Source organism: Delphinapterus leucas, chromosome 1, assembly GCF_059928025.1.
Source record: "Delphinapterus leucas isolate spDelLeu-1000000601 "Yukka" chromosome 1, BTC_Dleu_Yukka2, whole genome shotgun sequence".
Classification (NCBI taxonomy): domain Eukaryota; kingdom Metazoa; phylum Chordata; class Mammalia; order Artiodactyla; family Monodontidae; genus Delphinapterus; species Delphinapterus leucas.
Genome location: NC_143129.1, coordinates 154,457,859 through 155,013,422, shown reverse-complemented (window position 1 = coordinate 155,013,422; position 555,564 = coordinate 154,457,859). Strand labels below are relative to the sequence as shown.

Here is a 555,564-nt window from a genome sequence, read left to right as displayed (position 1 = left end):
GCATATATGGGCCCAGAGAGGACCTTGTGCCACCACAGTTGTCATTTGTATCTCAGAGTGGTTTCCACAATTTCCCCCTGACTGTGAGATGGGATTCCAAACTTCATTACAGCTCAGGCCTGATCAATCTTCATTTCTTGGTGCCATAAATCTGCAAGCTTGGCAGTCAGAGTGAGGTTGGACTCTGGAGCTTGAGAAGAATGATTTAATCCAAGATGCAGGTAAGTACCACCCATCGGGTAAAAAAATCCCGGTCGAGACCCAGCCTTTAACCCCCACGTGACTGGATCTCCCAAAGCCACTGCTTCTGCCACCCTCTGCCAGACAGGAAGTTGGTCTCTGCACACCATGAAATCTCCCCAAATACAAACCCAACTCCCATGTGACCAAAAGTTTCTTGGAGCACTGAAGAGAAAGGTGCATGACCTTTCTCTTCATTCATGCACAGCAGAATCCCCTTGGGTCCTCACTCCTTTAGCACCTGTCCTCACGGCAGAACCCACACTCACCCCTTCTACCCCCATCCATCCACATTTCAGCCTTTCCCTGCCAGCCTGACCTCCCTTCCCTGCCCTGTATATCAAAATCCTGTCAGCCTGAACATACCACTCAGCAAAGAGAAGCCAGCCAAAGGGTGCTTTGTGAAACAGAAGCCCAGTCGTTAGCCAAACAGCTAAACTAACCAAATGTTGTTCCCCAAAGGAGAGTGACCCTGGGGGGCCGAGTTTATCCCACCACTCCCCATTCAAAAGTTAGAAAAAGTCAAAACATATCTATGTTAAACTGGTTCCTATTTTTTTTAAATAAAATTTCCACTCTTATCCCCAATCCATCTTTTTCCCCCTGTTCTCAATGTGTGATGGTATGAAAGCAGATTGAAGAGTTCCATCCATGCCAAGGTTGGGACAGAATCACTCTTTCACCAACATTCTGAACTCCAAACTCTTTTTTTAATTAATTTTTATTGGAGTACAGTTGCTTTACAATGTTGTGTTGGTTTCTACTGTACAGCAAAGTGAATCAGCTATACGTATATGTATATCCCCTCTTTTTTGGATTTCCTTCCCATTTAGGTCATCGCAGAGCACTGAGTAGAGTTCCCTGAGCTATACAGTAGGTTCTCATTAGTTGTCTATTTTATACATAGTATCAGTAGTGTATATATGTCAATCCCAATCTCCCAATTCATCCCACCCCCGCCTTTCCCCCCTTGGTGTCCATACGTTTGTTCTCTATTGAACTCTAAACTTTTATTTGTTTTTACTAAACTCTCTAGCCTAGCACCACCCAGTAGAACTTTCTGCAGGGATGGAAATGCTCTATAGATGCACCGTCCAATATGGTAGCCACCAGCCCAGGTGGCTCCTGGGCACTTGGGATGTGGCTCGGGTAACGGAGAAATGAAATTTCTAATTCTATTTAATTTTAATTTCAATGGCCACGTGCAACTCTGGCTACCACATTGGGCAGCACAACTCTAGCCTAATTCCACCAATGACAATGAGGGATGTTCTAGGAAACTGTCAAAGAAGACTCCATAGGATGTTGACTGGTTCCTATATTGCCCGCTCACTAGGAAAAATTTTTCTCAGGTCTAAGGAACTGAAAAGGCAAAGCTGCTCTTAACCAGTTAGTCTTGTTTTGTTTTTAATCTTAAAGACAAGATTAAATTGCATACTCAATTTGTTTCCTTTTCCCCTTTGGCTGTCAGAAAGCACAGCCAAATTTAGAGCCCACCTCTACCTTATGTACCCTTGGATACTAGCATCACCCTCAGTTCCATTATTTTTTTCCTACCTTGTTGTCTTGTATGGGATGGGATGTAGAATGTCAACACCCTTCCCCACAAGAATAATCTTTGGGAGGAGGTGCCAACTTGAGCATTACTGATCAACTTGCTGAAGGCTGCAGACATGACTTACAAGTTATCCTGGGGAACTGAATGGGGGAAGGGAAGGGATCTAGGGAGTTAGACCCCCATCCCAGTGGGGAAGTAAGGGATTTTCTGTGTTGCAAGGGGGAGTTGACGAAGGATGCAGTTCAGAGAAAACCTGTATAAAGGAGGGTAGGAGAGTGAAACCCTCATTTGATTCTTGAGATACTTTTCTCTCTGGTCTCAGGGAAAATCCCAGTTATTACCCAGCTATAATTTTTCTCTTTCTTCACTGTGTGTGTTTGTGTGTGTGTGTGTGTGTGTGTGTGTGTGTAGCGTTAAATGATTCTTAGTAAATTTACAGAATTGTGCAACTATGGCCACAAAACATTCCCATCACCTCGAAAAGAATCCTTGCGCTCATTTCTAGTCACTCCACATTCCCACCGGCAACCACTAATCTACTCTCTGTTTCTGTAGGCTTGTTTTTTCTGGACTTTTTATATACATGGATTCATATAATATGTGATCTTTGGCTTCTTTCACTGAGTATAATGTTTTTGAAGTTCATCTGTAGAATCTATTAGTACTTTATTCCTTTTTATTGCCAAGTAGTATTCTACTGTACAGATAGACTATATTCTGTTTATCCAGTCACCAGTTGATAAACATTTGGGTTGTTTCTACTTTTTGGCTATTGTGAATACTGCTGCTATGAACTTTCACATATAAGTTCTGTGGACATATGTTTTCATTTCTCTAGGGCTGTTACCCTGAAGTGAAATTGTTGGGTCCATGGTAAATTTGTGTTAAGAATCTCAAACTGGGGCTTCCCTGGTGGCGCAGTGGTTGAGAATCTGCCTGCTAATGCAGGGGACACGGGTTCGAGCCCTGGTCTGGGAGGATCCCACATGCCGCGGAGCTACTAGGCCCGGAGCAACTAGCCCCGTGAGCCACAATTACTGAGCCTGCGCGTCTGGAGCCTGTGCTCGGCAACAAGAGAGGCCGCGATAGTGAGAGGCCCGCACACCGCAATGAAGTGTGACCCCCGCTTGCCACAACTAGAGAAAGCCCTCGCACAGAAACGAAGACCCAACACAGCAAAAATAAATTAATTAATTAATAAACTCCTACCCCCATCATCTTCTCTAAAAAAAAAAAAAAGAATCTCAAACTGTTTTCCCAAGTGCTGCACTATTTCATGTTCCCACAAGTAATGTGTGAAGACTCTAGTTTCTCCACATCCTCATCAACACTTGTTACTTGACTGTGTTTTTTTTTTTTTTTTGCGGTACGCGGGCCTCTCACTGCTGTGGCCTCTCCCGCTGCGGAGCACAGGCTCCGGACGCGCAGGCCCAGCGGCCATGGCTCACGGGCCCAGCCGCTCCGCGGCATGTGGGATCCTCCCGGACCGGGGGCACGAACCCGTGTCCCCTGCGTCGGCAGGCGGACTCTCAACCACTGCGCCACCAGGGAAGCCCTTGACTGTGTTTTTGATCACAGCCATTGTAGTTGATGTGTAGTGCTATCTCATTGTGGTTTTAATTTGCATTTCTCTAACAACGAATGATGAGCATCTTTTTATGTGCTTATTGGCCATTCATATGCCTTCTTTGGTGAAATGTCTGTTCAATTCTTTGCCCATTTTTTAAAAATTTTATTTTATTTATTTTTGGGTGCGCTGGGTCTTCATTGCTGTGCACGGGCTTTCTCTAGTTGTGGCGAGCGGGGGCTACTCTTTGTTGCGATGTGTGGGCTTCTCACTGCGGTGGCTTCTCTTGTTGCAGAGCACGGGCTCTAGGCGTGCAGGCTTCAGTAGTTGTGGCTCGCAGGCTCTAGAGTGCAGGCTCAGTAGTTGTTGCACACGGGCTTAGTTGCTCCACGACATGTGGGATCTTCCCCAGCCAGGGATCACACCTGTGTCCCCCGCATCAGCAAGCGGATTCTTAACCACTGCGCTACCAGGGAAGCCCCTTTGCCCATTTTTAAATCGAGTTATTTGTCTTATTATTGAGTTTTAAGAGTTCTTTACATTTTCTAGATACAATTTCTCTTATCAGGCATGAGATTTACAAATATTTTCTCCTAGTCTGTGACTTGTTTTCACTTTTTTTTTTTAATCTTTTTTATTTTTAGCTACGTTGGTTCTTCATTGCTGCGCATGGGCTTTCTCTAGTCGCAGAGAGCGGGGGCTACTCTTCTTTGCTGTGCGGAGGCTTCTCATTGTGGAGCATGGATTCTAGGCGTGCGGGCTTCAGTAGTTGTGGCTCACGGGCTTAGTTGCTCCGTGGCATGTGGGATCTTCCAGGACCAGGGCTCGAACCCGTGTCCCCTGCATTGACAGGCAGATTCTTAACCACTACGCCACCAGGGAAGCCCATGTTTTCACTTTCTTAATGGTGTTTTCTGAATTGAAAAGTTTTTAATTTTTGTGAAGCCCAATTTATTATTTTTTCTTATATTGCTTGTGTTTTAGTGTCATATCTAAAAACTCTTCCTAACCCAAAATCCTGAAGATTTACTCCTATGTTTTCTTCTAATAGTTTTAGCTCTTACATTTAGGTCTATGACCCATTTTGAGTTAGTTTTTGCATATGGCATCAGACAAGAGTCTAAATTCATATTTTTGCATGTGGGTATCCAGTTGTCCTAGAACCATTTGTTGAAAAGACAATCCTTTCCCCCATCGAATTGTCTTGGCACCTTTGTCAAAATCAATTGACCATAAATGTAAGGGTTAATTTCTGGGCTCTCAAGTCTGTTCCATTGATTTGTAGGTCTATCCTTATGCCAATATCACACTGTCTTGATTACTGTCCTTGTTTTGGGTTTTTTCTTTTTTTCCAGCCTTTTCATATACTTCAATTTTATTTACCTGGGAGAATAGGCCAACCCCCTTCTCTTTCCCCAGATTGATATTAGCTCTTGGCAAGAATATAATTGAGGCGTCCTAAAATCAAGCCATCAAATTCTCGCTTGTGAAAATCACTGAGAAATCATTAAAGGGACTATGACCATATTCTTATTCAAACAAATCCCAATGGGGATCAAGAAAGGCACAGACATTCTAGCCTTGCCACAATAATCGGATTTACTGATTCCCAGGGAAAAGGGAAGACACGATGCTAATTATGAGGCCGTTTAGGAATTATTTCCTTTCTCAATATGGTTTTAGAATGTACTAGACCTAAGAAGTAAAATCTTTGAGCTATGGGTATGAATGTATTTGTTTAGTAACTTCAGTATTTAAGGAAACCAGTACGGATAATGAATATTGAAAAGAATATTTTCATTTTATTTATTTATTTATTTTTTGGGCTGTGTTGGGTCTTCATTGCTGTGCGCGGGCTCCTCCCTAGTTGTGGCGAGTGGGGGCTACTCTTCGTTGTGGTGCACGGACTTATCATTGCAGTGGCTTCTCTCGTTGCGGAGCACAGGCTCTAGGCGCACGGGCTTCAGTAGCTGTGGCACGTGGGCTCTAGAGCGCAGGCTCAGTAGTTGTGGTGCATGGGCTGAGTTGCTTTGTGGCATGTGGGATCTTCCTGGACCAGGGCCCTTGAAGAAAAGAAACCCACCTTAAAGAATGGGAATTAGAATGCCAAAGCCCTTCCCCACAAGAATAATCTTTGGGAGGAGGTATCAATTTGAGCATTACTGATCAACTTGATGAAGTCTGCAGATATGACTCAGGAGTTATCTTGGGGAACTGAATGGGGGAAGGGAAGAGATCCAGGGAGTTACACCCCCATCCTGGTGGGGAAGGAAGGGATTTTCTCAGTTGCAAGGGAGAGCTGATGAAGGATGCAGTTTAGAGAAAACCTGTATAAAGGAGGGCAGGAGAGTGAAGTTAGCATTTGATTTTTTTTTCTTTTTCCTTTTTTTTTTTTTTTGGGCCGTGCCACGCGGCATGCGGGATCTTAGTTCCTGGACCAGGGATAGAACCCCCACCCACTGCAGTGGAAGCACGGAGTTTTCTTAACCAGTGGATGGCCAGGGAAGTCCAGCATTTGATTCCTGAGATACTTTTCTCTCTGGTCTCAGGGAAACTCCTAGTTATTACCCAGCTGTAATTGTAATTCTTTTAAGCTGCCCTTCCCTGCATTAGAGCAGGTCACATATGGCAACTCAGCCTCATGTAACGGTGCCGTGGTGAAGGGGCAGGGGGCTTGCTCCACCTCCCACCTCTTTGTTGGGGTTCAAGGGGAGGAAGCAAAGTGTTCTTGAGTTATCTACATCCCAGGCTCCAGGTGGTGACTAGCATTATGAGATGTGATCCCCTGCAGAGCCTAGAAGAACATTTTAAATGGTGCACCAGCTTCTAATGGAACAACTCAAGGGAGGTCTAAGACTGAACCTTCTACTTGTCTGTTTATGTTAGATGAAACCTCTGAAGGGGGGATTGGGGAGAGGGGAACTTCTATGTAACTTTTTTTTTTTTTTTTTTTTTTTTTTTTGCAGTATGCGGGCCTCTCACTGTCGTGGCCTCTCCTGTTGCGGAGCACAGGCTCCAGACGCGCAGGCTCAGCCGCTCTGCGGCATGTGGGATCTTCCCGGACAGGGGCACGAACCCACGTCCCCTGCATCGGCAGGCGGACTCTCAACCACTGCGCCACCAGGGAAGCCTTATGTAACATTTTTAAATGTATTCACTTATTCACAAGTATAAGAGAGTCCTACTATGTACCAAGCATCTTATATTACATGTTTTTAATGTCACCCAAGCCCTTTCAGAAAGGAGGTAGAGTAGAGAAAGAGGAAAAAGCACTCAATAAATCTTGGTTGAATCAATGAATTTCAAGAGCCAGATGGCGTGAACCTTAAATGAGCAGGAATTTTTCTGAGAGGCTGAAGGAATATGATCTGGGAGTGGCTTTTGTGAGGGGGAAGGCTCTGCCCCCGCCTCTTTACTCTGCACTTGTGGAGAATGGCAGCTTCCCTGGAGATAGTTGCTGGATACTCAGTGAGGCAGGAATTGGAGGAAGGACTTCTGAAGAGGCTGAGGGTATACAGAGGGCTACAGGGGAAGGCTGGGGAGGTGAAAAGTTGGATGAGGGGGGCACGAAGTGCAGAAGGAGGTTGATGAATGATGAAGCTGGCTCTCATTCAGACAGTAGCTGAGGATTACCAGGATATGGGACCCAGTGGGATTAGCTTTTAAATGGTCCTCTAAACCGATGCTTTTAGAGGCTTGATTATGCTAATTCTAATAATCATCAAATACCTTCTATTTTCAAGAACCTGTGATGTGACGCGCAGATGAAGCTCTTTACAAACACAATTTTATGTCAGTTTTACAATGCTGCAAAGTAAGCAGTATCCCCTTTGTACAGAAGAGGAAAGTGAGGCTTAGGCAGAGAAGTAATTTGCCCAAGACCGGATAGCTAGTAAGTGCCACAGGTATAATTCAGACCAGGTCTGTATGTCTCCAAATGCCGGCCTGCCCCGCAACTGGTCTGTCCTGACTGGGGCCAGTTCAGCCTGGGACATCCAGTGTCATTGGCAGCTTGTGGGGAGCCCCTGGAAACATGGAGGTGTCCATGATATACACCTGTGCGGCTCCAAGCCCCTGGTCAGAAGCCCCCACTACACTTACTTTTTTAATATTTATTTATTTATTTGGCTGCACCGGGTCTTAGTTGCGGCACGTGGGACCTTAGTTGCCACGTGCGGGATCTTCCTTGCGGCATGCGGGATCTTTAGTTGTGGCATGCGAACTCTTAGTTATGGCATGTCGGATCTAGTTCCCTGACCAGGGATCAAACCCGGGCCCCCTGCCTTGGGAGCACAGAGCCTTAGCCACTGGACCACCAGGGAAGTCCCCCACGACGCTTATGAATCCCAATGCCCACATGGCCTGGAACCCCCATGGACTCCACCCACCTCCCACACAGGGTGAGGGGCTCAGAGAGATATGTATGTAATATAATTATATATGGAAGAAACAGGACACAGTAAGAATGTGTAACAAACAACCCTGACCTACATCAGGGAAGGTTGCCCCAAGGAAATGATGCTTGAGCGAAAAGTGAAGAATGAATTAAAAAGTGAAGTGATGGAGTAGAAAAGTCTTCTAGAAAGAATGTGCAAAGGCCTGGTGGTTAGGATGGGTGGGGGCACATATGTGTGTTTGAGGAATTGAAAGGAAGCCAGTGCAGCTGGAGGGCACTGAGCAGTGGGGAGCGGGGAGCGTGATGCTGGACTGGTGCTGGGGGCAAGGGGAGGGCGTTTAGTACTTGTTAATGGGTTGGCTCTTTATCCCAGGAGCAATGGGAAGTCATTAGAAGGTTTTGAAAGGGGAGTGAGTGACGTGATAAGACTGGATAAGGACAGGGCAGACACAGTAGGATCAATTAGGAGCCGCTGTAGGAATCCAGATAAGAGGTGACAGGAGATTAGAGAGATGCTTTGGAGGTAAAATTAACAGGATTTGGTGATGGTTCCTAAGATTCTGGCTTGCCTGTTAGATGGACAATGGTACCATCCACTGAGAAAGAGAACGCTGGGAAGGTGAGAGAATGAGGACCACGAGTTAGGTCTCAGACGTGTTGCGGTTGAGGTCCTCTGAGAAATGGAGGTGGAGATGATGAAGCCATTGGCTAGGCTCCCGCTGGTCTGGAGCTTAGACAGGAAGTTCTCCAGGCTGGAGACATAAAGGTGTGAATCAGCAGCAGATGAACGGTAACTGAAGCTATAGCATGGATGAGATCACCAGGGAGGGTCCACAGTGAGACGGGGAAAGGCCTAGGAATGGGCTTGAGGAACACCAGCATTTAAGGGAGGAGCGTGACCCTGCAAAGAAGACTGAGAAGGAGACCAAGGAGTTAAGAGACAAACCAGGAGGGTATGGTGTCAAGGGAGTCAAAGAAGCTAATGTTTTAGGAGTTGAATAATCAGGAGGTCTAATAAGATGAATACTGGGAAAGATGCCCATCCAGTTTTGAGACATGGAGGTCCTAGCTCAAATATCATGTTTTGGGGAAGTTGTGGAAGATGAAAGCAATATAAGACTGAATGTTGGAGTGGACAGGAATGCCCAACGGCCAACAGTGGGGGAGGGAGCCAGGGTTAAGGTTGCAGGGGCAGGTTGGTGGGAAGGAGAGCTCAGAGAGGGAGAGGATAATGGATAGAGAAGCCGCAGGGGCTAGGGAGTCAAGGATGGGCAGCAGCCCTGGCCTGAGATAGGAGGAGGGGTGCTTCCTCTGAGGCAGCAGGAGAGGGGGCAGGTGTAGGGAGATGTGTGACTGAGTTAGTAGGAAACTGGGTGGTGGGGGCGGGGGTGCGCGGGTTTCTGTCTGTGGCTTTAATCCTGTAAAGGAGCAGTCGAGGTCACATCTGCCAGCAAGGAGGAAATGGGCTGGTTGGAGGCTTAAAGAGAAAACGGCGAAGGTTGAAAACAGCCACTGCAGAGAAGGCGGTTCCAAGCCGACGGGAGAAATATGTCGAGGACCCATATGCAGTCAGCAGCTATGATTTATGGGAACATCACTCTGACCTGTGGAGTTCCTTGGCTGTTTGAGCACAGCACAAGAATGCAAACAGGAGGGCTCATCCGGCGCTGGGGGCTTGCCAGACAGATACGATCAAAAGGCAGAGAGGCAGAGGGGCTCGGGGTATTGACGAGAGTGTTATCAAAATGTTAAGCCTTGAAATCCAGGTGGGACAAGAAGAAAAGCAATGGAAGGAGAGAGCAGATGCATCAGGAGAACACAGAGAGGTCCACGGTGGAGAGGTCTGAGGAGACCCAACAGTTATCTCATCTTGAGGTCACCTGAGCAGGTGGTGCAGTGAGGGACGGGACGAGGCCCAGCAGGTGATGGTGTGAACAGGTGACCCAGTGGCCTGCAGATGGGGATTCGACAAGGAGGTCAGGAGCTGGTCTGTGTGTGCTGACACTGAAGGGACTGAAGTAGCAAAGGCCACTGAGAGGTCCACTAAGCTGCAAACGGGCAAGGTCGTTGGATTGGGCAAAAGGGAGGTGAATAGTCATCATGTCAAGAGCAATTTCAGAGGGGTGTTGGTCCCGAAAGCTGTGTCATAGCGGACTGCGTGTGTACAGGAGATGGGACGGGGGAGGCTCCCTGTGTCAACAGCTCTTGGGTTTGCTGTGAAGGAGAACAGAGGAATGCTCCATCTCTCCCACTCTGGACAGGCCGGTGGGGTCCAGGGAGGGGACTTTCTAGGGTGGGAGAGACTTGAGAATGACTGCAAGTCGATAGGAATGGTACAGTAAAGAGGAGGCAGGTGGGGTCAGCCCCTGCCGTGGCAGGGCGCATCTCAGGAGGGAGAGAGAGAGGAAGGAGTAGATGGGGTGGATTTGTGGATTTGATAGTGGGGGATGGAGATGTCCTCCCCGTAAGCCTCTGTTTTCTCAGAGAAGCTTGAGGGGAAGTCATTGGCAGAGTGCTCTATTGAGACATTAACTCCTATCTCATTCACGCCCCCCGCCCCCCACATAGTGACTCACCAGGAAGGAGTGAAAGGCATTAGCATTCTAGGGTCTGGGCCTTTTTCCTCCCACTCCACACCTGAGATGGTACACAGACTGTTTTGCGGTGCTGGCATCTGAGTTCTTTCTGACGGGCTGAGAGGGAGAACATCACCGCGTCCTAGGGAGTTGATTCTCCATCATGGAAGAGACGGGCAGGAGGACGGGCATTCCCTGTCCCACCCTGGCATGCACCCCTCTCCCCCCAGGAAAATGGCTGTGTGTGACTGCAAATACCAAGGTCTAAGGGCTGCAACTTTGAGGGTCTACGGGAGAGACCCCCATAAAGAGCCAGGGATGGGGGAGTGGCCCTGAAGGTGGGGGACAAATAGTGGGAGGCCCACAGCAGGGACGACTAATGTCTGCAATGGCAGCGCCGGCCTGAAATAGACCTCAGCCTTTCTCTGCAAAGAGGAGCACAGACTGAGCATATTTGGGGCTGTGCAAGCCCCTGGCATTCTTGGACCATTGGAGGGGAGGTGAAGGAGAGCTGTGAGTGACATAGAATTCTCACAGATCTGCTGGGCAGGGACTCAAGCTGAATTTAATTTGATTTAGACCAACTAAGAGATGACTAAGGGTTGTATTTACGTCAGGAGTTTGAGCAGTGTCCAGTGGGCCTGGGACCTGGACACAGGGTAAACAGTGAGTAGGAGCTGACATCTGGCTCTCCCCTCACCCTGCCCCCTGGGGCTGGAGCCCGACAGACACAGATCTACCATGTGGTAGCACTCGGCCTTCACAGATGAGCACAAGGCCGCCCCTCCCCGCTAGGCCCAGGAGCAGAGCAGCGGGTTGAGTCCACATGGACCCCGAGCTCAGAGTTTGGCCGTCTGGACAGAGCCGTGGCTCCTCTCTTTCCACGGCTCTCAGGCATTCACAGGCCCAGCCACCTGAGGCTCTTGTCTGTGTGGCCCCAGGGCCTGGGCCTCTGGTCCCTTTACTTCGGCCTTGTGTCCAGTTCCAGGTGCTGGGCATGCTGAGATCTGGGCAGGCTGCTTGCAGCCAATCGCACGCCCCACCTCAGCAAACACCTGACCACACGTGGTACTGAAAGGTGGGTGAGCAGGGGGTTAGAGACCAATGGTTTGAGATTCTGAGAACCCTCTGTCCCTGTGAGGGTTGAAGCAGGAGGCTGGTTGGCCCAGCAGTGAGTGCGTCTGCTGACTTCAGCTATAGGAGTGTAAGGCCCCTGGCCCACGGGCCTTCCAAGTATTTAGGTCACAGATTAGGCAGTGCTGGACAGAGGGAACTAGGCTGCCAGAGCTGCAGACCCACTGAGGCCCAGGCTGCAGGCACACAGGTCAGCAAACACCACAAGCCCCTCTCAGGGCATGCCAGGCCAACAGAAGCCCCAGGTGTGGAGGAGCTCTGAGGCTTGGTCAGGGAGCTTTCCCCACCTGGTCACTTATGTCTGATGGTCCCTGAGCACAGAAGAGGAAAAGCTATCTTTTTATTCCTTTAACAAATATGTACTGAGCACCTTTTGTGTATCAGGGCCCAGTACTGGCCCTGGGATATGGCAGTGGACAAGGCAGGCTCATCCCTCCTGCCCTGCCCTCAAGGAACCCACAACCTATAAGGTGTGGGGCCTGGGGGGACAGACACAGATACTGATGGTGGTGACACCCAGTGTTTAGAGTTTGGGCAGGCAAGCCCTCAACTCAGCCAGGGGTTAGAGGTGGCTCCCTGGAGGAAGTGATGGTTCTAAGTAGGTACCATTGGTTCCAGGGTACTGACACTATTCAACACAGAGTAAGTCTTAAGGGGCGTTTTTTATGACTTATGTGTGAGCGACTTTATGACCAACTTGATTTTGTGTGAACCAAAACCCAAAAGTCAGAAGCTCTCTGCCTCTGTCTCTCTCCCATCTCTTCCCCTCCCCCCCTCGTTCTCGCGCCATCCCCGACTCCTGCCCATCTCCCTCTGGGACGATCTCTAGTCCCTTTTTACATTTCAAGATTTGCAGGCTGCATTAGATGAGGGCGCAGGAGGGAAGATGCCCTGTTTCTGGCCCAGTGGCTGAGTGAATGAGGTGTTGCTGCCTGAGATGGGACTGCTGGAGGCCAGCAGATCTGGGGCAGGAGAGAGGGTGAATTCAGTTTACCTGACGAACATCCGGGGAGTGATCTGGAGAAGACTCTTGGATATATGGGTCCTGAGCTCAGAAGAAAGGCCCACACTGGAGACAGAGATTTGGAAGTCATCAGCATTTGGTTGGTGGTGGTAGAGATGGTGCAAGGGACAGGAGGCAGAGGGGAAGAAGGGACGGCCTAGGATAGACCTCGGGAGGAGCAGGAGATGGTTAAAGAGATTGAGAAACGGTAGCCAGGGAGGAGAGTGTAGGCCATTGAAGCCAAGAGGAACTGTTTTCACGAGTCAGCAATGAGCAGGTATGACTGGCCAAAAAGCATACTTTTTTAAATTTAGAAGAATCCCACCCCCCGAAAGCCTAAACCCACTCCAATACTGAAAAACAGGCCAAAACGTCTAAAGATGCACAAAACTTGCAATGCCTCCTCCACAGTACACCAAAATTACCAATGGATAAAAAAACCACGGACTAGGAATGTTCATTTTTGATCCGTTTGTCATCCGGAATCCGGATCTAATTGTTTGCCCAGAATCACTGGAGCCAGTCCCATCCCCTTCTCACGCACCAGGGGGCGCACACGCACCGTTTCTAAATCCAAGTCCAGGGCAAATGCAGGCAGTGAATTAGGTGATAACCAGAACTTGACCCCTCAGCCCAGATCCCTAGACCCCCATCTCTACCCCTACCCTGCACATTACACTATGATCCCCAAGTCCAGATGCCTCAACAATTCCCAAACTTTCTCACCTAACCTCCAGACTCACAGTGGTATCACAGAGACTCCATAGATCAGAGATCCCATAGGGGTCCTCATCTTACCTAGAGCAGTAGGGGTAGGCACCCCGTCTTTCATGAGGGGGGCAGGCAGGAGACAGCTGGTGTGGCACAGACTGGACGATACGTCTGGGGCCAGAGGCTTTGGTGCCAAGGTGTGGCTCTTGGTTTGGAGCTCACCAAGTTCCTGAGTTAGGACTTGGAATAAATCTTCAGGTAAGTTATTGGTTTAGCCCAGAAATTTATAGGGTCAGCATCTGAGTTTGATATTAGGAGTCAGAAACTCAATACTGAGGTTTATATCAGGCTTGGGGGACATTATCAAGTCCTGAACTCAGGGGCCAACTCACAACGTGACTCAGGTTCACAGTTGGAATTGGTGTAGATATTGAGGTGTTGGCCAGGCTCTGGGGTTGACATCGGGTCAGAGAAGTAGAGAGTGAGTATGGGGATTGAGTGGATTTGTGTGGAGTTTCTGCAAAGCCAGTCTCATAAATCTTGGGTTCCAAGATTACCATTAGAGGTGAGTCAATGTAGGGTCTTAAATGGGCCCCCATATGGATGAGGTTTGAGGTATTTGTATTAGGGTCCTTGTCTGGTGACTCAATCCCAGTTCAGAAAGGGTGTTGGTGTTGACCTGGGATTAGGACTGCAGTATTAGAGGTTTATGTAAGGCTTGGGGTTCAGAAAAGCGTGCTGGGGTCCATAAGAAGGGAGCCATTGGACTTTAGGGTTCATACAGGGATCAGGGCTCAGCGTTGGTACTGGGGTCCATTTAAGGACCAGGGTTGGTGATGGGGTCACTATCAAGTAGAGGTGATAAAGGGGTTTAGAGTCAGAATTGGTATTTGAGGTCAATATAGGGGTTCGGATTGAAATTATTACTTGAGCCAATTTCGGGGCACATTTAGGGGTTTGGACTTACTATTGAGTTTGGGGGTGGGTCTGGTCTCAGTATCAGGTTCACATCGAGGGAATGGGGTCCTAGAGTAGTATCAGGTTCATATTTGGATTGGGAGCCTCTAACTGGATCCGGACTTCGTATGGGAGTTTGGGTCTGTCCACGCTCATTTTGGGGTTCCGGCTCGGTACTGGAGCCCGCGTCGGTTTAGGCTCGGGGTTGGGTTGAGGCCTCGTCGGGCCTACGCGTCTCAGCAGCTCTACGAGCGAGAGTGCACGAGGGGAGGGGCGGCGCCGGGGACGCGCACGGCAGGGGCAGGGGCGCGGGCGCGGGCGCGCGGCTGGAGCTGGCGCGGGAGCGACGGGAGCGGTGGCGGCGGCGGCAGAGGCGGCGGCTCCGGCTCCGGCTCCGGCTCCGGCTCCGGCTCCAGCTCGGGTGGCTGTGGCGGGAGTGGGATTCGGTGGCGGCGGCGGCGGCAGAAGAGGAGAGGGAGCAGCGGCCCCAGCGGCTTGCGGGGGACATGCGGACCGACGGCCCCTGGATAGGCGGTGAGTGACCCCCGGGCCCCCTTCCAGTCCCCTCCGCATCCGTCCTTTCCCACTCCCCCGCCCTCTCTCCGCGTCTGCCGACCGGAGCTGGGGGCGGTCCCGGGGGGCTGGGGGTGCCGATTAGGCCGGGCCGCGCCCCCACCTGCCGCGCCCGCAGCCTCGGCTAAGCCCCCCCCAAGCCCGGCGGCTCCTCCCCGCGTTACCCCGCGGCAGACGCGCCCCCCCACCCCGCCGCCGGCTGGCTAGCTCCCCGCCGCCCCTCGCCGCCTTTCCCTTCCTACTCCTTTCCCCCTCCCTCCCGCCGCACCTGAGCCGCAGCCCGCGCCCCCCCACCCAGCGCAAAGTTTCCCTTTTGCATCCGTGCTTCCCTTCCTGGGTCCCGCCTCGTCTCCCCCTACTACCAGCGCGGACGCGCTCCGGGGGCGGCCCTCGACCTCCCTCAGCCACCCCAGCTCCGGGCGGGTCCAGGCCGCGCCCCCGCCTCACAGGCGCCCCCTCCCAGCCGGCGGGGGATCCGCAGCCGCCGCGCCCCCGTCTCGCTCGCTGCTCGGGCGCACGTGCGGTCCCGGGGTGCGCGGGGCGTGAGTTTGGAATCCCCCACCCCGCGGGGTCGCCGGCGCGGGCTGGGGAGGGAGGGGCCGGGCTGGGCTGTCCCTGCCCCCACCCGGGTGCCACGACCCGAAGGCCCTGGAGCGATCTGTCCCGTGAGGACGTGTCCACTCGGACCCGCTCCGGAAAGTTCACTCAGTCGCCGCCCCGCGTCCCGTCCCGTGCTGGTGTGTGCCGCGGTCCTCATCGCTGGCCCACGATCCTGTCTCAGCTTCTTTCTCCGTTTCCCTCCGTGTGTCGGTGTCTCTCTGTGCCCTTCCACGTCTCTGTATCTCTGTCTCCCTGTGTCACGGCCTCCCAGCCTTATCCCCACCCCCCCTCCCCCGCCCCAGTAATCCCGGAGTCCCTCAGCTGGCTGCGACTCTCTCGGGGTCTCCCTGTTCTCTCTCCCTGGGTCTCTGTGTTCTTTCTCCCGGCTCTCTGTGCTCTTTGCCAGGTCTCTGTGTTCTCTCCCCGGGTCTCTCTGTGCTCTCCCCGGGTGTCTTTTCTCTCTTCCCAGGTCTCTCTGTGCTCCCTCCCCCATCCCTGGGTCTCCCTTCCCGGGTCTCTGTCGTGTCTCTCGCTGGTCTCTTGGTGTCTCTGTCTCCCACTGACTGGAGTCTCTGCCGCCCCTCTGCTGGCTGGCCTCCTCACCGTTTCTCTGGAATGCTGCCCCTCTGGTTCTTCCACCCCAGGGTGGGGGAGGGGCTAGTTTTTCTTCCGTTTTCAACACCCCCCCACCCCCAGTGCAGGGCCCCGAGTTGGAGCAGGTTGGTGGGTGGGAGCCTGGTACCTGTCTGAGCTGTGAAAAGGAAGGGAGGCTGCTGGCAGGAGGGGAGGGAGGAGGTGGTCCTCTGGATTCCCCTGGGGGCAGCGGGGCAGGCCTGGGAGGATGGACTGCTGTGTGCTGGTGATGAAGGCTCCACTTCGGCTCCTGAGCAGATGGGGGCAGGGATCCAGAGTGACCTGGTGCGGGATCTGGCCAGAGAATCCCGAGAAGTGCGTTGGGGTGTGAGGCCTGGAGAAGGATCAACGGCTGATGCTTCCAGGGGGATCCTCAATGGTGAGGGATCCCCTGAGAAGGAAGGAGATCTGCTAAGGGATCCTTTGAGAGGCATGAGGGATCCATTGGGATCCAGAGCAGGGTTCTGTCAGAAAATCTCGGGAAATTCTATGCTTGGCTCCTTATCAGCACCTGCTTCAGGAGGCAGGAAAATCCCCGTTTTTCACTGATTATATGAATGAGCCCAGGGCTTCAAGAAGGAGCAGGGGTACCTCCCCAGGCGCAGCCCTCCACATCCGCAGCCCCAGGCCCAGGCCACACACTCACAGCCCTCTCATTTCCACACTCAGCTCACCCTCCCACCCCTCACCCCCACTCCACATCCACTTGTCTCCTGAGTGCCCTCACACTTGCACGCTTGGGCCTGCATGGCAGCCAGAGCTCAGAAATCTGCTGTGCTTGCACACCCATTTACCGGTCTGTGTGCTTGCTTGTGCTCTCACTGCACCCGTCCAGGGAGGGTGCGTGCACACTTGCAGTCTCATGCATTCTTTTTTTTTTAATACGTTTATTTATTTATTTTTGGCTGCGTTGGGTCTTCGTTGCTGTGCGCGGGCTTTCTCTAGTTGTGGCGAGTGGGGGCTACTCTTTGTTGCGGTGCGTGGGCTTCTCCTTGTGGTGGCTTCTCTTGTCGTGGAGCACGGGTTCTAGGCGTGTGGGCTTCAGTAGCTGTGGCGCACGGGCTCAGTAGTTGTGGCGCACGGGCTTAGTTGCTCCACGGCATGTGGGATCGTCGCGGACCAGGGCTCAAACTCATGTCCCCTGCATTGGCAGGCAGATTCTTAACCACTGTGCCACCAGGGAATCGTGTGCACACACTTTCTCGCACATTTTTGCTCGCTCAGAGACATTTGAAATGTCTCTGTAGTTCTGTTTTCTTTTCCACTTGCTCTTCCTCTTCCCTCTTTTATTTCCTTTAACAAGGAAGTTGTTTTCATACAATTCCTTCCTCCCTCCTTCCGCCTGCAGCTCCTGGCCTCCTCTCTTGTCAACCTTGTGCGTGTAGTGAGGGTGGGTGTGGTGTCCAGGGCTTCTAGGAGAGGAGGCTGGATTTGGGTGCTGGTGAACCGGTTGGGGTGGGGGGGTGGGGCGGTTGCTGTAAGAGTAGACTCGCTACTTTTCTTGGGAATTGTTACTGATGTGTAGCAAAATGCTGGCCTTGGCTGTCTGCGCTCCCTCCACTCTTTCTCCCATCAGTCCTAACTGTAGGAGTCCAGTACTGAGGGCCCTTAGTCAGAGGGAGATGGGACCCAGACCTCTTCCTACAGAGGCTGTGACACATACTACAGCCCCTTCATTTTCCAGTTTGAGAGCTTGAGGAGATCCCTTCCTCCCTGAGTCTCAGTTTCACCCCCTGTAAAATGGGAGAGGTAATCCAACCCTGGCCAGTTCCCAAGGCTGTCGTGAGAATCTAAGGGGACTGTGTGGCAGTGTATCAGCAGCAGTGGCGGTCGCTTCCCATGTGACTGACACTGCCGTGTTCTTGGGCCAAGCTTGCAGCCAGGGCCCTGCCCTTGAGGAGCTTATGGTCCCGGAGGGAACAGATTGCATCATGGGAAGGCAGAGCAATTCAGTAACCTCTTATTGATTGCCGAGTGTGTGCCAGACTTTGGTCTAGGCACTTTCAGCCAGGCTGCCATGCTTCCTGTGGAACTAACAACTGTGTAGAAGAGGCAGCCCACCCCTTAGGAGCTGCTGAGGTTGAGCTCAGCAACAGCTCACCTAAAGCAGCCGCAATTCTGAGCTGAGGTTACAAGATTGGGGGAGTTCACCACGAGGCAGGGGAGAGTTTAGAGGTCAAGGAGAGATGAGTCTCAAAGAAGACCAAGAAAACGGGCTATCTGAATTGCGTTTTGAGGGATGAATAGGAGTTTTCCAATTGAAGAAAGGGCACTCTAGGCAGGAAAGAAAACAGTATGACTAAACACTCAGAGATCTTATCACTAGTGGCGTGTTCAGAGATACGGCAAATCACAGAGGATCTCTATTGCCCTGTTAAGTTACTGTAACTTTACTGTGAGAACACAAAAGGGAGATATCAAAGAATTAAAGCTTGAGGGTGTGCGTGTGTGTGTGTGTGTGTGTGTGTGTGTGTGTGTGTGTGTGGTGTGGAATGTGCTATGATCAGATTCATGCTTCTGGAAGAGGATTCTGTGGCTACGGGAAGTAAATGGAGACAGGATACCCAGTGAGGAGAAGGGTACAAGTAAGTCAGGTGAGAGAGAATTGTGGCTTGGTAGCATGGAGCCATTTAGAAGGCACATTTATTAGGGCAGGATGATTTATTGGATGTGGGGGTGAGGAAGAGGAAGGGGTCCAGGTTCCTGGGAGTGAGTGGGTGAGGCCTTTACTGAGCTGGGGACTTGAGGATGAGAGGTAGATTTGGGGCACAGATAATGAATGAGCTCAGGGTTGGACATGTTATTTTTGAGATGCTTGGAGCATTTGAGGGTCGGGTGGGGGACTTTTAGGAGGTGGTTGTGTGTGAGGATCTGGAGTTGGGGAGAGAGGTCTGCGCCAGAGGAAGGATGGAGAGTTATACGAGAGGGTGTAGAGCTGTGTTCAAGAGAAAACAACGTCAGTGGTGAGGAGCGCAGACTCTAGTTTCAAACCGCTGGGTTCAACTCCGCTTAATAGCAGCGTGACCTTGAGCAAGTGGCTTAACATCTCTAAATCAGTTTTCCCACTTGTCAGGTGGGTATAACAGAATTCCGTGTCTCACAGGGTTGTTGTGAGGATTGAAGTTAATGTGCAGAAGGTTCTTAGAATAGGGCCTGGCATCTAATAAGCACTGCCATCTCAGTGTTAGCAGTTGTTATTGTAATAATCCTCAAAGGGCGAGGTGCAAACCCATCCCCATCAGAATCTCAGTGGGAGCGGCTTTAAAAACTAGACATTGTTAAGGTTTGGGCACCTGCTCACCTAAAGTAGCTGCAATTCTGAGCTTGGTTAGCTGGCTCACCTAACCTAAGTGGCCAGCCCTCAGCCCTCATGTCATCGCTGGGATTGTGTGTGTTGCTCAGGTGTATTTGATCTTCAGGTGGGCTGGTGTGAGAAGACTAGAGGATGAAGCCCTGGGGAAGAGACCCCACATTGGGAGTGGGTGGAAGGGGGTTCTGAGAAGGAGCAGCTTTGGTGTGTTGGGTTCCCTGTCCCCCCTACCCACCCTGGGCCCTGGGCCCTCTAGTGGGGTGTCTGCCTCTGAGGTCCGGATGCACCCAGACTCTGTGTCCGCAACCTCCAGATCTGAGAACAATGGTTTGGGCTCCTCGGCAGTGTTTTAGCTGTTTCTGGGGACTGTTCTGGTGCAGCTACCAGGGCTGCTCTAGAGGGGCGTCCGTGCTCCTCTAGATTTCAGCTTACTCCTCGTCCCGCTGTCAGGCCAGGTTCCAGGCTTGGCAAATGACGGAGAGCCCTGCCAGGGGCCAGCTCCGGCTTGGTGCCAAGGCCTGCTTACCTGATCTTGGTCATGGCTGCCAACCTCACCCCTTATGAGGCCTTTGTGGGTGCCAAGCAGTGATTCCTAACTTGGGTCCGGTACCGGTCAGGCCGTTCCTGAGTAGATTTCTAGTTGGTCTCCTGGGCACACCCGGCAGCCCTGATTGTTGCTGTGTCTGGGGTGCTTCTGGGAGCTGCTGCTGGTGACTCTGACAGGTGGTTCTGATTGCCCTCCTGGGTTATTTGGGACACTGGTGGTTCCAGGTGCTGATCTGGCTCTTCTAGAATCCTCTTTGTGCTGTAGGGTCTTTCCAGGTGCAGGGTTCTGTGCCTGTTATGTCTGTTCCCTGACCCACCTCCAGGCCATCTGGGGCACATCCCTCTATCCAGGTGTGGCTTCTGCTCAGCTTGGGTCCAGGTGCCAAGCCCAGTGCTCCTGGTGTGGCCTCAGGCGTGGCAGGAGGGCAACTGGCTTGGGGGACCCTCCCCCTTCTCTACCTCAGACTCTGCCCCTCTGCCCCAGGGTCCCTGAGCAACGGTAGAGCTGACAGCCTCACATCTGGCCCTGTGAGGCCCCGGCAGGCGTCGCGCGGGACAAACGGGCCTTTGAGTTTGGGACACGAAAGCTGGTTTGTCTGGCCAGACCCACCCGGCAGCCTGTGTGCTGGGAGCGGGGAGGCCACAGGGAACTTTGCGGAGAAGCTGGGGGGCTGGGAGACGGAAGCCTGCGGCCATCCTGAGGCCTGGGTTGTGAGCTGTGGGGGGAGGGGTGATGGAGGCCGGGAAGGGTGTGGGCTGCAGGGTCAGCGCGGGTGGTCGTGGGTTGGCCAGGCCTGTCCTGGCCATGCTCAGGCACGAGGACCTCCCCTGTGTTGCAGACGCGGTTGGTCTCAAGCGAGGCTGGTTCCCAGGTGCCAGGTGAGAGGGTGTGGGTGTGTCCGACCCCTGCCCCCACTCAGGACGGGGCCCACGCTGGTGGGAGCTCAGTAATTGTCCTGGAAGGAAGGTGCCGGGCTCTGTCGCCCTGTGTGTGCCAGCGGAGGAGGCGTCCAGTGGCACACCTTCATTTTAAAAATTATAGAGCAGCAGAGAGGCAAAAATAAATATTGCTTCTGAAGCTTCTTTGAAGGCTGCACGGGTGGTGGCGCGGTCCTCCCAGGCTGGGCTGTTTTCTGCGAGCTCATTTGCGCGTTCATCTGCTCAGTCAGCATATCTTGATGGAGCACCTACTATGTGCCGGCTCTCTGCTGGGTGCTGGGGACACGGAGGTGAGCCGGCACGCACTGAGCTTATGGTTGTGACTCAGCGGCCACTCGGCAGTTGTGTAAATAAATAAATCATATCAATCATGTCGTGGTCACCACTCCAAGGCAAGGTCCAGGCGTGTAGTCCAGGACATCCTGGAAAATGCTGTTGGCTCTGAGATCTGAGGGGTCACTGGCTAGAAGAGGTGAGGAGTGCGGTCCAGGCAGTGGCATAGGGCCCGGGCAAGGCTGAGAGACTGCAAGAGGATGGCACATTTGAGGACCAGAAGAGGAAGTTTTCGGGCAGGCCGGCTGGCTGGCTGGCTGGTGAGAGGGAGCGTGGCCAGGTTGGGCTACAGAGGTGGGTGGCGCCGACTGCCATGCTGGAGGGTGGTGCTGAGGAGTTTGGACACAAGTTTTTCTGCTGAGGTCAGGGACTTGGTCTGTGTTGTTCACGGCTATATGCAGGGTGCCTGGCAGAAAGCCTGGCACGTGGTAGGTGCTCAGGAGTATGGAAGAAGTGAGTAAATGAAGTGAAGAGATGGGCATTTTTCTAAATGGGGCTCGTCCTGCAGGAACAGTTCCATAACCTGCTTTTTCTTCCCCCTTCGTAAACAGCAAATTTTGAACATCTTTCTGTGTCAATACCTGCTCTGCTGTAATGAAATTCTTAATGTTTCCTTATCCTTTTCTCTCTTTCCAGGAAGGAGCGGAGGCCCCAGTGCCCTGCCCTCAGTGCTGGTTGTCCAAGAGTGACGGGCGTGAGCAGTCAGAGTCCTGGTGAGTGTCCCCCAGGTTGTGGCCGGACAGGGGTGCCGAGGGCCAGGCCAAGAAGCTTGGATTTTTTTTTTTTAATTTATTTTATTTTATTTATTTATTTTTGGCTGCATTGGGTCTTCGTTGCTGTGCGCAAGCTTTTCTCTGGTTGCCGCATCTTTGCTGCGGTGCGCAGGCTTCTCATTGCAGTGGCTTCTCCTGTTGAGGAGCACGGGCTCTAGGCGTGCGAGCTTCAGTAGTTGTGCAGCGCGCAGGCTTTAGTTGTGTGGCACACAGGCTTAGTTGTTCCGTGGCATGTGGGATCTTCCCAGACCAGCGCTCGAACCCATGTCCCGTGCAGTGGCAGGCGGATTCTTAACCACTGCACCACCAGGGAAGCCCGAAGCTTGGATTTTGACTTAGGCCAGTGGAGAGCTGTGGAAGGGTTGTCACTAGTGGCGTGACATGATCCAGTGTGCGTGTGGCAGAGAGGTGATGGAGGCCTGGACCAGGAAGGCGGTGATGGAGGTGGAGAGAAGGGATTTGAGTGTTATTTAGGGAAGCCAAGTAGACAGGACATGGTGAAGGGTTGAATGTGGGGCATGAGGGAGGGAAGGTGTCGAGGATGGCTCCCGGGTTTCTGGCCAGGTGGGTGACGGAGGTGGGTGGGGAATGATATACAGCTCGTGAGCTGCTGTAGGTGTGAAATAGGCTTCCGGGTAACATTCTAGGACTTACACCAGGATCTCTATGCTTCCCATTCACCATGTTTCTGTAGAAAAGACTGTTCCGTTCAACTGTAGGTTGTGGTAGAAAGAGCAAGGTACTCACAGGATCTGGGCCCATCCTTCTTCGTCTCTTTGAGGTCCACTTCTTTCTCTCTGCTAGAAGCACAGAACGTGTGGGTTGGAGTTACAGGGAATGAGGTTGGGGAGTTAGGTTGGAGTCAGAGTGTGCTGGGCCTTGGTTGTCAGGCTAAAGACTATAGACTCTCCTGAGGGTGGTATGAAGGCGCTGAGGGTTCTTAAGCAGAGAAGCGACATCCACACATTCATTTACCTGTTGCCCATTTGCTTGTTCATTCATGAAACATTATCTGCATGTCTCCTGGGGGATAAAGAAGCAAACAGAGCTGAGGGGCTTGATCAGATATGCATTTTTGTAAGCTGAAAGGGGGCCTTTGTTTGTTTGCAGGATGGGCTGGAAGGGAGTGACCAGGGGCAGGAAGCCCACCGGAGACATGGGCGCTGATGACGTCTTCCTAACACGGCAGTGGTTGGGGTGGAGCCAGGGCAGATTCAAACGTATTGACCAGTGACATACGTGGGATGAGGAAAAGGGAGAATTTGAGGAAGCCTGGCTGGCTTGGGTGGTTGATCATGGTGGTGCTTGTCACGGAGAAGGGGACCTGGAGAAGGAGTGGGATTGGGGAGGATGCGTTCTGGTTGGGCCATCCTCTGTAAGCTCCTTGAAGACAGAGCCCATGACTGTCTTGTTCATCACCCTGCCTTCTGGCTCAGGGCCCAGTAGGGCCCACTGGACAGTTCTGCATGATGGCTGGCGAAGAGGGTTGTGGAAGAGATGGGTCTGGTCTGGGCGTGGAAGGGAAATGAGCATGTATTGGGTATCTGCTGGGGGCCGGACCCCGGGCATGGTGAGGTGAGCTATGGGGCTATGTAGAAAGTGCGGCGGGAAGGCTGTGTCACAGGTTGGAAAGGTCAGATGGGGAGGGTGGGTGTGGAGATACCTTTCACCTGGCTGTCCTCAGGTGATGAGTCTGACCTTCCTGGGAGCCCAGCCTCACCATAAAAGGTGCCTGAAATTGGAGCCCTCTGTCCTCTGGGGAGGCCACTTGCTGATGGCCTGTTGAAGGGGTAGGGGTGGGGTGTGCTGTACGGCCCAGCTCTGGAGGCAAGACTGACTTGGAGGGGGAGGGGAAGGCGCTGTGAGATCCCGAGGCCTAGGTACAGCTAATATATGTCAAGCCTACCTGGGGTATTGGGGCCCAGGGTACCCATAGGGACTGAGTTCTGGGGCAGGGACCAGGGCAGCAGGCCTCAGGTGACATGGGCAAAGGATCTTGCCGTCTGCATCAGGGTTTCTCAACCTCAGTATTGTTGACATTTTGGACCAGATAACCCTTTGTTGTAGGGCCTGGCCCGTTATTGTAGGATGTCTAGCATCATCTCTGGCTTCTTCCTACTGTGCCAGTAGCACCTACTCCCCCATCCCCGTGGGACAATCAAAAATGTCTCCAGACATCGCCTAATGTCCCATAGCAGGGCAAAATCACCCTGGGTTGAGAAGCACTGTTCTACACCACTTCTTGCTGCCTTCACTGTGCTGTACAAACCTGGGAAACTGGGGAGGGCTACGCAGGGAAGATTCACAGTGATAGGCCACGGGAGCTGAGTTCTGGTGGGTGAGTAGATGGCTGAGGCCAGGACAAGGCATTCTTTACAACAGAGAGAAGAGTGGGTGCAGAGGCCTAGACGCAGCCACGTTGGTGAACATTAACCCAAGGGAGGCTCCACTCTCCAGAGGAAGGAGGCTGGACGGCTGGTGGCTTAGGGGTTTTAGCTGTAGGAAGGTGCCTCTGCTGGCTCCCTTGGTCTTCTGTCCCCAGAGCTAAGCCTCTGCTGGAGCTTGTGCCCCACCCCCAAGACTCTGGGATGCTCTTCCTAAGCTCCTCGTCCTCTTGCAGGGGAGACCAAAGAGCTGAGGGCTGCCAGAGGGTAAGTAAGGTCCCAGCTTCGAGAGGGAGGGAGGGTGGGCAGATCCTGGCTGTGCTCACAGACTCTGGCCAACTGGCTGGAGGAGCAAAGGCAGCCTGCCGCAGCCTCCCTTCCCGGAGCTGGGGTCATGGCTGAGACTGATTTATTCCCGTCGTCATCTGGTGGTTGGTTTGGTGAGAGTTGGAAACATGTTGGTTTTCCCTTCCCAAGTGTAACAAGCCCTGTTTCCGCTTCCCCGGCCACTGCTGCAGTGCCACGTGGTGAAGTGTCCGGGACGTGACAAAAGGGTTAGCTGCCCACCGGTTAGAAGATGAACAGCTCGGGGCTCTGCCTGCTCTCCTGCTCCTCTGCCCCAAGCGCTGGCCTCTCCCCTTCGCCGGCCGCTCCTTGGGGCCCTGGATACCCCTCCTTCTGCTGATGCCCATTTTGGGGCCCCAGCCTCCTGAGAGCCAGAGTCCTGGCCTGGGGAGGAAGCAGGGAGGAGGCTGTAGGAACAGGTGGTATTTGGAGACTAATTAATATTTGTGAGTAATAACACGTGCCCAAGGGAAACAAATCAATTTGTGTTTTCATATTCATGAGGAGGCCTCAGAATGATCCCAGATGTTCTCCAGCCAGGGAACCACCCCCCGCATGTTTGGCGTCACATGGTCTCTCCTGGGGGGCCCCCCACTGAGGCTGGCAGGGGTGGTTGGGTGGGCCGCATGGCGGTGACCTAGCCTCTGTGTAACAGGCCTTTCTGTGACGTTTGTATTCGAATCCTGTGGCTTGGTGTGGGGCCTGCTCCTTCCTTTTCCCTCAGAGCAGTGATTCCCAGGCTCTTCAGTTTCACAAACCAGTACAGTTTCCAAAAGTACTTGGGGGCCAGACATGGGGTTGGCAAAATTTTTTATCTTGCCAAGTAAGGACATTATAAAAAAAACAACAACTGGTATCTGCTATCACCATCACTTCCTACAAGAAAGGACATTTTAACACCAAGGACGTAATTTCAGGATAAAGGACAGCTCTTCCCAAGAAAGGGCAGTCGGCAGCTTTACACTGATGTAGCAAGGAAAAGGGGTATATTAAAACCATTCTGAGTGTAGAAAAATGACATTTGATGATATTGTACAATATCGTTCAGTATGGAATTGTTTTCCTGCCCAAGTGTGTCAGTTGGTAGAACCGATGGTCCGCGGTGCAATTCAGAGGCGAGCGAGTGTGCAAGTGCTCAGGCCGTATTTTCATCTCGGCTGTTGAGAGCCCAGACTCACCCAGCCGTGGGCGGAAGTGGACGCTCTGCTCTTAACGCTGTTGCACTGAATTCAGAAGGTTCTCAGCTACCCCAGCAAGGCTAGCGTCGGTCCACCTCCCTGCTCCCCTCCCGCCACCTCCCCACAGGTGACCCTGAGCACTCTGGGGTGGGGGCAGGGCCAGCGTCTAGACGGAGGCCAGACCCAGGAGCCAGGACTCCTCCTATGCGGGGCCCTGGAGCTGGGAGTGGCCTGCGCCGCCTGACACTGGGGCAGGCTGTGTGCCCAGAGTCTGGGGCGGAGGCAGCTTGCTCACACCAGGAGCTGGTGAGGGAGAGGCCCTGGCCCGGACAGCTCTGTGGTTGCCTGAGTAGTTCCCTGAGAACGTGTCCATGTCTGTGTGTCCCCGCGTCTCCCCGTCTCTCTGGGTGTCCTCGTGTCCGTGGACCACCGGGAAGAGCTCTCTGGGAGGGAATGACATTGTTTTCAACTTCTTCACCTCTGTCTGTCCTACTTTCTGCATCTGAACAGCATCCTAGGCACTCCAGACCCAGATACACAGGAGGACCCTGGGGTCCCCAAGTCACGGCCACTTGTTTTTGTTACAGTGGGGGTGGGGCTACCAGAGGCAAGCCCAGTTTCTCTGACACCCGTGGGCAGAATCTCATCCAAGAGTGTACCACATGATGTCTGCTCTGGAATTAACACCCCCTTGATGGCTGTACTGGGGACTGACACCCCATGATGTGTATAACAGGGTTATTCCTCTATGATAACGTACCCCTATAACGTCCATCGGGCAGCTGCACCCCCATGATGTCTGTCTACACTCACATGATGTCTGGACAGGACTGCTACGCTTCCGTGATGCCTCTCCCTGGGAGTTGCACTGCCATGATTACTGTACCAAGGCAGCTACAGGGGATTACGCCTCAGTGACCATTGTACTGGGGAGTTTCACCCCATGATGACTGTGCTGTGCAGTTGTACCTCCCTAATGTCTCTTCTCTGTAGCTTCATCCCCTTTACATCCATACCAGGGAGCTATGTCCCCCATGGTGTGTGTTCCTGAGGGTTATGCCCCCATGTTGTCTGCACTGGGAGGAGGGTTCACACCCTTACTGCTTGTACCTGGGAGTGAAACCTCTGTGAATACTGTATTGTTGCACCCTATGATGTCTGTACTAGTCCCCTCTGCCTCTGTCCTTTGGTGTAACACACCGCTGATATGTGTACCAGGAGCTGCAGGATGGTTGTATCAAGGGGCCATACCCCCATGACACCCTGGCCAGGCAGTTCACCACCTGATGTCTGCTGGGAAGTTGAATTCTATTGTTGGTCGCACTGCTGCACGACAGTGCCATGATGACAAAGCCCAGACAGACAGGGCCTTAGTGATGCATGTCCTCCATCCCAAGTTGGCCGTATGGGGCATGGTGCTGGGGACTTCCTCTCTCCTGGTCTCGCCACACTGAGCGGAAGCCCAGGCATGGTGTAACTAGGGCTGGATGCCCACCATGCTGCTTCAGTGTGCTTGCTTTTGTTGCTTAGCCTGTCTCAGACTTTCGGTGAGATCTTGGGACAAGGGACATCTCCCACCCTTTCCCCTTTGTGTTCAGCCCCTACCTCACTTCACAGTTGTACCTGCTTTGTCCCAGCACCTTTGCTCACCTCCTGCCCTCTGATCTTATGACCTTCGACTGTCCCAGTTGAGACGGGTCTAATTTCCAGGGAGGAGCAGAGCCATCTTTGAGGCCAGCCTCTTCCTGTTCACCAGCCCTGTCACCTCCTTGCAAATATTCTTACCGTTGTGGGTTAGCTGGCACCTGGGTCTGATCCCCACCCTCCCACCAGAACCCGTAGGCACCACTGTGGGGCCCCCAGGTGTGTTTACCGTCACTCACTCCCCTTCTGCGCCCTGTTGTGTCTCCAGAGCATTAATGAGGGGCTTTGTGCACCAGCCCCTGGCCCAGAGCAAGGTGTAAGCAGAGCTGGTGGGCACTGGCACAGATCCCCAGAAGCCCCCTGAAAGGGAGCCATGGGAGAGAGACCCTTGGGAGCTCGCCACCGGGGCTGGAGAGTGATAGCAGTGTATGTGTACCGTCTGGTGTGGCCATGCTGAGGGCTCCACATTGGTGCTGGGCGGAGTGGGCGGCAGGGGCACACCTGGCTGAGGAGCCCTGTAAGCAAAGGCCTGGGGGCATTCAGGCCATCCTGAATGGTCTTCCCCATGCCCAGGTTCCTGGCTCAGCCCGGATGGCAGTTGTGAGCAAGGGCACCCTACCCCTTGATATGTTCTGGGCCACTGGGGCAAGGGCCGAGGAGGTGTGAGGTCGACTCTTAGGGTCCAGCACCCCCAGTCCTGGCCACTAGGGCCTCCCTGTGGTTTCCCTAGTGGCCAGGGCTGGGAAGGTGCCATGGGAATTGGGTAGGATGAGGGTAACCAGGCGGGGCGGGTGTAACTTGTCCAGAACATGTCCTGGCCAGCCCGGACGGGTTGTGGCTTTGGCTCCAAGCCTCTGATACCTGGATCTTGTCTGCCACGACCAAGGCTGTGCTCTGAGGCTTGTGCCCAGCCTGTGGGCTCTGCTGGGGAGAGGAGGGGCAACAGGAGACCCCAGGGACTCTGGAGTCCCTGGCCTCTGTGGGTCTGCTGACTACTCCGTCTCGGTCTTGCTTTGTTTGGTCTCTGTCTCCACCTGTGTGTCTCTGTGTCTCTCGGACCCTGTTTCCCTGTCCCAGTTCTCTTACGGAGGCAAGTTGGAAATTCTAGGTCTGCAATGGAACATCCCTATACATCCTCTGGTCTCAGTAGTCCCTGCCTCCTACTCGGGTTTAGAGAATGACCTGGGGGCCTCTTGTACTCTCTCCCTACAGTGTGACTGGTGGGTTATCCTTGGAGTCACTAGGGGATCGATAAGGAGCCTGGGTTTTCACAGGGGTCGGAAGGTCTGGGTGGTCATCGCACAGTCCAAGGGGTGGGTATCTGTTGAACTAGGCTCTGGGTGGTCAACGACGATGAGTGGCGGTCTTGGTGGTGAGTGGGGGCCAGGAGGTGGCATGTGGGCAATAAGATATTGGTGGGTACCAGCTAATTGGCTCTGCCCTTCTCTCTGTCACAGGTTGACTGTCCTGGACTGTAGCTGGCTGCGGTGCTGGAGCCCTGGATGGCCCCTGAGCCAGCCTCAGGGAGGACGATGGTGCCCCTCGTGCCCGCACTCGTGATGCTTGGTTTGGTGGCGGGTGCCCATGGCGACAGTAAGTCTGACCTCTCAAGGCATGGGATCTCGCAGATGGAAAGGTGCATTCCTCCCAGCAGGACTCTGGAAGTGGGGATGAGGCCAGCCACTAGGAGAGACAGGATGGCTAGATACACCTCCAGACCTTCTGTCCTAGAGAGACCCCCCCACTTGGGGACCGCCCCCCTCCAAGTAATACTCCAGGCCCGTTCTTCCTTGGAGCATCCTGTGGAATCCCGCATGTCTCTTAAGGTGCTCCAGGGTGGGGGGTGTCTGAGTGTGACCCTGTTTATGGGGTGGAGGTGAGACATGTCCAGGATTCGTGTGGTCATTAGTGATGTGCTCAGGCGTGTACTGTGTCCACCGCTGTGGACCTGTGCAGAAGGCACAGTGTGGGCCATGTCAGTGTTGGTGTGGGAATGGGGGGCTGCACACAGGAACATGTATGGACATGTGAGTGGGATGCCAGAGGTGTCCACAGGTCCAGGGAAAGATGGGAAGGCGAGCCACCATAGCCCTTCCCCTGGGCCAGACCTGTGTGTAGACACTGAGCACTTCCTTCCCCTCCCCACTTCAAGGCAGAGGGGCATCCCCCTCCCCCAGCCCTCAGCCCTGAGAATGGGGGAAGATTGCACTTGGCCACAGGAAGCTGGGCTCCAGCGCCCCTCTCTGTGTATGGGGGGAGATGGGATTGTCCCCTGCCCAGATCCAACTACGAACTTTGGTCCCTTTCCTGCCGCCCTTCCCCCTGCCTGGCACTACTAGACTGGCCGCAGCCCGCCCCGTTGCCATGGTTACCACTGCTTGGTTACCGGTGGGAGGCGGGGCACAGGGCAGATTTAGCCAATCTGCACACTGAGGGGGAGGGTCGAGGTCGGAGCCAAGGTCCCTGGGGAACAGAGCTGTTCCCATCCTGTCCGGAGCCCAGAGGTGGCAAAGGGCCAACCTGGGGGTCAGCGCAGGGGTCAGCAGGCCATAGGGTTCCCCCACCCCGCTCTCCCTGTGTCTGGGAGCAGAGCTCTCTTCTTGCCCCACCCAAACCCTTTCTCCTAATGGCTCATTAATTATTCAGGACCAGATCCTGGAGGAGGTGGGACTGGAGCGCCCCGCCCTTTGTCCTCCAGGTTGGGTGGGGCCAGTAGAGCAAGGAGAAGGAGAGGGCATTCCTCCTGGGGCGCAGGGTGAGGGGTAATGGGAGCCTTGAGGTGCGGGTGATGAGAGGGCTGGGCTAGCAGGAACAGGGAAGATTAGGGGGTGCGGGTGATCTCCAGCTCGGTTGGGGCTGCTGGGAGAGAGCTTGAGCCTGCAGGGCCCCGCTGGGGTAGAAGTCACTGGGTAGGTGACAATGGCACGGAGGCGAAGGCTTGTGAGAGCCAGCCCTTGGACACTGAAGTCCTGGCCTTGCTCCCGCACCCTCACTCTGGACGCTCTTAGGCCCTTCAAATGGGAGCTTGAGAGCAGAGGGAGGACCACCCGGCTGGGCTTTTGGAGACAATACATCCTGGGAGCATAACTGTCTTCCCTCCTACTCAGACCTAACATGCTGGAACCTGTACCCTCACCCTCATCCTCCCAGACATACCCGTCTTTCTGTGTTCTCTCTCCTGGTGAATGGCTTTCCCACCCACCCAGCCACCCAAGTCAGAAACCTGGGCCTCCTCCCAGCCTCCTCGCTCTCTCATACCCACATCTAATCCATCACCAAGTGCCGCTGTTTCTTCCTTCTGAATATCTTTGGAATGCATCCACCTCTGTCTCTGCTGCCCTCACCCAAGCCATGCTCGGCTCTTGCCGGGGCTTTTGCAGCAGCAGCCTCCTAGTGGCTTCCCTGTCTCCAGTCTCTGTCCTCACCATCCAGTCCCTGTTCCATGGTAGGAGTCATGTTGCAAAATGAAAGCCTGATCATGTCGCCCCTCATTTTAAAATCCCTCGCTCTCTTCCCCTGTTGCCTTTAGGATCAAGCCTTGGGGTCCAGGCCCTGCATCTTTAAGCCTCTGCCAACCTCATCCTTCACCTGCCCCACCCCACGCCCCCGCCGTGCTGACTTCTCGGTTGCTCCCGTGCTCCCAGGCCTCTGTTCCTTCTGTTTCCTCTGATAGGAACCCTCTTCCCCATCCCCTTCACCTGATGAGTTCCCACTCACCTGGAGCCATCACCTCCTCTAGGAGCCTGGGTCATGTGCTGCTCCCCTGGGCACCTGTGACTGCTTCAGCTCTGTCTGTCCCATTGGACTGTGAGTCCTGAGGGGTCAGACCATTGTTCAGTTCAGGGCCTGGAGTGTGGTAGATGAGTGAGTGTAGGGGTGGAGTCAGGCCTGAACCCCTAGTAGGACTCAGGGGGCAGGGCGGAACAATTTTTAGAGCAGAGGCCAAGAGCCTCCGTGCTGGTCCCTTAAGGACCAAAGACCAGGGTCTTGAAGGTAGGAACCAGCTGGAGATGCCGAACTAGGTGAGTTGGGCTCTGCTCCCAGGCAGAGAGCCACGGGAGAGGGGCATGGGCTGGGGGCTGTGATGACCTGACCCCAGGAGCACTGCACATACGTTTGGATCTGTCCCCCGCGTCATGGCCAGGCTTGGGCTGGGCCTGCGAGACTGCTAGCTGGGGCGAGTAGTCAACGTGGACAGAGCTGCTGCAAAAGGTAGGGCAGGCGCCCCAGAGAATTGACGACTGGAGCAGTGGAGCGCAGAGCGGACAAATGTGTTTCTATAGGCCTCTTAACGAGACAAATGAATGGGGGCCCTGGCCTCTGAGGGGAGTGCAGGGAAGGGGGGGCAGAGAAGCAGCTGCCAAGGGTTAGCCCAGAGGCCCCGGCGTCAATGCCGAGTCAGCTCTGATGGGGACCTGGGCACGTGGGGCTCGGCGGCTCCCCCAGCTGGGGCTCGTGGCTTCTCACAAGGGAGGCTCGTGGGGCCAGAGGTGGTCCTGAGCAGGAAGAGGTTTCTGCTGATCCGCTGTGTGCATGTCAGGTGCTCCGTGGGAAGAATCCACACAGGCCTGCCTTCGGAGCCCGCAGTGTGGGTTACTACAGCGTCCACTGTGCTGGGGTGGTGCTGACACAGAGGTAGTGACATAAGCATCGTTGCGGAGGGAGGTGTAGGGGGCTTCCTAGAAAACAGGAGCCCTGAAGGTTGAGTGGGCATCTGCTAATGGGGGCCATTGCCTGATGAGATGAGATTAGGGGGAAGAAGCAGGAACGGGCCTGGGCTTCTCCCTGGAGCGCATGGGAGAACCATGATGAGGACCATCTCCCTTTTGTCCCCACACAGCTTAGCACAGTCCAGTTACTTGGAATCACAGGAGCCCAGAGCAGGATGCCTGATGGCTAGGAATGTAGGTAGGGGCAGAGGCCTAAGTAGCTGAGGATGTATCTGTCGTATCACCGCCCCCACCCAGCCTGGGGAGCTGGAACATGGCAGGGCGCTGCACGCAGTTCTGCGGTGCCCTCCTCCTCATCCTTGGGGAGGCAGGACCTGGTGGCCCAGCTAGACTCTGCCCTCCATGGAACTTCCGGCAGGTTGCTTTCTCTCTCAGGGCCTGTTTTCCTATTGCACAATGAGGATAATCACTTCTACCTGGAAAGGTTAACTGAGGTCACATGTTCAAGGCACCTGGCACTTAGTATGTGCTCCCTCCAACCTAGGCCATGACCTGGGGCTCCCAGTGTGTCCCCTGGGAAACCAGGGTTGTCTCTGAGTGGGCTTCCCTCCCGGGGATGCCAGGAGTGGTCACAGGAGCCAGCATTAATGAGTCCCCAGCTCATCAGACTGTTCAGGGCCTGGGAAACCCGCCTCCCTCCCCTGCCTCACCACCCCTTGCTGCTGCGTGTATGTGCGCTCTGCAGGGAAGGCGCAAAATAGGTGGCTCCGCTTGGCTGGACCCTGGGAGGTGTGGGGGGCCCCCCACCCCAACCCCCGCCCAGGCCAGCCCACTTGTTTCCTTTCTTAGGCCACTCCCTCCCACTTTGCATAGGCTCAGCTACCTGTGCGAGTCCAGGGCATGCCCCTGGGGGCTGCTGCCCAAAGACCTGTGCAGCCCACGACCTCCGTGTGCTAGGGGAGGGGAGGTGGGCCCACATCCTGGTGGGGCAAAAAGCCCCTCCGGACATGTGGTCTTCAGAAGTTCTGTTCAGACCCTCCCCGAACACTAGCTCTGGGTCTGTACTGGGCGAATGGTCAAGTCACCTGATTTTGTCTGCCTGCCTGGGGACCTGACTGGTCACTGTGGCCCACGGGCTGCGGGACGCAGAGCAGGCTCCCACAGGCTTGAGAGTAGGGTGCACAAGAGGGGCAGGGCACGCACGAAGGCAAGGGGGTACCCACAGACCTGGGTGGGTGATGCAGCCACGGGGCCTGAGCTGTGTCCTGCACGGTGCTTGGCCTGTGGCAGGTGCTGTTTTTTTTTTTCTTTGAAAAAGTCAAGAAAGCCTGGAGAAGTTAGCAGGAGTGAGTGTGGGGAAGGGAGCGGGGAGACAAATGTCAGCACAGGGTTTGTGCTCCCCAAAAGTCCGCCTGGTGAAGAGAGGCGAGGGCTTGGCAGGGCTGTGGGAAGAGAGATGCCCACCCGTGGGGGTGAGTGGGCTGAGGGAAATGAGGGGCTGGTCTTTTGGAGGGGAGCCCCTGCCCCGGGCCCGCGTGCTGCCAGTCTTGCCAGAGCCTGGTGGGTGGGTGGGCTGGGCAGGGCTCTGGCCCCTCTCCAGCCTCTGGGGCAGGTGGTGGGGTCCACCTCCTTGATGGCCCCAGGCCTTGGCGCCATCCAGCCTCTCCTGTACTCAGGCCTTCCCCTTCCTCTCTCTCTCCCTCCCCGCCCCCCCCCATACCTGGCTGCCTCCCCAGCTTCTGGTTCTTTGTTTGGCGTGGAGGCCCTGCCCCCAGGCACACTCACCCAGCCATTCTGGTTCAGCAGGTTCCAGCCTCTGGTTTCTGCAGCTGACACGTTGAGGCAGGAGTTTCACCCAGGGCTTCTCTCCCCAGCGGGCAGCAGGGCCTCCCCAGTGTGGTGTGTGAGGGGCCGAGGTCTCCATCCTCTGCAGGCCTTCCTTTGTGGTCAGGTCACCTTCACTTGCCCGCCCCACCCCCCTGTACCAGGAATGGGGTCGGGCGCTGGGACGGGGGAGAAGCAAGGCAGGCGTGGTATCTGCCCTACTCAGGGTTATTGTTCTCTGTCGGGAAGCAGCCATGAATTAAATACTCCTCCAAAGTGTGGAGAAAGTAATAACCTCACACGTGTACATAACAAACCATGAGCAGTGCTGTGAGAGGCGGCGGGAGTCTCCAGAGAGCCTAAAACCCAGAACTGAGCTGGTGGAGGTGGGGGCCACAGCAGGGGGACCAAGGAAGGTTTTCTGAGGAAATGATGTTTAAATTGAGATCAGAAAGGTGAATAGGAGGTAGTGGGTAAAGAGGTAGTCTAAGAGGTTTGTGGCAGAAGGAACGGCTTATGCAAAGGCCCTGAGGCGCAGCGGGCATTGTTTATCCAGTGGACGAGACCTGGCAGGGCTCCAGGTCTGAACTCCATCATGACGGGAGTTTAAATCTTGGGATTTAAATCTTGGGAGGCCTTTGGAGGGTTTTGATCAGGGAAGAGGCTGCTGCTTCACTCTGGCTGCTGAATAGAGACTAGGGACGCAGCTGGTTAGGTTGGTGGAGTGTCCAGTCGAGAGAGGGTGATGGCAGTGCAGAAGGAGAGCAGGGAGCTGCTGTCTGGAGGTGTGGGGGAGGGGCGTGCAGTGTGCAGGGGGGTGGGCAGGAGACTCTTCCCCACCCCCAAGTCGGGCAGGGCCGTCCTATCTGAGAGGATCTCACTGAGAGGACAGGCTCTGCAGACAACTGCAGACTGGGAGAGTCCGGAACCCCCTTCAGAGGGCAGTCGGGGCAAGGGTGAGGCAAACTGAGGCTTCCTGAACCTTTGTGATGTCCCCATACCCCTCGGGTCCCCGGCAGGTTTGTGCGTTTCCCCAATAAGGCTGCCCTCACCCCCTCTGGGTATTCCAAGAGCAGTCAGGTAGGTCCCCGCGTCTCCTTCCTCCAGGGGGGCCCTGGGTGCTGTAAGGTGTGCTTAGGATTTGGACTCCTGGATCAAACCCTAGCTCTCCTCCAGATCAGTCTGTGATTTGTCTGTTGTTTAACCTTCTGGGCCTCCATTTCCCCATCTGTAAAACGGGGGTGATAATACTACTGGTGCTGAGGGTGATGGCTGCCCACAGGCAAGGTCCACCACGTGTCCAGCCTGTGCAAGCAGCCTGCAGACATCATCACATTTCGTCTGCACAGATCCCTATCACTAGCACCATTTTGCGGATGAGGCTCAGAGATGGTGAGTGACTTTCTTAATAATTACATAAAACCTCCAGAGCCCACTGGACCCTGGGCTGCTGGGTAAGATGGGCCCCTCCCTGCTCCCTGCAAGGCTGAGCCCTCCCAGCTCTCTGTACCTGCAGCTGTCACTCCCGACCCTGGTGGTCCCCCAGACCCTTCCCTCTGCCCCATCTGCTGTCCCTCTTCTCTCCACTGGATCAGCACCTTCTCCCTCTGCTGGCTCCTTCCCATCAGCATTAAATAAATAAATAAATATTATCTTTCACATTTTAGGAAAAAGAGAAACAAGACTAGGAATTTCCTTGGTGGTCCAGTGACAAAGAATCCACCTTGCACTGCAGTGGACGCGGGTTCTATCCCTGGTCAGGGAACTAAGATTCCCACATGCCGTGGGGCAGCTACGCCCCTGTGACACAGTTACAGAGCTCGCGTGCCCTGGAGCCTGTGCGCCACAACTAGTGAGAGAAAACCCGCACGCCACAACCAGACAGAAGCCCCCACACACCACAACGAAGATCCCGCACGCCTCAACAAAGATCCCGTGTGCCGCAACTAAGACCCAACACAGCCAAAAATAAATTAAATAAATAATAAATAAATCTTAAAAAAAAAAAAAAGAAACAAGAATGTAAAAACCTCCCTTCAACCCGTCCTCCAGGTGCCATCTTCTCTTTATCTTCCCCATCACAGCCAATCTTCTTCTTCTTTTTTTTTTTTTTTTTTGACCGTGTTGGGTCTTTGTTGCTGTGTGGACTTTCTCTAGTTGCGGGCGAGCAGGGGCTACTCTTCATTGCAGTGCGCAATGGGCTTCTCATTGCAGTGGCTTCTCTTGTGGAGCACAGGCTCTAGGTGCACAGGCTCAGTAGTTGTGGCGCACGGGCTTAGTTGCTCCGCAGCATGTGGGGATCTTCCCGGACCAGGGATCGAATCTGTGTCCCCCTGCATTGGTAGGTGGGTTCTTAACCACTGCACCACCAGGGAAGTCCCCAGTCTTCTTTAAGTAGTCACTTTACTCTGCTTTCCACTTTTTCACCTCTTGCTCCTTGACCTTCTTTGGTCTGGCTTTGGCCCCTGCCACCCCACTGACTCTGCTCTTGACAAGGCCCCCAACTATATCAATGTGAACTGTTTCTGGCAGGTGTCTTGGAGTCATATAGGCTTGAATTCAAATCTCAGATGTGCCGCTAATTGGATGTGTGACCTTGGGCTAGTGACTCGACCTCTCTGTGCCTCTAAACTGGGGATAACAATGGTGAAGGACTAAATGAGATAAAGTACCTGGTGCAGAGTGGGATTATCATCATCGAACAAACATGTTTTTGTTCCAGAGACCAGACCAGGCCTGGGCTCATCGGCACCGAGCAGGTGGTCTGAAATGTCATTTCTCATGGTATCAGCCTTCCTGGAGCTGTTCATTGGTCTGATTAATAGGAAATGGATCCGCTATCAGGATTAGCAAGGCATTTCTACATCTCAGTGAAGGCCGGGTTTCCAGGGTCTTGTGACCCTGGGTGGTGGGATTCCAGGTTGGCCCTGGTGTGTGTATCAAGGTGACATGGGTGGGCATGGCAGTACAGTGTCCAAGCCCCCTCCCTTCTCCCCCTCCCCCTGCCTCTCTGTGGACACTCTGGGGAGACGTCCAGGCCATCGGAAGGCGATTACCCAGCCAGTGGGAGCCGGGTGGGGAGGGCAGATTTACAGGACAGCGTTCACCTAGGAAGACATCCAGAGATACTTAGGAGGTGGAATGTGTAGGCCTTCAGGACTGATGGTGTGTGGGGGCCGGGGAGAGGTGGAGTCACGGTTTCTGGCTTGAGCCTTGCGGTGGATGGAGGTACCATCACCCTGGTGGAGAGCAGTTGGGGAGGGACGCGTCCAGGGGAGATGCTAGGGCTGCTCCCAGCAGCTCTCAGCATGCCTTTTTCCTAGAGCTTGGAATTGATGGGGGGATGGGAGACAGAAGAGTGTAGCAGTTAACGTATGGACTCCAGACTCAGTCGCCGGGTTCAAATCTTGGCTCTGCCACTAACCAGCTGGCATGTCAGGCAAATCCCTTAACCTCTGAGTGTCTTGACTTCCTTCTCTATAAGCACAGATGAGTGTAGCACCCAGCTCATGTGCTCACAGCTCTTTGAAGAGTGCCTGGCGCAAGAGAAGCACTGCATAAGGGTTAGGCGTCGCTACTGTTATTTCCTCTATAGATCTTTCTTGCCCCCCACCCCATGCCTGCCCCCTGTGGTAGAGGCCATGTCGGCGGTGACTGTGCCATGATGACTTGGTGTCTCTATCTCTCCAGGCAAACCTGTCTTCATTAAGGTCCCTGAGGACCAGACTGGGCTGTCAGGAGGGGTGGCCTCCTTCGTGTGCCAAGCCACAGGGGAACCCAAGCCGCGCATCACATGGATGAAGAAGGGGAAGAAAGTCAGCTCCCAGCGCTTCGAGGTACAGTCTCGGGTGGGAAGGGGCAGGCAGGGCTCCAGGTCTGCTTATTCTGGGGTCTGGTCCTACCTCACCTGCTCTTGGTCTCCCTCCTTGGGGGCCTTTTGGCAGTGAGAGGATGGCTGACCCTGAGCAGGCTTCTGTGTCCTGAGCAGGCTGTGACCACGTGTCTGTCCTGCGGCAGGTAATTGAGTTTGACGACGGGGCAGGGTCCGTGCTGCGAATCCAGCCATTGCGGGTGCAGCGAGATGAAGCCATCTATGAGTGCACGGCCACCAACAGTCTGGGAGAGATCAACACTAGTGCCAAGCTCTCAGTGCTCGAAGGTACGTGCTGGGGAGGGATGGGGCCTGGTGGGTGTGGAGACTGATGCAGGGATGAGCCAGCCAGCCAGGCCCGTCCCCACCGTGGGCTGGGGTGTTTTTATGGAAAGGAAAACTACTGGCCATCCTGGGGTCAGCAAAGGTCAGTGGTGGGCAGGGACGGTCACTGGATTTTTGGCTTGTGCCAAAGCCCGCTGTGTGCCTCGTGTCTTTGTGTTCTGCAGAGCCGGGATGTTGCTCGGTGGGTCTGGGGACTGACTTGAGGTGTGGGGCTGCAGCTACATATCGCTTGGGGTACATGACTCGTGGCAGTGGATGTGATTTTCATGTGGAACCTGGCAGTAGGCTTCAGAGAGGTGTGTTCCCAGTCACTGTTAGGAGCAAGGGCCCTAGGCTGGAGGCTGGGGCTCTGTAGGTGGACTTGAATGACTTCTCTCACTCCGAGGCTCCTCCATTCATTCACAAACACTCCCTAGTGCTGCCTTGTGTCCTGCGAGTTATCTGACCCGGGTCCTGCCCTTGAGACTTCAGTCCCCGGTCCTGCCCTTGAGACTTCAGTCTCCAATGAGTCCTGCGGGTGTGGCCCAGGGGACTGGGGGCAGGGTGCAGCGTAGAAGGGAGCTGTGGTCTGAGTCCTGGGGACAAGTGGGAGTTGGCTTGGGGGCCTCGGCAGGGGAATAGCATCGGCATGTGCCAGGCCCAGAGGCAGGAGAGAATGGCGCTTTCAAGGGACTCTGAGTGGTTCCGTTTGGTTTGGGGGTGGGGGGGGTCACTGGAGGACACAGAGAAACGGGGAAGAGTAATTCAACATGAGCCTGGAGAGACTGGAGAGCAGATGACACAAGACCAGGTTGAGAAATGAACACTTTCCTGGGGACATAGGAAGCCACAAATAGAGAGTGACACGATCGCCCCCCCCCAGCCATGATGGAGTCATCAGTCTGAATATGTCTGCCTATATTTTCAAAATATGGCATTGATTGTTGCTTTTTTAAAAAAAATTACAGTAACAATACCTGTTCACTGTTGAATATTTGGTAAGTATAAAATATCACATGGGAAAAAATAAAAATCGCCTGTTTATCTTACCTCTACTATTAACTTTTGGTTATTTCCTTACAGTCCATTTTCTGTGCATGCATGATATATGTAACAAAAACAGGATTACATTCTGCTCAATGATTTGTGGACTGCTTTTAAAAAAATCATTTCATGAACATCTTCCTTGCCATTTTTTTCTGCATCATTATTTTTAATGGCTGTGGGTGTCACATGCAAGTACCCTTATTTAGCCACTCCCTTATTGTTGGACACATATGTTTCCAGTTTTTTGCTTTTATAAATAAGGTGCTATACGCTTCCTTGCAGATAAGATGTGTTCACCTTCCTGATTATTTCCTTATTCTAGATGCATGGAAGTGGAATTGCTAGATCAAAGGGCACATGCGATTTTAAGCCTTTTCAGTATTTCCAGAAGACTGTGTCGGTTTACACTCCCACCAAACAGGGCATAAGAGGGGCCTCTTTTCTGCTTATCCTCACCAGCAGTGGGAATTATCATTTTAAAAAGTCTTTGCCAAGTTAATAGGCAAAAAATGGCATCTCAATTTAATTTGCATTCTTTGATTACAGAGCAGTTGAACATCTTTTCGTATTGGCCATTTTTACGTTGTGGCTTTATGTGTTCACACGCACGTCCATTCAGTAACTCCCTTGTGACTGTGTGTCTGCTGCGAGGCGGGGCAGGGCCCTCCAGCTTAGAGGGGCAGTGGAGGACAGTGATTAAGAGCAGGGCCTCTCGACCACTTACTCTCTCACCTTGTGACCTCAGGCAAGTAACCATGCCTCTGAGCCTCATTTGCTCGATCTGTAAATAGGGACATAGTACTTGCCACCCAAGCCGGTTGGGAGGATTAAATAGGAGTTAAGCACCTTGCCGGATTCCAGCATGAATGGTAGCTCCTACTGGGCTAGAAGCAGCACATCCCAAGGCCCAGATGTGTGATCTGGCTGTACCTGGCGTCTCTGCAGCCTGGCATCATCTGGGTGATGCAGCCCCCACCATCCATTCCTGTGGGGGGCAGGGGCCCAGAGGACAGGCCCTGGGCCAAGATCCCTGATGGTTGAGTGCTTTCAGGGTGCTCCCTGCCACCCCTGACCTCAGTTTCCCCACTTATGACCTCAGGACAGGTATTTCAGCACTACCCTCCCTCCTGTTGCTGTCTGCCCCAGCACGAGCCATTTGCCTTGCCCTGGCATTTGGGAGGTGGCTGAAGGGCCAGACTGTGGCTCCCACCCCAGAGGGCATCTCTCAGGCCCTCATATTAAGGGAAAGAGAGCCTTCTTATTAGTGTTGGAAGAAAAGTCCCCCCAAAGCCCCTACACCCCAGTTTTGGCCCTTGCTCTCCGCAAGTCCTCTGTTGACACTCTCCTATCCCCACCTCTGCCCTGGGCAGCTTTATCTTTTAAAGGGTTGAGGAGGATTGGGGTGGTCTTGCAGGAGCTGAGGTGAGGGGGTTCAGACTTGCAGGGGTCTGTCCTTCTAGAGGGGCCTTCTTGCATGAGGGTTTCTCTAGCAGGGGTCTGGGGTCTGTTTGTGCTTCTCGGTGTGGGAGGTGTCTTATGAGGTTGGGAAGCGTGTAGGGCCCTACCCGGGCGCCTGGCCCAGCCGAGATGGAGCTGTGGGCCTGAATGAGCCCCTGCTGCTCCTGAAACACAGCACCCGCAAGATGAAATGCTGACTTACCATGTTGGTCTGCATAACCTTGACCGTCTGGCTCTGGGCATGGCAGAAAGGAGGGGAGTGGGAGGCCTCAAAGGTGCCAGGGGGCGGGGCCAGAGGAAAGCAGCCCCGCCCTCCCGCACCAGGCCGCCTGTGCTGGCCAGGGAAGCTGGGTGTGTGTAGGAGTTGGGTGAAAGTATGGTGTGACTACAGCTGTGGGCTGGGGCCAGAAGACAGCCAGGGTCACTCCTGGGAGGAGGGCTGGGGAGAGGATGAAGCCGGCTTGGGGCCTGGGAATAAAGGTTGAGTCCCTTACCCGCATCATAAACTGCATGTGGCTCACCACACACTGGGCTCTTCAGGGGAGTGGCCCAGGGCTCTCTAGGGTGACTTGGCTCAGGTGAGGGGTTGCTGCCTCCCAGGCCTACGAGTCCACGCCAAGCGCCCTGCACTGCCTTGCTCTGTGCTGTGCCCAGCTCCCCTCACACTCCGGGAGCACCCCACACCCCTCCCACTTCGTGGCCTTTGCAGCCAGCTCTCTGGGCAGGACTGCCAGTCCCAGTGAGTCCTGACTGCCCTGTGATGCCCAGCCGGCTGCTCCCCGCCCCCTAGGCCCCGCTGGGTACCGGGTGGGGGTACCCAGCACAAGCTGGCTGGGGGTAAGCCGCCCAGTGTTCCTGTCTGAGTGGTAATTGAAGCCATTAGCACACCAGTCTCTCCCTCGCCGGGTAATGGCAGGAAAAGCTCTTCTCACGCCGCACTCTTGAGGCTGAATCACTCCCCCTCCAACCCGCCCGCTGCCGCCACTGAGACAGGGAATCTGACATTCTCCCTCGCGAGGGAGGGGGAGTGGAGGGGGAGGGGAGAAGGGCCTTGCTTCCTGGCCTTTCCCTCCAGGGTGTGGGGAAGCCGGGAGGGTCCTGGAGCTCAGTCTGGAGGTTGTGGATTCACTTGGGCCAGTGGGTTCCAGCCGGGCGGTACTGGTACTGTGGTCAGGAAAGCCCCAGAGGAGGCCAGACAGCAGAGGTGTGGTCAGGGCCCTGGTGACTTGGGCAGGTTCTGGAAGGGCCAAGAAGGAGGAGGAGAAGGGAAAGAGGGGCAAGGAGGAGGGAAGAGGCCGAGGAGCAGGGATAAGCCGTTTCTGACTTTGTGGTGGGCACCTGGCTCTGGGGCCCCCGAGTTCAGGAGGCAGCATTCGCCTCGTGGTCATGGCTACAGCAGGTAGCGTGCACCCTACGTGTGGTGAGTGCCCTTTGTGCTGTCTGTAAGGCAGTATGTGTGAGGTGTGTGGTGTGGTGTTACAGTCTTAGGGGCTGTGTGTGCCTTATGGGTTGTATATAAAGCAGGGGGCGTGCGTCCGGTTGCGTGTGTGTGTGTGCACGCGTGCTTGCACACGTGCTTGTGCGTACACACATCAGGCAGTGTGTGGGGGGTGTGGTGTGTACAGCAGGTGGTGTATACCTTATGGCCTGTGTCTGCGGCGGGGGGAGGGGTGTGCAGCAAGCAGCCTGGGCTGAGTGTGTGCGGTCGGTCTGGTGCTGTGGGAGGCCAGAGATGCTGTGTCTGGCCTCATTGTCTCCTGGACCCCACAGGATCCCTGCTCGGAGCTGTCGGTCAGCCAGGACAGCTGGACAGAGATGGACGTGGGGCAGAGTGGTTAGGCTGAGCTGTTCTCAGTGCCTCTGAGAACTGCTCCTCAGCAGTTCCTCTGCAGCCAGGCCAGAAGGGAGGGGCCCCCAGATAGGGATCCTGCCCAGACCTTGGGACTCTCTCCTCTTCCTCCCCTCCCCTCATCGAGCCCAGGCTCCCTTTCACCTGTTCCCACCTGGCCTTGATGTCTGCTGACTGGCCAGGACCACACCGCTCAGGCCACACAGGAATCCAGGTGCCTGCATGGAGTGCCTGGCCTTGCCCCCTTCGTTCTGGATAGGCCCTGCGGGAGGCCAGCTGTCAGGCATGTGGGGTCGTGACTGGGGTGGGGAGGCGGGCAGTCCGTGCTGGGCTGGGACCCCCAGGCTCCTCAGCGGTTCTCACCCTGGTTTTGGGACTGTAGGATGATGGAGGCCCTCTTGAACCCCACCCACCTACCCACAGCCCCTTTGGAAACAGCCCCAGGGACATGAGGGCTGATGAGCAACATATGACCCTGTCCTGCGGTCCTGGGCTGGCTGAACCTGGAGCGGGGCCGGTACAGAAGCTTGTGTTTTCAGGGTGGGTGGGCGTTTTCCCATGGAGTCATCTCTCCCTGGCCCAGGCCTGACTTAGGAGGGTGGGGAGTTTGGGTGAAGGGCTACCAGGCAGAGGATGACTCCTTAGGTGGCAAGAGGTGCCCCCTTCCTGTTGCCTGCATACGTGTCTAGGTCATGGGCTTGTTTTGAGGAAGCTGGGCCTGTCGCCTCCCTGATTTGCATCCATGGAAGGTGTAGAAGGAGCCCCAGCACCTAGAACCCAGGCCAGCTTCTGCTCCTCCCCTCGCAGCTGAGGCATGACCTAAGTGCTTCTGGCCCAGTGACTGTGGGATCTGTGACCTGTCCTTCCACCCCCACCCCCCCGCCCCATTGTGACTGTAGTCGCATTCAGAACCATGCAGATACGAGGCTCTGCAACCATTTCCTGGAGAGATCTGGGCCCCAGGCATGGGGGTGGGAGAGGTGTCAGTTAGGTGGGCACTGCCAGGAGGGTCTAGAAGATCAGGCTCTGGGTTTCTTGGTACCTGGGATCCCCCATTTTTTTCTAGTTCTGATTTGTGTTCAAGGTCCAAGCAGACTCCCTTCTGAATGGGTCCACTTGTGGGGTGGGCAGTACGCCTGCCTCTTCTGTTAGCCACAGACAGTGGACACGTTCCCTGTGCCTAGCCTGCCCCTCCCACCCCTGTGGTCACGGGTGCTTACATGGCCCTGCTGTGCCCATGGCTCCCTCGCCCACTGCCATCTCCCCCAGCCTCAGGACCACAGCGGAGCCAGCACCTCCGGGGACAGCTAGCCAAGTCGGAGGTTTTAAATGCCCCTGTGTGTGTACCTTCCCCATCCCTGGTGAGGTGCCCCCTCTCTCTGGTTGCCAGGGGAAAGAGGATTTTAATCAGGGGAATGACTTGATAAAATTTATGCTTCAGAAAGGTTCCTGGGGGTACAGAGTGGGGTACAGGGACACCAGTGAGAGGCCAGGGCAGCACTGCAGCCCAGGCAAGAGGTGGTAGTGGCCCAAACCCAGGCAGTGGGTAGGGAAGGAAGGGAGGCTGGGTTTCATGCAGTTTAGAGAGAGTGGTGGCCTGCCTGGCCACCTGTGGGACTGGGGAGGTGGGAGGCTTGGGGTTGCTGGCTCTGGGCCAGGTAGACGGCAGTTCTATTTTCTAAGGTTCAGGTATGGGAGGAGGACCTGGGGCCAGGTAGACGGCAGCTCTATTTTCTAAGGCTCAGGTATGGGAGGAGGACCTGGGGCCAGGTAGACGGCAGCTCTATTTTCTAAGGCTCAGGTATGGGAGGAGGACCTGGGGCCAGGTAGACGGCAGTTCTATTTTCTAAGGCTCAGGTATGGGAGGAGGACCTGGGGCCAGGTAGACGGCAGTTCTGTTTTCTAAGGTTCAGGTATGGGAGGAGGACCTGGGGCCAGGTAGACGGCAGTTCTATTTTCTAAGGCTCAGGTATGGGAGGAGGACCTGGGGCCAGGTAGACGGCAGCTCTATTTTCTAAGGCTCAGGTATGGGAGGAGGACCTGGGGCCAGGTAGACGGCAGTTCTGTTTTCTAAGGTTCAGGTATGGGAGGAGGACCTGGGGCCAGGTAGACGGCAGTTCTATTTTCTAAGGCTCAGGTATGGGAGGAGGACCTGGGGCCAGGTAGACGGCAGCTCTATTTTCTAAGGCTCAGGTATGGGAGGAGGACCTGGTTTGAGGGGCAAGTTGATGAGCCTACTTAGAAATCCGTTGCATCGGGTGTGCGCAGGCATTGGAGGTAGGGGTGTCAAGGAGGACTGGCACTCTGAGGGACATCTGGAGATACAGTTCTGAGGGTGGAGAAATGGCAAATCCTACGGAGCCAGAGTCAAGGGGGAGGAAGAGGGCCCGGATGGAGCCCCAGACGCTAGCTTTCCATGTTGGGAGGGGAGTTTGCATAGGAATCTGGTGAGGAGGTGTCTGAGAGGTAGGGGTGAGTCCGAGGAAGTCAAGAGAAAAGCATCTGGAAGGAGCAGGGAGGGGTGCTGTCGAGAGGTCAGGCAGGATGAACGATGAGACGTGTCTTTTGGACTTAGCTCCATGGAGTCATGGTTGACCTTGGTGAGCACGCTGGCAGGAAGCCATGGGGGTGGCAGCTGGGCTGCAGGGACCTGAGGAGTGAGTGGGAGGCTCTCAGTGGTCTGGAGGGACTGGGCCTGAACCTAGGGGAGTAAAGGGATCAAAAGAGTCGTCGTGGAGTAGGACTGAGGTGGGGACCCCAGGAAGAGTTCGCTGTGGGTCAGGGCCCAGAAGCTGGAATGTGGAAAGGGTATGGGCCTGGGGACAGTGCCCAGGTTCACCTGGGTGTGTGTGGCTGGGAGGCCTCACCAACCAGGTTGTGTAGAGCCCTGTGAGGTGCCAGGGAAGCCCTGGAGGTGGGGGACCGCAAGGGGGAGGCCTCGGCTGCTTGGCTGTTCTCGGCTAGCTTATGCTGCCGACAGGCCCCAAACAGCTCAGACTCAAAAACAAAACAGGCTTTTAAGATGCCAAGTTTGATGAAATCTGAGTGCTAAAAGAGGTGGGAGTTTTCTCTTAGAAAAAGCTGAAAATCAAGCCTGAAAGCTGCGAAGGGAGCCCAAAGCTCCCCAGGCCCCCCTTACTGCCTGGAAGTCTGGGGGTGGGGTGGGGCTCTCTGGGAGAGTGTGGGAACCTGCGGGTCTGAGGAGCCCTTCCCATCTGCTAGGGGGTGTCTTGGCCCTGACCTTGCTAAGGATGGAGCTGCCTCAGGGACAGGGCCCGAGGCAGCCTTGGTTTCCTTAGAGTGCCAGGAGGGCTGGGGGAACCAGCAGCCCTGCCACCCACGAGGTCCCCTCATGCGTCCCTGTCTGCGTTTCCTGGCTCTGTCCCTGCATGCGTCTCCAGGGACACGTGTGTCAGCATACGTGTTATCTTTGCATGTCTGCACATGTGTGTTTCTGCGTCTCTGCGCGCTCCCCCTCTGGATCTGGTTGCATGAGTCTGTTTCCACAGGTGCTTGTCACTGCAGGTGCCCCTCTGCACGCACATGTAGGTTTCTATTTTTGCACCTGTCTCTTTCTCCACGTATATCTCTGTGGGTCCCTGGTTGTGCATGTATCTAGGTGTCTACGTTCAGAGAAGGGGTGAGGCCAGGCCTAACACTCAGGCACAGGGGAGGGGTTCAGGCCTACAGACGGTGCCACCCCAGGGAGCCTGTGTATGTGTGTGCCTGTGTGTGTCTGCATGCGCACAGAGCCGCCAGGAAGCTGGGTAAACGCGGGTGAGAAGTTCGTGCTGACAGACGGTGCCGCCCGCTCCGGGACCCCGCAAGGCGTCCCCATCTGTCCGCTTCCCTGGTGCAGCCCCCTCCCTCTGGCCCAGACTCCGCCTCAGGCATCCCAGGCTGAGCTGGACAAAGAGACCTGTGTGTGCTTTGTAGGGGGCCTCAGCAGCCCCCTCCCCCAGTCATTGCAGCCAGCCTAGGCTGAGCCCCTGTCCACCTCCGCCCCAGCCGCATCCATCAGGCCTTAGCTCCAAGCAGCCTCACCTTCCCACTGTCTCCCCGGACCACTGCCCTTACTCAGGCAGCCCCTCCCTCCCTTCCACCAGGAAGCTCTCCCTACCTCTCCTGTTCAAGTGTTTCCTACTCTTGCATCTCCCTCCTCCTTCAGGAAGCCACCAAGATAGCAGGTGAGCTGTGGAGTTGAACTGATCCAGCTCCACTGCTGCTGTGGGGACCTCAGCCAAGCTCTTGCCCCTCTCTGAGCCTTAGGCTCCCAACACCCATCCCCCAGCCCCCCACACCCTGTCACCTTCCTCTGCCCAGTGGGGATAGCAGGGAAGAAGGGGTCAGGGTTCCCACTGCAGTATCTAAAGACCATCGCAATTCATGCACACGTGTGTACCCACCACAGGTACACAGATCTGTGCGGGCAGACACTAGGAATGTGTGCGCCCTACATGTGCATGCAGGCAGAATCCACAAACGGCTGTAGAGGCTCCCCAGTACCTCTACGGTCCCCTAAAGTCCCTATGGGTTTCTCTTTCCTTCGCGGGGACCCTTTTATCAGAGGATTGATAGACCTCGCCCCAGAGGCACAGACACTGCGGAAGTCTGGCACTGAGACTGCGAGGCAGGTGTAGGGACCTCCCGGCGCTGTGCGCGCTAAGGGGGCAGCCCCTAGCTACGCGTCGGTTGAGCGTGAAAGAAGCTGGGCTTCCTGGGGTTGGGGAGTGGGGGCCTGAGAAGGGGCGCCGTGACTCCACCCAGGCGGGGGCGGGAGGGGGGGCAGCGGCTCGGACCGGAGATGCGCGCCCCGCGTGGACACGGCATGTGCCGCCTTTCCGCCGCGGCGCGGAGTCTCCGCCGTTGCCATAGTTACCGGCGGCCTGGAAGCGGGAGGGACCCTTCCTCTCCTGGCGCTCCGCAGCCCCTCCGCCCTCAGGACGGGTTTTGAGAGGATTCGGCGTGACCCGTATATGCGTGTGTTGGAACGTGGGTGCATTCCCGAGGGTGGCCATGTGTGGGGGACAGTCGTGTTCGTTTTGCAGTAAATAAAAACGCTGCGGCGTGTGTGCAGGGGTCTGCAGCAGAGCGGCAGGCCTGAAGCCCAGCCGGCAGAGGGCGTGGTACGGGGGCAGGATGGTGGCTGGCTCCCCCAGGACTCCCCTGAGACCTTCCGGAGCCGGCTCCCCTAACCTGACAGGCGTGGAGTCCCACCCCCTGGTCTCGTGCCAGCCCCACCTGGACTTAACTCTGTGACCTTGGGCAGGTTCCTAGATATCTCTACACCCCCATTTGCTCACGTACCTTACATAGTTTCGGTAAAATCATTTTGTAAAGCATTTCAACGCGGTACCTGGAACTAGTAAATGCTCCATAAACCTAACCTTTATCCCTCATATCTGGATCTCTGCTTTCCCGGTTGTTGATGGGTTTGGAGTGATCATGCAACGTCAGCCTGAGGAATTTGCCCTGGTCCTTAGCCTGAGTGGTTCAGGCTACAGTGGCCCCAAGCTCCTGTGGTTCCTGGGCGGGGGGTGGGGAGGGGAGGCGGGGGGTGAAGAGGATAAATGTCACAGTCTGATGGTGGGTCAGTTTACACCATCCTGCCCAGTGCTCAGTTTGTCCAGAAAGACGCGGGCGTCAGTTATGGCTGCTGTCCTTGGCTATATCTGAATGTGCCGGAGGCCCCCGCGGGTGAGCATAGAAGGAAGAGCCAACAGCAGGTCATTCCCGAGGGGCTGGAGTCCTCCTGTGAGACACGCTTCCCTTCCCCAAGGTGCAGAACTGCAGCCTTCTGACTTGTGCCTGGAAGCCTAGTTGGCACAAGGGACTGGCTTTGGGGTCCCGCTGTTTTATGGACAGCTCTTCACACACGCCGGTTTGTGCCTGAGGGATGATCTGAGCCAAGGACAGAACCAGTGAGGGCACGATAATTGAGGGAGGAAAATTAATTGTCCTTAATTTGGCACAAATCCCAAAGACTTTCCCCGTGTTAGGCATTCAGCGTATATTCCCAGGACACAGGGCTGCAGGTGTTTGTACTTCTTCCCTTCTCCTTGAGCAGCACCTTGTGGGTAGAGATGAAGGCGAGCTGACTCCTGGGCCCTGACTCTGGCAGGCCCTGCCCCCCTCCCTCCTCCACTGCTCTGGAGGGCTGAGCAGGTAGGATTGAGGTCTGGGAAGAGCTAGACTGGTGCCCCAGTGGGCTAGGATGGCTCCAGCAGCCCTGAGTGTCCCCTGGCTGTTGGGGAGGGCAGGGAGGGTGGACGTGGACGGAGCCCTGCCCGGGCCTTCCTGGAAAAGCAAGTGACGGCAGGACCAAAGGAGGCTGTTCCCCTGCTTGGTGCATCCCAGGTCCTGCTCCATTTCCATCCTCCCTTTCCTTGCCACTGTTAACGTTGTCCTTTTAAAAATCAGAGCTAAAAGTCAGGACGCTGTGGGATCATATTTACAGCCAAGGACACGCTGGGCTCATGTCTGGAACTTATAGGGCTGCGGGTGGGGAAGTGTTCTGCCAGTTACCGGGAGAAGCTGGGAGGCGAGACCGTGCTGGGAGTCCTACTGCTCCCCAGCCCGAGACCCCCCACTTCTCCTGACAGGACCACAGTCCCTTAGGGATGCCCCAGGCAGCTGGAGCCTCGGCAGAGCGCCCCCTGGGATGTGGCAGCAGATAGAGCGATGTCTTGCCCCTGCCTGCTGAGGCTCCTCCAGCTTCCTCTCCTGCCTGCCCACCAGCCAGTCCCCCTGGGTCTCTGGGGGGAGCAGCCCCGCCAACCTCTGCTTTCCTCCCTTCTGAGGATCCCGCTTGTCTTTCCCCTGGCACAGGAGCCTGACCTCAGCAAACATCCCCCCACGCTCGTCTTGTGCTGGGCCTGCAGGAGGGAGACGGGAGCGGTGCTGGCCTCCCGGTCTCCCCCACCATTTAGCCCCGCCCCCCTGCCAGGAGACTGACAAAGAACAGGGTTCCCCTGCCCGCATTGGGTGTGCCTGGCATCCACACTGGCAGAGAGGCTTTGCCAACTTCTCACGCTCACTCTGTGGTTTGCTCCTGGAAGGGAGCGCCTCTCGCCAGCCCAGGACGGGAGAGGGGGCCCCAGGCCCAAGTCTTGGTACCTGTCTGCCCCCAGTGGCCCAGTCCTTGCTAGTTATAATAATAACGTCAACCAATAGTCATTGGGTTCGGATTCTTTGTCAGGCACTCTTCAGCACCTTATGTGTATCATTGCATGTAGTCTTCACAACGGCTCTACAAGGAGGGCACTTGAACCCTGTTTATAGGTAAAAATGGATAAAGGGAGAGGATTAGTAACACTCCCAGGTCACAGAGCTAGTGAGTGATGGAGGTGGGAGCTCCACTTGGTCTGTACTCATCCAGAGCCTGTGCTACCAGCCCAGTGTGTGATCCCAGGGGTGCAGAGTGGGCAGCCTTGCCCCATCCCTGGCCCCTCAGGGCTGATGCACGAGTCCACGTGTAGTGAGAGTAGGGGTGTGCTGCTGTGGTCCATGCCTGTTGCGCTCATGGAAGTGAGCCCTCACCCCCTGGCAAGCCGGGAGAAGGCAACCGTGGAGTTTTGCCCCCCTCATCAACTTTTGGTATCCTCACAGGGCGTTTTTATCCCTTTAGCCTCCACGTGCTCAGACATGGTCCCCAGGCCTGACCGTGGCTTCCAGGGTCAGGACTGAGTGAGGGAGGAGGGTCAGGGTCAGGACCGGGGGTCGAAGGTGGGTCATTGGTAGGGCAGAGGGCGCCCAGAGTCGGGGCCAGAACCCAGGCTATGACGTGGGGCTCTGCCACATGGTGGAGCTGAAGGCTGGATACAGGCAGTGGAGGGGACACTGCACGTGCAGGAGAGGGAGTGGGGGCTGAACAGCACGGGGCGCCTTTGGGTTGAGCTGTGGCTGTTGATGCCACTGTGTGAGCCCTGGGCCCCCTACAGCCCAGCATCCGTGGAGCACTTTCTGCTGTGGCCAGTAGAGCCTCAATCCTCATTTTCCCAGGCCCCAGAGAGATAAGTGCTCATGTCTGCAGTCCGAGGCATTGCTTCTCAGACCCGGAGACTTCCTGACAGGGCAGGGTGGGCCCCACGGCAGCTCCCTGGCCCTGTGAAGGGCAGGGCTGGGCAGTGGGGCTCGGGACTCTGGTTCCTCATGCCAGGGCAGGCTTCACGCTTAGAAGTCAGGGCAGAGATAAGTCGATCCCAGCCACCCTGGGAGTCTTGGGGTGGTCCTCGTGGGCAGGCAGTGCCAGCCCTAACGTGCACGTCTGCTCTTCACCTGCAGAGGAACAGCTGCCCCCCGGCTTCCCCTCCATTGACATGGGGCCTCAGCTGAAGGTGGTGGAGAAGGCCCGCACGGCCACCATGCTGTGTGCAGCAGGTGGGAATCCAGACCCTGAGATCTCTTGGTTCAAGGACTTCCTCCCTGTGGACCCCGCCACGAGCAACGGCCGCATCAAGCAGCTGCGTTCAGGTGAGCAGAGGGCGAGGGTCAAGGGGCCGGAACCCAGCGCAGCCTCCCCTCTTGGGCCTGGGTACCTGGGAGCCATGGGAGGCCTCAGCCTGGGGCTGAGCAGAGGGTGCCCAGTGGACGGGCCAGATCCTGCTATAGGCCCACCTGGCCCACCCAGGAAGAAAGCTTGGCAGCGAGGGCTGGTCAGCTGTGATTCTTTCACCTTCCCGGGATTGTCAGACTCCAGACTTCAGTCCAGCTCTGCTCCTTGAGGCACGAGTGTTGTTCCCAGCCTGGCGTTGGGCTCTGCGAAGGTGCTCCGTGGGCGCTCATCCTTCACCTTCCCTGGAGCCTGGCCTGAGGGGGGCCTGGGTGATGCTTCTCTTTGCTACTTCAGACGGCAGGGAAAGAGGCCAAAGATGCCTGGTTCATCAGGCTTCAAAAGGCTGGACCTCAGAGGCTTGGAGCCAGGAGGATGTGCTGCCATCCCTTGGCCACCAGGGCCACCTGTCTCCTCTGGATGTCTCAGTCGAGCCAGCTTGGAGCCCCGCGAGCAAGGATGCCGCCTTGACCGGGCAGGAGGTGTCGCCCCGTCGATCGATCTGCCTGCGAGGCTCCCGCCAGGATAATTGATTCAGTTTTTGTGGGAACAGAGCAGGCGGGAGAGGAGCCTTGGAATCCGCTTAGCTGCAATTCTGCGCCTCCTGCCAGCATGGGCTGCCCTGATAGACCTTGGTCCAGGAGCCCTCCTGCTAGCTGTGGGGTGGCGGGCTCAGGCAGGATGGCTCGGGCAGCACCAGCCAGAGCCCCCGCTGCCCATCACCTACGGTGTTGACACCGCAAAGGAGGACATGACTGTGCCCCTTTCAGGGCCCTGCAGGCTGCAGAGGTGCCCCGCCACTCCCTGGGCTGCCGGCCCCTCCTCACCAACTTCTGCCAGGTGGGCACCCCTGTGGTGCCCAGGGGAGGAGTGAGGGATAAGCCACCCAGCAGGGGCAGGATTCTGGCCCCAGCCACGGCCACTTGAGACAGCCTGTGAAGTGTTAGCTCATTTAATTTAATTTTGAACTCAACAAGATGGAGGCAGCTGTAGCGCAGTTAATTAAAACAGCTATAATCAAGGCAGGAAACGGTCCACCAGTGTTTGCGGCCACTGCCCAGCGCGGCACGGTGACCGCCATGGTTCAGCTCCTCTGCGTTTCCCCGCAGCCCCCAGGCAGGCTCCCCAAGCAGCCAGATGGTCCTCCCCGCAGGCCTGGCCTCTGCCCGGAACGGCGCTGACTGTGGCAGCAGTTCTGGGAAGGCACGCTGTCTCGCATGTTCTTTCGTTAAGTATTTATGTAGTGCTTGCTGTGTGCCGGGCCCGGTGGCACCCATTCACGGCCCTGTGAGTCAGCTCCCGCCCAGGACTCCACTGGATGCTGCTCGCCGGCCTCCTCAGCCTCTCAGCAGCTGCCAGCACCCTCCCTCCCTCTTAGCCACTCTCTCCTCTGTCTCCCTGGCTTTCCTCTTACTTCTCCGAGTGCCCCTTCTCTGTCTGCCCAGCAGCCCCTCCTGCTCGTCCCTCCAGCCGGGGAGCCTGTGAACCCTGCTCTTGTCCCATAGACACAGCCGTTCCCACGCCAGCTCGCCCACCCTTATAGCTTCAGGTACCATTTACCTCCACTCCTGAGATTCCCAGTTCTGTCTAACCCAGACGTCTTGCCGGAGTTCTAGACTAAAACACCCATCTGCCTTCTGGGTGTCACCCTGACTGTGAAGGGTGGTAACTTCCTTGCCAAACAGCGGTGCCCTTCTCCCCCTGACCCTCTCTCTGTTGAGTGGCAGCCCCTCTAACCTGAAACCTAGGACACACTGCAACTCCTACTCCGTGTAAGGAACCGCCAAACCCTCTTGATTTGTCACCCACATGCTTCTCAGTTGGTCCCCTTTTCTCCTTCTGCTGCCTTGGCCGTATCCCAGGTCACCAAACACTGCTCTCCCTGCCTCCAGACTCTCCCCTTGAATCCATCCCGCAGCACTGGCGGAGTTTTCTGCCCGCACCCTCTGTGCTCTGACAAGCCCAGCGGCGTCTCATTGCCTCCATGGTCAGGTGCACACTCCTGAACAAGGCACCCAGAGCCCTTCTCGCCCCCCCCAGCTCCCATCTCCGGTTCATCTCATCCCCCGCTGCCATCTCCCCCAGCTCGTCTCACCAGGTCCCTCACTAGCTCTTTGGCCTCGCTAAGGTTATTTAACTTTGAGCTTCAGTTTTCTCCTCTTTAGAAAAGAGTTACAGTGAGGATTAAGTGAGACAAAGGCAGTGAGAGCTGTAGTCAACTGGCGTGTGATGAGGGTTCCATGAATGGGGCTCTTCGTAGCTCCGGCCACTCCCCGACTTGCACTGAGCCCCCGACCACATCCTCGCCCTCTGCTCACGTTCACTGGAACGTGAAGCTCCCCTTCTCTGCCTGAGACCTGCTCCTTCAGGACTCACCCTGCTTTGTGTTGTCACCGTCTGGCTCCAGCTCTGCTCACTTCGGCTGGGCACTCTGCAGGGAGGGCCTGGGATTGGCTCCCGTCTGTGAGGGCCCCGCAAGTGGCCAGCACAAGCCCCGCCGTAGGACAGGCATCTCTGAGCCCTTAGGATGAATGATTTCCTGAACGTGACCTTTGGGCCCTGTCCTTTCAGACTAACATTCATTCCCCCTGCTTTCTTGTTTGACCTTTCCTGCCTCCTGGAAGCTGTAACCTAAGGGTAGTGGGCCCAGCGTCCAACTCCTGGGATGGCACCTGAGGGGCCTCAGTCATCCCACCTCCGCAATAACTGACAGGACTGTCTCCATCACTGCCTGACCCCGGGCCCTGACCCTTGACCCAATAGCAGCTGCCCCTGTCCTGTACCATTGAGAAGTGTGCTGGGGCTGTGCCACGCACATCTGACATGCCTGTTGGAGTGGAATCGGGCCCCTGAGCGCTCAGCTCTTACAGGGGCCTCACGGTTAACGCATCACCAACAGTTTACAAAGTGCTTTCCTGCCTTTGGTTGCACTTGATTCTCCTGCAACCCTGAGAAGTAGGACAGTTTGTGATTATCATGCCTACTTTACAGCTGAGTTAGGGAGTCACCCACCCCGGGTCACGTGGAGATCCGAGGCCGGAGAGCTCCCCCGGGACGGCATCCAGGGGGCTTCTGTCACATCTGACTAACCTGGAGCCTGGGGAGCAGCTGGACCCTGCTAGGGCCCCAGAGCGCCATAGTCTCGTCCTCTCCGGACCTCAGGCCCGCCCTGACCAGTACCCAGAACTCCTCAGGCATCTGCGGGCCGAGCCCCAGCACGTGTCACCAGGGCGTGAAGAGCTGGAGAGGAGGGCAGCTGGCGGCGTGCGCGGCCCAGGCATGAATTCTTCTCGACAGGCGCCGCCTTCTCCGAAGTGATGTCACCTGCCGCCACAGCCTGAGCCTCTTGGAGGATTTTAACTTGAGGCCTGGTGTGGGCCCTGGAGGAATGGGCACAAGCTCAGGGAGAGTGGAAGTCAGGAGCGGGCAGCATCACTGGAGCAGCGAGGGGGCTGACCTCCAAGTGGGGCTCCAAGCCACTGCTGTTGGCCCTGCACTCTGCCAAGCCTGGACGGGCCCCTGCGGGACACCGCCTGTGCTCTGCTCCTCCCAGCGCCTGCGTGTGCACGCCGCCATCCCCGTTACCCTGAAGGACCACTTGCCCACCCTGTCCACTGCTCACCCTGACACCTGAGCCGGAATGCCGGCATCGGGTGCGGGAAGAGGCCCGCTGTCCCAGCGGATGGGACTCTGCGGTGGGCCTGAGGGCTGCAGCCCCTCCTCCGTCCCACCATCAGCCGGTCTGCCAGGAGGGCCGCTCTCGGTGATGGTCCCTCTTGTCTGAACACACTGGCACCCCTCAGGGGCAATGTGAAATCCGGGGGACCCTCCAGTCTCCCACACCCATCTCGGGAAATCGAAAAGGCAGATTCTTTCCGTTTGGTGGGGAAACGACTTTTCGGAGAGGCCCAGAGACTTGTCACACAACAGGCTAGGTTTCGGAAGAGCTGAGGCCGGAAGCTAGGGTGTCCCAGTCCTGGAGCATCTACGCTGCCACCCCTCCCTCTCCCAGTTCCCCTCCCCATCCCAGGTCAGGCCTGGACTGTAGGAGTTGATCAGCCGTGTGGACTTTTTGGTCTCGGGACCCCTGATTGTAAATATCAGAGGACCTCCAAGAGCTTTTGTTTGTGTGGGTTTTATTTATCAGTATTTGCCAGATTAGATGTTAAGACTGAGAAGATTTTAAATATTTATTAATCCACTTTAAAATAATTAAAAGTCCCATTACATGTTAACGTAAACAATATTTTTTAATGGAAAATAATCATATTTCGTGAAACAAAAGCATTTAGTGAGAAGAGTGCCCCTGTTTTACACTTTTACAAATCTCTTTAATTTGGGGTTTAATAGAAGACAGCTGGATTCTCATACCTGCTTCTGCTTTTGGTCTGTTGTGCTATCACATGTCCTGAAGCCTCTGGGAAACTCCACTGTATGTTCATGAGCGAACAAGGGTGGAAAAGGCAAAAAGCTTCTCAGTATTATGAAAATGGCTTTGACCTTGCGGACCCCCCGAAGGGGGCCTCTGGGGACACTGAAGATCCGTGGACCACGCTTGGAGGATCACAGTGATGATGGTTCTTCCTGGACAGCCTCTGCGTGCCTTGCACACAGCCCAGGTCCCAGCAGCTGCCTTGGCCTTGTCTCCAGCCTCTGTGTCCAGTGGGAAGGCTGTGAGCCAGACCTGGTTAGTTCCTGCCACCTCATAAGCTGTGTGACCCTCGGCTTTGGGCACTTAATGTTCCTCAGCCTCTGTTTCCTCATTCTTGCTCAGGTGGATAATTCCTCCTAAGTGGGTGTCTTCAGGTTCAATGAGGTAGTAACCAGTGTTTGTCTCCCTGCACACTTTCCTCCCCGGAAGTGGGCAGAGAAGGGCAGGGTGGACGGGGCTGACCTGGGCCTGCCCACAGGCCCCTCACTGCTCCGGATGGGGCAGTGGTAGAAGAGGGGGTCCCTGTTGGGAAGGGAGCGTGTCCAGACCTCATAACTGCCCCACAATAGGCATTTGCAGGGTGAGCAGCCTAGAGGCTGCTGATTCCCAGGGTTACAAGGCAATGAACAGGCAAGGGGCGGGGGCGGGGGCGGGGAATGGCCCCTTGCTCTCACCAATCAGGTGGGAGGACTGTGCCGTCAGTCGGGTTTTAGCAAGGTCGGGTGGCTTTACAGGGGTCTGCCACCGGGTGGTGAGTAGGGGGCTGGTGTGTGTGTTTGTGGAGGGCTGGTCTGGTGATAGCCTGAGGTGAGCTCTCCCTTTAGCCCTTTCTTTGGTCTGCTTTGGGTAAGTGCTCTGTTTTGAAATCCTACTCACCTGTGGAATCTGGAGAGCCCTGCAGGGTGGGGTTATCGCCTCTTCTCTTCACCTTGACCTTCCACTGAGCTCAGCCGGTGGAGTCTGCAGGAGCCCTGACTCACCACCCTGATTCCTGGCACCCCCAGCCCTGCTGGCCCAGCCTCAGCCTCCCCCTCCCCAGAGCCGTGCAGGCGACCTGGGGAACACAGCTTTGCCTACACGCAGCCTGGTGCTTGCTCACACCTAAGCCACGCCTCAACTTCTCTGTATATTTAAGGCCCTCTCTCAGGTTTTATTTTATCTGATTTGGCTTTCCTTCCTTTTGTACTAATGCTTCTCTCTGATCTTATTTGCATTCAAATTACCTCGCCAGGTGGTTCACCAATCAGAGGTAAGAATGCTGTCCGTGCATCTCGCCACACCACTCCTCGCCGCCACCGCCGTCACCACCACTCCATCCCGTCCAGTCCCGTCCGTCACCTCCCGCATCCCCATCCCGACCTCTCCAGCCTCCTCATCTCCAGCTCCAGCCCCTTCAGCACCACCGGCCACCACACACATCCACTCTCAGCCATCCCCTCCTGTGACTCATCCATTGCAAGTCTGGATTGTGGAGATACTCGGCTCGTCCCTGTTTTGGGGCTGGAAGCCCAACTGCCCAGGCCTTCTAGGCCAGCCGCACAGAAGGGGCTCTGTTGACTCCTGCAGGGAAGCCAGGCCCTGGTCCTCAAGGCTGGCCAGAGACAGAAAGTCTTCCCATGAGGTGGGGGAGCATGACCAAGCCTTGCCTTCCCTCTTGAGAACCTTCTTTGTCTTGGGCCCTCAATTATTACTAACTTCCCCGTTAACATCCCAGCCCTGTAGTAGAATGAGGATCCCCCTGTAAATCCCCCAGCCCAGCAAACGCTAGGAGGGACGCACAGTTAAGACTTTAATGTAGAGGCTGGGATGACACCAGAAATAAATAGGATCCTAGGTAGCCTGATCCCCTGACCTATCGGCCCCAGCTGCTTTCATGCAGCAGGACCCTACATTCTGCGATTCCAAGCCCGGACTGTACTCAAAGGTCCGGTTCGAGTTTGACTCACCTCAACTCCTTTAAAAACTCAATTTGTCTCTCAGAAGTCTGTTTCCTCATAAGTCAGGGCCAGGGCCCCACCTCCCTCATGGGGTCGTGAGGATTAGAGGAGAGGAAGAGTATTTGGGCAGTGTCTGGCCCAGAGCAGGCACCCTGTAAAATAATTGCTTCCATGATGCTTTTATTCAGTATTCTTGGGCGCATCTAGACCCTCAGAGTTTAGGGCCAGGCTGCTCTTGGAACAGAAGATGTGGCTGGGTGGAGCAGCTGCTCCCCTGTGGTGCATCTTGTCCATCACCCGCTGAGGACAGGACTCAGCCTCCGGATCCCCCCGCCCATCCTCTCAGCCTGTGCTGTCTCGTCAGTGCCCCCGCTGCTGGGTCTTGGTCTTGGTTCCAGAGTTGGGGGTTTCTGTGTGCAGTAGGCTCAGGGTCTGTGTTGGGTCCCTTGACCAGTCCTGGCTCTCAGTGCAGGGGAGCCTCCTCCCCCAGCAGGGATCCCACCCAGGTACCACTCCCTGTTCCCGCCTGTGGCACCAGCCAGGACTCCCACTACCCCCAGCTGAGCTGACCTTGATATAGCCCCCCTCCCTCTGGCCAGGGCCCTGAGCCCCACCTGCTTGAATGAACATTTTCTGTGACAACGTCCATCCATCCCATAAACATGACCCGTTGAGTGCCCATCGGGGCTGTTCTCGCAGGAGATGGGTATTTGGCACAGGCCCTGGGCCCTCACACTCCCTGATGCTGGTGGGGAGGGCTGCCCAGGACCACAGAGCAGGCCAGCCCATTTTCCCTTAGTATCAGGGCCCAGCCTGGGCACCCCTCTCCCCACCTCCAGCTCCTAGCCCCTTGGATGTTCACGCCCCTCCTGCTGCCCCAGGTCTGGGTGGTGGAAGAGGGGTGTCGGGTGGTGAAGGGGCTGTAGCTCAGACGCAGTGGCCCTTCCCCTGGGGCCTGAGCCATGAGAGCGTGGCCTGGAACTCTTCTAGTGGCTCTGGTCAGGTCAGGTGGGGTCAGGCAGTTCTGTGTGTGTCCTGTGTGGGCGTGACTGTCAGCTGGCCTGGGCTCTGGGAGGGGTAGGTCTGTGCAGGCAGTGGTTTTTGTCAGGCTGTGTCCTGTGGGGTTGTTAACTGTCCATTGGACCGTCCTGTGTGGGTGTGATTGTCCGTCGGCTTGTTCCAGGGAGCGGGCGTTGCTGGTCCCTCGGGATGTTCCCTGTCACAGACGGTTTGCCCGGTGTGCTCTCACCAGCAGAGTTCTCAGGCGTTTACTGCCAGGGCTGGAGGTGGCCATGTCGGCCGCTTTCACCCCCTTCTCCCACCCCGCCTTCACCTCGGCCTCCCTGGCCTGGACCTGCCAGGACTGGCCCCAGCCCTTTCCTCCACCCTCTGTGAGCGTCCTTTTCAGCGGCATCCCCAGTCCCGTCTCCTGTCTGTCCATCTGTGGCCAAAGCAGCCCTTCAGGGCGCTGGCCCGAGTGCGAGCTGCATCCTCCATTAGCCTCCTGAATTATGCAGGAGCTGTGGTGGGTCGAAGCACTTTAGCAGGACCAGGCTGAGGAGAGGAGCTGGAATGGGTGGGACTGATGGGGGGGAGGGGGGGACGGGGGGTGCTGGGAGCAAAGGCTGCTGGGCACCGGGCCCCCAGGGCCACCCCTTCTTTCCTGTGGGTTCTGGTGGGCGGCAGAGTCTCAGGTCTTGCCGAGGAGGGCATTGCACGCTTAGAGGTCCCAGGCCAGCCGGTCTACAGGCTGTCCCACCCACGCCTGGCTCCACAGTGCTCTGATGGGGATGCTCATTGGCAAACAGGCTCCAGTACCAGCCAGAGTATGGCAGACACTCAGTAGAGATGGGGGATGGGGTGGAGCCCCTGGGCGAGCCAGCAGGCCCAGCTGGACCGCGCGTGGGGCGGGATTGTGCTCCAGAGCACGACCCTCCGTTCCAGCCAGGAGGCCTCCGGGCTTGTCAGGGAGAGCTTCCCGGAGGCAGCACTAGTGCCGGGGTGTGGCCCTGATGTCTGCAACACCTGGTCAACACAAGCCTCAGATGCTGTCGAGACCCCTCCTCGGATCGCAGGCTTGACCGTTGTCTTTGTGTCCCCACAGGTGCCTTGCAGATTGAGAGCAGCGAGGAGTCGGACCAAGGCAAGTACGAGTGTGTGGCGACCAACTCCGCAGGCACACGCTACTCGGCCCCCGCCAACCTGTATGTGCGAGGTAAGGACTCAGGCGGTGCCCAGCCCTGATTCTACGGAGCTGAGCTGCCCTCGCCGGGCTTGCTGCCCCGAGCCTTGGTGTGGACTTAGCAGGCTGCCGTGGGCCCAGTCTCTCCTCCTTTCCACCTCTTTCTGCAGCAGCCGTAGCAGCAGCAGCTCCCACTGGGCAAGCTCATAACATCCGCCCCGACTTTGCCTTCCTCCCGCAGGCCCTTTGGGAAACAGACACTCTTGGGAGCATTTGTATCTCTTGTAGGTCCTGCCTCATGGGCCCAGAGCCCCGTGGGAGTCTAGAGCCTTCCAAGCAGACGTGCATGTGTGTGCGTGTGTGTGTGTGTGTGTGAGAGAGAGAGAGAGCAGGCACACGTGTGTGTGTGAACGTGTACACACCTGCCTGGTCTTCCTTGAGTGTGTCCTGCCCACCCCAGCAGGGTGGGCTCCGGGCCAGGTGTACTTGCCTTCTGACCAGGTTTGCTTGGGGCCTTCCTGGAGGAGGAGCCAGCTGTGCTTTGTCATCAGCCAGGACCCTGTGTAGGGGGTCAGGCCAAGGCAGCTTTGAGCCCCTACAGGTGAGCATCTAGTGTGTTTTAGGTGTTCCTTGCTGGGACTTCGTGGATCCCACACTTTTGCAAGTCCGGGTACCCAGCAGAGAGGGTCTGGGGACTGTTTTGGCCTGTTCAGTCTGTTATGCTCACAGCCCCAGGGGAACCAAAGCTGGCCACCTACCCCTTCCTGAGAACACTGGGTTATGTGTGCACGGTGTCCAGGAGGGGCTAGGCGCCCCTCCTACCCCTGCCATCCCCCCCCACTTAACCCTCCTGCACAGATGGGCATCATTAAAAGTGAAACCGTCTCCACTCCGGGGATTTGTAAAGGAAAGTGGATGCAGTTTCCTTGCAGTGATGATTTCATCATGCTAAGTGCATACTGCAGCTTCGCAAAGGGTGTCGTCTGCCTGTCCGCCCAGGGCCAAGCCTGGGGCACGGCAATGGCAGTGGCCTGTCCCACTCTTCGGGGCCACATGGTCAGACAGGGCAGAGAGAATTAAGCCATCAACCCACGTGCTTATTGAGGGGCTGTGATGTGTCAGGGCACAAGATCCCGAGAGGCCACAGGTGATGGGCAAATTGTGCTTCAAAGAGACTGGTTGATGCCTCATCGGAATTAGGGGCATGGGACGGGAGGTCCCCACTGGTCCCCTTCGCAGCTCTTCTGCTCTTCGAGGCTCCCCTGAGCTGACCCAGGGCCTGTCTTAAGGAGCAGCATCAGGGCATGGAGGCCAGGAGCGTGCAAGCCACCCAAATGGCCAAGATGAGTGTTGTAAATTGCACAGCCTTCCCCCACCCTGCTTCAGGCAGAGCTTCTGACCAGTGCACAGGGCCCTGATGCGTCCCCTCTGAGAGGAGCAGCTGGATCAACCCTCCTCAAAGACCTGCCTCCTCCCACCCGGACCACTCCCCCTGCTGTGTGGGCCTGACCAAGCACTTCTTCCAAAAGACCATAACCTCGAGAATGTGGAGGCTCCGGGCCTCGGCAACAAAGTCCTTCACTGCGTGTGGCTGCACCAGGGAGAGGAGAGGCGCGGCAGAGCCGCTGTGTATGCCAAGCAAGCTGCACGGGTGCGGTCAGATGGGCACGTTTCCTGGGGCAGAGGTGCAGAGGCCGTCCTGAGGCAGGAGAAGGCCCAGACCCAAGGTGGATGGACTGGGCATCGTCGTCTTGGCTGGGCAGAGTTCTCCAAAGTCACCATCACACCAGCCTTAGCCCTGAGGCAGGACAGTGGGTCTCTTTGGATGAGCTGAGCTCGGCTGCTGCTGTAGCTGGTGGCTCAGGCACCGACCAGGAGGCTCTTACCTGCAGCCCCTCTTACCCTTCTCTGTGGGGACCCCACTGTCTACATGTGGTGAGCTCAGGCAGGACTCTGGCCCATCCCCCCTTCCACCAGGTCTTCCTGAACTGCCTTCCTGGGCCCATTTCCACAGGCCTTTTGGGCAGGGAATGTAGGGGTTCCTTTAGTTCTAGCCCCACTTGCTAGGGATTCTGAAATAGGGTGTCCCAACCCCACTTGCCTTGTCTCTCCCTCTCTCTGACACATGCACACACACACACATTCCTGTGGGCCCTGGTGTCTAAGGGCCAGTTCTAAGTCTGTCCCTAGGACCTGCCTCATAACCAGGCCCCACCTGAATCTGTGCCTGCCCTGCTTTGCAGAGAGCAGTTTGCCCTGTAGCCCCAGGACAGGCCTTACTGTGGACTTCTAGACACCTAGAAAGCCCTGCTTCTAGGACCCTGGCCTCTAGGGCCCACCCCCTCCTCATCACGGTCCTGGTAAAGCCCCTGCTTTCTGCCCCCAGCAGTGCTGAGGGCCCATCAACCCCAGCCCCTCTGGCACAGCCTCTGCGGTGCTGGCCACGAATTCTGTATCCTGAACCCTGCTTGTGGGTGGTCCATGCATGGAGAAGCCCCCAGTGCTGGCCTGCCCACTGGCCTGTGCCCCGCTGCCTCCCAGCCAAGTGGCAGCCACTGGGAGGCCCCCACTGGGCTCCAGCCATCAGGAACCTCAGCATCCGGTTCAGTGTGGATTCCAGCTCCATTGACATTTGGGGCCCAGTAACCCTTAGCTGTGTGGGGCTGTCCTGGGCGTTGTGGGATGTTTACTGACCCACTAGGTGCCCGTAGCACCCCCTTGTCACAACTCACAGTGTCTCCAGAGCTTGCCCAGTGTCGCTTGGGGGAATCCTCCTCCCCCTGCCGTTAAGAAACACTGCTCTGGATGGACAGCCTCGCGCTGGCTGTCGTCTCCATCCGTCTCTGACTGCCGTCTGCCGTGCCCACGGGGCCTGAGGCCGTGTCTCCTCCTCGGATTTGGCTTCAGTGTCCACCTCACGTCCCTCTGTCCCCCAGACTTGGGGTTCCCATTGTCTCTCTGAGACCTTAAGTTGCTGCATTTCATGGGACTGTGCATGTAATGCTCCTGGCCCAGTGCCGGGCACACAGTCCGGAGCTGCTCCCGCTGTGGGGATAGCAGTGTTGGGCCTTCATCACCCAGTTTCGTCTGACTTTGCTCACAATTGCCTGCAGCTCCACCCACAGTCTAGTCGGCCCACGCCTGCTGGGTGGACCAACCTCTCTCCGTCCGACTCCCTCCCCCAGTGACTCACTCTCTCCTTCCATCCACAGCGTCTCTCTCCTCCAGCTCTTAGGACACACAGCTGCCAGGCACCGGGGAGGAGCCACGCCTCCCACAGAGCCTGGCCTACCTGCCCCCACCCTTCCCCCTTCTCTGCAGGGACCTGGCCGCTGGGCCACAGCTGTCTCTAAGCAGGGCGATGGCTCCACGGCCTTTCTCCCTACAGGCTCCCAGACCAGCTGTTCACGCTCTGGTGCCACACAGCGTGGGGCTGCCTCAAGGTGGCGGGGTTCTAGTGGCCCGTGCGCCTTGGTGGGTTTGTGGGCTGGGTGGGCCCTGACCCCAGAACCCAGCTCACTGGGTCTGTCCGAGCCTTGAGGTGCGCGTGAGGCATGGGGGCCTGCCTGTGCCCCGCTCCCGCCCCTCCCTGTCCCACCCTTGGCACCTAGTGCCTGCCAGCGGGACGCAGCCCTGTCCGCCGTGTCCTCCATGAGTCCTGAGTCTTTTGTGAGCGGCGTGGTCCGCGCGCACCTGCGGGCACATGCGTGTGCGTGGGGCACGAGAGTCTTGTCTCGTTTCCGTGCTGTGTGGGCAGATGAAGGTTGGCCTGTTTTTACTCTCTGTGTTTCTCCTTGTCTTTTTTTATTTCCTCCTCATCCTCATCGCACTCTGCCATCAACCCAAACTCTCATCTCTCAGATCAGCGAGAAGGTTGGTCCTTTTCACTTCTTATCCATCTACAGTTCGCCCATCGACGGGATGCTCCCGTCCGTAGGGAACGGCGGGCTCGGTCAGCTCCTCAGGCCCCAGTCAGGCCTGCCCGCCCATTGGGCTCTGCGCTCCACTGTTTGGGCGGCAGGCGGGCAGGACCAGTGGTGGGTGGGCAGGCCCCCCTGCCCCGCATGTTTCTGCTGCTTGGGTCCCTGACACCCCACGTGTCTGCATGTCCCCTTAGCTGGGCTCCCCTGCTGGGGAGGTCAGGTGGGCATGGTGCATGGCACGAGACTGGTCCCTGCCTTTGTGCCCAGGCCAGGCCAGCTCTCTGCTCCAGGTGGAGCTCAGGAGTGGTTGTGGGAGCAGTAAGAGCTGTAGGGCTTTACACATACCTGTGGAGCCTTCTACAGTCCCCCTCACCTAAAATCCACGTTTGTCCAAGCTCAGTCGAAACCGCTGGGAAGACGAAGGGCAAAGGCTAATGGAGAACGAGCTCACCCCCCAAGATCCTGCAGCACAGGGCGAAAGTCCTACAGAGTCTGTGCTGTCCTTGAGCCCCTCTCCCAGGCTGGATGGGCAACAGCCCTGCTCTGCCTACTGAGTTTAGGGTCCGGGGCGCTGGGTGGGGGGGCGCCATCTTGGCTCACTGAGGAAGTCCCCCAGGGACTTGTCTTTTCCGTCTCTAATCAGATCCAAATGAGGGTCTTCCCACCTGCCCCAGGCCCTTCTCTCTGCCCAAGCCCCCCAGACAGCTGGCACTTCCTCAGCCCCATGCTGGGTGCTGGGCATTCAGAGCAGGAGCTCACACCTGACTGAACGGTCAACTTCCATTTAGGGAGGCCCACGTGGGAGCCTGCAAGAGGCCCTGGCCCAGCCGCAGTTTGGGGAGCGCTTCTTAGAGACTCCAGCAGCCCATTCCAGAGCAGTCTCACACCCCCGGGGCCAGGCCCCTACCTCCTCCAGTCCTGGGACCAGCAGTAAGGGCTAGCGGTCCTGTGTCACATGGTCTGAGTGGTCAGAGGAGGTCCTCCTGTCTCCCGGGCTTTGGGCTAAGCCCCAGGGAGCAGACCCAGGCCACCTGGTCCCCTGTTGCATTCTCTCTGCGGCTTGAGTTTCCTCCGCGAGGGAGAGGGAGCCAGCCGGGAGGAGGGCTGTGGCCTCGGCTCAGATATCAGCCCCGAGCATCCATCCATATGCACTCCTGAGCTCTGGGGCATTTCAGTTACACCATTTCGCTGACCGGGCAGATCTGCCGGGTCGGTTCAGAAAACAGTCATCAGCAGAGAGAGCCCAGCCTGCAGCCGCCTACCCCTGCACCCCTTCCCCCACCCTCCTAGTCCCTTGTCCCTTCTTCTCTCCGTCTGTGGTCCCACCAAAAATAAGCATGTACACAAATCTTTAATGGGAAGGCATAAATGAGTTTCTAAATATTCCAGGGGGATTTGCCCAGCTGGTAATTTGTTTGGCGCTGATAATTCCATCTTAACATTTTTCCAGCTTTACTTAAAACTGTGTGCCGAGTATGCCGGCATTTAATTACTGCTCTGCGGCAGCCACAAGGTTATTTATTAAAGAGTTATTTTATCTTGATACAGTGGATCCTGCCCCTTATCCCCTCCTGAACGCTGTGTTATTTTCATCAGAGAAATTTCCGTGAGTAAATGCAGATTGCGGGGCTGCCTGCCCCCGCGGTTAGGCTGTCACCCCACTGAATGCTGATGCCTCCAGGTGCCACTCCGCCCTGTCATAGCGGGTTGTCAGCTCCAATTATTAGACTTAAAAGTTACAGCTGGAATATAATCCAGCAATGGCAAGACCCTGTTTTGGAAATTGTCTATAAAATGTCAGCTCTGAGGATGCACAGGGAACGGTAATAGACCGGCATTGTTGGAGCTCAAGATTAGACCCTAAGTGCATTTTTCCCCGGCTCTGGTTTTTCCTTCCCTGCTGTTGCTTCTGTCAATAGACCGAGTCCCTGGCGAGTCCTGCCCCTTTGGGAGGCCTTGTGTCTGTGACAGTGGGAGGAGTGGCGGTGGGACTGTTGCAGGGAGACGCCAGCCACCCCTGGATCTTGGGATGGGGGTGGCCATCCAGGCAGGTCCCAGGTGCGGGCCCGCATGGTCACTCGGGGTCCCAGGAGGTAGTCTCTCACCTCTGTTGCCCCCACCCTCCCTCTGTGGACCTACCCTGACCTCCCTCACACTGTGGGGAAGATGAGTCTGAGCTGTGGGAAACTGCGTCCAGGCTCCTCGTGTGTGGCTGTGTATCCCTGTGAAAGCATGAAGGGTGGCACCCTGCCAGGGTGTGCCTTCCAGGAGTCCCTGGGCTTGAGGCCCTTGCGTGGTGCTAGGGATGACCCCAAGGGTCACATCTGACCTCTCACTCACCTTAGCCCCTGGGCTTCTCCCTTCCACCAGCATCTAGGAGGGAGAAAATTAAAATAAAAACAGGGCTTCCCTGGTAGCGCAGTGGTTGAGAGTCTGCCTGCCGATGCAGGGGACACGGGTTCGTGCCCCAGTCCAGGAAGATCCCACATGCCGCCGAGTGGGTGGGCCCTTGAGCCATGGCCGCTGAGCCTGTGTGTCCGGAGCCTGTGCTCCATCCGCAACGGGAGAGGCCACAGCAGTGAGAGGCCCGCGTACCGCAATAAATAAATTAATAAATAAATAATAAATTAATAAATAAATAAAATAAAAACTCTTCTCGATGTTAGTTCCCAAAGGGCCTCCGTTTCCTGGCAGTAGCACAGAAAACCCTGTTCTCCGGGACTATTTGAGTTAAAGCCCAGTCAGTTTCCTGCACTGCTTAGCTTGGGACCCAAGGTTTATCGGCCAAGGACCTACTTCCTTCTCCTGGGGCTCTTTGTCCTTATGTCCAGGGACCTGATCAGGTTCCAAGATTCTGCCACTGACCACAGTCAGGCTTGCAGCTGTGACCTGACACAGGCTCAAGGCCCATCCTCATGTCAACTGGAAAGTGTCTTCTCCTGGCAGCCTCGGCTGACCCAGAAGCTTATTCGTGGAGCCTCCTAGGTCTCTCTTTTCAGCCCTGTGAGCCGGGTCTCAAAGGGACGCGAGCTTTTTCATCCCACAGACCTACTCTAGTATGTGTATAAACTCAGGCACGTCCCCGAAGTGTCAGTCTTCAGTCAGTTCCCCCCGTCTGTAACTGGGAGGTGCTAGCATCCACAGTGTGGAAACCTGCAGCATATAGGAGGTGCTCAACAGTGGTCTCCTTCCCCCAAACCCATTTGGATGCATATGAACAAGGAGGAGGCGGGGCAGCCACTGGCTGAGAGGAGAGTCTTCACTTAGTCAAGACTGCTGTACCTTTCTGCTCGAGGCAGGGCTGTGCCTTCACCGGCAGCCCTGCCTCTCCTCCGTGGCCTGCCCCCCAGGCTCAGTGCCAGAGCCCAGGGAGTGCCTGCACCATGTGCGTGCCTCCCAGCCTCACCCTTGTGCCATCTGCGGCGAGTGCTCAAAGGAGGCTCTTTGTCGTGGCTGCTTCCTGCCAGCCACGTACCCGGGATCCACCTGTTCCCTGCTGCACAGCACTGCAGCACAGGTAGAGACCTGTGACGTGCTGTTGTCATTCAGTGTAGACTCCCAGCTTTAGGACCGCTGACAGAAGCCCACTACTGTCAGCTTAATCGCAACAAGAAAACTTCTGTCTTTACAAAACTAAAAACGTAGAAGCAGACTTGGTGTCAGGCAGGCCTGGATCCAGATATTTGAACGGTTTGGTTGGGCATTCGTCTAATAGTTTTCACAGCAGTCCGAAGCCTCGCTCTTGTTAGCCAGATCTGGGTCATGTACCCCAAGAACCGAGAGTGGGGGCTGAGATGGTTCTCCTAAGATGAGGATGCCAATTCTAGGGGGAGGCAGAACGCTAGACACCCACGGGACACGCTGAGAGCCCAGTGAGCCTGGGGCACAGAGGGAAGTAGACCCAGCCCCTGGTGGTGGTCATGCCCGGCCCGCTGGGGCACTGGCAGTGCTTCGGTTCTGTCTGGAGGCCTTGGAGTCGAGGCAGGGGCTGAGGAAGGTATAGTCTGGGCTGAGGAGTCCTTTAAAACTCCACGCGGGAGATTTTAACATGGGGGTGATATGAGCAGATTTGGATTTGTGCCAGCTGTTTGTGGAGGGCCAGTTACGGGATCGGGGGCCCAGAGGGCGCCAGCAAGGCAGGAGGAGCAGAGGAGAACCTGGTACAGGAATCCAGGGAAGGATGGTGGCTTGGACTTTGGAGGTGGCAGTCACCTGTGGACTTGCGGAGAAATTAGCGTTTGAAAGATATTTTAGGCGGTGCATTAGCAGGACCTGGTGATCTGCTGGACGTCTGGTCTGTGGGCTGCCACTTTGACCCCTGTGTAGCGAGGTCATAGGTCGGGCCAGGTGGTATCTGCAGTTACTTCGAGCTCTGATTCTGTGCTTTGGGGCCGTGCGAGCAGCAGTCTGGCACTTGTGGCAGAGGTGCTCTCGATGTAGCACCATGGGTCCTCCGCATGCCTGGGCTCCCCAGCAAGGGCCCTCAGAGACCCACACTCGGAGTGGTCCCCTCTGGCCTCTTAGGCTCGCTGCCTGCCTTCTCCAGCCCCGTGTGTAGGGCTGCCCAGGAAGGACACACCCCAGCCTCTGCCCACCAGCTGCATGCCCCGCCTGCATGCCAAGCATGCCTGCCCACGGCTAGGTCTTGCCTGCCTTCCCTCCCTCTGCATGTTCCGAAAGTCTGTGCCGAGCTCGCGACTTTGGCAGGGGGGTGGGGGGTCCTGGCTGCACCTTGAACTGAGAGGCTCAGAACAGCTTCTGACCCGGGGAGCCCAAGGCCGGAGGTCGTGGCCAGGCACAGCCACCCTCCCCCTTGAGATCCTCATTCATTGGTGCTGAAGGCCGTCTGCTTGGCACCCTCATCATGTTACTGCCATCGTCATGCCCATCCTGCCCGCGGACCACGTCCCTGGCCCGCCCTGAACCCAAACCCCTGCCCAGTCCCTCCTGGAGGCCGCCCCTACTCCTGGGTTCTCAGGCTGTGCCTTGAGCATGGCTGAGGTCCTGGCAGGTGGTCATGCCACTGCCCTCATCTCTTCCCCTGGGACCGTGGTCTGGAGGTGGAGGCAGTGGCTCGAGAGAGGGTGGCCGTGTCACTTCCAGGCTGACCCTCTGCCCTGCCCCACTCATGCTCTGAGGACCCTCCACCCTGGGATGCCTGGATCTCTTTCACTAGTGCCCCAGCTAGCCCCTCTGGAGACCCCTGGGGGGTCAGGAGCAGGTAGGGGCGGGCACTGGAAGGCGACCTGGGATGTGGCCCTGACAAGGCCTTGCAGTGAATCCCTGTGTGACCCTGGGCCTCAGTTTCCTAGGCTGTATAATGGGAGCTTGGTTGTGGAATCTCTCGTGTTCCAGACAGTCCCTGAGAGCAGGGTGGGAGGTGGTCAGCCGGGACCCAGGGACTCTGCCCCTCCTGTCTCTGAGGTGGGCTTGGCTCTGCTGAGAGGGGCTTCCTGGATGAGGGGCCCCTGCGCTTGCATCCCCCCACGTGTCCTGCCCTGGCTGTGAGTGCCTCTCTCCCTCCTCCCGCAGTGCGCCGCGTGGCTCCTCGTTTCTCCATCCCTCCCAGCAGCCAGGAGGTGATGCCGGGCGGCAGCGTGAACCTGACGTGCGTCGCCGTGGGTGCACCCATGCCTTATGTGAAGTGGATGATGGGGGCCGAGGAGCTCACCAAGGAGGATGAGATGCCAGTCGGCCGCAACGTGCTGGAGCTCAGCAACGTGGTGCGCTCCGCCAACTACACCTGCGTGGCCATCTCCTCGCTGGGCATGATTGAGGCCACGGCCCAGGTCACCGTGAAAGGTGAGTGCCACTGGTGTGCCTGTCGTGGCCCGTGGCCTTCCCTGTAGCAGGGGACGTGGCAGGCGAGTGTGGCTGCCGAGGCACAGGCAGGGCTGAGGGTCGTTGCTCTCCTGGTGCCCGGCCTCGGGGTCCTCCTGGCACTTAGTTGGTGGAGGGAGGGGCTTCTGTCAGAAATTATCTTAATCCTTATAGCTAACTGGTGTTGGGTCCCTGGGGGCAGACGCTGTGCTGGTTAGTAAGCAAAGATTATTTTGTTCAGGTGGTGTCACGCTTGGAGATAGGTGCTCTCATTGTCCCAATTTTATTTTTTAAGTTAGGAAACTGAGGTGCAGGGTCACACGGAGGTAAATGATGGAGCAGGGACTTGAACCCTGGGCGTCTGATTCCACCGCACACCACTCTAACCACTACATAGCACCAGGCCCTCGGCTTTACCAGCCTCCTGGCAAGAAGGATGGGAAACAGTAGAAGGAGGGTGGGCTCTCCCCGCCCGGAGCCCTGGGACAGGCGCATGTAGAGCAGACTCCTTGGGGTGTCCTGCTTCCACTCTCCCTTCCAACACACCCCCATTCTGCAGCTGGAATCATCTTTTTCAAAAGGTAAAAAAAGCAGGATCACGTTACCCCCTTTAAAGAAAGGGAGAAGCACCTTCCAGTGGCTTCCGGCTGCTTTTAGGATAAAGACCAGGATCCTCACTGCCATGCACCGAGCAGGCTGACAGTCCTCAGTTTCGCCGTGCCCGCACCCCTCCCTTGCCGTCGCTGGCTCCATCTCACTCTCCAGGTCTCAGTTCTGTGAATCTTTTCCCGATCACCCCATCCAGGAACACCCCTGGAGTTTTCTCCATCTCAGCACCCTGCTTTCTGCTGTCTTTACCCATACCAGAACCATGATTATCAACTCACTGATCGTTTCTCTCTTAACGCTGGAGTGTAAACCCCACGAGGCAGGGACGTGACCGTGTGACAGTGTGTCCTTAGCCCTAGCACAGTGCCTGGCACAGAGTCGGCACTCAGTATTATTTGTTGAGTGATTGGTTGTGGACCTGGGACCTCACCTTCAGTTTGAGCCAAGCCACGTGGTCTGTGGGGCCAGTAGCCCGTCACTCTTTCTCAAATCCAGGGCCATTCCCTAAGGAAGTCCCTCTCCCAGCCCCTGTTACACATTCTTGCCAGTGGAGGAGCCCAGACATGCTGCAGAGGCAGAGATCTCTGCTCCCCAGCCTGTGTGCCTCCCATCTGCATGGGGCGCGGGCAGGCCCCCTCTGGGTCTGTTTGTTAGATGAGTTACCAGGGCTGATGTGAGGATCCAGGGAGTCCTAGAAGTGACTTGGGTAGACAGTGAATGACCCAAGGCCACCAGCCCCCACTAAGTGAACTCAGAGGTCACCAAGGGCCTTCCAGGCCATTCTTCAGGGTGGGCTGTGGGGCTCAACCACACTCCGGTTGGATGAATCCCAAGGGCAGGGTTGGCTTCTAGAGTCATGACCTCAGGAAGCCCTGAGCTTTCCACTTTGTCCCCAGCTCTGCCAAAGCCTCCGATTGACCTTGTGGTGACAGAGACAACTGCCACCAGTGTCACCCTGACCTGGGACTCTGGGAACTCAGAGCCCGTGTCCTACTACGGCATCCAGTACCGTCCAGCGGGTGCAGAGGGCCCCTTCCAGGAGGTGGACGGCGTGGCCACCACCCGCTACAGCATCGGCGGCCTCAGCCCCTTCTCGGAGTACGCCTTCCGCGTGCTGGCGGTGAACAGCATCGGGCGCGGGCCCCCCAGCGAGGCCGTGCGGGCGCGCACGGGGGAGCAGGCGCCCTCCAGCCCCCCGCGCCGCGTGCAGGCGCGAATGCTGAGCGCCAGCACCATGCTGGTGCAGTGGGAGCCGCCTGAGGAGCCCAACGGCCTGGTGCGGGGCTACCGTGTCTACTACACCCCCGACTCCCGCCGCCCCCTGAGCGCCTGGCACAAACACAACACGGACGCCGGGCTCCTCACCACCGTGGGCAGCCTGCTGCCCGGCATCACCTACAGCCTGCGCGTGCTGGCCTTCACCGCCGTGGGTGACGGCCCCCCCAGCCCCCCCATCCAGGTCAAGACACAGCAGGGAGGTAGGCGCTGGCTGGCCGGGCAGACTTGGGGTGGGCAGGGCTGGGCGGCGCCTCCTCCCTCAGCCGTGAGCTTGGGGCCCGTGTCCGCCCACACGGCCACTGGGGAAGGCGGGGTGGGCGTGGGGGTGAGACCCTGACTTCCCCTGCCTCCTTCCCCTGGGTGCCCCTGCCCTCGGGGTGACTGGCGAGGCTGACGGCGCCGGGCACGGGGTGTTGCAGTGCCCGCCCAGCCCGCGGACTTCCAGGCCGACGCGGACTCCGACACCAGGATCCAGCTCTCGTGGCTGCTGCCTCCGCAGGAGCGGATCATCAAGTACGAGCTGGCGTACTGGGCGGCAGAGGACGCGGGCCAGCAGGTGAGCGCTCAGCAGGGCCAGAGGCGGCAGGGCTCCGCCTGGTCCTTGGCGATCTGTGATGGGCTCACCCAGGCAGGCTCTTCTCGATTTCTGTGGTTGTGTGGGCACAGCCCCTTGAGGCTCTGGGGCCCACGTGGCCTGTGTGGTTCTGTAGTCTTTGTCACCCCTGTGCCAGGGACAAAGGTCCTAGGTCTGTCCTGGGTCTCGTAGGCTCTGTGGCTCATGTGGCTCCAGTAGAGCCCAAAGGTTCCCTGGGGCCACGTGTCCCTGGTGTTCCCATGGCCATGTTGTCGGTGAGGTGCCCTTGCGCTGTCCAGGTGGCCACGTGGCAGGGAGCCAGCCCTGCAGCCACGGTGGGTCCCCAGGGATCAGCTTCAGCCCATGTTGGGGGTGACCTCTGAGTGACCTTTCAGGTCAGGGCAGTCGGTGAGTGCTCCTTGCTCTTCCAGCACAAGGTGACCTTCGACCCCACGTCCTCCTACACTGTAGAGGACCTGAAGCCCGACACCCTGTACCGCTTCCAGCTGGCTGCCCGCTCCGAGATGGGGGTGGGCGTCTTCACCCCCACCATTGAGGCTCGCACAGCACAATCCAGTGAGTGTCTCCCGGGGCCACTGTCTGCTACGGCTGGGCGGGACACGGACACACACATACCCCTTCCCTTCGACCAGGTGGGTGGTCAGATCTGCTGGGCCCTGGGCTCAGTCTGGACCCCAAGTGAGGGGCAGGTAAGTGCCCTCTAGTCTGCATCCAGGCGGCTGCTGCCCTCGCTGCTCCCTGCCCGACTCCTGCCCTCCCTCAGCCCCACCCCCCGCCCAGGTAAGTTCTATGTCTCTGATTCGTCTCCTCTTCCCACCCGGTCTGTGCTGGTCACACTAGCCCCCTGGGCCACCCTCAGTGGAGGGACCGCTGTGCTCACTGTGTCCCAGACCAGCTTTGGTGGGCGTCTTCCCTCCCCATATCCCCACATCTCATCTCTCTGTTACCCATATTCCTACCGCTTGCCCCCCCCTCCATGAGAATCTGTGTGAGCCACGCAGTCACACTGAGCCAGCTGCACACAGGACAGATGAGACCGTGTGACCCGCGTTGGGACTGTGTGGCCACCCGTGTGTTGGACTGTCCGTGAGGCCATGTGTGAGCCTACTTTGTGGCGCGGTGTGTTCCTGTGTTCCTGTGTGAGTGAGACTCTGATGCCGTGGGTGTGTGCACGTTCGAGCAGCTAGCTGCAGCACCTGAACGTGTATGTCACTGTGATCGGGTCTGTGTGGGATCCAGCGAGTGTGTCTTGGGGTGTCTGGGATCTCTGCAGCTGTCCCAGTGACAGACCGTGAGCCCACAGGCTGTCTGGTCACGTGGCCACAGTGGGCCACTGTCTGTGAGGCTGTATGTGATAACGGGGCCATGTGTGTGTGGCTGGTTGGGATCATGGCATTGAGACAGTGAGCACATGTGATGACATGTGATGGTCTTCTGAGGCTGTCCATGTCACATGGGACTGTGTGAATGTGCCATGTGTGACCCGACGTTCATAGATTCATTCCATAAGCACCTGCCATGCTCCTGTTAGGGGCCCATGCACACTGCAGGGCCAGCAGCACAACCCTGACACAGCCTCTGCCCAAGGCGGTCCTAGTCTAGTGGGGAAGACAGATATTAAACCCACAGTTATCCAAATGAGCTTTTAATTATATTTGTGTAAAGTGCTGCAGAGGAGACAGCGGAGAGGTGATGTGACAGGAACCTCATCTGATTTGAAGGGTCGAGGAGGGCTTCCTTGGGCGACACAGAAGCCCCATGCAGGGGGTCAGCAGGTGCAAAAGACCAAGAAGCAGGAAGGCACTTGGTTGTGGTCAGGGACGAGCAACTGGCCAATGTGGCTGGAGCAGCCGCCGGACCACAGCATTCAGGGCCTCGGGGACAGAGGACAGGCAGGAGGGGGCTGCCTGCCTACCGCGTGCAAACGCACAGACCAGCCCGACAGGACACCGGAGACCAGTGAAGGGGTTGTGCCTCAGTCTAGGCAAGAGACGACGGCTCAGGTGAGGTGATGGGGTGTATCTGAAAGCTCTCTGGGATGCCGCTGGCCAGACTTGGGGATGGGTTAGGTGTGGGGGACTGAGAGAGAGGGACACGTGGGGTGAAGCCTTGTACGTGGTGTGGAGACTTGGGAGGAGAGCGGTGCCGCTCCCTAGGACGGGAAACGGGACAGAAGCAGGTGCGAGGGGCGCACATGGTTCCCAGGCCCCCAGGCTCGGGATGCTGTGTGCCATCCAGGTGATGATGCTTGGCAGGCTGCTGGGATCCTGGCCCGGGGCTGGAGGTGGACTGTGGGAAGGAGGACCAGAGACGGGGGGAAACCCAGGAGAGGGGAGTCTTGGAGGTTGGAAGAAGAGGGTTTCAAGAAGGAGACCAGATGCTGCTGCTGAGTGATCAGGGCCAGAGGGATGCAGGCGTGTCCTCTAGGTCTAGCAATGTGGAGGGTGGACCTGGCATGAGGGGCCGAAGCTGATTGGAGTTCCACGAAGCGTGTATGAGGGGTGAGGAAGTAGAGACAGAGAGCTTAGCTGGGGGGAGGGAACACTGTAGCTGGTGCAGTCAGTGGGGGGAAGCTCTGGGGCTGAGGATGGGATGTGTCTTTTAAGATGGGGAAATCTTGAGCGTATTTAAATGCTGTTGGGAATGTGTCAACGAGGAGAAGTAAAAAATATGGAAAAGAGAAAGACGGTTGGAGGCTCGGGGTGGGGAAGAGGGCAGAGCACGGGCGATGGGAGAGATTGGCCTTGGACGGGAGGGCACCCCTCTCCCTTCCCAGGGGAGGGAAGGGGAGACTCGGAGCCGATGCAGGCTGGTGGGTTTGGTAGCAAGAGACGGAGGAGCTGCTGTTGGGAGGCTAAGGTTTACTCTGCAAAGTAGGAGATGGGGTCACTTGCTGAGAGGAAGGGAGGCAACAGGAGCTGGAGGTTTGAGGAGCGTGGAGGAGGTGGAAGGTACTTTGTATTAAGTGGCAGAGGGAGCCGGGCAGAGAGCAGAGACCGGCCGGCAGCATGGACGGCCCGGGGGAGGCCATGGGGTGCTCACAGAGTGCCACCCTGCCTTGGTGGCTTTTTCTACCCACCCCCATGCCACCTTGGAGGAGATGGGGGGTGGGTTCATTCAGAGCTTGGGACGGGCTGGGCAGGAGCTCAGAGAGGGGAATTTGGGGTGTTGGTAAGAGTGATGAGGTTCTAAGCTGAGTATCGAGGGCAGTAAGGAGGTAGGTCAATGGATGAGGTCCCCGGGGGGGAAGAGCAGGTGCAGTGCTGGGGGCCCTGAGCAGCTGAGCTGGGCCAAGAGGTGAGGGCCTGCAAGGGGGTATTGGAGGCCACAGTTTTAGAGAGAGTGGCAGCATCTGGGGCAGGACCACAGCAGCGCAGGGGAGGAGAAAGCTCTGAAGATGAGGGGCTTGGGAGCCAGTGGATCGAGGGGCTGCTGGAGTCACCTGAGCAGGAGGTGGTGGCAGAACTCGAGATGAGAAAGCCCAGGTGATGGCAGCAGAGTCCTCAGTGGGAATAGGAGCCGGAAACATCACTGGGATCGAGGAGGGCACAGACCCACCTCCTGACACGCAAGGAGCCTGATGAGTGAGAGCCCCTCCAATGGGCACTTTCCCTTCAAACTGCCTGGGGGCCTCCAGTCTCTGCGGTTTCCTGTGGCTCAGCCGCAGACACCCTGTCGAGGCAGCCTCGCACCAGAAGAGCCATCAGGTCACTTGTCCCGGGAAGAGCGAGAGCTGTGAGCACAGCAGCTGGGGAGGGTCTCCGTGTGTGGTTGTGGGTGTGACCAGGAGTGAGGGTGGCGTGGCCCCGTGCTTGTGTGTGTCTGATGCCCTGTGCGTTGTGTGTGAGACAGTGTATGTGTGTGAGGTGCTGTGTTAGAGCCGTGTGTGCGTGTGTGTGTGTGTGTGTGAGAGAGAGAGAGAGAGAGAGAGAGAGAGAGAGAAGAGCCTATGGTCCAGAGGGAGCCGGGCTGTCTGGCGGCAGTGGCGGTGGTAGCCTGCCTGGAGGGGCCCTGGGATAGCCATGACGCACCTGGGGAGTAGCCTGCCTGGGTGAGTTTCCCGTCCTCTGTGACTGGTCGCCATGTCTCTGACCCCCACCCTCCATCTGCCTGCTTCCCCCCATTTGTCTTCCCCAGCCCCCTCCGCCCCTCCCCAGAAGGTGACGTGCGTGAGCGTGGGCTCCACCACGGTCCGGGTAAGTTGGGTCCCACCGCCAGCCGACAGCCGCAACGGCGTTATCACCCAGTACTCGGTGGCCTACGAGGCGGTGGACGGCGAGGACCGCGAGCGGCACGTGGTGGACGGCATCGGCCGCGAGCACTCCAGCTGGGACCTGGTGGGCCTGGAGAAGTGGACGGAGTACCGGGTGTGGGTGCGGGCGCACACGGATGTGGGCCCCGGCCCCGAGAGCAGCCCGGTGCTGGTGCGCACCGACGAGGACGGTAGGCAGCGCCGAGGGCAGGCGGGGGCGGGGGCCGCCGTGCCGCTGGACCCCCGCACCGGGCTCCCAGGGCCTTGGCCTCCCGGAAGCCCAGAAGGACTTGCTGTCTTCCCAGTGCAGGCTTAATGGCCCCAGCTGGGGAGGTGTAGCTTGTGGGACAACCTGTGCCCAAATCCCAGCTGCGGGGCTTCCTCAAGGCAGCTGGAGCCTTAAAAGGCTAAGGCCGAAGAGGCAGCCCACCCAAGATTTGAAAGGAGGAGGACTGGGGAGGCTAGTAGAATCACTCAGGAGAGTCACTGAGGCTCTGCCTCTCTAGACGTTGGCGTGATGTGGGGCCCAGGAGATAGTCCAGGTTGTGCTGACTTGGGGTGGTCGAAGGCCTGGTGCCCCACCTCCACCTGTTCCCCACCTCTGCCCTCCCCACCAAGTGAGGCAGCCCTGGGCCAGAGGGGTCGCAGGGTCCCGGGCTCTTCCCCATGCCAGGCAGAGGGAGCCCTCCACGTTCCTCTCCAGGGCAGACAGTCTAAGGAAACCGCATCAGGGCCTTTCCTGGGGCAGTGGGGTGCGAAGGCAAGGCCCTGGAGCATGCTGTGCCCGGATCCATACCACGCACCTAACTTCCTTCTCCACCTGGTCCCCAGTGCCCAGCGGGCCGCCACGGAAGGTGGAGGTGGAGCCGCTGAACTCCACTGCCGTGCGCGTCTCCTGGAAGCTGCCTGTCCCCAGCAAGCAGCACGGTCAGATCCGCGGCTACCAGGTCACCTATGTGCGGCTAGAGAATGGCGAGCCCCGCGGCCCACCCATCATCCAGGACGTCATGCTGGCCGAGGCCCAGGTGTGACACCGGGAGGTGGGCGGGTGGGTGAGACCAGCATATTCTACTCGCTCTTTGGAACCCAGGTTTGCTCCCCTCTCCTACCTGCTCTCAGAGGGACTGTGACACCAAGACACCCTGCTGTTATCGGGCTAGGAAAGCGCTGAGACCAGGAGGTTAGGGCCAGGTGCCCGGAACACTCCCTCCTCTTGTCTTAGGTCTGCCTGAGCTGTGCCAGTCCGGGCTCGGCCAGCCCCATCTGCCCTGGTGACAGTCCCAGCCTGGCAGCCACCGCTGTGGCTCAGCCACCAGCACTAGCAGTGAGGAGCACTGTCTGCACAGACCCAGGCCTCAGCCCCCTCGAGCCCTCCTTTGTGGTTTTCGGAAAGTGCATCCGCTGTCGGGCTGGGCTGTCGAGATGTACTTTCCTCCTCGGCAGCCCTCCTCCCCCAGCCGGGTGGTCATCTCCCCCGACTTGGCCCGTGGCATTGCAGAGTTCTGTGAATGGCCGGGCTGGGGTGTTGCTCTGTGCCTGGTACGCAGGGGGATGGCACAGCCCCTGATGTTTGCTCTCGAGGGCTGGGCCTGCGCCCAGTGGCACACCTCACTCTGTGCCCTTTGTCCTCAGAGGAGGAGGATTTTGCCCGTGAGCTTGGGGTGAAGTCCCTGGGCTATTCTCAGCACTGGTTGGCTACCCAGATGGAAAACCTGGGGTACTGGGAGGTTAGGCGAAGGGGCCTGAATTTCCCAGTAAGGGGTGGCTGAGCTCAGATAAGAAGCCTGGTCTCAGGATTCCTGGGAAAGGGCTGTAATTGCTACCACGAGTTACCACCCAAAATATTCTGCTGAAGATTCACAATGCCTGGTGTGTCTGTGCTCAAGGGCTTTCCATCCAGAATCGGGGCCGTGGCGGGGTAGAGCCCGATTCCCGCGCCTGTCCAGGATAGGTGCAAGCACGCCTCCTGTGTTCTACGTGCTGCGCTTAGAGGTGAACTTACCCACAGGCAGACGAGGGCCTTTGTCTCTCCGGCTGGACTCAGCCCACTGCCCAGAGGGCGCCCTCTTCCTCCTCTGGCCTGCCTGGTGCTGAGGGAATGGGGTGGAGGAAGTGGGCTTTTGGACCCTCCTGCATTCCTGGGGCAGGCTGAGGGCTCTTCCTGGAGTCTCAGCGGACACACCCACCCAGAAACATCCTGGGAATGAGCTCCCTCTGGCCCCTCCTGCCCCAGGGGGCCAGCAGCACAGCTGCAGCCAGTGGGGTTCCAAAGAAGCCACTTCACTTCGGGTGCCCCCTTCTGGTCCTAAGTGGTTTGGAGGGAGCTGGGCCATAGGATGAGGGACACTGTCCTCTTGGCCACAGACAACCTGTGACAGGAGGTAAACATGAGCCCGGGCTCCAGGGAGGCCGAGTGAAGGCGGAGGGCCTGCCCTTGCAGCTCTGCCAGGAGTGGACTGTCCTGCTCCAGGCTAGGAGAAGAGCAGATGGGGCCCGGTCCCCAGCCTGGCCACAGGGCCCAGCCGTCCCCCGAGCACCTGGTCAAGGACGCCACGGCCTGTCCTTCCCCACAGCACCATCTGCTCAGTCCAGGCCCTGTCAGTTCTGAAAGAACCGTGGGGGGCGTGCCTCCACCGCTGTGTGGCCAGACCTGTCTCCTGCCACGTGTGTCTCCATCTCAAGCTTGTCTGTTTCTCCAGGTCTCTGACTCCACCTCCCGTCTCCTTTTTTATCTTAATACAACTTTATTGGAGTTTAGTTGCTTCACAACGCTGTGTTAGTTTCTGTTGTACAACAGAGTGAATCAGCCATATGCGTACAGATATCTCCATATCCCCTCCCTCTTGACTCTCCCTCCCACCCTCCCTATCCCACCCCTCTAGGTGGACACAAAGCACTGAGCTGATCTCCCTGTGAGATGCGGCTGCTTCCCAGTAGCTAGCTATTTTACATTTGGTGGTGTATATATGTCCATGCCACTCTCACTTCACCCCAGGTCCCCCTTCCCCCCAACCCCGTGTCCTCAAGTCCGTTATTTATGTCTACGTCTTTATTCCTGCCCTGCCCCTAGGTTCATCAGTACCTTTTTTTTTTTTTTTTTAGATTCCATATATATGCATTAGCATATGGTATTTGTTTTTCTCTTTCTGACTTACTTCACTCTGTATGACAGACTTTAGGTCCATCCACCTCACTACAGATAACTCAATTTCGTTTCTTTATATGGCTGAGTAATACTCCATTGTGTGTATGTGCCACATCTTCTTTATCCATTCATTTTGTCCCTTTCCCATGGTCTGTTTTTCCTTCCTCTCTCTGTTTCTGTCTCTCCCTCTCCCTGATAGTGTTTTTGTCTGTCTCGTTCTCTTCTCTTTCCTGTCCTCTAATCCCTTCCATCCTCTCTCCCTCTGTTTTGCTTCAGCCTCTGTCTTTCCGTTCTTCTCTCTCACTCTCCTCCTCGTGAGCACCTCCATTCCCAGGCCTGGCTTGGACATGGCAGGATACCCCAGGCAAGGAACCTAGAGCAGCGCTGGGCCCAGCCACACCCTAGAAAGTGGCCGTGGCCAGGAGGGACAGTTGATGGCCTCCTCCCATACTTGTCCCACACTGCTCGCAAGGACTATACAAGAGAGCTTCCCAGAACAGAGGCACTGGGGCCATTGGACAGAGACCAGACCAGCACTGCGAGGGTCGCTGGGCCGGAGGACCCCATGGCACGTCTATCCTGGGGATGGCATGGACCATCTCCCTGTGCTGTGCTGGACAGCTGCCAGCCGCCAGCCCTCCAGTGCCACAGAACCTCCCTCCCTCTACCTGTCCAGCTAGTAAACCTACATGCACCGTGGCCTGAAGAAGAATGTACCAAGAATGAGCAGCAGTGCCAGCCCAGAAATATGCCTTCCTACCTTGATTTTCAGGCATCCCAGGAAGGAACAGGGGTCTGAGGGCTTCCCCTTTGCCTGTGGGGCAGGGTCCAGGCTCTGAGCTTGGCACTCACGGCCCTTACCATCTTGCTGGCCATCCTGCCTGGGCCCCTTCCAGCCACGGTATAGCTCCTGCTGTTCCTAGGGCAACCCTCCTTGCCTAGGGCCACTGGCTAATCTGTCTTCCCAACTGGGATACTTTTGAGAGTGAGAGGAGACATTGTGAATAATCATACCAGGTTGGCAAGCCTAGGCCAGGACTGGCCCCGGCAAAACAGATGTACTGCCCTCGGCGTCTTCTCTCCCCTCTGCCTGAGCTGTGGAGCCCACCCCTCAAGTCTGGTAGCCTTTCCCTCGAAGTACCTCCAGGTGGCGCCCTACGACCCCTCAGTGTCAGGGAGCCCTCTCGCTCTGGCCCTCCGCTCTCCAGGTCTCACCTCCTCAGCCCTGTTGCCCACAGTTGGGCCCACACACATTTGGGCTCGTGGGGCAGGGGCTGGGATCCTTGGATGGGGAGTGGTCCTGGGTTGCCACCCCCCAGGGCACTTCAGAGGCCCGTGCCCGCCATCTGCCCTCCCTGGCCAGGCCCCTTCAGAGCCAGAGTCCTTCACATCCTGTCTCCCTTTCTCTCCCTCTCCCGCGGTCAGTGGCGGCCAGAGGAGTCCGAGGACTATGTAAGTAAGAGGTGTGCGAGCGCGGGCAAGACCTGGGTCAGGCTGGGCTCGTGGGACACTCCCCCTCCCCCGCTTTTCCTCCCAGCCTGAGCCGCCAAGATCCACAGGGCACCAGCCACGTCCAGAGAAAACTGGCGCTTAGGCATGAGCCCCGAGCTGAGCAGTGATTGGCATATCCTCTAATCCTTACTTCTCACCTGTCGAGCGGCAATTTCAGGCCTGTGTTCAAGATCGACCAGGGCCTGGCCCCTGCTCTAGCCAGATGGAGATGGAGTTAAATCCGATCCTGATCGTTAGGCCTTATTGATCCCCGGAGTGAAAAATCACCTGCTCCAGGCCCAGGCTGGGAAGGGAGTCTGGGGGCTGGGTTCCAGCATCGGTGTCTTCCGGAGCCCCAGCCCTGGGAGACCCTCCAGCCAGGGCAGGAGGGGACCTGCGAGAGGTTGGTGGCAGCTGCAGTGGCCCCACCCGAGGCTCAGAGCTGGAGGGACACCAGGGTTGGTGGTGACAGCTCTGTTCCCACTGCGTGGTGCTCCCCTCCCTTTTCCCCACTTTTCCCTCTGTGTGGTGTGGCTTGGCCTCCCGTGGTGTTTCTCGGCATGTCCAGAAATGATGCCTTGGCTGGAGATGGGCGTGTGGGCAAGGCCTGCCAAGGCAGGGGGACGCCTCCCTGGCTGACTTCTCAGGCATTGCTGGGGGCAGTGTGCTCCCCAGGGTGGGGTTTCTCTGTCCTCCTCGTCTCCCCTCCCTGGCTCAGGAAGCATTGCAGGGCGTAAGGTGCTCACAGAGCCAGTGCCTAGAGGGGAACAGGAGGGGTCCCGACTTGGTCCTGCAGGGTGGCACCCCGGCCCACCCCTCCACCTCGCTCTGTGGTGTGCGTGCACACGCGTTAGTATCTACAGGTGGCCCTCCGCCTGCTGGTGCAGGAGGAGCTGTAGGCTGCATGCATGTGTGTGCCGAGAGCCACGCAAGGTGCTCTGTGCATGCGCGGCTGTGTGCTCTGTGTGGCACACGCGCCCAGACCTCACGAGGTGTCATTCATGGTACAATGGAGCGAAGGAACAGTGTGGTACTTTGTTCTTGTCTGAAAGGAAGAGTGAGCAGACTGTCTGCCTTAGGCTTGGTGCTCCCGGCATGGGCTGGGTCCTCCCGGGCACACGTCCACCTGCCTGTCCTGCCTTCTGCAGAGTCCAGCAGCTCACAGCCCCTCTCCGGGGACCTCTGGCCCTGTGTGCCCTGGGGGGCCCCGCCGGCTAACGTCCTGAGGCGGCTGGCCTGCTCTGGTCCCTCCTTACTCTCCCGTGATGGGAATGGGCCCTTCCTCCTGCCTTAGGAAGCCGCCATCAGCGGCCTGACCCCGGAGACCGCCTACTCCATTACTGTCGCCGCCTACACCACCAAGGGGGACGGTGCCCGCAGCAAGCCCAAAATTGTCACCACCACGGGAGCAGGTGAGCGAGGGGTCGGGGACGGAGCTGAGGGGGGGTCCAAAGGGGGGGGCAGGGCCAGAGCCCAGTGCGTGGTTGTTCAGTCCCAGGCCGGCCCACCATGATGGTCAGCACCACGGCCATGAACACCGCGCTGCTCCAGTGGCACCCACCCAAGGAGCTGCCTGGGGAGCTGCTGGGCTACCGGCTGCAGTACCACCGGGCCGACGAGGCGCGGCCCAACACCATCGATTTTGGCAAGGACGACCAGCACTTTACGGTCACTGGCCTGCACAGAGGGGCCACCTACATCTTCCGGCTTGCTGCCAAGAACCGGGCCGGCCCGGGCGAGGAGTTCGAGAAGGAGATCACGACCCCCGAGGATGCTCCCAGCGGTTTCCCCCAAAACCTGCGTGTGGTAGGGCTGACCACATCTACCACGGAACTGACCTGGGACCCCCCGGTGCTGGCGGAGAGGAACGGGCGCATCACCAACTATACCGTGGTGTACCGTGACATCAACAGCCAGCAGGAGCTGCGCAACATCACTGCCGACACCCACCTGACGCTCTCCGGCCTCAAGCCAGACACCACTTATGACGTCAAGGTCCGTGCACGCACCAGCAAAGGCGCCGGCCCGCTCAGCCCCAGCATCCAGTCCCGGACCATGCCCGTGGAGCAAGGTGTGTGCTGCGGGCACGTGGCTGCGCCTGGGGACCTCTGCTCTCCTTGACCCACTGACCTCTGGCAACTGTGATCCACCAACCTCTGGTGTGTGACACTCCAATCTCTCATGTCCATGACCACTAACCTCTAGTGAAGGGGTGCCACGTTCTCGGTGTATGACCCTTGACCTCTGCTGTCCTTGACCTACTGACCTCTGCTGTGTGACTCTCCAGTCTCTTGTGACCTTGACCCACTGATATCTTTTGACTGCATCACCACTCTTGGGTATGCAACACTAATCTCTTGGGGCCATGACCCCCTGACCTCTAGTGAACACAGCCCACTGTGCTCTGGTGTGCGGCCACATGCTTCTGACTGAGTCCCACTGACCTGTGGTCTCTAACCTGGGGTCTGTAAGCTCCAGCTTCACCCAAGCACTTCTGGAGATCCTGACCACGGGTCCTGTGGCATCTGCCCCGCTCGGTACTCACTGCGAGGAAGAGCCGGGGCTGGGAGCTGAACTGTGTGCAGTTGAAGCTGGCGGGAGTGGGGGGTGCCTGGTCCTCTGCAGCCTTTCCTAACCCACTGGGCCCCCGCGCGGCGTCTCTTCCTGGCCGGGAAACCTTGAGGCCCATTCACCCCAGCTACACAGCCAGAACTGACTCCCTCCTTATATCCCAACAGTGTTTGCCAAGAACTTCCGTGTGGAGGCTGCAATGAAGACATCTGTGCTGCTCAGCTGGGAGGTCCCTGACTCCTACAAGTCATCTGTACCCTTCAAGGTGGGTGAAGTCAGCTGCACCTGGCACACACACACTGCTGCAGTCCCTCGTTGCAGTCCCGGCCTCTGCGTGTGTGTTTGTCATGCCGGATCCCGGTGGGGCGCGGGCGCGTGCTCTGCCCCGCAGGCCCATGATGGGAAGCCTCACTCAGACGTGCTGCCTGCCCCCGTCCCGCGCAGATTCTGTACAACGGGCAGAGCGTGGAGGTGGATGGGCACTCGATGCGCAAGCTGGTCGCAGACCTGCAGCCGAACACAGAGTACTCGTTCGTGCTGACGAACCGTGGCAGCAGTGCGGGGGGCCTGCAGCACCTCGTGTCCATTCGCACAGCCCCCGACCTCCTGCCACACAAGCCGCTGCCTGCCTCTGCCTACACAGCGGACGGCCGCTGCACTCTCTCCATGCCCCACGTGCAGGACCCCTCGCTCGTCAGGTGTGCGGACGAGGCCTCGGGGGGAGGGCAGGGCTGGCCATGCGAGCGCAGGTGATGACGGTCCCGATTCCCCCCTCTGCCCGCCCAGGTGGTTCTACATCATGGTGGTGCCCATTGACCGTGTAGGAGGGAGCATGCTGGCACCGCGATGGAGCACGCCCGAGGAGCTGGAGCTGGACGAGGTGCCTGGGGACCAGAAAGGGTAGCACTGACGACAGTCCCATTGAGGTGGTTGGCTGTGGCCCCAGGGACCACCCCCCCCCCAAACTGGAGTCACTCTCTGATTGGCAGCCTGCCCTCATCTCTAGGGAGACAGATGCTGAGCTGGTCCGTGGGCGCTTTCAGAGAACTCCTGGAGGGCTTACAGAGACTTCCCCCAAAGGGGTTTGAGGAGGATCCCCTGGGGTGGGAAGTGGCAGAGACATCTCTCAGATCTAGAGAATCCTGGGCCCTGTAAGCTTCGGAGTCCGCAGGGTCTGGAGGCCGCAGAGGGGCTAGAGTGGAGTCCCAGCATGTTTGGAATCTGCCATCCTCTTCTCGCAGTGGTGTGCAGCCAGCCCTCTCAGGTTAGGCTGGGGCAGGATACCCAGAGGGCCCCTTCTTATCAGGTTGGCTAGGAGGAGGGGCATTGCCTTGTCTGGCATTCAGCATGATTCTACAAGGACTCTGAGTCAGGCCAGGCTTGAGCCCCTTACGTGGAAGGTGAGCCTAACCTCATCCCAGGGGGCGTATGTCCCAGGCCCCAGGCCCAGGAGCATGTGCTCCAAGGCCCCTGCGTGACTCCCGTCCTCTGCTCTGTCAGCTTCTGGAGGCCATCGAGCAGGGCGGTGGGGAGCTGCGGCAGCGGCGGCAGGCAGAGCGGCTGAAGCCATACGTGGCCGCTCAGGTGGACGTGCTCCCTGAGACTTTCACCCTGGGGGACAAGAAGAGCTACCGGGGCTTCTACAACCGGCCGCTGTCTCCAGACCTGAGCTACCAGTGCTTTGTGCTTGCCTCCCTGAAGGAACCCGTGGACCAGGTCTGCCTAAGGCCCAAGTCCTGACCACACACACCCCAGGCCAGTCTCAAACACCCCAGGCGCCCCACGCCTGCACTGGGGTCTCAAGGCCCTAACCCCTAAGACCCAGAACGCCAGACCCGACCTAGCCCTAGGGACCCAGTGAGCTGACCAGGCCCAGGTCAGCCTCTCAGTTCTGGGAGACCAGGCCCAGAGCCCATTCTCCAGGTTGGCGGGGCAGAGGGTGGGAGATCTCACCCGGGCTCACCACCTGTGCTGTTCCTCCACTGGGCCACAGAAGCGCTATGCCTCCAGCCCCTACTCTGACGAGATCGTGGTCCAGGTGACACCAGCGCAGCAGCAGGAGGAGCCCGAGATGCTGTGGGTGACGGGCCCCGTCCTGGCAGTCATCCTCATCATTCTCATTGTCATCGCCATTCTCCTGTTCAAGAGGTGAGTGCTCTGGTGGACGGCCGCCTGCCCTCGGACTCTCAGGCGCTCCCTGGCCGGGTGCATACGGGCCTGGCGCAGCCACACTGGCCTGCGCCCCAGGGCGCACCCCTGGGCTCGGTGGGAAGCCAGGAGAGCAGAAGCAGTGCGTGTGCACACCCATGGGTGTGGCCCAGGTGCGATGAGCAGCCTCAGCTTCATTCACAGAGGGCTTGTTCACGTGCATCCCCGGGCATGTCTGTGTGTCCGTCTCTGTGTTTTCAGTGGATGTGAGCCTGTGTGTCTCTCAGCTTCAAGACACGGCCTTCTCCTGGTCTCCTCCCTTCAGCACCCCCTCTGCCACCATCCCTAGATGACTCCCTGCCTGGCTCTCCTGCTCGGGCCTTGAGAGGTCCAGACCCAGCTCCAGGGCCGTGTGCCCGTGGACATTCACTTGGCAGACGTTTATTCAGTGCCTGCTGTGACCATAGCATCTGCAGCTGTCCCAGACTCAGAGTGTCTTGACCCTTCCCACAGCCCTCCCCCAGGGTCCCTATCACAGGGGACGGGCCCATCCACCAAGTTACCAACCGGAAACCTGAGTGTCACCCTCTCCCCTCCTCCCTCTCCCTCCACCCAGTCTCCCGTGAGTCCTGCCCTGGATATCACTGGACCTGCTCCCCCCCTCCCCACCGTAGGCTCCCCACGAGGTAACGCACGTGCACACGGCACGCCTCAGTCCTCTCTCGGGTAGCTGCAGTCTCCTGATCTTGGAGTCTCCCCTTCCTCTCCATCCTCCTCCCAGCCTGAAAGGTGTTTCCAAAGATTTACTTTGTCACCCTCAGCTTAACACTTCTCAGTTTTAACTAAAGAGTTTTATAGTCCGATCCCTGTAGCCTGAGGTCCATCAAATGCCTCGTCGGTCTGGCCCCTGCCGACACCCCGACATCGTCACTGAACCAGTGCAGCTCCCGGCCAGCCCAGGCTGAGCCCCTCCGCTCTGCAGCTCTCCTTCCCCCTGCCCGGGCAACTGCCATCTCATCCTTCAAGACTCCTTTCCAGGCTCTGGTGCCCACGAGGCTCTGACGGGCCCCTCCTATACCCCTTCGCCACACTGTCCCCCACTGTCCAGTGGTTCTTCCACGGGAACGTCGCTGGGCCTGTTTCCAGCACCCAGCGCAAGGCTGTCGGTGAACGCTTGTTGGTCCGTATGTCTGAACATGTTCACACACGAGTTCCTGTCCCCAGTACCCCATCTCTCCCTGACCCTGACCCTGACCCTTGACTTGGACCTGGTGCCTCCTTCCTGAAGTTAGCTCCTTCCTCCCAGGGTGAATAGGGACAGTCTCGCCTGGTTCAGGGCCTGGAGACCCATGGGTGGGGAACCTGAGGAGGGTTCCACACACCCATTCATCCTCCCCCCACTGCCTCTGGGTCCTGGTGTCTGCCAGGAGAGGCAACCCCTCCCCGTGAATGCCACGTGGGTGCCATAGATGGGTCCGCAGTGTCCCCCATGTCGTGAGAGGGTCTGAGTGCTTGGCAGAAACAGTGACCGTTCCTTTCTTCTGTCCTTGCCTGTCTTTCGGGACCTAGAAAACAAGAAAGGTAGGAGTCCTTCCTTCTCTCTTCACACGCTTCCCCCTTCACTTCTTATCCCCATGCACACTGCGGGCCCAGCAGGGAGGGGTGCTGCTTGGGCCAGAAGCCTCCTGGCCTGCGGCTGCCTGGTCAGCTTGGCAGGCGATGGGACAGGCTCTGTCATTCTCTCGACTGGTGCTCTGCACAGGGGATGCCCCTTTTCCGGGCACAGGCGAAGCACAGACCTCCACCACTTCCCCTGCAGGCACAGACTCTGAGCTCACCAGAGCCTTCCCCCGGGCTCCCAGGTCTCTGAGGTTACCTGAGCGCTGCAGGGGACAGAGTCTGGCCTATGTGCAAAGAGCACTGGCTGCAGGGCAGCGGGGAAGTGTGTGCTGCACACTCATGCACACTTGCGTAAGTTTCTTCCCCAAGCACACCTGTGTCCACCGAGCAGAAGCGGCCCCTGGATACTTGTCAGCAGCTGGACATTGCAGTCTGTCTCTCATCCTGTCCCTGTAGCCCGGGGAGCCGAGGCCAGCAAGGGAGGACTCTGCCCAGCTAGGGGGACGTCTTCCCCGTCCCTCCCCTGCTGCTCTGCACCTCTACCCTTGTACCAAGAGCCAGATAGCTGAGGCCCAGCTCTCTGTGATGTTTGCATATCTTAGGTGTTGTTTGCATGTTTCCTCCTGGTGGCTCCTGCTGCCTCAGCCGTGGGGCCCTTGCAGACAACAGCCACTGCCCGGCAGTGACCTGCCCTTTACGGGAAGGAGCCACAGCCTCCCCTTCCTTTCTCACTGGGCTGGCCCTCTGTCCACCCCCTATTCCCGCTGTCTCCGCACCCTCCACCCTGTGTCCTCTCATGTGAAGCTGCTCTGGCCCTGGCTCCCCTGCACTCAGAGACCCCAGGCTGGGGTGACAGGAGCAGGGCCGTGGACACAGGGCCTCTGTGGTGGCAGGCTATGCCATGCATCCCTGTTCTCCGCCTGGACCTCAGTTCTCACCAACCGCCCTTCTGCCTCTCCAGGAAAAGGACCCACTCCCCATCGTCCAAGGATGAGCAGTCAATTGGGCTGAAGGACTCCTTGCTGGCCCACTCCTCCGACCCCGTGGAGATGCGGCGGCTCAACTACCAGACCCCAGGTAGGGTGGCTCCCTCAGCCTGCCTGCCTGCCCCACCCAGGCCTGCCGGTCTCCACCGAGGGACCCTGGCCTCACCCTGGCCCCCATTTCCTGTTCCTCCCTTCTGCCCTTCTCCCTATACCCACCCACTTTGATGAAGTGACCGAGGAACCCCTATATCAAGAGCTGGACAGGCACCCCAGGGCCCGGGAGCCTCTGGGGGTGGGGGGCAGCTAGCTGCTCAGACCCGACCTCGTCTTTGGTCACGCCCTCCAAGTATGGGCCCAGGACCCACACAGAGCCACATCCCAGCCCCGGGGTGGCCAGCCTCTGCACCCGTGCTCTGGTCCCTGCACACGAGAGGTTTGTTAGTGGGAAACGGCCCATCAGACCCTTGTGGCGGGATGGGGTGCCCACATCTGGCCCTTCTGGTGGCTGGCCCCAGATATTCTGTGCGAGTACAGAGACCCCGCACAGGGCTTGGTGCCTGCCTTTCCTTCCCCGCCACTGTTACGGGGCTCTCTGGCTGCCCCTTCTACCTGAGCTGTCACTCCCTCCCTGTGCCCCAGCAGACACAGCTCAGACCTCTTCCCTGTGGGCAGGGTCGTTCCTCGGCTCCCAGATGCTGCTTCCATCATGACACCTCCCACCCTGGGCTGGAACTGCCTCAGTGACAGAGCTCTGTGGAGCCAGGAACTGTCTTCTTCCTCTCCCATCCCTTGGGTTGTGCACACGGTGGATTCTTGTTGAGCGCCTGTGAAACAAACACAAGGCAGCTGAATGAATGAGTGAACTACAACACACAGGGTTTGTGTGTACACGAGCTGCTCATTGCCGCGTGTTAAATTACCTCAAAACTTCGTGGCTGAAAACAACAATTATGTACTATTGTCACCGTCTTCCTGAGTCAGAAATTCAGACGGGAGCGTAGCAGGAGCAGCTTGTCTCTATTCCAGAATGTCTGGGCCCTCGGCCGAAAGACTCAAAAGCTGGGAGCCAGAATCATTTAGATCAGGGGTCAGCAAACTATGGCCCGAGGCCAGATGCAGCCCACCATCTGTTTCTGCAAATAAAGTTTTATTGGAACGCAGCCACGCCCATTCATGTATGTATTGTCTGTGGCTGTTTTCATACTACAAAGTAGAGCTAAGTAGGTGTGATAGACACCATATGTCCACAAAGCCAAAAATATTTACTAGCTGGCCTTTTATAGAAAAGTTTGCTGACCCCAGAATTCTGGAGACTCATTCATTCTCATGTCTTATGGTTGACACTGCAGTCAGCTGTGAGCTCACCTGAGGTTTTCGGCTCTCATCCTGTGGCCTGGGCTCCCTGACAACATGCTGACTGAGTTCCAAGGGCACGTTTCCTGAAAGAGAGAGAGCCAGGCTGACTTAGCAGGCTGTTGCAACCAGATGTGATCAGATCTTCAAGGAATCAAAGCTGGGGCCTGGAGGGCAGAGAAGCCTCCTCTGAGAGGGATGCCAAGCCGTGTGGGCCTTAGTCGGGCAGAGAGGGGGTGGGAGGGAACGGAGGGAACTCCCTTCTATGGCAGTAGCATGTGGGGAAGCAGCTTTCGGGCACTGTGTCCTGCGGCACTGGAGCTGGGGTTGTTGAGAGCCCAGAGATGAGTCTGGAGGGCTGGGCCGAGGTCCGGTCACAGAGGGACCTGCACGCCAGGCTAAGGGGTTTGGACTTTGTCTTGAGGGTTCCAGGGAGGCATTAAAGGTTTTCAGCAGGGCAGCAACAGGGTCAGAATTGTGCTGTAGAAACATAGCTCTGTTTGCCATGTGGAAGGCAGATTGGAAGGGGAGAACTTGGGGAGGCAGGCCGTTGAGAAGGTGCTGAGGACCTGGACGAGGCGGGTGGCAGTGGGGAGACATGAGCGAGACCTAAGCAGCAGGGCCCAGGCTTGATTCCATGTGGGGTGAGGAGATGGGGGCAGGGGTCCCAGGATGCCTCTGTGGTTGCTGGCTGAGCATTGGGGTGGGAGGGTCCAGGGAGACCTCCGCACCAACGTCCTGGCTGGAACCACGGGCGTGGGGCATGCCAAGGAGCACGCGGTGGTCAACGCCTGCAAATAGATGGGCTCTCCCAGGAAGAGGGGGTGGGGGGAGAGAGCAGATGAAGGGCAGCCAGGGAAGGAGGTGAAATGTTGAGGAAGGATGGGTGAAGGATAGCCAAGGAGGAGGAGCCAGAGGGAGAGAGAACTCGGGGAGAGGAGTGTCCCAGAGGCCAGATGGGGAGGGCTGTGCAAGGAGGACCCAGACAGAGGCCTTTGGCTTCGGCAGTTGGGACCTTGGAGAGCGTGTGGTGGGCGGGTCCTGGGGGCAGGAGCATTTCAGTGGGCTGAGGCACAGTGAGTGGGGAATGAGCAAGTGGGTGTGAAGGCCCTGCTGGGGTCTGGATCCTTGTGGCTGCAGGGCCCAGGGGAAAGGGCAGGGATCTGAGAGGAGAAGGCGGGGTGGAGCACAGGCAGTCAGAGGTGGTGTTAAAAGGGATGGGGGTCCAAAAGGACAGGAGGCTGTGGCCCCGGGCGGACCGTGGGGAGGGGCACAGTGAGGGTCACCCGAGGTGCTGAGATCAGGGAACAGGACTGCTGGCGGGGAGAGGTGTCTGTGCACAGGGGTGGTCTGGGAGGGAACCGGTGACCAGAAGGGGTGGCGGCGATGGCAGCACTGTCCACGGCTGAGGGTTTCCTTCTCGGTTTTTTCGTTCAGCAAATGTTTATTATTTTCTCTCATAATTTAACTCTTCTTCTGAAAGTGCTTCAAACGCACAGAAAAGCTGAAAGAGTGATACAGTCCCCATCTGCACATCCTCGTGTGGACTCACCCTTCTGTTTCTCACCGCACATGCCTCATCTCTCTCTGAAAGCACACTTCCCTTTTGCCAGTTCATCTGGAAATAGTCAGGGTCAAACTTTGATACCAGAGGGCACGAGGTTGGCTTGGACCTAGACTTCCGTCGTAGAAAGAGACCCCCGAGACCGCCCAGGCTCTGGGTGGGAGATGCATCTGCTTCTCGGGGGGCAGAGGGGCTGCGGTGGGACCGCCCCTGCGAGCCCCAGCCCCGCGCTGTGCTCAGCAGCCGTGTGCCCAGAGGTTAACGGGGTCCTTCTCTTGCCCCCCCTGTTTTTGTTCTTTTTCTCTGCAGGTTCCAGTGTCCCCAGTTGCCCGAATATCTCAAGTTAGTTTTCTGCGTTCCCGTGTTTGGGGCCCACTCTGGCTTCTGTGTGTTTCCTCTACTTCTCTCACCCACCGCCTCCCTCCTTCCTTGAGTTCTTCTCTCCCCTTTCCTCTCTTTTCTCTACCTTCTCACTGCCCCGTCTTTTCTTCGTCCATCGCTCTCTCCCCACCTTGCCCCCTTCTTCCCGCCCTGTTTTCCGTCCCGCCACTCTGTCTGTCTCTGCCTCTCGCCTCCGGTCTCAGTCCGACCCCTCTCCCATCTCAGACCGACCCCTCTCCGGTCTCAGTCCGACCCCTTTCCCGTCTCAGTCCGACCCCTCTCCGGTCTCAGTCCGACTCCTCTCCTGTCTCCCTGCCTCCCTTTCCCCACATCTCCCTCCTCCCCTTTGCTTCTCCCTCCGAGTTCTTCCACGTCTCTGCCATGTACATCATGATCACTCCATCCACATGCTGGGTGCTGGGACAGGGACATCACCCAGCCTCCCATGGTGACTGGCGCCAGTGAGGGCAGGAGCGCTGTCCAGAGGCAGGACCCACAGGCGGGGTGCAGGCTGAAGCAGCCCAGCCCCATCCTGTCCACTGCTTTCCACCTGGGCTTCCGGCCCCAGCCTGGGAGTGGGGAGGCCTCCCATGCCTGTGGAGAACCCGCCACTCAGCACCGTGTCACACGGACATGCTCACTCGTGCTCACACCACACACCCTTCCACCTCTGTCCTCTCCCGCCCCCACCCCCAGCCACTGTGTGCCCCGCCATCCCTGTCGCCGCATGTGCCGCCGTCTCCATGCCACCAGTGACGAGTGCTCCATGGTCACACATGTCCACATGTGCACATACATGCATTGGGGCTGTCTCCACCACCCCTCTCAGGCCTCACGCTAACTCTGCCTGTGTGTGCCCTGCTTCCAGGTATGCGAGACCACCCGCCCATCCCTATCACCGACCTGGCGGACAACATCGAGCGCCTCAAAGCCAACGACGGCCTCAAGTTCTCCCAGGAATACGAGGTGAGACTTCCCCCCTCACCCCCGCTTCACATCCCCCACCATGTGCCTGGCCCCAGACCGGCTCCTTTCCTGCCTCGGGCTCCAGGCTTCTCCAGAACACACACTGGAGGGGTCAGCAGTGGCCAGCAGGGAACTCAACTCCTCAGGCCTCAGGTTCTGGGCCTGACAGAGGCCCTTCCAGATCCCCGGGTCAGGACACTCAGTCACATGCCCCGATGCTAACAGAGGCAGACAGGTCTCTCTCTCTCTCTCCCTCTCTCTGTCTCACACACACACACACACACACACACACCCAGCTCAGTAATAACAGCTGGCATTTATGGAGAGCTTCCTGCACACACACACACACACACACACACACACGCACGACACACACACACACACAAACCCAGCTCAGTAATAACAGCTGGCATTTATGGAGAGCTTCCTGCACACACACACACACACACACACACACACACCCAGGTCAGTAATAACAGCTGGCATTTATGGAGAGCTTCCTGCACACACACACACACACACACACACACACACACACACACCCAGGTCAGTAATAACAGCTGGCATTTATGGAGAGCTTCCTGCACACACACACACACACACACACACACACACACACACACACACCCAGGTCAGTAATAACAGCTGGCATTTATGGAGAGCTTCCTGCACACACACACACACACACACACACACACACACACACACACCCCCAGGTCAGTAATAACAGCTGGCATTTATGGAGAGCTTCCTGCGGGCCAGCTCAGGCTAGGTGCTTTGCATACCATCCTGCCCTCCCCACACCCTGTGAAATGGATACTGGTGTTATCCCACCTTACAGATGAGGAAGCTGAGGCTTAGAGGAGGGGAAGTGACTTGCCCAAGGTCACCCAGCTGATGTGTAGTGGAATGTGTCTGTCAGCCTGTACCCTGCACATGCATGTGCTCACAGGTGTTCTCAGAGGACAGATCACAGAGATGGGGAGCTGGGGGGCCTGAATCTTGCCACTTGGGCTGTACAAACCCTCCTGCTCAGGGCCCTCCAGGTACTCCCTTCACTCTGGCCTGGACCCTATCTGCTGGGGGCTCAGACTTCAGAGCACTGCTCCTGCCCAGAGTCAGGGCTTCCAGGCGCCCGGCTGGGGAGGTGCTTTGCTAGTGAAAGGGGTGTCAAGGAGGTGATAAGGAGAGCCCCACCTCCTCTAAGGAGCACCGGCGGAGGTGTTGTTAAGGCATCTTCCGCCTCTGCCCCACTCGGCCCCTCCAACCCCCCGCCCCGCCCGCAGCGCAGCGCTGGCACAGGATGGCGGGTGGATGGATGGGTGATTGATGGGCTGGCTCCACCCTGCCTGTGAGCCCGCCCCGCTCCAGTCATCTGTCCACCCTCAGCTGGGCTGCTATCGCGGGCACCAGGGCTCCCCTTCAAGGGCTGTGAGCCAGGTTTCCACAGAGGAAATTGAGCTTGGCCGGGGAACTGATGATCACCTGTGCCGCGAGGAAGGCGTGCCACTTCTCCCTGCAGAGCGCCCACTGGGGGCCTGCTCTGCACAGCCCGGCCATGGGGGGGACAGAGCCGCTAAGGGGGGGCTCCCTGCCTCCAGCTCCTTACCTGGCCTGGTCTCCCGCCCACACTCATCCAGTCCCACGTCCCACGCCACCCTTCCTCCCATGGGGCTCTGCGGCTCACTGTCCAGACTCGGTGTCCCCCGTCCACCTTCTGCCTCTTCTCTGCTCCAGCCTGCGCTTTCCTCACCACAGCCTCCTCCTCCAGGAAGCCTCCTCTGGCCACCCGGCCTGCCGAGAGCTTTCCTGCAGCCAGGATCCCATAGCTGTGTTACCTTTAACGGTCAGTCAGTCGCTCATCTGGCATCGTCAGGCACTTAGCCTGTGCTGGGTGTTGGGGGTGTGGAGGCAAGTGCCCACAGGGAGCTCAGCCAGCGGGGAGACGAGTGCCGACAGATGAGAGACACTGAATGTGACCTCATACCCTGGGGTTAAACATGCAGACGTGCGGAGAAGGTCGGCCGGCCGACAGCACTGAAGCAAGCAGGCTAGGGGTGGGGTGTGCTGCGGTCTCACGGAAGCAGTGCTCGCTGACCCGTGGAGAGTAACAGGCTGGCGCCCAAACCTGGAGGACATGGTGTGCTATGCTGAGAACTTCGGGTGGTGCTCGTCTGTGAGAGGAGGGTGGCGATAGAACCTATTTCGTGGGAGGGTTAGATGAGGGGACATACGCAGTGCTGACAACGGTGCCAAGCACACGGCGCGTTTCCGCTGAGCCTCAGCTGTTACTATTATCATCTGAGGCGACGAGGAGCCATGGGGGACACTAAGCAGGGAAGTGATCCACAGATCTGCATTTTATAAGGGTTTTTCCGGCTGCAGGACGGAGTGGGGCCAAGCGAAGAGGCAGGGAGATGCCAAGTCTGAGCAGAGGTGGCCTGGCTGAGGCCCTGGCAGCAGGTTGGAGAGAGCTGAGGGGCTGGGAGTGATGGGATGGGGCACAGAGGAGTTTGAGGACGGCTTGCAGGTTGTGGCCGGGCCTTTGGGGTAAATGAGGACAGTGCCCTTCACGGAGATGGAGCCCCAGCAGCAGAGCCGGGTTTGCAGGGGGAGCTGATGAGCTCAGCTTGGCAAGGGTTGAGACCGAAGGAGTGTGGGATGTCCAGGTGGGATGTCCAAGGGGCTGCTGGCTATTCAGACTGGGAGCTCAGGGGAGACTCTGGGCTCCAGCTGGGGTTATGGCAGCTCCAGCATATGGGCGTAAGGTCCTGAGAGCAAGTGAACTCACCCAGGAAGGGCTGGAGAGTGCCAAGAGGGCCCAGGAATGAACTCCGGAGGAGCACTGCGTCCTGCCTATGGGAAGGAACAGCCAGAGAGGGAAGAGGAGAGCTGGGCAAGGCCGTGCAGCATTGGCCAGAGCCCCAGCAGTACTGGGTCGTGCGCAGCTGGCCGCCGTTGCTTCTGCACTCATTCATTAGCCGGATTCAGGGCTTGAGGGACTTCCCTAGCCCCCACCCCACCCCGGACCACTCTCCTGGGCGAGGGGATTTGTGGTACCTCGGTCAGAGGAGTCTTCGGTCCATCGCCTTGCTGATGGGTGCCGTGCCAGCCTCTTCACTCCGTGGCCAGGGGAGCTGGTGCTCAGCCTTCACCGGCACCATGCAGTAGAGCGGCTGGCTGTGAACCGGGAGTGAAGGCCGGATGTGGACACCACCTGGAAGGCTGGGTCTCCCTGGAGGCACTAGGTAGTCAGCTCTTGCCCCACTCCACCTGCCTCCTCCATTCCTTGCAGTCAATTGACCCTGGACAGCAGTTCACGTGGGAGAATTCAAACCTGGAGGTGAACAAGCCCAAGAACCGCTACGCCAACGTCATTGCCTACGACCACTCTCGAGTCATCCTTACCTCCATTGATGGTGAGCCGAGGGCGGGGCCCCCTCCCATCCCCTTGATCTCCTCCTCGCTGGGGGACGTTTCATCCTCCAGGAGAGGCCCACAGGTCCCAGGGTGCACCGAGGAGGTATGGATGGACTGGGTTGGAGGCCCCAGGATAATGCTCTCCCATGTCCCTTCCTGCCTGTTCATAGGTGTCCCGGGGAGTGACTACATCAACGCCAACTACATCGATGGCTACCGCAAGCAGAATGCCTACATTGCCACGCAGGGCCCGCTGCCTGAGACCATGGGCGATTTCTGGAGGATGGTGTGGGAGCAGCGTACAGCCACTGTGGTCATGATGACACGGCTGGAGGAAAAGTCCCGGGTAAGGCTGTGCAGAGCCCTGCCCAGGGCGGGGGAGGAGGGTGGCAGTGGATACTCAGCCACCAGGTCACTTCAGACACCTTTTCCCATCCCTGTGGGAAGAAGCTCCTCAAGGGACTTGCCAAGTGCTGTTGTTTTCCTGGGGTGTCTTCGTGTCCCAGCTGCTGGACGTTCCTGGGATGTGGCACGTTCCCCATATATACTAGTGGGTTCCCAGCATGTTACTATGTTGCCCCAGATGCTGTCATTTTCCAAGAATGTTAATATGCTCCCCAGTTGCTGGCATGTTTCTGGGATGTTCGCATGTTCCCCAGATGCTGGAGTGTAGCTGGGGCATTAACACGTCTCCTAAGTTAATTAGTGGAAAGAGCTGCTGTTATCTGTTTATGCACAGCAAAGCGTTGACTGGAACGTAAAATTTACAGAGCTTGAAAATGGTGCATAAACGTTATGGGTAAATTTGGCAGAAAACGTGCCTGGTGAAATCTGGTCATGAATAAACAATTTTCAATTACGTCCCTCGTTCCCCTGGTGAGGGCAGGGGTGGAGGCGTATCGTGAGACCATGATAGGGTTTGGTGAGGGGTGGCATAATGGATCTGAGAGCTCGGGGCTGAGGGCTAGACCTCCCACCCTGCTTCTGCCCGCCTGAGCCTTTGGGTACCTCCAAACACCCTGCCCTGCTGTCCCTCTGCAGGTGAAGTGCGATCAGTACTGGCCACCCCGTGGCACCGAGACCTACGGCCTCATCCAGGTGACCCTGCTGGACACAGTGGAGCTGGCCACCTACACTGTGCGCACCTTTGCGCTCCACAAGGTATGGTCCCGCCCCCGTGCTTGTCCCCCGGCCGGGACCTATGAGGACAATGGTCTGAACATGGTGTGCTGGCGGGGAAGGGGGCGAGTGGGAGCCCGGTGTTGGAGGTCGGGGCTTGGAGGTGTGAGCGCACCATGACAGCCGGTGCCATGGGCGGCATGGATGGAAGCAGCACCCGAGCTCCTTCAGGCTGCCCCGTGTGGCTTCTGAGTCCCATTGGAAAGCCGGGGTCTGGCCTCAGCATTGGGGCATCCTGCCCTGAGTCTGTAGAGGGTACACTCCCTGGTCACACCGTCTCTCCCTGCTCTCCTCCCCAGAGTGGCTCCAGTGAGAAGCGGGAGCTGCGTCAGTTCCAGTTCATGGCCTGGCCAGACCACGGAGTTCCCGAGTACCCGACCCCCATCCTGGCCTTCCTGCGGCGGGTCAAGGCCTGCAACCCGCTGGACGCCGGGCCCATGGTGGTGCATTGCAGGTGAGGGAGTGCCACGCCACCGGGGGGTGGGGCAGAGGCGGGGTGGGCCCCTGCCCAGGCTGAGTCCGTGTCCTGCAGTGCGGGCGTGGGCCGCACGGGCTGCTTCATCGTCATCGACGCCATGCTGGAGCGGATGAAGCATGAGAAGACGGTGGACATCTACGGCCATGTGACGTGCATGCGGTCGCAGCGCAACTACATGGTGCAGACCGAGGACCAGTACGTGTTCATCCATGAGGCACTGCTGGAGGCCGCCACGTGTGGACACACGGAGGTGCCTGCTCGCAACCTCTATGCCCACATCCAGAAGCTGGGCCAAGTACCTCCTGGGGAAAGTGTGACTGCCATGGAGCTGGAGTTCAAGGTGGGCTCAGGGCTGGGCCTGCCTGGCTCCAGGGCCTGGACTGGGTCCCGGGCACAGTCCTTCAGGAAGCCAGGCCTGACCAGCCTCTCCCTCTCGCTAGTTGCTGGCCAGCTCCAAGGCCCACACATCCCGCTTCATCAGTGCCAACCTGCCCTGCAACAAGTTCAAGAACCGCCTGGTGAACATCATGCCCTACGAGCTGACCCGTGTGTGTCTGCAACCCATCCGCGGCGTGGAGGGCTCCGACTACATCAATGCCAGCTTCCTGGATGGCTATAGGTCAGCACACTTGTGACTGCCCACCACGCCCACGGGTAGCCAGGCCTGCTCCTGGCCAGCTGGGGGCGCAACAGAGTAGGGCCAGCCTGGAAGACCAGGGTGGGCTTCCTGGAGGAGGGGTGATCTGAGCGGGGCCCCAAGGGACTAGGCAGCCATGGGGAGACTCGGGGGACAGCAGCACCTCCAGCATGTCTAGTCTTATGTCCACCCCAGACAGCAGAAGGCCTACATAGCCACGCAGGGGCCTCTGGCGGAGAGCACCGAGGACTTCTGGCGCATGCTGTGGGAGCACAACTCCACCATCATCGTCATGCTTACCAGGCTTCGGGAGATGGGCAGGGTGAGCACGCCAGCCACCCCTTCTCTATCGTGTCCTTCCTCTCCCAGCCCTGTCAGCATAGCCTCAGACCCCATTATCACCACCTGTGGCATCCTGTCCCCGAAACCTCTGAAACCTGGAGCTCCCCTCCCCACTTTTTCCCCACCTGACCATGGGGCCGGGCCCTCTGTCCACAGGAGAAGTGCCACCAGTACTGGCCCGCAGAGCGCTCTGCTCGCTACCAGTACTTTGTCGTTGACCCGATGGCTGAGTACAACATGCCCCAGTATATCCTGCGTGAATTCAAGGTCACAGATGCCAGGGTGAGTGGACAGGGGAGTGTGTATATTTGTACGAAACCTTGTCTGTAACGCTGCCGGAGCCCCTGTGGTGGGGCTGCCTTTGTGGTGCCCCAGCTCCAGCTGCAGGAATCGAAGGTGAGCTGTGGGCGTGCAAGCCCATTTCCCAGGGTGGCCTCAGTGTAACGACCTCAGGGTGCTTACCTGTGCTACCGCACTGTCCGCCTGCCCTGGGGGGCTGCCGCCTGAAGCTCCAGCCCTGACCCCGGCCTCTGCCACCTCTCCCAGGATGGGCAGTCAAGGACGATCCGGCAGTTCCAGTTCACAGACTGGCCAGAGCAGGGCGTGCCCAAGACGGGCGAGGGCTTCATCGACTTCATCGGGCAGGTGCACAAGACCAAGGAGCAGTTCGGGCAGGATGGGCCCATCACGGTGCACTGCAGGTGGGGCCGACCCCATGGAGGTCTGGGCGTGTGGGGGGTTGGGGGTTCAGGGGCAGGAGCCCTGACCCAGCACTGTCCCTGGGCAGTGCCGGTGTCGGCCGCACCGGGGTGTTCATCACGCTGAGCATCGTCCTGGAGCGGATGCGCTACGAGGGCGTGGTCGACATGTTCCAGACCGTGAAGACCCTGCGCACACAGCGCCCAGCCATGGTGCAGACAGAGGTATGCAGGCCACTGGCCATGCCAAAGCCAGCTCCTCACAGACACATGCTGGGGAAGGCTGAGCCGGACGGGTTCCCCGCTTGGCAGCTGTGCACTGGACGCCAGTGTTGTGCGTGGCTCCCAGCTGGGGTTGCACGTGTCGGTCCTTACAGGGTACACGATCTAGGGGCAGAGTGGGGGTGGCAGGGGGAGGCCTGGGCAGATGTCTGGATCTAGCCCCTGCTGCTGGCCAGCAGAGGCAGAGGCTAAGTCCATGACCCACTGGCTGCAGTGCGAGTGCCCTTGGCTGTGTGTCGGGGTATCCTCCATCGCTGTCTGCGCTGACCAGACCTCTGTCCCGGCAGGACCAGTACCAGCTGTGCTACCGCGCGGCCCTGGAGTACCTCGGCAGCTTTGACCACTATGCAACGTAACCACCGCCCCCCTCTCCTCCGCTGCCCCCACCTGGGGGCTCCGGAGGGGACCCAGCTCCTCTGAGCCATACCGACCATCATCCAGCCCTCCTGCACAGGTGCTGCTGCTGGCAGAGCACAGCCCACCGGGATCACAGCGTTTCAGGAACATTGCCACACCGAACGGAGAGCCCAGAACTGCCCTGGGCGAGGGGGTGGGCCGGCAGGCGTGCACCGAGGCCACGTCTCTGTCCACCGGGCCCGCCCCGGAGCCCCTGCGAGCTCTCTGTTCCGCTGCCGCGTTTCTCATGCTTCTTCTCGTGGGGGGTATGGGAGCAAAGCCTCCTTTTTTATACTTTAAGTGGGGTAGACAGGGATTCTAGCCTCTTCCCTCTGACTTTTCCTTTTGCAAATTCTTAACTGCAGAATGGGGTTGCGGTGTAGCTTGCGTTCTCTTTTGAATTCGCTCTGGACCCTTTCTTGGTACGACTTTCACTGCTGAAGGATGGAGTGTGCCTTCCTCGTGTGTGTGGAGCTGGGGCCGCCAGCCTGCGCAGAGGCATCGCTGATCCAGCTGCTCTTCCAGCCCTTCAGACAAGATCCTGTTTTAGCCAAATGCAGGGAAACAGTTTTTTTTTTTTTTTGGTTTAATTTCTGTTTTGTTTTTCCGTAAGAGCCTTATTTTGGGCCCCATAGACAGTGGTGGGCGGGGCGGAGGTAGGAAGCACTCATCCCCAGTCGTCTATTCCAGTGTGTGTTTAACATTCACAGCCCAGAACCACAGACGTGTCTGGGGGAGCCTGGAAAGGCATTCCTCATCACCGTCGTTTGCAAAGTTTAAAGATAAAGCAAAGACAAAAAACAAACAGACAAAAAAATCCAAACAAAAAAAAAACACAAGAAAAAAAGAGTCATCCCCTGGCCTCTGCTTCAAACCCCTGAGAGGGGAGGTGGCTCCGTGTGCCCGGGATTCCCTCTGGGTCCGCAGAGCCTTGCTTTTTGTCCCCAGCATTGTGGGATGGCGTGGTGTTGGTAGGCTGTGGGTCTGGCCGTGTGGCCAAGGTGATGGGCACCAGTCAGGGTGTGTGCCATGCCCCACACACCTCTGGGCCAAGCAGGGGTGCTGCTGGCCCTTCAGGTGCATGCCAGTGGGCCTCGTAGCACGCGTCTGTCCTCGGAGCAGGGGCCAGATGACTCCCCTCCCTGGTTTGCAGCTGTTTTCAAAGCCCCTGAGAATCGCTCTTTTCCACTCCTTCAAAGATGCCCTCCTAAACCAATGTGGCAAGACTACTGGATTTCTCTCAGTGGTACTATACTCAATCCTTATTATCTCGGCTTGCTGAGGGGCAGGGAGCGGCCTCTTCCTCTGGGCAGCACTATCTAGGTAGGTAAGTGGGGGCGGGAAGGGTGCATAGCTGTTTTAGCCGAGGGACTCTGAGGCAGATGTCCCCAGATCTAAGTAGGTGGTCAGGATCAACAATCCAGGGTTGGTAATGTTGAATGAGACATTCATTTTTACCTTGTGGATGCTAGTGCTGTAGAGTTCACTGTTGTACACAGTCTGTTTTCTATTTGTTAAGAAAACTACAGCATCATTGCATAATTCTTGATGGTAATAAATTTGAATAATCAGATTTCTTACAAACCGGGCCTCTGTCTCGGCTCTTTGCGGAACCAGAGTCTGGGCTCTCTAAGTCAGTCCCTAGGGGTAGGTTCTGCCGATTTCCTGCTCCTCAGGAGACAGCGAGGCTGTCCTGAGGACCTGTGAGAAGACGGGCTCCTGGCCTGATGCCCACTTTCTGATGGGAGCCTGAAGACTGAGCCACAGTGCGTGGAAGGAGCACCTACCATGGGCTGCGACTCCCCGGGCCAGAAGCACACCCCCTGCCTCTCCTCACCCCCACCATGTTCTGGGTCGCCACATTGTGGGTACCAGGACTCCCCAGACCACACACATCCCCTTCCGTCACCTCCTCCCTCCCTTCCTCCCCTGCCATAAGGAGAAGGATGGCACTGTGGCAGTGGAGGCCGAGAAGGTATGGAAATTGGTTAGTGAGGACTCTGGTAATTCTTGCAATGTGGGTACTGGACACAGTGTGGCCGTCTGGCCCCTGGGCACACAGCAACATCTGCAGTGGTCTCTCCACTGGTGATCGGATAAGTCCTACCAGGTTGTCACACCATATGGAACTTCTGGGGACAGAAGACAAGCAAAACCCAGAACAAGTGAGGAAGAAAAATACATGTAGTCAGCAGTGACCAGACTATAGAGAGTGCCACGATGAGCCCAACACAGAGGTGCTGTGGGTGCACTGATGCAGCACCTCACCCTGCGGCAGGATCAGGGAAGGCTTCCTGGAGGAGGTGATATAAGCTGGCTTCTGAGTGTTTCATAGGGTGAGTAGGGGCTACTTTCAAAAGATGGGAACGGCATTTCCAATGGAGAGAGCAACTTGTACAAGGGCTTGGAAGCATGAAACAGACCAACAAATACGAGAAACTACAAGGAACGCACATGATCCGGGTAGGGAGACATAAGGCCAGAGGTAGGCTGGAGGCAGCTGACGGGTTTGAGGTGACTGAGAATGGGATGCAGGTGTCCCTGCTGGGTGACATGCCACTGTACTGCGCTATGCCGCCTCCTTCGAGGCCCTCACTGCACTCTAGTGCTGCCAGCTGTCTCCCTGGGGGCCCCGAGTGACCGAGGCCTGGGATCGGGGCTCTTCTTGGCTTCCCTAGCTCCTAGCTCACTGCCGGGCATATGTCTATTTGTTGAGAAAAACAACACCATCATTGCATTACTTGATGATATTAAATTTGAATAAATATTTCTTCGTGAAAAAATGAGCCATTAAACATTTGCAAGTGAGGGTAGCTATCAGATTATCACTTGAGCGACAGCATACAAACTGCACCAGGCAGGCAGACCACAGGGCAGGTAAGCGCCGGTGCTGGGACCCACACGCACCTGGTTATGTCTGCTCCAGAGTCCCTGCCCTTTCCGCCGGCTGGTGTCTGCCCCCCTCCCCTAGGCTGTCACCACCCCCCTCCTCCCAACCCACTCCTCCAAGGCTCCCCATCCACCGGTCCCCAATCAGGCATCCCTTCCACTCTCACCCCCACATCCAACTAATCACCAAACCCTGCCCATTTGGCCTCTTCTGCACCTGTTCCGTCCTCTGCATTCCCAGGACCACCCTCTCCTGCAGCCATGCCTGCTCCCTGGTCTGCCTGCCCCCAGCCCTTGCTCCAGCCAGCCCATCCTCAGCACTGCAACCAGAGTGATTCTGTTGGCAGATGTGACCATGGCACTGTCCTGAGGAGACCCTGCCAGGGCCTCAGAATTGGCCCAGACTCCACAGGTTTCCGAGGCTGCAGGACCCAGCCTCTGCAGTCATTGGCCCCCGCCTTTCCAGTCATGACCTGGTCTACTCTTCATGCTTGCCTCAGCATTCTCTCAGCTCCAGAGCTTCCCATGAGCTATTCTGGAGCATCTCCCCCCTCCACACCTCCCTAGCTGGCTAACCTGGTCCTTAGTGGTTCTTTGAGGAGCCACATCCTAAATGAGGGTAGGTGACCCTGCTGTGCCTAATATTTGAGATACATATTTTTCATGGAATCCTCAAAACAGTGTGTGGGGTGGGTCCTATTATGCCTGTTTTGTAGATGAGAGAAATCAGGTCTCATCCACTCATTCAACAAATACTTGAGCCTTTGGAAAGGGTGAGTCACTTCAGTGCAAAGACTCCTGCCCTTGTAATGTTTATACTCTAGCAGGAGGAAATGTGATGCACACAAAAAATAATAAATGTATATATAGTTTGTTAGAAAGTGATGTGTCACGAGGTGGGGGGGAACTAGAACAGGCACATGGGGAAGGTTTTGTTACTAATCAGGGTGGCCAGAGGAAGCATCATTGAAAAGATGGAATTTGAGGAAAGACTTGAAGCTGGTGAGGGATTTTGCCTAAACATCTTCGAGATGAGCATCCAGGCTGAAGGAGCACCTGGGGCGGAGGCCCTGGGTGGGAATGTGCCTGATGGGTTGAGGCGGGTGTGCCCATGACACTGTGAGCAGGACGTGAGAGAGCAGCGGGAGATGAGGTCGGAGAGGAAATGGGACAGCTTGTAGGCCAATGGGAGGACTTTGGCGGAAATCCAGGCATGGTGAGCAGTGGCCAGCAGATACTGGTTCCGTCTTAGAGGCAGAAGTAAGAGGATTTGCTTCTGGACTGGATGAGAGAAAGGAGTCAAGGTTGACCCCACAGTTTCAGCCTGAGCAACTGGAAGGATGAAGTTGTCATTTACCAAGATGCGGAAGCTGTGCGTGAGGGCTGAGTAACTTACTCCAGGCTCCCAGCTGGAATTGGTGGATCTGCCTGACTCCAGGCCTCTTTCCCCACTGCTACTTGCCCGTAGCTAGAGACAGAGTCAGATGCACAGAGAAAAAAAATATTTGGAAGGAAATACACCAAGAGTTGTGAGGTCGGGCGATATTTTTTCTTCATAATTTTCCAAATAATCTGTAAAGAATTAATATTACTCTAATTTTTAATAGAACAAAGTTTTAAAATGGTACCACCAATAATTCATTTTTGAAAACAACAAAAATCTTCCACATAGAAGTATAAAACATTAAAGTCCCCATCCTCTCCCTGCCCCCCAACTCCCTGGAGGGAGTCCCAATTTAGTCTGTATTCTTCTGTGTGTTTTCTATGAATATGCAAACGTGTATATAAACTATTTTTTATGCAACTATAGTCGTATTGTTCATATCTTTCTGCAAATTGCCCTTTTCATTTAAGTATATTGGGGACTTAAACATATTCGTTTTTTAACATTTTTTAAACTGCTACATACTCTTCTGTTATAGATGTGCCATAATTTTTTAAATGGTTATCAATATAGTTTTTTATTAAAGAAAAAGTGGATGCACACGTCTTCTTTAATAAAAATAATTCAAAGTCTTAAAGGATACAAAAGTTATGCTTTCAAAAAAAATAAAAACGTTATGCTTTCCTCCCTCTTCCCTCAACTCCAGTTTCATTTCCTGGAGTTTTTTTTTTTCTTTCTTTCTTTCTTTTTTAATATTTATTTATTTGGCTGCACCGGGTCTTAGTTGCAGCATGCGGGATCTAGTTCCCTGACCAGGGATTGAACCCTGGCTGCCTGCAGTGGGAACGTGAAGTCTTAACGGCTGGACCACCAGGGAAGTCCCTCCTGGAGCTTCTCATTTTAGTTTTTCGGGTGTAAGCAGCACATCTTCAAACAGGTGAAGAGTCGCACCTTCAACTAAAGTTGCACCTTTAGTAGATATACCTGGTGAGTCCTCACAGTAAAACCTGTGGAATTTGGTCAATTTATGTGAACTCCCACCTGTTCCTCCTGATTTTCTTACATATATTATTACTTTGAATTCTTTGGGAACTCCCTCATTACTTTAAACAATATATTTAAACATTTATTTCCTGATTTATCACCCTAAGCAGCATCCTACTGATTACCCTCTATGAAGAACGAGAAGGTCAGCTCACTTGCCTTGATTCTCTCTCGTCCAAGTACCATTTTTTATTTCACATTGTCAAGGCTTATAATATTTTCTGATCTGTTAGTATAATTAAGTCTTTCATCCTAACATCGAGAACCCATAAACAGGTTCAATTTCAAATAAGTCTTTCTCTGCTTTTTTCTTTATTTCCTTCCCTCCTGGAGGACACTCGGCTGCCGCAGTTTCTTACACAGCATGTTGAGCCTTTTTCTTTACTTTGGTGGAGTACCTCTCACAAAAGTTTTTCTCATAGGATTATAAACTTTCTGATTTTTGTATTCCTCACAATATCTTTGTCTTACATTCACTCTCAGTTTTAACTTTGTCTAGCAAGGGCTTCTTTATTAAAAAAAAAAAATTGTCCCCAGAAACTTTTAAAGATACTGTTTCTAGTTCTGTATGAAACAGTTGTTGAAGGAGGAGGGTTATATGACACTGTTGATGTTTTGCTAATGTGTTTCTTTATCAAGTTACCCTGATGTTTGCCTGGTCTCCCACTTCGATTTTTTATTTGTAAATTCTGAACTTAAACCCAGTCCAGGCTTCTCTTGGGAAGAATGACCCCTGACTCAAGGATCTTGGGCTGTGGTTTTCTCAGCCCTGATTTCTCCATCAGTCTGAGTTCATCTGCTTACTATCTTTGGAATTTTTATGTTTGAAAATACTTTTGTGTATGGTTAATGTGAGTATCTAAACTGGTTTTTCCCCCCAATAATTATTTGTTTAGATCACCTTTCTCCCTGTACTGATTTGTAATGCCTCCTTTTTAATCACATATGAAGTTATTATAAGTACAGAATCTACTTCTGGGCCTCAAGTCTGTTTCATTCATCTGTCTGTCTAGTCAAAGCCAGAACTACTCATTTAACTTTTATGGCTTTGTTTTCCTACCGGATACAGCTAGTCCCCCATCATTATATTTTTCTGTTAAAACTAATTAGTGCTAGTCCCATGTTTTTCTTCCACTAGATATTATTTTTTGAAAATTCCATCCTCGATTTTGGTTGCAGATAAAATTGACAGCGATGTATCTGAAGAATATATGTTAACGTAAAAGAAAGAAAAGCTAGTTGGAGTCTAAATGAAGCCGAAAATTTGGGATCAGAAGTAAACTTGCTCATCCAGCCCTGCTGAGAGGGAGGAAATGCTATCTGATGTGTGCAGCCATCCCAGTTTCTAGAACGAGGGCTATAATGCATACAATGCAGCCTCTTAGCATCCCCAGGGTCCACAGCCTGGCACTTTAGACCGTGATGTTTTCCTTCAACAGTTGGCTCATCTCTCCTTGAATCCTGTACTCGAGGTTTATCTAAATACCGTGGTTTCTTTCTTTTTCTTTTATAAATTTATTAATTTTATTTATTTTTATTTTTGGCTGCATTGAGTCTTCGTTGTTGCGCGTGGGCTTTTCTCTGGTTGTGGCGAGCGGGGGCTTCTCATTGCGGTGGCTTCTCTCGTTGCGGAGCATGGGCTCTAGGCGTGGGCTTCAGTAGTTGTGGCATGCAGGCTCAGTAGTTGTGGCTTGCAGGCTCTAGAGCGCAGGCTCAGTAGTTGTGGTGCACGGGCTTAGTTGCTCCGTGCCATATGGGATCTTCCCGGACCAGGGCTCGAACCCATGTCCCCTGCATTGGCAGGCAGATTCTTAATTGCTGGGCCACCTGGGAAGCCCCTAAATACTGTGGTTTCTTAAGCATACCATGCTAAACCTTTGTAACAATCAAGGGGTTAAATGCAAAGCTTTCAAATCAGTAAGAACAAAAGTAAACACCCTAATAGGAAAACGGGCATGGACACAAATAGGCAATTTACAAAAGAAGATACACAAATTCCAGTAAAACTGGGGAAGATACTCAGTCTCTCTATTAATCAAAGTGCAAATTGAAAGAACACTGAGGTACTATTGTGCGACTATCAATTTGGCAAAAGTTATGTGTTAATATGATGTGGGGATCTGAGCACTCATATATTGCTAGTGGGGATATAATCTGGTTCTACCCTTTGGGGGGAATATTTGGAATATCTATCAAAAGCCTTAAAATATACTTTACCTGTGACCCAGTGATACACATTTAAGAATGTATATAAAGGAAACGACCGTGCAAATATTTAAAAAATCTCTGGGCAAAGATTCATGGCAGCATTGTTTATAATACTGAAAAGTTAGAAACAACCCCAAATATACACACACACATAAATAAAGTCTACGGCCTTTTGCTCAAGTGAATATGGAGACCATCAGTATCTGTGTCACCTGGGAGCATTTTAGAAGCTGAGTCTCAGGCCCCACCCCAGACCTACTGAATCAGGATTTGTATTTTGACAGTTCCTTAAGGCCTTTGTAAATTAGAGAAGCACTGGCAAGGATGTACACTAAAATGTTAGCAGTGATTTTTCCAGGTGATGATGCTCTCTGTTTGGGTTTTTTGTTTGTTTGTTTTTTTGCAGCAATCCCCCACCCGCACCCCAACACACACGCCTTTCTGGACCTCAGCTGTAAAAAGGGAATCTCCATACTACTTTTTTCCATGCTAACAGTTGGGGCCGAGAAGGTCATAGACAGAAAAAAGTTCCGAAAACTCCAGGACAAATGGGGGTCCTCCACCCACAGGTAGGACAGATTACTGCCCTCTCCCTTGGTGGTCCTCCAATACATTCTCCAAACAGCAAATCTTCCAAAGTGAAAATCTGATCCTGTCAACCCTCCTTAGAACCATTTTATTCTCATCTAAATGTAATCCAATTTCTTATAAGGCTACAAGGTCCTGCTGGATCTGGCATCCTGTCACTCCAGAGCAATAAGGTCCAACCACGTGGTAGTGTAGTTCCCTCAGGTTCCTAGTTCTCTCTCTCTCCCATCTTTTCTTTTCACACATCATGCCCTCCCTTTGCCCGGAAACTTCTCACCCCACCACCTCGCTGACTGCCCTCTAGCCCCAGGCCTCCTGAGGCCCAGGATGTCACCTCTTCCAGGAAGCCTTCCCAGGCTGCCCAGGAATGGTTAGGGGCCCCAGTAGAAGAGGTGCCTGGTCTGTTGCTCCGCAATTGGGTTGTCAGATTCGTGAAGGTTGAGGCCACATTCCCACGGTCTCTGGTCTCTGCATTGAGGCGGGACATTTTGAGGCCGGGATTCAGTGACTTCCCTAAGGTGTCCACCAGCTCTGTCATTCTGCCCTGGCTCAGGTGGTTTTGACCTGGAGCAGGACTGCTGACTGGGACTGGATATTTTGGGGGGGGTGCAGCCAGCTCCTTGGCAGGATGATGAGGAAAAGAGTTGTATCTCTCTAAGGCAGAGGACGCCCCAGGAGCGTGCCCCTCATAAACATGGGCGAGGCCCTCCAGCTCGCCCCAGGTCCTGCCCCTTGATGCTCCCTGTTTTAAACGCATTTTCTAGTTTCTCTCCCTCTGACGTGTACTTTTTTCATAAAGATGTGTCCGTGGTAAACAAACACACCAGGCTGTGGTCGCACGTGCATGGATGCCCTTCCTAGCACACCTCACCCAGGACAAGTCCTTGAGGAATCTTCTTTTGGCCCCCACCTCCCCCACCCCCGGCCAGACAGCCTCACATCCAGCTGTGTTGTTGGTCCAGTAACCATAGCACTGTGCTGAAATTATTACTCTTTCTTCTTCAGCTGTTCACATACTAAGATAGGAAAAAAAATACCCAAGATATCATGTAGGCTGTGGTGCAGAAATGCAATGCAAATTGACATTATGATTATTGTTTGATTCACCTGTCTCCTCCACTGGCAAGGACCCTGTCTCACTTGCCTCCCAGCCCAAAGTAGGGACTCAGTGAAGGTTTGCTAAAAGGATAAAACGGGAGGTGTTTGACCTGGCCCTGAGGCAGGAAGTAAACCTGTTGGGTGGGATTATGGCTGGGCTGCCAGAATGCTCATCCTTAGAATCTCTACTCCCAGCTCCTCCGAGGCCCTTCCTTTCAGTCTTACGCTGAGCGCACACCCTGAGTCAGCTCCTAGAGGGTCTTCCCACACCCCCAGCCTCCCTAACTCGGAAGGGGTCTGCATCCATTGAAGCAAACTCCACTCTCTCCCTAATGAACTGCTTTTCTCCCCATGCCCCACACTAACGGTAAGAATGGCTCATATGGAGATTTCCCAAGGAATAATATTTTTTTTTGAATTTTATTTTATTTTTTACACAGCAGGCTTTTATTAGTTATCTATTTTATACATATTTGTGTATATATGTCAATCCCAATCTCCCAATTCATCACACCACCACCACTCCCCTTGGTGTCCATATGTTTGTTCTCTACATCTGTGTCTCTATTTCTGCCCTGCATACTGGTTCATCTGTACCATTTTTCTAGGTTCCACATATATGTGTTAATATACGATATTTGTTTTTCTCTTTCTGACTTACTTCACTCTGTATGACAGACTCTAGCTCCATCCACATCTCCACAGATGACCCAGTTTTGTTCCTTTTTATGACTGACTAATATTCCATTGTATACATGTACCACATCTTCTTTATCCACTCATCTGTCGATGGGCATTTAGGTTGCTTCCATGTCCTAGCTATTGTAAATAGTGCTGCAATGAACATTGGGGTGCATGTGTCTTTTTGAATTATGGTTTTCTCAGGGTATATGCCCAGTAGTGGGATTGCTGGGTCGTATGGTAGTTTTATTTTTAGTTTTTTAAGGAACCTCCATACTGTTCTCCATAGTGGCTGCGTCAATTTACATTCCCACCAACAGTGCAAGAGGGTTCCCTTTTCTCCACACCCTCTCCAGCATTTGTTGTTTGTAGATTTTTTGATGATGCCCATTCTGACTGGTGTGAGGTGATACCTCATTGTAGTTTTGATTTGCATTTCTCTAATAATTAGTGATGTCGAGCAGCTTTTCATGTGCTTCTTGGCCATCTGTACGTCTTCTTTGAAGAAATGTCTATTTAGGTCTTCTGCCCATTTTTTGCTTGGGTTGTTTGTTTTTTTAATATTGAGCTGTTTATATATTTTGGAGATTAATCCTTTGTCTGTTGATTCATTTGCAAATATTTTCTCCCATTCTGAGGGTTGTCTTTTCATCTAGTTTGTAGTTCCCTTTGCTTTGCAAAAGCTTTTAAGTTTCATTAGGTCCCATTTGTTCTTTTTTGTTTTTGTCTCCATTACTCTAGGAGGTGGATCCAAAAAAATCTTGCTGTGATTTATGTCAAAGAGTAGGAACAATATTTTTTAAAGAAAGAGATAAATGAGGATCAACCAGGACCTGGACCGGACTTTGACCTGTGAGGAGGTTTTGGCCCCAGAAGTAGGCTCCTCAGTCTCTCCCCCAAAGACCTTGCGTCCCAGGCCTCTTTCCAGGGACGGTCCTTTCCAGCCTCCTCTCTGGCACATTTTCAGGGCAGTCTCTGCAGTTACTACCCCAGTCTGAGCTCCTACATGGTCCTAAAGATTTAAATCCAACAAACACATGGTATACACCTATGATGTGCTATAATAATACCTGCTAGCATCACTAACCACTTAAATGTGCCAAGCACTTTACCTGCATTGTTGAAATTTATTTCTCCCAACAGCCCTGTATAGTAGCTCGTATCAGTATCTCCTTTTGCAGCTGAAGACTAAGATTCAGAGAGGTCAAGCAACTCACCCTAAGTCACACAGCTACAAGGGAAGCAGAATCTAGGTTTGAACCTGGATCTGTGTGACTCCAGAGCCTGAATGCTTAACTATTATACAAAGTGGAATCCGTGTGGCTTCATTTATCTGTTCTTTCCATAAATAATATTCCAGGAATATTCAATGAGTACTTCCTATGAACCAGGCATTGTACAAAGTGGTGAGATTTGATGGTGGAAAAACAAAGTCCTTTTCCTTAGCGGCTTGGTCTGGTGGGAAACAGATATCAGTCACAAAAATCTTACACACACACATAATTACAGACTCTTCTAGATGCTCTCCAGGAAAAGTGCCTAAAGCAAGGAGAACAGCATAGAGCTGGAGTGGGAGTCAGAGAGGCTTCTGCGAGGAAGTGGTCTTTAGTAAAGGCCCTGAGGCAGAGGGGGGCGCAGCTCTTTTAAGGAGGGTTTTAGAAAAACAGAACAAAGGCCAGCGAGGCTGGAGCCCAGAGAGCAAGGGGCAGTGGGGCAGGATGGGGTGGAGAGTGGGCAGGGGCCAAATCACTCAGAGCTGGTAGGTCAGGGCAAGGGGCTTGGAGTTCATGGTGAAGGCACAGACATCTTTTCAACGGTTCTCAGTAGAGCACTGAATTCAGATTTGCTCTTTAGAAAGATCACCCTCGCTGCTCTTTGGAGAACAGGTTGGAAGGGGAAGTGGTTGCAGGGGTCCGGAAGAAAGGTGATGTGGCTTGAAGTGGGATGGTAGTGCCAGGGGTGGTAAGAAGAGTAGGTTCAGGATAGAGTTTTGAAAGTAAGGTCAATAGGACTGGATGTGGGCTGCAAGAGAGAAGAATCAACACAGACTCTGGACACCTGGATGAAGACTGGTGCCTTTACTGAAACGGGGAACACCAAGGGAGGAGTGGGTTTAGAGGAGAACCAAGAGTTTGATTTTGCTGAGTTTGAGGTGCCTGTAACTTAGAGGGATAGAATTGTCCTCATCTTTGTATCCCCAGAGTCGGCACAAAATAAGCACCCAGAGGTGCTTATTTTAAAAGTCTTTAAAAAAAAAAAGAATGCACAATGGGTAGAATTTGAGTCAAGTCTTGAAAAATGGTTTGGCTTTGAAATGAAGATATTTTGATGGCTGTTTGTTTCAAAACGAAACAAAACAAAACAAAAACGAAATAGAAAGTTGGTGAAAGCAAAGGAGAAGGGAGTGATTGTGATGTAGAAGTGGCCCGCGGGGCGCCTCTTGCTGCAGCTCTCCAAGGCTTTTGTGCCTCTGCCTGGAACACTGAGCCATCCTCTGCATGGCCAGAGAATAAATCAGAGCCAGAAAGGAAAATTGTGTTTTTGTTAAATGTAGAAATCCAGAGTGTATTTGTGGGTACGTGTGTGTCTGCCTTGGAGCATTTTTATATTTGTATTTTTATATTTCATAGGCTAGAAGGCCCTGGTCTTTCCAACTGCCTTTGTCTGCAAGGCTGAATTGAGGCTGGATTCTCTTCCTATGTACGTGGACTGACCTGGCTGCAGAAGCTCCCCCGCACCCACACCCCAGTGATCCAGGTTGAGCAGGTCAGGCTGTGTCAATCTGTTTCCAGTGCTTACGGATCATGGCTTCTTTCCTGGGCAACTAGTATCAGACCCTTTGTGCAGAGCCTCCCAAAGTCTGGAGAAAAATGTTTACATTCAGCAGCTAGTGTCCAGAGACAACGGTTGGAATGTGACCGACCCAGAGGTGAACACCAAAGGCATCATTAACATACAAACATAGCCCTTCCTGTTCGTTTACTCATTCAGTTCATCATTCATTCATTTATTCGACAAATATTCTCAGGCTCAGTGTTTGTTTCAGGTTTCTTAACCTCCCTGCCTCCCAGTTTCCTCAGCTATGAGGTGCTGAGGATCTTGGTGAACAAAACACAGATCCCTGCCCCCATGGAGGCAGATATTCTAATGGGGAGAATTAAATCACAGAAAAATAAACAGAGTAAATAAATGAAGCATGCAGTGGTGGCCCCGGAAAGCTTCACTGAGGAGGTGACATATCAGCGAGGCCCTGAAGCCGGTGAGGGAACAAGCCATTCAGACTTAGGGGAGCAGGAAACTGGAGCAGAGAGCTGGGGGCGGAGTTATACAGGGATGGGGGTGGGGGAAGAATGTAGGCCATTATGAGGACTTGGCTTCTCTCCAGAATGAGATTCGAAGTCATTTGATGGTTTTAAGAGGAGGAGTAACATGATCTGGCATCTAGTGTTAAAGAATCACTGTGCCTGCTGAGTGTTGAGCAGACTGCAGGGGGCCCAGCAGAAGCAGGAATTATCCTGGTCAGGCTATAGCTGATGGTGGCTTGGATCAGGTGGTGACAACGGAGGCGGAGGGAAGTGCTGGGTTCTGGATAAATTTTGGCGGCAGGACAGAACTATATGTTAATGTCAGTGCACCAAAAGCATGATTCATAAAAGAAAAAAATTGATAAATTAGACTTCATCAAAATGAAAAACTCTTGTGCTTCCAAAGACACTATTAAAATGAAAAGACAAGCCACAGAATGAAAGGAAACACTTACAAAGCCTATATCTGATAAAGGACTTGTATCTAGAATATATAAAGAATTCTTACAACTCAATATTAAGACAAACAACCCAATTAAAATATGGACAAAGTATTTGAATAGACATTTCACCAAAGAAGATATGTGAGTGGCTAATAAGCATATAAAAAGACACTCAACATTGTCATCAGGGAAATGCAAATTAAAATCCCAATGAGATACCACTTCACACCCACTAGAATGGCTATAATCAGAAAGACAGTAACAAATGTTGGCAAGGATGTGGAGAAAGGGATGATGGGAATGTGAAATGGTATGGCCACTTTGGAAAACAGTGTGGCAGTTTCTTAAAAAGATAACCAGGAATTTACCGTAAGACACAGAAATTCCACTCCTAATTGTCTATCCAAGAGAAAGGAAAAGATACATTCACATGAAAGCTCACACATAAATGTTGACAGAATCCCTATTCATAGTTGCCAAAAGGTGGGAAACAACCCAAATGTCAATCAGTACTACAAAAGGATACTATGCAGTATTAAAAAGGAATGAAATACTGATACATGCTATAGCATGGATGAATCTCAAAAACATTATGCTAAGTGAAAAAAGGCAGACACAAAAGACCATCTACTGTATGGTTCTATTTATATGAAATGTCTGGAAAAGGCCGATCTATATGGACACGAAGTAGATGAATAGTTGCCTGGGGCTGGGAAGGGGGATAGAGAGTGACTGTAACTGGACACGAGGGACCTTATTGAGGTGATAGGTTTCACTGAGGTGATGGAAATGTTCTAAAACTGGATTGGTTGATGGCTGCATGACTTGGTAAATTTATTAAAAATCCTTAAATTATACCTTTGAAGTAGACAGATTTTATGTTATATAAATTATACCCCTATAAAAAGTTTTTATAAAAAGAAAAATATTAATGACAATGTAAACAATTTTTGTGTATATAAAGCATTTGGCATAATGTTTGGAACATAGTAGGTGCTCAATAAACGTAGTTAACTTTTTAAGCAAATGTTATTGCCACTATTATTACTGATGTAATGATTACTATGTGCTAGGCACTGTGCTGGGTGCCAGACGAAGTGAAGCTCCAGGAAAGAACCCTTGAGCTAGAAGCGTGCCATGAACTTTATGCCACAATAACAGTTTAATGTCCAAATCCTACCACCGTTGCTAGCAAGTCACTTTAAAAGTTGTTCTCCCCTCTTTTTTTCCTTTGTAGCAAGCACAACTTTTGTGATTTTATTTATTTGTGTGAACACTTATTTCATGTCTGTCTCCATCATTAGATTGGAAACACCATGAAAGCAGGGATACTTCTGTTCCACTCATTACTGGTAGGTGGACAGATTCTGGGAGACTTTTTGCTGGGTCTGATAGGAGTAACAGGTACTGCTGATACTGTCCCTTTCCTCCATATCCCCATGAATGTGGGCAGGATGTCTGGAGCTTCAGCACTCACCTTATGATCATGAGGTGCACACATGAGGGTGAAAGCCAGGTTGTGAATGAAGTATGTTGGAGAAAGATGGAAAGAGCCTGTATCTTTGGTGACTTTGTGGAGCACTGAGCCAATGCCAATAAATGCCCCCTTCTGACTTATTACATTTGAGAAAAATAACTTTGTATTTGTTTAAGCCACTGTTGCTAGGGTTTTCTATATCTGGCAATGGAACACATTCCTAAATGATACCACCAATAAGACCGAAGTGATCCTCTTGAGAGATTTTTGTCTCATGGAGGAAGATGGGCATGTAAACAAATCCAGGCATTTGTAAAGCACTTGTTTTGTGGAACTTTGTATGGGTGAAGTGATGGACCGTATCAAGGAATCCCTAGTTGCATACTGGTTTCTGGCTTGCTTTTTTTTTTTTTTGGTTTAGGTGATCCAGTGGATGGCTGCCCCACCGAGATAGGAGACCTAGGAGGTGGAGCTCATTTGTGGAGTGAATAGATTAGTTATTTATTAGGCATGTGGGTTTTAGGTACCTGTAGGACACCCAGGCGGTGGGGGTGGTGGTGTCCAGAGATAGGACGATGTATGGATCTGAACTCAGGGGAGAAGACTTTACTGGATCATCAGTGTGCACGTATGAGTGAAGCCTGAGAGTGAAAGTGTATTGAGCTCTGGTTTCAGGCTTTATGCTAAGTGCTTTGTATCTTTACACCATCATCATAATCCACCTTCACAGCTAACATTTACTGAGCACTTACTACCTGCCAATTTGACTTCTAAGTGCTCTGTCTGCATTGTCTCATTCAGTTTTCACAACCAAGAAAGGGAAGTGCTATTCCAATTTTAGCTATAACTGAGGATTAGAGAAGTTAAGTAACTTGCCCTAGGTCATACTGCTAGAGTTGTGAAATCAGAAACACCTAAACACTAGAAACCAGGACAGAGAGCCGTGAAGGCATCAATATTTTTGTCTTCTTTTAAAAAATAATTTGCTTTTTAAAATTAATTTTGTAATTTAATTTTAAAAATTAAGGTATTGTATTCATGGAATGTTATGCACAACTTGTAAGTGTACAGCTCAAAGCAATGTGAACACACCAGTGTAATAACCACCATCCAGATCAAGAAACAGAACATTATAACACCCCAGACACGTTCCTTATATTACCCCCCATCATTCCCTATTCCCACCCGAAGGTAAACCCAACTCGGACTTCTTTCACCATAGATTAGTTTTGCTTCAAATGTGAACACTTAAGGGGTGGGAAAGGAAAGATGAGCTTAAAAGGGTGACGAAGATAAACTGGTCAGAAATGTGGGAGGATGTCAAGAGAACTGGATCTAGGTTCCACCTATCATGTGCACACACCAACTGGAAGCTAGTGATACAAAGTAAGAGCCATCCTGGAAAATCCTTTTTGGCAGCAGTGGGAAATGTAACAAGATTAAATTCCTGGAGTAGTTGGGAGTGACAGCAGTGCTAGCCACTGTATCCATGCCCAGGACAGTCAGTGAGGCAAGCTACAGCACCTCATGTTTGCGGGCAGCATTGAGGAGAGCGGTGGGTGGGTGATTTTCCTTGTTATGTATACTCCAGGTTGGATTCTTCAGCCATTCTCTTAGCAATTTTCTGAGCTAAGCAATATAATCTGTTATCTACTTTATTACCTTACTAGGTCAAGAGAGAAAACCTTTATAATTGTTGTGGAAGACTATTGGTTGCCTACCCAACAGTCATTCTCTTGTCTGTTTTGAAACAGAACCATGCTTTCTTTGGGGGGCGGGGGGGGCAGCATGTGCCCAGCCCCTAGTTATAAATCATAGCTGTTTTATGTCCATTCCATTCTATGTAATACCATCCTTTTTACCAACATATATTAACTCTCATCTTTACAACAATCCTGCAAGGCAGGTATTATCTTTTCCGTTTTACTCGTGGGAAAACCCAAACTTAGAGGAGCGACTGGTTTTGAACAAGATCTGACTCCACAGCTCCTTTTTTTTTAAAAAAATATTTATTTATTTGTTTATTTATTTGGCTGCGGCGGGTCTTAGTTGCGGCACGTGGGATCTTTAGTTGCGGCATGAGAACTCTGAGGCATGTGGGATCTAGCTCCCTGACCAGGGATGGAACCGGGGCCCCCTGCACTGGGAACGCAGACTCTTAGCCACTGAACCACCAGGGAAGTCCCTCCATAGCTCTTTACAGTGCACCACAGCACTACTCATCTGGGAGTAACTTTGTACATCTCTCATGACTCAGGTTGAGGGTATTCTACTTTTCTCTTTGACCTATCAGAGTGTCCTGTCTGCTTCCTTCCCCATCACCCTTGACAATCTGGGTGCTCCTTAGGGCGACTCACTACCTCTCAGGAACAGTTCCTAATGACTTCCAGGAACCCCCTCACCCGCCAGAAGTGTGTTTAATGACTTCCAGGATCTTCTCCCCCCCACCTCAAGAGCTGCTCCTAATGACCCCCAAATCCTTACTCACGGAGGAACTGCTTTTTAATGACCCTAAGGACATCCCCGCTCAGGACTTATCCTAATGACCCACTAGAGCTCCCTTCCCCTTAGGAACTGCTCCTTTCAAGAAATGTCCCGGTTTGCCGGCAAGTGAGGGGGTTCCCAAGACACGGGACTTTTTTCGTTTTAAAAACCGAGACAGTACTGGGCAATCTGGGACAGGTAGGTCACCTTATCAGGAACTCCTTGACCTCGGAAGCCACCCCTAAGGGTCCCCAGCGCACTTTTACCTTAGGTAAGGGTTCTACTCACCCCGCAGAAGACTGTCCCCACCCTTTCGTTAGAAACGTCCTACAACAACCCCATCAGTGCCTTTACCCTGGCCAACTAGCCCATTTCTAGGCACTCAACTCTTTTAATCCAGATTAGCTACGGGCGGTCAGAAGCCCGCCTGCGATTGGCCAGTTCTGCGATTCAGCTGAGATGCTCAGTGGTCGCGGTCGCGAGTGGTATAGCGTTTCCTCCCGGCAACAGCCCTAGCCGGCGCTCATAGGCTGAGCCGATTGATGTGCCAGTACTTTGGGGCGGCTGCAGAGCGCGTTCATTGGCTGTTTGAAGGCTTCTGGCAGCCCCTGGATTGGTTGACTCTGTGGAGCGCTGTGCGACTGCGCAGAGGCCTACTTTAGAGGAGGCGGAGCTTCGTCCTTCGCCGGCTGGGAAAGCAGTGGGATCGGCTAGTGGCGACAGCAGAAGTCGGGCCTTCGCCCTGCCGGGGCAGTGGGCTTTAAGTAAGAACCAGAGGGTTTTTGAATCCTTTAGGTTTGTTGCTTCTGTAGCCGTGACCGTGAGCTCTGGTGGGGGAGGGGCGGAGGGCGGTCTTCAACGGTCAGTGATAGGCATGGTTCTCGGTCAATGGGAGCAGGCGCTTCTGAAATGGGTCCTGAGATTGGCCCTTTCCAATCTCTTGTAGCCAATGGACGTCGGGAAGGGTGGGCGGGTCTACTGGGCCTTATTTTCTTCTTCCTGCGGCCCGGACTCACTCGCCTAGGCGGCGGGGCCGGGAGGGGCCGGGCGTCTACGCGGTGAGCTTCGGGGACCTTGGGAGCGGAGGGCTACCTGGGGAGCGATACCCGCGGGAGCATCTGCGAGGGGAGGGGGCGGGAGTTTGAGGTGGTTGTTAGCAACAGCTCCCTTTATTGAGTTGATAAGTACCCGGCCTAGTGCTTAGCGTTTCGCTTGCATCATCTGAGTTAATCACAGCAACCCTGCAGGGCAAGGAGGTTGGGATCCCCATTTTACAGGAGGAGAAACTGAGACTCGGGCAGCTTGCACAGCCAAGGTCACACAGCTAATAAATGGCAGAGACTGGATCTGTATTCAGAGTTGTTTTAACTCCGGGGCAGTGCTCTCTTAAACCAGTAGGCTTTGTTGCTGGGTTGGGGGAGGAAGGTGTCAGGGAATGGGAACTTTCCCCAGGAAATAGATTGAGGGAAGGGAATCCTAGGGTAGAAGAAAAGGAATGAGCAATTGAGGTAAGAGCAAAGAAATCGGTTACTCAACAGTTACTGAGTGCCTACTCTGTGCCGTGCATTGTTCTAGGTTCTAGGCTTACAAAGACGAGTAAGGCCAGAGGCAGATGAAGCCCCATTAGGGGTTTGGGAGGCCCTACGATGGGCCCTAACACTGTTCACATGATTATGTGTCTTTATAAAATTTGCAAGAGTAAGATATTTTGTATTCTTTTTTTAAAGAGAGGGTCTTCAAGATTGCATAAAACTTTAGGTTCCTCTACACTTGGATCTGCCCTTGTAAAGGGCTTAGACTAAGTGGAGATTATGCTGTAGGCAGCACAGAGTAATGGCAGGAGCACTAGGAGAACATTACAGGACTGCGGGTAAATTTCCTGGTATGTAAAACAGGGCTTACAGTATATCTGCCATGCAAAGTTTGACGAGGTGCAGGAAAGCACCAGGCCAGGAACGCGCTTTATTTTTGGTGAAATGGAACCCGGAGAGATGCAGGTACTGGAACTTGTCTTCTCTCCTACCTGAGACAGTTCTACTCCATGCTGTCTTCCCAACCTTTTACTAGATTGTTGGTAGGTTGGACACAGTTTCCTCCCTTCTGATCGCTCCAGCTCTCAAGGGGACTCTTGGAGCTGAACTGCCATGGCTTTGGGACCCAGATTTGGGGGAATTGAGTAAAGAAAAGGACATACGGTTTTTGCTTCTAAACTGGCTTCTTTTAGCTGGTGTGCTTGGTTCTTATTCAGTCAAAGTAGTCTATTGTGTTACCAGGCAATGGGGATGCACCCACTTAACTGAAGGCCTCATCTAAAAACAAAGTAGTATTTATTTCACCTCCAGTCAGTTATGAAGTTTGCCCTTTATCGCCAGTTTATTGCCTGTTTAAATTTTGTCCTTTGAGTTCTGGGTACAGTGCAATTGAACTAGTCTCTAGCTTGACTTCGTATAGCAGTGCCGAAACTGCATTTTGGTTTAGATATGAGAATAATTTCACTTTAGGGTTTTAAAAATCGTAGCTCAGGCTACTAATATCAGGGTACTCTTTAAGCCTTAAACTTTGTAACCTGGTAGCCAACTAACTTTTCTTAGGAATCTAGAATCCTGTTTTAAAGCTTTGCCCTAGAAGGGAGCCCGTAGTTTGATTTTTATTTTAAAAAAATCTGGTTGTAGTATATTGAATTTAATACTTAGAAACAGTTAGCAAGGTGTGAATAAGGGAGCAGCTGAAAAGAGAAGGGGAAAATATGGGCGGGGCAGCTGCTTTGTTAGATGGGACCAACAACCAAATAATTATAGTTTCCCTTTTTTAGCTGAAACAATGTCTCCACATAAGTCAGGTTTAAATACAGGCAATTTTATACATTAGAATCCTTTAGACAGAACCTTTTCTGTCCCAGTGTGTCTTACTCATTTAAATGACCTGCCTAGAGGCAGATTCCAGGTGTGAGGTCTTACAGCTGCTTCAGAATTTCTTTCAGCACTGACAATTCCAGCGTTCAATCTTAATTACATTTTATATAATTTTTTTTTTTTTTTTTTTTTTTTTTGTTGGTATGCGGGCCTCTCACTGCTGTGGCCTCACCCGCTGCGGAGCATAGGCTCCGGACGCGCAGGCTCAGCGGCCATGGCTCACGGGCCCAGCCGCTCTGCGGCATGTGGGATCCTCCCGGACCGGGGCACGAACCCGTGTCCCCTGCATCGGCAGGTGGACTCTCAACCACTGCGCCACCAGGGAAGCCCCATTTTATATAATTTTTTTTAACGTTTTAAAAAATATTTATTTTTGGTTGCGTTGGGTCTTTGTTGCTGCGCATGGGTTTTCTCTTGTGGTGGTGAGCGGGGGCTACTCTTCATTGCAGTGTGCAGGCTTGTCATTGCAGTGGCTTCTTTTGTTGCGGAGCATGGGCTCTAGGTGCGTGGGCTTCCGTAGCTGTGGCTTGCGGACTCTGGAGCGCAGGCTCAGTAGTTGTGGCGCACAGGCTTAGTTGCTCTGCGGCATGTGGGATCTTCCCAGACCAGGGCTCAAACCCGTGTCCCGTGCATCGGCAGGCGGATTCTTAACCACTGCGCCGCCAGGGAAGCCCACATTTTATATAATTTTATGTTCTTAATGTATTTCTTCAGATTCCTGCCTGACCAAAGTGACCTCAAAAAGGAGGGAAAATGGCTTCTGAATCTGAAACCTTGAATCCCAGTGCTCGGATAATGACCTTTTACCCGACTATGGAGGAGTTCCGGAACTTCAGTCGTTATATTGCCTACATTGAATCCCAAGGAGCTCATCGGGCTGGGCTGGCTAAGGTGGGGGACGGGGCCTTTGGGACTCAGGGTGGCAGTAAGATTTTTCCTAAATGAAGGCTGGAAGAACCGAGTTTTACTGAAAGGCAGGCTTGGTGGTAGTTGAATATTTGCTGTCCTATTTACAAGTTAATTCCTTTCGTTAACATCTGAAGCATCTCTTTTTAGGTTGGAGAAGAGCTGCTTAGAATGTTTAAAAGGGAGGAAGAGAGCAGTGTCCCAGGGCCAGCTGCTGTGGTGCTTCCATCTCTTGGTGGAGAAGGGTGTTTTCATCAATCCAACTTCTCTCGTTCTCGGTTTCGGTCTCATCCAGCACTCTGATAGTAATTTGGCTTCCCATGTGAACTTTCTGTTAGATTGAGAGAGAATCAACTCTTCAACCTCCTGTCTTGGTGCCCAGATAAGATTCTGAGGCTGAGAATTCCGTACCTTAGATCATTGCAGCTAGGCAGCTAGTTGGCAGCAGAACTGGATCAGGGCTAGCATGACAGTGTGACTTGCCGTGTTTGGGTGAGCATGGTTAAATCCATGTGACTTCTTAGTAGAATCGGCTGTTGGCCTGCACACTTCTTGGACTCTGACCAGCTTGTCAGGTTTCTGATCTCTTTTGTTTCTTGTGTTCCCTACAGGTTGTTCCTCCAAAGGAGTGGAAGCCACGAGCGTCCTATGATGATATTGATGACCTGGTCATTCCTGCCCCCATCCAGCAGCTGGTGACTGGGCAGTCTGGCCTCTTTACTCAGTACAACATACAGAAGAAAGCCATGACTGTTCGAGAGTTCCGCAAGATAGCCAATAGCGATAAGTGAGTGAAAACACATTCCTTCCCACCTGTCCTAGCATCTGGGACCTAATATCTCACGTGCAAAGCAGTCTCTAGGACTGCTGCCATCCCACTGAAGAATAGTTTCCTCACCTCTAGTATCTGTCTCTCTGTCCGCTCTTTACATGGAAGCGTTCCTCATCTCGGTACACAGTCACAGTCTAAACTTGTACATATTTTTACATAAAGTAATCCCATTGTTTTTCCTTCAAAAGTAGGATCATTTTCTGACTCTAATAATTTGCAAGGTTGCAAAGGGGAAACTTGGAGTTGGTTCAAGAGGAGCGTTGGCCGGATGTATTGATACTACCCACTTATCAAAAAGTGGCCTTCGTAGTTTAAGTTAATCTCTTCCATCTGGGTCCTCCTGTCTTTAATCATGGCAAACTCCTCACTACCCCTACAGATGCTATCTCATTTCCTTTGTGACATTAACCAAATGTGAGTGAACTACCAGGCTGGTTGCTGTTTTCTATCACTCCATCATCTGTACATTCTTGTCTCTGTTGGAAACATCTTTGTTTAGGCCTGCTGTCTTCAGTTGTTTTTCTCTGCTGTTTTTAATATTTTGCTCTCATTACCTCAGATTTACAGAGAATAAGTTGTGTGTTCCCCTCGTTGGGCTCTGACTAGTCCTTAATCCTCTTGCTTGGATCTTCTCCCTTCCCTTGTTACTTCTTCATTTTGTGGCTCCACAAGGGATTCCTCCCTCCCCCTTGCCTCTTCTCCTGAGCCTTTTTGGTCCACACATATCTTGGTTTCAGCCAGACGTTTTTTTTGTTTTTTTTTTTTTTTGCGGTATGCGGACCTCTCACTGTTGCGGCCTGTCCCGTTGCGGAGCACAGGCTCCGGACGCACAGGCCCAGTGGCCATGGCTCACGGGCCCAGCCGCTCCGCGGCATGTGGGATCTTCCCGGACCGGGGCACGAACCCGTGTCCCCTGCATCGGTAGGCGGACTCTCAACCACTGCACCACCAGGGAAGCCCCCAGCCAGACGTTTTTGCGGCTCTGCCGTGGAGGCTCGCAGTAGAGCCTCAGCTTGCCAGGCTTCACACTTGGAGTGCTTTATCATCTCACATCAGGTCGCGCTCTTTCTCCGTCTGTGCTCTGCCTTCTTTTCCTTTGACATAGCACAGTTCGAAGTGTGGGCTTCCAATTTTATTGGCAGCCTAACTCTTAAAGCATCTCTATTGCTGGCCAACCTGCTGTCTAATGAGAGAATCTGTGTAAAAGCCTGTTGAAGAAGTGTGCCATGCCGCAGATGAGAGGCTGTGCCGTCTTCATGTCTGCTTCCTAGCTCTGCGCCGTGCCAAGCACACTTGCTTTGTTTCACGTCGGGTTGGCCTCACTCAGGCCCCTGTGCTGTTCTTCCTGTCTCATCAACATATGGTAGGCCTTACCTTCTTTCAGGACACCTCTTTTTAAATCAGCCGGTCCTGTGTCTTTTCCCTTCATCCGAAATACAATCAGTTCTTACCTTTGATTTCTGTCTGTGTGGTCAGCCAGCTTTAAGAAAACCCAGTGGGTAGAAACCTAAACTTTTAAAGCAGATCAGTTGGAAGTAGAGTTATTTGTATTTAAAGGGTTTAGAACTTGAGAGTTCTAAACTTCATGATTCATTAGTTTAACATCAAAATGTAAGGCAGTATTTAAAGTAAGATTTTTTTTTACCCCACTCATCTCATTATCTCCACACAGTTTCATTTTGGTCTTCCACTCCTTATCATGTTTTTTGGCCATTTGAGTTATAGTGTGCATTTTCAAATACGTATTAGGTTTACACGTTACTCTTTTTAAATTGTGTAGTAATTTTTAAGTGGTTTGAATTTTTAAAAGATTGTTTTGGGAGTAAGTTTTCAGTATGTGATTATTGAGCTAAAGAGTACAGATATTGGGCTTCCCTGGTGGCGCAGTGGTTGAGAGTCCGCCTGCCGATGCAGGGGACACGGGTTCGTGCCCTGGTCTGGGAAGATCCCACATGCCGCGGAGCGGCTGGGCCCGTGAGCCATGGCTGCCGAGCCTGCACGTCTGGAGCCTGTGTTCCGCAACGGGAGAGGCCACAACAGTGAGAGGCCCGCATATTGCAAAAAAAAAAAAAAAAAAAAAGAGTACAGATATTTTTAATGGTATTATGTGGGGAGATATATATAGATAGATAGTGGTGTGTGTGTATTTGAGTGTGTGAGCATATGTATACACATGTATTTTGCTAAATGAAACATATGATGTGCAGAAACCTATTTTTATGTTTTTAGGACTATTTTCTATTTTTATTAAAATATTTGGTTTTCAGGCGTGATTATTTGTTGAATGTTAGCCACACTGCATAGGATGCTGGGAATGTAGCAGTGACAACTGAAGTTAGCCCTCTTGGAGACGCTTCCTTAGAGTGCAGGGAAGTAAATTCTGTTCCAGGGCCTCAGCTCTCCATGTGCTGGGTTTTGGTTGTCTGTGGATACATAGGGATTTGCAGTCTTGGTTCTCACAGGTTTGGAAGCCTATTTTCTCCCTGTGTGGCCAGGCCACTCCTGACGGGTGCAGTGTGTAGTTATAGTAGAGTCTCTTGAAAGAGTGGAGGATATCATTCTTAAGGAAGATGGGCTTACATCTTTGTGTATGTTACCTTTTTTGGGCCCAGAATGTTGAGGGAGTTACTGGGTACTGTATTGGAACCTTGAAGGCCAAGGTTATGTCTTGTTCATTTGAAATGTCTTGCTATCCCTGGAACAAGGATTGTGCCTCGTGCCGTTCATAATGCCTCATGTATTTAGTCCCTTATAAGTGGCTAACACTTTTCTTTTTTAACTTTTTAAAGGTACTGTACCCCACGCTATAGTGAATTTGAAGAGCTTGAACGGAAATACTGGAAAAATCTCACATTCAATCCCCCAATCTATGGTGCAGATGTGAATGGCACTCTCTATGAAAAGGTGAGACTTCCTGGGATCTCTATGCAGCATTTTGTAATTTAATACCATTTTCATCTGCCCAGCATGTAGTGGGCACCAAAAAGCTGTTTTGCTGAACGGGTGTCTGGACAAAGGAATGGCCCACCACCAGGTGATGGGCTGTGCTCACTTAATTGTGGGTAGTTTTGCATGTGACTGAATTTTATTTCTCCCACTCTACGTGTGAATTGGATGATATGGTGTTTTTAGCAAGGGTTGTTAGAAGAGTCCGTGGGTGGTAGCTCTGATGAGTTCTAGAAAGGGTGGGATCACAGTAAATGAAATGTTGGGGGAGGGCAATGTAGTTTCTGAAGAAAAAAGATCACTGACCAATATAATGGAAGGGGTATATATTTAAGAAGAGGAACATATTTAGATTTTCGGAATCCTCAAACAAGATTCTGTAGCAAAAGCTGTTTTAACAAATTGCATTGGCTTAGGATTTAGTGCTTTTTGGCATAGAGAACAGCCTTAGACGTGGTACAAGGAAGAAATATTTGGGACTGTTTTTTGGATGATTAAAAAATCTGTAGGGTGTTTTAGGGATTATCACTCCGATTAATTTATTGTTTTTGTAAATTATTTGAAGGAAGATGTTTAAAAAGTGGATTCCAATTTTGTCGATAACAGCTTTTTTGGGTGGTGGGAAGTGAAGCTTGTAGGCATAAATCCAGAACGTACTTATAGGAAGTGGGGTCCTCGATGACCTTTACAACTCAGGATAACATTGTAGCCTTTTTTTTTTTTTTTTTCGCGGTACGTGGGCCTCTCACTGCTGTGGCCTCTCCCGTTGCGGAGCACAGGCTCCGGACGCGCAGGCTCCGCGGCATGTGGGATCTTCCCGGACCAGGGCACGAACCCGTGTTCCCCGCATCGGCAGGCAGACTCTCAACCACTGCGCCACCAGGGAAGCCCCCACACTGTAGACTTTTTACTGAAGACACTGCCCATAAGGGCTAGATAAGTCACAAATGAGTACAGTTGATTCCCATGCTTTGTATTTTTTATGGTTTGACAGTACTTTCCTCTTTCGATTTAAGCTTCTTTCTTTTTCTTTTTTTTTAAATTAATTTATTTTTGGCTGAGTTGGGTCTTCGTTGCTGCACGCGGGCTCTCTGTAGTTGCGGCGAGCGGGTGCTACTCTTCGTTGCGGTGCATGGGCTTCTTTTTGCGGTGGCTCCTCTTGTTGCGGAGCATGGTCTCTAGGTGTGTGGGCTTCAGTAGTTGTGGCATGTGGGCTCAATAGTTGTGGCTGCGAGCTCTAGAGTGCAGGCTCAGTAGTTGTGGTGCACGGGCTTAGTTGCTCTGCGGCATGTGGGATCTTACTGGACCACAGCCCGAACCCTTGTCCCCTGCATTGGCAGGCGGATTCTTAACCACTGCACCACGAGGGATGTCCTGACCTAAGTTTCTTTAGCTTCTGTGCAAACTCTTCCTCTTGGGTTTAGAACAGGTGGCTGTCCCTCCTTTTTCATCTTTCATGTACTAGTGTTCAGTGTTGTTCACCAACTGGTGTTTGCCCTTCAGAGGTATAATGGCGTCAGTTCCAGTGGCAGCTCTGAACAGCAAGTGAGGGGTGCTGTGGTCTTCAGGGCCATGTAGTTTCAACATTATTCCTAATCTTTGTTAGGAGTGACAGCTCACCTGTGACCTGCTCTGTGATTGGTGGGTTCAGAGCCTCAGTTTATATTCAGTGTAACTTCCTCTGCAGCATGTTGATGAGTGGAATATTGGTCGCCTGAAAACAATCCTGGACTTGGTGGAAAAGGAGAGCGGGATCACCATTGAGGGCGTGAACACCCCATACCTGTACTTCGGCATGTGGAAGACATCCTTTGCCTGGCACACCGAAGACATGGACCTGTACAGCATCAATTACCTGCACTTCGGAGAACCCAAATCCTGGTAAAGTCGGCCTGCACTTGGCACTGGGGCTTCTCAGCTTTCATGTACCCAGGGAACACCTTGGAATCGGGCAAAAGGCAGATTATGGTTCGGCAGGCTTAGGGTGGGACTGGTGTGTTACATTTTGTTCCGACTTTCAAGCAGTAAGGTGCTGTTTGAGCTCTGGTACTCTCCCTGCCCTTGGGAGTAGCAAGCGTTAGCAGGCCAGGCACTTAGTACCACAGTATGAAAACAGAAAGGTGCCTGAGTGACCGAGAGCCATGGGGGCTCTCCCACTGTCTGGTTCCTTTTTCTGAACAGGCCTGAGGCATTCCTTAGAGGCAGACTTCCAAGACTGGAGTCACTTCTTCAGATGATAGAAAGCTTTCTTTTCCTCATGGAAAAAATATTTGGTGAGCAGCAGTGTGTGCTTTACTCACGAGGGGACGCAGGACCACTCAGCGTCCGCTCCCTGTTCTCCACCGAGGCCGCCGTCTGGCTGGGGAGAAATCAGAGAAAGCTCTCTTGTTTCTTGCTGCGCCCACCCGTCTATCTCAGCATGTTAGCGAAGATGCTGCCTTCGGCAAAGCAAAAGACAGATGAGGTGCCCACCCTCACACCGCTAGTGGACTGGTCAGGAGAGAGAAAGTGGGAGAAAAGCTCTGATGGGGAACAGTGGTTGTAATAGGTTCACACAGGAAGGTGTGTGAGCATGGGGACTAGAGAAGGCTCCCCTGGAAGAGGTGACAGCTGAGCCGAGAGCTCGCGGATGAGGACGTGGCTGGGTGTGGTGGTGGTGGGTTCGGAAGGGGGACTGAGGGAAGGGTGTCTGGGTGGTTGTAACAACACGTGCAAAGACACTTGAGAGCGAGCACGGTGTCTTGAGTAACTAGAGGAAGGAAGTCCCTTGTGGTTTGCGTGCTGTGTGTGAGGACGGAGGAGTGAGGAGGCCGGAGGGGACACCGTGGCCAGGCCATGGGGAGTCGTGCAGACTGTATCTGTCTCCATTCCTTTCCGGTACCTTCAGCCACATCCTTTCCCAGGGCTTTTCTTTTCTTCTGGCAGATGCTTTGCAGTTTCCAGTCTTGGAAGGGGGAAAACCCTTTTGAGCCTGTGATTACCCCCTAACTACTGTCCCAGTTCCTTCCTTAGGTGGCTAGACTTCTAGACTCTAGCTTTTGTGTCTTCACCATGTTTACTCTGAAGTTCCCTGAAGTTGGACTTTTTGTTCTCTGGTCAAGAGATTTTCTAGTTGCTGTATACACTCTTTAGGTCATCTGAAGTGGTTCCTTTAGAGACTTCTGTGCAATGTTGCCTGATGGATCACAGAGTCCTTTAGGTGACAAACATTTTCCTCAGTTCCTCATCTGTTTTGTTGCATAGCAAAGCTATTTGGGATGGGAAGGTTTTGTTGTGGAATCATCTTTAGAATGCATTGTAAGGGTAAATCAGACTTACCGTGAGTTCCCGAATATAAAGCTTAACAGTTGTGCAAAAGTTTTAAATAGTCCTCCATGTGTTTTTTATTTATTCTGTTCGTTTTTTAGTGAAGGGCAATTCCTATGGTGTCTAGATACGCACGGGGGTGGAGGAGTGAGTGCTTACTGGATAATCAGTACACGGTTGTGGAGACAAAGGGAAATGGGCTCAGCACATAGGGGCCAGGTCTCTGGTACCTGATCCATTGTCACCTCGTTTCCCATCTTCCTCCCTCTATCTCATCCCAGTCAGGCCTTTCAGGCTCTGCCAGGAGCACTTTAATGCCATCCTCCTCCTTTTTTTTTTTTTTTTTTTTTAACTTTTATTGCATGAACAACATTATAAAGGAGAGCAACATTGAGTGTGTACCCTAAATCCTGGTTCATGATAAATATTCAATAAATGTCTTGTTAAATGAATGAATATAAAAGATAAAATCGCTCACACTTCTGCGTGTGCTCTGCCCTCCTCTGCCCAAACAGTCTAATACTTCATTTCTCCAGATCCCTATCTAGTTCTCGTGGTTGCGAAGTTGAAAAGTCTGATATTTCAAGCTGTTCTGAAAGGGGGGACGAGCCCCTCTGCTCAGCGGCTTATGCTTCTTTGCGCTTGCAGGTACTCCGTCCCGCCTGAGCACGGAAAGCGGCTGGAGCGCCTGGCCAAAGGTACGGGGTCCACTCCGCTTGCTGGGTCAGACCTGCCTGTGAGCTGCGCTCACTGCTCTAAGGTGTCCACTTGCTGTGGTCCTTTCTCAGGCTCACATGTGGGGAGTGAGCCAGACTGCCAGATTGGTTACATATCAGAGCGACTAAAATCAGAGCCTTTTCCCACTTTGTCTTGGGAAGGGACTTACTAAGTCTTAGACTGTGTTTGCCTCAATTTTATCATGCATGGGTTTATTTGACTAGGGATAGTGTATTGGTCATATTGGGTCTGGTTCTTTTGCCAAAAACCCAAATCATCAAGTCAAAGTTGAATTTTATGCTTTGGTTCTTTTAAGTGGACTCTAATAGATTTGTACCTCTACAGAGCCTATTTCACAAGAGCTTGGGTCGTGTGTGCTGTAGTTGTGCTACTAACAAAAGATTGAGGATCCCAGTGAATGGAGAAAGGCTCTAAATTGTTTCAAAGGTCTTTGTGAGAACAGAGGCACCTGGGGCAATCCCCCAAATAGGATTTGATTACCCATGTAACCCATGTACACAGGAGGCAGCCCAGAGGTTCATTGTGGAACCTTAGGATTGACCTGAAGCTAGAAGAATATGTGGAGATCACATTGGTGATTCATCCTCCTTATCATGTAGATGAGATGCACGGTGTGAGGTGACTCCAGGGTTACAGAGCCAGCGTGGGGCTGTGTATTAACTGTGCCCGTTTTCAATTAAACAGGCTTTTTCCCGGGCAGTGCTCAAAGCTGTGAGGCTTTTCTCCGCCATAAGATGACCTTGATTTCGCCTTTAATGCTGAAGAAATACGGAATTCCCTTTGACAAGGTGAGCGGATTTTGCACACAGCAGCCCTTGGCTTATGCGGAAACCACCCTTTCTGGCGTGTGTTTCACAGAGGAGCTTTATTCTACTTGATTCTCTGTACCAGGTGTGGGCCAGGGCTAATCTGTATCATCGTTTGATCTCGAAGCATTAAAGGTGGACTACCCCTTCCTGGTGCCAGAGGAGGGTCAAGCCCCCTTGAACAGTGTCATCTGGATGAGTCATTAATTATAGTCATGGTGTCTGATGTGTAGAGGCTTTGCATGTCACAGAAGACACCAGGTCCCCAGTGGTTTTGTGACCCATCCCTGGCCACTGAGCTCAGTTGTAGCAGAGCTGGAGCGCAACTTCCCAGGTCTCTAGATGGCTGCCGTTTGCTGCAGCTGCTTCCCGTCTGCTTTTGTTCAGGTGACTCAGGAAGCTGGAGAATTTATGATCACTTTCCCTTACGGGTACCATGCCGGCTTTAACCATGGCTTCAACTGTGCCGAGTCCACTAATTTTGCTACCCGGCGGTGGATCGAGTATGGCAAACAAGCTGTGCTGGTAAGTCCGCTGGGTTAGTAACCGTGTCTACAAATGACTGGTTGAGCCAGCCAACCTTCTTAGATACACTGGCTGGCGATTAGAACATTTCTTTGAGCTGCTGGAATTCAGAAGCAGAGTGGCGGGGAATGTGCAAAAGTGCCAGCATCTTGTGTTCACAAAGAATTTTAAAAGATCTGTTCCGATTTGAGTTGTATAAAATGAGGTTTCCGTGCTTGAGTCCATTGAGCATTAAAACTACACCTACACACTGTGCTATTTCTTTCTTTAGCCACTCTGGGATTTCTCTGCTGAGGAGAAATCTTAAGGGCTTCGTTTTACATTAGGGAAGCAGCAGGGCTGGACGTTTGGCTGGGAGTAGACTCGCTCCTGTGGTCCTGGCTTGGATAGACAGCAGAGGGAAGGTGGACATTGACCATCCAGGGTCTAACGCTGAGCCTCATCTCTAACCGTTCTCCATGCGCCCTAGTTAGCGCCCAGGTTGACTCGCCCCAGTGCCATGTGTCCTCCATCCTTTTTTCCCTGCTTCCTTTCATGTGTGAAGGCTCTGCAAGGACGTTATGCCCTCAGCCTGTAAACCCAAACATTTCAGCCTTAAACTGTCTTGTGTCTTTTCCCATTCGGAGGGAGGAGGTGGGAGGAGGGGCTCGGGGGAGGAGCAGGGCAAGTGTCTCACCTGGAGCTCCTCTGGCACCTTGCCACAGTGCTCCTGCAGAAAGGACATGGTGAAGATCTCCATGGACGTGTTTGTGAGGAAGTTCCAGCCAGAAAGGTACAAACTCTGGAAAGCTGGGAAGGACAGCACCGTCATCGACCACACTCTGCCCACGCCAGAAGCGGCCGAGTTTCTCAAGGAGAGTGAACTGGCCCCAAGACCCCGGAAGGAGGAGGAGTGCCCGGAGGAGGATGACATGGAGGGGGTCGAGGATGGAGAGGAGGGTGACCTGAAGAGGAGGTAACCCTGCAGCCCTCGGGCCCAGCTGCCTGAGGGAGGCGTGTCTGGCAGCTCCCGTAGCCTGCCGAGAGGCTGCTTCTGAGTGGGGTGTTTGAGCACAGCTGAGGGAATGTTTTTCTTGGTACAGGCCCCAGAATCCTCAATGAGGTGTTCAGGCCCTTCCTCATGGCTGCCACCCAAGGGTGGTAGCACTGCTACATGGGCCGTAGCCTGCTGGAGCAAGGCTCACATGCGTGCGAGGGCATGGCTCCCTCTGAGCCAGAGAAGCCAGTTTTCTCACTGCCATTTGAGGGCTTTTTAAAAAATAAATTTATTTATTTATTATTTTTTTATTTTTGACTGCGTTGGGTCTTTGTTGCTGTGCATGGGCTTTCTCTAGTTGTGGCGAGCGGGGGCTACTCTTCGTTGCGGTGTGCAGGCTTCTCATCGCAGTGGCTTCTCTTGTTGTGGAGCGTGGGCTCTAGGTGTGCGGGCTTCAGTAGTTGTGGCTCGCCGGCTCTAGAGTACGGGCTCAGTAGTTGTGGCTCGCGGGGCTCTAGAGCGCAGGCTCGGTAGTTGTGGCGCACGGGCTTACTTGCTCCACGGCATGTGGGATCTTCCCGGACCAGGGCTCAAACCCGTGTCCCCTGCATTGGTAGGCGGATTCTTAACCACTGTGCCACCAGGGAAGTCCCCATTTGAGGGCTTTTTGAAAAGGAGAGAGTAGTGAAGGAAATGAGACTCACAAGGGCAGGGGCCAGGGTCCTCGGTGTCTGAGCCAGAGGATCTGTCCTCAGGAGAGTTTCTCTTGGGCTGTGTGGGGAAGAAAGGAGGAACATTTATCGGGGACCTGCTGTACACCAGGCGCTCTGCCAGGCGCTCAGCACACCTCTTCTTAAGCCTCATGTCAAACCTGTGAAGGAGGTGGTGACATCCCTGTTTGCATTTGATGGAACAGGCTCAGGGAGGTGAGGTCCCTGGTCTCAGGTGGCACCAAAGTGTGAAGCAGGCTCTGGCCGTTGAGTTGGGGTTGTGTGGGGAGGTGTTTGTGTAAGCGGATGTACACTGGGGCTCTTAAAAAGTTTGCCCTCCTCCTTGCAGCCTGGCCAAGCACCGTATCGGGACAAAGAGGCACCGAGTTTGTCTTGAAATCCCACAGGAGGTGAGTCAGAGCGAGCTCTTCCCCAGGGAGGAGCTGGGCTCTGGACAGTACGATATGGCGGAGTGCCAGGCCGCTCTTGCTCCTGTGAGGCCCACCCACAGCTCCGTGCGCCAAGTTGAGGACGGTCTCACCTTCCCAGGTGAGTTGGTTATGGTATTTTTCCCCACAGCCCTAATCATTCTTTCTGTGTTGGACGCCACATCAGTGCGGGGTCGCAGATGTGACAAAGGGGAGGCGGGTCTGTGAGCAGATGGTGTGATTGGAGTGTGGGAAGCGCTTTGGTTGGGGTCACCCAGGGCGGCTGAGGAACATGGGGGAAAGGCCCCCCCCCACCCTCTGCCTGGTGAAGTGCCCGTGAATTAACTCTTGCAGAGTAAGCAGCGATTTTCCAGGCAGACAGACTGGGGGGGACATAGAAGGGGCTTCCTGGATAGGAGGAGCAGGGCCCAGGCCCGGAGACGTGCACAAGCATGAGCTGCTTAGGGAGCTGGCAGTGATGTCCTGTGATTTGAACAAGGGGTGGGAAAGGTGGGAGACGGGCGTGTCACAGGAGCAACCTGAGAAATGGGATGAGACGATGTGGGGACTGCCTGCCGCCTGAGAGTTTGCTCATTGGGAGGCTTGAGAGGCCGTTTGTATTTTAGGAGAGGACAGACAGTGTGGTCCAGTACAGTGTTTGAAAGCGTTCACTAGGACAGTTGTTGAGGATAGATGTGTTAGGAAGGGGCTTGTATCAGTCTCGGGTCAGGTTTGGAGGATCTCTGTGTCGACAGGGCCTTGGAATGTCTGCTGAGAGCCAGTCAGCACTATGGACTTGGACCCTGGGGCCCTGCTGCCTTCTGTTGAGCCATCTTTCTAGCCCGGCTTCTCTGGGTCTCTGCTGAGCTGCAGGAGACTTCTGAGGAAGTGACAGCTGCCACTTAACTGAGTGTCTGCTGTGTGCAAGGCTGTGCTCCCACCTTACACGCAGCAATCTTATTTAAGAACCCTGGAGAGAGGTGGTAGCGTCCTCAAGTTACAGAGGATGAAACTGGAGGCCCAGAGAGGCTAAGCAGCTCGCCCCAGATCACACAGGGACCCTGTCGGTGGTGGAGTCAGAGTTCAGAGCCAGGCCTCAATTGCTGCCCATGTTCCTTGGTCTTGTCACTCTGCCTTTCTTTCTTTTTTTTTTTTTTTTTTTTTGTGGTACGCGGGCCTCTCACTGCTGCGGCCTCTCCCGTTGCGGAGCACAGGCTCCGGACGCGCAGGCTCAGCGGCCACGGCTCACGGGCCCAGCCGCTCCGCGGCATGTGGGATCTTCCCGGACTGGGGCACGAACCTGTGTCCCCTGCATCGGCAGGCGGACTCAACCACTGCGCCACCAGGGAAGCCCCACTCTGCCTTTCTTGAAGTTCAGAAGCACAAGAGAAAGTGGGCTCTGTTCAATGTGTCTGTGTGTTTCAGATTATTCCGACTCCACTGAAGTCAAATTTGAAGAGCTTAAAAATGTCAAGCTGGAAGAGGAGGATGAGGAGGAGGAGGAGGACCAGGAAGCGGCCGCCTTGGACCTTTCTGTGAATCCGGTTTCTTTTGGGGGTCGCCTCGTCTTCTCAGGCTCCAAAAAGAAGTCATCTTCCAGCCTGGGCTCTGGTTCTTCACAGGATTCTATTTCTTCCGATTCAGAAACCAGTGAGCCTCTGTCCTGCCGAGCCCAAGGGCAAACGGGAGTCCTCACTGTGCACAGCTACGCCAAGGGGGACGACAGGGTCACCGCAGGAGAGTCATGCACGAGGAAGAAAGGGGGCGCCACCAGGAGCATCAACGAGCGGGAGCTGGCTGAGGTGTGGGTGCTGGGTGGGGTGGGGGGCAGGGGGCCTCCTGTGTTGGGGAGGGAGGTGGTTCTGGGGCTGGGCTGCTGCAGAGTCCCAGATGGCAGGAGAGACCCTCAGGATGGACCGCCAGTCTGCAATTGTGTCAAGCAAAAGCCAGGTGGCAGTGGGTCACTTCAGCTTGTTCTTTGCTTGGAGTTCCTTTCTCTTATCTCTGTGGGACAGTTGTTCCAAAGAATTGCCTTGCAGCCTCAGTGGCTGCCCTCGGTGGATCTTCAGCTGAGTTGGGTGCATCCTCTGCCCCTCCTGGCCTTCGGGGCCAGGGTTAGAGTGGCAGTGGTTGCAGGGTTTGAGGTTTGGGGTGAGGTGGCCTTTCTTAGCCTGGACTCCCCTGGGAGTTCTCCCTCTACTCCCCTCTTCATTCTTCCCCTCCCAGTATACCACTGCTAACGCAGCATCATTTTGGAGGCCAGGATGAACTCCAGAGCTGTAACCGTGGACATGTCTGTTCAGGCTTCCTCTCAGGCCACGCTGTTGCCAAAAGCTCTGTCTTTTGTTTGTTCTGTGTAGAAAGGCGTTTGGCGGGTCTGAGTGGGATACAGCAGGGCCACGTTGGGTGCAGCCGACTCAGGCCTGCCCTGAGTGACCTGCTCTCTCCCCAGCCTCGCAGCCTATGGGTAAGTTGCAGCCCAGGCTGGGGGTGGAGTGGGGTCATTGGCAGGCAGTAGAAGTCAGCACAGACTTCCCCGTTCCCTTCCCTTCACCTTTGAAAAATTTATCGTCTAAAAGTTTTTATTACAAAACATTTTAAAAGTATATGCAAATAGAATACTGTCATGAGCTCCACGTGTACCCTTGTTATTTTTTCATATTAACAATTGGCTTGTTGGCTTTATCTTTTCTTTGGCTGAAATACTGACACTTAAAATCCCTCTAGGTTTTCCAGCAGTTCCTTTCTGTGGTTGGTTTTTCCCCTTGTCTTGAACACCCGATGTAGTTTTTCTTTCTGCCTTCTCTGAATCTCGGGCTCAGTTTCTGTAGACCCCCTTTCTCCACGTGAAGGTCCCCCCTCCCTCTCACACGGCGTGTGGGTATCCACTGTACACCACCGTGCAGCCTTCTCGTTGCCTCTGATCGCCGCTCCCTCCGCCGTCCTGTGGCTGCTTCCACAGGAGAGGGCTCTTCCGCTTGGAAACCAGAACCCCTTAGGTTCCCTGTGGCCGCATCCCAGCCATCCTTCCCAAAGCTCTGTGCCCTCTTGTGCATCCTGCTGTCTCTGCAGGCCACGCTGTCCTTCTCTTGCCCTGTCCTCCTGACTTGCTTTCCTCCAGCTGCATTCACAACTACAGAAGCCGCTAACAATAGCAAGGACTTACTAGACACTTGAACGCGTTGTTCAGACCACATGTTACTGCTGAAGCAATCTTACCACAGTCAAGTTTTTTGTGGCTTTTTTTTTTTTGGTGGTGGGGGCAATACATGAATAATAGCTATCTTTTTTCCTCCCCAATTAGGAACCAGTTAAGTTATCGATACAGGAGGCGGGCACATGGCACTCAGAATGCCACTTTGTTTTTTGTTTTTTCTTAAATTTTTTAATTTATTTTTGGCTGTGTTGGGTCTTCGTTTCTGTGCGAGGGCTTTCTCTAGTTGCGGCAAGCGGGGGCCACTCTTCATCGCAGTGCGCGGGCCTCTCGCTGTCGCGGCCTCTCTTGTTGCGGAGCACAGGCTCCAGACGCGCAGGCTCAGTAGCTGTGGCGCACGGACTTAGTTGCTCCGCGACATGTGGGATCTTCCCAGACCAGGGCTCGAACCCGTGTCCCCTGCATTGGCAGGCAGATTCTCAACCACTGCGCCACCAGGGAACCCCAGAATGCCACTTTGTTACCAGTTAAAATGGTTGAAGAGAGTGGCTTCTAACCTGTGGCCGAATGGCCCTGCCACTCATTTTACCCTCAATTACAGATGACCCACCTAGTCACAGGTGGCCCTGGACGACTCAGGCCCCTCTCACAGCGGCATAGAGTTTCCCACTCACCTTCTGTGTGTTGTGCACACAGGAATGCACTCCCTCTGCAAAAGGCAGATGCCAGAAAATGAAAGCCAGGCGTCCTCCCGCGGAAATAGGCTGGGAGAGGAGGCTTCTCTCTGACACGCCTCTCTCGTGCAACCCCTGCTCCAGAACCATAGCGTGTCTTCCTGGTTCTTGTTTGTTTGTGTGTGGACCTCTCAGCTGCAGCCTGATGGTAATAACTTCTCGGCTGCGTCACCTGCCATCTCTCCCACCTCTCCCCTTGACGTGCTGGCATCCTCTTCGCTTTACTCTGTAATGGTTTGTACGCCTGCTCTGGGCTAGGACTGTGCCTTCAAGGAGCTCATAGTCTAGGAAAATAGATGCGAGCAGGGAATTCTAGTACCTGGTGATGAGCATCGTAGCACAAGTGGAAGAGTTAGCAGCTCAGCCTGGGGTTGGGGTGAGGAGGCAGAGAGACAGCAGGGGAAGGAGCTTAGCGGGAGCATGCTGGGAGGATGGGATGAAATTGGAGCGGGAATCTAGGGGAGGAGAGGGTTCTGTTTGGTGCTGGGGGCTCATGCCAGGGTCAGAGCAGGTCGGGGGTCCACAGTGGTTTTGTTGGTCTCAGGCATATGGGATGAGAAGGCCTTGGGAGGCGTGGGTGGACCGTGTCAGGAGCTGGGTCCTGGAGTTCTGAGGCTCTTTGACTTGAGAGTCGGGGTCGGGGGCAGTGGAAGTTTCCCTGCCATGTGTTTTTGGAGATTGAAGATTTCTATAACACGTTTTTTAATACACAAAGATGCATTGAAGATTTCTATAACACATTTTTTAATACACAAAGATGCATTGAAGATTTCTATAACACGTTTTTTAATACACAAAGATGCATATGGTATAATACAATGAACCACAAATACTGATCGTCAAGATCTAACAGTTGTCAGTATTTTGCCACATTTGCTTCATCTGTCCTTTTTTTTTTTTCTTCTTCTTTGTGGCTGTGCAACTTGTGGGATCTTAGTTCCCTGACCAGGGATTGAACCTCTGGTGCAGTGAAAGCGCTGAGTCCTAACCACCGGACCGCCAGGGAAGTCCCCATCTGTCCTTTTTTTATTTGCTGAAGTATTTTATAGCAAATCCGAATGTCATGTGATTTCTTCCCTACTTCAGTGTGTATCTCTAAAAAATATGGGTGTTTTCTTAATCACCATGCCATTTTATACCTAACAAAATTACAGAAATTCTCTAGCATCATCTAATACCCAGTTCACAATCAAATTTCCCCAGTAGTCTAAACAAACTTTATTTTACAGTAGGTTTGTTTGAATCAAGATTTAATTAATCTTACATCTTATGTCTGTTCATTATGTCTCTTAAGTCTGCCTTAATCTAGAGCAGTGCCCCTCTGTCCACCTGCCACTGACTCACTCAAAGAAACTGTCAGTTCTTTGGATTGCCCAGTGAAGCGTTTTTTAAGCTTTGCATTGATGTCTTGGAAGATCATTTTGGAAGCAGTATAAAGGTTTCTGGGGGAAGAAGGAGGCAAAATTAGAAATAGCAGAGGTTCCCTTGAAGATGAAATTATAGATGATTTTCACTTCCTGCATTTATAAATTGTCTGAATACTTTTTATGAATACGTGTTACTTTTATAATCAAATACTGCTCCTTCAGGACAGGAGGAAAAATGGTTTGCAGGAGGGAAATCAGTTTGGAACCTGTACCTTTAGTCTGAGAGGTGGTGAGGACCTGAGCCGTGAGGTGCTGGCAGGGGTGGATGGAGGGGGCTGGGGTAATGACTGCTTGGAAGGTGGGAGCGTGGGGCCGGGGGCTGGTGTGGGGTAAGTGGGAGGGCAGTGCAGGGGTGACCTGGAATTCTGGCTCGTGTTACTTACCGGATGGACAGGGGTGTATCAGTGGAGGATGGAGGTGGCAGGAAAAGGGAAGGGGTTATTTGCGTGTGACTCAGGTGTGAGTTCAGCCTGGGGCATGCTGAGCGCGACCTGCTTGTGAGGCAGGCATTGGAGACGTGCATACACGCACCTTAGGTGGGTAGTTTTGGGAGTCACCTTCACCTGGAGGGTGTCGGTGGGTGTGGGAGAGTTCGCCCGTGGGGCATGTGGAACATGAAGTACAGTTTTCACAGTGCGGGTGTTGGTAGAGGGCCTGGGAAGGAGAAGGACAAGCAGAAGAGAGCAGCCAGAGGTTCAGGAGCTAGGAGAGGGTTGTGTGTGCAGAGCCGGGGAGGAGAGGGTGGAAGATGGTGGCAGCCGGCCGAGTGGGCCTGTGTTAAAGAGGGGCGGTGGGACGTAATGAGGGCGGGAGAGGGAGAGAGCTCTGACAGGAGGGAGGGCTGGGGCCTCTAGCAGAGGCGGGCACAGGAGAGGATGGCTGCAGGTGGGTTTTTTATTGTGGTAGAATATACATGACGTAAGACACCACTCTAACCCTTTTTAGTGTACAGCCCAGGGGCCTTAAGTGCCTTCGTATTTGGTGCAGCCATCAGCGGGCTGCAGAGAGTTTTGAGGTGGGAAGAGGCACTTGTCTGTCCTGGAACAGCCCGGTGCTCATTGGGGCCCAGCTCCTTTTCAAAAGCCAGTGTTCCTGGAAACGTCTCGTTGCTTCTCAGCTGCGTCCCTTTCTCCTTCCAGTCCCTCCAGCACTTCGCTCCTTGTCTAAGACGCTGTCTTGGTCTGGGTGCGGTTGTCACAGGTGGGTGAAGGTGCACTTCTAGGAGCCAGGTACTGGGCCACATCCAGCCTCGCCTCTTGAGGCACCGGCGTGGTCCCCGGGGCCTGGTCTAGGAGCCTCTGTAAACGTGGGTGGAGCGAATGGAAGTTTAGCTCCAGTAAGAAGCTGACTTGAGGGTTGATTGATTGGGTGGGATGGCAGACTGACAGTCAAGGCTTGGGCAGAAGCTGAGGCACTCTGCGTGTCCCTGGAGAGGTCTAATAGCATTGTGTCTGTATCTGGAAACAGTTGGGTTTTGAAGAACACCCTTGTGGGCCCCCTCCTCTCACTTTGAGCGTCCCCCAAGGTGTAATTCGGGCCATCTGCTATTCAGTTAGCGTGCTGCTGTCTTGTGTCAGGGGCCAAGGTGAAAGGGCCCCTGGTGACTGACTGCTGAAGCACCACCGCCTGAGTCTTCACAGCAACGTGTCTGCTGCAGAAGTTCTTGTTAGTTCAGGCTGCTTTGAAAAAGTGAGTTCCCTAAAGAAGGAGAGAGAACACTTGGTTCTTTGTACAGAACAAGCCCCGTCAAGAACATTGACCTTGACCTGGCAACCCACGTGTCGGGGGTAACAGAGAACTCAAGAGAGAGCCTGGAGCTCCAGCTCTCTTGCCGGCAGCGGCCTGGGAGACCTTGCATGCCATCCCACCCCATCCTCACAAAGAGCTCTGAGGGGCAGTGCTCTTTACCCCGTTTTATTACTGGGTTGCCACTTGCTCGGGCTCACCTGGCTCAATGGTTGAACGAGGATTTGAACCCAGCTTTTTCTGTTAAATCCTGTGGGAAGTTAGAAATTGGAGTACATTGCAGGGAAAGGCAGCACTGTGAGGAACTGGAGGAGGAGTATTTAGCCAGAAGAGGAGAAAAAGTGGGAGGATGTTCAAATATTTGAGTAGATCTGACCGCTTTGGTCAGAGGCAGAGTGATGGTAGCAGAAAGGGCAGACTTAGACCCTGGCTGGGTTGTAAGCCCCTTACGGTTAGAAATCCCATATCACCATCTCTGCGTTGCCGCAGCACCAGGCATGGTACGCTGGGCATATCTGCTGGGCTCTCGGGAAGCCCTTTGGTTAAACAGATGTGGACAGAGGCGGCCTCCTCCTTTCCCGAAGCCAAGTTCTGGGGTTCTTGGTCCTGACCCCTCTACCTCCTCCAGTGCTTGCCTGTAAAATGATTCGTCTCCACCTCCTACCCCATATTCATTTTCTGTTGCTGCTTTAACAAGTTACACAAACTTCACAGATTTACCATCTTCTTGTTCTTCAGTTCAGAAGTCTGAAATAGGCCTCATGGTGCTAAAGGCAAGATGTCTTCAGGGCTCTGTACCTTTCTGTGGGGAGTCCATTTCCTTGCCCTTTCCAGCTTCCTTGGGGGCACCCGTATTCCTTGGCCATGACCCTTGCCTTCCACCTTTAAAGGCAGCAACATCTGGCCAAGTCTTGCTCATGTCACCTCACTTTGACAGTGACTCTTCTGCTTCCTTCTTCCATTATTAAGCGCTGTTTGAATACATTGGGCCCATCTAGATAATCCAGGATGATGGTCACCTGATTAGCAGCCTTAACAGTTCTTTGTCATGTTAACCTAACGTATTCACAGGGATTATTAGGACTCTGCATCTTTGGGGGACAAGCTTCTTCACCCATAAAACCATACTCACAAAGCCCCTATCTTAAAATACAATTGGAGGAAATTTCCTTCTCAGGCTATCATCTCATTCCTTTCCTGGTCTTCGCAAAAATAGTCTGTGTGGTGTACACTCCCTAGTTCCTTATTGTGTGTCTACTGGAGCTTATCTCTGAAAAAGTCCTGGCACCTCCCAGTTGCTGAGTCCCTTGGCCACTGCCTGCTCAGCTCTTCTGTAGTGTTTGGACTGTGGGTTTCCCACTTGAGGGCCCCTTTCCCCCAGCATCTCCTCTTTCTTCTTACTCCTGTCCTGGAAGGCTTGGTCTTCAGTCAATTTATCTTCCACTGATCATCTCATCCATTGCATGATTTAAATTCCGAGCCCAATGTTGAGGATTCCCAAATCCACAGCTCTTGCTCTGACCTTTCTGAACTCCCAGACTGAATTTCTTCGTGCCCCCTGGGTATTATATCCAGATGAAGGACCCACAGGTAGGTGTTGTGTGTACCATACGCAGCACATTTAACTTGGCTAACTTGGCTTGTTACCACTCCCCCCTCATCCACAGGAGCCCTCTTAGTCTCTCTCACCTTGGAGACCCAGGCTGGAAATCCCCACCTTCATTGGTTCCTTTATTCTCATGCTTTTACTTCCTGGTCTCTGCCACATCTCACATTTAGGCCTGTTACCTAGGTGGTCTTCGTAGTAGGGGATGCAAGAAGATTACAGGGAGGCAGGAATCAAATAATGGAACTTTATTTTTATCTTAATCCTTTTACAGTCTATTTTTGTTTTAAAGTGTTTTGTTTTAAAGTACATTAGTGTATGTAATTCATCAGTAAGTATACGTGTGTTGGGGTGCATATCCCTACATTTTTTATTTTCCTGGTAACACTGTCAGATAAATTTGGTATTTCCAGTTTGTTTTAGACAAAGAACCCCTTCTTTAAGTGACCTCTTACTCATTTAAAAAATGTAAATCAAAAGCAGGGCTGTTGTGGTTGGAACGGAGCCCCACCTGTTCACTCTGATGGAGGCTTTCTCAGGCCTCTTGATGTGCACTTTGGAAACTGCTGCTTTAGGCTGTCGGTGTAGTTCAGGGCTGATAAAAGTCTGTGCTTGTGTTAGCCTTTCGTGGACCTCCTCGGTAGGAGATCGCTACCATCCTCACTCCTCCACCGCATGGCACGCTGCCGTGAGCATCGTCACTCACGTAAGCAGGGAGCACATCCTAGCGGTACCATCTCTTCACACCTTCCTTCCCTGGGCAGACCTTCAGACTCAGTAGGGTCTCGGTAAATATCTGTTGAATGAATAGGCAAATAGACCCTCAATTTATGTTTAGAAGAGCAGGCTCTGTGATTTGCTCAGCATTTGGTTTTTCTTGACATTCCAAGTGTGGGCCTTAAGTCCTGGGGTTCTGTGTAGTTGCACGTGGAGTCTGCAGGCCCAGTGTCCCTTCTCCAAGGTGGCACCGCAGTGCTGACACTTCTCTGCAGCACTCTAAGGCATTGGTTTCGGTCACGGTTGCAAAGTGGCCCTCTTCAGGCCTCATTTCTTTGCTCAGTGGGTTTTGCTATAACCCGTGTCTCCTAATGTCAGCATAACCATGTGTTAAATATGTTGGTTAGAAGGAAGCTCTGATGTGGTATTACTGTTTCAGTCCTGTACACCTTAAACCTAATTACATTTGCTCTGACATTATGTAAATGCAGCGTTAAATCAACCTTTCTTTCTGCAGTGGGCCAGAGTTTCAGAGGCGCTCTGTGTCCTGGCGGACGTTCTTCCCTGGAGAAGAGGATCAAAGAGTATCAGCTAGAGCTGAGGTCTTGAGAGTGCATGAGGAGAAGTGGCCTACTTTCTTTTTAATGGGTTCGCTATTCCTCACCCCTTTGAATGAGGGGTGCTCTGGCCTTTCAAACCTGTTTGGCCCAGCTGCCTGATACTTTGTAACGGGTGCTACTGGCCTCCTGGTCCAAGGAAAGGGGCCTCTGGGGCTCTCAGACGTGGACACATGTCAGTGAGCTGAAGGAAGGGGCTCTCCTTTAGAGCTGGAGTAGGTTTATTTTTGGTACATTTGTTTCAGCCTGCTTCTGAGAAGGCCAGGACCCACACTGACTAGGCACAAATTTTGCCCTAAACGGTTTATATAATCCTGGTTTACACTGGTTTGTATGACACTGTCGTTTTGGCTTTTTCTAAGTCAGGTGTTTTCCATGTCGGGTTTTACATTTCTCTGTGTCTGTCTACCCCGCTCTTTCCCTTGGGTTTTTTTGTTTTCCCCTTGGTTTTTATTGTAAGACTGACTTCTGCTGTATCCCGAAGTGGAGGCAAGACCAACTTGATTCCTTCTTGTGGTTTGTCCAGGTTGCGGATGAATACATGTTTTCTCTGGAGGAGAGTAAGAAGTCCAAGGGCCGTCGTCAGCCCTTAAGCAAGCTCCCCCGCCACCACCCGCTCGTGTTGCAGGATTGCGTCAGCGATGATGGTAAGTGTTGTTTTCACTCCTCACCACAGGAAAGCCGCTCTCACTGCATCAGGACCTCCTCCGACAGGACCTCAGGGGGCCAAGCTGAGGGCCAGGGGTGGGCCTGTGGCTTAGCGCTTCTCCCAGATACTCCATAAAGAGGGTAGGATTTCAGGTTATGGGATTTATAATCAGGTTTCATTATACGTTTGAGTGTCTTGGAATGTGCCTAATACGGGATAATTGGATGCAAGTTCTTCCCTCTTTTAGGAGGTCCAAGGCTGAGTTTTCAGGATAACAGGTTCTGTAACTGATGCCAAGCCCTGTGCTGAATGTGTGGTGACAAATATAACTGAGATGTGTCCATGCCCTCAGGAAGCTCACAGGGTAATGCACTGATCTAAAGGGAGGAGATGTTAATCCAGGCAGACTGGACAGTGCCAGTAACCATGGCAAAGACAAGCAGGAAGTTATACTCAGAGGAACCAGCTTGCTGCGGCTGGCGTTACAGGGCCAGGCCAGGGTGGGATGGGCAGAGGAGGAGGAGTGAGGTGGTCGTGAGCCAGAGGACTTTGCCCATGGGCGTTCCGAGCCTTGCAAGTGTTTTAATCAGAGGGGTGATGCAGTTGGATTTGCATTAGAAAGATTGTTCCTAGACTTCCCTGGTGGTGCAGTGGTAAAGAATCCACCTGCCAATGCAGGGGACATGGGTTCGAGCCCTGGTCTGGGAAGATCCCACATGCCGCGGAGCAGCTAAGCCCGTGTGCCACAACTACTGAGCCTGTGCTCTAGAGCCCGCGAGCCGCAGCTACTGAAGCCTGTGTGCCACAACTACTGAAGCCTGCATGCCACAACTACTGAAGCCTGCGTACCACAACTACTGAAGCCCGTGCACCTAGAGCCCATGCTCTGCAATAAGAGAAGCCACCGCAATGAGAAGCCCACGCACCGCAATGAAGAGTAGCCCCAGCTCACCGCAACTAGAGAAAACCCACGCACAGCAATGAAGACCCAACACAGCCAAAAATAAATAATAAATAAATTAATTAATTAAAAAAAAAGATTTTTCCTAGGGATTGCATCTTAGGAGCAGAGGGCTTTTGTCATGGCCTCTGTGAGATATGAGGGTCTGAACTAGGGCAGTGGAAGTAGGGGTGGGGGAGGATAAAGTCCACTGGATTTGGCAACCTGACGTGGAGCTGTGAGGGTGGTAGGAAGAGGAAGCCTGAGCTGAGTGCCTCCCTGGGTTCCAGCGTTGCTTGGGGTGTGTGGAGGTGGTATTTGTTATCTCTGTTAAATGCGGCTGCTCGGGGAGAGGGCACAGAGGCAGGGGTTAGGAAAACTGAGGAAGAGGAGCCTGTGAAGGAGACAGAGGGGAGTAGGCAGGGATGCAGAGGAGAACTGGAGCTCAGGGAGTGATCGCCATCAGCGCAGTGTAGTCTCCTGTGCTTCCCGGGGCCCACAGACCCCGTAAGATCCGCCAGTGACCAGGCCCCTTTTTACTGCTGCCTGATGCCCAGCCTCCTCCTACCCTGTCCTGTCCTTGCCTGCGCCCATGGAAAGCCCAGAGTCTCATCAGCCCTTCCTCTGCTCCACAAACCTCGCGTTCCCTTTCTGATCTGATGTCGATGCCCATCTCTACTGTTTTCCTTGGTAGAAAGATCGTGATAAGCTTGGTGGGAAAGCCTCTTCAGACCTTGTAGCCAGAAGCAGGCAGACTTCCATGCAGAGTCTTAGAAGCCCTCTGGGGTCTTCCTCCAGCCCCTGTGGGGGTCTCAGGTCCTCTGGGTCGCAGCAGCCTAGCTTCTTGATTTCTCCCCAGTGCGCTAAAGCAGTGTAGACTGTGGAAAACTGGGGAAGCGGAAAAAGTTACAAAGAGGACAGCAAGATTACCCCACAGAGATGACTACTGTGAACACTTTAATGTGTTAATCTTCCTGACTGTCCTCGTCAGATGTTAAATTATGTCCATGTATGTCTTTGTATAATAACGTGAGATCATAATATACCTCCCTCAAACTTTTTATGATTAAAAAATTTCAAACGTGGAAAAGTTGAAACAGTAAGAATACTGTGTCGCTTCCAGTATTCAACAGCTGTTGCCATTTTGCCATAATCACTTGTCTCTCCCTATGCGTTGCTTATGTACGAACAAGTACATGCATATTTGCTGTGTTGTTTGAAAGTCAGCTGTAGGCGTCAAGTCACTTCACCGAAAGTGCACCGATAGGCATCTCCTAAGGAGGATTGTCTCCTATATAAAATTCACTGTCATAGCACCTTGGAAAGTAAGCAGTAACTTCATAATGTCCTGATTCTCAGTCCATATTCATCTTTCCCTGCTCATTCTAAAAATGTGTTTTTATAGCTTTTTCCCTTTAAACCAGTATGAACCAAACTAGGGTCACGCACTGCATTTGAAAGTTTCTTTAGTCTCTTTTAGTCTCACATACCCCTCTCTCCACTGAAAACATTTTTTCTCAGTTGAGGCATAACATACTCAGTGCAGTACATATGCCTTAACTGTATAGCTCAATGAAGTTTTATCTATGTAAACTGTAAAATTTTGATTCCTACAGTTCTTATTTAACATAGTGAACATTTTCATCGTTCGTTCAGTATTCACACGTAGGACGATTCTTGGCCACTTTTGGTTTTATAAGCGGAGCAGATGTCAGTGTGGTAGGTTTTCTGTTGTGATTGTGAGCAGTCCGTTTCTGTTTCTTCCCTCCTGTCTCGATCACTCTTGTTCTGGCCAGGATGCAGAAAATATCTGTGCTTGGATTTTGGCACCACGGCTCCTGGCTAGGCCTGATTGACGGGGCTTACGGGGGTTGATTTTAATTGTCTGCATCGGCCTAAATATGCTATGGTGCCCTTCACCGAGGTCACATGCAGCTGCCAGATCCCTTTGGATTAAACAGGACTGAAGGCGGAGGAGATAACTTTATTTGCAGTGAGCTTGGGTTGCAAGGAGTAAACACATAAATGGGTATCTTCCGTAGTTATGTTCCAGAGCTTTCCTTGGGCTACTCAGCGTAGGACTCCAGGGTCTCTTGGAAAGTACGCCTGTCTGGGAAGGAGTGAGAAGGTCATTGGAGGGGCTGTAGCTGTGGATTGCAGGGCTCCCCACAGCATCATCCAAGTACTGAAGGAGTCTTTTGCAGATCGCCTCTGCCCTTTGCCTTTGTCACCCATAGGATCTTGGGTTAGTCCAAACCTGGGACCAGAATCCTGGGCTGAGCTCGTTGGCTTTCCGGGCAGAGCCATAGTTGTGCAGGGCTGGTGCTGACTGACTCACGCCCCTGCTTCTTCCTCTAGATATATCAGAACAGGGGACCCCCGAGGAGGAGGCTGAGGAGACGGAGGCCTGGGCCAAGCCCCTGAGCCAGCTGTGGCAGAACCGACCTCCAAACTTTGAGGCCGAAAAGGAATTCAACGAGGCCATGGCCCAGCAGGCCCCTCATTGCGCCGTCTGCATGATCTTTCAGACTTACCATCAGGTAAGCCCACCACGTCCCCTCTGTTTACCCGGGACCAGCGCTCGGAGGAAAGCTAGGTTTAATGGTGGGGACACAGCTTGGGAAAGGCATGTTTTCCTAGTGTCTTCTGCCCCATCCACGTGTTGGAAAGCCTTCACCAGGCAGATAGCCATGCAGCAATGCGGGTGTTCCCTTGAGAATGCTTTGGGGAAGAGCTGAGGGTGTGGCTTAGGCTCTGGGGGATTCCCTGCTGCCCTTGGCACTCACACTGTTTGCTGAGGAATCTGCTCTGTTGTTATTCTAGTCAGTGATGATTCCTTCCAGGTGGTTTGTTGACCTTGCCAGTCAGTCTGGAGAGCAGGGGATTTCTTTAAATCATTCTGAATGTCAGGTGAAGAGCCAGTTCCTCCAGTGTTGTCTCTTCTTTCCTTTCCCATTGCCACCTCGGATGTTGGCAGTAGTGGAAGGGAATTTGGGAGGTGCAGGAGCAGAGGGCCTGCAGGAAGGAGGGGGATGGGAAAGCACCCTGGCTGAGCTTAGCCGTGCCCCTCCCACTCCTGGGGCATTTGATGGCTCCACCATCACGGGTCTCTTTGGGTCCAGCTCTAGGAGGCCAGGAAGGCACCCACAAATCACATGTGCCAGATGACCAGGTCAGCCTCAGCTGGGACCTACACAGGGCGGCATGTAGAGAACCAGTCCCCTGATGGTGGTTAGAGTAGCATGGCTGCCACTGAGCCTGGCAGGGCCCCAGGTTCATGTTTGCCAAAGAGTGAAACTTCAGACCAGAGTACTTTTGAGTTAGTAACTCGTTCCTTCTTTCCATTGACCAAAAGCAAACCCAAAATATCTCAATGTGCCCTTGCCTGTGAGGGAAGCAGGCAGATGGCCAGGCTGTACTGCCAGTGGATCTGCTGAGAGGGGCTCAGAGTTTCATGAATGGCATAGGCTTGGGGGGTGACATGTTTCTGGGCCCCGTCCTTGGAAAGGGGGTGATGGTGCCATCCAGCGGCAGAAGCGGCATATTCTTGCATTCAGGCTGTTTGCCAAGGGAAGTACATGGACATAATGTTCTTCCCAAGGGGGCCCCAAGCCAGGAGTGGCTCTCGGGGCTCCAGCCATGTGACAGTGCTGCAGCTCAGGTGACTGCTGACATGGGCCCCGAGAGGAAATCAGTGCTGGCCCACGGAAGCACCTGCTCTGCGTCCTCTCCCTGGGTGGGGCCCCCATGCCGTGCATCGCAGAGGGGAGCCGCCAAGAGCAGCCTCACCGGCCTCTCAGTGCATTTTATTACCACTTGGTTTGGGAAGATTGAAATCCCAGTTGCCTCTTACCTCGCTTCCTTTTCTCACTTGTCCCCGGGGGCCTTTGTTTGATGCTGCTGTGAGAAATCGAATTGGAGTCATTGGAGGTAACTTCAGTTAGCGGCTCTGGGATAATGGCTGTGCACCTGGGAGCCTAGCGGGTGCCCTGTCAGGAAGAGAGCAGCTTTCTGCTGACGGGGCAGGCGGAGAGCTGAGGACATGGGGCTGTTCACTGAGGTGTGCACTTGCTCCCTCCTTAGGTGGAGTTTGGAAGCCTTAGTCAGAACTGCGGCAGTGCTCCAGATTTAGCGCCCCAGAAGCAGAGGACCAAGCCACTGATTCCAGAAATGTGCTTCACCTCGACTGGGTGTAGCACGGACATCAACCTGTCCACCCCTTACCTAGAGGAGGACGGCACCAGCATCCTAGTGTCCTGCAAGAAGTGCAGCGTCCGGGTCCATGCCAGTGAGTGTCTCACTTCTTCTCTGTGTCCAGTCCCAGGGACGGGGGCGTCTGACTGGAAGTCCTGCCGCCTCTTGGCCTCCCTGCGACCTCCCAGTGACCTCCCCAGCTCCCCATTGCAGGTTGCTTATGTGTCTGTTCTTGGAGTTTAGTGCTGATTGAGTCTGAGTTTCCTGTGACTCTGGGCTCCGTGCTTGTACTGTCTACCCTGGGCTGTCCCCTTGATTGTAGATACCAGGAGGGGATTAATCTCTGCTGCTCGCTAGGTGTTGGTAGCAGTGAATCTAGTTTCTGACTTTTTGAGACTGTGGGCCTTACTGTATGGCTGACCCGTGGGGGCCTTGATGCTAGAATTCAGGGGTTTCTGTAAGATTTGGTTGTAGCTTTGGGAAGTAGTGTCTGGAAAAGAGTTGCAGGTCTACCTTCTGACTCTGGCCTCTGGGTTTAATTTGCTCACCTCGGTGTCCCTGTTAGGTTGCTACGGGGTGCCCCCTGCAAAGGCTTCTGAAGACTGGATGTGTTCTCGGTGTTCGGCCAATGCCCTGGAAGAGGTGAGTGCTTCCATGCTGTTGCTGTCTCCCTGTGAGACAAGTTCGCTCACGATCGGACTGTTTCACGCGGACTCTATGTCCCAGGGATCTGTGCAGTGCCTGGTACACAGTGATGTCGGTGAGCATTGTCGGAGTAAATCCCCACGACAATGAGAGTGTTTGCTGCCCACCTGTGGCAGGGCACGATGGAGTCTGGAAGCTGTGTTTGCTTCATCGTGTCAGGACCAAGTAGAGGTTTTCCTGTGGATGGACCATAACCTCCTGTAAAGAATTGAGCCATCTGGTTGGAGCATCAAAATGGACTCAGATGGTTCACTTGGTAGCTTTCCCTTTATTCCTCCCCTCTCTCTGGAACCTGGCAGTACCCACACAGGAGGCAGTGAGAGCCCTGTAATGCCCCAGCTTGAGCAGGGCATCACCCATGACTTTGCTTACAGTTGTCGTTAACAGTACCAGCGAAGACGGTTATGTTAAGTCAGGAGAATAATTGGCGCGCTTCAGCCCCGAGTGGCCTCCCTGTCTTCCTGCAGGGGAGTCCTGTTTACAAGGTCTGTGCAGGCGAGGCCCCGCATGCTGTGGGCTGCTTTCTCACGTGGACGCTACCATGGCCCGCAGGAAGTGGCGGGGAGAGCAGATGGGATGTTAATGACTCGGTGGTGACCACTCTTCCTCCCCCTCTTCTTGGCAGGACTGCTGCTTGTGCTCATTACGAGGAGGAGCCCTGCAGAGAGCCAATGACGACAGGTGAGTTCTCTGGGCTCTGAAACCGAGTGCAGGCACGCCGCCAGGGCGGTGGCCGTCATCGGTATGACTGACGAGGACTTGGGAAGCACACTGTTTGGGGCCGAAATAGCATCTCCAAGACTAATTTTAAGGATGGGAAGCCGAGCAGTCCCAGAACTTTCCAACCCGAGCTTCCCCTCTGAGGCAGCCTTGTAAGTAACATCCTCCTTTTGGAAGAGCTAAGATGGACTCACGAGGGTACGAAGACCCTGTGAAGGTGATGTGGGGGCTTCGTGGAGGAAGTGAGGACAGTTACCTTGTTACAGCTGGGGCTGGTACAGAGGTGGCCACGGCTGTGAGCTAGTGAGCCCTTCCTGCAGGCGGACTCCCTGGCTGTTGGGAATGAGGGCAGCTGTCCTTAAGAAGGACAGTGGGACGTTGAGGAGGGCCCAGCCATGACTACCCACTACTCAGTCGATTCTACAGAGGGTTCTGGGTACTCAGCCCAGAGCTGGGCTTCTTGGCCGTCTGGCAGCTCGCTTTCACTGAGCTGAATTTTTGTGCTTGGTCATGCATGGCTCAGTGGTTCAGAGGTAGAAATAAATGTAAGGTGAATGAGGTTTTCGCCCCGAAGACCGGCTGCTTAGGGGAGAGTACTCCCAGGTCGATGGGGAACCAGCAGTGAAGACCCTGCTTCCAGCTAAAATCCTGTGGGAACTTGAAGCACACATACCGCCCGGCATCCTGCCTCACAGGAATCCCCTTCATGCTGTTCCAGATAGATGGCTGCTCTGCTTGCTGCTTCCACTCCTCTAAAGGCACTTGCTGCGGTGACTTGAGGTCACTGTGTTCCTCAGAATTGCAAGATAGTGCTGTTAAAATTCTTCCTTTTTTGCAATGGAAAGGGCTCTGCTTGCACCTCCCACCTTTACCTCATGATCCTTGGTCTGCCCTCCAGGGCCATGCAAAACAAATCTGTCCCCACTCACACACTGCAGGTGGCTTCCACGCAGCCCCAACGCTGTCTGTTGTAGGTTTTCACGTGGCTTGATCCTGAGAGTTTTCACCGTCTTAGTTAATCTCATCTTGGTGCGTGTCAGTTTCCCCAAATGCTCAGAACTTACTTTAATAATTCTCTAAGAAAAAAAAATAATAATAATTCTCTAAGGGTGTCCGTTGAACAGACCTCTCAGAGTAAGTGGGGCTAGGGCCAGACCTTAGCGAGTGAGAGGTCACTTCGGCCCCGGGAGAGGTCTGGCCAAAGGCCTGGATGGGGAGGGCTGGGATTACCGGTACATTGGGGCGCAGCTGGAGATATTTTGAGGAAGTGCCCAGGTCCTCTGGTAAAAGAGGTGTGTATGGGGCTCTCTGATTTATTCTCACTCCCTGGAACCTGCCACACGCAATTAGCTGTGGCTCTGTTCCTGTTGCGACAGGCGGTGAGTGAGTGTGTCAGAAGTGTGACCCTGCGTTGACCCGGGACGTTGCGGTGGGGACCTTCTTCCGCTTCCTCAGCGTGGAGACGCTTCTGGTCTTAACCTCACTGGGTCCCAGGAACTTGCTGGGAAGTCCAGTGGTCACGCTGGGTAAGGGAGGAAACGCTATAGACAGGCCCATGTTAGAAGAGAAGGCCACAGGGCCTTGGAGCTGCAGGGGGACTGAGGTGGCCTTTGCCTTTTGACAGGTGGGTCCATGTCTCGTGTGCGGTGGCGATTCTGGAAGCGAGATTTGTCAACATTGCAGAAAGAAGTCCAGTGGATGTGAGCAAAATTCCCCTGCCCCGCTTCAAACTGGTAAGCAGAAAGAGATGGGCTTGTGACCCTACATCCCTTCCCTGTTTCCGAGTCTCTGGATAGAGGGGAACATAGCGTTTAGGAGGGCATCGCCTGGTTGGCCCAGTGGCCATCCTTTACCCCTCAGTTTCGTTCATGGTTTACGATTCTCCCCCTCTGGTTAAAACTACTTAGTGAGGATGCCTGTGACTGGACACGAGATTAACAGAGGGTGCGTGTACCCTCGTGTTTTGGGAAGGGGGTGGGCTCTTGCTCATAGGACTGTGCATTTGGGTGCGGGTACAGTAGAGGAGGCCATCCTAGTTCCCAGAATCATTGGCCTGCTTCTCCTGTGTTGTAGAAATGTGTCTTCTGTAAGAAACGGAGGAAAAGAACTGCTGGCTGCTGTGTGCAGTGTTCTCATGGCCGTTGCCCAACTGCCTTCCACGTGAGCTGTGCTCAGGCTGCAGGAGTGATGATGCAGCCAGATGACTGGCCTTTTGTTGTCTTTATTACCTGCTTTCGGCACAAGATCCCTAATTTGGAGGTGAGGAGGGTTTCCGGGATCATTTTCTCTGCAGGCTCTCCATTTATTGTGTCAGCAAGTATCTCCTCAAGCGCTGTGCTTCTTGGAGACTGCTAATGAGTGTGGGGTTAGGAGATGGCCCCTGTGCATCCTCTGCCTCCTGCTTTGTGCTTCCTAATCCAGTGGAACCAACTGCTTGTGGTTGATTCCTTGTTTGCCTCTCCTCCTGGATAAACTCCTTGAGGGTCCATGTCTTGTTAATCTGGGTGTCCCTATACTTAACACAGTGTCAGGGACATCGCAGAAGCTCTGTAAGTGTTGTGAACTGATGGGAAGAAGAGTTAACCATTAACCCCCATACAGTAGTGATTTTTGCACTTCTCTGAACGGTGAAGCTTAAATGGGTCTTAAACAATAAGAAGGAATTGTGAGCAGGAGTGCAGTCAAGTCTTCAGAAACAGAATGAGCGAGTCTCAGAAGAAGGAACGTGTGAGACTGGCTCTGGGAACGTGGCAGGGGATGGTACTGGAAAGGCAGGCAGTGCCAGAGGATTAAGGCCCTGGGCTGCCACACTTAGGGGTTTGATGTCTCTTCCACTAGGTAAGGGGAACTTTTCCAATATTATGATTTTGAGCTATATGTTTTTTTAACAGTTACTCTGGTGGTGGTTTGCAGAAAAGATTGAAGGAATAAGAATTTGAGGCCGGGAGACCAGTTAGCCTAGGCGAGAAGTGAGGTCTGAAATGGGAACACAGAGGGAGAGCTTTAGGGTCACAGCCAGCGCTGGGATCCTACAGTGGGTAGAACTGACGGGGTTTGTTGGCTGCCATGGGGAGCAGATGAAGAAAGAGGAAGGGATGAGGGAGTGTGAATTCAAGATGACTCAGGCCACTCCCTTAAAGGTGGAAGGGATGCTAATATGGTATTAACTGCGATCAGGAACTGAGATGGGGCAGGGCTGTTTTGCAGAGGAAAGTGGGGGAGATAAAAATGAGGGAAAGACCTGTAGACTTTGAGGTCGCTGGAACATTCTGATTGAGGTACCAGGAGGCAGCTAGATTAGCTGGATTAAGATTTGGATATTATCAGCCTTTAACAGCATAATTAAACCTAATTCCCGTTAGAAACTGGACTCTGGAGATTCCTAGTATAAGGAGCAGATGGTGGAGCAGGAAGCAGCAAAAGCAGCTGAGAAGCAGAGAGACGTGGAGAGGAGAGCCCCGCAGCCAGCAGAGGCTGAGGAGGGCCACGTGCTGTCGGGAAGACAGGGCTGGTGGCGTGGTCACTATGCACCCCAAACCGGGGGTTCCATGGGTAGTCAGGTCAGAAGCCAGAGTGCCATCAGTGAATTACAGTCCAATGGAGGAGACGCCAATGAAGGCTTGTCAACAGTGTGGTGAAAACAATCATAAAAGGAAGGACACAGTAGAGCACCAGCCCAGAGGACAAGCTGTCCTCCACCATGGAAGGGGCCTCGTTGGCTGACTGGATTCCCCTTTTTCATTAAAGATGTTCTACTGAGCACAGGAGGTGGGCGGAGGTGGGTTAGGAGCCTAAGGAAGAGGGAAGAATAGTCGATACGGGAATGAGGAATAAAAGCTTGAGGTCCCGTTGAGTCCTGGCTGTGGGAAGGAGATAGGAGCTTTGTGTTGGAACAGGGTAGTGATTTGGTGATGGTCATTAGCCCCCCATGCCCTCACATTGGCAGATGTAGATGGCTGGTGCTGTGAGGAATCGGGGTACTGTTGAGTATTTCTTCCACTGATTCATTCTTCACATACTTACTGGGCATCTGCTACATGTCAGGCACAGTTTTAGGTGCTCGGAACATGCTGGTGAACAAGACAACAGTGCCTGCCCTCCTGCTGCATTTAGTGTAGTTGAAAGACACGTAGAAACAAGTAAATGTACAATGTATCGAACGGGGAAAAGTGCCGGCATAAGAGTAAAGCTGGATGCGGGAATGGAGGAGGAGGGGTAGTAAGGTTGTCCATAAGTGGACACTTGGATGTGAGGGAGCCAATGTGCAGATAACTGAGGAAGAGCCTTTCAGGTAGAGGGAACAGAGGCACAAAGACCCTGAGGTGGGAACACTCTTGGCACGCGTGCTCAGAGGACAGAAAGGAGTCCAGCATGGCTGGAGCACAGAGCTTGGGCAGCTTGGGGAGGGGCGGTTGGACACAAGACCACCAGATGCTCTGTGATTTCATTTGCATCAAGGACAAGTTCAGAATGAGAAGAAGGGTGATGTGAGGGCCCCAGAGATGGCAGAGCTGTGGAGCTGTGTATAGTATGCAGCTGAGGACATCCAGGGAACCTTAGTCTTTGTGCCCTGGCCCTGAGGGTAGAGCTGGTGCTAAGATCTGTGTGGAGCATTGTGTGGGGACCCTGGGCCTCAGATCACCTGTTGAGCATCCACTTTGATGTATGTCTAAACTATGTGAATTAGTAGGTGCTGTTTGGTCAGCTCCTCGAAACAGTAGGGAAGTCACAAGAGTCTGTTTTGGGAGTTTGTGGTGAGACAGGATGGTAAAGGACCAGTTGTGGACTGGGAATGAGGGAGGAGCTGTACTTATGGGGAAAATGTGACACTAGGTTCTTCCGTGTCCTGGCTGGGGTGTGGACATCTGGAAAGGCCTGTTTCAGCTCCCATCTCCTGCTCCTTTTTACTTTTCCTGTCTCACGCTTATCTTTCCCTGGTAAAGAAGAGCCCCCTGATCTTGGTCCCCGTTTGCTAGGCCTGTCAGCTCAATGTGGGCATAACCCAAGCCTCTGTTTCTTCCAGCGTGCCAAGGGGGCCTTGCAGAGCATCACTGCGGGCCAGAAGGTCATTAGCAAGCACAAGAATGGGCGCTTCTACCAGTGTGAGGTGGTAAGGCTCACCACGGAGACCTTCTATGAAGTCAACTTTGACGACGGCTCCTTCAGCGACAATCTCTATCCCGAGGACATAGTGGTAATGTCTGCAAGGAGCTTCATGGGCATTTTGGGGTGGGGGAGTTTCTTGGTCTGACTGGCAGACTGGCTGTGGGCCTGCCTGCCTTTTCTATCCAGGCCCATGGTCCCATCATTCGGCCCCCAAACAGAAAGAAGTGTTTGTACTGGTCTTTCTGTACAAAGAATATCGTGTGCCGCTAGGGTACCCTGCTTCCTCTAGAAGCTTGTAGGAACTGGCGTTTTTTGCAGTTCTTTGAAACATACTTGTATTTTAGTCTAAACTACCTTTGAAGGAGTTCTGGTGCAGTGGAAGAAGAGCCCAGGCTTTGGGATCAGACCAGTGTGCCAGTACCAGCGTCATTGCTTAGTAGCTGTGTGATTTTGGGAGAAGTAGCCAATTACCTCTTTTCTGCCATATGCCCTCTTAGTAGATTTATGGGATTTGCTTTTGGTTCTTTACAGTTGATGCCTTTGGGGGCTGAATAGAAACTGCTTGGAGATATCCCTGGCCTGCTTGTGTTATCAATACCTGAGACACTGGGGGCCCTGCCTGGACTCAATCCTAGGTTTCCTGGCTCTGGACTCAGCACTCAGTTCAGGTTTCCCCTGTCCATCGTTCGTCCGTCCGTCCGTCCTCATCCCACCCACTACCCCCACCCCCACCTTTCATGTTAGACCGAGCACCAGCCTAGTGGAATGAAGCCACTTCTTCCTTAAACAACAGGTATTTCCCACATCTCTACCACGTTAGCAACTTAGTTGCTAAAAGTACATTCATTAGTTGTGAGGCAGACTTCCATGTAGTGAAGATGCTATCAGTAGTGTTTGTGGCAGTAGACTAGCTATGCTTTATTAAGCTCTTCCAGCTTGCCAGACACTAGGCTAAGTACTTTACTCGGGTATCTCGGTCACTTCTCATACCAACTCTGAGAAGTAGGTGGTATCTCTAACTTAGAGAACACTGATCTCAGGACTCTTCTAGAAGTTACTGAGGACCCCAAAAGAGCTTGTATTTTTGTGGGTTATGTCTATCAATATTTGCTCATTAGAAATGAAAACTGAGGTGAATTGATTTGAAATAATCCATTTTTTAAAACGAAAAATTATTTTAAGTAAAACAAAAAATATTAGAAGAGTGCCACTCTTCTACAATTGTGCAAACCTTTTTTACATCACATCTTCAGTTCATTGCAATATATTGTTTTGGTTAAAGTATGTGAAGAAAACTCGGTCTCACACAGATATGCGATTGAAAAAGTGAGGAGTAAAATTTAAGTAGCCTTTCAGATGACTGTGGTTATTCTACTTTGATACTACACCAGACCTCAACGAGTGGTAGTTTCTTAAAAGTTAGCTGCAGTGTAGACTCTGAAGGCAGCTTGGTGAGCATACCCTCTTACATTAACATTCTTTGGTCTGTCTTACACTGAGAATGGCTCTTTCACTCATGCGTGATTTTGTACCATCATCCATATTGGTGCAATGGGCTATGTAGATCTTCCAGATGTTGTTAAATTTTATTAGACAATTCCAAAAAAATCATTTTCATTTGTAGCACTAAGCTCAGAAAAATCTTTAAATTTTAGGGAGCTTCAAGCTCATGGACACAACTTCTCTGAAATTGTACTTTGTGCTTGAAAGCTTAGGTTTTATCATTGGCAGTATACTGTCAGTCCGTTTTCCTCGAAGTGACGGGCTCACTTCATTCATTTTCAAGAAGATGTCTGCCATTACCCAAGTCTGAATAACCACGGTTTGTCTGTCAGTCATGTTTTTCAAATAAAGCTGGTGTTTCATGAAAAAAGCAGTTACTTCTTACAACTCAAACAGTTACAGCATGCTTTTCCTCAAGACAACCATCATGCTTCAGCGTGTAGCAGAAGTGTCTTTTGAGTACTTAACGCATGTACTCAAAGACTGAGGTTTCACACAAAAATTTTTTCTGCTTCATCAAGGGACGTTGTTATATGAAACCAGGTTTTTTCCTTTTGCTCCTAAATCATGAGTACACAGTGGTTAAGAACGCAGTAACAAGTAGTAGAGCTTAGGGCCATTGCGTCAATTTGTGCTGAAGCACCAGCAGTTGCACCCGTGTTAGGTGTTACACCATCGCTGGAAACGTCTGCGCAGCGAAAGAGGCTAATGTTTTAATATTATTGTGAAAACCATCGTGCTCTCACTAACCCCCGCTCAGGAACCCCCGCTAAGGTCTGCAGACCATACTTGGAGAACTGCTATTGTAGTAAAACTTAATATCTGAGAACTTAAGGGATTTATCACAGATCACATATTTGGCTAGTTAATACTTCCACTTCAGATTCTTTTGGGGGCAGTACTTTCTACTTAGTTGTTGAATTCATACACGATATAGTTACTGAGTACCTGTCAATAATGAGTTGGCAATACAGTATAGAGCCATTTCTATTCAGTAAGTGAATTGGCGTGTAGAACCTTCCTAACTCTTGTCATGTAGTGGAATTGGTAAGAGCAGTTAGAATATCACAGCATTTTAGACTCTCTGCCCTGCTTCCGCTCCAACGTGTACTTTTTTGGGCCATGTCCGCAAGGACCTTCTCCCAGGTCTACCCATCAGACCTTTTATTCAGCTGCCATGACCATGTTCATACACTGACCTCCCACTATATACCAAGCCCTCTGCTGGGAATGCAGCAAGGACTCCACCCATCCTTAGGGTTCCCCTGTCTGCAGGGAGTAAAAGTCCTAAAGTTTTTTGCCAGGTCCCATGGTAGGTGGTCTTTTATTACCTTTCCTTCAAAAAAAAGGTTAAGAACCCTTTTCTTTCCTTTTTTAAAAAACTTTATTTGTTTTTATTTATTTATTTATTTTTGGCTGTTTTGGGTCTTTGTTGCTGCACGCGGGCTTTCTCTAGTTGCGGCGAGCGGTGGCTACTCTTCGTTGTGGTGCCGGGCTTCTCATTGCGGTGGCTTCTCTTGTTGCGGAGCACGGACTCTAGGCGCGTGGGCTTCAGTAGTTGTGGCATGCAAGCTCAGTAGTTGTGGCTCGCGGGCTCTAGAGCGCAGGCTCAGTAGCTGTGGCGCACGGGCTTAGTTGCTCCACGGCATGTGGGATCTTCCCGGACCAGGGCTTGAACCTGTGTCCCCTGCATTGGCAGGCGGATTCTTGACCACTGTGCCACCAGGGAAGTCCTAAGAACCCTTTTCTTAAATAGTTGAGTAAAGTTTGAGTATTTCTTCCTGGCAGAGCCCTGTCCCCCTGTCCCTTAGAGAGACAGTTGAAGGAACATGAGAAGGACTCTTGATCATGGCACATGTCCTTTACATTTATTAAGTTTATTATGGCTGCTTTTTTCTGTCACTTAGAAGCAGCAGCAGCCAGCAGAGATAATGGGGTGGACTTGGACTTAGCACATCTCTCAGGTGGACCTTCCTTTCACCCTTCTTCCTTAATGTTCCCTCAGAGTCAGGACTGTCTCCAGTTGGGTCCTCCTGCTGAAGGGGAAGTAGTCCAAGTGAGATGGACAGACGGCCAAGTCTATGGAGCCAAGTTTGTGGCCTCTCACCCCATCCAGATGTACCAGGTAACCAAAGGCTTTTGTTGGGGATGGGGGAGGGGGCCTGATTAATTCAGTGTTTCCTCTTGAGCAAGAGGAAGTCTTTGCTCTTGGGAGAGCTAAGGCAGTGGTCCCCAACCTTTTTGGCAGCAGGGACACCGGTTTCGTGGAAGACAGTTTTCCATGGACGGGGGTGGGCGTGGTTCAGGCGGTAACGCGAGCGGTGGGGAGCGGTGGGGAGCGATGGGGAGCGGTGGGGAGCGGCGGATGAAGCTTTGCTCACTCGCCCACCGCTCACCTCCTGCTGTGTGGCCCGGTTCCTAACAGGCCGTGGACTGGCACCAGTCTGCGGCCCGGGGCTTGGGGACCGCTGAGCCAAGGGATCAGTGACAACCCTTTTCAGAGCTAGGGGCTGCCCTGTGTCCAGTCTGCCAGGTATGGCTTCAAACATGGCAGGCCTTACTTCAGTGTTCTAAGCCCTTCCTGTGACTGCAGGAAATTGCCACTGTGCGTGATGGACCAGGGAGAGAGTCAGGGATATCTTAGCTAAAGGCCTTTGTTTCCTTGGTAGGTGGAGTTTGAGGATGGCTCACAGCTTGTGGTTAAGAGAGATGACGTGTACACGCTGGATGAAGAGCTTCCCAAGAGAGTCAAGTCTAGACTGGTGAGTGTGTACTTTCTGTGTGCCCTTGGTTCCCATCTGGGAGGGAGGGAACAAAGCAAGGATGTGTCCCTTTGTTTTTTTCTTCGGGGTGGTTGGCCATAAAGTGCTCATTTGGCTTGCCTATTCCTCTGTAGTCAGTAGCCTCAGACATGCGCTTCAATGAGATTTTCACGGAGAAAGAGGTTAAGCAGGAAAAGAAACGGCAACGAGTTATCAACTCAAGATACCGGGAAGATTACATTGAGCCTGCACTATACCGGGCCATCATGGAGTAGGTGCTTCCAGCGGCCAGGAGAGTCCCAGCTGCCAAGGCGAAAGCACTCTGGGGTTCCACAGCACAGCAGACACTTGGAACTCTGAAGTCTCTAAAAGTGAACTGTAAAATGAAAAGGAATGAAATAACCGACCCCATCATCTTCTCACCCCACCCTCATCGCATTCCACTGTAATGAAACAATAAGCCGTACTTGGACATGTGGCAGCAGCCGCTGATCTCCCAGCTGATGGGCTGAGCACTGGAACGCTGTGGCTGCATGGGCCCCAGTCTGTAATGGGGTCGATGTGCTGGCTGGGCTGGTTGCCCTGTTCCTGGCCTTGGACTTAGCTTCCTAATGATCACCTGCACCAACTAGGCAGAGGTGCTGGTGCTTGCCCCCTCCCCCTTTTTGTATTTATGTGTGTGTGTGTGTGTGGTGTGTGTGTGCGTGTGTGTGCGTGCGTGTGCGCGCACGTGTGTGCGTATGTATGTTTGGTCTGGACCAGCTTCTGCCAGCCCCTGGCCTTTACTTTCTTCCTTGCCTATCCAGGGCAACAAAAATGTGAAATTCTGCCCTCAGCTGAACTGAGTAAGGGCCCCTGGGGGTTGGCTGGAGATGGCTGTGGCATCCGTTTGTCTCTGAAACTGCCTCAAGAGAGTGCTGGCAAAGCTGCAGTGATGAGATGCTAAGGAGTTAACGCCACCTCTTTGCCTTCTCTTGAAGGAGAAGATAGGGGTAACCTGGGTGTGTGCCCATATCACTCTAGGCACAGAGCCCCTGTGGACAGTATTAAAGGGTGTGGGTGGGGAATACTCTGAAGGGGGATCTAATGATGGAAGCAGGCAGAGCCTGGCGGATGAGTCTGTCAACAGAAAATTGCAATCATGCAGGGGCTGGGAGGGTTAAGATGAACTGGGGCCGCTGGAGGCCAGGGGGTGGGTTTAGATATGCCCCCTGGTCTGGGGGTGGGAGGGAGCTGATTTGGGAGCGGGGTGGGACTGGAGGGCAACACTGAAGGGGTTAAACAGGTTTTTGCTCCTTATGAATTTGTTTGCCTGGGCCCAGGGTTGGAGGGATTCACACTTATACCGTATGTATACAAGAATCAGATTTATAATACTTCCCCTTTTTTTGTTACGTATGAACGCTATAAACCAAATTATTTTGAAAACCGGTGCATCACCTTGTCCTTAGCAATAAAACGTGTTGAGCAGAGGATTGGCTGTGTCTGCCCCAAGGAGCCTGAGTGGCCCAGGGTCAGGCCGGGAGTGTATCTAGAGTCATAGGCTCTGGAGCAGGGCCATGCATTTTAAGAAGACTCAGTAAGGCAGGATCTAGGAAGCCCTCCTAAAGAGATGGGCTCCTTGTCAAGTTCTGGTCCTGTGGCTCTGTATGGTGGGACCTGGGAAGTAGAGGCACCTCTGGCCGTGAGTACCTCCTTTTGCTTCTCTGGCCCTAGAGAGGGGAAGGAAGAGGTGATAGATGAAGGACCAGACCACTTCCACAACTTGTAAAACTGAGTTTGATCTCTCTCATCTTGACCCCACTTGTTAACTTCATCGAGCAGGTGTAAGTTTATGCCAGTGTCCGTTCCATAAAAATTGTAGAACCAGCTTGAAAGAAGGCAGTACATTTTAGGTGCTTGAAAAGCAAGGGATTGACAACCCCTGCCCCCCACCCTGTGCGTGCTTCCCTTAGGTCCTGAAGCTGTTCTGAGTTGCCTGTAGTTGGTGAGACGCTTCCCCGGAGGAAGACCCGGTCCCTTGGACCCCCATTGGGTTCCTGAGGTCCAGGTGGACAAGGTTAGAGCAGCAGCAGCAGCAGCAGGGGTGGGAGGGGCAGTGAATTGGGCACAGCAGAGCTGTTCAGCTGGTCTTGGACAGCCAGGCACTAGGTCCTATTTCTTGGCCCCTGCCAGGTGCGGGAGAATCTTGGGTCAGCTCAGCAACTCAATGCTTCTTTGTGTCCTGGGGCTTGGGAGGTGGCTGCCACCTCTGGTGTCTGATTGTGGGGGAAGGGAGGAGCAGCAGGTCTCAAAGATACCTACTTTTCTATGCCAGTTCTCTCCTGGGGCCAAGAAAGGGAGGTTGAATTTTTTGTCCAGCACCCAAGGATTCCCAGGTGAGCGTGGACAGAGCCAGACCTTAATGGATTGGCAAGCCCTGGGAGCACACACCTTTGGAGGGAAGAAACACTTCCCCAGACTTGGCAGGGTCCCAGACCTCCCTGCATTTCACTGACCCTACCATCCCCAGCCCTGCTGAAGGACAGGCAGGGTAGTCCCTTCTGTAACCCCAGCAGAGTTCTTGCTCAACAGCTGACTATTTTTCTAGAAACTTTCACGTTTTGTTTTGGTCAAATGTAATAACCTCCTGGGAAACTGACGTTTAAAGAGGTGATGAGAGTCTCAAGTCCCACGGAACAGGCCCTCTTGCCTGCAGTCAGGCCCAGGCCTCAGCGGACTGACTGACTCCAGGGAGGCGTGCACCAGCCTGTCTTAGGCAGGCTCCCCTCAGAAGCCTTTGGGCCAGGGCAAACTGCCCTCCTTTGGTGAGGCAGCGTCTTTGGGTGGGCAACCAAGGATCACAGCCGGACAGTTCCTCCTCTCTTTCGTAAGTCCCCTCGGGGGAATTACGTTTTAAATTGTGCCCCAGTAGGGTGGGAGAAAAGCTGGGACCTCCGGAACTGAAAAGGGTAGACGAGATGGGGCGGAATGGTCCTGTGCCCGGAATAAAAAGAGGCTCTAAAGTAGTAATAAGGGCAGCCAGCGACCGCTATCCACCCAACTCCACAGGATTGAGCAGGGTCGCCCAGCCCGTGGAGGTCCACAGCCTTGTGTCTCAGCCTGCTTCCAGGCGGATGCCTGCGTCCCTCAGTGTGGAATGACCGTGTACCCCCGTCCCTCGCACGGCCGAGGAAACAGGCTCTCGAGGGCTCATCTCGGCGGACAGCGAGCCCTGCGGCCGTCAGAGGTCCGCATCCCAGACGCGCGCCCTGCGGGGCGTGAAGCCGGGGGAAGATTCCTCAAGGCGGCGGATAGGCTCCGGGGAGCCGAGGGGTGGGCGTCGGCGCGGAACCAGCAGGCCAGGCCCGCTGGACCCACGCCCTGAACCGCCAACAGCCCGAGTCCCGGCGGGCGCGCGAGGCGAACGGGCCGGAAAACTCGGGGGTCCAGTGTCTAGTGGGCCGCTTCGGGCTTGCGTCCGCTCTCTGCCTGCAGTGCAGCCCCGCATTGGTCAGCCCGGCGCCCCGCCCGGCTCCCGCGCGCTGATTGGCCGCGGATGCCCAACCCCCGGTGAGGGCGCTGAGGCGGAGAGTGGGATTGGTGGTCCCGTCGTCCACGGGTCGGGGTCGCGGCCGCGCGCTCCGCCCGCCGCTGCGTCCCCACTATGGCGGCGCCCAGGCGGCCCACCGCGACTTGGGCGCCCGCCGGGGTTCCCCGCGGCTGCCGCCGCCGCATTCGCCGTCGCCCTCGCCTTCCCGGCAGCGTCGGGCCGGGCGCCGCCTACCCCCTGCCTCCCTCTCTGCTGCGGTAAGGGCCGGTCCTGCGCGCGTCGGGGCGGGCAGTCACCACGGCTAACGGGCGCCGCCGCCCCTCCCCTCCCCCGCAGCTCGCGGTCCCCGGGTTGGTGGGGTGCGGAGCCCGCGCGCGCTGGTGCTGGGGAAGGAGGGGTCGGGCGCGGCCCAGCCGTCTCCGAATAACGAAGTCCGGCTCGGAGTGGGGGCTCGGGCCGGGAGTCCGGTCCCTGGGAGACCTCGCCTGGGTAGGGGCTGCCAGGCCTCGGGGGAGAGGACGGCTGAACCCGGGCCGAGCAGTCTGAGGTCACCTGCGCGCGAGACCCCGCAGCGCTGCGCACCTTGGCGCAGAGGAAGGACCTGGTCAGGCGGGCCTTCGCTATGGGAAGAGGGAGGAAAAGTGGAAAACCTGAGTGGGAATCAGCAGCGTACGGGTAGCGGCTGTCATTGCTTATTGCTCTACCAGTCGCCAGATGTTCCGGGGACTGAGGTCAATTTTACTGACAAAGTACCCCTCTTGCTTCCTTTTCTCTGGCATTTCTCCCCATTGTTTGCCCTGTGATTTTGTTTGCAGGAGGAAATGTCTTAGTGATGAGAGCAGGTTTGATTAGGATAGTCTGCCACGAACATTTTGAATTCCTCTTTGCAACAGTGCTCGTTTTTATGATTCCTTAATAGACCTCACTTATGTTTGTGTTTCCCGCACATAGGAGGAAGGAGAGAAACGTGTGAACTGACTCAGTGCAATTAATTGAGAGAGGGACCAATGAAGGCAGCTGTTATTTTGTTTAAAACAAAAAACAAAAAAACAACAAAAACTTACAAACTTTTCTGTGGATACACTTTGAATTAACTATACTATAGCTAGTTGAACAGGAAGGTAGAAAAAAAGCACTTATTGGGTTCATGAAAATAAATAGACCGCATGGAAAATTAGGTTATTTCTAAGTCAGAATCACCTTGGAGTGATGATCATTTAACTGTTGGGTATACCTTCAAGTCAAAAGGGTTAAAAGGAAGCTGTCACAAAAATTTATGACCGAAATGGTATTTTCAAATAATCTCTTAAGGCAATAGCAGCTCCTAAGATTAAAGATTCTTAACTCAAGGATATTTTGAAGTATTAAGTGATGAATCTCCCTATTTCACATGTCTAAATGTCTAATCAGAGTTTAATAAAAGTAAATTATTAATGAGAAAAAAAGATGTGCATATTCTTAGAGACTAAGTGACTTTGGATCATCAATAAAGTGTCTGTCAAGTACATATTGTGTGCAAGGCAGTGCAACTGTGGGGACCTCACGACCTGTATTGTATGAGACTTGTTCTCATGGGCCTATGAGATGGTTGTGGGGATAAAGGGCACACAAGAAAATGATCACTAATAAAATGGTCTCTAGAATTCTAAGATAGTAGGTCTATGAAAATTCTGGAAAAGGAGAAATCCATGTGTTTGAAGAAGGTTTCACAGGAGAGGTGAGGCTTGAGTTGAGCCATGAATGGGTAGGCCTGGGTGGTGAAGAGGAAGGAGAAGTGAGGAAATGAGAAAGTGAGGATGGGAAAGGTGGCAGGGGAGAACCCAGAACTCTCATGGGTAGTTCCGGGGGGTTCTTATTAGAAAAAGTGGGAGATGAGGTTATACAAAAAAGGCAGGTTGATGGCATCAAATCAGGAAGTAACTTTGTCCTGGGTGGAGCAAAGGGTAAACAAGTAGTAGTACTTCAGATGAAACTGGAGCTAGCTATTAGAAAAATAGACAGTAGCACTTTATGTGCCCTTGTCACTTTTCTGAGTAACCTTAGCTATTTAGAATAATGGTCCTCTCAGCTACCCAGGATCTGCACCTCAAGAATCATTCTTGCCTTTCTTTTTTTTCCCCCTTGTATTAAGTTGGTTGCCAGGTCTTGTTGCTGCTACCTCCACACTATGTCTAGCTTCTTTCTGTTCCTACTGTCATCACACTGATTTGGGGCCATTGATCCCATTCCCTCGAATTACTGCAGAAACCCCCTAGCTTTCCCCCCCACCCCTTCCATCTATCCTGTGTACTGTCATCACTTGCAGGTATCTCAATTCCCCAGGCTAGACTTTTATTTATTTTTTTTGTCTGAGTTGGGCCTTTGTTGCTATGTGCGGGCTGCACACGGGCTTTCTCTAGTTGCAGTGAGCGGGGTCTACTCTTTGTTTTGGTGCGTGGGCTTCTCATTGCGGTGGCTTCTCACTGCAGAGCATGGGCTCTAGGCGCACGGGCTTCAGTAGTTGTGTCTCGCGGGCTCTAGAGCACATGCTCAGTAGTTGTGGCGCACGGGCTTAGTTGCTCCGCAGCATGTGGGATCTTCCCAGACCAGGGCTCGAACCCGTGTCCCCTGCACTGGCAGGCAGATTCTTAACCACTGTGCCACCAGGGAAGCCACAGCCTAGACTTTTAATGGCTTCCTACCGTCTGTTGAATTAAGCACAGACCAGCCTAGCCTGGGCAGTATGGGTAAACTCACTTCTTGCCATTCCCTTAGATTTTATTATATTTTCCAAGTTTGTGGAACTATTTGCTCTTTGTTGCTGTCGTGCTCTGTTGCTTTTTCTATCCTAAATGACCCCCTTGAATCTCTAATTGTTGGTTCTCACCCATGTTTCAGGGCCATTTGATTGGAACTCTCTTTGTGAAGCTTTTCTGTACTTTTCTCCCTATCTAGATGGGACTTGTTTCTCCTTCAAACCATTATAACACTAGAATCTGCCTTTTGCCCCAATTGCCAACATAAGACTGCAGCTTTTTCAAGCCATGGGCCATCTTCTTCATTATCTAGCACAGTGTTTTGTACATAGGAGGTACTTGGCAAATATATTTTATATTGAACATAGCTTTGAACCAGGATAGATGCAAAGAAAATTCTTTGTGCAAACAAAATGTCCATCATAAAGCCTGTAAATGAAGTTACTTATGTGAGATAATTTGTTACTGAGAGAGCTGGTGTATTGGTCTGGATAGCTTGGATTAGGCTTCATTAACAAAAACCCTTAAGACTTCAGTGGCTTAACAGAACAAAAGTTGACTTCTCATTCATGCCACATGTCCAGCATGACTGCACAGGTAACTCTCCTCCTCTCAGTCACTCAGGGACCCATGCTGTTGGAAACTCCATCTTAATATGGTGTTTCCATGATCATTTTGATCGAGTGGAAGATGGTGATCAAGGGACACTGGACTTTCAAGTTTCCATCCTGAAGTGGCACCTGTCTCTTTCATTTCCATATCATTGGCTAAAGCAAGTCATATGGCCATGCCTGACTTTAAAGAAGGGCAAGGAATTGCTGTCTTAGCATGTGCCTGGAAAGCAAAGAGCCAGAAGTAACTGTTGGACAGCAGTAATGACTGCTACATCTTCTTTGAGTATCATGGCCCATGGAAGATTAGAGGTAGCGAAATCAGATGGGCTACTAGAGAGAAACACATTGCCAGTAGCAAGAAATAATAGCTCTAACTAGGCGTGGAACGAGGGTGGATTGGAAGTCAGAACTCCATTACAAGCACTGTAATGCTTGTAATGTAACAGGCCGAGGCTGTTGATACGAGGGCAGTCAGTGATTTTCCAGTCATAGCACAGTCACTCCTGAGGGCATCACTATTTTACAGCACCCTCAGTGATGAACACAGAGATAGTCCTGAGGCATCCACAGAAAGTTCAATTATATTCAGGATACACAATTTAAAAAGCAAGGAAGTGTGTACTGACTCAAGGTACATTTTCACTTGAATGGTTAAAAAGGATCCTAGTTCAACCTTACTGGTTTAACTGGGTTTAATTGAGGCTATAAAACTTTGGCGCTTGGGGAGGAGATTTCGCTTTTAACAAAGAAAGTGAAACCTGGGTAGAAATCTTGCTCCTGCCATTGATTATCTAACATTGAGCAAGTGTCTGATTCTGAAGTCCGAGTTGCATCATCAGTGAAATGCGTAGGGTGGTTATGAGTTCACTTTATGTAAAGTGCTTTGCCCGGTTCCTAGTTCAAGGTAAGGACTCATGATTATGACTATCAACGTCAGCAGCAGCAGCAGCAGCAGGATTTGAAGAAACTTTGAGAAATCAGGTAAGGAAATCTCAGGATTTCCCCAGATTTTCCTACCTTTTTCCACTTCCTTGGCATCCTGTCACACCTTTCTTTCTTTTTTTTTTTTTTTTTTTTTGCGGTACGCGGGCCTCTCACTGTTGTGGCCTCTCCCGTTGCGGAGCACAGGCTCCGGACGCGCAGGCTCGGCGGCCATGGCCCACGGGCCCAGCTGCTCCGCGGCATGTGGGATCTTCCCGGACCGGGGCACGAACCCGTGTCCCCTGCATTGGCAGGCGGACTCTCAACCACTGCGCCACCAGGGAAGCCCACACCTTTCTTATTTTCACATTTATTCTATTTTATTTTGCTTGGTTGTATATGTGTCTGTGTCTTCTACTGTACTAGGCCCTCTAGTCACCCCATAAGTAGCTATTGAGCATGAACTGTCTGCTAACCTCTGTGCTAGGTTATGGCATTACAAAAACAAAAGGCATATCCCGGGCCTCAAAGAGCCTTTAGTCTGGTAGGACCAGAAACCAGTGAACGTGTAGTTAGAATACATTGTAACGGGCTATGTTTGAGGGTCCTGTGGGATCTCCTAAAAAGAGAATCTGATGCCACACAGGGAATGTAAATAATGGTTTTCCAGAGAAGCTCACACCTACCTAAGTCTTGGATCACTAGCTAGTAGCTGGGTAGATGTGGGTTTAAAAGGCTTTTCAGGCAGGAAACAATGTGTAATGGCCTAGAAACACAAGAGAGTGTGGCTGCATTCTGAAGATGCTTGAAAGGCAGGAGAATAGGGTATGTTTGGGGAGTGTGTGGAGGCTGTAGAAGTTAGACTGAAGCTTGTGAGTTCAGGAGTTTATTGTGATGATGAGGAGGAGCCACTGAAGGGTTTGAAGGTAGGAAATGACTTCATCAGCTTTGCCTTTTAGGAAGATCAGTGTGTGTGGAGGCAGCAGAGGAGTGAATGTCCTGTTTCTCTGACATGGGAGGTTCTGAGGTTTGCAACCATAGTGCCATGTCTGCTACAGGGTCATAAAATATAATGGATGAAGAGAGCTTAGAATGAGGTGAGGCTGGAGGGAAGGTTACCATTTAGGCTACTGCAGTAATAGTAAGGGTGTGTCCATGTCCTGCCTGGGGGTAGAGGAGAGTCAGCAGACCAAGATTTCCATCATGGCTTCACCAGTTTCTAAGGTGTGGCCTTGGGCAGGCTTCAGAACCTCTTGTGTAAAATTGGTAAAATGCGGATAAAAATACCTACCTTGCAAGGTTCTGAGAATTTGAGCAAATAGTTGTAAAAAGCCTGCTCCTGTACTATTAAATACATAAGGGACCTCTTATCATAAAAATAATAGTTTTAAGATTTTAAAAAATTAAGTAAGTAAGTAAGTAAGTAATTTTTGGCTGTGTCGGGTCTTAGTTGCAGCATGTCGGGATCTTTCGCTGTGGTGTGCGGGCTCCAGAGTGCGTGGGCTCTGTAGTTGTGGTGCACGGGCTCGGGCTTAGTTGCTCCACGGCATGTGGGATTTTAGTTCCCCGACCAGGGATCAAACCCATGTCCCCTGCATTGGAAGGTGGATTTTTCACTGGACCACCAGGGAAGTCCCAGTTTTAAGATTCTTAATGCTTAGTATATTCCCTGGTCCACAGTAGGTGATCGTTAGCCTAAAATCATCTGCCAACACTGTGGTTTTATTTATACATCTTTTTTTTTTTTTTTTTTTTTTTTGCGGTACGCGGGCCTCTCACTGTTGTGGCCTCTCCCGTTGCGGAGCACAGGCTCCGGACGCGCAGGCTCAGCGGCCATGGCTCACGGGCCCAGCCGCTCCGCGGCATGTGGGATCTTCCCGGACCAGGGCTCGAACCAGTGTCCCCTGCATTGGCAGGCGGATTCTTAACCACTGCGCCACAGTGATGGTGGTCTGGGTGGGTTGGGCATGAGAGAATTATCCTGAGATCAAGAAGGGAACAGTTGGTTGATATGAATATCGTACCAATTTAAACATTCTTTAAATGCCAACAAATTATATATGGTCATTCAGCCATTCCCAGCCCTCACCCAGAAGTGACACATGCACGTGTGCATACACTCTTGTCGCTGATGTTTTAATGTGCTCACTGCTTGGGCTGCTAAAATGTGTGCGCTTCTTCAGCGTGTCATCATCGTTGTTGACTGTGTCCCCCTGAAATTTTGCTCCTCCTCAGTCTTCTTCTGAAATGTTTGTAAAGATGATAATAGGGGTTTAATCCCAATTTGTTCTCCTTTAGGTTCTGCCTGGTCATCCTGGTTGACAGGAGTTCCTTCCCTGTGAACTTCTGCACGACTTATATTATTCTGATTAAATGTTATCTACTGCCTTGTCTTATTATTTGTCTATATGTCAGTAAATTCCCCTTTTCCTTGATGTTAGTTTTCTTTACAAAATAATGGAACGATGGCATGTTTATGTGTTTTTGACATGACTTAAACCCCACAGAAACCTTGTGTTTGAAATATGTTAAACAGGTTAGAATATTCTGTTCCTAAGTTTTCAAAGTATATGGCAGTGATTTTCAGAGTTTTTGATCTCAGGACCCCTTTATAAGTTATAAAAATTATTGAAACCCCAAAGAACTTTCATTTTATGGGTTTTGTCTATTGATATTTAATGTATTAAAAGTTACTGAGAAAATTTTAAGTCACGAGAATACACAAGCACGCATTCCGTTAGCTGTGAGGACAGTGATATAGTCACATGTCATCATGTGTTATATAGCCTCTGGAAAACTGTGCTGGACCCTTGGTGAGAGAAAGAGAGTGAACAGGGCAAATAATGTCTGAGAATTACTGTGAAAACAGTTTTGAACTCGTGGATCTGAAACTGTGCACCTCAGATTGGGATTGAACCCACGTGCCAGGACTCAAACCCAGCCTAAACCCAGATTGGGATTTGAACTCATGTGGCTGGGACTCGAACCCGGCCAAAAGCCACAGTCTTCCAACTGAGATCACACACTGGTTTCAGGACTTAATGAAACTCAGGTTCTTGATGTCTCATCGCAGAAAGAATTCAGTGAGAGACAAAGTGATAGGTAAGAAGTGGGTTTATTTAGAGGGAAACACTCCACAGACACAGTGTGGGCCATCTCAGAAGGTGAGAAAGGCACCAGGGTATGGGGTTGTCAGTTTTTATAGGGGTGGGTAATTTCATAGGCTAATGAGTGGGAGGAGTATTCCAGCTATTTCAGGAAGGGGAAGGGATTTCCAGGAATTGGGCAACGGCCCACTTTTTAATCCTGTGGTCTGTCTTGGAACTGTCATGGCGCTTGTGGGTGTGTCATTTAGCTTGCTGATATGTTACAGTGAGCGAATACTGAGGCTCAAGGTCTAGTGGAAGTCGACTTGTCCACCATCTTGGACCCATTTGGTTCTAATCAGTTTATGTCATGTTCTAGAGCTATGTCATTCTTTCAAAGGTTGTGCCCTGCCCCCTTCCCTCCTGTTTCAGATCCACTGAAAGGGTCTTGGGGACTGTCTGGGGTCCTTGGACCACAGTTTGAGAACTGCTGGCATGTAGATATGAGAGTTTTTATAAATGACACTTTTACATCTTTTTGGCAACAAAATAACATAAGGATGGAAAGACTGCCAAACATCTGTTGTCAAAATGCACTCAACGTATTTTCTTTAAAAACAAACAAACGAACAAAACTAGTTTCTAGCTTTTGTTAAGACATGTTCTTCACCTTGAAAGGGCAGATGTGTGTATTTTGGAAAATCTTCTAGGTGCCATACTATTAACAGACATTTGCCATCCCAGAAAAGTTTAGCAAACTTGGAACACCAGTATGTTTGTAAAAGAAGAATATACAGCTGCTCTTTAAGTTCTGGAAGTCTTATACATGCTTGGCCAGATGATAACCAGAGAACTTCTTTGAGGCACAAGAGTTTCATGGTTACTCATCATCTCATTGTCAAGTTTAGTTATGATCCTATTTATTTAAAGTATGATCCAATTTTTATGAAATTAACCACATTGATGTCACTTAATGCATAAACTGCACTGCATCACGAAGCAAATGGTAATTACGTAATGGTACCATTACCCCCCACGCTCTGGAACTTTCACACTTTTTGAGGATTCTTCCTGAACCTCATGTGCCCCAAGATGTCTGACATAGGGATTGTTTGAGGAGGCCAGTGTCCACTGAAATTAAATATCAGAAAAGTTTATAAACAGGAGTTCTGGTATTTTCTTTTGTTACCTTGGTGAATCTTTGTGTGCCTTTGAGATGTCTATTCTCTCTGACAGTGAATGGCCTTGGCTGTTACAACAGCCTCTTCTTGCTCTTGCTTGGCCTTTTCCAGGCTGTCCTCTGTATTGCTACTCAAGTGATCTTTCTAAAATACAGATAGGACTATATCATTTCTCTGCTTACTCCCTTCACTGGTTCTCCATTGCCAGTGGGATAAATTTCAGACCCCTTAGCATGGCATCTAAAGCCTCTCTACCTTTTTACTGCTTCAGCTTCTTCACTGAAGCTTTTCTGAAACCTCACAGACAGTCATAAATTTCCACCACCTCATAATGTCCGTACCTGTTTAACTACATGCATCACACTGTTCTTGAGGGCAGGTACCACACTGTGTTCCTACTGCTATACTCAGGTGTGTAGTAATGGCTTCTGCCTGGACTGATAAGATGGCATAGCTTCCATCGTGGTTCCAGCATCGTTATTCTGCAATATTATATTTTTTTCCTTGCCCTTTTTAAAAAAAGATATGAGCAGATAAACAATGTGGAACTACTACATAGGCCTAAGACATCTGAAGTCTCAGAGACATAATAGCAATGAAAGGGAACATTTATCTTGTATTTTCTAATGATGTATTTTACACATACAAGAACAGAATAATATGATGATAGCCATCACCAAATCTTAATATGCCATATTACTTCAGTTTTTGTTTTTTTTTAAGAAACAGAACATTACAGTTCCAGTAAAAGCCTCATGTATTTTTCCCTGGTCTCCTCCGTCCTTCACCAGAGAAAACACTATCTTGAATTTAAAGTTTTAAAATTCCCATGCATGTTTTTATGCTCTTGTGGTTTTGCTACATGTTGTATGTCTATATACCATGCATAGCAGGGGCCAGCAAACAGGCCGGCAGGTTTTATTGGAACACAGCCATGCCCATGTTTAAGTATTGTTCTTGACTGCTTTTGTGCTGCAACCTTCTGTTTCCAGTTTTCTGGACATGCTGCCGTCTCCCAGCCACCTTCATCACCAGTCCCCACCATTTTATCTCAGCTGGCCCAAAGCAAGATCATCTTTTCAAATATTCCAGTTGCATTTTCTCAAGACTGATTGGAGTCAACTTTTCCAAATAAAGAATTAGGTCTAGAAGCTTGTCCTCTGAACACACCATTAAAACAAATAATCAGAAACCCAATAAAACCAAACATTAACAGCTCTTATTCAGAAAGGCTTTTTGTTTGTAAAAACAGAAATGAACTAAAACATGCAAAACTGAAAGTTCTGTTTCCTTGGATTTTTACCCCTCTCCCCTAGGCTTTTTTCTCAGCTACTAATAAAGGGAACATCTGACCAGGGACAAAATCTTTGCAGTTTTACTCTTCTGCCTTCCATTTTTAAAACCTTGGTGTAGATATCTAATTTGTACTCAGAAAGTCACTGACTGCCCATGTTACACAAGTCTAGGTCCAATGACTTGGTACTTTCAGCAGGTAGAGTTTAATGTAAGGACTATTAACTTTAACAGTGAATTGGAGTAACGAGATTAGCTAGTAAGTTGTAAAGAAATAAGCACTTGGAAAGATGTTCAACATCATTAGCCATCAGGGGAATGCAAATCAAAACCACAATGAGGGGCTTCCCTGGTGGCGCAGTGGTTGAGAGTCCACCTGCTGATGCAGGGGACACGGGTTCGTGCTCCGGTCCGGGAAGATCCCACATGCTGCAGAGCGGCTGGGCCCGTGAGCCATGGCCACTGAGCCTGCGCGTCCGGAGCCTGTGCTCCGCAACGGGAGAGGCCACAACAGTGAGAGGCCCACGTACTGCAAAAAAAAAAAAAAAACCACAATGAGATACCACTTCCTACCCACCCACTAGGCTGGCTATAATCAAAAAGACAGATAATGAGTGTTGGCACAGGTGTGGAGAAATCAGAGCTCTCATACACTGGTGGGAAAACAGTGGCATTTCCTCAAGTAGTTAAACATAGAGTTACCATATGACCTGGGTATATTTCACTCCTACATATATACCCAAGAGAAATTAGAACTTATGTCCCTATAAAAATTTGTACATGAATATGCATTGTAGCATTATTCAGCCAAAAGGTGGAAACAGCCCACATGTCCATCAACTGACAAATGGATAAATAAAAGATGGTCCATACAATGGAATGTTATTTGGCAATAAAAAGAAATGAAGTACTGATGTGCACAAACCTTAAAAACATTGTGCTAAGTGAAAGAAGCCTGTCACAAAGGACCACATATTGTTTGATTCCATTTATATGAGATATCTATAAACATTTGCCTATTCTATGGAACAAAGGAGTTTAGTAGTTGCTCAGGGCTGGAGGTTTGTAGGGGATGACAGCTAAGGGGTGTGGGGAATCATTTCGGGGTAATAGAAATGTTCTAAAATTGATTGTGGTCATGTTTGCACAACTCTGAAAATACTAAAAGCCATCGAAAGGCATACTTTGAATGGGTGAATTGTATAGTATGCGAATGATATCTCAATAACGCTGTCAAAAAGAAGTAAAGAGAACTCTAGAGAATATAGAAACAGATCCAAGGAGCAGCCGCCACCTCAGGGATGAGCTAGAGTCATGGGATGACTCCCCAACCTGCAGGGATGAGCTCCCCAACCTGCCTCACACCCACCACAGGCTGAGATTCAGACTTTGGTGTAGTGGACATGACAATGGCTCACTGGATTGCAGATGAGCCACTGTGATGCTGCATGGTGGAGCTTGCCAGAAATCTGCCGTCTTGGGTACTGGGGAAAGCTGTTTACAGAGAGACGTCCCACCAGAGGCACTCTGCTACAAAACTGCCCAAGAGAAGTGCTGAGGGAAGCTGTTGGCCGCTGCTCACTGCTGGCTGCTGTCCACTGGAAAAGTCCTGTGTGCTGCAGGAGCCTACCTAGAGGAACACACTAGAACCCAGAAGCCATGGCTTTCCAGCACCGTCTAGTGACAAAGCTTGACATCATGTCAACTAGCAAAAGGAAAATATTTAAAGGGCCCAGATCCATTTTCACAGAGCAAGCAAAAAGGATGAATTTGGAGCTAAGAGGCAGTAAGTCTGTAATCCACACAGCGGGTAATCGGAACCTCAGCATACCCTTAGCTTTTTAATTCCCTTTGCAGATCTTCAGGTTATCCTTGCCACCTTGGCTGTTGGGGCTCAGAGAAGCTGGGACTCTGTATTTTTGGGCCAACTTGCCCTCAGCCCAGTTCTCTCTGATTATCCATTTTTGCATATCTTTTTTTTGTTCTGTATCCTTGGTTCTCTTTTTCAGACACCAATCATACCTATGCTGGATCTCCTATGGCAACTATTGTATTTTTGTTTTTTGTTTGGGTTTGTTTTGGTAAATCCTTTTAAACCTTTTATTCTTTTTCATTTTATCTTCCTCATTTTATTTTTTTTGCGGTAAGCGGTCCTATCACTGTTGTGGCCACTCCCGTTGTGGAGCACAGGCTCCGGACGCGCAGGCTCAGCGGCCATGGCTCACGGGCCCAGCCGCTCCGGCGGCATGTGGGATCTTCCCGGACCGGGGCACGAACCCGTGTCCCCTGCATCGGCAGGTGGACTCTCAACCACTGCGCCACCAGGGAAGCCCTTTGTCTTCCTCACATTTTATCCACCAGGGCCTTCATGACTCTTATTGTGTTTTCAGCAGTTCTTAATTGTTCCTTTCATGGAGCCTTTTGTTTTTGTGGTGGTGTTATTTTTCTTTCTTCACTTTTCCTGAGTGTTAAATTTACTTAAAAAATGTTGTTTCACTATTTTTTCCCTGAGGCTCTCACTTTAATCTTGGCTCTTAGTTACCGCTTGTTTTTTTAGAGCCTTTTGGGAGTGGTGGAGGGGCTGGTAGAACCTTTGTTAATGATCTGTATCCATCCTGTGACAAAAGTTTTTTCTGTTGTGTGCTCTTCCTTTACCACACTTCCCCTTGACCCTCCCCTTTCCTTTCTTCCACTTTTGTTTAGATTCTTCACTGGTTACGTTTCATTTTTGTTCTGTTGTACCATATAACTTCTTCAAATGAAAAAAATTATATGACTGAAGTCAGATCATTTGGATTTGAATCCTCAGTCTGCCACGTTCTAGCTCTATGATCTTAGATAAGATAATTTTACCTCTCTGTACCTCAGTTTATTCTCTATATAATGAGAATGATAACCTTGTAGGATTGTTGAGAAGATTCAGTGAATTAAATCATATAAAACTTTGAGAACTGTGGCTAGTCTGCAGTAAGTACTATGTGAATATTAGCAATATTGATTATTTTTTCCCCTGCATTGACTTGCAATTAGAAAATACACAATTCTTCTGCATAGAATAAGGTAATATATTGCATGTTAATTAACTACTTAAATCTGCTTAGTCATGCATAAAGTCTGAAAAGGAAGTATACATTCAGCAAAACCATTTAAAAAAATCGATCTTTTCAGTAACTTGTTCAGGAAGCTGGGTAATAAATAGTACATAATAGTGTCTAATTAGCTTGCCTCAAAAGGATTCACGGGAGACATGTTCAGGAAATACTTTGTGGCTTTTGCTCTGTGTAATTTTGTCATAATTGAGTTCATATTCATTATGGCTGCTATTTGAAGGTCAACAAAATTCTAACATTTCAGACTAAAAATTTTTGCTAGGTATAGTTTAGAAAATAACCACATTGTAGGATGTTTTAGAAATGACAGGAGTTTGGTGTACTTTGTTTCAGTGAGTTCAAATTTTTGTGGAATTTTCTTTTATGGCTAATTAGAACAACCTAGTTTTATGTACCTTTTGTACCTTTTTTTGAGCAGACTATAAGTGACTGAACATTTGGTCAGTGAGCAGATAGTTTTTGAATATCTACCAGGGATGCAATGGTGAATAAAATAGACCTGTTCACTGCCTGGATTAGCCAGAATAAAATTTTAAGCAAATTACTGTAAATACTCCTGAGTATAAATGCATTATGTAATGGATGGGGGTATACGGGTGCTGTGGGAATTTCTAATAGGGAGACCTAACCTAAAGTGTGGAGATGGGTAAGGCTTCCCTGTGGAATTAACTTTTAAGCTGAGACTTAAAGGCGGAGTGACAGTTGGCTAGGTGAAGTGGTAGGGTCAAGAAGGCTTCAGCCTGCCATTAGGAGACAGGATGACAAGTTCAAAACACTGAAAGACGTTCATTGTTGCAGACTCACAGAGGTAAGGTGGTAAGAGATGGTAACAGAGATGGGAGGAGATGTGGGCAGGGGCCAGATCATGCAGTCTTATAGGCCCTGTTAAGGGGTTTGGGACTTTACCCTAAAGACAGTGGGAAATTTACAAAGTTTAAACCTGGGAATAAAACAGATCCACATTGGCTGCTATGTGGAGAATGAATTGAAGAGGATCAAGAATGAATATGGAAGTACCCAAAGGAGATGAAAACAGGATGAAATATACATACACACCTGTTTATCACAGCATTATTCACAATAGCCAAGATATGGAAACAACCCAAATGCCCATCAATAGATAACTGGATAAAAAAAGATGTGGTACATATACACAATGGAATATTTATTCAGCCATGAGAAAGGAGGCTATCCTGCCATTTGTGACAACATGGATGGACCTTGAGCACATTATGCTAAGTGAGATGAGTCAGGGAAGGGCAAGTACTGCACAATATCACTTATATGTGGAATCTGAAAAGCAAACCTGTACAAAAGCAGAGAGTCAATGGAGGTTACCAGAGGTTGAGGGATGGGGGAATAAGTCTGATTACGGTTAAGGGTAGAAACTTGTAGCAAGTAGTAAACAAGCCACAGAGATCTAACATACAGTATAATGAATATAGACAATAATATTGTACTATAATGTAATAAATATTGCTTAAATGGCAGTCATATTACAGTATATAAATATATCAAAGTAACACGCTATACACCTTAAATTTACAAAATGTAACGTCAAATTTATCACACACAAAAGAATGGACATGGGAGGCTTATTAGGAAGCTATAGTTGTAGCCCAAACAAAGGGTTATAGTGACTTGAAATACGATGGTAGCAGTGGAGATAGAGGGACAGATGGATTTAAGAAGTATTTAAGAGGTAAAATTCATAGGGCTGGATGACTGATTATATATGGAGGGTGAGAGTGAGAAGCAGGGTAGTGTCAAGGATAATTTCCAGGTTTTTGACAGAAGCACCTGTGAAGGTGTTGCCTTTTATTGAAATAGTGAATACTGGAGAAAGAGGAGGTTTTTTTGGGAAGTCTGAGACATCTGTGAAACATCTAGATGATGATACAGAAATTAAATAAATGGAGTTCCCTGGTGGCCTAGTGTTAGGATTCTGGGCTTTCAGTGCCAGGGCCTGGGTTCAGTCCCTGGTCGGGAAACTGAGATTCTGCAAGCTGCACGGTAAGGCCAAAAAAAAAAAAAAAAAGTTAAATAAATGGACATGGAACTTAGAAGAAGTATCTGGATGGAATATATAAAATTTGGGATAAGGATGGTAATTGTAATCATGGAAGTGGAATGAGATTGCCTTGGGGATATCTGTGGAATGAGAATATAAAAAGCCTGAGACAGCACCCTAAGCTTCTCTCTACATTTAAAATTGCTCGCGTGCTCCCTCTCTCTCCCTCCCTCTGTCTCTCCTTCTCTCTCCTCTCCCTCTCTCCCTCTCTCCCTCCCTTCCTCCCTTCCTCTCTCTCTTCCCCCCTCCCCCTCCCGCTCCTCTCCTCTGTCCTCCCTCCTCTGTGTCTCTATCTTTCTCTCTCTCTATACACACACACACACACACACACACACACATTATGTCTTTAGTATATATTACTTTTTGGAATGTGTACAAATTATATTAATTGTGTTTAGAGTTGGGGGAATATAATTAGAAATATATTAATTTATTTTATCTTTAAACACTTCTTGAATGTGCTGTGTACTAAGTGCTGTGCTGTTATATGTGGGTGATTCACAGACCTAAGTTATAGATTCTGCTTTCAAATTGTATGCTAATTCCTTACAGAGACAGAAAAATAGATAAGATATTTTACAGTTGCTGTGATAGAGGTAAGCATTGGGTGTTTCGGGAGCACAGATTGCCATAGTGTTGGGCAGTGTTTAAGGAAAGCTTTCTGAAGGAGGTAAGACTTGAACAGAGTCCTAGAAGATGAGTTGGTGTTGCTAAGTAAAGAAGACAAGAAAGAGCTCTTACCACCACACTGTACGTCTCTTACAGTTTCGGATGCTGTAGAAAGGTCAAGTCATGGGAGGACCCTGGTGTCCAGTGGCTTTGGCAATTAAGAGGTCGGTGGTAAACTTAATTGAGCGACAGGTAGGATTGGAAGCCAGATCAGATTGTGGTGGGTGGAAGAATGAATGGGGAGTGAGAAGTCAAACTCCTCTAGGGCAGGGTATAAATCTGATTGTCTTAGTGTCCTCTGTGCCTTGCATAATCCCTGGCACTTGGTGTTTGTTACATTAGTTTTGAACAGAAGAGAGACAGATCCTTCTCTGAGATAAGATGAATGCATGAGGAGGGGATGAGTCCAGCTGCTACATTCCCTCTACATGCTGAAGAGAGTTTGCTGTGAGCACTTGTAGCTCTTTACCTGCGTGCTTTTTTTTTTTTTTTTTTGCGGTAAGCGGGCCTCTCACTGTTGTGGCCTCTCCCGTTGCGGAGCACAGGCTCCGGATGCGCAGGCTCAGCGGCCAAGGCTCACGGGCCCAGCCGCTCCGCGGCATGTGGGATCTTCCCGGACCGGGGCACGAACCCGTGTCCCCTGCATCGGCAGGCGGACTCTCAACCACTGCGCCACCAGGGAAGCCCCTGTGTGCTTTTTTTTCATGGCTGTGCAGGGAGGCCAGGTGCCCTCCTGCAGCCAGAAAAATTCTCTGCATTCATCTGTTAAGTGTTCTTATATTTTTATTCTGGTCTTTTTCTTTCTTTCTTTCTTTCAACGTTTTTCATTTGTTACTATATCATAAGCATTTTTCCATGTCATTAAAATTTTTTCATAAACAACATCTTAATTGGCTGCATAATATCATTTGATGTTTATTTGAACATTTATTTGCGCATTTGGTTTAAGTTTTTTTCTTTTTTAAAAACTTTTAATTTTGAAATAATTTCAGACTTACAAATAAGTTGCAAAAATATTACAAGAACTCCCATATATCCTTCAGCTAGTCTGTGGTGGTGTCTGTCAGGTTTCTGCATTGTAAAATTACTCTTTTCCTCTCTGTAATTAATAAGTATCTTGTGGGGAGATACTTTAAGATGATATAATATCCCATTTCTCAAAATACTACTTATTAATTTTAGCATCCTTTGATGTTTCGTAGCTGAATTATTACTAAAATGATTGCTAAATAGTGATTTTCTAATTACATTATTCTACACTCATTCCACTGTAAGGAAGAGCTTTTTCCTCTCCTCACTTATTAAATTCTTATTTAATGGGTCATAGTCTGTTATTATCAGTCTAAATTGCCCCAGACCTGGCCATTGGGAGTCCCTCAAGCTGACTGCATTTTCCTTTTCACATGGCACTCTTTGAGCACTTTTCTACTTTCAGGCTTATCTTGATAGTGCCTTCTCTGCCTCAGCCCTGGAATCAGCCATTCTTCCAGGGACCCCTGGTTCCTATTACATAGTGGAGAATAGTATTTAAAAACCAAGATCGAGGTGCTAGGTGTGCCTATTGCTACTGGGATATGATTGCTGCCAGGCCCTTTCAGTGGACAGAGCTAGGGCTTACAAGCATGTACATACACAAAAGCACACATACACTGTCCACATCTATAGTTATTTTTATATTTTTGTATGTGTATATATTGAAAACCATCAGTTCACGCTGATACCTTCAATTCCAGTACAACCCAAAAGATTTATTCTAGTTTTTCTTTTTCTACATTTTCAACTCACTTCTCCATCACTGAGAAATCTGGCTCCTGTTAGCCTCAGTATATTTACTTATTTGGTCAGTCCCTTATCACCTCCTGCCATACCCCCAGACTTATCATGATGGCCTGATGGTCCTCCCCCTCTTAACTCCAGATATATGTGCCTACCTTGCTTGGCCCCTAAAGCCTAATGGCTTTTAGATTAAGTTATTCAGAAAGGAAGAGAGAGAGAGAGCTCATTCCTTTTAAGATTTATTTTTATTTTTTATTTATTTTATTTATTTTTGGTTGCGTCAGGTCTTAGTTGTGCACGCGGGATCCTTGTTGAGGCACGTGGGATCTTTCGTCATGGTGCGCAGGCTTCTCTGTAGTCGTGGTGTGCGTGTTTTCTCTTTCTAGTTGTGGCATACGGGCTCCAGGGCACGTGGGCTCTGTAGTTTGCGGCACGCAGGCTCTAGTTGAGGCGCGTGAGCTCAGTAGGTACGGCGTGTGGGCTTAGCTGCCCCGCGGTATGTGGGATTTTAGTTCCCTGACCAGGGATTGAACCCTCATCCCCTGCATTGTAAGGCGGATTCTTTACCACTGCACCACCAGGGAAGCTCCCTCATTCCTTTTTATGGCTGCATAATCCTCTATTTTGTGAATACACCATAGTTTATTCAGTCCTTACTGAAGGGTTTTTTTCTCTTATATTACAAATAGTGCTGCAATAAGTAGCCATGTGCATAAATCTTTTTGTATTTTTGTCAGTGTATCTTTGGGATAGTTTCTTAGAAGTGAGATCATCGGGTTAAAGGGTAGAAGCATGTATGGTTTTGTTAGATACTGCCAAATCCCTCCTACCACCAGCAATGTATGGGCGTTCTCCCCACAGCCTCACCACTAGAATGTGTTGTCAAGCTTTTGTCCTGGCAGTGAGTTTGAAATTTCATCTCTTTCCGAATATCAAGATGTTACACTCCTCCTTGTCTTGGAGGCTTTGGCTTATTTTAAGCTCTTATTTGCTTCTTTGTATGTCACCCACTTCTGGAGATCAGTTTCCTGTTTAGGCTGTTTGTTCTACTTCTTTATTTGAAAATCTTTTTCCTTAATGGAAAAGTCAGAAATAAAATAGGTGATTAGTTCGCCATTCTCACTGTCATAGCTGTTGAACAAATGGGTAAATTCGTTGACTGACTGACGGTTGTGTGTCTGCCAGAGCCTTAGGTTGAAGTCACAGTATGGCTGTGGCAGTTCAGATGTCACATCTGCATTCAGGACAGAAGGAGGGGGGAAGGGCTGGGAGCCGCCACTTCAGTCCCCTTTTAAAAGGGAAGAAAAATCTTTCCAAGAACCACCTGCTTTTTGTAGGCAGGCTGTTTATACCTTAAATTTCTCATTGTTTTTGTCAGAGGATTGGACAGAGTACATGTTCTTTGTGCTACTGGAAATGCAAGTCTCCAATTTCTATTTCACTTTGAAAACTTTGTACATTTATTACTTGCATGAGTACAAATATTAAAGTTAAATATACAAATACATCGTGAAAAATACCCTCTCCAAACCCGCTTTTCAGAGGTAATTACTGTCAACAGCTTGGTGTGTATTCTTTTATCTATGTACTTCCTTCTTAACCTTAATTTTAAATATTACTGTCGGGGGCTTCCCTGGTGGCACAGTGGTTGAGAGTCCACCTGCCGATGCAGGGGACGCGGGTTCGTGCCCCGGTCCGGGAAGATCCCACATGCCGCGGAGCGGCTGGGCCCGTGAGCCATGGCCGCTGAGCCTGCGCGTCCGGAGCCTGTGCTCCGCAACAGGAGAGGCCACAACAGTGAGAGGCCCGCGTACCGAAAAAAAAAAAAAAGATTACTGTCTTCCTTGTTTGTTACCACCAGTATGGGGCTGTACATACATTCACATACGTACTATTCTACAAGATTTTTTTTTCACTTAGCGGTATACTCTAACTATTTTTCTATGTCAGGACATGCCTGTGTGTCTCATTCTGTTAACTGTTACATCATATTCTGTACTTGTTATTTTCCTGCCTTCATCAATCCATTGTAGGGTTTCCCTGGTGGCGCAGTGGTTGAGAGTCCGCCTGCCAATGCAGGGGACATGTATTCGAGCCCTGGTCTGGGAGGATCCCACATGCCACGGAGCAAATAAGCCTGTGCACCACAACTACTGAGCCTGAGCTCTAGAGCCCATGAGCCACAACTACTGAAACCTGCATGGCACAACTACTGGAGCCCGTGCGCCACAACTACTGAAGCCTGTGCGCCTAGAGCCCATGCTTCGCAGCAAGAGAAGCCACCGCAATGAGAAGCCCACGCACCGCAACGAAAAGTAGCCTCTGCTCGCTGCAACTAGAGAAAGCCCTCGCGCAACAACGAAGACCCAATGCAGCCAAAAAAAAAAAAAAAAATCCATAGTCCACCTTGTTTTCTCTGTGTGCTGGTGGCTGACCTCTACAAACTGTACCATCTGGGCTTCCTTGCCTTCTGGCTTCCAGTTGGGATCAGCTGATGAAAGGCACTGATGGGTATCAGAGGACCAGTGGTGAGAGAAGTCAGAGTATTTATTGTCCCCTACTGTCCCTTGCCATGGCCGTAGTAGCAGATGTGTTCCTCTGTGGCCACTGCTCCTGCTGGCTGGCCTCTCTCCTCCAGCCAGCTCTTGCTGGGCTCCAGTATCTCCCTTCTTTCTCTTTGCCTTTTCAGCTCCAAGGTAGGAGTAGCTTCCTATTGTTGCTAGTTCCTGGATGTGTCACTGCCCCTGGGTAGTTCCTCTAACCCTACAAAAAATCTTGTCATTAATTCCTTTGGTTAACTCCTTTTCATGTGCTGTCTACTTCCTGCCAAGACCTCAGTGATAGCAATGATATAAATATCATTGTGTACATGTACCATAATGTATTTGTCTGGTTCCCTATCGATGGACATTTGAGTTGTTTCTAGTATTTTGCTCTTATAATCAGTGTTGCTAATAAACATCCATGTACTGATACTTTTAAAATAGTTGTTGGAGTGTTACTCTTGGAAAAAAGTCATAGAAATAGAAATGTGGAGTCAAGGTGTGTGAATGTTGTAAATTTCAACAGATACAGGTTTCCCCTGCTATCTGAAAGTAGAACATTCCTATGAAACCTTTCGGAAGCCAAAATGGTAGAAAGTGAAAAAGCGAATACCATTAATTTATACGGAAAACTTTCTGAGTGTTCTCAGACCCAAAGAATAACTACCAAATCATGCCAAATAACAGTTAAAACCTAAAATAACACTAACATATATTAAAAGCAGGAATGACATGATAAATACATAGCCTGTATAAAATAGAAATAATGTATTTATGGTGTAGTTTCCCTCACCAGAGTCAAGAAGACAGCAAGCACACTGGAAGGCTAAGAGGTGGTGGTGATGGTGTGTTAGGCTGAATCATTGGAGGTTGGGTTGGTGGGAAGTATAGGAGACTAGGGTGTAGGAAAGAGGGGAAGAGGGTCATTTCTCAACATCTCATCATTGTCTGAATCCATCAGACCAGGCAGGTCACTTATGTCTACACCTTCTATGGCTGTCTGCCTTGATGTCAAAGGTTGAGGTTCATTGTCTGCTGTGGCTGATGTGACAGGCTTGAATAGGACAGTATGCTTGATTTGCTTAGCCTCACGCATTTTTCTATCATACAATTCTTTATAGACACTCAAAACATCCTGCAAACCTGTCCTAAACTTGTGTGTCCTTTCAAAATTAAAGTCATACTTTCCTGCAATCATTGCAGCACTGTCGTTCGTAGTGAAAATCTCATGTAAGTGCTTTATATTTAGTTTCTGGTTGACTTCACTCATGGGCTATTTGCTACTGAGTTCAGTTTCAACCTATATCTTTTACTCTTGCAGTTGCATCAGCTCTTGGTGTGTCAGTTCTTGGTCGTGGGATGCTAAAACCTCTTCAACATCTTTATCAGCTTCCACAAACCCAGCCTCCTTAGCCATAGTCACTGTTGCCATATTTATTGTTGATTTGAAGCCTTTAAGATTGCTCATTACTTCAGGACACAGTCTCTTCCAAATGCCAATTCCCACCAAGACTTTTAGCCTAATGAAAGCATCTCCAGATTTAGCAGTAGCCAATTTTATTTATTTGTTTTATTTTTATTTATTTATTTATTGAATGAAAGATTCTTTGTATTCTATAGTGCTTTGCAATTTTCAAAAGTGTCACACACATGATTTCATATAATCCCATAATAACCTTTTTCTCCCCCTACCCCTGTATTGCCCCTCACGCCTTCCCTTTCCCCACTAGTAACCACTTGTTTGTTCTCTATATCTGTGAGTCTAGCAATTGCAAATTTTATGTTTTAATTTTTTCCAGATCTCTCATAATGCTCTGGAGTTGCCCTCTCTGTCAGTGGCACTTATAATAAAATGCATCACATTTTTACATACAGTAAGCCTTAATTTGGCTATTAGGCCTTGGCCACGCAGTTGCAGCAACAATGTCATACTTGGCGGTAAGAACACAGCACAAATGTTGCTGCTATACCTGGTAATGCCAGGTGGATGAGCAGCACAATTATTGACAACCACAAGACACCTATTATGGAGGTTATTTTCTCTACAGTATTTTTCAGCAGAAGGGCTAATGTATCCACTCATGTACTCAGAAAAAAATCACTTGGGTATTCCAACCACTTGGATGTGAATGAAACATAATAGGAAGTGTATTCTTATCAGTGCCTTTAAGTTCCCTCAGATTTTCTGAATGGTACATTAGTTGAGGCCTTAGGACAGCATCACCAGTGGTGTCAATAGTAGGCATTAGGATAAACCTCTCCTTTGATGCCTTGTGTCCCTTAGCCTGCTTTTCTTCTCTTGAAAGGTCTTGCTCAGCAATTTTTTCCAGTAAACTACAGCTTTGCCATAGTTAAACACTTGCTTATGTAAACAGCCACCTTCTGGGAACTTTTCAGCAGCTCCAGTATCAGCCAGAGCACTCTGTCCAGTAACTTTTAAGCTATGAAGCGGCCCTCGCCTCAAAAACCAATGAAACCACCCATGACTACCTTTATTTCTTTTTTCTTTTTTTTTTTTAACATCTTTATTGGAGTATAATTGCTTTACAATGTTGTGTTAGTTTCTGCTGTATAACAAAGTGAATCAGCTATACATATACATATGTCCCCATATCTCCTCCCTCTTGCATCTCCCTCCCACCCTCCCTATCCCACCCTTCTTGGTGGCATGACTGCCTTTAAATTTGACTCTCGTAACACTTTCATTACCATTGTCCAGTGCTTTCTTTCTTTCTTTTTTTTTTTTTGGCCACGCTGTGCAGCTTGTGGGATTTCGGTTCCCTAACCAAGGATTGAACCTGGGCCCTCAGCAGTGAGAGCATGGAGTCCTAACCACTGGACCACCAGAGAATTCCCCATCCAGTGCTTTCCGTTTCAGCTTTTTGAAAAGACCGATTTCTCCTTAAGTATAAGATAACTTAATGCAACACTGCGCTTTGTACACCCATCAATCCACTCAAGCAGCAGACTTTCCAATTTATCCATTACTGGATGCCAGTTAAGAGAGACCCCTTTCCTACGAGCAGAACCAATAGTAACTTCGGCAGCTTTCAATATTCTTTCCCTCTGAGTGTAAATAGTTTGAATGGTGGACACAGGAACGTTCGAAGCAAGCGCATCTTTATTTTGTTCACTACAATCTAAATGCTTGATTACGTCCATTTTTATGCTGAGCACAACACCCTTACAAGTTCTCTTAGGCTTTTCTGATACCTTAGGACACATCTTGCTAACAGATGCACAAAATAAATCAAGATAAAGCACAGATGCTCACAGATAGAATTCAAAGCTATCTATGGTGGTTTGATGCAGAAATGCCGAGTGTACTTCCTGGGAAAGGAGGTTGGTGGTGCTACTCTCGCTGCTCTGGGTGCCCGCTGCCTCTATAACCGCTGGATGCAAAACATGCTGAAAGCTATTTTCACCTCTTCTGATAAAAGTGAAAATCTTCTTTGGGTTTGTTTCATTTAGGTCTTTCATAGAAGCGAAGTGGTGTAAAGCGAGCTTTCAAAAAGCAGGGGATACCTGTACTTCCAAATTCCTCCCAAAAGAGTCTACCAATTTACATTTCTACAATGCGTTATTTGATTTTTTTAAATCGAAGTATAGTTGATTTATAATTTCTTAGTTTCTGGTGTACAGCAAAGTGATTCAGATATATATGTATTATATACTGGGTTGGCCAAAAAGTTCGTTTGGGTTTCCTATAACTTTTTGGCCAACCCAATATATGCTTATATATTCTTTTTCATATTCTTTTCCATTATGGTTTATTAGGATATTGAATACAGTTCCCTGTGCTATACAGTGGGAGCTTTTTTTGAAAAATAAATTTATTTATTTTATTTATTTATTTTTCCTGCACTGGGTCTTTGTTGCTGCACGCGGGCTTTCTCTAGCTGCGGTGAGCGGAGACTACTCTTCATTGAGGTATGCGGGCTTCTCGTTGCGGTGGCTTCTCTTGTTGCGGAGCACGGGCTTTAGGCGCACGGGCTTCAGCAGTTGTGGCACACGGGCTCAGTAGTTGTGGCTCATGGGCTCTAGAGCACAGGCTCAGTAGTTGTGGTGGCACACAGGCTTAGTTGCTCCACAGCATGTGGGATCTTCCCGGACCAGGGCTCGAACCCATGTCCCCTGTATTGGCAGGCGGATTCTTAACCACTGTGCCACCAGGGAATCCCTCATTGTCGTTCGTTAAAAAAATTTCTTCATTCTTCTTGGGCATGAACTCTTCAGATTAACATTAGATCTAAGTTTTAAAAAATCATGGGTTTTGACTAAATTTATAGAGAACTGACATTTCAGGAGAACTGACATGTTTCCAATATTGAATCTTCTCACTTGGGAACCTGTTATGTCTGTTTATTTATTTGGATCTTTTACGTCCTTTGGTGAAAATCTTGTTCATTTCTTCCGAAGTTTAGTTTTAGGTATTTTATAGATTTTGTTGCCATCATGAGTGGAATTTTTCCCCCTTACAGTTTTTAATTGGTTATCGCTGGTATAGTTTTTAAGAAGCTGTTGATTTTTGTAAGTAAATCATATAATCACCTACTTTATTGAATTTTCTATTGGTTCTAATGATTTTTCGGTTGATTCTCTTGGCTTTTCTAGGTGGACAGTTATATAGTCTGCAAGTGCTAACTCTTTATCACTTCATTTATAATATGTATACATAGGTTATAATATTTATAATATCTCTCATAGATTATTTCATGACTAAGATAGCTGAGTGGGGTTTGGGAAGGGTGCTCCTAGGAAGTCTTCTTGGCTGATGCTGCATTTAAGGTGAGTATCAAAGAACGTGCAGCAGGTGAAATAGGTGGTGGAGAATGTATTCCAGACAGACCTTGAGGAGAGAAATGTTCAGTGACTAGAAAGAAGAGGGGCTAGAGCATAGGATACAAATGAGGTTGGGAGAAGCAGGAGATGGTTGGAGAGTAAATAGGGGTGCAATGAGAAGCTACTAGACTCTAAGGAGCAATTAATTTATTTTAAAGGAATTGAGAATTTAATGAAAGGCCTGTTAGGCAGAATGGTCCCTCAAAGATGTCCACATGTGGGAATTCCCTGGCGGTCCAGTGGTTAGGACTGCGTGCTTCCACTGTAGGGGGGCGTGGGTTCGATCCCTGGTCAGGGAGCTAAGATCCTGCATGCTGCACGGCGTGGCCAAAAAGAAAAGAAGAAAAAACAACAACCAAAGATGTCCACACGCTAATCCTTAGAATCTGTAAACGTGTTACTTTACATGGCAAAAGGGACTTTGCACGTGAAATTAAGGCTACAGACCTTAAAGTAGGGAGGTTATCCTGGATTATTCAAGTGGGCCCAATCTAATTGCATGAACCTGAAAAGCAAGGAAGTTTTTCCGGCTGGAAACAGAATCAAGATGTGGTAGAAGGGGAAGTTGGTGAGATCAGAGTAAGAGGGACTTAACCCACCACTACTGAAATGTACCACATGGAAAACAGGAGCAAACACTGTCTGATAACCAGCAAGGAGACAGGGACTTGGGCCCTACAGCTGCAAGAAACTGAATTCAGCCTACAGCCTGAAGGAACTTGGAAGTATGTTCATCTCCAGAGTCTCCAGAAAGGAATGCGGCCCTGCTCAGCCCCTGGTTTTGGCCTTGTGACACCTTATGCAGAGGACCCTGCTGAGCCACACTATAGCTGGAATTTTGGCCTTCAGAGCTCTGAGATAATAAATTTGAGTGGTTTCAGGCTGCTGAGTTTGTGATAATTTGTTAGAGCAGCAGTAGAATACTAATACAAAGGGGTTGAAGCAGGGAGGGAATGTTAGACTCTGTGTTATTAACAGACTGTTCGTGTGCTGTGTGGAAGCTGGATTTGGGAGAGTGCAAATTTGGAGGCGTGGAAACTTGTGGGAATACAGTGGTGGCATGGGCTAGGGTAGTGATGGTGGGAAGGGGGTGTGATTTGAGATTTATTTGGGAGGTTAGACTTGCCAGAGTTTGGTCATTGATTGGGTGTTAGGAATGAGTGAGAGGAGGGACACAAGGATGACTGCTGATTTCTGGCTTGGATGCTGACTGATGGTGAAGCTGTTCTTTGAGCCGGGCTTGAGCAGGTTGGAGGATGCCAGGTCATCAACTCAGTGGTAATTCTAGGTGGTTCTTCATTTGGAAATTCTCCTATAAATACTTATTTTAAGGTAGAGTATATCAATAAGATGATTGCTTTATCAGTTAAGACCTAAATTGTTTTTTGGTTTTTTTTTTTTTAGGTCATGTAGGAAATCGTAAATCATGTGAAGATGGGACTCTTGGTATTTGTACGCAATCTGCTGCTAGCCCTCTGCCTTTTTCTGGTACTGGGATTTTTGTATTATTCTGCGTGGAAGCTACATTTATTCCAGTGGGAGGACTCCAGTAAGTATGGTCACTCTAGCCTACCCCCAGAAAAAGCCTGCTGCAGATCAGTTATTGGGTTTTCCTGTGGCTGCCCTCATATTCTTCGGAGATGGGCAGTGATAGTAAACTGAGCGTTCCTGGGACTTAGGCTTAGAAACTGCTTACCACTTTTGTTGCTCTAGACTGAGAACTTTGAAGTGTTTTAAAAACTGCATGCCATGGCACATCCTTTTATGAACTCAAGGAAAACATGCTATTCTTCAATAAAAACCCAAACCATACCAGTACTTCTGGTTCTCGAATGTTGTTCTTTTTAAATTATTATACTTTATTGCCACTCCCATTTGCCAGTTACTGCCTTAGGGCTTGCTATTGCAGTTGGTTTTTTAATGACCTTAAAGCATTCATCTTTACCTTTTCCTTGGATTTTGTTTTTATTTTTAAATTCTTTTAATTAAAAAAAATAATTAATTAATTAATTTTTTTGGCTGCGTTGGGTCTTCGTTGCTGCGCACGGACTTTTTCTAGTTGTGGCGAGCGGGGCTTACTCTTTGTTGCAGTGTGCGGGCTTCTCATTGCGGTGGCTTCTCTTGTTGTGGAGCACGGCTCTAGGTGCGTGGGCTTCAGTAGTTGTGGCTCACAGGCTCAGTAGTTGTGGCTCGCGGGCTCTAGAGCGCAGGCTCAGTAGTTGTGGCGCACAGGCTTAGTTGCTCCGTGGCACGTGGGATCTTCCCGGACCAGGGCTCGAGCCCGTGTCCCCTGAATTGGCAGGTGGATTCTTCACCACTGTGCCACCAGGGAAACCCCAGTTTTTAATTTAATACTGTCTTTGTTTTAGTCTCCCTAAAGAAATTTTGTCTACCTAATCTTTTTAGCTCTTGCTGGTACTGAACTTGTACTTGAATAGAATAATGGCTTTTCCCCTACCCAGTAACTCCTAATCCCTTGCTCCCATTTGTAGTCATTCTCATGTGATACACTGTTTTCTGTAGGGCTTCCTGACCCCCCTCCCCCAACACCGACTTGGTTCTGGTTCACCCAGCGTTGCCTGTGCTGTGGTTTGGGGTTTGCAGTTGAAGAGGTTGCACTGAGCTGCACCAGCCTCTGCACACTGTCTTCTTGGCTGTAGCTTCAGGTGTCACACAGTGACGACGCGTAGCTTTCCTTTTGATTCTTTTGTCTGATGGCTGTCTGAGCTGGGTGCAGGAAAATTTGGGTAGTCTGTTCTGATTCCTAATGCCTCTTCTCTAAAATAGTTTTATTTTTACAAACACCTACTGGATGCCAGTGTGGAATTCACTTGAGAATAGAGTCAGGCTCTAGATAAGAGGTTAAACGGAGTTAGAATGAGTTGGAAGAGGCAACTGGCAATTGACCTAATACTGTATTGACTCCTTAACGTGGGAACTGTTCCTATGAAGTAGTTCATTATTTTCTCACATGGCCCAAACTACTGAAGCAGTTTCAAGCCAATTTAAAAAGTATAGTGTTATATCTTTCATATATTGTTTTATATGTAATGTTTAAGTGCCTCTTAAATGCATAGCTTATAATTATCACTAATTACTTTGTGTTTCCAGGGTTTATTTATATTTTTCTGTTCCAACTTATTTTTAAAATCAAGGAGATGACCCAGAGTAAGGGGTGTTTATATCAGTGCAGTGTAAAATTCTGTAGTTAGAGATATTGTCCATATCTATAATGGATGGATTCATCTGTATTCATAAAATAGGTGGAAATATGTACAAGGAAGGGGAGGGTCTCCTTTTCTGTTAAGAGCTACAGTGGAAGACATAATCAAGGATTAGATAATTTTTTCCTAGAGAAATTGAGAAAAACATTAACTTTATGGAACACCTGTTGTGTGTCAGGTTTTAGACTAGATAATTTACAAATTTAATTTACTTCTTACTATAACCATGTGAAGATGCTATTATTATCCCTGTTTTCCATTTGAGCAAACTGAAGTATTTAGTTTAATTAATTTACCCAAGTTACATAGCTAATTATTAGAACTGGAATTGAGTCCTGATTTTCTTTCTTTAAAACCTATGTTCGTTATTTTACTGAAAAGTATAATGAATACTAAGGATAAGGTTTAATTCTGTATTGTAGTTGGTAAAAACAGAGAAGAGAGAGACTCAGAGAAGAAATAGTAGAGAGTATCAGCGTGGAGATGGATAAAGAAAAGGGAAGGAAAATAAGGGGAAGGGAAAGAGAAATAGAAAAAGTCCTCCAGGCGACAAAGGGGTTTATTAGGTTGAAGGTGATAGGTGCTGTTCATGTTCTGTAGGCTTCCGTAGTTTGTTAGTAGTTATCTGCTGTCCTTTGAGTTAGTTGTTAGCTGACTAACCTCTGTCTGCACCTTTTTTGTTATTCTGACTCTCAAGTCTTTCAGATATTTGACTTTGAATAGGTTGTTTAGACCTTCTTACTATAGCATATTATTTCTGTGCTGTAATATCAGAGAATAATGTCCAACCCTGATGGCTTACCAAGTCAGGGTTTACCTTTACTTTTACCTTGTTTACCTTTACTCAATAAACAAGGTCAGGCTGAAGGAGCTTCCAAAGCAGATGACTGCTGTGTGCTGAAATTTAGGTGTTGGTTTAACAGTACTGATGATGATGCCGATAATAATGAAATGAAAATAATAATTTGTTGAGTGTCTACTATATGTCTGTATTATAACATGGGAGATTTATATTCATAATCTCATAGTTTATATTGATTATTATTATCCTCTTTTACAGATGTAGAAACTGAGGCTTCAGAGAGGCTCAGTGATCAAGGGTTTGTATGTCTCTCATCTGCAGAGCTTAGAGGGCATTTCCAAGCTTGAAAAATAAATGTCTTTAGCATTATTTTTCCTTAATTTTTATACTATTTATGACTTAACCAAGATTAAGTATTGGAATTCCTTCATGGTGGGGGGGGGTGGAAGAAGAGGAGTCTAGAGTCTTTTATTATTAAATTATTCATTCAATAAGCAGTATGTTCATATTATGGCCCACAAACTGTTCTGTGTAAACTGGATATAAGATGAATATAGACTTTATGCTCTCAGCCTATAACGTGAGAAAGAACTAAAACAACATATTATAATATGTCATGTTCTAAAAGAGAGGTCTGTGTGAAATGCCATGTTAGAGCATGGAATCCCTTCCAACTAGAAAATCTTAAGATTTAATTAATTCCAAGGCATGTTGTAGAAGAATGCAAACTGTTTTGTTTTGAGCAGTTTAGAGCTACACATGGCCAAGGCCTAGTCAGATTGCCAGGACTTGAGTCAAATGCTTAACCTAAAGGCTTCCTGTATGAGATTGGTCTAGTTATCAATGTATTTTAAAAAGTTCTGTAGCTTGAGGTTTCCTGTTCTTCGTGTTTAGGAGCTTGGAAGTTGCCACTGTGACCTAACAAGTGAAACACAAACAGACTGAAAATTCAACTCTTCTTTGCTCTATAAGAGAGGGGAGCACACAGGCAAACCGCTCCCAGCAAGGCTGGAGAGAGAGGTGAATACAGGGCAACCACTAAGAAAAGTTTAAAAAGTATAACCAGTATGCTGAAAAAGGAAAGAAAGTGGAATCGTAAAATGCTCAATTAAAACCACAAAAGGCATAAAAAGAGTAGAAGATAAAAATAGGCACAAAGAATAAGGGCAACAAATAGAAAACAGTAATGTATATGGTACGTATTACTCCAGATATATCAGTAATCACTTTGAACATCCGTGGTCTTAATGTACCAATTAAAAGACAGAGATTGGATCAGAAAACAAGACTCAACTGTCTGTTGTCTTCAGGAAACCCATTTTAATTATAAAGACACATATAAATTAAAAGTAAATGGAGAAAAATATACTATGGTAACACTAGTCAGCAGAAAGTAGGAGTAGCTGTATTAATTTCAGACAAAGCAGGCTTCAAAGCAAGGAAAGTTATCACTGATAAAGAAGGCATTACATAATGATAAAGGGGTCAGTTCTCCAAGAAGACATAAAAATTCTTAATGTGTATATATACCTAACAATAGAGCCTCAAACTATGTGAAGCGAAAATTATAAAATTGCAAAGAGAACTAGATGAATCCACTGTCATAGTTGGAGACTGCAATACCTCTTTGTCAGAAATGGACAAATCCAGCGGGCAGGAAATCAGTAAGAACCTAATTGAACTCAGTAACACCATCAGTCAATTGGATATAATTGACACCTATAGACTGCTTCACTTAACAACAACAGAATACACATTTCTTCTCAAGCTCATGCAACATTCAAGATAGACCACATTCTGGGCAATAAAACACATTTTTTTTTCTCTTGAAGTATAGTTAATTTCCAGTGTTGTGTTCGTTTCTGGTGTACAGCAGAATGATTCAGTTTTATGTATATATACACACACACAGACATATATTCCATTATAGTTTATTACACGATATTGAATATAGTTCCCTATGCTATACAGTAGGACCTTGTTGTTTATCTGTTTTATATATAGTAGTTTGTACCTGCTAATACCAGACTCCTAATTTATCCCTCCTCCCCTTTTCCCTTTAGTAACCGTAAGTTTGTTTTCTATGTCTGTGAGTCTGTTTCTGTTTTGTCAGTAAGTTCATTTGTATCATATTTAATTTAATTTATTTTATTTTTACTGGATATAGTTGATTTACAATGTTGTGTTAGTTTCAGGTGTACAGCAAAGTGAATCAGTTATACATATACATATATACATTCTTTTTAAGATTCTTTTCCCATATAGGTTATTACAGAGCATTGAGTAGAATTCCCTGTGCTATACAGTAGGTCCTTATTAGTTATCTGTTTCATATATAGTAGTGTGTATATGTTAATCCCAATCTCCTAATTTATTCCCCCCCTTCATCTTTGGTAATCATAAGTTTTTTTTCTGCATCTATGAGTCTGTCTCTGTTTTGTCAGTAAGTTCATTTGTATCATATTTTGGATTCCACATATAAGTGATATCATGATATTTGTCTTTCTCTGTTTGACATACTTCACTTCATATGATAATCTCTAGGTCCATCATGTTGCTACAAATGGCAGTATCTCATTCTTTTTCCATAAAACACATCTTAACAAATTTACAAGAATAGAAATTATATTCAGACCACAAAAGAATTAAGCTAGAAATCAATAAAAGAAAGATAACTAGAAAATCTTAAAATGCATGAAGATTAAACAACACACTTCTAAGTAACACATGGGTCAAAGAAGAAATATAGGAGATATTTTTTAACATTTTTAACTAAATGAAAATGAAAACTGATCAAAAATCGTGGGATGCAGCAAAAATAGAGGGAAATTTATAGCATTGAAGGCATATATTAGAAAAGGAGAAAGATCTAAAATCAATAATCTAAGTTTCTGCCTTAGGAAACTAGAGAAAGAAGAGCAAATTAAATCCAAAGCACACAGAAGAAAAGAAATAATAAGGATTAGAGCAGAAATCAGTGAAATTGAAACAGCGGAACAATAGAGGAAATCAATGAAACCCAAAGCAGTTTCTTTGAAAAGGTCAGTAAATCAATAACCTTCTAACTAGGCTAACAAAGAAAAAAAGAGAGATGACACAAATTACTAGTATCACAAATGAAAGTGGGATCATCACTACTGATTTAATGGATGTTAAAAGGATTATAAACAAATACTCTGAACAACTCTATGTCCACAAGTTTGATAACCTAGACGAGATGGAGCAATTCTTTGAAAGACACAATTTGCCAAAACTTACACAAGAAGAAATTGACAATCCAAATAGGCCTGTATCTATTAAAGAAATTGAATCAATAATCAATACCTTCCAAAACAGAAAGCACCAGGCCCACATGGGTTCACTGGTGAATTCTACCAAATTTTAAGAAAGAAATTAAGCCAATTCTCTGTCATCTCTTTCAGAGGATAAAAGCAGAGGGAATATTTGCTAACTCATTCCATGAGGCCAGCATTACTCTAGTACCAAAACCAGACAAAGACATTACAAGAAACAAAAAAATAGAACAAAAAAACTATAGACCAATATCTCTCATGAACATAAATGTAAAATTCCTCAATAAAATATTAGCATATCACATCCAGTAGTCTATAAAAAGAATTATACACCATGGTTGTGGGATTAATTCCATGTATGCAAAGCTGGTTCAACATTTGAAAATCAATTAGTGTAATACATCACATCAACAAGCTAAGGAAGAAAAATCACATGATCGTATCAATAGATGAAGAAAGGGTATTTGATAAAAATCCAATACCAAGTCATGATAAAAATTTTCAGTAAACTAGGATTAGAAGGAAATTTCCTCAGCTTGATAGAGCATATCTACAAAAGCCTACAACTAACATCATACTTAATGGTGAGAAAATAGAAGCTTTTCCACTAAGATCAGGAATGAGGCGATGATGTCCCCTCTCACCATTCCTTTTCACCATTGTACTGGAAGTCTTAGCTAGTGCAGTAAAACAAGAAAAGGCAATAAAAGCTATATGGATAGGGAAGGAAGAAATAAAACTGTCTTTGTTCACACATGACATAATTGTCTATGTAGAAAATCCAAAAGAATTGACCAAAAAAACTCCTGGAACTAGTAAGCAGTTATAGGAAGGATGCAGGATACAAGATGAATATGCAAAAGTCAATCACTTTCCTGTAAGCCATCAATGAACAAGTGGAATTTGAAATTAAGAACACAGTACCAAAGGGACTTCCCTGGTTGTGCACTGGTTAAGAATCTGCCTGCCAGTGCAGGGGACATGGGTTCAAGCCCTGGTCCGGGAAGATTCCACATGCTGCAGAGCAACTAAGCCCGTGTGCCACAACTACTGAAGCCCGTGCGCCCTAGAGCCCGTGTGCCGCAACTACTGAGCCCATGTGCTCTAGGGCCCATGTGCCGCAACTACTGAGCCTGTGTGCTGCAACTACTGAAACCCGTGCGCCTAGAGCCTGTGCTCTGCAACAAGAGAAGCCACCACAATGAGAGAAGCCTGCGCACCACAATAAAGAGTAGCCTCCGCTCGCTGCAACTAGAGAAAGCCCACGCGCAGCAACGAAGACCCAACGCAGCTAAAAAAAAAAAAAAAAAAAACTATATTAAAAAAAAACACAGTACCCAAAATAAAATACTTAGGTATAAATCGAGAGATATTCCATTTTCATGGACAGGGAGATTCAATATTGTCAAGATGTCAGCTCTTCCCAACTTGATTTATAGATTCAAGACAATTTCAGTTAAAATCCAAACAGGTTATTTTGTGAATATTAACCGATCCTAGTGTTTACATGAAGAGGCAGAAGACCCAGAATAGCCAACCCAATTTTATACAAAAACAACAAAGAGAACTGGCATTACCTGACTTTAAGTCTTACTATAAAGCTACAGTAATCAGGATAGTATGGTATTGGAAAAAGACTAGACAAATAGATCAGTGGAACATTGATACAGAGCCCAGAAATAGACCCACATAGAGTCTACTGATATCTGACAAAGGAGCAAAAGCAAGACAATTGAGAAAAGATAGTCTTTTTAACAAAGTGGTGCTGGAACAACTGGACATCCATATACCAAAAAAAGAAAAACAAAAGCAAGAACAAATCTAGACAGACCTTATACCTTTCACAAAAATTAACTCAAAATGGGTTACAGATCTAAATGTAAAACATAAAACTTAAAATTTTTAGAAGATAGAGGAGAAAATCTAGATGACCTTGGATTTGGTGATGACTTTTTAGATACAACACCAAAGGCACAGTTCATGAAAGAAAGCACTAAAAAACTGGACTTCATTAAAATTAAAAGCTTCTGCTCTGTGAAGAGAATGAAAAAATAAGCTACAGCTTGGGAGAAAATATTTGTAAATGACACATCTGATAAAGGATTGTTACTCAAAATATATGAACTCATAAAACTCAACAATAAGAACACAGGTAACCCAATTTAAAAATGCACCAAAGACCTCACCAAAGAATGTATACAGATGGAAAATAAGCACATGAAAAGATGCTCTATGTCATATGTCATCAGGGAAATGCAAATTAAAATAACAATGAGATATCACTACATACCTATTAGAATGGCCAAAATCTGGAACACTGATAACGCCAAAATGCTGGCAAGGTTGTGGAGCAACAAGAACTCTCATTCATTGCTGGTGGGAATGCAAAATGGTACAGCTACTCTGGAAGACAGTTTAGCAGTTTCTTATAAAATGAAATATACTCTTCCTCTATGATCCAGCAATCACATTCCTTGGTATTTATCCAAATGAATTGAAAACTGTGTCCAAAACCTATACTTGGATGTTTATGATGTTTTATTCATAACTGCCAAACTTGGGAGCAACCAAGATGTCCTTCAGTAGTTAAATGGATAACTAAACTGTAGTACATCCAGACAATGGAATGTTATTAAGCACTAACAAGAAATGAACTATCGAAGGCATGAGAAGATGTGGAGGAATCTTAAATGCATATTGCTAAGTCTTAAGTAGATGAGTCCCATCAAGTTAGAGAAGTCTGAAACACCATGGACTTTCCTCAGATCTACACTAAACATAGCATAAAATCATGGCTACATAAGTTTAGGGTGGTCAGGCAGTAATCTTAGTTCCCCAACCAGGGATCGAACCCATGCCCCCTGCAGTGGAAGTGTGGAGTCCTAACCACTGGACAGCCAGGGAAGTGCTTGAACTGCCTCTTAAAATACAAATCAACACTCTTCAGAGGAAGATAATAGTACTCATAGTTTCTACATGTAATATCCACAGTGTCCAGTGTTCAATAAGAAGTTACATACAAACAAACAGGAAAATGCAATCCATATTCAAGGAAAAACCCCCAAGTCTTGGTAAGACGGCCCAGATATTGGACTTAGCAGACAAAGTAGCTATTATGGATAATCTGAAGAATAAAAAGAGATACAGTGAACAATAAGTAATCTTAGCGGATAAGTAGAAACTATAAAGAAGAACCAAATGCAAATTCTAGATCTGAAAAGTATAGGAACAGAAATGAATATTTCATTTAACAGTAGACTGGATAAAACAGAAGAAGTCAATGAACTTGAAGAGAGTGCAATAGAAATTATCCAGTCTGAACCACAGAAAGAAAAACATATTGAAGAAAAAAGAACAGAGCCTCAGGGACCTGTGGGACAATATAAAATTTTCTAATATATATGAGAATTGGGCAGAAAAATTTTTGAAGAAATGATGGCTGAAAACTTCCTAAATTTGGTGGAAACAAATTAACTTACAGATCTAAGAAGCTCAGCAAACTCTTAAGAAGGATACATTTTGGGGGAGAGAGGAAATCTAGGTATATCACAGTCAAACTTCTGAAATCCAAAAATAAAGTGGGGACTTCCCTGGTGGCACAGTGGTTAAGAATACGCCTGCCAGTGCAGCGGACACGGGTTCGATCCCTGCTCCGGGAAGATCCCACATTCCGTGGAGCAGCTAAGCCTGCACGCCACAGCTACTGAGCCTGCGCTCTAGAGCCCACAAGACACAATTACTGAGCCCGCGTGCTCTAGGGTCTGCATGCTGCAACTACTGAAGTCCATGCACACAGAGCCCATGCTCTGCAGCAAGAGAAGCCACAGCAATGAGAAGCCCACACACCGCAATGGAGAGTTGCCCCTGCTCACCACAACTAGAGAAAGCCTGCATGCAGCAATGACGACCCAATGCAGCCAAAAATAAAATAAAAATAAAGTGAAAATCTTGAAAGCAGACAGAGAAAAGGAAACATTACATATGGGGGTAAGAAATTCCACTGACCTTTCACTATAAAGATCAGAATACAATGAAAGATCTTTAAATGTTGAAAGAAAAATACCAAAAACCTGTCATCCCAGAATTCTTTATGTAAGGAAAATATCCTTCGGAAATGAGGATGGAGCTTCCCTGGTGGCGCAGTGGTTGAGAGTCCTCCTGCCGATGCAGGGGACACGGGTTCGTGCCCCAGTCCGGGAAGATCCCACATGCCGTGGAGTGGCTAGGCCCGTGAGCCATGGCCGCTGAGCCTACGCCTCTGGAGCCTGTGCTCCACAACGGGAGAGGCCACAACAGTGAGAGGCCCACGTACCACAAAAAAAAAAAAAAAAGAAATGAGGATGGAATAAAGACATTTTCAAATAAAGAAAAGTTAAGAGAATTTGTTGCTAGCAGAACTGTATAACAAAAGAATGCTAAAGGATATCCTTTAGGCCAGCGGGAAGTGATACTAGATGGAAACTTGGATCTACAGGAACAAATGAAGATCACTGGACACGATAAATAGTGGGCAAATATAAGAGACTCTTTTTCCTTTCTCCTCATAGCTTGCTTAAAAGGCAACTAATTGCTTAAAGCAAAAATAGTCACCCTGTAAAGTGAGATTGAGAACATGTGGTGAAATAAAAGATAGGACAACACTTGCATAAGGAGTGGGGGGTGAGTAAATGGAATTTTAGTGCCGTAAGATTATTACATTTGTGAACAGGAAATAAGAAATGGGAAATAGGAATATTGCATTTAAAGTGAGTAAAGGGTAAAGTCAGAAGTATGAAATGTCATATGTAGAGAGGTATTATATTGACTCTGTATAGACTCTGATAAGTGAAGGTATTCCTTAGTAGAACAACTAGTAAAAAAATAACGAAAAGAGGTTTATATCTAAGAAATCAATAGAAGAAATAAAATGGAGCACTAAAAAAATTCAGTTAACCCCAGAAAACAGCCATATAAGAAGAAAAAAACAGAAGGGAGAAATGGAACACAAATGATAAGACAGTTGACTTCATCCTTACTATATAAATAATTACATTTAAATGTGAATGGATTAAAACTCCAGTTAAAGGCAGAAACTGTCAGAATGGTTAATGAAGCATAATCTAACTATGTCCTAATATGAGACATATATTTTAAATTTAAAGACACAGGTTCAAAGTAAAGGATGGAAAATAATAAGCATAAGAAAGTTGGCACAGCTACATTAATTTCAGCAAATTATACTTCAAGACAAAGAGTTTGCAAGAGATTAGAGAGGGTCATTACATAACGATAAAAGGAGCAATTCACCAGGAAGACATATATAAGTATGTATGTACCTAATAACAGAGTATCACACCTCATTAAGCAGAAACTAATATGACTAAAGGGAGAAAAGGACAATTCCCCAATCATGTTCAAATATATTAATACCTCCGTCTCTCAGTAATTAATAAAACAAGCCAAAAAATCTGTATGGCTATAGGAGGTCTAAGCAACACTATCAGCTACTTCTACCTAATTGAAATTTATGGAACACTTTACCCAGTAATGGTAGAACATGCATTCTTTCCAAGTGTAAACAGAGTGTTCATTTAGGTTGACACTAGGCCATAAAATAAGTCTTAATACATTTTAAAAAATTGAAATCTTACAGAGTATATTCTATGGTTATGGTGGAATTAAATCAGAAATCAGTAATAATAAGACAGTAATTACAGGTACAGGCAAACTAAATCTTGCAGGCTAAATCCAGCCTGCTGTCTGTTTCTGTAAAGTTTTATCAGAACACAACCATGTAAATTCATTTACATATTGTCTATTGCTACTTTTGTGCTACGATGGCAATATTTTAAAAATTTATTTATTTTTATTGAAGTATAGTGGATTTACAATGTTGTGTTAGTTTCATGTGTATGGCAAAGTAATTCAGTTATATACACATATATATATTTTTTCAGATTGTTTTCCCTTATAGGTTATTACAAAATATTGAGTATAGTTCCCTGTGCTATACAGTAGGTCCTTGTTGTTTATCTGTTTTATATATTGTAGTGTATATATGTTAATCCCAAACTCTTGATTTATCCCTCACCCTTTCCCCTTTGGTAACCATAAGTTTGTTTTCTGTGTCTGTGAGTCTGTTTCTGTTTTGTACATAAGTTCATGTTATTGTTTTTTTTCAGATTCCACATATAGGCAATATCATATGTTATTTGTCTTTGTCTGGCTTACTTCACTTAGTATGATAATCTCTAGGTCCATCCATTTTGCTGCAAATGGCATTATTTCATTCTTTTTCCTGGCTGAGTAATATTTCAGTGTATAAGTATACCACATCGTCTTTATCCATTCATTTATCAATGGCTGCTTCCACATCTTGGCCGTTGTAAGCAGTGCTGCTATGAACATTGGGGTGCATGTGTCTTTTTTTTTTTTGCAGTACGCAGGCCTCTCACTGTTGTGGCCTCTTCCGTTGTGGAGCACAGGCTCCGGACGCGCAGGCTCAGCAGACATGGCTCACGGGCCCAGCCGCTCCGCGGCATGTGGGATCTTCCCGGACCGGGGCACGAATTCGTGTCCCCTGCATCGGCAGGCTGACTCTCAACCACTGCACCACCAGGGAAGCCCACATGTGTCCTTCTGAATTATGATTTTCTCTGGATATATGCCTTCGAGTAGGATTGCAGGATCATATGGTAGCTCTGTTTTTAGTTTTTTAAAGAACCTCCATACTGTTCTGCATAGTGGCTGTACCAATTTACATTCCCACCAGCAGTGTAAGAGGGTTCCCTTTTCTACACACATTGAATAATTGTGACAGAGACTATCTGGCCTGCAAAGTCTAAAATATTTATTACCTGGCCTTTACAGAAAAAGGTTGATGCCTCCTCAAATATTTGCCTAATAAACAAGCTCTTAAGTAACTTATATATTAAATAAGAAGCCATGAGAGAAAACAGAAAAAATTTTAAACTGAATGATTATGAAAATACTGTATATTAAAATTTGTTGGGTACAGCAAGAGCAATGCTTAGAAGAAAACTTATAGCTTTAAATGACTACATTAGAAAAGAAGAAAGCCTTAAAAATAGTGATCTCCATTTCCACCTTAAAAGGCTAAAAGAAGAAGGGTAAATTTAATCCAGAGTAAGTAGAAGAAAAGAATGATGGAGATATAACAGAAATCAAAGGAATAGAAAACAAACAATTGAGAAAATTAACAAAACCAATATTTAGTTCTTTGAAAAAATTAAGAAAATTGATAAATTCCTAACAAGAATAATCATGGATGACACCAAAAGTGTAGACAACAAAAGAAAAAATAGACAAATTGGACTTCAAGTTGAAACTTTTTTGCATCAAATGACACTATCAACAGCATGAAAAGGCAACCCATGGAAAGGGAAAAAATATTTGCAAATCATTTGTCTGATAAAGGATTGCTATCCAGAATATATAAAGAACTCCTACAACCCAACAATGAAAATACCTGATTCAAAAATGAGCAAAGGATTTGCATAGACACTTCTCCAAAGGAGATATATAAATAACTAATAAACACATGAAAACATGCTCAACATCACTAATCATTAGGAAAATGCAGACCAAAACCACAATGAAATACCACTTCACACCCATTAGGATGGTTATTATCACAAAAACAAAATAACAGGTATGGGCAAGGATGTGGAGAAATTGGAATCCTTGTTGCATTGCTGGTGAGAATGTAAAATGCATTCTATGTGCATTCCTAAGTCTACCTGCTATGGAAAATGATATGATGATTTCTGAAAAAATTAAAAATAAAATTACTGTATGATCCAGCATTTGTACTTCTGGGTATATACCAGAAAGAAATGAAAGCAGGGACTTGAACAGATATTTGTACACATGTGTTCATAACAGCATTATTCACAATTTTCAAAAGGTAGAAGCAACCCAAGTGTTCATCAGCGGATGAATAGATAAACAAAATGTAGTATATACATACAGTGGAATATTATTTCACCTTAAAAAGGAAAGAAATTTTGACACGTGCTATATTGATGAACTTTGAATTCATTGGCTAAATTTAATAAGCCAGTCACTAAAGGACCAATATTTTATGATTCCATTACATGAAGTTCCTAGAGTAGTCAAATTCATAGAGACAGAAAGTAGAATGGCGGTTGCCAGGGGCTGGAGGAAGGGAGGGAATGGAGAATCAGCTTTTAATGGGTACAGAGTTTCATTTGGGAAAGGTGAAATGTTCTGGAGATGGATAGTAGTGATGGATTCGCAGCAGTGTGAATATACTTATTATCATAGAACTGTACTCTTAAAAGTGGTTAAAATGGTAAATTTTATGTATATTTTAATTACAATAAATAATTTTTTTAAAAAATCGGGAAATAAGAAAGAAAACATAATTTAGGAAGAGATTTGGCAATATTACTACAGATCCTACACGCAGTAAAAAGGTAATTGGGGAATATTATGGCCAGTATTATGCTAATAAAATTAACAGCTTAGGTGAAATGGACAAATTCCTTTGAAAACACAGCTTACCAAAACTGACTGAAGAGGACACAGAAAATTTGAGTAGCTTTTTATCTATGAAAGAACTTAGATTCATAATCAGAAGGCTTCAGGCTCAGACAGTTTCACTGATGAATTCTATAAACATTCAAGGAAGAGTTTAATACTAGTCTTGCACAAACTCCCTCTGAAAATACAGGAAGAAATACTTTCCAATCCATTTTATGAGACCAGCATAATATTGACCAAAACATGACAAATATATTACAGAAGGCAAGATTATAGGTCAGAATCCTTCATGAGCATAGGTACAAAAATCCTAAACAAAATGTTAGCAAATTAAGTCTGGCAATATATAATTACAGGATATTACAGCATGACTAAGGACTTCAAGGTTGGTTCACCGTTTAAAAATTAGTCAATGTAATTACCACATTAACAGAATGAAGAGGAAAAACCATATCTTAATCATTGCAGAAAAAATATTTGACCAGATATCAGAATCTATTATAAAGCTACAGTAATTAAAACTGTCATACTAGCCCAGGAAGAAATTAATAGATCTGTTATCTACAGTGCATGATCATATATATATATATATATATATATATATATATGCAGAAATGAGACTATTACCTATTTTATTTAGAAAATTTTACGTCACTTTCACACACCTTATACAAAAATAAATTCCAGTTAGATACAGATTTAATTGTAAAAAGCGAAATTAAACTAGCAGGAAAAAAATAGAATATAGCATTGGGGTTGAGAACGATTTTATTAGCATGACACCAAGGTAAGAAACAACACAGTAAAAAAATGAAAAGTTTTATTATCTTTCATATGAAACTTTTTTATGGAGAAATAAATTTTGTTTTTTGCGGTACGCGGGCCTCTCACTGTTGTGGCCTCTCCCGTTGCGGAGCACAGGCTCTGGACGCGCAGGCTCAGCGGCCATGGCTCACGGGCCCAGCCGCTCCGCGGCATGTGGGATCTTCCCGGACCAGGGCACGAACCCGTGTCCCCTGCATCGGAAGGCGGACTCTCAACCACTGCGCCACCAGGGAAGCCCTGGAGAAAGAAATTTTAAGCAAAGTTAAATGACAACTAACAAACCAAGAAAAATATTTTCAGTATATGAGTGTAAAATGACAGTTACATTATTTTTACCTTCCATACTGACAGAGATTTTAGAATGATTATGCCCTGCACAGGTGTGAGTAAGCCATTATACACTTTAAGTGGATTTCTGGAAGACAGTATAACAATATGTATTCAAAAGTTCAAATATGCATACCTTTTGATTCTGCAGTTTTTACTTCCTGCATAATACAGAACAAGCGTGCAGAGATATATGTATATGTGCACGTTGCAGCATTATTTATTAGGAAAAAATGGAAACAACCTAAATGGCTGATAGAGGATTGAGTAAATAAAATATGGTGTATGCATTCAGTGGTTACTGTACAGTGATTGAAATGGCTAAGGTAGATCATTAGGTCCTGACACAAAAGTGATGTTTTTCACTTACACACACACACACACACTCAAATGCACACAGACATATAGGTCAACCTTAGGCCTCATTTGTAGGAAGTTCAAAATCATCAGCACTTAAACATTAATTTGTAGTTAGAATATGCCTGGCACTGTGTCGGGTCTTTGGGATAGAAAGATGAATATGGCACTGTCCTGCTTTCATGGTGCTTATAATCTAGCAATGCTGTGAGGTGATAACAGGTAACATCTTTTGAACACTTAACTATGTACTTGGAGTTGCACTGTTCTAAAATGCTTTGCATGCATCACCTTATTTAATCCCCTACTTGTTATGTTTGATAGTATTTTCACAACTTACAGGTTAGGTTATTGAGGCTCAGCAAGTTAATGCCTTGTTTGAGATCACATAGGTGGAGGGGTGGAGTCTGGGCTGTTGTCGCATTTTACAGATGGGAAAACAGAAAGCTTTAAGTGAATTAGTCACTAGTGGAGACAGGGAACTAAAGACTTCTATCCTCAAAGTTTGTGCTCTTAGTAGCAATACTTGATAGCTGAAGTCTTCTTAATATACTAAGTCTTTTTTCCTGAGATCTTCCTCCTCAATTATTCCCTCACAAACTTTTTTGACCATCACAAACTTAGGGCAAGAGACCTCTTAGTCCACTTATTCCATCTATTTTCACTTTTCAGTGGAAAAGAACTGGGTGGTATGGGTGGACTATCTCTCTACAAGCAAATTTGGGGAGGATTATGTATAAATCTACTTTAAGAGATTGTTCATATTTGAACAGTAACTCACATATGCCTTGAGGTTTTGTAATTCAAAAACTGTCAGAAATTTTTTTTTTAATTAATTTATATATTTGTGGCTGCGCTGGGTCCCTGCTGCTGTGCGCAGGCCTTCCCTAGTTGTGGCGAGTGGGGGCTCTCTTCATTGTGATGCGCGGGCTTCTAATTGCGGTGGCATTTCTTGTTGCAGAGCACGGGCTGTAGGCGCGCGGGCTTCTGTAGTTGTGGCACGTGGGCTTCAGTAGTTGTGGCTCGCAGGCTCAGTAGCTATGGCTCGCGGGCTCTAGAGTGCAGGCTCGGTAGTTGTGGCGCACGGGCTTAGTTGCTCCTTGGCATGTGGGATCTTCCCAGGCCAGGGCTCGAACCTGTGTCCCCTGCATTGGCGGGCGGATTCCCACCCACTGCACCACCAGGGAAGCCCCTATGTCAGAAATCTTATGGATGTAAATATGCATCAATACTCATTGTAGAGTTAACAACTAAAACAACTCACAACAAACAACTAATGGCTAAACTAATAGAAGTTTATAATTTAAAAGCAAGAGTAACAGCAATTGCACTCCATGTCCAATTCAAGACAGCACTGATGACACACGGATACAGGTGTACCTTGGAGATATTGCATGTTCCGTTCTAGACCACTGCAATAAAGCGATTCACATGAATTTTTTGGTTTCCTGGTACATATAAAAGTTATACTTATGCTATACTGTAGTATATTAAGTGTACAATAGCATTATGCATAAAAAACAATGTATATATCTTGATTTAAAAAACTCTATTTCTCAAAATTGCTAACCATCCTCTGAGCCTTCAGCAAGCTGGAATCTTGTTGCTGGTGGAGGGTCTTGCCTCGATGTTGGTGGCTGCCGACTGACTGGTCAGGGTGGTGGTCGCTGAAGCTTGGGGTGGCCGTGGCAGTTTCTTTTCTTTTTTTTTTTTTCAGTATTTGAAAATTAAACAATGAAATCCATCATATTAACAGGCCAAAGAAGAAAAATCACATGATCATATCAATCATTGCGGAAGAAGCATTTGACAAAATTGAATATTTATTCATGATAAAAACTCTCAGAAAAATAGGAATAGAGAGGCACTTCCTCACTTTGATAAAGAACATCTACAAAAACCCTATAGCGAGCATATTTAATGGTGAAAGACTGAATGTTTTTCTCCTAAGACTGGGAACAAGACAAAGACTATCTACTCTCACCACTTTTTTTTTTTTAACTCTACAAAATATTTTATTGCTTGAATGTGCAAGATAAATTTAGCAGGCAGAAGAATAAATACTGGCTCTCAAATTTCTTTGCTAGTGATACACAGAATACAAAAGGAATAGTTTGACAAGTTACAGTCAGTTCAGTTTGGGATACATTGTTTGAGTATGAGTCTGAAACGCCAAGAAGAGTCCTAGATATAGAATTATGTTGATTTTTTTCATATAAAATTATCTAGCACAATATATTGATTAATCAATATAATGCCAATTTATAATAACAGCAAGTTCTCATTATATGTGGGTCATTTCTTGAGCACTGTGAACTGTTACATTGACATACACAGTACTTGCCCACTCCCATGCCAACATTACACTAGTTTTATTTTAAAAGTCTTGTTATTGCATAAATAAGTCTCCACACCTTATCACTACCACATCTTCTTCTTCCTCTTCAAAATTATCTTGGCTGGTTTGGTTTTTTTTTTTTTTTCTAATACAGCAGGTTCTTATTAGTCATCAGTTTTATATACGTCAGTGTATACATGTCAATCCCAATCGCCCAACTGATCACACCCCCACCCCCACCCCCACGCTGCTTTCCCACTTTGGTGTCCATACGTTTGGTCTCTACATCTGTGTCTCAATTTCTGCCCTGCAAACCGGTTCATCTGTACCATTTTTCTAGGTTCCACATATATGCGTTAATATACGATATTTGTTTTTCTCTTTCTGACTTACTTGACTCTGTATGACAGTCTCTAGATCCTTACACGTCTCAACAAATGAACCAATTTCATTCCTTTTTATGGCTGAGTAATATTCCATTGTATATATGTACCACATCTTCTTTATCCATTCATCTGTCAATGGGCATTTAGTTTGCTTCCATGACCTGGCTATTGTAAATAGTGCTGCAGTGAACATTGGGGTGCATGTGTCTTTGAATTATGGTTTTCTCGGGGTATATGCTCAGTACTGGGATTGCTGGATCATATGGTAATTCTATTATTAGTTTTTTAAGGAACCTCCATACTGTTCTCCATAGTGGCTGTGTCCATTTACATACCCACCAACAGTGCAAGAAGGTTCCCTTTTCTCCACACCCTCTCCAGCATTTGTTGCTTGTAGATTTTCTGATGATGCCCATTCGAACTGGTGTGAGGTGATACCTCATTGTAGTTTTGATTTACATTTCTCTAATAATTAGTGATGTTGAGCAGCTTTCATGTGCTTCCTGGCCATCTTTATGTCTTCTTTGGAGAAATGTGTATTTAGGTCTTCTGCCCATTTTTTTAAAAATTTAATTTATTGGGCTTCCCTGGTGGCACAGTGGTTGAGAGTCCGCCTGCCAATGCAGGGGATGCGGGTTCGTGCCCCGGTCTGGGAAGATCCCACGTGCCGCGGAGTGGCTGGGCCTGTGAGCCATGGCCGCTGAGCCTGCGCGTCCAGAACCTGTGCTCCACAACGGGAGAGGCCACAACAGTGAGAGGCCCGCGTACCGCAAAAAAAAATAATAATAATAATTTATTAAATTAATTAGTTTATTTTTGGCTGTGTTGGGTCTTCGTTTCTGTGCGAGGGCTTTCTCTAGTTGCGGCAAGCGGGGGCCCTCTTCATCGCAGTGCGTGGGCCTCTCACTTTTGCGGCCTCTCTTGTTGCAGAGCACAAGCTCCAGACGCGCAGGCTCAGTAGCTGTGGTTCACGGGCCTAGTTGCTCCATGGCATGTGGGATCTTCCCACACCAGGGCTCGAACCCGTGTCCCCTGCATTTGCAGGCAGATTCTCAACCACTGCGCCACCAGTGAAGCCCTCTGCCCATTTTTTGATTGGGTTGTTTGTCTTTTTAATATTGAGCTGCATGAGCTGTTTATATATTTTGGAGATTAATCCTTTGTCCGTTGATTCATTTGCAAATATTTTCTCCCATTCTGAGGGTTGTCTTTTCGTCTTGTTTATGGTTTCCTTTGCTGTGCAAAAGCTTTTAAGTTTCATTAGGTCCCATTAGGTCCCATTTGTTTATTTTTGTTTTTATTTCCATTACTCTAGGAGGTGGATCAAAAAAGATATTGCTGTGATTTATGTCAAAGAGTGTTCTTCCTATGTTTTCCTCTAAGAGTTTTATAGTGTCCGGTCTTACATTTAGGTCTCTAATCCATTTTGAGTTTATTTTTGTGTATGGTGTTAGGGAGTGTTCTAGTTTCATTCTTTTACATGTAGCTGTCCAGTTTTCCCAGCACCCCTTATTGAAGAGACTGTCTTTTCTCCATTGTACATCCTTGCCTCCTTTGACATAGATTAGTTGACCAGAGGTGCGTGGGTTTACCTCAGGGCTTTCTATCTTGTTCCATTGATCTATGTTTCTCTTTTTGTGCCACTACCATATTGTCTTGATTACTGTAGCTTTGTAGTATAGTCTGAAGTCAGGGAGTCTGATTCCTCCAGCTCCGTTTCTTTCTCAGTACTGCTTTGGCTATTCAGGGTCTTTTGTGTCTCCATACAAATTTTAAGATATTTTGTTCTAGGTCTGTAAAAAATGCCATTGGTAATTTGATAGGGATTGCATTGAATCCAAGAACATGGTATATCTCTCCATCTGTTTGTGTCATCTTTGATTCCTTTCATCAGTGTCTTTTAGTTTTCTGCATACAGGTCTTTTGTCTCCCTAGGTAGGTTTATTCCTAGGTATTTCATTCTTTTTGTTGCAGTGGTAAATGGGAGTGTTTCCTTAATTTCCCTTTCAGATTTTTCATCATTAGTGTATAGGAATGCAAGAGATTGCTGTGCATTCATTTAGTATCCTGCAACTTTACCAAATTCATTGATTAGCTCTAGTAGTTTTCTGGTGGCATCTTTAGGATTCTCTATGTATAGTATCATGTCATCTGTAAACAGTGACAGGTTTACTTCTTCTTTTCCAATTTGGATTCCTTTTATTTCTTTTTCTTCTCTGATTGCCATGGCTAGGACTTCCAAAACTATGTTGAATAAGAGTGGTGAGAGTGGACATCCTTGTCTTGTTCCTGATCTTAGAGGAAGTGCTTTCAGTTTTTCTCCATTGAGAATGGTGTTTGCTGTGGGTTTGTCGTATATGGCCTTTATTATGTTGAGGTAGGTTCCCTCTATGCCCACTTTCTGGAGAGTTTTTATCATAAATGGGTGTTGGATTTTGTCAAAAGACTTTTTTGCATCTATTGAGATGATCACATGGTTTTTATTCTTCAATTTGTTAATATGGTGTATCACATTGATTGGTTTGTGTATATTGAAGAATCCTTGCATCCCTGGGATAAATGCCACTTGATCATGGTGTATGATCCTTTGAGTGTGTTGTTGGATTCTGTTTGCTAGTATTTTGTTGAGGATTTTTGCATCTATATTCTATCAGTGATATTGTTCTGTAATTTTCTTTTTTTGTAGTATCTTTGTCTGGTTTTGGTATCAGGGTGATGGTGGCCTCATAGAATGAGTTTGGAAGTGTTCCTTCCTCCGCAATTTTTTTGGAAGAGTTTGAGAAGGATGGGTATTAGCTCTTCTCTCAGTGTTTGATAGAATTCACCTGTGAAGCCATCTGGTCCTGGACTTTTGTTTGTTGGAAGATTTTTAATCACAGTTTCAATTTCATTACTTGTGATTGGTCTGTTCATATTTTCCATTTCTTCCTGGTTCAGTCTTGGAAGGTTATACCTTTCTAAGAATTTGTCCATTTCTTCCAGGTTGTCCATTTTATTGGCATAGAGTTGCCTGCAGTAGTCTCTTAGGATGCTTTGTATTTCAGCGATGTCTGCTGTAACTTCTTTTTCAGTTCTGATTTTATTGATTTGAGTCATCTCCCTCTTTTTCTTGATGAGTCTGGCTAATGGTTTATCAGTTTTGTTTATCTTCTCAAAGAACCAGCTTTTAGTTTTATTGATCTTTACTATTGTTTTCTTTGTTTCTATTTCATTTATTTCTGCTCTGATCTTTATGATTTCTTTCCTTCTACTAACTTTGGGTTTTGTTGGTTCTTCTTTCTCTAGTTCCTTTAGATGTAAGGTTAAATTGTTTATTAGAGATTTTTCTTGTTTCTTGAGGTAGGATTGTATAGCTATAAACTTCCCTCTTCGAACTGCTTTTGCTGCATCCCATAGGTTTTGGATCGTTGTGTTTTCATCATCATTTGTCTCTAGGTATTTTTTGATTTCCTCTTTGATTTCTTCAGTGATCTCTTGGTTATTTAGTAATGTATTGTTTAGCCTCCATGTGTTTGTGTTTTTTACGTTTTTTTCCCTGAAATTGATTTCTAATCTCTTAGTGTCATGGTCAGAAAAGATGCTTGATATGATTTCAGTTTTCATAAATTTACTGAGGCTTGATTTGTGACCCAAGATGTGATCTATCCTGGAGAATGTTCTGTGCGCACTTGAGAAGAAAGTGTAATCTGCTGTTTTTGGATGGAATGTCCTATAAATATCAGTTAAGTCTCCCTGGTCTATTGTGTCATTTAAAGCTTGCGTTTCCTTATTAATTTTCTGTTTGGATGATCTGTCCACTGTTGTAAGCGAGGTGTTAAAAGTCCCCCACTACTATTGTGTTACTGTCGATTTCCTCTCTTATTGCTGTTAGCAGTTGCCTTATGTATTGAGGTGCTCCTATGTTGGGTGCATATATATGTATAATTTTATATCTTCTTCTTGGATTGATCCCTTGATCATTATGTAGTGTCCTTCCTTGTCTCTTGTAACATTCTTTATATGAAAGTCTATTTTATCTGATATGGGTATTGCTACTCCAGCTTTCTTTTGATTTCCATTTGCATGGAATATCTTTTTCCATCCCCTCACTTTCAGTCTGTATGTGTCCCTAGGTCTGAAGTGGGTCTCTTGTCGACAGCATATATATGGGTCTTGTTTTTATATCCATTCCAGAAGCCTTTGTCTTTTGGTTGAAGCATTTAATCCATTCACCTTTAAGGTAATTATTGATATGTATGTTCCTATGATCATTTTCGTAATTGTTTTGGGTTTGTTTTTGTATGTCCTTTTCTTCTCTTGTGTTTCCCACTTAGAGAAGTTCCTTTAGCATTTGTTGTAGAGCTGGTTTGGTGGTGCTGAATTCTCTCAGCTTTTGGTTGTCTGTAAAGCTTTTGATTTCTCTGTCGAATCTGAATGAGATCCTTGCTGGGTAGAGTAATCTTGGTTGTCGATTCTTCCCTTTCATCACTTTAAGTGTATCATGCCACTCCCTTCTGGCTTGTAGTGTTTCTGCTGAGAAGTCAGCTGTTAACCTTTTGCGAGTTCCCTTGTATGTTGTCATTTTTCCCTTGCTGCTTTCAAAAATTTTTCTTTGTCTTTAATTTTTGCCAATTTGATTACTGTGTGTCTCGGTGTGTTTCTCCTTGGGTTTATCCTGTATGGGAGTCTCTGTACTTCCTGGACTTGGGTGGCTATTTTCCTTTCCCATGTTAGGGAAGTATTCGACTATAATCTCTTCAAATATTTTCTCAGGTCCTTTCTCTCTCTTCTCCTTCTGGGACCCCTATAATGCGGATGTTGTTGCACTTAGTGTTGTCCCAGAGGTCTCTTAGGCTGCCTTCATTTCTTTTCATTCTTTTTTCTTTATTCTGTTCTGCAGCAGTGAATTCCACCATTCTGTCTTCCAGGTCACTTATCTGTTCCTCTGCCTCAGTTATTCTGCCATTGATTGCTTTTAGTATAGTTTTCATTTCAGTTTTTGTATTGTTCATCTCTGTTTGTTTGTTCTTTAATTCTTCCAGGTCTTTGTTAAACATTTCTTGCATCTTCTCGATCTTTGTCTCCATTCTTTTTCCGAGGTCCGGGATCATCTTCACTATCATTATTCTGAATTCTTTTTCTGGAAGGTTGCCTATCTTCACTTCATTTAGTTGTTTTTCTGGAGTTTTATCTTGTTCCTTCATCTGGTACATAGCCCTCTGCCTTTTCATCTTTTCTATCTTCCTGTGAATGTGGTTTTCCTTCCACAGGCTGCAAGATTGTAGTTCTTCTTGCCTGTGCTGTCTGCCCTCTGGTGGATGAGGCTATCTAAGAGGCTTGTGCAAGTTTCCTGATGGGAGGGACTGGTTTTGGATATAGCTGACTGTTTCTCTGGTGGGCAGAGCTCAGTAAAACTTTAATCCACTTGACTGCTGATGGGTGGGGCTGGGTTCCCTCCCTGTTGGTTGTTTGGCCTGAGGCAATCCAGCACTGGACCCTACCTGGGCTCTTTGGTGGGGCTAATGGCAGACTCTGGGAGGGCTCACACGAAGGAGTACTTCCCAGAGCTTCTGTTGCCAGTGTCCTTGTCCCCACGGTGAGCCACAGCCCCCCCCCCCAGCCTCTGCAGGAGATCCTCCAACAGTATAGCAGGTCGGTCTGGTTTAGTCTCCCTTAGGGTCACCCTCCTTCCCCTGGGTCCTGATGAGCACACTCCTTTGTGTGTGCCCTGTAAGAGTGGAGTCTCTGTTTCCCCCAGTCGTGTCAAAGTTCTGCAATCAAATCCCACTAGGCTTCAAAGTCTGATTCTCTAGGAATTCCTTCTCCTGTTGCCAGACCCCCAGGTTGGGAAACCTGACGTGGGGCTCAGAACCTTCACTCCAGTGGGTGGACTTCTGTGGTATAAGTGTTCTCCAGTCTGTGCGTCACCCACCCAGCAGTTATGGGATTTGATTTTACTGTGATCGTGCCTCTCCTGCCATCTCATTGTGGCTTCTCCTTTGTCTTTGGATGTGGGGTGTCTTGTTTGGTGAGTTCCAGTGTCCTCCTGTCGATGATTGCCCAGCAGCTAGTTGTGATTCTGGTGTTCTCACAAGAGGGAGCGAGAGCACGGCCTTCTACTCCACCATCTTGGTTCAGGACCTCAACAGTTTCTTAAAATAAGACACCATGTGGTCTGCAATTTCTCTGTAGCATGCAGTGCTGTTTGATAGCCTTTTACCCAAGGTAGAGTTTCTTTCCAAATTGGAGTCAATCCTCTCAAACCCTACTGCTACTTTATCAACTAAGTTTATGTAATATTGAAGGGAATCTTTTTTTCCGAGCCGTAGGTCTCAACAGTGGGCTTAAAATATTTAGTAAACCATGTTATAAACAGATGTGCTGTCATCCAGGCTTTGTTCCGTTTATAGAGCACAGGCAGAGTAATATTTAGCATAATTCTTAAGGGCCCTAGGATTTTCGGGATGGTAAATGAGCATTGGTTTCAACACAGAGTGGCCAGATGCATTAGCCCCTTATAAGAGAGTCAGCCTGTCCTTTGAAGCTTTGAAACCAGGCATTGACTTCTGGTCTCTAGCCATGAAAGTCCTAGATGGCATCTTCTTTCAATATAAAGCAGTTCCATCTACACTGAAAAGCTACTGTTTAGTGTGACACCTTCATTAATTATCTAGAGCTGGTAGATAACTCGTAGCAGCTTCTACATCAGCACTTCCTGCTTCACCTTGCGGTTTTGTGTTATGGGGATGGCTTCTTTCCTTAAACCTTTTGAACCAGCCTCTGCTATCCTCAGACTTCTCTACTGCAGCTTCCTCACCTTTCTCAGCCTTCATAGAATTCAGGAGATTTAGGACCTTGCTCTGGGTTAGGTTTTTGCTTAAGATAACGTGGCTGGTGTGATCATCTATCCGGACCACTAAAACTTTCTCCATATCAGTAGTAAGGCTGTTTTGCTTTCTTATCATTCTGTGTGTTCCCTGGAGTAGCACTTTAATTTCTTCCTCCTCCAAAGAACTTTTTACATCCACAACTTGGCTGTTTGGTGCGAGAGGCCTAGCTTTTGGCCTGTCTTGGCTTTTGATATGCTTTACTTACTAAGCTTAATCATTTCTGGCTTTTGATTTAAGCTGAGAGACTCCTCCTTTCACTTGAACACTTAGAGGCCATAGTTGGGTTATTAATTGGCCTAATTTCAATACCGTTGTGTCTCAGGGAAGCCCGAGGAGAGGGAGAAAGATGGGGGACCTGCTGGTCGGTGGAGCAGTCAAAATACACACAACATTTGTCCATTAAGTTCACTATCTTATATGGGCATGGTTTGTGACACCCCAAAACAATTACAATAGTAACATCAAAGATCACTTATCACAGATCACTATAACAAATACAATAAAAATGAAAAAAAAGTTTGAAATATTACAAGAATTACTAAAATGTGACATAGACCAATGAAGTGAGCAAATGCTGTTGGAAAAATGTTTCTGATAGACTTGCTTGCTGATGCAGGGTTGCCGCAAACCTTCAATTTGTAAAAACCGCAGTATCAGCAAAACGCAGCAATGAAATGAGGTATGCCCATAATAGGGTGTACTGCAGATAATTATAGGAATTCCGAGTGGTAATAACTGTGCAGTGTAGTTGAATATTGCATGGTGTCCACGTTTCCTAAGGGAACACTGATTTAGAGTTTATAGTAAACTCCAGTAAAATGTTAATTTTGGTTTTACTTATACCACATTTTTGTAACTCATTTATTTACTTTGTGAGTTTCTAATAACTAGGTAAGGCCTAATTATAAATAAAAACGAAAGTGTGTGAAATTCCATGTATCACAAAGAAAGGAGTACATATTTGGATCAGTTTGTAGACCAGAAGAACCTGTTAGTAGACCATAGATCATACTTCGAGAATCACTACTTGCTCTAAGAGTGTATGTGACAATGGGAGGGATGCGAATAGCTCTCTCTTCCCTCTCTGTTGCTGTCTGCTGCTTTTGCCACCCTTGCTGATCTCATGTTCTAAACACATTACAGCCACTCACTTCTAGATTGCTGACTTTCATCAGTGTGTTTCTGCCTCTGGCTTGATGAAAGCTCTTCCTGTTTCTAATGAGCGGCTGTTTCCGAAGGGATTCCCCCAGCTGGGCCTCTAGTAAGCCAGTTCTTTCCTATACACAGTTGTCTCAGAATTCACAAGTGCCCTGGGTTAAAAGGGCTAACTAAGGGTGTGTGTGTGTGTGTGTGTGTGTGTGTGAATCTAGTCCAGCCACCTTCAGAAAACCATAGCTCATTACAGAAATCTGTACCTACTTATACCCAAATTATGGGCTAGCTTTATTTATCTCTGTGAAGAGGAGGGACTTGCCCTTCCAGGTATTAAGACCTTCTTAAAGCCATACTATTAGAAATAGTAGTGTTGATGCTAGAACAGAAAAAGTGACCAGTTAAAAAAAGTAGCTCAAACCCATGCATATAGGAATTTAATAGAGCATAAAAGTGACACCGCAGATCAAAGGAGAAGGGACATACTGAGTTAAAGAAAGCTGGATCCATACCTAGCTCCATGTACAAATGTAGACTTTAGATGAACTAAAGATTTAAATGAGAATGGTAAAATTAGAAACTTAACAGGAGAAATGAGAGATCTTTGTGACTTAGATGTCTAGGGGAAGGACTAAACAAAACCTTAAAAGCACAACTCATAAAACAAAAAAAATTGATGAATTTGTCTAAGTAAAAATTAAGGATTTTTATGCTATTAAAGACATTGTAGACAAATTTAATGTACAGATATTATACTGGGAGAAGAAATTTTCAGTGTTTAAAATTTGCAACGGTTGATATCTAGAATATACAAGGAACTCCTGAAAATCAAGAAGAAAAAGCTAGCAGTCCCAGTAGAAAATGGGCAAAGAATTGGAACAAGGAATTTACAGAATGAGAAATCATATATAGAATAGATATTCAAACTGATGGGCTTTGAGAAACATTAAAATTAAAACAAGATATCACTTTATAATACCTCTTAGAAGCTGGATAATGTCATATGTTGGCAGGAATGTGAGAATATAGTAACCAGTATCCTTTGCTGGTGGGACGGTAGACTGGTAAAGCCATTCTGGATCTCGGTTTAGAAATAATTAATCAACTGAAGTATATGCACATCCTTTAGCTCAGCAAATCTGCTCCTTTATTTATATTCCATGGAACTTACCAGAGATATTCGTCATTTGTGGGCTCAGGGGACTGGAGGATGCATGCATTTCTATCCTGAGGTGGGGGTGAATAGGTAAAAATAGGGTATTTATACTTGAAATGATATGCAGCTGTTATAAGTAACAGATCATATATACATAAAACAACATGGATGGAACTTAAAAACATAGTTTGAGTCAAAAATGAAACAGGATAACACAATGCCACTTATATAAATTAAAAAGGTATACAAAGATTTCTTAAGATACAAAAAGCATTAAAAATGGGTACAGAAAGCATGAACTATAAAATTAAAATTTGATAAACTTTACCAAAATTAAAAATGTTTGTTCTTTAAAAAAACACTAATAAAATAAAAAAGCAAGCCACAGAAGGGGAAAGAATATTTAATACTTGTTTAATATTTAATACAATATTCAATTATAAAATATTCAATAGTTATATATATTTGTATCTGAAATATATATACAATTTTTATAAGTTAATGATAAGAGGGTAAATAGCCTAATCAGAAATGGGCAAAAGATTTGAAGAGACACTTTACAAAAGAAGAGATACGAATGGCCAATAAACACATGAAAAGATTCTCAATACTGTTATTCATCATGGAGATACTAATTAAAATCACAATGAGATAACACTGCATACCTATTAGAATCACTCGAGTTTTTTAAGAAACTATAACAAACCATTGGCAAGAATAATGAAACAATTGGACTTCTCATATGTTGCTGTTGTGAATGTAAGGTGGTGCAACCACTTTGGCAGTCTCTTAAAAAGTTATGCACCTGCCAAATGACAGTCATTTCACTCTTAACTATTTATTCAAGAAAAATAAAAACATATGACCGCTTAAAGACTTGTACATAAATGCTCATAGCAGCTTTATTCCCAGGATCCCCAAACTGGAAACAACCCAAATGTCTATCAACAGGTGAATGGATAAACAAAATGTGGTATATCCACACCATGATGTACTGTTCAGCAGTGAAAAAACAAACTTGATTCACACGTCATAGATGAATGTCAAACTCATATCTGAGCAAAAGAAACCAGACACAAAAGAGTACATATTGTATGGTTCCATTTATATAAAATGCAAACTAATCATTGGTAACTAAAAGCAGATCAGTACTCAACTGGGGTGAAAAGTGAAGGGAGTGATGGATTGCAAAAGGGCACAAGGAATTTCTTGAGATTGATAGAAATGTTCTGTGTCTTGATTGTGGTGGTGGTTTCATGAATGTATATAACTGCCAAAACTCTTCAAATTGTATAGTTTATTTTTTTAATTTCTTATTTTATTTTATTTTTTTATTTATTTTTGGTTGCATTGGGTCTTCGTTTGGGTTTTCACTAGTTGCGTCGAGTAGGGGCTACTCTTCGTTGCAGTGCGTGGGCTTCTCATTGCAGTGGCCTCTCTTGTTGCAGAGCACAGTCTCTAGGCGCACGGGCTCAGTAGTTGTGGCTTGTGGGCTCTAGAGCACAGGCTCAGTAGTTGTGGCACACAGGCTTAGTTGCTCCACAGCATGTGGGATCTTCCCAGACCAGGGATCCAACCCGCGTCCCCTGCATTGGCAGGTGGATTCTTAACCACTGCACTACCAGGGAAGTCCCAAATTGCATACTTTAAATTGAAGCAATTTATTTTATGTAAATTATTCCTAGATAAAGTTGGTAAGAAAAAGTAAATGCACATAAAACATATACTAAAAGAAGATAAACATATACACATATAAAACAATAGAATGGTTGCCTTTGTAAGTGGAAGGAAATGGGGAAAAGGGGGAATAAAAATTATGACTTGATTTCTGTTATTTTCCACAGGGTTCCTTGCAGTTCTCTTGGTATGGTTGGGTAATTTTTCTGTATGCGTATACATTTCATGATAGTTAGGAGGATGGTCTACCTGAGCATAAGGAAGAAGGCCTTCTAGGAAGCGGAATGGTCATTATGTACCTTGAAAACCACAGGGTATTGCTGTGAGAAATGAAAGAATATTGAAATAGAGATATACCATGTTCATGGATCGGAAGACATGATTATTCCCAATTTGTTTTGAGATTCAGTGGATTCCTGGGAATTCCAGGGCAGTCTAGTGGTTAGGACTCTGCACTCTCACTACGGAGGCATGGGTTCAGTCCCTGGTCTGGGAACTAAGATATCCCACAAGCCACACAGTGTGGCCAAGGGGAAAAAAAAAAAAAGAGTCAGTGGATTCCCAAACTCCCAGAAGGCTTGGTGGGTTGTTTTATTTTGGGGGGTGGGGAGGGGTAGAAATTGACAGCTGATTCTAAAATTTATATAGAAATACAGAGAATCTAGAATAATTGAAACACTTTTAAAAAATAACAAAGTTGGGCTTCCCTGGTGGCGCAGTGGTTGAGGGTCCACCTGACGATGCAGGGGACACGGGTTCATGCCGGGAAGATCCCGCATGCCGTGGAACGGCTGGGCCCGTGAGCCATGGCTGCTGAGCCTGCGCGTCCGGAGCCTGTGCTCCGCAGCGGGAGAGGCCACAACAGTGAGAGGCCTGCGTACCGCAAAAAAAAAACAACAAAAAAACAAAGTTGGAGGGTTTATATTACCTGCTTTCAAAACTTACTATAAAGCTGCAATAATCAAGATAGAGTGGTACTAGTATTAAGATGAACATTATATCAATGAAACAGAAAACAGTCCAGAAATAGATCCACAGATATATGGCCAACTGATGTTTGATAAAGCTGCTAAGGCAATTCAGTGAAAAAAGAATAATCTTGTCAATAAATGGATAAACAAACAAATCTCAATTCTTATTTCTTACCATATACAAAATTAACTTGAAGTGGGTCGTACACTAAATGGAAGTGCTAAAACTATAAAACTCATAGAACAAAATATACGAGAGAATCTTGAGTTTGGTAAAGATTTCTTAAGTAGGGCAAAAAAACCCCACTAAAAATTAATAAATTGGACTTCATCAAAGGTAAAAAGTTTTGCTTTTCAAAAAACATCACAAAAATTTAAAGGCAAGCCACAGACTGGGAGAAAACTTTGCAAAACATGTGTACAGCAAAGAACTTGTATTTTGAATTTATAAAGAACTCTTACAATGTAGTAATAAGACAAAGAGCCAGTTAAAAGTGGGCAGAGATATGAATAGACACTTTACCAAAGTAGATATGCAGATGGCAACTAAGTACATGAAAAGATACTCAACATCATTGGTCATTATGAGAAAATGGAAAACAAAACCACAATAAGATATTATTCTAAACTCTTTAGAATGGCTAAAATTAAAAAGATGGACCATATCAGGTGTTGTCCAGGATGTGGAACAACTGTAACGTTTAAATGCTACTGGTGGGAATATAAAATGATACAACCACTTTGAAAAACAGTTTGGCACTTTAAAAAAAAATTAAACATTCACCTTATCATACCTCAGCCATTCCACTCCAAGAGAGGTCAACCATATGTTCATATAAAGACTTGTACATGAATGTACATTGCAGCTTTACTTATAATAACCAGAAACTAGAAATAACTCAAAGATAGGTAAATGGATAAATTGTGGTATACCTACACAATGGAAGACTACTCACTATTAAAATGGAATGGACTATTTTCCAGTTTTATTGAGACATAATTGACATATAACATTGTATTGGTTTCAAGTGTACAGCATGACGATTTGATATATGTATATATTGCAAAATGATTACCATAGTAAGTTTAGTTAACATTCGTCACCTCCCATAGTTATAAAAAGGCAATTAACTGCTGATACACAAAAAACATGGATGAATCTCAAAATAATTGTGCTGAGTGAAAGAAGCCAGACACAAATGAGTACATAAAATATGATACCATTTATAAAAGGCAAACTTGGTTATAGTGACAAAAAGCAGATCTGGGTAGCATGGAATGGGGTAGGGTGACAGGTGGATTTAAAGGGGCATGAGGTAACTTTTGGACTTGATAGATTTCATTATCTTAATTGTGATGATTTCGCAGATATATGTCAAAATGCATCAAATTGTACACTTTACCTATGGACAGTTTTTTGTATGCTAATTATACCTCAGTAATAACTGTTTTAAAAAATAGCCAGAGAAGGAAAGACTGATTACCTTCAGAGGAATAACAGTTGGACTGATAGTTCACTTCTCAAGAGTAGCAATAAAAGCCAGAAGACAGTGGACATTTTATTGTGTTTGAAGAAAACTGTCAACTTAGAACCTGCATATGCAGTGAAACCATTTTTCAGGAATGAGACAAACACTGACGAAAGTTAACTACCAACAGATAAAAGCACTTACAAAATATAAACTTCAGAACGAAGAAAATGATTTCAGAAGGAAGCTGCAGGAAGGAATGGTGAGCAAAGAGAATGATAAACATGTGGGTAAATTTAAGTAAATATTGGCTACATATATATATTTTGAATGGCAGTATTGTCCAATATTTGGCATTATAAAAACAAAGGGATGGAGCCATACTACTAGTCAATAATAACATATAAATTGAGAGGAAGTTGTTAAGGGTTAAACAAGAGCTTCTTGTATTGTTTGATAAGAGGGTTAAATATATTGATAAATTCAGAGTTAAATATTCAGGTAAGATTTCCGGGTTAACTACTGCACACATAGAAAGAGTGCATAACTTAAAAACTAACAAAAGGAAAAATGTAATAAAAAAAAAGAAGGCAGGAAAGTCAAACTAAAAAGTAATTTTGAGGAAAGAGGCCAACACTTAATATCTGAAACAAAAAGTTGAATAGTTGGTAATTTAAGCAAGGAGAGTCGTGCTTTCTAAAATGTCATTTCTCTGAAAAAAGCAGAGAGCTCTTTTGTAGCAGTGGTTTTCAAAGTTTGGTCAAGAGTATTTTCATATTAATAATAAGATATTGATTGCCCATTGCAGTGTGTTGACATTTGCACTAATACTATAAAGTGATGGTGGGTAAAACTGTTCAAACCTTTGCACAAATCAAAGCAGTGGCACCAAACTGTACTAGCAGTCGTATTTTTCACTCCCACACAGAGTAAAAACAAACAAACAAAAAAAAACAGTTTCAGAAACTGGTGAGAATCCAAATTTCTCTTATTAAGTTGTAAATTAAAGAGATTTGCAAAAATGTAAAACGATGCCACTCTTTTCCTACTATTTGCTTTGAAAATAGTTGTTTCTTCATAGAATTATATTGTATAATTATTGTATGGTAATATTTAATGGGTTTATTATTAATTTTAAATGAATTCGTATTTTAAAATTCCTTAATTTCCAATATATTAAATACTAACATAATTATTAACCTATATACACTAACACTCTTTGGAGCCCTCAGTGAGTTTTAAGAGTTTTAAGAGTAAAAAGGGCCTGATACCAAAAGTTTAACAACTACTGTTTATTCTGGAGTCTTCAGAAGAGTGGAGTTCAGGGATTGGTGGACTTTCAGAAGGAAGAGTATTTGAGGATTGGTTGACCTTTAGCTGTGGGTTCACAGTTATCTGAGCAAGACTCATTGATAGGGTGACTTTCAGAAGTATGGTCATTGACTTCCCTGGTAGCCCAGGGGTTAAGAATCCACCTGCCAATGCAGGGGACACGGGTTCAATCCCTGGTCCGGGAAGATCCCACATGCCGCAGAGCAACTAAGCCCGTGCGCCACAACTACTGAGCCTGTGCTCTAGAGCCTGCGAGCCACAACTACTGAGCCTGCGTGCCACAACTACTGAAGCCCACGCGCCTAGAGCCCGTGCTCTGCAACAAGAGAAGCCACTGCAATGAGAAGCCCGTGCACCACGACGAAGACCCAACACAGCCAAATATAAATAAATAAAATAAAAAAAAAAGTATAGTCATTGAATTGAAGCTGCTGTTGTCTGGCTTTCAAAAGCTTCTATTGTGGTGTGAAGCTATCACTGATTGATTTGGATGGGTTTAAAACTAGTTATGGTGGTTACTTCTTACTATAGAAGAATAATCAGTACTTTCCTAGGTGGTTAGGAACCTTTTATTCTCAATGGAAAAGGTGGGGAAAACTCTTATAGCTCAATAATAAAAAGACAAATAATCCAATTTTTAAAATGGGCAAAATATCCAACTAGACATTTCTCCAGAGATGATATATAAGTGACCAGTAAGCACATGGAGAGATGTACAACGTCATTAGTCACTAGGGAAATGTAAATCAAAACCACAAGATACTGCTTAACACCCATGAGGATGGCTATAATCAAAACGACAGATAATAAGTGTTGGTGATGCTGTGGAGAACTTGGAACCCTTATGCACTGCCGGTGATAATATAAAGTGCTGTAGTGACTTTGGAAAACAGTCTGGCAGTTCCTTAAAAAGTTAAACTTATAGAGTTACCATTTAACCCAGCAGTTCCACTCCTAGGCATAAACTCAAGAGAAATGAAAACATACGTGCACATTAAAACTCGTACACAAACATCCATAGCAGCATCATTCATAATAGCCCAAAAGTAGAAACAACCAAAATATCCATCAACTGGTGAATAGGTAAATAACATGTGGTTTATCTGTACAATGGAATATTATTCACCAATGAAAGGGAATGAGGTACTTATAGATCCCAGCAACATGAATGAACCTTGAAATATGCTATGTAGAAGAAACCAGTCACAAAGGACCACGTATTGTGTGAAATGTCCAAAATAGGCAAACCTACAGAGATAGAAAATAGATTAGTGGCTGATGAGGACTCGATAGGACGATGATAGCTGAAGGGTATAGAATGGTTCTTCCTTAACCATCATATGTCAAGGCCACATCAGGGTGGGCAGTGGGAGGAATGCCCTTCCAGGGAGCTGTATAGCTTTAGCAGTTCATTTCCTGTTGGTGAGGGTTTGGGAGCCTGGGAATTCTTTTAAGATTTGATAATCACAGGCTTTTGCAGGCTGGGCTTGGAATTTCTTTAGCTGTACAGTTCCCTCAAAACCTAAGTGGCCAAGTGTAAAAAGGTTTTTTTGAAATAATTGTGGAAATATGAATGTGGACTGAGCATTTGATGATATTAAGAAATTAACTTTGTTAGGTGTGATGACATTGTGGTCATGTAAGGAAATGTTTTTGGGTTTTATGATTATGTCTAGACATATTTAGGGATTGAACATCATGATGTCAGATATTTGTTTTAAAATAATACAGCTGGGTGGTTGAGAGCCCGCCTGTAGATGCAGGGGACACGGGTTCGTCTCCTGGTCCAGGAGGATCCCATATGCTGCAGAGCGGCTGGGCCCATGGGCCATGGCCGCTGAGCCTGCGCGTCCGGAGCCTGTGCTCCGCAGCGGGAGAGGCCACAACAGTGAGAGGCCCGCGTACTGCAAAAAAAAAAATAATAATTAAAAAAAATAATAATAATACAGCTGAAAAAGAGAGAAGGAGAAATAAAGAGGGGCGAGGGAGGGCTGGGAAGGGAGAGAACAAAACCAGGAAGCCAGTAGCAAAATGTTTAATTGTTTAATCTGTAGGATGGGGCTCATAATAGTCTTCTCTCCACTTTTGTGCAGTTAGAAAACTTTCATTAAAAAAAAAATCAAACAAAGCTTTTTATAGGTTAGTAACCACAGCTGCCAAAGACTCTGATCTTTTGTTTACTGGCCTCTGTGCTCTATCCTTTCTCTAGCCCTTGAATTAATTTGTGGCTACTTTGTAAGAACTTTTGAAACAGTAGGCTACAGTGGGAGACAGTACGTCTAATCTTACCTTCTCCTGTGGATTCACTCCAGGTGTCTGGCAGATAACTATAGGTGGAAAAATGTTTGGCACCACAGTTTTCTCCTGTGAAAGTTGCTGCTCGGCAGCATCCCCTTAAATTGCTTCAATTCAGGTTACAAATCCTACCATTTATATACAAATATAGAATATATTTATATAGCAAGGGGGAAGGCTTGTGCATATATATTCATATTTATACATACACAGGCACATATATTACCTATAGATTCACGTAAATATGTATAAAATAACTCTGGAAGCATAAAACCCAGTAATGATAACTTTGGCTGCCTTCGGAAGGAAACTGATAGCTAGGAGAGTATGTAGGATAAAAGAGACAAAGGACCAAATCCTGGGGTACCAGCATCTAAGGGGTGAGCGGTAGATGGTCACTTCTTGTAAAGTCACCCTGAATAACCAATGTTTCTTACACTTTTAAGGAAGCATGGGAAGGACTTCCCTGGTGTCTAGTGGTTCAGACTCTGCCCGTCCACTGCAGGGGGCGTGGGTTCGATCCTTGGTCGGGGAACTAGGATCCCGCATGCCATGTGGCTTGGCCAAAAAAAAAAAAAAAAAAAAGCATGGGAAGAGCCCTAGAAAGGGAGCAGCCAGAGAGATAGGAGGGAAAGTCAGAGGAAGGAGTTTCAAAAAGGAAGTAGTGCTAAGGCTTGCATGTGCCCTTTGACCCAGCATTTCCACTTCCAGGAATCCATCTACAGGTATACTCGAACATTTGCAAAACGGTCTGTGCACAAGATTATCCACAGCGGCATTTTTTGTTCGTTTGCTTTTTGCATCATTGTTTTTAATAGCAGGAGTTTGGAAGCAACTTACGTGTTCACCAGTAGGGGTGCCCTGCACCTGAATGAGGAGGCTGTAAATTTGCTGATATGAAAAGAGTTCTAAAATATATTAAGTGTGAAAAGCAAGGATCTGAATCCTTGGAACGTCTTAAACTTTTATCATTGTTCTGAAAGGATGTAGCTTATAATTTGTATTCTTTATTATCATGGCAAAATACTTTGGCGGTGTCCATGCGCGGCTTGCGGGATCTTAGTTCCCCAACCAGGGATTGAACCCCGGCCCTCAGCAGTGAAAGTGCGGAGTCCTAACCATTGGACTGCCAGGGAATTCCCCCCAAATACTTTTTTCTTGTTGTTCTCTGAAGTCTAGTATTCTGTTATTCTTATTATGAGCTTTCTTATTACAAGCAATGGTTAGCATGATCAAATTTTTGAGTTATTAAATCTGCTCCCTTTGAGCCAATCACAGTTGCCTCCTGCTGTTTTGTGTCCTACTGCCAAGTGCCTTTATATGGTATTTTAGCTTTTTAATGGAGCTTTGATATGTAGCAGTCTCCTTGAGCCACAAGAGGGCAGAAGAACCTTTTGATTGCCTCCGGACAGGCTTGTGCTGCTATCCTTCTGGCAAAATTGTGCCTGGAATTGTTCTTTCACTAATGCATTCACTAGGCTGTACCCCTAGAAGGCAGGGCTTCTGCCTGTCATCGGTAGAGGGATGAGAGGAGAGAGCATAGATTTTGGAATCACAGATACCTGCCTTTTGCTTTCCCTCTGTCCCCCCTGCAAATTACTTAGTGAACTAGTTGCAGTTCTTAAGCTCTCTCAGAGCTTGAATATGCAGAACATATATGCAGTACTCAAGAATATGTAAGACTTACGAGAGAGCTGAGGCTTCAGAGTAAGCGGGACCTAACTTTGAGTCCCAGCTATGCGACATTGGGTAATTTATTTACTCTGTGAACCTGAGTTTTATCACCTGCAGAACTAGTTAAGGGTTCAACGAGAGAGTGCACATAAAGCTCTTAGCACTGTGTTGTAACAAGCACTGAAGAGGTAACTGCTTTAATTATAAGACCAGATAACTGTACAGATGGATAATAGATCGTCAATAGTTTTTGTTATGTGGCTTTTTGTTATGTATGTACTAATTTTTTACTTGATTACAAGCAAGGTGGTAATATTTTCTTTAGGACAATTTCAAAGCACCTTTTCTTAGAGGGGCTTTCAAAATGTGCTCTCTTATTTTCTTGCAAAGAGTTAGTCTTTAATTTTTTGATTTTTAATTTTTAAAATTTTTATTGGAGTATAGTTGATTTACAATGCTGTTAGTTTCTGGTATACAGCAAAGTGAATCAGTTATACATATATCCATTCTTTCTTATATTCTTTTCCCTTACAGGCCATTACAGAGTATGGAGTAGAGTTCCCTGTGCTGTACAGTAGGTCCTTATTGTCTATTTTACATATAGTGTGTATAAGGAGTTAGTCTTTTAACACTATAATACATTCTGAATTTTTGTGGAGAGTCTCAGTTTTAGAGCTTCCATCCCATCGTGATTTTGTGTATTTTTATTTTTGATTGGAAAATATGATACTTGGGCCCTACCCGGAGGCAGTGTCATGGTATTGCATCGAGGATACAGTGCCTGTCTCAGGTTGGGATCACAGGGAAGTGGCTCTGAGATAAAGATTAGTGTGTGAAGAGCTTATTGTGTAGTACTTTGGGGATTGACACCCCTGGAAGGAAAGGATATGAAAAGGAGGAAAAGGAAGCAGGATTGTCCAGAGGGAGGAGCTGGGCCGCGATGAGTCCCAAGAAAGGCCTCAGACTACCCCATGGGGACTGTGCAGTTGGGATGGTCCTGAGTTAGGGGGAGGGGGCTGTGCATTTGTGGTTTCTCCTTGACTAGTCATTGGATGCCACTAGTGTTGGATGAGGCCACCTGAGGAGGGGCATGACCCTGGGCAAGACAGCTGTTTTCTGCCAAGACATTTCCTGAAGAGGGCTGAGAGCTGGGGGCTTTCTGCCCACCGTGATCCCAGCAGCTGGACTAGTCCTTCATGACTCGAGGGGGGATCCGAGGGGTACCAGTGCCCAAGTCACCCAAAAGGGAAAATAGTAATATGGCTAGTGAAGTTTAACAAAATATAGCTTTAGACAGAATTGCTTGTAAGGAATACTTAGGAATAATTGTTACTTTTAACTTTAACAATTCAGGATGATATCAATTTAATCAAGGTAGACCCATTACTATTATAGACCGTCCCCAAATTTCAGTGGCTTAGCATAATGAAGGTTCATTTCTCTCCTGACACAATCTAGTGCCGATCTGTGAGGATAGGGGCAGGAGTTCTGTCCTACCTCATTCATTCAGGGACACAGACTCCTTCAGTCTAGTGACCCTGCCAGCTCCTAGGGCTGTGGAGTCTTCCACTGGATCCTCTGGTCCAGCTCACAGGGCAGAAACGGGCAAGAGCATGGAGAATGTGCAGAAGGTCTCAGTGGGCCAGGCCTGGTGGTGATGTGTTTCTACAACCCACATCCCACCGACCAGACCCCAGGCACATATTCCCACCTACCGAGGGGAGCTGGAAACTAGAGTAGTGGGGCACCCAGGAGGAACAGGACGGACATAGAACCCTCACTGCTTCAGTAGTACCTTGCTCACATCCTTGTGGTGGCTGGATTTAGTCACTACTGGTGAATCAAAGATACTTCAAAACTGTATGTTTTTAATTTCCCAGAGTTACATATTTAAATTGCCATCATCATAATATTGTGGTTTTATTTACCTGGGGATATTTAATTTAATTTAATTTATTTATTTTTTTGTGATATGCGGGCCTCTCACTGTTGTGGCCTCTCCCGTTGCGGAGCACAGGCTCCGGACGCGCAGGCCCAGCGGCCATGGCTCACGGGCCCAGCTGCTCTGCGGCATGTGGGATCTTCCCGGACTGGGGCACGAACCCGTGTCTCCTGCATCGGCAAGTGGACTCTCAACCACTGCGCCACCAGGGAAGCCCACCTGGGGATATTTTAAAAGGCTGAGGAAAACAGAATTTTACCAGAGAGAAAGGATAGAACAGAGTTACACAGAGCTGAGAATTTAAGGATTCCTTCCTCTGAAAAGGCAGAAAGAGGCAAACTAACTTCGGGTTTGTGTGTGTGTGTCTTTAGTGGTACAGAAGAAAATTGAGAAGCCTTTGATCCTGTCATATAGCTATGAAAACAAGCTCTTCTCTCTCCCTCAGCTAAAGGAGGAATGTCTTCCTCGAAATAACATGGAGGTAATTGGGAGAGATAGGATTACAAGGAAATGGTCATGCAAGTTGCGCTGATAGCTCCTTGTGGGGTTTTGTGTATATACCACCCAAACAGCCCTTGAGTTGGAGGGAGAGAAGCCAAGGTAGAGATATCAGGGACTTTTTCTGTCAGTCAACAAGAAGGATTACTGCTGAGTGAGAGTTGGTTACTTACTCAGCTTTGTTCTAGGCAGTGTGGGGCACATAGGAAGAGAGGCACCGGGGCCTGAGAAGTTTGCAGACTGAAAGCTGAGGCCACAGAAAGGAACCAAGGATAAGAAAGGGCCAGATTAACTGTTTCAGAGTTGAGAAGGAAGACATGAAAATCATGCAAGGCTTGAGAGAGAGATGGGCTCTGAAGCAGGGACCCTGACAGGTGGAGTAGGATATCTGGGTACCTGGGGGAATGCTCCAGATAAGTAGAACATTAGCAGTATTTCTGAAGCAGCAGTAATTGCTGACAGGGATATGAAGGGGTGAGGAGTCGTGAAACAGAAGGCTGGAGAAGGAGGGCAGAGTCAGAGCACAGAGGGCCTTCGTGTCAGGTGTGCGAGTTTAGATTTGATGCAGCGGGGGGCCATCAAAGGTTCTTACACTTAATAGAAATGCCTGGAAATGTGGTGTTCTGGACTTCTGTGTGGAGGAGAATTAACAGAACCCAGAGGTTTCTTGCGGAATTTCTATTTGAGTACCTAAAATATTTGTTTTCCTTTATTCCCTTAGCAGAGTTCATTCCACAGCCATTTAATTGTATTTACCAAGCTAGTTACTGTACCAGTCTCTAAAGATCAAAATTAAGCCCCGGTCCCTACTTCTGAGGAAATTATAGTCTGGTTAGGTAAGACATACTTTTTAAAAAATGAGTTCATGCGGTCTTACATATGTGAAGATAGAGGGATGTGTAGCTGTGCTGACAGTGCTTGGCATCCTTTTAAAAAGCCCACACCCTGCTGTGAAAACATTGAAATCTCAGTCTCTCTTAACTGATGTTTACAAATAAAATAAATACCATAATTAAAAGTTAGTTTAGGGAAATCCTCCTGCCCCTACCACTCCCCTTGATTATTACCGTTAGACAGGGAGTGATTAATGGGACACAGAAGTGCAGTGTCAGGGATGGGTGCAGGAAAGCCTTCATAGAGGAGGTGACTCTCAAGCCTAGACTTGAAAGATGAATAAGGTGAGAAGTGCATTTGAGGCAGAAAGAATAGCCTGAGTAAAGGGGTAGGGACCTGAAGAAGGGCTAGGGGAGAGTCTTGTAAAGAATGCTGAGTTTGGACTCTGTTACAGGGAAGCTGCTGATGCAAGGATTTTTTTTTCTTATTCTTTTAAAAAAATTTTTTAATAGGTCTTTACTGGAGTATAATTACTTCACAATACTGTGTTAGTTTCTGTTGCACAACAAAGCGAATCAGCCATATGCACACACATGTCCCCATATCTCCTCCCTCTTGAGCCTCCCTCCCATCCTCCCTATCCCACCCCTCTAGGTCATCGCAAAGCCCTGAGCCGATCTCCTTGTGCTATGCTGCTGCTTCAAGCAGGAGAGAAATGTGGGATTTGCATTTTAGGAAGATGACTCTGGCAGCAGTGTGGAGGATACATTGAGACAGAAAGATGGGAGGTAGGGATACCAACTGCCACAGCACTTCAACAAGTGGGGGGTTCAGGGACGGGGAGAATGCCTGGAAAGGCTGCATAGTGGAGGGGATACCTGAGCTGAATAGGAGGCACAGAGAATAGCAGCAGAGGCAAAGGGAAGATTATGGGCAAAGGCACAAAGTGTGAAAGAGCATGGCATGTTTGCAAAACTGTGGGAAGTCGTGTATGGCTGGCCAATAGGGTATAAATGGGATTATACTCACTCGGTGGGTAGGTAATGATTCAGGTAACATTGAAGAGGTTAAACTTTATCAGGTAAATGAAGAAGAAGCCACGGACCACACATGAAGCAAGTCCCAGCAAGTTTCCAAGGGTTGATAGCATACAGAACAAATTCTCTGGTCATAGTGAAATTAAGCTAGAAATCAATAACAGAAAGATAACTAGAAAATCCTTTTATGTTTAGAAATAAAGAAATGAACTTGTAAGTCATCATTGGGTCAAAGAAAAAAAAGTCATAATCATAAATAGATTGAACTGAATGGTATTGAAAATACATGTCAGAACTTGTATAATGCTACCAAAACGAAGCTTTGAGAGAAATTCATAGACCTAAAGGCGTATATTAGAAAAAAGCACCAAAGGCTGAAAATCTAAACATCTATTTTAAGAAGTTAGAAAACATACTGTAACAAATTAAGCCCAAAGTAGGAAAACGAAATAATAAAGAGTTTGATGAAAAAAAAAAAAGTTTACAATATAAAGGACTAACAAAGCTCAAAGTTTGTATTTTCAAAAGATTAATAAAATTGACAAACCTCTGGTAAGACTGATCATGGAGGAGCAGTGGAGGGGTGTGTGTGTGTGTGTGTGTGTGTGTGTGTTTAAGCACCAGTGCCGAAAGTGTAATGCCAGGAATAGGAATGGGGACAACACTGGAGAAGCTATAGACAATCAAAAGATAGAGGATATTGTGAGCAATTTTATACCAAAAGTTTTGAGAACTTTATGAAAATAGATCAATTTCTAAAATAATATAATTGTCCAAAACTAACTGAAGAAGTAATGAAAACCTTAAAATCCTATAAATATTAAACCAATGAAATCAATAATCAAAAATCTTTCCACGAAGAAAACTCCAATCTCAGATGGCTTTACTGGAGATTTCTTGAAAAGAATGAAAAGAATAAATAAATAATTCCAGCCTCATACAAACTCTTCCAGAGAAGAGAAGAAGAGGGATACCCCTTCTTGTTTTTTGAGACTAGCGCCTCCTTGATACCAAAACCCAATAAAGACAACTCAAGACAGGAAAATTACAGGCCAAGCTACTTAAAAATATGGATATAAAAATCCTGAACAGGGCTCCCCTGATGGCGCAGTGGTTAAGAATCCGCCTGTCGACGCAGGAGACACGGGTTTGAGCCCTGGTCTGGGAAGATCCCACATGCCGTGGAGCAACTAAGCCCACGCACCATAACTACTGAGCCCATGTGCCACAACTATGAGCCTGTGTTCTAGAGCCTGCAACCCACAACTACTGAAGCCCGTGTGCCTAGAGCCCGTGCTCCGCAACAAGAGAAGCCACTGCAAAGAGAAGCCCGTGCACCGCAACAAAGAGTAGCCCCTGCTCGCCGCAACTAGAGAAAGCCTGCGCAACAACAAAGACCCAGTGCAGCCAAAAAAAAAAAAAAAAATCCTGAACAAAATTTTAGCAAATCCCACAATACATAAAAAAATAATACATCTAGTTGGGCTTACCCTAAGAATATACCTGGTTGACTTAACATTAGATAAATCCATTAGTGTAATTAATCATATTAATAACAAATAGATTTTAGTAGGTTAAATAGATTAAAAAGAAAAGTCATATTATTTTAGTAGATATAGAAAAAAACATTTAATAAAATTAAACATTCACTCATGCTAGGACTGCTTAGCAAACTAGGACTAACAGAGAACTTTAACCTGAAAAAGGTGTCTATCCATAAAAACTCCACAAAAAACATCTCGTTTAATTGTGAAATTCTGAAGGTTTCCCTTTCAAGATCAGAAACAAGACAAGCACCAAGCATGACTGTTTTTCAGTATTGAGCTGTATGCCTAATGCAATGAGGCAAGGAAAAAAAATGATGAAAATCTAACCTGAGGAAGTAATGGGACGGAAATGAGGGCATGAGTTTGAAAGAAATTTAGGAAGGCTTGTCTGACTGAGATTCATGGATTCATTTATTTTGTTGATTAAATATATTGCCTGGTAATGCTACCAAGTCCAAGCTCGTGCTGCTCACCACAGGACAGGCCAGTAAATCAAGAGACGAGTTTTTGGGGCGACTTGATTCGGAAAGCCAGCAGACTGCTAAGATGGCGGACTAGTGTCCCAAGGAACCCTCTTACCCAAGGTAGAATTCAGGCTTCTTTTATACTAAAAGGAGAGGGGGTGTGTCTGGTTGTTGCAAACTTCTTGGTGTGGGAATCCTTTGTTCTTGCAGCTGTCCAGGTAGGTCTGGTCACAATGTTCCTATAAACCTCCAACATGACAAATGTACTTCTTTGTTCTGCATCTTTTTATCTCTGTGTGAATGGGAAAGTGTTATACTTTTAAAGGTCAGAGTCTTGAGAACCAGCTATCCTGTATATTTCAGGCTATAGGCAACATTCTTTTACAAAAGGTGCAGAGCCAGCATGACTAAGCACAGGCAACAGAAGGTTACAGCTAAAGGAATAGATCCAATATGCAGTCAGATTTGTTCTTCTCTGTTACAGTAATGGGAAAATAGGAAGTTGAAGCAAAGGAAAGGGGCCTAATATTTATTCAGTTCTTATTCTGTGAAAGTTCCGGACTAGATGCTTTCACATATTTAATTATTTTAATCCATACATTCTCTTCACTATCTTGAAAACTCATGCAATTGATGATTAGGGAAGCAACATGAGAAAAAGGAAATATATTTGCATAAATTTATCCTCATTGTTAAATACTAGTTCAAGCTAAGCTCATATTTAGGTACTAAGAATAATGTGTACTTTATGTATTTTTCATTCATTTTTAATTGTATAGCAGGTCTGAGGTAGAATGAAGTTTGTCAAATGGTCCTTTTCTAATTTTATAGGTGAAAAAGCAAACATAAAACTATACTGATTAGCTCAATGTCAATATCGGATCAAGGCTTTAATCTTTCACTCCAGGGAGCACATAAACTATAACTTGAAAGCACATAAGCAAAAGATTTTCAAAATGGAAGTATGTTGGGGTCCTAGAAGCATGGTTTGGGTAATCACACAGGATATCTGTAGTTAGAGCCTGTGTAAGACTATGAGAGAGATGGGGTGGGGTGGGGTAGATGGGGGAGAGCGGGAGGGAGGGAGAGAGAGAGAGAGAGAGAGAGAGAGAGACCTCCTCTGCCCCAGTGACAGACCTCAAGTCCACAGCTGTATGCAAAGATTAACCAACACAAACAGAACAGATTTTAAAAGTATTGACACAAGGAGGGAGCTACAACCTTATTATGACTTGCTGAGATAGAACTGGTGACAAAAACATAATGAAAGGGAACGTCCAGTTCAGAGACCAATTTATTGGGGAAAAAGAAGCCATCCTGGAAGTGACACTTAGAGATGAAAATTACTGGGGCAGTTTATTGATTGTCTGTTAACACTAAAAACAAGGCATCTCATAAAATCTTACCTTGCTTCTCATTGCTTAGAAGGAAGAAGAAATTATTTCAATTTAGCAAACACTTCTGAATTCCTGCTGCATGCCAGATAATTTGCCAAGTGCCTAGGATGCTTAAACAAGTTCAGTCTCTGAGCTGGAAGGAAGCTCTGAGCCCTGATCTCTAGCAGAAGGTGTCCAAAACTTCCTCTCACGGTATACAAAGCCCTTCATGTTTTGAATCTCCAACCCATCTTTGCAGCCTCGTCTGCCAGAGTAACAAAGTTAGTTATCATCTACTGTGTTTCAGTGCTTTACATCCTTATCTGCCTTAATCAGATCTTCACTCTTCCAGTTATTTCCAGTTGCCAAGTCCAATGGGATTATTTTGTCCCTTATCAGCTGTTTCTCACCATCAGTTATATTCCTCTCTCTGACATTTCCACCTTCCACTTTTTCCTGGCTCTTTTCCTTTGGGCAATAACATGCTCAGTTATTTACATATACATAAAAATTGTGAATGTATTTTAGTACATTGAGTAAGTGCTTGAATATGTCTGCAATAAACGGATTGACTGGTTTAGAATTAACATGAATTAGGGATCTCGTTTTCATGTACTATAAAATTGATTCTTAGAAATTATTATTTATATTTAAATAAGTGAGACTGTTGAGTGATGTCTTTTGGGGAAACCACTTTTGACTCAGTGATCTAAAAATCAGACCAGAACTCAGAAATTATAGTTTTTAATAAAAATTTATATGTGTTTGCACCATTATAAAATAAGGCTAATTATAGAATAAACATTTACAGTTCTGTCATTCGGAGTCAATCTGAGGTAATTTTTGTTTTATCTTCTCCTGAACTTTTTCCTAGCTTTTTTCTTTGTTGTATACAACTAATCACATTGGTGTATAGATAACACATATTTTTTAAAAGTTTTTAATTGTGTAACTTGTATGTTATAGCATTAATAGTCTGAAATTGTAAGATCACAGGGCATTATGTAATTCAGTTAGGCATACATGTTAACCATGAATACATGCTCATTTAAATACCTTCAATAAACAAGTATACAGAGTAAAAAAATAAGTTATCCATCACACAGTCCCAAATTTAAAGGTTTGGTGTGTATTTTTCTAGGCAATTTTTCATGGATGTGTATTTTGTGTATGTGTGTGCAGTGTCTGTACCATACAGGCTATGGTGGTTATAGTTGTGATGATTATACTATTAATTCAGGCAAGTAAATTTCTTAGACAAAGGGCACCTTGTTTTAGAGAAGAAAGTCTCTTTCAAAGGGGTGTGCTCCTGGACTTGGGACATCATTTTTCTTTCCCCCAGGAGCATGGAAGTTAAAAGAAAAATTAAGAAAAGGGGAAATATTAGAAGTCTGCTGACTTGAAACTGAACATATCCAGGAGAGGTGTAGGTCTATGCCCTAGATTCAATTTTTTGCCTGTGGATGTCCAGTTCTAGCACCACTTGTCTTTGCTCCATTGCATTGCCTTTGCTCCTTTGTCAAAGATCAGTTGACTATGTTTATGTTGGTCTACTTCTGGGCTCTCTCTTCTGTTCCATTGATCTATTTGTCTAGTCTTTTGCCAGTGCCACATTGTCTTGATTACTGTAGTTTTATAGTAAGTCTTGAAGTCAGGTAATGCCAGTCTTCCAACTTTGTTCTTCTACAACATTGTGTTGGCTATTCTGGTCTTCTGCCTCTCCATATAAACATTAGGATCAGTTTGTCAATCCACAAAATAACTTACTGGGATTTTGATTGGAATTGCCTTGAATCTGTCAGTCAAGTTGAGAAGAACTAATACCTTGACAAAACTGAGTCTTCCTCTGGAACATGAAATATCTCTCCATTTATTTAGTTCTTCTTTGATTTCATTCATCAGAGTTTTATACTTTTCCTCATATAGATCTTATATGTATTTTATTAGATTTATACCTAAGTATTTTATTTTTGGGGTGCTATTGTAAATGGTATTTTTTTTTTTTTTTTTTTTTTTTTTTGCGGTACACAGGCCTCTCACTGCTGCGGCCTCTCCCGTTGCGGAGCACAGGCTCCAGACGCGCAGGCCCAGCGGCCATGGCTCATGGGCCCAGCCGCTCCGCAGCATGCGGGATCCTCGTAGACCAGGGCACGAACCCGTGTCCCCTGCATCGGCAGGTGGACTCTCAACCACTGTGCCACCAGGGAAGCCCAATGGTATTGTTTTTAATTTCAAATTCCAGTTGTTCATTGCTGGCTTATAGGAAAGTGATTGACTTTTGTATATTCATCTTGTATCCTACAACCTTCCTATAATCACTTACTACTTCCAGGAGGTTTTTTAAATCCGTTTTTTGGGATTTTCTACATAGACAATTGTGTCATGTGTGAACAAAGACAGTTTTATTTCTTCCTTCTCTATATGTATAGCTTTCATTTTCTTTTCTTGTTTTACTAGCTGAGAGTAGTAAACGGAGTGGTCAGAGGGGACATCCTCGTATCGTTCCTGGTCTTAATGGAAAAGCTTCTATTTTCTAACCATTAAGTATGATGTTAGCTGTAAGTTTTTAGAGATATGCTTTATCAAGTTGAGGAAATTTCCTTCTAATCCTAGTTTACTAAAAGCTTTTATCATGACTTGGTGTTGGATTTTGTCAAATACCTTTTCTGCATCTACTGATATGATCATGTGATTTTTCTTCTTTAGCCTGTTGGTGTGACATATTACATAAATTGATTTTGAATGTTGAACCAGCCTTGCATACCTGAGATTAATCCCACAACCATGGTGTATAAGTCTTTTAATAGATTGCTGGATTTGGTTTGCTAATATTTTTTTGAGGATTTATGCATCTCCATTCATGAGAGATACTGGCCTGTAGTTTTCTTTTCTTGTAATGTTTTTGTCTGGTTTTGGTATTAAGGCAATGCTGGCCTCAAAGAATGAGTTAAGAAGTATCTCCTGTGCTTCTGTCCTCTGAAAGAGATGATGGAGAATTGACTTAATTTCTTTCTTAAAATACGGTAGAATTTACCAGTGATCCCATTTGTGCCTAATGATTTCTGTTTTGGAAGGTGTTGATTATTGGTTCATTTTATTTAGTAGATATAGGCCTATTCAGATTGTCAGTTTCTTCTTGTGTGAGTTTTGGTAATTTGTGTCTTCAAGGAATTGGTCTATCTCATCTGGATCATCAAATTTGTGGGCATAGAGTTATTCATAGTATTCCTGTATGTGAAAGTAACTTGCAGAGTTTTTGACACTTTCTCTTAAATACTTCAACTTGGATCTCCTAAAAACAAGGATAATCTATTACATAGCCACAGTACCATTATCACACTAAGAAAACTGACTTATTAAGTCTCATATTAATTACTTAATAATTAACTTACTAATCACAAAGGAAGAAAACATTCTGAGGGTCAACACCTTAACCAAATGATCAAATTTAACATCACCGGCTTCCCTGGTGGCGCAGTGATTGAAAGTCCGCCTGCCGATGCAGGGGACATGGGTTCATGCCCCGGTCCAGGAAGATCCCACATGCCGCGGAGTGGCTGGGCCTGTGAGCCATGGCCGCTGAGCTTGCGCGTCCGGAGCCTGTGCTCCACAACGGAGGAGGCCACAACAGTGAGAGGCCCGTGTACCACAAAAAAAAAAAAAACACAAAAAAACAAACAAAAAAATTTAACATTACCAATATGGTAGGCTGACATTATCTGCCTTGTAATGTGACACAATAAAAAGCATACATCGCTTTTGGAGTGCTTGTGCCAAAAATGTTTAATTTGAATCTAATCGTGAGGAAATAATAAGACAAATAAACATGTAGGACATGCTACAAGTCACCTGACCTGGACTTTTAAAAAGAAGTTGACCAGAGGGCAGACAGCAGAAGCAAGAAGAACTACAATCCCGCAGCCTGTGGAACAAAAACCACATTCACAGAAAGATAAACAAGATGAAAAGGCAGAGTGTATGTACCACATGGAGGACCAAGATAAAATCCCAGAAAAACAGCTAAATGAAGTGGAGATAGGCAACCTTCCAGAAAAAGAACTCAGATTAATGATAGTGAAGATGATCCAGGACCTCGGAAAAAGAATGGAGACAAAGATCGAGAAGATGCAAGAAATGTTTAACAAAGACCTAGAAGAATTAAAGAACAAACAAACAGAGGTGAACAATACAATAACTGAAATGAAAACTACATTAGAAGGAATCATTAGCAGAATAACTGAGGCAGAAGAACGGATAAGTGACCTGGAAGACGGAATGGTGGAATTCACTGCTGCAGAACAGAATAAAGAAAAAAGAATGAAAAGAAATGAAGACAGCCTAAGAGACCTCTGGGACAACATTAAATGCAACAACATTTGCATTATAGGGGTCCCAGACGGAGAAGAGAGAGAGAAAGGACCCGAGAAAATATTTGAAGAGATTATAGTCGAAAACTTCCCTAACATGGGAAAGGAAATAGCCACCCAAGTCCAAGAAGTTCAGAGAATCCCATAGGAGATAAACCTAAGGAGAGACATGCCGAGCCGCATAGTAATCAAGTTGGCAAAAATAAAGGCAAAGAAAAATTATTGAAAGCAGCAGGGGAAAAATGGCAAATAACATACAAGGGAACTCCCATAAGTTTAACAGCTGATTTCTCAGCAGAAACTCTACAAGCCAGAAGGGAGTGGCGTGACATACTCAAAGTGATGAAAGGGAAGAACCTACAACCAAGATTACTCTATCCAGCAAGGATCTCATTCAGATTCGACAGAGAAATCAAAAGCTTTACAGACAAGCAAAGCTAAGAGAATTCAGCACCACCAAACCAGCTCTACAACAAATGCTAAAGGAACTTCTCTAAGTGGGAAACACAAGAGAAGATAAGGACCTACAAAAGCAAACCCAAAACAATTAAGAAAATGGTAATAGGAACATACATATCGACAATTACCTTCAACATGAATGGATTAATTCTCCAACCAAAAGACACAGGCTCACTGAATGGATACAAAAACAAGACCCATCGATATGCTGTCTACAGGAGACCCTCTTCAGACCTAGGGACACATACAGACTGAAAGTGAGGGGATGGAAAAAGATATTCCATGCAAATGGAAATCGAAAGAAAGCTAGAGTAGCAATACTCATATCAGATAAAATGGACTTTCAAATAAAAAATGTTACAAGAGACAAGGAAGGATACTACATAATGATCAAGGGATCAATCCATGAAAAAGATATAACAATTAGACATATATATGCACCCAACATAGGAGCACCTCAATACATAAGGCAACTGCTAACAGCAATAAGAGAGGAAATCGACAGTAACACAATAATAGTGGGGGACTTTAACACCTCTCTTACACCAATGGACAGATCATCCAAACAGAAAATTAATAAGGAAACACAAGCTTTAAATGACACAATAGACCAGATAGATTTGATTGATATTTATAGGACATTCCATCCCAAAACAGCAGATAACACTTTCTTCTCAAGTGCGCACAGAACATTCTCCAGGATAGGTCACATCTTGGGTCACAAATCAAGCCTCAGTAAATTTAAGAAAATTGAAATTATATCAAGCATCTCTTCTGACCACAACATTATGAGATTTGACATGAATTACAGGGGTAAAAACGTAACAACCCCAAACACATGGAGGCTAAACAATACATTACTAAATAACCAAGAGATCACTGAAGAAATCAAAGAGGAAATCAGAAAATACCTAGAGACAAACGACGATGAAAACGTGATGATCCAAAACCTATGGGATGCAGCAAAAGCAGTTCTAAGTGGGAAGTTTATAGCAATACAATCCTACCTCAAGAAACAAGAAAAATCTCTAATAAACAACCTAACTTTACACCTAAAGGAACTAGAGAAAGAAGAACCAACAAACCCAAAAGTTAATAGAAGGAAAGAAATCATAAAGATCAGAGCAGAAATAAATGAAATAGAAACAAAGAAAACAATAGCAAAGATCAATAAAACTAAAAGCTGGTTCTTTGAGATGATAAACAAAATTGATAAACCATTAGCCAGACTCATCAAGAAAAAGAGGGAGATGACTCAAATCAATAAAATTAGAACTGAAAAAGAAGTTACAACCAACACTGCGGAAATATAAAGCATCCTAAGAGACTACTACAGGCAACTCTATGCCAATAAAATGGACAACCTGGAAGAAATGGACGAATTCTTAGAAAGGTATAACCTTCCAAGACTGAACCAGGAAGAAATAGAAAATATGAACAGACCAATCACAAGTAATGAAATTGAAACTGTGATTAAAAATCTTCCAACAAACAAAAGTCCAGGACCAGATGGCTTCACAGGTGAATTCGATCAAACATTTAGAGAAGAGCTACCACCCATCCTTCTCAAACTCTTCCAAAAAATTGCAGAGGAAGGAACACTCCCAAGCTCATTTGACGAAGCCACCATCACCCTGATACCAAAACCAGACAAAGATACTACAGAAAAAGAAAATTACAGACCAATACCACTTATGAATATAGATGCAAAAATCCTCAAAAACATACTAGCAAACAGAATCCAACGACACATTAAAAGGATCATACACCATGATCAGGTGGGATTTAAGCCAGGGATGCAAGGATTCTTCAACATACGCACATCAATCAATGTGATATGCCATATTAACAAAGTGAAGAATAAAAACCATGTGATCATCTCAATAGATGCAGGAAAAGGTTTTGACAAAATTCAACACCCATTTATGATAAAAACTCTCCAGAAAGTGGGCATAGAGGAAACCTACCTCAACATAATAAAGGCCATATATGACACAACCACAGCAAACGTCATTCTCAATGGTGAAAAACTGAAAGCATTTCCTCTAAGATCAGGAACAAGACAAGGATGTCCACTCTCACCACTATTATTCAACATAGTTTTGGAAGTCTTAGTCACGGCAATCAGAGAAGAAAAAGAAATAAAAGGAATCCAAATTGGAAAAGAAGAAGTAAACCTGTCACTGTTTACAGATGACATGATACTATACATAGAGAATCCTAAAGATGCCACCAGAAAACTACTAGAGCTAATCAATGAATTTGGTAAAGTTGCAGGATACTAAATGAATGCACAGCAATCTCTTGCATTCCTATACACTAATGATGAAAAATCTGAAAGGGAAATTAAGGAAACACTCCCATTTACCACTGCAACAAAAAGAATGAAATACCTAGGAATAAACCTACCTAGGGAGACAAAAGACCTGTATGCAGAAAACTAAAAGACACTGATGAAAGGAATCAAAGATGACACAAACAGATGGAGAGATATACCATGTTCTTGGATTGGAAGAACCAATTTTGTGAAAATGACTCTATTACCCAAAGCAATCTACAGATTCAATGCAATCCATGTCAAATTACCCATGGATGGCATTTTTTACAGAACTAGAACAAAATATCTTAAAATTTGTACAGAGACCCAAAAGACCCCGAGTATCCAAAGCAGTCTTGAGGGAGAAAAACGGAGCTGGAGGAATCAGTCTCCCTGTCTTCAGACTATACTACAAAGCTACGGTAATCAAGACAATATGGTACTGGCACAAAAACAGAAATATAGATCAGTGGAACAGGATAGAAAGCCCAGAGATAAACCCACACACCTGTGGTCAACTAATCTATGACAATGGAGGGAAGGGTATACAATTGAGAAAAGACAATCTCTTCAATAAGGGGTGCTGGGAAAACTGGACAGCTACATGTAAAAGAATGAAATTAGAACACTCCCTAACACCATACACAAAAATAAACTCAAAATGGATTAGAGACCTAAATGTAAGACAGACGCTATAAAACTCTTAGAGGAAAACTTAGGAAAAACACTCTTTGACATAAATCACAGCCAGATCTTTTTTGATCAACCTCCTAAAGTAATGGAAATAAAAACAAAAATAAACAAATGGGACCTAATGAAACTTAAAAGCTTTTGCACAGCAAAGGAGACTACAAACAAGACGAAAAGACAACCCTCAGAATGGGAGAAAATATTTGCAAACATATCAACGGACAAAGGATTAATCTCCAAAATATATAAACAGCTCATGCAGCTCAGTATTAAAAAAACAAACAACCCAATCCAAAAATGGGCAGAAGACTTAAATAGACATTTCTTCAAAGAAGACATACAGATGGCCAAGAAACACATGAAAAGCTGCTCAACATCACTAATTTTTAGAGAAATGCAAATCAAAACTACAATGAGATATCACCTCACACCAGTTAGAATGGGCATCATCAGAAAATCTACAAATGAATGCTGGAGAGAGTGTGGAGATAAGGGAACCCTCTTGCACTGTTGGTGGGAATGTGAATTGATACAGCCACTGTTGAACAGTATGGAGGTTCCTTAAAAAACTATAAATAAAATTATCATATGACCCAGCAGTCCCACTACTAGGCATATACCCAGAGAAAACCATAGTTCAAAAAGACACATGCACCCCAGTGTTCATTGCAGCACTATTTACAATAGCCAGGACATGGAAGCAACCTAAGTGCCCATCGACGGATGAATGGATAAAGAAGATGTTGTACATATATACAATGGAATATTACTCAGGTACAAAAAGGAATGAAATTGGGTCATTTGTAGAGACGTGAATGAATCTAGAGACTGTCATACAGAGTGAAGTAAGTCAGAAAGAGAAAGACAAATGTATATTAACGCATATATGTGGAACCTAGAAAACTGGTACAGATGAACCGGTTTGCAGGGCAGAAATTGAGACGCAGATGTAGGGAACAAACGTATGGACACCAAGGGTGGAAAGTGTCGGGGGTGGTGGTGGTGGTGGTGGGATGAATTGGGAGATTGGGATTGACATGTATACACTAATATGTCTAAAATGGATAACTAATAAGAACCTGCTGTATAAAAAATAAATAGCATAAAATTGAAAAATTCCACACACACAAAAAAAGTCAGTTACATGAGTAAACAAAGATGGAGGAGGTAGTCTGTTCCTAATTAAAAGAGGCTAAACAGCCAAATGCCAAGTGCAAACTCTTGGCTGGAACACAGATATGAGGAAGAAAAGCCATAAATGACATTTGGGGGACAACTGGGTCAATTTTAATATGTATTGTATATGATAATATTGAATCTTTGTTATTTAAAACAGTGTTAGTTGTGGTGATTCTAACTTGTTTTTTTCTTTTGATATTTTTATTCTCGTCTCACTGAACAAATGCGACTGTATACCCCATATTTTAATAAAAATCAAAGCTGTTTTCTGTCTCATTCCCTTGTGGAGAGTTATGCAGTGAATGTTTCCAGAGGGCCGTATCCTGCTATATATGTGTGCAGGTGTTGTGTCGGCCACTGAGTGGGCTCCTCTCTCTGGCAGATTCAGGAGCTTTGCATTGTTGATCAGGAACTGGATTTTTTAGGTTAGGGGCCAGAGAAAGGATGAGAGTCGTAAAGGATAAGTATGGGATAAGCCCTGTATGAAGGAACACATTACTCATCTCTTTGAGGGAGGTGGAACCAAGCATCCTGCGGATATTCTAAAATATAGGCTTCTAAAAATCTGTAGTGTAGAAATACTGTGAGAGGGAATGGTAGGAAGACTATCTCTTTGAGATGTTACCTCAAAGTGTAGCTCTAAAGATGTTTTTTCCTACATCTCCATGCTATGCTTTTGATTATGTTCAGTCCCTGTCTGCCTGATTCTTTTATGTTTTCTTCCCTAGTTTTAGAGCGAGGACCAGAACTTATTCCTTGAGTACTTTGGATATCAGTTTATAAAGATAATTTGTTACCCTTGCTGAATAAAGAAGCACTCTCCTCTATTGCCAGAATCTGCCCATTTTTCAAGAGAAGCTGGAAGTCTACATTTTTTTGTGAAATCTCTTGACTTATGAATGTAATAAATTTAAAACTTTTCGCACTTTGTGGACTAAATATAGCACGTATGTGAGCCTCCAGTTTGCAACATCTGCTTGAGGGGACACAGAAGTATAGGTATAGGAGAATTCTAAGCCAACAATTAGGCAAAACTTCCTTCTTGCCCAGCCCTAAATTTAAAAAAATTTTTTTAAGTTGCTGAATAAAAGATTCAGAATACTAAGGACAGAAACCAGAAAAGGTATTTTGTTTGTTTGTTTGTCGTTGTTTAAACCAAGTCCTTTTTATTTTCTCCTCAATATAAAGTGATAAATAATTATTACTTTCACTGATTTCTTAGCCCTCTGCTGGTGAGGTTTCTTTCTTGCTTTCATTTAGAAAATAAAATCCAAACAGTAAAGTTCCCTCTGTTTTATGAGTGGCAGACAAATGAGATTTGTCCATGGTCAACCTCTATGACCACAGAGGTTTATGTTTCCCTAGAGATGAGGTGAACTGCCTTCCACTCCTTTTTATTTTTTAAGGTAACAGCTTTCTTAAAATATAATTTACATACCATATAATTCTTCCATTCAAAGTATACAATTCAATGGTTTTTAAGTATATTCACACAGTGTGCAAACATCACAATTAATTTTAGAACATTTTCATTACCCCAGAAAGAAAGCCTGTACCCATTTGCAGTTGTGCTCTGTTTTCCCCTAACCACCTCCAGCCCTAGGCAGCCGCAAATCTACTTTCTATTACTGTAGATTTGCCTGTCCTGGACATTTTATATAAATAGAATCATACATTGTGTGAACTTTTGTGACTGGCTTCTTTCACTTTGCGTTCAGGATTCATCCATGTTGAAGCATGTATCAATACTTCATTCTTTTTCATGATGAAGTAATATTCCATTGTGGATATACCACATTTTATTTATCCTGCCAACTTTAATAATTTAATAGCCAGTTATTTTACCAGCAAAAGTGAGTTTATATGGGAATAGAAGAGGACTTGCAATTCAAGAAATGTAAGCTATGGTGAACCATAGGTAAATTCAGAAAACAAGGAAGGGGAACTTGCTTTTATAGGGAAAACAATGGGATTTGGGAGGGGCTGTGATAACGAGAGAGTCCACTGGAGGAAGCTGGGAGTCCAGAGTATAGAGGCTTCTTATTGGTTGGACTGCTACAGTCTCTGATTGGCTGGGCTGTCCTGGGGTGGAGAGAAGTTTTCTACCTCCTTCTGGATAGTATAGTAGAGCCACTTTTCGGTTGGAGAGCTGGCACATCTCTTCCTGTTTGGAGTAATTGAGGGTACCTGGTAGGGTGTGAGAGCTCTTCCTACAGGCCTCTCCTGACTCCAGTTTTAGCTGAGGTTTCTTTAATTCCATATTTCCACCTTTTGCTTAAGCTCTTTCCTTGAAAGCATTGCTGATCAAGAGTCAGGATCTCCACATGTAGTAGTTTGTCCCTCAGACCTTCCCTGGTTGTCATATTCCATGTCAGAGGGAAAATACTCAAATTAGAAACCTCATGAGGGCACATTTGAGTAACTCTCAGGAATTTCTTGTTAAAAGTCCATATTTACTCAAGGTTGTAAGTGCTATAAATTATCCTGAAGAACTGAGCCACCATCATCTGATTAGGCAGGTCATTTTTATAAAGATTTGAGAAGTAATAGATGCAGAACTTAGCAAGTGTATACAGCAGAATTAAAAACAGCTTCATAAATCCAGTTTGCAAGATGGTTCTAAACCAGGAACCCAGACCCAAAGATAGCCAGTTGAATACATCAAAAGATGGTGTGTTGTCAGGTGAAATTAGCTGTAACCAATGTGCTTGCTCTTTAATTTTATGTAATTGGGTCTTTACTTCCCCAGAGGCATTTACCCACATTTAACAAGAGGTGTTTGCTATTGCACAGATGCCTCCTTGTTCAGCAAGTAAGTAATCAAGGGCTGTGTGGTGATCCAAAACCACTTTGGCCAATGAGATAGGTGAACCCTGCACAGCTGAAACTGTGTTGGCTATGGAGTCAGCTAACTCCTAATGTCAGGGAGAGATTCCTGATTATTTGTTCATTGGTGCTCACTCCGATCCATGGGAAGAAAGCTCTCCCTACAGAGGCAAAACCAGAATCTTGAAGGCCTCCTGGAAGTTCTCGCTTAAAGTGGTTGTAAAGGTTTAATGGGATGGACCAATGAGAGGCTTCTGTTTGATTATGTAGGGAGAACAAGACAGTGAATATTAGCAAGGGTAGGGCTTCTCTGGTGGTGCAGTGGTTGAGAATCGGCCTGCCAATGCAGGGGACACGGGTTCAAGCCCTGGTCCGGGAAGATCCCACATGCCACGGAGCAGCTGAGCCCATGCAGCCACAGCTGCTGAGCCTGCGCTCTAGAGCTGGCAAGCCACAACTACTGAAGCCCTCGCACCTGAGCAGCCCAAAAAAAAAGTGTATATATATATATATATATATATATATATATATATATGGCAAGGGTACACTGTCCTTGTATTCTCCAGCTATCGAGGCAATGAGTTGCCCAAACATAAAAGCATTCCCAAAACTTCTACATATGAAGGTGTAACCAGGGGATATAAGGCCCCCACATAAATGATAGCATCTATGGAGTCATTCGTTGGCATAGAGGTGTTAGCATTACTTAACCAAGGCTCACACATTAGGTTGTTACACACCAAGAGGTTACCTAGACATATAGATGTGTCAGCAAGTTTACAAATGATGCGACTTACACTGGCAACTCCATAGAACCTTTCATACAAATATTTAAAAGATCTTGTTTTCCCATTCCAAGGTTGGGTCAAATGGAAGCAGGGGGACTCCCTGGTGGCGCAGTGGTTAAGAATCCACCTGCCAATGCAGGGGACATGGGTTCGATCCCTGGTTCGGGAAGATCCCACATGCCGCGGAGCAACTAAGCCCGTGCGCCACAACTACTGAGCCTATGCTCTAGAGCCCGTGAGCCACAACTACTGAAGCCCACGCACTGCAACTACTGAAGCCTGGGCGCTCTAGGGCCAGTGCTCTGCAACAAGAGAAGCCACCGCAATGATAAGCCCATACACCGCAAGTGTAGCCCCTGCTTGCTGCAACTAGAGAAAGCCTGCGCACGGCAACGAAGGCCCAACACAGCCAACAACAACAAAAAATTGAAGCAGGGAGTAAGTTTAGGCAGGCTTAGCACACTGACTCTATAAAATGGGCCCATGAAACAATGTGGACAGACAACAGCATTTGGAACCCCAGTGAAATTACTTATAAGGTGAACAGAAGGGTCATTGCTATCTTGGATGGACTGATGTTTCCGATGGCAAATCCAGGAATCAGAGAGGTTTCCCCCTTTTGCAAGGGATTGGAAAATAAAAACAAGGGCATTGTCCTTCAGTGGAAGGGAGGGAGAAAACAAGGTGAGGGACAGTATTGAAAGAAGGTACACAGGCTTGGTTCAGACATCTTGGGAAAGCTGTCAGCCTCAGATGTACTGCTTCAGGTCCTAGTGAGCTTTATCTTCAGGTCACCAGATGGTCCATTTGGGGTTCAGTGCCTTCTTTAAGTGTGACGTGTGGATCCAGGAGTCTACTCCTTGTAGTTTTACAAGGGTTAGTTAGCAGTACCTGATAGGGGCCCTTCCAGTGAGGCTGGAGAGAGTTCTTTTGAAGGTACCTCTTCCAGTACACAAAATCTCCGGGTTGTGGAGTGTGATGTTTGCGGTCTTTGTCTTCTGGTAATGTGCTGCAAAAAGGGGGCTCTACTAGGGCATGGTTATTTTTAATAGATGTAATTAGGCTTTTACAGTATAGAAGTATGTCTGTATCAGTTGTGGATTGAAAGGAGCAGGAGCCAAGTGCAATGGGCATCCTGTTACTAGGAGAACAGACTTCCATTGAAGCTATGCAGATATATACATTGTCATGAAAAACAAGAATATTTAATAAGTTTCAGAACTCTTGGGGAACCAGGTAGGGAGAAAAAGATAAATGCTTCAATCTTTGTTGCGAACGTACACTTTACCAAATTGCTGTGAGTTATAGATAGCTTAAAGGAGAGGAGAAAAAGGGTCTCTTTACACCTGGAAAACAAAACATTAAAGCAATTGGTTTTCCATTAGTTTTAGCAATCCTTACCCAGTTCAGTCTTATGATCTTAAAGTTATCAAAAACCCATCTTCCATAGTACCTGTCAGAGCTTTTTAGATGAATCTCTTTAAAGAAGAAACATATTTGCAAAAGCATTAAAGTAAAGCAGTAGCTGCCTATAACTGACAGAAAGACTTGAAAATGCCCATTATTAAATATCTGATGAGAGTTCATTATAGTGGGATTGACAAAGGGTTCTCTTACCTTCCATGACATACATTTTAAGTTATGACTCATAACATTGTAATCAGGACATCTTAGAATGTCAGGAATTTCATACAATTTTTGGAACACTTTTATTAACATATACCTATTACAAATAAAAGGTAAAAACGTTTAGTAAACCTTCTTATTTGACAAATGTCTGATAAAATTTAACATATCAAATAAACCTGATTAGCTTAACATTTTACCAGGTGAGAGACAAATTCTTTGAGATTTTCCAGGGGCCTGTGGAAGGTCCCAGAGTTAGTTCAAGGTCAGAAAGACTTCATTTAGAACTCGGCTTTTGGGAAGTTTGTAAAAAATATCAAAAGGTTTTGGACATTTGATCAAACAGGATCATAGATTATTATGAAATGATATTTAATTATCTATTTGATCAAAGTAACAATAAGTAACACATTTCAAAGGCAAATACAAAAGGTTACATAGTTGTAGGCAAAACTTAGCTCTTTTAATATTGAGAAGATTCTGTTTTCTTGAGTAATCAGAGACCAGATTAAGACAACATGAAGCATAGAAAAGAATTTTGGTAAAACACAAATCTTTGTTTTCTAAGGAAATTACTTAAAGGATAGGAAAACCCTTTTTCACAATCTCTTATTAGGAACAGGCCAATAGTCCAATAAAACATTGTCCTTTTAAGAGATTAAAAACAAAATTTGTTTTGGACTAGTGTATTTTTGACATTAAACTCATTTTTTAGATTTTTTTTTTTGGATGTGGACCGTTTTTAAAGTCTTTATTGAATTTGTTGCAGTATTGCTTCTGTTTTATGTTTTGGTTTTTTGTCCCCCAGGCATGTGGGATCTTAGCTCCCCGACCAGGGATGGAACCCACATCCCCTGCATTGGAAGGTGAAGTCTTAAATACTGGACTGCCAGGGAAGTCCCTTTTTATTTTTAGATTTTTTTTACATTAAACTCATTTTTAAATAAATTCATTTTAACTTAGCCAGCTTGACCACACATAAAATTTTTTTCAAAAAATTTTTTTCCATGAATCTTCTACAACTTACTATTTCCATTCAGCTGTTTTTCCTCTTTCCTATTCTGAAATAGTAAGCCTCACTTTAGGACAAAATTATTTTCTTTCCCTCAATAGAATGCATTTCCATTCTTCTACCTTTTCTTAGCAAAAACACATATCTTACTTTTCTTGCATACATAGTTTCCCCTTATTATTTCTGGTAGCTTTAAATAATTATGAGTGGTCTGTTACAAATTTATGAATACCTTTCATAATTCCTAAAAGCATATTTTCCTCATAGGAAATTTTCCAATGTGGTATGTTTACCAGTAGACCCAAATATCTTTAGTCCCTTTGTAAAGGAAGCCAAAAGTAGATGAACCTATTTTAAGTAATGTTTCAGTATTTTATCTTATTTGGAAATAATCTAGATATTTAATGACTACCTATTATTTAATTTAACTTAGCAAAACTGTAAGGTTTCAGGATGCCAAAAAGATTTGGGGAAGCTATTTAAAAGGTTTACCTAGAAACTTGTATCTCATCCACATCCTTTCAATTCACTTGTTTTCGACACTCATGAAAAATTTTATCATACCACGCACGTATTTTTCTTGCTGATAAACTTTGTAGCAAAGATAACATGAACTTATCTGACCAATAAACCCAGGTAGAATAAAAGTTGTATGCCTGCATTATTTTCAGCACTGGTAACTCCAAAGTCATGCCTGTTTTAATTAAACCAATAACCCCAAACTAGCTTTCAAAACTAGATCATGTAAACCCAGAAAGCACCTGGGCCAGTTTACGTTATATTTTAATTCATTTAAGTGTGTGTTTGTTTCTAAGCCAATTAAATAAGGCTCTTTTACAAATTAATTTTAGCAATACCATCCAGAGGTAGAAAAAAAAAAAGTACCACGCATATATACATACATATATAGATACACATGAGTACACAGACAGATGCAGACAGGGACCTTATAGTTTTATTTAAAATGTTAGCCATTTCTCAGGTACAATAATACAGAACTAAGAAGAATAGTTTGATCCAAGGTGTGTTTCTGGCATACTGTAAGGATCCTTTTAGAGCTGTTTTTGGAGTCAAATTGTCTTTTAGAAACTTCTGCATATCCGTCAAAGAATGCAATCTGTTGTCTCCTGAGTGGCTTGGAATTCTCTCTTTTAAGGTTGCCCCTTAAGATGGACTTAAAGGTTTTACCCTTTGACCAGGCTAGGTGACTTACCGAAAAGCTTCACCAAACAGACAGATACAGAAAGCAAATTTCCTCCTAGGAGCTTTGCAGTCTGTTTTCAAAAATCTAGGACTATTGCTGTTTAAATCTTTCCTTTTAGTTGTTTATTTGCTCCAGTTGTCTTAGAAACAGTAATTAGGGGTTTAGCATTTGGATCCTCAGAGGGCCTGATTTTTAAAGGGGCAGGTTTTTGCAGAGGAGAGAGGAAGATGACATTGGGGGCAGGGCCTGGGCACAAGATGGCTGCCAGAGCAGAGTCTGAGACAGAGCGGGCAGAGAAGACACACAAGATGGTGCCCAAGACAAAGAATTTGGGGGTGGGGGACACAAGGAGTTTGAGGCTTTGGAAGACATTTTGTTCTTTTTTAGGTTTTTTTGTTTGTTTGCTTTTTGGTTGTTTTGGCCAATTTAGAAACAGAATCTTGCAAAGAGGCAATTTTAGAACTGTGGTCCTCCAATTTAATCTTAAGAAAAATGAATTTGGGGAGATTGAAAGTTCCCCACAATGGCCACTGTAATTCCTGATTACTTTTAGTTTGGCCCACTTAGTTAAAAATGCACATAAAGGGTGTACACAGTTTTTAAACAGGAACTGGCCAGAGTCCCCAAAGGAAGGCTGCCTTCAGAACATTTAGATGACTGGAATCCCATTTCCCTAAGTTCTCCCAGAAACCCACGTAAGTTGATAGAGTCTCAGCCCAGATTCCAAAAGGAATAAAACAAACTCAGTTCCCAGTTAGCTCAATCTCCAAAAGAGAACCTTGCTACCGCATGCTCCAGAAAACAACTTGAGTACTCACCAAGGACAAAGCCTTGAACCAGAAAGGCCGAAACTTCTCCCATAAAGGACAAAGCCTTTCCAGATCCTGAATAAAAGTTGGAGAGCTCAAAACACGGAAGAGCGGAGCTTGGAATGCGAGAGAAGACTCCCCATATTGAAAGCAGGCAGCAACTCGCTGAAGCGATAAATACAAGGGGCTCAGTGCAGGTACCTCACTTGATTCCATGAGCCGTCATCTCTCGGGGTTTGCCTCCTTTGGACCCTACTTGTGACACCAAATATGTCAACTTTAATAATATAATAGCCAGTTATTTTACCAGCAAAAGTGAATTTATTCGGGAGTACCAGAGGAATTGCTATTTGGGAAATGCAACCTATGGTAAACCATAGGCAAATCCAGAGAACAAGGAAGGGGAACTTGCTTTTATAGGGAAAAGGGCGGAGTTGGGGGGTGTGGGGCTGTGATAACCAGAGAGTCCATTGGAGGAAGCTGGGAGTCCAGAGCATAGAGGCTTCTCATTGGTCGGACTGCTACAGTCTCTTATTGTCTGGGCTGTCATGGGGTGGAGAGAAGTTTTCTTCTTCCTTCTGGATAGTAGAGGCACCTTTCTGTTGGAGAGCTGGTGTAGTCTCTTACCATTTGGAATAGTTGAGGATGCATGGCAGGGTGTGAGAGCTCCCCCCTACAGGCTTGTCTTGACTCCAGTTTTAGCTGAGGTTTCTTTAATTCCACAATTCATTCATCAGTTGGTGGACATTTAGGTTGCTTCCACTTTTTGGCTATTGTGAATAATACTGCTGTAAACATTCATGCTCAGGCTTTTGTGTGGACATAAAATTTTCATTTCTCTTGGGTATATGTATACCTAGCAGTAGAATTGCTGAATCATATGGTAACTCTATATTTGACCTATTGAGGAACTCCCAGGCTGTTTTCCAAAGCTGCTTTACCATTTTACATTCCCATTAGTAGTGTATTCCATTTCTCCCCATGCCTTCCACTCTTAGTACTTAAGATGAATGACAGTGATGTCAACCAATTACTTTTCATTTCCCAACTGTGGTACTGAGAGGTACATATCTTTTCTTTTTAAATAGAAATAATACAAAGTAATAGGTATACAGTTTTTTTCATGGCAAAATATAAAAACTTTATTGAGCAACTTTTCATCTTATTCCTTCCCTTTGTCTTAACTAAGTTATCTCTTGAGAATGGAATGGCACCATACTCTTGATGGTAGCCTATCAAGTACATCTTTTTCCAGATGAAGGAAAGAATGTCATATGGCAAATGACTTAATAGTCTCATCCTGTCCAAAGGTCTCTGGCACATGTGAATATTGCAGGCCCTGCTCTCGTGGAGATGCATATCTTTTTTTTATTATTTGGATTTAAAAAATTAACTGGGTCGTAAAGCAAATCCCAGACATCAAGTCATTTTACCCATAAGCATTTCAGTATCATCTCTAACGGTAAAAAACTTAAAAAAAATAGCCCTTATGTTATTATCTCACATTAACTATAATTCCTTAATATTTTCTAATACCCAGTTCATATTCAAATATCACTAATTATCTTAAATATGCATTTCCACAGTTGGTTTTTTCTAAAAATCTGAGTCCAAGCAAGGTCCTCACATTTGATTGTTTTATCTTTTAACTATCTTTTATTCTAGACTAATTATTTTTGATAGATCATATTTAGATAATGTAATCACAAAATAATATAAGATAGTACTTAGTAAAGCATTAAATAGGTTATAATCAAATATGAAGCTTCTAGGTTTCTAATAGACTCTTCATTGACCCTGTTGGTAGATATATGATATATAAGTTAGAGAACCAGATGGACTAAATTTGAAGCTCCGGCCCTACCAATGTAGGCTGTGTAATCTTGTGCAAGTCAATTTAGTGTTTGTTCTTATTAAAGTTATACATGTGCGTAGTTCAAAAAGACAATTCTACAAGACTTGTTACCAACAAAAATGAACAAGAAAAGCACTCCCCCCATTACCACCACTACTTGATTTCCTGCCTCCAAGAGGCATTTGTTTTCAACTCTTTTAACTAATTTGTTTGATATTTACCTCCAGATCTCTAAATAACATGGTTATATTGCTATTCTTGATATTTCTTTTTTAAATGTTAATTTTTAAACATTTATTTTATCGAAGTATAGTTGATTCATTCTTGATATTTCTGTTTTGAGTATTACCTATTGACTTTCTCTAATGGAAGCTGAAGATTTGGTATTTAGTACTCTATCACACTCACTGCTCCTCCACCACAGATACTAAGTCCATCCTCCCATTCTCCTAATATAGTTAGAACAACATTCAGTCTGTATATTATGGCCATGAAAATGCTATTCATAGATACCATGATTACTGTTTTTTCACTGCACATTTTATTTTTCCTGAAGTCAATAACAGTCTTGCTTTTTATTTTGCTTAGTTTTCTATGTATTGACCACTAATTTAACTCTATACTCTTCCCCAGTTGTATGAATCTGCTCTCCATATGTTCAAACACATTAGTCTATCAGTTTCATTTGCTTGAAGAAATCTCTCTAGGAGCCTTCTGACATGCACTGCTCTGGACTGTTTCCTCTCTATCCCTGCTGCCCAACTATGGTCTTAGAGTCTCCCATCACCATCCTTTTCTTTTGGTATATCTCATTTCCTGGATCCCATGTTTTTTTCATTTTCTTCTTCATTTATTGGAACACATCCTCTAATAATATCCTAGGAAGGATGCATGAGAGGTAAATTTCTGAGACATTACCTGTATGAAAGTGTCTTTATTCTAATCTCATATTTAATTGATAGTCTGGCTGGGTATAGAATTCTTGGTTGGAAATTACTTTCCCTCAGAATTTTGAAGATACTGCTCCACTGTATTTTAGGCTTTCAGCGTTCCTATTGAGAGTTCTGAAGCCACTCTGATTTTTTAAAATTATTTGTATAAAAACCTCTTTGTTGTTTTTCTCTCTGGAAATTTGAGTGTTCTGAAATTTCATGATGATGCATTTGTTGGAGGACTATTTTCATCTTGTGCGGTACACTCAGAGGGCCCTTTCAGGACCCAAAATTCAAGTTCTTTAGTTATGGGGAATACTTCTTTGAATATTTTCTCCCTTCTATTAAAATTTTTTTTTCCTTTTGCTAGAACTTTCATAATTCAGTTGTGATGGTTCCTAGACTGGTCCTCTAATTTAAAAAAAAAACACACTTTTGTCTCCCATTTTCTATCTTTGTCTTTTGTACTACATTTTGAAAGACTTCCTCAACTTACTTTTTAATCCTTTTTAATTCTGCTATTATGTTTTTAATTTTCAAAAGTTATTTTTTGTTTTTATTCACTGAGTGTACCTTTTTTAAAAAAATGAATTCTACTTTGTGAATAAAATATTTTCTTTCTGAAGATTTTAATGATTTTTTAAAGAGTTTTCACCTTTATTTGTGTTTTCTCTTTTTCCACATTACATTTATTTTATTTTTTTTTTTAAATATTTATTTATTTATCTGTCAGCACCAGGTCTTAGTTGTGACATGTGGGATTCTTTTTTTTTTTTCAGTTGCAGCATGCAGGATTTAGTTCCCTGACCAGGGATCGAACCCGGGCCCCCTGCATTGGGAGTGTGGAGTCTTACCCCCTGGACCACCAGGGAAATCCCTCCACATGGCATTTATTTTTCATTTGTTTCGGTCTCTGTCTTTATATTAGATACTTTCCTCTAATGCCTTGTGGTCTTGGCTGTCAGCCTACACTTAAGAGTGTAGTGTCTTGTTTTTAGTATCGTCTTCTCTCCTACTTCTAGTGGTACCTGGTGCTGCCAGCAGTTGAGCCTTTGGGGAGTTCTGTGGTGTATTTCAGGACATATTTCAGCTTTCCCCACTACTAGTATAGGATTCACCTTTCCTGGTTTTGCTGAGTAAGTTCTACTTGTTTATCTGCTTTCCAAAACTTTTGTTGCTGGTGTCTCCTGTTCTCTTTGTTCCTGTGTACTTCTGATTTACAACAAACAAATGACCTTTTCTGTCATTTTGAGGGGTTTGGAAGGGAGTGAGGTGTATGTGTAATCTAAATCAGGGTTCAGCAAATGGTTCCTGCACCAAACCCAGCCCTTTCCTATTTCTAAGGCACCATGACTGACACTTTCCCAGGCCCCTAAAGTTCCAAACTTCATCCTAGCATCTCACTCTCAGTCTCAACACATGCCTAGTACCATTTTCATTCCAGCTTCTGTTGCACCAACAGGTGTTTGTAAGCAGTGCCACCCTTTCCCCCTTCCCTCCACCCTCCTAGAGGGCAGTAGGTAGTGGAAATCTAGCTACTTCCAGATTTCCTGGTCTCCCTGTGGTGCTGATGCCCCAGGGGGTGTCCTGCTCCTTCTCCTCAGCCAAGTGCCTTTTGTCTCCTGATGACATAGCAATTTCTTCCTCAATTTCATGGTGACTCACTTTTTAAAAATAGTCTTTGATGTGTCAAAGCCTTTTTTGAAAGTCTAAACAGGTTGTATTGACTAGTTCCCTTTTAGTCACATGCATTTTTACCTCCTGAAAGAAACTCTAATATATTAATTAGGTATGATTTTACCTTCCTGAAACCATGCACCCCTCACTTTCCATGCTTCAGTGCCTCTCCTTCAGTGTTCCCACCCGACCAGCACAGCCTGTCCCAAAAGGTTATCTCACAGCAGCTCAAATACTGTCTCCTCCATATCTTCCCAGCTTCTCCCAGAAAAAATTCTCTCTCTTGCCTCTTAACTCCTGGAGCACCTTTTCTAGAGACCTATAATATAGTTCTTTGTATCTTTGTATTATCCTCCTGATAGTTCATAAACTCCTTCATGTCAGGTACCATGTCTAATCTTTTGATTAGTCTCTTGAGCTTAGAACTCTGTATATGTTTGATAAGTTAAATTAATGACATAAATCTAAGGAGAGACTTCTTGAAATAAGTCTACTAAGTCAACAGCCTCCACTTAACCCATTCACAACTGAGTCCCTGCAGTCTGATCACTGTACAGAAATCATTCCCACTAAAGTTACAAATGCCCTCCCAGTGAGCGATTCTGCAGCATCTTTTCATCCATCAACTTCTTCCACCTCTTTACCACATTTGGATACTCCTTTTTATAAACAATTCTTACCTCCTCTGGCTTCCTCTGTCCTGCTACTCCTATCTCTGATTATTTCATTGATTTCTCTTCCATATACCACATTCTTCTAAATCAATGGTTGTGTTTTGTTTTCTGTTCTCAGGCTTTTTTTCTCTATGTAGCTTCAGGAATCTCATTTACTCATGTTTTGTTTGTTTGGGATTAGGGTTGAGAGGGAAGAAATTGAGGGGCTCAGACTAGGGGTTAGATTCCCCCAGGATCTAAGCAGGGGAGAAAGTAGAACAAGACACAAGTAACCATATGGCTATTGAAGTATCAGTTTTGCTGATGGACCAGTAAATCCCCGAAGTTGAGAGCTCTTTCATGAAGCTAGATTGGAGAACACAGCTTAGGCCCAAGGTCCAAGTAGGGCCTTCTACTTCTCCTGAGATTTAGACCCTTGGGGTGAGTCGTGCTTGGAACAGGTCATTGGGAATGCAGAAACTGCTCCTGGGTATTAAAGCATGAGGACTGGAAGGTAGAGGAGGTGAACTTACTCAGCCTATAGACAGCTCCAAGATAGCAGGAGACTTAAAAATGAAAATCTCAATTATAGGCCAAGCCTCAAGGGAACTGAGGAAGAGCTAAACCCCAAGGTCTCATGGAAAGATGATCCGTGGGATAGCTGACTGCCACAGAGACTGGCACTGGAAGAATATTCTGGATCCAAGGCAGCTCTTTGAGGTGTCATGTTGCCCTCAGCAGCAGGGTTGTGGCTCTTCACTGTGATGCTCTGCCACTAACATGGGCCCCAAGGCCCAGCATCAAGTCCAACCCATAGCCTCCTAGCCTCTGCTCTTCTTTGCTTTTCTGCTTGTATCTCCTACCAGCAGCCCCAACTCTCTGTGCATCCCAAGTCAAGTCTCCAAAAGAGACTCCAAAGGCAGAACCTATCTGCCTATGGATTGCCTTCTCTTGGGTCAGGTACCCACCTGTGGTCCAGTTGTCTGACCAGAGGAGAAGCAGGGTTATGTGGTTTAGATGGAGGCTACACCCATTTAAGCAAAGGTCAGCATCCATTTGCCCAAGGCCAGAATGTAGATATAATCCTTCTTCTTCTTAATCTCTTACTCATGTCCCACAAGTCACTAGTCCTGTAAATTTTCCCTTTTAAACATTATTAGTATCCTTTTTTTTTTTTTTCCTGTTGTCACTGCCTTGTTCAGGCTGCCATCACTTCTCATCTGGAATGTTGCAATCTCTTCTACCAGTCTCCTGGCCTTCAGTCTGTCTCCTCTAATCTACCTTTTACTCTGTTGCCAGAACAGTCAATTTGGTTCCCGCATAGCAGTGAAAGTTTATGTTTAAGAGTATAAATCAGATTGTGTTACTCCCGGGTTTTAAGCAGGGGCTTCTCTCTGCTATTGAAAAATACAGTGCAGACGTCTTTCGGTGGCCTCCTACATAAGGCCTCCTACAGATCTGTCTCCTGTCTTCCTCTCTGACCTCATTTCCCACCCCTCTTGTGTTTTTCGTGCTCTGTGTTCCAGCAACACTGGCCTTCTCGCTGTTCCTTAATGTACCAAGATTACTGTACTTGCTTTCCTTCAGCCTGGAACTCTTTTTCCCTTGGTCTTTTCTTGGCGGGCTCCTGTCTCCCAGCCTCAGCCATACGTCACCTCCTCAGAGAAGCCTTCCCAAAATACCCAATCTAGCATTGCCTGTACTTCCCCTCATGGTCATATTACATCATTGGATATTCTTCATAACCACTTATCACTGTCAGAAGTTTTGTTCTTTTGTTTACTTGCTTTTTTTCAGTCTTCCTGACTAAACTATAAATTCCTTGAGAATAGGAGCATTCTCGTTCTTCTTTACTATTGTATCCATAAGTCTGGTGTATAGTAGTTGCTTAATAAATATGCTGAATTAATGAACAATGAAGTATCTCCCTCATTACCCTTATTTCCATACATATATTATACTTAGCTTTCCGCCTCAGCTTTATTGAGATGTAATTGACAGATAATAATGTGTAAGTTTAAGGTGTATAGTGTGATCCTTTGACAAACGTACGTCTTGTGAAATGATTACCGCAATAAGGTTAGTTAGCACATCTATCACCTCACAGTTACCTTTTTGCATGTATGCGTGTGGTAAGAACATTTAAGATCTACTCTTAGCAAATTTCAAGTGTACAATACAGTATTGTTAACTGTAGAATGCTTAGTTTTATATGTGTTTTTACTTTACCTGTTAGGTTGCAAGCTACTTCAGGGAATAATTTTTTTTCATTCATTCTTATGTCTCTAGGGCTTACACATGGTGGCTAGCAGAATATGTGTGTTGAATGTGTACCATGAGAGGTAGTAGCCAAAATGTAACTTGTTCACTGCATAATTTGACTTTTGGAAGCCTCTCCAATGACTGGAAAGACTAAGCCTCATTCTTCATCCTCTCTTTATATTCTTTTTATCTGCTTCAGAAACCAGACACAGGAAACATCTGACCATAATAAAAGGTTTCCAGTAAATTCTAGGTTTCCTCACTGAACAGAGTCACGTGCAGCAATGCTCTGTTGTGCTTTGGTCTGTAATTCTGTTTGGTCACTTGTATAGAACCCCACATGGCCGCCTCTGGCCTGGGAGCCAGGAACAGCTGGAACCCTGGTTGAAATAAAATAAATAAAAATGACATATGTCTTAGCCTGAGAGGGAGAAGTCTGGATATTCTTGCTCCGTTTCTTGCAAAACAAACTTCTCAATTTGTTGAACACTGAATTTTCCCTTTAGCTGTCAAAGTGGTTTATAACTCAAATGATCTTACATCCTTTAGAATAAACACAAAAAATGAAGGGCCGAACTGATTCTCACATCTCTGCCTTAAATGCTCAAAGCAACATCCGTCCAAACTTACACAAAACACGATATATGTCCCTAACTTCCTCCTGAAGTTTCTGCCCTCTCACTTGCATCTTCTGCAGTTTAAAGGCACATGCTCTTGGGAGCATTCCACTACCACTGGAAATAATACTCACAAAAACTCCAACTTTTCCTTTCCAGTAAGACTGTCATCTGTTTGGTGCTTGCCCCTTGCTCACCATTATCACACTTTATTTTAAGTGCTTATTAACCTCTCTGCTTCCTTGGCTGGAAGGCAAAGACCAGCTCCTATTCAGCTCCATATCTCTAGTATCTGGCACCAGGCCTGGCACATAATAGGCACTTGATAATACTTGTGAGAAGGAAGGAAGAAGAAACGAATTTTTTAAAAGCCGGTCTATTTAGGAATTGAGGTTGCTGAGGTATATTTAAGTGTCATGAAGTATAACGATGACCTCAGTATAACTAAAGGGAAAAGCTGAATAGCTTTTCAGCATGTACAGTGAATAATGAAGGGAGATCAAGAACCTTCCATCCTTTTGCATTGGTACCAATGTGTTAGAGGTTAAAATCTTAGAGCTGGATTAGAGAGTTCTTTTTTGACTTTTTTTTTTTTTTTTCTGAAAATACAAGTTACATGTTCACTCTGGAAATTTTTCAAAAATACAGAGAATAAATATCATCTATAATTCTTTCACCCAGAGACAACTGTTGTTCACATTTAGTTAACTTGTAGCCTTTTTTCTTTACATTTAGATTGAAAACTTTAAAGGAGATTATTTCAGGACTGCTTGTGAGTACAAAGAAAGTAAATTGAAATTGGAAAAATACTTGTCAACTGTAATGAAAGTTTGAGATGCTGTTTTTATTGTTGCTCATCTGGGCAGTCAACCCCTCAGAAAGGCTTTCCTAATCTTCATCCAGGTGACTGTGATCTCTCACCTAGAAAGCACCTAGGGCCCTTTCCTTATTCCCCCTGCACTGCTTTGTGGGAATGCTTTTATCTTTTGAGGATGAGGCCAGGCTCGAACATCTGAAGCTTCATGGTATAAGGACATTTCAAGGTTGACTTGAATGAGACTCTGCTATGCAGGATGGATCTCTCCCCTCACCAATTTGTGAAATATCACTCAGATAACATCACCTTTGAAAGAAAGCAGACATTTACTAGTTTATTCCTTTGTTTAGTGAACATATTGACCACCTTCTGTGTGTCAGTCACTGTCCTAGGCATCAAAGCCTCAAAATGAACAGACAATCCTTATCCTCAGGGAACTTGCAGTTTAAAGAGAGAAAAAGATGAGTAAACAAGGATTATAATGCAGTATAATAAATGCCATAATAGCAGTGCAGTGACAGCCTAAAGAGAAGGGGCAGAACTGATCAGAGAAGCCTTCAAGAAGTGGGGATGATTGCCCTGGGTCTTAATAGAAAAGTGGGAGTATTTAATGCAAACAGGCAGAGAAAACAGTACGTTTGGTGTCTGAAGACACAAAGGTACATATCTCTTTGGAGAAATAGAAGTTGTTTGGCATATCTGGAGCATGAGCCATTTAGAGGTCATAAATGAGCCAAAATGGTAAAGATCTTGAAGGTCAGAGCTTGGAGTTTATCTTACAGGCTACAGGAAGCCACTGAAGCATTTTAATCAAGAGCAAAGACGTAGTCAGGTATACTTTTTAGAAAAATCATGCAACAGTATGAAGGATGATGGAAGTGGGCTAAGCTGGAGGTAGGCGTGTGGTTAAGGGACGTATCAGAACAGTCCTAGCAAGAAAAGGATAGGCAGATGTCCACAAAAGGCAAATCTATAGAGACAGAAAGTAAATTAGTGGTTGCCTGGGGCTGGAGGTGGGAACAGGGCATGACTGGGCACCTGGGATCTTCTGGGTGATAGAAATGTTCTAAAGCTGCATATGCTGATGGTCAAACAACTCTGTAGATTTTCTAAAAATCATTGAATTGTACACTTAAAATGAGTGAATTTTATAGTATGTAAATTATACCTCAATAAAGCTCTTTTAAAAAGAGAGAAAAGTAGGGGCTTCTCTTCTGAAAGGGCACAGTAACATTGAGAGGAAACAGATGTGGGAAACATTGATAAAGAAGTAGAATTTGTAAGAGATGTTGATTGTATCTCATACAAGGTAGGATGGTCACCTATCTGATTAGACAAGTGTTCTAATTGTGCTTCTACATTTTTGTGAAAGAAAAAAAAAAGTCAGCCTTACCTTTTACTTGGTAGATTTCAAAGCATATGGATCTGCCCTTAACTGGCAGTACAGAATATCTGCCTCTGGATACTCACCAAAAATTGTATCCTGCAGGGCTTCCCTGGTGGCGCAGTGGTCGAGAGTCCACCTGCCGATGCAGGGGACACGGGTTCGTGCCCTGGTCCGGGAAGATCCCACATGACGTGGAGTGGCTGGGCCTGTGAGCCATGGCCGCTGAGCCTGCGCATCCGGAGCCTGTGCTCCGCAACGGGAGAGGCCACAACAGTGAGAGGCCCGTGTACCGCAAAAAAAAAAAAAAAAAAAAATTGTATCCTGCAGCTCTCTGCTACCCAGTTCTTAATAAACACTTGATTATGAGAAAGAGTGATTATGAAGGATTACCTGAAGGAATTGAAGTCCATCCATTTCTTGAGGCACTGTCTTTCAGCAAACAGTTATTGCCTGCCAGGTGTTATGCTGGTAACATAGCAGTGAATAAAGCAGATATAGTGTCTGCCCTTATAGAGCTTATAGTCTAGCAGTGCAGACAGATGACTTACAGTTATGATAACTCTTGTGTCAGATTTCCATGTGCAATAAGAGAAAATGACATATACCTGAGATCTGAAGGATCATGCTGAGGTGGGATGCTGCCTGTGGTGTAGACGCTGGGCCTCATGCAGCCAGCTAGCATTCCTTTGTAGTGAGTGAGCCTTTTTTTTTAAAGGGAGCATGGGTTTTATTTATTTTTACTTATTTATTTTTGGCTGCATCGGGTCTTAGATGTGGCACGTGGGATCTTCGTTGCGGCACGCGGGATCTTTCGTTGTAGTGCATGGGCTCTTCGTTGCACTGCGCCGGCTTCTCTCTAGTTGTGGCATGCGAGTTTTCTCTCTCTAGCTGTGGTGCGCGGGCTCCAGAGCATGTGGGCTCAGTAGTTGTGGCGTGCGGGCTTAGTTGCCCCACGGCACATGGGATCTTAGTTCCCCAACCAGGGATTGAACCCACATCCCCTGCATTGGAAGGCGGATTCTTTACCACTGGACCACCAGGGAGGTCCCAGGAGTGAGCCTTTTGAATGTGATCCCTTTGGAGTCTGGGGTCTCTGGGGTTATTTTGGGCCTTAGATTATCTTGGTGTCCCTTATAATTGCTTTTATTGAGCTGTGTGTTGGCCTATGCCATCATTTGTATTGCTCCCGTTGTAAGAAACAGCCATAAAAGATTCACAATTACTTATTATAGAAATGTTGTAGAAGTTACAGTCTTCAACATCATGCAGGATCTCCCTTTATTAAGACCCATAAGAGGAATTTCTTTCTAATCACCATACAGTATTTGCTTTTATGTATGCTTTGCTCTCTGGTTGCTCTGAGGCGCCCTGTCCCATCCTGCTTCAGGTCCCCACACAGAGCATCCTCTCTGCCTGGAATGCCCATTCCTTCTTGTCGGGTTTAACCCTTACTTATCCTTCAGTTCTTAGTTCAGGTGTCACTTCTTTAGGGAAAACTTCCCTAACCAGCACCCACTCCCCTTCCAAACTAGGTCTCCTCCTAATAGAGACTTCCTCAGCACTCTTTTCTTTTCTTTTCTTTTTTTTTTTTTTTTTTTGCGGTACGCGGGCCTCTCACTGTTGTGGCCTCTCCTGTTGCGGAGCACAGGCTCCGGACGCGCAGGCTCAGCGGCCATGGCTCACAGGCCCAGCCGCTCCACGGCATGTGGGATCCTCCCGGACCGGGGCACGAACCCGTGTCCCCTACATCGGCAGGCGGACTCTCAACCACTGCGCCACCAGGGAAGCCCTCTTTTCTTTTTTACTTAATCAGTTTTTAGTTGAATAACTTGTTGGGTAACTTTTTTTCTCTTAGACTGACGACAGATCCATGAGCGTAGAGACCATGCTTTTTTTTGTTTGCATCTGGATCGCAAAGCCATAGTATAGTATCTTTCACATAGTAGATGCCCAATAAATATTTACTGAACAGTTGAATAAATGAATGAATGTACATATTGTGAGCACTCAATCTTGTTTATTTTCTCATTTTCTTTAGCTGTTTGGGAGCTCAGGCCTCTTTGATTCTACCTGTAGCATTTGTTTAGGTCCTCATGGCATGCATTTTGTGCACTAATATTCCCCTGACTATATAATATTTTTCCTTCCTTTGACTTCTTCATTTTTAAAATTCCAGTGTGTACTGTAAATTCCTGTAAGTCACTTTAATGCCTTTGGGGGGAAGAAATAATAAACATTGAGTATATGAATAGGAAAAGAAAACAAGTCAAAGGGAAATGTTAGTGCCTTCAACCAGATGCAGGAGGGAAGTTTTCTTTTGCTTTGTTTTAATTTTATTTTCACTATGAGAAGCAAAAAGGCGTAAATGTGTCCCTTAATTTGGCAGGAAATGCCTCTGAAGAATTTGGGGCATATCTATGCCCTGAGATGTTCCTCCCAGTGGCACGAGGCTTGGGCTGGGCTCGGCAGGGCCTCCTGGCCCAGTGGATGGGTGAGAGGGACCAATGGAGGCTGTCTGTGCAGCTGAGTTCCAGTCCAGTTGACTTTTCCTTGGGAGAGGGTTTGGGCAAAGCCAGTGGGAACTTGTTTTTTTGTTTTTGTTTTGTTTTGTTTTGTTTTTACTGTAAGAAAGAGAAAGAAATGAACTTGTCCTCTTGTGTTGCAGATTCAGTGGTTCTTTCCTTTGACTCCGCTGGACAAACACTAGGCTCAGGTACCACTCCCTTCCCTTCTATCATCCTTTCAGCATTCAGCACTGGCCACCTTTGAAGTGGAGCCTAATGAGGTGGGGGAGGGGCATCTGGGGAGGGCAGTGGAATATCTCAGTATTGTGGGAAAATCTCAAGAAGCATTTCTAGGGACCCACAGTCTAGGAGGCAGCAGTGGGCCACAACATCCAGAAGGCTTCTCTGGTTGCTTTAGAACTGTGCGCCAAGGAGTTTGCAGTTGATGCTCCTTCCTTATTCAGGGTGGTCCAGCGTCATAGAAAAGGGGTCTGTTTCCTGTGCACATATCCTGTCTCAGAGAGTGGGGCAGAGGGCGTTAGAGACCCCAAGCTCTGGGCATGCTGGAGTAGCTAACCATCAGGGCTCTCCAGCAGCATGCCAGGCTGGTGAGAGTATCACAGCTTCCTAGGGACATACACCCTGTTGCGTGTCCACATGCACACCCCGTATACTCAAATACACACCTCCTCCAGGACGGGCACCGTACTGTGCACGTGTGCCGACGTACTCCTGCTCTTCCCTGTGTCAACAGTGCAGGACACACAAATCACCCAGGCTCAGTGGAGCTCAGCTTTCCCCTGTCTGAGGCAGTCTGCCTGCCCCACACCCCTGTGCTGTTGGCAGCGAACAGAAAGAGCAGATACTTTGATTCTTCAGCTTGCTGCCATTGTGTCCCTGTGGGAGCCCCAGAATGACATCACCTCGTGAGGAGAGCATCTCTGTGTACCAGGTCTTAATTTTTAGCTGAAGACGGTAGTCCTCGTACCTTAGGTGCCGCCTGTGAGTAACAGGGAGACTTTGCTGGCCTGTTGAGGGCAATTAACCCATTTTGCTGTCCTTAACTGCAACAGATTGATGTTTCACAAAGCAGCAATGAGGTTCAGGCCACTGTAGCAATGTGGACAAGGGGAAGGATGATCAGAGAATATGATCGCAGCTGCCACTGTTTGCTGAGGGCCTACTGTGTGCCAGCACTATGCTAAGTGCTTTACACACATCTTGCAAGGTGGATAGTACATCTTTAATTATAAAGAAACTTAATTCTCAAAGACTTGAAGTACCTGTCCAGGGCCACTCATATCTGTCCACCCCTAGAGCCTGCACTGTCTGCCTTGTCATCTTGCTGTCTCATACTTTGATGCCTGAGGTGTCCGCATTGAAATGCTGAGATGGGAGAGGCTGCTTTAAGACAGAATGGGCCTTTAGAAAGAGTTTTTAAGTAGATGCAAAGTTGCATCCATTCACATAGGAAAAAACTGATCAACTTTATTACATTAAAGTAGAACTTCTGTTAATCAAAAGGTACCATTAAAAGAGTGAAAAGGCGAGTGAAAAAAGACATCTATAACACAAATAGCCAACAAAGGGCTTGCTTCCAGAATAAAGGACTACAAAAATCAATGTGAGTAAAGAAATAACCCAGTATAGAAAAAGGCAAAAGACCCCAACAGGCACTTCACAAAAGAAGAATCCAAATGGCCAATAACCCTATGAAAAGGTGTTCGATTGTATTACTACCTAGGGAAATGCAAATTAGCATTTCAGTGAGATACCACTGCGCATCTACCAAAATAGGAAAGCCTGAGAAGCTTGATACTCCAAGGTTGGTGAGGAAGTGATATGGTGGAAACTTTGAGTCTCTACTGGTCAGTGGGTAAGTTGATTACAACCACTTTGGCAAAAAACTATGGTAGTGTCTAGTTAAATTTGAATATATACATACCCATGACCTGGCATTTCCTCCCCTAGGTATATTCCCTGCATAAATAGATACTTATATATATACCAGGTTATATGTATAAGATACATGTGTAAGAATCTATCACTGTCATTGAATGCAGCTAAAGGCCTGGACAGAATGCATTTAGCAGCTATTTGAAGACTCTGAAATATAAATAGTAGTAGACAGATTGGGGGAAAAACTAGAATTAGAAGTACTGCCACCCTGACAGTGAATTTCTCATTTTTCCTCTGGTATCCCATGTCCTGGACTCGAGACAGCCCAAAATCCGGGCACAAACAGAGTGGACATAAGGGCACAAATGGAGAGAATTCCAGAAGACCTCTAGTTATGGCTAGAGTCTGGTTGGGAAAGGGGCTCTAAGGCTCAGACAGGGATGGGAAATCCTGAGGGTTGTTTTTCTCTGTTTTCTCATGCCCTAGTCCCCAGGCAGTCCCCTCGGTGGTGGTGGTGGCAGTGCCCAGTAGCAGCAGTGGGGCCTTCAAGCACCTAAAACTGAGGAAGGGAAACCTTCTTTGATCAAATCTTCCTCTCTGTAATCCCAAGGGGGTGGGGTGAAATCCAGTTGCTTTTTTCTCTCTCTGCCTTCCTGCTGCTTGGTCCCAGATTTGGGTACAGTTCAGGAAATGTGTGGCAGAAAGTGTAACTAAAACCGCAGATTTCTGGCCAGAGAACCAAAAAGGGGAGGACCAATGAACTGGAAAGTACAAGGAGAGCAGAAAGGAAGGAGCTCAGGAAAACGACTCCATAAAGTTGTGTATGAACTTCTGGGCTAGCCCTGAGCTGTGCATGTGTGCATCTGATTCTAACCAACCCACCAAAGACTTTGAGAACTGAACTAAGGGATAGACCACCACCTGAGTCCCAGACTGGACACTTGGTGGTACACACCTGAACAGGCTTTGAAAATGGAACTGGCATTGAAACCACAACTCAAAAGAAGGCTGGTCAGAACTTGCCAACTAAATCCAACCTGCCTGATTGTCTGGTAAAACAAAAATATCAACATTCTCCACTGAATTTAAATAAGACCTGAAGTTTCATGACATAATATTCAAAATATAGAGGATACAATCTAAAATTAATTATCACATGAAGAACTCAGAAAATCGCAACTTGCCTGGGAGAGGCGATCAGAGGATGCCGATGCCACGGCTTCCTTGGTGGTGCAGTGGTTAAGAATCCGCCTGCTAGTGCAGGGGACACGGGTTCGAGCCCTGGTCCGGGAAGATCCCACATGCCATAGAACAGCTAAGCCCGTGCACCACAACTACTGAGCCTGCACTCTAGAGCCCGCAAGCCACAACTACTGAGCTCACGTGCCACAGCTACTGAAACCCACGCACCTAGAGCCTGTGCTTTGCAACGAGAGAAGCCACCACAATGAGAAGCCCACGCACCGCAACGAAGAGTAACTCCTGCTCGCCATAACTAGAGAAAGCCCGTGTGCAGCAATGAGGACCCAACACAGCCAACAATAAATAAATAAATAAATAGATGCCAATGCTGAGATGACACAGATGTTGTAATAATCTGACAGACTTTAAAGTAGCTTTTATAAAAAAGCTCCTGGCCCCCTTTCCCCACCTCTTCCATCTGGCTGTTGCTGAGTTGAATCCTTTCATAACAAACTGGTAATCTAGTAAGTAAACTGTTAAAAAAAAAATGCCCCCAAAAGTAAGGGTAAACATTGTTGACATGAATGGAAAGATAGAAAGTGTTGGCCAAAAAAATAACCCCGTGAACCAAATATATATATATAAACCAAATGGAGATACAAGAAAAAAGATAACGATAATGGAAAATTTAAAAACTCTGCTGCATGGGCTCAATCACAAAATGGAGATGACAGAGGAAAGAATCGGTAAACTCGAAAATAAAGCAATAGAAACTATCCAATCTGAACAACGAGGAGAAAAGATTAAAGAGGCTGAACGAAGTCTCAGTGACTTATGGGACAATACTGGAAGGTTTACCATCTGTGTCATTGGAGTCCCAGAAGGAGAGAAGAGTGCGGTACAGAAGAAATGTTTGAAAAAATAATGGCTTAAACTTCCCAAACTTGGTGCCCACGTAGGCTTTATTCTGGGAATGGAAGGCTGGTTCAACATTCAAAAATCAATCAGTGTAATCTACCCTATTAACTGTCTAAAGAAGAAAAACTACATGGTCATGGCAATTGATAAAGCATTTGATACAATTCAACATCTACTCATGATAAAAGTTTTCAGCAAACTTAGAAGGGGACTTTTTCAATCTGATATAGGGCATCTACAAAAAACCTACAGCAAACATCATACTTAATGGTAAAAGACTGCTCTCCCCCTAAGATCAAGAACCACTCCTGAAAGTCCTAGCCAGTGCAGTAAGAGGAAAAAGAAATAAAAAGAATACAGATGGGAAAGGAAGAAATAGAACTAACCGTCTTCATAGGTGACATGATTGCCTACATAGAAAAATCCCAAGGAATCTAAATATTTTTAGATTGGTCTGGACATACCTGATACCATGAATAGAACTGAATTTACTGTATGCCCAGCTCTAGACATCTTCTTTTCTTCCCAGGATAGAAGGGGAATGGTGCATGACCTCTTTGCTTGCATTGGGATGGGGCTTCCACCTACCAATGGAGGTTCGACACTCCATTGGCCCCCAGTACCGTCACAGCTGTGCTGTGCTTGGGTGGAGGGCGCATAGTCACAGGGCACCTCGCCTTATCAGGACCTCCTCGCTAGGCCTCTCTCCTCCCCCCACACCAATGTACACCCATTTGAGACTGGATTTCAGTTTGTGAACTTCTAAGTTATTTTACTGGGTCAGTTAATTTAGTCCAGGTCAGTGAATTTTTCTGTGTTTATTTTATAAAACTGCTTTTCCTATTTTAGTTTGTCTTTGATTAACTGATCCTATGTGATAATTTATTTTCCTGACTCGAGATGATGTGGGAGCTGTTTGCACTTTGGCCAGCCCCTCTTGGGTCTCTGTGGACTCCCATGGTTCATGTGTGGGCATGGCTAGGCCTTTTGACACCACCCTGGGGCAGGGGGTGGGAGGTAAGGGTAGATCATTGCTCTCATGGCAGCTCTCCTAATATGAGGGGGTCTGCTTTCCTTGTTTTCCTCTGAGAGTCAGTGTAGAGTAATGTAAAGAAAAGAAGCTGCAGAGCCAGACCTGGGTTGGTTCAACCGCACCCAGCTGGTCCATGTGCTGGCTGGGGATCTTGAACACATTATTTCCCCTCTCTAAGACTCTGTTTCCTCCTCTGTAAAATGGAGAAAATACCCACCTCATAAGGGTTGTAAGGGTTAAACTGAGAGTGTAGGTGAAAGTACTGAGAGCAGCATGAATTCCCAGTAGTTGCTCAATAAATAGTAGTTCCCTCAGTTCTTCCCTTTGTCTGGCATGTCCGTTTGCAACTGTTGCCAACTTCCTCCAACCCAAGCCAGGATATATATTACTTATGTTTAATATAGCCCATGACTTTTATTCGAGGCTGTACAGTGCCTTTTCTTTAGAAAAGAGGGATCTATTTTGGTTAGGATAGGTCCTCATTCAATTTATCCCTATGCCCTATGCACTTAGCAATTCATCATATCTCAGAGGTTGGAGCCAAAGACCCCTTTAAAGAAGCAGAGCTTCTTATATGCTTGAAGTTTTCTTGCCTAATGGCCTATCCTGCTTTTCTGGCTTTTGTGCGTTCTAATATGAAGCGCTGCAGTTTCCTGATAGGATAAAGTCCATGTTTTTTCCCATATACTAAACTTTATCTACTTCAATAATGTTTCTCAAACTGGCCTTCCTGGGAAATATTCATTGTTGCCATCGGCAGCAGTTATCTCATAGGCATCTGCTTTGTGCAAAGCACAGTGACAGCCCATGGGAATTTGTGGTGGCTCTTTACAATGATCAAAGGAGGTGGGTCACTGAGGACTGAAAGGGCCAGTCGCGCAATTGGTTCATGATGTGCACCTATATTCCCTGAAAGTCCATTTCAGGGCTCAGTGGCCTAAGAGTGGAGCTGGAGTAGGACACTTTCTCTCGGGGAGCCCCCCCTTCATCCTAGAATAGGATATCACTGTGGAGTCAGTACCCCCAGCTGTTTAAACATGAGAGCATAAGTAGAAAGTGATAACACTTGTACACCCTGCTAAGATAAAAGGAGGGGACTCAGGGTTATTTAATCAGGGCATTGTGAAAACATTTAAAATTTTCTTTACGTTATAGAATCATGATGAGCAAAATGAAATACAAAGTGTTGTGGAATGTATTAAATGTTGAATTGCTATAATATAAAAATAAATATTTTTAAGTTAAAAACTTGAGCTTGTTTCAATGTGTGTTAGTTTTTATCTCAGGGTTTATGCCTCTCAGGTGGTCAGTTTTCATAAAGGTTCCAAATATGCTTAAAAAGAATGTGTATTCTCCACTTGTCAGGTGTAAGGTACTCTGTGTATCAGCTAGTTCAAAATTTATTCACTGTTCTGTTCAAATCTTCTGATTTCTCAACTGATTCTGTGAACCTGATTCTTCAGTGGTCTATAAGGTTCCCGTTATAATGACAGGAGACCCACTGTATATTTCTCCTTGTAATTCTGTTAATTTTGCCTGATACAGAGACATTATTAGGTGCATACACACTTTAGTGCATGGCCTCCTTTTGTTTATGTCCAGTTTCTGAACCTTCCAGGAGTCTCTCTGAGTTCAGAACACCAACTTCTTCCTTTGAAATGCCAGTGGAAGAGTTAATCGTTAGTTTCAAAGACAGCATCTGAACAGGCACTTTATGCATCCACAGGTCTGGCGTGGTACACGTGTGGAGGAGAAGAGCAGAGATTTGCATCATGCATGCCACTTCCCACCTTGAGCCAGGCAGGGGACACACATGTGCTCCTTGGTCAGGGCTTTCCAGCCTGGCTGAGGCAGGGAGCCTAAACCACCAGACTAAACATCTCCCCTTCACTGTGCAGCTGTGGTCTTGCTGCTCTGACACCTGGGAGGAGAGTACCTTCAGGTGCCAGGAGAGCTGTACATATACGTCAGCGCACATTGTGCCTGGTGACTTGAGAGTCCCAGGATCTTTTTTTTTTTTTTTTAGTTAATTTTTAGTTAATTTTTGGAGTATGGTTGCTTTACAATGTTGTGTTAGCCTCCACTGCACAACAAAATGTATCAGCCATACACATACAGATATCCCCTCCCTTTTGGACTTCCCCCTCATTTAGTTTACCACAGTGCACTAGGTGACTTCCCTGTGCTATACAGCATGTTCCCATCAGTTGTCCATAAATGGGTGTTGAATTTTGTCAAAAGCTTTTTCTGCATCTATTGAGATGATCATATGATTTTTATTCTTCAATTTGTTAATATGGTGTATCACATTGATTGATTTGCATATGTTGAAGAATCCTTGCATCCCTGGGATAAATCCCACTTGATCATGGTGTATGATCCTTTTAATGTGTTGTTGGATTGTTTGCTAGTATTTTGTTGAGGATTTTTGCACCTATATTCATCAGTGATATTCGTCTGTAATTTTCTTTTTTTGTAGTATCTTTGTCTGGTTTTGGTATGAGGGTGATGGTGGCCTCGTAGAATGAGTTTGGGAGTGTTCCTTCCTTTGCAGTTTTTTGGAAGAGTTTGAGAAGGATGGGTATTAGCTCTTCTCTAAATGTTTGATAGAATTCACCTGTGAAGCCATCTGGTCTTGGACTTTTGTTTGTTGGAAGATTTTCAATCACAGTTTCAGTTTCATTACTTGTGATTGGTCTGTTCATATTTTCTCTTCTTCCTGGTTCAGTCTTGGAAGGTTATACCTTTCTAAGAATTTGTCCATTTCTTTTTTTTTGGCTGAGTTGGGTCTTCGTTGCTGCACGCAGGCTTTCTCTAGTTGCGGTGAGTGGGGGCTACTCTCTGTTGCAGTGTGCACACTTCTCACTGCAGTGGCTTCTCTTGTTGCGGAGCTCAGGCTCTAGGCGCACAGGCTTCAGTAGCTGTGGAGTGCAGGCTTCAGTAGTTGTGGCGTACGGGCTTAGCTGTTCCGTGGCATGTGGGATCTTCCCAGACCAGGGCTTGAACCTGTGTTCCCTGCATTGGCAGGCAGATTCTTAACCACTGCACCACCAGGGAAGTCCATGTCCATTTCTTCCAGGTTGTCCATTTTATTGGCATAGAGTTGCTTGTAGTAGTCTCTTATGATGCTTTGTATTTCTGCGGTGTCTGTTGTAACTTCTCCTTTTTCATTTCTAATTTTTATTGATTTGAGTCCTCTTCCTCTTTTTTCTTGATGAATTTGGCTAAAGGTTTATCAATTTTATCTTCTCAGAGAAACAGCTTTTAGTTTTCTTTATCTTTGCTATTGTTTTCTTTGTTTCTATTTCATTTATTTCTGCTCTGATCTTTATGATTTCTTTCCTCCTACTAACTTTGGGTTTTGTTGGTTCTTCTTTCTCTAGTTCCTTTAGGTGTAAGGTTAGATTGCTTATTTGAGATTTTTCTTGTTTCTTGAGGCAGGATTATATTACTATAAACTTCCCTCTTAGAACTGCTTTTGCTGCATCCCATAGGTTTTGGATACTTGTGTTTTCGTTGTCATTTGCCTCTAGGTAATTTTTGATTTCCTCTTTGATTTCTTCAGTGATCTCTTGGTTATTTAGTAACATATTGTTTAGCCTCCATGTGTTTGTGTTTTTTACGTTTATTTCCCTGTAATTTATTTCTAATCTCATAGCATTGTGGTCACAAAAGATGCTTGATATGATTCCAAGTTTATTAAATTTACTGAGGCTTGATGTGTGACCCAAGATGTGATCTATCCTGGAGAAGGTTCTGTGTGCACTTGAGAAGAAAGTGTAATCTGCTGTTTTCAGATGGAATGTCCTATAAATATCAATTAAATATGTCTGGTCTATTGTGTCATTTAAAACTTGCATTTCCTTATTAATTTTCTGTCTGGATGATCTGTCCATTGGTGTAAGTGAGGTGTTAAAGCCCCCCACTATTATTGTGTTACTGTCAATTTCCTCTTCTATAGCTGTTAGCAGTTGCCTTATGTATTGAGGTGCTCCTATGTTGGGTGCATATATATTTATAATTGTTATATCTTCTTCTTGGATTGATCCCTTGATCATTATGTAGTGTCCTTCCTTGTCTCTTGTAGCATTCCTTATTTTAAAGTCTATTTTATCTGATATGAGTATTGCTACTCCAGCTTTCTTTTGATTTCCATTTGCATGGAATATCTTTTTCCATCCCCTCACTTTCAGTCTGTATGTGTCCCTAGGTCTAAAGTGGGTTTCTTGAAGACAGCATATTGATGGGTCTTGTTTTTAAATCCATTCAGTGAGCTTGTGTCTTTTGGTTGGAGCATTTAATCCATTCATAATTAAGGTAATTATTAATATGTATGTTCCTATTACCATTTTCTTAATTGTTTTGGGTTTGTTTTTGTAGGTCCTTTTCTTCTCTTGTGTTTCCCACTTAGAGAAGTTTCTTTAGCATTTGTTGTAGAGCTGGTTTGGTGGTGCTGAATTCTCTTAGCTTTTGCTTGTCTGTAAAGATTTTGATTTCTCTGTCAAATGTGAATGAGATCCTTGCCAGGTAGAGTAATCTTGGTTGTAGGTTCTTCCCTTTTATCACTTTAAATATATCGTGCCACTCCCTTCTGGCTTATAGAGTTTCTGTGAAAAATCAGCTGTTAACCTTATGGGAGTTCCCTTATATGTTATTTGTTGTTTTTCCCTTGTTGCTTTCAATAATTTTTATTTGTCTTTAATTTTTGTCAATTTGGTTACTGTGTGTCTTGGCGTGTTTCTCCTTGGGTTTATCCTGCCTGGGACTCTCTGCACTTCCTGGACTTGGGTGGCTATTTCCTTTCCCATGTTAGGGAAGTTTTCAACTATAATGTCTTCAAATATTTTCTTGGGTCCTTTCTCTCTCTCTCTTCTCCTTCTGGTACCCCTAAAATGTGAATGTCGTTGCGTTTAATGTTGTCCCAGAGGTCTCTTAGGCTGTCTTCATTTCTTTTCATTCCTTTTTCTTTATTCTGTTCCATGGCAGTGAATTCCACCATTCTGTCTTTCAGATCACTTATCTGTTTTTCTGCATCAGTTATTCTGCTATTGATTCCTTCTAATGTAGTTTTCATTTCAGTGATTGTATTGTTCATCTCTGTTTGTTTGTTCTTTAATTCTTCTAGGTGTTTGTTCTTTAGTTCTTCTAGGTCTTTGTTAAACATTTCTTGCATCTTCTCAATTTTTGCCTCCATTCTTTTTCTGAGGTCCTGGATCATCTTCCTTATCATTATTCTGAATTCTTTTTTGGGAGGTTGCCTATCTCCACTTCATTTAGTTGTTTTTCTGGGGTTTTATCTTGTTCCTTCATCTGGTATATAGTCCTCTGCCTTTTCATTTTGTCTATCTGTGAATGTGGTTTTCATTCCACAGGCTGCAGGATTGTCCCCCATTTGTTTATTTTTGTTTTAATTTTCCTTATGCTAGGAGGTGGTTTAAAAAGATGTTCCTGTGGTTTATGTCAAAGAGTGTTCTGCCTATGTTTTCCTCTTAAGTGTTTTAATAGTGTCTGGTCTTACATTTAGGTCTTTAATCCATTTTGAGTTTATTTTTGTGTATCCAGGGTCTTTCTTATTACAGATTTGCGGTGAGTGGACTGCCGGTGAGACCTGGGCTTTACTGCCAGCTTCCCCAGAGATGAATTGTCCCTGTAGAGTCGGTACACGCAAAATAACATTTCCATTGTATAAGCTGAACTCACATGCTACTTCAAGAACACATTTGTATACAGTGAGATGCTCTGGGATCTGCAACCTTGCCCAAACCCAACAATAAGAAGCTCTGCTGCTGTATCTCCAGAGCGTTATGCCTATGACTTCCTGATCGCTTTCTATTCTGGTTTATATTTCCTAAAGATTATACTTAAGCTTTCCTGCTAGTCAGAGAACTCTGTGAGGGACTGTGCACAGTAACAGCTTAGGAATATGTGGCATATTCAGTAACCGCTTGTGAATGTGAGAATAGAATGCTTGTCAGATAAGATCCCTGGCTGGGTTGGAGATGGGGCAGTAATGTGTTACTCAGGAGCCTCCAGAAGTCTTTGTGGAGAAGGTTAAATTTTAGGCTTTTATAAATGACAGGAGGAAATTACCCTGACAAATTTGGAGTCATCAAAAAGGAACCCCAAAGTAAAAGCCAGAAACTGCAATTAAGGAAGAGTGCCCAAGAAGAGCCAGGGCAGGCGCTCCATAGGCAGGTGACTTTGATGTAATCAGCTGGATGGGCTGGGAACCAAGAATGCCCAGAGCAAGAGAAGCACCACCTTAAAAGGTGGTTGGGCTAGTGGCTGGGAGAGGCAGCAAGAGGTGGAGGAAGACAAAGAATCAGGTCTTAGGGCTCCTCACTAGATTCTCTTGGTCATTTGGTCACGTTCATTCTTCCTTTCATTCAGCATATGTATGGAGCACCAACTATGCCAGACCCTGTATTAGGTGCTAGAGATACAGATACATACAGTTAGGATTATTTATTGTAAGCAAAAGAAACTGGCCCTGACTGACTTAAAAGGAAAAGAAATTTACCAGAAGGACATGGGAACCCACAGAATCAAATTAAAAGCCAAACAACCGGCCCTCAGAAAACACATTAAGGGCAGTGCCGGGAATCTAGATTGAAGCAAGTGTTCCATCTCTTCAGCGTGCTGTTTTTCTCCCTGGTGTCACTCAGCTTGCAAGAGAAAGAGTCCAACCAACCTAGCTTTTGTCAAGTATCCACACTTTGGAAAGGCACATCCCATTGATAGTCTGACCACTTGTCTGCAATGGGAGAAGGGTAGTTCCCTGAAAGAAATTCAAGGGGCTTCTTTCTAAAAGAGGACAGAGACAACAGATGTGCACTACAGACTCGTGAGCAAATAAGCAGAACTGCGTTAAGTTCTACAAGTCTGGTGGAGAGCACAGAAAAGGGGACACTTAGGCTAACAGTTTAGATCAGAGTAGGGGTTGTCATTCATCACTCATTTATCATGCCAAGCACAGTGTTAGGTGATGCAGCCTTAGAACTTTTAGTCTGTGGAGGAGAGCCACCAGTCAAATAGTCTGACAAATGTATAATTACATTTGTATAATAGAGTAATTGCTATGAGGGCAAGTAAGACACTGTGTGAAAGGAGCATGTAGGAGGGGCACAAGCCAGACAGGAGGGTCAAGGCATGCTCTTCTAAAAGAGTACATTTGAACTAGGGCCTTAAAAATGAGCAGGAACTAACCACATAAAGAGAGGAGGACATGTTTCAGGCAGAAAAAACTGCTTCTAAGAAAAGGCGTATGTTGAGAGAATTCATGGCTCATTCATGGAACTGAGAGACGGCCAGAATGGCCAGAGCACAGTGCCCAAGAGAGAAGATAGTACAAGATAGAGCCGGAAAGGTAGGTAAAGGCCGAATCATGGAGGTCCTTATGGCACTACAACAATGTCTATTACGTTTAGCTTTGGTGACAGCTATATCTTGAAGGACGAGTGGGAATTTACCAAGTTAACAAGGGGAGTGAGAGCATTATAGATTGAGGGAGCACCATCTGCAGTAGGTCTCAGGCATGAAGGCGCCTGAACTGGCAGAAGATGGGGCTGGGAAGACAGGTAGAGACAGATTACGTGGTTGCTGCATGGCCTAAGCAACAGTGAAGACTCCAGCAAAAGCAGTGACCATGGTAGAGGGAGGAGGATCTCATGGTAGAAATGAGAGAAATAGGACACACCAAAAACTTCGTTCTTGGGGGACTGAATGGTGATGCCGTTACCAAAGAAACAAAACAGGCTGTCGGGAGGGCAGGGAACAGGGTGAAGATAAGTCTGATTTATAGCATTTTGAGTTTGAGGTGACTGTGGGTCATTTAGGGGCCATATGTAGGAAATAACCAATGTGAAAAGGGGTTGGGAATGATACTTTACGTGAAGGGAAAAGCAGGCACGAAGGCCTGGAAGTGATAAGGTACTTTGGAGGAACATAACATAGCTCAGTCTGGCTGGAGCATAGAACATGGCAGGGGCAGGGTTGGGTGATGCAGGGAGTCAGAGTGAACTTAGGGTGGTCACTGTAGGCCAGATCATGAAGGCCCTTGTAAGCTAAGAGACTGGCATTTATTCTGAGAACGGTAGAGGCCGTTTGAATGTTTTAAGCAGAGTTATGACATAATCATATTTATCTTATAGGAAGATTGCTCTAGTTACATCGTGGAGAATCCATTAGAAAGGGACAAGACAGGACGCAGGGAAACCTGGTAGGAGGCTGTTAACAGTAACTGAGGTGAGAAGTGAAGCTGGCTTAATCAAGAATGGTAGAAATGGAGAAAAGTCAGTGGACTTGAGATCCACGTAGAAGACGAAATTAAAAGGACATGGTATTTAATTAAATGAAATAAGAGAGAAGCACGGATCAAGGAGTTCTCTCAGGTCTCCAGCTTGGGCAGCTGGGTGAAAAGTGGTACCGTTCATCAAGGTAGGGAATACAGGAGGAGGTTGTACACGTGTAAGGGTGGTGAAAATGAACTCTGTGTGAGGCAGCCTGAGTTTCAGGTAACTATAGGATGTCAAAGTGGAGATGTCAGCTGCATACACAAGTCTGGAGCTCAGGCTCTGTAGAGAGGGTTGAGCAGGAATGAGAGATTTGGTTTGGGTGCAATGGAAAGATCATTGGGCCGGCTAAACTGAATAGTTAAGCAAGGTGAAGTCTAGACCAGATAGACTTTTTCCCAGATAGGGAAAAAGTGAAGAAAGGAGGAGAAACAACTGAAAACTAGACAAAATATATGAAAAAAATAAAAAAAGTTTCTTCAGACATTGAACAATAGGTAGCCCAGGACCCTGATCTTTGAAAGAAGGGAAACAAATGAGATTTCCAGACCACAGCACAGGGAAGAAGAACACAAACAGAACCCAAGAGTCTTCCTAAGAGGAAACAGAGTTGAAAATTTGAGGAGACCAAGGCAGCCAGAATTCATGGGCCGAGTACCAGAGAGGAGAGAGCTGCACAGAGAGAGTCCACTGCTGAGGACTGCTTGGACTCCTCAGCTGATCAAAACACGTGTGTGAGGAAACGACTGGAGGCCAAGGAAAGAAGCACTGAAAAGGAGCAGGAAGAGTACTCTCTATAGCTCACACAGGGCTGGGAATAATGGGGAAATGTCATAATACATGAGGCATCACATAGCGTACTTAGAAGGGTATTGCCTTAGCAGTGGGGCAAAATTAGTAATGGTGCAAATTAGCTCTAAAGTCCACTTTTGCCTCTAAACCGAGCCCTGCAAAGCTTAAAAGCAAGCGTTGAAAGGATCAAACTGTTTCTCACTAATTAAACAGTGCCTCAAAAATACTTAAGGAATGCACAAATATTCTGCATCCAACAAGGTAAAATTCACATGGTTGACACCCAATCAAGAATGACCAGGTTGCATTTCTTTTTTTTTTTTTTTCTTTACATCTTTATTGGAGTATAATTGCTTTACAATGATGTGTTAGTTTCTGCTTTATAACAAAGTGAATCAGTTATACATATACATATGTTCCCATATCTCCTCCCTCTTGCGTCTCCCTCCCTCCCACCCTCCCTATCCCACCCATCCAGGTGGTCACAAAGCACCGAGCTGATCTCCCTGTGCTATGCAGCTGCTTCCCACTAGCTATCTATTTTACATTTGGTAGTGTATATATGTCCATGCCTCTCTCTCACTTTGTCACAGCTTACCCTTCCCCCTCCCCATATCCTCAAGTCCATTCTCTAGTAGGTCTGTGCCTTTATTCCCGTCTTACACCTAGGTTCTTCATGACATTTTTTTTTCTTAGATTCCATATATATGTGTTAGCATACGGTATTTGTCTTTTTCTTTCTGACTTACTTTACTCTGTATGACAGACTCTAGGTCTATCCACCTCATTACAAATAGCTCAATTTCGTTTCTTTTTATGGCTGAGTAATATTCCATTGTATATATGTGCCACATCTTCTTTATCCATTCATCTGATGATGGGCACTTAGGTTGTTTCCATCTCCGGGCTATTGTAAATAGAGCTGCAATGAACATTTTGGTACATGACTCTTTTTGAATTTTGGTTTTCTCAGGGTATATGCCCAGTAGTGGGATTGCTGGGTCATATGGTAGTTCTATTTGTAGTTTTTTAAGGAACTTCCATACTGTTCTCCATAGTTGCTGAACCAATTCACATTCCCACCAGCAGTGCAAGAGTGTTCCCTTTTCTCCACACCCTCTCCAGCATTTATTGTTTCTAGATTTTTTGATGATGGCCATTCTGACTGGTGTGAGATGATATCTCATTGTAGTTTTGATTTGCATTTCTCTAATGATTAATGATGTTGAGCATTCTTTCATGTGTTTGTTGGCAGTCTGTATATCTTCTTTGGAGAAATGTCTATTTAGGTCTTCTGCCCATTTTTGGATTGGGTTGTTTGTTTTTTTGTTATTGAGCTGCATGAGCTGCTTGTAAATTTTGGAGATTAATCCTTTGTCAGTTGCTTCATTTGCAAATATTTTCTCCCATTCTGAGGGTTGTCTTTTGGTCTTGTTTATGGTTTCCTTTGCTGTGCAAAAGCTTTGAAGTTTCATTAGGTCCCATTTGTTTATTTTTGTTTTTATTTCCATTACTCTAGGAGGTGGGTCAGAAAGGATCTTGCTGTGATTTATGTCATAGAGTGTTCTGCCTATGTTTTCCTCTAAGAGTTTGATAGTTTCTGGCCTTACATTTAGGTCTTTAATCCATTTTGAGCTTATTTTTGTGTATGGTGTTAGGGAGTGATCTAATCTCATACTTTTATATGTACCTGTCCAGTTTTCCCAGCACCACTTACTGAAGAGGCTGTCCTTTCTCCACTGTACATTCCTGCCACCTTTATCAAAGATAAGGTGTCCATATGTGCGTGGGTTTATCTCTGGGCTTTCTATCCTGTTCCATTGATCTATCTTTCTGTTTTTGTGCCAGTACCATACTGTCTTGATTACATTTAGGTCTTGAATCCCTTTTGAGCTTATTTTTGTGTATGGTGTTAGGGAGTGTTCTAATCTCATACTTTTGCTCCTACCTGTTCAGTTTTCCCAGCACCACTTATTGAAGAGGCTGTCCTTTCTCCATTGTACATTCCTAACTCCTTTATCAAAGATAAGGTGACCATATGTGCATGGGTTTATCTCTGGGCTTTCTATCCTGTTCCATTGATCTATATTTCTGTTTTTGTACCAGTACCATACTGTCTTGATTACTTAGCTTTGTAGTATAGTCTGAAGTCAGGGAGCCTGATTCCTCCAGCTCCATTTTTCGTTCTCAAGATTGCTTTGGCTATTCGGGGTCTTTTGTGTTTCCATACAAATTGTGAATTCTTTTGTTCTAGTTCTGTGAAAAATGCCAGTGGTAGTTTGATAGGGATTGCATTGAATCTGTAGATTGCTTTGGGTAATAGAGTCATTTTCACAATGTTGATTCTTCCAATCCAAGAACATGGTATATCTCTCCATCTATTTGTATCATCTTTAATTTCTTTCATCAGTGTCATAGTTTTCTGCATACAGGTCTTTTGTCTCCTTAGGTAGGTTTATTCCTAGATATTTTATTCTTTTTGTTGCAGTGGTAAATGGGAGTGTTTTCTTGATTTCACTTTCAGATTTTTCATCATTAGTGTATAGGAATGCAAGAGATTTCTGTGCATTCATTTTGTATCCTGCTACTTTTCCAAATTCATTGATTAGCTCTAGTAGTCTTCTGGTGACATCTCTAGGATTCTCTATGTATAGTATCATGTCATCTGCAAACAGTGACAGTTTTACTTCTTCTTTTCCGATTTGGATTCCTTTTATTTCCTTTTCTTCTCTGATTGCTGTGGCTAAAACTTCCAAAACTATGTTGAATAAGAGTGGTGAGAGTGGGCAACCTTGTCTTGTTCCTGATCTTAGTGGAAATGCTTTCAGTTTTTCACCATTGAGGACGATGTTGGCTGTGGGTTTGTCATATATGGCCTTTATTATGTTGAGGAAAGTTCCCTCTATGCCTACTTTCTGCAGGGTTTTTATCATAAATGGGTTTTGAATTTTGTTGAAAGCTTTCTCTGCATCTATTGAGATGATCATATGGTTTTTCTCCTTCAGTTTGTTAATATGGTATATCATGTTGATTGATTTGCATATTTGAAGAATCCTTGCATTCCTGGAATAAACCCCACTTGATCATGGTGTATGATCCCTTTAATGTGCTGTTGGATTCTGTTTGCTAGTATTTTGTTGAGGATTTTTGCATCTATGCTCATCAGTGATATTGGCCTGTAGTTTTCTTTCTTTGTGACATCCTTGTCTGGTTTTGGTATCAGGGTGATGGTGACCTCGTAGAATGAGTTTGGGAGTGTTCCTCCCTCTGCTATATTTTGCAAGAGTTCGAGAAGGATAGGTGTTAGCTCTTCTCTAAATGTTTGATAGAATTTGCCTGTGAAGCCATCTGGTCCTGGGCTTTTGTTTGTTGGAAGATTTTTTTTTTTTTTTTTTTGCGGTACGCGGGCCTGTCACTGTTGTGGCCTCTCCCGTTGCGGAGCACAGGCTCCGGACGCGCAGGCTCAGTGGCCATGGCTCATGGGCCCAGCCGCTCCGTGGCATGTGGACACGAACCCGCGTCCCCTGCATCGGCAGGCGGACTCTGAACCATGCACCACTAGGGAAGCCCTGTTGGAAGATTTTTAATCACAGTTTCAATTTCAGTGCTTGTGATTGGTCTGTTCATATTTTCTATTTCTTCCTGATTCAGTCTTGACAGGTTGTGCATTTCTAAGAATTTGTCCATTTCTTCCAGGTTGTCCATTTTATTGGCATAGAGTTGCTTGTAGTAATCTCTCATGATCTTTTGTATTTCTGCAGTGTCAGTTGTTACTTCTCCTTTTTCATTTCTAATTCTATTGATTTGAATCTTCTCCCTTTTTTTCTTGATGAGTCTGGCTAATGGTTTATCAATTTTGTTTATCTTCTCAAAGAACCAGCTTTTAGTTTTATTGATCTTTGCTATCGTTTGCTTCATTTCTTTTTCATTTATTTCTGATCTGATCTTTATGATTTCTTTCCTTCTGCTAACTTTGGGGGGTTTTTGTTCTTCTTTCTCTAATTGCTTTAGGTGCAAGGTTAGGTTGTTTATTCGACATGTTTCCTGTTTCTTAAGGTAGGATTGTATTGCTATAAACTTCCCTCTTAGAACTGCTTTTGCTGCATCCCATAGGTTTCGGGTCATCGTGTCTCCATTGTCATTTGTTTCTATGTATTTTTTTATTTCCTCTTTGATTTCTTCAGTGATCACTTCGTTATTAAGTAGTGTATTGTTTAGCCTCCATGTGTTTGTATTTTTTACAGATCTTTTCCTGTAATTGATATCTAGTCTCATAGCGTTGTGGTCAGAAAAGGTACTTGATACAATTTCAGTTTTCTTAAATTTACCAAGGCTTGATTTGTGACCCAAGATATGATCTATCCTGGAGAATGTTCCATGAGCACTTGAGAAAAATGTGTATTCTGTTGTTTTTGGATGGAATGTCCTATAAATATCAATTAAGTCCATCTTGTTTAATGTATCATTTAAAGCTTGTGTTTCCTTATTTTCATTTTGGATGATCTGTCCATTGGTGAAAGTGGGGTGTTAAAGTCCCCTACTATGACTGTGTTACTGTCAATTTCCCCTTTTATGGCTTTTAGTATTTGCCTTATGTATTGAGGTGTTCCTATGTTGGGTGCATAAATGTTTACAATTGTTATATCTTCTTCTTGGATCGATCCCTTGATCATTATGTAGTGTCCTTCTTTGTCTCTTCTAATTGTCTTTATTTTAAAGTCTATTTTGTCTGATATGAGAATTACTACTCCAGCTTTCTTTTGGTTTCCATTTGCATGGAATATCTTTTTCCATCCCCTTACTTTCAGTCTGTATGTGTCTCTAGGTCTGAAGTGGGTCTCTTGTAGACAGCATATATATGGGTCTTGTTTTTGTATCCATTCAGCCAGTCTGTGTCTTTTGGTGGGAGCATTTAATCCATTTACAGTTAAGGTAATTATCGATATGTATGTTCCTATTCCCATTTTCTTAATTGTTTTGGGTTTGGTATTGTAGATCTTTTCCTTGTCTTGTGTTTCTTGCCTAGAGAAGTCCCTTTAGCATTGGTTGTAAAGCTGGTTTGGTGGTGCTGAACTCTCTCAGCTTTTGCTTGTCTGTAAAGGTTTTAATTTCTCCATCAAATCTGAATGAGATCCTTGCTGGGTAGAGTAATCTTGGTTATAGGTTTTTCTCCTTCATCACTTTAAATATGTCCTGCCAGTCCCTTCTGGCTTGAAGAGTTTCTGCTGAAAGATCAGCTGTTAACCTTATGGGGATTCCCTTGTGTGTTATTTGTTGTTCTTCCCTTGCTGCTTTTAATATGTTTTCTTTGTATTTAATTTTTGACAGTTTGATTAATATGTGTCTTGGCTTGCTTCTCCTTGGATTTATCCTGTATGGGACTCTCTGTGCTTCCTGGACTTGATTAACTATTTCCTTTCCTATATTAGGGAAGTTTTCAACTATAATCTCTTCAAATATTTTCTCAGTCCCTTTCTTTTTCTCTTCTTCTTCTGGGACCCCTGTAATTCGAATGTTGGTGCGTTTAATGTTGTCCCAGAGGTCTCTGAGACTGTCCTCAGTTCTTTTCATTCTTTTTTCTTTATTCTGCTCTGCAGTAGTTATTTCCACTATTTTATCTTCCAGGTCACTTATCCGTTCTTCTGCCTCAGTTATTCTGCTATTGATCCCATCTAGAGTATTTTTAATTTCATTTATTGTGTTGTTCATCGTTGCTTGTTTCTTCTTTGGTTTTTCTAGGTCCTTGTTAAATGTTTCTTGCATTTTCTCTATTCTCTTTCCAAGATTTTGGGTCGTCTTTACTATCAGTATTCTGAATTCTTTTTCGGGTAGACTGCCTATTTCCTCTTCATTTGTTAGGTCTGGTGGGTTTTTATCTTGCTCCTTCATCTGCTGTGTGTTTTTCTGTCTTCTCATTTTGCTTATCTTACTGTATTTTGGGCCTCCTTTTTGCAGGCTGCAGGTTCATAGTTCCCGTTGTTTTTGGTGTCTGTCCTCAGTGGCTAAAGCTGGTTCAGTGGGTTGTGTAGGCTTCCTGGTGGAGGGGACTAGTGCCTGTGTTCTGGTGGATGAGGCTGGATCTTGTCTTTCTGGTGGGCAGGTCCACGTCTGGTGGTGTGTTTTGGGGTGTCTGTGGACTTATTATGCTTTTAGGCAGCCTCTCTGCTAATGGGTGGGGTTGTGTTCCTGTCTTGCTAGTTGTTTGGGATAGGATGTCCAGCACTGTAGCTTGCTGGTCGTTGAGTGAAGCTGGGAGCTGGCGTTGAGATGGAGATCTCTGGGAGATTTTCACCATTTGATATTATGTGGAGCTGGGAGGTCTCTTGTGGACCAGTGTCCTGAAGTTGGCTCTCCCACCTCAGAGACACAGCACTGACTCCTGACAGCAGCACCAAGAGCCTTTCATCCACACGGTTCAGAATAAAAGGGAGAAAAAGTAGAAAGAAAGAAAGAAGATAAAATAAAATAAAGTAAGATAAAATAAAATAACGTTATTAAAATAATTATTAGGAAAAAAATTTTTTTTAAGTGAAAAACAAACAAAACAACGGATGGATAGAACCCTAGGACAAATGGTGAAAGCAAAGCTATACAGACAAAATCTCACACAGAAGAATACACACTCACAAAAAGAGGAAAAGGGGAAAAAATAGTAAATCTTGCTCTCAAAGTCCACCTCCTCAATTTGGGATGATTCGTTGTCTATTCATGTATTCCACAGATGCAGGTACATCAAGTTGATTGTGGAGATTTAATCCGCTGCTCCTGAGACTGCTGGGAGAGATTTCCCTTTCTCTTCTTTGTTCTCATAGGTCCCGGGGCTCAGCTTTGGATTTGGCCCCGCCTCTGCGTGTAGGTCGCAGAAGGGCGTCTGTTCTTTGCTCAGACAGGACGGGGTTAAAGCAGCAGTTGACACACGGGCTCTGGCTCACTCAGGCCGGGGGGAGGGAGGGGTGCAGATGCGGGGTGAGCCTGCAGCGGCAGAGGCCAGTGGGATGTTGCACCAGCCTGAGGTGCGCCACGCGTTCTCCCGGGGAAGTTGTCGCTGGATCATGAGACCCTGGCAGCGGCGGGCTGCACAGGCTCTCGGGAGGGGAGGTGTGGATAATGACCTGTGCTTGCACACAGGCTTCTTGGTGGTGGCAGCAGCAGCCTTAGCATCTCAAGCCCGTCTCTGGGGTCCGCGCTGTTAGCCACGGCTCGTGCCCGTCTCTGGAGCTCCTTTAAGCAGCGTTCTTAATCCCCTCTCCTCACGCACCAGGAAACAAAGAGGGAAGAAAAAGTCTCTTGCTTCTTCGGTAGGTCCAGACTTTTCCCCGGACTCCCTCCCGGCTAGCCGTGGTGCACTAACCCCCTGCAGGCTGTGTTCAGGCCGCCAACCCCAGCCCTCTCGCTGTGCTCCGACCAAAGCCCGAGCCTCAGCTCCCAGCCCAGCCCGCCCTGGCAGGTGAGCAGACAAGCCTCTCGGGCTGGTGAGTGCGGGTCGGCACCGATCCAACGTGCGGGAATTTCTCTGCTTTGCCCTCCGCACCCCTGTTGCTGTGCTCTCCTCCGCGGCTCCGAAGCTTCCCCCCGCGCCCGCCACCCGCAGTCTCCACCCGCGAAGGGGCTTCCTAGTGTGTGGAAACTTTTCCTCCTTCACAGCTCCCTCGCACTGGTGCAGGTCCCGTCCCTATTCTTTTGTCTCTGTTTATTCTTTTTTCTTTTGCCCTACCCAGGTACGTGGGGGAGTTTCTTGCCTTTTGGGGCGTGTGAGGTCTTCTGCCAGCATTCAGTAGGTGTTCTGTAGGAGTTGTTCCTCGTGTAGATGTATTTCTGGTGTATCTGTGGGGAGGAAGGTGATCTCCACGTCTTACTCTTCTGCCATCTTCCCCCCCTCTCCAGGCTGCATTTCTATACACTAACAATGAACTATCAGAGAGAGAAATAAAGGAAACAATTCCATTTACTATCACATCAGAAAGAATAAAATACCTAGGAATAATGCTTGGTAAACTGTAAGACACTGATGAAAAAAAACTGAAGACAACACAAACAGATGGAAAGATATACCATGTTGGAAGAATTAACTGGAAGAATTAATATTATGAAAATGACCATACTACCCAAGGCAACCTACAGATTCAGTGCAATCCCTATCAAAATACCAATGGCATTTTTCACAGAACTACAACAAATAATTTTAAAATTTGTATGGGAACACAAAAGACCCTGAATAGCCAAAACAATCTTGAGAAAGAAGAACAGAGTTGGAGAAATCACACTCTCTGATTTCAGGCTATGCTAGAAAGCTACAGTAATCAAAACAGTATGGTCCTGGCACAAAAACAGACACATAGATCAATGGAACAGAATAGCCCAAAAATAAACCCATGCACTTGTGGTCAATTAATCTAAAACAAAGGAGGCAAGGACATACAATGGAGAAAAGACAGTCTCTTCAAGTAAGTGGTGCTGGGAAAGCTGGACAGCTACATGTAAAAGAGTGAAATTAGAACATTCTCTAACACCATATACAAAAATAAACTCAAAATGAATTAAAGACTTAAATGTAAGGCTGGATACTATGAAACTCCTAGAGGAAAACATAGGCAGAACACTCTGACATAAATTGTAGCAATATTTTTTCAATATTTGCTTTCCTCTCCTAAAGCAAAGGAAATAAAAACAAGAATAAACAAATGGGACCTAATAAAACTTAAAAGCTTTTGCACAGCAAAGGAAACCATCAACAAAATGAAAAGACAACCTACTGAATGGGAGAAAATATTTGCAAATGATATGACCAATAAGGAATTAATACCCAGAATATATAAACAGCTCATAAAACAACATAAACAAACCACCCAATTTAAAAATGCACAGAAGCCTTTCCCACGGTGACGACCTCCCTACGAGAATATGCCTCTCGCAAAGGATCTCCTTCATCCCTCTCCAGAAGAGGAGAAGAGGAAACACAAGAAGAAGCACCTGGTGCAGAGCCCCAATTCCTATTTCATGGATGTGAAATGCCCAGGATGCTATCAAATCACCACCATCTTTAACCATGCACAAACAGTAGTTTTGTGTGTTGGCTGCTCTACCATCCTCTGCCAGCCTACAGGAGGAAAAGCAAGGCTTGCAGAAGGATGCTCCTTCAGATGAAAGCAGCACTAAAAGCACCTGGAATCAAGATGAATAGGAAACCATCCCAGTAAACACATTTTGGATTAAAAAAATGCGCAGAAGACCTAAATAGACATTTTTCTAAAGAGGAAGTGCAGATGGTCAACAGGCATGTGAAAAGAGGTTCAACCTCACTAATTATTAGGGAAATGCAAATCAAAACCACAATGAGGTATCACCTCACATTGGTAAGAATGGCTATCATCAAAAACTCTACAAATAATAAATACTGGAGAAGGTGTGGAGAAGAGGGAAGCCCCCTACACTATTGCTGGGAATGTAAATTGATACAGCCACTATGGAAAACAGTATGGAGGTTCCTTAAAAAACTAAAAATAGAGTTACCATACGATCCAGTGATCTCCTGGACATATATCTGGACAAAATTATAATTGGAAAAGATACATGCACCCCAAGGTTCATTGCAGTAGCCAAGACATGGAAGCAACCTAAATGTCCATTGACAGATGAATGGATAAAAAAAGATGTGCTACATATATACAATGGAATATTACGTAGCCATAAAAAAGAATGAAATAATGCCATTTGCAGCAATATGGATGGACCTAAAGATTATCATACTAAGTGAAGTAAGCCAGACAAAGACAAATATCATATGATAATGCCAAAATGTGGAATCTAAAAAAAAAGATACAAATGTACATATTACAAAACAGAAATAGACCCACAGACATAGAAAGCAAACTTATAGTTACCAAAGGGGAAAGAGGGGGAGGGATAAATTAGGAGTTTGGGATGAACATATACACACTACTGTATGTAAAATAGCTAACCAACAAGGACCTACAGGGAACTATACTCAATATTTTGTAATAATATATGAAGGAAAAAATAATCTGAAAAAGAATGTATATGTATAACTTCAGGTGCTATACACCTGAAACTAACACAATATTGTAAATCAACTATACTTCAATAAATTAAGACAAAAAAAGAATGAAATTTTGCCATTTGCAACCACATGGTTGCACTTGGAGGGTATTATGCAAAGTGAAATAAGTCAGACAGAAGAAGACAAATACTATATTATATCACTTATATGTGGAATCTAAAAAACAGAGCAAACTAGTGAATATAACAAAAAAGAAACAGACTCACAGATATAGAGAACAAACTAGCAGTTTCCAGAGGGGAGAGGGAAGGGAGGCAGGGCAATATAGGGGTAGGGGATTAAGAGGTGCTAACTATTAGGTATAAAGTAAGGTACAATGATATTATTGTACAGCACAGGGAATTTAGCCAATATTTTACAATAGCTATAAATGAAGTATAACCTTTAAAAATTGTGAATCACTATATTGTATTATATTGTATATAATATTGTACATCAACTATACTTCAATTAAAAAAAAAAAAAAAAGAATGACCAGGTAGTTCAGAAAAGCTTGAAAATACAGCCCATATGAGGAGAAAAATCAGTTGATAGAAACAGGCGTAGAGATAACACAAATGATAGAATTAGTAGGCAAAGATGTTAAAACATATTTCATATCTTCAAGAAGGTAGAAGAAAGCATGAGAATATTAAGGGAAGGCATGTAAGATATAAAAAAGAATCTTAGATATGAAAAATAGTGTTTGAGAAGAAAAATATACTCAATGTATAAATGACAGATTAGACACTGCAGAAGAAAAAGTAGTGAGCTATAAGATATATCAATAGAAACCTCTAAAAATTACTAGAAACAAATGAACAGAGTGTCCGTGAGTGGTGGGATGTCAAGCAGCCTGATACATGTGTAACTGGAGCCCCCAGAAAAGAGGGGAGGGCAGAAAAAGTTTTGAGGAAGTAACAGCCAAGACATTTTCAAGTTTGATTAAAACTATAAACCCACAGATCACAGAATCTCAGTGAACCCCAAACACAAGAAAAATGGTGAAAACTATACCACAGCACATCATAATCACTCACTTCTCACTACCCACAGGTGCTTGGCATTTGAGAGAAAAAGCAGCCTCCTATTGAGAGCCACAGGAAAAGCCAGGTCTTGCAGGGCAGAGTCAGGCTTCAGGCTTCAGGTCTGCTAGGAGGTAGAGGGAAGTAAGCCAGGTGATTGGCATATGGGGTCCAGAGGGCATTATGAGAAAGATTTAAAGAGGAGATTGGCCAAGGAAGAAAAAACCCACAGCAGAATGGACGAGGACAGGAGAAAAAAAGTCTATGGCCCATTTTAACAGTGGGTATACCTATTATACTTGGGAGATTGGGCTAGCTTTAAGTTTTCCAAGGACTTGCTGTTCCCAGGAGCTTTTATTTGTTCAGGACGACACATTCCTCCTTCTGGTAAATGCTCCTTCTAACCAGGTGTGTCATGTCAGAATCATAACTTTTCACAAACCCCATCTTCTTGATCACTGTGATTCAGACAGTGGGTGAGGAGCTGATGCAAGCTAGACCACTTGTAGCCCTTCCCTGGGAGTTTTGCCATTAGGAGCAGAGATGCCAGGTCTCATGCCCTTTTCAGTGGCAGAACTGAAGATGTGGCCTGAGAATTGCTACTGGCTATGTGTCCTGACTTAGGAAGAAAGCTAGTCGGGGAGAGTAAAGCTAACTGAGGGAGGCCTGCTGGCATTCCAGTCACTTTCAGTCATCTCTGAAGCCCTCTGCACCCTGGCCCTTCCCATGCTTTGGTTACCTGAACCGCTGAATCACCGTATTTGCCGAAGTTAGTGCAACCAGTATGTTGAACATGCAGGAGACATCAGGGGATAATCACAGCCACTTTCATTGGTGTCTCTCTGTCCCCATAAGACATTTTCAGTGTGGGAGGTCCAGAGAACTTTTTGGTACCTCTGAGGTAACAGAAATCCCATGGTCACATTGAATCACCAGTTCCAAAATTAGTGTCCTGCCTTATGGCAATGGTCATAGCTTTCTGTTCGTTCAGAGCTGCAGTGACTTCCCCTCCCTGCACAGGGCTTAGAACCAGCGGTGCCGACCCAGGGAGGGGATGTGCCCTGCTTGTCCTCCTTCCACTCGTCCCCCAGTTGCTGGCTGCGGTTTTGGACCTCTCTGGAGTTGGTGGGGAAGGAGAGGGAATGAGCAGAGAAGACACGAGATAGTGTCAGCACTCCCTGAACTGGCAAGTGTGTAAAGCTGACCCTTGTGGGGTTCTCTTGTAGACATTTGGGAGACCCCTCCATCTGGGGACCTCTCCTCTGTAGGTCTCCTGATGTGGGCAATGCACTCACCAAAGCCTTGTCACTCACTCCTTCTGTAGCTCCTGGGACTCCCGGTGTCTGCTCTTGATTCTATCTGCTGAGGACCCTTCAGCCTGCTGGACACATCTTTAGGAAAGGACCTAAAACAACCCAAACTAGCTTATTCATGCATCATTTTCTGCAACAAATTCTGGGCGTGCAGGCCAGTTGCCATGCAGCTCTATCCTTTGCAGCCAGTGCATCTTGTGTCCTTTATGTTTCTCAGGTAGAATTCAGACACCTGGCAGTCCACTGTATTCCCCATTCTTTAAGGATCATGTTAAGCTTTTCTCACCAGGCTTGAGTAAGAGCCAAGTACTACCCATTTTTCCCCTGCAGGAAGGTGGAGTTCATAACACTGCTGTCTCCAAAGAAATTCTTCAAGTCCTCTCTCCCTTAATGTCTCACAACCAGTTACTTTTATATTTGATGTTGGGAGAGCTTTTAGAATGATGTAACAAGTTTTCAGATATTTCCTTGGAAAATCTGCATCCTAGTCTAGCACCTCACTTCAGTGTCTGAAACTTATCATCCTAGAGGCTTGGCTGAAACTGTCTTAGCATCTTAGCATCCTGTTGGATTTATGACCACTGTAACCAAATAATCCTGATAAGAACAGTTAACAAATATTTATTAAGTATGCAGCCACAAAAGAAAAACGCCTCCAGCCCTCTGCCAGTGTAGGACAGAGTTTACAAACTGTTAGCCTGCTGCCTGAATCCCGTCCATGGACATACTTTGGGTGATCCTCATAATCTTTCATTTTTTCTTGAATCTATTGCCAGTATTTACAAATAAAGGAATTTTAACCTCTGGAATTTAAGATCTAGATTCCTGGCTTTAAAAAAACAGAAGATGTGGGGGCTTCCCTGGTGGCGCAGTGGTTGAGAGTCCGCCTGCCGATGCAGAGGACGCGGGTTCGTGCCCCGCTCCGGGAGGATCCCACATGCCGCGGAGCGGCTGGGCCCATGAGCCATGGCTGCTGAGCCTGCGCGTCCGGAGCCTGTGCTCCGCAATGGGAGAGGCCACAACAGTGAGAGGCCCGCATACCGCAAAAAAAAAAAAAAAATCTTGTACTTCAGAAGATTTTGTAAAACTACTTCAACTTTGTTTTAGAATGAGGCAAGATATAGAGAAATTAAGTACCATATCAATGATTTATCATTTGTTGCAAACATATTACCAATTTGTTTTTAGATTTCATTTTAAATTTCCTGTCCTTTATGATATCAGGTCTATCACTTCTTTGTGATTGTCATGAAGAGGATCATTGCCATGGATTTGAGCACCCCTTGCTACCATATTTTTACCCATAGTTAACATGACTGATTCAACATAAATCTTAGAGCTAATAGCTTAGAGGCAGCAGAGGTTGCTTCTGACCCTCTTACTTCTCCAAGGGTCCCATTTAGTGGCTAAATTTCAGTTTCAAGTACCACATTTGAACAGGAGGACAGTTATATGTCAGCATAGGAGTGGTTGGCCTATAAGGCCTGGGAAATACCTGGCGTTGAACCTGGTCCTTCACAAGACAGGTGTTCAGCAAGAGTTTGGTGACTTAAATTTACTTGCGGCTTATGTGTTTGGATCTGGAAGCAGTTGCCCGCCCTTGTGGTCTGGGTCTGGGTTGGGGAGTGTAATCTGCTAGTGTCAGCAGTGGCTTGACAGCAGTGACATTTTCTGCCTTGTTTTTCTTTTTCAGAATATGATCGCTTGGGCTTCCTCCTGAAGTTGGACTCTAAACTGTGAGTAGAATGAGACAGTTCCTTGACTCTGTTGTAGAGAGGTCTGAGAGCTGGGGGCCACCCTCGAAGGGCCAGCTCTCATCACACCTGTGGTTGTTGGTGGATCCCTGGGGCCTCTGTCCTCAGTCTGTCAGCTGAAGCTTAGAGCACATTACAGTCTGCAGGGGCCTGGAGAGGATGAGATTGTGGGTGCAAACATAAGGCCTTAGATTTGGCTGGCACAGGAAGCTTGTTACAGAAGGAGCTCCCGCCAGGAGTTTGAAGGACAAGGAGGAAAGGCTTCTGCTGCAGAGTGGAGGATGATGGAGTCACAGCAGGAGGCATTGCAAAGCCTTTCAAAGATGCTCTGCAGCCAGGCAGGCATAGCCTTCTGTGCTCAGGCTTCCTGCATGCTTTAACTCCTGTCTCTCTCCCACAGGTCGATCCTCCCTTTCCCTTCTACTCTTCTATATGTTTTTTATCTGTGTCTGAAATCCCCTTTCCTTGCATGTCCACTAGGAAAACTTAAAGTCCACCTCCTTCCTATACAGAATTAATTATCTCTTCCTCTGCTTCCTGTGAATTTTCTACCTCTGACACCCATTATCTCATTATACTATGATTAACTGTGTAATAGTTATTAATTTATTAAGAGCACAGGCTCGGAACCAGACCATGCTTGGTTCAAATCCCAGATTGCCATTTACTTTCTTTGTGATTTGGGGCGGACCACTTAACCACTCTGAACCCCACTTTCACCTGTAACATGAGGACATCAGTATACCTACCTCACAGGGTCATTGTAAGGATTGAAATGAAATGGTGAATTTATGGAGGCTTTCAGATAGGTATCTAATTCTTTCAGAGTCCTTCCCTGTCCTGGCCCTCTTGGTCTCCCTAGCACCTAGGCAGCGCTGCCATATGTTTGTTAGGTGCTCAGTAAACACTGAATTCATGGCTGCGTGGATGGCTGCATGGCTGCACGGATGACAGGTGGATGCCTGTGTGCTTCCCTCATTAGACTGGGCTCCCTGGAGATTGGGCTCTATCCAGTCTGCATTCGTGCCCTGCACAGGACCCCTCACGTGGTGGATGTGCAGGAAATGGTTGCAGAACTGCCTGTGGCTCCTTTCTGTGGTTAGTCATCTTTGTACACCTCTGCCCCTGTCCTGTACCAGACAGACGTGAAAGATCAGAATTGTGTCTCTTTCTTTCCTCTCTTGCATGAGGCCTTGACCACAGCTGCTTCTGATAGTGACGGCTGCACCTACATACGAGGCATCAAACCCAGGGTTATTTGGCTTTCCCACTGAATTGTCTGGCATCTAGCCCCTTTTCCTGGCAACTGGCTTCTTGGCTCTGGTGCCTCATACTATGAGTTCAGGTGTTGTAATTCTCCCAGCTTTTATACATCATGGAGGCAGCCATGAGGGAAGAACAGTCTCTTCTATATACCAAGCTAGTATAGACATGTCAGTCACATGTTAACATCTAGGGACTGGGGCTTGATTATGCCGGAAATCCACAGCCTTCTTCCTTAGAAAATTCTTAATTTAGTGCTCTGGGCAAAAAACAAATCAAGCATAAGCTATAAGCAAGTGAAATGCCTTCAGAACGGAAGAGATGTAGTAATTTACCAAGTTGAATCACATTGATGAACAAAAGACATGTTATCCAGGACACGTTAACTATACTATTTAAACTGTCTTCAGCAGTGTAAGGAGGGGAATTAAGAGGACACTCCTGCCCTGCTGACCTGACAGTGGGGTGGTACATAGTAAGCTGTTGTATAGCTTTCTTTTGTGTACCAGACCAGTTCCATAAAACATTTGAGTCAACTTGGTCTTTAGCCTGGGAAACTGGCTTGGCTTCATTATATTTAACTCACAATTTAAGGTATAAGCTAGAACTTTCCTGCCTCTTACTGTAAAAACTTTTCTAATCCAATGCTATCTTCAGAACAAAGCACAGATACATGGGAAAGGTTTTTACCTGCTTCCAGGGAGAAGTTTCCAAGTTAAGGATCCTGGGTTTTGGAGGTAATTCCTTAGCAATATTCAGATCTCCCCTTATGAAGTCTTTCTCTGTTGTGTTGTGTTCTATTTCTGATGTATAGGAAAGGACCTGAACTTGGAACAGAACTGGATTTGAATTCTGCCCCTTCTGCTTAGAATTATATGACCTTAGATAATTCATTTTGGCTCTCCGAATCACAATTTTCCTTTATGAAAAACGTAGATAGTAATACCCATTTCCTAAGGTTTTTATGAAGAATAAAAGAAAGCATTCTATGAGTAAATATACAAATGTAGGAATTTCTCTTTGTTTATCTTGATTGGATTAATTTAGCGTCTATAGTGTATGAATTCATATGTTCTGGAAAATTTTTAGCCATTATCTCTTTAAATTTTGCCTCTGCCCCATTCTCTCTCTACTCCTCCTCTGAAACTCTGATTCAGTGTAAGACTTTCTCATTCTAGCCTCCAGGTCTACTAACTTCCACATTTTCCATCTTTTGATCCTTTCTGCATTGAACTGGAACCCCAAAGGACTCAACTTAAGGATAAACTAGAACTAAACCTGTACCTCTAAATCAGGACTGCAGGAAACATTCCCAGAGCTCTGAGCAGATCAGGGCAGTAAGTCAATAAAAAAAGAAACGCTTGATACTCACAGCCAGGGCTTTCATCACTCAGGTGATCCACGGACTTCAAGCTATGAACTCCGTCCAACGTCTTCCAGACTGGCAGTGCCTCCAAGCTCCTGGCAGAAGCAATTGCAGTCCCTCTCTGGAGGAAGACATGAATTCCTCACAGATAACTTTTCAAGGAAATGAATAGCTCACAGGAAAAACTACTAAGCACATAAGGAAACAAGACTCCATTAGAGAGAACCATGAAAAACAGACAACAGAGGGGTACCCACAAAGACTTCTGAATTTGGAATTACCAGACACAGTTTATAAAGCAATTAGATAGATTGGTTCACGATGGCAGAGTAGAAGGACGTGCTCTCACTCCCTCCTGCGAGAGCACCGGAATCACAACTAACTGCTGAACAATCATCGGCAGGGAGACACTGGAACTCATCAAAAAAGATACCCCACATCCAAAGACAAAGGAGAAGCCACAATGAGACGGGAGGAGGGGCGCAATCACAATAAAGTCAAATCCCATAACTGCTGGGTGGGTGACTCACAGACTGGAGAACACTTATACCACAGAAGTCCACCCACTGGAATGAAGGTTCTGAGCTCCACGTCAGGCATCCGAACCTGGGGTCCGGCAATGGGAGGACGAATTCCTAGAGAATTAGCCTTTGAAGGCTAGTGGGATTTGATTGCAGGATTTCAACAGCACTGGGGGATATGGAGACTCCACTCTTGGAGGGCACACACAAAGGAGTGTGCACATTGGAACGCAGGGAAAGGAGCAGTGACCCCATAGGAGACTGAACCAAACCAACCTGCTGGTGTTGAAGGGTCTGCTGCAGAGGCGTGGGCTGTCTTGGCTCACTGTGGGGACAAGGACATTGGCAGCAGAAGTTCAGGGAAGTACTCTCTGGTGTGAGCCCTCCGAGAGTCCACCATTAGCCCCACCAAAGAGCCCAGGTAGGCTCCAGTGTTGTGTCGCCTCAGGTCAAACAACCAACAGGGAGGGAACCCAGCTCCACCCATCAGCAGACAAGCAGATTAAAGTTTTACTGAGCTCAGCCCAGCAGAGCAACAGCCAGCTCTACCCACGACCAGTCCCCTCCATGAGGAAACTTGCACAAGCCTCTTAGACAGGCTCATCCACCAGAGGGCAGACAGCAGAAACAAGAAGAATTACATTCCTGCAGGCTGTGGAACAAAAACCACATTCACAGAAAGATAGACAAGATGAAAAGGCAGAGGGCTATGTACCAGATGAAGGAACAAGATAAAACCTGAGAAAAACAACTAAATGAAGTGGATATAGGCAACCTTCCAGAAAAGGAATACAGAATAATGATAGTGAAGAAGATCCAGGACCTCAGAAAAAGAATGGAGGCAAAGATCGAGAATACGCAAGAAATGTTTAACAAAGACCTAGAAGAATTAAAGAACAAACAAACAAAGATGAACAATACATTAACTGAAATGAAAACTACACTAGAAGGAATCAATAGCAGAATAACTGAGGCAGAAGAACCGATAAGTGACCTGGAAGACAAAATGGTGGAATTCACTGCTGTGGAACAGAATAAAGAAAAAAGAATGAAAAGAAATGAAGACAGCCTAAGAGACCTCTGAGACAACATTAAATGCAACAACATTCACATTATAGGGGTCCCAGAAGGACAAGAGAGAGAGAAAGAACCCGAGAAAATATTTGAAGAGATTATAGTCAAAAACTTCCCTAACATGGGAAAGGAAATAGCCACCCAAGTCCAAGAAGTGCAGAGAGTCCCACAGAGGATAAACCCAAGGAGAAACATGCCGAGACACACAGTAATCAAATTGGCAAAAATTAAAGGCAAAGAAAAATTATTGAAAGCAGCAAGGGAAAAACAACAAATAACATACAAGGGAACTCCCATAATGTTAACAGCTGATTTCTCAGCAGAAACTCTGCAAGCCGGAAGGGAGTGGCATGACATATTTAAAGTGATGAAAGGGAAGAACCTACAACCAAGATTACTCTAGCCGGCAAGGATCTCATTCAGATTCGACAGAGAAATCAAAAGCTTTACAGACAAGCAAAAGCTAAGAGATTTCAGCACCACCAAGCCAGCTCTACAACAAATGCTAAAGGAACTTCTCTAAGTGGGAAACACAAGAGAAGAAAAGGACCCACAAAAACAAACCCAAAACAATTAAGAAAATGGTAATAGGAACATACATATCTATAATTACCTTAATCATGAAAGGCTTAAATGCTCCAACCAAAAGACACAGGCTCGCTGAATGGATACAAAAACAAAACCCATCGATATGCTGTCTACAAGAGACTCACTTCAGACCTAGGGACACATAGAGACTGAAAGTGAGGGGATGGAAAAAGATATTCCATGCAAATGGAAATCAAAAGAAAGCTGGAGTAGCAATACTCATATCAGATAAAATAGACTTTAAAATAAAGAATGTTACAAGAGACAAGGAAGGACACTACATAATGATCAAGGGATCAATCCAAGAAGAAGATATAACAATCATACATATATATGCACCCAACATAGGAGCACCTCAATACATAAGGCTACTGCTGACAGCTATAAAAGAGGAAATCGACAGTAACACAATAGTAGTGGGGGACTTTAACACCTCACTTACACAAATGGACAGATCATCCAGACAGAAAATTAATAAGGAAACGCAAGCTTTAAATGACACGATAGACCAGGTAGACTTAATTGATATTTATAGGACGTTCCATCCAAAAACAGCAGATTACACTTTCTTCTCAAGTGCGCACAGAACATTCTCGAGGATAGATCATGTCTTGGGTCACAAATCAAGCCTCAATAAGTTTAAGAAAATTGAAATCATATCAAGCATCTTTTCTGACCACAACGCTATGAGATTAGAAATCAGTTACGGGGAAAAAACGTAAAAAACAAAAACACATGGAGGCTAAACAGTATGTTACTAAATAACCAAGAGATCCCTGAAGAAATCAAAGAGGAAATCAAAAAATACCTAGAGACGAATGACAATAAAAACATGACGATCCAAAACCTATGGGATGCAGCAAAAGCAGTTCTAAGAGGGAAGTTTATAGCAATACAATCCTACCTCAAGAAACAAGAAAAATCTCAAATAAACAATCTAACCTTACACCTAAAACAGCTAGAGAAAGAAGAACCAACAGAACCCAAAGTTAAAAGGAAAGAAATCATAAAGATCAGATCAGAAATGAATGAAATAGAATCAAAGAAAACAATAGCAAAGATCAATAAAAGTAAAAGCTGGTTCTTTGAGAAGATAAACAAAATTGATAAACCATTAGCCAGACTCATCAAGAAAAAGAGGGAGAGGCCTCAAATCAATAAAATTTGAAATGAAAAAGGAGAAGTTACAACAGACACCGCAGAAATACAAAGCATCCTAAGAGACTACTACAAGCAACTCTATGCCAATAAAATGGATAACCTGGAAGAAATGGACAAATTCTTGGAAAGGTATAACCTTCCAAGACTGAACCAGGAGAAATATAAAATATGAATAGACCAATCACAAGTAATGAAATTGAAACTGTGATTAAAAATCTTCCAACAAACAAAAGTCCAGGACCTGATGGCTTCACAGGTGAATTCGATCAAACATTTAGAGAAGAGCTAACACCCATCCTTCTCAAACTCTTCCAAAAAATTGCATGGAAGGAACACTTCCAAACTCATTCTATGAGGCCACCATCACCTGATACCAAAACCAGAAAAAGATACTACAAAAAAAGAAAATTACAGACCAATATCACTGATGAACATAGACGCAAAAATCCTCAACAAAATACTAGCAAACAGAATCCAACAACACATTGCAAGGATCATACACCATGATCAAGTGGTATTTATCCTAGGGATGCAAGGATTCTCCAATATACGCAAATCAATCAATGTGATACACCATATTAACAAATTGAAGAATAAAAAGCATATGATCATCTCGATAGATGCAGAAGAAGCTTTTGACAAAATTCAACACCCATTTATTATAAAAACTCTCTGGAAAGTGAGCATAGAGGGAACCTACCTCAACATAATAAAGGCCATATACAACAGACAAACCCACAGCAAACATCATTCTCAGTGGTGAAAAACTGAAAGCATTTCCTCTAAGATCAGGAACAAGACAAGGATGTCCACTCTCGCTGCTATTATTCAACATAGTTGTGGAAGTCCTAGCCACGGCAATCAGAGAAGAAAAAGAAATAAAGAGAGAATCCAAATAGGAAAAGAAGAAGTAAAACTGTCACTGTTTGCAGGTGACATGATACTATACGTAGAGAATCCTAAAGGTGCCACCAGAAAACTACTAGAGCTAATCAATGAATTTGGTAAAGTTTCCAGATGCAAAATTAATGCACAGAAATCTCTTGCATTCCTATACACTAATGATGAAAAATCTGAAAGAGCAATTAAGGAAACACTCCCATTTACCACTGCAACAAAAAGAATAAAATACCTAAGAATAAACCTACCTAGGGAGACAAAAGAGCTGTATGCAGAAAACTATAAGACACTGATGAAAGAAATTAAAGATGATAGCAACAGTTGGAGAGATATACCATGTTCTTGGATTGCAAGAATCAATATTGTGAAAATGACTCTACTACCCAAAGCAATCTACAGATTCAATGCAATCCCTATCAAATTACCAATGGCATTTTTTACAGAACTAGAACAAAAAGTCTTAAAATTTGTATGGAGACCCAAAAGACCCCGAATAGCCAGAGCAGTCTTGAGGGAAAAAAGCAGAGCTGGAGGAATCAGACTCCCTGACTTCAGACTATACTACAAAGCTAAGTAATCAAGACAATATGGTACTGGCACAAAAACAGAAATATAGATCACTGGAACAGGATAGAAAGCCCAGAGATAAACCCACACACCTATGGTCAACTAATCTATGACAATGGAGGCAAGGATATACAATGGAGAAAAGACAGTCTCTTCAATAAGTGGTGCTGGGAAAACTGGACAGCTACATGTAAACGAATGAAATTAGAACACTCCCTAACACCATACACAAAAATAAACTCAAAATGGATTAGAGACCTAAATGTAAGACCGGACACTATAAAACTCTTAGAGGAAAACATAGAAAGAACACTCTTTGACATAAATCACAGCAAGATCTTTTTTGATCCACCTCCTAGAGTAATGGAAATAAAAACAAAAATAAACAAATGGGACCTAATGAAACTTCAAAGCTTTTGCAAAGCAAAGGAAACTACAAACAAGACGAAAAGACAGCCCTCAGACTGGGAGAAGTTATTTGCTAATGAATCAACGGACAAAGAATTAATCTCCAAAATATATTAACAGCTCATGCAGCTCAATATTAAAAAGACAAACAACCTAATCAAAAAATAGGTGGAAGACCTAAATAGACATTGCTCCAAAGAAGACATAAAGATGGCCAAGAGCACATGAAAAGCTTCTGAACATCACTAATTATTAGAGAAATGCAAATCAAAACTACAGTGATGCATCACCTCACACCAGTTAGAATGGGCATCATCAGAAAATATACAAACGACAAATGCCGGGGAGGGTGTGGAGAAAAGGGAACCCTCTTGCACTGTTGGTGGGATTGTAAATTGATACAGCCACCATGGAGAACAGTATGGAGGTTCCTTAAAACCTAAAAATAGAACTACCATACGACCCAGTAATCCCACTACTGGGCATATACCCAGAGAGAACCATAATTCAAAAAGACACATGTACCAAAATGTTCATTGCAGCACTATTTACAATAGCCAGTTCGTGGAAGCAACCTAAATGCCCATTGACAGACAAATGGATAAAGAAGATGTGGTACATACATACAGTGGAATATTACTCAGCCATAAAAAGGAACGAAACTGGGTCATTTGTAGAGACGTGGATGGATCTACAGACTGTCATACAGAGTGAATTAAGTCAGAAAGAGAAAAACAATATCATATATTAACGCATATATGTGGAACCTAGGAGAATGGTACAGCTGAACCAGTTTGCAGGGCAGAAATTGAGACACAGATGTGGAGAACAAACATATGGACACCAAGGGGGAAAGTGGTGTGGGTGGCTGGTGGTGGTGTGATGAATTGTGAGATTGGGATTGACATATATACACTAATATGTATAAAATGGATATTTAATAAGAACCTGCTGTATAAAAAAATAAATAAAGTTCAAATATTCAAAAAAATAAAGCAATTAGATATACTTTATTTAAGGAGATAAAGATAATATTGAACTATACACATGTAATAGGGAACTATAAAAAGGAAAACATTATATTGGAAAAACAAAACTTATAGAATTGAAAAATACAGTGACCAAAATTAAAAATTCAGTAGAAGGATTTAGTAACAGATTAGATACAACTGAGGACAGATTCAGTGCACTGGAAGTTAAGTCAGAAGAAATGACCTATAACAAGGTTGGCCAGCTCTTTTTGTAAAGAGTCAACTGGTCAATATTTCTGAGTTTGGGGGCCTTTGTTGTCTCTGTCACAACTACTCATCTCTGCTGCTGTAGCATGAAAGCAGCCATAGAGAACACATAGACAAATGAGTAAGGCTGTAGCTATATTCCAACAAAACTTTGTCTATGGACACTGAAATTTTAATTTCATATAATTTTTATGTCATTAAATATTATGCTTCTAATTTTTAAACCAACCATTAAAATGTAAAAGACATTCTTAACTCAGCGACCATACACAAAACAGATAATGAGTCAGATTTGCCTCACAAATCATACTTAGCTGGCCCTTCACTGAGAATGCAGCAGACATATCTGCATGGGAATGGCCTCCCCGCCCCAGGTGTTTTCTATTCTTAAGAACCTATTACAGTTGACCCTTGAACATTTAAACTGCAGTGCATCCACTTATATGTGGATTTTTTTCAACAGTACATACTACAGTACTACATGATCTGTGATTGGTTGCATCTGAGCATGCAGAATCATGGTTATGGAGGAACTGCATATATGGAGGGCTGACTATAAGTTATATGCGGATTTTTGACTGCATGCAGAGTCAGTGCCCCTAATCATGTTGTTGTTCAAGGGTCAACTGTTTATAGAAATACACTTAAAATATCTCTATATCCAATGATACTCCAAAAACCTGGAAATAGATGTCTTGGATTTTTTTTGGTCTTCATTATATTCTTTTAATTATGTCTTTGTGGAATAAATGGCTTCTACTTCCTTTGAGAATTCCCTGCTACTTGTGTCTTCATGACAGAATCACTTGTCAGTGCTGTGAAGATTATTTAAAATACTTATATGCAATGAGCTGTACAAAACCTTGTCTTTTAACTGCAAACTCTGTTGTTCAGGAGGGCAATATTTTTTGGAGGTTAAAAATGTGGGCTGTGCTGGGCTTCCCTGGTGGCGCAGCGGTTAAGAATCTGCCTGCCAATGCAGGGGACACGGGTTTGAGCCCTGGTCCTGGAAGATTCCCACATGGCGCAGGGCCACTAAGCCCCTGCGCCACAACTACTGAGTCTGTGCTCTACAGCCCGCGAGCCACAGCTCCTGAGTCCACGTGCCACAACTAGTGAAGCCCGCGTGCCTAGAGCCTGTGCATCGCAACAATAGAAGCCACTGCAACATGCACCACAATGAAGAGTAGCCCCCACTCGCCACATCTAGAGAAGCATTGCTTCTGTGCACAACAACGAAGACCCAACACAGCCAAAAAGAAAAATAAAATAAATAAATTTATTTTAAAAAAATGTGGGCTGTGGAGTCAGACGTTGATTTTTAAAGCCCAGTTCCACCTCTTACTAACTATAATCTTGAGCGAGTTATTTAACTGTTATTGCTCAGTTTCTTACTATAAAGTGGGATCATAATAATTGCCCAAGTATGAGATTCAACCTATCCATTTACCCTTATTGGTGTCTGGTAAACTGGGAAGGCTATAGCCCCAAAATCAAACCTTAACCTCAGCTTGCCTCCTGCTTCTTGCCCCAGATTTCATTTCTTCAACTCATTCATTTAGCAAATATTTCGTGAGTACCAACTATGTGCTTTGTAATTGGGATAAAACCGTGAAAATTTTAAGCCATATGAACAGCCTTGTAAGCTTGATTGGAAAGGATGTCTTGTGAGCTGAAGTCTTCGTGAAGGGGGAGAGAGTAAATGAGAACAGCAAGGGAGGGTAGGAGGTAGTATTTCTGGATAGCATGAGCAATGAACAGGTTTTCTTTTTTTTAAGGAAGGTGACATACTGGTGACTCGGAAGCATAAATGGAGTACAAAGAGGATATGAGGGACCTTCAGATGCATGGGGTATAGAAGAAAGAGCAGCCTCCATCACATAGGGCTGTAGAGGAAATGGTGTTTTCAGTGAAGACCCAGGTTTCTATGAAATTAGAAGATGGAAGGAACATTCACTGAAGAAGTCGAGGCTTCGTGGAAGACAGTGGAAAGTTAGAATATGGTGAGGTGGGAGAGAAGTGGGAGATTGAACCATGAAGAAGAAGGAGACAGCAGTGACTTGAGCATGAGAAAACCGATGAGGATGTCATTGAGGGAGTGAATAACCAGGATGTGAGGCTGGCGTGTTGGCCTCAAAGTTGTCCGAGAATTAACCTTGTGTTCCCTGGGGGGTAGGCACTCAGGCTGCTCAGTGCAGTCAGCTGCAGCCCAATTGGATGATGCCTCCAGAGGGTTCAAGTCTGGTCCCTGGAGAGGCTCTGGCTTCCCAAAAAGGAGTCTACTGTTCAAAGCGGAGGGTCCTAGGGAAAGGCTCAGGGCTACAGTCTGCTGCCCAGACATCGAGGTAAGTGCTTCCTCATTCATTCAACAGCTTCCTTGAGCAGCTACTGTGTATCATGTGCTATGCTCTGAGGATATACCAGTGAACAAGGTGGTCAGTAAACAAAAAGTGTGATAAACAAGTAACGTTTTCAGTGTCTTGGAAGGTGATGAGTGCTATGAAAGAAAATAGAGCAGGACAAGGGAATGCTGGAGAAGAGATTGCAAGTTTAAATGGGACGGTCAGGGCAAGCCTCAATGAAAGGTAGATTTGAGCAAAGACTCAGTGGAAGAGAGGGAGTTAGCCCTGCCTGTATCTGGAGGCAGAGCATTCAGACAAAATCCTAAGGAAATCTCAGTCTTGGTTATGAGGAACATGACACCGGAGCTGGGGAATGTGCCCATTAGTCCAGCAGAGACAGGAACCATCTGGAGTCTTGAAGGTGCCAGATCCTGGTGTCCAGGTGTGTTTTTCCTGAGCTGATGTCAGCCTTCTGGAAGCTGATTTAATTAAATGGTGGTGTCATCTGTTTCAGCTGGGTGTAGGTGGGTGCTCCGTGTGCTGGGAAAGCTCCTGTCTGCTGCCACAGTATGATGTTTTATGGTTGCCATGTGGGCAAGAGCATGGAGGCGTTAATGCTCAGTCTCATTTCATAAGGAATTCCTTGTGAAGACAAGGATATAGGAGCCAAAACTAACAACTTTTAACCCCCAAAGGCTTGTGAAAACCAAGCCAATTGTGAAAGACCTATAAACATGGGGCAGTCTAAAATACACCCTGAGGCATAGCTTACTATTTCCAGAACAGCCTGTCAAGTTCCCTATGGCTGCATGGGGAACTTTCCCCTGTGGGGAAACTGTTTATTGACCACCTACCATATGCCAAAAGCCAAATTCCTACTTTGTAGCCCACCTGGAGCTCTCAGCACAGTGGTTCTTAACCTTGACTGAATACTGGAATCACCTGGGGAGCTTAAGAAATTACTGACGCCTGCCTCCCACCCCCTAGAGATTCTGAAGTCATTGGGTTGAGGTGTAGCCTGGGCTTTGGGATTTTTAAAGCTCCCCATATGAGTCTAATACTGCTCTAAAAGATTCCGTATCCTGTCTGAGGAACTCTTCACTTTCCCAGGTGATTGATACCAAAAATAAACTCACCTTTGAGGTGAGGCCCCTGCCTGTACATAGGACATGTCTATATACAGTGTTTCTCAGCACAGGACTTCACCACCCAGAGATTCTGATTTAGTTGATCAGGAATCAGGCTCAGTTACCTTGATGTTTAAAAAGTTCCACCAGGTGATTCTAACATGCCAGGGTTGAGAACCAGGGTATAGCCGCCAAGCCTATCACTATAACCATATTTGAATAGAGCATAATGACTACCGCAGAGTGTAGTAGTGGTTATGTTAGGACACTTGGATTGTGAGTACTTTTTTCCTTTTGAGTTTACCTTTTCTGTATTGTCCTTATATACCTTTAAAATGAAAAAATATATCTGGATGTGCCTTCTTTTCTGTAATTAAAAAAAAAAGAAAACTTTCGGGACTTCCTTGGTGGTCCACATTTCCACTGCAGGGGGCGTGGGTTCGATTCCTCATCGGGGAACTAAGATTTTACATGGCGCGTGGCGCAGCCAGAAAAATAAAACCCAACCCCCCCCAAAAAAACCCGCAATCTTTCATTATGATCTCTAGGTCTCTAAATACTATTTTCAAAAATCCATTTTATATTAATTTTTGGTTACCAGCCCTTTCTCTAGTTTTTTTCTTCATGGTCTTTTAAAATCTGAATCAATTGAAGAGTTTCCTGTAAATTCTATTGGCCTATTTAAATAGTTCTTCATTATCTATACTTGGAATAGATATTTGTGTAAAAACTTAATATCTGTCTTTTCTATGCTGTCAAAGCTCCAAGAGGTCTAAGGATGAGACATGATAAGTCTGGAGGAATGAGCAGACCAAATCCTGCAGGGCTTTAGAGGTAACAATAAGAAGTTTGGGCTTCATCTTGAAGGCAAAAGGTGCCATTGAAATATTTTAAGCAGTTGAAAAGCATTAGTTTTGACTTGTAGGAAGGTGATTTTGCCTGTGGGAAGGTAGATGGGTTGGAGAGGAGCAGAAGTGGAAAGAGAAATAAGACTTAGGAGACCTGCATAGAAACAAAGAGTAGGGGGACTTCCCTGGTGGCGCAGTGGTTAAGAATCTGCCTGCCAATGCAGGGGACACGAGTTCAAGCCCTGGTCCAGGGAGATCCCACGTGCCACGGAGCAACTAAGCCCGTGCACCACAACTACTGAGCCCACACTCTAGTGCCCATGAGCCACAACTACTGAGCCCACGTGCTGCAACTACTGAAGCCTGCGCACTCTAGTGCTGGTACTCTGCAACAAGAGATGCCACTGCAATGAGAAACCCGCATACTGCAACGAAGAGTAGACCCTGCTCGCCGCAACTAGAGAAACCCCACCCTCAGCAACGAAGACCCAACGCAGCCATAAATAAATTAATTTAAAAAAAAGAAACAGAGAGCAGAAATCAGTAGAGAAAATCAATAAAACCAAAAGCTGATTCTTTGGCAATATTAATAAAAGCAGTAAACCTCTAGCCAGGCTAGCCAAGAAAAAAAGAGAGAAGGCACAGATTACTAATATCAGAAATGGAAGAAGGATCATCACTACTGATCCCATGGATATTAAAAGCGTAATAAAGGAATATTATGAGCAACTCTGTGCCCACAAATTTGATAACTGAGGTGCAATAGACCAATTCCTTGGAACACACAAACTACCAAAACATACAAGAGGAAATAGATCATCTGAAGAGGCCTATATCTACCAAGGAAATTGAATCAATAATTAGTAACCTTCCAGAAAACCAGGCTCAGATGGTTTCACTGGTGACTTCTATCAGACATTTAAGGAAAAGATGATACCAATTCTCTACAATCTCTTCCAGAAAATAGAAGCAGAGAATCTTTCTAACTTGTTCTGTGAAGCCAGCATTACCCTAAAACCAAAACCAGATAAAGACATTCTCAACTACAGACCAATATCTCTCATGAACATCATGCAAAAATTCTCAACAAAATATTAGCATATTGAATCCAGTGATGTACAAAAAGAACCACACACCTAAATGAAGTGGGATTTATTCCAGATATGCAAGGTTGGTTCAACATTAGAAAATCAATTACTGTATTGTATCACATCAACAGGCTAAAGAAGAAAAATCGTATCATATCTATAAGATGCAGAAAAGCACTTGATACAATCCAACATCCAATCTTGATTTTAGGAAACACTCTCAGCAAAATAGGAATGGAAAGAAACTTGCTCAATAAGATAAAGAACATCTACAAAAAATCTACATCTAACATCATGCTTGATGATGAGAAACTAGATGCTTTCCCCCTAAGTTTGGGAAAAGGCAAGAATGTCCCTTTTTACTACTCCTATTCAGCATTATACTGAAAGATCTAGCTAATTCAATAAGACCAGTAAAGGAAATAAAAGGCATAGATATTAGGAAGGAAGGATTAAAACTGTCTTTGTTCACAGATGACATGATTGACTATGTAGAAAATCCCAGAGAACTGGCAGAAAACTCCTGGAACTAACCAGCAGTTATAGCACTGTTCCAGGATACAAGGTTAATATCCAAAAGTCAGTTGCTTTCCTATATACCAGCAATGAACAATTGGAATATGAAATTAAAAACATAATATCATTTAAATTATGACACACAAAAAGAAATAGGTATAAATCTAAATATATTGATATATATAAATTTATATATATAATTACAAGACTCTGATCAGAGAAATCTAGATAAATTGAGAGCTATTCCATGTTCATGGATAGAAAGATTCAATATTGTTTAAATGTCAGTTCCTCCTAACTTGATCTATAGATTCAATGTAATCTCAGTTAAAATCCCAGCAAATTATTTTATGGATATCAACAAACTTATTCTAAAGTTTATATGCAAAGGCAAACAACTGAGAACAGTCCACATAATACTGATAAAGAAGAACAAAGTTGAAGGACTGATGCTACGTGACATTAGACTTAAGACAAAGCTACAGTAATTAGGACAGCATGGTATTGGCAAAAGAATAGACAAACAGACCAATGGAACAGAATAGAGAGTCCAGAAATAGAAATACACCAATATAGTCAGTTGATCCTTGACAAAGGAGCAAAGGCAATTCAACAGAAAAAAAAGGATCATCTTTTCGACAAGTGATGCTAGAACAATTGGACATCCATATGTAGAAACTAAATCTTTCACCTTACACTTTTCATGAGAATTAACTCAAAATGGAATCTAATAGACCTAAATGTAAAACACAAAACTTCTAGAATATAACAGGAGAAAATCTGTGTGAACTTGGATTTGGCAATGAGTTTTTGGATACAAAACCAGGAGTACAATTCATGAAAGAAAAAATCAATAACTTGACTTACTAAAATTAAAACCTTTTGTTCTGTGAAAGACACTGATAAAATAATGAAAAAACAAGCCACAAACCAGAAAAAAGTACTTGCAAAACACGTTTGATTTTTAAAAGACTTTCATTCAAAATATACAAAGAACTCTTAAAACTCAGCAATAAGAAAAACAACCAACCCAGTTAAAAACAGGCCAAAGGCTTTAACAGACACCTCATCTGACAAGATATATACAGATGGCAAATAAGCATATGAAAAGACACCCATATCTCATGTGTCATTAGGGAAATGCAGATTAAAACAAGAATAAAATATCACCACACCTATTAGAATGGCTAAAATACAAAATACTGACACATCAAATGTTGGCAAGGATGTGGAGCAACAGGAAGTCTCATTCATTGTTGGCAGGAATGCAGAATGGTTCAGCCATTTTGGCAACATACTAAAAAGCTAAACATAGTCTGACCACATGATTTAGCAATTACTGTTGTAGGTATTTACCCAATTGAGCTGAAAACTTATGTCTATACAAAACTGCACACAGTGGCACAGTATGGCACAAATGTTGCACATTGCTCCGGTTTATACAGTAATAAGGGCCTTTTTGTTTAATTATCTTTAAAAAATCATAGTCGCCAACAACTGGAAGCAACCGAGATGTCCTTCATTAGGTGAATGGATAAACAAACTGTAGTACATACAGACAATGGAGTATTATTTGGCTCTAAAAAGAAATGCACTATCAAGCCATGAACAGGCATGGAGGAACCTTAAATACATGTTGCTAAATGAAAGAAGCCAGTCTGGAAAGTCTACATACTATATGGTTTCAACTGTATGACATTGTGGAAAAGGAAAAACTATGGAGACAGTAAAGAGATCAGTAAATAGTACGCTACAGATCTTATGAGATTTATTTAGCCTTTCCACTGAGCTCAGTTATGCAGTGGCTTGCCAGTTGAAGACAAGTCCCTGTATATGAGACGTTGGCTTCATTTCAGCGGCCCTCCTTCCCTGTTCCCAGGAGTCTCCTGATCTTCCTGCCGATAGGGCAGAAGTTTGGAGACGGCCAAGTGAGTTGGAGAGAATAATCCAAGTAAGAAAAATTTTTAAAAAACAGTTTTTTTCTTCATTAAATTAGTGAAATGGGGACTTCCCTGGTGGCGCAGAGGTTAAGAATCCGCCTGCAAATGCAGGGGACACGGGTTCGGGCCCTGGTCCGGGAAGATCCCACATGCTGCGGAGCAAGTAAGCCTGCACGCCACAACTACTGAGCCTGTGCTCTAGAGCGCGCGAGCCCCAACTACTGAGCCCGTGAGCCACAACTACTGAAGCCCACGCACCTAGAGCCCGTGCTCCGCAACAAGAGAAGCCACTACAACAAGAAGCCCACGCACCACAACGAAGAGTAGACCCTGCTCGCTGCAACTAGAGAAAGCCTGCGTGCAGCAACGAAGACCCAATGCAGCCAAAAATAAAAAATAATTAATTAATTAATTAAAAAATATTAGGGGCTTCCCTGGTGGCGCAGTGGTTGAGAGTCCGCCTGCCGATGCAGGGTACACGGGCTTGTGCCCCGGTCCGGGAAGATCCCACATGCCGTGGAGCGGCTGGGCCCGTGAGCCATGGCCGCTGAGCCTGCACGTCCGGAGCCTGTGCTCAGCAACGGGGGAGGCTGCGGCAGCGAGAGGCCCGCGTACCGCAAAAAAAAAAAAATTAGTGAAATTATGATGATAATTCAGGTGGTCTAGAAGTAGAAAAAGCAGAAGTCAAACATTAAAACAGTAGGAATAGTTACTGACATTTGTATAGCCTTTCAAAGAATGTTCTGTCCTACATTGTTGCAGGAAATCATTTGATCTTCCCACCAGTCCTGTATTTATTAAAGCTATTTTAAGAGTTAAGAGAACCGATTATCTCATGCCTGAGGTTACACAACTAGTAAGTGGAAGAGCTAGTTACTTAAACTCCGGTCTTTTTACCTTTAAGCCCACTCTTCTTTCTACCAAAGAAAGCAAAGGCTTTGGTGAGAATAAAGGATGGGTTTAAGAGTCAGTTTCTCTTGTCAAAAATGATAATAATACTTACCCCAGAGTAGGGCTGCTCCAAGGGTGTGCAGGGTCCTGGCTAATACTTTTGTAAGGTCTCTGCTGTATAAATAAGTTGATGGGTCCATGTGAGATGTAATGACTTATTAATGAGGATTTAGAACAATAGGGAAAGAAGAGATACTTATGTATGTGTATATTATCCAATCAGTGCACATGAAGTTTCTTCAGAGTATCCAGATACCCCTTCTTTCTGTTCGGGTTCAGGAACCATCTCATCATGTTTTTTTTATTGTCAGGTGCATGATTCCTGGCTAATTTCACATCTCCCACCGTAAGAAAAAGGTAGCAGTACTGCTATTATTTACAGTGCCATGGCTTTCTGGAACCTGTTTTATAGAAACAATATAGATCTTCTTGTCTCTTCAGTTCTCCAGTACCCTTTATTTCATGCTGGTTACATCATTACTCTTCTTTTTTTTTAGCATCTTTATTGGAGTATAATTGCTTTACAATGGTGTGTTAGTTTCTGCTGTATAATAAAGTGAATCAGCTATACATATACATACATCCCCATATCTCCTCCCTCTTGCTTCTCCCTCCCACCCTCCCTATCCCACCCCTCTAGGTGGTCACAAAGCACGGGGCTGATCTCCCTGTGCTATGCAGCTGCTTCCCACTAGCTATCTATTTTACATTTGGTAGTGTATATATGTCCATGCCACTCTCTCACTTCGTCCCAGCTTACCCTTCCCCCTCCCCGTGTCCTCAAGTCCATTCTCTATGTCTGCGTCTTTATTCCTGTCCTGCCCCTAGATTGTTCCGAACCTTTATTTTTTTTTTAAGGTTCCATATATATGTGTTAGCATATGGTATTTGTTTTTCTGTTTCTGACTTACTTCACTCTGCATGACAATCTCTAGTTCCATCCACCTCACTACAGATAACTCAATTTCGTTTCTTTTTACGGCTGAGTAATATTCCTACATCATTACTCTTGATGCCACACTATCCTTATCCTTCATTCTGCCCACAAATACTGGCTTCCAGTGACTCCGAAAGGTTGTGACTGTGCTTTGCTGACAATGACCACAAATGCAAGTCTTACCCAGAGTATGAAGGGGAAATGTGAACTGTAATTAGTTTGTCGTCATGTTAAATTTACCATTTGAAACTATCAAGACTGAATCATGAAGAAATAAAAATCCAAACAGACAAATTACTAGTAAGGAGATTGAATCAGTAGTCAGAAACCTCCCAACAAACAAAAGTCCAGGACCAGATGGCTGGTGAATTCTACCAAACATTTAAAGAAAAAATGCCAATCCTTCTCAAATTTTTCCAAAACATAGAAGAGGAAGGAACACTTCCAAACTCATTTTATGAGGCCAGCATTATCCTGATACCAAAACCAGACAAAGGCACTACAAGAAAAGAAAATCACAGGCCAATATCTTTGATGAACACAGATGCAAAAATCCTCAACAAAATTTTAGCAAACAGAATTCAACAATACATTAAAATTCAACATACACTGTGATCAAGTGGGATTTATTCCTGGGATGCAAGGATGGTGCAACATCCATAGATCAATCAATGTGATAAACCACATTAATAAAATGAAGAGAAAAAAATCATATGATCATCTCAGTAGATACAAAATAAGCATATGACAAAATTCAACATCCATTCATAATAAAAATTCTCAACAAAGTGGGTATAAAGGAAATGTACCTCAACATAATAAAGACCATATATGATAAACCCACAGATAACGTCATACTCAATGGCAAAAAAGCTGAGTCTTTCCTCTAAGATCAGGAACAAGACAAAGATGGCCACTCTCACCACTTTTATTCATTGTAGTACCAGAAGTCCTAGCCAAAGCAATTAAGAAAGAAAAAGAAACAAAAGGCATCCAATTTGGAAAGGAAAAAGTAAAACTGTCTGTATTTAGAGGTGACAATATTATATATAGCAAATCCTAAAGATTCCACCAAAAAAAAAAACCTGTTAGAATGATTTTTAAAAATTCAATAAAGTTGTAAGATACAAAATCAATATACTAAAATCAGTTGTGTTTCTATACACTAATAATGAACTATCAGAAAGAGAAATTAAGAAAACAATCCCATTTACAGTTGCATCAAAAAGAATAAAATACCTTGGAATAAATTTAGCTTAGGAGGCGAAAGGCTTTTTACAATGAAACTATAAGACGCTGATGAAGGTAATGAAGAAGACACAAATAAATGGAATGATATTTTGTACTCATGGATTGGAAGAATTAATATTGTTAAAATGTTTATAGTATCTAAAACAACGTACAGAGTCAGTGCAATCCCTACCAAATTTTATCATTTGAAATTTTATAGTGTAAACAGAGAATAGCACATCTTCCAGCACATGCTTCTCTTGGACTCTTTTAGCCCCACATGCCTAGGTCTAAGGGCTGTACTCCTTAAAGGATTATTGTAAAGTTACATTAGATAATTATGTCAACTGTGTGTGTGTGTGTGTGTGTGTGTGTGTGTGTGTGTTTTAATAAAATGTAGAAACAAAATTGAATTGGAGCAGTTGCAAGAGATTCCTGGTGGAAAGTCTCGGTGAGAATTGCATATACAGCTCAGGCTAAAGCGTTTGCGAGAGCTTACTAGAGAGCATCCTCCCAGACAAAATGAAGTAAATTACAAGGCCCTGGAGACAAAGATAAACTGCAGTAATGTCAGCTCCAGAATCACTGATCAAAGAGCAGAGTGGCTGATTTGTTGAGAAGATACTGCAGTGCCCAGTAGCAAGAGCTGAAAGGCAGGGCCTCCAGAGCTGAGAAATACCCCAAATTCCAGATCACGCAAATCAAGCAGTCCCTCTTCTCTTAAAGTGATACAAGAGACATGAGACAGTGCCTCCATGTTTATCACAGATCACTGTAAGTGAGGCAAAACCGTATAGAAGCCCAAGTCTGCAGTGGAGTTCCCAAAGAGCAAAGGGTCAGTGATGCCCAGGGCAGGATGTATTGGCACACCCCAGATGTGGGTGAATGAAGAGACGGTTGATAATTCAGGAAGAGCCAGCAGACCTGTAATCGTGGGGGAGAGGCAGTCAGAGGAGATAGAAATTGTCCTTAGGGAGAAAACTTTCCATCTTGGAGCTTGAAAGGCTCTATGGCAGTATTAAATAACCTTTCTTACATAAAGGCTATTTCAGGAAAAAAAAAAGAAAATGAAAATGTTTAATGACGAGCTGGGATTACTAAAGCTAACCTAAGCTGCTTCTGCGATTTCCCAAATCATGTCGTCATTCCAGAAGCATCCCTCTAGTAATTGCAGAAGTGCATCTTCCAGGAAGGTTAGAGAGGATAGAACTGAAGAAGCAGTGGTGGGGTGAACTCTGTGCTGAGAGTTCTTACCTGTGTTTATAAGCAGGTCCTCCCAGCACGACTGTACTGGCTACCTTGATTAAGTTGCTATATTTGCTTTAAAAGAAGCTAATATTTGTTAACTATGGTTTGTGAGGCAGTGTGCTAGGTGTTACACACATGGTCTTACTCTGTTCTTGCAACCAGTTCCTTGAACTGCTTCCAGTAAACTAGCACCTGGAATGAGGGAGGGGGCACAGTAGGGGGCTAAGTTCAGTCTTTTCTGAGAGGTTCTAGAAATTAGCCCATTGGTCACGAGATGCCCAGCAACACTGATCTATACAGTCCTAATCCTCAAAGTCCTTTCTTCATTTTCTCCAGCCATCACCACCTCATACCCACACTTCCTGTCAATTAACCTTCCAAGTCAAGGTAACCAATTGAGTTCAGTCCAAAAAACATTTTGTTGGGTACTTATATAGTCAGTGCCATGCATGGTACTCTGTGCTAGGCACTATACTCAGATTTCATGGTCTGGGAGAGAAAGATGTTTAAATGGACAGTTATTCCTTTTTTTTTTTTTTTAATTTATTTATTTATTTTTTGGCTGCGTTCGGTCTTGGTTGCTTCCTCTAGTTGCTGTGAGCAGGGGCTACTCTTTGTTGCGGTGCACGGGCTTCTCATTGCGGCGGCTTCTCTTTGTTGTGGAGCGCAGGCTCTAGGCACGCGGACTTCAGTAGTTGTGGCACATGGGCTCAGTAGTTGTGGCTCACGGGCTCTAGAGCACAGGCTCAGTAGTTGTGGCGCATGGGTTTAGTTGTTCCGCGGTGTGTGGGAATCTTCCCGGACCAGGGCTCGAACCCGTGTCCCCTGCATTGGCAGACAGATTCTTAACCACTGCGCCACCAGGGAAGTCCCTAAGTGGACAGTTTATTCTTCAGGGTAACAAGTGCTAGGCCATAGTTATGTCCTAGTCATCACTGTATCCCTAATCCCAGGCCAGCATCTGGCACATAACAACAACGAGACTGTTACAGTTAGCATGTACTGAGGGAGAACTATGTGCCAGGCTTGTACTAAATATTGTATTGTCAACATAATCCTCACAAGAATTTTATGAGGTATTAGTATAATTCCAGTTTTAAAGATGTGGAAATTAAGGCACAGAGCAGTTAAATAACATGCCCAGCTAGTAAGGGATGGAGCCAGGGTACAAACCCAAGCAGAGTGACTCTGTTGCCTCTAAATATCTGTTGAGTGAATGAATGAATGAACGAGTGAGAGGATGGAAGGGAAGGAGGTGGGAGAGAGAGTGGGGACAAGTGAGCAAGGTCAGGTGACTGTCAGCTCTAGGTAAAATGGGGTCCACAGGCAGGAGAGGTTGGTTCTGCTTGGCGGGGGAAGCAATCAGGAAAAGTTTCACAAAGGAAGTGGTGCTTCACCCGAATGTTGCAAGATGAATAGGTAGTCACTAGCCAGGGCAGGGCAGGGTAGACAGAGCTAAGGCCAACCCTTCTACTTTTGTGGTAGATCCTTTCCCTCTCTCACCTTCTCGGGGACATTTCTCCAACTGTCCCATTTCTGTTGCATCATGCTTGAGTTTTCCTCTTATTCTAACCAGCTTATATGCATGCTGAAAAATTACCTAACCTCAAAAAAATCTTTCCCTGCAATTCCCCTCCAGCAATTGCCCCATTTCTCTGTCTCTCTTTATAGCAAAACTTCTAAAAATGGTAGTCTCTATTCCCTGGCTCCAATTCTTCTGTTTTCTCTGAAACCCGATGAAAGCAGCATTTCACCCCCACACTCCAGTGAAACAGCTCTACTCAAAGTCAAGAGCAACCTCCCTGTTGGCAAATACAGCTGTCAATCTTATGGCTACCTTCCCAGGCCGAGCACAGTGTTTGATGCAGTTGGTCCCTGTATCCTTCTTGAGACACTTCATTCCTTTGGCACCTGAGACATCACACTCTCTCCTGATTATTTTTCTATCTCAGGGACTGCTTCTTTCAGCCTTTTGCCATGCTACTCCTCAGCTCCCAAATGTTGATCCTTAAAATGCACACGGTGGTCAGGGCACTCTCCCACTGGAAATCATTCAGTGACTCTTCCCAGGACAGAATCCAAACTTGAGCATTGGAAAGCTCTGCCACCTCACCTGTCACGAAGTATTTGTGTGGTGCTCTAGAGGACAGCCAGCCCCTCCAAATGTTCTTTTTCACCACACCCCCCGAGATCCCTGAGAGCCGAGTGGCTCCCATTTGCAGATGAGGAAGCTGAGAAGCAGATTGTCCTTCACTTGCCCAAGGTCACGCAGCTTGCAGTGTCCTTTATGAAAGCTTCTAATTCCAGGTCCTGTATTCTTCCCGTTTACAACCTGTTGTTTGACCTGATTCCTTAAACTTGGGGCTTCTGAGTGAAGCAGAGGCGTGGAAGTCTGGTTCCTTCTTTTAGGTGCCAGCCTCTCCATCTGGATTTCCTCTTAAGAGTGCAGTGGTTTACACTCTTCACCCCAGGCGCTTGGTAGTCACGTTTGCAGGACAATGGTGCTCTTACTGGTCGAAATGCTAAATCTCCCCAAATGAGAGGCCAGCTGCAGAGTATGAGAAGAACAAGGGCTGGATGATTTGATCAGACATCTGTGGGGGCCTCCTGGCATTTGGAGTGTGAGCGCCTTAGAGAAACTAACTATTCTGGCCCGAGGGAGTTGGAGACCGTTAATCTTGGTGGTTTTGACCGCTAACTGCCCCAGAGGTCCCAGCCTGCTGTATGACTCAGAATCCCCAACACTCCCCCTATTCTTCTCTCACTGGGATGGTCAGGAGGCCATTTCTAAGGCATTTTAATTTGGTAATAACTTGACATGGCCCACTATGCCCAGGGCTGTATGTTTTAGAAGTTACTGTTGCTTGGGGTTTGGTTTAGAGCTGCTCCATCCTTAATATCTGACCACCCCGCACTGGCCTGGGAAGAGCCTTTCCTGGTGGGCTCTGGCTTCCTGTGTTCCATCTTGCCTGTGCTCTTTCTTCTCCATTATGGATTACCTGAGTCCATAGACCCTGGACTATCCCACAGCCCGATTCTTTTTTTTTAATTAAAAAAATTTTTATACATTTTTTTAAAGGTTACTTTCCATTTACAGTTATTACGGAACATTGGCTGTATTCCCCATGTTGTATAGTACATCCTTGAGCCTGTCTTACACCCCATGGTTTGTACCTCCCACTCTCCCACCCGTATTTTGTCCCTCCCCACCCTTCCTGCTGGCAACCACAAGTTTGTTCTCTATATCTGTGAGTCTACTTCTTGTTTTGTTATAGTCACTAGTTTGTTGTATTTTTTAGATTCCACATATATGTGAGATCATACAGTATTTGTCTTTCTCTGTCTGACTTATTTCACTTAGCATAAGACCCTCCAGGTCCATCCATATCGCTGCACATCTAGAGCCCTGATTCTTGAAGCATTTTGCCAGAAGTTGATGGTGTTCACTAGAGAGAGGAAAGATGTGGCTGAAGGTTTGTCTGCTGTTGTACATGCATTTCTACGTGCATTTCTGCAATGCACTATGTTAAAGGGACGACCACCATCCGTCTTTCCTTTTCTTTGTGAAACTTTCTGGAATTCAGAAAGACCATCGGAACCCACAGTACCAGGCAAGTAAGCGGATGGTGGGGGATTGGAGACAAGGATATGAGGGACTCATAATGCCTCACTGCTCGTTACACACTTCCAGAGCTTCTCTACCCCATCTCCAACTGCACTGACTACTCGTGCTGTCCCTGGACTCTGTGCTTCCCTCTGTGATGGCACTGACTGTGATCCACACCAGGGCGGTGCCATATTAAGAGCTCCTGGGCTTCCCTGGTGGCGCAGTGGTTGATAATCTGCGTGCCAATGCAGGGGACACGGGTTCGAGCCCTGGTCTGGGAGGATCTCACATGCCCCGGAGCAACTAGGCCCGTGAGCCACAACTACTGAGCCTGCGCGTCTGGAGCCTGTGCTCCACAACAAGAGAGGCCGCGACAGTGAGAGGCCTGTGCACTGAGATGAAAAGGGGCCCCCACTCGCTGCGACTAGAGAAAGCCCTTGCACAGGAATGAAGACAGCCAAAAATCAATTAATTAATTAATTAATAGCTCCTGCATTCGTGTTAGAGAGAAATAGTTTCACGTAGTATCCACTGCTTACTAGCTGTATGATCTTGACTAAGTCTCTTCATCTTTCTGAGCTTGTATGTAAATTAATAATTAATAGCACCTACTCACCTGGCTATTGAGAGGAGTAATTGAAGAAAGCTATAATGTTTTCATCACTGTGCCTAGTCCAAAAGCTTCCAGTAGGTTTAGTAATTGCACTGAAGTTTATGTTTCATTTCTGAAATACAGTTGTTTATGTAAGAAAATATTGTCATGTAAATTTCTCTTGTTAAACCCTTGGCTTTCTTCTGCCTATAAAGGCCCAACTCCGGCTTGTCGCTCAGCATTTATATTTGCATTTCAGGCTTTAAATTTCATTGGTAGGGAAAGCTAAAAAAATGTAGATTTTTTAGAAGAAATTGCACATAGATATAGATGAGTTTGTCTAAATTCAGTGAGCAGTGACTCTGTATAAGGCCCTGGGCTAGGCTCAACAGGGCACTGAGTGAATCACACATGACGCATGATAGGCGGTGGCATCATAGTTTCTGGCTGTCCTGTATAAGCACCAGCCTCCCCTACCCTGGACCCACCCCGCCCCCACCCCTGCAGAAGGCAGCCCTGAGGGAAGACCCACCACAGGGCCCCAGCACAGCAGAGCAGCTGGGCATCAGAGGGCTGGCAGCTGGCCCAAGGGTGGAGACTGGGGAGGTTGGGACTGGGAACTGGCAACGAGCCAGGGCTCCTTCAGGTGCCCCAGCACGCAGGGCCTCCAGCCCCAGCAGTCACTGAATGTGTCTAGTTCTTCCGCTGTGGTCTTCTCTAGACTGCACTGGGCAGGGTTTTTGGTGGCAGGGCTGTGACTCCAGCTGCACACTGAACACATATGGACACTGAAGCCCAGAGATATGAGGTGACTTCACTACAGTCACACAGCCGCAAAGCCAGGGCTACAACTCACAGCCTTCTGAAAAACAGTGCTTTCTGACTTATGGGCTCCTGAGATTGTCTTATGTCCAGTCCAAGTGTAGTGAGATTGTCAGGGCCATTTTGTTCCTTCAGAAGATCATAAGGGTCTTCTGTGTGCCCATCTCTGTGCAAAGAACTGTGGGTACAGGGTTAAATCAGACCCTGACCTTGGGAATTTACAGTGCAGTGAGGGAGACATACTACCGACCGTTGCAGTTCCGTACAGCGAGTGCTGGGCAATCATGTAACGCGGGTGGCAGGGGGTGGACAGTGAGCGCAGGGAGACACTTGGCCCAATCTGGGGGTCAGGGAATTATGCCCAGAGAAATTGACATCTGAGCTGAGTTGTGAAGGACCGGGAGGCATAGGCAGGTGGAGAAGGACAAGGAAGAACATTCCAGGCACAGAGGATAGGAGAGCAGGAGAGCCTCCTTAACTAAACGCCCCGACATGTATTTGATCTCTATTCAGGGCACTGTGAGTGGTTCCCACTGACTGGATCATAGTGTGTGTGGAGAGAATAGAGGCGGATGAGGCTCGACTTGCAGACATATTCAGGAAGGTTGAAAGGGCAGTGCCTGTGACTTTATCAAAGTCTGGCGGCTCTCTCCTTAGGTCTCCAGGCTCTACTCTCCCAGTCGGGGAGCCTGGATGGAGTTCCTGATTTCCGTGGAATCTGGCTTACTGCAAAGAATCTATGCAAAACCCAGTGAGCTCTTTTTACCAACTTCCACTGCCGGGCCTTGCTTGTTTATCTACCTATTCCTTTAGGGGTTCTTGGCTCCTCCCCCTTACCCCCACCTCCAGGGCCTTGGTGTGGAAAGGGGGCTGAAGTGCTGATTGTAGGGAGTGAAGCTTTGTTCAGGGTTTAAACACCTACAGTTCTTCATGAACTAGTAACCACTGCCCAGTGCCCGGCAAGCCGTGACTCTCTTTCTCTTCCTATAGGCCTGCTGAGTTAGCCACCAAGTACGCAAACTTTTCAGAGGGAACTTGCAAGCCTGGCTATGCTTCAGCCTTGATGACTGCCATCTTCCCCCGGTAAGTGCTCCTGTTTCTTCCCATCACCTGGATAGCCTGGTCCATGGCCCAGGACTCAGACACCTTGCCCCGTGTGGCAAGTGGTGTGCCTCTGAGAAAATGAGATTCTGTGGTACCTTTCCTCCTGTGTCCTTGAGTTGGTGGGTGCCTGGAAAGGACTTTGCTTTTGGTTGGTTCCTACTCCAGTCCCACTCTAGGCCCTTGCTACACCTTACCCCCGTCTTCCTCTCAGAGCTTGTACCTGCCAGCACAGCTCGCTTCTGTGGAGGAAAGAGACGAGGTAGAACCTACGTGGTTCCCCTTGGAAGCCAGGTATCCAGAGGCCGCCAGGCAGTGCTCCACAGCACAGAAGCTCGTAGTCTTTTTTGGAAGCTGGGACCAACTACCTGGCTTCAGGGAGGCAAAGCCAAATAAAGCAGGAAGTAAAGAGGAGTTTCTGAGGCTGGCGTTTTAGAGTTCCTGATTTCCTTGACAGGAGCTGCTGAAAGAAGCTGTGCCAAACCCTGGGAGATCCTTTCACCCAATTCCACTGAGAGGCCTTGCTTGCTTATCCGCCTTTTCCTTTCGGGTTTTCTTTCCTGAAACCTTGGTGTGGAAAAGAGCCTGACGTGCTGCGATCGTCTTGTCTGTGGTCCGAGTGCAGTGAGACCCCTGGGGTCGTTTTGTTCCTTCAGAGAGTTATAGGACTATCTGACTTGGAGGGGATGTAGGAGGGGCTGCTCTGGACCTCTGGGAGTCAGGATGTAGCACTCGGACCACCAGAGGAGCCCTAGGGGTGGCCTCTTGGGGTGGGCTGTGTTCACGGGGGAAGGGTATGCACCCCATCCCTTAGAAGGCTGAGGTTAGGGCACACGGTGTGCTTGCAAAGGAATGCTGACAAATAGCTTGCCCACAAGCAAATCCAGGGTATTTGGATTTTATGCTCCTTTTCTTTCCTAATGTCAGCAATCCAAGCTTAGCTCCTCGTATAAAACAGGAGGCTCTGCTGGCTGAATATCTGGTGTTCAGTTAGAGATCCCTTTGTCTGGGGTCTGCCTTCTGACGTGATTCCACTGTTTTGCTTCCCTCAGCTATTTACTGAGCACTTCTTCAGTGTCTGGCGCCATGTTCCATATTCTTGCATGGGTTTTCTCAGACCTACATTGCTCAGGCCCCTGGGCCAGACACCTGTGAGTTTTCCTTGACCTGTGTATGGGTTTTCTAATTGAAAGTAATACAAGCATGTGGGGAAAAAAACTCAAACAGTACAAAAGGGTATATATTCCCACTCCAGATCCCAGAGACAGCCAATATTACCATAAACAGGAACATAATGTATTTATTGTACTGTATCTTGCTTTTTACTCCTAACAATGTGTCTTAGAGTTTATCCTATTACCAGCATATATGGATTCATCTCATATTTTAAATGCATAATATATAATTGTTTGGAGGTGTCATAGTTTTATTAAAGATTTGTTGAGGTTTAATTTACATACAGTAAAATCTACATATTAGTATAGTTGCATGAGTTTTGAGAATACCTTTGTGCAACCACCGTAACAGTTAATAGAACACGTCCAACATCACCCCCAAAAGTTCCTTCATGCTTCTTTGCAGTTAACCCCTCCCTTGACCCCCAGGCCCTGACAACTACTGTCCCTGTAGTATTTCCAGAATGTCATATAAATGGATCATATAGTAGCCTTTTGAGTCTGCCTCTTTTGTTTAGTATAATGCATTTGGGATTCACACATGTGTGTAGCAGTTGCTTGTGCCTTTTTATTGCTGAATAGTATTCCATTGTATGGGCATAACATTGTATGTTGTTTATCTATTCAACAGTCAAAAGACATTTGGGTTAATTCCAGTTTTTAGCTGTTATAAGTAAAGCCAACATAAACATTTGTGTAGAGGATGTATGCTTCACTGCATAAGAATTTGCCAAACTGTTTTCCAAAGTGACTGTACCGTTTTGCTTTCCTGCCAGCAAAGTGTAAGAGTTTTAGTTGTTTTATATCCCTGACATCAGTCTTTTTAATTTTAGCTGTTCTAGTAGGTTTAGAGGGAAGGGAAGGCTTAGAGGGCTTACCAGGGAAGCCCTGCTTTTGATGTTTTATCTAAGAAGTCTTTCCTGGGACTTCTCTGGTGGTACAGTGGTTAAGTGTATCATTTTATTTTTAGATTCCACATATGGTCAGTTACTAACAGAGGGATGTTGAATTCTCCATTTATCAGTTTTTGCTTCAATATATTTTGAAGCTCTGCCATTTAGTGCATACACATTTAGGATTGTAGCCCCTTGCTGAATAGATTCCTTCATTTTTCTGAAATGTCCCTTTTTCACTGGTAATAATCCTTGTTCTGAAATCTTCCTTGTTTGATATTAATATAACCACTCCAGCCTTTTAAAAGTTAGTTTAGTTTCATCATGTTATATGTTTTTCTATTCTTTTACATTTTCTGGTGGAGAAGGAGTTTGTATGTTTATACCCTTGAGCATCAGAGAAGCTGGATCTTAGAGGTGTGGTTGGCAGCAGTCCCTCCTTTTACATTTAACCTATCTGTTTCTTTATGATTAGAGAGGGTTTCTTGCAGACAACACATAATGGAGTCTTGCTTTTTTAATCCAATCTGACAATGCCTGCCTCTTACTGGAATGTTTATACCGTTTATATTTAATGTAATCATCAGTGTGGTTCGGCTTACATTTACCATCTTGCTATGAGTTTTCTGCTAGTTTCTTTTTTCCCTTTCTTTTCCTGCCTCCTTTTGGATTAATTGAGTGTGTTTTATGGTTTTATTTTACCATAAAATAAAACTGTTGGTTTAATAGCTATGCCTCTTTGTTTTATGTTTTTCATGATTATTCTAGAGCTTACAATATACATCGTTGATTTATAATCTACTTTTAAATAATATTATAGCACTTCGCTTAGAGCTTATGAACCTTAGAACAGTACACCTCCATTTCCCCTTCCGCCCTTTGTGCTATTTTTTGTCATATTTTACATTGATGTATTATAAACCCACACAACACTGTCCTTATTTATTTTTGTTTTAAACAGTTAATTATTTAAAGTGAATTAAAAATGAGCGGGAAAGGGCAACCTACAGAATGGGAGAAGGTATTTGCACATCATATATCTGATGTGGTGTTAATATCCAGAATATATAAAGAACTCCTACAACTCAACAACAACAACAAATGGGTGAAGGATTCAAATAGACATTTCTCCTAAGATGATATACAAATAGCCAACAAACACATGAAAAAATGCTCAATATAATTAGTCATTGGGGAAATGCAAATCAAAACCACAATGAGAGGGCTTCCCTGGTGGTGCAGTGGTTAAGAATCTGCCTGCCAATGCAAGGGACACGGGTTCAAGCCCTGGTCCAGGAATATCCCACATGCCGCGGAGCAGCTAAGCCCGGGTGCCACAACTACTGAGCCTGTGCTCTAGAGCCCGCGAGCCACAACTACTGAGCCCATGTGCCACAACTACGGAAGCCCATGTGCCTGGAGTCTGTGCTCTGCAACAAGAGAAACCACTGCAATGAGAAGCCTGCACACCTTAACCAAGAGTAGCCCCCGCTCGCCGCAACTAGAGAAAGCCGGCGGGCAGCAACAAAGACCCAGCACAGCCAACAAAACAAAAAAACCACAGTGAGATACTACCTCACACTCATTAGGGTGGCTGCTATCAAAAAAGCAGAAAATAGCAAGTGTTGACAAGGATGTGGAGAAATCAGAACCCTGTGCACTGCTGGTGACAATGTAAATTGGTGGTGCAGCCACTATGGAAAACAGTATGGCGTTCCTCAAAAAACTGAAAGTAGAATTACTATATTACCCAGCAATTCTACTTTTGGGTATATACCCAAAAGAAATGAAAGCAGGGTCTGAAAGAGGTATTTGCACATCCACGTTCATAGCAGCATTATTCACAATAGCCAAAGCAATCCAAGAGTCTGTCAACTGATGAAAAGATAAAATGTGGTATATACATGGAATGGAATATTATTCAGCCTTAAAAAGAGGGGAAGTTCTGACAGATGCTACGGTGTGGGTGAACCTTGAGGACATTATACTAAGTGAAATAAGCCAGTCATAGAAAGACAATACTGTTTTATTTCACTTATGTGAGGTACCTAGGGTAGTCAGACTCACAGAGACAGAAAATAGAATGGTTGCCAGAGGCTGGGGACAAGGGGAAATGAGGAATTGCTGTTTAATGGATATTTAATAGACAGAGTTTCAGTTTTACAAGATGAAAAGCATTCTGGAGATTGAGTGCATAACAATGTGAAAGTACTTAACACTACTGAATTGTACACTGTACACTTAAAAATGTTTAAGATGATAAATTTTATGTTATGTGTATTTTACCACAATTTAAATTTTAAAAGTTTTTAAAAATTAGGATGAAAAGTCTTTTTTTTTCCCCCCTCGGATTTGTTTTCATTCTCCCTTTGCTTTTTGATTTAATTTTTTTTGGCTGCGTTGGGTCTTTGTTGCTGCGCGTGGGCTTTCTCTAGTTGTGGTGAGCTGAGGCTACACTTCACTGCAGTGCATGGACTCTAGGCCTGCAGGCTTCAGTAGTTGTGGCACATGGACTTAGTTGCTCCGCAGCATGTGGGATCTTCCTGGACCAGGGATCGGACCCATGTCCGCTGCATTGGTAGGCGGATTCTTATCCACTACACCACCAGGGAAGTCCCTGAAAACTCTTTTATAGTTACCCACAAACTTAGTTTTACTGTTGCTCTTTCTTCCTTTGTGTTAGATACATATTTCTATATGGTGTTCTTTTTCTTCTGCTTGAAGAACGTCTTGTAACATTTCTCATGAGGAAGATCTTATGGCAATGAAGTCTATCAGCTTTGGTTTGTCTGATAAAGTCTATTTTACCTTCAGTTTCGAAAGTTTGTTTGTTTTGGGCTGTGTATACAATTCTAGGTTGACAATTTGACACACATGCAGTACTTTAAAGATATAACTTCACTTTCTTTTGGCTTGTATAGTTTCTAACGAAAGTCTTCTGTCCTTCTTACCTTATTTATTCATTTAAACTTTATTTTATTATTTGTCTGCGTCAGGGCTTAGTTGCAGCATGTGGAATCTTCGCTGTGGCGTGTGGACTTCTCTAGTTGGGGCTTCTCTCTAGTTGTGGTGTGCGGACTTAGTTGCCTCTGGCATATTGGATCTTAGTTCCCTGACCAGGGATCGAACCCACATCCCCTGCATTGGAAGCTGGATTCTTAAGCACTGGACCACCAGGGAAGTCCCTTTACCTTTTTTCACTTCGTATGCAATTTTCTCTTTTCCTCTGCCTGCTTTTTGAGATATTTTCTCCCTATTGCTCGTTCTCAGCAATTTGATATGATGCAGTTTGTTGTGGTTTTCTTTATATTATTCTTGGCTTGCATTTATTTATAAATAAATAAATATAGTTTACAGTTTATTTTTTAATCAAATTTGGATACATTTTGTCCTTATTTTTTCAAATATATTTTCTGCCCATCATCCTTCCCAGGATTCCAATTACATGTATGTTAAGCCATTCATCCAACTGGTTTGTTTGATGCTAGGTTTGTTTGGTGTTTTTTTCCCCCAATTCTTTCTTATTTCTCTTTGTGTTTCATTTTGGATTGTTGATATTGCTATGTTTTCACATCCACTGGTATTTCTCTTGTGGTGTCTGATCAGCTGTTAATCCCATCTGGTGTGTTTTCGTTTCAGATATTGTGTTTTTAATCTCTGTGGTTCCATTTAGGTCTTTTTATATCTTTCATTTTATTCTTTATTATGTTCATGTGTTCTTCTACCTTCCTGAACATAGAGAATATATTTAGAATAGCTATTTAAACATCCTTGTCTGGTAATTCCATCATCTGTATCATTTCTGGGATGGTTTCTATTGATTGATTTTTCTCCTGCTAATGGCCTATATTTTTCTGATTCTTTGTATGCCTGCCTGGTAATTTTTTATTAGATTCAAGACAATGTGAAATTTATGTTTTTCTGTGCTAGATTTTGTTATATTCTCTTAAATAGTGCTAGTTTTGCTTGGACATGCAGTTAAGTTACTTGGAATCAGTTGTATCCCTTTGAGATTTGCTTTTAACATTGTTAGTGCAGGTGTTGAGCAACCATTTGTCTAGGGCTAATCTATCCCCATAACTAACGCAGTACCTGTCTGGGGACTGGACCCAATGCCTTGTGCATTAGAAGGCATTTCCACTCTGCCTGATTTATTTCCACAATTGTTTTGTGAATACAAACAATTCCCAGCCCTGTATGAATACCAGGAATTGTTTGATCTACCGCTTCCCGGTGGCCTTTCCTCAGCCTCAGAATTTCCTCTCATATACGCCCAGGTCAGTACTTGGCCAAAGATCGGAGGGGACCCCTTTGCAGATCTCTGGGGCATTCTGAGTATCTCTGTCCTCTGTGGTAGTCTCCACAAATTCTAGTCTTCTTGCCCTCCCTAAACTTTGATCGCTTTTTTTCAACTCAGGAAGACCACTGGGCTCTATTTGGGTTCCCCATCCCTGCACTGGTCCGAAGACTTGTTTCATCTATTTTGACTTGTTTTCTGGTTGTTGAAGGTAGGAGGGTAAATCCCACCCCTGTTATTCTATCATGGTGGGAAGCAGAAGTCCCTTCTTTACACAGCATTCCATGAACTAAACTATAGTTTACTGCATCAGTTCCCTACTGATGGACAGTTAGGCAATTGCCATTTTTTACTACTCTAAATATTACTTCAGTGAATAACCTCTTTTACACAACACTCCCCACACATGTGAGATTATCTAGAATAAAGTGATATTTATGGATCCAAAGTTGTGTGTGTTTATAATTTTGAAAGTTATTGGCAAATTGCCCTCTGTAGCAGTTTTTGAATTTATATACACACATAGTAGTTTAATCTTCATCCAGTACTTTCTCCCGTTGCGGAGCGCAGGCTCCAGACGCGCAGGCTCAGCAGCCATGGCTCACGGGCCCAGCCGCTCCGCGGCATGTGGGATCTTCCCGGACTGGGGCACGAACCCGTGTCCCCCACATCAGCAGGTGGGCTCTCAACCACTGTGCCACCAGGGAAGCCCCATCCAGTACTTTTATAGCTTTATTATTTATATTTGAATTATTAATCCATCTGAGTTTTTATTGTTTTGGTTTGGTTTTACTGTTAGGCGTGATCCCTGGTGTTGGGATCTAGGATTGTTTAATTTTTTTCCTCATGGGTAACTAGTGTTTCTGGATATTTTGACCAAAAAGTTGTAAGTAAATTCAGGATTTTGACTTTTGTAGTAATAATATTTTGACACAAGGGGTCTCAGGCAGCTCTTTTGATGTGTTAGTTTTGACCCGATCTAATAAAAACAAGCCTTTAAATCCCTCTCTCTCTCTCTCTCTCTCTCTCTCTCTCTCTCTCTCTCTCTCTCTCTCTCCTCTCTCGTTACGTAGTGCTGTGGGAAGGGTATTCTCACTCTGGCCCTAAGCCTCACTCCTCCTTGAGCCCGCCCAGTCACTGCCTCCTACGCCTGAGCACAGACTGGGGAGCAGGCAGTGGTAGTGGAGGGGTGCTGGTGGGCTGGCCCATCCAGGGTGCAGAGTCCTGCTTCTCTGGGAAGCCAGCCTGCTCCCTTTCACACCTTTGCGCTGTCTGCTGGGAAATCCTCCTTGCCTGCCTGGATACATCGTCCTCTAACAAGAGGGATGGGGAGGAGGGGGCATGAGGTCCAAGGGAAATCAAATTGATTGAGCATCTGCTCTGCTGTAAACATTGGATTAGGGCTTTTCATCTATTGGTCTCATGGAACAGAAAGTCTTCCCTGACCTCCGTTCCTGCACACACCCAGTTACTCCTTCCTCAACCTGTCCCGCTATAGTGCTGCACACATAGCTCTGTTACGGTACTTGTAATTATGTATTGATGTTTCTTCTCACATAGTAGGCTGTGTACCTGTTAGCATAGAGACATGGTCTTATTCATGGCTGCCAATACTTAGCAGAACCTTTAGCACTTAATAGGCACTTAATGCGTGTTTCATGAGTGGATATTGATTTCTGCCCTTGGGAGATTGAGAGTCTGAGGGAATGAGGAATGTTGATGAGACACTCTTTCAGTGGAGAGAGTTACTGAAGAAAAATAATTATTTTGACATGTACCAATATATGATAGATTGGAAAGAGATGAGATTTGGAGATAGAAAGTTCTCACAACTTTCTCACTTAATGGGCTATGTGTGATCTTGGAAAAGTCAGAGCATAACTCATTAGTCAAGAGAATGAAATGAGAGGATGTATCTTGGGGCTATAAATGTTAGATCATTCCAGCAAAATTTAATGTTAGACACTAAGTGAACTCTGTTTTCCCAATGACTTTCGTTAAATCAGGGAAGTTTTTTCAGGGAGAAATAAAGATCCCAGAATAGGTCATGGTAAACATTTAAAATGTAGGCTTAAAGAAAAAATACAACTCACAAAATCTTAATTGACACTCCCCATTTTCCTAGCAATGCTTTACTATAAACATTTGAGTGGCTTTTTAAAGGTGCTTTGATGAAAGATTGAGTATCATGTCTTTTCGATGGTAACCAGTGAAGCCACTTAACGTCAGGCACAAGCATGCACCCATAGGCGAGGCCTGCGGCGAACAGTTTCAGCCAAAAGCAGAACCCGAATCCAGGCTGTGCCCAAGTACAGCAGCAACACTGACAGCCAGCAACACTTACTGATGTGTCAATATTGACTTCTCAGATCCTCTGCTAAGACCTTTTCCTATTTTTTCTGTTTTAATCCTCCCAACAATCATATGAAATAGGATTGTTATTAATACAGTTTTAACTCTGAGGAAACGGAGGCGTAAAGAAGCCGAGCAGTTTGCCTGAGGTCACACGGATAGGAAGTGATGAAGCCCAGTTTGAACCCTACTCTGACCGCCTAGCCCATATGCTTAACTGCCACATTCTATTGCCTCTCACAGCTGCTGTCCCATGGACAGGGTGGCTAGGGGCCAGAGTGCAGAGGTCTACCAGTCGCCCGATGGGGGCTCAGGAAGCACTGGTGTAGAAATTGCCCTCTTGCCTTGCTCTACAGAGGAAAACCTCACTTCTCTTGGGACGCTCTTTGCTTTGGGAAGGCCAGGGTGCATGGCTTGTGTCTGAGACTGTGTGTGTCTGTGATTCTCATGCTACTAAGGAATTGTTGCCGTGGTCCAAGCTGGCCAAATTCCCCCGAGTGCAAAGGATGGCTTTTGAAACCTTGCTGAGCTCTCTGAGGCAGGAAGTCTGGAGTATTGACAGAGTCCCAGCTGCCTGTCTTGGGACTCTCGCGTGAGAAGGTTCAGGAGGCCTACTGCACTGCCCTAGGGGATTTGAAAGTTTATGGGCTCCTGGTCAAGGTAGCTGGGTATCTGGTATCCCCATATTCCAAAGACCCTCCTTCTCTGCCCTTCATGGGTTCTGGGACTTTTCTTTTTTTTTTTTTTTTTTTTGCGGTATGCGGGCTCTCAGTGTTGGGGCCTCTCCCATTGCGGAGCAACAGGCTCCGGACACGCAGACTCAGCAGCCATGGCTCACGGGCCTAGGCGCTCCGCGGCATGTGGGATCTTCCCGGACCGGGGCACGAACCCGCGTCCCCTGCATCGGCAGGTGGACTCTCAACCACTGCGCCACCAGGGAAGCCCCGATTCTGGGACTTTTATCACTACAATACCAGGGAGGAGTGGTAAGATTGAGAGGCATCCTTGTAAAGCTTTGTCCCAAACCATAAGTTACAGAGGAGAATAGAGCACTATCCACATCCACAGAATCACTGTCCTTCTAGCCTGGGAGCAAGCTGAGCGTCTCCCCACCCAGCAGCGTGCAGAAGACTTGTTACCATTGTTCTCTCCGCTTCCTCATGTCCCCTAACTCTTAATCTCTGTACTCTCACTTCCACTCCCACCCCTCCCCTCCCTGAAATGCTCTTGTCCAGATCACCCAAAAGGACTAACTGACACATCCAATGGGTGAACCTCTTTTTTTGACCTCTCTGAAGAGTTTGGCAGTATTGATCTCTTCCTCCATTTTGAACATTTTGCAACTCTCCCTTCTCATTAACGCTTCATCTAAACTCCCTTCCGTTCCTCCTGTTTCTCTATTTTTCCTTCTCAGTCTCTTTTACAAGCAGTCTCTTTCTGCTGTGCCCACCCTTAAATGTTGATGTAAAAAAAAAAAAAATTTGATGTCTGCCAGGGTTCAACTATGGCCCTTTTTCTTCTTTTCTCACTATGTGTTAGCTTCAGCTAACACATACATGCTGATAAGTCTCAAATCTATTTGGAGCCCAAATCTCTTCTGATCTCTAGACCCACATAGCCAACTTCCTGCTGGACAGCTCCACTTGGATGACTCTTGGGCATCTCAAACTCGGTGTATCCAACTCACCAAAATTCCAGTAATTCTAATCAGTCCATGTTGCCTATTTCACTGTTACCACCATTCACTCTCACCTGAGCCAGAAATCTGGGCGTTTTTCTTTCTCCTTCCTTTCTCAACAAGATATCAGTTAGTCATTGAGTTCTGACACATCTACCCTCTATAGAGAAGTCAGTCCCTTCCCCTGAGCTCTGATTTCCCAGCCTCTCCTGTATCTTTGACCCGAAATCAGGAACCTCGATCTTCATTCTCTTTACTGACTCCTTCGAATCACTGTTTAATCTTACTCAGGTTTCTCTCATCCCTCAAGAAGTTGCCACATTGACTCCACTATCCTATAGTAGGCCTAATGATAATAGCTACCACATCATTCATTCAACAAATCTTTATTGAGCAGCTCCTATGCACCAGACACTCTTCTAGGTGCTAGAAGCTTCAGCATTGTATAAGGTACATAAAATCTCTCCCCTCGATAGCTTACACTCCATTGGCAGATGCAGACAGCCTGTGTGTATAAAATATCACAGTTTTATAGCACCCTTGCTATGTGCCAGCCACTGTGCTGAACACTGTATATTCATTACCTATTTAGTCTTTTCAGTAGCCCTGTGGAGTAAGTGTTGTTATGCCCACTTTACAGATGAAAAAGCTGTAACTTACCCAAGGTCACAGCAGCACAGATCCAGGAATCAAACCCACCAACCCCACCTTATGTCCTGAGTCATGGCTCTGAACCATGAACCTATAGGGGATTACAGATGCCTTTTGATTGGAGAATGTTTTAAGTATTTTCAGTAGGTACCCCTGCAATGAAATACTTGGGTGATGGGCCTTTCTGGAAAGAGCAGAGTGCTGAATAACTAACGCTTCTCTGTGGAGTGTCCAAGGGCTGACAGTCCTGCCTGGGCTGGACAGCTTACATGCCTGTCCTTGACCTGGACTACAGCTTGTAGCTGGAGGAGTTGCCATCTGTGTCCTGTTGGTTTCTCTGCCATGAGTTTTTTTTTTTTTTTTTAATGTGTTCCTAAGTGACAGTGTTCTGGCGTCCTTGGGAACCAATCCATGATCTGCTTTTAAAGTAACTCCACTTCTGGGAATTCCCTCGTGGTCCAGTGGTTAGGACTCCGTGCTTTCACTCCTGAGGGTGTGGATTCAATCCCTGGACAGGGAACTAAGATCCCCCAAGCCGCGTGGCCAAAAAGAAAAAATAATAATAATTAAATAAGTAAATAAAGCGACTCCACTCGTGGTCTCAGTCTACCCCTCCTGTTTCCCTGACCTTTCCAGGAGCTCAGCCCCCCAGGACCCTGTAGCTATACTCCCGATCTCCTTCCCCTTTGCTCTGTCTTCCAACCTTTATAGGTGGGTCCATAGTACATGGCCCGAAATGTGTTTTCTTTGGAAAAATCTCCTTGCCTAGATGACGAAGGACCCACACTTCTTTGCACAGGTGAATGCTGCCAGCCCACCTGGTGGGGTTCTTCCCGGTTATTAATTCATCTGCTATAGACGAAGTGCCAGGCCTCAATCTGCTCACCGCTTCTGATGTTATCAGAGCGTGGCTTCTCCTGCCCCAGTTCAGGACCTGAGGAGTTGGGTCTCACCCTCTCTCTAACTTCTCTACCAAGAGCCCTTGGCAGAATGGCCTGGCAGGCACCCGGCAGGTGCTGTGGAATCAAAAGTGTGTGAACTGATTCGCAGCGAGACTTTTGAGAAATTGAAAATGAAGTTTTAGAAATGTCTATAGCAATTAGAGTTTTTGTCAGTTGAATCTAATAATTTAAAAGTGGAGCTTATATTTTATGTGTGTGTATTAATTTTTCTAGTGATTCATTTTTATTATCCTTTATAAAAGGATCACTCTCTGTGACAGAACTGAAATTTAAAAAGCAATACAAACTGGTCCTTCTTGACAGGTGGTTTGAGAAGCATGGACTGTAGTGATACGAGCACAGGCTGTGGAAGTGAAGAGGGCTGGCTTGGCATGACCTCTCCAAGCCCCCCTTTCTTCCTCTGTGCCTCCAGACCCCGGGGTTAAGGGAAGCAGCACCTGGACGCGCACACCAAGGCGCGTGTGCTGTGGAGGAGGCCACGACAGAGGGTTGCGGAGGCACAGAGGAGGCCGTGGGAGGTTGACTGGGGGAATTCCTGGTGCAGGGGATGCCTGGGCTACCCCTGGGAGGATGGGGCTTCAGGAGTAAAGTCAGACACACTGATGGGAGCAGCTTTCCCCCTTGCAGACCCAGCTCCAGGCTCTGCCGCAGAGCAGGAACGCTGGATGTGCTTAGACGCCCGACGCCTGGTGAGAGCAGGCGGTGGGCTGCATTCCTGTGGTATTTGGAGATTGATCTCGTCAGCTTAGCAGCTTTGCTTTTCTTGGTTGAGGTACAAGATCCCCACGTGGGGAGCTCTGCTGCCTGTGAGGAGCAAGAGCTGGTGAAAGCACGGAACGTGATCCTGGCGCTTCTCCCGAGCTGTGTGCTGTGTGAGGCTCCGGGCCAGGAACAGCCCAGCCACAGGCTACTCAGCGGGAGGGAGGGCCTGAGTCTGAGCTCCACCCACACAAGTCCGGGGCGGAGGCAGCCGCGCTGCACGGGGGAGGATGCTGGCAGTTTTAGGACCTCATCGTGCCCCCCCTACTCTATTTGCACCCCCAGGGTCTGGGTGAGGGGCACCACTGGGTGACTGGCCTCCCCAAATAAATATCTAGAGCTGGAGGGGAGAAGCAGCGCTGAAACCTCAGTTCTCCCAGGTGGAGGCAGGACGCCAGTTCATACCTGCCTCCTGTCACACGAGCTTTCTACTCTCTGCCCCTGCGCCATGCATGGAGCCCAGGCCGAAGCAAGTGCAGTAGCCAAGGGAAGCCACGGCCCCACCCAGGAGCCTGGCTTCAGTGAATCACTTAGGAGAGAGGTCTGGGCTGGAGGAAGAAAAATGGAGATAATCCATTTACCCATCTCAGAGGGAAGGTGGATGAGAATGTCCAGAGCGATGTGGAGAGGACGGGGTAGCATGGTCTCTGCTCTTGGGAGACCCTCATGGGGGAAACACAAGCCTGACTGCTGACAGCAGCACAGCGGCAGGCCTCTTGACAGCTGGCCTCATGACACCTCTGTGCCTCTCATGTTGGGACAGATGCATGCTCCCTCCCTGTGTTCCCAGGCCTTAGTACAGGGAAGTTTCCTGCGGCAGGACAACTTGAGAACTGATGGTTGCAAAACACAGGAGAATACCTTGCACTCTGTTGCTCAGCTCCTCAAGAGTGGCTGGGCCAGGGGCCAGCTACAGAGCTTGCCCCGAGAAGCACACCCCCAAATGGAGCAAGACCCCCAAATGGGCAAGGCAAGTACAGGAGGCCTGGGCTCGGAAACCAGCTCTGTGGGGCCTGATTAGGGATGGTTCTGGGCCTGCCGTCCCCACTAGTCCTGTTCCCGTGCGTCCAGGGGCGGCTGACTTCCACGGGGTCTGGCCAGCCCCTTAGCTGCCTCCACCTCGTTCCCCGTCTCCCCCACCACCCTCCTGCACACCCCCAGGACCAGCAACAGGGATTAAGGCAGGACGTGGCTCAGCTGTGTGCTTGCCCTTAGGACCTTTTTAACCCTCTCTAAGCGGCTGCCTGCACACCCATGCCTTTCTCCTCCTGCTCAAAGGCCGTTGCACGCACAGGTGCCCCTGATATCCAGGGCCCTTCCCCCACAGTGGGCCTGTCTCCACTCCTCCCCTACCCCTGAGGGAGCATGCAGTGAGAGTCATCACTGGCGTGATTAGGCTCTGTGAGCCCATGTGGTTCCCCTGATGGAAAGAAGACCTCAGAGGCAATGACCTTTTTTTTTAATATGGTCAGCAGCTGCCTCTGGTGTGGCCAGTGCTGCTGGTAACCTGGTCTTCCTGAGGTAGAATGAAGAGCAGTGCCAGAGGCAGCAGGGCAGAGCACAGCAAACCATGCCCCAGCGCTTGAGGCTGGGGGGAAAAGACGGCTCATCCAGGAGACTTGGGCCCTTGACCCAGACTCGTCTCCAGCGGCTCCAACAAAGTCACTGACCCTCATGGAGATAAATTCCTCTGCTGCCACGCAAATTACAGGGAGGAAACAAAGGGTTTGGGGGCTGCAGGCTGGCCAAGGCGAGCTGTCAGCACAGGCACAGCTGCAGATGGGGTGCAAGCCCAGGAGTGACCTGGAGGAGCATTTGCCGAAGGGAGAAAGGAAGGACCAGCCATTTTCTGCCCTGCATCTGGATCCCCAGGGCCGACCTCTGTGAGCAGCAGGCCTTGTCCTTGTCGCTTATGACCCCCTTTCAGGCAGAGCTTGGGAGCTGGATGCAGAGAGGGCGGGGCAGGGACATGGGCTACAGGGCTACAGCCACCGTGGTCCCTCTGGCTGGAGCTTGCTCATTTTCTTCCCAGACCATGATTGGGCCTAATTACTGGCTACCTTTCAGCCCTTTTCTGAGTGTTTTCCTGAATTTCAGGAAGTAGAGAGCTTTGTAGCTGAGGCAGAAGCGGTCCAACCACACTTAGACTCTGATCGCTCGGTGCTGGCGTGAAGTTGGTCAGCGGAAGTGGGGAGGGGCATCTTTGCCACCTGACTTCACCCCAGGTCAGTGACCTCTTGAGGTCAGGGCCTTGCCAGTACCCATGCCAGGTCCCCAGCATCTCATTCCTGCTATCTTAGCAAAGACTGAATGGGGCCGGGGCTCGCCTTCCTCAGTCTGGGCAAATGAAAAGAGCTTGGGTTTTGGAGTCAAGCGAACTTGGGTTTGAATCCCAGCTTCGCCACTTAGCTAACTGTGTGACCTTGGACAAGTCCCCTAGCCATGCCCAGCTTCCGCTTCCTCACCTGCAAAGGGGGAATAACAGTCCCTACCTCGTAGGCAGTTACGAGGATTCCACAAGCTGACGTTCACAAGGTGTGTGGCCTGGTGCTGGCATCAGTGAGTGCGCAGCAGGATTGGTTATTGTTGCTGTTCTGTCCTCACACCTTGACTGCCACAACTCCCACTGGGACCTTCCGATGTGTCTCGGCTGGGAGCTATCGGGACTTGTACAGACTGTGCGTACAAACGCAGGTGATTGGCATTTGTTGATACAGGAATGCCTCCACATATCAGGAAGTGTGGATTTGGGCAATGTCAGCCCCCCACACAGGATGCAACTGATAACTTGTAATTTAGTAAAAAAAAAAAAAAGTCTTCTGACCCACTGACAGAGCCACCAGAGCACCAGGGAACTGATGCCTGCTGGTGCCCTAATCCCTGGGGGGCCCTGCCCTACAAACCATAGTCTTCTTCACCTTTATGCCATGCAGATGCTGTTCCCCCAACCTGGCATGCTCTTCCCCCAACACTCTGCCTCGAGAGCCACTGCTTTGACGACAACAGGCAGCTCGAACATCACCTGCCACAGAGCACAGCAATCTCTTTTGTGCTCTCTGGGGTGTACCTCCACACATTCTCCACCTTTCAAACTCCAGCTCAGATGGCGCCTCCTCTGTGAGCTTTCCCCTGGGTCCACGCGCAGGGGTTGACTCGGGGCTCCCACAGCTCCTGTGCATCTCTCTCTCTAACCTTTCACACGTTGCATGTAGTTCCCTCCTAGGTCCTCCACTAATCCTTGTCTAATTTTCACCTTTAATTTACCCTGTGTTGCCACTTCCTGAGAACGAACTGGGGACAGCTCCCATTCCCTCGCCTTTGTCTGTCCTGTCAGCACAGTTGTCACAGCCGGCTTTGGCTTGGAGCGGGAAATGGAAGTGGGGGTCCTGCTGACCTTCCTGTGCCACATGCACACGCACTGTGACCCCAGACCCAGCACTCGGCACTTCCTTCCAGCAGCCACACCGCCAGCGTCAGCAGTGGGAAAGGTCTAATAAATTTATTCAAGGAAACATTAAATTCTAGATAATTCTTCCCTCAAAACATTGAATTTGATGGGCTCCCTGAATAAGCTCAAATAACTGGGAATTGCATATGTGTTTGTTCACTCATTTAATGCATTCTTGTGGAGTGCCTGTGTGGGACACTGGGAAACTGAGTTTGAAAAATGCAGGCATGGTGCCAGATCACCATCTGGGGGACATACATTGGAGCCGTACCTTGGGGCCCTGGTGACATTCAGGCCAGGTTGAAAGGCGAGTGATGGCTGAGAGCCCTCACCGCTGAGTCCTGCACTGGCCTTGCTCTGGCTACAACATATGCCATCCCGGGTGAGTGTCACATGGTAGTTCTGTGGGCTGTGGCGGGACTGAGAGGGTGGCAGCTTTGTAGCCGCAGAAAAACTGGCTTGTGAATAGCTTTCATGGAGCAGAGTTGTAAAGAGACAGAAATGACATCTGAAAAGACTTCTGAGCCAGTGTTCTTGGCATGTTCACCCAAGTTGAGCCCAAACAAAAGGCTGTTGATACTGTGTCTTTTGCACAAGTCACGAAAATCTTCAGACTTAGGGTGAGCAGTTTCTGCTTCTGCAATTCAGAGACCATAAAAAATAAAGACTGGCTGGGAGAAGTTGTCACTCTGTCATTAAGCCAGAGTCTGCCCCCTAGAATTGACCTTGTCTGGGCAACATGTGGTCTTAATCCCCCAGCACCGCCCCCACCCCCCACCCCACCCCACCCAGCAGAGGCTCCAGTGCGGCAGAGAGTGGCCTCCGGGCATGGGAGCAAAGCCTCCCACATCCTCCACCCCTGGGGGGGCCAGGACCAGACCTCACAAATCCGCATCTGGACCCTTCCCCTTGGTGATTGCTTACCCCGTGCCTGACCCCCAGGGACCCAAGGCAGATTCTGCCCCTTCCTCAACCCCTAAGCACCCTCTCTCTGCCAATCCTTGTGCGGAGCTTTGGGGGACAGTGATAAGTAAGAGATAGTGTATGAGAGAGACAGAACAATGTGGTGACCGCAGGGTCAGAGCAAATCAGGGAGCTGTGCATGCCCAGATGAGGGTCACCTAAGCCAACTGAGCAAGCAAGAAAGGCTTCCTAGAGGAGGTGCCACCCGTGCTGACTGTTGGAGGACAGTTAAAAACTGACGAGGCAGAGGATCTGGGAGAGGTGCTCACACTGAGGAAAGAGATGCCCCGGCAAGTAATCTGGGCTGTCTGGGGTACGGGCCCTGGGGGGAAAAAGCCTTGAATGCCATTGCCGAGGAGTTTGCCCAAAATGTAATATAGCGTTGATGCTATGGTAGATGAAAGTACAGGATGCCATGAATATACAGGAAGGAGACACCAAATTAAATTGTAGAGGTCAGAGAAGGCCTTTTTTTCCCTAAGGCAGATTTCTGGGTTCACGTCTCTGCACCATTGTTATTTACAGTACCTCTTGACCTTCATTCTTATAATTTGCTTCTAGCATTTAAAAGCCATAGAAGATCCTCTCACTGGTTTATTGGTGAGTGGTGACTCACCATCATTCAGTTGAAAATTTTTCTTTCCTTTTTTGTTTTTGTTTTGTGTTTGGCAGGGGTAGGTACTACAAGTGTCAGTGGCTGGAATAGATCATGTCAGTAGCTCTTCAAAATATGTGTCTTGTGGACCTGAAAGGTTCATGGGCCCCTCAAGGCAATGCCCAACCAGAACCCAAGAGCTGTGCCTTTTCCCTGGTCTACTGACCTTTTCTGGAATCATTCACTGTTTGCTCCACACCCCCATATTTTCTCAGCACTGCCTGTTCTCAGAGACATCCAGGTAAGTACATGTCGTCATCGCCCTCAGCAGCCTGGGCAAAATGCCTTGGAAGTTCCTTTCCCGCCCCTGCTGTAAGCCTCGCAGCACTGGGAGGGCGTGTAACAGAACACTTGGAGAAGCCATCTTTTTTGGGCAAAGTGGTCTGAGAAGGATTTTTGAAGGAAGTGATATTTTATCCAAGCCTTAAAGATAACATAGGAATTAAGCAATTGAAATCAAACGATAGGGCAGGTGTTCTAGGCAGAAGGACTTCGTAAACTCAGAGCATGAGGTACCCAAGGATATTTAGAGAGCTGCAAGTGATTTGGCATGTTTGGGGCATAGTGTTACATCCTAGAATACTGGAAGACAAGATGTCATCCAGGGCCGGGTCCCGGGAGGCCTTACAAGTCATTCTAAAAGGATTTTGATTCTATCCTACTAGAAGACATGGGGGAATTATTGACATGTTTTAGACAAGAGGTAAAAGAATGCCATGGTCAGATTTGCTCCTTGGAAGGGTTGTGCTAACCCATTATGGGAGATGAGTTAGAGGAGGAGACATGCTGAAGGCAATCCCACGGGGATGGAGTAGAGGCTATTTGAGGAACACTTAGGAAATGGAATCAAAGCGCCCCTCCCCTCCTCCCAAAACGTCTTGTATGGCCTTTCTTCCACCACTGCCACTGCCACTTCCAGGCATGACGCTGTTGTCTGTCTCCCCTCCAGGACGGGCACGGCATTCCCCTCTGTGGAATTCCTCTAACAGCGCCTGGCCCTGATTAGGTGCTCAGTAAGTGCTTATTATGCCCGCTGAGTTGATCCGATGATCAACTGAGTACGGGAGGCTGGGCAGAGGGAAGAATCTGGAATGACTCCCAAGTTTCTGGCTTCCAAAACAGGAAAAATGGGAATGCCATTTCATTGAGATAGGGAACCCAAGACGAAGGGCGGTTGTATCTGATTTTAGAATTCTGGCTTTTGTTAAGAGAAGAGGAAAGGGCAGAGATCACAAGTCTGGTTATGGACAAAAGGAGTCTGAGATCCCTCTAGGACGCTTAAGGAGAGATGTAGAGCAATCATTTAAATGTCTGAGTCTGGAGTCCAGGAGGAGAGGTCAGAGCCAGAGATGTTGCAATGGGAATCTCAGCGTGTCCATGGAGTTTGGGCAGTGGGTGAGGTAGTGCAGGGCAAGTCTGTAGCCTGGGTCCCAAGCTGGCAGCTTACAAGATAAAGTAGACGTTCTTTGTATGGCTGGCACAGTGTTTTCAAATAATGTGAATACTTTTAGGCAGTGTGTCCATTCTAACTTGCCATGACCCTACCACTTCCTGTCTTACATCTGGCCCAATTTACATATTTATAGTATCTTCTTGGTTCTGATAGGCATTTGAGCTTGTAATTTTTGGAGGAAGAAGAAAAAAACAGAAGGACACAACTCTAGGGAATATCAACCCATAAGGGATGAACAGGAGGGAGAAGTAGTGAAGGAGGATGGGAAAGAATGGCCAGAGAGATTGGAGGAAATCATGAGAACAATATTTTGTTCTCTCAAAAATGATGGGAAACAAAGTGTAATAGAGTGTAAAATGTGGATTTCCTTTGATCCAGCATTTTTGCTTCTCAATATTTAACGTAAGGAAATAATCATATCTGTGCACTCAAGTTTTTGTAACGTGATACTTGTTGCGGCATGTTTAAAATAGCAGAAAATTGGAAACAACGTAAGTGTCTCTTGGCTGAGAATGATTAAGTAAACATAGTATGTCCATGTGATGAAATAATATGTAGTCATAAAAAATGATGTCAGACTTTATTTCCTGACATGACCCCACAACTTATTGTTAAATTTTTCAAAAGCAAGTTATGGAACTGTCCATATTACATCATTCCATTTATGTTAAATATCTAGTTATAGTTATAGAAAGAAATGTCTGGAAGCCTTCACACGCAAATCGCAAGAACCTCCCAATATCTAGATCTAGTAGACCTTTCTCTGGCCTCTGTGTCTTCGACCTTTCTTGGTTTTTGACACTGTTAACCTTTCTTGGCTTCTGCTCCTTGTCGTCATTCCCTGACCTTTGTCTCATAGGCTGGCAATCAGGACTGAAAAATGGCAGACGCAATCCTGGGAGAACCCTTCAAAACTGGCAGCTTGTTTATATACTAGACACACCCAGAGCAGGGCACTTACTGGGTAATTCTCTGGAAAGGAGCAGTTAGGGTCAGTATTTCCCTGGTCCTTAGTCCCTTTGAATCTATATAACTCTTCTGGAATACAACCCTTCCCAGGGTCTCTGGGTTTAAGTTTCTTCTCCTTACCCACCTCTCCCGCCCCCTAGCAAAATTGCCTGGCTATCCCCTCTCTCCCACGCCTTCTGTTCAATCAAGGGGTTATTTTTAACAGTGTTGTGTATACCATACTTAAATCCTGGCAAAACACCAGAACTTTGGAATACACACCGAGATGGAAATAGTCTCCCACAACCTTCCCCCTTTCTAAAGTGTTTCCTTTTAAAGAGAGAAAATTAGATATATAAATCTAAACTACAGACAGCCCTACCAAGATAGTCCCTGGACTCTAGCACGGAGTGACTGAACTCGCAGCCTCGGCCCCCAAGGTCACACTGGAGGCTGGACCTGCTGCCACTTTGGGCCCAACTTCAGCCCAGGGGAGACCAGTGGGGGCCAGGGGAGCACAGGGGGAGATGGTTCCTTCCAGTTTTCCAGGCTTGGTGGGTCTCCATGTCTCAGAATCATGGAGATTACCTGATCTACCTCCCATTCCCAATAGCCAGTGGCTCTTAACTTCCAGAAGCAGCCCATCTACTTCAAGATACTCAGTGACTGGAAAATTTTAACTAAGAAAAGCCCAAATCTACCTTTCAGTAACTTCTACCTGTGGTCCTGATTCTACCCGCCAGAGCCACACAGAACAAGTCTAATCCCTCTTCCCTATCAGATGGTCAGAGATTTGAAGCTGGTGCTCACGTGCCCTCAAGTCCTCTCTAGCCAGACATGTCTGCTTTCGTGAGGTATGATAAGACCCCTCCCTACCACAGTGGTTCTCTTCTCTGGGTCGGTTCCACTTTATTACTGTTCCCTTTAGGAACCACCCAGAATGGAGCTCATGCTTGATCAGAGGTGACCTGTGAGGTGGAAAGGATGCAGGATAAACATCTCCCCACTTCTCTCTTTTTTTTAACAGCTTTATTGGAGTATAATTGCTTTACAATGGTGTGTTAGTTTCTGCTTTATAACAACTGAATCAGCTATACATTTACATATATCCCCATATCTCCTCCCTCTTGCGTCTCCCTCCCACCCTCCCTATCCCACCCCTCTAGGTGGACACAAAGCACTGAGCTGATTGCCCTGTGCTATGCAGCTGCTTCCCACTAGCTAGCTATTTTACATTTCATAGTGTATATATGTCCATGCCACTCTCTCACTTCATCCCAGCTTACCCTTCCCCCTCCCTATGTCCTCAAGTCCATTCTCTACGTCTGCGTCTTTATTCCTGTCTTGCCCCTAGGTTCTTCAGAACCTTTTTTTTTTTTTAGATTCCATATATATGTATTAGCATATGGTATTTGTTTTTCTCTTTCTGACTTACTTCACTCTGTATGACAGACTCTAGGTCCATCTACCTCACTACAAATAACTCAATTTGGTTTCTTTTTATGACGAGTAATATTCCATTGTATATATGTGCCACATCTTCTTTATACACTCATCTGTCATCTCCCCACTTCTGATGCTCCTCATAGCGACTGACACCCCAGAGACACTACTTTAGTGGTCATGTCATCTTGACATGCTGCTGCTAAGTCCCCATCCCCTTTTTTCTCAGCATGTCTGATGGACTTTATGGGCCCAAACCAAGCCTGGCCATGTAGCTGCCTATCTGGAGCTTTTGGGATCCTCCTTGGACCTCCAACATAAGCTGTTTCTTTCCTTTCTCTTTGTCTTCCATAGACTTGATAACTAAGCCCTTCTATCCTAGAACAGAGTCTTCCACTGACCTGGTAGGCATGAGCAGAACTATTGACCAGCTACCAAGCTCTCGAATTTTCCTGCCATCTAGCGCACGTTGCCATCCATCTCTCATACTTTGCTGGATCCACGTGAGAGGGCGCTTGCCACATGCTCTTCTGGGACCTGGTCCCTGTCCACTTGCGGTGCCTGACAGCCCTATGCACAGGACTCATGCAGAATCCTAGGAGGAGCACCGACTTTGAAATCAGAAATTTCAGGTTTCAGACCTGGCTCCGTACCTTCTTCCCTTGGACAAATTACTTAAACTCTTGAACCTCAGTTTCACCACCTGTAAATGAGGGGAAACGTAGCCCTTGCTTACTTCAAATGGCTTTTGTCAGGATAAAAGGATTATAGCATAATGAAAAACAGTAGGTAAGAGTAAGGTGATGATAATTATTTCATAAACATTTATTGAAAACCTACCAACACGTAAGCACCACGAGTGACACAAATAGGAATCGCACAAGTCCTGATTTTGAGCCAGCAGGAGGTTTGGATATGCCACAGTCCATAGCAATCCCAGGCCGTGCCAGGAGCAAGGGAGCTAGAACCTGGGGAGAGGGGATATCAGGGCTCAGGGACCCAGGACAAGGCAGAATAAAGGCTTCCCAGGAGGGTCTGAAGTCAGGCTGAGAACAGTCAGCCTTTGCTAGTCGGGTCCAGTGTCAGGACACATGTTGAGAAGAAGAGGCTTAAAACCTGCGGAGGCAAGTCAGGAATGGGAACTCAGAGGTTGGAAATGGAGCCAGAGAAGTCCCCGGTGATAGCCGTGTCTCTGGAGTAGTTGGGGTGGCAGCCAGCCGACATCGAGCTGAATCATGAGGAGAGGATCCGTGGTCACTGCGCGGGGACTGCTCCCGGGAGAGCATGCCTGTGACGGGAGAAGGAAGATGGGCTTGAAGCTGCGGCAGGTGCGGCCATGAGGGTGAAGTGGGTGTGTGGGCCACCAATGGGAAGGATCCTGTACATTGAGAGGAAAGTGGAAATACCGGGGAGAATGATGGGATAAATGATACAACAAGGTCCCTAAGGACAATGAGGGGAGGGATTGGCCTTTGCTTTAAGAGGGAGGCTTCTTCTGTTCTACAGCAGAGCAGAGTGGCAGAAACATAGATGGGCTTGTAAGTGCAGGGTAAAGGGGAAGGAATCCCCTTCTGGTGGCTTTTATTTTCTCTAGGAAGCAGGAAATGGGACCATGTGCTGAACACGAAGGGCACGGTGCTAGGAGAGAAGGTTGAGAAGAGTGGAGAACGTTTGTAAGGCCCCTGTGGAGAATGGAAGAGATTGTTTACTAGGGCAACCCAGAAACTGTCCCACAGCAACAGAGCAGGCCAGGTGGGCGGCCATGACTCTGCAGTGGCACCAGCAGGCTTAGTCGTCCAAGTATGAAGGCAAGGATTCTAAAAGAAGTAACCCCAGCCCAGAAATCTTGGCCCAGGTTGACTGTGCTTCCTAGGCGACTCGTCTGTAGGAAACAGCCTCTGTTCCTAAAGTGAGGAGAAAGGTGCTGGGAGTTGGGCACCTGAAGGGGGCAGCCATGGCCAGAACGGACTGTGCCAGGCGAGCATCCGACCAAGGATGGTTAGTTCGTTGGACCCTCCCTACGTGTGGAGACGGCAGTAGTCTCTGGTAGACCAAACACTCCGGCCTTCCTGAGATGCAGTGGCCAGAGTCCTTGCAGGTTGTACACGGAGCGTGGAGGGGCCCGGGAGAGGCAGGTAGGAAGTCTAGAGAAGGGGGCTGGGGAGACAGCCTGGCAGTGCTGCCGCATAAACCTGTGAGACTGAGCCGTTAGCCCACAAGCGAGGGCTGTCGGGCTGTGTTTGGGGTACGTGTGAGAGGCTGGGGTACGAGGTACAACAGCCCCCGGGGCCCTTGATACAGAGATGTGGTCGGAGGACAGGACTTCTGAACGCCTCCCTCAGCCATTCTGCAGGCTTCAGCTTCCTGAGTTAAAGCAGGGCAGCTCACATCTAACGAGAGAAACCAGCACCTGGGAGCAGGGCTGAGGCTGGCCCAGGGCTGTGGGAGTCCTGGGGGGCTGTTGGTGGCTACTGGTAGGGCAGCGACCACCATCAACCCTGCCTCTGACCTGGCACTCCCTGGGGAGGAGGAGGGCATGGCTGATACCAAAACTGGCAGGGAGGGAGGGGGCAAAGGAAACTGACAGTTATTGAGCAACTGGTGTGCTGGGAACTTTGCGTGCCTTGTGTCACTTCATCCTCACAGTAATCTGTGACATTAAGTATAATCAGCCCCGTTTTACAGTCATTCATTCAACAAATAATTTATTGAGTGCCTGCCAAGTGTCAGGTGCTGCTCTAGGTGCTGGAGATATAGCAGTGAGCAAAACAGACAAACATTCCTGCTCATATTCTAATGGGGAAGCAAGCCCCAAACCCCAGATGTGTCAACAAAACGTACAGTATATTAGGTAGCGGAGATGCTAGAGGAAAAAAAGAGTAGGAATAAGGAGTGAAAAGTTAGGGAGGGGTTGTCATTTTAGACAGGGTGACTGGGAAAGTTGACATTTAAGTGAAAACCCGAAAGAAGTTAGGGAGGGGCCGTGCTGATTATCTGGGGGAAGAGCCTTCCAGGCAGAGGAAACAGCCAGTGCAAAAGCACTGAGGTGGGATCCAAAAACAGGAAAGAGGCCTGTGTTGCTGGAGTGGGCAGTAATAGGAGGTGAAGTCAGAGCATTAAGAGAAGTCTGCAGCATGGGGACACTGGAGACCATTATGAGGATGGAGGATCCTGTGCAGGGAGTAACTTAGGTTTCAGACGATCATTCTGGCTGCCTTGATGAGGAGAGACTCTTGTGAGGCAGGGAGGCCAATCACGAGGCTACTGTAATCACCTATGAGAGAGATGCTGGTGACTCAGATGCGGTGGAAGCAGTGGAGGTAGTAAGAAATTGTCGCATTCGAGCTGTGTTCTGAAGGGAGAGCTGACAGGTTTGCTGACAGCTCAGACGCGGGTATGAGAGAAAGAGAAGAATCTAGGCTGACTTCGGGCGTTTCACCTGAGCAACTGGAAGAATGGAGGTGCCATTTACCAAGATGGAGAAATGATTGCAAGAGAGCAGGTTTTAGGGGGAGTATCAGGAACTCAAATTTAAACATGCAAAGCATGAGATCCTCTTAGACATCCAGAAGGAGCTATCGAGAAGGCGGGGGATATACAAGTCTGGCATTCAGGGGAAAGGTGTGGGCTGTGAAAATGGAAGAGACTGTCACATAAGTGAATGAAGAGGGAGAAGCAAGGACTGAGCCCTCGGGCACAGCAACATGTAGTGGGGCCAGAGATGAGGAAGAAACCGCAAAGGAGGAAAGCCCAGCGTGATAGTAGCAAAGTCTGGAAAATGTGGTATTCTGGAAGCCAAATTAGCAAGTATTTCAAGAGGAGTAACTAACTGTATAATATGTTGCTGGGCGGTAGGGTGATGGTATAAATTATTGTCCAAACTAGGACACTTTTGAGAGTGAAAGTGGTTATTATTCATAGTTACTCCAGGATAAGACATATAACCTGGTCCCAGACAAATCAGAATGTTGTATGGTCGCTCTGCTGATAGGTCAATAAGAATTGACCATAAGATTTAGCAGCGTGAAAATAATCAGTGACCTTGAATGATCAGAAATGGCGAGTGTAAAGTGAAGTAAGTCAGAAAGAGAAAGACAAATACCATATGATATCACTTTTATGTAGAATCTAAAATATGGCACAGATGAGCCTATCTACAAAACAGAAACAGACTCACAGACATAGAGAACATACTTGTGGTTGCCAAGGGGGCAGGGGTAGGGGAGGGAAGGACTGGGAGTTTGGGATTAGCAGATGTAAACTATTATATACAGGATGGGCAAACAACAGGGTCCTACTGTATAGCACAGGGAACTATATCCAATACTGGGATAAACCATAATGGAAAAGAATATGAAAAAAGCATGTTTCTATGTGTATAACTGAGTCACTTTGCTGTACAGCAGAGAGTGGCACGACACTGCAGATCAGCTATACTTCAGTAAAAATAAAATAAAATCAAAAAAAGAAAGAAATGGCGAGTGTAGATAGCTCCTTCTCAAGGTGTGTTTCGGTAAAGAGAAAGAAATGTGTGGTAACTGAATCTAGGTGGTCACTGTACTGTTCTTTCAACTTTTCTGTATGTTTGAAGTTTTTTCATAACAGAGAGTTGGAAAAATGAAAGTGTTAAAGCTTTTGAAAATATTTTTTTAATATGGAAAAAATAACATTTGTTTGCTATTGGGAAGAGACAAGGTCTAGGGAACAAAAGTTGGCCTTAGTTATGAGTATGGACACTTCAGAGAGAAAAGAAAGTAGAGATCGTAGGCACAAATGCAGACAAGTGGTGGTACGGAACCTGTAGAAGTTCTGTTCTGATTCTGATATTTCAGTGCAGTGATGAGCAGGATCATCTGTTGAGAATAAGAATAAGGGAGGAGGTGTTGGAAATGTGAAGTCAAAGAAGAAAGTATGAATAGTTATCTAGGGGAATGGGAGAATAACGGGGCTAGTAACTACAGGACAATTGCTCAGCAGTTTAAGGACCTCAATCCCTTGAATTTTTTTTTGAGAATTTTTTTCCAGCTCTATTGAGATTTTTAAATTGAGGTGTAATTGACATAAAACATTATATTAGTTCCAGGTTATAGCATAATGATTCCATATTTGTATATATTGCAAAATGATCCCTACAATAAGTCTAGTTAACATTCATCACCATACAATTACAGAATTTTTTTCCTTGTAGTGAGAACTTTTAAGATTTACTCTCTAGCAACTTTCAAATATGCAATACAGTTTTATTAACTGTAGTCACCATGCTGTGACATACATTTCATAGCTGGAATTTTGTACCTTTTGACCCCCTTCACCCATTTTGCCTGTGCCCCAGCCCCCCAACGCCATCTCTGGCAACCACCCGTCTGTTCTCTGTTTCTGTGAGCTTGGGTTTGTTTGTTTATTTTAGACTCCACATATAAGTGAGATCATATAATATTTGTCTTTCTCTGTCTGACTTACTTCACTTAGCATAACACCCTCAAGGTCTACACATGTTGTCACAAATGGCAAGATTTTGTTCTTTTTTATGGCTGAATAATATTCGTGTGTGTGTGTGTTTGTGTGTATCACATTTTCTTTATCCATTCATCCATCGATGGACACTTAGTTTGTTTCCATATCTTTCACTCACTTGAACTTAAGGTGAGACGAGCCAGCATGCGTTTTTCTCTCGCCAGCTGCATTCATCTGTGCAGGTCCATGCCCAGAGTAGGAAGGAAGTGGAATTTAACCAGAGTTGTGTTTCAGCTGAGTGAGGGAGGAGCAAAGAAGTTGAGGATGAATGCAAGGAGGTGATTGTACTGTTTGACTTGGAATTTAAGCTGGGTGAGAATAGCAGTAAGAACATAAGGAGATAAAGGACAGTGAGAAGATGGTAGAACCAATGGCTTGAAGATCCCAGTGTGTTGAAGGATTGTTGGAGTTTTGCTACAAGAGCAGGTGAGCTGTAGACATACAGATAGGTGGAGACAGTCAGAGACTGGGAGTTTGAGATTGAGATTAGAGAGAGCTTTAGTTAGTAATGGCCTGGTCTAGGGTATAATTTAGGAGTGAATAGCTGAGATAAGGTAGAGAGTAAGATCACTGGAGGAGAAGAAGTCAAGGCAGGTCTGGAGTTTACCAGTTTAGATTTAGAAGGAAGCGCATCTCCCCTGTTTCCTGCTTTTTGAAGAAGGAATACACTACAGGTATTGAGACTGATGATAATTGCTTCAGAGTTTCTCTTCTTCACTTTATATTTGACTGAGCCTGCAGTTGAGGGGGGAGGGAACCGCCAAGGAAGGTGGTGCTAGACCAAACACAAGGATCATTAACGGTCTATGGCCATAGATAGTCAACCATCAGGGCTGCCAGAGATCAGAAAGGTCATAGAGAGCCTGGGGGAAGAGAGCCAGACAAGCATCAGAATTAAGGCTCTTGGCTGTCACATGTAAGAGATTAAGTCACAGAGGCCCTCACAAGGTACTGAGGTCAGGAAAGGCTAGGGATTTGAGCCTAAGTCAATACTATCAATAATATGGAGCATCTAAAGATCTTCCAAGGAGTGGACAAGATGGGCTGGGGCTTGCTTGTCTCCAGGACCCTTTACTGTACCAGGCATTAGCAGTGCCATGTCTTGGGAAGGTCCCTAGAATGACCTACAGAAAGTCTCTGGTTCTCTTCCTGATGGTTGGCTGGTTGGCCATTGGGTGCAGAGTGCAGCAGAGAGTAGGGGAGCTCAGGATGGATGCGTGTGAAAGAGGAAATTGAAGGCTGCAGCTCAGTGATTTTTGGCTGGGACAAATCCCTGCTCCATGTGCAGGGCCCATTGTTGTGGCTGTTTATTCATTTGTTCATTGATTACCTTCAACGTGCTATGTGCTGTTCTAAGTATTAGGTGTGTGTGGTAGAGATAATACACAGTGATAAGGCAGTCTCTCTCAGAGTGCCTCTTAGCTTGTCATGAATTCAGATATAGGACCATTTGGGTTTGCAGGGGTCAGGACATCTGTGTAGAAGGTGAGACATGGCAGTAATGAGAGTAGCAGCATCTGTGTCTGTACAGGGCCTGGAATTCTTATTGTAGTACAATCTCCCTTTGCACCCTGATAATACAACTGTGACAGGGGTTCCCATCTATCACTAGCATGACCCATTCCATTTGGCAATTGATCTGGTGTCTGGGGAGAGAGAATTCTGCCCCTGAGGCCTCACCCAAGGTCTCCAAGGTCAAGAATAACGCTGGAGTCCCTGGACTAAAGAAGGTAGCGAGAGTATTCCCCATAGGACTAGAGCCCCCAGCTAGGGCCAAGAAGGACCAGCATGGGAAATGCCAAGAGCAGAGTCTGCATTAATGTATTGCCCACCCTGGGACAGTGAAGAGAAGTGTGATGAAATCCAGCCACATGGGTTCAAGGGCTTCAGACTTCCCTGGCCAGCACAGTTGGCATTGCCCTTCACCCTTCCCTGCAGAGAGAAACAGTTAGGTCACGCTCAGGCCCTAGAGGCAGCGAATAGCCGGATGGGTTGCCCCTCAGTCTGTGACTTGGGTGCTCTTCACTGAAGAGAGAGGGAGAAAGAGAGAGAGGAATAGGTTTAGGGGGAGAAAATAGACTCCTTTTTAAAAATACGTTGAGCCTAGGTGCCAGTGGAATATCTCAGGCAAGATGTTTCAGAAGCAGTTGCATGTAAGACTTGAACTCAGGGTATAGGTCTGAGCGTAAGATGGAGATCAGCAACCACCAGTTGGACATAGGCGTCTGGATGTTTGGAACTTGAACCCTCCTGAAACAATCACGTTTTCCAGCTTTTTCTTTGCAGTCCTTCCTGGGACTGTAAGCAGTGGTGGTCGGCAACAACCGCCCCTGTGCCCTCACCCGGGCTGCCTCCCTCAGCCCCCTTCTCTGAAGGTAGAGGGTCTCATCTGAGAGCACAGCTGCTGTTCATGCACCGTCATGTTGTCTCATTTCTGAGCAGAGAAAAAACTGGCTGAACCCTTCTGGAAATTCCATTTTCCTATGGGGCTCAGAAAATAAGGTACCTGTATTAGTTTCCTTTTGCTCCTGTAACAAATGATTCTCTCACAGCTCTGGAAGCCAGAAGTCCAAAATCAGCGTCTTTGGGCTGAAATCAGGGTGTCAGCAGGGCTGCACTCCCTCCAGACACTCCGGGAGGTTATCCGTAAGACATTGCACATGAGGAGAGGTGGATCTTCAATAGCTGAGTGGATGCTTCCTCATTGTTATCAGGAGGAAAGGAGGAAAAGTGGAGCAGATGCCAGTGGTTTTGTAGACTTGGTGGGAGGCAGATCTCTGAACTCACTTCATAAATATTAATTCAGCACCTACCTACCATGCAAGGCACAATTCTAGGTGCTGGGGGATATGGCAGTGAACTAATCCCTAGTCACACAGAGCTTGCATTCTCCCATTATAACAAGCTGGTACACATGAGAGCGAGTAAGCAAATGAACAAGATAATTTTAAATGGTGCTAAATGTTTACGAAGAAAATAAAACAAAGGTGAGTGATAGAGACGGGAGGAGGAAACCCGCCCTTGACAGAGGGGTCGGAGACGTCTCTGAAGAGGTGACATTTGAACAGAGATCCGAATGAAAACGAAGAGCCAGCCTCGGGAAGGTCCAGAGGGGTTCTGGAAAGGTCTAGAGACAGAGCGATGTTTGTTGTATTCAAGGACTGGACAGGAGGCCAGTGTATACTGTTTCAGGGTGAGTCAGGAGGAGGACCTGAAATGAGGTGAGAGGCAGGTGAGGAGGGTTAGTCATTGTCATCTGTAGTTCGGTTTTGTTCAGAGGGCAGTGAGAAGGTTCTAGGCAGAGGAATGTCATGATATGGTTGATGATTTAGGAGTACGCTTCTGGCCTTTCTAGAGCATGGAATGAGGGGCCAGAGCAGAAGCTGGTCACTGACCATTGCAGCAGCCACAAGGTGATGATTTGGACCTGGTGGTAGCAGCAGAGATGGAGATAAGTGGAGGGATTCACATTATGTTTAGAGAGTAACAGGATTTGCTGATGACCCAGATGAGAGACAGACAGGAAAAAGAAATGAGTCAAGAATGACTCCGTCCCAACTGGCAAGATAGGGGGTTGTTTATAAAATAGGTGTTTCCCTTTGTAGAGTGTGATGATCCAGGGCAAAAGGGACTAAAAAAGAAAAGAATGACTCCTAGGTTTCGCTTGATCAACTGCACTGGCCTGGCCTGGCCTGGCCTTCCTCACCATCAAAACCACAGCCACCACCCCTCCACCACGGCCCTATCCATCATCACTGGTATTCTCACCATCTGTTGGAGTCCCGTCACGCTCCTGTCCTTCCAGCTCACCTTATAAAGCAGCGCCCGCAACTTGGTGAAATTGATCCAGCCACTCTTCCTGCTTGTTTCCGGGCTGCTGAACTGTTAACAGAGACACACGAATACATGTATTGGCCCCACGGTGGCGTCCTGGTCTTCAGCCTCTGCCAGCGCTCAGCATTGCTCAGCGGTCCCGTCCCTGGATGACTTACCACAGTGACTGCTTCAAACCTCTCCCACTCATCAGTTCCTACAGCCCAGACCTGCACACTCGTAATCCCAAACCCCAGAGATTCCCTGGAGAAATGAGGTCCCCCCAGCTCCCGGTGCACCTATCAGGGTAGCCACCCTCGCGTGCTCCCCCTTTTCCCAGGGAAAAGGCACCCTGCCCTCTGTGTCCCTCTCCCCGTACTCTGATCCAGTCCCCTTCGCCTCCTGGTGGCCTCTCCACTGCTGCCTCTCTGTCTCTCGCGTCCCCTCCCTCCGCCTTCTCTGCGGGCTCCTTCCCCCAGTACAAGCAGGCTCGGGCCTCTGCCTCCCGCGTCACTCGCCAGCTCCCCGTCCCTTTCTGTCCTCTCCTCCACTACCACGTTTCTACAGAGACCCCCTCCTCTCTCTCAAACACTCTCGCTTTTCTCCCTGTGCAACGCCCTGTGGTCTGGTTTTGCCCTCTCCATCCCTGATGGCGCGCTTCCCGAAGGGTCCGGTGACTTTCATGTATCCCGAAGGCAGTGCCATAAATCAAAGTATCGATGTACGTTGTGCCGATGCATGAGGTTCTTGTGTGGGTGAAATAGGACGACAAGCATAGAACACTTAGGACAGTGTCTAGGACATCGCAAGAGCTCAGTACCTGTAAACTGCTGTTATTACTCTTGTTACTGTGGCGTTTGTCATATGTTTCACTCTTGCCTCTGTGTGTATTTGGCTGCCTCATCCATTAATCACGAAGCTGGGACTCTGAGCTGTTTATTGTCATATTCCCAGTGACTAGCACGGTACCTGGGATAAGCTGGGGCTTAGCACGTATTGGAGAGCTGGAGGGTGGGCACTGGGGATCGGATCGTGTCCTTGGGCTCTGGGTTAAGTGGCCTCTGTAGACATTCTGGCCATTGTCCAGGCTGTCACTGGGGGAGGTGTGCTTGCCTCTCGTAGCGGCTTCTCAGCTCACCGTTCTCTCCTCGCCTCCCCACGCTCCCCTCCCCTTATCAGGAAGTCGGGCCCCTTCCCTTCCTCCTTGGTCCACTCTGGGTACAGGCTGTCAGCAGAGTCAGGGGAGCCCTGTCAGCAGGAGCCCAGGCACTGCCCCCTTGAGAGCCTCCTTCAGCACAGGCCTCCCTGCCTGTCATACATGTCATGCATGTGGCTCCAGCCTGTCTGGACACAGATGTGGCCAAAGTCCCTAAGCAGGCAGAGGGGCAGCAGCTGGCAGTATTCCAGACCAGGAGGGGTTTACTAGGAAACAGTAAGGACATCACTGGAAGCCTGGCCCTTCGGAGCAGGGAGATCAAAGTGTCCACGATGTGCCGCACGAGGCAGTCCTCAGAGCTCCGCAGGTGAGCAGAAACTCCACCTGCATTGGCCCAGGGAGATCCACACTGTGGAGCCGGTCACCCTGAGCGCTCCCCCCTCTTCCAGCCAGCAGTCGGTTATGGAGCACCTGCTGCATCCTGGCTGTGTGCCGGGGAGGGAACAGACACATTAGCGCGCAGTCAGTGCCAGGAAGGTGCACGGAGAACAGTGGGGACCTGGAGAGGCTCCGCCAGGCCTGTGTGGCTCGGGGAAGACCCTACCTGTGCAGAGGCAGAGACGCTGGAGTTGGGCTGAAGAAGGAGCAGAAATTCAGCATGCGGATGAGAAGGGGAAGAGAATTCCAGGCAAAGGGAACAGCAAGTGGAAAGGCATGGAGGTGTTAAAGAGCCTGGCAGATTCTAGAATCTATAAGTAGTTGGATATGGCTAGAGCTTAGGGAAAGGGAGGAGAAGAGAGGGGTATCTGAGGCGGGGAGGTTGACACAGGAGAGTCACATCACAGGGGCTTTGGAAACCAGACGAAGGAGCTTAAGCAGTATCTTCTAGTAGCTGTTGTAGTCGGTAGAAATCCATGTCAAACTAATTCAAGCAGAAAGGAAATTGATTGGCTTACTTACCTGTTAAGTTCAGGGCTGAACTATGTTCAGGCCCACCTGGACTAGGACTCAAACAGTGTCTTTCTCCCCACGTCTTGGCCCTGCTTTCCCTGGGTTTGACTGTTCTGTAGACAGTTTCTCTGTGTAGCCACAGAAGATGGCTCCAGCGGTTCTAGGCCCAGGGGTGGCAAATTTTTTTCTTAAAAGTCCAGATAGTGAGTATTTTCGGCTTTGCAGGCCATATATTCTCTGTCACAACTAATCAACTCTGCCGTTGTAACGTTAAAGCAAACAATAGACATTAGGTAAATGAATGAGTGTGGCTGTGTTTTAATAAAACTTTATTTATACAAACAGGCAGCTGGCCTCTGGGCCATGGTTTGCACAAGCACTGTTCTAGGCTTAACATGGTCTTTACAGCTCACTATCTCGGAGAAAAAGAGAGACTCCCATATACCCTAGTGTCCAAATATTAAATCCCAGAGAACTTGATTCATCCCACTTGGATCACGTGCCCATTGTTGAGCCAGTTACTGTGGTTCTGAGGGGTGAAGTATCTTAATTGGCCAGCCTGGACCATGCGCCCATCCCAGCAGCAGTGGTGGGGGTCAGCTCAACTAGGACCATATGGAATAAAAAGTAGGTGCTTTACAGAAGAAGCGGGGGAGGAACGCAGATATCCACTGCAAGGCGCTAACAAGAAAGAGCATGAGCTGAGCGCCCCAAGTTGCCAGTGATGACCCACCTTGAAACCGGCCCTGACGCTGCCTCGGGGCATCAGGCCAACCCTGGCTGTGCTGATGCACACCCTGCCCCGGCCTTTTGCCTCTGTGCAGAGCCTGCACCTCAGCTGCCTTATACTTACACCCAGTCAGAATGCACTCGCCCACTCAGTCCCTCCTCACGCATTGCTGCGCCTGCCTGGGTGGGACTAGAGGGCAGGTCACTGGGTGGGGGGCCAGGCTGAAGCTCCCCTGCCCTTGGCAGGTGCTTCCACCCTGGCAGCTTTAGCAGCCTCTCTCCTTGTCTCGAAGGGGGGGTTGCTTCTGGATCTCTTCTCTCCTGTGCCCTTGTCTGCACGACCCTCCTCCTTGAATACCCTTCCCACCATGCTCCAAGAGGCTCACATTTACTTGTCTTCCAAGGCTCAGCTTGGTTTTGTCATCATCTCCTTCAAGATTTTGCTATACCCCTAAGTTGGTCTGAGACCTTTATACCACTCCCTATTCCAAAACACAGGATGTGCAGACTTATTTTCTTATGGTTATTTGTTTACCTGTGTCTACCATTAGCTCCTGAGGGGAAGGACCAAAGCTAGTTTACCTTAGGTTCCCAGCCAGCACTCAGCACGGAGCCTGACCCCGAGTAGGCAAGCAGTTGTTGGATGGGGCTGCGTCCTCCAGCTCCATCTGGTCCTGCATAAGATTGGAGGCAGGCACTTCATGCTCTTGCGTGGAATGGTACTTGTTGGTTGATCCCTGCTGTTTGTCTTCTCTGCGTCTTCTCGCAGGATATAGACCCACCTGCCCTGCATATTCATGACCCTTTCTCCTCAGACTTCTGCTCTCTCATGGGACCCATTCAGGTGGGTCAGCAAGAGAAGGGGCAGCAAGACATAAGCTGGACAAGGCATTGACAAAGTGCTTATCTTGTTTGCTTGGACATATACCAAGGTCTTACTGTGCAGGGCCATTTATGGTGGGGCTGCCACAGCGAGATCCTAAACAAGAACAGGTAGATTCTAGAAAATGTGTGTCCCTCTGCTTCATCCACCCCACCGCTTCCCAGAGCATGTTCTAGAAAGGAGGATCTCTGTGGTTTGGCTTTCACCCTACTGGATGACAGTCTCACTCATTTTGGGCCAAGGCCTATGGCTGAATCTAGCAGACCGATGTGCTGTGGCCCCTGGTCTCAGGACCCACTACTGGGCTCTGCCTTCCTCTTGTCTCCTGGGCTTCTTGGGCTCTTGTGGCCAGAAGACTGGCCACACAACCAAACAGGCACAGATGGAGAGCTGAAACTGTGTGTTGCCCTAATCCAGCGAACCCACATCTGGAGGCACTTTTTTTTTTTTTTTTTTTTTTTTTTTTTTGCGGTACGCGGGCCTCTCACTGTTGTGGCCTCTCCCGTTGCGGAGCACAGGCTCCGGACGCGCAGGCTCAGCGGCCATGGCTCAAGGGCCCAGCCGCTCCGCGGCATGTGGGATCTTCCCGGACCGGGGCCCGAACCCGTGTCCCCTGCATCGGCAGGCGGACTCTCAACCACTGCGCCACCAGGGAAGCCCCTGGAGGCACCTTTTGCAGTTGGGATGGTGGGAACTAGGAGGAAGATCCTACTCTGGGTCTGCTGGTACCACAAAGAACTACTCCCCTCCCAGTTAGTAAGACTCAGTTAGCTTTCCTGCTGGTCTCTGGGCACAGGCTTGATGTTCTGTGCCTTAGGAAATGGTTTAGGTGGGCGAACCAGAATTGGGGACATTCACCTTCTACAATCCACCTCAGCCACACTGCTGGGCATTAAATGAACTAAGAGATCCCTTTGGGGGGTCCTGGGTTGCCCATCCTGGCTGGCAGACTGACCATCGTGCCGAGTCATCGTCCTCTCTCGGTTTATAGGCCTGTGGGCAGGGCAGCCTCATGGGTCCTGGGGTCCAGCCTTGTTATGAGAGGCACAGGGGTCAGACCCACCCTTAGCATGTACCCTCGTAGAGCCTCAACTCTCCACATTGCTATGCTCTAGGATCCAAGAAGAAAAGACACACAGGTCCCCGTACAACTTCTGCCTCCTCCTTCCCCTGTTCCTTCTCACGCACTCACACACACACCCTCCTGAAACCTGATCCCAAGGTTGCGTTGTGTGCAGGGCTGGCGGGCTGGGGCCTGTCTGCTGGGGCCTGCCCCACCCTGCCCCACTACCCCCTTGGCCAAGGCAAGCAGGTCAGGCGTCGCACACCCCTGCTAGTCTGGCCAGTTATTCTGCACCTCAAGGGCCACCTCCACCCTGGCTGGGCCCCCAAACTGGCACACTGGCCTCTGGACAGAAGCCCCTGAATTCTCTTCCAGGTGTAGCATGGGGCTCTGCCCAGACGGCCTGCAGAATTAACACAAACACACACACATACACCACCTCTACCATCACCACACCCCATTTCCTGTTGTTTATGGCCCTCCCCGCTCAGCTTCCAGGGCCTCTGCAGGCACTGAGCCACCTCCTGGGGGTAAGGCTGTCCAGAGGAAGCAGCATCTGAACTTAAAGAATGAGAAGGGATTTTCCAGGCAAATAGAGAGGGAAGGGATTGGGGAATACAGGGAAGGGTGACAGGGGTACATTTCAGGCAGAGACTGCATGTGTAAATGCATGAAGACTGGCATGTTCAGGGAGCTACAAATCGTGCATGGTTGGTAGGACACAAGTAGTCTCAGAGGAGTAAAATCCAGATTGCAGTCGGTCGAGGAGTGAATAGGAGATGAGGAAGTTGAGACAGAATAGCCACTGCTCTTTATCGAGGTTTTGCCATGAAAGGATAAAGAGAGAGACTGGTAGCATGGGTACGTGGTCAGGAAAGTTTGTTGGGTTTGTTTGTACTCACGTAGGAGAGACCTGAGCTTGCTGTATGCTTAGGGGGAAACAAATAGGAGTGGCCCACGTAGTGTGATGGAGAGATCAGCTTTGATGGGTCTAGGGTGGGGGAAGGAAGTAGGAAGCTGAAGGAGTTCCTATCTGATTGGCTTGGCTTTGTCTGTGAAGTGAGAAAAAAGAAGAGATATCTGCTTAGATAAAGTGGGAAAAGGATAGAGAGTTTATGGAGAGTGGAGAAGGTTTGGAATAGCTGCTGAGCAAAGGTGAGGGTCCAACTAAGGCTCAGTCCATGAATTTGTAGTGGTACCAATCTGTGTGTGTGTGTGTTTTCTAGCAGCACTTTGAGTATATAAAGTGCAAGAGTGTAGGATTCGATTAATCTCTGATTGGGTTTTGCTTTATGAATGGGACAAAAAGACAATGGAACAAGAGGGTATAGCATCCTGGCAAGAGAGAGACTAAAGAGGTGGATGGGATTCTAACCAGGAAAGAATATAACCTGGGAATGAAGAAAACTTTTTAAACTAAAACTCGAAACCCAGAATCAATAAGGGAAAAGATTGATAAATTTGACACTTTTTTTAAAAAAATTATTTATTTATTTTTGCCTGTGTTGGGTCTTCATTGCTACGTGCGGGCTTTCTCTAGTCTTGGCGAGCGCAGGCTACTCTTCATTGTGGTACGCAGGCTTCTTATTGCAGTGGCTTCTCTTGTTGCAGAGCAGGGCTCTAGGTGCGTGGGCTTCAGTAATTGTGGCTCGCGGGCTTAGTTGCTCCGAGGCATGTGGGATCTTCCTGGACCAGGGCGCGAAGCTGTGTCCCTTGAATTGGCAGGCAGATCCTTAACCACTGCGCTACCAGGGAAATCCCAACTTTTTTTTTTTTTTTTTTTTTTTTTGCCACGCTGCACGTCTTGCTGGATCTTAGTTCCCCAACCAGAGATCAAACCTGGACCCTTGGCAGTGAAAGCGTCAAGTCCTAACCAGTGGACTGCCAGAGAATTCCCTTTGACTACACTTTTTAAAAAAATCTGTTGTAAAAAAGGGGGAGAAAGAAAGCAAGAAAGGAAAACACCACAAGCCAAGTGAATAAATAAACTCAATTTGTATCTCAATAAAGATATATTTGTAACCATATCTCAGAGGGTTTATATATTTAATGTATAAAGAGCTTAAAAAAAAAAGAGAAGATTGTTAGCTAGTGCTGTAGTAGTAATCATATTGTCACATATGTGTATGAAAACATGTTGTACACCTTAAACTTATACAGTGTTATATATCAATTGTAGTCAATTATATCATAATAAAGCTAGGGGGAAAAAGAAGAAAAAACCCATAACCTTTTGGAAAAATGGGCAAGAGATATGAACATTCATAGAAAAATTCACAAATGGCCCTTCCATATATAAGACAGTGTTCAATTCCACACACAGTAAAAGAAATGCAAATTAAAACCACACTGAGATACTGTTCCTCTCCTGTCAGACTGGCAAAATTGAAATGTTTGACAGTATACTCTGTTGGTGAGGCTGTGGCGAAAACGACACTGTCATTTGTTGCTGGTGGGTAATGTGAAATGGTGTGATCCTGGTGGAGGGGAGTTTGGCAATATGGACCAAAATTATATATATACATTTTCCCTTTGATCCAGCAAACCCACTTCTAGTAATCTATTCCAAAGATACACTGGCAAATAGAAAAGATATATGCATGAAGTTATTCACTGTAACCACTATTAGTGGTACCTACTCTACAACAGACTGGAAACCACCCAGGGGACTGACTGAATGATATATGTACATAACCATAATGGAGTATAATCAAGTATATACCTCTACTGCTATGCAATAATTACCACGATATATTGTATAGTGAAAAAAATCAAAAGGTAAAACTGTATATGTTACCTTTTTATTGAATATAGATGTATGGATAAAGAAGATGTGGTACATATATACGATGGAATATTACTCAGCCATAAAAAAGGAACAACATTGGGTCATTTGTAGAGATGTGGATGGACCTAGAGTCTGTCATACAGAGTAAAGTAAGTCAGAAAAAGAAAAACAAATACTGTATATTGACGCATATTTGTGGAATCTAGAAAAATGATACAGATGAACCTATTTACAGGGCAGGAATAGAGACACAGACATACAGAGCAGACATGTGGACATGGGCTGTGGGGTGTGGGATAAATTGGGAGATTGGGATTGACATATGTGCACTGCCATGTGTAAAACAGATAGCTAGTGGGAACCTGCTATATAGTGCAGGGAGCTCAGCTCAGTGCTCTGTGGTGACCTAGATAGGTGGGATTGGGGGTGGAGGGTGAGAGGGAGGTCCAAGAGGGAGGGGATATATGTATACATATAGATGATTCACTTCGTTATACAGCAAAAAGTAACACGACATTGTAAAGCAACTATACCCCAATTAAAAAAAAAAAAAAAAAGAAGAAGAAGGGAATAGGAATTCACATACATATATTATGTATTTGCTTATACCAAAAAAAAAATGAGGAAAAAATAAAAACTAATAAAAATGAATACTATACAGGAATAAAAGTAACGGGAGTTGGACACAGAAATGAAAGTTTGACTTCTCTGAATATATCTTGCCTTGTGAATTTAATTTTGGAATTCTATAGTTTTATATCATCATAAAACAAAGTTAAATTAATATGAGGGGTAAGCAAACTCTAGAAGCAAAAGCAGAATGAAACAAATGAACCTAACTATATATTGCTGATGAAGTAAACTCAGCAGGATTATTCCAAAATAATTCTGCAAAAGCAAAGTAATTTATCTGTATTTCTCTAGTGGGGTATTCCCTAAATCAGTTTTAGTAATGGTAGTATTAGTAATAATACTGGTGTTTTTATTCTGAAACTATTCTACATATTTTATATATGTATCTATATGTGTGGATATATTAGGATAAAGCAAATAATTATGTTACTATCACTATAAACAAGGATATCAGCTTACGAGAAAAGAGATATAAATATAAAATCAAATGGTTTCAGGGTATTTTCCCATTTGTGTATCCTTGTACATTTGATTTTGGGAAGAATTTTTTAATCAGGTTACCAGCTGCTTATGGTTTTTGTTCTGTCCATTTGCATAGCAATATTTTCATAATATTATAAAGTGAAAAAAGTAGTCTACAGAGCAATCTAAAAAATAATATGGGAAAAGGAAAGTCAGTACAGATATATACCAAAGGTTAATTGTCTCTGTGTTGTAGGATTATGAGTATTTTTTACGTGTGTGTGTGTGTGTGTGTGTGTGTGTGCGCGCGCACGCCTCTCTGTATTTTTTTCCAAAATTAACACTTTTTAAGCACCAAAAATGAGGCGTTTTTAAAATTTTTATTTATTTTATTTGTTCATTTTTGGCTGTGTTGGGTCTTTGTAGCTGCGCGTGGGCTTTCTCTAGTTGTGGCGAGTGGGAGCTACTCTTCCTTGTGGTGCACGGGCTTCTCATTGCAGTGGCTTCTCTTGTTGCGGAGCACGGGCTTTAGGCATGCAGGCTTCAGTAGTTGTGACACATGGGCTCAGTAGTTGTGGCTTGCGGGCTCTAGAGCACAAGCTCAGTAGTTGTGGCACACGGGCTTAGCTGCTCCATGGCATGTGGGATCTTCCCGGACCAGGGCTTGAACCCGTGTCCTCTGCATTGGCAGGCGGATTCTTAACCACTGTGCCACCAGGGAAGCCCAATAAGGAGGGGGGGTTAAGTAAAAATTAATATAATGAACTTTCTCATCAGCTGAAAGATGGGGGAAGAGAGAAGACAAGGAAAAAATGTGTTGAGACCATTTGGCTAGATCTTAGGAGATTTTGCTAGCATATGACATGCAGTACATATTGGGAGGCAGATAAAATCATGTCCATGCCTGACTGAGAAACTGCAAAACTTTCATAAGCTCAGTCCTGACACAGGAGAGGTTCTTGCCCCAGGCTTATCCAGGGACCTTGTGGACTCTGGTCAGAATCCTCGGGGCCTCTGGTAAAACATCAAATGTATTAATTCACTTAGATTATGTGTACTAGGTATGAGAAACATGAGTGACCCTTCTACACAGAGGAGAAGTGTGCTAACTCAGAAGCCCAGAAGAAAGCCGCTGTGCAGGAATAGCCCTCCCACGCTATCACGTGTTGACAGTTTCTTCCTAGCAGCAAGGGATGGGGAGGGAGCAGCATTGAAAGTTTTCTACCTCTTTCAAGTTCACTTCAAAACCTCTAGTAATGATAGACCTCCAAGTGATTAGTGCTCTTATTCCCCCTGGTCTGGTGATTGTAATGGTGTTAGTGATGATGGGAATGAGAAATGGATGCTGAGGTTAGAGCTCATTGGGGGACGGTGAGTTCCAGCTTCTGGGCTGGGAGGGCCCCTCCTCCAGTCTTCAGTTTTTCAGTGGGCTGATTCAGGCTGTTAGAAACAAGAGTCAGCCACAGAGGCCTAGGCCTCCACACCTTCGTTCTCAGCCAGGAAGGCCCTGAGCACACCCCGCAACAAGGTCAACACACAGGAGGTGACCAGGTGCTCGCCGTCTCCCGGGCTGCTAGGTTACCTGAAAGGTCTCAAAATCAGGGTGCTAGGTTCCAAGTGAAATCGTGCTGTCCAAGCATCTCTGAAGAGCTTGGTTCCTCCTGTCCCTTCTCACTCTGCCCTCACTTCCTTCTGCATCCCTCTGATGCCATCCCCCACCCCCCAGCCTCCCCCTGCCCTGCCCACTCATTGGTTTCCCAAGAAGAGCAAGGCTTGCCTTTTCTCTCCACAACTTGGCATCGCCACATGACTCCTTCTCTCCCCCTTTTCCCTCCCATCTTTCCTCCAGACCAAAACACCCCCTACCCGTAAACTCCTTGTCCCTCCGCCACCTCCTGTGGAGCGTGGCGTTCCCTCGGTCCTCCTCTCTGCCAGCGAAGGTGCTCAGGCTTCTGCTTGTCTGAAGCCTCCCCGCTGCAGGATGCTGTGATTTTTTTTCTTCTGTCAAACCTCTAACTCCTGTGACTGTTCACCTGCTTTGCCTTCTCACCGTGAATTCTCCTTCCTCCTCACCCTGGGTGGTCCATGTCCCAGAATTCTCCCCCAAACCCTGTCTCTCTGCACGGGCTGCATTTTGGGGTATTTCTCTGCTCACTGGACAGTGCCTCATCTCCGTGTTCCCAGATTTTGCAGGAACAGCGTGGGCAGCAGTGACTATTTGATGGATGCGCGCGTGGATAACCTCCCAGCGAGCTTCTCGCTCTGAGATGCTGATCCTGCTGTGTGCATCTTGCCTCTCCACTCCTACAGCGGGCCACATAAGGACTGGCCAGGCCTGCTCCTCCACACTCAGGCTGCACTGAACCGGATCTGTCAGACCCCGCACAGCAGCTACCCAATGTGCAGGCTGGAGTGGGGAGGAGATGCTGGAACATGGAGGATGGCTTCTGGCGGATCCACAGCCAAGACAGGTGGACAGAAAGCCATTTGGCACTGCAGCCGAGTGCACTCTGGGACTCTCAACAGCCCTGTTGTATTCCAGGTTCTCCAAGCCAGCACCCATGTTCCTGGATGACTCCTTCCGCAAGTGGGCTAGGATCCGGGAATTTGTGCCGCCTTTTGGGATCAAAGGTCAAGGTATGTTGGGAACCCTGCCCCACTTTACATTAACATCTCATCCCCCAAGCTACCTCCCTAGTGTCAGGACAGGGCTGTACCCTCAGAAGTGTCCCTGCTGGGAATCCACTCCTCTCAACAATGCCCTACCTTCTCTCCCTCTTTCCTGTCCTTCCTTTTTTCTTACTTCTTTAGTGGAATGTTTACTCAGAAACCACCACTTTGCCAGGGGCTAGGTACACAACAGTGGAGTAGACAGATGTGGTTCCTCTCCTCAAAAAGTTCCAGTCTAATGCAGACACAGGTACTTGGAGTGCAGTAAGGACTCTGATGAGGGAACACTGTGCTGTGAGGTCACACAAAAGGGGTGCCAGAGACAGCAGTGCGAGAGGACTAGATATGAGGGGGGAGATCCCAGAGAAAACAGACGCCATCCGGACGGCCGCCCCCAGGGCCCTCCATCATCCCCTCCTGATTCTTTCCACCTTAACCTAGCCTCCCCTCCAGCCCTTTTTTATCCTGTCCAAGGCTAACCTTTCCCCCTATACTCTCAGAACTGCCCCCTTCTATTGCCTCAAGGACCTCACCCATGCAGTTCCTGACGTAAGACTTTCCCATCCCTGAGAGTTTAACAGTTCTCTTTCCGTGTCAAGTTACTGCCCTATTTCATGGCATGGCAGAGTTTCAGCTTTAGCGTCAGACATAGAAGGATCCGGTCCCAGTACCACCTCTTTATTAGCTGTGACCATGGACAAGTTACTAACATGTTTTGCTTTAGTTTCTTCATCAGTTAAATGGAGAGAATAATACCACTGTGTTAGGTTGTGGTCAGAATTAAATAAGATAACTGTTAAAGGGGTGATATCATTTGGCCAGCAGACTCAAGAACGCCTGAACCCTCTACTTAGCTGGCCCACCCCTCCCTGAAAAAAAGACAGTGGCCAGCAAAAGGATACTCTTGAACTGGAGCTTTGACCTTCAACCTCCAAGGACAAATCTCATGGGTTGGGTTGAACCACATGAAGAACTCCTTTTTCATGGGTGCAGGTAGCCAAGCAGCCTAACTTTTCTCCTAAATCCTCACTCAAGATTCTGATCCTGCTAAGCCATGAAGGGCAGGAAAGCCCGATACAGAGCCCATCATCCAGCAAGAAAAAGCACCCCATAGTTTATGACCATTCTGCTAAGGTTCCCCTCCTAGAAAACAAAAACCCAATCCATACGCTTGGCCTTGGCCAGTTAGCAGCAGTATGCTTTTCCTTAGACGTGAAATTGGAGGTGGGAAAAGGAAGGGATCTGTGACCTTCCCCGAGGCCCACCATAAAGTGTATCTGAAGGCACTTAGTACAGAACATTTCCTTAAAGATTTGTTTCCTTACGCTTTCTCATTCGACTTCTAGAAAGGTTGCCCGTGCCAACTGTCTCCTCTTACTCACCATTTACTCTTGAAGAATATCTTCTCCCCTCACCACTTCAGTGAAACTGCTCAGTGCCCCCAGAAGATCCAAAGGATGCTTTTCATTCCTTAACTTGACATCTTGGCTGCATCTGACAGTGTCGTCCAGTCCATCTTTTAAAAAAATTATGAGGTTGCTGTGTTTAATTTCAGAGGCATCCTTTCTTTACATGAAGTATTTCAGGCATATAAAAAAGCATAAAAACTAATATATTAAGCACCCACGTACTCTTGTACCCAGCTTCAGAAATAAAACTTGAGATACGACTCAAGCTCTGTGTAGCCCTTCCCCCTCCGTTCCCCGCCTTCTCCAGGAGACCAGTATCCTGGTTGTCATTCCATGCCTGTTTATATATTTCTACAGCATATTTATATATCTGTTTAAAATACAGCATGGATGGGCTTCCCTGGTGGCGCAGTGGTTGAGAGTCCGCCTGCCGATGCAGGGGACACGGGTTCGTGCCCCGGTCCAAAAAAAAAAAAAATGTGGCATGGTTTTTGCACTTTACAAACAGTATTGTATATCGTACTTGTGTGTGTGTATTTTTCAAATTGATTTTTTTGCTTACACTTTTCAGATGTATCTGTATTGGTACACATAACTCTAGGTCACTGATTTTGCAACTGCTGTGTAGTATTCCATGTACCACATTTAATCTATTTTCCTTCGGTGGACTTTTGTTTTTTGCGGTATGAGGGCCTCTCACTGTTGTGGCCTCTCCCGTTGCAGAGCACAGGCTCCGGATACACAGGCTCAGCGAACATGGCTCACGGGCCCAGCCGTTCCACGGCATGTGGGATCTTCCCGGACCGGGGCACGAACCCGTGTCCCCTGCATCGGCAGGCGGACTCTCAACCACTGCGCCACCAGGGAAGCCCTCCTTCGGTGGACTTTAGGTTGCCTCCAACATTTCGCTATTACCAACAGTTCTGCAATGAACATTCTTGTACAAGTCTCCTTAAACAAATGTGTGAGTTTTCTGATGCTCTCCACCTAGGAGTAGAGTTGCAAGATTTTAGTCTATGCACAGCTACATCTTTACTTGATATTAAGATGCTTTTCACTGTGATTGTACCGACTTACTTATCTTTAGGTCTTTATGTACATTACCTTTTTATCTTCCTAACAATTCTGCACAGCAGGAATTACCATCTTCATTTGGAAGATGAGGAAACTAAAGCTCAAAGAACGTAAGCGATTTATCGAAGGTCACAGAGCTCATAAGCAGCAGAGCCAGGATTTGAGTCCGAGGCCGATATCATTATCTGTTATATTATAATGCTCTCATTATACCAGAGTTTGAAAGGAGAGCAGTCATCATTGCCAAAACCAGAGAGAGGTCAAGACGAATGAGGCCTGAATATGGTCACAGGATCTGAGAGCACAGAGGTCACGGGGCCCTTGCTGAGGGGCAGCCTGAGCGGAGTGCGGGTGGGCAGATGCCAGGCCACAGGGCTTGAAGAGGTAAGGAGGTAGAGACAGCCTGGCAAGAACAGGATTAGAGGTCAGCAGTGTTAGAGGGAGGAAGGGAGGGGAAGATGGTATCAGAAGATGAGGCGGAGTGGCCTGGCCCGGGGAGCTGGCTGGGAGCATTCTAGCTCTTCACCACTGGTTGGCTCCTTGTTTGCTTCCTGGTGTCTGCTTGGTGGGGGCACAGAAGTGAGCGCGTGGTCTCTGCCTCTGACCGGCATTGCCATTCTGGGGGACACTGAGATGCCCCAGCTCCCAGGCAAGGCCCACGCCCGGGGGCGCATGTCCCAGGGCCTGATGGCAGAGCCTCCGACAGCCAGCCGAGACTGCCAAGGAAGGGCCAGGGAAGCCTGAGGAAGGAGCTGTGCGCGGGTGCCGGGGGCTGGCTCCAGGCAGAGATGTGTGTGCCGCCTCTTCTCCTGCCTCCATCTCCTGTCTCAGGGAGAAAGTTAGGCCAGTGGCCCAGCCTTGTGTCCGGAGCTCCCTCCCCAACCTTCACGTCCACCCTAGCCCCAGGACCACGTGCCTTCAAATCGGCTCATCGGCAAACATCTCATGGGAACCCTTAAGTGACCCTCTAACAGTTGCCTCCCTCCTCTGTCCACAGATAATCTGATCAAAGCCATCTTGTCCGTCACCAAAGAGTACCGCCTGACCCCTGCCTTGGACAGGTGAGCCACTCGCTGCCCAGTATCCTGCCCCTCGGCTGCCCAGCGTGTGCAGAGGGGCTGAGGCCCAGCTGGCCTTCCCTGGACCTGGGCAGATTCTCTAGCACACCCACACGTGCATACACACTGGGGTGGGTGAGCAGGGAAGCGGGGCCACCGCACTGGACTGGCCGCCCCCGTGGGCTATAAGCAGTTGGCAAGACATCTCAGTCCTCAGGCAGCAGAGATTCGAGGGTAAGAACTGAACGTCCTGGGCTGGGATCAGCTCAGCACTGGGACTGAGTGGCTGGGTGCTGGGGCAGCTGAAGGGGCTTAAATCCAGGAGGCAGTGACAGCTCTGAAGCCAACAAACCCTAGGTGGGGGAAGCCCCAGGGTCAGAGGTGCGAGAAGCAAAGTGAGTAGGGTTCTCGGCTGGCTACTGGGTGCATGGGGGCTTCTGAGTTAAAAATAAGTCCAGCCTTGAGTCCTGGAGCCTCCAGGCTCATTCCTCTGTTCTTGCTTCTCTAGCGTAGCCCTCAAGCTCAGCCCACTTTTCCCTCTCCTCTGAAGGCGGCCCAAACCCACTAACCCTTGGGGAGTCTTTAACCCAGAATGCCATCTTACCAGAGCTCCTTCCTCACCACCCCAGAGCTAGTGCCCAAGCCCCTTCCACACCCATGTTTCCCTGGAGAAGTGTCAGGGACCAGGGGTATCTGAGAGCCCTGAGTGGCCCAGCTCTCCGCAGTGTGGTTCCGGCCTCTCAGAAATGCTGCCAGAACCTCACTGGTCTGCCTCCTCTGTCCCAGCCCGTGCCTGGTCAAGGGCATGGGGTCAGGGGCCAAAGGGGCAGGGGGAGAGGAGACCTGGTGGACAGCTCTCCAGAGGCCTCTGCGTCTGTCCCCTCAGCCTCAGCTGTCGCCGCTGCATCATCGTGGGCAATGGAGGTGTCCTTGCCAACAAGTCTCTGGGGCCACGAATTGATGACTATGACATTGTGGTCAGGTGAGCTCCTCAAAGCAGTGCCTCAGGCACCTTCATGTCCTGGTCCCTGAGCCCCCTGAGAACTGTCTGTCGATCTGGCCCATTGGGCTGGAGGTCAGTAGAAGCCTCAAGAAGAACCCTGGGTTGGAGGGCTTTGGAGCGGAAAGCCAGGTGGCACCAGGCGGCCTGGGCTCCCTATCCTCTGCATCTGGGGTATTCCGGGGTCATGGCGCCTCCCCACACACAGGCCTACAGACCACATGCAGTGAGCCCAGGGCAGTCTCTGACCGGGTCTACTCTCTGCAGACTGAACTCAGCACCAGTGAAAGGCTTTGAGAAGGACGTGGGCAGCAAAACTACGCTGCGCATCACCTACCCTGAGGGGGCCATGCAGCGGCCTGAGCAATATGAACGGGATTCTCTCTTTGTCCTCGCTGGCTTCAAGTGGCAGGACTTCAAGTGGTTGAAGTACATCGTCTACAAGGAGAGAGTGGTGAGCTCCCTGTGCCCCAGCTCCTTCCCCTCTTGCCCTGGCCCTGCCCAGCTTCCCAGTCAGCCCCCTTTCCCTGAACCAGGCAAAGAACAAGTAGGAACCTTTCAAAAGAAGCATCAAGGGCCCAGATGCAACCAAGGGGCAGAGAGGCCAGGAGATGCCAAGGCCACTGGCCCAGACTCCTGGAGCTGATGTGCCTGCTATCTGCTACCTGCCTCCAGAGACCCAGGCTGCAGGTCCTTCCTCAGCCTTCTCTAGCCAGACCCCAGGTGCCTCCTCAGGAGACCCTGTGGGCCCTTCCCTGGCCTTAGCCCCCCGGTATGGAAAGCTGTCACCCGGCTAGACCCAGCTTTACTGCTGATCTTCACAACCCCCGCCCTCACTTTCTACTTGCCCCCCAAGTCCCTCTTACCCACTGTGAGGTCTCTCTAACTGTGGTCGTGTGGGTGCCCCCTCATTCCCAGCCAGGGGAAGAAGGCCTTGTTTGGACCCTGGGGCCATTCCACAGGGATAGCAGACCCCTCAACTTGAGGGTGCCAGTTCCCAAACTTGTAAGTCCTGACCTCTCTCCACTTTGTGCTTTTACCACTGACTTGTGGTTGTGTCCCCAACCTGCCATTGAGTCTGGTTCCACTGTGGGAATGGCCAGGTTCTGTACTTATTGGTCTAGGCAGACAAGGGTCTGGGCCTGTTTCTTAAGAGAGCTTATACGGCCAAGTAGGGTCAGACTGCTCCTTACTGGACCACCCAGTGAGGCCCCTCCTGAGTCCTCTGTCTCTCAGCCCTGGGCCAACTTGTCCAGGCTCCTTCCCCCTCTCCCCTCAACCAGCTGTCACCGGCCACCCCAGGGGAGGGGCACTGCAGAGTTCAGGCCATTCATCTTCCAACGCCCAAGCCTCTTACCGGAGGAGAATGATGACAGGTAGCGCTCCGCCTACAGAGAGCAGCTAGTTCTTCCTGGAGGTTTAGAGGAGAGCTGGGGGGCTGGAACAGCTTCTCCTGCCTGTGGACGTCTCAGTGCAATTTGGTTTAACTCCACAGCCTTTTCCCAAGCAAGGCCAAGTGCAGGCAGTGTCAAGTAGGTAGCAAGCGAGAGCGAAGACAGAAGTCAGGTCCAGAAATTCAGGTAGGTGGGACAGTGGGGAAAGGGGAGCCCATCTCGGAGCCAGGCTGAATGTGGCAGCCAGCGTCCCCAGAGGGGAGGAAAGGGTTTGACCTTAGCCAGCCCCAGCGGCGAGCAAGCCAGCTGCCCATGCACAGTAGGCGGCATGTGGGGGCTGAGGGGGCACCCCTCCGTTTTCAGAACCCTAGGACCTGAGCATCTAGTGTCCTCAGAGCCCTTCTCTTTGTCTTGAAGGCGAGAGAATTGGGATCACAGGTAGGCACCTTTAAGGGAGAAATGGGAGGAAATTGGGTCTGCCCTGGGGAACCCCAGAGAGCCTGTGGGCTGCTTCCTCACCCTGCCTTCTGCCCATCTTCCCACCCCCTCCTGGCATATCCTTTCCTCTACTCATCGACACCTGTCAAAGGAGCTCCTGGAGGGCAGGGCCCTGACCCCCTTTGCTTTTCTTACCCCTCAATGCCCAGCCACCACAAATGATCTGGAATTGGCTCAAACACCAGATCCTGCTTCTTGCTGGGCACACTGGGATAGGACAGGCGACCCATATCAAGAGGCCAGGCCAAAGGGTGGGTCAGGGCCAGCCAGGTGGGTGTTGTCACATGATCCTTCCAAGAACACCAAGGACAGCTAATTCAAGACTCTTACAAGTCATCCAAGGGAGTCTGGAAAGAAAGAAGAAAAGGAAGGAAGCCAACTAGAGTTGGAAGACTCAGTATACTCAGGCCACTCAGGGAGCAGACAGCAGGGCCTCACTTCTCCCCGAGAGACTCAGGACCTTACTGCCTGGCCTGGCCTTGGTGGCGGGCCTGTTCAAGGAACTAACTGGAGCAGTTGGGATGAAGAGGTGTGGGCCGTGCTCAGGCACACGCTCATTGTGCCGATGTCTGTGTCCTGTTGCGGCCATGCCCAGGGATCTAGGACCAGCCCTGTGGTCCTTGGTGAGGACTCCTTCCCAGGGTTGGGAGATGTGAGTGGAAAGGGGAGAGAGGAGCTGGGAAGGAGTCCTCTGAAGTTCACGAGGCTTCCTTGACTCCAAAGTCAAAGATAATTGGGGCCTTTAGAGCAAGCTGCCAGAGGAAAACCAGTGATGCCCACGGCCTCGCCTGAGTGGGCCCACCCAGGCCCTTTTGGTTACTCTGGAAGCCTCTTTAGCGCCCTCCTCCACCCCAAGCCCAGGGCTAATGCCTTCGCAGGATCTCTCTCATGCCCTGCTTCACTTCTCTGGCGTCTGAGACCCAGGTAAATGTGGGAGAGGCTGCTTCTCCAGGCCCCCTCCTGTCTGGTGCCCAGCTGCAGGCTTGCCCTGCTCCTGCAGTTATGTTTCTAACTATGCAGCCCCTGGGCTACTGGAGAGCCCTCTGCACCTGTCTGGAGCCTCACCTGCAGAATTCTGGCAGGAGGCAGCTCTGTGTTTGGGAGCCAAGGCCTCGCTGGGCAGGGCTGGGACAGGTATCAGGCCTCAGTCAGGGGCGCTGCCTGCCGCTCGCTGTGTGAGCAGTCGCTCACTGCCTGTGTAACTTCCTGATTCCCAGGAGTCCTGACAGGGTATGAGAAGGGGAAAGATATAGGAAAGGAAGACCAAACAGCCCAAAAACAGCCTGTGCTAGAGCTAACCATGCTTTCTTCATCCACGTGGGAGCTCTCCTCTTCACCATTTGTGGCTGTTTGATTTCCTGATTCGCTGGGCAGTAGCACAGATAACTCTAAACAAGTTACCTTTAAAGGCCCTTTATCTCTCAGATCCCAGGAGGCCAAGCCATCAAGCAGGTGGAGGAGTTCCCAGCAGGCCTCGGGGCAGCTCAGAGGAGCACCAGCGGACTGTTGAGTGGGGAAGCTGAGGTCAGGGGGAGGGGAGGAGCTGGGGACACGGAGATGCAGGTATATGTGGGCCATGGAGGGAGGGGCGGCCTCCAGCTCTTGTGAAGTTCTTCTCAGAGGCACATCTGGCTCCACCCCTCCACGCGCTTACTCATTTGCCAGGCATCGTCAGGTGTTCTCTGTGCTGTCACTGTGCTGCTCCCTGGAAACAGAAAGTCACTCAGTCTAATGGGAGAGACAGTCCCCGAACTAGTTATAATGCAGTGTAGTAGGTGCTGTGCCCTCAGCATCCTCCTCCTGGCGTTTGATGAAGGCTGGAGACGCCCTGTCTGTGGTCCTGAGGACGGAGCCCTGGGACCTGGAGAGGACGGGACATGTGAGAGGCAGAGCTTCTCGTGCTGTGTCCGCTGCCTCTGCCAGACTCCCCCACCGGGCCCCAGGATGCTGCTGACCCAAGCACTTCAGAGCCCCGGGGAGCTGCCTTCCCAATCGTCTTCGTCCTCACTTGGGAAACCCCGGAAAGCTGGCCTCACTGCTGAGTGGCCTCTGGGCCTGAGGCCTGGGCTGGGTTGGTGGGTGTGGTTCCAACCCAGCAGGCGGGGAGGAGAGGACAAGGGCTAGGGGTTGGCCCCTGGACAGCCTTGACCCAGGCCCGACCTTGCAGCTTTTGTTCACTCCTTGGGGAAGGCGGAGGGATCTAAGAGGCCGGCCAGGGCCCCACTTCACGCCCAGGGGGACTGGGCCCTTGAATCTGAGAGACAACGGTGGTTGAAGAGGAGAAAGCAGCTTAGGCCTTGGAGTCATACAGACTCCGGTTTAAATTTAGACCCTGTCACTTGTTAGCTGGGTTCTTAGACAAATCACCTAGGCCCCTTAGACTTCATAAAACAGGAGTAGTACTACCCATCTTTCAGGGTTAGTTTAAAAGTTAAACAAGATGAAGTATAGAAGCACCTAGCATAGTGCTTGACACTTAGTAAGTTCTGTCTGTGGCAATTATGAATACTGTTTATTATTTTATTATTATTACTGGTGGTGGTGCTATTAGAAAAGCCCAGTTGCACCAGGGAGTGAAGTCTTTGTCTAGACTGTAGGGCCTGACCTAGGAAGTGACCTAAAAGCGGGGGTCAGAGGCCAGGCCTAGAGGAAGGAGAGACATGGACCTCCTGGTGAAAGGCCGCAGGGGTGGGCTAGCAATCTAGCACAAGGCAAATGGCCACCAGGTCCCCGCATGTGAGGCCTTATTGGACCAGGCCTGAGACAGGGACTGAACGTCCATCTGCACCTAAACCTGTGCTCTGTCCAGGCCTGAGAGGGATGCAGAGCCTTAGGATGGGCTCGGCCTAGCAGGAGCTCGGTGTGGACACAACCTTGCCTCTGGGGAGACTCCGTGCAGGGCACCTGGAAAGCGTGGTGAGGCTGGCAGACACCGTTGCCTCCTACTGCTTGACAAGGCCTCTGCTGAGCCAGCTCGATGCTGCGCACCCCACAGTCTCCTTTCCAGACCTCTGAGACAAGCTCTCCTGGATACCATTTCCTTTGCAGCCATTGCCAGTGGACACAGCTCTTTCTCACAGATCCATTATCCCCTGTGAGGGCCAGGAAGACTCCCTGCACATTCCCCCTCCTGCATCCTGCCCATCGCTCCTCCCCCACCATGAAAGATGCTCAGGGACGGGGGCTCACGTCATCATCCCCTGTGCTCCTCTTCATCACTGTCATCCAGAGCCTCTTGCTTACTTACCTCACGATCCCTGTTATTATTCCTCCTCCTTTTCCTCCTCTTCCTCCTTCCACCCTCCTCATCATAGACGTCATTTATTAAGATCTTCAGTTTGCCAGCTTTCTTTGAATTCCTTTATTCAGTTTTCACCATGACCCTGTTAGATAGATACTATTATGATCCCCTTCTCGGGGTTTAGGAAACTGAGGCACAGAGAGGATGAGTTACTTGCTAAGATCACACAACTAGTTAAGTGGTAGAGGTGAACTCAGACCCAGCTCTGGATGCCATCTCCTCCCACCTTCTCAGGAACTGTCTTTTTTCACTGATCTCTTTTCTTACCTCTTTACTGGATCTTCCTCTCACATCTACAAATTTGTTCAGCTATTTTTTTTTTTTTTCATTTCTCTCACCTCAAAAATGAAAGCCCCAGGGACTTCCCTGGCAGTCCGGTGGTTAAGACTCCACGCTTCCACTGCAGGGGGCACGGGTTCAATCCCTGGTCGGGAAACTAAGATCCCGCATGCCACGACGCAGCCAAAAAAAAAAGAAAGAAAGAAAGAAAGCCCCCTCTTCAGCTGGTATTCACCCTTTCTCCTTCCCTTCTTTTTCAAGTTTCTGGGAAGAGTCATCAGCTGTCCACGATACATATCTCCATGTTTTCCCCCTTCTGCTTCTCAACGCTCTCCACTCTGTCTTCCAAACCTATCCCTCTATGGCAGTGACCTTCTGATTCTAAATCCAGTGGACCCAACCTTGCCTCACTTTAAAGGAACGACTTGTCAGCAAATATTCAGTGAGCATTTACAGTGTACCGCACGCAATGGTAAGTTCTAGGGATAGCCCTTGATTCTTACAAACTCATGGCTAAAATCCTGGGAAGCATGCTCAATTCTTCCACCTCCTCTGCCCTCTCTATTCAGTCATTCAGCCTCCAGATCTGTGGTTCTCCCGTTTAAAAATGCCTTCCTTGGATTATTTCAGCAGCTTCCTATCTCCCTGCATCCAATCAGGCCTCCCTCCAATCCATTCTCCACACCTGTATCCAAAAGAATCATCCTAAAGTGTCCATCTGGTTGGTTCATTCTCCTGCTTAATGGGTTCCCGTTGTCCAAATGCAGCAGTTCTCAGAGTGCTTTCTCCTTTCCAGTAGCATCAGTATCACCTGGAAACTTGTCAGAAATGCATTTTGGGACTCCACCTTAGGCTGTGAATGAGAAACTCTGGGGGTGGGCCCAGCAGTCTGTTTAATGAGCCCTCCAGGTGATTTGGATACAGGCTCAAGTATGAGAACCACTGGCCTGCGGGGTAAAATTCCAATTCCATAGCATAGCGCTCCATGCTCTGGGCCCTCCAACCCCTTCCTTGTCCTGACCGCTCCTTCTTGCACCCAAAATTACTCTCCACTCTGCCCATACCAAAGTCTATGCCCATTTCACACCTCCATGTTTTATCTGCTTCCCTTCCCAAGGCTGTATTAGGTGCTCCTCTTCTGAGCTCCCAAGACACTCATCACTCTGCTATGCATAAGGGTTCTCTCATCCATCAACTCTTAGAAGCCCCTGGGGGGCAGGGACTGTCCTGTTCATCTCTGTAAGCCCATCACCGCCTGCAGTGTTGTGTTTGAGACAGAGTTGGCATGCGTAAACGAATAAATAAATGTGGACACTGAGACCCAGAGGAAGGCAGGAACTTGTGGCAGAGTCAGGATTCCAACCCAGATCTTCTGACTCTCAGTGGGGGCTCTTTCCTCGCAAGTAGGCCGCCTCCCTCCTCTGTTGCCCCAGAGATCATTCTTTTAGATTCGGACCCTTGCGTCCTTTTGCTCCCCTCTTGCCTCTCCTGGGCACCTCTCTCCTCTTAGCCATGTTTGATCTTCTTTCTGAGGTTCCGAGATCATTCTCCTTGATAGAAAAAAGTGAAAACTGAACAGTCCCTGGCCCCTGCCTCGTTCAGTTGTCTGTTGATATCACACAGCCGGCCCCAAACCAACTCCTCTTTTTGTTCATTGCTTTTTCCAAATATAGCTTTCAAAAAGGTTTTTGACCCTCTCCTCATAGCATGCATCAAAATAAATTCCAAATGGACTAAAAAGTAAAATATAAAAATACAGCCAAAGGAAGAAAGTAGAATAGAAATCACAGCCCTAGAGGGAAGAGAACTGTCAAGGGACAGAAGTGCTAGGAAAAGTCAGATTTGATAGTATATGAACACTTTAAACAACAACCAAAAAAGACTGGATACCACAAAACTTTGAAAAGTATGTTTAGGAAATATGACAAATGGTTATCATCATGAAAGGTGACAGGAAAGCCATTAGGACCCCAGCAGTTTATGAGCAGGAGACTGAACCTATCACACAGAAGGCAATATAACTAGTAAACAACAGAAATATGTTTAACCTTCCTGGCAGTCAGAAAATTCACGTGAAGGTGACAGGATGCCAGTTATCACCTGTCATGTCTTCAGAGAATGTGTTTAAATTATAATACGTGATTCTGGCCAGAGTGCAGTGACAGGTGCTCTCAAAGGCTGCTAGTCAGAGTGTAACTGGGGACAAGCTTTTTGGAAAGGAAATGACACTTGGCACCAGGAGCCATCACCCAAGGGAAGGAAAAATCTGCCTACAAAGATTTTTATTATAGTGTTATTTATAATGGCCAAACTCAAATATAACCTAAGGGGTTTATTATGAAAAGTATGATTCAACTAGCATACGGAGTATAAAGGAGCAGCCCAGTGACCCTGCAGAGGCTGCAGGCACCTGGACCAGCCAGCACAGCCGCTCCCACTCTTGCTCCTTTGGCGTGGGTGGGGCCGCTGAAACAGCACTGGATTCAGTACCAGGAACGGATGCCTCTGCCTCAGGCCCCATCTCTGAGTTTCATTTTCCTCTTCTGTACAATGGGGATGGTGAAAGCTTCTAGGGGTGGCTCCCAGATACACTGCTGCAAGGAGCCGCTGGGACAATGCACTGACAGCCCCTGGCACACTGTGCTCACTGCAGTGGCGAGCACCTGCTGAGAAGATCAGTGCTTGCCTTGCTGAGCCCCTCTTCAGGGCTCAGAGGGAAATGCCCACCCCAGTCACATCCTCCCCTGCTAGACCATCCCCAGGTACTGGAGACCTCAGAATTTCTTGCCCCAGCAGTGCCAAGTCCACTTCTGTCCTCTTGAGGGTAGAACACACCTCCCTGTGCACACTCCAAAGTCCAAGGAGGGATGTTTGCAGAGCCTGTAAGACGAACTTGGATGTCTAAGCTGGGCAGTCCGCACACGTGTGCACTTCCCACAGCGTGAGATGGGACCAGGGTGGGAAGGGAAGGGGAGGGCAGCCTGGGGCTAGCTCTCCCTACACCATGGGCCAGCACGGGTCTCCGGGAGTCAGAATTCTCAATTCAAACCTGGCCTTCCAGATCGTTTTTCGGGGGAGGATAGAATATATTTAACAGCTTGATACCGTGATTAGTCACTGTCACATATTTGGAATCTAAAACTTAGACATGTGGTATGTGGACATCCATTTGTAATTTTGTCCCTAGCCCCACAAATCTTAGGGGTTTGAGCCTTGACGGACATGGTGGCAATGGCTGGAGGTGAGGCTGGGTAGACAGGGGACAGACGGTGAAGGGTCTTGTCAGCCAAAGTCACATCAAGGAGCTTGGACTTTGTCCTGTGGACTAACAATAGCAGAAGCTAACGAGCTGCCTTTGTGCCAAACGTGATGTGTGTGACTTGTAACCGTCACGGCACAGAAACACTATGAAGAAGGAGCTAGTCTGATTTTCCCATATTCTTAGATGATGATAATGAGACTTTGAAAGGGTGAAGAACTTTCTGAGGGATACAGAGTTAGTAGTTAGGGTTCAAAAGCAGACCCACAGAATTACTGGGACAGCCCAATCCGCAAGCAGGGGTGGGCTGAGGAAGGTGGGAAGGAGGCAGTTGCGGGATGGGTCTGCACAGGAGCCACAGACCTGGTGTTGCTAGGTTCTTGGAGACCTGGGAGAGGGAACCATCAAGGGAGAGTGAGCATTCAAGTCGGAGTCATTGTGGAGGAATGGTGGTCGCTGGATCCCTTGGGGGAAATGGATTAGATAGGAAGACAAACTTTTCAGGGCCTTGGTTTCTGTAAGAGGGGATTAGACCAGATGTTCTTTTTTGTTTTGTTTTTTGGGGTTTTTTTTTTTGTTTTTTTATTGGAGTATAGTTGATTTACAGTGTTGTGTTAGTTTCTGCTGTACAGCAAAGTGAATCAGTTATACATATACATATATCCACTCTATTTTGGATTCTTTTCCCATATAGGTGATTACAGAGTATTGAGTAGAGTTCCCTGTGCTATACAGTAGGTCCTTATTAGTTATCTATTTTATATACAGTAGTATGTATATGTCAATCCCAGTCTCCCAATTTACCCCTCCCCCCGAAAGCAATTTTTTAAATTAATTTATTTTATTTTATTTATTTTTGGCTGCATTGGGTCTTCGTTGCTCTGCATGGGCTTTCTCGAGTTGCAGCGAGCTGGGGGCTACTCTTCATTGCGGTGCGCGGGCCTCTCATTGCGGTGGCTTCTCTTGTTACAGAGCATGGGCTCTAGGCATGCCGTCTTCAGTAGTTGTGGCTCACGGGCTCTAGAGCGCAGGCTCAGTAGTTGTGGCGCACAGGCTTAGTTGCTCCATGGCATGTGGGAGTCTTCCGGGACCAGGGCTCGAACCCTTGTCCCCTGCATTGGCAGGTGGATTCTTAACCACTGCACCACCAGGGAAGCCCCGAAAGCAAATTTTTTTTTTTTTGCGGTACAAGGGCCTCTCACTGTTGCGGCCTCTCCCGTTGCGGAGCACAGGCTCCGGACGTGCAGGCTCAGCGGCCATGGCTCACGGGCCCAGCTGCTCCGTGGCATGTGGGATCTTCCCGGACCGGGGCACGAACCCGTGTCCCCTGCATCGGCAGGCGGACGCTCAACCACTGCGCCACCAGGGAAGCCCCCGAAAGCAAATTTTTTTAAGTTAATTTTTACTGGAGTATAGTTGCTTTATAATGTTGTGTTAGTTTCTACTGTACAGCAAAGTGAGTCAGCTATATTCCCTCGTTTTTGGATTTCCTTCCCATTTAGTTCACCAGAGAGAATTGAGTAGAGTTCCCTGTGCTGTACAGTAGGTTCTCATTAGTTGTCTATTTTATACATAGTATCAATAGTGTATATATGTCAATGTCAACCTCCCAATTCATCCCCCCCACCCCCCGCCCAGACCAGATGTTCTTAAAGGTCTCTTTTTGTATGATGGTAATCAATGTTTTGAGGGTTATTTGTTGTCTGAAATATTATAGAATATATTTGTACAGAAAGTAAATAGCTTATATATAACAGAGACTCATGTATTTGTTGATTGGTTAATCCAGGTTAATCATTAGTTCTGAAATATTTTGTACATCTGTAAATAGCTCTCTTTTCAAGCTCTACTTCATTTTACTTATAGTTTCCTTAGTATGTCACCTTGCTCTTCCTCCCATTTTAAGTTTTATGCATGTGAACATTTTGGGGTATGTCTTCTATGTATATATTTTACACAAGTATAGCAGATGTTTTAAACCTCTTTTTGGCTCTTTCTCATATCATAATAATTATACCGTGTATTGAGATATTTGTACACAGCCCTGTCTTTCCTCCTGGGTTATAAACTCCTTTTGAGTAAGGAAAAAAAAAAAAAAAAGACCAGCACTCTTAATGATCCTGACAAGCTGTCTCAGTGGTTGGTGGAAAGCCTCTGAAGATTTTAGCCCTGAGAGTGTCAAGATCAGATTTATGCGGAATTGAAGGAAGGCACGATGGAGGCAAGGAGGTCTGGTGGCTCCTGGAGTGACCCCAGTGAGCTGGTGACCTGTCCTCAGGCAGTAGCAGCGAGGAGGGGTGGTGGTGTAGACAGGAGTGACCACACCTGCCCTTACTCCTGGCTGCAGAAAGCCAGCCACGGTCAGGCTCTCCACTCCCAGACCTCTCATCTTGGCATGCAGACTGCTTCTCTCCCCACAGAGAAGGAGGAAGAGGCTGCAGGAGAAGCAGCCTGCAAGGGCGCAGGCAAGCACTGTGGGAGCCCGGCTGGGCAGGTACTTCTTCCCAGATGCTTTCCCCCGTTGCTCCTGGCTGTTCTGACAAGAGCAGAACGAGTTGCATCTGCAGGAGACCAGCGGCTCCACGCAGATGAGCTGGGTCCAGGCTGGACTGAGGCAGGGACGTTCCGGGAGGAGCCATTCAACCAAGCATGCGGCCCACAGGTGGCCTTGACGAGAGGTTTGGCCATTCCAGGCCAGCGTCATTGGCTGGCTTTATAGGCCTCTGTGCTGTGTCCTGTGGGTCAGGGAAACGAGATGTGAGAGGCCTTGGGCCGTTTGGATAGGCCTTCTGGAACAGGGCTGTGTTCGGGTGGCAGGCTTGGCAGTGTCACCCAGCAGTAGGAAGGCCTCCAACATCCACTGCCCTCCTGCAGGGCACCCAAGGACAAAGCTGGCCCCCGTCTGAGTGTGTGTATAGTCTGTGAACTGGCCTGTGTGTGGCCTCTAACATTGCTGCCCACACCCTCTGCTTCACTCTCGGCTTCTGTGACGCTCAGAATCATAACAGACAAGATTTACTGAGCCCTCGCCATGTGGCAGACATGGGGCCGGATGCTGTAAAATGCACAGCACTTCATTTAATCGTCACGGCTGTCTGGGAAGTGGGCTTGACGTCCCCGTTATGCGCGAGGAACTTGAGGCCTGAAGAAGTCCTGTGACACGCCCTGGTTGCACAGATGCGGAATCTGGATGTGGACGTGGGTTTCCCAGACTCCGAGGCCCACAGTCTCCCGTGGTATCACACCCTCCCTGCGTCGCCTCATCGCTCTTACTGTTGGTTCTCAGTCTCCTCCGCAGGCTCCGCTGCTCCCACCGACCCCTTCAGTGTTGGTGTCTATAAGGTTCTCCTCTCTTCTTGCCCCACCCAGAGATTCTCAATCTCAAGTCGCCAAATGCCCTCGCTTCTAGGGACCCTGCTCCCTTTGGCAGTGGTGTGTGGCGTGTTGTGTGTGTGTACCTGTGTATGATTTTTCTGAGACGGGGAGCCATGGCTTTTATTTGAGAGACAGGCTGCAGTCGTGTTTACTTGGTATTTGTCTGACACAGTGATGCCCCAGCCAGATCCTGGTCTTCCTGTTCCTCCTTTCCCTGGGATTCCTGAGGAGGCCCTGCACCAGGACAGTGACAGGTGGGAAAAATAAAATAGCGGTGCCGGGTCCCAGTGCCCTAATGCAGGCTCTCTGAGACTTGAGTCCCAAGCATAAGACTCGTTCCCACCCCGTCCCAATCTTGCTCTCTGCCCAAAGGCAGTAGGAGCTTCAGCGCTCTTAGAACAGGTGAGCAGAGCAGGGACTGGAATGCCGGGCCTGCTCCAGGGAGGCAAGCTCTGCCTTGGCGTACCCGCCGCTGCCTGGGCACAAGGAGCCAGAAGGAGCTGTATGTGTACCTGCGACTTTGCATTTCCTACTAGTAAACGTGACACACGTATCCTCAAATCCAAGAAGTCACATGAGTTCTTTCTCCTCCTGGGAAAGAGTAAAGATGGGAAGAGAGGCAGAAGCCTCCCCTCCACCCTGGTGCGTTTGTCAGCTTCTCAAAGGGGCTTGAGATCGTAAGCTAATTTCCTACCGTTTCCCATGGTGGTTACATATGGGACCCTTAAGCACATGGGATAAGCCAAGAGGTGTTGTCTCAGAGAGGGAATCTCGTGTCACAGAAAGACTCAGGCTCTGAAGTTGAATCCAGCTCAGATTCTCCCCAGCTGTGTGTGCCTCGGGGCAAGGCCCCTCGCCTCTCTGAGCCTCAGTCCCCTCTGTGAAACAGGATGCAGGGCACCAACCGGAGTGACCCCTAACTCACCTCAGCGCTTCTGGCGGGTAGAAGGGAGCCCCCATCCATCCTTGACTAGCCCCCCAGACCTCCCGAGGTGGGAACAGCAGTGCTGATAATAAATGGTGTGGCAGAAAGAACACCCATCCTGGCATCACGACGTTGGGTTTGCATCTTGGTACAGACTCTTACGTGACCTTGAACCCATGGCTTCATCTTGGGTCCCGTACCTGTGAAGTGGGTGAAAGTTGAAGAGATAAATAATATCTATGAAAACCAGCCTGTAGCCTCCACACCCCCAGCTGTGCCATTACTGCCTCTCCCTCCCTTCCCGAGCAGCCCCTGCCCTTCCTCCTCTTTAGGGGTATGTGGGCAGGCGTGGGCAGGGACCCGGGGTTGTAGGGTGCGGGGAGGATGTTGGGGCCTGCTGGGCTCTGGAGAAGGGACGGGGGCTGTGCTTTGCTCAGCGCAGGCTGGTACCTGCCATTCCTTTGAGTACACATCTGATCCTCCCAGGAGGGGCTTCTCCCCAGTTCTGCATAAGATCTTGGCCATTTCTCCACCGTTCCCTTTCCTGCTGGGTCTCACTGTCCCGACCTTTACCCCCTTACACACACACTTCTGGACACAGAGGGAGGCACAGGAGGAAGCCGGTCTGGGGTCTGCTGTCCCGTCTCACTGGGGCTGAGACCCAGCGAAGTTGGCCCTAAAGGCCCATCCTTTGAGCTGACGCTTGGAGGACGGATAGAATTTGCCCGAGAGAGAGGTGTTGCCAGAGATGGGGAGACGTGAGGAGGGGGTGGCTGGAGCAGACAGTCCATTGAAGGCCGCAGAAGACAAGCCTGAAGAGATGCTGAGGGCAGTGGAGGAGCCGGGATGGAGTTCATGTCCCCTTACACACCCGCGCCCGGTGCTGCACTGCTGGGCCACAGAAGTGAATCAGATGTGAGCCCCTGCCCTGGGGCTAATGGCGGTGGTGATAGGAGCTGACCAGTGACTGTGAGCTGGGCACTCAGCCTGAATTATCTCATTGAGTTCTCACAACACAAGATAAATACCCTTAGTATCCCTGGTTTATCCATAGGGAAATGATAGTTTTCTTGCCCAAGGCCTCCACACAGTTGAGTGACCAGAGCTGAGTTTGGATCTGGGCGCAAGGATCTTCTGTCTTAGTCAGCTCATGTTGCTATAACAAAATACCACAGACTGGGTGGCTTATAAACAACAGACCTTTGTTTTTCACAGTTCTGGAGGCTGGAAGTCCAGGATCATGGCACTGGCAGACTTGGTGTTTGGTGAGGGCTTCCTGGTTCATAAATCATTATGTCCTCACTCGGTGGAAGGAGCGAGGGATCTCTTGGGCCTCTTTTGTAAGGGCGCTGATCCCATTCTTGAGGGCTTCACCCTCAGGACCTAATCACTTCTCAAAGGCCCACCTCCTAATACCATCACCTTGGGCATTAGGTGTTCAACATAAGTGAATTGGGGGGGGGGGATGGGCCACAAACTTTCAAAGCATAGCAGATCTTTTTTTATATAAATTTATTTTATTTATTTATTTTTGGCTGCGTTGGGTCTTCATTGTCGTGCACGGGCTTTCTCTGGTTGCGGTGAGCAGGGGCTACTCTGTGTTGCAGTGCGTGGGCTTCTCACTGCGGTGGCTTCTCCTGTCGCAGAGCATGGGCTCTAGACATGCAGGCTTCAGTAGTTGCGGCACGCAGCCTCAGTAGTTGTGGCTCATGGACTCCAGAGCGCAGGCTCAGTAGTTGTGGTGCACGGGCTTAGTTGCTCTGCAGCATGTGGGATCTTCCCGGACCAGGGCTCAAACCCGTGTCCCCTGCATTGGCAGGAGGATTCTCAACCACTGTGCCACCAGGGAAGCCCCTGTAGCAGATCTTAACTCCATATTTTATCACTTCCCAAAGGTTAGAGGTCATTTCTACCTTGGGGTGAAGGTATTCGGGAAAGACATGAGAATGGAGAGGATGCCGAGTCTTAAGAAACAAGTAGGGTGGATCAGGTGGGTGGAGGCGGGGAGACCATTAGAGACAGAAGGAGCAGCATCAGCAAAAGAATGGAGGCACGAATCAGCAGGTGCGGACTTAAGATGGGCTGAAATGAAAACTGGAGCAGCAGGCAGGGTTACTGGCTAAAAAACTCTGATCTCCTGTGGGCAGTGGTGATGTGATCCGGTTTGTATATAGAAAGATCATTCTGGCAGAGAGCAGAAAGTGGTTTGGGAGGCAGAGGTGGCCCATTCTGGGCACTCATTTTGGGTGAATGGAACTCAACAATTATTTTGTACTTTTCCAGTCACTCTTCTGGGCTCTGGGGGTGGTTAGTGGCCAACAAGACAGACACTGGACATGGCCTCATTATAATAGTCCATTTGAAAGATGGTGAGACCTGGACTTTAGGTGGTAGCAGTGGGCTTGGGAAGAAAGGATGGATCCGTGGGATTCTATAGAAAATAGAATCGAAATGACCCAGATGACCAGTAGGACAGAACGGGCTGGAGAGATGAAGAGGGATGCAAAGTCGATTCCCAGGCTTCTGGTTTGGAAGAAGGAGTGGACAGCAGAGGTTGGGGAACCAGAAACAACTGAGATGTCCAGCAACAGAGGGGTTGCTTACATAGGCTATGGGACATCCCTGGGACATCTCTCCAGCCCACAGGGTTGGTTTGTGACTTTCTCCAGCAGTACTCAGGAGCCCAGTTGTAAGGGTGGGAAAGGTGGATGTATGGCTTGATACAAGTTCATGGTTCCCCTGGGCTAGGACAATAGAATGGCAAGGGGCAGGGAGTTGAGTGTGTTCATGAGAGAGTGGCTGAAGCGATATACTCAAGGGACTAGACAAGGGAGGGCTCGTGTACTGAACAGAACGGCAGGGCTGGGAACTAGAGGAAGGGAGAGAGGTAGAAGGAGAGGAATTTGTGGCCCTGGAGTGGACCCTGGGGTGTCAGGTTTGTTTCAGAGCTGATGCCTTTCCAATCCGGTACTGAGCTCCCTCAGGGAAGAATCATCGCATTCTGCGATTAAAGAACCGAAGCTTAGAGAGCTTGTCGCCTGCCCAGAGTCACCCAGCTCCATCGGTGGCAGAGCTGGGGTTGGAGTGTGTTTTCTGCTCTGCCATACTAGCTCACATTCTGTCTTTATTTTTCAGGCTCACTTTAGAACAGTTGACTGAGAGCGAGGAAATTCAGCAGAAGGGAAAGGAGGCGAGCCCAGCAGAGCAGATAGGAGAGAGAGGGCAGGCTCCTCCTGGGCCCCTCAGTAGCGGCGAAGGGGAGGGGTACTGCTGGGCCGTTGGGTCTTCCTCGTGGCCCAAGACCCACCCCCCCCCGCCCAAGGTCAGAGGAGCACAGCCCTGTGCCCCGCCCTGCAGCTCACTTGGTATCCTCCATCCACACTGGCCCCACTGTGTGCTTGCTGTGCCCTACCATGTACCTTGTCTCTGCCACACATCCTGTGCCCCCAGCACCCACCAGGTCGTCCGTCCTCCAGCCGTGTTTGTTCCCCATGCCCCAGGCTCCCTGTATATACCTTACACCCCCCACCTTGTTTCTCATTAGCCTGTACACACTTTGGGTCCCCACCACTCACCCAGTCCCATCACAAGCTGTGTGCCCGCTCATGCCCACTTGTGCTGTGTCTACAGAGCGCGTCAGATGGCTTCTGGAAATCTGTGGCCACTCGGGTGCCCAAGGAACCCCCTGAGATTCGCATCCTCAACCCATATTTCATCCAGGAAGCCGCCTTCACCCTCATCGGACTGCCTTTCAACAATGGCCTCATGGGCCGCGGGGTGAGATGTCTGGATCCTGGGAGAGGGAGAAGGGGACCTGGGCCAGAGGTGCCTTGGGAAGGAAGGACAGGGCGGCAGGGTGGGGACAGAGGATTCAGTTCTCAGGAGCAGAGCTCAGCTCTGGAGAGCTTCGCTGAGGGTCTCTGCCTCACTCGGAACCCCCTTCCCCTCCATCCAGAACATCCCGACCCTCGGCAGTGTGGCAGTGACCATGGCACTACACGGCTGTGATGAGGTGGCAGTTGCAGGCTTCGGCTACGACATGAGCACACCCAATGCACCCCTGCACTACTACGAGACTGTGCGCATGGCAGCCATCAAAGAGGTGCAGGGCTGGGCGGGGGGCAGTCCCTGGGCAGGACGAGGGAGGGGTAAGTGTCAGCAGGAAGGACAGCCTCCGACTGCGTGTGTACAAACGAATGGTCAAGGGACGCGCCAGCTTCGGGTCTGGCTGCTCAGAGCTCCCTGGAAGACATCCATCCCTGCCCGCAGGCCTCTGCCCACCAAGCGTCCTTCTCCCTGAACTTCCCCTCCCTGGCCCTCTCCCTGTCCTGGTCCATCCAGCCCCTGCCTCCTCCTTGCTGCTCCCCAGCCACCACATGCCCATCTTGGAGCAAGCTCACAGCCCTCCTCTCTGCTTCGATTCTCCTCTTCCCTCAGAGGACCTCCTCACCCCCTCCAACAACCCACAGACGTTACCTCTCCGTGCCAGGATGCCCCCATACCTCCTCCACCCTTCCCCATGGCCAAGCACTAAAGCTTTCTAGCACCCAGAGTTGCTTCCCGGGTGATTCATATGTTCAGGTACCTTAAGTTCTCCCAGTCAGCTAGCCTCTCCTGGCACCTCTCCCTTCACAGCAAGAGCCCATGTGGAAAATCCAAACGCCTCTTATAGCACCCTTCGCTTCTACCACTCATCTCCCGCTGCTCCCAGCCTGGACCCTGGGCATCTGGAGCTTGTGCTTTGAGCAGCTTCTCTACTCCTGCATCTGGGTGGCGAGGGCTGTTAGTGTCAGTCTCCAGGAGTCCGAGCAGACTCACGGTTCAGCCAGCGCCCGTCCCTGCTCATCAGTCTCTCACATGCCCGCCTCCAACCCCGCTGCACTGTTCAGGCCCTATTCTCCCCAAAGCTCCCTCCCTCCTCCCTCCCTCCCTCCTCCACCCCCTCCGCCGTGAGAAAACTGGAGAAAACTGTAGCCCCAGGGGTGCTGCCCCTTCGCCCCTCGCAGCCTGGCTTCCCCCTTCACCTGACATGCCTCCCACCAAGTTCACCAGTGACTCAAGGCTGCTGAGCCCAAGGGACACGCATCAGTCAGTCCCGTCTTTTCTGATCGCTCTGAAACACTTTCTGTGTTGACCGGCCCTTCCTGAGACGCTCTCCTGCTTAGACTCTTGAGTCGGTCATTTCAGTGCTCCTCCTGTTTCCCTCGCCAAGGCTCTCTCATTCTCTTCCTCCGTGTCCTGGATTTCGGTGCATCCCTTAAGAGTCAGCATTAGCTAGGGCTCCATCCTAGAAGTCTCTCTTCTCACTCCACATGCTTCCCAGGAGATTCACATCCCCATCCTTGGCTTCCGTTCCCATCCATATTGTCTTAGGCTTTTTGGGTTCATTCAGTCGGGCTCGAGTAATTTCGAGTTATTTCAAGGAAATAAGAGAGACTTGGGAATCTCTTGAGAAGCCAGAAATAGCCTTACAGCTGGGCCTCCTGTTGCCTGGAATGGAGTTCAGGAGTGGAAATCTCATCTTGGGTCCAGGAGAGCCCCTGACCTGTCTCAGCCCCTCAGCAGTGGCTCCAGCCCTGCCTCATTTTCACCAGGACCCTGGTGGTCTCTCTGCCTCTGCCTCTCTTCACATATCTTCCTGCTGCTTCATCCCCTGCCAGCACCCACTGCAAACTGCTCTCACTGCTTTTACCTGCCCCCTGGCTTCTGTTTACTCCTATGTTTGGTCTCTTGCATATTCCTTTTATATATACTTTATGTAAAAGTTTTAGGCAGGAGGTGAGAGGCCGCAGACGTAGGCAGTAGCCGGATCACGAAGGGCTTTCTCTGCCACGGTAAGGAGCGTGGACTTTGCTCTGAAGGCAGGAGGGAGCTATGGACCAGTTTTAGGCTGTAGATTAGCATGTAGTCGGGTCAGTGTGGCTGCAGCGTGACCTAGAGGGTTCCAGGCAAGAACAGAAACCAGTTGGGACACTGTCTCAGCAGTCTAGGCAAGAGATGAAGGATCCTGCACTGGAACTGTTCAGTGCTGATGGGAAGACAGAGGTAAGAAACGGTTAGGATTTTCAATCAGCAAGGCCTGGAGGTGGCCTCCATGCAGGAATGAGGTGGAAGGACACCACCTTCCCTGAGGTGCCCTAGTGGAGGCTGTTCCCTTTCTGCCACCTGCCACATCTCAGTTGTCAGGCCATTGCCCCCGCCCCCCTTCCTCATCCTGTAGAACCGTCTGGCTCTGAGGCTCACGGCATCTGCTGCACCACCTCCATGTGGAGTGCTGAGTGCTGGCGATGAAATCAAATGGCCTGGGTTCAGAGCCTGGCTCTGTATCTTCCTTTTCTTATCAATACAAGGGGTAATGTTAGGTCTGGGAAAGAGTCGCTGTGATAATGTATAGAAGAGGCCTGGCCATGATAAGTGCCCATACGTGTTAGCCACTGCTATTAATATTAATTTTTTCACCCCTACTTACTCTTGTTACCTCTCAGCACCCTAGGGAAGTCACTGAAATGCTGTTGCTTGGATGTAGGGTCCCTGTTGTCACATCAGGGTGTCTTCAGAAGGCAAGTGGACCATTCCGTGCCCTGGCCCCAGCGTTGCTTCACCTCCACCCGACTGGTCAGTCCATTCTCCAGGCCCAGTGAGCGCCTGGGGATGTGAGGACAGTGGGCCGAGGACCGAATGCCGGCGGGCTATGTGAGGGGTGTCAGAGGCGTTCATAAAGGAGGAGAGGACTTCCCTGGCGGTCCAGTGGTTAAGACTCCACACTTCCAAAGAAGGGGGCGCTGGTTTGATCCCTGGTCGGGGAACTAAGATCCCACATGCTGCGCAGCGCACCCAAAAAATTAAAACAAAACAAAAAACATAAAGGAGGAGAGAGAGTAGAGAAGGGTTAGAAGTTGCAGGTTTGGGGAATTCTCTGGCGGTCCAGCAGTTAGGACTCTGCGCTTTCACTGCTGACTAATATCCTGTAAGCTGTGTGGCGTGGCCAAAAAAAAAGAAGATGCAGGGTCGTGGAGACCAAAGGAGGGAGTGCCTACAATGTCCAGCACTGCAAGGAAGTCCCGGGAGATGTGTGCTGAGAAGTGGCCGTCAGATGTACCAGCCCCGAGTGACTGGGCAGTAGCCAGAGAGTGAAGTGGGCTCACACAGGAGTCTGCCATGGGAGGGAAATCTGGGCTGGAAATGAGGGTCTGTGGGTCGTGAGCACAGCTGCTTGTTCAGATACAGGGGAGGCACGGATGAGGTTTCCCAGGGAGATGACAGGGGAGGACGTGCGATGGTCAGGGCAGAACCCCGGGGGCACAGAGATAAAGATGGGAAAAGAGCTGTGAGAAGGAAGGCTCCTCTGCGAGCGTGGTCTCTGCATCCAGAGTCAGGGGTCCTGGTGAGACTCCCAGAATCCTGCCGCAGCCCGGGGACAATGCAGGCGGCGTAGAGAGGAGAGCACTGCAGGCTCCTGTGCTGTGTGCGCCGGGGAGAGATTGGGAAAAGAGCGCCAGAGAGGCGGTGTTGCCCGGTCCAGGAGAGAGATGCGTCCAGGCAGACTTTTTTGTTTACTCTGTTATCACGAACTTTGTCAAACACCTTCAAAGTATAGAGAGTAAAATACTGCACTCCCACGTACCGTCACTCCCTCCCCCAGGTATCAGCATGTGGCCAGTGTTGCTCAATCTGCTCTTCCTCCCGTGCCTCCCCTCCCCGCTGGTTATTGGGAAAGAAGTCTCAGACATCGTATCATTCCAGCCATAAACGTTTCAGTAAATTTCTCTAAAAGATAAGGATGATTTTTTTCAATATTATACCATTATCGCACCTGGAAATTTAACAGTAATTCCTTGATATCATCAGATATCCAGTCCTCTGCTGACCTTTGAACCCTCAGGGACTCCCAGTGGGTGTTCTTGAAACTGACCCATCAGATTGGTTACTTCTTCCTGGGGAGTGATGCAGCCATGGGTTAAGTAAAGAGGTGTATGAGTTTCTGTGCTCGCTTGGATCCTGGCCCTGCCATTCTTCCATGCCTGCATTTTCTTACCTGGAAAGTCTAATTTCATTCAACACATGTGTACTGAGCACCTACTCTGTGCCAATCAGTCCCTGCCTTCAAAGACAGACAGTGAGCCAGATGTTTGAATCTTCAAGGAATGAGGGTGAGTCACCCGGTGGTCTGCGACAAGGACGGGCAGTTTGCAGACGGCTGAGGGTAATGCCAGGAGTCAAAGGAGCCAGAGGTTCGAGGGAGCGCACAGGGACAGCTGTGTAGATGCAGCAGGAAAGAGTGAGGAAGAGCCTGCCACCTCCAGGCGCCATGAGTGTGGGTGTGAGGGAAGAAAGAGCATGTCTGGGGGATGCTGTCCTTGGGGGCAGCCAGGTTTGTGGTTAGCACAGGAAGTTGAAGGGGGTGTTCAAAGAAGAGGAATATAGGAGATTTTGCCCAAGTTTCAGACTGAAAAGATCTGGAAGGTTGGAGGAGGTTGACTGGGTCAGATAAGGACCAGATAAGAGCTGTTAAGTTCTCCACACCGGTGTATAGTGGCTGTGAACATCCTAGGGTGAGCCTCAGCGCTGACGGATGCAACAGAGCGGTCAGCTGTGTCCAAACGGTGACAAGGCCATTGGCTTTCGTCGTTCCTTTATTCATTCGATCCTGTTTCATTCTTTGCGAGACTCAGTCCTCACAGCTTCCTGGTGAGAGTACTGGGGAAAGGAAAGAACCTGAGCCTGGGTGCAGTCTTCCGCAGGAAAGCCCTGGAAGGCAGCGTCTTCCCTGCAATTTTCATATTAACCGTAAGGTGAGCCTCTGGCCCCCTGGCTCCTCTGGTCTGAGAGGCGGGATTTCATCAGCTGCCCGCAGGCCTGGAGAGTGCATTGCAGCAGGCCAGAGGATGAGTAAGCGGCCCCACACGGTTCCCTTTCCAGCAGGGCCCAACCCCAGGCCTGGGCCGGACCTAAGTGACTCACATCGGCTGACCTCAGGGTGCCTAGGACCTAGGGGCCCGGAGAAGCCGCCGGGCAAGGACAGGTGGAAGGAGTGAGAACAAGGTTGGAAAGCCTACATCTCTAAGACTTGGAAGAAGTCAAGAGGCCGGGGAAAGGGGTTAGAAGGTTATTTTCTCCAGGTCCTGGGGAGGAGGGTGAGCTGTGGCACCTCTAGGGCAGACCTCCCACAGTCAGAGCATCGGAGGGTGGTGGTCGGAAGAGGGCATGGAGCCCTGGGAACCTGCGTTCTAGCAGGGCCACATCCCAGCAGCCACCTGGGCTGCCCAGCTGACCACGGCTCCATCTTTCCTTTCAGTCCTGGACACACAACATTCAGCGAGAGAAGGAGTTCCTGCGGAAGCTGGTGAAAGCGCACGTCATAACTGACCTAACCAGTGGCATCTGAGGTGGACCCAGCACGTGGCCACAGAAGTCCAGCCACCGCCACCTGCCCACTTCACTGGCCTCGGTCTGGCTCTGCCTGAGAGGTGTGGGAGCCTTCAGACCCAGAGAAGGACAGTGCCAAGTGGCCCCAGGGGTGGTGAGGCCTTGGTGGGGCAGCCAGAGTTGTGTCTCCTCAGAGCCCAGCCTCAGAGGCCAGCACTAGGCCTCACTGTCAGCCTGGGTCCTTGAAGCCAGAGGGCCAGGAGGCCACTGGCCATGCCCAGCGGGCCCAGCATGCAGGAGGCGGACATTAGGCAGCAAGGCTGCTGCCAGAATCATTTCTCCAATCAGTGTTCGGTGTATTATCATTTTGTGAATTTGGGGTGGGGGGAGGGTAGGGATAATTTATTTTTCAATAAGGTTGGAGATGTCAAGTTGGGTCTACTGACCGTGCAGAAGACCCACCAAAGGGCCCCTCAGGCAGTGGTACCAATGGGCTCCCTGCAGAGTGGGAGTGCCAGGACTAGCCTGTGCCCTGCTCTGGGGCTACAGGGAGATGGGCAGGATCTCAGGCCAGCCCCTTCCAGCTCATGACACTGTTTGGCCTTTCTTGGGGAGCAGATGAGATAGTCCCACTCAGCAGCCCCCAGCTGTCCCACAGAGAAACGCTGGAGCCATCCTTTAAGCCAACAAGACGCCCCTGGGCTTGAGTGGAGAGAACTTCGGAGCTCGGGCGGTGAGGCCTGGCCCAACCTGATGGGAATGCCCCTCCCTCCCCAACTGCAGCCGACCCATAGGACAGTGCCCCAGGCCTGGAGTGACAACTTGGCAGCTGTTCTGGGTTTCAGCAGTGAGACTGCCAGGTCCTTGGGTTCTGCCTTTAGCCTGGACCAGAGGGAAGTGAGGCTCAAGGACCTCATCCAGGCTGTGGCAGCCATCCTGAGCAGCCATCATGGAAGCAATAAAGCTCTTCCCTGAACCTGGCCTCCTCTTGCTTTCTCTGACTTTCCTGGAAGAAACAGGAACCTGGGGCCTCAGCAAGTATGCTAAACCCAAGGGCCATCTCTCCAGCCCTCCTGGGTCCCTTTCACTTCTCATGTTAGCTACAGGACCTGGGTGGCCACCTAGGGGCCTTCTGGAGCCTCTCCTGTCCTATAGCCATCCTGCACCCTCTTTGCCTTAAGAGAGGCAGTCTAGGGGCATCAGGACATGCCCCAGAATCTACCCTGCTGCCTCCTACAGGAGCCAGAGTTCAGGGGATTGAAGCACCACCCCGTGCACAGTGCCACTGGGTCACCACAGCCCCAGCACTACAGGGACAGAGGTTCCTGCAAGCACAGGAAAGTTGCACGGCCGGGCCCCCAGCACACAGACCTAAACCACTCCTGGCAGCTCCGCTGAGCCCTGGAAAGACACGCCCTCCCCCTTAGCACACAGGCACCCGGTCTCCCCTCAGGACCCCTCTTTCTGCACAGAACAGGAAGGCACAGCCCATCTCTAGGCCCCCTCTGGTAAACATTATTTTATTATTATTTTTAAATTTTATTTTATTATTATTATTTTTTTAAATTTTATTTATTTATTTTTGCGGTACGCGGGCCTCTCACCGTTGTGGCCTCTCCCGTTGCGGAGCACAGGCTCCGGACGCGCAGGCTCAGCGGCCATGGCTCATGGCCCCAGCCGCTCCGCGGCATGTGGGATCCCCCCGGACTGGGCCACGAACCCGTGTCCCCTGCATCAGCAGGCGGACTCTCAACCACTGCGCCACCAGGGACGCCCTATTTTATTATTATTATTTTATTTTTATTTATTTTTGTCTGAGTTGGGTCTTTGTCGCTGTGAGCGGGCCTTCCTCTAGTTGCTTCGAAGGGGGGCTACTCTTCGTTGCGGTGTGCGGGCTTCTCACTGTGGTGGCTTCTCTTGTTGCAGGGCACGGGCTCTAGGCGTGTGGGCTCAGTAGTTGTGGCTCGCGGGCTTAGCTGCTCCGCTGCATGTGGGATCTTCCCGGACCAGGGCTCGAACCCATGTCCCCTGCATTGGTCTTAACCACTGCGCCACCAGGGAAGCCCCGCTGGCAAACATTAGAAATGACATCCCAACCTTACCCCCTAGAGCCCTGGAATCTGCTCTCTCCCTTCCCCAGCATTCCCAGGCAGGCCTGAGAAAGGCCAACGCACTCCTGCCCCTGAGGCCGTAGACCTGGGAGTGAGCTTCCTGCCAGAGCTGCCACGTGGCAACAGGTGGGGCTGACTGGCCCCGTCACCTCTTACCTGACATCCCAATCCAAGTGCCATTCCCTTCTGACTTCCCACGTGCCCCTTTACTGCCGCGCTTTGTGCTCAGACAGAAGCCTCCTCAGCCGAGGGGAAAGTGAGGCTCTGACTGAGGGACAGGGAGACCCAGAAACTCCCTTCGATTCTGCTGTAAACAAGCCACTATGATGCAAACTCCAATGCTTCCTGGGTCCTACATGAATGGTGCCCCCTGGAGTTGTGCAGGGCATAGGCTGCATGCCAGCAAGCAGCAGCCCTGGCTGATAAAGCCCTGGGGCAGAACCCACCCCCCAGGGCAGCCAGCTTGGGGAGGCAGCAGAACACAGAGCTGCTCACCGCCTGGCCTCCTGTCCCACAGGGGTCCTGCCGAGCCTGGGAAAGTCTGGCTTCTAGTCCCCACGACTGCACATTAACTGCCCTCCCAAAAGCTGCGGTTCTCCACCTGGCCATACACCAGAGTCACCTGTGCAGATGTGGAAAACTGCACATGCCCATTCTGATTCAGCTCTGGGGTGAGGCCCAGACTCACGTAGTTTTAAAAGGCCCACAGGTGGTTCAGATGCACAGCCAGGGTGCAGCTGGTCCACACATGTTCCCTGAGCACTGTCAGCTTCACCCACGGCTTCCAGCTGTTAGTTGGTCAATGATTCCCAAATTACCATCTCCAGCCCAGCTCTCTTCGCTTTGCTCCAGGCTACGAACTCAGTCACTTCCTGAACATTTCCACTGGGATAATCCACAGGTCCCTCCAGCCTGGCACGTCCAACACTGAACTGATGAGCTCCTGCCCCCAACCTACCCCTCCTTCAGGAGCCCCAGCTGCCAGAATGCATCCCCTCCTCCTGGTCACCCAGGCCAAAGGCATGCCATCCTACTTCCTCACCCCATCCAATCAGGCACCCACTGAGTTTTCAAAAAGATGTGTTCCTGAAAGAGCGCACAAGGCCCCGCATTCTCCCCACAATTCAGCTTCAGAATCCTCTCTCCCCCAGCAGCCTCCTGACTACCTCCAAACCACCCTCCCCACCACAGCCAGAGCCAGCCGCTGACATGCACGTTGGATCACGCCCTTCTCCTGCCTGAAACCCTTCAGTGGTCCCCCGTACCACTGGGATGAAGTCCAGACTCCCTATTAGGACACACAGGATCTGGCCTTTCCTTACCTCTATCCATGTTACCCATCCAACCTCCATCCCACCCACCAGCCGAACTGCCATAATTAGGCATCTGAAATACTAGCCTCCAGCTCCCACCTCAAGCCTCAGTGCAGCAGTTCCTCCGCCGGGACCCTCCCCTTCTTCAGCCCCTGGCACCCACTCCTACCAGCGCCGCTGTGCCAGGCTGAGCAGCGGTGTTTGCAGGTGTGTGTGTACTCCAAGCCCCAGGCGGCAGCGGAGAGAAGCGGCAGCGGAGGGGAGCGGCGGCGCCGCAGGAGCCGGGTCAGACCGTGAAAGCCCCAGCGCAGTCAGTGCCTCTTGGACTCAAAGAATGCAGTGGGTCTGTTGGGAGACGAAACTAGCGGTGGATCAGAGAGAGCATCTAGTGCAGAGCGGCCAGCCAGGACGGCGGGAACCCGAAGGCCGGTGGGCCAAGGCAGGGACCGGCCTGTCCCCTCCCTCTCCCGCCCTCTGCCCGGCCTCCCAACTCCCTACTCCCAGTGTCTACAAACTCTGAACACTCAGTGTCCATGCCGCTGCGCCGCCTGGGTTCTCCACTCTGTCCTGGGGGCCCTTCCCAGCATCTCCACCCCACCCCACCTCGGGGGACCTAGTGGAGCCAGGGGGACCAGATTCCAGAGGGTGGAATGGCCAGGTGAGCCCTGAAAGGTGGGGCGGGGCGGGGGGTGCTCGGGCCCCACCCCAGGATCCGGTGACGCCGGGGCTGGAATTTGACACCGGACAGCGGCGGGCATGAGGCTGCTGAGGGATGGAGTTGGGCCCAGCCCCCAGACACGGTCCACGGGCTCCACCAGCAGCAGGTCCCTCGGGTCCCAGCCCTCGCTGTGTCCCAGACCCAGAGCCCTGCACTTGCGGTAAGCCGACCTGTTTGCCCACCTCTCGTCCCAGCCCAGGGGCTAGAGGGAGCGGCCAGGGTCGTCCCCCTCCACTCCTTTCTTACATCCTCCCTCTCCTGGGCCTGCTGCTCAGCTCTCCGCCCCTCCCAGCCCCTCGCAGTCCCTCTTGTCGCTCGTTGGACTGTGCTAGCCCTGCTGGCCCGCTGTAACGTGAGGCTTCCGCTGCTGCTACAGGGCTCAGACTGGCTGCCAAGCTTTTGGCTAAAAGGGGCACTGCCAGGTGCACAGCCCTGGGCATGAGCCTTTTGAGCTGCAGGGAAAGCCCAGCACTGGTCCCAGGAAAGGTGCCTGGGAGAACACAACACAGAACCCCCGTGGTGAGTATCGGGGGCTGGTAGATGGGGAGGAAAGGCAAGGGCTGGAGGACCAAGTGGCCCCAGATTGCCGGGAGGGATACGTAGGGCCTGAGCTGCCTACGTCCCAAGAGACCTGCTCCTGGGCTCCCCCTAGTGCAGGAGGCCTTTAACCCTGCCTTGCCGGGCTTTCCCTCCATCAGTGAGAACCGTCACTAGCCTGGCTCCTCAGGCCCGTATTCCGTTAGCCGAGCGCACCTGGCCCTGGAGGACCTCACCAGGGAGGACTGGCCCACAGGTATGCAGACATTCTGTGTGCTCGGGGGTCGGGGTGGAGGTGACTGCTGGGACCAAAGAGCAGGCCAGCTAGTGAGGGCTCATGAGGCTCCAGAGAGGTGTTTGGGAGTGCCAGGCAATGTGGGCTCACAAAACCTGGTGGGACTCCGAAAGCCCAGCTGGGCTCAGGAAGGATGGTTCGTGGGGGAAACTTCTAGGAGCAGGGCCAGGCTGCCAGATCCAGGGGAAACTGGAAGGGGTACAGACCTGGACCAGCTCTCAGGGTGGCTAAGCTCTCGGAGGCCAGTCTCGTGTAGAAGCAACTCCAGGGAGTTGCTGGGGCCTGAGTCTAGCTGAAGGTGGGGGAAAAGCCCACCCCCCGTTTGAGTCCACAGGCTTGGCAAATGCTACCCCCTGGTGGCCATAGGGAGCCATGGCCCAGGCCTCACGTTCCTAGAGGGCTCATCACCCTCCACCATCTGTTGGGTGGGCAGCGCAGGCTGAAGCCTGGGCCTCGCTATCATCAGATAACTCAGGTCAACCAGCAAGCACCCTAATTTTCCCCCAGGCCACAACTTCCTCCTCTGTGGCATGGAGAGAAGGCTCTCTGTGAGCTCAAGGGTGTCCAGCTGCTCCCTTCTCCAGCCCTGCGGTACAGAGCAGGAAGGCCCCCTTCCCCGCATGGCTGCGTGGGTCTACCCTTGTGACCTTGGATAATCGCTGAGCTTCTCTGAGCCTTGTTTGCTCATCTGGAAAATGGGGATAATACCATTTACCTCATGGAGTTGTGAGGTCTGAAAGAGGGAACAGGTGCAAAGCACCACGAAATAGGTTCTCGATGCAGCCACTTCTCCTGGGTTGAGCCCAGCTGCCCAAGCCCCTTGTCCCTCATCTGGAGAAGCTGAAGTGGAGAGATGACCTGCTCAAAGGATAACTCATCTCTCAATGTTCCAAGCTGCCTCAAGAGGAGGGTGGGGGAACAGGTCAACTACGGCTGATGGGAGTTCCTGGTGTTGACAGAGATGGAGCCTGGACGTGGAAGCCCTTCTGTGCTGCCCCTCTGGCCCCGGCCTAGGCGGCAGGTGAGTGGTTCTCCCAGTAACTCCCACCTGGTATCGAGGAAGGGTGGCTTGACTAGGGAGGGAGAGCAGGGCTTCCTGGGCAGGGGTCAGAAGTAGGTGGGGGAATGGTCAGGGAGGGGCCAGGAGGAAGGAGGAAGGTCAATGCCCTCCTGTGGTGATTCCTTACCCGGGCTCCCCGGGGCAGCTGATCCATTATCCTCCAACCCGAGCCCTTCCATCCGGCCCCAGCCCCTCCCTGCGCCCACCAGGGTTTCCTCCTACCCCCTGAGGCTCCACCTCGTCTCTCCGAGCAGCCTGCCCTGTGGCCTACCCTGGCCGCTCTGGCCCTGCTGAGCAGCATCGCCGAGGGCGAGGCCTCCCTGGGCCCCGCGCCCAGCAGCCCGGTCCCCCGAGAAGGCCCCGCGCCGGCCCCGGCGACCCCCGCGGGTCCCCTGCCTGGTAGGTGAGAGGGCGAGGGCGCGGGGCGGGGCGGGCTGGCCGGGGACCCGCGCGTGACTGCGTCTCGTTCCAGGGGGCCGCGCGGCCGGTCTGTGCGGCGGAAGAGCCCGGCGGCTGCCGCCCCCGCCGCCCGCGCCCTCGCCCTCGCCCGCTGCCCCCCGAGGGCCCCGCGCTGCGCGGGCTGGGGGCCGGGGCGGCCGCGGGAGCCGGGGGAGCCGCGCGCGGGCCGCGGGGGTGCGGGGCTGCCGCCTGCGCTCTCAGCTGGTGCCGGTGCGCGCGCTCGGCTTGGGCCACCACTCCGACGAGCTGGTGCGTTTCCGCTTCTGCAGCGGCTCCTGCCGCCGCGCGCGCTCCCCGCATGACCTCAGTCTGGCCAGCCTGCTGGGCGCCGGGGCCCTGCGGCCGCCCCCCGGCTCGCGGCCCGTCAGCCAGCCCTGCTGCCGACCCACGCGCTACGAGGCCGTCTCCTTCATGGACGTCAACAGCACCTGGAGGACCGTGGACCGCCTCTCGGCCACTGCCTGCGGCTGTCTGGGCTGAGGGCTCACTCCCAGGGTGTGCAGACGCACCCTTACCTGTGGGTCTAACTGCCTGGGACCGGCCAGGGGCCTTGGCCGGAGACGGAGGCTTCAGCCGGGTGAGTGACGGACATCAGCCCTGCGGAGATAGAGGCACGACTGACAAGCGGCCCCAGGGCTCTCACCCTGCCGGCCTCAGCCCCACAGACCCCAGAAACCTCAGCTGTGGAGACCCGAGGACCCACTGCTCACAGACGCTGGCAGTGACCAGGCCATGGACCCAGGATGACTCCTCTGGAAAACCCAGATGTGTCAGGTCGCAGCCTCAGCCCAGGCCTGGGGGGACAGATCTGGAGACACATTGCAATTGTGTTGCTGAAGTGCCTGTGCTGGAGTGGGCCTTGGACTCACTCGTGGGAGCTGGACCCCTATTTATTACTTCTAAGTTATTTATTTACTTCTGTGGTTTGTCAGATCCTTTGCTGGGCTGTGGGGGCCGGATGGAGGTCACTCCCTGACCATCCCACTCACAACTTCAGGCTCACTCAGCAGTCATAGGCCTGGCCCGGGACTGCTTGTGCCCACCCAGCAGCTCTGGGAAATGAGGGGCATGGAACACAGGCAGAGTGAGTGACAAAGGTGTGTTCACCAGTCCCACCAGGCCAGCCAGCTCACAACCCCTGCACAGTCCCCAGCGGTTGGAGCCTGGGGTTACTGGTGGAGAAAGCCATACCCTTGAGACCTCTGGCATGCTGCGAGCCTTGTTTCATGGTGAAGATGCAGAGAACCATACATTGCCCCACCCCACTGTCACTGATCAGAGTCCAGGCCACCCTGACAGGTGCATATACTGCCTGTGCTTGCAGATGGCCCAGCATGGGGAGCTCACGACCCACATTCCGTGAAACAGCCCAAGTCAAATGATGAAGAGGCTGAGGGTGGGGAAGAGGGTGCAGTGGGAGGCTGGTTTGGGGGGATGAAGCACAGAGCATCATGGGGATAAGAAAGCAGGAAAAGACTGAGGGTGCCTAGAGAGACCTGCATCTTGGGTAATGAACAAGGATATTCACTTATTCATTCAACAGACATTTATTATTTTACGTCAGCTGCTGGGTAGACAGCAGGGATACAGAAGTGAACCCATGATCTCTGCTCTTAAGCTTAAACCATGAGAGACAGACAATAAATAATTTACATAAATAATATTTAAGTTCAGTTTGGCAAACAGTATGAAAAGGACAAGAAGTTAACAGGTACACACTCTCATCTGGAAGGAAGAAGAGGTTAATGCTGACCCTGGCCTTCCACACTGTCCCCAAGTCATACCTAAGAAGTCAGTGCAATCCCTCTGAGCTTCTGTGTGTGTCCTGTGAAAACTTGTTTCCTGGGCCCAATGAATTTGTCCTACATGATTTTTTTTCTTTGCAAATAAGATCAGGATATGTGTTTGGACGCATGCTGGGTCTGAGGAACCATGGGACATCCAGAGGGGTCGTCAGGAGGCAATGGGCTGTACTGGTCTGGAGCTGAGGAGGCAGGTCTGGGCTGGAGATTGATTTTGGCAGCTGTGAGGACAGAGGCAGTAGCTGCAGCCAGGGGTGCACGAGGCACCATGAGAGTGAGGCAGTTGAGGCTGGGATCCCTCAGGCATTTGACCGCATTAACCAAAATTCCTTCGAGCTGCCTAAGTGCCTGCCCGCTTTGGCACAGGGGCCGCCTTCTCCCAGGCTACAGTGAGGAGCTGGCACGGGCTCTCTGAGGGCTGTATGCATTCCGGGTCAAGGAGGAGAAACAAGTCTGTGCTTCCATTCTTCTGTGTTCACTGCCCCAGTTCTAGGTGCCCCCAAAACTTTGGTGCTCTCATGCTGCCCTCAAACACCCCCTTGGCCCTTCTCTCTGCCTCCAAACTGATTCAGGATCTTCAGTCGCCAACCCCCACCTCGAGCCAAAGAAAATGGCAGCAGTGCCATACAGTTTGGAGACACCTCATGAAGGCCTGGGCCCTGGTCCTGGCCGGGGGTGAAGGGGGGGTTCTGTCAATTCCAGGGTCATTGCGACCAGGGAGCCCCTGCTGGAAAGACTCGAAAGCCTGGCAGAGTTCTCAAACCCTCCAGGCCCTACCCCTTAGTGGACATCTGTGCTCTCAGAGCCACTTACAGGAGATGGGTTGAAGCCACGTCTGACAAGGCTCAGAGAGAGAGCCAGGTCAGAACCCCAGCCAAAGACGCTAGCTCTCAACACTCCCCAAATTGTCAGTCCTTGGGGAGTAGGGTCCCCCCGACTCAAGGCTGCATTCTGGGCCCCAAAGAGATTGTGCCCGACAGCTTACAAAATTGTGGATGAAACAGCAGCTTCTCCAAAAGGAACACATTCCCGCAAGAACTAGTCTCAATCTGCAGCCCACAATGAACCAAATCCCTCTTAAAAATAAGTGAAGCTGTTTTCCTCAAACAAGTTGCAGAGCTCCTCTTCTCTGCCTACAACTTAGCAGAGGTCACCAGGCACATGACCTCACCAGGTAGAGCACTTTTGCTCCTCGGGGGCCACAGGTAGCTCTAGAATCTCCTTTTTTTTTGGCTGCACCACAAGGCTTCCAGGATCTTAGTTCCCCAACCTGGGATAGAACCCATGCCCCCTGCAGAGGAAGTGTGGAGTCCTAACCACTGGCCCGCCAGGGTGTTCCCTAGACTCTCCATTTTGACTGTAGTCTGTTTCATATTTGCAAAATGACGTTGCCCACTTGAATGATCTTCCCAGAATTAAGGTATGGTCTCCTCCAAAGGGGTATCAAGTCACCACCTCTTGCAAGACAGAAAACTACGGATGACTTTGAAATTACAGTTTTTCCAGCTTCAGGGGTCACCCAAACATCCCTCTAGATTAGTTTCATCCAGAATCAAGGTTCGGGGATCCATGCACTCCTCCTGCCCCGGCCAATGGCGTTCCTCCTCTCTTGTCCAGGGACTGCTGCATTTCCCCCAGCTAGAGAGCCCGGAGAGTTCATGTGGACTGGCTGCCTAACCGAGGCCTCATCTTGAAAAGGAAAGGTAGGGTAGAAAGCTGAGAGATCAGAGAAAAGATCTAAGAGAATTTGTGCCATGTGAGATCACTTTTCTTGTTCACAGGGGTGGTGCCTAACCTGTTGTGGAGTTGTACAGTCCTTACGGAAACTGATGAAAGCCAAGGATCCTCCCCACCTCCCACCTCACTGCTGAAAAAAACACCAATGTGTAAATCTGGTGAACAATTTGAGGGAGCCCACAGACTTTCCGAAGCTCATTCAGAGACTCCGTAGGAGTCCATGGCCCTTGGGCTTTCCTGCCCTGTTCTAGGTACTATTATTAATGTCCTCCTGCAGCTAGATTAATTCCTCTGTCTGTGCTCAGGTTCCCATATCAGGGCTCTCTGTCTCCATTATTTACAAGCCTCCCTATTCTTCATCCTTTTTCTACTGAATGTCTTCTTTCCCTCTGCATTTAAACTCACTTGAATATATCACAGCATAAAAAAATGACACTGTGATTACAAATATATAAATATATAATCGACTTCCACCTCTCCTTCACTAAAAGAGCTCTTGCTGCGGTCCCCAGTGGCCTAAATCCAAAGGCCACTTCTCAGCCTTTAGTCCTTTGCACTCTCAGTGGTGCCCAACTTTGTCAACCCTCTTGGAACACCTGTCTTCTCTTGACTCTCTATTCCATACTCTCCTGGATTTTCTCCTACCCCTGCTCATTCTCAAACTCCTTTTGGGTTCCTTTTCCTTTCTCTGCCTCTTAAGTGTTCGTCAGGGCTCTGATACAGACCTTCCTTCCCCATCTTATTTTCCCTGAGCAATGTCACCAACTCCCATGGTTTCAGTTACCGCCTCCAGGCTAATGATGCGCTCACTGTATCTCCAGCTTAACCTTTCTCCTAAGCTCTGTTTGTATTTCCAATACTTCTGTCTGCATAGCCTCAGAAACCTCAAACTGAACTTACCTGCCCTAGATGTCTTCCATTCATTCCTTCAGATGCTCTCTCCACCCTTCTCTACCTGCTCTAAGCCCCACATCGATGAGCTTCCCTGCTCTCCAGCCTCTGAGCCTCCTCCAGGGTTCCCTCCCAAGTGAATGGCACCAACCTCCATCCAGGGACACGAGTCAGAAACTTGGGCAACAGCCTAGACTCCCTGAGCTTTGTCACTTCCCTTTTCCATTAGTTCTCAGATCCTTAGATCCTGCAAGCCCACCCCACTTTCTCTCTTCCCAATGCTATTCTGTTGAAGTCTTCCTAATTTGTGGAATGGTTTATTGCTCATCCTCCTAACTGGTCTCTGTCTGCAGCCTCAACTCCCTCCAGTCATTCTCAGCCCTGTGACCTTCTAACATTAATTGAGCACTAACAGTAGTGTCTTGGGCCAGTTATAGGGATTCTGAGGTCAGCTAGAAAAATGTTCTACCATCAAGGAGACCACAGTTGGGGGTGGAGGTGGGGGAAGGGCTGCCCGTTTGGCAAATAAAAACAGGACATCCAGTTAAACTGGAGTTTCAGATAAGCAATACTTATTTTTTTAGTAAGTATGTCTCACGCAGTACTTGGGATATACTTACACAAACAGTGTTCATCTGCTATTCAGATTGAACTGGGTGTCCTGGATTTCTTCTGGCGACCCTAGGTGGGGGTAAACAAGTAAACAGAAAATGCAGTCAACCACCCTAAGTCTCCCAGTAGAAGGATGGCTAGGGTACAGTTATGCATGTCAGGGTCGGGGAGGATTCTATACTCACAAAGGGAAAGGAATCATTTCTACCCAGATGGAAGGGGCAGAAGAGCCAGGAAAGTCCTTGTGAAGGAGGTGGTACTTGAACTGGGCCTTGAAAAATGAAATATTTGCACAAGGTGGATAAGGGGCATTGGGCCTGTACTGGTTATCCTTTATCGCCTTCATTGCTTCTTAGCTCTGAATTCCCCCTTTTCACTGGCCGTGCCCTCTCCAGCAGGGTCTGGGGCTCAGCCTTGGGCAGGAGTGGGAGGTGAGGGCCTCTTCCTTGGGCTCTCTATCTCAGCCCTAGGACTCTGCTACTCCTATGTTCTTTAGAGTTCTCTTCGCTTCTTACTAGCCAATCCCTCATTCCTTCAACCCCCTATTACAGTTTAAGATTTTTATATTAAACTGTCCCTGTGTGCTTACTGTGCGGTTTCTCCTGACACACAGCCTTCTCAGCAGAGGCAGCAGCATGAACAAAGGCAGGGAAGAGCCAGCAGTTTCATGTAGAATTGGGGGAGGACCCTCATCAAGACAAAAGTCAGCTCATAAAGGTCCTTGAGTGCTATACCAGGGAGCTTGGACTTTGTCTTGGGTAGAGCCACTGAAGGATTTTAGGTGTGATTGCCTAGAGACTTGTTTCAGATGAATTACTGGCTGCTGTATCAAGTTTGGACTGGAAGGGGCAAGGCAGGGGGGCACCAGTTAGACCTGGAGCAGTTAGGGCTGTTCAGGCAACAAATGCTGGTACCTTGACCTAGGGCAGAAGCAGTGCCGAAGGACAGAGAGATGTGAGGCACAATCCACAGGACTTGGTGATGAACTGGTGTGAGGACCTGATGAGAGGGAGAGTTTCCAGGAGTCTGGCTTGGGTGACTGGTAAGAAATATAGGGGATGTAGTATTTTTAGCCTGTGATGGGGGTAAGGTGTGGGGGAAGTCATAAGTTGGGTTTTGTATGTGTTCAACTTGAGGTGCCCGTGACACCTTCAGAGGGCAAGGAGGCTGGCAGCAGCTGGGTCTGAGGGTCAGGAAGTCAGGACAGTCTGGACCAGAGAGATGTGGGAGTCACAGATCAAAGGCAAGGGAGTGGTGAGATACGCAGGAACAAGAGGAGAAGCAGAGGCTAAGGCCTGGAGACCCAGCATTTAAGGAACAGGGAGAGGAGGAGAGACAAGCCTGTGAAGGAGACCAAAAGGGAGGGACCAGAGTGGTGGAGAAAAACAAAACAGAGCAAAGGGAGGGAGTGGTCAAAGGGGCCAAATGCAGCAGAAAAATCAAGTCACATAAGGACTGAAACTGCCCATTGGGTTTTCTGGCAACATGGTGGCCTAGAGACTCAGGCTAAGCTTCTTGCTGAAAACAACTAAAAATACTAGACAAAACATATAGTTTTAAAGATTAATGTGTCCGTGAGCTGGCAAACACATGAGAAATGTTCAGGCATGAATGAATGAATGGATGGATGGATGAATGAATGCAGGAAACTACAAAGGTAAGCAAAGCCCAGTAGTTGGTGTTCACCTTGAAGGCATTTTCCTTACCTGGGGGACCTGGGAGTTGGTTTGTAAGGGCTCCATGAGCTTATGGTGGGGCTCTACTTGGAACATTCTCCGTAAGGCCAGCACCCCAAAGGACTATGCCCACACCTAGGGCAAACTAGAAATAAACCTTCCCCTCCTTTTCCTAACCTCTTTCCCTCAAACCAGGGGACTACAAAGAAGTTGCCTGCAATTAACTTTAGTACTAAGTGGAAAGGGGGCAACCTCCCCTGAGAATTCTTAACTACAGGAGGGCCCCCAATTCACACTGTTTTAGAAGGCTGAAAAACTTCACACTGGTTAATTTGTCATGGACATGGATTGCTAGTGGTTCCAGGTGACCAACAGAAGCTCCTTCTCTTCCTCTCCTGGGCTTTGGAATACTTTCCTGAATTTGGGGACCCCCTCCCAGGGTTGTCACAGGTTCTGGCCCCTATATGTCCTATTCTTATCTCTCAGAGGAGAGAAGAACCCATCTGTAACTAGTTCCCAAAGATTCATTCCCCAATTGGCTCTAAGCTATCCTGGATTGCCATCCATGTCTCCTGGAAGTCCCCTTTGCTCTGGTACTCAGAAATGCCCCCAACCCTGCCTGGGGCTCACTTCAATCTGTCTGTCCTAGGTGAGTTTATAAAGCATGTTCTGGAGCCACTGTTGGTGAGACTTGGCTTCTTTCTCTGCCAGGGGAACCCCCAGGCACCAGGAAGAAGCCCTAGATTGGAAGCAGGGAGAAAACTCACTTTGACAAAGTTGTGGCCTCTGGGCCAAACCCTAGTCATACACCATGACAGCTTGTCCTTCACTGCAGGAATTACTGTTCTTACTTTTTATAAAATGAGTTTCAGAAGAAGTCAAGGTCTTATGGCTAGAAAGAGGCAGAGACAGGTTTTGACCATAGGCCTAAGTCCAGAATTTGTTCTCTTAACCCTCCCCCCATCCCCCCACCTGCACAATGAGATCTCAGTATCAGGGCCAGGCATTTCACACCCCTATGCACAGACCTGGAATCAGTTACTTTATTTTGACTTCCTGTTTCCTCCTTCCAAATCCCCCCTGCCTCTACTCTTTACCCTTCAATGTATCACACTATAGATATATTTTTCTAAAATGCAAATCCAGTCATCACTGCCCACTTGAAACCCCATGATGGTTTCATATTGCACTTAGGATAAAGTGTAAACTGTTCCCAACTGAGTCTACTGTTCCCAACTTGTCTTTCCAACCTCATCCCTTCTCCCTTCCTCACCCCCACAGACATCCCCTTAAAGCGAGCACAAATTACTAGCTATACTTAAAACAGTTTCTTTTTTTTTTATAAATTAATTAATTTATTTTTGGCTGCATTCGGTCTTTGCTGTGTATGGGCTTTATTTTTATTTATTTATTTTAAAAATTATTTACTTATTTATTTTTGGCTGCGTTAGGTCTTCGTTACTAAGCGCGAGCTTTCTCTAGTTGCGGCGAATGGGGCTACTCTTTGTTGCACTGCGTGGGCTTCTCACTGCGGTGGCTTCTCTTGCTGTGGGTCACGGGCTCTAGGCGTGCGGGCTCAGTAGTTGTGGCTCATGGGCTCTAGAGCGCAGGCTCAGCAGTTGTGGCGCACGGGCTTAGTTGCTCCACGGCATGTGGGATCTTCCCGGACCAGGGCTCGAACCCGTGTCCCCTGCACTGACAGGTGGATTCTTAACCACTGCACCACCAGGGAAGCGCTCAAACATTTTCTTGATAAAGTTTTGTTGAATGACTAGATTCCCACTGGGCTCTGCTTACCAGATAATCAAGCTCCCTCCTCCCCAGTCTCTCGCTGTTCTTCAAGCTCAGATCAAGTTTCTCCTCCTCAGGGAAGCCTTCATCCACCTTCTCAGGCCTCAGCGGCTAAAGCCAATGTCAGCTTCCTCCACTGAACACGGAGTACAGAGGTCTTTTCCCTTTTGATTTTTTTTTTTTTTTTCCCTGCTGGGAAAGCAGGCAAATGTTAATAAAAGGTGAGGTGGAGGGGTAAGGGATAGAGACTGCTGGGGTCTGCGGCCAACCAGATCTGTGGCTGATCTCTGCTACCCTAGCTTTGTGCCCAGGGACAAGATAAGCTCAACTTTCCCCAACTTCAGTTTCCTCATCTGAAAATGGTGAATGACAATACCCACCACAGAGTTGTTGACAGAATTGGACCTAAGGGGGACTTCCCTGATGGCACAGTGGTTAACAATCTGCCTGCTAATGTAGGGGACACGGGTTCGATCCCTGGTCTGGGAAGATCCCACATGCCATGGAGCAGCTAAGCCGGTGCGCCACAACTACTGAGCCTGCAAGCCACTACTGAGGCCGCGTGCCACAACTACTGAAGCCCGCGCACCTAGAGCCAGTGCTCCTCAACAACAGAAGCCACTGCAATGAGAAGCTCGCGCACCGCCATGAAGAGGGCCCCCGCCCCCCCCCCCCCCCCCCCCCCCGCTCACTGCAACTAGAGAAAGCCTGGGCGCAGCAACGAAGACCCAACGCAGCCAAAAAATACATATAAATAAATAAATTTTAAAAAAAGAATTTGGACCTAAGGTATGTAAAGTACTGTTCCTAGCACTTAAATGTGAGCTATTCTTATTTTAATTACTCATAAAGAGACGTTGCTCCCAAGAACCCGATGAAATTCTCCAAGCACTGTCCATGGTATGTGGTTTCCCAGTTGCTCACTGGGTGGCCCCGAGAGCCATCGTTTTTTATTCCTGAGGCGCGCCAAGCCCCCTTTCTTCTCAGGGTAGTGCGGACGCCTTCCCAGACGGCCCCTTTCCTGGGCCCCAGGTCGTGCCGCCAGCGAAGCACCGGAGTAACCTCTGCCCCCCAGCACCCCTCCCCCCGCCCCACCAACACGTACCTTATCCTCCTGCCTGGGTTCCCAGCTCCACCCACCGGCCCCTTGAGTCACGTCCTCCTAGGAAGCTGCCCCGCAGCGCCTCCCGCCGGTCGGACCTGGAGTGCCTGTTGGCCGCGGTAGGCCTGCGGCTGGCGAGGCTCGGCGGGTCCCGAGCCCACGTGCTCCCCGCCTCCGCCGCAAGGCGCCGTCCTCCCGCTGGGCGCAATTCGGACTACATTTCCCAGGGTGCACAGCGGCGGGGGCCTTGGCTCGGCGGGGGCCTCGAGCGGCGCGTCGCTCCGCCGCCTGCTCGGGAGCGCGCGGGCTGGCGAGAGGACAGGCAGGAGCGAAGACCCGGAGAGAGTTTCCGCGCAGTTCCGCCGGGCCGTGCTCGGCTGTGCCGTGCCGAGTCGGGCCAGGGCAGGCGCGGGTTGGGGGGGTACGGCCTCTGAGTCGGCGGTGCCGGGGACAGGCGCTCGGGGCATCCCGCCCCTCTCTGAGGTCCCCGCCCCGTCCCGGCCGGGCCAGCTCGCCTGTCAGTCAGTGGGGCGGAGGCAGCGACGGTAGAGGGGCCGGAGCCGGGCACCGGGAAGAGCGCGGGCCAGGCCGAGCGGTGGGGACCTGCCCCTTAACTCCACGGACTCTTCGCCCCAGACTTGCGAAGCTGTACCCCCTGCGCTTCGTTGGACGCCTCCGTAACCCGCGAAGGGCTCTCTTCCCCCGTAGTCTCGCACCCCCGTGACCTCTTCCTAGGACCCGAGAGTTCACTCAGAAGAGGGTGTTGTGGGTACAGGCCATCGACCCTGTGACCCCTCACGGGCCAGGGCCTTGGTTTCCCTCAGGCCTCCCTCCCCTATGACTCCCTCCTCATAGCTTCTGGGAACAGAGCCCTGACCTACCACCAGGACCCCTGCCTGCGAACTCCTCACTGACGGCTTCCTCCTAGGAGTCCCCCTCAGTGGGTCTCCTCCTAACAGCATCCCTTTTGGCCTCTGGCAAGCCCCCCCGCCAACCGAGGTGGGGAGGCCTCGGCAGCCATGCTCGCCCTGGGCCCCCTGTCACCCCACCACCCCCTGGGCACCGAAGCCGGAGTCTAGCAGGGGGCCAGCAGCCAAGAGGCTGGGGCAGGAGACAGGTCACGGTCCACCTCCCTGCTGGGGAGGGAGCAAAGATGGAGCGGCGGGAGGAGCAGCCGGGGGCTGCAGGGGCTGGAGCAGCACCAGCCTTGGACTTCACTGTGGAGAACGTGGAGAAGGTATGAGGGCCTTGGGGTGGGCACTCCAGTGACAGAGCAGAAGTTCTGGGGACTGACACTAATGCCAGAGCCCAGGCTTGGGCTGGGTGCCCGTTGGGATGGTGCCTCCAGAGCACCTGGCATTTGCTGTCTCTCTGGGCAGGCAGGACAGCAATGTAATGGTGTCTTAATAGGCTATTTTGGGCTTTCCTTAGACATGGGTCCTCTGTGAATATTCTAGGGTCTTGGGGTGGTCCTTCCAGGGTGCTGACGGTTTAGACCTCCAGCCAGACTGGCTATTCTCCAGCTCCATGGGAACGGCACGAGCAGTGCAGTAAGAAACCAAGGACTCGGGAGACCTGCAGCTCAGTCTCCAGAAACCATAGTGATATTGAGCCATCCTGGACCTGTTTTGTTGAGCCAGGGGCTCAGAAAATAATCTGGAACTAAAACAATCTGGGTTATGTTTTCACTCTTCCTTGGAGAAGGGTCCTTCCTTTATTGGATGGAGGCCAGACCACTCCTGGGCAGGCAGGAGTAGGGTTGGCCCCCTTTGTTTTGTGCTGGGTCCAAGGAGCCTGGTCCTGCTGGCAGCTTCAGAGTTCTTCCCTACTCACCTGCCCACATGGCTTCCTGCCATGGCACTCCCAGTTTCCCCCACTGCCCAGTCCATCTTTTTTGAACTGCTTCTCTGTTTCTTTTCTGGGTTCTGCCCCCAGAGGCCTGGAATGCGGAAATGCATTTTCCCTGGGATGAATGGGGAGATGGGGCTGCCTTGCTGGAAAGCAGAGAATGGTTGCAGATACTCGTTTGTTATTCTTGAGCCCCGTTTACCATACCCAGTAGTGAGGATGTGTCTCTCTGCTTCTGTTCTCTGCCTGCCTCAGCATCCCTGAGGGTCCAAACAAGGGACAGTGGCCATAACTGGCTGTCAGGGATACAGGCAGGGCTAAGTCTACTTGGATGGAGCCTGCTTAGGGGGTGAGAGTCCTAGCCTCACTCTCCCACCCCCTGGGGCCGGGCAGTGTTGGCATGGTGGCGTACTGTTCCATGTGCTACCAGGGAGATAAACCACTGTTTTCTTACTGTGTGAAGTCCTTATGGAATTGGGACCCTGGGGATTTGGCTAGTTGAAAGCTCCAGGCTAGGCGTTTGCCAGGGCTGCAGGCCAAGACTTCTCTGGACCAGCTTTTTGGACCCTCTCGTGTGCTCTCTGAGGAGTGTTCTCACCCCCCTCTCCAGTTTGTCTCTGCCCTAGGGCTGCCTGGCAAAGCCTTAGTCCTGCTCAGATTTCACAATGGCTTTGGTGCCAGCATCTGGAGTGACCTAGGGGTGATCCTGGGGGAGCTAAATGGGGCTGTTGGAGTAGATGAGAGCAGCTGTGCCTGGGAGGGTTGGGGGGGCCCCTCAGGCTGTTTCATACTCTTCTCAGGTTTAGCTTCTTCCCTGTGGAGCCATTCCTTCCACCTGGGCCTTGCCCTTTACTTCAGGTGCTTCCCCTCTGGGGAACTCAGCCTCCTCTTTTGCTGCTCTCCTGTGGAAGTTCATTTTCTGAACCCATAATGTTTTGCTATAAGGAGAAGAAATTATGGTAGAGTATGGGCAAAGTTCAGGCACTCAAGATATCAGCAGGACTCCAGGCCCAGGAAACACTGCAGAGCCCTGAGCTCTCCCTTCCTGCTCAGCCCCCCAGTCAGAAAGAGAGAGCAGTCTTGCAGGACCAGGTCCTGCTCTCTGTTCTGGGCTCTGGCAGGTTCCAGAGTAGCCAGCACCTGCTCAGTCCTGTGCTGTCCTGCAGGCGCTGCACCAGCTCTACTACGACCCCAACATTGAGAACAAGAACCTGGCTCAGAAGTGGCTGATGCAGGCCCAGGTCTCCCCACAGGCCTGGCACTTCAGCTGGCAACTCCTGCAGCCCAACAAGGTGCCTGAGATCCAGTACTTTGGGGCCAGTGCCCTGCACATCAAGATCTCTCGCTACTGGAGTGACATCCCCACTGACCAGTATGAGAGCCTAAAGGCACAGCTCTTCACCCAGATCACCCGCTTTGCCAGTGGCTCCAAGATTGTGCTGACTCGGCTGTGCGTGGCACTGGCCTCGCTGGCTCTCAGCATGATGCCTGATGCTTGGCCGTGTGCTGTGGCAGATATGGTACGGCTCTTCCAGGCTGAGGACTCACCAGTGGATGGCCAGGGCCGCTGCCTGGCCCTGCTAGAGCTGCTGACAGTGCTGCCCGAGGAGTTCCAGACCAGCCGCCTGCCCCAGTATCGCAAAAGCCTGGTGCGGGCCAGCCTGGCAGTGGAGTGCGGGGCTGTCTTCCCGCTGCTGGAGCAGCTGCTGCAGCAGCCCAGCTCACCCAGCTGTGTGCGTCAGAAGGTGCTCAAGTGCTTTTCCAGCTGGGTGCAGCTGGAGGTGCCCCTGCAGGACTGTGAGGCGCTCATTCAGGCTGCCTTCGCTGCTCTGCAGGACTCAGAGCTCTTCGACAGCAGCGTGGAGGCCATCGTCAATGCCATCTCGCAGCCTGATGCCCAGAGGTGAGCCAGTCCCCACCTTCCGGAGATGGACAGTCTGCTTGGCCAGCCACGCATCCATCCATCCATTTGTTCAGTAAACACTAATTGAGTGCCTACTGCATGCTTGGTCCTATGCTAGAAATAGGTCCAATGCTGGAACCAAACAAGGCATGGTCCCTGTCCTTATGGTTCAGAGAGGAAGACAGACATCAGACAACTAACTATGTAATGAATTATTCCATGAAAATATTTGACTCTCCCTTCCCTTTCTCTCAGTCATGCAGTCACAAAGTTCTGGTGTTCTGCTTCTGACTATATTGTGTATCTGTTTTTTCCATTTCCACTACCACCACCCTGGTGTAAGCTGTCCTCACCTCTCTCCCCAGAATACTGAGGGGCTTCCTCACCAGTCCCCTGGTTTTCACACTTATACCCTTCATTGCCCACCCAGCACCCAGAGCAATCCTTTAAAAATGAGGATCTAATCTTTCCTTTCTGCTCAGAAATCTCCAGTGGGTCCTCACTGCTCTTAGGATAAAGTTCAGAATCCTCAACGTGATTCACAGGGGCACTGCACAACATGGCGTCCCCAGCCTTGTCTCGTACCGTGCTCCCTGCTTTCTTCACTCACACGACCTCTTCAGTTCTGTGAGTGCCCCAGGCTCCCTCTAGCCTCTGAACCATCACATGTACTTGTCACATCACTGCTGCCTCAGCTGAAACTTCGCTTCCTTAAGGAAGTCCTCATGATTTTTAAGACTCAGTTTGGTCTCTATTATTTTATCTTAGAGCTCCCAGTGTGTTTCCTTCTTAGCCCATAACACAGTTTCATTATAAATTAATGTACGTCTCCCCATTAGTCTCTCAGCATTGTGAGGGCAGTCACTCTGTCGTTTTATTTTGTCACACTGCCTGGCAGCACTTGGTAGCATTCATTATTTTTTGAACGGATGAAAAGTAGGAGTTGCCTGAGTGGTGAGGGGTGGGGGTGGGGTAGGGAGAGGTTGGAAGGGGAGGGAGTGTTCCAGGCTTCGGGAGCTACAGCAGGTGCAAAGGCCTGTGGTGGGCAGCACCACCATACATTACGCTCACCGGAAAAAGGTGAGTGTAATGAGATGCAGCGAGTGTTGCTTGAGCGTCTGTTTACGTGTGGGGCCCTGGGCTGAGCACAGGGAGCCTAAAGATGGGTTGATTTCTGCAAGACAGGAGCTCACAATCTAGTGGACACTTGGGTGGGCAAGTAGAGCCTATGTGATGAACGCTCTAATGGAGGGAGCGAGTGGCTGTCAGAACCCAGAGGAGGCGTTTAACCCAGTCTGAGGGTTATTAAGGGCTTCCCAGAGAAGGTGACAATAGAGCTGTGCTTTGAAGGCTGTGTAACAGTTAGCCAGATGGAGGTGATGGATATGGGGAGGATCTTCCAGACAGATGGAAGAGCCCAAGCAAGGGAAGGGTGTGAGAGAGCCTGGTGAGTAGGTGTGATTAGACAACAGAGTATAAGGGCCAGTGGTAGGAGATCCAGGCCCAGATCATGCAAGACCTTGTTGGCCAGGCTTAAGATTTTGGTCTTCATCCTGAGGATGATGTAAATCTATTAAAGGATTGTAAGCAGAGAAAATGGCATGATGGCATTTTTGGTATAAGTTGGATTGGCCAGGGCAAGACTGGAGGCCTGACACTTAACATTTCAGAGAAGATGCTTTGGGAATGCTTGGCAGAACCAGAGGGGAGGATACCACTGAAAGAGATGGCCTGGGGAAGTGGTTGATAGTTCTAGCCTTGGCATTAGTCATGTCTGAGTTTGAATCCCAGAGGGTTCGCCTCCTAGATCTGAGACCTTGGGCAAACCACTTTTAAGCCTCAGTTTCTATCATCAGTAAAATGGGTGTGATCATATTACAGAGTTTAAGTAGGATAATGTGCCCAGGGCCTGCACCTGGTATTCTGTGGAGAATATTTTGGTATGAGGATTAAATAAGAGAATGTCTGTGAAAGGTTTAGCATGGTTCCTGGATACTCCGTAAACGGCAGTGACTAGTATTTGGTATCATTATTGCATTGGCAGTTAGTACGAGCCCTTTCCCATGGCTTCTCTGGTTTTCCAGCTTCAGGTGGGTACCAAGTCCCAGGTCAAGGCCTTTCTTGGCTGGCTGGGCTCAGACAGCTGGTGGCTGAGTGGAATTGGCAGGGCCAGTGCGTGGGTGATGTGGGGTGTCCTTGGATACACCCAGGTTTACCCGGCTAGCCAGTGTCTCGAGGGCTTTGGTAGGTAATTGATGCCTCTTCTCCTCTGAACGAATGAGCGAGCAAGGAGCCAGTGAGGGAACCTATAGCCTCCTGAGCGCCCATTGGCTGCAGCCCCCTTGGTTGCTTAGCAACTCTCCCCATTTTCTCAACTCTGCTCCCAGAGCTCTAATTGCAGGTCTGGGCTGAGCTCTGTGTGAGTGGCAGTCAAGGAGTCCCAGCAGCCCTGCCCCGGCAGCTCGAGCTGACCAACAGGAGCCAGGCCTTTTGAACCCAGGCTCAGCCATGGTGCTTAAAGACATCCGCTCTATCTTCCTCCCCCACACCTAGAAGCCTCAAGGCCTCAGGCCCGTGTCTGCTCACAGGTCTCAGGCACAGGTGCCCAGGTGGTAGGAAATCTATGCAAGAGTTTCCCCCATGGGTGGGCTGCGTCCAGCCTGGAGTCAGTGTTGGGCCTTGCCCTGTCTAGTCTGTTTCCTAGCTTTGGCTTGAGAAAATCACCTTCAGTGGCTTTGACTTCTGGGTCATCCAGCCGCTACCTCCCCAGGTGTCCTGACATCAGCTCCCCTGGGCTGAGCCTGCACTCAAGTTACCATTTTCCCACCCCTCCACAGCTGCTGCTGCTTGCCTGGCTCTCTCTCCTTTGAAAAAAAATTTTTTTTTCCTGAGATTTGTTTTTAATCCTGGAAAAGCTTTTAACTGGGGGCTGGGGAAGGGAAAGAAGGTGAATTAGACAGGCTCTTGGGGGCTCCCATCAGTTAGAACTTGAGATATGGGCTGAGATCTCCATAGATCCTTTGGGGAAATTCAGGTTGGGCCTTGAAACAGAAGCAGATCTATAGCTGTGTAAGGAGCTGTCTTAGCCTGGAATCTGTCTCTAATTTGTTCTGTGACCTTGAGTAATACTCTGAGCTCTACTGGGCTCTCCTCTTTTATTTATCCTATTATGAGGTACAGATGAGACAAATTAAGAGCTTTCATTGAGTACCTACCGTGTACATGAATTTTGAAGGTGTGAGGGAACCTTGGAATACAGTGGGGATGCTGTGAGGGTAGGGCACTACCTCCTGCCCCCATCTCAGCTACTGGGGTGTTTGCGGGCCATGGCCTTGGCCCTGCCCCTACTCATTGTGCCAGAGTCTGGTCTGAAGGTGCCCATTGTCTTGTGGTGCAGCCTGTGTCAGGGCCATGAGACTGAAGCTATCCCCACTGTCTCCAGGCAGCACCCTCTGGAGCTGTCTCTGGGCTGTGGGTACCCTGGTAGGGACGTCTTGTCCCACCAGAACCAGGATGTGGAGAAAGCCAACATCCTGGACTGGTTGCCTCTTGTCCTTCTCATCCTCCACCTAAGGTTATGGGGCTACCTCCGAGCAACCTGCTTGGGGCAAGTCCAGGTAGAACTCCTTCTGGACCCTCAGCAACCCCTCCCCTCCATAGATTGCTATGGTGACTCTATGATTGACAGCAGAGGGATCCCCCCCTGAGAGTATCACTTCTCTGCTTAGTCTCATCTCCACAAAGCAGGTTTCTGGGAATGGAGCTAGCCTTCTCTCAGCCTTCTTTGTATACTCTGCTTCCTCTGCTGCTTCTTTAGGCATCATTGTGCTCTTTTCTCTCATTCAACACTTTCTTCTTGGGCAATTCTCATGTGCTCCCATTGCCGTTTGCTGATGTTTCCAAAATCTATGTCTCTTGCTCAAACCTCTCCATCGGGCTTCAGGTTTTTATCTCCAACTCTCTGGACACTTCTACCTGCCTATCTCACCAGGTACCTCTGATTCAACATGCCTAACACTGAACTTACCACCTTCTGGCCTCCCATTAAATTTATTACTGTCCCCCTCTACCCGCTCCTCCAGGTCTCAGTAAATACCTCCACCAAGGAGAGTTGTTCCTGACTCTTCCCCATCCTCATATCCCTGTTTTGCCTCTAAGCTCCCTCTGAGTCCATCATCTACTTCTCTCCCTTCCTTATTGCCACCAGCGTCCTTAGGAGTTAGGATTTGGTGGTAGGGGGTGGAGTGGAAGGTGGAGGTTGATGCTCTTAGGATTGTTGCTGCCTTCTAAAGTCTTTAATGGGACTCCTAGCCTGTGTTACGTCTTCTGTCTCCCACCCTCGTTCAGTCTTCCCTGACACCGAGTGTATTAGTTTCCTAGAGTTGCCATAATAAAGTGCCACACACTGGCACACACAACAGAAATTTATTGTCTCACAGTTGTGGAGGTTAGAGGTCTGAAATCAAGGTGTCAGCTCCATCTGAAACCTGTGGGAGAATCCTTCCTTGCCACCTCCTAGCTTCTGGTGCTTTGCTGGCAATCTTTGGTGTTCTGCTCGGCTTGCAGCTGCATAATTCCAGCCTCTGCCTTTATCATCATATGTCATTCTCCCTGTACGTCTCTGTCTTCACATGAATGTCTTTTAAGAACACCAGTCATATTGTATTAGGGCCACCCCCTACTCTGTGTTCTAATCTACAATGACCCTATTTCCAAATCAGGTCACATTCTGAGGTACTGGAGGTTAGGGCTTTAACACATCTTTCTGGGGGGGACACAGTTCAATCCATAACAGTCTGTTCTCTGGTCCCCCCAAATTTATGTCCTTCCCTCATGCAAAATGCATTCACCTCATCCCAACATCCCCAAAAGTCTTAACCCATTTCAGCATCAACTCTGAGTCTAACTGGAGGACACAAGTCCACCCATAACACTTACCTTCTCGTACTTCCTTCCCAGAATTCTTCTGGAAGTCTCTGACCTAAGGTTCTTCTCAAATTGGGCAGCATCAAACCTGCCGTGTAGGCCCTGACCTCTTTTTCACTTTGGGTTTGATGTGGGAAGGAAGGGGGGCTTTGATGGATGACAGGGAAATTGTGCCTTTCTCTTAAAGCTGGTGGGGGATGGGCAGACAGCTATGATGGGTCTCCTCACCTTATACCTCCAGGTATGTGAACACACTCCTGAAACTCATCCCACTGGTACTGGGACTGCAGGATCAACTGCGACAGGCAGTGCAGAATGGGGACATGGAGACCTCCCACGGCATCTGTCGCATTGCTGTGGCCCTGGGCGAGAACCACTCCCGGTGAGGAGAGGGGCAGCTGGGGGTGGGATAGTAGGGCCCTCTAAGAAGTGGGGGAGGCGGAATGACCTCCCTATGTCTCCTCCCTCCCAGGGCCTTGCTGGACCAAGTGGAGCACTGGCAGAGCTTTCTGGCCCTTGTCAACATGATCATGTTCTGCACGGGCATCCCTGGCCACTTCCCTGTCAACGAGACCACCAGTTCCCTGACCCTCACCTTCTGGTACACGCTGCAGGTGTGTCATGTGACCTTCAGTAGGACTGGGCCATGATGGAAGAAGGTGGATCAGGGGCCTCTCTGGCTAACTCTCCTCCCTGGCTCTCTCAGGATGACATTCTGTCCTTTGAGGCAGAGAAGCAGGCTGTGTACCAGCAGGTATACCGGCCGGTCTACTTCCAGCTGGTAGATGTGCTTCTGCACAAGGCCCAGTTCCCTTCTGATGAAGAATATGGATTCTGGTCCTCAGATGAGAAGGAGCAGTTCCGAATTTACAGGTGATGGTAGCAGGCCAATCCTAGCTCTAAAGGGAGTCCTGAAATAATGAAGGCAATGAGGGGAGGGGCCCAAGGCCAGGCTCCCTGAATCCTGGGCCTCCTTTCTCTATAGGCACTTTGGCAGGGCTCTGAGGGAACTGGGGTGGGCTCCTGGGCTTGGGGGAAGCAGCCAGGCGGTGTATAAGACCTTTATCTGCTTCTCAGGGTGGACATCTCAGATACACTCATGTATGTCTATGAGATGCTGGGGGCTGAGCTGCTCAGCAACCTCTATGACAAGCTGGGCCGTTTGCTTACCAGCTCAGAGGAGCCCTACTCCTGGCAGGTACCTCCCCCGCCTGATTCCCTCAGCCCTCCCAGACCTGTCGCACCCTCCTCCTGAGCCAAGCCAGTGGCATCCTCTTTTCCCAGCACACAGAGGCCCTGCTCTATGGCTTCCAATCCATCGCGGAGACCATCGATGTCAACTATTCTGATGTGGTGCCCGGGCTTATTGGCCTCATCCCACGGATCAGCATCAGCAATGTGCAGCTGGCGGACACTGTCATGTTCACCATTGGTGAGACCTGGCACACACCCATGAGCACATTCCTAGAGCCAAGGCACACATCCCCAGCCACAGCCAGCCTGTTGGGTCCTATCCAAAGTGGGAGACATACATGCCCACACACACAATCAGAACTGCAGCCAACTGACTGTCCTGGCATGCCTAGGGGTCCTTTCTACAGTGCACTGAGCTGCAGTTCAGTGAGGTTAGTTCACTGTCACTGAAATAGCAGCACTGGGCCTCTACTGCATAACTCCTTCCTGCTTCTCAGGTGTAAGGCTCATGTTTGAGCATGTCCGTGCGTGTTTGCCCATTCAGCCCTCTGAATGAGCAGCGCTCCATACAGGGGCTGCAACTCCACCCTGCCAGGAGCTCTGCCTGCCTCACAGGGATATGGTACACAGCCAGCCTGGCCTGCCTCAGATGTCTTGCCTTCTCCCTTCTTCCCCCAGGAGCTCTGTCTGAATGGCTGGCTGACCACCCCGTCATGATCAACAGCGTTCTACCCTTAGTACTGCATGCCCTAGGCAATCCCGAGCTCTCTATCTCTTCTGTGTCCACCCTCAAGAAGATCTGCCGAGAATGCAAGTATGATCTGCCGCCCTATGCTGCCAACATCGTGGCTGTCTCCCAGGTACGCGGGGACCCTGGGTGTGTAGCTGGGCCTCAGGGCACACTCTGCCCTGTGCTGACACCATATTCCTTCTTTTTTTCCCCAGGATGTGCTGATGAAACAGATCCATAAGGTGAGTTCAAAAGTTTCTAAGGGGCTCCTTGGGGTATTGTGGGGAGCTGTAGAAATCCCATCTTCTGCCTTTGCGCCTTATTCTCTGTTCTCAGAACCTTCCCCAAGAGGTTCATTCTTCCCACCCACAACCAGGTGTGTCTGGGACTGACCCTCGATGTTCTGCCCCACAGACGAGCCAGTGCATGTGGCTGATGCAGGCACTGGGCTTCCTGCTGTCGGCCCTGCAAGTGGAGGAGATCCTTAAAAACCTGCACTCGCTCATCTCACCGTATATCCAGCAGCTGGAGAAGCTGGCAGAGGAGATAGTGAGTGAGCTGGTGTGTGCGCGTGTGCGTGTGCATGCGTGTGTGAGTGTGTGCGTGTGTGTGGCTGGGGAGCAGCAGTGGGACTATGGGACTTCCCTTCGTGTTGGCTGTGACTGCTGAGGGGTGGGGCTTGAGCTGGCAGTCAGGGCTGGGAGACCCAGAGCTTGGTTCCCTTCTCCCTGTAGCCTAATCCCTCCAACAAGCTGGCCATTGTCCACATCTTGGGGCTTCTCTCCAACCTCTTCACCACGCTGGACGTCAGTCATCATGAAGATGATCATGAAGGCTCTGAGCTCCGGAAGCTGCCAGTGCCGCAGGGACCCAACCCTGTGGGTGATGTTGTCATTGCTATTGCCCCCCCAACCCTGTGATAATGTCATAGTCACCCCTGAACTCTACGGGTAATATTGTCATTGTGTCCCTGGCCCCATGGGGCATGATGCATTTGGTCCTCTGACCCTGTGAATGACCCTACCATTGCCCCTTACTCTGTAGGGAGTGATGTCATTGTCTCAGTCCTGTGGGTGATGTTGTCTTTGTCCTCCCCACCTGGAGTGGTGGTATAGTGTTTCCTTCTCCCCATGGGGGACACCGACGTTATCCTACAACCCCAAAGTGATGTAATTTTGGACCCCTGTTTAACCTCCAACTCTGTGAGGCCTTCTACTTCAGCATTCGCTGTCCCCTATGGGCACTCCACATGTAATAGTTCTTGCCTTTGAATTGCTCCTAGTCTAGAAGAAATACATGTAAACAGATTGTCACAGAGCAGTGTGATAAGTACTGCAGTAGGCTCGGGCACAAAAGGGATTGGGATGACCACTTACAAGCTGTTTGGTCTGGGGCAAGCCTCAGCTTCCCATTCAAAACTATGAACATCAAGATATCTGGTGCTAAAAAAAAAAAAGATACCTGGTGCTCATCTCATAGAACTGTGCTGAACAGCCGGGGTGGTCTTGATTGAAAGTACTTTGCATACCATAAAGCTCTGTACAGATGTGAGGGACTGCCTTGGTCATTGTTCCAAGTATCCCCTCCAGGGTTTCTCCTGGAGAAAAGGAAGCCACAGTATCCTGGTCTCTGTACTCAACTCCCCACCCCAGTTTCAGTTACCCTTTTGGCTCCAGACCAAACCAAGGCCACTGTCCTCCCACAGAGCCCCTTCTCCTATGGTAGTCATCATCCTGCCTTCCCTCACCTCCCAGGACCTCAGGCTGCTCTCTGCTCCACCATAAGTTGCCCATATCTGCGCATCCCCTGGGGCTCTCTACCCTAAGCCTGTCTGGGTGAGACAGCATCTCTGCTTCTTCAGGGGCTAGCCCATAAGCGTTTGGCACTAAAATACTTTTACTGAGCAGAAGTAGATAAGGAGTGACTTTTTTAAAAGGTTATCTTTTGAAGCACTTGTAATATGCCCGCTTTGCAGTTTGAGGCTTCCTCTAAGGTGATCCCCAGAATTCAGGGTATCCTCTTTCATTCATGGGGATTCAGCAAAGCATTCCTGCCCCCAGGGTCCCTTGCACTGAGTCCTCAATGGGCAGTCTGGGGCAATAGATTCGAACTCCTGGCCTACTTCCAGCTACTGAGTAGTCCTTCTTGGGTGGGTGAGAGAGGTACTGGGGGCACCTCACTTCTTCCTTTGTCTTCAGGTGGTGGTGGTACTGCAACAGGTCTTCCAGCTTATCCAGAAGGTGCTGAGCAAATGGCTGAATGATGCCCAGGTGGTGGAGGTGAGTCCTGACCCTTGCCATCAGCCCCTGTGGTGACTTCTCAGAGGTGGAGCAGGAAGAAGGTGTTGCCGCCCCACCTCGGCTTGAGATGACCTGGAGGAAGTAAAGGAGATGAATCCTGCCCCATAGACACAGGGATTCTCTGGGGAAGACATTCAGAGCTTCCCAGCATCACAAGAAGTGCTCGACCCCAGGACTGTGATGCTGGGGCTGAGTGACAGGGATCCATTTTAGCGTCAGACACCTGCTTTTGTTCTGTTCATTTCAGAAGTTTCTCACCACTGTTGCTCTCTGAAAGGCAATGGTGAGGATGTAAGTAGCAAGAGTTAAGTTACAAATTTCCATCCTCAGCCCTTCTGAGAAGGGTCTTTTAGCCTCCTGCCTTCCAGGGTGAGGGTCAGACTAGCCTACCTTCCTTGGTTCGCAGAGCCAGGCAGGGCTTGTAGGTAAGGGCCCATTTTTAGGCCTCCTCTGTGCAGGGCCTCAGTTCTGCTCCAGCCAATGGTGACCTGCTGACCAAGGCCCCTTTGCTTTCTTCCCAGGCGGTGTGCGCTATCTTCGAGAAGTCAGTTAAGACGCTGCTGGACGACTTTGCCCCCATGGTGCCACAGCTGTGTGAGATGCTGGGTCGGATGTACAGCACCATCCCTCAGGCCTCCGCTCTTGACCTCACTCGACAGGTGGGCCTTCTGGTGGATGCAGCAGTGTTTGGGATGTCATCCCAGGCAGAGATCTGACGCAGGGGTTGGGCGGGTGGGTAGAGTGGGGTGGATGGCTTCTCTGGCAGGGGTTCTCACCTGCATCCCAGGGATGTTGGCCTGTCCTGGTGGGCCAGGGCCTCAGCTGACCGGCATTCCCTGCTTTGTTGTAGCTGGTCCACATCTTTGCTCATGAGCCTGCCCACTTTCCCCCAATCGAGGCCCTCTTCCTGCTCGTCACCTCCGTCACACTCACCCTCTTCCAGCAAGGTAGGTCCTGACCAGGGTCTCTGCTGCTGCCGCCACTGCCACTGCCTCTGCTTCCCCACCTGGGGAGCCAAAGCTGCCCACTCTGTTCTCCTCTCTCCCCTGAGTTGCACCTGGGACTTGATGGGAAACTAACGGGATCAAGCACAGCACAATTGTCACCTTACAGATAGTGGACAAGAGAGTGAATGATGTCTTCTACTGGCCTGCTGGACTCAGGGCCAGTCTGGATGTGGGGGAAGATGGGGCTGGAAGCTCTGAGGGACTTGGGGCACCAGGCTGACTCCATTTCCTTTGGGATAGAATGAAAAGCGGAGAGAGCGTGGCTTCGAAGTCAGATAGACCTAGATTCTAAGCTCATCACCACCAACTAGTTGTGTGACCTTGGGCAAGTCACTTACCTTTTCAGAGCCTTCATTCCCATATCTGTGAAATGGAGATTTTCAGATACTCGATAGGATTGTTACAAGTATTAAAGTAGCATCTTTTGGGCCCCTGGCTTGGGGTTTTTGCACACGATGTACTCAGTGATTGCTGGTTCCTTTCCCTACATTGAGACTTATTCCTTTCTAGGCCAAAATCCTTTGGCTGTGGTCCCAGTGCCCCATTCACGGCGGCCCTCTGCCTGAGAGAAGTTGGGAGCAGGGGGCTCCAGGCTTCCCCTGCTGCCTAACCCAGGCTTCTCACTCAGAAAGGAAACAGTGTTGTTCCTCCAGCCTCCTGAGTTTTGCCTGGATTTGTGGTCACAGGTTTGAGGCTCACCAGGAGTCTCAGCTGGAGCTAGAGCACTCTCTGCTTCTGTCCTCGGTGTCTGGTCCCATGATGCTGGCCTCTGCTCTGGTGGGCCATGGGTAGTTTCCAAAGTGGGGAGAAACCTGAGCCAGAAACCCAGATGTGGTCATCCTCAGCGCCACCTCTCCCCCTCCTCATATCCAGCTGGGGACAGGTCGTGGTGGTCCTTCAGCCTGCCCACTTCTCCCCACCCTCTACGGCCACTGCTCCAGTGTACGGTGCCATCTGGATCAGCTCAGCAATCTTCTAACTGGTTTCCCTGACATCTGCCCTTCTCCAATTCATTCTGCACCATGCAGCTGTAATATTTTTTATAAGACACAAATCTGAGCATTTTCCCTCCCTGGCTTAAAGCCCTTCTGTTGCTCCCCATCACTGTGGGGTCATCGTCCCACTGCCCTCCACATGATATAGCTCCTGCCTACTTCTCAATGTCCATTCCTGAATGGCTCCAGCAGTTCAGCCATCCTGATTTTTCCTCACTGTGTCCCATTTGATCCCTATGCCTTGCTCCTCTGCCTGGATTGCCCTGTGCCCTTTACTGGGTGAGCTCTCGCCCCTCCCTGCCTTACCCATGCATCAGTCCTCGGAAGCTCCTCTGAGGCAGAGCTGGGTGCTTCTGACCTTGTGCCAAGACTGCATCGGGCATGCACTGCTGATACAGCACTGATCACACTCAGTAAGCAGCTCCCATGTCTCTCTCTCTTCCTGGACTAAGCCCCTCAAGGGCAGGCTTGGCTCTCTTCCCTCTGCGTCCGTCAGAACAAGGCCAGCATAGAGTAGGCACCAGACGCTGTTGAAGAAAGGAGGACGAGGGCTCCTTGCCCTTGGAGCCTTTCTTCCTCACTGTCCGGCCCACCTCTAGCAGGGTGGCTGCTGAACGCCAGACCTGCCGTCTGCAGGGCGACCCAGGCATGGGGCACACCGGGCTTCGTTTTCCAAGACTTGAGTAACTTGGGGCGCAAATGTGGAAGGGATGTGCTTTATCAGTGGCTCCTCACAGCCCGAAGGAAGCAGGGGAGAGATTATTATCAACTTGACAGTCGGGGAAACCGAGCGTCTGTGGCTTGCGCAAGATCACACAGCTGCTTAGTGGTGTCTCAGGCAGGGGTTCCCGCAGCACCTCCTCCTGAGAGTGGAGCGGCGGGCAGGACCTCCAGGTGCACGCCTCGTCCGTGCCGCAGGTGTCCTCAGAACTGGAAGCAGAGTAGTGTCCAACATCCTGTGTGTTGGGCTTGTTGGTTGTCTTACAGGACAGGATGGTCCCCTCACCTGCTATGCTGTCCCAGCCTTGCCGTACTTTCCTCGGGCTCTGCCCTCCCACCACACCGTGGGGTGACTGGTTTCCCTCTTTCCTCGTGCGTCCAGATGGTGGGAGCTGGTGGTCAGCCCTGAGCCTGGCTCTCTGCTGGGTCTGTGTCCATGTGGAGGGGCTTTGTGGGTGGGGTTCTCATTTTTGGCCTCATGATGCAGTTCCCTCCCCTAGGCCTTGCAGTGGCTTGCCTGGCCATCCCCGCAGCATATGGGGCACTGCAGTACCCAAGAAGGAGTCTTCTGGTTTAAGAGAACCCAACAGATTCCTTTCTTTGGCTAAACCAAGAGCCCTAAGGCCGTGGAAGGGAGGGGGCGCCTGCTCAGACCATGATACACAGCCCTTTCCAGGGCCTTCAGCCAGGCCTCCAAAGGCAGTACCAAGGACCGACCTCCCACCAGCCCTGCCCTCCTCTTTGATGGCTAGTGATGGGGAGGTATGTGCTAGGAAGCAGTGTAGGGCCACTGCAGCGTGCCAGAGGCCACAGCAAGAGTCTGGGGGCTGTTTGTCCAGCTACATGGTGGCCAGCGTTGCTCGAGCATCGCAGGGTCACTTGGGGACTGACCTGAGGAGGAGCGGGGAGTAGGTGGAAGGCCCCTCGGGAGGGAGCTGGGGCAGACCGTCCTTCACTTTGCCGTCTCTTTCTGTTGGGCTTCTCCCAGTTCATGGTTTTTGTATGTTTTGTTTCTTTATCTTGCTTCCTGCTGCTCATGTGCCCCCACGCTGTCTCCCTGCAGGCTCTCAGTCCCACATAACTATATGAGGTTGAGTTGCTGTTTGTATAATTTTTTCTTAAGTTCCATCTTTATTATATTTTAGGGCCCAGGGATCATCCTGATATTGTTGATTCATTTATGCAACTCCTGGCACAGGTGTGTTTTAGTTTTATTCATTCACGTTCTGTTCTCTCTCTTTCTCTTTCTCTTATGTTGAAATTCAATTTAAGCCTATTTTTAGCTTTCTGTTGACAAATTTTTTTTTTCTGTTCAGTTGAATAGAGTTTCTTCATCTGTTTCCGTGGAAGTTGACAACCCAACATCCTCCTTTAGTGCCCCTTTGCCTCAACTAGCTCAGTCCTCCACAGAGACCAGGGAGAGGCTGATCCCAAAGGGAGGGAGCTGGGCTGGCCTGGCGGGTGGGGAAGGGAGGGGGTGGTAACTGTGCCCAGCAGCTCCTGTGGGGCTGGGGTGGCCGAGGAGTTCAGGGGCAGGACCGGAGTTGAAGGGCCTGGGGTTCATTGTCCCCGTGCTCCTGCCGGGAACTGCCTGCCTCAGTGCCCCCAGCCTGCTCTCGAGAGGTAGGCTGGGAGGAGCTCCGAGGGAGGGGCCGAGCTGAATGTGCTGCGGTGGAGCCCAGAGCTTGGCTGTCGCTGGGCTGTCAGACAGATCCTGCTGCTGCTGGGAGGTGGGGTGCTGGCTTCATTGTGAGATGCATCTGGTGTGTAAGTGTGTCAGACCTTACTTGTATGTTTTGAGTTTGGTTTGGGAAGGGAGCAGAAATCACGTGGCTGCCGTAAGTAGTACGTGTATTGTGTTGAGTGTCGGGATAACTGTGTAGTTGAAGTGTGGGCCTGGGCATTGTTGCGTGTTGTGTGTTGATGTGCGTTAGGCATTGATGGAGTTTGAATATTGATGCGTGTTGGAGGTGTGTGTGTTGGGCTGTGGGAGTGCGTGTTATGGAGGGTAGGCGTAAGTACGGTAGTGGTGTGTCTGTATTAGGGGTTGTATGTTTGAGAAGATATATGTGTCGGGCTGTGGGAATGTGGGGTTAGTATGATGGGGGGTTCTATGTGTCAGAAAGTTCCTGTGAGTTGGGGGTTTCCATGGGTTGTGGTAAATGATGTGTTTCTTTGCTTAATCACTACACAAATATTTTTTGAGTGTTTAATACGTGCTTGGTAGTCTGCTAGGTGCTGAGAATATAATGGTGAGCAAAAGCAGCCACAGTTCTTACTCTCTTAGAACTTACAGTCAGGTGGAGGGGGCACAGGAGGAGTGGGAATGGGCGGTGTGTCCTGGGCCTGGGTGGACGTGTGTGAGGGTATCCATGAGGGTGCATCTTTGGGGTGAGGGCATTTGAGTACGTATTTGTGCCTGTGCGTGGGGAGAGTGCACGTGCTGGGAAACCGGGTGGAACGAGGGTGTGGGCGTGTGGACATGGTTTGGGGACGTGGGGGGGGTGGGATGTGAATATGTAGTGAGGGTGTGTAGCAAATGTGGGAGAGTGGTGTGTACAAGGGATGTGATAGAGGTGTGTGATAGAGGGTCAGTAGGGCGTTTCAAGTGAGGGTGCATGTGGGGCTGTGTGCACAAGAGTAAACATGGGGGAGTGGAAGGTATGTGAGGACTGAAGGGTTAGGGGTCGATGTGGTACGCATTGGGGGGCTACTGGGGAACAGCAGTGCTTGATGACTGTGGGAGCTGTGCAGAGCATCTCCTGTGACCTGAGGATGTACCAGTCATGCCCTGGTACCACTTGGGGTGGGCTCTCGGCCCCTATACTCTGTCCACTCCCCCTGACATGGCAGCCCTGGCTCCTGGGCTGGGTATAGAGGAGAAGGGCCTGGACACAGGGTATCCTGGGTGAAAGCTGGGGCTGTGGCTCCCAGGCTCCTGCCCTGCTTTTCCTCTTCCTAAGCTGGAGAGTGTCTGAGGAATGCAGGCAGGACGTAGGAGGGGGGCTATTAGACTGGGCTCCATGTCCAGCTGCCATCTCTTCTTCCTGCTGCCCTGTTAACAAATCCAGGGGGCCTCAACTGCCTCTGTGAATCAGAGTGAAGTCACTGCTGGCAACCTGGAGCCTGCAGGAGGTCTGGCCCTGATGGTGGGAGGCGGGGAGTGAGGTGTTTGATTAGGGGTGACTTGGGACCCAAACTTTTGCATTATGACTCCCAACCTCTCTCATATACCTGTGCGTTCATGTACACATACATGTACGTAGCATCCCTTGGCTGCTCCCCTCCTGACCTACTGAGCTCTGGAGTGGTCTGGGTACCCCCAGAGACGGCTGGGTGGCTGGTGTTGACAGCCTCTACTTGCGGTGTGTGAACTTGGGGTCTGGGTGGCAGGTGAGTGGGGGGATGGTTCTTGGAGTTGGCTGGGCTGGGCTTACCAGCTCCACCTCCTGCAGGCTCTGAAGCGGAAGCCAGATTTGTTCCTGTGTGAACGATTGGATGTCAAAGCTGTGTTCCAGTGTGGTAAGTGGGGCCAGGTGGACAGGTGGGCCTGGGGCCCCTTCGGGAGGATCCTTGACACCCATCTGATCTGCCTCTGCCTCTCCCACAGCTGTGCTGGCCCTCAAGTTCCCCGAAGCACCTACTGTCAAGGCCTCCTGTGGCTTCTTTGTGAGTCCCATGCTGACCCCTAACCCCCCACCACCCCTATGCCTAGCACACCCTGCCCAGGACTCTAGAGGGTAGGGGTGTGGTGTGCAGGTCTTGTCTCCAGGGGGACAGGAGAAAGAGCTGGGGCTGACGGGCCTCTCCATCCTCTGTAGACAGAGCTGCTGCCTCGGTGTGGGGAAGTAGGACCTGTGGGAAAGGTGGTACAGGAGGATGGCCGTATGCTGCTCATAGCAGTGCTGGAGGTGAGATGGAGCCAGGTGTGGGGGGGTTGATGGGGGTTGGGTGGCCCTCACTGTTGGGGCAGCTGCCTTCCTGGGGAGCTTGAGCCTTGGTTCCCTAAGCTCTTGTTTCTCTGTCAAGTCAGTGGCTGGAAGTTGTTGGGTTTCTGTGAGGATCAGCTGGCTCTTGAAAAGCAGCGCTCACCTGTCATATGCACTTTGGCTGAGGAACTGTCCGGGAGTGGGTGGGTGTGGCTAGGCACCCTTGCTGCAGAAGGGGCAAGGCCCTGGTGTGCTGAGAACCCGTCTCCCTCAGGCCATTGGGGGCCAGGCCTCCCGCAGCCTCATGGACTGCTTTGCCGACATCCTATTTGCTCTGAACAAACACTGCTTCAGCCTCCTGAGCGTGTGGATCAAGGAGGCACTTCAGTCACCTGGTTTTCCCTCTGCCCGCCTCAGCCCTGAACAGAAGGACACCTTCAGCCAACAGATCCTTCGGTGAGCAGAGCTGGCAGGGCCTGGGCTCGGGTCAGGGGGCAGAGGAGGCATGGTGGATGGTGCTAACTTGCTCTCTCTTCTCTTCTTCAGCGAGCGAGTAAACAAGAGGCGGGTGAAGGAGATGGTGAAGGAGTTCACACTGCTGTGCCGGGGGCTACATGGCACAGATTACACAGCTGACTACTGAGGGGCGCCCCCGTCCCACCCACACCTCCTCCTCACCCCTTCCTATCCCCAAAGAGTAAACTTGAACCTTCACTGCACTGCTGTGTCTGCTTCCTTTCCACTGCCACCACCACCTAACTGGGCGACCTCAGAAGACCTGGGGGAAGGATGGGAGGATGCTTGGACCCAGGCCTTGGTAGGGTGTGGTGGGGCCAACCTCTCGCTCCTGGGGTGGAAGGGGCACTGCTATAGCCAAGCCGCCTAGGCTGGAGCCATTCCAGATACTGCGGATGCCCTTGGGGTAGGTGGGGACTGCAGTAGTGTCAGCAACCCCCCCCCATTAAATTAGTCCCAACGTTTATGCATGCATACATTTACTTAATCAGCAGTGCTGAGTACTAGGCCCCTAATTCTGCCATGCCTTGTTCTGTCTGAACGAAAGCTGATCTAGTCCATAGCTACCATGCTAACTAAGCTGGGAGAATGGGACCAATGAGGAAGGCTGCATGAAGGAAGTTTCATTTCTGAAGGGAACGGGAGGCTTCCTAGGTAGAGGACTTGGGGCCTTGGGCTGGCAGTGAGGTGAGGCTGGGCTCATTTGGGAGGGAAGAAATGGAGAGTGGCTTTGAATTCCAGGGTGTGTTTCTTGTGTGGGGTTATTGAGGCACCCAGACTTGCACTTGGCTGAGAAGAGGTATAGAAAGCGGGGCTGAGTATGTGGGGGAGGAGATATGGTGGACCCCAGAGGAAGAGGAAGGCAGGCCCTAGTGTTGTCTGCAAACCCATAGCTCCCCAACTCTATGGTACCTGACCAGCACGTGATGGTCAGGGTTTGGTCAGGACCAAGGATAGCTCCCGGCCTGCTGTTGCTCTCCTCCCTTAGCAGGGTTCCCTCCCTTTCTGTCTCAGCCATAGTTCCACCCTGGCTGCGTCTCAAGCACCCCAGCCATCTCCTCAGTAAGATCGCAAGAGCAGGATTGGGTTCTCCTGACTCCCAGCCCTGAGCCATGCGTCTCCTTGGAAGTGTTAGGAGAACTGGTTACTCCCATTGTCTCACTTTTTCTCCTGTTCTTTTCCCAACCTCTGCGCAAATTCTGTGTCCTCCATTCTTCATCCTCATTCAATCTCTTCCCACACCAGCCAGCGTCAGCCCCCCTTTCATGTCATCCCCTGAGATCACTCTGTCCCCTTTCCTTTACCCCTCCTCCATCCCATTCTCACCTTACTCTTGATTTTTCACTTCTGGAGTATGTAGAGATGTTTCACATACCTTCTGTCCTTTTCTCCTACGACATAGCACCCAAGTGTCTTCCTCCCTGCTGCCATGATCAAATGTAGCATATATAACCTGGGAAAATGAGGGGTCTAAGGAACAGCTTCTGAAATCAGACCTGGGTACAGATGGTGCCACTGATTTGCTGTATCTTATTAGCAGTTAGCCTCTGTGAGCCTCCGTTTCCTCATCTGCAAAATGCGACAGCTCTTACTCCAAAGACTGAACTCTGTAGTACCTGGTGAACAATTGTGCTCAGTGTTTGCTTGATTGAGACTGCCGTGAGGATAGTAGTGGATTCTTCCAGTACATGTGCTATGCAAAGGACTACTTTATGAAGTTTTATATCTAAATTAATTTGCCCCAGCAATCCTATTAGAAGTACTATTGTTACAAGCCCCATTCTGCAGATGAGGAAACAGCCATTAAAGACGTTGAGTAACTAAGAGCCTCAGTAATTAGTAAGGGGCAGAGCGCAATATTGAAACCCAGGCAGTTTGGTACCTAATTTAAAAATTACGCAATGCCTAATTCTCTTATCACCTCCCAGCTGAGAGTGCAGGGGAAGTGCTTAACAGTGTAGGCGGATAGGAACTGCTCAAACTGGAGTAGTTATTTTCAGGGAGTCGGTGTCTCTGAGGGCGCTTGGCGGCTGAACCGGAAGACCAGCGCCCGGAGAGGTGGGCCAGGAGAACTGCAACACCCACAAGGCTCCGCGCCTTCCTCTGAGCCACTTCCGATTGGCTTCGGGCTGGGAGGCCGGCTATTGGTTCTGTGTGGACTGGAAGGCGGGAGCCGTGCTGATTTTTAGATGGGTGAAGTTGCCATCAGCCCCGCCTCAAGCACCCGGAAGTAATCTCCCTGGGAGGCCCACGTGTAGCGGAGAAACGGGAGTTTGGATGGGTCGGGGCCTGGCCCAACGGCTGCGGGCTGACTGACTCCCCACCACCACCACCACCACTCCCTCCTCCCCCCACTCCCTCCTCCCCCCACTCCCTCCTCCCCCCACTCCCTCCTCCCCCCACTCCCTCCTCCCCCCACCCCCTCCTCCCCCCACCCCCTCCCCCGCCCGCCCACCAAGCGACTCCGACACTATGAGGGCCGTTTTTGAGAAGGCGGGGCCTGAAGCTAATTGAGGGAGGTCCCCGCTGCCTCCCGCTATGGAGTCTACATTCAGCAGCCCCGCGGAGGCGGCGCTGCAGCTAGAGGCGGGCGCTGCCGGGCTGCGCACTCCTCTTGGGGACCTGGACCGAGTGTATGAGCTGGAGCGAGTCGTTGGATTTGTCCGCGACCTGGGGTGTCAACGGGTGAGGAGCGGATGGGTCGCCCAGAGGATCGGGATCTTGGGTGATTTTGTGAGGATGGGAATGAGGGAAGATGCTTCTCTGGCAGGAGGGACTTTGAAGGTTAGGTAGGGACTCCCGGAAGGTTTCCCTTGAAGAGGAGAGGCTGTTCCTGACTCCATGGTTTACGCTTACAGGTGGCCTTGCAGTTCCCTGATCAGCTATTGGGAGATGCTGGGGCCGTGGCTGCACGACTGGAGGAGGCCACAGGGTCGAAGGTGTTCATTCTGGGAGACACAGCCTATGGCAGGTGTGAACTTGGAGCTTGCCGATAGAGGGTGGGGTAGGTCTAGGGATCCAGGGCTCATGGCATTTCCCCTCTATGACAGTGTCTGACCCCGATGGTTGTGTTTCTCCCTGATGGTGATGTTTCCTCTCCTGATACTAGCTCTTCTCAGTGACGGTGTCTTCTTTTCATAACGTCATATTCTTCATTGACCACATTTTCCATTGATGACGGCAATGCTTTTCTCGATGAGAACCCCTCTCACTAATGGTGTCTCCTCTGCAGCTGCTGTGTGGATGTACTGGGTGCTGAGCAAGCTGGAGCTCAGGCCCTTGTACATTTTGGCCCTGCCTGCTTAAGCCCTCCTGCCCGCCCACTGCCCATTGCCTTCGTCCTTGGTCAGCGATCTGTGGCCTTGGAGCTCTGCGCTAAGGCCTTCGAGGCCCAGAACCCAGACCCCACAGCGCCTGTGGTGCTGCTGAGTGAGCCGGCCTGTGCCCACGCCCTGGGTGAGGGTTTTGCCTTTGCATGCAGGAAGGGTGGGCTGACCAGTTTGTGCCTTAATTTCCCCATGTCAGTACACTCCCATGGAGTTCTTAATATGGGTTTGACCCCAGCCTCTGCTTTTGATTCCCATTCAGTCACCTGGGGATGAGGGGGATCCTGCTTTACCAGACCCCAACCCTGACACCACCTCCTTCTTCCAGAGGCCTTGGCCACCCTTCTGCGCCCACGGTACCTGGACCTGCTTGTCTCCAGCCCAGCTCTTCCCCTGCCAGTGGGCTCCCTCAACCCAGATCCTGAGCCCCTGGAGCGTTTTGGGCGCCGCTTCCCCCTGGCTCCAGGGAGGTGTTTGGAAGAGTATGGTGCCTTCTATGTGGGGGGCTCTGAGGCCATCTCTGACCCTGACCTTGACCCAGACCTGAGCCGACTGCTCTTGGGCTGGGCACCAGGGCGGCCCTTCTCCTCCTGCTGCCCAGACACAGGGCGGACTCAGGATGAAGGTGCCCGGGCTTGGCGGCTAAGAGCACGTAGACGCTATCTGGTAGAGAGGGCCAGAGATGCCCGTGTGGTGGGGCTGCTGGCGGGCACGTTGGGTGTGGCCCGACACCGTGAGGCACTGGCACACTTGCGGAACCTGACACAGGCTGCTGGCAAGCGTAGCTACGTGTTGGCCCTGGGGCGACCCACGCCTGCCAAGCTTGCCAACTTCCCTGAGGTGGATGTCTTTGTGCTGTTGGCCTGTCCTCTGGGCGCCCTAGCCACCCAGCCTTCTGGAAGCTTCTTCCGGCCTGTATTGGCACCGTGTGAGCTGGAGGCTGCCTGCAACCCTGCATGGCCACCTCCAGGCCTGGCTCCCCACCTCACACATTACGCGGACTTACTGCCTGGTGAGTGGTGGGGGCACTGCCTAGGCTAAAAATGCTTGGGGCATGGAGTTGGGGGGCCAGTATGGATCCGCTTTCTCCCTCCCTCCCTTCCAGGCTCTCCCTTCCACGTGCCCCTCCCTCCACCTGACTCGGAGCTGTGGGACACCCCAGATGTGTCACTCATTACTGGGGACCTCCGACCCCCGCCTGCCTGGAAGCCATCAACTGATCCTGGATGCTCAGCCCTAACCCCGAGGCCCCAGCTGGAGCTGGCTGAGAGCAGCCCTGCAGGTGAGTGTGGCAAATCTCCACTCGCATCTGAATTCTTCCCCTATGTTCAGGCCGCTCAGCCTCAATCCCCTCCCTCTGCAGCCTCATTCCTTAGTTCCCGGAGCTGGCAGGGACTGCAGCCCTGCCTGGGTCAGACGCCGGTGACGGCAGCCGTGACCGGAAGACGAGGGATTGCCATCGCCTACGAGGATGAGGGAAGCAGCTGATACCATGTGGGGCCAGAGCCACAGGTGGACTTGAAGACCTTTAGTGCTCCCTGCACCAACCCCACTCTTCTGCCAGGATCCTTGAAGGAGCCTGTCACTGAGGCAGCCCCTCACTGGGGATAGGATTCAGCTCTTCCTGTCCTGTCCTGGCGCTGGCACAACCTTAGCACATATTGGCTTGGTAAATATCTGTTGTTCGACTGATGCGGAAACGCTTTGGGTCTTCCCTGAAGCCTTCTGGGCCATCTGTTCTCCTGGGAACAACAGCACAAGACAATTGAGGGTCTGCCTTTGTTAAAGGCAGGTGCTAAATGGTTTAGACCATGGTTTCTCAATCTTGGCACTATTGACACTTTGGGCCAGATAATTATTTGTTGTGAGGGGCTGTCCTGGGCATTGTAGGATATTTAGCATCATCTCTGGTTTCTGCCCAGTAGGTTCCGGTAGCACGCCCCTCCCCAGTTGTAATGACCAGAAATGTCTCCAGATGTTGGCAAATGTCCCCTGTGGGGGCAAAAGCGTCCCCAGTCGAGAACCACTCGTCTGCACCTATGCTGTCCAATACAGTGGCCACATGTGGCTGTTCAAACATAAATTTGAATTAAGTAAGATTAAAAACTCAGTTTCTCAATCACACTAATCACATTTCAGTGCTCAGATAGCCACATGAGAGGACAGTGCAGCTATAAGACATTTCCATCATTGCAAAAAGTTCTGTCGGGCAGTGCTGGTCTACACTGACTCCAATTAGTTTCTCAGGGAGATCACAGAAATTTGAATAAACCAGATAATTTTTCTCCTTGTTTCTTTCTATTCATCAAATACCGCAGGTCCTGCACAGGTCCTGTGGGTTGAGATCTGAATTGTATTTGACTGGATTCCTGTCCTCACAGTGTGGCTGGGAAGAGAGGCAGTTAAACAGGCAATTGCCACATGGTGAAGCAATATTCTTTATGAGTAGGGAAGCCCCCAGGGGCAGCTGGAGCCCAGAAGAGGCTTCTCAGAGGGAGTGTTACCTAAGCTGGAACGCTTGGAGGGGGAAAAAAAAAAATCAGAAGTGAGGTGAAAAAGACATTTGGGCAAAGGGTACACCATGCTAAAACAGGCGTAAACCAGCACTGTGGGTGCTTCAAGCAAAGTGGAGTTGCTGGACCCTAAAGGTTCAGAGGGGTGAAATGAAATGACTCACCTCTTAATTCCCCACATTTGCCGAGGATCTTGGCATATTATGGTTGTCCAGCGTGTTGAAGAAGCAGGTGAACAGGGAGATGTGATTTCTGCCCTCAGGGATTGCCCAGTCTGCTAGTAGAGGCAGTTCTGTAAACCGACCGTGGTAACTGGGACAAGGTGGGCACCAATCATGTATTTTACAGATATGTATTGAGCACCCACTGTGTGCCAGGCACTGGAGATCCAGCAGCGAGCTCAGGAATCCTTTCACGGTGCTTACATTCTCGTGGTGGGGGCGATAGACACAGAACACTTAGTATGCAGAATGGTGATAAGGGCTATGGTAAAGCTGGGAAGGAGTGCAAGAGAAGGGGCTGCAGTATTAAACAGGATGGTCAGAGAAGGCCTTCTGAAGGTGAGCGAAGGCTGAAAGAAGTTAGGAATGAACCACGCGGATAATTTGGAGAAGCAGAGGGAACAAGTGCAAGTGCAACGCGTTGAGGGTGTGACAAGTGTGTTCAAGGAACAGCCAGGAGGCCAGTGCAGTCAGAGGAGGGAGTTAGTGGGGAAGTATTAGGAGATGAAGTCGGGTAGGAGGCATGGGGAGGCGCAACAGTAGAGGCCTAGTAGGCCATTTTAAGGACTATGGCTTTTATTCCGAGGGAAATGGGGGCCTCCGAGGTATTTCAAAGAGAGTGACATGCTCTTGCTTAAGTTTCATAATGATCGCCAGGGCGGCGGGGGAGCCCAGAGCGGGCGCACTCCCCTGCCTCTGGTTAGGGAACCCTTCCTGGGGGAATGGTATCCCAAGACCAGTAGGTGTTGGCTGGGCCATGGGGTGAGCACGAAGAAGCGTGCTTCAGGCAAAGGAAACAGCATGAGCTCAGTGAGGGACGGAGCGGACACCCTCGCGGAACTGGGTGGGACGGTCGTGGGGAGGCCTGCGAGATCAGCACTGGCTTGGAGACTAAGCTAGGGCGGCGGCGATCAGGAAAGCAGGGCTGGTGGCCGGAGCAGGACGGAGTGTCGGGGCGCAGAGGGAGCGAGCTTGGTCGGACGCGAGACTGACCGGCCAGGTAAGTAAGAGTGGGCATCCGAGGCCCTCAGGGGTGCGAGACTACAACCACCACAATCCTCTGCGTCCGCACTTCCGGCATCACCAAGTTCTAGAACGGCGGCGCTGGGGCGCCAGGCCTGGCGTGTGGTCACGTGGCGCCGGCGCGTCACGTGGGCGGGTCAGGTGACACTGCGGGGCGGACGGCGGACGCCGGGACGAGGTTTGAGCTCCGGCCCCCCACCCCGCCCCCGACCCGAGACCCGCCGTCGTTGCCGCCATGACTGGGCTAGTGCTGCTCTACTCCGGGGTCTTCGTGGCCTTCTGGGCCTGCCTGCTCGTTGTGGGTGAGGCCGGGCCCTGGCGGGCGGGGCCGGCATCGGGCCGAGCTAGCCCGGCTGGAGCCCAGCGGGGAAGCGGAGGCTTGGGAATACTGGGCCCCGGCGCGGGCTTTGCACCCCGGGCTCCTGGACTTGCCTCGCGTCTGTCCGGGCCTCTGACCCCGACAGAGGAGACCCGTATCTCCAGCTGCTTGGGGAGGGGCGCGGGCGGGGCTCGCTGGGGACCGCGAGCGCAGCCCTTGTCCGTTTCTGTCACTGCCGCCCCCTTCCCTCGCTCCCTGCTGTCGTCCCTCTCTTGCTCTTGACCGGCCTGCTTGGGTCACGAGCCGGCTGCTCCAGTTCCTCTTTTCCCAGTAGTCTTGCTCTCCCCCCACACGCACAGCGTGTTGGGTAAACAGCGGCTCGGATTGGGCTGGCTGCATCTGGTGGGGCCTGGCCAGAGCTCTTGCTCCCTCCCCTCCTCCAGGGTATTTAGGCCTGCCGGTGGCTCCTCTTGACGGGTCTGGGTCAGGGAGGTGGTGTCACAGAGGGGATATGTTCCTGAAGGAGTGGCAGAAAACGGAGGTCTGAATAGAGGAATTTGTATAGGAAGCTGTGCTTTTACGTGGGGCCAGCCAGAGGACTCTCCCTTGACTTAGGTGTAGGCAGACCTTTTGGGAAGGTGACCCATCAGCTGGGCAGTAGCTTCTTGCCTAAGTTGTGGCTCTTCTCTCTAGAGAGCAGTCCCTAACCCCCGTTTTTCTCACTGCTGCAGGAATCTGCTACACCATTTTTGACTTGGGCTTCCGCTTTGATGTGGCATGGTAAGGGAGAGGTTTGCCCTAGGAGCTTCTTTGCAGCCTGCCCTCTCTGATCTGATCCCTACCCCACCCCACCCCCCAGCTGTCTGGGATGGGGACCTTTGGGAAACATGAAGTGTTTTGTCTCAGCATCGAGGACTAGGGGTGTTGGGGAGGGAGTGGATTTTGTGCGCACTTCTCCACCACGGCTGAATTGTCTTCCCCCGTCTGCACACCAGGTTCCTGACGGAGACTTCCCCCTTCATGTGGTCAAACCTGGGCATTGGCCTAGCTATCTCTCTGTCTGTGGTTGGGGCAGCATGGTAAGTGTTGGGGTCATGGGTCAGGGGAGGGGCTGAATCATAGCAAGTGGTGTCACTGGGTTCTTAGTCATCTTGGGGGCAATGACAGGATTGGCCTCTGCTCATTGGTTTCTTATCCGTCCACCAGGGGCATCTATATCACTGGCTCTTCCATCATTGGGGGAGGGGTGAAGGCCCCCAGGATTAAGACCAAGAACCTGGTCAGGTAAGTGTAGGACCCTTGTAAGGTTGTCAGAACCAGCTGCATTGGTAGCTGCCTGTGTGTTTGACCTGCCTGACGTGCTGCTCCTGACAAGCCTCCTGTTGGGGTCGGATGTCAGTGGGGGAGAGGTGGCTGGAGACTCTTCAGGGAGGAAGGTTGGTTTCTTTCTCAACTCTTTCTCCTCTCCACCCCCTAATCCCCTGCTACCACTACCAGCATCATCTTCTGTGAGGCTGTGGCCATCTACGGCATCATCATGGCGATTGTCATTAGCAACATGGCTGAGGTATGGAGGACTAGGTGGGGTGGGCATCTATTCCAGTGTGTTTATATATTGCTTAGTGATGGTGGAGGAGGGGGAGTGGAGTAGGGGGTGATTTCTGATTATTTCTCTGCTTCCCTCAGCCTTTCAGTGCTACTGACCCCAAGGCCATTGGCCATCGAAACTACCATGCAGGTAGGTGGGTATGTGAAGGCAAAAAGTTGGGGCTTCACAGCTGCTTCCCCCTCCAGTGCGCACCCCAGCTTAGAGTCTTCATTTTGATATTCTCTCACCTACTTTGGGCTGCTTTGTAGAGTTGGGGTGGTGGCTGGCCCCATTAGTCCATGTTGAATCCCTTGCCCTCATCTCTCCTTGTGTCTGGCTTGGCCTCAGTGTTGCCCTTCCATCCCTCCAGGTTACTCCATGTTTGGGGCTGGCCTCACAGTGGGCCTGTCTAACCTCTTCTGTGGAGTGTGCGTGGGCATCGTGGGCAGTGGTGCCGCCTTGGCTGACGCACAGAACCCCAGCCTCTTTGTAAAGATTCTCATTGTGGAGATCTTTGGCAGTGCCATCGGCCTCTTTGGGGTCATCGTTGCGATCCTTCAGGTGCTGAATCCCCCTGGGAAGCCTCTATTCTTGTCCCCAATCCAGCCTCACCCTTCTTCTGGAGGAGCCACAGTGCTCCCGTCTACACCTGTAACCATAAGAACCTCTTAAATAGTTTCCACCACCTAGTTCCCATCTTTTGGTTTTCCCCTTTTGAAGTTCTCCATTTATTTCTGTCTTCAATGTGGTATCACTGACAACTGTCTTTTTTTGTCTGTTGTGTCTATATACAAAAGATTTAGCTTCTCTTTCCTGTTCTGTTATTTTGTCTCTTCCTCGCTGTCTTTGTAGTCTAGACCAGGTTGGGATGCGTCTGTCTCAGTCCGTCTTGGTGTGTCTGACTGTGATGTCAGTAGGACAGCACATCGGAGGTGTGTGTGATTAAGGATCAGCCTGAGTGTCTGAGTGTGACTGTGGGTGCCTGACTGGGTTGACTTGGTGACTGGCACTGTCCATATGCCACTTCTCTCTGTCTTGTCTGTCCCACAGTTGAACTCTGTAGTTGTCTCTGTGTCTCTGTTCACTGTGTTTGTCACAACATGTCCATTCTGGTCTAGTCATCCATCTGTTGTGGTCTGTCCATCCTGCCATGGGTCTGATCATCTGTCATTTGTCATTGTCTAATCTGTTTCTCTGTCCCTGACTGATTTCTCCTGTTCTTCTTTTGCAGACCTCCAGAGTGAAGATGGGTGATTAGATGATCTGTGTGGACGGGGCCGTGCCCCACTCTTATTTATTTGTGGTTTTCCCGGAACAGCTGGAGCTGTGCCCCTTAGGCTTTCAGGGGGCTTGGTGTTCAGGGCCCTCCCTGCACTCACTTCTGAGGCACTGCCTGGCTGGATCCGCAGTGTGGGGAGTGGGCTGCTGTTGACTGTGTGCAGCTTGGCACCCGTGTCCCACCTCCACCTCCAACCCATCTTCCCAGTGTTTGTGAAATAAACATGGAATTTGTCTGGGTCAGTGCTGCTTCTCTTGCCTTTCTTCGCCACCTCCTTTCACAGAGGAAGGGTAAACTGGCCTGTAGTTCTCAACTTCATGCCAGCTTCTTGCCAACTTTCCGACTCATATACACTGTCTCTGCTGTGGACAACGATGGCTCCTGGGTTGGAAGGAAAGTGTGCTGGGCTGAGGACTCTAGCTCTGAACATCTTTATTGAAGGGAAGGGGGGAGTCTAGGTATATGGGCCCATGTGTTTGTGTGGGGAAGGGAGGTGTCCTAGTTCCATGCCTTCAGGGCTCTGGTCAGCCCAGCCCCAGTTAGCCACATCTGCTTACCTGGCTCTACCCTCAGGCATCCATCATCTCTACACCTGGGGCCTTGGAACCCATTCATTTGCCTCTGCCCGTCCCTGCACCATACCCTGCCAGTAACTAGTTTGATCCCTTGGGGCCATGTCCAGCTCCTCCCACTCCTGTCCAACCTCCTGTTCCCTAGAAGCCCCTGCCACACACTTCTGTCTACGCCTTTCAGTGTCCTGCCCAGTTTTAACTAGCAGCCCCCTCCTCTGGCGGACCCTTAGTCATGCTCCCATCGATGAGCTGACAAATCCCTGACCTCCCTGCACGAGTTGGCCTAACTTCCAGGTGCCCTTCTTTGGCTGAGTTTGCGCTCCAACCCAGACCAGACCCCATTCCTCCGTAATGGGTTTTACCCATCCACACCCTCTCCGGTTCGGACCTCGAATCCATCCCGTTGGATGAGTCTGATTAATTTCTCCCGCCCCTCCCTGGTCCTCCGTCCCCTCGCTCCGTCGCGCTTAGCCGCCGGCAGGGGCGGGCGTCGGAGGCGCGCGGCGGGTACGGGCGCGCTGGAGGCGGGGGGCTGCGGGGGCGCGCGCGCGGGCGCGCGGGCCGGGCCTGCCCCTCCGAGGCGCCGTAGCGCGGGAGGGAGGTGGCGGCGCTGTGGTCTCTCGGTCGGCGGGTCCGTGGGGTCTGCCCGGCCGCCCGGCCCCGCCCTGCCCCCCGGGGTGGCTCGGCTCCATGGCCCGCGGCGGCGGCGGGAGGCGGTCCGGGGGCCGCTGGGGCCGCTGACCGGGGAGGCGGAAGGCGGCGGGGCCGGGCCATGGGGGACGGAGCCATTCGCAGCCGCCGGAGCCCGGAATCCAGCCGGAGCCGGAGCGGCGCCGGCGCCCCCTGCTGAGCCCCGAGAGCCGGGTGAGAGGGGGTCGCGCGCGGCCCCCAGTCCGGGGCCCCGAGATTCTAGACCCGGCCCCGCGAGGGGTGCCCCGAGCGCGGCCCCGAGATCCCCGCCCAGGACCCGGTGAGAGTCGCTAGCGGCCGGACCCCGGCCTGGCGTCACCCCACCCTACCCCCATCCCTCGAGTCTCCTCGCCCCCCTCGGGCTCCTCTGCCCGCTCCCAGCCAGCCTCCCTTATTGTCCTCGCTCACCCTGGCCTCGTGGCGTGGGGAGGCGCTCCTCGCTCCCTTTCCTCGGCCCCTACCCCACATCCTCTCCTCCAAGCCCCCTCCCCGCCAGGCTCCACACCCACCCTATCTTCGCTGCCTCCAGGTCTCGGGGTGCCACGTGTTCAGGCCACTCAGCCTTACAGCCCCGCCCAAACGCACCTCGCAGCCTGGCAGCCTGACCCAGAACTCCTGCCCCGGAGGGAGGGGTGGGAGTATTTGCACGTGGGTCCGGGTGTTGTGAACTGCCTGGGAGCCCGTCTGTGTGACTCTGTAAGTCCAGGAGCAGCGGCTTTGTTTGTGAGTGCGTGACTCGTTGTGTTGCTGTTACTGTCACCCAGGCGTGTCTGTGACTCTGTATGTAGTTCTGTGTGTATCTGAGTGCAGGTGACTGTAGCTGGGACTGCGGGTGTCTGTGTGGTTGTGTGATGCTGTGTATCTGAGTGAGACTCACTCTGCTCTCTGAAGCACTGCCAGGAGTGCCCCCCAGAAGTGTTGCTGCTGTGTCGGACCCACAGTTAGAGCCATGGCCCAGGCAAGACCCTCTCCTAACATGCTGTCTCCAGGGCCCAAGCGTTCCCCTTTCTGGGAATCAGAACCAGCAGTGCTGGGCAGGCCCCAGAGAGTTCATCCCAATCCTTGAGGTCTTATGGGAGGTGTGTCTGATGCCCCACTCTGTATTTTGACCTCTTGCTCCAGAGGGAAGGGATCCCATAAACATCTTGTTCAAATTTGGGCCACCTGGATGCTGAGGGCCACTTCGCAGCCTGGTCCCAGATGGCCTGGCTTGCTTGCCACTGGAACCTGTCCAGCCAAACCACTGTCCCCCATGTTCCCCAGAGGACTAAATGAAGTCTTGAGTACAAAGTGCTCTTGCATGGTAAGTACTCAGTAAATGGTCTCTCTCCCCCAGACCAGGAGTCCTGGGTTGAGGATGCTGGCCTGTGGGGCGTTTGTTCTCTGGGGCACAGAGAACACATGTGGGTCTATACGTAAACGTGTTTCCTTGTTCAGGTATGAGCCAGCGTGAACTAGAGGTCACATGTCCACGTTCCTGGGAATCCATAGGGTGTGTGTGAAGTCGGGCAATAAGGGCACGTACCTGAGTGTGAGGGTGGGTGAGGCTGTGCTTATGAGTGTCAATGAGGATGAGGAAGGAAGGCATTGTGTGAAGATGTGGTGGGAGTAGTGAGTTGCCAGGGACTGTGTGTATTTGCAGGTAGAATGTAAGTTGAAGGGTGTGAGCAGGTAAGTGTGAGGATGCGGGTCTAAGAATGTGAGTGGTGCGCAGGAGGGTGGGTGGCCTAGCCCCTCCGGCCCTGACCTCCTGGGTCTGTTTCTCTCCTACCCCTGCTCAGGCCAGCAGCCGGATGCCCGGGCCCATTGGGCGGGCCGGTGGCCGCCTGCGGGATGAGCAGACTGCTCGGGGGGACGCTGGAGCGCGTCTGCAAGGCCGTGCTCCTACTCTGCCTGCTACACTTTCTCGTGGCCGTCATCCTCTACTTTGACGTCTACGCCCAGCACTTGGCCTTCTTCAGCCGCTTCAGTGCACGAGGGCCCGCCCGTGCCCTCCACCCAGCTGCCAGCAGCAGCACCAACTGCTCTCGGCCCAACGCCACTGCCCCCAGCTCCGGGCTCCCCGAGGCTCCCAGCGCCCGGCCAGGCCCCACGGCTCCTGTCCTGCCACCCTGTCCTGACTCGCCGCCTGGTCTTGGTGAGCCTACAGGGTGGGGCTTGTCTCTAGGGGTGGGCAGGGGACTGGGGGAGTGGAGTATTGACCCACGGGGGTGCCAAGGGTCTGGGTGTGTTGTCAGAGGGCTGTTCCTGGGGTTCCCTTGCCCACCCCAGGCGGAGGGAGAGGGCTGGTGTTCCGGGGTTCTGATGAAGACCTGATTCCTGCCACCGTCCTGCCTGCAGTGGGCCGACTGCTGATTGAGTTCACCTCACCCATGCCCCTGGAGCGGGTGCAGAGGGAAAACCCAGGCGTGCTCCTGGGCGGCCGCTATACACCGCCCGACTGCACGCCAGCCCAGACGGTGGCGGTCATCATCCCCTTCCGACACCGGGAGCACCACCTACGCTACTGGCTCCACTACCTGCACCCCATCCTTAGGCGACAGCGGCTGCGCTATGGCATCTATGTCGTCAACCAGGTGTGTCGCCTGCGGCCCCCAGGCTGGCCACCAGCCACCAGGGAACCTAGGAGCACCCGTGGGTGAGGGGCCCACATGCCTGCTGGTGCAGCCACAGTGTTGGGGGCATTCGTGGCTGCTTGTCTGCCAGTGGTTGTGCGGACACGTGTACGTACATGTGGGGGCACGTGTATGTCATTGCGTGTGTAGGCAGGTTTGTATGTGCATTCAGGGGAGTGCACACGTGTTAATGGTGGTGTGCACACTGCCAGGTGTGTGCATGGCCTCGATAGGGGGTGAGCGCCATTGTCTACCCGTGATAGGCCCCATCCATGGGGGTGGTGGCTTAGGGTATGCTGGTTATGAGATATGGAGGGCCCCGAGCAGAGGGAGAGTTAGACCTGAAAGAGGGATCAAGTCTGCCTTAGGGCCAAGTGCTGAGCACAGCTGAGATCCAGGAATTCAGCTCAGGCTCTGAGCCCCGCCACGGGCCTGGCTGGGGCTGGCTGCCGGAACCTGGAGAGGATCTGATAGAGGCCCTCCTCCCCACAGAGAATTCCCAGACCTGGACTTGGATCCCTTTAGACCCCAGGACAGTGGTGTGGGACTGGAGTTGGAGCAGCAGACAGTGGGGCCATCAAAGGGCCTGGTCCGGCCCTGGGGCGGGAAAGCGACGATTGAGATGGGTCTTGAGGGATGATCAGGCATCCGCTGGCGGGGGGACCGGAGGAGGCAAGCATTTTATGTAGAGGGACCTGGAGGCCCCAGGCCCCAACGAGAGAACTGGTCTCATGTGTTCGGGAACTGTCCACTGAGGGGTGGGGTCCAACGTGTAGGGTGAGTAACAGAGATGAGGTTGGAAGAGCTAGTGGAGGCCAAATCCAGAAGGGTCTTAGGAGGCATCTTAAACAGTTGGATTCTAGTCTGAAAGTGATGGGGCACCATTATGAGGTTTTAATGAGGGAGTAATGTGTATGTGTGCTTATTAAAAAGATTGCTCTGATTGCTTGTGGACAGTGGGATGGAAGGGGAGCCTGGAGGCAGGGGGCCCGGTTGGGAAGACGCTACGATGTTCAGGAAGGAGGTGGTGAACGTGCATACGAGTCGGGCAGGAGTCGTGCGGGTGAGGGGAGAGATGTGACACAAGTAGCAGAGAGTAAGGAAAGGGAGGCCGGGACATCTCGAGGGTTTCTGTCTTGACTGTTGGCAGTGTGGATGCCTGCGCCTCTGAATGAGATGGGAACATAGGATCTAGGCCAGGTCTGGGGGAGAGTGCGACTCTGAATCCTATTTTGCATGTGATGAATTTAAGCGCTTGGGGGAAGTATAAGAGGAATGTTCAGCAGGCAGTTGGACAAATGAATCGACCTGGGAGTGAGGTCTGAGGTGGAGAGGGATCCGTGAGCCACCAGTACACAGAGGATGGTCCCTAAAACCAGCAATGTCAGCCTGCCCAGGGGGCCTGGGAGCTGAGAGGAGAAAGCCAGAACATAAGGGAATGGGTGGAGAAAGAGAGAACACACAGGCCACGCGGGTTGGCCGGAAAGGTTTGAGGAGACCCAGGAGAGCTTGGTGTCCCAGGAGCCCAGGAATAAGCGCCAAGAAGGGAGCGTGGGGCTTCCTGGTGGCGCAGTGGTTGAGAGTCCGCCTGCCGATGCAGGGAACACGGGTTCGTGCCCCGGTCCGGGAAGATCCCACATGCCGTGGAGCGGCTGGGCCCGTGAGCCATGGCCGCTGAGCCTGCACGTCCGGAGCCTGTGCTCCGCAACGGGAGAGGCCGCAACAGTGAGAGGCCCTGCGTACCACAAAAAAAAAAAAAAAAAAAAAAGAAGGGAGCGTGGCAGCTGCATGAGCGCTGCTGGGGGAGTAAGGAAGGATGTAGACCAAGAAGCGTCCAGTGGATTTAGCAACAAGGTGGGCCCAGCGAGAGCCATTTCAGGGGCCTGGTGGGGGCGGAAGCAGATTGCAGTGGGTTGCAGAAGGAATCAGATTTGACAAAATGCAAGTAGCCAATTGGAGACAACTCTCGATCAAAAAAAAAACCCCTTTGCTGAGAAGGGAAGGCAAAAGGTAGGGTGGTGGCTAGAGGGAGGGCTTTCTTTGGATGGGAGAGAAATGAGCATGTTTATGAGCCCTGTGGGAGAAACCTAGGGCTCTGGGGTGGTGAGTGAGGTTAGAAAGGAGTGCCAATGAGCCAGGAGAAAATGGACAGTTGCTCCAAGGGCTGGTGGGAAGGTTCAGGGCAAGGAGAAAAGAGAGCAGGTGGGGCTGGGCCGTTCAGGGTCCAGGGGAGCAGCTCCCACCCCCTCGGGCCCAGGCTGGCTGGTGAAGAGGAGGGGCTACTCCTCCTCTCCTTCCAGAAGGTCCCACTTGGAGACCAGGAGCCTCTCTGGCTCCAGCCTGGAGATCATGGGTTAGATCAGGGGGCTCAGGGGCCAGCCAGCTCCTTCCATGGAACCCTCCTTGCTCTGGCCAGAATTTGGAACTTGGGGCTACATGGCCAGGAGGCTGGCCTCAAGGAGACCTCGTCCCGCAGCTCATTTCTCGGGGGATCCCAGGCTCACTGGGCTTATCATTTTGTTGGGGAGACAAGTGAATTGAGCCTGGTCCCGTCCTGGTCCCAGAGGCTGCCTAGGGAGTTAGATGAGGATCTACATGAGCCAGAGGGGACAGGTGGCTGAGGCTCAGTGGCTCAGTCCTCGTGGTCCCTGCATCTTAGATGCTGGTCATTTGGGGGCATTTTTTGTCCATCTCACTCTGTGACGTGCTCAGTAGGGAAACTGTGTTCAGGGCCAGTCATCTCTAGGATCTGCACCAGCAGAGAGAAGACGCCTGGCACCAAGGACAGGGCCACGTGGCATGTTTGAAGGAATGAATGAAAGGAGAGCTCTAAATTGTAACAGTTGGAATGGACCCTGGCATAAGTGAAGCGCACAGGAGGAAATGAGTAATTATACTGGGGCGGGGAGGCTTGGTGACAGAGGCCTTTCCAGACATGAGTTTGATAAGCAGAGAAGGAGAGCATTCCAGGCAGAGGGAACTGCTAACACCGAGGCCTGGAGGCAAGAAAGAGTCTGGCATGTTCTGGGGTCGTGGAGGAATGTAGTACAGCTGGGCCTCAGCATCTGAGGGCAGTGGCCAGAGAGCAGGTGGAGTCAATTCCTGAAAGGCCTTGCAAGGCCAGGTCCAGGGTAAAGAGCTGGCCTTGATCCCTACAGTCTGAGGGCCCCAGTGGGGGCAGGTGGGGTAGTACTAGGCCCACAGGGACCACTCTGGATGGTGGTAAAGTGGCAGGTGTCTCCAAGTCTCAGGCCCAGAGCTGACCTGTCCCCTCCGCCAACCCCAGCATGGTGAGGACACCTTCAACCGGGCCAAGCTGCTCAATGTGGGTTTCCTAGAGGCGCTGAAGGAGGACGCCACCTACAACTGCTTCATCTTCAGTGACGTGGACCTGGTGCCCATGGACGACCGCAACCTGTACCGCTGTGGCGACCAGCCTCGCCACTTCGCCATTGCCATGGACAAGTTCGGCTTTCGGTGAGGGCTCCCTTCTCAGGTGGACCCTAGGCCTCCCCACCCCACTCAGGCCATCGTTCCCAGCCCCAGTGGCCCCCTAGCTGCCGGGCCTCCGTCTGGAATCCCCGGGGGCCCCTCACTGATGCCTGCCTTCTGTGCCCTAGGCTGCCCTATGCTGGCTACTTTGGAGGTGTGTCGGGCCTGAATAAATCCCAGTTCCTGAGAATCAATGGCTTCCCCAACGAGTACTGGGGTTGGGGTGGTGAGGATGACGACATCTTCAACCGGTGAGTGGGGACAGGGTGGGGAGTAGACTGGGTGCTTGAGGTTGGGGGGGTGGGCGCAGACCAGGCGGGGCTCTTCGCCCTCCCTGGCGCCTGCTCCAGCCCGGCTGTGTCCGTCCCCAGGATCTCCCTGGCTGGGATGAAGATCTCGCGCCCAGACATCCGCATAGGCCGCTACCGCATGATCAAGCACGACCGGGACAAGCATAATGAGCCCAACCCTCAAAGGTGACCCCCAGCGCCCTCGACCCCAACCGCCCCGGCCCCTTCCTCTGTAGAAGTGACGTCCCAGTGCCACTGATCCCCAGAGGTGATCCCAAGGTCCCCGACCCTTGACTTCTAGAGATGACTCCCACCACCCCGATCCCTGTTCCCCAGTCCCCAGCTCAGCCTTTCCCCATCTGGCTCTCGCCCCTGGCCTGATTCCTAGAAGTGACTGAAGTTTAAAGGCAGGGCTCAGATCGTCACTGAGTAGCTCGCATTCCTCTCGGTGCCCTCGCAGACCTCACTTGTGCCAGAACAGATAGGACGAGAGATAGCGGGCCCAGGGTACAGCTCCAGGGCCTGCGGACCTAACAGAGGTGGCCCGAGCAATGTGGGGTGGTAGTGGAAATCATTGCTGAGCCCTCTGAGATTGGAGTAGGCGGCTGGTCTCTGAGGAGGAAGCAACATTGGTGTCTGATGCTGGGTGGGAGAAGTGCCTGAGGGCATGTGAAATGTAGGGGCAGGGGGCGAGAGGGTGCAGAGCAGTCAGACCCAGTCCCAGCTGGATGGCCCGTGTTAGGTTCTTTCTAGGCAGGGAGGCCGGCAGAGGCAGCACAGGGCGATAAGGGCAAGGTGCTGTCCTGGCAGAAGAGGGAGTGATGGTGGGAGGCTTCCTGGAGGAGGTGATGGTAAACTGGAGTTTGAAAAGAGTTATTCATTCTACAAATATGTGTCACACACCTACCCTAGGCACAGTGCTATATTCACCAGGCTGATGGAGGAGGCCAGTCTGGATAAAAGGAATAATATGTGTAGGAGTCTGGAATGTGAACGTCCATTGTATACGCTGAGAGTCTGAAACTCTTCAGTCTGAAGGCTGGGAGTGACAGGAGAGGAGGTCTGCTGATCCCAGGTTGGGAGTTTCACTTTTGTCCCAGAGGCACTGGCGAGTCATGGAAGGGTTTCCAGCGGGGAGGGGGCAGGACCAGATTTGGGTTTGGAAGGACCACCCTTTGAGTTTGAAGAAGGTGAAGGGCTGGCAGAGCTGCCGGGTGGAGCAGGAGGAAGCAGACTAGGCCCAAAGGAGTTGACGGAGCCCCGGGTGCATGTGGTGTGACACTGCCGTGCCCACACGGGACCAGTAGGGATGCTCTGCTCTGAAGCCAGTGTGTCAGAGTGGGGAGGGAGGCGGCAGCACTGATGGAGGGTTGATCTTTGGCAGAAGCGTGACGCACCAGGCGTCCAGGGAGCTGATGAAAAAGCAGTTCAGATAAAAACCATGGTGAGCAGGGAAAGGACGAGAGGCTGGGAGAAGAGGTGCTTTGGGGCATCTGAGGGAGAGCACTCAGTGTTGGGATGGCTCTGGAGAGCTCAGAAGGACTGGGAGGATCAAAACAGTTGGGATGAGGGTGGGAGGAGCTCTGGAAGCACATGCCAGGGGCCATGGTCCTGTTTCAGGAATAGCGTGTCTAGGTGCCATCCTCAGTTGTGATGTCTGCCTTGGGGGGGGAGTGGCACGATAGCGAGATGTTTCTGGCTTAAGGAACTCTGTGAATGCTGGTTTCATCTACCTAGTTGCTTTTGCCTCAGATCTAGGAGTTCTGGATTCTTCTTTCCCTCACCCTACATGTCCGGACCATCAGCCGGTCACATCAGTGCAACCCCCCAAACATATCTGAGCTGGTCCACTTTTCCCTTTACCTCTGCCCTAGTGAGGCCTCCATCCTCTTGCCCGGCCGGTTTTCTGTCTTCCCTCTTCTAGAGTTCATGTTCCCTGGCCCTCCCTCCCCCAAACTGGGCGAAAAATCCCTCAGTGTCTTCTCACCCACAGAATAAAAAACTGCTTCCTCTGACTTACAGAGGCCTGCCCGTACATGCTCTAACCTCCCAGCTAATCTTACTCTGGTTTTTCCCCTTGGCCCATTAAGCTCGAGCCACTTAGCTGTGCAAATTCCCATTTCCAGTGTAGGGTCAGCACGTGCTGTTACCTCTGCCTGGAATGCTCTTCCTCTGCTGTCAGCTTGATGGCCCGCACGCACCCCTTCCACGGCAGTCATCCTGGTCTCCCTCTCCTGTCTCCCTTAGCGCACTGATGTCTTCCTTGTCTGTTACTTGTCTCCCTCAGTGGAATAGACTTGCCACGAGAGGAAGGACCTTGCTGTCCTGTTCATGGCTGTGACCCTGGTGCTTAGAGCGCGCCTAGCACACGGGGACTGCTCAATAAATAGATGGTGAAGGAGTGACTAAAGGATGAGGAACAGAGAAGATGGCACAGAGATGATGGGTGTGAGGAGTAAAGATGATGCATACAATACAGGACACGTTGCATTTGAGGTACCTGTGGGGTGCCCTGTGTCTAGGTCTGAGATGAGAGAAAGATTTGTGAGGGTGTTGTGATTCTGGACTCAAGGGGGTGAGATCTCTTTTTTGAGGGTAGTTCCAAGAGCCAAAGGGCTCCAGGCAGGTGGAGGGGGCGACGAAGAGAACCGAGTCACCCCAGGAAGAAGCCAGGATGGCGTGCCCCTTGGCCCCAGTGATCTCTGTTGGGTTTGGTGGTGAGCCCTGATCTGGACCCACTTCCATCCTATCTAGGTTTACCAAGATTCAAAACACGAAGCTGACCATGAAGCGGGACGGCATCGGGTCAGTGCGGTACCAGGTCTTGGAAGTGTCTCGGCAACCGCTCTTCACTAATATCACAGTGGACATTGGGCGGCCCCCATCATGGCCCCCTCGGGGCTGACACCAATGGACAAAGGCTACCAGTGCCAAGGATTGCCTGCCAGAGGACTGACCTACAGCCTGGCTGGTGGCTGCTCTGTGACAGATCCCCCAGGACAGAGACTGTGGGCTCTGTTTTCTGAGGGTCTTCAGTAGGCCCCCCAGCTGCACCTGGAAGTTTCAGAACTTACTTCGGGGAGCTTCTGTCCTGGGCAGACCCCTCAAGTGTGGCCCTCTCTGGGGTCAACCCTTCTTCCTGCTCCTCCCTCCCCAGTTCAGCCCACCTCACTGTCAGGGTTGGGCCAGCCCCTGCACTGCCTCGCCGAGTGGCCTGGGCCAGGTCACTCCACCTCTCTGTGCCTCAGTTTCCCCCCCTTGAGTCCCCTAGGGCCTGGAAGAGTGGGAGGTATGACTAGGGGGCAATGTCACTTCCAGGGGGAATTCTCAGACCTGGGGATCCCCCATGCTCCCAGGGGAGGGGAAACCTTTTTCACTCAACATTGTAGGGGGCAAACTCCAGTGCACCCCCTGCTGAGGAGCAGCGCCAGGAGGGGACCAGAGGGGGTGCTGTGTCGCTGCCTGGGATCTTGGGGTTGGGCTTTGCATGGGGGCGGATGGGGCTCGGATCAGTTGGGTTCCTGCCCCGCCCCCCTCAGAGAGAAGGCAGTAGCCCCAGGGCCGGCTCGTGTTTGTACATTGCACAGAAACTTGTGTGGGTGCTTTAGTAAAAAACGTGAATGGAGGAGCCCCTTTGTCTGTTTGGGGATGGGGATCTGGATCCCTAAACCCAGACCCGGAGTGTGTTATGGGACGGCCAGGGGGAACCAGGACAGCCTATCGGCCTGGCCCAGGCTGTCCTGGTTCCCCAGGCCCCTCGAAACGCAGTGGTTCGCTAGACTTCCGCCGGCTGGAAGGAGAAATGTTTACCCTGCCGCTGCCTCCCGGCCAGAAGAGACAAAGAAGTAATAAACCCATTGGGCTCAGATTTCTCCGTTCTTTCACCTGCCCTGAAGCCGAAAGGTGCTTGGAATCAGGGCGGGGTGGATGGTTCGCACTCCAAAACCACCTACCACGGCTGTGGGTTGGGCTTCGCGAGCCGGCACCGCCCTGGAATGGGCCGGGGCGGGGCCTTATGGGGGCGGGGCTTGGGGTAGCGGGCCCCGTTTCCCGGGTGACGGTCGCGCGGAAGAGGCGGGGCTAGGGTCCCAGTCTCGCGGCCTGGCTCCTGGGTACCCGGCCACGGAGAGTCGGCCAGTAGAAGAGAAGGCGCCAGAGATCGGCGGCTCTGGACCGGGCAACTCTAGTCGTAGGGACGGGCGGCAGAACGGGTGGGGCTGGGGAGAGGATGGCCCGAGCGACAGGCTGGGGGCGTGGCATGTGAGACCAGGAAGGGGTGGGGCGTGTGTGGGCGTGCCCGGCCCTGGGAGACCCGCTGTCTCCCAGTAACCCAGCTCTCCGACCTGCTGTCCGGCAGTCCGCCCGTTGTGGGGTGGCGGTGCGGGCAGGCCATGCCTGGGGACTCTCCGCCGCTGTGGGAGCTGGTGGAAGAGCACGTTCCGCTCCTGGAGCGGCCCGAAGTGAAGAGGATTCTAGGGGAGACGACGGTGGACCTGAGCCTGGAGCTGCGGGCAGAGGTGGGGCGTGGGAATGTGGGCCCCACTCCAGGCCTATCCCACGACTTGGGTGATTTCCTCACCTCCTCCGGGTCCCTGGCTCTGCCCGGTAACTTTCGAGCTCTTGTCGGATCTCACTGTCCGCCCAGCCCTCTGGCTACGAGTTAACTCTGCACTGCCCCTCACTCCCCTAGCTCCCCTTCCTCCCCTTACTTCTCCCCCGCAGTCGCAAGGGGTCCCAGCTCTCCTTGCAGGTGGTGGTGTTACGATCACTGCTCCGAGAGGCTCGATCCTTCCAAGCCCCTGGTTCGCGCCCCACCTCTGACCTCTCCTCCCTTCTGGCACCACCGCCCCTCCTAAGAGACCTCGTGCGCCAGGAACTGCGGCAGCTGCTCCAAGGTCTCCGTGGGAAGGCCATCTGTGAGGGCAGGTTGGAGCCTCAGACCTGGGGCAGGGCCCTGTCTCCAGAACTCAGATGGGCTAGCCCTGAAATTGACAAGGGGCCAGGGTCGCCTTTCCTGTGGTTCCCTGGAAGGAGCCCCTGAGTGTCCCCCGTGTGCACCTTCTGCAGGGACCAGACCCAGGCTTGGGTCCAGTATAGCCCCGGGGTCCTGCGCTTTGCCTTGGAGGAGCCCAGGCGTGATTTGCCAGAGCAGGGGATATTCCGCCTGAGAGCTGGTGAGCCCAGGTATAGTGGTAGGAAAGGAGGGGTCTGTTCCCGCTTGGCAGAGACCCCAGCCAACTGGCGGGTCCCACCTGCCAGTATGGAGGAGCTCCTGGTCTGGGACTGGATTCTTCTACAGCCACTTGTTGTAGGGATCAGCACATGAGGGCAGCAGGCCCAGGAGACATGTACCAAGCCTGGAAGCTTGGTTTGATCTGGGTCTTAGAGCATGAGGAACAGACTTCCAGACAGATGAAAAGAGAAGAGCTTTGCAGGAAGCGGGAGCACTACACGCAGACATGGGTGGAAGGAAAGGCTTCATCCAGTGGTCAGTTGTTCCTCTGGCCTGGAGAACAGCTGCAAGGGTTGAGCTAGAGAGGGCTGGGGACTGCACGAGATAAATGAGCAGCAGCGTGTTCATCACTGAATGGCAGCAACTTATTTGTCACACATCCTTAGGAAGTGGGTGATGTCCCCATTTTGCAGATGAGGAAACTAAAGCTCAGAACAAATGATTGATTTGTCCAAGCTCACACACAGTGAAGGGTGGCAGAGCCCATTTGCAAACCCAGGCTCCAGAACTCCTCCTCTTAGTACCATCTTATGTTGCCTTTGTGAGAAAACACACAAAATTGTCTAGGAGAAATGGCATTTGTGTCCTGAAGGCCTGGGGTGAAGCAACATGGGAGAGTGATGTTGACTTCATCTGCCAGCAGCTGTCACAGGGACCTCAGCATCATCAAGGACCAACTGAACGTGTCCCACGTTGACCAGGTTGCCAGATACCTGCGGTGAGGCCCCCGAGTGTGTGCAGTGGGGGTCGAGACAAGGAGGGTGGGACGGGGGATGGATCCTAACGTACTGGGACTATGAGGAAGGAGGAGGGAGGCAGCATACCTGATGGGGAGACCCAGGAGAGTAGGGCTGAGAGGTGGAAGGGGCAGGGTGCTGGTGAGGTTGCTGCCAGGAAGTAGCCAAGTAGGGATGCCAGCAGGGGCCTTGGCCTGAGGACTTTTATCCTGGGGTGTGGGAGAGAGATGGACCACAGAAGAGTCTTTTAAACAGGGGAAGGGCTGTGATCTGGGGGAGAATGGAGGCAGGAGGACTTGCAGGCCCAATACTGTCGTGAAGAAGAGAGAATGGGGCCCCCCAGCGTGGGCGCTGGGAGGCGGGCAAGGAGAGGACACGTCCTGCCCAGGAAGAGGCCGGCGGGGCTGCAAGGCCATGCTGGGATTGCACTTGGGCAGCAGAGGGAGAGGTGGGCTGAGAAAGGAGGGCCTAGAGGGAACTCCTGGTAAGGCTGGAGGCTGGGTCTGTGTGGCGGGCTCTGCTGTGACCCGGGCCTGCAGCACTGCTGCCGGTGCCGCACTCCCCCATGTCCCAGGGCCCTCCTGGAGGAGGAGTGTCGCAAGTTGAAGAGGGAGATTGCCATCCTGCAGGTGAGCGGCAGCCCTGGGCCTCCCCACCCCCAGAGCCTTTCTGCTGAACCTAGACACACCCGTCTCTCACCTGGTGTGTGACATACACATACGTGTGTGTGTGTGTGTGTGTGCAAAGATTGTGTGATTCCTCTGTCCATTTCTCCTGTATGCACACTTCCCGTACGTGTGAATCCAGATTCTGGTTGAGTCCCTAAGTCCAAGGTCGGCACTTTTAGATTAACCTGCTGGATTTGCCCCTGGTCTTTTGCCTCCTTCTCTTCCCCATGTCTGAGTTCGGGCCTGCCACTACCTTGCCAAGCTCAGCTTTTCAGGGAGGCTGGTGTTCCTCTCAGGAGTGTCCTCAGGTGGCTGGGATAAGGAGGCTGCATGGGGTGGTTCCTGGGCCCCACCATGGATATCTTGGCCTCTGCATCCTGCCCCGCCCCACCCCGCCCCTGCTGTAAGGCTGGGCACTGAGCCAGCTCTCCCTGCAGCGCCGCCTGGAAGAGGAGTATACAGGGGCCCCTTTGCCCACTGAGGCAACCCTAGAGCCCACCCTGGCAGGTGAGGACCCTGAGCAGGCCCCAGAGCACCCAGCCTCCTGTCCCTGTCCCGCTCTTGTACACACACCCTGGAATTGCCGAGTGCTGCGTCTCAGCTAGACCTCTCCTCCAGAGCTACAGGAACAGAAGGCAGCCATGCAACAGGAGCTGCGGGCACCTCTGAGGCCTTCCTGTGTCTCCCCCGGTCACAGGTAAACCAGAGCAGGTGGACAGCTGGACGGGGTGGGCTAAGCGTCAGGCCATGGCCCCCTGACAGCTACTCCCTCCTGTTCAGGCTGCGGCCCTTGGAGTCCTCCAGCCAGGGCCTCGGACCACTGCCTTGCTTCCGTGGGGCTGCTGGAGTTTGGGCCAGGCCTCTCCAGTGCCACCTGCCCTCTCCTCCTCTGGAGCGCTGCCCCAAACCTCAAGGCCTGGCCACCACCTGCCGCTGGGGACGGAAGCTTCAGTGCAGCCCCAGAAAAAGGCCAGCTTCCACTCGGATGTCCAGTGTGGCGCCCCAGGCCCCAACCTGAAGGGCTGGGCAGGAAGGAGACTTCCACTTCTGCTGGAACTCGCCCTGTCTGCTGCTGACACCTCTCAGCTGCCATGGCCCAGCCCACTTTAGGTCTAGTCTTGGATGAGCCCTCACCGGGATTCCAAGGCTGCCTGTCTGTCTGGTCCTCACCCTACCACCTCGCCTGGTCCTTGGTGTCTGGTCCTGACCATCACAGCCTCTGGCCTTTCTCTTCCCAGGCATCCCTCAAAGGCCTGGCAGGAAGAGGTCTCATCCCAGCCCTGACTCTCGTCCCCATGGGGGACCCAGACAAAGCACAGCAGCGGCTCAGAGACGGGAATAGAAATTTCATTAAAATCTATGGACTTTAAAATCCTAGTGGTGCACGGATGGGCAGGGGTGGGCTGCGCACCGTTATTGCTACAGAGGATTAGAGGCGGCTCTTCCGGGGTTGTCACTGCACAGAGGGGTACAGAGGATGGACAAACGGATACTGCAGGGCTTGGGGGAAGGAGCTCTGGCTCCAGAGAGGGGGTGGGGCACGCCGGCTGGGGCCATTTGGCACGTGAACAAGGGCAGCCCATTTTGGGAAGACTGGGCCTTTAGCCTGGCAGAGGGAGGGCAAGGGGGTGTCACGTAGGGTCCCCTTCTCCAGGGCTCTGGGCTCAAGCCTCCTGCTGAACATCACCCTACCCCTTTCCCCAGAAACGAGTTCTTTGGGCAGGCTGTTGGGTCATGGGCCTCTGCTGGCTGGCCCTACAGCCAGTGCTGGGAGGCGGCGCAGAGACCCCAGAGCAGCTGAGTGAGGTGCAGGCAGGCCTGGAAGACAGATTGGGCCCGAGGCCAAGGGCAAGGGGGTGGCAACCACAGATAATACAATTTTTACAAAAATAATTACACAGACAAACAGGGCTGGGGTTACAGCCTGACATGTAACACTGCACAGCCCCCTAGCCCCTTACCCTGCTTCCAGGTAGGAAGATCCAAACCTGCCTGGGCAGAGGCTGGGGTCTGCTCCTGGGGGCAGGAACACTGGTCAGGAGGCTGAAGGCTCAGGGAGGGGGACAGGTAGGGGGCCCACCCGGAACCTTAGCTCAGGGCAACGTGTGGGGGCATCAGAGGCCAAATAATGTCCAGCTGCCTCCGGGGACCTGGCCTGAGACCCCTCCAAAGTGCTTTGGGCCCCCCAGCAACCCTCCCATCACTCACGCCCCCCAGCTGCCATCTTGGCATCCAAAGGACCTGTAAACACTAGGGACACGAGCACGAATGACCACGCTAGCAGTGGTGGCCAAGGTGACAGGAGCCGCCCTGGTCCGGGCGTGGAGGGGCAGGCGGTGACACCTGTCCACCGCCTCCCCAGTCTCTGTGGCGGGAGCACGGGGCGGGGGTGGGGCACTCCCCCGGCAGTTGTGCTCATATCCGGGAGTCCTGCAGACGGCTGGAGCCATTACTGCCCACCGTGGGGATCTGGGCCTTGTCTGGGTGCAGCGGCTGGACCTCAAGCCCGTCTTCAGGAGAGGGTGGAATGGTGCGGGCATAGCGCCCCGTTCGGTGCTCCAGGAGGGCGGGCCCCCAGTCTCTGCTTGGCTTGGTTGCATTTTTCAGACGCTGCAGGAGAGGTAGGCATGGTTGGGGGCGGGGTGGGCACGGTCATCAGAAGGGAGCCCTGAAGCCCCATACATCCACCCCCTCCTGTTTCACCTGGCTGCCCCCTGCCCCCACCCCTCACCTGGAGGAGGGTATCCCCATCTGTGCGGCCGAGCTGGTACAGGGCGTAGAGTGGAATGCAAATGACAGAGGACAGAGCCATGAGGAAGCCGATGGCCACAGCCCAGCCTGGATACTGGTAGTGGTTGTAGGTAATTGGCTGGTACTGGATCACCGTGAAGATGAGAATGAACTGCAGAGAGTGGGGGACGGGAGTGGGCGTGAGTCCTGCCCAGCCCCACCCAGGCCTCAGGCCTCCTATCTGCACCCCCTCCCTCCCTCTCCAGTTTCCCAAACTAGAAAGAGGCATTTTGGGGAGGGCGGGGGTGACGTCAACGTTTGAGTAGTGGAAGAAGCTGATGGAACCAGGGGTCCAGGGTATGATGGGCAGGTGGCCACGGTGGAAGGGGAGAGGTCTGTCTTCTGCATAATCCTGAACCAGCCAGGGAGCCACTCAGCTGCCGTGGCCCTTGGAAGTCAGTTCTGCTCAAAGACTCGCAATGGCCCTGCATTGCCTGCTGAAGCAAGGCCAAATCCCTGGCCTTTAGGGCCTTCTCCGCCTCACATCAAGACCTCGGCTTATCTTTCTGGACTTACTGTCTCAGTGTCTCTGCTACACCCAGCGTTTCCCACCCTTCTTACTGTGGAGGATCCTCTTTTGCATCTTCCTCTGTCAAACCCTATGCAAATGCCACCTCCTTCAAGAAGCCTCCACTGATTTCCAGTCTCCTCTTCCTGAAAGGGCTTTAGTGGCATTTTCCATCTACTAAGCATTTTATGGGTGTTTCCCCCAGACCTGGGAGCTCCTGGGATTGCATCAGCTCTGGGTCTCCAGTGCCCAGCACAGTGCCTGGCACAATCTCATGTGCTGATCTGAACTGACTTATGCAAGGAGGTGGGAGTAATGGGGGAGAGGAAAGGGCAAAGTCCTGCCAGTCTGTGGCTGTGGATACAGTGACAGACAGCCTGGGGAGGCTCCAAAGGCTAGAAATCATGAGTGTCAGGCTGGGGATGCTCTCGGGAACCGCTTTGGAAAGAGATGAGGGACATGGGAAATAAAGCCTGGGGTTCCAGTAACGAAAAAACTAAAGTTAGCAGAAAGATGGGCAGGTGGCTCATGGGCCACCCAGAGGAGCCGGGGCAGTGGATGCCACTTGCCAGGAGGGCTCAGCATCCACCCTGAGCCCTCAGTTGTGTCCTGGAGCTCAGGCCCCTCCAGCCTTCTGGGTGACCAAATTCTAGAAGGCAAGACCCACATCCATTCAGGGGTGGGTGGGCCATCCTAGGACGCTGCACACAGAGGAGCTTAGAGCAAGTTTTCTGAATGGAATTAGATCCTGATCTAAGGTGTGGATAAATTCTTTAAAAAAAAATTTTTTTTTAGGTTTTTGGCCACACCCCACAGCATGTGGGATCTTAGTTCCCCGACCAGGGATCAAACCCACGCCTCCTGCATTGGAAGGCAGAGTCTTAACCACTGGACCGCTGGGGAAGTCCCGATAAATTCTTTGTTTGAGCTGATAGAAGGATGGAGTTTGTCAAAAAAAGACCTTTTCAGCAATATAAAGAAGTAAAGCCCCCAAAGAAAACCAACAGCTCAGAAACACGTGTCCACAGAGCCTGGCATCCTCACCTGAAGGTGACTCCAGCCTGGCTTTCTGGGCACAGAGAGGGCGCTGCCGGCTTTGACTCAATCTCGTGGAGACACTGGACCCAGGGCCCTTCCTGCCTCCTGCCCTGCCGGGGCGGTGCCCTGGGTCTCCAAGTAGGGCAGCAGCCTCCCGGGAGCCGTGGAGGATGAGCTCCCCTGGGGCAGGCCCTGGGCCAAAGCCACAACCCTCAAGGGCACGACGCTTGGCTGGCATCTACCCTCCCCTCCTCCCACCCCTTACAGGAGACTTCCGTTGCTCCTGTTTCAAAGCTGGGCCGGTGGCCAGAGCTGGTGCCTGCGCCAGGCTCGGGAAGATCCCACACCCCATGTGACGGAGGCCTCAGCCCTCAGGGGCCTTTTATTCAGAAACATGAGCCAAAGTGGAAATCCGGTGCTGACCTCTGTGGCACACAGGAGCTGGCATGATGGGGGCATGACTCCGGACCCTGCCCTGGCCACTTGGCTGACCCCTCCGTCACTCAGAGATGGCTCTGCCTCTTCTCTGTGGAGGGACCATTATACTAGCAAATCCCTTTTGCCCCCCATTTCTCACCCTGAGCATAAAGGAGCAAAATCAGAGGGTTTTTAGTCCATAGACCACCCCTCCTCCTGCACTTGTTTCTAGTGTAGCACGGGCCCAGCACACAGGCTCCAGATCAGACTACCTGCTTTGCATGAGGGCTCTGCCTCTTAGAAGCTGTGTAGCCTTGGATCAATTACTTAACATTTCGGTGCCTCAGTTTCCTCATCTGTAAAGTGGAGATCATAACGATACCTTGGAGAGTTGTATCACATGACTTACTATATGGTTCCCGGCCACGGTGGGAGTTCCCTCCACCATTTCAGCTCCCTGATGGGAGTTTCCCAGGTGTTGAATACTGGTGGAAACCCAGAATTCCCCCTCCCAAGCCGGCCCACTCCAGTGCCTGGAAGGCTTACGAGGGTGTCCCGGATCCTGAGCTGACATCTGACTTGTACAACCTGCTTCTGCAACATGCATTCACACCACATACCCTGAGTACTCTGAGCACCTCGGCTATCAGGGACTGGAGACAGGAGCTCAGCGAGGCTGACGACACCACTGTCAATCATGGTTCCCGAGGCTCCTCTGGGAATGCCAGGCGGGAACACCAGGGAGGGAGGGCTGGCTCTCAGCTGCTGCCAGCCTGCTTAACCCTTCCAAAGCTGGGCACTGTCTTCAAATAAACGGCCCTGTACTCCCTTCCTAAGCCAAGGCCAGGGCCTGGGTGGTTCTGAGTCTCCACACACCTGTCTGACTCTACGCAACCTTGCTCGGACCCCCAGTGGTCAGATTTGTGGGTGTGGAGCCTCCATGGGGAGCTCTGGCCAGATGGATGGGCTCTTGCTCTCCCTTTGCCGGTTCCCAAGAGAAGGACGCTTGCCACAGGGCAGCAGGGGAGGGACCACTGAGGAACTTACAAAGATGATAGCTGGAGAGACGAAGCGCCAGCAGATCTGGAAGAAGAGGGGCGGTGGGAATCCCAGCATCATCTGGATGTCCTGGAAGTAGTTGTGGTGCCCTGGAGAGAGGGAGGTCAGCAGGCCCGCAGGACAGCGTGGGCAGGCCAAGGGCCGGGACACGGGAGGCCACGTAAGCTTGGGCACTTACCGTAAATGTACATGATGGACACACACATGATGCAGGAGATGACGACCAAAGAGAAGCTGGCCGCGTAGTTGTCCATCAGCAGCAACCAGTAGATGCCTGCCTGCGGGCCAGTGGGCAGCTGAGTCCAGGGTGCCCGATGCTACGCTCCCCCCTTGTTAAGCCCCATACCCTGGCAACTCTGGCCTAGCCTTTCCCTCGGTTCTTACCTGGCTGGTGAGGGGGATGCCCAGCAGGAAGCCAGCCACAGCCACGCCCAAGGTCACATAAGTCTTTTTCTGCAGGATCCACTCATTCCCTACCTCATCCACAATGGCCGTGACCAGCGTCTCTAGGAGGCAGAACTGCAGGATACAGCCATCAGAGCAGGGGCCCGACCTCCGCCCCTGCCTCCTCCCTCCCCAAGCCACAGGCCCATGTCCTGCACCTCGTACCTGAGTGCCCAGCCCCAGCAAGATGAGCATGAAGAAGAAGAGCAGGGACCAGAGCGGGGAGATGGGTAGCAGGGTGAGGGCCTCAGGGTATGCTACGAAGGCCAGGCCAGGGCCGTGGTCTGCCACGCGCGACACGTCCACGCCCAGGTGACTGGCCATGAAGCCCAGGATGGAGAAGATGACAAAGCCGGCGTAGACGCTGGTGGCACAGTTAGTGATGGTGATGATGACGCTGTCCCTGATGGGGGGGAACCAGGCAGAGTCAGGACACGCAGCTTAGTTCCCCCTGCCCCCTTTGGGCCAAGAGACTTGGAGACAGAGAAAGTTCTAGGAACAAAGGTGCCCCCGATCTCTTTTCTGGTCTGCTCTGGGCCTCTTTAAGTGGGCCTGAGGCTCCTGAGTCCTCACAGAGCCCTGGGGCATCACCGCCTTCACCTCTCCTCTCTTCTGCCAAAGCTCTCTCCGTTCTGCAATGACTGGACCCGGACCCTGCGTTGCCAGGCTCTCAAGGCCGTGAGTGGAAGGCAGGGCCCTGGTGGGCCAGGAGGCTGCACTGGACCTGGTGGGTCTGGGGGAGCCGGGGTCAGGCTGCAGAGAGGGTAGGAACTGGGGGCAGCCCCAGGGCTGGAAGGGAGAGTCTCACCGGTAACAGTTGTTGTGGAACTTGTTGTAGGAAGCCATGGTGATGAGGCCGCCCCACGCGCAGCCCAGCGAGTAGAAGATCTGGGAGGCGGCATCCCCCCAGACCTGCGGGAGGGATGGGCCGGTGAGGAGCTGTGGTCAGAGGCTGGCACCTCCCTGCCTCTCCCCGGCCCTCTAGGTCCCCCTCCGTCCACAGCCCACCTTGGCCTCCAGGATCTTGTCCCACTGTGGGGTCAGGTAGTACATGATGCCCGTGAAGGCTCCTTCCAGGGTCACGCCACGGATGAACAGGATGGTCAGCACCACATAGGGAAATGTGGCCGTAAAGTATACCACCTGGGTGCGAGAGGGGCCCCGCTGGACTCCTCTGGGCTCTTCCTGCCCCCTCAACCACCACTGGTCCTCTGGTCCCTCTTCCCCTCCCATATCCTTTCATCACTCCCCCACCCACCCCTCCACACACAAAACCCAGGTAGGGGAGGCAGGATATCTCTGGGTGGGCACAGACCCTGCTGGGGGAGGGGTACTTACTTTCCCTGAAGACTTGACCCCTCGGATGAGGCAGAGGAAGACGACCACCCAGGAGACACCCAGGCAGCCAAGGAGCGGCAGTCGCACCTCCCCGAAGTTTCCGATGTCATCTGACAGCTTCAGCACATAGAGCCTGGAAAGGGGATACTTTGTCACTGATGGCCAGCCCCGCCACCCAGCAACAAACTCCCAAGGCCAGGGCCCAGTCTGGCAGCTCCCTCCTTTCTCACGAAGTCCCAGCAGCCGGCTGATGTGAGATGGGAGCGTCTGTGAGGCGCCAGCCCCGGCAGGCCCAGCCCCCTCTGCCTGCTTCCTCTCCTAGGACCCTCAAGGGCACCTGCAGGCCACACCCTGGTCCTGGGCCAGCCTCTTCAGCCCCTGGGTGTGAAGGTCTCCCTGTCCCTGCTCAGACCCAGCCCAGGCCCTTGCTTGTGTGTTTCTCCCTTCAGGAATGCCCTCTCCTCCAGACTAGACACACCCTATCTGGCGTCACCTCCTCCAGGAAGCCTTCTGTGATCTTTTCACTCACACTAGTCCTCCAGCTCTGATGAACAGAGGGAGGCGGTGGAGGACTGAGTAAAGATGGGGGCTCCGGAGCACGCAGGCCCAGACTTGAACCTACGTATGTGTGGCTCTTCCTGGCGCCCTGTGCCATGCCAGCTGTGCTCTTTCAATCAACTGGACGTTTATGTGCCAGGCCCTTGCTAGATGCTGGGCATATCGACCTGGATCAGGCATTGTGGGTACTGCCAGGAGGAGTGCCTCAACCCCATGGGGAGGAGCACACTGGAAGTCTTCCTGGAAGAGGTGAAGCTTGAGCCAAAGTTCGAGGGATGGGGAGGAGGTGGGTGAAGAGGAGTGGAAGTGTATGCCAGGCTGAGGGAATAGCACGCAGCAGGACAGGGGTCAGGAACCAGCACAGCCCCGCCTGGGCATGTCAGTAGCTCAGGAAGGCTGGAGGAGAAGAGGGAAGGGAATAAAGAAGGATGAAGATAGGAAGGGACCAGACCAAGAGAAGCTGCGAAGTCAAGGCTGAGAAGTTTGGATTTTATTCTGAGAACAATGAGAAGCTTCTGGAGGGTTTTTAGAAGAGCACTCTCAGGGTCTCTCCTTGGCTCAAAGCCTTGCAGCAGCTCCCATCTCTCGCCATGGAAAAACCAAAGTCCTTACGGTGGCTACAGAGCCCTACATGATCCATTACCTCCTGCCATCTCTCGGATCTCCTCTCCTCCTGCTCTTCCCCTTGCTCACTGGCTCCAGCTGCACTGGGCTCCTTGCTGTTCTTTAAATGTGCTGGGCATGCTCCCACCTTTGCACATGCTATTCCCTATTTGGAGTACCCTTTCCCCAAATCTCCACATGTCCACATGGGTGTGAGACCTGTGCAGGCACACAGGACCCCATGCTTAGAAGGGCCCTGTGCTTGGTTTAATGCCCTGCCATTGTCATCTTGCAATTCTTAATTCATTTGAACTAGGGGCCCCATCTTTTCATTTTGCAGTGGGCCCCACAAATTATGCAGCTGGGCTTGTCCACGTGGCTCCCGCCCTCTTTACTTCCTTCAGGGCTTCACTCAGGTGTCCTCTTTGCAAAGGAGCCTACTCTGGCACACCTGATTAAACCTGCCACCCTGGCCCCAGCCTGGCACACCTTACCCCCCTCTCTGCTATATTTTCCTCCACAGCACATCTCTTTCTATCACACTGTACATTCTACTATTTAGTTTGTCATCTGCCCTCTGAAGGCTGGGGTTTTTGTCTGTTTTGTTCACTGTTGTATCCCCCAGTGCTTAGCACAGTGCCTGGCACAGAGCAGTGCCCAATAAATATTTGTTGAATGCATGAATGAATGCACGTGATGGAAAATGGACTGAGAAGTATAAAGGGGAGAACCTGGAGGGGAACTGGCTTGGTTGTTGGAGTTGTCCAGGCTAGAAGTGATGAGCAAGAGACAAACTCTTGAGCCTCAGTTTCCTCATCTGTAAAATGGGCATCATAACACCAACCTAGGATAATTTGTAGAGAAATTTAGGTAAATACAGTCTCCTTTCTTTCCCTTCTTTCAGCAAGGGTCTCTCAGCGTAGCTCATAGGCTGTCCTCTAGTCTTAGCTATTTTTACTTTTTTTTTTTCCAAATCAGTTCTCAAACCTCATGACAACATGTTTAATACCTTGCGAGGGGTTGTCACTCCGGCCCCTCGTGGGACAATGTTGCCAGGCCTGGGACTTGGTGTTTGCTTGGTCAGCCTGCCTGGCTGTTAAGACTTGCAAGCACCTTGTCCTCCCTCCTCGGCCTCAAATCTTCCCCCAGGCCGCCGTACACATTGTGACCTGCAGAGGGCGGTGTCCAACACGCCCCTCTCCTGTCCAACTCCCGCCATAGCGCTGGTTCATTCAACGGGCCACGCCCTGGGCTGGAACCTTTCCAGGCTCTTAGTCCATGGGGGAGCTAAAGACAAAGGGATGGAGAGGTTCCCCCCAAGGAGAGGCTCCTGGACCCCTGCAGCTGTGCTTTCCAGTCCTTTTCCCTTCGTGGCATGCAGAAAAAATATTTTGGGCCCGTAAGGGCAAATCGACAAGGTCACTCAAAGTAAGGCAGCAGGGCTGGGGACTCTGGGCTGCCCAAGCGCCACTGGACTGGCACACTATTTAGGGTGCATCGTGTTGGGAGGCTCTGCCTTCCAGAATAGCCATCGGGTCCTACTGCTACAGCCGAGAGTCGCTTTACTTTAAGCAACAGCGTTCAAAGTAAAGAAACCATTTCTTGTTCAAAAGACTTTTTAAAAACTTTGCTAATTATACCTGTTAAGCTGGTAGTGCTTTATATTATCTTTTATTGCAAGAGTCCAGCATATAATACGAGGGCTTAAAGAGTTTATAAGGCTAGCCTGGGAACTAAATAATGAACTCTACCTATCTTTTTATAGTACCATATTTAGTGTTTTGCTTTGGTTTTGGACTATGTGCTTTTGAGATCAAACAGCTAACCTTAAAAGTTTTGGAACCCCACATATTTACAAGTTGGCTCTCGCATAACATCTCTGGAATTATTCTGCATTATTTTTAAATTTCCCCAACCAGGTGGTAAATGCCTTGAGAACAGGACACCCTAATCTATTTCACTGCATCTCCAGCAGTGGCTATCACTGTGCTTACTGAGCACCCATCACTGTTCCTAGTGATTTATGTTGCATCTTTATAACAACAAGAATGATGTTGTAACCACGCCCGCTTAACGGATGAACAGCTGAGACTTAGAGAGTTTTGGTGACCTCCCAAGTCCACGCAGCTGGTAAGTGGCAGAGCCAGGATTTGAGTGAGGTCTGTGTGGCTCCGGGGCTGCCATGAAGACACCAGGAGAGGGGTGCTGGGATCCAAGTCCCACTGGGTGTCAGGTAGTCTGCTGGGGAGATGAGAGGGCATGTCCTGAGCTTAGGGCCTGCCTAGCAGGCGTTAGACCAGCACACAGAGGACTGTAAGACAAGGTTGTGAAGGGGTGGTGAAGGAGGGGAAGACTGTGGGCCAAAGGGTGAGCAAGAGGCAGACGTGGGCTCAGAAATCTGCCCTGGGAGCTTCTCTTGCTTTAGAGGAGTCACTTAATCTTTCTTTTGACTTGTTTGTTCACCTGTAAAATGGGAATATTTTATAAAACCTGCACCCACTACCTAACAGCGTTGCTGTGGGGCTCAAATGAGATTGTGCAGCTTTCCAGAGGGGCGCTGGAGAGTGTGGACCAAGAATGCCTGTAGAATATCATTGGCCTAATTCACACTAGGCACCAGGCACAGAGAGGCATGTATATCCTGACACAGCATTGCTGCCTAGTTCGTTAACCTCTGAGCATAAGTCTCTGAATCTGAAAAACAGGGATAATATCATGTAAGAGAATATGCCTGGCACATAGTAGCTGCCCGAGAAATGGGGGTGCTTGCTCGCCTCACCTCCTTGCTGATGCCATCTGGGGCAGCCCTCTCAAGGGTCATTTCCCCAGGCTCTCCAGGAGGGGGCGGCAGGGAGCCATCCTTCAAGGAACGAGTACTGCCTGGGACAAGCAGCTCCTTAGGGATGCCCGGCTCCAGCCCCGGCTGAGAAGTAGAGTTGAGCTGGCCACCCTGTGGACCTCCTGACCCATGGCTAGTTTTCTTTGAGGGAAATCCCCCTCTAATTGCACTGGATAAAATCTTGTGAGCTTTGCCCTGCAGTGGACCCACCCGTCGGGGAATCCCTGGCAGACGGCCCCTGGGGTGAGAGCTTCTGGAGCATCTCCGGCGTATGGGCGGAGCACTGTGCTTCTGGGAACTTCCAGAAGGTTCACCCCCAGTCTAGATCAAGTTGCCCAGTCCACACCATGCCTCAAATATAGCAGAATACCTAAATGGGCAGAGTCTGTTTCTTACTCCCTGCTCTGTCCCCACTCTGAGTGCTGTGCCTGGTACCTACTAGGAGCTCAGGAAATGACCTGTCCTATGACTGAATGACTGAGGCTGCCCAGAGGTAAATTTTCCCGCCCCTTACTGGGAGGCAACAGCTCTGTTGTCTCCACCACGAGCGCCAAGGGCAGTGACCACATCTTAACCATCTTTGAATGTCTATAGCCCAGCACAGAGGCTGGCACAGGGGAGCTGGGCCCTCAGGGTTTGAGCACTGGGCTTGGGCTTCGAGGATACTGACCTGCTAGGACTTCAAGTATCACTGAGGCCTCGGCCACTCACCCACGGCTCTCCATCACATTGTGGAGAAATCCTCCAACCCTCAGCCTGGCATGAAAAGCTCTGCACCTTATAATGTCTCTGGCCTCTTCTGTCCCAATACTCAGTGTCTCACCTGCCCCCGACCCCAGCTCCAGTTTGCCGCCTCCTGGCCTCGGCTCACCTGCTCACGTCTCTCCCAGTCCCTCCTATGTCTCCCTCCCTCCTCTGGGAAGCCTTCTTGATCAGCTCCTCCTGTACCCACCACATCCCTGAACATACCTGCACTGAGGCACCTGCCCCTAAGAGAGGTAACTACCCATCTCCCACCCTGGACTGTGAACTTCTGAGGGCAGGGGCTCAGGGCCATTCATACCCCATGGGCACACAGGGTCCGGCAGGGTGGACGCCATAAATGTTTGCGGAATGAATGAACGACGCCTACCCACCAGTCCACCAAGCCCTCTTCCCATGAGTTCCCCAACAGGACATGGGGAATTTCCTCCAGGATGTCCTGCTGTGCCCTCACACCCACCCAGCTGGGACAAGACCTTCCAAACATCTCCAGCAGCAGCTTTCCCTTCAGCCAGCCCCGTGACTCCGTTCTCTGTCACCACGGAGCACAGTGGTGCCAGGCTATCTTTCCTAAGCACAGCCTGATGAGGGCAGCCCTGGGCTCAGGAAACTTTCACAGCTTCTTCTGCTCCGCAGCATTAGGTCTGTGATTCATTCTTGTAAGTTCTCCAAGAGGGCTGGTGTTCCCTCCTAGGCTACCTCACGGCCCGTGAGCTCCCCACACACCTGTCACTCTCATCACAACGGGCTCCCCTCAGGCTCAGGACCAGCCCCTGCTCAGCTGGGACCCAGGGCCTCCACTCGTGCTGTTCTCTCCAGGAAGCCACCCCCCTTTTCCCTGACTCTCCTCTGCAGACTTGTCTGACTGCTGGAGCCCTCTCTCCCTCGCTGCCACTGTGTGAGCGTCAGCCTCTCCTGAACCAGGCTGTGAACTCCTTGTACCTCTTCCCGCACCTCTGGCCCCCTCCGTTCCTGGTACCCTCCCGAGGCTGCAGACGGTTGCCTGATGGCCAAGGCGAGGGCTGAGTGTTGGCGCCAGGGGTCCCCCCCCAGAAGCCCAGGTCCCTTGGGGGCCTCACCTCCAGTACTCCTCGCTGGGGCTGGTCCTCTGGAGGGTGTGGTTGAGCGCGTGGGAGAGGTTGCCAGGCAGGGCGGGAGGCCGGGAGCCATTGGTGATGTTGGAGGCATCCAGCACGCCGGCGCAGTCGGGCGTGTTCCAGGGGTTACTGCAGTAGGCCCAGGGCAGCACGGGCGTCATGGACGAGAAGAAGTAGTAGAAGGCGATGCAGATGACCACGTTGTAGTAGATGCCGATATATGTGGACACCACCATCATGCCGTAGCCCACACCTGGGGGAGGAGAGGGGCAGGAGCAGCCTCACACGTCTAGCTGAAGGAGGCAAGGCTAATTCTGAAGGGCGTAAGAGGCAGGCTTTCATGGAGTGCCACAAAAGAGGCAGCTCAAGGCCTTGGCAGGGGCAAGCTGGGGGGCGAAGGGCCTTTGTGTATGAATGTGGTAGGAAGAGAGCGTGGAGGCCAAGTAAACATGGATCCCAGCATGTGTCCATGGCCTTGGCCATTGATGTGGGCCTCAGGTTAACACCAGTGTCCCATAGGGGTTGGCAGTGTTTATACAGATGGGTGAGTCAGCATGGTCCCCAGAGGCCCGTATGTGTGTGTGTGTGTGTGTGTGTGTGTGTGTGTGTGTGTGTGTGTGTGTGCGCACACCCCACCCAGGCCTCACCTTTGAACATGGGGCTGATCCTCCACACCCCCAGGCAGCCCTGACTTGCAAACTGGCCGAAGGAGAGCTCCATGAAGAACAGTGGGATCCCACAGAAGGTGAGCATGATGAAGTAGGGGAACATGAAGGCGCCTGGTGGGCGGGGAGAGGGCTGGCTCAGGACGGCTTTGGGGAAATCCCACCCTCTTCCTGCTCAGAACTGACAGCAAAACCTTTGCAACTGGCTGGGCCCCCAGGAGGGTGTGCCATGCACTGGGCCGGAGCCTAAGTCTGAGGCACACTGCTCACCACCTGTCTTTGAACCTGACAGAGGCTCCCAGGAAGTCTGCTCTGAGTCAAACCCAGGGCCCAGAGCCGCCATGTTTGGGTGGGATTTGATGGCTTAACCAAGCAATTTCACACACATTAGTCAATGAGATCCTCAAATATCCCTGAATCATTTGGGTGCGGGGCTGCTGAAACACAGGCAGTATAAAACAGGGAGCCTTGGGAGGTTGGGTTGCTTTTCTCTACCTCTCCTCCCCTCGAGGGAGCAGGCTGCCAGGGTCTGGGGTGCTGCGCCTTAGGTAAAGGGTACCTAAGCCAGGGATGGGGGCAAAGGAGATCAGGGCCAGAGGCCAGCCTGTCTGGAGTGTGTGCCGCGGAGGGCGCGGCTGGGCCCCGGGGGGTGGGCTCTATCCACGTGGGTGGACCCTGCCCTGTGCCCGCTGGCTACCTCCCCCGTTGCGATAGCAGAGGTACGGGAAGCGCCAGACATTGCCCAGGCCCACGGCATAGCCCACGCTCGTCAGTACAAACTCGATCTGGTTGCCCCAGTTGCCTCGTTTGAGGTTCTGGTCCTTCTTGGTGGCCTCACTGGGCACAGCACCATTCTGCGGGGACAGGAGAGAAGCTACCATCAGCAAGGCATTTGCACGTGTGGTGCCTGACCCTTTGGGCCTCCCCCAGTGGGGACACCATGGACCCTCCAGGCCCCCACCCCACCCTGGGCTTCCCCTCTGCTGGCAGCCGCTGCAGGCAGGCCTGGCAGAGGACGGGAGAGGGAGCAGCGGCCACCGGAGGGTGCTAAGCCGGCCTCCCTCACCAGCCCCCCAGCACACTGTGCCAGGGGCACCAGCCCACCTGAGCAGCTGCTACCGACATCTGAGAGGTGGGACACTGAGAGGGGGCTCGAGTTGAGGGCCCCCCAGCGCCAGCCCCTCCCAAGCCTCCCCTCTCCCCTTTGGGTGAGGATCTGGGAGCAGCTGAGCCTCATACCAAGCAGCCAAGCTGGGCTGGGCACAAAGGGGCCTGTGTCCAGACAGCCCCCCCAGCCGCGGCCACCACATCGCCAGGCTGAGCACGCTGCCCATGGCAGGCGGCTGCGGGGGAGGGGACCTGGACCCCTCCCCCAGCTGAAGGCTTTTTCCGGGGGGCACACGGTGGGCAGGGCTGTAGGGTGGGGGAAGGGGGAAGCAACTGAGCTGGGCCAGACCTGGGGAGGGCATTCTGGGGCTCAGGATGGGAGGGCCAGGGGAGCCATGTATATTGCCCATGACAGGGGCGGGGGCCCTGGGGAAGCTGACCTGGGCTGGGGGATGCTGGCCATGAGTTGGGGGGAGGAGACCAGAGTTGTAGGCACCACGCCAGACTTGGAGGACAGACTCTGCTAGGGGAAACAGAGGGAGTGACTCTAGAAAAGGGTCTCTGAGCTGAGAAGAGGTGGGCTGCAGAAGACGGGCTGGTCAGGAGGGGCTGATGAGGGAGTTTGCCCCAAGGGAAGGATGCTGGGCTGGCCTGGAGGAGCTGCTAGGCTGGACTGGGTGGCCTGAAGCCCCACTGAGGACCCTAACCCCACAGTTGGAACTAACCCAGTAAGTTCCTTTATAAGTGAGTGCACCCCTCCCCCATGCCCTGGCCTTTCCACCCCCTACCAGGTGAGCTGGAAACCGAGCCACCCTGAGCCAGAGCCTGAGGGGTCAGAGGTGTCTCATTAAGAGACAGGGACCCCGAGAGTCACCAACAGAGAAGCCCAGAGAGCCCTTGAGTGATGGAGACAGTCTCCCAGAGATGGGCTGTTCTCCTGAGAGAAATGGCCAGGCGTCCCTGGAGGACACCCAGGATCAGAGACACAGCCGCATGGCCTCTGAGGGACGGCACTGCAGTGACGCTGACCCTCAGCTTGAAAGAGACATATTCAAGGACAATAGGCACGCTGGCCAGTAAACAAACGGGCCTGGTGCTTTGACACGCTGTCGGACCCTGACACTGACCAACAGATGCAGAGGGGAGGAGTGGCCTCCCCAGGCCTGCGCCCTCCGGAAAGGCCCATTTAGGAAGGCAGGCACAGGAGGCCCCGGCACCTGGTGGCGGCCCCCCAGCCGTGCATCCCTTGCTCCCGCAATGGGTACATCTGGGGGGGTGCTCTAGGCTTGCACACCACGTGGGCACTACAGCACAGACACCCTTGTCCTGCACACCCAATTAATCATTGCCCGGAGAAGACACTGAGCCTTATACCATCCCAGAAGGTTTGGGGGCACAGTACCAGAAACCGTGGTGCTTCCTTCAAGGAGCACGCAGAGCCAACCGGCAGAGCCTGTGTACTTTCATTCATGCAGCCACGGAGGTTTACGAGCTCCTACTATGTGCCAGGCCCTGCACCAGGCTCAGGGAATTCAGCAGTGAACAAAACACACCCCTACCCACTCAGAGCTAGAAGTCCAGGAGGAAGTAAGCCATCAATGAGATAAACACATAATTTTTATATGCAACTTCAATGTGCCCACAAAGGGGAATTTCTCAAGTCACAAGAGCATAGAAGGATGACAAGGGGTGGGGCTGGGGGCTGGGTGCGGTCGCAGAAGGCCTCCCTGATGAAGGGGCTTGAAGGCCACCTTGTCTCTGGGAGTGGGCGGCTCCCAGTCCCAGTGTGACAGGTCCTTACAGAATCCTGCTTAAGCCTGTCACCACCTCCTAGGGCCTTTTTTTGGGACAGGCCTAGAAATACCTCAGGGTCAGGGGAGCATTTTTTCAGAGGGTGTGAGGCCTGCTTGGGGTAGTTTATCCATTCCCAAACAAATCCCAGCCAAATAGGGCTCCTATATGTTGATCCTACAATAACAGTTTTATTCTGTCCAAGGCTTGTTTACTTAGGGGCACAATGGGGGATTGTGGCAGCTGTGGAGTACATGGGTGGGGTCACGAAGCAGCGGTTACAGCTGTAAAAGAGACAACTGAGGGTCCAGGATGGCCTCATGGGCTGGGCAAGGGCAAAGCCTCTTGCAGAGACCGAGGTCCCCAAGGCCTGAAGTTCAAGGCCTCTCTCCTGGCCCCAGCCCCCTGACCAAGTGCAGCGGGACCAGACGTGGACCTCTGAGGTCTGCTCCTTCCCTGGCATGGAGGGGGCAGGGAGGGTGATGATGCCCCCAGCCGAGTGCCATAGGCGGTAGCTTGACTGAGCCCTCAAGAGCCAGTGGTCACTCCATTCAAGAGCAGCACACCGCTAAGCCTTGTGCTAACCAGTTCAGCCCTACCGGCTGTGACCTGGGGAGGCCAGAGCCTGGGGTACAGGGGCTTGGAACTGGGGATTGGGCTGTGGCGGGAAGTAACAGGCAACACTAGGGGTCTGCTGTGCAGAAGGAGCTGAAATGATGCCCTGCAAGTGGTACGAGGAGCTCGCGGCAGAAGCAGCACCACCTGCTGCTCCCCAGCCCCGCGGTGCCCCATTCAGGGACGGTGGATGGGATGCTGCCGCGGGAGCCTGGTCCGCAGCTAGGCCTCTGACTTTTTTTTTTTTTTTAACATCTTTATTGGGGTATAATTGCTTTACAATGGTGTGTTAGTTTCTGCTTTATAACAAAGTGAATCAGTTATACATATACATATGTTCCCATATCTCTTCCCTCTTGCGTCTCCCTCCCTCCCACCCTCCCTATCCCACCCCTCCAGGCGGTCACAAAGCACCGAGCTGATCTCCCTGTGCTATGCGGCTGCTTCCCACTAGCTATCTACCTTACGTTTGGTAGTGTATATATGTCCGTGTCACTCTCTCGCTCTGTCACAGCTTACCATTCCCTCTCCCCATATCCTCAAGTCCATTCTCTAGTAGGTCTGTGGCTTTATTCCTGTCTTACCCCTAGGTTCTTCATGACATTTTTTTTTCTTAAATTCCATATATATGTGTTAGCATACGGTATTTGTCTTTCTCTTTCTGACTTACTTCACTCTGTATGGCAGACTCTAGGTCCATCCACCTCACTACAAATAGCTCAATTCCAGCGCGGGCTATGTGCAGGCAGCCTGGCTGGTGAGGGCATAGCGCTCAGCAAGGACAGAAGAAGCCAACCTTCCTCCAAGTACACTGGAGGGAAGGGTCCCTCTGTAGGGGGGGGGGTCCTAGGGGCTCTAGTTCCCTTCCTCCCCCAGCCCTCTTCTGGGGACGCCCCTCCACTTCCTTCCCTGGCAGCGACGCCCAAGGCTGGTGAGCCTTTTTCAATGCTGCACAACTTCTTTTCTCCTTGCATAATTTTCCCCATTCTAAGCCTCCCATTTTCTTGATCTGCTAGGTGGACGGCGTGTCACTGATATTAACTGTCCCTGCAGAGGTTGTTGGCTCTGAGGTGCCCACGAAAGAATTTCTTTGTGCTCCTGGTCTGCCCAGACTGGTGGCCTGTCTGCCTAACCCAGCTCGGCCCCGCCCACTGGCCGGGCTCCAGGCTGGTCCTGCCCATCACCCACCTCCCCCTGTCAGCCCCTTGCTGCTCTCCCAACCTCCCTCAGTCAGTCGCTCACACCTGGGTGGTGAATTAAACCATAGTGGCCTGGTGCCCCTCTGGGCTGCTCCCCTCCTCCTTGGGCTCCCTGGAGGGGCTCCCCCACCTCACCTCTGACTCGCCCGGTGAGTGATCTCCAGGGCAGGGAATGCCCTGCCCTGCCCTGTGCCCGAGCTTCCCCAGGCCCGGCAGGATGCAGGCTACTGGGCGTGCCTTCCATGGTTGTGTGGGTGGGCTGGCTGATCATCCTCCATGACGCCTGCCATGCACAGACATACACGTATAAAACCCTCCATGCCCCTTACCCTTAGAAGCAGTCGTTGACCTGTCTTGGGTTCACAACTTCCCACCCCTGTTCCTGCCTAGAGGGGTGAGCCACACCGAGCAGTCACTTACATAAGTCCTTTCCATAGCCCTCTGCCCTCTACTTATTCACTGGTCCGGATGAACTCCTGGAATTAAGGGAGTTCAGCTCTGAGGGCAGAATCCAGATCTCCCTCTATACCTTGGGCTTGGCAGGGCGGGACCCTGCGCTGGGGGTTAGAAGCCTAGCATTCTAAACCTGCTCCCTCAGCAGCCCTGGGCAAGCCACTTCCACTCTGAGCATTCAGCGTCTTTACCTGTAAAATCAGGGGATAGACAGACAACCTCAATGGATCTCCTAATATTCTGTAGCTCTGCCCTGCCTGGAATTTGCTATTTCTGACTCTCTCCTGTATTTTCCATTAGTTCCCACTGGCTTTCTAAACAACTTAAAAAAAAGAAGGTGTTATTGCTTTCTTTCTGATTATAAAAGCATTATAAGCTTATCATTAAAAAAAAATTGGAAACTACAGCAACGTGTAAAGAAACAATGCTGCAGAGCCCGCTCCCAGTGGCGGCCACCAGCACCACCGCAGGGGTGGCCCTTCCTTCATGCTCAGACCCAGAGGCAGGCCAGGATTCTACCCTGGGCGACGGTTGTGCTCTGGCTCCCGACTCCTGCCCTCCGAAAGCGGTGTCCACGGGATATTTCTGTGAATTGTGGGCTCTGCTCTTGGTGGGCACTGAGGAATCCTGCAGCAGCCCGGGCAGGGCGGGCCCCACTAGGATCCAGCAGGCTTCTTGTCCAGGACTCTGCAGCCCCAGGGTTTGCTCAAGGGATGAAGCCCCATCCAAGACAAACTTTGTGGAGGAGAACGGGCAAGACCCTACATCCCAGACTGACCTTGCGCCAAATCCAGATCACTGGCAACTCTCTCTGAGTCCCAGTGGGGAATTCAGGCAGAACAGCCAGGACAGTAAACTGTGGCTGCCTCAGGAGACCCTGTGACCCCCTCACACCCCTTGGTTCTTGTTTCCCCAACTTCTCTCCCGTCGGTCCAATCAATCCAGGAGCCAGGCTGGCCCTCAGGCAACATCTGCACCGCAGTGACAGAGCCTTCCATCTTTCATCTGGCTTCGCTCATCCAGACACGGGAGAGTCAAGAGCCCGGGCTGGAGCAGCGGGACCGTGGGAAAATCTACCCCAGACCCGAGCAGTACGCAGGGACTATTAGTGCCTCTCGCTTCAAGGAAAACCTCCGAGCACCTGTCCGGAGATCAGGCCCTCACACAGGAGGTGAGAGAGGCAAGGACATGCCCGGGCTGTTTCGTCCCAGAGCCCTGATTGGCAGAGAGTGATCTGCCAGTATTGTGGACAGCAGACAGGAGATGTACCCCAGGCATGCCAGGCTCCGCTCCGGGCCCTGGGAGAAGTGATAGGGCCATTGGGTGGGCTCTGCTTCTGCCCTGAAGACCAGCAGTCATGCCCTGCACTGTGGCAGCCGTGAGCAGTCTCTGCCCCGCTCGGTTGGCAGCGGGCTCGCATTCTGGAAAGTGGCTTTGGCTTCTGACCCTGGCAGTCCTGAAGGTGGAGGGCAGCCCTGCATAATGTTTCTCCCAAATGCAGCCCACATCTCCCCAGAGGACATTCCTTCTCTTGCCTTCCGAAGGTCAAGTCAGGATGCCCTCCGGGCACTTGTCCTAGACACTGGCGAACACCGCGTGGGGTCTCCCTCCTCGCAGCCGAGACTGTTGCCCCATCCCGTTCCCCCATGCTCACCACTGAGTCCATGTAACAAGTCCCCCTGCCCCCTCACCACTCTCCCCATAGGAGTAGCTGCCGTGGCACAGACAATGGGGCTGTATTGATTAGTACAATTCCTGGGCACCTCCGGCCCGTCTCCCTGGGAGCTAGGACAATGCAGCTTTGATACACAGAGCAGATTCTCAGCAGGTCCCTGGGCTGGGGGAGCCCTAGTAGCCCCACTCTCCTCCCCTGTGCCGCCTCCGCATAGCTAACTCTTCCCGCTCCTTTGCACAGTTGCAACTTTCTGGGTCACTTTTGCTGCTGTCTGTCTCTCTGGCTGGCTGTGCCTGCCCCTCCCTGGCACAGACCACTCAGTCCCTCTCCCCACCCCCAGCCCTGCCTCCCAGTCTTCCTGGCACCAGAGAGGGGGCTCGACCTCCTGGAAGGTGACTGACCTGTTCTGGGGAGGAGGGGGCCACAGGTCCCTGAGTCGCGGCCATCCCAGGGTGAGCACTTGGCGGGCGTGTGCGTGTCCCCTCTCATTCACACCTCTGCCGGCTCCGGGCGACACTGACGCATCCCCTGCCTCCTCCACTGCTGGCTGGGCAGCATCAATTACTTTCACCTCATCTCCTCCTGAAGCTCTGCCTACCCCCTCCCCGGCCCTCCCCCTCCAGCCAGTCCCCATGCAGCCCAGCGCGGGTGCTCCACAGTTAGAGTGAAGCGCAGGGTTTGTTGTGTTTCTCCCTTGTTCCCAGCAAGTTATTGGAACAAAACACATACACACACACACACACACACACACACACACACTCACAGCCACAGGGTGAGGCAGAGCAGGCGTGGAAGAGAGAGAGAGGGCAGCTCAGTCCCATTCCAGAATGAGGTCTGGGGCCCAGATGCTTCTGAGCGCATAGGCCTGGCACTTGGTGGGCTCCTGGTAAGGTGGTTGGGTACCACTGGGCACTAGAGATGGTGAAGGAGAAGGGGGAAGGGGGCACAACCCACAGGGCACTACCAGAGCATCTCAGACTTCTTAGAATGCTGTGGGCTGGGGGGTGATGGGTCCTGAAGCAGTCCTCCCAGGAGCTGGGGACTCCCAACCAGCCAAGACGATGGAGTGTCCTCATTAGAGAATATGACTGACCATGTAAAAAAGCTCTGGCTTAGTGAACGGTGCTGTCACCTGTCTGAAGAAAGATGGCATTAGCCAAGAGGGTGGCTGCAGAATAAGGACCTTTGAGGATTAGTACTGCATCACCCAGAACCTGAGGTATTCCCTCTGGGAGTGTGTACCGAGTGGGCTGGGCACAGTCTAGCAGGTGTCACCATGGCTGGGGTGGAATGTCACTCAGACCCATCCAATCCCTCTTCTCTGAGGCCACACTCACTGGTCAGTCTCCAGTGGATGCTGAGACACCACAAACCCATGGCCAGGAAGGTGGGCACGAGTGTTCTGGTGCTGGGAAGGCATAGCTCTTTTTGGAAACTGGTAGGTTGGCAAAGGGTCTGGTACATGGTAGGATCTTAGTAAACATCGGTCAAATGGAAGCATGCATGAATTCTGATGTAAAGGAGAGCTTCCTTGTGAGTTTGGTAAGTGAGGTGACCCCAGCGGGAACATGGCAGGATGACATTTTTTTTAAGGGCAAAGGCTTTAGAGTCAGACAAGCCTGGGTTCAAACCCCAGCTCTGGCAGTTCTCACTATATATATCTCCTTAGGCAAGTCACTTAACATGTCTGGTCTTAGTTTTTTCATCTCTAAGATGGGGATAATACCCATCCATCTTTGAAGCTATTAGCATTATTAATAATAGTAACAGATAATACATATTAAGTGCTTACTATGAGCCAGACACTGTCCTAAACACTTTATATATATATTAACTCATTTAATCCTTCCGACAGCCCCTTGAGGTAGGTATGTTGTTATGCCCATTTTGGGGAGGAAGATGGGGACTGACCTCGGCTCAAGCAAGTCTCCTAAGAATGGCCTCAGACTCCACTGACTGAGCTGTTCCCCGGGCCAGCCTCACGCAGCCGGGTCCCCAGACACGCTCCGCGGACTTCCTGTGAGCCCAAACTGAGGGCCAAGGCCCTGGCTGGGCCACTGGCTCCAGGAAGGCCCAGTCACCCATGATGCCCAACTGCTCACTTCCATCCAGGGTGGGCTCTGGGCTTTGGCTGCCCTGGCCTGGGCTGGGTGCCCAGAACAGGCAGCCCTGGCTGGACAGCTTTCTCTGGCTCTGGCCATGGGGACAGGAGGCGGCAGTGGCCCAGCTGGGTCCTGGCAGTAATGAGGCCTCATTAGCGGGATCCAGCTGCTCCAGCCCCACTCAGGGAGGCCGACTCCCCCAACCCCGCCTCTGACTTTTCTTAATAAGAGTGGGCATGCCTCCAGAGGGCCAAGGAGTCTAGGGGCTTTGTTGTACCCTGTGACTCCGAGGGAAGGTCCTACTGAGCCAGGACTGGAAAGTGCTGGGGGTGGAGGGGCTGCAGGGAAGCCGTGTGAGGGGAGGGGAGGCCGCAGGACTGAGTAGGTGGCCTCCAGGGAGGCTGGGGAGGGGAGGGAGACCAAGGGGAACAGAGGGCAGGTCCTAGGTCCGGAGAGGAAGCCTGGGGAGGTTGGGCCTTTTCCTCTGGATCTAGATATTGTCCATTTCACTGGGGAGGGGGTAGTTGTGTATTTAGGATCATCTAGTTGATTATCTAAGTCATTGCTCAGGCTGTCCTGGCTAGGAGAGCACCTTCTCTGTGCTAGGCCTTATAGAAGGAGAGTGCCCACTGTGTGTCGGTGCCTGAGGTAGGAGAAGACCTACTGTGTGTCAAGCCCGTGCTAGGAAGGCACACAGTGTGTGCCAAATCCAATGCTGGGAGAGCTCCCACTGTGTGCTAGGCTCTGTAAGAGAGCACCCACTGTGTGTCCACCCCACAGGGAGCCCTTGTGGTGTGCTGGGTCCTGCACTACACGAGTGCCCCATGCATGCCAAATTCTGTGCCATGTGAGGACCCAGTATATGTCCAGCCCTGAGCAGGGTGAGCACCCACTGTGCCCCTTGCACTGTGTTAAGTGAGTGCCCAATGTTTGCCATGTCTGTACTAGCTGAGCACTTGTTACATGCTGGGACTCATGCTAGGTGAGTGGCTGGTAAGTGACAGGCCCTCTACCAAGGGAGGGCCAGGTGGGTGTCAAGCCTGTGCTTGCTCAGATCCCAATGTGTGTCAAGCCCATACTAGTTGAGCACCTGCTACATGCCAGGACTTGGGCTGGGTGAGCACCCACTGTTCACAAGGCCCTGTGATGGCTGCTGCAGACAAGAAGTATCCAAACCCTCTTGTCAAAGCATAACAGAACAGGTCGGGGCGGGGCAGCCCCAGGTGGCCTGTGGTGCTTTCAAAGCCTTTTAGGGGTCTTCCCTGGTGGTGCAGTGGTTAAGAATCCGCCTGCCAATGCAGGGGACATGGGTTCAAGCCCTGGTCCGGGAAGATCCCACATGCCGCGGAGCAACTAAGCCCGTGCGCCACAACTACTGAGCTCTGCCCTAGAGCCCACGAGCCACAACTACTGAGCCCGTGTGCCACAACTACTGAAGCTCGCATGCCTAGAGCCCGTGCTCTACAACAAGGGAAGCCACCGCAGTGAGAAGCCTGCCTCCACTCACTGCAACTAGAGAAAGCCTGCGTGCAGCAACAAAGACCCAACGCAGCCAAAATAACAAACAAACAAACAAACAAATAAAATAAATTTAAAAAAAAAAGCCTTCTAGGACGATTCAGATGTTCTGGCACCCAGGGCTCTAGCCCGGGTGACACTGCTCTTATTCATCATGAGGCTTCCAGCAACCAGTGAACTCAAAGATGTTGGGGCTTCCCTGGTGGTGCAGTGGTTGAGAGTCCGCCTGCCGATGCAGGGGACGCGGGTTCGTGCCCCGGTCCGGGGGGGATCCCGCGTGCCGCGGAGCGGCTGGGCCCGTGAGCCGTGGCCGCTGGGCCTGCGCGTCCGGAGCCTGTGCTCCGCGACGGGAGGGGCCGCAACGGTGAGAGGCCCGCGTACCGCAAAAAAAAAAAAAAAAAAAAAAAAAGATGTTGGGAGAGGCCAGTGAGGCTCACCAAGGCCTTTCTGCCCAAGATGCTGTATGAGTGGGGAGCGGACACAGGGGAGGGGGCTGAGTTGGCCAGCTTGTGGACTTGGTGTGCAGCTGTGGGGTTAAAGCTGACCCAGTAGGGCTCTCCTGTCCTGGGCTCCTCTCCTCCAGCTCTCTGTCCTCCGAGCCCCAGGCAGCCCGGCCCCACATGTGTATAGAGGCACTAGGTCTCCACAAAAGGACCACCGCCACCCCCCACCCCCAGTGCCCCCAAGCATCCCAGCTGCTCCCAGGCTTGGAGGCACCCTGGCCAGCTGGGTTCCTGCACGGCCCTGTCCTAGGAGCTGCTGAGGCGTGAGGGAGGCAGCTGAGCTGGCCTGGCAGAGACCATCTGGGCTGGGAGAGGGGGGAGGGACACGTGGGGGAGGGACACGTGCGGCAGGCATGTGGGTCTGGGCACCTGCTGGGAAGTGGCTCACCCTCCACGGGGCACCTGCCACATGAAGAGCCCAGCAGAAGGTCCAAGGATGACATAGGGTGGACACTGAAGAGACCCAGGGGACACCTGTCCTCATACCCAAACCTGGGGCAAAGGGGGATGGAAGTGAGGACCCCATGGCAGGGGCCAGCTGCCTACTCCCAGCCTACCAGGGCACAAACGGTAACAGAAACCACAGACCTGGGACAGTCCAAGTGCCACTGGCTTACATGCATGGCCCTTAAGACACTCTGTTCTGCCCCACCATGGCATCCAGAGGAGCATCCTCAGTCACCTGCCCTTAGGGGACCACAGGCACCTAACAAAGTCCAGGCGCAGCTGCCTAGGTTAGCTAGGAGAGATGGCGCTCCTCAGAGGCTGTATCCTAGAGACAAGCACTGAATGGAGGCGGAACTGGTTCCAAACTGGGTCCCGAGAATAGCGGAGCCCAAGGTCATAAGCAGAACTGAGAAAGAATCAGGAATAGAATCTCGAGCAACCACTGGGGGTGCCCAGGGGACATGCTATGGAGCCTCAGACTCAGCAGCGGCGGGCAGAAGTCAAAGGTCAGAGGGCACGGAGGAAATCGAGCCCCAGCTATCTTTAGGCACATCCTGGTGCTGGGAACAGGCGTCCCAAGGCAACATTCCCTTCCACAGACGGGCTGGCCTGCTGGCCGGCAGAGCCCAGGGTCCGGGAAACTCAGCTCCGGCAGGGATTCTGGGACCTTGTGATTCATGCTCCCTATGCTGCCCACGTGGGTTCCACATCTCTCCTGCCTCCCTGCCCCAGTCCTCTGAGGGTCGCTCCAGAGAAAGTAGAGCAGCCAGGACTGAGTAGTGCAGAGTACTCGGAGGGTTTCTTAAGTTTCATGGGACACAGAATCTCCATGTAGGGAGGGGCAGAGCCACTTCCTGTAACAGGCCCATGGCAATTCCGACACTTCCGGGAAGCGTGAGGCCATTTTTGATTCTATCACAGCATCCACCCCCTAGCAAGTATTCAGGTCAGGAGACCTCCAGCTCTGCCCACATCTGAGCACTCAGAGTTCAGGTTGGCTGAGGAATACTTTGAGAAGCTTAGCGCATTCGGACATGTTCCAGTCAGGAGTGGGCCAGACCAGAGCAGGTCTGAGGGGCTGGATGCTGGAAGTTCAGAACGGGATAGAGGATAGAGGGTCCTGAGCCTGGAGCATGACTGTCCAGCTCCCTCCCCCAGACCATTCCTTTGGACCAAGTACTTCGAGTCCCAGAAATCAAATCCCTGGTGAGGGACAGGGCTTGTTTTGGGAGGGCTCGGCAGAGACCCTGGGCCAATCAGTCTTTCACTGAATGTGAACAGCAACAGGAGAATCCATGTGGAGAAGGGAGGAGCCACGGGAGGGGCCGTGCTCAATCACTGGCTTCCTCCCCTGACAGCTGCCCAGTGTCACTGGCTCCTGAGGCAAGATCCCAAGTGAAGGAATACAACCACTGCCCTTGGGGTATCTTCCTGGTTCCTGATTCCAGTGCTGGCCTGTTCCATCCATCAGTGAGCCGGCCCTTGCCCACTGCTTCTCACCACCTCTCCTGTGCTCTGAGGCAGTGAGCAGTGAAGAGCTGTGGCTTGGGGACAGGGGAGAGGGAGGTTTTCTGAGGAAAGGATTCAAAATGAAACGCTCTGGGCTTCCCTGGTGGCGCAGTGGTTGAGAGTCCGCCTGCCGATGCAGAGGACGCGGGTTCGTGCCCCGGTCCGGGAAGGTCCCACATGCCGCGGAGCGGCTGGGCCTGTGAGCCATGGCCGCTGAGCCTGCGCTCCGCAACGGGAGAGGCCGCAACAGTGAGAGGCCCGCGTACCGCAAAAAAACCAAACAAACAAACAAAACCAAAATGAAACGCTCTATGTTACTTTTCAGAGTGGAAGAAGAAAAAAATCAGACAGGCTCTGAGGACCCCTTGATCAGCACATGCTGAATGCTCCCCACGGCAGGCAGAGCACAGCGTTGGGGGTGCCTGGGTGTCAGCCACAGGACAGCCCTCCCAGCAGGACTGACTGCAGCCTTCTCTCCAGGGTATCTTGTGATGAGGGTGGGAAGTGTGCCTCGTGCCTCCTAGCATGCCTTTCGGGCTCTGTGGTGGAATCTGCACTGCTATGGGCTCGGAGCCATGGCAGCATCTAACCTGCTGGGTGAGGGGCTGCCCACCTGGGCCTGGGACAGCCCTAGCACTCAGGAGCCCTGGCAGTGCCAGACTCGGGGCCCCACGGAGCCTCCTAGGCCCTCCTGTCAGGGCCAGCAGCTGACAGCAGGCCCCAGCGGGGATGGTGTTCATGACCCCCTCCTCCCTGCAGTCTGGTCCCTGTACTCACCAGCATCGCTTTGGCACCTTTTCCTACCATAGTGGCGGTGGGTTAGGGGCTCTGGAGTCCCGGACCACACTCACAGGCTCTGTTTCTAGCACCTTTCAGAGCACAGGCCTCAAGAGCTGTGGAGAGAGCAGAGAATGCACTGAGGATTTGGCCCAGGAAGGCAGGGCAGGACATGTGCGGCCCTCAGGGCTCTTCAGAACAGGGAGTGCAGGGCCCAGACCACCAGCTGGCAGGCCCCCTCTTCCCTCCCGCCCTGGCCCAACCCCTGCCAGACCATTTCCTGTCCTGCTCATTTCTGGATGACCCTCAATCCAGTTCCTACCTCACTCTTCTCCCAAACCTTCCCCTGGATCCCTTGGTCTCCAGACTTCCTGTCCCAATGGGCAAAGGTCTATTTTTGACTCTCCAGATGCCCAATTCTATAAAAGATAAAAAATGAACACAGAACTGGGACAGGGTCCAATACCTTCCTCATCTGTGTGACTGGCTCCAACCTCTCCCCTGACGGGGAGTCAACTTGGCTCAGCACATGCTCCCCAACCTCGCCCCAGCCAGGCGTCCGGGATGGTCCTTCCCTATCCTGGTGCCACTCAGCTTGGGCTCCAGGCAGTGGGCTCGTTGTTATGTCACTAACTTGGACCAGAAGCTCTAGGCACACCAAACACAGCATGTGTAAGCACAACGCTGCCATGCCCGTGCTCAGGCTGGCCCCTGCCGAACACCTTCCCTCCTGTTCACCAGGTGAAATTCTACAAATCCTTTAGGAGCCTGCTTAAGTGTCACCTCTCCTCTGTAGCTTTTCCTGACACTGCCCCCACTCCACCCCAGAGTGAACAAACTGTCTCCTCTTTTGTGTTTTGTGCAGACTTCTACCAGTGTCCCTATCAACTCATTTGTTTACGTCTGTCAACCATGGGTTGGTTGGCCAGTTCCCTGAGGGGTTGGATGTGTTTCATCTACCCCTCTGTGCCCAGCACCTGGCGCGGTGCTCAGCTTGTAGGGAGTGTTGGTGGAATTGAGTTGAAGGGAAATGGGTAAGGCTGAGGCCTTGGAATGAGGGGCCAGGTCAGCCGGAGAGATCTCGTAGGAAGCCCCTGAGAGGCGAGGTGGGGCTGGTGAGCGGGAGGGGCAGACAGACGGGAGGGGCGGCCACGCAGCTGCTGGTGTCTGCAGGTTCAATGCTGGATGGACGCAGACGGAAGAGCGGGGAGTTTTTGACAGCTCATAGGAGTGGAATCAACCTTCAGGGAGCCTCAAAGAATTCTCTTATGGGAGGAAAACCCGGGGTCAGATGCACAAGGACATTCATGCTCCATAGGGCGTGGTCCTACGAAGGACTGGGGCCTTCTCTGGGTCCTCTCAAGGAGTCTCTCTACTCCAAAGGCTGTTTTGTGCCACTCTGCCCCGCCTACAGCCACATTCAAGGGCCACCTCCCACCCACAGGCCCAGGAAGCCTTTGGAAGGCTAGAAAAGAGGAGGAAGAAGCTCTTCTTTGCCTATGCAAATCAGCCCTTGGCTACCTTAGGCCTTTGTCCTGGCCACCAGGTGTCCTGCATAACCTTCCCCCCAGGGTGGAGCCAGGTAGGGATGTGACTTGCGACCATTTCCCTTTGGTCAGTCACCGAGGCCGGCCTTCCTGCCTCTCACTGTTCCCTAAAGAGGTCCCTGCTTGTGGCTTTGGTCTTCTGGGGGCAGTCAGAACAGGGGGTGTGCTCCCTTAGAAGATCATACCCTTGTCTTCGCTTACCACACCCCTCCCTCCAAGCTGTACACTCTAGATTTGCTGTCCTCAAAGCTGTCCCTCTTCAGCTAACAGATAATAATGACAATGATGATAATAATGACAACGATGATAGTAATGACAGCAGATGGCATTATTAAGAGCCACCTCACTGGTTGGGCATTATGCCCTCTGGTCAGGTGAGTAAACTGAGGACACTCCATCCTGGAACCTAAGATCCAGGGTGTTATCCCTAAGCACTGCAAATACAGCCCTTGTGGTCAGGGTGCTGACAGATTAGTGGAGAAAAGGTTGCTTGGGGGCTGCTTTCAGGACAATGAGTTGGGTGTAAAGCTTTGCTGCTTCTCCCGCTTCTGCCATTTCTGTTAAACGGCCCCATCCATCCATTCAAAAAGTACCACCTGAATGCCTACAATAGGCCAGGCCCTCTTCTAGGGGCTGGGCATCCACATTACCCAGGCACCAGGCCTGCCCCTAACCCATATATGGACCACTATTGACAAGCTCTCCATCTGTGCCACATGGGTCAGAGTCAGGTTAGCTTGTGATAAAAAGCTTGGACTCTGGGACCTGGAAGGAGGAACTGGCTCTGCCACTCACTAGGTATGTGACTTCAAGCAAGTTACTTAACCTCTCTGAGCCTCAGTTTTCTCAATCTGGAAGACGGGGCTAATCATACTTCCTTTGTACATTCTGAAGTTTGTGCTTAATTTTTGACTCTACAAGTCCTCCACTTTTTCCTCCCCTCCAATCCATTAATCTTCCCAAAGTCCTAAAGCCCTGATTCCCTCCAACAGTTTTCCACAGCCAACAGGATATGGCCTAAATTGTTCAGCAGGCATTTAGGGCTGGCCACAATTCAATTCATTTACTCCGCAAGTATTTATTTCGGGCTTGCTCTGGGCCAGATCTGTGCTGGGCACCAAGAACTCTTCAGTCTCTGCCCTCCTGCAGCTTGCAGGCTGGTGGGGAAATGAATGAAACTGGTGACTCAAATGTGTATAATTAAAGCCTACAATAAAGGGTGCGAAAGTGAAAGATCTTCTTTACGAAAATCTACACCAGGGGGGCCTGGTCTTGTCTGAGAGTTACAGAGGACTTTCCTGAGGAAGTGATGTTTAAGAGTCAGAGGGGGATGATTCGGCAACAGTGAGCAGAGAAGAGGAAGGGAGATTCAAGCAAATGAAATACTATGTGCAAAGACTGTGAGGCTGAGGCTCAGAGAGTGAGGGAGAAAGTGGCCAAAGACAGAGGTGGAGAGATAAGCAGGTTCGGGGTCTTTGGGGCCTCGGTTTTGGTCTTTATCCTGAGGGCAATGGCAGCTATTGAAGTCTTTAAAGTAGAGTTGTAACTGCCAGGAGGAGCAATTGGTGGAGGGTGCATTTTGAAAACATCGCCCTAGATTAGTGTGGAGAAAGGACTGGAGGGAGGGAAGAGGGGAAGAGAGGAAATCAATTAGGAATAGGCCAGGCCAGGGATGAGGGGACTTGGCTCAGGAAGGTGATGCTGGGGTGGGGAGAGGTACAGAGATTTGAGAAAAATAAAGAACGTAACTTTGGTAGGAGACTTGGTGATGAATTGGACTTAGGGGGTGAGGGATAAGGAGGGGTCTCTGGTTTCTGTTGGTATAATAGGAAGAAGACTGTGCTAGTCCCAGAGACAGGAATGCTGGGGATGCTGCAGGTTTGGAGTGGGGAGAGGATGAGCTGGGTTCGAGTTGCCTGTCAGCCACCCAAGGGAAGATGGGGAGAGGGTAGTCATAGGACCCATCTCACCTTTACTGTCTCATTGCTCAGTCTTCCTCTCCTCCAAACAGGACTGTCAGGTCAATCAATTTTAAGGGTCCATCTGGGCCAAGCCCTGGAGTCCTCGCTGGGGATGGAAAGGTGACAGGTTCTTTCCTGGCCTTCAAGGACCTCACAGTTTAGGAGAGAGATAGAGGAGGAAACATAATCTCCATTCACTGTGACGGAGGGAGTGGAGGGGCTGTGAGAGTAGGGGAGGGCCCTAGATCTGCCTAGATTCAAGGTCGGCTACCTGCAGCCACTTGCAGCCACCTGCGGCCACGTGGGACTATTCAGCATCCCCAGAGGGTTCTTGTCTTCATGCCTTTGCTTAGGCAGTTCCCTCTTCCTTGAGCACCCTTGTCCCCATATCTATCTGTATATACCCCACCCGTCTTCAAAACCTGTCCCAATGCCATTATCGTCAAGAAGCCTTCCTTTCTCCTCCCATTTGCAGTCAATCTTTAAATGCTACTCCCGGTTACCCCCAAAGCACGCTGTGTACATCTGATTAATATGCTCCTCACACGTAGCCGTTGCGGCATGGTTACTTGTGTCCCAATCTGCCTTCCCCACCAGCTGGAGAGATCATCCAGGGCAGAGGTGTGATTCTTCTGTGTCCCCAGAGCTGGGCACTGAGCCTCAGTCGCAGTGTAGGCCGAGTAAGGGGGCGTTTTCTCTGCGGTCCTTGGAAACATTTGGGCATGCTCAGTGTCGCTGTTTAGTCCCTTCCTAGAACCAGTCCCCTCACCCACTATCCTCCAATCTTCTGACGCTCCCTCACTTTGGGGTTCTTTAACCTCTCAGGTCCTTCTCTCCTTCTCCACTCCTCGCTCCCCAGCCTTTATCTTCTAGCGGCCGCAGCATCAGGCTTGTTTCGGCAAAGAAACAGACCTAGGCTTTGTGAGGGAGCTGTCAGAGAGCTGGGGACGCGGCTCCTTTAAGAGAGACCAGCGAGGGGGCGTGGCCTACGGAGTACAGGCCCGAAAGGGGGCGCGGTTCCTTTAAGAAACAGCCGGCAGGCCGAGAAGAGGCCCTGGAATGGCAGGAAGAGGCGAGGTCGCTCTCGGAGCTGTAGCACCGCCTGGAGCGTCCAGATTCCTCGAAGCGGGGCGCGTCCGCCTTAATCGGGGTGCGAGGTGTCGGGGGCGGGCGTTACATCAGCCGCCACGTGTGGGCCTCTCAGCTGGTGTGGAGGCAGCAGCCCCGCCCCCGGTCCCTGCCGTGGAAAAGTACCCGGGCGCCCAGGTCCCCGCCCCCTTGCCCCGCCCCCGAGCCGGCTCAGGCCCCTCCCGGCCCTCCGGGAAAGCCCCCTCCCGCCCGGCCCCGGCCCCGGCCCGGCCACCTGCTCCCGCGGGCCGTGGCTGCGGGGTGCGGGGCGCCGGCTGGGAGTGGGCGCCCCGGGCTGCTAGGCCCCTGCCCTCACCTGCGGCCGCCTGGGCCCGCCCTACGCGCACCGGGAATGAAGGTTGGGCTGGGGAGGGCGCGGGTTACAACCCCCAAAGAACAACGCGGCCGTAGCCCCTTCCCAAAGCCGTGGCCGGGAACCGAGGACAACAGCCCGAGGGCACCGAGACGCCCCGGCGCGGCTTCCCGGGACCTGCTGGCGCGCGGGAACCCTCAACCGGCCGCCGAGTGGGCGGGCAGATAGCGAGGCAGGCCGGCTGGAGGGGCCAGATAGGCAGCTTGGCCGGCCAGGGAGATGGAGAGCGGGAGCCCGCATGAGGGGCGCAGACACCCGGCCCACCGGTTCCGGGCGCCCGCAGGCCTCAGGCGCGCAGACCCGCTGGCGCCTCAGACAGAAGCTCTGGTTCCGGCGCTGCCGGCACATCCCCGCTCCCGCAGCCCCGGATAGAACCGGCGTCAGCACGCAGCTCCCCCTCCTCCAGGAGCGCCCCCCGCCCCGCGCCGCCGTTCCCTCCCGCTTCAGCTCCTTGGTGACAGCGGTGACACCCAGACGCGCGCACCTACCCCGACCTTTCCGACGAGACAGACATCCCTGTACGTGCACCCACACTCTTACCCCCAGATGCCCGCATGCATGCGCGATCTCACACACACACACACACACACACGCTCGCCCGCCCGCTGGTCCTGGGGCTCAGCCCCGCGTAGCCACCAAACACCCAGACCGACGGCGGGACAGACAGAGGCGCGGGCCGCAGCGCCCCCTTCCCCCAGGCTCCTTACCATGCTGCAGCCCCCGGCCCAGGCTTGCCGGGTCCGCACCGCGGTGCGCCCAGGTGGCTTTCTTAAAGGGAAAGTTGCATCAGCCTCCTGAGGCTCAGTGCCGCCGCGAGTCCGCCCGCCCCGCCGCGCCGCTCGCCGCTCCTCCTGAGCTTGTTGTGTTTTGGTTTCAGAGAGGCGGGGGCCAAGAGTTTGGTGAAAGTTTGGAGAGTGGAGAAGGCTTGGGAGATCTAGCCAAGTCCCTCCCCTCTCTGAACAGCTCCCCTGGCCTCCCTGCGCCCCCCCCATCTCATCCCCACCCCCGGAAGACTTCTCAGGCTCCTCCTCCCAGGGAATAAAATTACAAGTTGCTCCTGCTTTCAGATGATTGATCCCCACGAACCCCTGGGAGTGGGCTCCGCAAAGGAGCCCCCTTCTCCGCCCCTGCCTTGCTGCCCTTCAGCTGGGGCCCTTGGAGGAAGCAGATGTCCCCTTCGGGCTAGGCTGGAATGAAGCCAGAACGCCTGGGGCACTTGGGGGGCTGGAGCTGGAGTTAGCTTGCCAGGCCCCCGGCCTTCTGCGCCTGCGTTCCCCCTAGAGAGAAGTCAGAGCAAATTCCATTCCCTTTGAGCGGTGCCGCTAGGGACTGTGGGCACTGCTGGGTAAGGCCTGGGTCCTACTCCTTGGAACTGGAGGGCTGGGGATCCTTTCTCCATGGACCCTCCTTTGACCACTGGTTTAGTCAACCCTACATTGGCCATTGTGTTACAAGTGCTGCAGTCACCAACCTGGGCCCCCTCTTCTCTCCCTGGGGAGACATACCTGGGTTCCAATTCCAGCTAATGGAGACTTTGCCAAAGGGAGCTTTGCTGAGCCTCAGTTTCCTTCTTGCAAAACAGACAAAACACATTGCTCCAGGCTGCCCCCGAGCAGCAAGTCTTGGCAGTTGTCGGAAAGGGGCTCCCACAATTGCTTACCTTGAGAGCCACCAGCTTTCAAGGAGAAGGGCCGGTTAGTACTGGCTGTCAGGGAACAGTTGTTGCCCCCAGCATCTGCTCAGGAAGGGGACAAGTCTCTTCTCGGCGCCCTGAGTCTGTCCTCACTGTTGTCTGGCCAGGAAACCAGTTTTATTTGTTCCCTGGGGATAGTCAGCCTCCAAGAAGCTGATTCACATATGCCAAACTCGCACAAGATCAATTGACAAGTGAGATTCCACTTTATTAATTTACAATCAGAGGCACTGAACAAGATAGCAGGTATCAGGCACAGATACTTCCTGCCAAGGAGTGCTCTCAGGCCACACACAGTCCATTCCACCAGGCTTCTCCAGGGCCCTACCAACTCGGAACTTATAACCTATTCACAGTAGAGACTTGATCAGATAGATCTGGGAAGATCTGGAGACATTATTCTTGTCAGCAAGATTATTTTCATTTTTACTCTGTCCCCAAACCTAGCAGGTACAGCACGTTTGTGATTTATATTCTCCTGTGAACGAATTACAGGTGTCTTATGTGTATGTGTGGCCTCTTCCTGAGCAGCCTGTTGCTCCTGTGCCCCCCTGCCCCTGTGGATTTGAGTAGGTGGGTCTGTGTTTGTGAGTGACTGTGTGCACTGCAGCAGCTCTGTGTAGGTGTGTGTTTGTGTGTGCAACTCTGGGGTCTGGGCTCCTGTGATCCAGGCCCCACCCCCTCGCCTGTCCTGCTGGGACATAAAGTCTGTGGCTGGTCTCTCCCTCCCACCCTCCCCGTGGGGCTTGTCAAAAAGGGCCACCACACAGGGAAGGCAGGATGGAGGCTGTTGGAAGATCCCCCATGGAGTGGAGTGGGGACAAGGAAGAGTGGGAGGGTGGGACAGTGGCCTCCTTTCCCCTTGAAGCAGTAGACTGGGGGTCAAGGGGCCCTGAGAAGAGGGCACTGAGGGTCAGTGAAGCTTCTGGGATCGACCTGGCCACCTCACCCTAAGGACTCCATATGAAGGGAGGGAGGCTCAGGATGCTCACAGCCAGACCCTGGGGAGGCTCTCAGAACCTGGGGCTGGTGGTGGGGTGGGGTGGGGTGGAAGAAAAAAGGGGGAGGGGTGCTCAGGGTTCAGCCCTCTGAGGCTCTATCAGGGAGAAAGAGCATTTGGGATTAATTTGGGGCAGGGAGACAGCCTCATACTTTAGCCCATGGGGTGGGGGAAAGCTTTTCCCTGGGGGTGTTTGGGAAAGTTGGAGATATTGCTCACATGGGTTTTGCTAGACAGATGACATAACACAAATCATATTTGCATACATTAGAGAGATTTATAGATGTGTGTATTTTACACATCTTGATCTAGAAAGGGCTTCAGGCAGCTACACAGTGAGTTGAGTCCTGAGGAAAAGCTTGTGAGAAAGATTCTGGTTTGAAAAACCGTCTGCACGAGTCAGGGACTGAAGCGGCTGTTTTTTTCCAACCAGAATGAGGCCCCAAGGGAGGCAGGTTTGGACCTAGTCCAGGTCAGAGCTGGGATGGCCTTCATCCCCTCCTGTGAGCTTCCCGCCCTGGGCCACTGGCCCACAGGTTGGGAAGGGCATGGCCAGCCTGGGCCACTGTGAGGAGAGTAGGGGGCTCAGACCAGAGGACAGAGAGAAGGACTGATGGGGTCAGACATCTCGCTGGCTTGCTTCTTCCTGGGGCAGGGCAGTAAGAGGACCGGCAGCAGCCGGGCCCCACCCACTGCGGGCTAAGGCGTGTCTCAGGAGACTCTAGTTGCAGTGCAACTTCCTGGGAGTGCTGGGCCCAGCGTCAGATCCCCTGGTGCTGACTGGTGTCACTTGTCATCATCAGCCTGCAGGAGCAAGGCCTCTGTTGAGCCACAGGGAGTGTGCTCAGGTGTATGTCTGGTGGGATTAGGGATAAGGGCAGACGTGGGCCACTTCTAGAAGGCACTGTAAGAGCTGGCAGCGCTGGCCACCTGGGTGGAGGGGTGCTGAGGGACCCTGCTGAGAAGTTGGTGGAAGGTGGACATTGCTTTGAGTTACAGCCTGGCCTGACCAGGCTTGGAGCCCCAGCCTCAGGAGCTGCAGAAGCCCACCTGGGCTCTGCTCTCAGATTCTTCCTCCCTTGAGCTTGGAGCCTAGTGGTCAGTGCCTGGCACCTTCCCTGCCCTGTCCCAATGCAAGGGACAAGCTAGGTTGGTTCCAGATCCAAGAGCTGTCTCTGGGGCTTCATGTGCCCCTCAGGCCATCCTGTTGTGCTTTCTCTGGCCCTGGTCCAGTGGGGGGCAGCATGAGCCAATTACGGGAATCAGAGCAGGGTTCCAGGCTGGACCTCAGCAGCTGCAGGTAAAATTAGGCATACAGACTGGAAACATTGACTTCGGCCTGTCTGGGGTACAGCCCTGATGTCCAGAGCATTCAATGTCCAGATTCCTAAATGCCTTAGACCTCCCTGAATCCAGAATTCCCAATGCCAAGGGTGCCAGAGCTCCCAACACTGCAGAGAACCCCAAACCCAGAGTTCCCAGCACCCAGAGCCCCCTAATGCCCAGGGCACCTAACGTCTAGACCATTGATGTTCCTAACATCCAACGCTCAAAGTGCCAGTGTCCCAATTCACTGGAAAGGAACCTGGAGGGGAGGGAGCAGTGGACCTGATGACCCAGGTCCCTTCAGTGACTGACATTGCCTTAGGAGTGGCCATCATGGAAGCTGGGGCCTGGGGTGGTGCTGGAAGCAGCTTGATGATCCCATCCTGTCCTGAGGAGGGATGGAGGCTGGCGGCTTTTCCTCCAGTCCCTCCCCACCCTGGTCACATGACCTGTGTAATTGCATGTCCACTTACTCACCACGTATGAATGTACATCTACACTGTGCTGGGAACTGTGCTGATTTCTAGGAACTCAGCCCTGAGAGAAAAGGAGTTCCTGCTCTCCTGTATGGGATGTGCGACCATGTGCCTATGTCACCTGCCAATGTGGGGCAACACGTCTCTGTCTGTGACCCGTGTGCGGCCACAGGCTTGGCTGTGGGAATGAATGGCTGCTGGCGTGTGATAATGTGGATGTGAGGCCGTGAGCACAGACTGTCAGCAAGTTGACATATCTGACTGTCACAGCGGGTCTGACTCTGTCCATCCGTCTGGCCATCCTTATGATCCCTCCCTGCCTCACTGCTGAGGAGATGTAAGGCCCCCTCTTCCCCAGGATCGGGCCTCCCTGTGGGGAGCAGGGGGCTGATTCAGAGCTAGAGGCTGACACCCAGAGCCGCCCTGTAGAGGGATAGGAGATTCCTCCCACTGCCCCTGCCCCCGCTGGACCCAGAGCCTCTTTAGATTGGGAGGAGTGGCTATAAGTGGAGCAGCTAACACCAAAAATAGCCACAGCCACCCTGGGGAGGATCTTGTGACACCACCCCGTCTTCCCGGTCCAGCCCAGCCCGGCTTGCTGACCTGGAGCCTGGGTAAGGCTCCCGTCTGACTCCACTCCTCCTGTCTGAGTAACCCCTTCAGACTTGAAGGAGGGACAAAACCATGATGTGACCACAAATGATGACATCATAGGGAGTTATGACAGTATGGGGCGTGACACAGGGCCCCTCATGCATGGGTGGTGTGTGGCAGCCTGAGTGGGTGGGGCTCCACCTGCTGGCAGCACCCCACAACTCCCAGCAGCTGAGAATGGATAAGGCTGTACTGGGGGCCCTGGCTTATCAGTCTCCCCCATGTGTCTGATAAGCCTCTGACCGTGGGCTAGCTCAGGGAGCAGGCTGGAAGAGGGAAAAGGGTCAGTTGGGGCTGGCTGAGCTCCAGGGCAGACAGCCGGGGTCAGGGAGCCCTGGCAGAGTCCCAGGAAGGGGGCGGGAGGGGTCCCTGGGAGGGCAATTGGCTGCCTGCATCCTTATCCCAGGTCTTCCACTTAATAGCCAGGTAAAGTGGAACCTCGGTTTCCTCAATATTCCTCAACAGGAAGACTCTCAGTGTGACTATCAATCATAGCATTGTTGTGAGGATTAAATATGGGTGAAGTGGGCACAGAAGAGGGCCTGGTACATAGTAAGTGCTTATCCTCCTTCCTAGGTGAGATCAGGGTCCTACCTACGAGGTACCCATTTGGCCCAGCAGCACACCTGGCTGGCCGAGGCCTTGCTGGGGTTTCCAGAATCTGTGCAGGCCCATGCCCGTCCCCATCCATCCCCACACCTTCCCAGTCTGCGCTTGCCTCCAGACTCCCCGGGAATCCTGGACCTTCTGGCAGGGTTTCTTCCGGCGCCCCCCACTGACATCTTGGAACCCTGGTGCCCTCTGGTGACAAAAGCCATACATGGCAGTTACAGCCCTATCCCTAGGGCACATCTGGCCAGACAAGGTGCTGTCCCTTGTCTGGTTATTTTATGTCTTCCCCACATCATGTTTACAAGGTAGAGATTATCTCCATTTTCTAGAACTAAGGCTCAGGCAGGTTAAATAATTTTCCCAAAGGGAAAGAACTAATAAGTGGTAGAACCTGAACTTGAACCCAGGTTGGCTGGTCTCTACAACCTATGCTCTCACCTGGCGAACAGTACGCACACAAGGTCACATGGTGACCCCGTCAGTGTTTTATGTGCCGTACTGACAATTTGAGTGCAACTATGACTGGGTGTGTGCTCACTGAAATTCTTCAACTGTGATACAAAATCATGTGACTTAGTTTTGAGCACAATGAGGTTGGATGTTTGACTATGGGGACTTTTTGTGTGGCTTTAGTGTGGCTGTATGATCTTATTGTGTGAGCGTAACCATGGTTAGGCTCGTCATTTATGCTGTGTGAGATTAGCCATGGCAAAGTCTAGCTCTGTGTGTGTGTGTGTGAGTGTGTGTGTGTGTGTGTGTGTGTGAGAGAGAGAGAGAGAGAGAGTGTTGTGGACGGGTGTGTGGCTAGCTAGAGAGACTGTGTGGGGGAAGGTGACTGAGGGCCCTGAGTTCCCAGCACCACTTGCCTTGGCGGTCCCAGGATTGTATCTTCTCACCATGACACACATGATGGATGGCTTCACATGCTTGATACACTCCCATGGGCCTCCCGGTTCTTAATCCTTCCCTTTCCCTGACTTTTTTTGGAGGAAGTAAAGCAAATAGTACCACAAATGGAATCGGCTTTCATTTTTTCCATAGGATATTTGTGAGAGCATTTTATAAACCTTTGAGTGATAACTCCAAAAAAATCATTTAAAAAGAAAAGTAAATATGGCTATTCTAATTCTTTAATTTGAATTTGAGTGTCAGTTCTTATTCATTCTCCGGGTCTTGTTCACAAATCCCTGGGGGTCTCCAAGACCCTTCCAGGGGATCCACAGGGCAAAAACGATGTTCATAATACTACTAAATTGTTCTTTGCCATTTTCACTTGGTTGATCTTTGTGCTGATGATGCAAGAACAGCAGTGAGTAGAATTGGTGGCCCCCAAGTAGGAATCAAGGCGTGGCTCCCAACTGTACCAGCAGTCTCTGTATTTTTCTCTGCCACTATGCATGCACAGTACAAAAAAAAAAAAAGAGAGAGAAAAAGGGCTGGTTTCACTGTTGATAAAGCAACAAAATTATTAATTTTATTAAATCTCAACTCTTTTTAAAAAATTAGTTATTTTTATTTTATATTTATTTTTGGCTGCATTGGATCTTTTTTGCTGAGTGCAGGCTTTCTCTAGTTGCAGTGAGCGGGGGCTACTCTTCATTGTGCTGCGCGGGCTTCTCACTGTGGTGGCTTCTCTTGTTGCAGAGCATGGGCGCTAGGCGTGCGGGCTTCAGTAGTTGTGGCTCATGGACTCTAGAGCGCAGGCTCAGTAGTTGTGGCACGTGGGCTCAGTAGTTGTGGCTCGCAGGCTCTAGAGCACAGGCTCAGTAGTTGTGGTGCACAGGCTTAGTTGCTCCGCAGCACGTGAGATCTTCCTGGACAAGGGCTTGAACCCGTGTCCCCTGCATTGGCAGGCGGATTCTTAACCACTGCGCCACCAGGGAAGCCCTAAATCTCAACTCTTGAGTATGTCTTTTTAATATTTTGTGTGGCAAAGGGGAAGTATGCATACTGAAGTATGATAGTTATCTCCAGGAAAAGCACTCAAATAGATTTTGAGTTGTGAGCCAAAAGTCACTTTTCTCACTGAATGACTACTTTCACTTAAAAGAACACATGACAAAAAAAGTTATTCAGACTTGGGTATTTGGCATGATTTTCTCAAAAGTGAATGAAGTGAGCCTGTCACTTCAAGGGAAGAAAACTATTAGTGTTTGTGGCCAGTGATACAATTAGAGCTTTCTAGTGAAAATTAGAATTTCGAAAACTTCCGTCTGCTACAGTGAGTTTGAAAGCTGCCCAAGTTTGATGAGATTGGTAATGACATTAATGAATGTATGGGCTTTTTTGTTTCTTGGATTTTTGTTTTGTTGATTGGTTGGTTGCTGGTTGGTGTGTATAATGAAATGTGTCAACATTTGGAAGATCTGATAACTCAGTGAACCAATATTTTCCGAATGACCAGGGTATGATGTTACAGAATCATGCATGGATGAAAGAACCATTCAAAATGCAAGACAGACCAATGGACTTTAATATAACAGAGTATAAACAGTTCATTGATATAGTTTCAGATTCCACACTGTCACTAACCTTTAAGAAATGACACCTGTCGAGTTTTGGTGTAGTATCAAAGAGGAGAGCCACAGTAAACTGAAAAGGCTATTAAACAACTTCTCCCTTTTCCAACTACATACATTGTGAGGCTGAGTTTCCTTCACATCTTTCAACCAAAGCCATTTAATGCAACAGATTGAAAGCAGAAGCAGATATGAGAATCAATATGAATCAGTATGAATGTCAATAGATAAAACTCAAACAAAACTTTTGGGTCCTCAATTATTTTTAAGTGTAAAGGGTCCTGAGACCAAAAAGTTTGAGAACCATTAAATTAAAGTTTTACTTAAAAAAAAAAGGACAAAACTGTATGTAAAAACCTGCTAAGAGGGCTTCCCTGGTGGCGCAGTGGTTGAGAGTCCGCCTGCCGATGCAGGGGACACAGGTTTGTGCCCCGGTCCTGAATGATCCCACATGCCGCGGAGCGGCTGGGCCCGTGAGCCATGGCTGCTAAGCCTGCGCGTCCGGAGCCTGTGCTCCGCAGCGGGAGAGGCCACAACAGTGAGAGGCCCGCGTACCGCAAAAAAAAAAAAAACCTGCTAAGAAACTAGATCTTAATTGTCCCTAGAAGAAATAATAATTATGGGACATGATAGAAGTGTTAGCTAACGCTGCAATAGCAATCACATTGCAATATATAAATGTATTGAATTAATATGCGGTCCATCTTAAACTTACACAATGTTATATGTTAATTATATCAGCTTTTTAAAAGGAGACTTTTTAATTGTTATTATTAATGTGTTATACTATTGGAGAATAAGCTTATTTTACTGCTTCCATCACAATGCATATAAGCCACAGATTTTCAGCATATTCACAGTGTGATTGGTGAAATTTTCTCTCCCTTGTGGGATGTGCACCTTGTCATCTTCTCCCCACACAGCCTGATCTTCCTTCGTGAGAAGAAAAATTGATCCCTCAGTAGCTACTGCTTCCAGGAGCAGTGACGCAGGCAGCAGGCTGGCTGGGCTCTTTGTAATTACTCCTGCTCCTGGTCATCCTGTCTCTCCTGTTTCTAAGCACACTTTTTTTTTTTTTTTGCGGTACGCGGGCCTCTCACTGTTGTGGCCTCTCCCATTGCGGAGCACAGGCTCCGGACGCGCAGGCTCATGGCTCACGGGCCCAGCCGCTCCGTGGCATGTGGGATCTTCCCGGACCGGGGCACGAACCCATGTCCCCTGCATGGGCAGGCGGACTCTCAACCACTGTGCCACCAGGGAAGCCCTCTAAGCACACTTTTAAAAAAGCCATTATTTGTTGAGTACTGTGTTAACAACTTTATATTCATTTTCTCATTTAATCCTCACAATGATTCTACAGGCTAGAAACTATGATTCTCATTTTATAGGTAAGAAAACTCAGTCTCAGAAAGGTTAGGAGAAGGCTTTAGGAATGTAAGTGACCTTAAACCCCTTTTAATCTATACATTCAAAAAGTTATTCATCTAAAATTTAGTACTTTAATAATTGTTCTTAGTAACAAATTACCGCTGAAGGGAGACACCAGCACAGATCCATACCTAAGCCTCACCTGAGCCTCCACCTTTGGGTCCTTGCCCCTGAGATCCCACTGAAGCCCATGTCATGTTGAGGGCATGTCTGAGCCCTAGTACTGATGTCTTGTCTGGATTGTTCCCAGGAGATTTGTGCACAGCCTTCACATCCCCGTCTCCACCCCCACCGCCCATTCTCTCCACCGGCATCTCTCTGAGCCCTTACCTGGGGCAACATGATCCTCAACTGATCCTACATACCTGAGCCCTTTGATCAGCCATCACACCAAAACCCCTCTCCTGGTGTTGAAATATGGGTGGATTCAGACTCCAGGGCCACCCCTTTCAGGGAGCAGCAGAGGAAGTGGAAGCTGGAGGGTGAGGGCAGTGGGTAGATACAGGGTGTGAGCTGAGAGAAGCAGGAATGGAGAGGAACCCTGGGCTCTCAGCCCCCAGCCACGGTCAGGAACGTTCCCAGACAGTGCTGACCTCTCACCCCAACCTGCTTCAGCTCAGGATCCACTGCCCCCACCGCCCCCACTTCAAGGACCAGCAGCTGCCTCTGGAGCTACTGGGGCATCACCATAGCAACCAGGCCAGGCCAGGATCGGGGTGGGGTGGGGCTGCTTTAAAGTCTTTTGTGGCTTCCAAACATAGGCCTGATCCTCTCATCCTGGTCATATTCAGGGGCCCTGTGGATTGGGGGATCCAGGCAAGTAGGGACCATCTGCTCCCCACCATGTCTCTCAGCTCAGGGAAGGATGTTTCTCTGGTCTCAACCAGATCCTTCCCGACACAATCCGGTGGGAAATTCAAGCTCTCTGTCCCCCCCACCCCCACCCCCGCCCCAACACTCTAGGTGCTGGCGAACGTCTCCTCCTGGCATTCTGGTGGCAGAGCTGGAAGGGAGGCAGGGAGGGTCTGACCTCTTGCCTCTGCCCCCCTGGGCTGTGATGTATTAGGGATGAGATCTTGTCAACTGAGTACCTGACGGGAAGAGTAGAGGAGTGACTGTGGGGATGAGGGCTGCTCAGGGCTTGGTGACCTAGACAGAGGCCTTGTGTGGTGATTAGCTGTCACGCTGGGTCTAAGCTCCTTACCCTCAGACTCTAGCCTCCCCCGCCCCAGGTCTAATCCAGAGGTGGGGGGAAGGGCCCTGATGGGTCTCCAGAGACACATTCAGCATAACCAGCTGTGGCCCTGTGGGGATGGGCCTCTTTCTGTCCCTGTCTCTGTGAATCTCTCTGCTTCTGTGGGCTTCTCTGCCCCTCCCTGCCTCTGTGTCTCGGTCTCCCCTTCTCCACGTGTATTTTGTGCCTTGTCTCTGTGAAGAGCTCTGCGGCCCTGACTCCGTGAATCTCTGGTTGGTGACACAGGGCATGGACACCACTAGGTAATGGGCTACACAGATCTCAGTGACAGGACTGTGGGTGACAGGAAGTCTTGGGGACACAAACTGATAGGTGACATGAGGTCTTAGACAACACGGTCTCAGTGGCAATGCATTGTGGGTGACCCAGGTTTGGGGGACGTTGGGTTGTTTGTATTTGACACACAGATTGGGTGACCCTGAGTTATGGCTAACACAGGATCTGGGAGACTCAACGATAGCAATGCAAAATGAATTTGGAGGCAGTAGAGCGACAGCAGTGGTTCTCAACTGGGACAATTTGCCCCTTTCCTCCCGGGACATTTGGCTGTGCCTAGAGACACTTTTGATGGTCACAAGTGAGGGAAGATATGCTACTGGCATGTAGCGTGTAGCGGCCGGCGATGCTGCTCCATATTCCATGTGCACAGGCTGGTCCCCCACAATAAAGAACCGCCAGGCCCAAATGCAGTGAACAAACTCTGAAGCCCAACTGCCCAGGCTGAAATCCCAGCTCTTGCCCTCTGCGACCTTGCGCAAATTTTCTCAGGTCTAACATGGAGTACCCAGGCAGTATCCTTCTGAGGTTACTGGGGCTGCTGAGTGACACTTGTAAAGTGTTTAGAATAGTGCCTGGCACAGAGTAGGTGCTGTTTACTGACTCAGGCCTGGAGAGAACAAGAGTAGGTTTAGATTCAGGGACTCAAACGTTCTCTCCCTTTCTCATTACAGCTTCTGCTTCAGACAGGCTTCTTCCATTTCGGGACAACACATGGCCAAAAGCAGCTCCCGTAATACTGTTACCCACCAGGGTTCTTGGCCTTCCTTAATCAACAGAAATTAAGAGGCCAGACAAGAAATTCAGGCAAGGCTTTATCGGGGCCCCTGCTGCAGCAAGGGAGAGAGAAAATAAGTGACATGTTCCCTTGCTCACTCCCCGGGGGGGCAGGGAGCTGGTTTCTTATGTGGGCTGAGGGTAGGGGTGTGTCCAGGACTCCAGCTGGAGTGGTGACTTAAGTTGTTTAACCACCCCTTTGGTATTGTTGAGTGCAGGGGGCATGTGTAGTACCCTGCTTTTGCTCCTGACACCCTGCTTTTGCTCTGGGCTCTTCAGAAGTGGCAGTTGAGTTTTTGGTCTTTTTGTATCTTGTTGTCCATAATTTGCCCCAACTGCACATGCATGCAGTTATTTTTCATCCCTTATAGTTTCTTTGTATTTTGTTGCTCCAGGAGACGTTTTTCCAGGTGCAAGCACTGCAACAAAGGGTCCCAGGTCCCACGTCCCGGCCTGTCTCATTATGTCATGTGGGCTCATCGATTTCAGAGGAAGAGACAAGTACATATAAATCCCGAACAATGGCTCTGATTGGCTAAGTCTGGGTCACATGATCATCTGTGTTTTGCAGGACACCACGTAAATAGATTAACTCTTCTATCCTTCATGGCAACTCTTTGGAGTAGAATTTTTACTTTCCTCATTTAACAGGTAAGGAAACTGGTGCACAGAGGTTCAGTAACTTACTGGTACCTTGCAAACCCAGGATTTGATCCAAGGCAGTCTGGTTTAAAAACATGCACCTTCCATAGCCACCATCTTGAATGACATATAGATATGTCGGGTTTTATTTTAAAATGTGCAATAAGAAGCAATGTTGTATTTATTAGCAAGACGCAGTCACAGAAACGTTTTCATTACAAAAAGTTGCTCAGTTTTGTTTTTCTAAGATAAAGCAGTTGTGCTAATAGCATTAAGCCATCCATTTTCTTGGGTGGGCTGATGAGACATTGGTTGTGACTTTCTTGGGGAGAGAAAACAATAAGAGCTGGTCCTGGGCTGAAGGGTGGGGTAGGAGGGAGGAAGGGACCTTGGTGGTGAGCAGAAGAACTAGGTCTAGATAGGACCTAGCCTGGTGCTGAGATGGGGCTGCCATTGTTGACAAATCCTTTACGTTTGGATGATGACCCAAGACCAGACTCAACCTTTTGACTTTTCCTGGAGCACTGACAGGGATCCAGCACAGTCGAATCAACTTTACTAATGATACATCTGCCATCAGTCACATACATCTTAAGGGAAAGAATGCCTGGATTGTGAGAGTATCTTGCCCTGGGGCCAGGGGCGAGAGACTAGGGGGCATGGATAGGGGTGCTACTTATGTCCTTATTCATATCACCTAATCATTCTTAGGTGCTTAGTATAAGAAATAGGTGGAAACATGAGTGGTTTCTGCAACAAATTGGTGTTGGGGTGGGGTTATAGTCCCCTCTAGTGGACACTTTGTGAATTTACACAATATCAGATTTTGGAGGTGGCACATTAACGTAGGCTAAATCCACCCAAGGCAAGGCAAACTTTTTTACCAGGGGGTTGGCCTCCAGAGTGTTTGGAAAACAGGCCCATAAGAAACACTGTGTGTGTGTGTGTGTGTGTGTGTGTGTGTGTGTTGTGAGCTGTGTAGCTTCTCCTAACTTCACCATGCAGAAGTAAGGAAATGGTTAGAGAGGCAAGATGTGGGAGTAGCTGATGGCAATATCCCAAGGATTTTATTTAAAATGTGAGAAAACCAAAGGCTGTGGAGATAGGAACTTTTTCCCTCTCTTGATGTAGACTAAGTAAGGTGATTTAAATATGAAGGCACAGCCAGTAACTTTCCAAACGGAATTGGATGTGTGCCTGGGGGGATTCTGGATGTCAGTTAAACTGAGAAGTACTCCAATTCCACTGATTCCCTTGATTCACCCCGAACAAGAAAATAAAATGTGCTGTGGTGCTGTGCCATTATTAAAAAATTAAAAAAAAAAATAAGTAAAGGACCAAGAGATAGTATACCCACAGTAAATAAAGGGATGTTTTTGCCAGGATGGGGAAATAGAAGGGTTTGGGGGGAAGGGCATATAAGAGGAGATGAGTTAGACGTTTCTTCCTAATGATGAATGTTTTTGTCTTTAAAAGTGTATTTAATTTTTTCTCCTTCTGAGAAGGTACCACACTCTTTGTTTCCGGCCAGAAACTGTCTTTGATATGATTGGATTTAGAGCTAGTTGGTTAAAAATTAGTATCTGGGGATTTAGAAAACATTTTGTTTGCTTGAATGGCTTCTCTTAAGCAAGTGGATGAATTGCTTTATTATGAGCCTAAATTGTTCTTGGCAAAATTGTCTTTATGTGTTTAACTGACCAAGGTATAATTTGTTTCATTTATGAACACAGTAAGATTTATCTATGAAGTAGAGACATTGAAAAAGTTGATTTATTCTGATAATGTTGTTAAGATTTTTTGGTTTTGTGTGTGCAAATAATCCATTAGTTTGATAAAATTTAATTGAAATCACTCATTAATGCATTATTATAACTTGAACACATCTGTGCAAACATAACGTTTTAGTCTGTTCAGGTTGCTCTAACAAAATACCATACACAGGGAGGCTCAAACTTCAGACATTTATTTCTTACATTTCTGGAGGCTGAGATGTCCAAGATCAAGGTGCTGGCAGATTCAGTTCTTGGTGAGAGCCTTCTTCCTGGCTTCCTGGCTTGCAGAAAGTCACCTTTTTGCTGTGTCTGCACATGGTGGGGAGGAAGGAATGAAGGGAGGGAGAAGGGGGAGGGAAGGAGGGAGGGAGGGAAAGAGAGAGATGGAGAGGTTAAGCTTTTTGGTTCCTGCTCATTGAGTGACTAATCCCATTATGGGGGCCTCACCCTCATGACCTCATCTAAACCCAATTACCTCCCCCAAGCCCCACCTCATAGTGTAACAGAGAACAAACCTGACTCCATATTGGACCTATTCCTTTAGCTCTAACCTTTGTGCTCTGTTTCCTGTGCTTAGTCATGCTGGCTCTGCACCTTGGAAAGGAATGTTGCCTATAGCCTGAAATACACATAATAGCCCCTTTTCAAGGCTCTGCCTCCCAGGCTTGACTATTAAAGGTATAACAATTTTCATTCATATAGAGATAAAAAGTTGCAGATCAGAATACCATTTGTCTTGTTGGAGATTTACAGGAATATGGTGACCAGACCTAGAGTGGACAGCTACAAGAACAAAGGATTATCACATTCCCTCTGGGGTCTGGCCAGCACCAAGAAGTATGCAACAACCAGCCACATCCCCTACTTTTTTAGTATAAAAGAAGCCTGAATTCTAACTGGGGTAAGATGGTTCTTTGGAACATCTGTCATGTGGCGAGCAGTATGAGCTTGGACTTGGTAACAATAATATCATCATATTGGGGGTTAGGGCTTTGACATATGAATTTTGGGGGACACAAACATTCAGTCTGTATAATAACTATCCAGTGAAGATGCCTCCCAGTCACTACCTTCTCTGTCCTCCCCAAAACAACAACTAACCTGACTTCTAGTCGTTTTGCCTGTTTTTGAATGCTATATAGTTAGAATTATACAGTAAATACTCTTTTTTTTTTTTTGGCCACACCTTGTGGCTTGTAGGATCTTAGTTCCCCGACCAGGGATAGGATCTGGGCCGCCGGCAGTGGAAGTGCAGAGTCCTAACCACTGGACTGCCAGGGAATTCCCAGTACACACTCTTTTTGTATTTGTGAGATTCATCCATGTTGTTATGTGTAGTAGCAGCTTTTTCATTTTTATTGCTGTATTAGTATCCCATTGCATGAATACACAACAATTTACCAATTCTAGTTTTTCAGTCTTTGACTATTATAAATAATACAAATATTTTGGTGCACATACCTAGGATTGGGATTGCTATCTCCCAGCATATGCATATATTCAACTTTAGCAGATATCATCAAATGATTTTATAAAGTGGCTGTACCAATTACACTCCTACCAATAATGTGTGAGAGTTCAGCCGTGGTAAAAGTATTTACCCCACAGAAAATGGCAACTTCTACAAATCAGGGTTTCTTTCTCAGTGAGCCAGTTGTTAAATAGTTATCAGCACACCACTGCCAATACCCATTGTCACAAAAACTTCATATGCTTTTCTTTTTCTTTTTCTTTTTTTGGCTGTGCTGCATCTTAGTTGCGGCATGAAGGAACTTTTTTGTTGTTGCAGCGTGCGGGCTTCTCTCTAGTTGTGGCATGCGGGTCTTTTCTTCTCTAGTTGTGGCTCGTGGGCTCCAGAGCGGTGGACTCTGTAGTTGTGGCACGTGGGCTCTCTCTTTGAGGCGTGCGAGCCCAGTAGTTGTGGCTCTCGGGCTTAGTAGTTGTGGCGCGTGGGCTTAGTTGCCCCGCTGCATGTGGGATCTTAGTTCCCCGACCAGGAATCGAACCTGCGTCCCCTGTGTTGGAAGGCAGATTCTTTACCACCGAACCAGCAGGGAAGTCCCTTCATATGTTTTTCAATTCTTGGTATTGTCAGTCTTTTTCTCCACCAAAAAGAAATAATAAAATAAATTTTTGTTCAAAATTTTAATTGAATATATTTTTAACTCTAACATAAGACAAAATTTAGAGATATTATTTTTATTTTATTAAGATCAAAACTAACGCAGCATTGTAAATCAACTATACTCCAATAAAAATTTTTTAAAAAGATCAAATATACAAGCAGTCAGACATCTTTTACTTTCTACACACAAACACCTATCAAATTTAAAAATGATAACCTTATTTTTTAGTCCTTTCAAAATCACATATCTTAATGTCAAGGATGAGGAAAACCAGGACAAACTTACATTGTTTTGTGAAACTGTTAACTGGTACAACGACTTTGGAAAACTCCCACAGTATTTCCTAAAACTAAACATACATATACTCCAGACCAGCAATTCTACTCCTGGGTATATACCCAATAGAAATGAGTGCTTCTGTCCACCAGAAGGCATGGATGAGTTTATTCATAGCCACTTTCTTCATGATAATCCACTCTGGAAACAACCAAAATGTCCATCAGCAGTAGAAAGGATAAATACATTGTAACGTGTCCATACAACGGAATATTGCGCAGCAATAAAAAAGGAACACAATATGGACAGTATCGCCACAGGGGTGAGCCTCACATAATTTTGACCAAAAACTGGCACAACTAATCAACACTGGTAGAGGCCAGGTAGACGTCACCCATGGGAGTGGTACTAACTTGCAGGAGACAAGAGAGAGTCTTCTGGAAGTCTGGACTTATTCTATTCTTGATATGGGTGGAGATTACATGGGCTATATGTATTTAAAATTGATTTGTACACATTACTGTACCTAAATTATATGCCAATAAAATGGGAAACATCATATAGCTGCCTGTTATTAAGAGTGATGTTACTGAGTCAGATCCTTATGCCAGGTGCACCCTAAGTCTTATGCTATATTTAGCTGACATTGCCGTGTAGCATGAAAATACCATTTTTTGTAAGCATGTTGTAAGATAGGGGAGAATCAAGATGCTTCTTCTGTAATAGTTGGGAGTGCTCTTCATTTTGGCTGTTCCAGAAATCATTAATCCTAAGATTTGGCAGCTGCCATCTGACTTATTTTTAATTAAAAAAAATTTTTTTAGAAGTCATTTGGCTGTATTCTCTCTGCTTATGGGGTTTAGACACAGCTTGAGGATAATAATACTCTGCTTTTAATTTGCAGCTTTCTTTTCTTCAGCCATAGATTCAGGGGGAATGAATTTGTGAAGTATGTCAAAATCTATCAGCAAAAGATCGCCAGGAACACACCTGTAGTTAACCAAAGCTAGGTGTATTTGGCTTGCTGCAAATACACCCCAAGGAAAATGCTCCCCAAGGGAACCTGAGGGTCATCTCAATTAGGGAGACTTGGGTTTGGGCTCTTGTTGAGAAGGGATTAGGGAAGCAACCCTGCATTGGATACTGTTAGGAAGCAGGAACAGTTGATGCAATTCTGAAAGATCAGCCTTTGGGGTGGGATAGGGGGCCACACAGATCAAGGGGTAAAAAGGTGGGAAGTGGACCAAAAGGGAAAATGCTGCCCATGTATCCTCTCCAAAATAACTATTAGAGAAAGTCTTTCAGCCAAATAAAAAAATGAATGAAAAAAGTTAGCTGAAATACAAGGAAGGCATAATATGCTGAACACAGACAGCATCAAGCCAACAAAACCAGAAAAATTTATGGTTAAATATAATTCTTGATCTTGTGATTGTGGAAAGATTCTTAAATAAATGATCATAGAAAGACATACGCTCCTCATAAGAATTAATACAGAAAGTACTAAAAAGCTGCTGATTGTGTGTACAGAAACATTGACTAAGAACTTTCAAATAATTAAATATGAAAATAGATTGATAGTTAATGCAATTTGTAAGAGAAAGTATGTTAACTAGGTATTTTTAGGAAGACATTTGTGTTGTTTAAAAGTCAAGAGCTGTTATATACTGGCAGAAAAACAGACATGATAGATCAATAGAACAGGATAGAGAGCTCAGAAATAAACCCGTGCACTTATGGTCAATTAATCTACGACAAAGGAGGAAAGAATACACAATAGAGAAAAGACAGTCTCTTTAATACGAGGTGCTGGGAACTGGACAGCTACATTTAAAACAATGAAATTTGAACATTCTTTAACACCATATACAAGAATAAACTCAAAGTGCTTTAAAAATCCAAATGTAAGACAGGATACCATAAAACTCCTAGAGGAAAACATAGGCAGAACACTTCCTTGACATAAATTGCAGCGATATATATTTTTTGATCCACCTCCTAAAGTAAAGGAAATAAAAGCAAAAATAAACAAATAGGACCTAATGAAACTTAAAAGCTTTTGCATAGCAAAGGAAACCATTGACAAAATGAAGACAACCTACTGAATGTGAGAAAATATTTGCAAATTATTTGATCGATAAGGGATTAATATTCAACACACATAAACAGCTCATAAACACAACATCAGAAAAACAAACAACCAGATTAAAAAGTGGGCAGAAGACCTGAATAGACATTTTTCCAAAAGGAAATGCAGATGGCCAACAGGCACATGAAAAGATGCTCAACATCACTAAACATCAGGGAAATGCAAATCAAAACCACAATGAGATATCACCTCATATCTGTCAGAATGGCTATCATCAAAAAGTACACAGATAACAAATGTTGGCAAGGATGTGGATAAAAGGGAACACTTGTACACAGTTGGCGGTAATGTAAATTGGTGCAGTCACTGTGGAACACAGTATGGAGGTTCCAGGAATTCCACTCCTGGGTATATATCCGAAAAAAAACAGAAACACTAACTCGAAAAGGTACATGCACCCCAATGTTCATAGCAGCATTATTTACAATTGCCAAGATATGGAAGCAATGTAAGTGTCCATCAACAGATGAATGTATATACACCACATCTCAGCCATAAAAAAGAATGAAATTTTGCCATTTGCAGCAACATGGATAGACTTGGAAGGCATTATACTAAGTGAAATTCGACAGAGAAGGACAAATACTGTATGATATCACTTATGTGTGGGATCTAAAAAATACAACAAAATAGTGAATATAACAGAAAAGAAGCAGACTCACAGATATAGAGAACAAACTAGTGGTTACCAGTGGGGAGGGAGAGTCAACACAGGAGTAGGGGAATAAGGCTACAAGGATGTATTGTACAACATGGGGAATATAGTCTATATTTTGTAATAACTGTAAATGGAGTGTAACCTTTAAAATTATATAAAAAATAAAAATTAAAAAAGTCAAGAACCCTCTTAGATAGCCTCAGCCACCAGAGAGCAGACAGCAGAAGCAAGAAGAGCTACAATCCTGCAGCCTGTGGAACAAAAACCACATTCACAGAAAGATAGACAAGATGAAAAGGCAGAGGGCTATGTACCAGATGAAGGAACAAGATAAAACCCCAGAAAAACAACTAAATGAAGTGGAGATAGGCAACCTTCCAGAAAAAGAATTCAGAATAATGATAGTGAAGATGATCCAGGACCTCAGAAAAAGAATGGAGGCAAAGATCGAGAAGATGCAAAAAATGTTTAACAAAGACCTAGAAGAATTAAAGAACAAACAAAGGGATGAACAATACAATAACTGAAATGAAAACTACTCTAGAAGGAACCAATAGCAGAATAACTGAGGCAGAAGAATGGATAAGTGACCTGGATGACAGAATGGTGGAATTCACTGCTGCTGAACAGAATAAAGATAAAAGAATGAAAAGAAATGAAGGCAGCCTAAGAGACCTCTGGGACAACATTAAACACAACAACATTCGCATTATAGGGGTCCCAGAAGGAGAAGAGAGAGAGAAAGGACTCAAGAAAATATTTGAAGAGATTATAGTCGAAAACTTCCCTAAAATGGGAGAGGAAATAGCCACCCAAGTCCAGGAAGTGCAGAGAGTCCCATATAGGATAAACCCAAGGAGAAACACGCCAAGACACACAATAATCAAATTGGCAAAAATTAAAGACAAAGAAAGATTATTGAAAGCAGCAAGGGAAAAACGACAACATACAAGGGAACTCGCATAAGGTTAACAGCTGATTTCTCAGCAGAAACTCTACAAGCCAGAAGGGAGTGGCATGATATACTTAAAGTGATGAAAGGGAAGAACCTACAAACAAGATTACTCTACTCAGCAAGGATTTCATTCAGATTCGATGGAGAAATCAAAAGCTTTACAGACAAGCAAAAGCTAAGAGAACACAGCACCACCAAACCAGTTGTACAACTGATGCAAAAGGAACTTCTCTAAGTGGGAAACACAAGAGAAGAAAAGGACCTACAACACCAAACTCAAAACAATTAAGAAAATGGTCATAGGAACATACATATATATAATTACCTTAAACGTGAATGGATTAAATGCTCCCACCAAACAACACAGACTTGCTGAATGGATACAAAAACAAGACCCATCTATATGCTGTCTACAAGAGACCCACTTCAGACCTAGGGACACATACAGACTGAAAGTGAAGGGATGGAAAAAGATATTCCATGCAAATGGAAATCAAAAGGAAGCTGGAGTAGCAATGCTCATATCAGATAAAATAGACTTTAAAATAAAGAATGTTACAAGAGACAAGGAAAGACACTACATAGTGATCAAGGGATTAATCCAAGAATAAGATATAACAATTATACATATATATGCACCCAACACAGGAGCACCTCAATACATAAGGCAACTGCTAACAGCTATAAAAGAGGAAATTGACAGTAACACAATAATAGTGGGGGACTTTAACACCTCACTTACACCAATTGACAGATCATCCAAAATGAAAATAAAGAAGGAAACAGAAGCGTTAAATGACACAATAGACCAGATAGATTCAATTGTTATTTATAGGACATTACATCCAAAAACAACAGATTACACTTTTTTTCTGAAGTGTGCATGGAACATTCTCCAAGATAGATCACATTTTGGGTCACAAATCAAGGCTCAGTAAATTTAAGAAAATTGAAATAATATCAGGCATCTTTTCTGACCACAACCCTATGAGATTAGAAATGAATTACAGGGAAAAAAACGTAAAAAACACAAACACATGGAGGCTAAACAATACGTTACTAAATAACCAAGAGATCACAGAAGAAATCAAAGAGGAAATAAAAAAATACCTAGAGACAAATGACAATGAAAACACGATGATCCAAAACCTATGGGATGTAGCAAAAGCAGTTCTAAGAGGGAAGTTTATAGCTATAAAAGCCTACCTCAAGACACAAGAAAAATCTCAAATAAACAATCTAACCCTACACCTAAAGGAGCTAGAGAAAGAAGAACCAAAAAAACCCAAAGTTAGCAGAAGGAAAGAAATCATAAAGATCAGAGCAGAAAGAAATGAAATACAAACAAAGAAAACAATAGCAAAGATCAATAAAGCTAAAAGCTGGTTCTTTGAGAAGATAAATAAAATTGATAAACCATTAGCTAGACTTATCAAGAAAAAGAGGGAGAGGACTCAAATCAATAAAATTAGAAATGAAAAAGAAGAAGTTACAACAGACACTGCAGAAATACAAAGCATCCTAAGAGACTACTACAAGCAACCCTATGCCAATAAAATGGACAACCTGGAAGAGATGGACAAATTCTTAGAAAGGTATGACCTTCCCAGACTGAACCAGGGAGAAATAGAAAATATGAACAGACCAATCACAAGTAATGAAATTGAAACTGTGATTAAAAATCTTCCAACAAACAAAAGTCCAGGACCAGATGGTTAGAGAAGAGCTAACACCCATCCTTCTCAAACTCTTCCAAAAAATTGCAGAGGAAGGAACACTCCCGAACTCATTCTATGAGGCCACCATCACCCTGATACCAAAACCAGACGAAGATACTACAAAAAAAGAAAATTACAGACCAATATCACTGATGAATATAGATGCAAAAATCCTCAAAAAAATACCAGCAAACAGAATCCAACAACACATTAAAAGGATCATACACCATGATCAAGTGGGATTTATCCCAGGGATGCAAGGATTCTTCAATATATGCAAATCAATCAATGTGATACACCATATTAACAAATTGAAGAATAAAAATCATATGATCATCTCAAGAGATGCAGAAAAAGCTTTTGACAAAATTCAACACCGATTTATGATAAAAACTCTCCAGAAAGTGGGCATAGAGGGAACCTACCCCAACATAATAAAGGACATATATGGCAAACCCACAGCAAACATCATTCTCAATGGTGAAAAACTGAAAGCATTTTCCCTAAGATCAGGAACAAGACAAGGATGTCCACTCTCACCACTCTTATTCAACATAGTTTTGGAAGTCCTAGCCACAGCAATCAGAGAAGAGAAAGAAATAAAAGGAATACAAATTGGAAAAGAAGAAGTAAAACTGTCACTGTTTGCAGATGACATGACACTATACACAGAGAATCCTAAAGATGCCACCAGAAAACTACTAGAGCTAATCAATGAATTTGCTAAAGTTGCAGGATACAAAATGAATGCACAGAAATCTCTTGCATTCCTATACACTAATGATGAAAAATCTGAAAGAGAAATTAAGGAAACACTCCCATTTACCATTGGAACAAAAAGAATAAAATACCTAGGAATAACCTACCTAGGGAGACAAAAGACCTGTATGCAGAAAACTATAAGACACTGATATAAGAAATTAAAGATGATACCAACAGATGGAGAGATATACCATGTTTTTGGATTGGAAGAATTAATATTGTGAAAATGACTATACTACCCAAAGCAATCTACAGATTCAATGCAATCCCTATCAAATTACCAATGGCATTTTTTACAGAACTAGAACAAAAAGTCTTAAAATTTGTATGGAGACCCAAAAGACCCCGAATAGCCAGAGCAGTCTTGAGGGAAAAAAGTGGAGCTGGAGGAATCAGACTCCCTGACTTCAGACTATACTACAAAGCTAAGTAATCAAGACAATATGGTACTGGCACAAAAACAGAAATATAGATCACTGGAACAGGATAGAAAGCCCAGAGATAAACCCACACACCTATGGTCAACTAATCTATGACAATGGAGGTAAGGATATACAATGGAAAAAAGACAGTCTCTTCAATAAGTGGTGCTGGGAAAACTGGACAGCTACATGTAAACGAATGAAATTAGAACACTCCCTAACACCATACACAAAAATAAACTCAAAATGGATTAGAGACCTAAATGTAAGACCGGACACTATAAAACTCTTAGAGGAAAACATAGGAAGAACACTCTTTGACATAAATCACAGCAAGATCTTTTTTGATCCACCTCCTAGAGTAATGGAAATAAAAACAAAAATAAACAAATGGGATCTAATGAAACTTCAAAGCTTTTGCACAGCAAAGGAAACCATAAACAAGATGAAAAGACAACCCTCAGAACGGGAGAAAATATTTGCAAACGAATCAACAGACAAAGGATTAATCTCCAAAATATATAAACAGCTCATGCAGCTCAATATTAAAAAAACAAACAACCCAATCCAAAAATGGGCAGAAGACCTAAATAGACATTTCTCCAAAGAAGAAATACAGATGGCCAAGAAGCACATGAAAAGCTGCTCAACGGCACTAATTATTAGAGAAATGCAAATCGAAACTACAATGAATTATCACCTCACACCAGTTAGAATGGGCATCATCATAAAATCTACAAACAACAAATGCTGGAGAGGGTGTGGAGAAAAGGGAACTCTCTTGCACTGTTGGTGGGAATATAAATTGATACAGCCACTATGGAGAACAGTATGGAGGTTCCTTAAAAAACTAAAAATAGAATTACCATATGATCCAGCAATCCCACTACTGGGCATATACCCAGATAAAACCATAATTCAAAAAGACACATGCTGGCGGAGCGGGGGGAGAGGCGTGGACATGTATACACTGCCGGGCGTGGGGTAGGTGGCTGGTGGGAGGCAGCTGTGTGGCGCGGGGAGATCAGCTTGGTGCTTTGTGACCGCCTGGAGGGATGGGGTGGGGAGGGGGGAGGGTGGGAGGCATAGGGGGGAAGAGATGTGGGGGCATGTGTGTGTGTATAGCTGATTCACTTTGTTATGGAGCGGAGGCTAGCACACCATTGTAAAGCAATTATACTCCAATAAAAAAATAAAAAAATAAAAAAAAATAAATTCTAAAAAAAAAAAAAAGACACATGCACCCCAATGTTCATTGCAGCACAGTTTACAATAGCCACCTTAGGAAGCAACATAAATGCCCATTGACAGATGAAAGGATAAAGAAAATGTGGTACATATATATAATGGACTATTACTCAGCCATAAAAAGGAATGAAACTGGGTCATTTGTTGAGAAGTGGATGGATCTAGACTCTGTCATACAGAGTGAAGTAAGTCAGAAAGACAAAAACAAATACCGTGTATTAACGCATATATGTGGAACCTAGAAAAATGGTACAGATGAACCGGTTTGCAGGGCAGAAATTGAGACACAGATGTAGAGAACAAACGTATGGACACCAAGGGGGGAAAGCGGTGGGGGTAGGTGGTGTGATGAATTGGACGATTGGGATTGACATGTATACACTAATGTGTATAAAATTGATGACTAATAAGAACCTGCTGTTTAAAAAAATAAATTAAATAAAATTCAAAAATTCAAAAAAAAAAAAACAATGGACGAGCCCACTTATATGTGGATTCTTTTCAATTAACATGTACTACAGTGCTACACAATCCACAGTTGGTTGAATCCACAGATGGGGAACTGCAGATATGGAGGTTCGATTGTAAAGTTATCCACAGGTTTTTGGCTGTATGGAAGTCGATGCCCAAAACAAAACAAAACAACAACAAAAAGTCAAGAACTGTTTATAACAACTTAAATAATACAAATCAGAATACTAGTGATCAGATATTACCATGATTCCAATTATAGAGATTTTTTTTGTGTAACAGTATTCGTAACATTCATCAAAATAATCTTTAATAACTGTATTACTTTTGTTTATTAAAAGACACCTCAGAAGAAATAAAAATACAAACCACAAGCAAAGGAGAAGATGCCTGTGACAAACATAGCCAACAAAGGATTAATATCTAGTATATGTAAATAACTCCTATAAAATAATAATAAAAAAAAAGAGAATCAATTCAGTAGAGAAACTGACAAAAGACATGCTCAGAAAAGAAATTGTATGGTCAATAATTGATGGAAAGATGCTTAATTTTATTAATAATTAGGGAAATTTAAATCAAGACCAAAGTGAGATTCCATTTTACATACATTCAATTGGCAAAAATTAAGAAGTATGGCAACATTTTCTTTTTTTAAATTCTTTTTTCTTCCAGTTTATTGAGATATAATTGATATGGAGCACTGTATATGGTGTACACCATAATGATTTGACTTACATACATCACGAAATGATTATCACAGTAAGTTTTTATGTCAAATAGATACAAAACCAAAGAAATAGAAAAAAATGCATGTATAATGAGAACTCTTAGGATCTATTATCTTTCATGGATAACATATGGTAGTGTTAATTATATTTATCGTGTTGTACATTATATTATGGCAATATTTTCTGAAGAGAATATTGATCAGTGGGAATCTCTTATACATTATTGGTGGATGTGAAAATTGAACAACTATTTTGGAAAACAATTTGGCATTATCTTATGTTATTGAATAATCACATGCCTAGAAACTCAACTCTTAGGTATATACCAAAGAGAAATTTTTGCCATGTACACCAGAAGACATGTGACAGGGATGTTGTAACACTATCTGTAAGAGCAAAAAAAAAAAACAAAAAAAAAGGACCAATTCAAATGCCCACTGACCACAGAATGGATAGTTTGAGGTATATTGCACATGGAATACTACACAGCAGTAAAAATTAAAATGATATTCCTTTTCGTGCCACAACTTTGAATAAATCTTAGTAATTATAATTTTAAGTGGAAAAGCAAGTCTCAAAAGACTACTCTTTTCATCAAGATCAAAAACAACTAAAACAGGGCTTCCCTGGTGGCGCAGTGGTTGAGAGTCCACCTGCTGATGCAGGGGACACGGGTTCGTGCCCCGGTCCGGGAAGATCCCACATGCCGCGGAGCGGCTGGGCCTGTGAGCCATGGCCGCTGAGCCTGTGTGTCCGGAGCCTGTGCTCTGCAACGGGAGAGGCCACAACAGTGAGAGGCCCGCGTACCGCAAAAAACAAACAAACAAACAACTAAAACAAAACAATATCTTATGTAGGCATCAACATATGTGGTAAAACCCTCCTCTTGGGGGAGACATGGGTACTGGATAGGAGAGGAGCACGTGGTAGACCTAAGTTACTGATAATATTTTAGCTCTTGGGATGAGTACTGAACTCGTGGGTGCTCATTATATTATTATTTTTTTTAAAACTTCTTTCTTGTGCTTAATTAATTCATTTATGTTTTGGCTGCATCGGGTCTTGGTTGCGGCACGCGGGATCTTCGTTGAGGCAGGCGGGCTTCTCTCTAGTTGTGGAGTGCAGGTTTTCTCTCTCTCGTTGTGGTGCACGGGTTCCAGAGTGCGTGGACTCCGTAGTTTGGGACACTCAGGCTCTCTCCTTGAGACGCGTGGGCTTAGTTGCCCTGCGGCATGTGGGATCTTAGTTCCCCGACCAGGGATCGAACCCGTGTTCCCTGCATTGGAAGGCAGATTCTTTACCAATGGACCACCAGGGAAGTCCCTCATATTATTAAAAAAAAATAAAAACAAGAAATAAATAAGTAGTCCTCACTATCTCATCCTTTAATACTAATAGGATTTTCAGTGCCTTCAAACTCAGCCAGGTAGGATGACCAATCCCACCCCTAGGATGCCAGACTCCCACTCCCTTGAGTGTTAATTGCTGCAGCTATTTCTGGTGTGAATCATTGTACTGGTCCAAGTTCTTTGGGCAGACCACAGAATCTAATACTCAGTTTAAACAGAAAGAGATTTATTACAAAGTACTAGGTACTGGGTACTGGGTAAAGCTGAATTTTGAGAGGCGATAAATTGTGGCTGACATCGGGTCGTGGAAGATGCTGATTACGAATGACAAGAGGCTTTTGTAGAGTGGGGTCCCTAGAACAGAGGCTGTTATGGAGATTCTTATTCAAGTGATTTATTGGAGGAGTACTCTTGGGAGAAGGTGATTGAGAGGAGCCAGATAGGACAGAGGAAGAAAGTTAAAGGATGTGGAAGTGGTATCATCTGGAGACTGGCCCTCAGGCTGGTTTGCAGGGGAGATCAGAGCATGTACCACAGAACTGGTTCCTGTTTCAGGCAAGTGGGATAGGATAGCCCTTTGTACCTAAGGGAAGGTGCCTAGCGTCTAGGGGAGTTGATTTCCATGTGGCTGAGAAGGGGCCACCAGCTCTCACAGCGACTGGTGTTGGGTGCACTGATCAGGACAGAGCCCTGGAAGTGACTCAGTACCAACCTGACCTCACTGGGAAGGGTGGGGGAGATCTGGGACGAGGTCAGGATCAGGGGTCAGGGATGGAGGAGGGCAGTGAAGTGGGGAGAGCAGAAGGGGGCTGTCTGTGCACCCTGGAAGCACAGCCTAGGTTCCCTGAGACCCTAGGGACTTGGCCTCATGCAGCAGTGACCTCTCTTCCCCTCTGCACATAGAAGGACAGGCCAAGCCCTCCCCTTAGCTTCTCACTCCAGTGGGTGTCAAGCACATGATCACCCCACCCCAGTCATCAGTGTCACCCTTCCTGTTACTCAGGCAGAGAGAACTAGCCTTCTCTCTTAGCAACCTGCTTCCCCCTCCCTCATCACTACGCTCCCCGACCCTGGCCTTGGCCTTGATCTCAGGCTCTGAAGGTGCTGGATTCAATGTGATGTCTGATTCATTGGGTGATAGGTAGATTTTTCCCAAGCTGCCTGCCTCAGTCTGGAGTGGAACATTCTGGCCTCATAGGAGTGCAGCCCAGGAGTCACAATTTAACTCCTGCTCTGCCAGCATGATTCTCCAGGGCCAGAACGTGGGGTTCTGAAAATTGTTTTCTCCAGGGTGGCACCAAAGGGAGCCTTGTGGAGGGCTTGCGACACTCCATATACTTCCTCATTCTCACCCAGGCCACCCAGGAAACAGTTAATCTGAGTAGAAAGAGTGTCCCCTGGCCCGCCGCCCATTCCAACACAGTTGCCACCCTCTGCCCTTCTGTCTGTACTTTCTGGGGCCACCGATGTGCCGTCTCTAACAGAGTGGCCCACCTGTGCCTCCTGCACACCTTCGCCCGTCCGCCTCCTCCCAGGGGCCGGACCCCACCTCCAGCAGAGATTTACACCTTCCCGAGCACCCACACAGGAAGCCAGAGCCAGCACAGGCTAGTGGCAGAAGTTCAGAGGCTGAGACAGGCCTGGGTGGGAGATACTGCAACATTCCAGTCTTCTCATCCTTCCGGATGGCGGCTGGAGGCATCTTGGCAGGGTGGGGTGGGGGCCGAGGAGGGGGCGGGAGCTTTCCGGGAGGGGTCTTGGCCAGAGGAGCCTCAGCGGGCTCGGCCCAGGCTGGTGGTCCCTCTTTCTTCCCTTAATCCTCACCTTGGATGTGCTGAGGGAAAGGCTGTGTCTATTTTTGCCCCTGGCTGCTTTGTGGATGAGGGCCCCACGTTCCAGCCCAAAGGTGCCAACTACCCCCTCTCTCTTTTCCCTGCTCTTGCCCAGCCTTAGCTGCCGCCCCGCCCGCAGTCAATGCCTGTCCCTTCCTTCAGACCCCGTGTCCCACCAGCCCTCACAGCTGTGGCCACTGCGTTAAGAGGGGGCACCTGTGTCTCGGTGGCACACGGGTGGGGACTCCACATCCTCAGCTGTCCCCCCTGTGCTCTGGACCCCCCCATCTTCCACCCTCTTGTTTTATTGATTAGTCCTTCTCACTTGCATTTTTAGCCTCCAAGTCTTTGGGTTTCTATCTATAGCCTATAAACTTGCAAAAACCTCCCTCATTAAGAAAAAAAGAGGCCCAAGTCTCCCTCTGCTGCACGTCCCGCCCGCTGTTCTCCCCTCTCCCCTGTCTCCGTCAGAGCCAGACCCTGCTGGGTTAATGGACAAACCGAGACGCACTTCGGGCGCCGCCAAGAGGAGCAACACAACAAATAAGTAGTGCGATAGGAACAGGAAAAGTCATTTTCAATGAAAAGTGACAATAAATTAACGTTGTAGTTAGGATAATTTAGCAAGGGCTTATTTGAATTTCAGCATACATGCAAGTTTTACATTATTCTGAAAATCGAAAAATTAGTTTGTATCACATATAGGAGGGATGGGAACCCTCATCTTTTAAAGGTGTTAATTCTCTCTTTGTCACCTCTCGCTCTTCAACCATGTGTGTTTTCAAGACACCATTAAGTTACTAACTGCTCCTGCCAAGGTCGCCAGTGACCTTCACGTTGACAAATTCGATGCATGGGTTTCCTTCTTAGCTGTGACCCTCTCAGCAGAAGTCACCTCTAGCCTTGAAAAGCTCTCAGGTGGGTTCGGTGACAACTGCTCTCCTGGGTTCCCCTCTGCTTCGTAAACCGCTCCCTCTCTGATGTGCTCCTGGTTCTTCTTCCTCCCAGAATGTTTGTGCTCCCCAGAGCCTAGAGCTGGGTTTCGGCTCTTTCTGCAGATCTCTCCTGGGATAGTTCTTCCACTTCTCTGGTTTTGGTTAGCATCTGCACTCAGATTGCTTCCTAGCAGCTTTCCCTAGCTCAGCCATAGCTCCTGACCTGTAGATCTGGGTGTCCCACCGTGTACTCTTTCAGGCACCTAAATTCACCAAGTTTGAACGTGAGTTCTCATGTACCCCACAAAACCTTCCTTCCCTAGCATCCCCTGTCTTAGGGAGTAGCGTCATCATCCATTTAGTCCCCAAACTCAAAACCTTTCTCTCCCACATCCTCCATGTGCCGCCCCCCACCTCCACAATCTACCAGGTCTGACCTATTGACTCTGTCTCCTAAATATCTTGAATTTATCCTTTTCTCTTTATTTTCTGGCTACCACCCTAGTCCAAGTCGCCATTATCTCTGGCTTATGCTATTCCAGTAGCCTCTGGACTGGTCTTCCCAGTCTCAACTTGCTCAATCCACTTTCCATACTGAAGCCAGTCTGATGAGGTTTCAGTGATTCCTCTTTGGCTCAGGATAAAGCCAGGCTCCTTAAGGTGGCATTTCAGACTTGCCATTTTCTGGTTCCTGACCTCAGGTGTGCATGTGCTCAGGAGAGCATTAGCTCTCCCTGCAATTTGCCACTCATTCTCTGCTCCGACAATATTTAACTACCTGGAGCTTCCCCTCTGCTGCCTTGGCTGCCTTCTTCCCTCTCCCACTCCTCCCCTATTCTTTTTTGGGACAAAAATACCCTGGCAAGAGATGTTGGAGACTTGAACTAGGGTGGTGACATGGATGTGGTAAGAACTGATGAGTTTCTGCACATACTTTGAAGGGAGATACAGTAGGACTTGTTGGATTTGGAAATGTGGGAAGAGAAAAAGAAAAGAGTCCAGGATAACTCCCAGGTTTTTTGTTTTTTTTTTTTCCTGAGTAACTAGAAAAAAATGAATTCCACTAACAAGAGTTGGGAAAATAGTGGGAATAGTGGGTTTGGGTGGGAAGATAAGGAGTTTAGTTTTGATGTGTTAGTGGCAATGGCTGTTAGAAATCCAGTTAGGTATATGAGTCTGCGTTCAGGGGACAGATCTGAGCTGCAGCTGTGAATGTATGAGTCATCAGTGCAAAGACGGTATTTAAAGCCACAAGACTGGATGGGAGCACTGAGGGTATAAGTTGCATAGAAAATAGAAAGAGGCCCAAGAGCCTTCAGCATTAAGAGGTTGTAGAGATGAGCCTCAGCAGGGAAAGATGCAGGAGGAAAAGCAGGAAAATGTAGCATCCTGAAAGCCTAGTGGGAAAATGATTTGCTGGAGGAGGAAGTGGTCAACCGTGTCAAAGGTCAAGTAAGCTGAGGTCTGAGAATTGACCACTAGAATTAATAACAGGAAGATCACTGATGATGTTGACAAGAGCAGTTCAGGAAATGGTGTGGGCAAAAGCTTGTGGGATTACAACTAAGAGAAAAAGGACAGAGGGGGCTTGGAGTTAGATAGACAATTTTTTAAAAAGAATTTTGCTGAAAGAATGGTACAGTAAAGTGGATGCTAGCTGGAGGGTGAGTTAGGGTCATGAGAGTTTTTTTTTTTTAAGATGGGATAAATAACAGCAGATTATTTCTGTGTATTTATGGGATTGATCCAGTAGAGAGGAAAAGACTGATGAAACAACAGAGACGAAATATTTGAAGGACAAAATTCTTGAGGGGTTGAGAGAGGGAGGAACCTGTTCCCCAGGCAGGGAGGTTGGCTTTAGACAGGAGCTCTTCTGAGCTGTTTCCGGGGCTTCCTCTCTGCCTTTACTCTGCTCCAATGTCTGCTCTTTGGAGAGATCTTTCCTGTCCAGCCTTCAAGAATGGTGGTACCCATCACTCTCTATCCTTTTATACTGCTTTACTTTCATTTGTAGTGCTTCTCATAATATTATAGAACAAATATGTTTATTTTTGGTCTTAGTCATTAGAATATAAATTCCATGTGGGGAAAAACTTGGTCTTGTTCACCCTGGATTGCCAGCCCCCGGCATAGTGTCTCACATAGTAGCTGCCCAATAAATATTTGGGAATGAAGGAAGAAGTGTATTTTTCCCCCATGCTCATGGCAACACCTCAATTCTCATTCCATTCTTGTTTTTATTCCACTCTCCTATAACCAGCATCTCTTCCTATTCTCCTTCCCCATTCACCCAAGAAAGCATTCTGTTCCATCTCCATTGGCATCCCCATCATTCCCATACCACCCCCCCATACTACCCTTATCCTGTGAGTATCCATCCTCATCTGTGTCTCATCTCCTCCATCCCCCATCTTAATTCCCCTTCTAACCCCAGTCTCAGCTCTATCCCCAACCACATCCTGTCTGCTCATCCTGATTGCATCATTACGGCTAACCTCACTTCCTGTTTTCGTGGCCAACACGGTCCAGTTCCACCTCTCTCCCATTCCATTCTCCTGCCATCAACATGGAGTCTCCATCTCCATCACTTTCCCATTCCCTTTTGCCATCACCATCACCACCTAATCTGCTTCAGCACCCTGGGGAAGAAACATATCTTTGCACTGTGTATTGGTTAGAAATTGCCAGGGCCATGGTTAATACAAGCAGCTGTGGGAAGAAAGAGAGATGGAACTGCTTTTTTTCATAGTGACTTAAGTAAATATTAACAAGCCTATTTTATGGACTAACACTATTCCCTACAATAGACATAATAAATGACGTCCTGAAATTTTATAAAATATGTTTTACATATATTGGCATTATCACAATCCTTGGCACTAGGGGTTCCAAGCCTGCGAGATTTATTTATTTATTTATAAATTTATTTATTTATTTATGGCTGCATTGGGTCTTCGTTGCTGCGCGTGGGCTTTCTCTAGTTGCAGTGAGCAGGGGCTACTCTTCATTGCAGTGAGCGGGCTTCTCATTGCAGTGGCTTCTCTTGTTGCGGAGCACGGGCTGTAGGCACGCCTGCTTCAGTAGTTGTGGCACGTGGGCTCAGTAGTTGTGGATCGCGGGCTCTAGAGCTCAGGCTCAGTAGCTGTGGTGCATGGGCTTAGTTGCTCTGTGGCATGTGGGATCTTCCTGGACCAGGGCTCGAACCTGTGTCCCAGCATTGGCAGGTGGATTCTTAATCACTGCGCCACCAGGGAAGCCCAGCCTACGAGATTAAGACAATCTTTGTGGAAAAACAATCTGTCTTCTCAGAGGGCCCCTTTTTCTTAATTTCCAATGTCAGGAAACCCTGGGAAAGAGTCTCTAAGTTATGATAGAAAACGAAGCAATTCAAATTGAATCTCCCTTGGAACTCCAGTTTTTGACCCAGACTGACTAGTCAGCTAACAAGGATTTGGGGGTTATAAGTACTCTGTACCCTTCTTTATCTTATCTTCAAGAGAAATCATCAATCCAGGACCTGAATAAGTAATTTTCATGCCCTCTTTATAAGTTTTTCCCCCCATACCAGTTTGTGACCTAGAATTCACTTTTAGTCAAGGCTGGACAAAAATGTGTATACGTTCTAATCAATGAATGAATGAATTATACAATATATAGATATAATAATTGCATGTTATACTTAACATATATAATTACAGTCACATATTAATAAAGCTATTTTTCCCAATATAACTATGATTCTTTTTTTTTTTTTAACTATGATTCTTTATGTAATTTTATTTTATTCTTAAGTATCTTAGTAAGATGCCAACCCAAGATCATGGGCCTCAATTCTCAATCTGGTGTTTGACACTTTTTCTTTGGAATTTTTTGGAATGTATAGTAGTGTTGTTTAGCAACAAGGGCACAAACTCCTTTTTTTTTTTTTTGGCTAGAATAAAGCCAAGAGATGTGATTTTGTGAAAACCATGGTTGAATTTGCCACCATTATTGTTGTATATAAATTTGACTTGTAAGAATGTTTATTTGAATCAGGATCTAATAAATGTTTCTCAAGTAGGGATATATAGTCATCGAGACCAAGCAAGTAGAGACTTTGGCCCAAGTCACTTTGTCTCCTACACAGTGTTTGGGTGAGCATCACCAATTTAACAATCACCTCTGAGAATCCTATCTTGTTCAAGGTCTATACTAATCAAAATCCTTCAGATTGGAAGAGATATGGGAACACATGTATATGTATAACTGATTCACTTTGTTATAAAGCAGAAACTAACACACCATTGTAAAGCAATTATACTCCAGTAAAGATGTTAAAAAAAAAAATCCTTCAGATTGACACTTTGTTTTCTATTTTCTTATAAATTATGAAGCAAATTATTTTTGCATCCCAAAGAGCAATATGACAAATAATAATACTATAGGGAATGATGATGTATAAGAACTATAAGGCATAAATGAACACCAGCGTATACCCATCATCCAGCTTGAGAAATAAAGTCTCACCAGTATTTCTGAAGCCTTTTTAGAAGATCCTTCCCAATGCATTTCTCTCCCTCTTCGGCAAGACTAATGGCTACTCTAAATTGTGGAGTATAATCCCCTTCCTTTTTGTTATCATTTTATTACAAATTATGTACGTGACCCTAAATATATTGTTAAATTCTCTGTATCTTTGTGTATTATATAAAAGGTGTCATAATATATTCTATACTTCATGCTATACTATGTCATAATGTATGCTATACTTCATAAATGTATGCTATTTTCAATTAATATTTGATTCTTGAGTTTATCCATATGTGTAATTGTAGTTTGTTCATTTTCAGCGTGTACAGTATAGCACAGTAAGAGCAAACCACACTTTATTTGTTCATTTTCCTGTTGATGGGCTTTTGGGTTACTTCCAGCTTTTGACTACTACAAATAATGCTGCTGTAAACGTTTTGCTCCTGTGATCTGGTTAACATATGCACAGATTTCCAAAAGGTATGAACCTAGGAGTAGAATTGGTAGGTTGTAGGGTACATACATCTTCAACTTTACCAGATACTGCCAAACTTCTTTTTTGAAGTGGTTGTACCAATTCAGCATTCCATCAGCACCGTATGTGAGTGCCTTTTATTGTGACACAAACCTTGTGTGCCTTCTTAGAGTCCCTCAACCGCCTCCTTTTCTCTCTTTCTTTTTCTGAGCATCTGAACCACACCTGGTCACCTGGCCACTTCCAGATTTGGATAAAATCCACACTGTGGAGATCTGCCAGAGGGCTATAGGTAGCAGTCTGGAAGTGCAGGGGAGTAGCTCAATGTGATGTAAACCTTGACTAATTGAAGCAGGGAAACGGAAGGAGCCAGGAGCTTCCTTTCCTTCTTCTGACATGTAGTTCCTCCTTGCAACCCTTCTCACATGAAGAGCGATCATGTTAAATGAACAACTTGCTGTGTCTCTTTGAAGCTTGTTGCAAAGCAATAATCAGAAATCTGTGCGGATGTGAACCAGACCACAGGAACAAAGCTTTTTATAATAGCATTATCTGTATTAGTCAATAAGCACTGCATGGCATTCTGTCTTTCCTAGCATCACTTCTCTTCCTCCTTCACTTTACTGCCCACAGCTGGCACATCCCAAATAAAACATTAGCTTCTTAATCCTTACCTCAGGTTCTGCTTTCTAGAGGGTCCAGGCTAAGAAAATTCTCATGACTCCATTTCCTCACCAACTGTTTTTTTTTTTTTAGGGTTTCAAATTCTTTTTTTAATTTTTATTTTATATTGGAGTGTAGTTGATTTACAATGTTGTGTTAGTTTCAGGTATACAACAAAGTGAATCAGTTATACATACACATCTGTCTCTTCTTTTTCAGATTCTTTTCTCTTATAAGTTATTATAGAATATTGAGTAGAGTTCCCTATGCTATACAGTAGGTCCTTGTTGGTTATCTATCTTATATATATATTAGTGTGTGTATGTTAATCCCAAATTCCTAATTTATCAAATTCTTTTCCTTTTTTATTTTTAATTTAATTTTTAATAGAGCTTTATTGGAGTATAATTGCTTCACAATACTGTGTTAGTTTCTGCTGTACACCAAAGTGAATCAGCCATATGCATACATACATCCCCATATCCCCTCCCTCTTGAGCCTCCCTCCCACCCTCCCTATCCCACCCCTCTAGGTCACCGCAAAACACCGAGCTGATCTCCCTGTGCTATGTCGCTGTTTCCCACTGGCTAACTATTTTACTTTCGGTAGTGTATATATGTCAATGCTACTCTCATTTTGCCCCAGCTTCCCCCTACCACCCCGTGTCCTCAAGTCCATTCTCTATGTCTACATCTTTATTCCTGCCTTGCAACTAGGTTCATCAGTACCATTTTTTTTTTTTTAGATTCCATATATATGTGTTAGCATACAGTATTTTTTTTTTCTCTTTCTGACTTACTTCACTCTGTATGACAGACTCTAGGTCCATCCACCTCACTACAAATAACTCAATTTCGTTTATTTTTATGGCTGAGTAATATTCCATTGTAAATATGTGCCACATCTTCTTTATCCATTCATCTGTTGATGGACATTTAGGTGGGTTCCATGTCCTGGCTATTGTAAATAGTGCTGCAATGAACATTGTGGTACATGTCTCTTTTTGAATTATGGTTTTCTCAGGGTATATGCCCAGTAGTGGATTGCTGGGTCACATGGTAGTTCTATTTTTAGTGTTTTAAGCAACCTTCATACTGTTTTCCATAGTGGTTGTATCAATTTAAATTCCCACCAACAGTACAGGAGGGTTCCCTTTTCATCATACCCTTTCCAGTATTTACTGTTTCTAGATTTTTTGATAATGGCCATTCCTACTGGCATGAGGTGATACCTCATTATAGCTTTGATTTGCATTTGTCTACTAATTAGTGATGTTGAGAATGTTTTCATATGCCTCTTGGCCATCTGCATATCTTCCTTGGTGAAATGTCTATTTAGGTCTTCCACCCATTTTTAATTGGATTGTTTGGGTTTTTTTGATATTGAGCTCATGAGCTGTTTGTATATTTTGGAGATTAATCCTTTGCTTGTTGTCTCATTTGCAAATATTTTCTCCCATTCTGTGGGTTGTTTTTTTAATTTAATTAAATTCCATTTGTTTATTTTTGTTTTTATTTCCGTTACTCTAGGAGGTGGGTCAAAAAAGATCTTGCTGTGGTTTATGTCATAGAGTGTTTTCCCTATGTTTTCCTCTGAGAGTTTTATAGTGTCTGGTCTTACATTTAGATCTTTAATCCATTTGGAGTTTATTTTTGTGTATGGTGTTAGGTAGTGTTCTAATTTCATTCTTTTACATGTAGCTGTCCAGTTTTCCCAGCACCACTTATTGAAGAGGCTGTCTTTTCTCCATTGTATGTTCTTGCCACCTTTGTCATAAATTAGGTGACCATATGTGTGTGGGTTTATCTCTGGGCATTCTATCCTGTACCATTGATCTATATTTCTGTTTTTGTGCCAGTACCATACTGTCTTGATTACTGTAGCTTTGTGGTATAGTTTGAAGTCTGGGAGCCTGATTACTCCAACTCTGTTTTTCATTCTCAAGATTGCTTTGCCTATTCGGGGTCTTTTGTGTTTCCATACGAACTGTAAAATGTTTTGTTCTAATTCTGTAAAGAATGACTTTGGTAGTTTGATAGGGATTGCACTGAATCTGTAGATTGCTTTGGGTAGTATAGTCATTTTCACAGTACTGATTCTTCCAGTCCAAGAACAAGGTATATTTCTCCATCTGTTTATGTCACCTTTGATTTCTTTCATCCGTGTCTTATAGTTTTCTGAGTACAAGTCTTTTGCCTCCTTAGACAGGTTTATTCCTAGGTATTTTATTCTTTTTGTTGCAGTGGTAAATGGGAGTGCTTCCTTAATTTCTCTTTCTGATTTTTCGTTGTTGGTGTATAGGAATGCCAGAGATTTCTGTGCACTAATTTTGTATCCTACAACCTTACCAAATTCATTGATTACTTCTAGTAGTTTTCTGATGGCATCCTTAGGATTTTCTATGTATAGTATCATGTCATCTGCAAACAGTGACAGTTTTATTTCTTCTTTTCCAATTTGTATGACTTTTATTTCTTTCTCTTCTCTGATTGCCATGGCTAGGAAGTCCAAAACTATGTTGAATAAGAGTGGTGAGAGTGGACATCCTTGTCTTGTTCCTGATCTTAGTGGAAATGCTGTCAGTTTTTCACCATTGAGTATGATGCTTTCTGTGGGTTTGTCATGTATAGCCTTTATTATTTTGAGGTAGGTTCTCTCTATGCCCATTTTCTGGAGAGTTTTTATCATAAGTGGGTGTTGAATTTTGTCAAAAGCTTTTTCTGCATCTATTGAGATGATCATAGAGTTTTTATTTCTTAATTTGTTAATGTGGTGTATCACATTGAATGACTTGCATATGTTGAAGAATCCTTGCATCCCTGGGATAAATGCCACTTGACCATGGTGTATGATCCTTTTAATGTGTTGTTGGGTTCTGTTTGCTAGTATTTTCAGGATTTTTGCATCTATGTTCATCAGTGATATTGGTCTGTAATTTTCTTTTTTTTTGATATCTTTTTCTGGTTTTGGTAGCAGGGTGATGGTGGCTTTGTAGAATGAATTTGGGAGTGTTTCTCCCTCTGCAATTTTTTGGAAGAGTTTGAGAAGAATTGGCGTTAGCTCTTCTCTAAATGTTTGATAGAATTCGCCTGTGAAGCCATCTGGTCCTGGACTTTTGTTTGTTGGAAGATTTTTAATTACAGTTTCAATTCCTTTACTTGTGATAGGTCTGTTTATATTTTCTAATTCTTCCTGGTTCAGTCTTGGAAAATTGTACCTTTCCAAGAATTTGTCCATTTCTTCGTGGTTGTCCATTTTATTGGAATATAGTTGTTTGTAGTAGTCTCTTATAATCCTTTGTATTTCTGTAGTGTCAATTGTGATTTCTTCTTTTTCATTTTCAATTTTATTGATTTGTGTCCTCTCTCTTTTTTTCTTTTTTCTTTTTTTTTCTCTTTTTTTCTTGATGAGTCTGGCTAAGGGTTTATCAATTTTGTTATCTTCTCAAAGAACCAGCTTTTAGTTTTATTAATCTTTGCTATTGTTTCCTTCATTTCTATTTCATTTATTTCTGCTCTGATCTTTATGATTTCTTTCTTCCTACTGACTTTGGGTGTTTGTTGTTCTTCTTTCTCTTGTTGTTTTAAGTGTAGTGTTAGATTGTTTATTTGAGATTTTTCCTGTTTCTTGAGGTGAGATTGAATTGCCATAAACTTTTGCTGCGTCCCGTAGGTTTTGGGTTGTCATGTTTTCGTTGTCATTTGTTTCTATGTATTTTTTTTATTTCTTCTTTGATTTCTTCAGTGATCTCTTGGTTACTTAGTAGTGCACTGTTTAGCCTCCATGTATTTGTGTTTTTTACAGTTTTTTTCCTGTAACTGATTTCCAATCTCATAGTGTTGTGGTCAGAAAAGTTGCTTGATACGATTTCAATTTTCTTAAATTTTCTGAGGCTTGATTTGTGACCCAAGATGTGATCTACCCTGGAGAATGTTCTGTGTGCACTTGAGAAGAAAGTGTATTCTGCCACTTTTGGGTGGAATGGTCTATAAATATCAATTAAATCTATCTGTTCTATTATGTCATTTAAAGCTTGTGCTTCCTTATTTATTTTCTGTTTGGATGATCTGTCCATGGGTGTAAATGAGGTGCTAAAGTCCCCTACTATTATTGTGTTACTGTTGATTTCTCCTTTCCTGGTTGTTAGAATTTGCCTTATGTATTGAGATGCTCCTATGTTGGGTAGATAAACATTTATAATTGTTATATCTTCTTCTTGGATTGATCCTTTGATCATTATGTAATGTCCCTCCTTATCTCTTGTAACAATCTTTATTTTAAAGTCTATTTTATCTGATAGGAGTATTGCTACTCCAGCTTTCTTTTGATTTCCATTTGCATGGAATATCTTTTTCCATCCCTTCACTTTCAGTCTGTATGTACCCCTAGATCTGAAGTGGGTCTCTTGTAGATAGCATATATATGGGTCTTGTTTTTGTATCCATTCAGCCAGTCTGTGTCTTTTGGTTGGGGCATTTAACCCACTTACATTCAAAGTTATTATTGATATGTATGCTCCTATTACCATTTTCTTAATTGTTTCGGGTTGGTTTTTGTGGGTCTTTTTCTTCTATTGTGTTTCCCACTTGGAGAAGTTTCTTTAGCATTTGTTGTAAAGCTGGTTTGGTGGTGCTGAATTCTCTTAGCTTTTGCTTGTCTGAAAAGCTTTTGATTTCTCCATCGAATCAGAATGAGATTCTTGCTGGGTAGAGTAATCTTGGTTGTAGGATTTTCTCTTTCATCACTTTAAGTATATCCTGCCACTCCCTCTGGCCTGCAGAGTTTCTGCTGAAAAATCAGCTGATAACCGTATAGGGATTCCTTTGTATGTTATTTTTTGTTTTTCCCTTGCTGCTTTTAATATTTTTTCTTTGAATTTAATTTTGTTAGTTTGATTAATATGTGTCTTGGTGTCTTTTTCCTAGGGTTTATCCTGTATGGGACTCTCTGTGCTTCCTGGACTTGGGTGACTATTTCCTCTCTCATGTTAGGGAAGTTTTTGACTATAATCTCTTCAAATATTTTCTCAAACCTTTCTTTTTCTCTTCTTCTGGGACCTCTGTAATTCGAATGTTGGTGCATTTAGTGTTGTCCCAGAGGTCTCTGAGATTGTCTTCAAATCTTTTCATTCTTTTTTCCTTATTCTGCTCCTCAGCAGTTATTTCCACCATTTTGTCTTCCAACTCGTTCTTCTGCCTCAGTTATTCTGTTATTGATTCCTTCTAGTGTATTTTTCATTTCAGTTATTGTGTTGTTCATCTCTCTTTGTTTGTTCTTTAGTTCTTCTGATCTTTGTTAAACATTTCTTGTATTTTCTCAATCCATGCCCGCATTCTATTTCCGAGATTCTGAATCATCTTTACTATCATTACTCTGAATTCTTTTTCAGGTAGATTGCCTATTTCCTCTTCATTTATTTGGTCTTATAGGTTTTTACCTTGCTCCTTCATCTGTGACATATATTTTTGCCATCTTACTTTTTTTTTTTTTTAATGAGTGGGATTATGTTCCTTTTTTACTGGTTGTTTGGCCTGAGGCTTCTAACACTGGAGTTTGTAGGCTGTTGGGTAGAGCTGGGTCTTTGTGCTGAGATGAGGACCTCTAGGAGACCTCACTCTGATGAATATTCCCTGGGGTCTGAGGTTCTCTGTTAGTCCAGTGGTTTGTACCCAGAGTTCCCACCACAGGAGCTTCGCCTGACCCCCAGCTCATGAACCAAGATCCCACAAGCCACATGGGGTAGCAAAAAAAAAAAAAGAAGAGAGAGAACAATAACAAAGTAAAAAATAAAATTAGACCAGGAAACTAACAGGTATTTTAGAAAGAAAATAAAAATAAAAATATAGATGAATCACAACTGGAAGGTACAACAGTACCACAATAGTAAAAAAGAGGAGGAGAGAAAAGAAAAAAAAGGTGGGGGAAGGCCTTTACTGTGGAGGATGGGGCCTAAGCAAGGGCAAGGTTTGGGTGGTGGTCAGGGCCTATGCTTAGGACCCAGAGGGCTGGAAAAGGCCCTGGGAGCTGTGGGGGGTGGGGCTTAGGCTCTAACAGAAGGGGCCCTGGCGTGCCCCCCACCCCTGGTCTCAGAGGGCAGGGGACCTCACCTGGGAGCCAGCAGGCTTCCTAGGCTCGAGTGGGTGGGACAAATGCCCCCCTCTCCTCTCCCACTCCTCCCAGAGGACCCCTCCTACCTGCCTCTTCTGACCTCCCTGGCCTCCCTCCTATGCCCCCAGGACCCATGATGCCTGGAGGGGGTTTGGAGGGGGGGTACCAGCCTGGGAGCTCAGCAGGCTCCCCAGGCCCGAGTGAGCCGGGTGATCACCCTCTGCTCCTCTTCCACTCCTCCCGGAGGGCCTTCATAGATTATGTATGCTGCAGATATCTTCTGCCACTAGAAGGATTAGTGTTTCACTGTTTTAATGATATCTTTTGTTGAATAGAAGTTTATTTTAATTTAGTCAAATGATCAATCTTTTCCTTTATGGTTGGTACCGTAGATGTCTTAGGAACACCAGCTATTCTTTTATAGTATCTTCCAAAAGCATTATGGTTTGCCTTTCACATTTAAGTATTTATTCAGTTATCAATTTTTACCACTCAGCTCCAAATCCACCTTTCTTTGTCCTGCTTTGTAATACTGGAGCTGGATCTTGTAAGCTGTTCTCCTTGTCAATGGACACAATGCTAGGTCTTGCCAGAAGAGGGCGCTAGAGGGACACTGCAAGAGGAGGGTACTTTTCCTGGTTTGGTGCTTTTCCTTCTTGTTTCAGTGGTGTGGCAGCCAGTAAGTGGCTTCCTTGCCAATGGGTGGCTTCCCGGGGAGTTTTGCCGACACTGGACGATGGGTGGTTTCCTAGCGAGTTTTACCAGCACCCCAGTGGGCAGTTTCCTGCCCATCAGGTCTGTGGCATCTTCTGTCTCATCCAGTGGAGTCCAACAGGTCTGCCTCTCAGCCTTGGGTGGGGGGCTCTCTTCCAAGTTTGTTCCTTCCTTGGGCACTCTGCCTTAGCCATTGAGGTGGTGGCTGCTCCTTGTAACTGCGACACCTGTGTCGTTGGTAGTTGTCTGCTCCTCTAAGTAGTTAATCCCTTTGTAACTAGTTAGTAATTCTTTATTTTAAGTTTTCCCAGTTCAGATTACTTGTGTGGTTTCTTTTGCCTGACTGGACCCTGATTGACAAAGGATTTAATCTACCTGGAAAGGATTTTGTATGTGGTATGAAACAGGAGCCCAACTTCACTTTTTCTATACAGATAGCTGATTGGGCACCATTTAGTGAAAAGACCATCATTCCCCGCTGTCCTTCAGTGACAGCTCTGTCATATACCAAGCTCTGTCCACATGTGCTTGAGTCTGTTTCTAGGATGTATACCTTATCTCGTTTCTCTTCTTATCTGTGCCTGCACTAACGCCTCCATGTCTTATTATATTTTATAATAAGTTTTGTTATCTAGTAAAGCATACATCCCTTCACCATTTTCATTTTCTTCAAAATTATGCTGAATTTTTATCAAATGCTTTTTCTACTTTTTAGGAGATGATCTTATAGATCTTATATTTTCTTCTTTAATCTACGGTGAATCACATTGATTGCTTTTTTTAAAGATTTTTTAAAAGATTTATTTTATTATTTATTTCATTTATTTTTGGCTGTGTCAGGTCTTAGTTGCAGCACACGGGATCTTCGTTGAGGCATGCGGGACCATTCGTTGCAGGGCGTGGGCTTCTCTCTAGTTGTGGCGTGCAGGTTTTCTCTTATCTAGTTGTGGTGTGCAGGCTCCAGGGCACATGGGCCCTGTAGTTTGAGGCATGCGAGCTCTCTAGTTGAGAGGCATGAGCTCAGTACTTGTGACGGGCGGGCTTAGCTGCCCCATGGCATGTGGGATCTTAGTTCCCTGACCAGGGATTGAACCCACATCCCCTGCGTTGTAAGGTGGAATCTTTACCACTGGTGGACCACCAGGGAAGTCCCAAGTTTTTTTGTTTTTTTGTTTTTTTTGATGTGGACCCTTTTTAAAGTCTTTATTGAATTTGCTACAATATTGTTCTGTTTTCTGTTTTGGTGTTTTGGCCGTGAGGCATGTGGGATCTTAGCTCCCCGGCCAGGGATTGAACCCACACCCCCTGCATTGGAAGCTGAAGTCTTAACCACTGGACCGCCAGGGAAGTCCCACACTGATTTCTTTTTAAATGCTAAACTAAATCTGTTTTGTTGTTGCCTCTGTCTGATAGTGGTTTATTTCCCATGTGGCAGATTTTCTTTTTTATTGCTTGCTCACCTTTGGCTAAACAATCTGTAAGATTAAGATTATATAAATTTGAACCCCAGACTCATGAGAGGGCAAGTTCATAGTTAAAATTTCTCTGGGGAGGCTACTATTATTATTTTCACTCAAGTTGCATCAGAGACAGGCAGGTTTTTCTTGTTATTGCCCTGCCTTTTATAGGCCCAAGACTTACCTTATGTTTCCCATAATGTCTATTTACCCCAAAAGCTCTAGGTTTCTGGCATTGTCATTGCCCCTAATGATAACTTAGCTTCCATGTTAACATATCCCTAATTCTAGCAATTTGCATCTGTTTTCAGCCCCTGGAGATTTTCCTTAGTGTCTTGAAGTCCTAACGAAGTGTGTGAATATATATTTGTTGAAATTTATCCAGTATCAATATGTTTTTAAGCAGGAGGGCTTTTTCCAGTGGGCGATATGCTGCTGGCGGCAGAAGCCTTTTTGTTGTAATATCTTCTGGAGTGTTATTATATGTAACATCACCAACTTGTTCTAAAATGTTAGGTAATTTTTATTAATGGACCTGGCAACACCATATATCAGGGAAGTTAATGTCCAAAGACCTTCTGTTTCACTTATTTATCTGAGACCCTATAACTGTGCTTAGGGGAGAGACTGGAAGTGGGGAATAACCAAGATAATATCCCCATAATCACAGAGGCTAGACCAATTCCCTGGGTGCCAAAAGTCAGCTCACGTACCACAGATGGAATAAGTCTTAAGAAATAATCACCAACAGTCTAACCGGGCAATTGAGCAACTGAATAGCAAAAGATTAAGACACAGAGATGTACTGAATTCAGGGAAATACCATAAGGATTAATATAACATTTACTGTAATTACATTGGCTACTGGCCACAGGAATTAATCCATTTTGAATGAAACATTAAAACCCTTTAATGGTGACGGCTATTTGTGGAAAGAGTATGGAAGTATTGGAAACTACACTGGGCAAAGTCTGCATTTGGAGGTTTTTATTGGTCCTCTTCCAGCAGCAACCGGAACAACTTTTTTTTTTTTTCATCCTCAGGCTTCAAAAATCTTCCTAGAGGAGTAACACGGGTGTCCCGTGAGAAATGATCCAACCACTTGGAGATATGAAGTTTCTTTATGAACGGAAGGAATAGTTTAAGGGAAGAGTTATATTTTTATCCCTGAATTTTTGACACTCAAAAGTTATACAACAGTAATCAGACAAATGCTCATCAATCATCTTGGAATTTTTTTCAAACTTTTGGTTAGTCCTTTTGTCTCCAGAGTGGAAAATCCTTTTCGCTTTAGAATGGCATGTTTTCTGTACCTCAGAAGCAAGACCTAAGACCAAACCAGCACATTTGGAAGGGACAGTGGGACCACTGCTTTGGTGACTGCCTGGTGGAGCTGACCTCATCATTTGGTCTCTTTGCCAGAGGAGAGGGGACCAGCACACTCACTGTGTCTGTAAATTTTTATTTATCTATTTATTTATTTATGGATGCATTGGGTCTTCGTTGCTGCGCACGTGGGCTTTCTCTAGTTGCAGTGAGCGGGGCTACTCTTTGTTGCGGTGCACGGGCTTCTCATCGCGGTGGCTTCTCTTGTTGCAGAGCACGGGCTCTAGAACGCAGGCTCAGTAGTTGTGGCTCACCGGCTCTAGGGCACAAGCTCAGTAGTTGTGGTGCACGGGCTTAGTTGCTCTGTGGCATGTGGGATCTTCCCAGACCAGGCATCGAACCCGTGTCCCCTGCATTGGCAGGCGGGTTCTTAACTGCCGCACCACCAGGGAAGTCCCTGTGTCTTTAAATTTTTGAAATAAGATCTAAGGCCTTTTTTTTTTTTCCAACGAAAAGATAGCTAATTTGCTTAAGTTTTTTCCTCGCAGAAAAGAGGTTAGTGACAGAATTGTTCTCTTTAAAGTTGCAACCTCTTACGTTGCTCACAAACTGGTCCACTTCCAGCCTCTTGTGATAGGATAAGTATCACTAGGCACCCAGAGAGCAACTAATGAGCCAATAAAAAGCATCCACTAAGTGTTCTTAAGGTTAAAAGTCCATGAAATAGGTAAGAGAAGCTGCCATGCCCCCGGGGGCACACGTCCTCTTGAGGTGGAAAGCCTAGACCACGGTATGTAGGTGGTAAGTACAAGCTGGGATGGTCCCCTCCAGTGAAGTTCAAGTGATGCTTCTTTCTTCTGATTAATCTTAATGTATATTCAATCTTCAGTTAGTAGATTATAGCTCAGTATTACCAGGGTGGTTGTTTAGGCTTCTTGTTACTGTGAATAGAAAGTTCCAACACATTTCAGTAAAGTTTTGTAATCAAGTATCAAAATACCATTTAATACATGAATATTTTCCAAGAGAATGGCCACTGAAAGGTTAGCAGAAATTTCATGAGCCTACCCAGTCCTTCTGTTGGCTACACATCTCATAGTCTTGGGAATGATGGGCAGGACAGCTAACCATTTTGGTCTATACATTTTGGCCAATTTACTTTTTAAAATCTCCTTTTGGTTTTCTACCATTCTGAATTAATTGTGGGTGAGATGTGAACAGTGAAAGCATTAGTATTGGTAGGCTTTACACATTTCCTTTACAATTTGGCCTGAAACCTGAGGGCCCTGATCACTGTTGAAGCATAAAGTTGCCTAAACCTGGAAGTGGAGCTCTTTAGAAGTCTTTGATGAATGGTAACTCTGTAAGCCTTTGCTCATTGCTAAAATTCTCTCTGTTCTAAATACATACATGAGTACCAAGTTCATAACCAAATGAACAGCATTTCTTTGCCTGGGTAGAAAAAAATCTAAATATTTACAAATGTCTTTGTGGTAGAGGATGAGCTACTCATATTTATGGGAAGTTGGTGTTACTGTTTTTAAAAAAAATTACTTTATTGACATATAGTTGATTTACAATGTGTTAATTTCTTCTGTATAGCAAAGTGATTCAGTTATACATACACATATATATATATTCTTTTTCATATTCTTTTCCATTATGGTTTATCATAGGATATTGAATATAGTTTCCTGTGCTATATAGTAGGACCTTGTTGTTTAACCATTCTGTATATAATAGTTTGCATCTGCTAATCCCATGCTCCCAATCCATCCCTCCCCCATCCCCCACTTGGCAACCACAAGTCTGTTCTCTATGTCTGTGAGTCTGTTTCTGTTTCGTAGATAAGTACATTTGCGTCATATTTTAGATTCCACATATAAGTGATATCATTTGATATTTGTCTTTCTCTTTCTGACTTACTTCACTTAGCATGATAATCTCTAGGTCCATCCATGTTTCTGCAAATGGCATTATTTCATTCTTTTTTATGGCTGAGTAGTATTCCATTGCATGAAACCAGAGTGGTGTTACTGTTTATTCATTCAATGAATATTTATTGAGCACCTACTATATGCCAGGCACTGTTCTGTATGCTGGGGATAAAGTGGTGACCAAAGAAGGCAAAGATTCCTTCCCTCAAAGAGCTCACATTCTAATGGGAAGACAGAAAACAAGGTAGGGAAGTAACGTGTACATTATGTTGGTAGTACTTAGTGCTAATGAGAAAAATAAAGTGAGGAAAGGGAATAGAAAGTACATATGTGGTCAGTGGTAAGAGGATTGCAATTTTAGTTAAGGTGGCCAGGGCAAGGCTTCCCTGGGAAGGGGACATTTGAATAAAGCCAGAAGGAAGTAAAAGGAAGCCATGTGGCTATCTGAGGGATGGAAACTCCAAGATTATGAGGAGTAATACTATACACCTAAGTTCTGCTTGAAAAGAGAAATGGTTGGGTGCATTCTTGTTACTGGAGGTCTGGGAGATGAGGAGGAACCAGTAAAAATTTCACTGAGGTAGAAGGATAAATAGGAGATTATGTCGTTCTGGAAGCCCAACGAAAAAAATGCTTTCAAGAAGGAGAGGGTGACCAAGTCTGTCTCTCCTCATCTTGGGTAAGATGAGGAGAGAGAGTGGGCCAGCTCTGGAGGAGCAACAGGGGTGAGAACCCAATTGAAGTGGCTTCAGATGACGAGAAACTGGAGATGGTGAGCACCGACAATTATCTTGAGGGATTTTGCTTTAAAGGGGAGCAGAGAAACAGTACAATAGCTGGAAGGGGACTTAGGTAAAGGGAAGTCTTTGCCTTTTTGTTTTCTGGTTTTGGGGGTTGGGAGATCATATAGCATCTTTGAATGTTGGTGGCGATTATCCACCGGAGAGAGGCTATATCCATGCTAGAGGAGAGCTAAGAAAATTACAGGAGCAAAGTGAGGGCACAGACAGCCCAGGAGAGAAGGCAGAGGCCTGTGGAGAGATGCTGGTAGACTGGGGGATTTGATAGTGGGAGCTGTGGAAATTCCCTCGCGATGGCCTCTGTTAGTGAAATAAGAAGCAGGTCATCAGCAGGGAGTGAGAATGAACCTGTATGAAGAGGGAGGAAAGGTTGTGAAATAATTAACTGAGAGAGTTAATGGACAAGAAAAATGTAGCATAATTGCTAGGAAGTTAAGTGCCCACTGGAGGTAAGTGGTCATGATTTTAAAGTAGTCTAGTCAACAGAATTGCTTTTCTTCAGCCATATTTGGCAGCATTGACGCAGACAAGGAGTAGCTGGGAGAACTGGATTTCATCAAGGTTTGGGTTTTGCTAAGCAAGGGATACAAATTTAGATCTGGCCAAGGGAGTTGAGGGTGTTTGCAGTGGTTGATTTTGATTGATCGTGGAACTTAAACCGGGTAAGGAAGTGTCTTAGCTCAGGCTGCCATAACAAGATACCATAGACCAAGGGGCTTAAACAACAGACATTTATTTTCTCACAGTTCTGGAGGCTGAAAGGTCAAGATCAAGGTGTGGGCAGATCTGGTTTATGGTGAAGCCTCTCTTCTTGGCTTGTAGGCAGTTGCCTTCTTGCTGTGTTCTCACATTGCTTTTCTTATGCTTGTGGAGAGAGAGAGAGAGACCTCTGGTGTCTCTTCCTTTTCTGATAAAGACACAAACCTCATGACCTCATTTTTTAACAATTGAAGTCTAGCTGATTTACAATGTTGTGTTTGTTTCCGATGTACAGCAAAGTGATTTGGATATATAGATATAGATATATATTCTTTTCATATTCTTTTCCATTATGGTTTATTGAATATAACTATATATTCAATATAACTATTGAATATAGTTCCCTGTGCTATATAGTAGGACCTTGTTGTTTATCCATTCTATACATAATAGTTTGCATCTGCTAGTCTCAAACTCCCAATCCAACCCTCCCCCCATCCCCCTTGGCAACCACAAGTCTGTTCTCTATGTCTGTGAGTCTGTTTCTGTTTCATAGATAAGTTCATCTGTGTCATTCTAGATTCCACATATAAGTGATATCATATGGTACTTGCCAAGGGGTACTCTTTCTGACTTACTTCACTTAGTATGATAATCTCTAGGTCCATCCATGTTGCTGCAAATGGCATCATTTCATTCTTTTTCTAGGGCTGAGTAATATTGCATTGTATATATGTACCAGCGCTGAGTAATATTCCATTGTATATACGTACCAATCTTCTTTATCCATTCATCTGTTGATGGACATTTATGTTGTTCCCATGTCTTGGCTATTGTAAATAGTGCTGCTATGAACATAGGTGTGCATGTATCTTTTTGAATTATAGTCTTGTCTAGATATATGCCTAGGAGTGGGAGTGCTGGATCATATGGCAGCTCTATTTTTAGTTTTTTGAGGAACCTCCATACTGTTCTCCATAGTGGCTGTATCAATTTACGTTCCCACCAACAGTGCAAGAGGGCTCCCTTTTCTCCACACCCTCTCCAGCATTTGTTGTTTGTAGACTTTTTAATGATGACCATTTTGACCAGTGTGAGGTGTTACCTCATTGTAGTTTTGACTTGCATTTCTCTAATAATTAGCAATGTTGAGCATCTTTTCATGTGCCTATTGGCCGTCTCTATGTCTTCTCTGGAAAAATGTCTATTTAGGTCTTCTACCCATTTTTTGATTGGGTTGTTTTCTCAATATTGAGTTGTCTGAGCTGTTTGTATATTTTGGATGTTAACCCTTTTTCGGTTGCATTGTTTGCAAATATTTTCTCCCATTCTGTAGGTTGTCTTTTCGTTTTGTTGATGGTTTCTTTTGCTGTGCAAAAGCTTTTAAGTTTGATTAGTCCCATTTGTTTATTTTTGCTTTTATTTCTTCTGCCTTGGGAGACTGATCTAAGAAAATATTGCTACAATTTATGTCAGAGAATGTTTTACCAATGTTCTCTTCTAGGAGTTTTATGGTGTCAGGTCTTAACATTTAGGTCTTTAGACCATTTTGTGTTTATTTTTGTACATGGTGTGAGGAAATGTTCTAATTTCATTGTTTTACATGTAGTTGCCCAGCTTTCCCAACACCACTTGAAGAGACTGTCTTTTCTCCATATTCTTGCCTCCTTTGTTTTAGATTAATTGACTGTAGGTATGTGGGTTTATTTCTGGGCTCTCTATTCTGTTCCATTGATCTATGTGTCTGCTTTTGTGCCAATAACATAGGAGTGGTGAGAGAGGAATCATTGTCTTGTTCTTGACTTTAGAAGGAAGGCTTTCAGCTTTTCACCATTATGTTGGCTGTGGATTTGTCTTAAATGGCCTTTGTTATGTTGAGATATGTTCCCCCTAAACCCACTTTGATGAAAGTTTTTATCGTGGATGGATGTGGAATTTTGTCAAATGCTTTTTCTGTATCTATTGAATGATTATGTGTTTTTTGTCTTTGCTTTTGTTAATGTGGTGTATCACATTGATTGATTTGTGTATGTTGAACCATCCTTGTGACCCTGAAATGAATTCAACTTGATCATGGTGAATGATCCTTTTTATGTACTGTTGGATTCAGTTTGCTAAGATTTTTTTGAAGATTTTTGCATCTATATTCATCAAAAGTATTGGCCCAAAATTTCCTTTTCTGGTAGTGTCTTTTTCTTGTTTTGGTATCAGGGTAATGGTGGCCTCCATAGAATGAATTTGGGAGTGTTCCCACTTAAATTTGGGGGAATAATTTGTGAAGGATAGGTATAAGTTCTTTATATGTTTGGTAGAATTTCCCCAGTGAAGCTGTCTGGTCCTGGACTTTTGTTTGCTGGGGTTTTTTTTTGTTTTTTTTTTAATTACAGATTTTAAGTGTTTCACTTCTAGTAATTGGTCTGTTCAAATTATCTGTTTCTTCTTTTTTTGTTGTTCTTTTTGTTTTGTGGTATGCGGGCCTCTCACTGTTGTGGCCTTCTCCCGTTGTGGAGCACAGGCTCCAGACATGCAGGCTCAGCGACCATGGTTCACAGGCCTAGCTGCTCCGCGGCATGTGGGATCTTCCCGGACCAGAGCACGAACCCATGTCCCCTGCATCGGCAGGCGGACTCTCAACCACTGCGCAACCAGGGAAGCTCATCCCTTTATCATTATGTACATGATCCCTTCTTTGTCTTTCTATATGGCCTTTGTTTTAAAGTCAATTTTGTCTCATGTGGGTATTGCTTTCCTTGCTTTCTTATTGTTCCCATTTGCATGAAATATCTTTTTCCATCCTCCAACTTTCAGTCTGTGTGTGTATTTTGCCCTGAACTGAGTCTCCTGTAGGTGATATATTGTAGGTTCTTGGGGTTTTCTGATCCAATCAGCCACTTTATGTCTTTTGATTGGAGCATTTAGACCATCGACACTTAAAGTAATTATTGATAGGTATGTACATCTTGCCATTTTAATTCTTGTTTTCCCATTGTTTTTGTAGTTTTTTGTTCTTCTTTTTGTTTTTCCTTTTGTGTTTCAATGATTTTCTTTTGTAATATGCTTGAGTTCCTTTCTTTTTGGTTTTTGTGAATTTTTTGTATGTTTTTGATTTGCAGTTACCATGGAGTTCAAGTATGTTGACCCATAACTATATCTACTTGCTTTAAACTGACAGTCATTCAAGTTCAAACACATTCTAAAAGATCTACTTTTTTATACTCCACTCCCCACATTTTGTAATTTTGATGTCCTATTTTAGATCTTCATGCTGATCTTTTTACTGTTTATTGTAGTTATAATTGCTTTTACAATTTTTGATTGTTTTTTAAACTATGTACAGACTGATTTAAGTGATCTTCAATCCTTTTATATATCTGCCTTTCCTATTGTGACTTTCTCTTTCATACAGATTCTTGCTTCTTTTCTACTTAGAAAAGATCCTTCAGTGTTTCTTTTAGGGTAAGTTTAGTATTGCTGAATTCTTTTTTGCTTGTCTGAGAAATTTTTTCTCTCTCCTTTTATTCTAAATGATGATCTTGCTGGGTTATCTATTGTGGTCTTCAAAGGCTGTTTCTATGTGGGGGCATCTCTGTGTAGACTGTGTTCATCCAACGTCTTTGGTGCAAGGGTTGGTTTTGATATGGACACCAGCCACATATTTTCTCAGGGTGTGCTGGCCACTATCACCTTGATAGGGACTGTGGTTGCTGTTGGAGGGTCTAAACCCTGTGTAGGGTGTGAGGCAGGACTTTCTCTCTGCTCCATGGCTGTTGCCATGCCGTGGGGAGTAAACCACAGCTGTTGGAGTAGAAGCCCTGAGGGTTGGGCTCAATCAGGCTCCATTCCCCTCAAGTGCACGCTCTGCCTCCAAAGAGGGGAGTGCTGAAGACATGAGGCCTGTGTGCTCACAGAGGACTGATGTGTTGCTTGTGTAGGTGTTCGAGGCTCTACTCAGACACAGCCCAAGTTTGAGTCTCTTCACCTGTTGTGTTGTCCCAGACCTAGTGCAAGGCTGTGGCATAGAGTGGGTGGAGCCAGAATATTCGCTAGGCTGGGCTGGGGTTGGGGCATTGTGTCTGCAGGAATTGACATTGCTGTCCTGCTGCTAGAGATCTGGCCTGCCTCTGTGACAGTCTTCTTCCAGGATTTGTCTGCACCAGATCCAGTGCCAAAGTGTGGTATGACGTGGGTGGGCTGTTTGCTTAGCTGGGAAAAGGGGCGGGGGCAGGGACCTAGTATGCTGGTTCCTAGCACTGCTTGAGTAAGTGCTGACAATGGCTATTGCCTCCCCACCCGGACCACACTCCAGTCCCCTCAGGGCTGTCTCTGTGTAGCTAGTCCAAGTCTTTTCCCAGGGCCCAGTTGGCTCAGATTTTACACCTAGCTGTGGTGTGGAGTGAGTGGGGCCAGGGTGTTTGCCCCACTTGGACTGGGGAGTGTGGCAAGGCAGCAGCCGCCAATGTAAAACTCGCTCTGCCCTGATTGTTAGCAAGCCAGCACCTGTGCCCTCTTTGTGGTTAGAGTCTAGGCTTCTCCAACCCTTCTATCTGTCCCAGTTATTCTCCCAGCAGCCAAAGGGGTTTGCCTCCTTTGTCTAGGACCCCAGGACTGGGACGTCCTGCTCCCAGGGTGAGGGTCCACCTGTGTGGACCCTCTCTTCCTTTCAGGGGTGGAGGTCCCAACCTTATGCCTTTTTCCTGTCCTACCTGGTTACATGGAAATATTTCTTGCAGCTTTGGTTGTATAAGAGTTCTTCTGCCAGTTTCCAGTTAGTTCTCCATGAGACTTGTTTCATGTGAAGATGTATTTTTTAAGTATTTGTGGGGGGAGGTGAGCTCCACATCCTCCTACTCCACCATCTTGATCTCATTCTGATGCTTTCTTAACATGATAAATTGTATGTACCTTAATTCTAAAATCAGCATCTTACTTAAGGGAGAAACACCAAAGACATTTCCACTAAGTTCAGGAATAAGGCAAGGAAGATCGCTATTTTCATTACTGTTAACATTGGCTAATGCCAAAGCATCAGCCTATGCAATTAGACAAGAGAAATCAATTGGAGGTATGAAAATTGGGAAAACAGTAAAACTATCTTTATTTGCAGATAATATGATATTATTCCTGAAAAACTCTAGATAATAAACAATAAAACCAACTCATTTAGTAAAAGAATTAAGTAAGATAGCAGCATAAAAAATTAACAGGAAGATATGAGAAATCCAAGAAGAGATGGTAAGAATGAAACTGAAACACTAGACTTTTTAGTCTCCAGCAAGATGGCACATACTTGGCATGTTTGGCACCACTCCTTAATAAATCCGAAGTTATCCTCAGAAATCTTTTCAAAATAGTTTTCCCTGTAACAATCATGAAGTGAAGGAAGTTAGCATTGGAGAATAAACTTATTTTCTATCTTAAAAAAAATTAAGGGGAATTCCCTGGCAGTCTGGTGGTTAGAACTCTGTGCATCCACCACAGGGGAAATGGGTTTGATCCCTGGTCAGGAAAGTAAGATCCCCTATGCTGCATGGCTTGTCCCCCCCAACCCAAAAAAAAAGAAAAAAAAGAAAAAAATTAACAGGCATAGATGAATAGCCATCAGGTATATAAACAATAATCAGTTAGCAGATATGATGGTAGAGAAAAAAACCCATTTATAATAGTAACAAAGAAAATGACACTTAGGAATAAACTTAGTAAGAAATATACAAAGTCTATATGAGGAAAACTTGAGAACTCTCCTGAAGCATATAAAAGTAGACATAAGCAAATGGAAAGATGTCCCTTACTTTCAGATAGGCTGATTCAACACAATAAAATGTCAGGAATTCCCTGGCGGTCCAGTGGTTAGGACTCTGCACTTTCACTGCTGATGGCCTGGGTTCAATTCCTGGTTGGGGAACTAAGATCCCACAAGCCACGTGGCATGGCCTAAACAAAACAAACAAGCACAGTAAAATGTCAGTTCTCCTTAAGTTAGTTTATAAATTTAATAGTGATCCCCCCAAATGTCAACAGGTTGGTACTCACTTCATATGGGAAAATAAACATGCAAAAACAGACTGAAAAACACTAAAACAGGAAAGGTATGAGGAGGCACTAGCTCTGTCAGTAATTAAAACATAGTCTAAAACCTCTCTAATTAACATAGTGCTGGATTACTTTTGCAGAAAATAAGTGATTTTTTAACAGCTTGGTACTTTATTATTTTTTGATTGACATAATTGACATACAGCATTGTATAATTTAAAGGTGTACATGTTGGTTTGCTGTATTTATGTATTGCAATATGATTACTATAGTAGCATTAGCTAACACCTTTATCATGTCTCATATTTATTATTTCTTTTTTGTGTTGAGGATAGTTAAGATTTAGTATCTTAGCAACTTTGAAGTTCATAATACAGTTTTGTTGACTGTAATCACTATGTTCTATATTAGATCTCCAGAACTTATTTATCTGTTCACCGTAAATTTGTACCCTTAAACAACATCTCGCTAATTCCCCCAGCCCCTGCTAGCCACTATTCCATTCCCTGTTTTTACAAGTTCTGTTTTTTAAGATTCCACATATAACTGAGATCTTACAGTATTTGTCTTTCACTGTCTGACTTATTTCACTCAGCATGATGCCATCGAGGTCTATCCATTTTGTCCCAAATGGTAGGATTTCCTTCTTTCTCATGGCTGAATAATGTTCCATTGTATATCTATACCACATCTTCTTTATCTATTCATTTGTTGACAGACATTTAGACTATTTCCATGTTTTGACTACTGTGAATAATGCTGTAGAAAACATGGGTGTATAGATATCCCTTCAAGATACTGATTTCAATTCCTTCAGATATATACCCAGGAGTGGGATTGCTGGACCATTTGGTAGTTCAATTTTTAATTTCTTGAGGAACCTCCATACTGTTATCCATAAGGGCTGTACCAAAGTACATGCCCACCAACAGTGTATAAATGTTCCCTTTCCTCCATGTCCTCACCAACTTTTGTTATCTCTGGTCTTTTTGATAAAAGGCTTCCTAACAGGTGTGAGGAGATGTCTCGGTGATTTGATTTGATGATTATTAGCGATGCTGGTGATTAATCCCTGATGAGTAGTGATGCTGAGCTCCTTTTCATACACCTATTGGCCATTTGTATGTCCTCTTTGAAAAAATGTCTATTCAGATCCTTTGCCCATTTAAAAAATGGATTGTTTTCTTTTTTTGCTATTGAGCTGTATGTGTTCTTTACATATAGTTTTATATATATATATAGTATAGTTCTAATATTTTGGATATTAGTCCCTTATGAGATATATGATTTGCAAATATTTTCTCCCATTCTATAGGTTTTTTCAATTTACTGATTGTTTCCTTTGCTGTGCAGAAACTCTGTAATGTAGTCTCACCTGTTTATTTTAGTTTTTGTTGCCTGTGCTGTTGGTGACTTATCCAAGAAATCAGCAATGAGTAATTTTTAAAATCAATAAGATATGTAATTCTTTGACTTATTTTGTATGTGTCTTTCCTAGTGACATTCCTGTGATTTCAAAATATGGGTTTAAGAACCTGACAAGATAGCTTTAGCTTATGTAGTTTATTTGCTTGAGCAAATCATTTCTGAATTTTAGTTGTGATAGATAAATCAGAGTTTTATGTGAAATGTCATAGCATCTGGAGATGTTGAAGTACCACATATAGATGAAATTAATGCAGAGCAACTCCAGTAGATTATTGAGGTAGTCACAGTTTTACCTGTGGGTGCCAAGTATAATTCTTTAAAAGAACAGGCAAAAATCATGTTATCAAAATTTCCAGCTGCCTTGGTAGCCATGTGCAGGTCCTTGTATTAAGTCATTTATACTATTCTTCGAAAGTATCAAAACACTTAAAAACCATAGCCCGCCCATGAGTGACAGTAGGGCACTCACAATATTGGGAGAAGTTAGCAAGTCCAGTTGTAAAGAAGACATAAAAGACATTGGCAAACAGGACTGGTTAAGTCTACGAGTTTTCTTTTGAAACCTTTTGTAATCAAAATGAAGAATAAAAAATTGTTATTAAGGCAGTGTATGTGTATGTATGTGTATTCTTTTTTTATTTTATTTTCTAACATTTCTCTCTTTCTAATATGTATATATATATATGTTAGATATGATGTTATTTGAAAGAATGACTAGTTTGCACTAAAGAACTCTGTCACTGCATTGAATGAGTCTTTCAGTGGTCACTACTTTCCAACCGTTTTCCTCCAATCATTTTTAAATGTTTTCTTTTTTTTTGGTCACGCGGCTACCACGGATTGAACCTGGGTCTCCTGCAGTGGAAACGCAGAATCCTAACCACTGGACTACCAGGGAATTTCCTTAAAATGGTTTTTTAATAATGAAATGTTTGAGGGAATTTCCTGGCATTCCAGTGGTTAGGACTCCGAGCTTTCACTGCCAAGGGTGTGGGTACGATCCCTGGTTGGGGAACTAAGATCCCGCAAGCCACAGGTTGCGACCAAAAATTTTTTTTTAAATGAAATGTTTGATAGATTTAAGTTGGAAATTGCTATTTTAATTTTGTAAAAACAATTTACTAAATATGAAATTTTATATACACTTTCATCTAAAGTGAAATGAAAATGAATCAGAGAAGAAATATTGGTTTAAGTGATAGTTATTGTTAACATCTTTTAAAGAAGTATATACATTTTTTTCTGAAAAAGAATTGAAGAAAATAAGACCAAAATCTGTTAGAAATACGAGCAAAACACACAAAAAATATTAACATGCCCTTAAACATATGAAAAGATATTCAACCTTACTCATAATAACAGAAAATGCAAAGTAAACCTACTCTGAGATACCATTTCTCACCCATCAGACTGGTAAAAATTAAAACTCATGACACGTTTCTGTTGGTGAGGCTGTAGGGGAACAGACATCCTTATACACTGCTGACGGAAATGCAAATTGGTACAGCCCTACAGAGGGGAATTTGGCAATATCTATCAAAACTGCATATGCATTTATCTCTTGACCCATTTATCTCACTTACAGAAGATATGCCTCAAACAATACAAAGATACTTATGGACTAGTTTATTCATTGCAGGATTGTTTGTAATTGCAAAATATTGAAAGCACCATAAATGCCATACAGGAAAGTGATTGAATAAATTATGGTACATCCACACACACGAGTACTATGCTACTGTAAGAAAGAATGTATATGAACAGATACAGAATAATTTCCAGAATATACTGTTAAGAGGAAAAAGCAAAGTGCAAAAGAGTATCTACAGTATACTACCTTTTGTGTAAGAAAGAATGAAAACAAGAAAATGTGCATGCATCTGTTTATTTGTGTGAAAGAAGCATAGCATGGAAGAAACAGAAATAAATGAGACTGGTGACCGACACTGGGTGGGTAGGATGGGGTGGAAAGAATGTGGGGAAGGAAGTAGGGTATAGAGAATGGGAAAGGGGAGAGATGCTTTGCTGAGTGGGCCTGTTAGTACAGTTCTGAGTTTTGGAATCATCCTAATGTTTTATACACTAAAAACAGAAACAAACAAACAAAAAACCAAAAATAGGGGAAACCTACAATGGAATACAAAGAAACAAATGAAACTAAATGCATTTTAAATGAAAAACATAACCACACTGAAGAAGAAAAATAGAGCTAATTCAGATGGCTTTTGAACACAGAATTATATGTACAAACTCTCCAGTCAAAGAAAAACAGAAATATGGAGTTCTGTTTAATATTGAGATCTGGTTTGGTTTTTTGCAATGGGATGGGCTAGAGTTTTTGAAACTTCTCTTTCTGTGTATTCCAGGATTGAATATATAAGCCAGGTTTCTCACTGTTGGAGAAGGAAGTTACAAATGTGAAAAGAAGAAAGGCTAGAATGAACCCTGTGTTATTGGATTAAAGTTGGAAGTGTTGATATGAATTCATGGTTTGGACATGTGTGTGTATGTGTATATGTATATACATATTTCTTAGCTTGGTCCACTAAGAGTGTCTAAAAACAGTAACACCGTAGTAGCAAGGAGCTCCTCTAGTGTTAGATCTTGCTTTAGATCCACACTAAGAGAAACCAACACTTGAAGGCTGGGGTTGGGAAAACACACATGAACTTGGGCAATCTTTTTGTGGTAGAAATTAAGAAAGTACTTAAGGAAGGACGGTGACATGTCAAAAGGACACAGGAGCTAGATTAAAGTGGCTCCCTCTGGCCAAATATGGGACATTTCAAGCATCAAAATAAGTGAGAATATGGATTAGAATGCATTGAGTAAAACAGGAATCCATGAGTTGATACTGTTATACATAAATAAATAAACAAAGGAGAAGGAGAAACTATTCCTTTCAGTAGAATGCCAACTAATAAATGTAGAAGGATGGTTTAATTAGGAATTACTATCTGGCAACCATAATAGTAATAATTGATTCAGGCAAGAATCCTCAAAAGATACTAAAACTAATGGGTAAACTTAACAGAGTCTCAAAGATTCTCCCCACAAAGTACTGATTGATCGTGAAAGGAAAAACTGTAACTTTAACCTCCAAGTATTTTGGAATTCTCCAGCTATCTTTCTGTTATTGATTTCTAGTTTAAATCCATTGTTGTCTGAGAGCAGACATTGTATGATCTCTAGTCTCTTACATTTGTTAGGGTGTGTTTTATGGCCCAGAATGTAGTCTGTCTTGTTCCATGTGAGCTTATGAAAAATGTGTTTTGTGTTATTGTTGGATGAAATAGTCTATAGATGTCAATTACATGCAGTTGATTGATGGTGCTATAGAGTTCACCTATGTCCTTACTGATTTGCCCGATGGATCTGTCCATTTCTAATGGAGGAGTATTGAAGTCTCCAACTATAAAAGTGGATTCATTCATTTCAAACATTGTAGTTCTATCAGTTTTGACTCACATTTTTCTTTTTTTTTGCGGTACGCGGGCCTCTCACTGTTGTGGCCTCTCCCGCTGCGGAGCACAGGCTCCGGACGCGCAGGCTCAGAGGCCATGGCTCACGGGCCCAGCCGCTCCGCGGCATGTGGGATCTTCCCGGACCGGGGCACGAAATCATGTCCCCTGCATCAGCAGGCGGACTCTCAACCACTGCGCCACCAGGGAAGCCCCTGACTCACATATTTTGATGCTCTGTTGTTAGGTGCATACGCAAGAAGGACTGTTACGTCTTCATGGAGAACTGACCCTTTTATCGTTATGTAATGCCCCTCTTTATGCCTGATAATTTTCCTTGCTTGGAAGTTTGCTATGTCTTAAATTAATACAACTACTCCAGCTTCCTTTTGATTAGTGTTAGCATGGTATATCTTCCTCTACACCTTTACTTTTAATCTGTATGTGTCTTTATATTTAGAGTGGGTTTCTTAATCCCATCCAGTTGGGAAAATCAAGTTGGAGTATGGAACATAACTTCTGATCTCCTTCAAGTGTCTTCATACTCCTTCTCTCTTGCTAAAATGAAAGTATTTTATACCAAGAAAACTTAAAGTGGGTTTCTTGTAGAAACATATAATTATGTTCTTTTATCTATGCTGACAATCTCTATCTCTTAATTGGTGTATTTAGACCATTGAAATTTAAAATGATTATTGATATAGTTGGATTAATATCTACCATATTTATTACTATTTTCTATTTGTTGCCCTTGTTCTTTGTTCCTGTTTTTGCCTTCTCCTCTTTTTCTGCCTTTTGTGGTTTTATTGAGCATTTAATATGATTTCATTTTCTCTTTCTTAGCATATCAATAAAAATATTTTTAGCATATCAATAAAATTATATTTTTTATCTTTATAGTGAAGAAATTTGTGGTGAAAGTTAATATCATCAGTAAAAGGACACCAGATATCATACATCTTCTGATACAATGCACTGAGAAGGGCACATCACTTACCCTGTTTTCCTGCCAAAAAATGCATAACCTTAATTAGTCATGAGGAAACATCATAACAAACCCAAAATAAAAGACATTTCAAAATGTACTCTTCAAAAATGTCAAGATCATAAAGGACAAGGAACGACTGAGGAATTGTTCCAGAATAAAGAAGAATTGAGACATGACAACTGAATATAACTCATGGTCCTAGATTTTCTGTGCTTATAATGAATGTTATTAGTATAATTGGCAAAGAATAATGCTTATAATGAATGTTATTAGTATAATTGGCAAAGAATAAAGCCATTTAGTATTGTATCAGTATTAATTTCCTGATTATGATACTTATATTGCAATTATAAAATGAATGAACTACAACACCACAAATGAATCTTGTCCCCTGAGTGCATGAAGCAAGATACAAATGATATCATTTGTATAAAGTTCAAAAAAACAAGCCAAAATAACTATATTGTTTAGAGACATATATATGTGATAAAACTACAAAGAAAAATAAACAAGTAATTAACATAAAGTTCAGGATCATAGTTACCTCTAGGGATAGAAAGGGGCATGTGATCTGGAGGGAAGTCTTGTATGGGTGAGAGGCTGCCTTTGGGGTGCTAGCTAAGTTCTATTTTTTGATCTGGGTGGTGGTTAAATGGATGTTCACATTAGAATTAGCCATTGTACATCAAAAAGACAACAAATAAGAGAAAAGGGAACCCTCATGCACTGTTTGTGGGAAAGTAAATTGGTGGTTGCCCTAGGGAAAACAGTATGGAGGTTCCTCAAAAAATTAAGAATAGAATTACCATATGATCCAGCAATTCCACTTCTGAGTATTTACCCAAAGAAAACAAAAACACTAATTCAAAAAGATACATACAGGGCTTCCCTGGTGGCGCAGTGGTTGAGAGACCGCCTGCCGATGCAGGGGACAAGGGTTCGTACCCCGGTCCGGGAAGATCCCACGTGCCGCGGAGCGGCTGGGCCCGTGAACCATGGCCGCTGAGCCTGCACGTCTGGAGCCTGTGCTCCGCAACGGGAGAGGCCACAACAGTGAGAGGCCCGCGAACTGCAAAAAACAAACAAAAAAAGATACATACAAACCAATGTTCATTGCACCATTATTTACAATAGCCAAGATGTGGAAGCAACCTAAGTGCCCATCAATAGATGAATGGCTAAAGAAGATGTGGTATATATATACAATGGAATATTAGCCATAAAAAATGAAATCTTGCCATTTGTGACAACATGGATGTATCTAGAGGGTATTATGCTAAGTGAAATAAGTCAGACAGAGAAGGAGAAATAACACATGATCTCACTTATATGTGGAATCTAAAAAACAAGCAAACAAAACAAAACGAAAGCAGACTCATAGATACAAAGAACAAATGGCTGGTTGCCAGAGGGGAGGGGTGGAGTGGGGGAGAAATAGATGAAGGGGATTAAGAAATACAAACCTTCAGTTAGAAAATAAATAAGCCACAGGGATGTAATAAACAGCATAAGGAATATGGTCAATAATATTGTAATAACTTTGTATGGGGACAGATGGTAACTAGACTTATCCTGGTGACCATTTAATAATGTACAAAAATGTCAAATCACTATGTAGTACATCTGAAACAAATATAATATTGTATGTCAACAATATCTCTATTTTAAAACATGCTGAAAGACTACAAAAATGCATTTTGATTACAAAAAAGAATTAGTTGTACTTTACATTTATATTTTATGCACTTTAACATGTGTTATATTTCACAATGAAAGAGTTCTTAAAATAAATAGTGCTTTTATAAGGGATTAAAAAAAACCCCACAAAGCACAATGTCAAATTTTCATGAGAGCAGTCTCCTGGTGTCCTTTCCTGAATTTGGCAGACAGGATTGCCAGAGGAAAGGCATTGATAGGGGGTGGGGGGACAAAAGCAGTAGTGTGACCTGGCAAAGGTAAAGGGCCATGGCATCAGCTAGAGCAGTGGTCCACAACATTTTGGCACCAGGGACTGGTTTCGTGGAAGACAATTTTTCCATGGACGGGGGTGGGAGTGGGGGTGGTTCACGCAGTAGTGCGAGCGATGGGGAGCGATGGGGAGCGGCAGATGAATCTTCGCTCGCTCATCCGCCTCTCACCTCCTCCAGTGCGGCTGGTGGAGGGGGGGAGCAGTTGCGGACCCCTGAGCTAGAGCACTTAAACTTTAGTGTGCTCACAGACCCCTGGGCATCTTGCTAAAATGCAGACTCTGAATCCGTAGGTCCGGGGATTCTGCATTTCTTAGTTATATATTTATTTATTTTTGGCTGCGTTGGATCTTGGTGCTGTGCATGGGCTTTCTCTAGTTACGGTGAGCAGTGGCTACTCTTCGTTATGGTGCGCGGGCTTCTCACTGCGATGGCTTCTCTTGTTGTGGAGCACGGGCTCTAGGTGCACAGGCTTCTGTAGTTGTGGCACATGGGCTCAGTAGTTGTGGCGTACAGGCTTAGTTGCTCCACAGCATGTGGGATCTTACCCGGGCTCAAACCCTTGTCTGCTGCATTGGCAGGCGGATTCTTAACCACCGTGCCACCAGGGAAGTCCATGGGATTCTGCATTTCTAAGAAGCTCCCGGGTAACACCCATGCTGCTGGGTTCACAAACCACGTTCTGAGTAGCATTTCTACACGGAAAATCAGTATAAGATTTTTAAAGAACAGTACATTTTTGGGGTGGGGGCAGAGCCGGTGGCTACAGCAAAAGGTAAGGCATATACAGAGCATAAAGGACCACAGAAAATTTTACTCCTCCAGAGGTGAAAAATTCCTGTTTTTCCACAATGGTCTACAATTATGCATCACACCAAGTAGAATAAGGAATAAATATAACAGATTCATGAGCAGCAAAGGAATAAGCTGGGACAAGAGCAATAAGTTCATCCTCTTGTGTGCAGTATGTGAAAGGCAGAGGGACCCTCTTTACATCCTCCTGCTGAAACCGGAACTTCCTGAGGGGAACTTTCCTTGAGAATCTCACGAATCTGTTGGTATTTTAGGAGGGGTTAACATAGAGTGGTGTTAGCTTTAATAACTGCAAAGCCATCATGAGCTTCTCTCTTTGTTGGAATTGGAAATAGGCTGGATTTAACAACGGCAATAATCTTATGACCAGAAGAAGTGACATTTCATATCCGTTTTGCTGGGTGCTAGTGAATATCACTGTTTGTTTTCACAGGATGTGAAAGAGCTGCTGTAGGAGGAATGCTCCATCAGTGCTAACCAAACAGAAGTCAGATGGCAGATTGACTGCCACTGGTGAGTTCCATCCCACATGCAAGGAAGACACGATTCTAATCTTATACAAATGTTTCCAGAGAACTAATGAAGAGGGAACACTTTCCATGTGATTTTATGAGGCCATCATAACCTCGATGCCAAAACCTGACAAGGACCCTTCCCAATTTTAGTATATGTGCTGCTGAAGCGAGCACGACAAGGACACTTTGAGGAAGGAAGATTATAGGCTGGCCAATCTCACCCCTAAATATAAATACAAAAATCTTAAACATAGCATTAGCACTCTATGTCATGGGTCTCAATTATTTGTTGCCCCATCCTATGGGAGAATTATACTTCTAATTCTCTATGGGCATCAGGCATGGTCAAAGGACTTGCTTAAGCCAATAAAATGTGAGCAAAAGTGGCCCACGCCCTTTTCAAGCAGAAGCTTTAGGAGCCATTGTGTGGTTCTACCATTGATCCTTCTGTGATACGAGTAGGGTGTCCAAGATAAGGACTGCTCTACCCTTTTGGGTTCCAGAATGAAGAAAATGTGAATACCGCAGCCAAAATTTAACCTGAGCATGAAACAAACGCTGTTGCTCCAAACCACTAAGATCTGCGCATTGTTTGTTACTGCAGAAATGGCGAAAGTGTAAGAAGATCAACTGCTTAGCCTGGCGGTCATTGGTCTGGTTGATGATGTCATTGATGGGCCATTTGCTGCTTCTGGGCAATATAAACAAAAGAACTATGCACAGGTATAAATAGCAGTCTAAAAAGCCTGGCAAATCTTTGTTCACATATGCGCAGTCTCAGATGACACAAGCAAAGACAGGGAAAAGGAAGTAGGGATCGATATTGACGTGACAAAGTAGGAAATCAAATTATGACTTTAATGAACACTCCAGGCCATAAGGATTTCACCCCAGATATAATTAGAGGAGCTGTCCAGGCTGAGGTAGCTGAGATGTGGATACTGGCAGGAAAGGAGTTTGAAAATGGATCATGACCTCCCGATTCATCCCTTAAAGAAACACAGATCCATCTACCCCAAAGAATCTGTTCGAGCTTGCACTCAGCAAAGGGCTCAACTCATCTTTAGTAATGAGACTCCGACCCCTAATGGATTTCCTGTGCTGTTATACTGTTAAGCTGTAAGTGCAGCTGTCATTGTTTAAAGATTGAGTAATGTCTTTAAAAGAAATACTGATGATGCCACAGAGGAAAAAGAAAACTGATTTGTTAACTAATAGCCAGATGCTACAGATACAGACTATGTTTTTTGTTTTGTTTTTAATTAGGGTAAAACATAACATAAAATTTACCATCTTCATTTTTTTTTTTTTTTTTTTGTGGTACGCGGGCTTCTCCCTGTTGTGGCCTCTCCCGTTGAGGAGCACAGACTCCGGACGTGCAGGCTCAGCGGCCATGGCCCATGGGCCCAGCCGCTCCGCGACATGTGGGATCCTCCCAGACTGGGGCACGAACCCGCGTCCCTTGCATCGGCAGGCGGACTCTCAACCACTGCGCCACCAGGGAAGCCCCATCTTCATTATTTTTAAGTGTACAGTTCAGTAGTGTTAAGTATATTCACATTGTTGTGCAACCAGAACTTTTTCATCTTGCAAAACTGAAACTCTATACTCATAAAACAAAAACTCCCCGTTTCTTCTTCCCATCCAGCCCCTGGCAACCAGCATTCTACTTTCTGTCTCTATGGATTTGACTACTATGGGTGCCTCATAGAAGTGAAATCATGCACTCTTTGTCTATTTGTGACTAGTTTATTTCACTAGAATAATGTCTTCAAGTTTCGCCCATGTTACAGCACATGTCAGACTTTCCTTCCTTTTAAAATTTAGTTTAATATTTTCCCCTTTATTGAGGTATAATGGACATATAGCACTGAATAAGTTTAAGGTGTACAGCATAATGACTTGACATACATATACTGTGAAATGATTACCACAATAAGTTAACATCCACTACCTCATATAGTTACCAAAAAAATTTTTTTCCTTGTGATGAGAACTTTTAGGATCTAGTTTCTTAGCAACTTTCAAATATGCCATACAACAGCATTAACTATAGTCACCATGTTGTACATTACATGCACAGTACTCATTTAACTTATAACTGGAATTTGTACCTTTTGACCACCTTCATTCAATTCTCCCACCCTTTTCCTTCCTTTCTAAGGCTGAATAATAGTCCACGCTATGTATATACCACATTTTATTTATCCCTTCACAGACTCAAAACTTTTGAGATATACAAAGTCTTTCAAAAGCTAGAGAGATACAGGCTGTTTCAGTGTCTGTGTAACAGCTGCTGGGTGTGGTTGCTGGTATAAGAATGAGAGGTCAGGATTTCTGCCAATTCACCTAAACGCCCAGAAGGTTTAATCTCTGCTTTCAAAAATTCTGTTTACTTAAGCTAAAGAAACAATGTGCACTTGAGATTTTTTTTTAATTAGAGAGGAAAAAAGCTATGAGAATTGCTAGAAATTATTAATAACTATTCTTTTAGAAAATTAAAAAGTGCTAACAGATAAAGGAGACGTAAGATTGCCCTTTCTGCTCAAAAATTGGATTTTCCTATGAAATTTTAGTAAGTGGGATTAAGTTGTTGAGATTTATGGAAACTCTGCTAAATATGTATTAAAAGACACTGCATCAAGGTGAAATAAGCTCTATTTCCAACCAAACTGTAAATGGTTCCAGTTTTCTCTTTTGATTTGCAATTTTACTACATACTTTTAAAGGAAACAACTAAAGTGGATTTAATTGTTAAAGCAGTGGAACATTGACCTGTACCCTTTTGTTCAGGTAACTGTAGGAGAAGACTGGCTGGAGGTTTCAGAAAAGAGATTTTGGTGTTGAATGTAAGAGAGTTCCTCCTCTAACATGTACATTAAAAAAAATTAATCTGAAATTTGTGGAAGCTGTTCCAGTAGTAACCAAGATTTAAAATTTCAGATGTGTAAATCCAACTAATAAAATACCTTTAGTTTGAACATTCAAAATATCAATCAACTTGATTCACCACATTCACAAATCATAAGAGAAAAATCATATGACTGTTTCAATAGACATAGAAAAAGCATTTGATAACATTTAATATCTATTCCCCAAAACTCCTAACAAACTAAGAATAGAATGACATTTCCTTAGTCTGATAAAAGCTGTTTACAAAAACCCTGGAGCAAGCAACAAAGCTTTCCTTTTGAGATTGGAACAAGACACGAATGCCTGCAATCATCGCTTCTATTCAATGTTGTCCTTGAGGTCAAAGCCTGTGATGTATGAAAAGGAAAAAAATTAAAATATAAAGGACTGGAAAGGAAGAAACAAAACTGGCATTATTTGCTGATCCTATGATTATATGTATTTAAAAACCTTAAGTAATGTAAAGATAAATAATTAAAACTTAGCACAGTTGCTAGATATAAAACCAACACTAAAAAATCAGTTGTAGGGCTTCCCTGGTGGCGCAGTGGTTGAGAGTCCATCTGCCGATGCAGGGGACACGGGTTCATGCCCTGGTCCGGGAAGATCCCACATGCCGCAGAGTGGCTAGGCCCGTGAGCCATGGCCGCTGAGCCTGCGCGTCCGGAGCCTGTGCTCTGCAACGGGAGAGGCCACAACAGTGAGAGGCCCCGCGTACAGCAAAAAAAAAAAAAAATCAATTGTATTTCTATATACATTCCTGTAAGAAAGCAAAAATTGAAATTAAAAAAAAATTCACAATGGCATAAAAAAAAAATGAAGTCCTAGGAACAAGTCTACCAAAATATGTGCAAGACGTCTTCAGGGAAAATGATAAAACTTTAATGAGAGACATTATAGAAGATCTAAATAGATGGAAAGATATGTTTATGTATTGGAAGAGTAACATATTTAGTTTCTTCAAATAGATTTATAGATTCAATGCAATACCAAAGAAAATGCCAGCATGACAATAATGTCATAAAATATTTGTGGGAATGTAAATGGATAAGAATTACCAATTACCGGAGCAGTGAAGAAGAGAGGCGAAAGTGACCCCTGGACTGACCAGAGCTGGTGCACCACTGCATCCCTGTGTCCAGAGCCTATGTCCTGTCTCAACCAGGCCCAAGAGAAAGTCTGAAGCGGATGCTAGAGGTAAAGCCAAGGTGAAGGACAAACCACAGAGAAGATCTGCAAGGTTATCTGCTAAACCTGTTCCTCCAAAGCCAGAGTCCAAGCCTAAAAAGGCCCCTGCAAAGAAGAGAGAGAAGGTACCCAAAGGGGAAAAAGGGAAAGCTGATATTGGTAAGGATGGGAATAACCCTGCAGAAAATGGAGATCCCAAAACAGACCAGGCACAGAAAGCTGAAGGTGCTGGAGATACCAAGTAAAGTGAGTGCATTTTTGATAACTGTGTACTTCTGGTGAGTGTACACTTTGAAATACTATTTTTTAAAATCAAGTTTTATAAAAATGAAAAAAAAAAAAAAGAATTACCAATTACTTCCTGAAAAAAACTGAGACAGTAGGACCCACACTACTAGGGAGTAGTATTTATTACAAACTATCATAATTAAAATAGTGTGGTATTACCAATGTTCATAGCAGCATTATTTACAATTGCCAAGATATGGAAGCAATCTAAGTCTCCATCAGTAGATGAATGGATAAAGAAGATGTGGTATATATATACAATGGAATACTACTCAGCCATAAAAAAGAAAGAAATTTTTGCCATTTGCAGCAACATGGATGGACTTGGAGGGCATTATGCTAAGTGAAATAAGTCAGACAGAGAAAGACAAATACTGTATGATATCACTTATATGCAGAATCTAAAAATACAGCAAACTAGTAAATATAACAAAAAAGAGGCAGACTCACAGATGTAGAGGACAAACTGGTGATTACCAACGGGGAGACAGGGAGGGGCAATATAGTGGTGGCGGAGTGGGAGGTACAAATTATTGGGTGTAAGATAGGCTACAAGAATGTATTGTACAACACAGGGAATATAGCCAAAATTTTGTAATAATTGTAAATGGGGTGTAACCTTTCAAAATTGTATAAAAAATAAAAAGTACTTTTAAAAAAGATAGTGTGGTATTAGTGCAGAAACTGGCCAATGGAAAAGTATGGGTTTGGACAAAGGAAGCCCATACCTACCTGTTATCCAACAGGACTATCCAGCCCTGGGTACCTCCTCATATAGGCCACTACCTTCCATGGAAATGTTATTCTTTAAAGTCTGGAGCCGAAGTCTCCTTCAAGAAGTATGGCAAGGGCTGGAATAAATGCCCATAATGAGAGCAGGAAGACTGCCTCAGGCTACAAGCATCTGGGGACATTCTCCTAGGAGATTTTGTAACTTAGTTTATACAAGGAGCACATTCAAATAGAGTCAACATAGAGCCTCCACCATCCATGACTGTACCTCATAAGAATATACCTTTTTCTGATACTTCTCAGTTCATACTGGGAAAAACCATTCACATCTGTACCTGGAGGAGAGAACAATTTCTCAGTTAAATTTGGTCTGACCCTCTTTTAGCTCGATCAATTCAATGACAATGGTTATAAAAAGATGTTGAAATGGACTTTTTCCTGTTATTCTAGAAGGTCCATTAGGACCAAAGCTGAGAACAAGGCAGCATCAGGTGTTCTGATAATTAAGGGCTGGCCACCCCTTTGAGGACTTAAGAGGTAACCCACTAGCTCTGCTACCCCTAACCACCATTCCAAACCCCCCTCTCAAAGAAAGCAGAAAAAAAAGGAGGAGGGAGAGAGGGAATGAGGGGGGTTATCAGACATATGAGTCTTTGGCCTTGGGAGAAGAGCTACGGCTTTTCTTTTCCCTTCATGCTGGGGAGGAGGAGATTTCATGTCCCTCCCCAAGAAAGGGTGGTCCAAGAGAATCACTTGTAGGTATATTGGAGGTAATCACACAAGGAGACTGGCATCTCATGCCCATGCTGGACATGAAATGGACTTGGTCTACCTTCTGTGTCTGGTTGAGCAGGAAGAAAGGAAACAGGATAGAGATGGCAGGGTAGCAAGAGAGTACTACCACGGAGCAGCCTGTACTCCTACGATTTGGAGTTTCCTATAGGCCAGTGGCTACCAGCTGAGTTTACACTACACTGCCAGTTCCCTACTCAAGAGTACTGGATGAGGAGACCCCACCAACTGGAGGCTATGGAGTGTACTACTCCCATCCTGACTTCATAAGAATCATCATCTCCAACCTGATGCCACACATTTTATGATTCCATCCTATTCCAATTTCCACTCCCATTCTACCTCCACTCGTATCCCCATCTCTATACCCCTCTCCTCATCTCCATTCCCCCATCCCTACAGATCCATCTTCCCATCTTCATTCTCATTCCCATCCTTCTCCTCCTCTATCCCCCTCTCTATCCTCAGATTCTACCCCATCTCCATCCCTATCTGGTCTCCATTCCACCCACATCTCCATCTTCATTTTTATCTTCAGTTTCATCCATCTTTATCACCAGCTCCTGCTTCTTCCAAGGTTCGTTCCTATCCCGTTCCAATACTCATCCTTGGTGAATCTCAATCTTCATTGCTATCTCCATCCTATCTCCAATGCACCGCATCCCTATTCTTACATATTTCCTTTCTATCCTCACTTCATCCAAGGTGAAAATTGAGAAAGATTCATGAAGAAGTCTAAAAGTTTGGAGGAATGTTGGGGACTATGAACGTTGATGATCCCTCCATACAAAATTTCCTCCCCAGATTCCAAGTGAGAAACTTCAAAAGAAATCACTCACGTTAGATTTCAGATAGAACTTCTCCACTGTTCATGGTGCGTGTAGAGCAGGGCAGGGATTGGGATAGGAAGTTGGAGGGAGTAGAAGGGAGGTAAGGCAGCCTGAGAGAGATACAAAGACAAAGACACAAAGAGAGAAGCTAGGATAAGTCAGAGACCAGAAGAGGCAAAGGAGAAAGAAACATACGGAGTAAGAGATCTCAAGTCTGATTTAATCTGAACCTCTTTCCATTCCTTCCCCCTCTTTTCCACAGGTCAGGCTTTGATACAAGGAATTTAGAGAAGGGAAAATTGTGGTCTGCCTTTTCATTCAATCCTTTGTTCAGCATTTTTGTTGTTGTTGTTGTCTTGTTTTGTTTTTTCCCCAAATGAATATGAAAGGAGCTGGAAATGGACAATTATCTGGCTGCAGAGATAATCCTGTTTGGGATGGAAATGGAGAAGTTGGGGGTGGGGTGGAGATGAGAATAGAAGTGGCACCGTAATGATGACGATGAGTTGACGAACATGCGACTAGAGTTTTAAATTATACTGAATGGTTAGAAAGCTAATGAGCCTGCCCAAGACATTAAGGCACTGGAAAGGGAAATGTGACAAAACCGAGGTGAAGGAAGTGATTAGAGGATAATAACGGTTTTATGTTTCTACCCCAACCGAGTTTTAGACCATTCAACAAGCCAGTTACGTGCTGTGTAGAGTCTCTTCCTTTTCCTAAGACTTTGCTATGAGTTCTCCTGACCTTACCTGATAGTGAGCTGGGAGGTTTCAAAAGACAGATAAACCCATACTAAGAAAGCCTGGCTTAGGGATTCTGAAAGGTTCCTTCCCTTATGTTAGAGCTAGGAATTCAGAAGTGGAAGCTCTGTCCAGTTACCTTCTGAAAAGATTAGTGGTAGAATCTCAAGGGTTGTTTAAGCAATGTCTTTTCTTGACCCCTGGAATGAATCTTAAGAAGCACTGGACCATTACTTCTGCTAACTTCGCTTCTTCCTTTTTCCTTTTGATTCTTTGTTTTGGTTTCTGGTTATTGGTCAAGTCTGTTTGTGACTTGTCTAACTTGTCTTTTGGGCTGTGTCCCTTTCCATAGCCAGTCCATGAAGGGAGGGCACCAGACCACTAGGCCAGGCTGGACTGCATTGTCTGAGAGGGCAGTCTAGGTACACAAGAATTTAACTGGGGTGGTCCAATGGTTAGGATTCCACGCTCTCACTGCCTGGAGCCCAGGTTCAAATTCATGTTGGGGGAACTAGCTTCGGTGCAGCCAAAAAAAAGAAATTAATTGTGCAGGGGTGATGAGTTTTTCCCACGGGTAGCAGCAATGGTCAGGAATCTAGTTTTATGATTTGACATTTGGTGATCTCTGCCAGGTGGATAATGAGATCTCTCTGCTGGGTGAGGAGAGATGACAGAGATTTTTTTTGGTTCATTGGTTTTTTTATTTGTCTGATTGTTTATTTGTGAGATCAAGTCACTTAAAATATTTTGTGCCCAGCGGAAAGGAGAAGAGCCCTTTGAGATCTGGACTGGTGAGTTTTTGTTATTCTGTGTCTACTCTGACTAGTGGCGCAAGTTGTAGAACTGAAGCTGCAAACTCCAGACAGTCTGTAGGCTGATAAATGAGAAAAGCCTTAAATCTCATTATTCCAGCTTGGAATATTTTCCTATCTCCTAAGGGTGTTAACAAATTAGATTATAAAGACTCTCAAATTAAGGGAGGTATGTTCTGATTGGTTTATAGAGACTAACAAGAGCTTACATAAATCCAATATTGCCCAAACTCCCAGACCACAAAGAAGCTGAACTTCTAATACTTTAAATGGGTTAAACAAAACAAAACAAAAACCACTTTCTCATAGAAACTACTAGCTTAGAAGCAATTTTATACAGAATCCAAGTTCATGTCATCAAGCAAGCTTAAATCCTTAGTCAGAATCATCTGAAAATTTTGTCTTTAAAAACAAACATGTCATTTTCCAGATTTTACCAGTGTAGAGCATAATACAAATATACAGTTTAGTTTATTTGATTTTTTAAGTTTGCTTTTGTTTTCTCATGAAGAGAAAAGTTGATATGAACATTCTGATATACAATATACTCCTCTAACACTGTTGCTCGATCACCTTTATTATAACTTTTACCAAAGTGACTAGGTTCTGCTTCAGAGAGAGAACACTGAGAACTGTCTATCATGAACAAATATTTTATCAAAACTTTTAAGTTCCTGGACCCAATTCCATGTGTGTGTGTGTGTGTGTGTGTGTGTGTGTGTGTGTATAGACTTCCCCACAACAACAAATAATTCTCAGACACCAGGTGGGTGTCCTACAATTCAACTCAATTCTGACACTATCTACCCGGAGGCAGCATCAGATCCCACACGTTAAGGGTTCAGACCCCCCCCACCCCACCCTGCTCTTCTCTAGGGGTTGTTACCTGTGCTTCTGACAGACTGGCTACAGATTGGAAGTTCTCACGACCCACGCCTTCTCTGGGTTTGAGTAATTTCCTGGAGAGGCTCACAGAATTCAGAGAAATATTTTATTTACTAGATTACTGGTTTATTACAAAAGGATATAACTCAGAACAGCCAGATGGAAGAGATGTATAGGGCAACGCAAGGGTAAGGGTGCAGAGCTGCCATTTCCTTTCCAGGCACTCCCAGAACCTCTCAG

General features: G+C 48.5%; 10 protein-coding genes and 2 pseudogenes across 46 annotated transcripts; 11 read left to right on the top strand and 1 right to left on the bottom strand.

The window, feature by feature from the left end:
• Window positions 1–14,558: 14,558 nt before the first annotated feature.
• On the top strand, window positions 14,559–101,263 carry PTPRF (protein tyrosine phosphatase receptor type F). Of its 8 annotated transcripts, XM_022575479.3 has the most exons (35): window positions 14,560–14,676; window positions 21,713–21,789; window positions 28,858–28,993; window positions 37,585–37,730; window positions 37,912–38,053; window positions 50,727–50,915; window positions 59,468–59,578; window positions 69,001–69,270; window positions 70,794–71,375; window positions 71,595–71,731; window positions 72,181–72,325; window positions 75,908–76,213; window positions 76,854–77,047; window positions 80,593–80,619; window positions 81,953–82,070; window positions 82,151–82,729; window positions 83,397–83,494; window positions 83,674–83,927; window positions 84,016–84,109; window positions 84,730–84,945; window positions 85,223–85,377; window positions 87,959–88,074; window positions 91,210–91,242; window positions 92,150–92,247; window positions 95,543–95,666; window positions 95,838–96,013; window positions 96,709–96,828; window positions 97,146–97,300; window positions 97,379–97,664; window positions 97,765–97,943; window positions 98,157–98,283; window positions 98,460–98,585; window positions 98,850–99,004; window positions 99,091–99,226; window positions 99,571–101,263. In XM_022575479.3, the coding sequence occupies exons 3-35, from the start codon at window positions 28,903–28,905 to the stop codon at window positions 99,637–99,639; spliced, it is 5,754 nt and encodes a 1,917-aa protein (XP_022431187.1). In that variant the 5' UTR covers window positions 14,560–14,676; window positions 21,713–21,789; window positions 28,858–28,902; the 3' UTR covers window positions 99,640–101,263. The 8 variants fall into 8 exon arrangements, with proteins under 8 accessions (XP_022431191.1, XP_022431187.1, XP_022431192.1 ...); XM_022575483.3 differs by lacking the exon at window positions 80,593–80,619 and having other exon boundaries at window positions 14,559–14,676; XM_022575484.3 differs by lacking the exon at window positions 91,210–91,242 and having other exon boundaries at window positions 14,561–14,676.
• A 16,671-nt stretch (window positions 101,264–117,934) lies between these two features.
• KDM4A (lysine demethylase 4A) lies at window positions 117,935–160,373 on the top strand. Of its 5 annotated transcripts, none has more exons than XM_022575492.3 (22): window positions 117,935–118,044; window positions 120,907–121,083; window positions 121,710–121,885; window positions 124,720–124,834; window positions 126,564–126,757; window positions 128,831–128,880; window positions 129,605–129,708; window positions 130,114–130,251; window positions 130,956–131,206; window positions 132,287–132,486; window positions 133,791–134,167; window positions 142,893–143,013; window positions 146,314–146,495; window positions 148,039–148,243; window positions 148,715–148,791; window positions 149,480–149,535; window positions 151,199–151,307; window positions 151,648–151,833; window positions 154,598–154,768; window positions 158,189–158,308; window positions 158,853–158,945; window positions 159,080–160,373. In XM_022575492.3, the coding sequence occupies exons 2-22, from the start codon at window positions 120,946–120,948 to the stop codon at window positions 159,218–159,220; spliced, it is 3,204 nt and encodes a 1,067-aa protein (XP_022431200.1). In that variant the 5' UTR covers window positions 117,935–118,044; window positions 120,907–120,945; the 3' UTR covers window positions 159,221–160,373. The 5 variants fall into 5 exon arrangements, with proteins under 5 accessions (XP_022431200.1, XP_089750717.1, XP_089750720.1 ...); XM_022575493.3 differs by lacking the exon at window positions 117,935–118,044 and adding an exon at window positions 118,281–118,338; XM_089894591.1 differs by lacking the exon at window positions 130,114–130,251.
• A 102-nt stretch (window positions 160,374–160,475) lies between these two features.
• ST3GAL3 (ST3 beta-galactoside alpha-2,3-sialyltransferase 3) lies at window positions 160,476–389,627 on the top strand. Of its 4 annotated transcripts, XM_022575498.2 has the most exons (12): window positions 160,476–162,734; window positions 188,723–188,867; window positions 263,811–263,858; window positions 291,853–291,895; window positions 319,238–319,330; window positions 361,560–361,654; window positions 365,168–365,231; window positions 366,115–366,210; window positions 366,496–366,682; window positions 382,890–383,036; window positions 383,215–383,361; window positions 388,555–389,625. In XM_022575498.2, the coding sequence occupies exons 2-12, from the start codon at window positions 188,753–188,755 to the stop codon at window positions 388,642–388,644; spliced, it is 1,125 nt and encodes a 374-aa protein (XP_022431206.1). In that variant the 5' UTR covers window positions 160,476–162,734; window positions 188,723–188,752; the 3' UTR covers window positions 388,645–389,625. The 4 variants fall into 4 exon arrangements, with proteins under 4 accessions (XP_022431206.1, XP_089750739.1, XP_022431207.1 ...); XM_089894613.1 differs by lacking the exon at window positions 366,115–366,210 and having other exon boundaries at window positions 388,555–389,627; XM_022575499.2 differs by lacking the exon at window positions 263,811–263,858.
• Window positions 286,629–286,920, top strand: LOC111175709 (small ribosomal subunit protein eS27 pseudogene; annotated as a pseudogene).
• A 4,810-nt stretch (window positions 389,628–394,437) lies between the features above and the next one.
• Window positions 394,438–395,785, top strand: ARTN (artemin). The gene is made up of 3 exons (XM_030759970.2): window positions 394,438–394,620; window positions 394,914–395,058; window positions 395,132–395,785. The coding sequence occupies exons 1-3, from the start codon at window positions 394,561–394,563 to the stop codon at window positions 395,596–395,598; spliced, it is 672 nt and encodes a 223-aa protein (XP_030615830.1). The 5' UTR covers window positions 394,438–394,560; the 3' UTR covers window positions 395,599–395,785.
• Window positions 395,786–405,190: 9,405 nt separating this feature from the next.
• On the top strand, window positions 405,191–425,000 carry IPO13 (importin 13). Of its 3 annotated transcripts, none has more exons than XM_089894533.1 (20): window positions 405,198–405,966; window positions 407,744–408,480; window positions 413,648–413,788; window positions 413,879–414,020; window positions 414,113–414,279; window positions 414,484–414,604; window positions 414,691–414,838; window positions 415,279–415,460; window positions 415,546–415,572; window positions 415,667–415,879; window positions 416,065–416,208; window positions 417,529–417,609; window positions 418,152–418,289; window positions 418,481–418,577; window positions 421,498–421,550; window positions 423,808–423,874; window positions 423,963–424,021; window positions 424,174–424,263; window positions 424,556–424,737; window positions 424,828–425,000. In XM_089894533.1, exons 1-20 carry the CDS (start codon window positions 405,883–405,885, stop codon window positions 424,922–424,924), a joined length of 2,970 nt encoding a protein of 989 aa, XP_089750659.1. In that variant the 5' UTR covers window positions 405,198–405,882; the 3' UTR covers window positions 424,925–425,000. The 3 variants fall into 3 exon arrangements, 2 of the variants coding, with proteins under 2 accessions (XP_089750659.1, XP_022431214.1); XM_022575506.3 differs by having other exon boundaries at window positions 405,201–405,966; window positions 415,745–415,879; XR_016387503.1 differs by lacking the exons at window positions 423,963–424,021; window positions 424,174–424,263; window positions 424,556–424,737; window positions 424,828–425,000 and adding an exon at window positions 421,669–423,717 and having other exon boundaries at window positions 405,191–405,966.
• Window positions 425,001–427,241: 2,241 nt separating this feature from the next.
• DPH2 (diphthamide biosynthesis 2) lies at window positions 427,242–431,960 on the top strand. Of its 2 annotated transcripts, XM_022575507.2 has the most exons (6): window positions 427,242–427,482; window positions 427,656–427,768; window positions 428,030–428,253; window positions 428,452–429,135; window positions 429,229–429,405; window positions 429,487–431,960. In XM_022575507.2, exons 1-6 carry the CDS (start codon window positions 427,336–427,338, stop codon window positions 429,609–429,611), a joined length of 1,470 nt encoding a protein of 489 aa, XP_022431215.1. In that variant the 5' UTR covers window positions 427,242–427,335; the 3' UTR covers window positions 429,612–431,960. The 2 variants fall into 2 exon arrangements, with proteins under 2 accessions (XP_022431215.1, XP_089750614.1); XM_089894488.1 differs by lacking the exons at window positions 427,242–427,482; window positions 428,030–428,253.
• An 89-nt stretch (window positions 431,961–432,049) lies between these two features.
• Window positions 432,050–435,308, top strand: ATP6V0B (ATPase H+ transporting V0 subunit b). Of its 2 annotated transcripts, XM_022575510.2 has the most exons (8): window positions 432,050–432,182; window positions 432,931–432,979; window positions 433,195–433,278; window positions 433,406–433,483; window positions 433,697–433,766; window positions 433,886–433,937; window positions 434,158–434,348; window positions 435,019–435,308. In XM_022575510.2, exons 1-8 carry the CDS (start codon window positions 432,116–432,118, stop codon window positions 435,043–435,045), a joined length of 618 nt encoding a protein of 205 aa, XP_022431218.1. In that variant the 5' UTR covers window positions 432,050–432,115; the 3' UTR covers window positions 435,046–435,308. The 2 variants fall into 2 exon arrangements, with proteins under 2 accessions (XP_022431218.1, XP_089750641.1); XM_089894515.1 differs by lacking the exon at window positions 432,931–432,979 and having other exon boundaries at window positions 432,115–432,182.
• Window positions 435,309–436,228: 920 nt separating this feature from the next.
• Window positions 436,229–446,596, top strand: B4GALT2 (beta-1,4-galactosyltransferase 2). 8 transcript variants are annotated; one of them, XM_022575512.3, is made up of 9 exons: window positions 436,389–436,502; window positions 437,451–437,631; window positions 437,766–437,820; window positions 438,110–438,465; window positions 438,669–438,904; window positions 442,230–442,420; window positions 442,564–442,686; window positions 442,807–442,911; window positions 445,480–446,596. In XM_022575512.3, exons 3-9 carry the CDS (start codon window positions 437,768–437,770, stop codon window positions 445,628–445,630), a joined length of 1,215 nt encoding a protein of 404 aa, XP_022431220.1. In that variant the 5' UTR covers window positions 436,389–436,502; window positions 437,451–437,631; window positions 437,766–437,767; the 3' UTR covers window positions 445,631–446,596. The 8 variants fall into 8 exon arrangements, with proteins under 8 accessions (XP_022431224.1, XP_022431220.1, XP_022431222.1 ...); XM_022575511.2 differs by having other exon boundaries at window positions 436,495–436,608; XM_089894499.1 differs by lacking the exon at window positions 445,480–446,596 and adding an exon at window positions 445,013–445,176 and having other exon boundaries at window positions 436,495–436,608.
• Window positions 446,597–446,786: 190 nt separating this feature from the next.
• On the top strand, window positions 446,787–450,733 carry CCDC24 (coiled-coil domain containing 24). 3 transcript variants are annotated; one of them, XM_089894520.1, is made up of 9 exons: window positions 446,787–447,242; window positions 447,416–447,651; window positions 447,793–447,909; window positions 448,602–448,676; window positions 449,270–449,324; window positions 449,801–449,870; window positions 449,982–450,060; window positions 450,144–450,336; window positions 450,602–450,733. In XM_089894520.1, the coding sequence occupies exons 1-9, from the start codon at window positions 447,117–447,119 to the stop codon at window positions 450,731–450,733; spliced, it is 1,083 nt and encodes a 360-aa protein (XP_089750646.1). In that variant the 5' UTR covers window positions 446,787–447,116. The 3 variants fall into 3 exon arrangements, with proteins under 3 accessions (XP_089750646.1, XP_022431227.1, XP_089750650.1); XM_022575519.3 differs by lacking the exon at window positions 450,602–450,733 and having other exon boundaries at window positions 447,476–447,681; window positions 450,144–450,486; XM_089894524.1 differs by lacking the exon at window positions 450,602–450,733 and having other exon boundaries at window positions 446,787–447,257; window positions 447,476–447,651; window positions 450,144–450,486.
• On the bottom strand, window positions 450,703–483,172 carry SLC6A9 (solute carrier family 6 member 9). 10 transcript variants are annotated; one of them, XM_030759881.2, is made up of 15 exons: window positions 482,894–483,172; window positions 480,695–480,791; window positions 477,178–477,293; window positions 464,179–464,335; window positions 463,464–463,595; window positions 462,799–463,069; window positions 456,958–457,090; window positions 456,628–456,762; window positions 456,428–456,531; window positions 455,785–456,022; window positions 455,560–455,694; window positions 455,354–455,453; window positions 455,164–455,264; window positions 452,095–452,265; window positions 450,703–451,973 (listed from the first exon to the last, which is right to left on the bottom strand). In XM_030759881.2, exons 3-15 carry the CDS (start codon window positions 477,205–477,207, stop codon window positions 451,779–451,781), a joined length of 1,902 nt encoding a protein of 633 aa, XP_030615741.1. In that variant the 5' UTR covers window positions 477,208–477,293; window positions 480,695–480,791; window positions 482,894–483,172; the 3' UTR covers window positions 450,703–451,778. The 10 variants fall into 10 exon arrangements, with proteins under 10 accessions (XP_030615741.1, XP_030615743.1, XP_030615744.1 ...); XM_030759883.2 differs by lacking the exon at window positions 482,894–483,172 and adding an exon at window positions 465,029–465,111 and having other exon boundaries at window positions 464,262–464,335; window positions 480,695–481,945; XM_030759884.2 differs by lacking the exon at window positions 482,894–483,172 and adding an exon at window positions 465,029–465,108 and having other exon boundaries at window positions 464,262–464,335; window positions 480,695–481,945.
• Window positions 483,173–544,929: 61,757 nt separating this feature from the next.
• LOC111175466 (non-histone chromosomal protein HMG-17 pseudogene) lies at window positions 544,930–551,811 on the top strand (annotated as a pseudogene).
• Window positions 551,812–555,564: the final 3,753 nt, after the last annotated feature.

What these genes read in the sequence shown, in the direction of transcription:
- ST3GAL3 (XM_022575498.2), top strand. Translation starts at nt 188,753, where the DNA reads ATGGGACTCTTGGTATTTGTACGCAATCTGCTGCTAGCCCTCTGCCTT. An exon ending in CTGAAGTTGGACTCTAAACT is followed by an intron (nt 291,896 to 319,237) that starts GTGAGTAGAATG and finishes CTCTTCCTATAG; the next exon opens with GCCTGCTGAGTTAGCCACCA. An exon ending in GCATGGCAGCCATCAAAGAG is followed by an intron (nt 383,362 to 388,554) that starts GTGCAGGGCTGG and finishes CTTTCCTTTCAG; the next exon opens with TCCTGGACACACAACATTCA.
- ATP6V0B (XM_022575510.2), top strand. Translation starts at nt 432,116, where the DNA reads ATGACTGGGCTAGTGCTGCTCTACTCCGGGGTCTTCGTGGCCTTCTGG. An exon ending in TTCCGCTTTGATGTGGCATG is followed by an intron (nt 432,980 to 433,194) that starts GTAAGGGAGAGG and finishes TCTGCACACCAG; the next exon opens with GTTCCTGACGGAGACTTCCC. An exon ending in CCATCGAAACTACCATGCAG is followed by an intron (nt 433,938 to 434,157) that starts GTAGGTGGGTAT and finishes CCATCCCTCCAG; the next exon opens with GTTACTCCATGTTTGGGGCT.
- KDM4A (XM_022575492.3), top strand. Translation starts at nt 120,946, where the DNA reads ATGGCTTCTGAATCTGAAACCTTGAATCCCAGTGCTCGGATAATGACC. An exon ending in ATGGCAAACAAGCTGTGCTG is followed by an intron (nt 130,252 to 130,955) that starts GTAAGTCCGCTG and finishes ACCTTGCCACAG; the next exon opens with TGCTCCTGCAGAAAGGACAT. An exon ending in ACGAGCGGGAGCTGGCTGAG is followed by an intron (nt 134,168 to 142,892) that starts GTGTGGGTGCTG and finishes TGGTTTGTCCAG; the next exon opens with GTTGCGGATGAATACATGTT.
- B4GALT2 (XM_022575512.3), top strand. Translation starts at nt 437,768, where the DNA reads ATGAGCCAGCGTGAACTAGAGGTCACATGTCCACGTTCCTGGGAATCC. An exon ending in GCATCTATGTCGTCAACCAG is followed by an intron (nt 438,905 to 442,229) that starts GTGTGTCGCCTG and finishes CGCCAACCCCAG; the next exon opens with CATGGTGAGGACACCTTCAA. An exon ending in GATGACGACATCTTCAACCG is followed by an intron (nt 442,687 to 442,806) that starts GTGAGTGGGGAC and finishes GTCCGTCCCCAG; the next exon opens with GATCTCCCTGGCTGGGATGA.
- PTPRF (XM_022575479.3), top strand. Translation starts at nt 28,903, where the DNA reads ATGGCCCCTGAGCCAGCCTCAGGGAGGACGATGGTGCCCCTCGTGCCC. An exon ending in AGTTCTCCCAGGAATACGAG is followed by an intron (nt 92,248 to 95,542) that starts GTGAGACTTCCC and finishes CATTCCTTGCAG; the next exon opens with TCAATTGACCCTGGACAGCA. An exon ending in CCCATGGTGGTGCATTGCAG is followed by an intron (nt 97,301 to 97,378) that starts GTGAGGGAGTGC and finishes CGTGTCCTGCAG; the next exon opens with TGCGGGCGTGGGCCGCACGG.
- IPO13 (XM_089894533.1), top strand. Translation starts at nt 405,883, where the DNA reads ATGGAGCGGCGGGAGGAGCAGCCGGGGGCTGCAGGGGCTGGAGCAGCA. An exon ending in AGGAGCCCTACTCCTGGCAG is followed by an intron (nt 414,605 to 414,690) that starts GTACCTCCCCCG and finishes CTCTTTTCCCAG; the next exon opens with CACACAGAGGCCCTGCTCTA. An exon ending in TTATGCAACTCCTGGCACAG is followed by an intron (nt 421,551 to 423,807) that starts GTGTGTTTTAGT and finishes CACCTCCTGCAG; the next exon opens with GCTCTGAAGCGGAAGCCAGA.
- ARTN (XM_030759970.2), top strand. Translation starts at nt 394,561, where the DNA reads ATGGAGCCTGGACGTGGAAGCCCTTCTGTGCTGCCCCTCTGGCCCCGG. An exon ending in GGCCCCGGCCTAGGCGGCAG is followed by an intron (nt 394,621 to 394,913) that starts GTGAGTGGTTCT and finishes CTCTCCGAGCAG; the next exon opens with CCTGCCCTGTGGCCTACCCT. An exon ending in CCCCGCGGGTCCCCTGCCTG is followed by an intron (nt 395,059 to 395,131) that starts GTAGGTGAGAGG and finishes GTCTCGTTCCAG; the next exon opens with GGGGCCGCGCGGCCGGTCTG.
- DPH2 (XM_022575507.2), top strand. Translation starts at nt 427,336, where the DNA reads ATGGAGTCTACATTCAGCAGCCCCGCGGAGGCGGCGCTGCAGCTAGAG. An exon ending in GCGACCTGGGGTGTCAACGG is followed by an intron (nt 427,483 to 427,655) that starts GTGAGGAGCGGA and finishes TTACGCTTACAG; the next exon opens with GTGGCCTTGCAGTTCCCTGA. An exon ending in GGCCTGTGCCCACGCCCTGG is followed by an intron (nt 428,254 to 428,451) that starts GTGAGGGTTTTG and finishes TCCTTCTTCCAG; the next exon opens with AGGCCTTGGCCACCCTTCTG.
- SLC6A9 (XM_030759881.2), bottom strand. Translation starts at nt 477,207, where the DNA reads ATGGTAGGAAAAGGTGCCAAAGCGATGCTG. An exon ending in CTGCTATCGCAACGGGGGAG is followed by an intron (nt 463,596 to 464,178) that starts GTAGCCAGCGGG and finishes CCCGCCCACCAG; the next exon opens with GCGCCTTCATGTTCCCCTAC. An exon ending in GATCAGCCCCATGTTCAAAG is followed by an intron (nt 463,070 to 463,463) that starts GTGAGGCCTGGG and finishes CTCCTCCCCCAG; the next exon opens with GTGTGGGCTACGGCATGATG.
- CCDC24 (XM_089894520.1), top strand. Translation starts at nt 447,117, where the DNA reads ATGCCTGGGGACTCTCCGCCGCTGTGGGAGCTGGTGGAAGAGCACGTT. An exon ending in CAGGTTGCCAGATACCTGCG is followed by an intron (nt 448,677 to 449,269) that starts GTGAGGCCCCCG and finishes CCCATGTCCCAG; the next exon opens with GGCCCTCCTGGAGGAGGAGT. An exon ending in TGTGTCTCCCCCGGTCACAG is followed by an intron (nt 450,061 to 450,143) that starts GTAAACCAGAGC and finishes CCTCCTGTTCAG; the next exon opens with GCTGCGGCCCTTGGAGTCCT.